Source organism: Lacerta agilis, chromosome 12, assembly GCF_009819535.1.
Source record: "Lacerta agilis isolate rLacAgi1 chromosome 12, rLacAgi1.pri, whole genome shotgun sequence".
NCBI lineage: Eukaryota > Metazoa > Chordata > Lepidosauria > Squamata > Lacertidae > Lacerta > Lacerta agilis.
In genome coordinates this window covers 2156782-2725268 of record NC_046323.1, presented here as the reverse complement: position 1 = coordinate 2725268, position 568487 = coordinate 2156782, and the positions used below count along the sequence as shown (strand labels likewise).

The 568487-nt window shown below is 42.4% G+C and overlaps 4 protein-coding genes across 7 annotated transcripts; 1 reads left to right on the top strand and 3 right to left on the bottom strand.

Annotated features, from left to right (window-relative positions):
• Window positions 1-12333: 12333 nt before the first annotated feature.
• EGFR (epidermal growth factor receptor) lies at window positions 12334-160788 on the bottom strand. 3 transcript variants are annotated; one of them, XM_033164874.1, is made up of 28 exons: window positions 160649-160788; window positions 59073-59224; window positions 56302-56479; window positions 55365-55526; window positions 52498-52566; window positions 50941-51059; window positions 49490-49631; window positions 46913-47029; window positions 46071-46197; window positions 45906-45979; window positions 42929-43019; window positions 41531-41730; window positions 40482-40614; window positions 38779-38878; window positions 36868-37025; window positions 32405-32440; window positions 31489-31630; window positions 30713-30835; window positions 30277-30375; window positions 26921-27106; window positions 24347-24502; window positions 23253-23328; window positions 20276-20422; window positions 16861-16958; window positions 15831-15998; window positions 15508-15558; window positions 15224-15329; window positions 12334-14115 (listed from the first exon to the last, which is right to left on the bottom strand). In XM_033164874.1, the coding sequence occupies exons 1-28, from the start codon at window positions 160776-160778 to the stop codon at window positions 13739-13741; spliced, it is 3717 nt and encodes a 1238-aa protein (XP_033020765.1). In that variant the 5' UTR covers window positions 160779-160788; the 3' UTR covers window positions 12334-13738. The 3 variants fall into 3 exon arrangements, with proteins under 3 accessions (XP_033020765.1, XP_033020766.1, XP_033020767.1); XM_033164875.1 differs by having other exon boundaries at window positions 15224-15326; XM_033164876.1 differs by lacking the exon at window positions 160649-160788 and adding an exon at window positions 65144-65162.
• Window positions 160789-250521: 89733 nt separating this feature from the next.
• Window positions 250522-259036, bottom strand: LOC117056179 (trichohyalin-like). The gene is made up of 2 exons (XM_033166360.1): window positions 255653-259036; window positions 250522-254428 (listed from the first exon to the last, which is right to left on the bottom strand). The coding sequence occupies exons 1-2, from the start codon at window positions 258847-258849 to the stop codon at window positions 250624-250626; spliced, it is 7002 nt and encodes a 2333-aa protein (XP_033022251.1). The 5' UTR covers window positions 258850-259036; the 3' UTR covers window positions 250522-250623.
• A 3013-nt stretch (window positions 259037-262049) lies between these two features.
• Window positions 262050-266625, top strand: SEC61G (SEC61 translocon subunit gamma). Its single transcript, XM_033166364.1, has 4 exons — window positions 262050-262152; window positions 263479-263578; window positions 265996-266098; window positions 266489-266625. The coding sequence occupies exons 2-4, from the start codon at window positions 263485-263487 to the stop codon at window positions 266496-266498; spliced, it is 207 nt and encodes a 68-aa protein (XP_033022255.1). The 5' UTR covers window positions 262050-262152; window positions 263479-263484; the 3' UTR covers window positions 266499-266625.
• Window positions 266478-484865, bottom strand: TPK1 (thiamin pyrophosphokinase 1). 2 transcript variants are annotated; one of them, XM_033166362.1, is made up of 9 exons: window positions 484836-484854; window positions 481053-481124; window positions 448064-448138; window positions 406341-406410; window positions 379851-379923; window positions 348540-348635; window positions 341769-341915; window positions 319560-319671; window positions 266478-267900 (listed from the first exon to the last, which is right to left on the bottom strand). In XM_033166362.1, the coding sequence occupies exons 2-9, from the start codon at window positions 481093-481095 to the stop codon at window positions 267770-267772; spliced, it is 747 nt and encodes a 248-aa protein (XP_033022253.1). In that variant the 5' UTR covers window positions 481096-481124; window positions 484836-484854; the 3' UTR covers window positions 266478-267769. The 2 variants fall into 2 exon arrangements, with proteins under 2 accessions (XP_033022253.1, XP_033022254.1); XM_033166363.1 differs by lacking the exon at window positions 406341-406410 and having other exon boundaries at window positions 484836-484865.
• Window positions 484866-568487: the final 83622 nt, after the last annotated feature.

Genomic DNA, 568487 nt, shown 5'->3' with positions numbered 1-568487 from the left:
TGCCAATCAACTGGGATGGGTGGGTGTTCAAATATATTACTGGGGGCCTGTAAGGACCCTAGGAGTTGGCTCCTATGTGCAGATGGGGGAATGACAAGTTTGATTTCTTCCCAAGTAAATGTTCTGCCTCGAGAAAGCTAGCACATCACAGAGAAATATGCTAGCTAAGCTTTCTCCCTAATATGGTAAGCATGAGATATAATTTAAAACGCTGAAACTACATTTTGAAGTGTTACAGTCCCATAATGGCTATACCACATGACATTTCTGAGCCTGTACCTGGGCAGTCAGGTCATTAAACATATATGCCCAAGTAATGACAACAGGAAAATAGAAGCCTTTGAAATGCCAAACCCAGAGGGTACCAACCTGTAGAGCCAGGAACATACATGCAGTTTGATCCCATTCATATAAACTGAGGCGTGTACCTTGCTGAGTTTAATACGCCTTCATTCACGTGATGGTAGAAGTGCAACCCGATCTCACAAATGTTTGCATCTTCCTATGTTCAACAGGGTTTACTTCCAGATAAGTGTAGTTAGGATTGTAGTCTTAATAAGATCAATTCAGATTAAATTTGTAAGCAATGGTGCTTATGGGAGGGGTGGGGAAATCTGGCCTGGAGTCATCTTAATGGGCAGTATGTCCACCATCTCCGCTGGCTTGGTCATGTCCACAGAATGGAAGATGGCAGGACCCCCAAGGATGTTCTCTACAGGGAGCTGGCTTCAGGCACTAGGCCCATTGGCAGACCAACTCTCTGTGTTACAAAGATGTCTGCAAACATGACATGAAGGCTGGTAGCATCAATCCTGCCATGTGAGAATCCCTTGCAGCTGTGCCTGGAGACAGTCAGGTCGTGCATTAATAGCAGTGACCAGAGAAGGAATGACTGCTGGGAGGAGCACAGAGAGAGGAAACGTTCATTTTAAGCAGCACAACTGTCTTCATTTGCCCCTGCTGCAATAAAACATCTCTCTCCCGTATTGGTCTCTACAGCCACAGCAACGGTTTGACTTCACCCTCAAAGGAGCATTCCTTCACTGATTCCTGAGACAGACAGACAGATGCCGACAACTAATGGGCAGAAATCAGCTGGGGAAGCTTTTCACAGCATTGACGCAAACATTAACGGTACTTCTATTAAAAGTACAGGCTGGTTGAAAATCTGCACATCTAATAAATAAAGCTTTATTTTGGATAAATGAGATATTAAGTTCTCAGGGATTTATAGTATGCTGCCTCTTGTTTTGCTACATAATAATGAAACCAAAGATTTAGTATTGAACTGATTGCTTATTCTGATAAATAGCAGTTACTGTAAGACAGAAATAAAGTAGTTGGTCAAGGGAGCCGTGGACCCCAAATGGTTGAACATCTCTGGGATAAGCAGTACGTGGGGTGAGGGAGTTATCCCCAGATCCTGGTGAGAGAACAAGTGTCTCTTTGACTCCAGTGCAACTAGCTTCCCTTCAGAGTAAGCAGGGGGGCATCTCAAGGGCAGGGATACAAGGCTCCAGGGACGTGAATCATCTTAAGGCAAGTGGATCCTTGAGTCTCCCTGCACTTCGGTGGAGCACACCTTCCTCCACTGTGCGCAACAGTTTGTTCACACTCCTCCTGCCCCCCAGGGATTGCAGGGCTTTTGAGTAAACCAAACCAGAAGGGCTTGTTTGTTTTTGATGTGGATTACATATGAATATCTCTGTGACACCTGATTTGAAAACATTGTGCCAATAATATTTTCTACACCTTGGTTCAAATTCCAGAAAGCTTTCGTAGTATCTACTTACATCTTTGGACTCTCACTTGATAACAAATTTGTGCTTGCTAGACAGGCCTTTAGCCAACAATGTATATCGGATGAGAACCAACTTTCAGAAGACTTAAGGACTGATTATGTGGTCTTTGTAGTCCACAGAGATGTACCACAGAGATCTACCAAAATGCTTGTAGCACAGCCAGTCACGCATGTCTTCTGTATGCCTTGTGAGGCTGCCAGTTCACATGACAGATCTGTTGTAATCTACTTGATCATCAAGAAACATTTATTTTGGAAACCTGCTGGCTAAATGGGGTATTTGCTTTTATCGCCTCTGAACTTAACCTTGCTAGTCAGGATTTTCTGCTGGAAGCCTCAGGGTATAAGGATCATAGAAACATCCACTGCAAATAGATTTTGTGTTCAAGACCAGACTGAACTAAATTGCTTGAGTTTACAGCAAATCAAGCTGCACAAAACCTTGTGACAGAATACCGGTACTAACCTAAGGGACGAACTACAGGCCTGGGGAAGGGCGGGGAAGGCAGGAGGACAGGGGGGCAGACACTATCAGAATTAGGAATGTGGCATGTGGGGAAGACTTTTAACCCTTGTTCTGATACAGTTGCCCCCTTAAAGCTGCTATTTGCTGCAGGCAAAAAGTTGCTATTAGCAAATAGAAACCTCAAGATGGGATTTTGGTGTGGTGTGGAGAAAGGGTTAAATCCCACTTCCCACATGTCTTAGTTCCAATCCTGGATCACTCACACAAGCTGCTTCTAAAAAACAACAACCAACAACAACCCTAGACACACTTAAATATAGTTACCCATTTTATTTTACACTAGCTGACCCGGCCACGCGTTGCTGTGGCTCATTTTGTGAAATGGCAAAGGAAGATGTAAAAGAGAAAGTGCATGCCTCCCCACAGCTTATCCTGTTGAACTCCCGCCTGCCTCCTCTCCGTATTTCCCATTTTCGCTTGCCTCCCCACAGCTTCTCCCGTTGAACTCTTGCCTGGCACCTCTCTGATTCCCTGCCCCCCGCATTCGCCTTCCTCCCCACAGCTTCTCCCATTGAACTTCCGCCTGCCTCCTGTTTGTCTTTCCCCTGTTTTTGCCTTCCTTCCCACAGCTTCTCCCGTTGAACTCTTGCCTGGCACCTCTCTGTCTCTCCCCCCCCCCCACTTTCCCATTGCTGTGGGTTTTTTCTGCTTTTTAAAATTCTCCTGACCCCGAGAGTATTCTGGAAGCTCCTGTTTTCATTCTTCCCTGTCCCTTTACAGCAGGAGTCAGCAACCTTTTCCAGCTGTGGGCCAGTCCACTTTCCCTCAGGCCATGTGGTAGGCCGGACTATTTTTTTGGGGGGGGGGGGTGGAATGAACTAATTCCTATGCCCCACAAATAACCCAGAGATGCATTTTACATAAAAGAACACATTCTACTCATGTAAAAACACCAGACATGCGAAGCTGCAGCGGCCATTTTAGGTGAGGGCACTGACGACCTTAGCATTCTCCCCTACCCCAGTCCCAAAATTACCCAGTCCCAAAATCACGCACCCCAGCGACACAATCCCCTCAGAGCTGGTCTTACTCAGTGCAACCTCTCAGGCATGCCTCCTGCTCCGTGTTTTTTTTTTTTCTCGGCACATGCGAAGCTGCGGCGGCCATTTTAGGTGAGGGCAAAGGCATTGTTGCTCTGGCCAGGTCTGATGACGTCAGCAGGCAATCCGCCTTTCTATTGGATGCTGTTGGAGTCTTCATTCCTTTTGCTGGTGAGGTATAATAGGCGCGCCATTTTTTGGCCTTTATTCTATATTTTAGGCATGACAGGTGTGTTTTTTTAAAAAAAATTATTATGCTATATCCTTCCCCCATGGTCATGTTACACTTTGTCCTAAATTTGATGTGATTTGGTCCAGCGGTTACGGAGCAAGGTGCGGCCGGATGTGCACGCAATGGGAACATTTATATATATATATAGATGTGGAGTATTGCTATAACAATATTATTTTGTAATATTTTTCAGTTTTTAATCTTTCATAAGACATTCAATATAAATATCCCATTTGACTTCCCTCTCCCCTTTCATGATTCCTTCAGTTATAACTACCTTACTGCATCTCCTCAATTTCATTTACTCTACCACTCTTTCCAGTGCTTTTGTTCTGGGGGGATGCAGGGGTACACATACCCCTAAACATTTTGTGACTCTAAGTTTGACCTCATTGAGGTGCAGTATTTCAATATGAGTAGGAAAAAGAGAGTACCCCTAAAAAATATTTTAGAAAAAAAGCACTGCCTCTTAGTCAATAGTTTTAACTACGAGTTTTTAGATAATCTTGTTAGTGAATTTAATTGTTTACAATAACTTTTCAAATAATTTACATAATTCCCCCATTCTTTGTTAAAAGTTGTTTCTTCTTGGTTTCTGATTCTCCCAGTGAGTTTTACCATTTCAGCATAGTCCATCAGTTTTATCAGCCACTCTTCCTTAGTTGGAACTGTATCTTCCTTCCATTTCTGGAACAATATTCTAAACCAGCACCCTACAACCTGGTCTCCATCTGAACTACACCTCCCATCAGCTCTGGGTGTTCTGGCTGTGGCTATTGGGAGTTGTGGTCCAAAACATCTGGAAACCACCAGGTTGGGGAAGGCTGTTCTAAAACATTGTGGCCTCTTAAAAATTTCAGTCCTTTCCAGGACACCTTCTAGAGGCCAAATCCCAGTGGTGCAAGGGAGAGATAAAAGTGGTTGGAACAATAACACACATTTTATCTTTGTACTAGTTTTGGTACACACACTCCTTGCCCAGGCAAACAAAATGATATGTAGTAATAAAAAGATACAAATTAAGTAAGTGCAGAAAGGAAGTCGAAGGAAATGAAAACTGAAGTTGTAAAGCCTTTGTTTTTCATGTTAAAATATTTGTAAATTGTGAAAATGAAAAATAAAATTTATTACAGAAAAGATCTAGTGCTGTTAAGATCTAAAGCAGGAGTAACTGATACACTGCAGCTGAAGCAGGGCTGTCAGGCCTCTGGCATCCCAAAGACTGACTGAGACTTATTCCGGAGGCTCAGCAGGACATAAGAGATACTTTGGGGCTACTAGCTCTTTAAAACTCTACTAACTCTAGGGAGTAGGATTGGCCATGTAGTCCAGGAGGCCAAAGGGTTGTTGAGTGGAGGAAGCCAGAGGAGAAAACATTATCCACTTGGTTGCTGCCATGGCAACAAGGAGAGGTTAGTTTCATTTGTTCATCTCCCTTCCAACTCAAGGTGCAGGCTGCTCCCTTCTCAGCACATATGTATACCATGCAAAGACGTAAAATAAAATAATAGTAATAGTAATAGTAATAATACAACCAGAGCAACAGGGTGGTGATTACTCTGGGGGCATCAGTAACATAAACGACTACTGGCCCAGTCTCCAACAGTGTTCTTCATTCATACATCGAAATATAAAATAAACAATACGCAAAGGATTATTTCAAGGCTTTATTTAAGTAAAATGGCCATGCTTCAAAAACACATTACAGTCATGTTTGAAAAGAAGAAATATGATTTAAGACTACATCGTGTATTACATTAAAACAATCTTGATAGCTTATGCTGCCTCCATCTTGGAAAGGAGGGACTAAATGAAAACTTTAAAGTGCCTATTTATCTTTGTACAAAGTTCACCTATCAAGGAATTTTCAAAAATACACCAGTTCTACATAGCAGGGACTTATCCAGAGAGCGCCTTCACTTCATGAATGCATTTCTAGATTTAATTGGCTTAACAGTCATTCCCTTTTCCCAGAGAACCCTTGGGATTGCAGTTCTGTGCCAGGAAAGCTGGGAAATCAGGCTGGACACCTCACCATTCTTTGGGCTGGGGAGAGGAGGGAGAAGGAGGTAAAAAGGTAAAAGTTAAAGGACCCCTGGACGGTTAAGTCCAGTCAAAGGCGACCATGGGGTGCTGTGCTCATCTCGCTTCAGGCTGAGGGAGCCGGTGTTTGTCCGCACACAGTTTTCCAGGCCAGCATGACTAAACCGCTTCTGGCAAAATGGGACACCGTTTACCTCCCTGCCTATTTAACTACTTGCACTGGCGTGCTTTTGAACTGCTAGGTTGGAAGGAGCTGGGACTGAATAACAGGAGCGCAAACTGTCACAGGGATTCGAACTGCCAACCTTCTGATTGGCAAGCCCAAGAGGCTCAGTGGTTTAGACCACAGCACCACCCGCGTCCCTGAAACTACTGAAACTATATTAAAAAGTGGTGGTGTGGAAAAGGTCCCAGCTTTCCTGGCTATCTGACAAATTGACTCTATTTTTTATTATTCCTACCAGCTTTTAGAACTTTAAAATGCAGATACCTTTCTTTCCTGGATGATTTCAGATTTGCTATTTATTTCTTCTACCATTTATTAATAGTTGCACTATGGAGATTTTGGGCAAGAGGCAGCTCTAGGCGTTGTATACTTTTCCAAATCAAGAGGTGAATATGGATAATTTGGGTGAGGCACACTGGGTCATTAACAAGGCATTTCAAATTCAATTCTCTGAAGTTCTGATTTGCTCTAGACTCAGAGGGGTGACCATACCAGTAAACTGTGTACAATTCTGGCAGAAATTTTAAATAGGCCTATGCTACATGGAAACCCCTGAATGCATCTGCCTACAATTTGGCAGGATTAGTTCACACTGGAGCAACAACTATGCCTGCAAATTTCTTCCACCTCTGTAAAAAGGGGGGAAATATATTTTTATTTGCCATCATAGTGAGTGGAGAAGAAAACAATCTTTTGTTTTTAAATGATCTAATGTGGTTACAAATAATGAGTTGAATTGGAAAACCACAGTGCAACTCCAAAACAGATCGGGCTACTGGTACTTTCCAAGGCTACAAATATCAGCCGTATGTTCTGCCCAGTGCACACCTCTAGAATTTACATAGTATTTCTAGAAACCATACATGGAACATTAAATGTTCCCCAAGTTGGTGCGGGTGGAGGTCACAGATTGGTGCACATGGATTCTAATGTGATCTGGACAGGACAGACGGTATAAAGGTCTTATAAAGTGAAGTGGTGGTGCATTAGCAAATTACAACTACTCTGCTCCTAATTATTTAACTAAGAAAAATATATATACCATTTTTGATGGAATATGTTTTATAATTTGACCTAAGTCAATTTTTCCAAAATTTCTAGTTAGCTCCCCATGCTGATTCATTTTCAAGAGTGAAAAGGAAAATCAAAGACCTTTTATCATCTGTAATTCCAGTCCCTTTTTTCAGGGGGTACTCAAGGCCACGCAGTCCTGGCACCCCTTTTTGTTGTTAAAAAGTGTGGCACATACTGTAACAACTTCATGCTGAGTACCAGCACCTATTTTTCTAGGGGGGAAAAGCACTGAGTAATTCCACAAAAGCTTCCACTTACAAGCCAGTCAGAACATTCCTTTCCTATTGAACACAATACACTATATTACTGTGAGTGGTATCACCGTACATCCTCAAAAAAATAAAACAGGAAAAATTAAAAAAACTATGGAAAATAATTATGTACATCTTATTTCACTGAATATACAAAGTTTTTAAATCAACACTAAAAACAATTTAGCAATACAAAATGTGGCATTTATTTTTACAACTGTGCTTTCATAGGTGAGTAACTTTACAATGCTCATGTAGACACGTGCCCCAGTAATCCTGCATTACCTCCATGTATTTCAGTAGACTAGTTATTGGTGGTTTGAACCCTATACCTAAAGATACACTACTGAATATAATCTATATTATTCCCTACATAAAGCTGATCACAACTTCACCGAACTAATACAAATATGACTAGTTCCACAGGATCTTTATTACACCCATGCCCCAGTTCCCCTCTTTATCATGCAAAATAAGCACAGGACTGGCCCATCCATGAGGCAAGGTGAGGTGACTGGCTCGGGCAGCAGGATCCACCAGGGCAGCAGATTAAGCCTCCAAGGAATGCCTCACCTGCTGCCACTGCAGTGCACTCCACTTCAACCATCAGGTAAGATTGATTTGACCTCCCTCTGTACCCAAAGCAGAGCTTCACTCATCCCTTATTCCCTGGTGTGTGGGGCACCATTTTGTGGTTCACCTCAGGTGCCAAAATGTTTTGGGCCAGCCCTGTTAAGTAGACACACTGGATGAGGATGTGACCCTATTCTCATAGAGACATAGAGGGGGTTAGATGAGCATCACCATGCAGACACTCATCCAAATCTGCTTCTGTGCTAGGGCTGGTCCCATAATTTTTGCTGCCTGAGGTGAAGGACAAGATGTTGTTCCACCCATTCCACATACAGAAGCTGACCAGACTAGCAGTTGACTCTTACTTGAACACTGGTGTCAAGAGAGCACCCTCTGCTGCTTGAGAGGCCAAAAGCATAGTTAGTGGTCACATGGCAAGCCACATGGCACTGATAGATCTGTCCTCTGAATAACTAACAAATGTTCCATTTTCTCAGCATCTGCTGCCTGAGGTGCCACCTCACTCTGCCTAATGGTAGACCCAGCTCTATTATGTATGCACATCTCCCTTTTCTCAAAGTGGTGCACAGCTTTGACCATGTATTGTTCACAGTAAATCAATTCAAGACTCAATGGATGCAGCAAGATGAAAATTAGGTATTTCCTGACTACTAAGATGTTGAAACAAAATAGAAAATTATTTCCAGTAGCACCTTAGAGACCAACTGAGTTTGTTCTTGGTATGAGCTTTCGTGTGCATGCACTTCTGTTTCAGTGTATCTGAAGAAGTGTGCATGCACACGAAAGCTCATACCAAGAACAAACTCAGTTGGTCTCGAAGGTGCTACTGGAAATAATTTTCTATTTTGTTTCGACTATGGCAGACCAGCACGGCTACCCACCTGTACTAAGATGTTGTAAGTGATGATGCACAAAGCATTTCTCATGTGTTTCAAATGGGGCTTGAATGGAAGATATATTAGTCATTTGTGTACTAGATGTTATACTGTTATTGCACAATTCTAGATCCAGAGACTGGGGATAGGTAGAAATCTGATTCTAGAAGCTTTCAAGATTCATTATTTGTAGCAAAAACAACACAAAATTAGCCAAAACATGTATCAAATAGGTGGGTTTTTATATAAAAAAAATAGTTGTGTGTTTCATTCTTTTCTATAGAAACTACCTAGGTGTAAGACATGCATTCATGACATTTTTCTTTACTTTTCTGTGCATAAAGGAAACCGTGCCCCCCTTCCCCCGGCAAGGCATCAAAATCCATTTATAGTTTAACATCAGTGGAGACAAACAATCTATGCATTTTAATGGAATTTTGCCACCAGTTTTGGATCCCAGATACTGAAAAGACAGAAGGGTTTAGTCTGTCATGCCTTGTTGCCGTGCAATTCCAACTGAAACGGAACAGTGCTTATGAAACCCTTTATTTGGTACTAACATTTAGTTTTGCAAAAGAGTCTTACACACGTTAGCAAATTATGCTGTGTCATAGAGAAATTCTTATTGCTCAAATGGGAAATCCCCAATAGAACTTGTGGGACACAAATTAACGACAAAAAAGTGAAAGTGTATGTGTGCATATATGCAGAATCCAAACTAGATGTAGTATATGATGCAGAAACAGGTATATGAGCGGTCATATTTCACTATGCCATCCATTATCAAAATATTTAAAAGTAAATCTAACAACAACAGCTGAAAGAAATGGGCCTTGATACTTGAATATGCCTGCAATCCTATGCATGTATACTCAAAAGTCAGTCCTCTATTGAATTCAATAGGATCTGTTCTCAGGAAACTGAATATAGCATTGAGGCCTATAGCATCCCCCTAGTTATCTGCAGACTGGTCATATTTTAATGCTAAAATATATATTCAGCCAGTCCTTAGATATTAAAAAATACTTGTTTTAATGGGGGTTTGTTTTGTCCCAAGAACACCTGGATTAAGTAGGAACCTATGAAAATAGTGATGAATGTTATTTTTTTTAAAACAAGAAAATTAGACATTATCTTTGGTCCTAAGAATTCTATATCCTAGAAAGTCAGGTGCTGGAACAACAACAAACAACAACAACAACAACAACAACAAAACCCCAAAAAGAAGTGAAAAATATTGGGGAAATAAAACATGAAATGAGTTTTCAGTAGGAAAAAAAATCACAAATTCATGGTGATTTAAGATTATTATAAAAACTTTTTAAGTGTCACCCCGACAGTGAAATTTTATAAAGTTCACACTGTTTTTACTACACATTTTGACAAGAATGAGGAGGTGCAAAAAGAAAAGACAATGCTCACTTGTCCCACTTAAAATATTTTCTCACAGAGAAATGTAAATCATAGAAAAATTAGAGCAATGTTAACAACAGCTGACATTGAAGAGGTAGGTAGCAGTTTTTGTGCTATTGCCTGTATGGAACTTCTAGGTCTCAAAAATGAAATGCTTGTCAGGAAATGCAAAGGGTTTTGCACTGCTGCTGTCACTATATACTGTGTATATAAAAACACCTTTGGTGCAGGAATTAATACGAGATTCCAGTGCAGGAATCATTGCACATGACCATCATATATGTGGGGTTTTTTATGCTGCATAATGTTCTGGTGCACACATGGAAGACATCTCAACTACCTGCAAAACTTAACTGCTTTCATTCAACTGGTACAGTTGGTGCATGTGTGCTACGGAAGTTGTGGCTACTTGAGAAAGAAATACTGCTACTAATAATTTTATTATTATCCACCTGGAAACATGCATGTGGGACAGTCTAATGTGCAATGTATACAGGTATGGTAAGCAAGCTATGGTCTCCTCCCCGACAATAATTCACATAACATGCATGTGTTATTTATGTTTTGGTACCTGTGTGTAGGGGATGCGGGTGGCGCTGTGGGTTAAACCACAGAGCCTAGGGCTTGCCGATCAGAAGGTCGGCAGTTCAAATCCCCGCGATGGGGTGAGCTCCCTTTGCTCGGCCCCAGCTCCTGCCCACCTAGCAGTTTGAAAGCATGTCAAAGTGCAAATAGATAAATAGGTACCGCTCCGGCGGGAAGGAAAACGGCGTTTCCGTGCGCTGCTCTGGTTCGCCAGAAGCAGCTTAGTCATGCTGGCCACATGACCCGGAAGCTGTACGCCGGCTTCCTCAGCCAGTAAAGCGAGATGAGCGCTGCAACCTCAGAGTCGTCCGCGACTGGACCTAATGGTCAGGGGTCCCTTTACCTTTGTGTAAACAACCCCTCTTCAAGAGGAACTGGTCTCCACACACAACAATTAGATCATTACCAATGTTGTGATTTTTGCCTCAGGCTTGTTGGTATTCCAACTCATTTTGGACACACTCCCAAGACTGAGTTTTGTACTAACTTTATATAAGAGGTTTGTAATATAAATCACAAGCGGGAGAAAGGGACTGTATCAATTCATCCTTATTGCAATAGGCAGAGCCTTACTCCAGGGGTGTGGGAGAAAGTGGGGAGTGGCTCCCCTAAATGCCACTGACATAGAAGCCCAAACTAATGTGGGAACAGACGTTAGGTCAGTTATTCACACAATGGCACTGGCCTAGGTTCCCTGAAAGAAAAAAGCTGGTGTAGCCGGGGGGGGGGGGGCATGGAAGAGCCATTATACATGTAGCTCCAAATCCCCAATGAGAGTGGAAAGAGGACGGCACATTGCAAATAAACTGTTGTGAACAATAACTTTGTCTAGTACCCTGGACTTTAGTTTAGCATGGAAGTGTAATCTCAAGGCCCAGGGCCTAACCAACTACTATGCAGAACAACTGTGATTTCTTCATGTATTTAATCTTTTTAGGAAACAAATCCATGATTTGATAAAACAAAAGTAGTAAGGAATTAAATTATATATCTGTGTGTGTGTGTTTTCCAGTTCAACAGTGGGATGCTCTACCCCGGGAGGTTGCGGACTCTCCTTCCTTGGAGGTTTTTAAGCAAAGGTTGGATAGTCATGGATGCTTTAGCTGAGATTCCTGCATTGCAGGGGGTTGGATTAGATGACCCTTGGGGTCCCTTCCAACTCTAGAATTCTATGATAAATGATTTTAAAGGCTGTGAGTTTAGGTGGATTTTTAAATATAAACATGAGATACCTCAGTGGATCTAATCAAATCAGAAGGCAAAGTAAATTTAATTTAGGGAAGTTTTTAAACTGTGATATTTTGAATGTATTTTAATATTTGATGGAAGCCGCCCAGAGTGGCTGGGGAGACCCAGCCAGATGGACGGGGTACAAATAATAAATTATTATTATTATTTTAACGTGGCCTGAGGAATTGTATGATGGGCCAGAATCAGTGCATATTTTTGAACAGTGTTACAGTAACGTAAGTTCAAAGAAAATGGCTTGAGTCTGCTTACTATTATGACGGTTGTTCTACTTTTAATAACAGAGAGACAATTTTAAGCTGCTGTACATTAAGTGTTCTCATTTATGGACCATATTGCATCACAACATGAGCCACATAAGTTATTTTACCTTGGATGGGTCCTTAAAGGGCCAGGTGGCTCAAGAAAAACTTTCAATAGTTTAATTTCCCTCTCGCTTTCAATGCAAATTTGCTGTCATGATATTATATGAGTTTGGGGCTTGATGAGGGATTGCAGAGCAATGAAAGCTATCTGTTGAAACACCTTCCATGTACAACAGAAAAAGGTAATTTCAGTTTCAAAATCAGCTTGGCTGATGATTTGGGGCTGCACTGCAGAAGGTGGAAATGAATCCCCAAGTTTACAAGACTAATAGTACTTTCACATATAATCACTGGATTGGTCTGAAATTCTTGCATTATCAGTGCATTTGTGAGTAAAATTTTGGTGATCAAGTACAGGTGATTAATCCTAAGCCCCTGCTTTCCTAATATAATTGCTGTGTACTAACTGGTGTTTTATTCAAGAAAAAAATCATTGTAGGGCTGCAACTGATTGTCTTTCCACTACTCACACCAGTAAATTAGAAATCAAAAGGAACTTCTCCTGCACACACTTCATTTATTAAGGTAAATGAGAGCTTAGCAAAAGTATTAATTCCTATAGGGCTTGTGCAGGAGAAGAGTGTGCCCATATTCAAACTACTTCAGCCAAATTGCAACCTTTGCATTTCCTCACTGTTTAAATTCATACTAATTGTCCAAATGCCATCAAGGCAGTGAATTGGAAATGTGTTTTGTTTTTAAAAAGCATCCCTCCTCATTTAAAGCTTTTAAGTCAAACTTTTAAAACTCATTTTTTATAACTCTAGAGAAAATATTGGAGCCAGAAGACAAGAACCCCCCCCCCCCGAATGCCAGCCACGCCTTTGGTGAGCATTTTAGAGACAGTCTAGTGAGTTCCCAACAGTAGTGGTCAGTTGGCAGTGTGTGCTGTAGACATATTCTTTTGCTAAACTGACCAGGGCTGATCACATTCTCTGCAACCTGTTTTATTTTCTGAGAAATATCTTAAGCAGAATCTCCACATTTTCCCTAAGTGCCTTTTTCTTCTCATTTGTATAAGAAAACCCGGACCAATTTATAGGGAGTTTTTCTTTAAATCTTATGACAGACAAGCATAGGAGACAGCAAAATATCTTGTGTCACCTCTCTCCATCTCAAATGATCCATGTGACATGAAATAGTTCAATATCTGGTCTTCTTGATCTCACAAAAGCTCTTAAAAATATAACAAATGTTTACAAAATATAGGCTGTAATCCAATATAGCTTGTAAAGAAAATAAATGAATGCAACAACAATTTGTTGCTTGCTTGATGTTGTCTTTTCTTTCCATGTCACGTCTTTGATAAAGACAGAAGAAGTCCTAAGGAAACTGGATGAAATCAACTCGCACATACAGAAGGAAAAATGTGCATGTTGGTATGTTGCAGCTGCTCTCATCTGTTTCTATAGCAGCCAGCAATGTCACCTGCATTTCTGGTGCTACAAGAGGTCTCTTTTGGTAGTCATGCCGAGGCTTGAATGTATTCAACTTTTGGTGCTGCTACCCTGAGATATTCTGGATTCTCAGCTGCAGGAAGCTTAGAGATGCCATTGGCTTTGTTCTCCTTGGGCAAGAAGTCTTGCTGATAATCGGGATTGTCCAGATTTATTTGGTGGTTGGTTGTCTGATCCCAGTAGGGCAAGCTGTTGAAAACTGTGTTAGCAAACGGAGAGAGGCTTGTGTTGAGATATTCAGGGTTGTCCAGTGCTGTACTGCGGGAATTCTGATGGTTTGAATCAGCCACAGACTTAGGCTCAATGGTAAGAGAGAGATTGTTGTAGACTGGATTTTGCACAACAGAAGCAGGTGGCGTTTTGGTCATTAGCTGGTTCACATATTCTGAAAATGGTTGCAAGAGAATTAAGATCGGCAAATGCATGACTTAACATTATCTTCAGTCAAATAAGGAAATAATTTCAAAGGACTAGATGTGCCCTTCAGTAGGTGAAAGGCTGACAGAACATTCTGGAGAGTAACCAGAGCTAATCATGTTCATATAGGAGCATGAGGGGAAATTAATCCAGGGACATGGAAACAAAACTTTCTTGTGGGTATTGCAGTTCTCATGACAAAGCATTTTAGGGAACAAAATCATTCTGTGGCCAAATTGTGATTCAACATATGGGACTGGCAGGATTGACCTCAACCAGTTTGCATATAACTGAGCTGTGAGCTCTTTGGCTACTCCTAAAATCCTCTCACTCTGAACTTAATATGATACCTTTAACATGCTTTTCCGATTTTGTTTCATGTGTGCAATGTACTCTCATTGCAGCTTTCAGTTCCTTTATTTTATTCACATTCGCCCCCCCCTTCCATATAAGCTGTGCACATTTAATATGCCTTTTTAGCATACAACTGTGTGCACATCAAAATTCCCGTTAGGCACATGAACTTATGATGTCCAAGACCAGTTCTAGGCATTGTTAAGCAGTCAGAAGCAACATGCCTGTAATATCAGATATATCTACCCCCTGCTTGGCTGCCAATAGGTTTGGTAGTTCTTTGTTTTTCTGAGTTTTTTTTTTTTTGCCAAGGCTTCTGTGCCTTTACAGTATTTCTTTGTTTTTCTTATTTTAATACAAGTGCCCTGAGAGTTACTGTCACTTATAAATTGACACAGTAAAATAACATTTAAGAAACCCCCCTCTCTCATCTCAAGAGCAACCTGCTCAGATGCTGTGTGTTGGAATAGAACATGTTGAGCCAGTGACCATGATATCTGTGTTACTACTCCTCATAACTGCCTATTCACTGATTTACACTTCAAAGCAAGAAAATCATGGAACTAACTATTTGGGGAATGGCAAAAAGAGACACAAGAAAAGTTGTGTGAATTTTGTCATGATTCTCCGCATATACAACAGGAAAACAGATGCGCTCTCTAAAGACTGAATCTGTTTGCCTGAGAATTAACACAAAGATTTGGCCATCTCTGTGTACTCACCAGGAGCAGGTAGGAAGCTATCATCCAGGCTGTCATTCAGGCAGGTCTCAGTTGGATCTGAACTATATCGCTGGATAAAGCTGTCTTCTCTCACTGGAAACCCCTGCTGGTTAGGGTAAAGCATTGATTAAAACAAGATGTATGGCACACTAATAGCACAACACAGCCATTCCAAATCTAAAGATAAACCTTGATCATCTGTGTTTTTCTTAAGCACTCAATGATATCGAAAAAGCTGTGAAACAGTTTCAGTTTCTGCCTGTGGTCCTGAATTATTCACTTACCCCATTTCTATCAATACAGGTTACAGTTGTAGAATTATTGCTGGTAGCACTCTAAAATAGAAGAAGAGGAAAAGAGTTTCATTTTTTTTTATTTAACAGAAGAAACATACTAGATTACCTGAGTGCATTTCATACTTATAAAAACTGTTTTGAAAACATTAACATTTATTTTGGCAAAAGATCTGAACCAGGAAAGCTGATGCCATAGTGTATTCAAAGCGTTACTGCATTTGTTGGTTTTGTTGCTGCTGCTGCAACAGGCTAGCATGGCTACCATCCTGGACTTTTCTCAATATGGAAGCTTTTTGGAAATAATTCCATACCAATGAACTTAAGAGAGGTGTCCGTGAGTTTGATGGGCTGCTGAAAAATCCCTGGTGTGGAATGAGGTATTCATCTGCATCTACAATGTCCTCCATGTCTTCCTCTTCCATCAGGCTTCGGTAAAATTTTGAGTCTGTTGGGCTTGGTAAGTGCATTCTTTCATCACCCTGTCAGGAGGCAAACCATAATAATAATTTGAGATTTTGAGTTGCCCCATTAATCACAGGTAGACATTTATCATTTCTCCCAACAGCTCATGCCATAAAATAAAAATTCAAACTGAGACCAAGAATGGCAAAGCTGTGGATTCATGGCAGCTGCTTCACTATAGCACTAGATCTAGCTAGTCCAGCATCCCGCTTCCAAAGTGGTTCCCCAGACATCTTGCAGAAGTTTTAATGATGACGCTTGTGGGCCTTTGCCCATTGTTCTACCCCAGGCAGCTCATTTTCAGTGTGCCAACAACAGTCCAGGTGTCTGAAGTTGGGGTGTGTAGACCCCACCTTAGGAAGTTTCACTAGTCTTACTAGACTTCTTTATGCTTCCCTTGAAATCTTCAGAGATTTTGCCAGAGCTGAAACCTCTAAATTTACACTGAAATTTGGGTTCATGCTAAGTGAGGACAGTCATAATTTTTGCTACACAACACAGCCCCCTTCAGAGGTGGGGTGCTGCTTAGCACGTCCTTCCATTATTGGAAGAGCTGCAAAAACTGCCTCCTGTTAGCAGAGATGTCCACTGGATCACTGCTAATGGAAAATCACAAAAGTGTTCTGTCTGGTTGATTAGTTCAAGAGCTAATACAGATTACAAATACATCAAAATCATGTTACCAGATTATATAACTTGTGTTTAATTTACCAACTGAGACATTGAAATTTTTGTTTTTAGCTTTATAGAAAAGAACAACAACTGTTGTTCAGCCATTTTAAAATAAAATACTTTTATTATGCTAAAATAATATTTAACATAATTTTATCTTATTGCTTTCCTTTTAAAAGTAGTCACCACATTACTGATAGTCAATACCTGTATAACCAGGTAGCGCTGGGGGTCCCGAGCCATTTTGGAGAATTCTGCTATCAGCTCCCGAAATTTGGGGCGACTCTCTGCATCAATCATCCAACCTTAAGATAGAAGGGGGGGGAGGAAGGGGACAGAGTTCGAAGTGACACTTGAAAAACCAGGAACATCTGCTAGTAAAAGAGTAAACTATAAAAGGAACCAGAAACGTCTGATTCCCTTGCATAATACTGAACACTAAACGATCCCTAGAATTGGGAAACCACCATTGCTTCTTTACTCCAAAAAATCCTACGTCTATAACCTGATATCTGTAACACTGGGGGGGATGACTTATTTTGTCTGCAATCTCCATCTGAAAACAGAATCCACAAGCACAATACTGTCATAATTTGTGTTTTTGTTTTTTGGTACACCTACTTTGTCTATTATCTTGTCTGATAAAGAGTTCCGGAGAACTCGAAGTTTGTTAACACTTGGGTTGGTTTCAGTAAATGTACTTTCCTGGTGTGAATTTAGCTTTAGCTTTGTAATTTACAGCAGATGTCATAAATTCAAAATGAAGTATTTAATGCCACCTAGTGGATGATTTTAAGTACCTTTTCTTAAGCTGAAAAAGAACACTTCTACCAGGTTCCTTATATACCGTTTAAGGAGGGAGAAAAGGTTCATACTTAAGTGGGATCAGGGGTGCGAACTTGAATAAAATATTGTGGGGGTCCACCCAGCATAATCCACCGCATTACGCAGTGCACACACAACATCTGAATGGGAATGCTCATCAACTTTGTGGGGGCCCAGCCGCTCAAATATTTTAGCCCCATGACCCCTAGGAGTTGTCTCCTATTAGTGAGATATAACCCCAGAACAGTAATTCCTATAAAAACACTTACTTCAATCTCAGTGTGTTACAGAGTAGTGTAATTCTGGTTTATTCAAACTTTTTTGTGGAGCATTTTGATGCATTTCACAACAGGTCTGGTCTCACAAGCTTCTCACTGATATATACGGAGCTATTCCACAACACTGCCTTGTGAATTGTAACTGGGGTCATATTTTCCAATGAATGGCAATCTTAAGCATATTGCTCTAAAAAGGTATACTGTAATCACCTTCCTTACTCAATGAACCAGACTAACACATACAAGGAATCAGAATCAGAAGAGTCTTTAATTGCACCGGCTACTAGCCATAGCGATAAAATAACATACAATGTACTGAGACAGAGGTAGAAACTTAACTATACAAAATATGTTTTGGAGGTTTACATCAATAATCAAATAAAAGATCTTATTCTAATTGCCCCTGTTTTTTTTGCAGTGTTTGCTGTCACCTGGGTATCTTGATCTGCTAGAACAGGCATGTCCAACCTCCAGTAGGCTTTGATCTACTATCCAGTATCAAAAACTGGCAGTGATCTACCACACTATCCCGTTGTCATTCTTCAACTTAAACATATTATATTTGGCTGGGGAAATCCAGCTGGATGGGCGGGGTATAAATAATAAATTATGATGATGATGATAAAAATAATAAATTATTACCCGCACACCAGCCCCTTCCCAGGGCCCTTGGTGCACACAAGAAGCCAACACACTTCCAAATGTCCAATTCCCCCTTTACTGAATGAAGAGCTCCTTGGGGAGGAGGGGCAGTGGCTTACTTTCGAGTAAATGCAGCTAGGCTGGAGCTGGAAAGGTGGGGAAAGTTCAGCATCCACACAGAACTAGGAGGGAGAGGGCATTTTATTTCCATGGGAACTGGCAGGAGGGGCTTGCAGGGGGAGAGGCAGCCGCTTCGTGCCTTTTTGGGCCTGCCAACTGACTGGGTACCTCCAGCTGACTGGGCACCTCCGCAGTGTTGCAGCCTGTGCGGAACCTGCGTGTTTTGTCTTTGCCTCCCTGCCCTGGGGTTGTGGCTTGCAGGGGGTGGAGGCCTTGCGCCTTTCTGGGCCGGCCAACTGGCTGGGCGTCAGGCAAAACCGGAGGCCAAAGAGGGGTGCTTGAGGCAGCCGCAAGGATGAGGCAGCGCCAGCGCCAGTCAGAGCGCTTGCTATGGCAGCCTGGCCAAGTGGAGCCTCGACCGGCCATGTGGGGTCGCTATGGCCGCTGCTGAGTGCGTGCTGAGGGCACCCAGTGGCCATGGGAGAGGGCGGTGGGCAGAGGAGTGCCGAGGCCTTCGTCCTGACCAACGAAAATCCATTGTGTGATTGACGTGTTGGACATGCCTGTGCTAGAAGAAAGGACACGGTAGCAATGGTTGGGCGATCTGGTATGGACAGAGGGGTAATAACCTCACTCCTCAAATCTTTATAAACAGTGCTAGAAGCACATGAGCCACTGACTCCATACTGCCATCTCCACATGGACATAACTGTTTTTCCAGCGAAATTTTTTGAAATTGACCCTCAGGTACAGCTAAAGGCAGTATATTCAATCTTGCATAAGTAGAATATAATCATACCATGGACAAAATTTCCTTATCGTGGCCAAATCATTCTGTCGCTCAATATCATATAGGTGCTGTCTAATTAAATTATTTGCTTTACTGAAGCCCAGTGTTAATAACTGTTGTGGTGATAAAACAGAAAAGTAAAACTTTTGGTTGACAATTTTACTCCAAGTGCTCTCATGACAATCTAAGGGTAGTAGACCAGTGGGGTTGAAATTTAGCCTAAGCCAATAATTAAATTCCCTACACCAAATCTAATTCAACAGAGGGGAGATTAGCCTCCAAGACCAATGAAGCATTTGGAACACAGGATGGACCAGAAAAAACACTGCCTTAGGCACTTAGACTGAACAGCTTCTGTAGATCCAAGGTGAGCGCCTGCCTAAATCTGAGCCCCATATAATATCTGTGCTAGGGGTTTAGCTTTAAACACTTCAAGTGCTGATGGTATGTGATCACCACCTTTTGTATGGCACCTTTTCCTTTGCATATTTCTGATGTGCTCCCCATGACCCTGTTGACTGAAAAGTAAGGCCGAGGTATTTAAAGACTTTAACTTGTTTGATCAAGTGATTATCCATATACCATCTATGGGCCCTATAGTTTCTTGAAAACGGCATGACTTTGGTTTTCTTGTAGTTCACAGCCAACTGTTCTCTTTGGCAGTATCCTGAGAATGAATGCCCTCATCAATCTTTTTAGGCCCACTTTGTTTGAGATAGAAGTACCACACCATCCGTGTATAGTAATATAGAGATGGCTTTTGTGGCCAATTTAGGGGCATGATACTCTGGGGATGTTAAATTCTGGACAGTATAATTTATATATAAATTAAACAGTGCAGGAGCTAGGATACAACCTTGCTTAACTCCCTTTGTGGCTGGTACGGATCCTGTGAGTTGCCCATTTGTAGAGCAACACACTTTCAGCACAGTGTTTATAGAGACATTTAATCAAGGAATTGACTTACATTTGACCATGATCATGTAGACATCTATTGTACAAATGGGAGGCTGAGGCAACCGCTCTCCTTTCTCCAAGACAGAGGAAATTTCACTGGCCGGGATACAATCATATGGTTTTGATCCAAATGTCATCAATTCCCAAACTGTGACACCTGAAATGTCGTAGCAAACCAGAATGTTAAAGACTCATCCTATTGGGAAGAATACTCCTAGTTCGGCTGCAGATGGGCAGTTGCTGTCTGGGGACGTGAAAGGACTGCAGAGAGGACTGCAGGGACTATGACCCTGGGCAGGAAGGCAGCACTGAAAACATCTGCTGCCCCAGCTAGGCACACACCAGCTGCTGGGGCAGCTTTCTGAAGCCTGCCTGCCTGGGGGCAGGGTCACCACCAAAGGAGGGCAGCACTTCGGGGGCAGAATGAGGGCATGGGCCAGCCCCCCATGGTAAAATTGTTTTAATGGGAATGTGGTTTTTAACTTAGGTCTTTTAAAGGTGGGCGTTGTTTTATTTGAGAGTTGTTTTAATTTGTGCTGGCTGCTTAAATGAGTGAGGGGCGGATCCATGGGAAGCCCACGGTAGGCTCCATTGGCTCCGCCCCCTCCACAGCCCGAGTCCCAGCCTGCATCCCCATTTGCGAAAGCAGGGTGCAGGCATAGGATCTGGTTCCTGACAGACGGAGGGGGCTTATGCCAGGTTGGATTCCCCCGTTGGGGCCCCAGTGAAGCCTCCTCCGTCCTGGAATGCTGCAGCACGCAAAAGGGTGAGCGGGCTTGTGAAATTGTTATATGTTAATTTGTATTTGTATTTTTTAGTTTAGTTTTTTCTAAGAAAGTTAATCTGTATACGTTAATTTGTTTTAAGGGGAGAAGGAAAGGACTGCCCTGGGAGTGGGCCCTAGCCGACTGAATCGCTGGGACACATTCCACTAGGGAGGATGCACTGAGACACCCAGTCTCAGTGATGACGGGTAGGAGGAGGAGTTGCTTGAGGGATGGATCATGTCATTACTAAGCAGGCGAGTTCTGTTGCTGTCTGGTATCAATAAGGGTGTCCCACATGACCTTAAAGTGGCACTGTGTAATTCCAGGTTAAGACCACTGCCATCCATGACATGCTGGTGGATGGAGGAAGTGATCTGCCATGCGTAACAGAGACTTGACTGGACATGGCAGCTGGGCTTGTTCTAGCTCCTGCTTGTCTGCCAGGTTTCTCTTACACACAGCAACCCAGATCCTATGGATGGGGGGGGGGGTTGCAGTGATTTTAAGGAAGTCATTAGTTTTCATCAGGCATCCTGTTTTCTAACCAAGTTTTCTGAGTGCATGTTCTGGAAGTTGGGCAATAGGGGCAGTAAAGGATTCCTATTGATGTACCGACCTTCCGGCTGCACCAAGGATTCCCTGCCAGAGCTGCTTCAGACCATGGTGGATGTTCTCTTGGAGACACCTAGTTTGGTGATCCTAGGGGATTTTAGCATGCATACCAACGCAACCTTACAAGGGGCCACTCGGGACTTTGTAGAAAGCATGGCCTCCATAGGGCTGTTTACTTCTATGGATGTTGGTGATCTGACATTAAGTTCCAGTGGAACAAAAGAAGTGCCATGATCAGATCACTTCCTGATGCAACTAGACTTCTCCACAACCTTTACCCTCTGCATGGAGGTAGGACCAATTTGAATTGTCTGCCCCCGACACTTAATGGATCCAAATGGCTTCCAGAGAATGGTAAGGGATGTATTATCCCAGGTTGATGGCCTCTCAGCTGATTCCCTGGTGGCCTGCTGGAAGGCGGAGTTAACCAGGGCTATCAACTGTCTGGTTCCAAAGCACCCTCATCAATTGCATGGAGCTCAGATGGTTCTGTGGTTTTTCCTGGAGCTGAGGGCAATGAAACAATCACTGAGACAGCTACAGCACCAGGGGTGAAGAATTCATTCTAAATCAGACTGAACATGGGTCCATGGCTCAATGTCCAGCCTACCAAGTGATGGCAAAGAGAACCTTCTTCACTATTGCATCTGTGGAAAATAGTTCCAGGAGACTCTTTCAGGTGGTTCGTCATCTAACACCACTGGGGCCCGATAAGCACTTGCAATGATTTTGCAGTTTTTTTGCAGATACATTTTATTAAATTCAGAAAGAAGTAGACTCCACCATGGTAGGAAGAGTGGGAGAGCGCCAGAGATCTGTCTAGTGAAGTTGCATGGGATCAATTTCAACCTGTTACCTCTGAGGAAGTGGACAGGCTGCTTGGATGAGTGAAACCAACCACCTGTCTCCTTGATCCTTGCCCATCCTGGCTCATAAAAGCGAGCCAGGGAAGGACTGGGCGATGGGCTCCATGGGGGGGGGGTGGTGAATGATTCTCTGTGAGGGAGTCTTTCTGGACTCTACCTGCCTGCATGCTGTCTCATCAGAATGGTGCATGTGCTGCTTATCTCCACATCAGAAGCTAGGTGTTTGCAAAGGGGCCCTACCCTGCATTGTTGTCAATACATTAGATACCTATAAAAGTGATTTGGAGTTTTTTTTTTGGTATGGGAGGTGCAATCCATCATCTGAGGCCCCCCCCCCACCTGTAGTCTGAAGTGGTACAGCCCAGACTCAGCTTTACTGCCTCAGAGGAACAAAGCCTTAACCTGCACTAATCTACACTTCTTTTAAGAAATTGTTTAGGAACTGAAGCGTAAAATTATTCCTCACATACCGGTACATATTAGTGAAATGTTTTGTGTGTTTATAATCCGAATGTTCAATAACTTTTCCTGTTATCTGAAGAAGTGTGCATGCACACGAAAGCTCATACCAAGAACAAACTCAGTTGGTCTCTAAGGTGCTACTGGAAATAATTTTCTATTTTGTTTTTCCTGTTATATATAGTCTTATAAACATCATGGGGGGAAATGAGCTCTTTCAGAAGATCATAAAATCTGCTCAGCTGCCTATCAAGAATCAGCATAGCACTTCTTTCAGACTTACCATAACTCCAAACATCACTTTGGTGGGTGTAAATGCGATGCAGAATAGACTCCAGCGCCATCCATTTAATAGGAACCTAGGAAGATAGCAATGTAATTGCTAAATCTGAATGCTAAATAGTAAGCACTGGAAACAATTGGGATGAGTGCTAGGATGAGCTATTTTGAAAAACTGGATGTAAGAAGACAGCCAATTAAACAGAAGAACAGAATGCAATTTGGGCCTGATAATAATATTTATGTTGCATAAAACTGTTGTTCAGAATATGTAAACTAGAAGTTTGCTACCGATAAAACACTTTCCATTTATAACACCTATTATTACTATGCATAGCTGCTTCTGTGGAGTTTAACAGATGGCTGCTAGCATAGATAGGTAACATAGTAATTTCAATGCATTTTTGTCATCTAGGATATTGCATATTAGGAAAATGTTCAGAAAAGGGCAAACAACACGATCAAGGGGATGGAGCAATTCCCCTCTGAGAAATGGTTGCAGCATCTGAGACTTTTTAGTTTAGAGAACATGCTGTAAGTTTATAAAACTATGCTTGGCTTGAAGAAAGTGGAGAGGTTTTTTTTGCTTTCTCCTATAGCACTAGAATATATGGACATTCAATGAAGCTGAATGTTGGAAGATTCAGGACAGATAAAACAAAGTAATTACTAACTCAGCATGTAATTCAGCTATGGAACGCCCTCCCAAAGGAGGCAGGGATAGCCACCCGCTTAGATGGCTCTGAGAGAAGATAGGACAAATTAATGGAGGATAAGGCTGTCAATGGCTACTTGCCACAATGGCAGGAATGCTTCTGAATACCGGGAGGGGAGAGGGCTCTTGCGCTCAGCTCCTGTTTGTGACCTTCTCACACATATCTGGTTGGCCACTGAGAGAACAGGATGCTGGATTAGATGGGCCTGGTCGCTGGATCAGGCTCTTTTTGTTTTCTTATGTGGGCAAGAGATTTCTTCAGGGACTGTATGGGAGTAATTCAAAAACTCTTGAGGCAGAAATGCACCAGAATTCTATCAAACAAACCAAGAGGAATTATTATTATTATTATTATTATTATTATTATTATTAATCTTTCTTACTTTTCCTCCTTCTGCATGGTACTCCTTTTCTTCTGCACCAAGCAATTTGGCCAATCCAAAGTCAGTGATCCTCACATGCTGAGGAGTCTTAACCAGGACATTCCGGGCAGCTAAATCACGGTGTACCAAACGACGTTCCTCAAGGTAATTCATTCCCTGCATCCAATAAATAGTTGTAAAAATATTTTTTCATCACCCCACACCAATAGCCACGCTACGTAGAATATTAAAGGACTATCGCTCTATACGATAAATGGCCAGTTCCAACGAGATTTCACCATTGTGAGAAATGGTTGCAAAGGTGGAGAATGATTAGATGTTTTTAGGCTTATACTGCCTAAGTATATTTGTCACAAAGGTCCTTCCAATACCCAGAAAGGTAAGATTCCACTACCAGGTTTAGGTGCCAACTTTGGATCTTGTGTTTTACAGCAGTTCCGAACTCTGGATTCTCATGTTTTGGGACTACAAAGCCTCCATGGTCACTGGCCAAAGATGTGCAGTCCAGTAACGCCTGGACAAAGCTGCTCTATCTCCCCTGGTGACCAAACTCACATGGAACCATTCCAACACTGGCTGCGTAATGCATATGGTATACACACAATCAGATTGGTGTGCTGCTGACATGAATCAAGTGAATCCATGCAGATTTTGGGATGAGGGAGCGTTCTTGTGTGATTCCTTCACAAGTTTGCATCTCAAACCTTCAGAGTTTCCCCCAGACACTTTTGCTGCACAGTCAAACCTTGGTTCCCAAATGCCGAAAACCCGGAAGTAAGTGTTCCAGTTTCTGAATGTTTTTCAGAAGCCGAATGTCAATCAGAAGCTGCACCTCAGTTGCCAAACATTTCGGAAGCCGAACAGGCTTCTGGAACAGATTACGTTTGACAACTGAGGTTTGACTATAGATCGGTAAATATACATACTGTAGTATTAAATGTTGGGTGTATGGGAAAGGAATCATAGGAATGTTTCTCCATGTGCTGAAGTCTGCACAGATGCATTCAAATCATTGCTTTCAACACGTCAAGTAAGATATCAACTCATCTTAAATGGTCATAACATCACAAATATATGTCACCATATTAATCCAAAGGATCTCTATATACAGCCTCTTTCAATTCAAAACTTCACAGAGGAAATGAATTGGGAGTCAGAGCAACATCAGGAGCAAATTTATTTGTCATGTGGGTGGTGGAAAATGCTGCATCTTTGGGCTGACTAAAAACCGTGAAGGCAGAAATCCTCTATTCTCTACACCACTAACAAATACCAGAATTTATGTTTTCACGCTAAAGTAATAAACTATATTTGTGATATTCTATAGTACTAACAAATACTTCCCTTGTTTTGTAGTTGCCATTGTTGGTACATGACTGATAATAACTGTAACCAGAACCTTCACACATTATGAAACACTGGCATTCTTATATGGCTTGTGAAAATGGTGCCTTTGAAAGAACTACAATCAACTCATTTTTTAAAGAGGCCAACAGAGAAAAAGCCCATTAATGCTTGGGCGGGGGGTGAAATCCCCCCAAACAGAAATGTGACGATGACACAGTAATAAGAAAATGTTTTTCTCCCAAGTGTCCACCCCCATCCTTTCTCCATTAACCTTGGACCAACATCATAGTATCTATTAAACATTTTCAGATGAACTCCCACAATGTGCTAAGGGCTCCCAATGTTGCCAAACAACTTACCCTAGCAAACTGGCAGAAGGCCACAAGAAAAGCTGTTTTCATGAAATAAATGTAGCTTTAATGAGCTGTTATTCTCAAACAAATCAAATCAACAGCCCCAACAAAATCCTATCAAGAGTAACCTCAGTCAAGGACTTTAATAGTTCCAGTTTATTAAATCAGCTTCTCCTTCCACAATTGAGTATATGCATGTATTATGCTATAATATAACTGGAGTGCCATGTATTAGGTAATATTCAGTTTGATCTATTCCTAGAAAAAGAGGTGACTTACAGCATAATTTGATTATATACTAGTTTCTAGATTTATAGATAGTAACTGCATCTCTCATAGTACTCTGGTATTCCACTTCAAAATCCCCTCCCCTTTTAACTAGGAGGTTATGAACTGCCTCTTGAGACACTTTTGCGCTGAGAAAAATTCTATGCTTCAGATAATTAAAGATAACGTCCTTCAGAAAATGTTATTTCAAAGCCATAGGAAGAAATAAAGGAATGAACTCTGTGGAAGAGCACCTTTGGGATCTGGTTTCCTGCTTATGTGATGGATTTGCTATGATTTCTAGACAAGCAGAGTTGGCTTTTTACCAACCCAGAGAAATTCAAGACTAATGCTACTTACCCAGTGTGTGTCTTAACTTTGAAAAATAATAATAATAATAATAATAATAATACAAATATGCAGCACCAATCCATGTTGTGCAGCTAGATAGTTTTAAAATTCAGCTGAGTTTTCAAAAACAGCTTCCCAAAAATCCAGAATTCCTAGTGGATGTAATCATTCCCTTCTGTCAGCTTCAGCTAGCTCTTTAAATTGTATAATATCAGCCATTGTCAAGCAGCTAGTTGAACTTAATTCCTTAATTTACCTTTGCAATCTGCACACACCAGTTGAGAAGGTGCTGGGATCCAATGTTATCCTTGTGCTCTCGAACATAGTCAAGAAGGCAGCCATAAGGCATAAGCTGCGTGATGAGCTGAACAGTGGAGGTGAGGCAGATTCCCAGCAAACGGCACACATGGGGGTTGTCAACACTTGCCATGACATAGGCTTCCTGATCACGAAAAAGAGGAGAAAAAAGAAACCAAAGCACATTAAACGATATTGTTAAGGTAAGTAATTAGGCTGTGGGAAACGACATTGTTCATCACACTTTGTACATGACTCTACAATTTAATAAATATAAATGTTGTTATAAAGAACGAGGTGGTAGAACTGCTGCATAAATACAAAGTACAAGTGGAATGCCCTACATTTCAGAGTTAAAAGCTTCCTGCAGACAGCATGGGTGGAGAAGAACCTTTTTGAGCCCGAGGGTCACATTCTTTATTGGGGAACCTTCTGGGGGCCACATGCCAGTGGGGTCAGGGCCAGGAGAAAAAGTGATCGGAGCAACTGATCTAACTCAGTAGGATACATTCCAGTCATCCAAAAGTCAGAGGTTTCTAACTGCTTTCCGCCGCCCAGGGACTGAGGTTCTCCATCCGTGGAACATGGTGAACCAGTCCAAGTCATATGCAGAGTAGATCCAATGAAACCAATGGATTTAAGCTTAATCAGTGCTTTTTTCTGGGGGGGGGGGGGACGCAGCAGTACACATACCCCTAAACATTTTGTGAATCTAAGTTTGGCCTCATTGAAGGGCAGTATTTCAATATGAGTAGGAAAATGAGAGTTTAGGGAAGGTTTTAATGTCTGATGTTTTATTGTATTTTTAATATTTTGTTGGAAAAGTGGCTAGGGCAACCCAGCCAGATGGGTGGGGTATATAGGCAGAGTAGGCACCAGCCTATGGCCCCCACACCTTTTAGGGGCCCCACAACAATGAATCAAAATAATACTAATTTGATATTGAAAGAAAATTACACTCAAGCTTTCTTAGTTGTGTTATCACACTACAGTGTGTGCACAAGGCCCCCCCCCCCCGATTTTGACTGCCGGGGGGGGGGTGGGCCTCCACAGGGTTTAATTTGACACTGATCCTCTGCATGTGGCAGAGATTATTCACTATGTGGAGTCAGTTTTCAGAAGCTTCTCTTGACAATTGTAATATCTGCTGCAGCTCCAACTTTTCCTATGTGGTTGTTGTTGTGGTTACTGTTATTTAATTCCTTCCTTCCTTGATGGTACACACTATACCCTGAGTTCTGGGGACTGGGAATATAAACTTTGGTGTAGATATGTGTCTAAAATGTAGTGTGTGTGTGTGTGTGCGTGTGTGCGCGCAACACATACCGGTACTTATATTAACAAAACTTTGTAAAAAGTTATTTCGAGGAAAGTTTAAAGACTTGTGATACTGTCATTTACTGTAGCTGAATCAGAATGGAGAACCAAATTTGCTTCTTCCTCTGCTTCCTGTTATGTCAGATACATGCTGTATTAATTTTTTTAGTTAAGTCAATATTCCCCAAACTGTGCTAAAGTCCAACTCACCCTCCTGCAAAAGTTGACCTGAAGTCTACTAAACTGGGAATTTAATTGTATGGGATGTGTGTATATGTTGGCCACACAGAATATGGAGCTGTTCCAGAATTTGACAGAGCCTATTAAATTTGATACTGCCAAGTGAAACAGACGCCAACCCTCAAAGAAAGAATAATGAAGCCATTGTGCAGTCATCTGTTCTTTAAAATGCTTTGAGAAATTACAGCAAAGCTCTTGTTTTTACACTTTATCTTGGAAATCTCTGAGGTACGCCATGACCTGCTGCAAGTATGTGTGGTATTTGATGGTAAATCTCCTGAATTAGCTCTTATCCTAATAAAGTCATTACAAACTGTGGCTGGAGAATGAACTGGATTTTAGTACTTGCTGCAAAGTTCGGAAGCAGCAGAACTAATGGGAGATCCTGCTGGTTTACGTAGCAGTGGAAAAGGAAAAATGCGAGGAAGGGTGTTACCCCCACTGCCCAACGGGATGCTGCATGCTAGAACACAACGCAGAAAGGGGACCTCTTAGTTGGATTAGAACATTCCAGAAATGCTCCTACAGTGGCCCATGCCGGTGGGACTTCAGAAGCAACAGCAAAATAAGCACTGTGTGTTTTATCTATGTTTGTATTATTTATTGTATTGTGGATTACTACAATTGATTTGTCTCATGATGTTAGCCGCTCTGAGCCAAGCTCCGGCAGGGGAGGGTGGGATACTTACATTTTTCAAAAAAGCACCCAACACCAAATATAAAATGCAAAATTATACAGCTGCACACAGATGTCTTTCACTTTTTTTCTACAAGGCTTGTTTAAAGAAAGAGTTTTGAGTTTTACAACCCCCTTTATGGATTTGAAATCAGGACACAGTTGGCAGTCTCATCAACCTTAAAGAAAGTTTAGAAAGACACTCATGAATTACTGTGATCTTCCTAAAGTGGCGAACTCTTGCACACAAGCAGAATGGCCACCTTTTCCACTTTCAGCGCCACTCCTCCAAGAAATGAGATTGCATGGCTAAACATCAGTGTGAACAAGACAGGGGCCACAACCAAACGCATCTGTCAGTGTGGTGTAATGATTCATGTGTCAGGTTAACCCTTCCTCCCCCAGCTGCAATCTCCACAAAGATTCCCCTTACGTGGCATTTAGGCTTTTAAAAGAGACAGCTTGCATTGGCACTAACAAAAACTTAACTGAGGCAATCGGGGATTGAGGAATGGAGGGGTCAAGGAAGGGAGCTCACTGGCCAGGAGGTCTCATGGACCTGGGGACCTTTGCTCCTACTCTATACAACCCAATACATGGAAGACATTGTGCAGGTAAACACATGACAGTTCCTAAGCTTGGGACCTGGATACCTGAAGGACACCCTACTTCTGTACAAACTTACTTGGCCTACAGAATTCATCAAATTCAGGTAAGGCTGAACTCTATTATAAAGAGAATAGAGTTGCCGTATGTCCAGAATTTCCTGGGCATAGTTGAAATATGGCAGACGGAAGCTGTGTCCGGGCGGACGTTGCTGAAATGTCCGGGGAAATCTATACATAAGGCAAGCCATGTTGGAAGCTCAACAACTTTGGCCCAAAAACTTTTTGAAATATGGGAACCTCAGGCCTACTTTAGAATTACTTCCTAAAAGCAGTTGATGGAAAACGTAAAGCGTCTCCCCTCCAAACCCAATTAAGGAAGAACATAAATTTATATTTGTCTTCATGTTACAAAATGCCAATAACCAATATTTCAATGCTTCAAAAGTATGTGTGTGTGGGGGGGGGGGAACTCACGTCAAGAATTTCTTTGTTGGCTTTAGGTGATGTGGCCTCTCTCAATTCCTTAATTGCTACAGGAATTTTAACTCTCTCGCCTTCTGGAATCCAAAGCCCCTGTAAAATAAAAAGGTTAAATTTAGCATAGAACTATCCTCCCCCCTCCTTCTTTTTAGTTAATGTTAACTAGGTGCAGAATTGAATCTGCACCACTGGTGTAACCACATATTACTAGTAACCAAAATTTGCTTTTAAACCTTAGTTGTTTCTATTTTCAGTTTCTGTTTTAAAAGCTGTAATTATGACAGTGGAAGTTTAATGCTATACCAAGGAAGGGAGGGGAAAGAGCAGTGAAGAAGTGTTACTTCTGAGCCAAACAAGCACATGTTTTACCAACATACAATGAGAGAACATTCTGATTAATCTGAACCATTCATTCCTTTTCTGACCTTACCTTAAAGACGGTACCAAACGCTCCAGAGCCAAGAACTTTGATTTTTTTAAATTCGGTTTCCTTTAGAATCCTTAGGAGTGCCTGGTTTGGTGCCTCCCCACTGGGAGTCAGCGGTTCAACAAGCTGTCAAATACCAAAAGAATATGGTTTGAAGTGACAAGCTTCCTACTTTTTATATTAAAAACAAAAACAAAACCCAGATAGGATTACCTCTTTTTTTTTTTTTAGAAAAACAAAACAGGTGACAAACTTACATTTCACCTGATTTTCCTGAATAATATAATGCAGTACAAGGCAAGGAACTCACACAATTGCGAGCCTTGTTTTTAAAGCTCAAGGTACCGGTAAGCAAATCCATCATTGCAGTCTCAAGGTCAGGTATGAAATCTCAGTGTCATGGAGAAATGGAGGCTCCAATGTGTTTTGTTCAAATATGAGCTAGGTTCTGGCCAGAATTAACATGGACAACAGGGTCACAGTATGGCATAATATCATGGCCATGACTGATAGCACAATGACCTTGAGTAGCATGTGTACATTCATATTTACCTAGGAAGAATATACTATTGTTTGAGTCCTGCTAAAAAAGTGTTACCGGTATCTCCCCACCCCACCCCCGATGTGCTTCTCTGAGGGAAGACACCTGGATTCCATGCAACAAATAGGAAATAACTGCTTATTTGCACTGATATTTTGCAAAAAGACTCCAAGACTCTGGCATACATTGTTTGTGTCAGTTTTGGGAAGTACATTACAAAACAATTTGCCGCACCCACCTCTCTTTCTTGCAGCAACCTGCGCAAAGTACGTTTTCTAACAATGCGACGCCTACGAAGGTAAAGGCCAATGCCCAATGCGATAACGACAAAGCAGAGGATTCCTCCAACAACTCCAGCTGCAATGGATGGGATCTTAGAACTGGAAGGCAGAAACAGAAGTAATCATCTTTAATCTCATATGAGGGTGAGGAAGCCAACTCACTGAGTATCCAAAGCTGGGAACCTTGATTTTAAATGAAGGGGGACAAAATAAAACTAGATTATTCTTCTAGTTCTGCTCCAGGGTGGCTCACCTGGTGCCTTCATCATATATCTTTATGTGCCAGGTGAAAACATTTCTCTTCAACCAAGCCTTGGGCTGATTAATATTCTACAGCCTTGTACTGTGGTGGGGGATTTTTTTTAGGGGGGGTTGTTTTAATGATTTACTTGTGTTTTTATCTTGTTCTTATTTTGTACACCACCCTGAGATTTTGTGATGAAGGGCAGTATATACATTTAATAATAAATAAACATTAATGCAGAGCTGTGACAGCCCACATGTATGCTTTGTCAGCCTAAATCAACATAAAAATCAATTGACTACTGTATTACATATTAGCCTTGATTAACAAACTGAAATCTGAAGAGGAGCAATAAAAAAAATGCAAACTACAGAACAGTCAAAATTATATTAACTTGCTGTTAATATTAACTTCCAGGGACTATAATATATACACACTGGAAATCCATGTTGTATATTCAGAGGGTCATTAGATTTCTAATTAGATTAGATTTATATTTAATATAAATATAAATATTTAATATTTAAGCGATAAGCAAAACCTATTTTAACCATGAAATATGGGGGTGTGTATACATGTTATGCTCAGTATAGACATGTAATTACTTAGCAATAGTTAGCAATAGTTACCCATTAGGACAACCTTCAAGCCCTGGTCCTTTGCACCTGTAAAAAAATCACACACACAAACACAGAGAGAGACGGAGAAGAGGCAGCAGAATTAATACGTTTACTGCTAGATTCTTCAATGGACATTTCAATTTTTTCACCCTGCACACTTTTTTAAATATATAAGGACAACAAGCTTGCTAAGGAAATACAGGACCTGGAAAAATGTCAAGATCCTTGAACCAGATGCATTTGTTAAAAGAGTAGGGTACATTGTGCTAAAGGAACGGCTTCTAACTCTACTGTCTTAAGCATACTGGGAAGAGAGCCTGCCAGAACATTATTCAAGTCCATTATTCAAACAGTGCACAGGACCTCCAATTCCTGCCCCCCTCCCAAAGTACAAATTCAGTGTCTTAAAAAGCAGTGCCTTATTCACAGACTTCAAAAAGACCACACAAAGCACCCTATCACAAAGAAACAACTGTTTGCTGGCCTACATGAAAGGAACCAGCAATTTTGCTGTGAGTGGACAAAATGCTTACTTTTAACATTCTTGTTAGTAGAAAAGTACTGGTTTAAAATATCTGGGGACAGAACTAACACAAAGGGATATCTCTCAATTCCAGACCTCAGGCTATTCAGTGCAGCCTGTGTAACAGACCAATTTTTTGTTTAAGGGGAAATCTTTAATCTCAGTGTCTTGACTTATGACGTGCAAGGTGATTTTATAATGGAGGAGCAAAAAACATGGATTTGCCCACAAAAGGCTAAAGCAGTTCTGTTTCATGGATAGCAGAGGTGTGGGTATACCAGAGTTTCTCAAGGTTTAGAAGCTGTTTATATAAATTAGCTTCTCCTTTAGTCTATATATCACATTGGGGATTTTGTGACAACAGTCCACAGAAGTTTTGCATATTTTAAGAACCAGAAATATCCCCTCTTAACATTCTTGAACAGTTTTATACTGCTCATTCAGAAACTAAGATAAGAAATGCTAAATATTAAACTGAATCTTATATGTCACTGCCAGACTTTGAAATACATCTCTTTTGCTCTCCTCATTTACTGTAAAAGTGAGGCCAGAATAAAAATCCTTGAAACTATGCAGTCCATCCACTGCCATCATGAACACAGGTTTTCATCTGTACATACAAACATTTTAATTCACTTGATACAGACACAGAAAGTTTGGACCAATTTTCCAAAACAATTCGAACAATGTTTTTCCTGAGCCCACTATTTCCAAGTTAATCTACAGCCATGTTGCTTAGATTTATGGCCTCTCACAGGATACTTAATGTAAAAACTTTGGGACAAGAATTTAACAAGAAAAAACAATTCTCTGGTAAACTACAGTTCCCGGGATTTGTTTGCGTGTGTTTTAAAAGTATGGTGGGTATGCAACCTCAGTTAACAAGACCACACTCCTCACACCCTTGTGGGTAATCTGATCCGACTGTCTTCCTGAAAATATAGATCTATTAGCCCACTATTACTGTTGTACCAACTTTGATGTGCCTAGAAGAGCCAGAAGAAGCCAACAATGGAACTGGAGGGAGTCTTGTGTCCTCACCATGAGCAGTGGCGTAGTGAGCTGCTTGGCTGCCTGGAGCAGCAAATGCGGGGGCACCCCCCCCGGGGGTGGGGTGCCGCTCTGTAGCATGCGTGCGTCGTGACATCACGCCGCATGCGCTACAGAGCACAGTCCATCTGGGCTGCTGGGTGAGAGCAGCCGACGCATGGGTGGGCTGTGGGCTGCAGCAGCCCGTCCGTGCTGCTGCTCGCACCTGGCAGCCTTGCGAGTTGCCACATGAGCAGCCGCCGCACGGACGGGCTGCCTGCCGCTCGTGCCTGGCAGCCTGGCCGGACTGCACAAGTGCGGACATGCACAGTCCGTCCGGGCTGCTGCACATGCGCAGTCCGGCTGTGCGGCAACTCGCAAGGCTGCTGGGCGTGAGCAGCAGCACGGACGGGGTGCCAGGCAGCGGGGCACGGCTTGGGCGTTGCAGGGGGGCGCCCAGAGTGTCGCCCCCTCCAGGGTGGAACAGGGGGCAGAGAGACCTAACGCCTCCACCTTGCTACGCCACTGACCATGAGGGAGAGGTGGAAGAAGCACCAGCATACACTCCAGCTACAGTGCCAAGGCAGATGGCTAACCAGTTAACCTATGGACATTTGATACTGGAAGACAACAGCCGCCACCACATTGTAGAAGAAGAAGTTCATGAAAGAGAAGGTTGTCAGTGGCTACTAGCCAGGATGGCTCTGCTCTGCCTCCACAACTGGAGGCAGCAATGCTTCCTAATACCAGCTGCTGAAAACCACAGGAGGGGAGAGATGCTCTTGTGTTTAGCTTGCGGGTTTCCCACAGGCATCTGGTTGGCCAGTGCGGGAACAGGATGCTGGACTAGATGAGCCATTGGCCTGATCCAGCAGGCTATTCTATGTTCCTGTGTAGGTTTTAGAACCAAACAGAAATATGGTAGGTTTGGTTATTTCTGCAATCTACTAATCACACTTTCACCAGTAAGATGGAATCTATTATTTGACTCTGGCCTTCCATGACCCAAAAGTTTTGAACACCTTCCTATTCCCATTCGACAGGAGTCACTCCTGGTAACAGGAATACAGTAATTCAATCAGACTGTCTCTTGCTTTATCATGTGTGATAAGACTCTGAACTTGTAAGGTAAAAGTGGGGCTCCTTTAAAATGTTATCTTTGCCATCTGAGAGAGTCATTTTTCTGTGAAAGGCTCTCAGAGAGCAGTGATAACCTTTATATGACCCACCCATGAGGGACCACATCCATAGAACTTTCTCATGGAAGCAGCACCCATTCCTAGTAGGCTACCCGTTTTGTAGTCCTTGTGATCAGGCCTAATCAGTAGTTGGGTCACATGAGAGCTGCTTGCAGAAAATTCACTCCTGCACAGATAACGCCTAAAAGTGACATTGTGTATTGTTTTTCACTGAAGAAAAATGTTGATTTTGGTAATGCTGTACTGCTGGGAATATGTGCACGGATGCAGCGATGGAGCCTCCCTTGCCTGGGCCCAGGGAGGGCACACATGCAGGGCACACCATGGGGGCGAGGCATGGCTGGGGCAAGCCAAAGGAGCAACCCCTACCCATGGCTGCAAAGCAGGACATGCTCATGGTGCCCTGCAAGCCCAGCACCACTTTGCAAGACTTGCAAAAACAATGTGGGGCTCACGGGGTGCCCTGAGCAGGCATGCGCCCTGGCCCCGCAAGCCCAGTGCTGCTTTTGTGAGCAGCGCTGAGTTCACTGGGAGGGCACTATGGGATGCTGCATCCTTCTCATGGCACTCTACAATTGGGGGGCAGCTGAGATGGATGCAACAGGCCTGCGCCCTGGCCCCTGTGAACCCAGCACTATGATGCTGCTTGCAGGAGCCAGGGTGCAGGCCTGTTCCCACCTTCTCAGTTGCCCCCAATGGGAGGCTGCAGTGAAAAGGATGCCACAGCCCACAGCGCCCTCTCTGCAAGCAGCAGAAAAGCAGCTCTGGATTGCAGGGGCGTCTTCCTCAGCTGCCCTCCAGTTCTTTAGGTGGAAGTCACAAGACTTAAACTGACCGAAGTGTTCTGCATATATATTCTCTAAAACAAAAGCCTTACATGAGGCTGTGGCTTCAGTGCACTCAGGACACTTTTGTGACAGTGCTCACGGGTACCAAGTACCAGCACCTATATTTTTTTTGCCCATGGCAGCCATTTTGTGCTGGCACCCACGGCACTTCTATCATTACATGAGTACCGGCACTGCATTTATTTTTTCAACCAAAAAAGCACTGAGTGCACATATCCCTTTTAAAAATCTGTTTAGGCAATCCTGTTGTACCATAAGGGAGTCCCTAAATACAATATATGAATTATCCACCAGGTGTCAGCACGGTTCTAATCCAAGAGGTTCTCAAAACTGGGCCTTCTTTGGGGCTGCCCACATACAACTAGGTGGGAGCCATTATGATGTCTCAGTCTTTTAGAAGTGTTAACAAGCTGTAAGAGTGGGACCCAAATCAGAACAGGGCTATGGCACTGGGAAAGGGTCTTTTTTTTTAACCTTTCCCTTCACATCCTTGATTATAATCTCATCCCACAAGCTGAGACTTGGCTCATGGGGGAAAACATGCAGGTTGAACCTTAATGACATCAGTTAAAATAACTGGATTTCAACATGACAACATTACGTATTTTTCTGTATACTAGACACAACAGCTTCAGGAGTTCCACTTTCAACTACTAATCTCTTTTAAGATTTGATATGCCCCATGTATCATTTTTTTAAAAACCAAAATCACTTCCAAATCTTTAGAATGTAGCAGTTCTGTTTAAATTTTGATTGTATCTTGCTTCCATGCTTATAAGTTAATTTTCTAGTATTTTTGTTTACAGAGTTAAGATTCACAAATTAAAATGCTTATCACTTTAATTTGCTTTAAAATAAAGTATTTCTACTCACCCACGAACACAGTTTGGATGACATAGTTGACACACTGAATTTTCATCTGCATATTTCCAGACAATGGTATCATTTTCACCCAAAATACCAGCGGGGCATGACTTAACGCAATGAGGACCATCTTTTACGTGGGCACACTTCAGGCAACTGCCTGGACCCTGTGTAAGAAATAAGGTGTTGGGAAATAAAATGCTTTTGTCCATGAGCTGAGAAGTGCACTAATGGAATGGCATAAAGGTTAGTAAATGTTAGGCGCCAGAGGATCCAGCCCCCCATGGTAGGTTGCCAGGAATGGATAAGACAAGGAAAGTTTTTCAATATTCAATATTCACAGAGAGAGGCTAAGAAACACAGCCTCTTGGAGTAATGATGTTGCTCCGAATAAATCTCCACCCACCTTCTCTGCTCCATCCTCCTTCGTCAACAGCACCACCCACCTTACGGTTGCCGCTTAGGGCCATGTGAATGTGAAGTGGCTCTCAATAATGAGTCAGTTAGTCTTGTTAAGATGCATGCACCAGCCCTACCCAGCCAAAGCAAATATGATGTCAGCCAGAAAGCGGGGGGGGGGGGGCGCATACAAACGTAGGGATGTACTTTCATAGGGCTTCCTTCATGGGGACAGGAACCCTGAGTGATCAGGATTCCCATTCCTGTGGGAAGAGCCATGCATGAGTATGCTCCCTTTAGACTAATGCTGACTGTGCATTGGGTGGGGACACCGATGGCACACATCGGTGCTGGAGATAGGGCAACTCAGCAGGTTCTTGAGAAGCTCTTCATGCCCATGGCTACCAAGCGCATGAACTGCCTCCTAGCTGGCAGACTGGTCAACAGCTCCTCCTCAGGACCATTCATATTTGCTTGCTACTGTGCCCTCTTAAATTCCATCCAGCCTTCTGGGTTGCTCCCTGATTTGTTCTCAGCCTTTCCCCCAACTGTGTTATGCCACCGATATGATGGCCTTCTTTCTGGCAGTAATTGTGGTAAATAGTGTTGCAGGCGAGATGCTTAAAATGTTTCAAAAATTACTAGAGACAACCAAGCCCCACATCTCTAGACTTCTGCTGGCCCTAGAGCATTCCTTCAGTGTCCTTCAGGAATGTTAGCTGTGGGAAGTTACGTTGCATGTACCTTTTTGGATATGCAGGAGCAGAGCTGGGGTATTTTACAGAAAATGTAACACTGATGTAACACTATGGTGCCAAAAACTGAATTCTCATTAAAGATTTAAATTGTGGTTCCCCCATTTTGCAGTGATTAATTGTCCACCATTATCACAGCTATTGTCCCCCACCCCCAATACAAAACTTCCATACAAAACTTCACCCAAACTAGCAATTGCTTATGGATGTAGGAGATCCAACATGAAAATGATTCTGCTTTTATTTCAGTGGAGGGAACTGCTCTGCACATGGACAGGGGAGTCCTTATGTGCAAATGACTTATGCATCACTTAGGCAAATATAACCTGGGCTTGGCTAGGAATAGGTTTTCCCTACCTACATGTGCTCTCAGCCCCTCCACCCACCAAGCAGAATTACCTGCACCCTCTGTTGCATTGCACAGACCTGAGTCCACCATGGTTTATGGATTGGGGCAACTGAACATTAAAGCACAGTGGTACCTCTGGTTACGTACCTGATCTGTTCCAGGGTGCCGTTCGCGGCCCGAAAAGTACGCAACCAGAGCTGCGATATCGCGCATGCGCGAAAGTGCAATATTGTGCTTCTGCGCATGTGCGACCTGCGCAGAACGCGTGGAGCGCTTCTGTGCATGTGGCGAAACCCGGATGTAAACACTTCCGGGTTTGCCGCGTTCGTAACCCGTGCCGTTCGCAACCCGCAGGGAACGCAACACGAGGTACGACTGTATTGTTGGGAATGAGATTGCAAGATAATATGCGCTTACAGGTCCTGTGCAAGTTGCGTTGAATTCAGTTGAATTTTGCACCAGGCATTCTAGATGGCACCGAAGACACTCAAGATTTCTTACAAACTCCCGAGGATTCCTGAAATGGATATAAAAGTGAATATAACTTTAACAGCAAGGTGTTATTCCAAGTTTCTGAGTGCTGAAACATGAATGTAGTATTTTGTCAGGGTTGATACACATAAATAAAGGAGGGCAGAATGACTATATTATAGCACTGGAAGAAACAACACTAATAACAAGACTATAACAAGCCTGTTCTGTCACTTCCAAAATCTTGCTAAGACACCCAGTCACTCCAACATTGACAACCCATCCTTTAACTGGATGATGCCATGGGCTGAACCTGGACCCATTTGCTCTGCTACATGTTCCAGCTCGACTTCAGCCCCACAGGCGCTCTCAGCATTGTCTCCCAACCAACCAAGCTCCACCACAGAGCTCTGCTTCTGTTGCTCAGGTCCTGCAGGTCAATTGTGTACGCAATGAGGTGCAGACGTGAGCTTCAGTCATGCATGCTCTACACCTACAACATGTAAAGCTTTTCAGTCTTTCACACAAGTCCTTCATCTGTTAAATGCCTGTTGTATCTGAGTGGACTCTAGTCACAGTTCTTTATAAGCATAATTGTCAGTTAACACTTGAAGATTCTACACATGGGGACACAAGAGTGTAACGGGCACCTCATACCTTGCCACAATTACATCCTGTAGGCTGGAGATGCATGCAAACCCAGAAGAATCATAATTCAATTTTTAAACAAAGAGACTGAATTATATTGGTTAATCAGTTGATATGGTAAATTCAAAGCTTCTCTGAAATTTCCAGTGAATCATTAAAATATAAAAATTGGGAACAGATGGTTCAACTATTACATGCTAGGTAACTTTACCACTAATTAAACTGCGTCTGATCATAATTTGATGTGAAAAGACCAAATTTGCCATGTGGGTCAAAGCATTACCTGGAGGAATTTTACTTATAAAAAAGTAACATCTGCTGAAAGATAAAGTCTTTCAAAAAGTTTACATTATGTATATTCTGGGTTTTTGTTTCTTTTTGTTTTAAACTAGCTGAAGTATTTCAGAAAGACATAGTAGAAGGAAAAGCAAGAAAAATATTTTCTATGGGAAGCATGTGGAGGAGTCAATATTGCATAGATGACATCAGAGAAGAAGTTACAGGTGGGTAGCCGTGTTGGTATCTGAAGAAGTGTGCATGCACACGAAAGCTCATACCAAGAACAAACTTAGTTGGTCTCTAAGGTGCTACTGGAAAGAATTTTTTATTTTGTTTTGATCAGAGAAGAACATGTTCTTCTTGCCTCGGGATGACAATCATTAGCTGGGATTCAAAGAACTGCACAGCAATTTCCACACATCCAAGGGACCTTTGCACTTGAAAGACTAGATATAACTGATTTTCCAGTTTTTCTCTTCAACCAGTGCCAGCAAAATAATTGGCACAAGTATATTTGATCTATAGCCCTTATAACTTCTGTTATTCTTAGTTACCTGTGTTGATTGCTAAGTTGTATGCAACCCTTGCAGAATAACTCCCCGTCTCCATCCTTCTCTGTGGTTCAGCAAAATGCAGAGTCCAGGCACACATGAAAGCTAACATATACAGGATTAAGATTTGAGTATCTTATTTAAATAGAATGGAGGAAACGCTTAGCTTACCCTTGCACAATGTTGCACTCTTTTACACACTCCCGTTGGCGAATAAAGTTACGGCAAGAAAAGCACTGCAAGGGCCCCGGGCCCCAGCAGCCTTCATCTGAGCAGAGGGGATGGCAAATTTCTGTTGCAGCGGCTAACAGACAAAATAAATTAAAAATTAAAACATCTATAAATCTCAAAAGATGGTGTCAAAGTCACAAGAGAGAATAAGCATGAAGGACATGATTCAGTTTCCACTGATACTTAATTAAATGATACTTAATTAAATGAATTTGTATTGCCTCCATCCTAGATTGTGGTACCCAGAAGCCTTCTCAGGCACCTGATCTCCACAACACCCTCCCCTTTTACATGTACAGTCATGGGAAAAAGAAAGTACACCCTTTTTGAATTCTGTGGTTTGTTATGTTGTTATCAAGACAAAACAACAATAATCTGCTCTTTAGCGGGTCTTGAAATTAGGTAAACACCACCTCAACATATTACAACACCTGACATATTACACTGTGTAATTATTTATTTACAACTTTTTAGCACCCCTCATTGTGGAATTCGAAAGTTGAAAAAATTAACATGCCCTGCTGCTTCGGCCAGGATGTCTGGGAAGAAAGACCCCCCTCAACTGTTTCTCAGAGCAGAGCAACAAGGAAATGGGATTCTAGGCGACCACTACAAATGAGAACAGAGTTTGGCCCCTACGGAGTGTGTGAAGGGACCTTCTTGACCCTGGAACCCTCAGCCAGTGCCTGACCTGGTTGACTGCCGGCGCTCCCCCCCCCCCCCCGGTTGTAACCCTCTTAAACATTGAAAGTAGGGCTTTTGAAGGATACGGGAAGGTTCACACAGGCAGTCCTTATGCGCAACTGTGCCTGATATGCAGCTTAGGCAGCTTGGCAGGATTGAGGCCTCCAATGATGCATGCTTATTGGGATGTAGACAAATGCAAAACCAATGGCGTTTTAAAAATGTGATTAACTGCAACCATGTGCAGAAGTCTCTCTGAAATTTACAGGTAATTTGAACTGGATAAGTGGCCCCTAGTAACTTACCACATTCACTTTCATCTCTGTTTCTAATTATTTTTGTGCTCTGATCTTTTGTTACAAAAAGTTTATTCCAGTCCACTGTGTTACCGAAGCAGAGGTGGTTGTTTCTTAAAATGGCAACATCTCCATCGCTTACTTCCTTCAGACTGCGCAATCCCAGAGATGTTATGTTCAGGCCAGTGATAGCAAGAGCATATTGGCCCCTAAAATGTAAAAAAAATAGTATGGTTTCAAAAAAAAAGGAGGGGAGAAAAGAAAAATGCAGCTTTTCTAAAGTCATTATTCTTTTGATTTTCTGGTGCTAGAAACAAGCTTTGAAATAAATCAAATCAAATAAACAAAAATATGCTGTTCAATATGTTTTAATTTAAGTTCTATAGTATAAAAAATAATCTGAATAAGGAGGCTTTTCCAGCCTGAGACCCACATTCCCTTCTGGGGAGCCTTGGGCAGAAACATTAAGAGAAGTTTTAGCTTTCTACACACAAAGACATCACTCCACCCTCCACCTAGGGAAGTGAAAGGCATTATCAGAGCTCAAGGACATATCCCAGTGAGGCAAAAACACTCAAGGAGCGTGCAAAGCAGGGCCAGCGAGGTGGATGGCTTTAGATATGCTTTAAGCCACCCAGAGTGGCTGGGGAAACCCAGAACCCAGTCAGTTGTGTGGGGTATAATAATAATAATAATAATAATAATAATAATAATAATAATAATAATAATAATAATAATAATAATAATAATTATTATTATTATTATTATTATTATTATTATTATTATTATTATTATTATTATTATTTGAGGGATTCCCTCCTTGATTATTTTTTTGGGGGGGGGCTCGGCCCACCACCGCCCCAGATGGTGCCCCTGCTTCTTATCATCTTGCAAGCAGAGTACTGGAGAAGCATAGAAAATAGTCTTTAAAATGGCTTGTTTAACATAAATAACCACAAACCCACGTCAAACAACAGTTTCACAGCCCAGTTTATTGCAAATCTTCAATTCTGGTTTAGCTATTCTGACATAATGCTTAAGGAAAATTCATATGGCCTCCTTCCTCTGCTTCATTCTCTAAAAACCAACCAACCAACCAAAAATTAAAATGAGTCTAATTAATGGAGTAGTAAAAATAGATACTGCAGAGCTGCTAGATACTTACTTGTTCAGTAATTTGGATGGAAGAGTATTAAAAGAAACATAGATGTGTTAATTAAACAAAGATAATGTCCCCCTCCCCAGAGGAACCTTAAGCAAATAGAAGAAAACAGTGGCAGTGCTGTTGGTACCTATCCCACATTAATTGCAGCCTGCAATCTGGCTGTCAGTCATGACCAATCCTCTAGCCATTTTTTACAAATAAGCCCAAGTACACAAGCATTTTTGGCACATGGCTGTACTTACAATTGTTTTGTTCTGCCTCGTATAACCTCTAGATTTTCAAAAGCACTCAAATCTTTGAAATTTTGTGGCCAAACCTGGATCAACAAGAACCCTGAAAGAAGACCAATAGCATAAACACATTTACAAAGTATTTTTGTCAACCAAGAATGACTTTGCTCCTTTCATACTTTTATGTGGACATCAAAACGAAGAACATTTCAAGGAGCTTCAGCATGGAGCTATTTTTAACACTGCTTTGTAAACAGTTTACATGCAGGCCACCAAGGCAGCTAAATATCACGGAAGCTGGAGTCTATAGACCTCAGCTGTGTTAGACACCACAGAAATTTTACTTCCCTTAGCAAATTCTGTTGGAAACTTGTAACTTTTGCTGGTGGCATAAAGATAAACTATTTCACAGGCTAGTGAATGCCTTTTCAAAAACGCAGAAAGTGTACTTCAGTAATGCCTAATGCAGCTAATACTCTATTAGGCTTCCCAGCTGTTCAGGCATTGTGTTCTGGAAAGAGCTCTCAAAACATCAAGCATTTTGAGCTGTCTTTCAGTCCACCTGACAAACGAGAAAGTGACAGATGAAGTAGGCCTGTATCACATTAATCTGGACAACTTGTAGTACTGAGCTGTGCCCAGAAAGAATAGGGGTGCACACAGACCTTAAACACTAAAAACAAATGCATTAGTTACTCCCCACATGCCATGAGCAAGATCAGGCCATCAAACATTTTTGGCCAATCCACTCCATAATAGATGTTGTGCACAGGGTTCATGACTTTCCTTCTCCATGCAAATGAGAACACTGTGAGTGTATGAACCTGGACCATATTACTGACAATTAGGCCTCAAATAACTAAGCTTGCTAGAGCAAAGCAGCAAACTCTTGAGGCAACTTGTTAAACAGCTTTCCTGATTTCCTTTGCTTTTAACTTGCATCCTAGGGCAAGTAGTGAAAGGGATGGAGTATTGGAGTAAGTAATCCTTTTTTTGAATTTTCAAAAAATGTCAGGTATGACCATAATACAGTAAGGGAGGAGGAAGGGAAAGGAGAATGTTAGCCACTTTGAGACTCCTTCGGGTAGTGATAAAGCGGGATATCAAATCCAAACTCCTCTTCTTCTTCTTCTTCTTCTTCTTCAGTAAGAGGGACTTGTGTTCCGAGTTGCTACGAGGCTGTTGTGTGAACAACTGCCATTCTACAGATGTCAAAGAGATAAATAACTACACAGCTTTCTGGAGACATCTGAAGGAAGCCTTCTATTGAGATGTTTCGTTGTATTTTTATATTCTGTTGGAAGCCACCCAGAGTGGATGGAGGAACCCAATCAGTTGGGTGGGGGGTACAAATAAATCATCATCATCATTATACAGGAAATATTTATTTTAAATAATCATTATCATCACTGGGTAGAATTTAGTTGGTGTCCCTGCGCTTACAGAGGGCCTTTGATCCAGCAGATGCATTCACTAATGGAAGAAGAGGAGAAGGATTTTTTCCCCCTAACTCCCCCTCCCCTCTGCAGCCCCCAGTGTCCTCTACAAATCAGCTCCAGAGAGTTGGTGGGGCCATTCACAACAGAGTGGAAACCAGAAGGGCTGCAGCAGGACAATCCACTTCTCTTCTCTACCAGATCAAAAGCCCCTCCAGGAGTAGTAAGTGTGCCAGATGTATTCTCCCCATCAGTCACAAAAGTGATTTGGCCTTCCTTTTTCTGTAATGAATGTTTTTATTTCATTTTGAAATGTACAATAAACAAGAACTGTTCCAAACATCTTGGCTGTCTTTGCATTATTCACAAAAGATTTGGGCTAACATGAAAGCAAGGAAAATACATTGTCACACCATAGAATCAGCATACCAGAATCATGAGACTGTGGGGGAGTCCTTGCCAGCTCTTTCACACACAATTCACGCTCAACCTCTATGATCAGAACAAGTGACTGGTAGCTTGATGTTTCTAAAACAGGGGGTTGGGCCCCACCAGTGAGCCTTGGGTCACTTTCAGGTGGGCTCAGTGCCACAGCCTGCCCAGAGCCTCCTCACTTGCCTCCCCACCCCCACCTCAGCCGTGCTCCAAGTCTTTTGGTTGGACCAATGCTGGCACCAGCAACTGCTTGCACGCTGAGTAAGGCAGGTTGAGAGACAGAGGATTTCAAGGGGGAGAAGCGGGGAAGGAAAGAGGCCTTCCTCCTCTGAGGGGATGGGGCAGGGGAGGTGTTGAAGGAAATATGAAAGCAGTGTTAGGCACAAGTACTGTGGCAGAGAACAGTCCAGAGTTAGAGGTAGACGTGAAGGCTGGAGAGGAGCGGGGCCAAGAAGCAGAGATCAGGCAGGCTGCTGAAGAAATCTCCCTCTCCTGCTGTGACCAGCTCCCCTCTCCTCTGGTCTCCCAGAACACAGAGATGAATGAAGAGGGCGGGGCAAGGGAGATAAGACAATGGAGCCTTATGTTGACCCAGGGAAGGAGGAGTCTTAGAAAGCGGTGGGAAGGCAGGGAACCTTCAACCTTTGCAACTGCCTCATTGGGGCAAGACCTACTGGGAAGAGGTGCTGTGATCACTAGGCCTGAGCTGTTTTGGTTTCTATGAATAAAGAGTTAACTTCACTGACTTTTTGTGAGTTATTGCTGACTTGCTCCTGACTCCCATCTTGACATTGCATCTGCAGAAGTTCAAAATGTTTTCTGTTCACTTAGGGAGAAGCGTTGCTACAAAGTGTGAGAACTCCAGGTGTAAAAATGTTTTGGTTCTATTGCTTCTGGTGTCAAACAGTGTTAAATGGCTCCTTTGGACCAAGTGCTATTCCAACATATGAATGTAAATGCAAAACATGGTCTGTAGTCTATGCACAATTGATTTTATTTGCATATGTTGGAATAAAAAATGTCTACTTCTTAACAGTAAATGCAATGCTGGTCTCCTACAATCTCAGTTATTTTCTAATCTGAGAGATGAGGCTTTTAAACAACTTGATATCACTAACCTGTGATTTCTTTAACAGTTTTAAAGATCTCCAGCTTCTTGGGGTCCAAAGGGGGTGTCCTTGTGTATGAATCACTAGAAGACAGAGAATAACAGAACCTTTGGTGACGGATCTAATAGGCAAGTCACATTTCTCTGCTCTACATCAGACACAACAACAACTTACCCTGAAAATGATACTTTCAGAAATACAAGGTCACCATTGATTGTAGTACAATTTGTGAAATAGTCAATATTGGATGCATTAACGGCAATAACACCTTTAAAATCACCTGTTCCAATCCCGTTGCACACTATTAAAAAGGAAAAATTAATGTTAGGGCTTCAGGTATCAGTAAGATGCTCATATACACACCAGCAACAAGATTCCACACTTGTCAGTCCTGGAGGGCAAAGGGGAATAAACAGATATGTAACAAATGAACTTGGTCTCAAGTCATCTTGTTTTTGCTTTATTTAATACATCAATCAAATCTGTACAACATAAAATCATAAGAAGAACCAGACATATGGAAACAATAGAGAACAGAAATTTATTTAAGCCAAACCATGGCTTAGCACAAATGCACAGGCTTCCCAGAGAGGAGACAGCAGTCTCTTTATTCCCCCTGGTCATGGGGATGTTGATGGTGTTAGCTGCGTTTATGACCTAGGGGGAGAGGGGGGGGGGGAGAAGGGAGAATCACCAGTCCTGCAGTTTGGGATGTTTTCCGGTTGCTTCATTCAGTTGTGGTTGTTGTTGTAGGGTTGTTCCTCTGTGAAGTGTTGGTTTGGTTGATCTTGGCCTGGATTCTTGTGCTGAATCTTTGGTGGGATGGTTCTGTGTGTGGCGGGCACTTTTCAGTTTTGATAAGAATTTCTACTGCATTTGTTGAACTGTAATCTCATCCAAGACTTACTTCATCATTATTACTGTTTGATATTACTACTGTAGTACTGCAAAAGTCAGTCAACATTAGGGCTTTATATTCACCTGTGTCGCACACAGTGATTCTCTAGTTTTCATACCTTTGCTACAGGGGCCATCACATTTTTTACACTTCCGAATGCCATTCTGTTCCACTTCTGTAGAGTCTGGAGGACACGAGCGGACGCATGAACCATGGTCTGTTACAACGTAGTTATCTAGAAAAGACAGGGAGTAAGAATGGATGGATCAGTCTGTGTCAGTTTTGCATGCATTTGTTCCCTGTCTCTGCATTAATCTGTGAATTGTTTAAAAAATAAAAACCCACACAAAACAATGTATTTAAGGATGTTTAAGGATATAGTGTGCATACTTTAATACATACTTTATCTCAATATATGTATTTCTAAATTCTTTTTACCCTAAAATGCAACTATATATGCTTTTATATAATTTCTTAAGCCAAGAACTGTATTGCAAAATATGAAGGATAATTATGTTCTAATCAACATATTAGTTTTGGTGGTGTGGAGCAGGTCACTTCATACTGCAACTCACAGAAACAGAATTCCTGAAGAAGCATTAGTAGGAAGGGAGGGTCAAAAACAACACTTAGGCACTGGAAAAAGAGGAAAGGCAGAGTAGAGTGTGACGGATCTAATTTGCCATTTTAAATAAATAAATAGTCTTTATTACGGTCCAGAGACCCAACAATTCATTAAAAACAGTTCACAGTTTTGACTGCCCACCTTCAGGTTATATAAGCATTATGTACAGACTTAGGAAGAGAGATCATTTGTTCTTGCCACAACCGATAAAAACTTCGCCACTGCTAATGTTCTATCATTTATCCGGTCTTCCAGTAGGAACCTGACATAGTAAGCCTCTGATTTTCCCGGGAAAAGTCTTAACAGGGGTAATATCAGTTCATCCCTGGCTTGCTCGAATTTCACACAGTGCAGCAAAATATGCTTTACAGAGTCAATGTCTTGGGCACACGAACACAGTCTGTCCTGATAAGGAACTCCTCTCAATCTGCCATCCAACACTGCAGAAGGGAAGACATTAAGTCTGGCTTTTGTAAATAGCCTTCGGTAATTAGGGACTGTCAAATTTTTGATATAAGCTGCCATCCTAAAGGCGTGCCCATACTGCAGTCCCATTGCCAGCGGACTACAGACTGTGTGTGAGCGACACTGCAGTTCACCGTGTGCAATATCCCAGAGTCTTTGCTTTAGGGTCTTTAGGGCACCTTCATATCCCAGGCAATAGAGTTGGGGGGGGGGTGCCAGGCCAATGGAGGTGGCTTTTCTAGCCATGGTTTTCTTCCAGTTGCTGACATACTCCTCGTTGTTCAGATGTTTATACAGACCCTCTCCAAGCTCAAACACTGCAATCTTGAGCCAGTGTTTTAGTGCAGCCCACCATGCCTTAGTTGTAACTGGGCATTCACCAGCTTCTAGCAAAAGTATAGAGTTGGGAACACAGTTGGCATTTTAATAACAATCTACAAAAAAGTTGTTCAAATGCACAACAAAAATGCTAAAAATTAAAAATGGACCAAGATAAATATTGTGTTTTAAAAGCATGCTGAGAATGTCCCACCTGAAACCCTGAGCTTCCAGTCAGACGGACCAATAGTGGGTTATAAGGCAGTTTCCCATGTTCCTATGTGTACATATAAAACCCAGAATGGAGGAATGTTGAGATGAGCCTCACTAGCTGTCTTGAGCAAATAGGAATAGCAGAGATACTCCCAAGTGTACATGTTTGAGGTACATCATGTGAGTACATTAAAATTCATTAAACATTTTTATGATGGGTGCATAATATGAAAACAGTAGTGCTTCTTACAGTTTCCTCTAGATTATAGAACTAAGCTTAAAGATAAAGGGACCCCTGACCATTAGGTCCAGTTGCAAACGACTCTGAGGTTGCGGCGCTCATCTCGCTCTATAGGCTGCAGACAGCTTCCGGGTCACATGGCCAGCATGACTAAGCCGCTTCTGGCAAACCAGAGCAGCACACGGAAACGCCATTTACCTTCCTGCCGGAGCGGTACCTATTTAACTACTTGTACTTTGACGTGCTTTCGAACTGCTAGGTGGGCAGGAGCTGGGACCGAGCAACGGGAATTCACCCCATCGCGGGGATTCGAACCGCCGATCTTCTGATTGGCAAGCCCTAGGCTCTGTGGTTTAGACCACAGCGCCAACCGCGATTAGGGTAGCTGAATTAACATTGGCAGCATACTGAAAGGAGGCAAGTCCAGGATTAGTGATTTGTACAGAGGTCCAGCGGGTACCCTGACTCCAGGTTTGCTAATGGTGTTGCATCGTGGCATCAGGAGTGATTTCATGTCCCAAGTTCACTAGAGGTTGGCTGGAGGGAGATGAAGTTAGACTAGTAAATTACACCAACATACATTTGTCACTTTTCCCTGTGGATGGACCGTCTGCGCTCAAATAATGGAGTCATTATTGAAGTTCTTTCTCACAGCGGTTTGGAAATTACCACTCTAGAATGAACAGCTGAGGGTACGAGAACATGTGCATGAGATGCATACCAGAAATTAATTTGAAGCATCCTTGATAGAAGGCAGAAAGTGAACTTTCTTCTCCACAGACTGACTTATGCGGACAATTCTTTGCACCAGTTGCTCCAAAGCTAAAACTTACGTGGACAATTCTTTACACAAGTTGCTCCAAAGCTGTATTTTCCATCTGGGTTGTCTTCCAACTGATAGGTGATAATATTATACTTTTGCAAACTAGGGCAAGACTCCTTGCATGTTGCATCATCCCAAAACTTGCGACATGCCTGTCAATAAATAATGCAACAATAGTACAAGAGCAAACATTTTGTTTTAATACAGTAGAAAATGACAAAAATTACAAATTTTAAGCCTAGACTTTTATTATTTCTCAGTCTGAAAGATCATTATTATCTATGATTTATATAGCACTGTTGATGTGCAAACTTTGTCAGCCTTGTAACATACCTGTAATGTAGGTCATTTTAGATTCCATGTACATTAAGAAAGTGGTCTAATGCTGAACTGGGACTGGGACCTAAACTTATAGTTGGATTCCTAAGCAGATTTGCTTGGAAACATGTTTCAGTGAAATCACATATTGGGGTAGAAAGGAGGTTTCAAGATTGTCTTATTTAGATAAAAGGATTTCATTTTAAGATGTTTAACAAGGGCACATACACAATATATTCTATTTTGTAACATCAGCAGTTAAAACCCTTTTCTAACAAACAAATATCGGCCCAGCATAATAATAGGGTACTTGGGGATGCTTTTGAACAGATTTTTTAAAAGGTCAAATTAAAGCTAACTAATACTTAGTTAAAATATTAAGATACTGATGGAATTAGGCAAGGTGGCAAAAAACCCTAAAATTAAGTGCATAATTTATATACAGCCATCTCTATTAAATATTGGTGTTATTTTGCAAGATAGCACATTATGTTTTGGTATGTGTTAAATTAAAACAAAACACTGTAAAAATCAAGCACTTTGATTCATCTAGTTGGCATGTATTATACTTGCTGAAGAGGTTCACTATTTAGTCTACATATCTGGTAAATATGCATTAAAATGCAGTGTTATTGAGTAAAGTGGTCAATACCATACAATTCAAGATTTTTTGCTTCTAGAATTAATTATGCAGCGTCAGTGAAACAATTATGCAAATAAGGAACAATATAGTTTATCATGCACTCGTCCGATAGTAGCTAGGATAATGGTGTCTAAAAAAATCGAGCTCAATACATATTCTATGTCAATTCAAATGATTTATTAAAACAAGGGGTATCATGTACACACATAATTTGATCTGAAAGGTATCAGAAAAATAGCAATATAAATTTTGATAGATGTCTGGCTACCTTTTTATTTTCTGGATAATGCGGAGACAAGCCACAAAAATTTAAGGTTCATTTAAAAAAAATTATTTTTTTTTTGTAAATCTAACAAATGTTGCTTGTTTCTCTTCATTGTTTTTCTGTTGGTGAATTGCAATAAACACTTTGTAAAAACTAGGCATTTCAGCTTAATTGTTTGCAGACTGGGTTACATAATAGTGACATAAATTTATGTAGGTTTGTGTAGCCTTCTTACCAAGCAATCACTCTCTCTAGGACCTGTACATCCTGCTGCACACTGGGTATGACAGCAGTCACTTGGCAATCTCCCCTTGCATCTGCCTGAACATTGTGCTGCACAGTCAACCTTTGTTACTGAAAGACAAAATGCCAACATTTATTCATTTATCTGTTATTTTATTCAAATAATTATATATACCACATACTCATCTCTAAGTAGCCTCAAGGGTAGCTCCACATAGAGTGCATTAAAATGACTGAGTCTTGAGGTTACCAGTGCATGAATCACAGCCAGATCATTCCTATCAAAGAATGGCTGTAGGATACCAGCTGTAAGTTACTCCTAGCCACAGTGGCTACTTGAGTTTCGAGCAACAAAGATAGATTCAGGAGTACCCTCAAGCTCTGACCCTGCTATTTCAGAGGGAGTGCTGAACAGAACAGGTAACTGGCTGATAAGTCTTTCCAGCATTCAAGCTCAGTTTATTGGCCCTCATCCACTCTACCCAGTCAATGGTCTAAATAATGCACTGTCTCTCCTGATGTTATGGAGAAGTAGAGCTGTGTGTCATCAGCATCTTGATGACACTTTGCCCCAAAACTCGGAATGACCACACCTAGCAGCTTCATGACATTAAGCAGCACAGGGGACAAGATAGTCCCCTGCAGTACACACCATAATGCAAAGGCCATGGAGCTCAAACAGTCTCCTGGTGCTATTCTCTGGACTCAACCCTATAAGTAGGAGCAGAACCATTGCGCAGCGGTGTCCCCAATGCCCATCATACAAAGCTGGTCTAGAAAGCTACCATGGCTAATTATACTAAAAGCTGCCAAGACACTGAGAAGCAGAAGCAGAGTTGTCCCACCCGTTCCACTCTCAATACAGGTCATCTGTCAGGGCAACCAAGATTGATTCAGTCCTAAAACTGCTCCTGAATCCAGACTGAAATGGATCCAGGTAATTAATATGACCCAGGAACTCGTGCAACCGCTTGGCCCTCTTCACCTCTTTACCCAAGAAAGAGATATTTGTGTCTGGGTGGTAGTTATTATAAAGCATACGGTCGGGGGGGGTGTGCATTACAGCCTGTTTAAGGGCTTTTGGTCATATAAAGATGCATCCACCACACCCTGAAGCAGTCAGGGAAGGCAGGGGTCAAATGAGCAAGAAGCTGGTTCCATCATTGCAAGAGCCCTGTTCACACCATCGCCAGGTTGCATAAACTGAAACTGATCCCACAAAGTATGGGAAGGCGATTCATTGTACACCTCAACTGGAGTTGCAAACAACGGTGGCATCAAGGGCTGCAAAAAATTAGGTGGAGGGTTGCACCTGGTTAAGAAGGAGCCAGCATTACATCTGCATCACTCAGACCCAGTAATTGGAGTTAAGGTGGGTCTATTCTATGTACCAGCTGCATGGAAGCTAATGCAGCCAATATTTAAAATAAGCATAATTTCAGATGGTATAGAGCAGAATGGCAAAAAGAAACTCTTGCTAATGGAAACATTCCCCATTAAAACATAAGTATATCTTAAAATTAAAAGAAAAATAAATGTTTATGCTTACTTGTTTGGCAGTTCTCTAGTCCAGCAGCCCAGCAATGTGCTCTTGTACAATTGGGATGACACTGTTGACCTAAGAAAGTGGGGAATATATTAGAGAAAACATCAAGTGGACAAATTTTATTCCACGGAAATCTTTTTGTACTTTGGGGTGGACTGAAATGTAGCTTAGGCAAGGTTGTGGCAAGCTTTAATAGCAAGTACAAGGAGCTTGGTGCAGAGAATTGGATGGGACAGCAGTGAAGGACCTTGAGGAAAAGTGTTATTTTGCTTAATGGGAGAGGTGAATACTCTGCCAGCAGAGTTTCGGCTAAGCTGTGAAAGATGCAGCGGTCAAGGCTGGAGATGGTCAGAGCATACGATTATACCTAAGGGGGCTGATAGGAATGGGCAACTGGCTTGAAGAACAACTTCAATGTAGGGAGTAACAGATAACAGAAAATCATTCCCATATGTCTGAAGACATTTATAGGCTTTAGGATACTGAAAATATAGCCTCACAAATGGCCCCAAAGGATCATCCAAGCAAAATATAAGAGGGACAGTTGGATACATGCATTCTTGCTGCTGAAGAGAAGAAATTGGTAAAAAGGTATTTTGAGCAATAATTTTAAAATATAATTAATTAGTAGGCCGCAAACACTTCCAATATGTTTATTCTTCTGGAAAATCTGTATCCTCACTTAAACTTGTCAAAGTTTACCAGAAACTTGGTTCTGTCATTTGAGCTCCGACTTTTAACTATACACATGTGCAAGCATGAAGAAAGCAAAGGATATTTAAAAAGAGCTGATTTCACAGTAACTTTTCCAAGTGAACTATGAAAACATATATAAAAGAGGGTTTTTTCAACTGACTGGGAACTAGATTCCCTGTAGGTTGATGTAGCCGTAGCATACTAAATAAACCAACATCTGGATCTCCTAGGGGTAGCAGACCTGTAAAGGAACAACTCTCTCCAGACTGATTTTTGTTGGGAAGGATATTTGGAGAATACACATAGCTGACCATTTGGGCTAATTTTGGATAAACTTCCAATGTTTTTATTGGCAGTGGAATCCACATTTTTGGAGGGCTTATTCTCAAGTGTGTGTGTGTGTGTGTGTGTGTGTCACACACAACGGATGGATGATTATCATTATTATTAGCCATGATTGATGTTGATACTTCACATACCTTTTCTCATCTATCTTTCTTTTTAGTTGCCTATGTTCTAGAGATCGTTTTTTTGATCTTTGGTATTTATGTTGAACCATAGATGTATATAGGTTCCCCTGACCTTTAGGTCCAGTCGTGGACAACTCTGGGGTTGCAGAGCTCATCTCGCTTTATTGCCAAGGGAGCTGGCATACAGCTTCCGGGTCATGTGGCCAGCATGACTAAGCCGCTTTTGGTGAACCAGAGCAGCGCAAGGAAACGCCGTTTACCTTCCCACCACAGCGGTACCTATTTATCTACTTGCACTTTGTGCTTTCGAACTGCTAGGTTGGCAGGAGCAGGGACTGAGCAATGGGAGCTCACCCCGTCGCAGGGATTCGAACCGCCAACCTTCTGATCGACAAGCCCTAGGCTCTGTGGTTTAATCCTGCGTCGCAGTGGGAGGCCCCATTAGCTAAAGTGGTGCTTCAGGTTAAGAACAGTTTCAGGTTAAGAATGGACCTCTGGAACGAATTAAGTACGTAATCAGAGGTACCACTATACATACATGCAATTAGGACCACAGAAGATAACTTGAAAGTCAAAGGGCGGTTTTGATAAAGTTTTAGACTTACAGGTGAACAAGCAATTGTTTTCATTAGCTACTGGAGTTTAATATATGAGATAGACTCACGACATGCAAAGCGAGATATGTCAAGCCTTTGCTTGCTATAACTGTGATGATTATGGCGCACAGCTGATGAAAAACCCCAAGTTGAAATTGTTAATTTGGGATTCTCATCAGCTGTACACCATAATAATCACAATTATAACAAATAAAGGCTTGACATAACTCGCTTTGCATGTCGTGAGTCTATCGCATACATTAGTTTCACCTTTTAAGTTGAATTACTGAAAGAAATGAACCTTTCCACGATATTCTAATTTTTCAGTTTTAATAAGTTTATTATTTATTGAGTTACAGCATTGTTTAAAATTTATTTAGTATATGTTAATTACATATTTTTATTCACATTTACTATATAAAATCATTTTCACTAATTCAAGATCTGATCCAAAATTGTTATTTCAACAACTGAGTTTTGTGCCTTGACCCTCAAACGAAATGTCTGTAAAGATGTCAGAATGTGGGACAAGGCTCAAAATAATGGGACAGCACCCATTATATATTAAATAGTAACTAGAAAGGTCACAGAGTGTTCAGCTTAATTTTCATGAAAATGGACTAATAGGGTAACGTCACCAAGAGAGCACAAAGCAGGTCCCTAGTTATTATAATTGCTTGAGTTTTTCTGCCATACATTTTTGGGAACTGTCAGCAAGGCAGCCCTTCATAGAACTGGAGAGTTGGAAGGGACCACGAGGGACATCTAGTCCACCCCCTGCAATGCAGGAGTCCTTTGCCCAACAAAGGGCTCAAACTCATGACCTTGAGAGTAAGACTCTCATGCTGATTTGTATACAAGACAAATACTACATGATATACACACACTGTAGTTTGTAACAAGGCAAATACCATTACTAACTATGAATTTGTCATTTTTCAAAAAAGTGCCTTAGTATCATGCTCCTGCACTTATTATATCTTCATTTTTAATTTGAGGCTGCACTCGTTGAAGAAAGAGATTCAACATCCAGTGGGCTGGCGCTACTTCAACAGGTTTGTTTAATGTCAAGAATATATACATATATGGTTTTTCAGTGTATACTTACATGTTTTATTGTCAGTTCTTGACAACATTTCTGTTCTTTCAGTAGCATCAAACTGTACGAAACCTTTGCCGTCTGTTTTATCGACAATGTCATCCCAAAGAACATTATCCATGTTGCAAAGATAAGGATTATTGCTGAATTTTATTCCTCCATTTAGAATTTCTGCCAAAATAAATTACGGCAAAGATATCAAATATGATATGGTTTCCTTTTCAATCTAAAAGGGGAAAGGGAGGAGGAGGAAATACGTGTGTGTGTGTGTGTGTTTAGTGGTGAGTCTCCATGCACCTACTGAGAGTACTGCATTTGGGTCTGGAAAGCAGGTTCAGACCCCATTATTATTTTCATGTCCCTGTGAGGTTAAAGGCACTGGGCTTTTCCAGCGCACTTCCCCCATCTGTAAAATGGGAGTAATATGTGTTTCCTTTTAGGGCTCCTGGGAAGATTTCATTGGTTAGCAAAGAGAACACACAGGCATACAGCTTCCAGTTAGTAAAAGATGGGATATAATTAAGAACTAGGTCACTGAGTGTCTTAAAATAAACTCTGGTTTTTCAGACAAGAGTATTACTGTCTGTAATATGGGGACAATAATACTGGTTTCTCTTACAGTGCTGTTAAATGGTTGGCTGAGCTACTGCTGTTTGATGCTGAGGACTCTTAGGTACTCTATCAAAGCTACCAATTAATAACACCACCACCATTGCTGTTGTTGGGAAATGCACAATCCTTCAAAGATTCGTGCATTGTGACAAGGATTCTCCTCATTTCATATCTCAGCAACCAATTAATAGAAACTTGAGCAATATGCCAAGTGCTGAGTCAATTCCAAATTTTTAAATGACAGATTACAAACCCATGTTCTGCTAAAGATTGAAGGATTATTTTGGGGGGGGGGTAAATTTTTGTTTGCACCCTTCCATCCTGAATAACTCACCTGCTAAGCGTCTCATTGGCAGCTCTTCAAGCCCCCTGACATCGTTGTAATTTAGTAAAACTGCCAACGCAGCATTTTCATAAAGGGTGTTTCCTCGGATTATCTGGAGATTCTCCAAAGGAATACTTTTCACTGTGTTTATTGCTATAAGCACATAACCAGCCACCTCTTGTATACTCTGGAGGATAGACAACAGGAAGGCAGATATTATTACTTATTTTTCTTTTAGGCTATGTCTTAAAATCTTGAGGTTTTCCCCATTAATCATTTTATGTTAATTAATAATATTTAAGAAAAGCAAAAGAGAAAGAAATTGAATTCTGTACAGGTGGCGATCATTTTGCATGGAGGTTCCATTCCTGATCCCTGCACACACTGATGGAGTGTGTATAAGCCCGCCCCTTTTTTCAGTCACTTCCGGGTCAGCAGTGACAAGCATGTGTGTGATTGCGCGTCAATCCGACACACAAAAAATGGTCACTTCCTATACTTATTTCAAATGAGACATTGTTACTTCTCAAGACAAATCAAGGAAGGTAGTGTCTTCTAGCAGAAACAAAAATATTTCAAAACCTTTTCAGTAAATTGATGGAGGCACAATATCCCTAGTATGCTTTTTTCCCTGTGGTGAATGTGTTCTGTGGCTGTAACATATGGGCATTTTATTTTTTAGTAATAGACTACTAGCCAGCATATTGGCCCTATACTTGAGATAGTGCTTCTAAACACTTTTCTAGATTCTTACAGCACTTGATTCATAAATATGTATTTATATAATATATTTTGGATGCCTCTTTTCCACTTTATGTCATTCCACAGGTACTTGCCTCAGGTACTTCCACAGGTAGTTTCCACTGGAAAAGGCAGCAACCTTGGATTGGCACCTGGTGTCCAGATTTCCTGGTTTATGAGGTGTGGAATGAAGTGGTAGGAATTCATGTCTACATCTAAGGTCCTGCTACCCGCCCCCCAAATGAAATTGTCATCCAACTGGGGGAGAATGACTTGGGCCCTTGGAAGTCCATAGGTGTCACATGGTTTGTAATTGAGGACTTAGAAACATTCTTGACACTGTTCCCTATCATAACCATTCTTTGGTCACACTGGTTGGAAAGGCAGTGTTGCCGTGGTAGTCCCAACCCTGCTAGCTTCAATCGGGCAAGAAAGCGGGCAAATCTTGTGATCAGACGCAGGGCTGATCACTCCAGGGGTCAGGTGGTCTGTCAACCTGGCATCACGTTCAATCAGGAGGTTTAGCGGCAAGCCAGTAATGGCTCGATTGGCAGATAGGCATTGGGTAAGCTTAGATCTTGAACGGAGGGGTAGCCTCCACCTGCCCCTCCATGGGTAAGGGTATCTTGTCCAAAGGATCTGGGAGGAGTGGCTCCTGTCCAATGCCCAGATGGGGGCCAGGGCCATTCCACTCCACCAACGGAAACCACTTGGGGGATGCCCAGATTTGACGTAGGTCATAGGGCGTTCCCTGTCGGCTGGCTTCACCCTTAGAGTGATATTCAGTGGCTTACCTCAATGCCTATGCCAAAACCTAGACATCTGTAACCAATAAAGTTGTGGCCTTATTTGATCCCATAAAACAAACATACTGTGTACTGTATAGTTTTTAACCCTCAGAGAACGGGGTGGTCAAGGAGCCTTGACATGCAATGAATGATAGAACCAACAAAATGCTAACTGAAGTCAATAAGCAATAAAGCAGTCACTAGAACAGGGATTAATGATTCTACAAACCCAGGTATGGCCACAACTAATAAAAACATCTGGTCACAGCTAATCATTACAACACCTTGGCATATCACTAAAAGAAGTGTCCTAACTTTGTGGCTAAGTTATGCTAATATAGTTTCTTCTTGGGAAGAACACTCTGTAAACTGTGTACCAGAAGTGAAAGAAATCTTTCCTGATTCATCATCCATCTTATCCAAATTTATATCCAATTTTTCTTGCCACTCACATTGGTGAGTCAAGTAATCATAATAAACATGATATAAATACATATACAAAAACTTTGAATGCTTCAAGCTTTTAGAGGGTAGATCCAGAAAGTAATAGATTACAATAACTAAGAGGTGGAGTCAGCTTCACGTGTTCCTTTTTAATGCAGTTTTTATCAGGGGGCTTTTACACATCTTATAATTTGTAGCTTTATTTCATTTGCGTTTGGTGGGTTGTCTATAAAAGTATTTTGATGTTATTCAACACTACAAATGAAGACTATAAAATGTCTTCTGTGTTCACATAGCATTTTAAAACAGATTATGGTTTAGTGCTAAATGCACGAGTTGGAACAAGCCAAATTATTCCAGGGGAACTTATTTTGCCAACAGCAAATAGAAAACATACGTGTATGTACACATCAGCCCAGGAGTTTCTAGGCCTTCTGTGTAAAAGTATTAGTTTGTTTGAAGTACAATCCCAATAGCTGGAATCCTTGGCAAGCGCAGCAAAAATGTGTGTGTTTGGGGCTTACTCCTAGAAAGACCCTCCAATCTGCCCTTGCTTTATTACTCAGAGACTCCAGTTGCTTATTCCAAAAGCAAAAGAGTGGTGTAAACAAGCAGTTCACATGACAACAGGATGTGGAAGGATGATATTTTAGGAGGAGGAATTTGGTCTTTGACAAAGTGCCTCCTAAAAACAACAACAGCACCTAGTCACTGACTAAGGTGTACGTTGCTGCTTCCTTACAACGTGCATTCGTTTTTTCTTCTCAACTTCATCTGAACCAGAGAAATATGACACATTGCACTAACCCTCAAGAAAGTAAGGTTATAGGTGTGATTCACGTGAGTGATTTCTAGATTGCCAAGCACCACCTCGCAGCCTTCATACATTCTCTTCAGACTGTTGTAGTGCTCATCCACACTTGAAAGCTGTGTTAGCTTGTTGCTGGTTCCTTGGCAAACTGTAGAGGAGAGAAGAAGGATGGGTGGGGTATGAATGAATGAATGAATGAATATTATTACATGCAGAGTTTATGGCTGCTGCCTTAGAAATCACTGAGTATCCAACGACATGACAGTACAATACCGCACTTTGTGGTTTTGTGCATTCTAATAGTATAAAGCATGCTTCCTTAAAGTAAAATTGTTAGTATTTTTGTAGTTGGGGAACTTTATCTGTTTCTCCTACTGGAGATGTGTAAATTATTGCCTACATGACACAAGAAGAGCCCGGAAGCTGCTGGATCAGACCCAAGGCCCACCAAGTTCTACGCTCTTGTTTTCACAGTAGCCAACCACTTGAGATAAATATCTGAAGATAAATATATGTGTATCTGAAGAAGTGTGCATGCACACGAAAGCTCATACCAAGAACAAACTTAGTCTCTAAGGTGCTACTGGAAGGAATTTTTTTTATTTATTTTGTTTTGAGATAAATAGAATGGATTTGGGGGCATTTACAAACTGAAGCACCAACCTGAAGAAACACACCCAGTTGTAATGAAGTGGGATAACACATTACACTCAACTGTACTGCATCTAGCTGTCTTTGCTTAAAATATTTTAAAGCTTCTTTTCTATGGAACAGTATTCAAATGACTTACAAATCACACCCTAAAGCAATAAAAAGCAGCAGCAAAGCAATATAATCATTTACATATTAAAACGGGAGTGAAGTGATGAAACGTATATGGGATCAATAGCAGTATCAATATAGCAAAGTAAAACCAGAAAGCCCACCAAAAGCCTTTGCTGCTTTTGTGTTTCAATCATCGACATAGACTTCAAAATGCCCAATGTGTAAGGTTTATTGCACTGGCATGGTTTTGGCTGGGAACCCAAATGTATCCCAAGAGATCTAATTACTCATTTTCAGTGTGGAATGACTAATAGCTCTACACGTTAACAATTAAGGTTATTATGGGTAACCGGGAGGGGGGGAGATTATTGTGTGTCTCACATTCTATTATTACCTATATGGCAAAGGCAGAACGACACACACACACACACACAGCTATTTTTAACTTATTTAAGAAGAATAGCACTTAAATTCATCTATGTGAAATGCAAGTTGTAATTTTGTATATGACCTGCTTAACTCATCAAAGCACTTACTTTGCCAGGGGTGGGGTTGGGGGGCTCAATTCTCCAATCAGGTAGAAGGCTATTTTTATATATCTAAAATTAACAGTGCTCTACTTCATGTCAACCACAATGGTGCAAAGAGAACTGTATATAATCACTGCCAGGTGCCCAGTGCTACAAAGTCTATTTTTTCTTTACTTGAGAGGGGGCACATTATCTGCAATGTTGCTGGCAAGAAGTCAGCCATAGCAGACAGAGACCCCAGTTGCTTGCCTCAGCAACCAGTCACCCAGACCAAGTGAATGCAGAGGATCTAAGAGCCTTCTGGCAGACCTGGCTGGCTAGGATCACTTCTGTATCAACCAACACGTCCAGAAACTCACAGAGTGGTGGGTCATTGCCCGACACAAAGGTCCTGTTTCAAGCTCCTGATGCACATGTAACCAACTGCAGAGAAAGAGACCATGATCTAACAATGCAACAGAGGGGAAACATGCAGGAAAAAACAGTATGTCTGAGTGACTGAGGGGGAGAGTTAAACAAGTTTTGGTGGTGGCCAACTTAACTTTAAAAGGGGCTAGATAAAATTCACAAAGTTTAAGGATATTAATGGCTATTGTTCATGATGGCTATATGCTGCCTCAAGGAGCAGAGGCATCATGCTGGGGGAAAGCTACTGTCTTAACATCACCCATATGGGCTTGCCATTGTGGCCACTGTGGGAACAGAATGCTAGACTAGTGGCTTCCTGTTCTGGTCTGCAAGATGGCAGCAACTCTCCCACTAGCGGGAGAGACTCAGGCAAAGGGTGGAATGCTCTCTGTAACTCCCGAGGGTATTCAGGAGGCTGGGGTACTCACAGATGTCCTGGAGAACACCTCTGCCAGGTGTCAGGTGGAAGGGGACGTTGGGTCTCAAACTCCTTGTTGAGATGAGGCAGTCTCCATGTCCATCTCCTGAAACAGTGGCGGCCAAACTTGGCCCTCCAGCTGTTTTTGGACTACAACTCCCATCATCCATAGCTAACAGGACCAGTGGTCAGGGATGATGGGAACTGTAGTCCCAAAACAGCTGGAGGGCCAAGTTTGGCCACCACTGTCCTATAACGGCCAGGAACCTTTACAATTCGGAATATTGGATTCAAAACTGAAAGAGTGGTCCCTTCAAGATGTTACTAACAGCTGCCATTTTAATTTGACTATCAAATGGAAGGAATAAGGTCTGAATTACAATTCCTGCCGTAGCAGAAAATGTATAAAAGAGAGGTAGTGTTATTATTATTTTTACTACTACTAAATATGAGGGTTAAAATCTACCTTCTCTGGCTTAAAAAACACCACTTTAAGTAAATGTTTATGAAGCTGGAGGTTTGTGAGCTAAAACTGGGTGTGTAAAGATTTGAGCTACTTTGGTAATTGCTTTGAGACCATAGCTGTCAACTTTTCCCTTTTCTTGCGAGGAATCCTAATCAGAATAAGGGAATTTCCCTTAAAAAGGGGGGAAAGTTGACAGCTATGTTTGAGACAGTGAATAAGGGGGTTGGTGTTGGAGTTGTGGGTTAAGGCTATAACATCTAAAGATGCAATGTAAATGATGATGTTTTAAATATCTTAAGGTGTAGATTACAATTTGCAATGTTGATGGAGGATTATCACGTCTGTAGAGAGCAGGAGGAGCTCTCAGGAAAAACTGTAAATGGTCTAGTGGGGGAATCTCTCATGGTTGGCAACATCGATTGTGATTTGGATTGTAAGGAGGAGAGGAAGAGAGTGGAATAGCTATCTGAGGAAATATGATCTCCTCCTTTGTGAAGCGGAGTCAGATGTGCAACCTTGAGATTCCTGAGGTTCTGGCTGGCAGCAGATCTTCTGAGACAAATTGGAGAAGGACTGTTTATGGCAAAAATCAGAACATGGACAGTTATTGAAAGAAACTTGTGAATGGAAAGAGTTTGACAAAGTGGACTGGATTATTACTAATTAAATTTGATATAATCATGGATTGAAAGCAATATGCACGCACACATAAAGAAAAAATGTTTAATATACATGCAGGAATTGAAAAATGGATAGTTGATGAATAAAGTTTTATAAATTAAAAATAAGAATTAAAAACCATTGTAAAAATAAGAGAATTATTGGAAATGTGGAGTTTTAAAAAGAGAATGGGATTCTGAAGCAGCAATAAGATGAATTTATGAACACATCAAAGAATGGACATGGGAGCCAGTTTTATGGGGAAATGGTTTAAACTGTATTAATTTGGTATAATTTGTTAAAAACTGAAAATAAGTAAAAAGACTGTATGTGTGGGTTGTGTTTTTTTTTAAAGTATGCTGGATTAGAACAGGACTTTGGTCTGATCCAGCAAAGCATTTTTTTACACATTTTAAAGGAATGCCGCTAATAGCAAAACTAATAAAATGTGTTTCTTCTCTGAAGTGAAGGCTTGGTGTAGTAGCTATTTATCAACTCTTACTACATTTTCAACATTCAGAACTCTTTTCAATCTTTAACTAAGGTCAGAATACAGTGTTCATTCTTTCAAATGAATTCTCACATTGAACCTTGAACTGACTAGGGCAAAAGTAACAAAATATTTTTGATGTTCCATTTTGTGTGATCACTTTCACATACAAGGTCACAAATATACTGTTTGACGTTGGCTCACGGCACAAGAATGATCAGTCTGATTAAAAGAACTACTACAACATAAACTGCAGAATTGCCAACCCCACAGAATGCCCTGACAGATTACATTTGTACAAAATGATTTCATTTCAAATTCCAGCACACTACCTACAATTTTTTTTTATAAGACTGGAAGAACAAAATGGAAAAACACACCGAGTGTGAAATTTCAAATGTAAAAAAGGGGGAAAGCATATGAAGTAGAATCTATTTTGATATCTATGCAAAGCTGTAGAGAAATGAACATGCTCCACCTTCTTCTGGAAGCAGAAAGTGCAGGAAAAAATATAGCATCTGAACCCAGCATGTCACATTCATTTGCACATTGGACAGAGTTGCACTCCTACGTCTTTACTGTCTTTACTGTAACTGCCTGAACAATATAATGAGCAAAAGGGTGCCTGGGTCTTCTTGTCAGCTAGCTACCCTCATTCAGAGTGCTGCTGGACACTGGTTTGCCCAAAACATAAATGACCTCTGGAGAGCAGGGGTCACAGCTCTGATCAGAGAGAGACTGCTAGGTAAAGAATATTGAAGAGAAGAACTCTTTTGCAGAACACTTGAAGAGGGAATCACTGAAATCACACCTAGAAGGGGAATATTAGATTTAGCCTAGTACAGTTGTACCTCGGAAGTTGAACGGAATCCGTTCCGGAAGACCTTTCTACTTCCAAAACATTCAGAAACCAAGGTTCAGTTTCTAATTGGCTGCAGGAAGCTCCTGCAGCCAATCGGAAGCTGTGGAAGCGACGCCGGACGTTCGGGTTCCAAAGAACGTTTGCAAACCGGAACACTCACTTCCGGGTTTGCAGTGTTGGGGAGCCAAAACATTTGGATTTGCCTTAGCAATTCCTATTGGTTTGGAGCTGCAGAAGCCTAAAATGCTGCTGGTTGCTGCAGCAGCCTCTCTGCAGCTGTCTGCTGACTGGAGTCGCATATGCAACATACCACATTGGCTGCAGCCTCTCTGTTGGAACGAGATATTGCAATGCTCTCAAATTCTGTGTTCAGAAGAACCTCCATCATTGGTTGCACCCCTGAACTGATTTTGACTAAGGGCTACGGATACAAACTGCCTTTAGCATAGTTGGACCTTGGGACGATTGGACTGTGCCCTGTATTGCTAATGTCTTGTTGATCCACTGCTGTTCGCTAGCTGAATAAATACAATTGCTTGCACGGATCTTAGAAGTGTATGCATGTTGAGTGAACACTGCTATTCAGACACCCAAATTGGAGCCCAAGGTTTCTCGGGTGGAGACTTGATCAAAAACGTAAAAGAGGAAGAATTTCTCCTAGACATTGAAATCAATCCTAGATGCTGATCCAAGGGCTACATCTGTATGCAAATTTTCCTGTATAGTATCAAGAAATATTGCAGCCCCTCAGACATGCTGCCATTAACTATATACACTTTGTGGACATGTATATATAAAAAATAATTGTATCATGAATGACCTCCAAGCACATAACACCCTTTGCTTAAGAGTGCACAGAAATGTTTCCTGAGAGTTTTCCCCACACTGAAGCACCACTGAGTTCTAAAAAGAAATTTCCTGTCTCTCAGCTCCAGTTCTCTTCCTGATTCTTCACAGATTGACACCTCTGTACCTATGTTATGTTCAATGTGCACAATATGCATTACAGATACATCAACACTGGCAGAACAAAACCTGTACCTGGGATTTAACATGCCACCTGAGGACAGTTAGGCTGAAATTACTCTGGAAACTAGGAGTGCAGAGTAAAATGGTGGAGATCTTGTCAAAAATTGCCAAACCATGAGTTCCAGGGTCAATGCCAAGGGGTTTGTCATTTACTGTTTTGCTATGGTACTGATCCTGCATCTCCCCAATGCAGCACAGCAGAATGAGAAACAAGATGCCACCTTAGACTGTAGGTTCCAGCCAGTAGAGTTGAAAAGCAGTTGTTCACGGAAATGACTATTGCTGTGCTTCTTCCTTGCTCAAGGACAACTTGAATAGAACAAGCAAAATATATTTCACTTCTATAGCAGTTTTTATGTGCCTACAAGAAAACTGAATTGTGAAAACAATCTGATCTAGTGCTGCACCTGTCTATTTTACACACCTTATATATTCATACCTGTGCCACAATTGCCTTCTTCAGCAAATGTATCTTTTCTGTTGATGCCTGTGCAGCATTTGTTGCCCACAGGGTGACTGAAGGGTGGCATAGACTTCAACCCCCAAACATGGAGGGTAGAAAACCAATCACATTTGGCTTCCTTTGTTGTATTCACAGGGTCTTAAGACACATGTACTGGTCAAAATATGAATGCCAGCTATTCTCTGCAGCGTATACCATTGCATTCTTTGGGGCCCTCGGAGTGGGCGAATGCGTCAATGAGGGTGAGCTTGGCACCTTCTCCAGAGGACTATTGCTGAAGGACATAAATTTGAGCCCCTAAGAATTGGTAATCCGCATTTGTCGCTCCAAAACAGGTAAAGGTGCTCTTATCAGGCTCTCAGCTTCAGAGCACAAGGGACCTTGTCCAGGACCTCCTGGCCCCGCCCCCTTCCTTATTCACCAAGACCGCTCTTGCCTGGCTAGACATCAATTTATCTGTGGCCTCCTGGCTATGGATTTTGCAGCCCATTCCTTTAGGATTTAGGCCTCCCCACAGACAGGATTAAGGATATAGGCCATTGGAGATCTAATGCCTACAGAAGACACACCCGGAAGAAAACCTCAATAACTACACCCTGTTGCTCCTTCATTTTCAGGCACCCCTGCGATCAGTATCTGGTTAGTGGGACACAGCATAGCCCATTTGGCCTGCATGTGTGCCATCGCTACAGGCAAGGAAAGCAGCCTGGGGCTCCCAAATAATGTTGATGTGGTATGAAAAGACATGAATTCATGTCCATTGTGATGACCAGAGCTGCACTGCATGGCCCCCCTGATGCATTGGTTATTCAGCCGAGGGAGAACGACTTGGTTCTAAGGAAGGGCACTGACCTAACCTGGAGCTACAAAGAGGACTTTGACAAGCTTGCTGCCCTATACCCAGACTTAACCTTATTCTGGTCCCAGCTTTTGGAGAGGCGCTGTTGGCGTGACTGTCCTTACCCAGTTGCAATCAATAGTGCTAGAAAGAAAGCTAACCGTGCCGTTGCACAGAATGTGCAACATTTGAATGGCCATGCGATACGACACCCTGCCATCACTTTCAACCAGGAGGCCTTGTTCCGTGATGGCATTCACCTTTCTGATGTTGGAAATAATACCCAGGTGAATTATATTGGAGATGGCATCAGAGATTGGTTGCAGGTGTGAGGGTGTTGGCAGCGAGCCATTTGGGCTCGAGTGGCGGTTAGGCATTGGGTAAGCCTTTGTTTAATGGTGAGGAGGTTGTAGCCTCCACCTCCTCAATAAGGGCATCCTGTTAAAGGGATCCGGTGTGTGTGTGTGTGTGTGTGTGTGTGTGTGGATCCTGTCCGATGCCTGGATGTGGGCTAGGGCCATGCCACAACCCTAACGGGGACCCCTCATTTGATGTAAGTCATAGGGCTCCTCCTACTGGTGGTTTACCCTTAATTGGACTCCCTGTAGACAGGCAGGAGTTGAGATATAGTCTGGCTTCACCCAATGCTGAAGCCAAACAGCTCACATCTGTAACCAAGAAAGTTGTGGCCTATTTTATCCCATAAACCTAAATACTTGAGTCTGTGTGTTTATTATCAAAGGGAACTGTAGGGCCTGGGGCCTTGACACACGACTGAGCTGGTAACACAAGAATGACAATGAATCTGTGATTCATTTCCTTTTTATTCAGAATTGAGGTGTTCTGTACATTACAATTTCCTGTTCAAACATCACCTAAGCACACTCTTGTGCAAAGTTATGGGAGGCTCTCAATTCAAAATGCAAACACAGCAGGACATCAAACCACCCATATCTGCGTCAGAGCTTGCTCTGTGAGCAACATGTAGAGGCATAATCTTCCTTCTGGGTTTACTATCTCAAACTCTACTCATCTTGGTCCCAAGCCTCTGCTTTCTTTTCCACCACTCTTTGGCTAATAATTAATCACAGCTGACCTGACAGACTTAATATTATATTTATAAGCAAAAACAGTGTTTAGCAAGCCAAATGCAAATATTGGCTTGGCAAAAGTAGGGAGAAGGGGAAAAGGAAGTTCATCTTCTATGGTCAGTGATTTGCTATTCACATTTAATTACAAGTTCCATAGAGCTGAATGAAAAAGAACACAGCTTGCTTCTCTGACTTCTATAAACAGCAAAATCCCTAAAGTACCTTCATCCTTGTACATGTGTAAAGACAGAAAGACCTGTTCAATCCCCAGCCTCTCCCATCCCTAAGAAGCAGATAACATACGGAAAAGAAAACCCCTCCACTTAAAAACCTACGTCAGTGCCAGATTATTCCTTGCCGTGTAGAGCCATAGTTTCATTTTTCTTCCAGAAGACCTTGAGCACAGTTCAAGTAAGATGGTCATGGAGCAGAACCAACAGACACCAAAAACTGCTTGCATGTGAATCACAATTTGTAAGCAGTGAACCATGAGGTTTGCAGTTATTGCCTGGAACATGTCTATGACAATAACAGCTGCTCTCTCACTTGAATTTGACTTTGGCAAGCCTTCACTGGGAATAGAATTCCTCAGCTGAGGAGGCTGGTATTTTTTTATTTTATTTTTTTGTTATTCATAGAGGGGCTTGTAGGCTAATTTTCTCTTGTGTGTACAAGAGATTTTGTCTCCACAGCCAGAATGAGATGCTTCATGGCTTCCTCTAGAGAAGTTTAGGTTTCATGTATGGATCCAGTAGCTAATGGTAGCAACTGGGAAATGTCAAGTGCTACTTCAAACACTGTAGGTGAGAACTCACAGAAAACTGTCTCTTCTGAGAGGAGGAGGAATCTCTTGAAATTGCACTGATTGTACAAGTTAAGCACTTGCACGAACTGTTATTTGTCCAGAAAAGCTTCGTTGGACAACACCTGCCTGCTTCAGATCATGTTATAATATAAAAACATACAGAAGATTCCTCCTCCCATCCTCCTAACGGAACAAATCATTTGAACAGAATGGATACATGGACCTTGTATTTTCCACTACACAGATTGTTGGGGAAAGAGTTATGACTTCGAAGAACAGTCCATCACTTCACAGACTCAAAAAGCACGAATATGTCCCTTCAAGTTTTACTGTGGTTTGCTGATTATCTGCACACATGGCAAGGAGAATGATGAGTCATCTTTGAAAGAGAATCAATTTGAAAAGTGGTCTGCAAGCACCTGGGCTCTTGGTTTTATAGTGGGACAACACTGGAATAAAGGATAGCACCTCTCTGCATGCATGGGGCAGGGCCACCCTCTCCCACAGATGTCAATACAAAAACAGGAGGGGTGACCAATAACGGGAAACCTCAGTTACTCCACTTTTCAGATAAAAACAAATGCATGCTGATTTACAGGCAAAAACCATTTAAAATAAATTTGTTTGAACACCTTTAAAAAATTAATCAGGCTACTACCACTAATGCTCACAGTTGTTTTAAGACATTGTACTGCCTGAAGTGGAGTTCAAGTGGCGGCCCCAAAACTCTTAAAGAGTAAGCAGACCTCAATTCCTGCCTTCATCTTTGAAATTACCCCATGACAGCCTTGCCCAACCTTGAGTTGTTCAACTTTTTAATGTGTTATTTATGACTACTTTTGTTATAGTTACAGGTGGGTAAGCCATGTTGGTCTGCCATAGTCAAAACAAAATAAAATAAAAAATTCCTTCCAGTAGCACCTTCAGAGACCAACTAAGTTTGTTCTTGGTATGAGCTTTCGTGCGCATGCACACTTCAGATACATGCACACGAAAGCTCATACCAAGAACAAACTTAGTTGGTCTCTAAGGTGCTACTGGAAAGATTTTTTTATTTTATTTTGTTTTTAATTGTTATGTTTGTGATTATGGAAAAGTTTTCATGTTGTAAGCTGTCTTCAGCATGGTTTTAACTATGGAAAGGCAGCATACAAATAAAATGACGACGATGATGATGGACAGTTTAATCATGAGGCATAGCAACTTTCTACCTCTCCCTTTGTTCTCATCAGTTATAGCAATGGCTCCTGTATACATTTCATTCTTTCTCTCATGGTTCACTTGCAAATACAACTTTCTCACACACATTTCAACTTTTAGTTTTACTATTTCTATATCCCCCCCCAGCAATATATACATCCCCAGTGCAGTACAGTGGTACCTCAGGTTACATACGCTTCAGGTTACAGACCCCGCTAGCCCAGAAATAACACTTCAGGATAAGAACAGAAATCGTGCTCTGGCGGCGCAGCGGCAGCGGGAGGCCCCATTAGCTAAAGTGGTGCTTCAGGTTAAGAACAATTTCAGGTTAAGAACGGACCTCCGGAATGAATTAAGTTCTTAACCTGGGGTACCACTGTACTGCTATTTATATTTGAGCTAGCCCTTGATAGATTGATAGCCCTATGTATGTTATGATATAATAAAGACAGGCAAAAATAAAGAGTCTGTGAGAAAATATTTTTTATAAACCCATCAAGTTTTCTTCTGCCTCCCTGTATCACAACATTGCTGCACAGTGGGAAAATTGCACCTAAGCAAAGCATGCTTACACCTGAAACAACAGTATTTTAAAATTGTCTTTAGTCCAAAAAGGTCATGACTTGCTTGCAAAAAACAACACACTTCAAATATTAAAAGATGCTGCTTTATTCAAGCTGTGCAACCTTGCTGTTTTGCTTCCTTATATGCTGTCTCAGGGTCATTTCCTTATTAGCACTCCTGCAATAGTAGCTGCAGCTATCAAACCCCTTTTATTTTATGCCAGAAATATTATTCCCCCTCACTTCCAGCTTTGATGGAGATTAAAAGGCAGAGTATTCCATGGCTCAACATGCCACAGAGAGAACTGTTGTTTTGAATTGTGCATGCATTTTTACAAGCTGAACTTATTATCCAAACATAATAAATCATTTCTCCCCTTTGGGGATGCACCTTGACTTCTCTGCATGGGACTTACACGCAAAGAAACTAGAAATTCTAGTTTCTAGACATCCTCACTCTCCTTCACAGCCTAACCAAAGAGTAAAAAGTTGCTGAAGGGTTTTTATACATTTCTGCTACTCTAACTACAATCAGATCAATTACGAAGTTAGATTTTTTATTCATTTAATAAATTCATTTAACCTGAAGTGTTATGACTGGTTTACTAATACAGCCTGCTCCAGATCTAACGCAGAGCAAGCTACAGCACAGCAAAAGAACACATTACAGAGCATTGCCACCAGCAATTTGCAGAAGGGGCAGCACACTGTCCACATTATTCAATCTACTTCTTTCAATCTACAAGGGGCCAGAGACTATCCCAATGTCAAACCCGGGCTAGCATAAGAGGGGGGGGGGTGTTGCGGGGAGGGGGAAGCAGTTCTGATTTTCTTTTAGAGTTGTCAGTAAACAGTCTCAGTTGACAACTGGACAGCTCAAATGAAATTTCAAATCACAGCCTATATAGTTCATATTTAACGGTAAACCATGTTTGCCATTAAATTAAGGATGAAATAAGGCAATTCTCATTTATTTCCCCCCATCCTCTGAGTCCTGGAATGCATTCTGCTGAGCTCTGGTGAACAGTTTTGGTATAGTGTGCAGTTTATTAGTCAAAACAAAATAAAAAAATAAAAAATAAAAATATCCTTCCAGTAGCACCTTAGAGACCAACTAAGTTTGTTATTGGTATGAGCTTTCGTGTGCATGCAGACTTCATACCAAGAACAAACTTAGTTGGTCTCTAAGGTGCTACTGGAAGGATTTTTTTTATTTTTTATTTTTTATTTTGTTTTGACTATGGCAGACCAACACGGTTATCTACCTGTAACCAGTTTTTATTAGTGTTTGTTTGAGACACATAACTAATAAACGGTCTGTGAGCATGGGTTTCTGAAAAATAAGTCATGTCAGACTAACCTGATCTCATTTTTTGACAGAATTACAAGCCTGGTAGATGAAGGGAATGCTGTGGATATAGCCTATCTTGATTTCAGCAAGGCCTTTGACAAGGTGCCCCATGATATTCTTGTAAAGAAGCTGGTAAAATGTGGGCTAGACAATGCTACCATTCAGTGGATTTGTAACTGGCTGACTGACTGAACCCAAAGGGTGCTCATCAGTAGCTCCTCTTCATCCTGGAGAGAAGTGACTAGTGGGGTGCCATAGGGTTCTGTCTTGGGCCCAGTCTTATTCAACATCTTCATCAATGACTTGGATGATGGGCTTGAGGGCATCCTGAGCAGGTTTGCAACAAATTGGGAGGGGTGGCTAATACCCCAGAGGATCACACTTCAAAATGTCCTTAACAGATTAGAGAACTGGGCCAAAGCAAACAAGATGAATTTTAACAAGGAGAAATGTAAAGTACTACACGTGGGCAAAAAATAAATAAATGAAAGGCACAAATACAGGATGGGTGACACCTGCCTTGAGAGCAGTACATGTGAAAAGGATCTAGGAGTCTTGGTAGACCATAAACTTGACATGAGTCAACAGTGTGATGCAGCAGCTAAAAAAGCCAATGCAATTCTGGACTGCATCAATAGGAGTATAGCATCTAGATCAAGGGAAGTAATAGTACCACTGTATTCCGCTCTGGTCAGACCTCACCTGGAATACTGTGTCCAGTTCTGGGCACCACAGTTCAAGAAGGATACTGACAAGCTGGAACGTGTCCAGAGGAGGGCAACCAAAATGGTCAAAGCCTGGAAACGATGCCTTATGAGGAACGGCTTAGGGAGCTGGATATGTTTAGCCTGGAGAAGAGAAGGTTAAGGGGTGATATGATAGCCATGTTCAAATATAGAAAAGGATGTCATATAGAGGAGGGTGAAAGGTTGTTTTCTGCTGCTCCAGAGAAGCGGACACGGAGCAATGGATTCAAACTACAAGAAAGAAGATTCCACCTAAACATTAGGAAGAACTTCCTGACAGTGAGAGCTGTTTGACAGTGGAATTTGCTACCAAGGAGTGTGGTGGAGTCTCCTTCTTTGGAGGTCTTTAAGCAGAGGCTTGTCAGCCATTTGTCAGGAATGCTTTGATGGTGTTTCCTGCTTGGCAGGGGGTTGGACTGGATGGCCCTTGTGGTCTCTTCCAACTCTATGATTCTATGATTCTAATAGCAGTTCTGAAAAATATATACATTTTTAAAATGACCCTAATCTTTTATTTATGCATGCAACCACTGCCACAAGAATGATATTTGCCCAAAAATGGAAAGAAGAAAAAGTCCTGGTGAAAGAAGAATGGTTAGAGAAATGAATGCACTATGCAGAAACAGCAAAACTTACTGGAAGAATAAGAAATCAAGACAACAGACTTTTTATCAAGGAATGGAAATCATTTGTTAATTGGGACGTGCAGAGTTAATTGGGACGTGCAGAAGGGGGGAAAGAGAGTAAATTCATTGAACCGCTGAAAGAAGGGAAGGGAAGTTGAAGTTCGATATGTGAGAATTTTTTAATTTCTTTATTGAAATGTTTATTTGTTTTACATGAAAATTATAAATAAGCTTATTTTTAAAAATGACCTCCACCCCATGCTTTCCTTGCAGTATTAAAGGTGATGGGGCATTTCCCACTCTCCCAATGCAGTTAGAAGATAACGGGCAAGTGGTTTGTCTACTACTATACCACCTGGTTTTGTTTTCTCCTTATCACATTTTTAAAAGATTATTAATCACCTTTACATTATTCAAAGCACCCAATGAGACTGTTTGTTTGTTTGTTTGCATGCTGCACATCTGACTGGGTGGCCCCAGCCACTCTGGGCAGCACAAAGCATAAAAACATACTTGTACAATAAAAACAAAGAGGAACACTTGGATGAAGCGAATGACATTTTCTTTCTCTGCATACTTGCCAACTTCAGTTATTATTTCTGCCACTAATCCCTTAATGAAAAACACAGAAGGCAAAAAACAAAACAAAACACAAAACCAAACTAATAACAACATTACCAGATAAACCTGCAACGAGCAAACAAATATTCCAGAGAAGTCACTGCCCTAAATGTTGAGGAGATAGGCTACATTTTATTCTTAATTTACCTAAAGACCCTAACCTCCTAGAAAAAATACAGATTATTAATCATTATATGGCTCATTACAATTGGGCAAGCAACACTATAGCATTTCAAAAAGTGCAGTGCAAATGTGGAAATACATACAGAGAGAGAAACAGATCACCCGACAGGTTTTTGCTGGAAAAATGCACCACTGAATAAGAATTTCAAAATGGCGCCTAGAAATATCTGTTGAAAGGATTCCATATATGAAAATAAATATGAGATATGCTGAAGCTAAAAGAATGGTATAACTAGTTCTGAGCGCCCAGGAGGACTTTGACTTGTTTTTCTCAGAAGGCTAGACACACACACCCCATGCCCCACTGCAAACTGATTTTGACACTGAGGGGACTTTCAAAAGCATCACCAGGTGGTGAAAGTTCAACTGGGCATACCAAAACCACTGAACATACTTAAAAGTTTTTCAACTATGACTATCAGTTTGACCTTGCATTCTGATGAGATGGCTACTGACCTGCTCTAATGGGTTAAGAGTTATATATACAGAAAATTTAAAGCAACATAAATTGTCAAACCCAAAGAACAGAAGACAGGGTTTGTGGACTGGTAAACAGGAACCTTCCTTTCCGTGACAGTTTTCACTACAAAGAGGTAAAGAAACTGCCTATTGTATTTAATATGAACCATCATCATTACAGATCATTCTCCATGCTGTGAAATGAAGGTCTGTTAAAAAAGCATCACACTTTAAAACGAGGTCACTGATTAGAGTAATGGCTCAAATGACTTATACAGTCGTAATCTTTGGCCAGAACAGGAGCAGCTGAGTTTCCTCAAGATTCTGATCTCAATATTTTGTCCACAGAAAGTTCTTGAAGTGTCGAGTTCTGATTTATAGTTATAAAATTCGGGTGTTGTTTATTTGCAAGTAGGCTAAAAAGTGTACTGGGTGAGATTTACTGCTTGGGAGACCTGCTGTTTCATGTAATGAAGATAAAGGAAACAGGAAAGTGACAACTTTCTTTGACTTCCTAATTCTGGAGTAGTTACAAAATGCATAAAAGTATACAGAGTTTTGTGGTGATGGGGCATAGACAAAAAATTGCAGCTCATGGTTCTGCCTGGCTTTGAAGGGGGGGGGGCATTTTGCAGTACCCACTAGTATTGCTCCTCCCTTCAGGCCTTGAGGTTCCAGTTTAAATTCTAGAGTCTCTATCAAAGAACTGGGAACTGGTTCAGAGCTTAAAAGCTGATATCTCAGCAGGCTGTATATAAAATATCTTGGGTCTTCAATACGTGAAAAATAATCCACCTGCAGTTCACTGGAGTGAGTAGTAAGCAGATCAATTTTTTTTTCATTTAAAAGGTTAATCAGTGATCTTGAGCTACAGGGCTCCTTGAGCAGTGTGTACCTACGATCACTAACAGTCACAGTGCTCTCTATGCCTCTATTATCATGCCCTTTTAAAACTATTGCCAAAGAAACTGCTTCAAAGCTTGTGTATTCATTAACATTGATGAGGAAAAAAACTAATGAAGTCAGGTGGTATTTTATTAGCCCATAAAGTTATTTTCCAGCTATAAGAGTGCTCCAACCAGAGTGTACTTCAGACAGGTATAAACAAACCTAGTTCTAGTAATATCCAATAAGGCTATCTGCACAATGCTCAGAATGCCCCCAACACATATCAGAGTGCAGACTGATAGCTTTGCACATATATTTTTTTTTTTTTTTTTAAACATATTTATTGATTTTCCAACATATATTTCCAATTACCAAACAAATTACAATGCCAAATTAATTATACAATTCCAATTATAACAATTCCAATTATGCCAAATTTTTAACTTGTGAATTCCCCATGTCTCGGACTCCGGAGCGCTTTCTTATGATCTTTTCCAGTTGCTTCATAAAGTCAATATTTTCACAGCCTCTGATAAATGCCAGCAAGCAGACACTCTTATAGTAAATAATGTCTCTGTGTGGAAAAAGCCATCCTCTCCCAATATCGCATTTCGGCTGACGCCATCTTGAAAGTCTCTCATAAATCAAACTTGTAAATCAAACTGCGACACACCAATTTCTTCCCCTGTGAGCCGTCCCCACTCCTTTCCGGGAGGGCCAGACCCTCGTAAATTCCACTATCAATCGTCCATCAAATCCGGCTTCTCCCTTTGAAGTGGTGTACAGCTCCACAGGCTATCATCAGCACTCGGCAGTTAATTCTAGCTGCGTCACAGCCAGCCGAGGATCCTCCATTTCTGTTGAGTCAAGTCCAGATCAAGTTTCACCTCCACACAGTTTATTTTTGTAATTTCCATTCTAATTTCCATTCTGTCTTTAAAGTCCACTTGCCATTTGCCTGTGAAAGTGGATTTTCTAGGGGGAGGTTTCGCCCGTGTTAAGTAGATATTGAGGCAAAACAAACGGAGATTCCAGAGCTTACCCCCCCTTCTTTTCCCTCCTTCACATACCAATGTAAAGTCCGCGTCTTCTTCCAATCTTCATTCTTAATCACTCAGGGCTGCAGTTAGCAACATTCTTCCCACTCCTTTGTCCGAGACATGCCCAAAATCTTTAAACAAATTTATATATCCAATTAAAGGGAGCGTGCACGAACGGGGCCGGCTCCAGGAGCTGCATCTGAAAACGAGCCCTATGTGCCCAGACTCCCCCACCGGTCCCGAAGGACCCAAAGCGGGTTAAGGAGTACCGCGGGCAAAGGCAGCCCTCCCCGTCGTCCCGGGGAGGTGGGAGGCTGCTTACTCCCATCGCAGCCGCCAAATTAACTCGTGATAGATAGCAAAGATGTTAAAGTCCGCCATCCTCCCGCTGTGCACGCCGGGAACTCTTAGCTTTGCACATATATTTAGGGATTATTTACTCTGTTTCCCAACTCTTTCCCACAAGTTGGCATGCTGTTGCTATAAATCAAAAGACCAAGCATTTACCTACCATCAGTACTGATAACCAGGGATGTATTAGCTATGCTGCATTTTTTAAAAAAGTGCTTAAGAAATCCAAAAACTGCACTAAGAAAAGCTGAATCCTGCACCTTGTAAAAAATTGTATTTGTATACATAATTTAGTCTGGTTTTGCTACTTATGGGGCAAACACTGAAGCTGGCTGTGTTTGCATGCCACAATAAGCTGCAGACAATAGCTAGCAATGAATGAGTAAATTAAGCCCAGTTTTCTTCTCCCAGCTTCTCCCCACTAATGTGTGGAAGAAACAAACTACAAAACCCGGATGAACACTATGCTAGAACTCATTGTGACATGCCAAGTACACTTTCTTACTTAGCCAACAAACAAGATAGCGGATAACACTCTAACAACGTCTACAGAACTCAATGGGGCTTACGCATGTGCAGAATTGCACTGCCCCTCCTTCCGTTAAGGTACACAGACAAACAGTTTCAACAATAAATGAGGCTTATCTTCTTTTGCAGGTTACTAGCCAGATTCTAGAAGAGTAGCAGACTTAAAGTGAAAGGCAATTCATCAAAACTGTGCATAATATGGATCTCTTAGGCAGCCTAGCACAATAAACAAGGTGGCACACACTCATGAACCCTCCCACCATCTCTTTGGTGGCAGGAATCCAGAATGTCCTTCTATCCTACTGCCAGTTCCACTAACTAGCTTCAACAGACCAAAGTCATTAATTGCTACAATGAGCAAATCATTCCAGAATTCCTTAGCTAATTAATACTTTACCCTGATGAGCTTGAGGGCAAAGAGACAGAAGGTTTTGCAGCTGTGACAGCTTTTGCAGGGTTGTAGCATTTCATTGCAGATGGGGGGCTGCATGTTTGAATGCTGCTGTCTCATACACAGAAAAAATATGCACATAAAACAAAAGCTCGTCCGGATGATAAGGAAGCTAGCATATCATTTCCCCAACATGCTACTTTCCTATGTGCAAAATTCTTATTTTTAAATATAAGGACACATTTGAACCCTGAGGTGGTACTCTCTATACCACATGACTCTTCTGATTGTGTATCCTGGTTCCAGTTCTGTTAGCTCACTTGTGCCAAATTCTGTTACCATATGGACAATTTTTAACATATTTTACAATTAAGCAACCAGGACCTCTCAGTATTAGTACTGATGACTTGCGTTGCAGATCTCTGCAAATGTCAATGAACTGGACTCTTGTCTCCTCCAACGTCAGCACTGACCAAAATGCAGGTGTTCTGACTAAGCCTGTTTGAATTCTATTTGTGTATCTGCCAAAAGAGAATAAACACTGGTTGTTCTTTTACCATCTCTTTGCAGATGTAAATACTGTATACTAAAACGCTGCAGAAAATCAAAGTTAGTGGAAAGGGCTGTGTCTATTTGCTTATGGATTTTCTTGCTATATTGCCAATTCTACTGTTTAAAAAATAATGCCCTTTGGAAAGTGCCCTTAAACAAAATGGCTGCCACTACTGTTGGCACATTAAATGCAGGAGTGGTGCATCCTGTTTCGTCACTTGAGGTGAAAAAGTGCCGCTTTGCCCTGCTGCTGCTGCTGCTGCCGCTGCTCCCTCCACCACCAACCTGCTCCTGCCGCCATCTGCTCTGCTGCTGCTGCTGCGCACCCTGCCCCATCCACTGCTGGTGGAGAGGTGGCTGCCATTGTTGCTGATTTTGGGCAAGATCGTGCCGATTTGGGGTGAGATCTCTCTCACAAAATAATGTGGGATCTTGCCTAAAATGGCTGTGATCTTGCCCAGAATCAGTGCTGGTGGTGCTTCACTGCAATGGTGGAAGTGGTGGGGGGGGGCAGGCAAGGCACCCATGGGCATGCCACCTGGGGAGCTTCTGTCCCTGAAGCAGCAGCCTCACCTGTCTCATCTGACTGGGCTGGCTCTGATTAAATATATAAACCTTTTTTTAGAAGCTTAAAAACCAAACAAATGCAACTGATCTCTAGGGGAAAGGAAGACCATCTGTGCCACAGCGCTTCATGAACATGGAACTTTTCTAGGCAGTATAAAGGTTAATGGGTTTAATTCTTGGCATTGCTATGTAAAACAGCCCCAAACAACAGAGCTTGCAAAAACCTAGGAGAAATGTCGCCAGTGAGAGCACTGGACTAGAGGAACCAATTGCATAGTGCAACGTCAAGCGTTCAAAACCTGTTGATCAGAAATAATAGTAGGACAGAAAAATGTGTTGCACAATTAAATGAGGACCATGAAGCAATAGCACCTTCAAATCTCTGGGTTCTACTAGTTGCTTGCCTCCAGTCTTTGAGCTTCGTTTCAAAATGTGGTCACCACAAGTAAAAATGTTACATGTAACATGCTACCAGGAAGTAGACAAGGAAAAATATTGCAATATTTTACCGAATATGACTACTTCCAACAGCTAAGTTGGAATATCATTGGCTGTCTGGCAGCTGGCCTCACAAGTAAAAAAATACTGGGTCCAACGCGACTGTTTCTAGGTGAAAGAATTTCCTGAGGAATTTAAAAAGTGAGTTAGGATTCATTCAGATGTTACGTATCCATGTCACTGGATATTTGTGAAAATAGCCCACAGCACTCTAAAAACATGTTTCTCTGCCAACTTGTCATGAATTCACACATTTCCATAGATATCAGTAACAGAAATTATGGGAGAGTCACTGACCAGAAGGTAACAAATCTTAGGCTTCATAGTGTTGTGAGATGTAATATACTTGCAGAGAGCCACGGGTGGATTGGAAGGGAAGAAATACAAATGCTGGTTGTGTACTGAACCTAAAAGTGGTCAACTTGAAGACAACTTCCTACCTATGGCTATATACAGATATCTGAAAATGAGGGCTATAAGTAATGATGAAGAATACAGTGGTACCTCGGGTTACAGACGCTTCAGGTTACAGACTCCGCTAACCCAGAAATAACGCTTCAGGTTAAGAACTTTGCTTCAGGCTAAGAACAGAAATCGTGCTCTGGCGGCGCAGCGGCAGCAGGAGGCCCCATTTGCTAAAGTGATGCTTCAGGTTAAGAACGGATCTCCGGAACGAATTAAGTACGTAACCAGAGGTACCATTGTATTGCTCCACCAATGGATATATACAGGATCCTCCAGAATCATACCGATATGCACAGCAAATTCCACGGTTCACTGTTCTGCACTAGTTAGAAGGCAAGAGGCTCCAAATGCTAAATCTAGGAGTAGTGGATAAGTTTAGGAATAAGCTCCTTCAAGAGAAGCATTCAGCAGTAATCTATATGGCTATATGTTTCACCTGCTTAAGTTGAAAATGCAAAAGAAGAAGAAGAGAGGAGAACTGCCAATAACAATTTGGGGGGCAATTAAAATGGTGGGTAAGAGGAGAGGAGAAAGGGAAACACCCTTTCCCCAGCATCATTGCCACAAAGTGGGAGTTCCCTGTGGCTAATTTAAAAAAATATTAGGAGATTTGTGTCACAGAGAAACAGCAATGCAATAAAGCCATCTTAAAATGGCAGTTCTACTTATCTCGAATATAGGTGTACTGACCTCCTAAACAAATGAAAGTTCAATGTTAAGAATAACCTCTAACACCACTCCAAAGCTTTGCTATCAGATATGGATAAACAGTCACCACAAAACTACTCTAAGTGCGCTGTTAAACCACCCATCACTGATTATAACCATTCCAGTGTGACCTACATGCCTAGTCAGGTACCACCCACATTAAATTGTAAATGAAAGGAAGTTGTTATTCAAACTAATTGCTCACAAAACAACAAATTAATCACATGCATCTGTAGTCACTCTTACTCCCAGTGTATGAAACCACAAACCAAGAATAGGATTCTGCCAATTTCACTCATCTTGAATCAATTTCCTGAAAAACACATTACTTTTTCTTGACAATTCATGACTAGAAGAAATTCTTAAAGGATAGCTTATAAACTACAGTCATTACCTCACACTTTTTTCCAGGCAGGGAAGAAGAGAAATCATACAAATGTTTGAAACCTATTCATATACACATTTCATCAGAACCATTTTATTTATTTGATTCCATTTATGAATAGCTTCGGCTAAAATATCTTGAAGCAATTTCACAATAAAAACTTAAGAATAAAAACAATTAGAACACACACACATACACAAGAATAAAAACAATTAGAACACACACACACACACACACACACACACTTCTAAAAATGCATATGTAACAAAGTTAAAGTCGATACAAATACAGATGACTGTAAATCACGTTTTGCTCCAGATAAATGTGTATTATATTATTTTGCTATTAGTCTGATTTCTTGTAATATTCAACGTGCTGGGGAAAATAGTTCATCAACTACTCAGTTCCAGCGGTTTGTATACCGGTAGTTCTTCTGATCTGAACCAATGGAATTTACACAGCACCTTCCTAGACAAAGGATACTCCAGTCCTTATCCTCCCAAATGTATCTGTTCCATTCCCATATAGAGGAGCTGGTGGAGATATTTGCAGTGTTGGTACAACACTGGATAAAGATACCCTAAGGCAGCATTGATCTATCATGCTCTCCCGCTGGATTCTCACCATGAATCTTGCAGCTGGCTCCATCTTGAACCCCACACAGCTTGCTACATCTAACAGTCCTCATTGCCACCCACCAGCTCACTAACCTTAGTTTTGACTATGGCAGACCAACACAGCTACCTACCTGTAAATTAGGTTCTTTATGAGAGGATGCCAAAATGATGCAGATAATTCACCATCAAAATTTGATCAACTGTTTTTGTAGCTCTGGTCTTTGAGAGAACATTTTCTGATTCAATACATTTTAAAAGGTCAGTATAAGGTTTATGGGAAATCAGTTCCAAAATGTGCTAAAAAGGAAGTTACCACCATCTCTAATCAATTAGTTCAACTCTGCACAGGAACACCACACTAAAAGCTGCTTATCTGCATTTCATTCAAGCGTCAGGAATGAGGTCACTCACCAAAGTAATAATGTGGTTGTGCAGAAATGTCTGTAGCTTCTGGATTACTTTCATACCTGACTGGGTTCAGACTGATCATTCAAAATATCCTGGGATCAATAGCTCAGAGTCTTGGGAATGAGTCAGCCCATTGTTTTCAGCAGTTGGGATGGGAAACCTCTGGCTTCTGCGTCAAATTTGGTGCAACCCAAGTACCAATTTAGCCTGTGAGGTCATTCTTCCCAATCCATACCCACCTACCCAACATCTAACATCATATGTGAATCAGGTGTGGGGCATGTAGAGATGTGGCAAAGCCCCTTGCGCTGTGGTTTTTCAGTACTAGACAACCAGAAAACCACTGGGTGCTTGAAAAATGCTGCACAAGGGACTGGAAGATGGGTGGGACAACCCACCTGTCAATCATCTGATGGCAGAATGATGACAGGTAACTAACAGCTGCATTGTCCCACCAACCTGTCAAAGTCAGCCTGAGTGGGTGGAGACAGATAAGGATCTGGTCTGCTGGACTGAAAAGATTCCCCACCCTGCTTCACACTCTTGTGTTGTTTAAATATAATCAGTGCAAAATTCTAGCCTTGTAAACCACTGGGTTACATCAGTTCCGTATTGATAAGAGGGTAATCAAGCCATTTTGCACTCTGGCTGATCTGGGCCAGTCATTTTCATGGACACGCTCCCTAGATGTGTATACCAATAGTCACAAAAGGTCTGAACTCTGAGGCTCTGCACAGCTGGCCTTAAACACCGTGTTCTCTTCTACCTGTGTTAGTTTGATTGCATTTCTGGTGTACTTGATGGGATTACTAAACAAGCAACAATGACTTGATGTTGGAATAGTGCTTTCATCAAGTGTTGCACAAGACAGAACCTTTTTTAGGTGCCTGGAATAACAGGGTGTGTCTTGGAGGTGGTCAAACAAATTGCTTCTGGCAACACAGGCTGTAGCTTCTTTAATTTTCATTTTCAGATATCTCCAACAAGAGAAGGAAGCTGAATAATACTTTTAAAGACACATGCAAAATCAAGGAACAATCACTTTCCATGTGCTGAGAACACGTGCCTCCCATTTTCTGAAGTCCACAAAACATTTAAAATTTAAAATTAATCTTGGGCTAAAAATTATCTTCAAGGATATGTTAACTACTAGAATGAGAAAGAATATAAATCAAAATAAACATGGATGGTTAATTTTGTGTATGAGAAGTTACTATGGCACTTGCTACATATCTTGGTGAATTATCATTGTAATCTTTAATAGTAGTATAAAGTAACTGAACTACTATTTTAGATAATACTACATCTGCATATATTTAAATTATTCAACCTCCCTCCAAAATGGTTTTTATTTTTGTACGATTTTAAGATGTCTGGAAATATCACAGCTCTATTTTTCATTAAATTTGTATACCGCCCTACACCCAAAGATCTCAGGGTGGTTCACAGCAGAAAAACACAAAATATATAATAAAAGCAAGAACAAAAACAAAACAATAACACCCCTCCCAAGCTATTAAAATTTGTGCATTATGCTGTTACACAAATAACCTGACGGCCATTTTTACATGCCATATTCACAAATCTTTAATTAAAGAAGCAAGTAAACAGACCTTTTTCATGTGCAATGAAGAGATATGCAATAGGCAAACATTTGCCAAAGCTTTTTGTACTTAACTGAAGTAAACCCAAAGGGCAAACATTGTAAAGGGCAGTAACATACAATTTACACATCTCCTAAACTTCATGAGACATGGCTTTTTAAAAACCAGCTCATGCTAGCACAGAACTGGTTGCGCACTGGCCTTTTAAAACTAGATAGAAATGGCTGTATGTTGATACCTGCTACATTAAACAAAAACAAAAAAATTAAAAAAGTTTTGCTTCATTTCAAAATTCACCCATAACCTCTTTAAACAGCAAGTTTATAATTCGTCTGTAAGAATGAACAGGAAACCCACCAGATTAGCAAGACTATTTACTAAAACAAGAGTATTTCACAGTTACTTGTTGTGGCATCTGTTTTAATTAAAATAACCAGAAGACTCCCTTGGTAGCAACCTGCCCCATTCAAGTAGCATACTGGATATAATATAAAAGTAAACGAAGGAGTGAGGTGGGTGTTCAGTTGATCCTATACCAAACTGTGTGGTGTGGGTTTCTCTCTGTCAATGGAAATTGTAGTTCCAAATGAATAAATGTTATCACCAGATGTCATCCTTTGGGACACACATTAGGAACCAGGTTTTCCCTTGTAATGCAGAACGTCGTTCAAGTGCGTGGTAAGCTCAAAGAACAGTATGTTCTCTCTTATTAATGTGAAAAACAAAACATCAAATGGCAAGATTTACACCCTCAAGTGATAAACATTTCCCACTTCTGATCTCCATTTACAAACACTTGCTTAGTTCTACTATATTGGTCAGGCAGGCAATATAAATATGGAAACGGAACTTGTAGGAATATGCTATGGAACTTGCCAGAAAATTATCACGTGTTAAGAGCAACGGTTTTCAAACCTTACACCTCCTGTGTACACTTTCCACATTTACTTGCCTGCTATAGAAAGCCTGCAAAGGACTGTGGATCATGTCCCAAGGCACACACTCAGTTCATATTAGACACGACCAAAGCCAGTTCATACCATTCCACAGGCACTGGGAATAAAACACAGCCAATAATCCTCTGTGACTAAAAACAGCATATGGCTCTATTTCTTGGGTTTTGCCTGGATTCTGAGCATGCCACTTGGTACTTGTTTGAGATAGTCACATATTTATACGGTGTATGGTTGCCTTAGTTTAATTTAGCCTTAGAAGGTTCAGCTCTAGTATATGCAAAAAGCTGCCTCACTCCGTGGCTTTCTCAGGGCCTGCTGGCAGGGCGGGGGGCACGACGAGTGTCACCCCCTCCCCTGGAACTCAGGGCGCACTGCCCCCATCGCCCCCACCTCGCTACACCACTGTGTGGCAATTTCACTCGGCGCCTCACAGGCTGAGGCCAATGCAGCTTGTTTTTTCAACATTGTGGTATACTGCCAGACCACGATGTTTGGCTGGTGACAGGGTGGATTTGATTTAAATCACGATTTAAATCACTAGTCAGTAAGGCTCAGGGTGGATTCCTGAGCCTTACTGACTAGTGATTTAAATCGTGATTTAAATCAAATCCACTCTGGCTGGTGATGTTGAAAACCTGGTATTGCCCAGCCGCCCCACTTGTGAAATGTTCCAGAGATTATTCTTGTTGATTCACCCCACCCATACCTTCTACCCTGTTCTGAAGGGTCATCTTGCAGAGGGGGAAATGAGCAAAATCTGGCTTGCCTCTTCTTCCATTAACAGAAGGATCTACTTGATCAAAAGCCCAAAGGTGCCAATATCCCTACATAATGAACTTGATCCTTGGGTTTGATACATCTGGATTGCACTGCCACCACAACTTCCAATAATAAGCTACCATGAGAAAATGTTTCAGGAAAGGCCATCCACTGAAGCATGACTGCATATATAACATATATTGTTATGGCAAGTCATAATTAAATATATGTCAGGTGTTTCCCTAAAATCTGAGTTGTGGATGCAAGAATCACCTCTCCTCACCTTTCCTCTCTCAGATCTACTTTCCCAACACGAAAGCAAAGCAATTAAAAAACAAACGAAAAAGATGCATTCTAGAGTAACCCCATCATCTAACAACAGTGACACATCTCATCCATGATCAGATCCATGTAGTCCAGTTTTCATTTTCAAACATCTCTCCACAGGCAAGAACCTTTGTACATCACAGATTCAGGCACCTGGTAATTATCAGGCTCTGATAATTAGAGCATAATATTGGCATAAGGCCTTAAGACCAACAGTAATTTGTAGCAAAACCTTCAGTGTGATGGAAGATTATGAAAGCATTTTTTAATTAATCCACTCAAATGCCTCAGTATTTTAGCTTAAAATTTCCATTGCAGATTTCTGTGAAAGTCAATGAACCCGACTGTCACCAGCAATGACCATGACATGGATGATCTAACAAAGATTGACAGAGTGCCTTCTATTTATCACATTTAACAAATATTGGATGTTCTTTCGACTGTAGTTTGCAAAGGTAAGCACACAAAAAAGTTAAAGGAAATCAAAGTTGCTGAGTAAATATGATCTTCTTAATGTATTTCCAATTTAGAGTATTTCAAAGCTTTTTAAAATGTTGGGTTGTCATTCTCAGGCACAGAAACACAAAAGTTTAAAATATCACACCTGCAAATGACATAGCATCTGTATTGCATTTTTTTTCTCTACTGAGCCTAACAAAGTGGTGATTTGCTTCTTTCAAAACCCTGTTTTTTATAGAAGACTATGCTTTCCAGCATTTTCAATATTGCTTGCAAAGATATCTAATGATGATAATGAGCTAAGCTTGCTTTTAACTGAATTTGATTGAGGTTGAAATTGTTTGGATGACTGCTAGTTTCCAACATAGGTAACTAGAAATTAAAATCATTTTATAATCTCAGCTAATGAGAAACCCAAATAGCGAAGATTTTGAATATTTCACACTTTACCTGAAGTCTGTATGCTCTCCCCAAAATAAATCATTAGCAATAAAGTTAATTGCTGTACAATTTCCAAAAGTTTTTTTTGGCAAGATATCCATTCATACTGGTATTTTTGAAATGATTAACTTTAGTTTGCCAACTCATCATACTTTATCTCCCTCTTCCCAATTGATTAATGTATTTTAGGGATTACATCTTGATAAATCCAATGCTAGGGATGTTTTCTGATATTTTAACACAGCAATGAAGACAGATCAAGCACATTAATCCCTTACATAGTCTAGATGTGCAAATATTATCTCCATTAATTTCAAATTAACAGCATGGGTATATTTAAAGGGCACTGTATTTCTGGAATTATTATTAAGCCTTAGGATAAAATATTCCACTCTTTGTGTATTGCACAATAGTAATCCCAAAATTTAGCAATACCTATACCAAGTTCTTGTGCTACTATTCCTATTGTTCCAAAATAAAAAGAAAAGCCTCTTAAGATGTAGCTTACCAGTTTGAAATAATGACCCCACATGGTTGGGGGAGAAGGAAAGAGGCACCTTTTCAATGCCTGCCATCTGAAGTGCCAAAGAGTAATTTGAAGGGCTAAAACCCAAAAAGAACTTCCAATTGTCAAGAAAATGAGCTAAATTTTAGCATTATAAAGACCCTTATTTAGAAGAAATCCTGGATCTTTTATTTTGGCTGTCAAGAGACTACAGAGGATATATTTTAAGTGCCAGTTTGTTCAGTAACCACAGGGATACAACAGCCCTCAAGGATAGTGTGTGCTATTTATCCACATGTCAAAGTCCAAAGTGTTCCACTATGTTGTAATTTGTACTGTAAAGATGTACTACTACTCTTAACAAAACAAAATGCACATGAGCCTTTTAATCTGAATTAACAGTAGTTTAGCTACTGAATTTAAAATGCCCCTGAAATGATCATAGAGTGAAGATGCCCATAAACTTTCTTTCTTTTTTAATAATGTTTTTATTTATTTTCATGGTACAGAAGATAAATTTTTGAGAAAACAATTGTTACAACAGTAAAAAAACAAATAACTTGTCCTGACAAAATTACAGACTTTTATCATGCCATGTGTTAAAGTTTCATTTGATTACTCTAAAAGTTCATGCCACATTTTCCCATGAGGGCTGGGTAGATTCCTACCAGAGTCTGAACAATTTATGTATTTCAATAAACATTTGCCATATGTTGTAAAAGGAATATGGATTGTGTTTGCACTTTGCCGCTCTCACCTGGCATGTTAGCTTCTGTTATACCAAGAATCAATGTTCAGCCCATCACCAGTTTTCCAACATCTGGCTATCTCCATACAGGCGGAAATCAATAGAAAGGCTAAGAGGATAATCATGAGTAGATGGGATCCTAAGCCCAAGTAGAGTTAGTACAGGGGGCATTTCAACTGTTTTGTTGTATATCAAGCTTATTTCTTTGAAGACAGCATTCCAGAAGGGTTTGATGATGTCACAACACCACCACATGTGGAAATATGTGCCTTTGACTGTGCATCCCCCTCCAACAATTGGGATTGACTTCCTTACATATTCGGGATAGCCTCACCAGTGTATAATGCCACCTATGCAGAAGTTTTAATAAGGCAATTTAACATTTCCACACAAAATCAACAACACAAATGGAAGAATGTGTGTGTGCATACACACATGTATATATTATGTACAGAGACACAGAAAACACCGTTGTAAATATACTGCAAACAACCCTAAAAACTGGGTTCAAGCTTGCAGGGCATAAGGAAGTGATACTGTCAAAGCAACTAAGAGAAAGAAAACAAACTATTATTATTTTACAAAGGTGGGACTGGGACTGATCAAGTAAGGTTGGAAAACAAACATGTATAAGACTGTGAAGGAAACAAACATAAGCTGAACAAATGCCAACAAATTCTTTCTAAGAATCAGAACTTGCATTTTAGGACTTTATCATCCCTCACCCAAGCACTGACTGGAAAGTGAGGGCTAAGATTCTAGCCCTGGATTGAAAGCTAGAACTGTCAATGAAAGAAGTCAAACTCCCTCCTTCCCCCTCTTTTTATATGGTGCTGTAATGAATGATTTCAACACTTTAGAGACAGTCAGTCTAGCTTTAGAGACAGAATTTTTTAGTTTTAGATCTGCAAACATTGCTAGGAAAAGATTTGGGTGAACCCCATCCATTCTGCAGCAACCTGTACCTACCTTGACCCAATCCAGATTTGGCACAAATTGGCCTGATTGGGTGTGTGATTCCAACAAATTGGTTGCACAGCCCTACTAATTAGCAGGGGCTTGTCGTCAACTCTTTCCAATCCTTTAGGGGCTGGAAGGAGCTATACTAAAAACAATATGGGCCATAACAATAAAAACTACTGAATAGCTTTGCATAAGTGGGTGCAAATATTCTACAGCTCGGGCCTCTCGGGTTTCCAATTCTACTATATTTGCCGAATCTCTTTGCTGTATCAAACAGCTGTTAAAAAGATGAATTTTCTCTCAAGATGCTATTGTCATTGTTCACTGTAGCTTCTAAAAATGCCTATGGGACCCACTCCAATGCCATGGGTATCCATCTTCAGAAAAGCACCATCATTTCTGCTCTGGGAATTCAAAGTCTGCAGGATAATCTAAACAAGCAGCATGAAGTAAAACATGGCAATGAAATATATCATTGTTTGATTACCCTTCTTCTCCCTGCAGCAACTTTAGCCAAAATACGCATTTAATTTTTGTTCTTCTAAAATAAACCATGGTGACTGATTTTGAATCGTTTGATAAAGAATTGCATGCAAGCATAAAGAATTCTACTGTTGCTGTGGGAACATCCAAAGTAGTGAAACTGGGTGGGATTTGTTAGATTCCTATTTATAAAATCTGCCTTCTCTCTTTATCCTGTTGCTTTCATCTGCTTATATAGGATTTGCAAGCCTTTAGGGTCAACTGTGCCTTTTCATATTTAATTTAACCATTTTGCTTATAGCCTGCCCCATCCCATCCCATGTTCTCCATGACAGTGTTAAACAAAGAAAATGCAACATCATCTCCAAATGAATTTTTAAAATTCTCATCCATATGATACCATAGCATAGCTGCTGCTTATCCAATGATAAATCCATGAACTTCCAGTAATACTGTATTTGGAAAAACCTGTGCAGAAATTTAAGTTTTAAAGTTTGAAGAAATTTTTTAAATTTTATTTTTAAACTGTATTTTGTAAGACCACAAAGCAGTGGCAGCAGAGCTGCTCTCTGGGTGCCCCTGCCCACAATGCCTCCCTCCTGAGGAAGGTCAAGGCAGCCCACAGTGACGCAGCCAGTGCAAGTGTGCGGATGGGTATGGCGGAGGGAGGTATAGACGCAGTGGGTGGGCAGGAGGAAGAGTGGTAGGCAGCTGTATCAGCTGGCTGCCCAACTGCAGATTGTACCTGACCTATTAATTGCCGCAGGAGTGGCCAGCCCTATGGGCAGTGGATGGGAAGGATATAGAATCCACTCTAATTCTACTGCATGGAACAACCAGCCTTGGGAGTTGCTTATTTGTTAGTTTTTGTGAGGGATATTAGCGTCAGTTCAGTAAAAGCTGAATATGTATGCACGTTTCGGCTTTCTCCACCAGTTTGCCATCAATTCCAGGTGGTCTCCAGCAGTGACGGGCGGGGGGTGGTCCTTATTGTTTCTTTTGGACAGTGGAAGTGATAGAAGGCTAAGTAAACGATGTCCATTAGATAACAGGATTATTGCACTGTACAACTTCCTGAACAGCGAAGGAAAACAGAGACAGTCTTGTTCCAGCCTGAAGGAAAGGAAGCATAAGCCAAAGACTATGTATGTAGGCAGCTGAGAGACCTTTGACTGTGTTGTTTCAATAGGCTTTTAGAAAGAGATGCATTTTGTGCAGCTGAAGGGAAGGGACAAGATGCAAGTGTACTATGGGGCTGATGAGACCCACATATTTCACCCACCACTCTCAAGTCACTGCACCAGCTGCTTTCAAAATTTCTTAGCTGCACTGCACTGCATTTCACTAATGACGCTGGCAGCAAAATATAGGGATGCTGTAAAGGCAAGAGGAAAGGAACCAGTCAGGGGGTGGGATGAAGATGGAAGAAGCAGCAGCAGAAAAGTTCCACGAAAATGTATCTGTTTATGAAATAAACTGGCAAGAGAACGTGGGTGTATGTGAACATAATTACTCAAGCACACCTGCAATACATCACACCAAGAACTACCGGTAAGTAAAGACTCCAAATACCTTGATACTCCTGGTTTAAAGCTAAAGGCCTTTATATAAAAAACAAACTGGCAAATACTTTGAGACACTTTGCCTGTATCTCTACTATTTTTTCTGGTACTAAATGAAATTTACACTAGTAATTCCAAAACGCTAAACCAGGTCACACCAGTATGCTGTGAGAGGGCTGGGACTGTGTGAGAAATAAATTAAAAGGTGCTGTGAGCCCAGTGTACCATCCATAGATATGAAAACATAGAACCTGCCCTGTTCCTGCATCAGGGTTGAGCATGCAGTAGAAGGCCCTTTGAGGAGATGGCTATTGCGTCTTCATGTAAGTGTAGGAGGGAGTCGTGCCTCCATCTGGCTAAGATATCACGTTTGGGAAACGCTATTCTATGCCGCATGCTTTTCTATGATTTTCTCATTGCAAACAGCTGAATGGGGGTTGAATAATTTCAGTTGCAACTGTACATTATTCAATGCAAGATTCATTAGCATTTATGTTTTCAGTTTCTGAATTCAGTCAGTTTAACCTTATACTAATTTTTCCTAAGGTTGTGGCTTTTCTCTTCTTATCTCATTATATCCTCTGTACTTAATCCCCTTCTATGTACACATTTCACAGAAAATAAGAGAGCATTACATCATTTTAAAATGTAAATTATGTTAAAACTGTTGTGTATTGATTCAAGGGTTATCATATCTGTATTACTATTGTCTGTATTCACATTAGGAGAAAGTAGCTGCCTTCCTGTTCCAGAAGGAACAGCTACTATTGGTTCATTCAAGTTGCTGCATTTGGATCCTCAGTCTTATTGGTTCCCACCAAAAGGCAGCTTTGTGATTGCTTGAGACTGTTCCCTCCAAAATGTATCTTTTCTAGCCAGTCTTCTGTTCCTATAAATGTAGCCTCCCTCTCCTCAGTTCACCAGTCTTGTTTACTTGAATAAAGAGTGTTACATGAAGAAGCTGTCTCCTGCCTGCTATGTCAGAGAGCTGAAGTCACTTCATGAATCACTATCCCCATGCTACAACAAAAACAATAAAGAACCTTTAGGATGATTTTGTGTAAGGAAGTATGTGCAAATTACTTCCAAATCTGAAAATGGTAGATCACCCCCAAAGATGAAATTCCACTGACGATTCTGCTCACTAAGAAGACTCTACAGTACAATTCTTTCTGTCCATGTCATGATACATGCTCTTGCATAGCAGGCTGTTTTAGTTCAGGGTATTGGTCCATCTACCCACTGTTGTCTACTCTGCCTGGCACAGTGAGAGATCTGTCTCATTGCCTGATATTGCATCACTGAATTTTGATATCTTCTCAGCATACAAGTGCCAGTCCTTATGTAGCCAAAAGGGAACCATTCACAAACAAGAACAGGTATAAACAGACTCAGGGGAGCCCCGAGGTTTGCACAAGTACCAAGTATTTTTTAGGAAACAAATTTAAAGCTGGGTGGGGTGGGGACCACCAAAAACAGTACAACACAGACTGAACATGCTCAGTGATCACAGAATGATGACTTCTAGGGATGGGTGAATTTGTCATTTTCAGTTCCTTGTAGTTCCTTATTTTTCCAGTCTCCAGTTATCCATGTTTTCACATCAGTTTGTGATTCTTTTACAAGTCCCCATGAAAATTCACCAGAATTTTAGTGTGAATTCTTCCTACTATACACATTTTTACACAGCAATTTCCCTTAACATCTTGTATATGATTTTCATTAATGTATGAGCTTTTAAGCATTCATAGCCTTGTATATATATTCTGTGTGGATGGAGAACAAAAATTCAAAATACAGAGGAGTGCAAATTTCAAAGGATGGCAAGCACTGGTTAGAAAGGTTCTCCTTTAAATGTGGACTGAATCAATTTCCCCCCTGCTACCCCCTGCTAAAACTACTGTGGGGGAAGGGAAAGTGGAAAACTGGGGGGGGGGGGAAAGAGAGGGAAAATTGAATATTCCTAACCAGGACCAACATTGCAGCACACTGCAACATTTTGTTGCATGCCTTGCTTCTCTACTTGCTTAATTCTGCTTATCTGTGCCTTAGCACACTATTGGACAGGGATGGAGAACCTTTGGCCCAGCAGTCTTGCTTCACAGTCTCCTAGAGTGCTTCTGCCTGGCTGGAGTGTGGCTTAGAAATCTGATAATGACTTTTGCTTGTCTAGACGGATAACAGAGAGAGGAGTGTGTGAATGTGTGCAGAAACTATCCTGCTGTACAAAAGATAAAGTTTACATTCAATGCTTTGCCCACTAAAAAAGCCCCCAACCCCTGCTATTGGGAATGGAGAAAGCAAACCCTGTGAAATACGAGTTTATGACAAGATGTGCCAATTTTAAAATGAATTTGTCTCAGCAACACTTTTGGGCCCCTCAGTTGTAAAGATATAAATCTTCCACACTATTTTTACATAAGTCAGGGCATAGTATCTTAAGGGCCTACAACATTCATCTCATATATGGCAACACTGTCAGAGATGCTAAAGCACCCATTTGTGCCTCACAGTTCAACTTCATATGAAATAAATGAAAGGATTCAAGGTCAGGCACTCTTTCTAGATGTCTGTTCACATCACAAAATTGGCAGCAGATCTATACAGGTTTCTGCCCATACATACAGCTCAAAACCTCAAGGGATGCACTGCAGCACTCCTTCTCAACCCATTTTAACCTCTCTTTCAGAAATGTCCAAGAGAGTATTGTCTCTACAGGATAAAAAAAGGCATGAACTGCTGCACGAAACAGTTATGCTAAAGCCAACATGCCATGAAGACAATCTGATGGGAAAGAAAGCAAATCCAATTCTTTTGAGAAAATAAACATTTTAATCTAAACTTCCACTACATTTTTATACTCTTCAAAAAAAGTGAATGTTTTGTTTTTCTGAGCAAAATGAAATAGCCCCTTGTTCCCTACCCTGAGCACCATGAAGGAAAAGTGGGATACTAACACTGTAAATAAAATTGCTTTAACCACTGCTTACTCATGAAAGGCCTAGCATTTAGCACACTGTTTTGCTGAATGCATACGCTTATATCATACACAATGAAAATGTGAGTCTGTGAATATTCGTATATGAGTACAGCATTTGGGAGTTCATTCCACACAGTTAAATATCATGTGGAAGGAAGAGCACTGCTGCACACCTGCATGCCTCACCACTGCCACCACAACATCTTCTCATCAGCATATTTGGGGATAATGCCTGTGAAGAGGAATTTGCTATACACGCATAAGATCCCCTGTGATTTGGAACATTGGACGGTCAGGGTTCCAAATCACAAGGCTATGCACATGCAGCTGGCTGCCCTCTAAAGGCACTGTTGTTGTTTAGTCCTTTAGTCATGTCCGACTCTTCGTGACCCCATGGACCAGAGCACACCAGGCACTCCTGTCTTCCACTGCCTCCCTCAGTTTGGTCAGACTCATGTTGGTAGCTTCGAGAACACTGTCCAACCATCTCGTCCTCTGTCGTCCCCTTCTCCTTGTGCCCTCCATCTTTCCCAACAACAGGGTCTTTTCTAGGGAGTCTTCTCTTCTCATGAGGTGGCCAAAGTCTTGGAGCCTCAGCTTCAGGATCTGTCCTTCCAGTGAGCACTCAGGCCTGATTTCCTTCAGAATGGATAGGTTTGATCTTCTTGCAGTCCATGGGACACCTGTCCTCAAATGTATTAGGTTGGGAACAGAGCCAATATGACTCTATGTGACCGTTAATCAGAAGGGAGTGAATGCCTAAATACGCCTTGAGTAGAAGAAGTTACGCACATTCTAGTTTGTGTGCCTGTTTTTTTTCTATTGTTAAAATATACTTTCTTTAGAATCTAAAGAATCTCACAATATATTCAGAAGAGTAAGTTAGAATTGCTTATTATTACCTTTTAATAGTTTCTTTTGATAGTATTTATGGCTTTTGCAAGTTCTTCTCTTGTCTAAAAACTGGTAATGTTGGAAGAATATAGGCATTTGCACATGTCAGGAGAAGGAGAAGGGTACACTGTACAACCAAAGCCATATATGGAGTTGGGCACGACTGGTGCCATTCACAGACATAAGCCTGATTTAAGCATGGCACCACTACATCTCAGTCAGATTAGCTTGCCTACATTTGAAGCATTACCATCCCATGAGTTCAGGGCCATATTGGAATGCTAACGCTGACATGCTCAGGAACCAGTGTCTCAATTTACCTGCAAGGTTAAGATGCAGCATAGGTAATTTTCTTTCTGCACATAGATCATCACATTTAAAATTTGGTTGTAGTTATGCTTATTAATCTAGTCCATGCTGCATTTACTGGAATCCTTGTTTTCTCTCTTGCTCATGAAGACAACTGAAGACATACCCAGTTTTGTGGAGAAACTGACACAACATACTGTGTTTTCATCAACTGAATTCAGACACAAGGAAGAATCCCCCCCCCCCCCGGTTATATTAAGCAACAGTTTGTACAAATAATAGTTAGAAATTATAATGCAATATAAATAATTATTCCTATGAAGAGAAAACTGTTGCTACAATCCTATGCCCAAGTTCACATACATTTAAGCAGTACCAAATTGGCCTAATAATTAACAAACCATAAAAAAAATTCTGAAAACAGCACTGCTCTTCCTCGGGAGTGCTTTGTTCTCCAAATCAGCCATGGTATAATAGATGATATCATACAAATGTTCTGTTGAATTTTACTACCACAAAAAGGAGTTTAAAACATTAATACTCTGTAATATTGCTTAGCTTAATATGTGGACATGCTTTTCAAAACTGATTTTATAAAGCTGCATTGCATCTGTTTTCCCACACTCCCTTCAACATACGTAACAAAGTTAGCAGATTACTTGCACTGTGGCTATGTCTTGCTCAGGACTTTCTGCTTGCATACCACAACAGCAGTGCTTGTTCAGACACTTTTGTGTTTTTCCTAATATCACAGAGCTAGAATGGGGTGAGGGAGCAGAGAAACTATTTTATCCCAGGTAATATCCACAGTGTGTGCAACTGCATAGGGTAAGGTTACCAGATTTTTTCAAAGAATCTGGGGACACTTTTTTTTGGAAAAGAGAAAAAAAAGTTATTTTAAAAAGTTACTTAAAAAATAAGTAATATCTTCTCTTCTGTGGTCTCCTCTGTCCCACGGCCTTCCTCTGGGCCTCGGCCTGCTCTCTTGGAGTGCTAGCCACCATGGAGTAGGCTCGGGTCAGGCCTGGCCTTGGCCACGTGTCCTTGCCCTCCCGGTGCTCTACCTCTCCTCCTCAGTGGTGGTGATGGCCGTGGTGAGGCAAGGCCAGGGCTCCCCTCTTTTTTTTCCTCCTTCCTCTTTCTCTCTCTTCCTTCTCCTTCTCCTCTCCTCCTTCTTCCTGCATCAGCTCCAGTGTTTACTGGCCCCTGGTCAGCCGGGTGGCCAGCGCTCTTGCTCCCAGCTTGATTTAGGTTGTAGCGGGGGGGGTGTGAGCGGTTCCCCCAGTTGTCATGCTGGGCATTCCTGGTTCCCCTTTGGCAGTGGCGGCGGCAGCAGCAGTCTCAGCAGCCCGGAGCCAGCCTGGTGGCATAGTTGGCTCTGGCAGGCTTCAGAAGCTGTTCACTGCCGTGGCACCTGCCATTTTGCCTCACCGGAAGTCCCCACATGATATGACTTGTGCTGCTGAACCAATCACGCAACATTCATTCCCTACTAATAAATCTACAACACTTAAAATATAAATCCGGGGACATTAAATGAAATCTGGGGACATTCCAGGGACGGATTTTGTCCGGGGACAGATTTGTAAATCCACGGACTGTTCCCAGAAAACGGGGACGTCTGGTAACCATGGCATTGGGAGAACAACATTTGTAGGCTGCCTCTACAAAATAACAGAAAGCGTTATTATCAACCATGATTCCCCCTTGCAACAATACTTGCTCATTTCTGCTAGCAAGATATTCACCCACATTTTATCTCTTCTATATACCACATATTTATTTTGAAAAAGGATGGACTCCACTAAAGGGGCTGTACTGAAAGAAAACAAATCCCCGGGGGCAGGAGGAACACAACTTAAAACAAAAATACATGTGTGAGACAAAATACCGAGGCATCTCGTCTCACTATTTGATAATGCATTTCGTCTAAAATATTTATTACTTTTACAATGTATTCCAGCTATTTTGCAGACTAACATGTAACTCATAGCGACAAGCAGCTGCATAGATTCCATGAGTGCATTTTATGTTTCCCTTGATCCAACAGGGGAATGATAGATAAATTCTCTCTCTCTCTCTCTCTCTCTCTCTCTCTCTCTCACACACACACACACACACACACACACACACAAACAACAACTGGGGATTTGTACAGTGCTTTCAATATTCCATCAAAGTTACCCAATCAAGCAAGCTTCTGGAACTGCTGCAAGAGCAATAAATTGCTTCATTTGCATGCAGGAAAGGTCAAAAGTTTAATTGACAAGTAAAATCTAAACCTAAATAAAACATTTTCCATTTCTAATAACAGATATTATAATTTTATTATTTGTACCCCACCCATATGACTGAGATGCGTTTAACATTAGGAGTCAAAAAGCTTCTGAACCCAGAATATCTCATTATGCTGGCCCTACTGTGGTTATTAGCAGTCAATTTCACCAATTAGTTAATATTCAATATGCATCAACTTCACTTTGCTGAAGTTATTTAGGGAACCCTAAAATTAAAAACTGAAATATTCTGAGAGCAACAGAAGATTCTTGACCACTATTTTATTATGAAATTATGAATTAACATTATTTGTGCCCAGAGTAATGCCATAGAATTAAGGGTCCTGTACTTTCAGAGATGTTTTAAGTTCCTTCCATACATTTTTAGCTGTCATTGATTAAAGAAAGGCCGTCTCTGTCATGGTTTTCCTCCATAATGATCCAGAGCAGATCTCAACACATAGTTTAGCGGCGTAAACACGATGCAGGTTTCCATAAAATAGACCAGACGCATCAGCTTCATCCAGGAATTATTTACTAAAGGCAAATGAGCATAACAGTTCAAATCCCACTCCTCAGAACTGGCACAGTCCATAGGAAACCCAGTTGCAGCAAAACCTTAACTTAAACTTATAATAAGACTAAAAACTTAGCACTTAAAAAATATTACCGTATTTTCCGGCGTATAAGACGACTGGGCGTATAAGATGACCCCCAACTTTTCCAGTTAAAATATAGAGTTTGAGATACACTCGACCGCAGATTCTCCACCCGGCGTATAAGACGACCCCCGACTTTTGAGAAGATTTTCCTGGATTAAAAAGTAGTCTTATACGCCAGAATATACAGTATATATAGATTACCACATAGGAACTAAGGAATCAGCTATACAGCTGAAAATATAGTTTTAAGTGTGTTCTAAGTGACACTAGATGGCGATGGTGAGCCTTATGGAAAATTCAATGTATTTTTTAAAAAAACGGTTAAAAAAAGCTTTTTCAGAATGGTTTTTTATATGTGTGTAGATTCCACCTAAGTAGAGAGAACCAAGAAGAAAAGAGAGACAGAAAGTGAAACCGGGCTCCTTCTGGCCTGTTCTTATAGGCTGCATGGCCTTGAGAGAAAGATAACAGGACCAGTTTGACCAAAACACCTGCTCTCAGCACAAAGGAAATTTACTTGTCAGCTAGAAACTTCCAGCTTGTATCACACAGAGAAGTTTCCAGAAGCTTCTTGAATAGAAAAAGAAAGATCTCTACACTTTAAACCAATACTTTCTGTACCAAAAAATGCAAACCATGTCAGTCTCCAACACATTACTGTACAAAGGTATGGGAAAATATGGAGGCTGTATTCAACACACTAAATCAAACATTAAAACCACACCAACAAGTGCAAAAGATACTAACATGATTGACAAATACTTGATTTTGTTTAAAATTGTTTTTTTTTAAATTGAAGTCATTTCATGCATTTTAAATATGCAAGACTACTTGTATTCAGTTGTTGCTGTTTCATATGAGTCTACAATGTCCTGCCAGGATATCTTTTGGAATGATAGCAAAGGTCTTACGATAGCATTTCTGAAGTGCTGGTGGGGTATCACACCTTTCTTAGCTAATTGTTCTTTCTCATTATTAATGTTGGTATTGTTTGGGGTTTGAAAATTAGAAGAAATCTAATAGGCTGGCTTTTACTAGATAGCCTCTTAATTTATTTTGAATCTATCTTTAAGTCTGCACTGCCTGCAGAAGAACATAAGAGCCGCCCCAGGTGTCCCCCCACCCCCAGAATACAGAACCCCAGTAAGGCACATTACAAGGCTTGTACCTTTATCTTTTGTTGATCTGCAACTCTCTCCTTGCATTTTCCAGTGACCATTTCCATGGTCCACAAGGGTATGCAAGTGCCTACCGATCAAACAGTCCAGTTTCTTATCAATGCTGTGCAACTGTATGCAGATCAGTTGTACAGTCCGGCCAACCGACAAACATCGATCCCCCAGCAGATGCGCTTTGCCAGCTTCCCAGCCAGCATTTTCTCATCAAGGCCCGGGGAAAAGGGCAGAGCACCCTCAGCCTCGCCCACGCTCTCCTCGCGTTCCTCCTGTTCTTGGTCACTCACCTCTGTACGCAGAGGGTCAAAATAATTCTGAAGAGGTATAGCAAAATCCTTTAAATCAGGCTGCAGCTTTTTTTGGAGCAAAGTACACCTCAAGTTTGCTTTGTTTAGTCCTTGGTAGTGTTTCGTCCTTATCCGAGTTTCTAGCAGCTAGGCTATCCTTAGGCATTCAGTTCCAAGTTAATGGCTATGGGTTTGGATATTGATTTTTTATTTTTCTTTATTTTTAAAAAAAAATCATTTCAGAATGTTCACTGTAACATTTCTCTACAAAAAGGGGGGCACATGGCCAGGTTAGTGTGCACATGTGCAGAAGTTAGTGGGGTTCCAGCATTTTCAATGCAGGTGCAGTAGGAAGATGTGAGAGGAAAAGCTGCTGAAAGACCTCAAACCTTCCCCCTAACAAATGTTAGCTTTAAAAATGCATGAGCAATCATTAGGCCCAATGCAACATGTGTGTGTTCAGCAGAAAAAGGAGTGCTAATTTAAGTGCCTGGGTTTATATGGTGTTCCTGTGACTTTAGCTCCATTAATTTTTATGCATTACAAGGCACTACCATAAAGAAAACACTCTGTGTAGGCTCATAAATGGTTAAGGAAGTGCTGTGTGCATGTAAAGACTCTGAATAAAACTTTGTGTAGCTGGTCTTTACTGTTTCCATTCAGTTCCAAGTGTGGACACCATTGGGGTTCACGCATGAGCAACATTAAAGGTCACCAAATGCTACACCAAAATGTCAGAATTTTTGTAAGAAAAATAAAACTTACATTTCTTTTCTTTCTTTTTTAAAGTGATTTCACTGTTTTCAGGCTTACAAGGTTTCCTTTTTATCAATGCATGACACATTTCTTCTAAGGATCTGTCACTTGTGGTAAATGTCCAAAACTTACCAGACATTTGAAGACAATGTGATTTGTTCCCACAGGTTGCCTATTTTAAGGTTGACTCTTAATTTCTGGCTACAAAACACCAGTTGGGCTGCTGCTTTCGCCTGTACTACCTTTGTAGTGACTATGCTGCACAAAGCAGGAAAATTTAGTATCAAAAGCTATGCAAACCATCAAGACTCTAGTAGAAACAGACAGAACTCCATGATATGAGAAAAGTGAATTAAAAGTACAGAGAAGTGGAGTGGGGAAGGAATCTCTTGCATCATTCTAACTATTTGTACTTCCCTTCCCCCCACTCCTTCTTTCTTTTTAAAAAAAACATTCTGGAAACTACTTTAACGGTGGATTCTGAAATGATCCTCAAAAGATGCACTTTACTTCACAAAAGCTGGCACATGCTAACAAACATATCTGATACTGCTCTGAACTGCAACTAAGGGTGAAGACACCCACACTCAGAAGCATGGAAACAGACTGTCATTTGCTGCATTCTAAGGAATTTATCTCCATGCCAGATAATGTATGTTCAAGGTACTTTAACTGAATTGCAGAATGTCTGTGTCTCTATCCTAAATCTAAATGTTTTCAGAGCAACTGTTGTGTTTAGGAAATTGTGGCTAACATGCTGCTCTCCAGACGTTGCTGGATTAAGGATACTACAGGCCCCACCAGCATGGACAATGTTCAGGTATGGTGGGAGGCAGAGCTGTCAGTCATAAAACTAGTGCCCCCCCTCAATTCCTCTCATTTTCCTTATGTGGAAAGCTTGGGAGAAAATACCCCCCCACACACACACACTGTTTCCCCCGCTCCAGATAGGTCCTGAATGCTTGGAAAGAGTCCCATTTGGTTCAGGCTACTTTCAGGGCATCCCACTTCAACTAAGACAAACCTTGAATCTCTCTGAAGGGGACTGAACTGAAAGCATATCCCTAAAAAGTGGTGCTACCTACCGGTAATTCAGAGAGCATCCAATTTGGATGGTGTCTAAGTTCTGTAACGGGTGGAATGAATCCCTCCAGAAGTCCTTTAAGAGTCAGCGCTTAACTCATACAGTATGTAGGACTCTACTTCAGAAGTAATGAGAAGTTTAAGAAGGTCTTTTAAGAGCCAGTGTGGTGTAGTGGTTAAGAGTGGTAGACTTGTAATCTGGGGAACCGGGTTCGCATCTCCGCTCCTCCACATGCAGCTGCTGGGTGACCTTGGGCTAGTCACACTTCTCTGAAGTCTCTCAGCCCCACTCACCTCACAGAGTGTTTGTTGTGGGGGAGGAAGGGAAAGGAGAATGTTAGCCGCTTTGAGACTCCTTCGGGTAGTGATAAAATGGGATATCAAATCCAAACTCCTCTTCTTCTTCTTCTTCTTTCGTTTCTTCTTGAATTTTTTACACTTCTTTAGATTTGAAGAGAGATACGTGTGTTCAAGTTTAAATGTGGATCCAAAATTACAAGGATATGTTAAAGGCATATGGTTGCTACAGAAAATCAAACTTCAGCATTCACGATCAAATTTGATCACTCAGTAGTGCAGGCAGAACCATCTGCTATTTCATAATTCCACTACTGCAATCATTACTCTATAGCATGTTATCATTGTCTGGGGAAGGTTAAATCTCTTTATAAAATGACTGGCAATATTATACAACCATTTCTTCCCCCCTAAGTAGGTCACGGAATACCAGGAATTTCAAATCTCCCCATCCAGGCAGGCGTGCAAGTACAGCCATTTTGCCAAAGAAAGCACTGAGGGAGAAAAGGAAAATATTTCCTTACATCCTGCTATACTTGTTTCATTGGTTTGTTCAGCTTTGTAAGCCGACACTGTCCTCACTTATGAAAACATATGAAAAACAACAATGAGATTGTGAATAATCAAGTGTATGCACACATATGGGGTAGAATAGAAGAGATATAGGTTGATAGACCAAAATTTCCACATACACAACACTGAAAGACATTTGGGATCAGTGCTATTCTATAAGGATGCGACTTATGAGCAGAATCCTATGGAATATTGATGTTTTCAAATTAGCGACATTCTCTTAAAATAAGGAGACCTAACAAACCCTTGTCCAAACATTAGCAGTGGAAAGGGGGAGGAACCCAGTTCTTGCCCACTTTGTTCACATTTTTAACAGGCCCTTTTCCTGTACCTTACTTTTCTGCTTGTCAGGCTGCTATTAAACCAGCAATTTTTTTCCTTGGCATGGAGACATGTAATGGGAAAAACTTTGCCTGCCTTCTTTCTGTGTGTCAGACTGCTGTTAAAAGGCCCAGTGCAGAGCCAATGAAAACAAATGCCTAATCTTTTCTTTATTCTGCTCAGCCACAGATCACTCCAACTTTAGGAGTATAGTTGTACCGTTTCTTTAGTTGTACCTGCTTTATCCCCTTCTAAATAAGCAGCAAGCTTGAGAATGGAAATAGTGGGAGTTAAAAGGGGTGGAATGTCTTAAGGGTACCCATAACAGACCTCTAAGCTCAGGTCACTGAACCCAGGAAAAATTTGGGGAGGTTCCACTACAGTGTAGCTGTAAGTCAGAAGGGAGATTTTTGAATACATCCTGCCCATGCAACACCTATCGCTTGGTCATTATTTTTCCTAGAAAGATGGAATCAGGGATCTTGACACTTCAGTCTCCCACCTGCTTATAAGACCACTTATTATCTATGAAACCTATTATGTTACCCCAGTAACTATGATGGTAAGAGTAGCACAATGTTTTCATTTGCTGGAAGCTGCTCAGGGTGGCTGGGGCAGCCCAGTCATACGGGTGGCATATAAATAATGAATTATTATTATTATTATTATTATTATTATTATTATTATTCCAGAATTGATTCCACACGCTTCAGCAATGTCATCTGGAACCTTGGGTGCAATAAGATGTACAAGGAGTCCTGTTTTGTTTTTTTCTGTCTCCCAGCCCTCTGAAGTTTAGCATGGAGGTATAGCTATATTGCTCATCTGCAAAAACTACTGAACTAGGTGCTGCTACTTTCAAACAGCAGTATTTTTAATAAGCCTCTGCATAGTCTTCCTTCAGAAATTTGGCAAGCATATTACAATACAAACTAGTCCCAATTAAAATGGATATATCTGGGTGTGCAGAGTCTTTTGCTCTTGTTAAAGAATCACTGCTGTTTGTTAACTACAGAACATTGCTCTGGATACCTTCTTTTCTTGAAAAATAAGTACCTGCTTATCTGTGGTTTGTCCAAGCAGGCATTTCTTTAACCCATCAAGAAAGAGTGAAGCGCAGCTTGTTTCACTGTATTCTCAGGATAGTAATAAAATACAAAAAAAAAAAAAAATAGTTCATTAATGCCTGTGATTTGCTCATCTCTCTGCACAATGCAGCTCCTTACTCACAACTTTGCAAAGAACAAGTAAACTAGCTAAACATTGGAAGTGTTTCCCCATCCATATTTGATCTCTTTCTTCATATCTGCTTTGGGTCATCATTGTTTGTTCTAATTTGACACTTCTTGGTATGTGGATGCAGACTTTGCAACAGAACATTGATACTAAGATACAGTTTGCATCCAACTAAAAACTAATAAACTGAGGAAGGCCAGGTTTAGTAGACTAACACTAGTAGGGACCTAACACTAGTAGGGATGCAGGTGGTGCTGTGGTCTAAACCACAGAGCCTAGGGCTTGCCGATCAGAAGGTTGGCGGTTCGAATCCCCGGACAGGGTGAGCTCCCGTTGCTCAGTCCTTGCTCCTGCCCACCTAGCAGTTCCAAAGCATGTCAAGTGCAAGTAGATAAATAGGTACCGCTCCGGTGGGAAGGTAAAAGGCATTGCCATGCGCTGCTCTGGTTCACCAGAAGCGGCTTAGTCATGCTGGCTACATGACCCGGAAGCTGTCTGCGGCCTATAGAGCAAGATGAGCGCCACAACCCCAGAGTCGTCTGCGACTGGACCTAGCAGTCAGGGTGCTCCCCGCCATAGGAAGCGGGGAGCGCCTGGGCGGCTGCACTCCAAAACAGTTCTGCGCTCTGCTGGGGAAGCCGCTCGTTAGCTACACAGTACAAGCCTTGGAAATGTAAATAGCCGCCACCGCCTCGTCTTCCCTCACTCGGGAAAAAGAATGTTTTTGCTTGAGTGGCGCTGGCCTGACTTAGTGTGGCCAACAGCTTTTCCTTTCACCCATGCATGCACACACGCTCTCCAGGGTTGACAGGAATGGTGTGCTTTCCTTAGCCCCCCACCCCACCATACGAGAGAAATAATAACTGTCAATATGTAAAATGCAAAGGAAGCAGCGTGGGTGTATGAGGGAACACCCCCCCCCCCATCACATTTGGGCAGCGTTGGGGATGGTCCCAATAAGGGTTTTTTTTTGCAAAAATGTGGGTCATAATCATGACAACATATAGTCCGGCCCCCCACAAGGTCTGAGGGACAGTGGACTGGCCCCCTGCTGAAAAAGATTGCTGACCCCTGACTTAACACTATTTCCTCATTAAGTCTAATTGGTTCCATTGAAATAGTGTATTTCTTATAACCACGAAAACTATTCAGACATATTATTATACACGCATAACTCATTTATTCAGTAATCTTTGAAAAACAGGAGGAGGAGGAATTCAAGAGTTTCAGCATCAGCTTAAACACCAACATGGTTTTTAAAAGACTGAACTTTAAATTGATATCTGGAGAGACCTTATGAGGAAAAGATGAGACCATTTACTGTTTCCAGAAAGCTGGATTCCAGATTCATCATTTAGCTATGATGAAACATAACCCTGTGTATGGGACACAGAAATCAAGTAGGACAGCCAGCCAAAAATGAGGACGGAACTGGACAAAAAGAAAAAGAAAAAGAAAAAATGCAGGCACAAGGGTATCACAGCCAGAAGAGAGCAACAACAGGAACAGTAATAGAGGAAATACTGGGGGGGGGGGGGCTGCAGCTTGGCAACTTCAAAGGAGAAGGGCTCGGCAGCTGTGGCAAGAGCCAGAAAAATGAGAAACTGGGAGGAAGCTGAATGAAGGAAGAGAGGTAGGCATGCCAGCTGTAGTCAAGAGCGGCACGAAAATGGCATGGAAGTGGCAAGGATGTGAAGAGGGAAAGCTGAGTGGGAAAACAGCTGGGACAAACAGAAGAGTAAGAAGACTAGTATTATTCCTCGCTCAAGATATTGCAACACTTTAATGCCATTTGAACTAGTGAATTCTAATAACCAAAAGTAAATATTACTGGGGTTGCACTGTCTTCAGAAGGAGAAGAATTTGACTTTGCTAATTGATTTGGAGACTGTTAAAACAAGAGATTAAACATTATAAATGCTGAGTATCTCTTTGTGTATCTCTCTGCCTCTATCTGTTTTATATTATGTTATACAATTATGCAGGCAGCTCCGTAAAGAATCATCTATTGAGTTTAAAGACTGCAGGGATTCCACAAAGCAAACAGAAAGAGAAAAGCATGCTTCATAAGAAAACTGAAATCAGAGTTTCATCAACCTGGAAATCATTTAGTGGTTCCCACACCGCATGAGACTGTATGACGTTACCAGCTATGCTGTTCCCAATTTGTACACATAAGCTGTAGAAGGAAAGTCACTAGTGGTGGGAAACAGATCTGAAAGCAGTAAAAAAAACAAAAGGGTTTTAAAAGCTGAGTTTTGTAACCAGAGGCATAGCGTGGGCGGAGCTGGGGGGGCTGTTGGCCCAGGTGCAGGTTTTTTTGGGTGCATTCCTCATGACGATGTAGGAGTGGCAGGCACAGCTGTCAACTTTTCCCCTTTTTTAAAGGGAAATTCCCTTATTCCTCGCAAGAAAAGGGAAAAGTTGACAGCTATGGTGGCAGGCCATCATGAGCTACTGCATCCTTCTCAAGCCCCCCTCCAGCTGCCCTGTGGTGTCCTTCTCATGCTGCCCTCTAGCTGGAGGGCAGTTTGAGAGATGCAGCAAGCATGTGCCCTGCCAGCCCCGGCCGTGACACTTGTGCAATTCTCACAAAATGGTGCTGTGATTGCAGGGCACCTGAAGGGCGCACTCACACTGCAGCTGCCACCCTGCTCCACGCCGATTTGCAAGGCTGCAGGCTGGTGTTGGCCAGCCAGGCTCCACACTGTGCAGCCGGGCAGGCCTCACTGCGTGGCCCTGCTTGGCTCCAGTGGGTGGGGGTCACTCTGGCAGCGTGCCCTGCCCCCATAGCACGCCCCTGCGCCCTGGCGCATACACGCCTGCCCCCAGCACCAGCTAGGAACACTCCGCCACTGTTTGTAACTGGCAACACAAAGGAACACAGAATATGTTTCTTCGGCCCTAGTTAAACAGTCAAGCTCTCCTGAGGTGGCTCAGTTGCTTAATTCACACAATTCTTCACTGACGTTCTAAATTACTCCCCAAAGTTGAGATGCACTGGGATATGAACGTATTCCAGCAACACTGCTGCTACTCCAGCACACATGAGAATATTAGAAACATTATTTTTGGATGAAATACAATCATAAAACTTTAACAAACAATACCTTTGTAAACAAAAATAAAAAGTGTAACACATAAAATTTATATCGTTCCAAACATTCACAACTTTTATCCATAGACTTCCCTTCTTTCATGTTATGTCTTCCTTATATCTTACGTCTAGATTTCGCACGTCAATTTCCATTTTCATTCATTAAATTCACTCAATGTTATTCAATGTTATTCAAAAAAAAAAAAAAAGAGAGAGAATATTAGAAACATTAAAAAGAAAATCAGATTAGCCACAAAGGCATAAAAGAAGGACAATTGGTTCCCACTGTGGCTAAATGCAAACAACCACATTCCTTTGAAAGCTCACCACGTGGCCTAGCGCCAATCACTATTTATCAGTCTAACCTGTAACACAGGATTGTTGGGAAGATAAAATGGATAGCAATGGAACCCTAAGCTCCTTGCAGGAAAGGTGAGAGAAATCTAAGTTTACAATGCAAATTAGTTGCTTAAAGCGAACAATTACTGCTCAAATATAATTCCCAACCCTATCTGGAGATACTGAGAATTTAACCCGTAATCTTCTGCATACAATGTAGATGCTCCACTAAGATTTTAGAAATCTCTGCTCTATTATCATTCACAGTATCTGTTCTTATCTATAATCCAGTTAAATTAACTGTAGGTTACATTTTAAAGATATTCCAAGAACATTCACTAGCTTCATGCATCAAATGAACATTTATTTGACTAACAATGCCAATATGCTAGAGTGGCTTTCTTTTTAAAAAAGTTGTTTTTTTAAAAAAATTCTTTTTTCACATCACACAAAACAACTCACAATACATCAACTACTTTGATTAGAGATATTAAATCAAATTATTACAGTTCACTCCAAAAAAATCTTTCCACATATTACCATGATATCTTGGGGGGTATAATCTTCTTGACACATATAATCCAAAACTGGATGCCACACATTATTGAAAAGATGGGATTAGAATTCCTTTTGGTCACGCAAATCACCTTCCAGGGCTGCTGTCCATGCTCTGGTGTACCATGCTTCAATGTTCAAGTCCAAGGAGCTGTGCTGTTGCATGGCTATTTCCTTATATGCAAGAAATGCAAGGAGGAGGAATGTAATGCAAAAAGGAATGTTGAAAGTTCTTTATGAGCAATTGGTGGAGTAGACATGTCCTTTATTCCAAGTAAAACAAGTTGAGAGGAAAGTTGTAAGTCCATTTTGTATGTTAAACTCAATGCTTTAAATACCACAACCTAAAATGGGCAAACAGATGTGCAAAACCACCACATAAGTACCGGTATGTAAGATCCAGTCTCCCCACATTCCCTCCAACAGGTTGCTGCCCCTGGCATCATGTGGGAAACTCTGACCTTCTATGTAAGAGTTTCAGAGAGGATTCCCTTAATTGGGCAGAAAGCATTTTAAAAGATTCCCCCTACCCATCCAAGCATATTCCATTTCTCATTAGAGATTATTACTTGAAGGTTCATTTTTGTGGCCACAAGATGGCCAAATTCTACCACAATTAATATTTTGTATATAGTTGGCAATATACCCTATTATATAGGGACGCGGGTGGCACTGTGGTTTAAACCACTGTGCTGCTTGGGCTTGCCAGTCGGAAGGTTGGCAGTTCGAGGCCCTGTGACGGGGTGAGCTCCCGTTGTTCGGTCCCAGCTGCTGCCAACCTAGCAGTTCGAAAGCACGAAGATAAATAGGTACCGCTCCGGCGGGAAGGTAAATGGTGTTTCTGTGCGCTGCTCTGGTTTTGCCAGAAGTGGCTTAGTCATGCTGGCCACATGACCTGGAAAAACTGTCTGTGGAAGAGGACAAACGCCGGCTCCCTCAGCCTGTAAAGCAAGATGAGCGCTGCAACCCCAAAGTCATTCATGACTGGACTTAAATGTCAGGGGTCCCTTTACCTTTATACCCTATTATGTGGCAGGAACATTGACTATAAGGTGGTCCAAAGTGGTCATTTCTTGGTACGGCATGAATAAATGGTTTTAACAGAAAGAAAAACAATTGAGCAGGTTTCAAAATTCATTCTGTTCAATTGTGATCAATGACACACACATTTCCTTGCATCTCTCATAACCAGGAGTTCTTGAATGGTAAATCAGACATCAGATTCAATTACTTCATCTTCTCTAATAAAGTAACACAGAAATAACTGTTGGAAACTGCCCAGAGTGGCTGGGAAACCCAGCCAGATGGGTGGGGTATAAATAATAATAAGTAGTAGTAGTAGTAGCATTCATGTGCACAATGTGTTGTTGCAAATGCCCTAAACTGCCCATGAGATATGCTGCATGATTATTATTATTTAAAAGCTTGCTATCAAATTAAAAAAACAAAGTAGAACCAACAGTTCCTTACAGAAATTCTGATTACATCTTTCACTTCAATCTCATACAATATCGTAATAGCAGAGATGAAACATTACAAATTGCATATATGTTACCTTGGCTACTCCCCTATCTAAAGCTTAAATGTAGTGACCAAGCCAGCATTAATACTCACAGCTCTAACCCAGAATCTGACTTACTGCCATTTTTCTACTTCCTGTTCCTCATTTGTGGTCAAAGGGAATGCAATTGTTTTGACCACAGTAAGTTAGCATGTACACAATGGAAGTTTCAGCAATTGCCTTCTCCCTTTCCCGGATTTCTTCCTAATTCTAGGGCAGGGTCTGTGCTAAGATTTCAAAATGGTTGGAATGCATTTCAAATGAACATTTGATCTCAACATCACACATGCTATGGTGCTCAAAGTGCACTGAGCCCCCACAATGCACATCATATAAGAGATCAAGTTTGTGATGCTCAATATGATTTTTGGTATGTGGAACCTTCTGATCACAGGTACCTAGCTTTGTCATGTGGCTGTGCCCACCGTCCCCGAAAGGTGGCTGAGGAACATCACATACAATCAATCCTTAAGATAAATATCTTTTCTGGATATCAGCTGGAACCACCTGTCTTTCCTGGAGAAAATGTTGAATAATGTACAATAGTCCAAACAAACACATTTTCTAAAAGTTGCAAATGGTGAGGAAACATCACAATGCCTTGCTTACCATTTGAATCTTTCAGCTGTTTGAAGTGACCATTTGAAAATTCAGCACTCTGAACACATAGTGTTACCATGAGTTCAAGGATTTCATCAGTCATGAAGGCTACAAGCAACTTACTTTAAAAAATAATCAGCTGCCCAGATAAATTTGTGAACATCCTTCATCTCCTCCATGATAACAGACACAACAATCGCAATGGTTCTCAAAGTGAACCAGTGGGATCAGGTGTTAAACAGGGTTATGTTATTGCCCCAACTCTATTACTTTCATTGTCATGATCCTACACATTGTCGAAGGGAAACTCCCTACTGGGGCAGAAATCATTTAACTCGAGTAGGCTGAAAGCAAAGAGTAAGGTTACCATAAGTTCCGCCATAGAGCTTCAATATGCTGATTATGAAAACATCAAAATACAGTAGCACCTCGGCTTACGTAACCCTCTGGTTACGTAAACCTCATGTTACGAAAGCAGCAAACCCGGAGGTATCAGACTGGGTTTCGCATGCGTGCATGTGCAGAAGCGGTCTATTACCACACGCATGTGCAGAACAGTGATCCTTGGGTTGCGGAACCTCAAGATCCAGCCGGACCTCCGGAACTGATCCCGTTCGCAACCAGAGGTACCACTGTATCCAAATGTCAGGCTTCACTGTCAGTTTTAGTCTGACCTTTTATAATGGGATACTGCAGTAGCGTGCACACACTCAAAGGATGACCTCCAAACCTTCCTAAATACTTTCGCAGAAGCCTATGAAAAGCTCAACGTCCAAAAAACCAAAGTGCTATACCAACAAGCACAAAACAACCCCTCTGAAGCATCATAAATCCAACTCAATATGGTAACGTTGAAACGTGTCCATCACTTCTCCTGTTGTTGTTGTTCAGTCGTTCAGTCGTGTCCGACTCTTCGTGACCCCATGGACCAGAGCACGCCAGGCATGCCTATCCTTCACTGCCTCCCGCAGTTTGGCCAAACTCATGTTAGTAGCTTCGAGAATACTGTCCAACCATCTCATCCTCTGTCGTCCCCTTCTCCTTGTGCCCTCCATCTTTCCCAACATCAGGGTCTTTTCCAGGGAGTCTTCTCTTCTCATGAGGTGGCCAAAGTACTGGAGCCTCAACTTCAGGATCTGTCCTTCTAGTGAGCACTCAGGGCCGATTTCCTTGAGAATGGATAGGTTTGATCTTCTTGCACTTCTCCTACCTGGGCAATTAACTTTCCACAAGGGCCGACATTGATGCCAAAATCCAGCATTGCCTGAGCTCAGCGAGTGCAGCTTTCTCCTGACTGAAGTGCGGAGTGAGGACCAGGACAGTTGCAGTGAAACCAAAATACTTGTTTACAAAGCTATTGTACTACCAACCTTACTGGATGCTTGTGAAACATGGACCACTTATAAATACCATCTCCAACTCCTCAAAAGATTCCATCAATGTTGTCTCTGAAAAAATTCACAAAAATTCACAAGCAAACTAATGTCAGTGTACAGGAAGAAGCAAAGATCACCAGTGTCGAAGCAATGATTCTTCAACATCAACTTCGTTGGACTGGTCATGTTGTATCATCTTCCAAAGCAACTACTCTATTCTGAACTTAAAAATGGAAAGCGTGATGCTGGTGGTCAACTGAAGAGGTTTAAAGACTCTCTCAAGGCAAATCTAAAAAATGTAGTATAAACACAGACAACTGGGAAACACTGGTCTGCAAGCGCTCCAGTTGGAGAACCACCTTTAACAAAGGTGTTATGGACTTTGAAGACACTTGAATTCAGGACGAAAGGGAGCAATGTGCTAAGAGGAAGCCACATTTGGTAAACCCTCACCATGATAAACTCCCACCCGGAAACCTATGTCCGCACTGTGGAAGGACATGTGGATCCAGAATTGGCCTCCCTAGTCACTTACGGACTCACTGTTAAGACTGTGCCAATGGAAGACAATCTTACTCGGTTACGAGTAATCACCAAAGAAAGAGGACAACGACCTTATGTTCAAGAATTTCATCAGACATGAGGGCTACAAGCAACTTACTTTTAAAAAGAATAATATGTGAACAGCAGCTCATAGGCTAATTTTTACCTATACCTCCAGTAAGAAATTATGTGCATGTCAGCAGTACAGATTTTAGGATGTACAAGGAATTACTTGAACATTAGTCCCCATTCCAACTACCAATAGATTCCTGCAGTAACAACAGATAGTAAAAATTTCAAATGGATCCTCCTCATTGAATATACTTAAATTTGTCATGCTAAATTATCTTCCAATGTTTTTCCAAAGCCAACCAACTTTGGAACATTAAAACATTCTCTTTTTACACACGTGTGTGCTTTCTATCAAACTATTTTGGGGGGAAAAATGACAGTTTACTTATTTTTTGTTCCCACACTAACTTAACCACAAAACTGAAAAAAATAACAGGCAACCTGTCATTAATCTAATGCAAATGGATTCACTGGGCTACAATGATAGCATTTACTCATGAGTGGTACAGGCAGTACAATTATGCTGGGAAACGAATTAACTGAACTGCCATGAGAAAAAGAGAAGTCTCCCGGTGAGATTCTCATGCTGTAACATGTTTAGAGAAAAGCCTGTCCCATCACAAAGTATTTTAAATTCTTGAGATCTGCCTTGCAGCTTGGCTGTAAAATAATTATTGTAGAATAATTATTTATTATCTTTATTAAATATAAAATAAACATAACCAATGGAATTTATCTTTTTTCCCCACTACACTTATAATTGCACTTCTATTTTAGGATCCTTGTCTATAAAGCCCCTTCCTCACTGGATCTCATAAGGGGCACTTTCAATACTCCAAAACCCTATAATTTAAGAATTGAATTAATTAAGATTAGTAGAATTTAAGGCTCTAATTATAGGAGAGAGACAAATGTGATGGGAGGAAGGGTGGGGCCTATATTGAATCACAAATTTCTTTATTGTTTCAAGAGTTGTTATACTCTGTCCTTCCTCCAGATCAGGGCAGCTTACAAGACAGCATACAACAGTCATAAAATATAAAATAAAATAAAGGTAAATGGCCTATAAAGACTAACAAAGTGTACAATACTATTAGAGTAAACTCTGTCAGTACTGTCGTGGAATGAGAGCACTTCCTGCAGGTTCAGGTTGACATGCCTAACTAAAAGACAAGGTAAAAAATGATAGCTACAAAAGCAGGCAGAGTCTGTTCCCAAGAAGCAGTTTGCACAGGAAAGGCAGGTATGGACAGAGGAACGGGTAATGGAACTGGTGCAGTCACAGAACCAGGAAAAAGCTTTTCGAGTCAAGGAGGCATAGCAGAAATAGGCAGAGGCAGGCCAAGGAACGAAGGGCTGCTGAGGGAAAGGATTGCTGCACAAAGATCAACCAGCTACAGCAATTAGGTTTTTAAAGGAAATGAGAACCTTTGTCTCTCCAGATGTCACTGAACTACAACTCCCATCAGTGCAAGTTACTCAGCCATGGGGACAGGGTCACAGAAGTGAAGAAGCTGGGGGATGAAGGGGACAAAGAGCATCACATGAATGAAAGTACCAGATGAGGTATGTTAGACTGGAAGAGCTACTGAGCCAAGGTCACTCAGTAAGTTTTATGGTTCACCAGAAGCAGCTTAGTCATGCTGGCCACATGACCTGGAAGCTGTACGCCGGCTCCCTCGGCCAGTAACGCGAGATGAGCACCACAACCCCAGAGTCATCTGTGACTGGACCTAACGGTCAGGGGTCCCTTTACTTTAGGGAAATGAATGTGAGTGCATGAGATCCTAGTCTGACGCTTTAATCCAGAAGTGGCTGACGTGTGGTCCTGCAACTCCTTGACAATTGGGAGCTGCAGTCTTCAACCAGGCCTTCAGCTGCTTAAACAATCTGTGGCCTTTTAAATGTGTATGTGGTGTATGTGGTGTGTGTGTGTGTGTTGTTTTTTGCTATTATATTTTAATGTTGTAAACTGCCCTGTGATCTTTGTATGAATGGTGGTATATAAATGTAATAAACTACAGCAACATCATCATCAACAACATCTGAAGGACCAGAAATTAGCCACCTCTGCTTTAACAACTATACCATACAGGCTCTCAAAAGCTCACTAAACCAAGTTGTGACTACGTGATACATAGCTACATGCCTACCTCACATCAGACATGACCTGGCAGGCAACTAACCTACACAGCCTGTATGGTTCGGTTCTCCAGGTCTTTTTCACATCAGCTATGAGCAAATGTGCAATTGACACATCTGATTGCTCCTGCAGTCATTGTGTTCATGTCTGCTTGAAGTCAAAGCCAAGGTCTCCAGCACAAGGTATATACCCTGATGATTCATGGAGCTTCACACATGCAGCTGTAGATGTTGTCTGAGACTCCAATATACTAAACTAGCAAGCTTCAGAGCAGCAGAATATAGCAAGCTTCTAACTGCATATGGATGCCATGCAGAAAATGGCGAAATGTCTGTGGCTTAATCCATCAACGTAAGCCCTTTATAAATGTGCTTTTGGCTTTGGGAAGTAAAGGCAGGAAAAAGGAGAGAGAAATACCGGGTAAGTGCTCTCCAAAACATAGTGAATGGAAAATCAACAACCCGGCCAAATTCCCAGTTTGCTCAACAGCTATGCCTGCTGCTAATCCTCCTTCTGGTTTGCTAAACTCCTTTCTTCCTTGTTTCCCGCTCTCTCCCTCTTGTGTTTTTGGCACAGAATTTACCTGCCCTGTGCAACTTGAATGGCATGTTTAATTTGTGCACTCAGGTTGCCATGGAACAGAAAGTTAAATGAGAATTAAAAAAGAGATGTTCTCAAGATGTGTCATTTCAGTACATTTTAGTTCCTCCGTCTCTTAAATCCTTCCCCCTCCTTCAAAAATAGTACAGTATAAGGAGTGTGAAGCAAAAAATGTAGCAGCTGCTCACTTGATGGAATATTTATATTTGCCATATAAGCATTACAGAAGTGGCCTGTTAAGCACTGCAAGCCAATACACTTTAGCTCTATGTTTTATTTAGCCTAAACAAAGCAGCCAGCTACATTTTGAAGACAAAAAACATGAGTGACAATGGAAGGGTTAAAAGGGGAAGAATCAGTAAACTACATTTTTTACATACCTTAGCTTTTCTTGGAAATAGTTGACTTTTTATTTTAGCAACTGAGAATAACTCCTTGAAAACGTAATTATTCAAGGAAGCACAATTCCCTGTTGTTTTAAATGTAAGTAACTACTATATTGTTTTCAATGGTGGCGCCCTAGGGTTTGGGGCCCCCCCGGGCAAAAGAGTCATTTGGGGCCCTTTAAAGGTATGAAAGCAAGTCAGGCATGAAATTTAACTTGGTTCTATATATGAATCTACAGGGACCCAGGTGGCGCTGTGGGTTAAATCACAGAGTTTAGGGCGGGGGTCAGCAACCTGCGGCTCCGGAGCCGCATGCGGCTCTCTGACAGGTCTCCCGCGGCTCCGGCATGCCCCCTTTCAATGCCCTTTCAATAATAATTAAATGGTTATCGGCCAAAAAAAAAAGGGCCAAAAAAACCATGAATAATCCGCATCAACGTTGAACAGCTGGGCGGTCTTTCTTAGCCCTCTCGGGGTTCTCGAGGACAGACCCAAGATTGATGTCCACCTTGACCACTCCCAGAGAGAGGAAGTGACTTCTTCACACCAATAAGCGTGTGGGGAGGGCTGAGCTTTTACCACCTCGGCGTGCCGATTGGCAGGACAGATCGCCCGCCTTGGCGCATAGGCTCGGAGCCGGGGCCTTACCGCCGAGGTAGCCACTGAGGATGAAGGCGGGAGGTGGGCACGGGAGAGCGATGCTTCGTCCGGCCAATGAGCCGCCGGGATGCCTGTTCCTGTTTGAGGGGAACATGCCAATGAGGGTGGCGTTAGGGCGGGGAGAAGAAGGAGCTGGGCTTTGCGAGTTATCGAGAGAGAGAGAGAGAGAGAAAAGAGTCAGGATAATAAAGGCGGCGGGAGGTGGCGGCCCCTGTTCTGAGCGGCCCCTGTTCTGAGCGGCCCCTGTCGGGTGGAATCCTTTTCAAAGCGGCCGCGCGGAGGGTGGAGCAGGCGGGCCAGGCGTCGCCGTGATGGGAGGGCGGTGATGGTCGCCAACAGGATGAAGTAGAGCTGCTTTGGGGCGGCGGCGGCGAAAACGTCCGGGCTGCTTCTGAAACCTCCGCCAACCGGTGCTTTGCCAGCGCTCGCTGCGGGCGGTGTACATGCTCAAGACGGCCCCAAGGGCGGCTCGGGGGCCCGGAGCCCCGAGGCCGGCGCACTGCAGTGCCTGGCGTGATTCCCCCCCCAACCTGTTTTTTTGCTTTTGGGCTTTTTGCCTTGCTCTCCCACCCCCCTCTCTTTTTCTTCCTCCCCTCCTTTTTTAATCCAAGGGGAGAAATCCCATTTTTAAAACAAACAAACAAACGAAAAACAAACAAACACCCCCCACAGCTGTTGCAGCCACTCTATTTGAATTTTTATTATTACCCTTTTCTCCCTCTATCCCCCCTTTTTCTTTTCTCTTCCCCTTTTGTTTTTGTTTTCAAAAAAAGGAAAAAGAAGAAAAAGATTTCCCCCCTTTATTTTTATTTTTTAAACTACTACATATTTTTAATAGATATTCTCCCCACCCCACCCCACCCCCAATTTATATTTTTCCACCCCACTTTTCCATTCCCACCCCCCCTTTTTCTTTCTTTATTAGTTCGCTTGCCAACCTATCTTAGAGGGGGAAGCCCTCTCTCCCACCCACCACACCCCCCAAAAAACAACTTTGAGCTGAACCCCAAAAAACGGGGGTAGATCACTGCTGAAAGTAGATCACAGTTTCTTGGGAGTTGGCCACCCCTGGTATAAGACATGTAACTAGAATAAAAAATTTTAAAAACCAAGCAAATAATTGTAATAACTACTGTAATAAAGCACTGCTATAATTATATATAATTTCCCTAAAATTTTGGTTTCATTCGCCTTTCCGTGCTGAAATGTCACAACCTGAACGACCATGGCTTGCCCCCCCCCTAGTTTTGATCCTGGATACGCCCCTGAGTCAATGCAAAAAAGTAATAACTTATTCTTGTTGTTTTTACTAATTATACTTTGCATTGGCTCCTATACGTTATTTATTATTATTGCATTAAGGTAAGAAACAATATATGCAGCGTTATATTTGTTTTAAATGTCGCAATGGTTTTGCGGCTCCCAGTTGTTTTTTCCCCCTTTGGAAACGGGTCCAAGTGGCTCTTTGTGTCTTAAAGGTTGCAGACCCCTGGTTTAGGGCTTGCGGATCAGAAGGTCGGCGGTTCGAATCCGAATCCCCGCGATGGGGTCAGCTCCCGTTGCTCGGTCCCAGCTCCTGCCCACCTAGCAGTTTGAAAGCACGTCAAAGTGCAAGTAGATAAATAGGAACCACTCCAGCGGGAAGGTAAACGGCGTTTCCGTGCGCTGCTCTGGTTCGCCAAAAGTGGCTTTGTCATGCTGGCCACATGACCCGGAAGCTGTCTGCGGACAAACGCCGGCTCCCTTGGCCTATAGAGCGAGATGAGCGCCGCAACCCCAGAGTCGGACACGACTGGACCTAATGGTCAGGGGCCCCTTTACCTTTACCTATATATGAATCTGCAATGGGAGAATAGATAAAGGTATTATAATACATTAATTGTGGTAAATTCTGATTACAGCTGCAGTGGAGAACATTACTTAATGCATGATATTAATGCTACGTTGTAAATAAATAAATGAATACAAGCGATTACTTCCATATCTGGTGCTCTTATAAACAGAAGCAGCAACCTATCAAAAATCCCATTAAAAGTATACTGTATGATATTGTGGTTGAAAGAACATGAGATGAATTGGTAAAAGCCAGTTCATCAGTAAGTAATGATGGATAGTTTAAAGCAGGGGTAGGCAACCTAAGGCCCGTGGGCCAGATGCGGCCCAATTGCCTTCTCAATCCGGGCCACGGATGGTCCAGGAATCAGTGTTTTTACATGAGTAGAATGTGTGCTTTTATTTAAAATGCATCTCTGGGTTATTTGTGGGGCATAGGAATTTGTTCATCCCCCCCCCCCACAAAAAAAATAGTACGGCACACCACATGGTCTGAGGGACAGTGGACCGGCCCACAGCTGAAAAAGGTTGCTGACCCCTGGATTAAAGAGTCAATTCTCTACAAGCTTATTTAAAGAAATAGACCTCTTTTGAACCTTCTTAGCAAAGTCATCAATAACCACAGTAATCCAAGCCTATCCCAATTTTGTGTTCAAGTGAAGAGTGCATAATCCTACTAGGACAGTGGTCTTCAACCAGTGTGCCATGGCACCCTGGGGTGCCTTGAATGATGATCAGGATGTTGTAGGCAACTCTGACCTCTGTCCCTCTTTCTTTTCCTCCCTCCTCTGATGCCCTCTTACATCTCAGTCTCCCAAACACTTGTGCAGCGGTTTGTTGCAGCAGCCCTGGCTACAAGCTCCGTGGGCGAATGCCACCTCTGGGGCTGGTCAGGGGGTGCTGGTTGCCAGGAGCTGAAGTGGCCTCAGAGTAAGCAAGCAAGTGGGTGAGGGAGCCCAGCCAGCCAGTCCACCAGCCCTTGCTGTTGGGAATGGGTGGACAAGTGGGAGGGCAGGCAGGCAGGCCTTTCTTGTGCTTGCTGTGTGCAGTGCCTGCCTGGTAGCTGAGTGCCTGACACCGAAGAGGAGCCTTTCCACCATGCAGGCCCAGCAGCACCCACTGTTGCTTCCCAAGTTGAGTAAGGTGCTGGTGGTGTAGTAGTTAAGAGCAGTAGACTCGTAATCTGGGGAACTGGGTTCGCGTCTCCTCTCCTCCACATGCAGCTGCTGGGTGACCTTGGGCTAGTCACACTTCTCTGAAGTCTCTCAGCCCCACTCACCTCACAGAGTGTTTGTTGTGGGGGAGGAAGGGAAAGGAGAATGTTAGCCGCTTTGAGACTCCTTTGGGTAGTGAAAAGCGGGATATCAAATCCAAACTCTTCTTCTTTATCATCATCTTTGGCCAGTCTCCATTGGACTGCTAAGGCTGGGGGCATCCTCTTATCAGGCTCCTGGGGGCCAGTGTAAGGAGGCACCCGTCTTTGCAGCAGCTTTTGGATGAGGGGCGGCTGCAGCAGCTGCTGGGAGGACTCCCAGGGAGAGGGGAGAGGAAAGGAGACTGGGGGGAACATGCCACAAGGGAGGGGGGTTCAAAAAGGGGCGAGGGGCTGCCAGCTCTGCAAGCAAGGGGTGACGTAACTGGGCTTCTGAAACTTGGAGTGCATTTTCCCACATGGCAGCCACAAAAAGAATGTCAAGGGAGCAGTGGACTCAGAAAGGTTGAAAACCTCTGTACTAGGATGTTCTTGCAAATAGTAGAGCACAGTAAATGTTTCATCAATTTCAACTTTGAAAATGAAGTCTCACCAGATGCAACAGTAGCCAGCACAATAGGAATAATGTGAAGTACTATTCAATAAGTGTGTTAGCTTTTATTGCCACCTCCCGTGTCTTCTTCAGCTTCTAATCAGAGGCAGCAGAAAAGGCTGAAGAAAAATATTTTCTCCACTTTGCTGAGATTTCATTGTGGAACAATTCCTGTGAAATTGTGACTCTCTTCTCTCCTTTTCCCTATTACTAAAACAAAAGGGCTGCTGCCGCCCTTTCTTGTTGTCCTGAGTGCACTGGGCAGTTGGGCATGTGCAGGGGAGAAAGGCATGAGGACACAGCTCCTGCCCAAGGAAATATTATAGTACTGATATGGGTGTGACTGGCCTAAAGAGGGTAATGGCCCTCTGACTATGCTTTTGCAAGGACAGACTTGCTTGCCTGCAGTGCTGCTGAGTAAAGGCAAGTCAGACTGAATCATAGAATCATAGAATCCTAGAGTTGGAAGAGACCACAAGGGCCATCCAGTCCAACCCCCTGCCAAGCAGGAAACACCATTAAAGCATTCCTGACAGATGGCTGTCAAGCCTCTGCTTAAAGACCTCCAAAGAAGGAGACTCCACTACACTCCTTGGCAGCAAATTCCACTGCCTAACAGCTCTCACTGTCAGGAAGTTCTTCCTAATGTTTAGGTGGAATCTTCTTTCTTGTAGTTTGAATCCATTGCTCCGTGTCCACTTCTCTGGAGCAGCAGAAAACAACCTTTCACCCTCCTCTATATGACATCCTTTTATATATTGGAACATGGCTGAGACTGATTGTGCATTTAAATGTGGGAAATTTTGCACTGGTTTTCCTGATTATAATGCTAGCACTCCTGACCCATTTCCCAAGGTTCCTTTCATATTACAGCAGTACCAGTTGTGTTGTAGAATGTGGCTTTTTGACCAGCAAGCCACGCTAAATTTCATTCACACAAGTGGGTGTGGTGTGACACAATAACATCGCTACTCCCTCACTTTTTCCGCACGTGTGCTTCTGTTCCCCTATGAAAACAGCAGAAAGGAACTATATGCCACTATATTGCCCCAAACTTTGTCACTCTACTTCCATGATTTTCTGAGTAAAGGGGAATGCAAATGGATTTCCCCCCTGGAATCATATAACACCCAAAAGAGAGCTAATTATCCAGAAGTGGCTTTTATGTCATGTGAAAACTCAAATATAATGTGGAAATTAGCAGTTAGGGAAACATCAGAGAAACGGAATAGATCACTGTGGGAACGCAGCCTGACCAACTACAAAGGAGGTAGGCAGGGTTCTGGGGGTACAAGATTCTGGAGGCCCCTAAAGCGTGGGGCCCTGGGAGGTTGCCCAAAATGCCCAGTATGCTGCCCCAAGCCAACACTGTCCTTTGATGATTACCATTATTAATGTGAATGATGTAACAGATAAAAGAACAGTACAGAAGTAATTTGCCCTTAGGTTTTAACAGATGGGAAGTAGGCTATGGGATTCCCCCTCCACCACAAACAAGTCCCGCAATTCTTCTGGCACAGTCAATGCAAACTTTGGGAGTACTCTGCCTCTACCCATTTAAATCATTTATTCAAAACAGGAATGCACATTTCTTAACAGAAGGAAGCAATTCTTCAGACATTATATGTCTGGCAACAGAAGTCTGACATAGGGCAGTAGACAGTTATCTGGGGCAGGACTTGAAAAAGCTGGAGCAGCGGACAATTAAAGGGCATTTATGCCCTGACAATGCCTTGAACGGATGTGAAACTGTTGCTAAGCTCCTAGTAACAACAAAAAATAAAGTAAAGATGCTGGGCTGTATTAATGCCGCACCAAAAAAATATTCTGCTTAAAAAAAAGTAGCAGGCATTCAGAAGCATATTGCCTCTTCACATATTTCCTCTGCCAATTTCTTCTGGGGAAGGTAACAAAGTGTCACTTCAGCTGTACAAAATCAACTGATGTTATCAGATTACAGACCAGGAATGGGGAACCTATAGTAGTCCAGCAACATCTGGAGAGAAACCCATCCCCCTGACATTGGCCATTCTGGATGCGATTGATCGGAGTCTGAGGTCCAACAAAATCTGGTGGATGACAGGTTCCCCGCCCCCTTACAGACACAGTGTAACCTTCTTAAATTCAGCTTTTTAAAAAAACGAGCAAACAAACAAACAGACTTTAAAATACTGAGGAAGTAGCTTGCATGTACCCAGTGTGTGAGTGTGTGTGTGTGTGTGTGTGTGTGTGTGTGTGTGTGTATTTCCGTAAGTACAGCATTTAGCATTACATTGGGATAACTCCAAAAGCAACTTAAAACATTTCAAGATATTATAATTATTTTTACAGAACTATTAAAACATTCTGCATTACTGAAAAGCTGTATTTTGCCTGCCATTTTTCTACTACATTTATATGGTATACTTTATTTTACAGCTTCACTTCCAACCACCAGTTAGTAGAAGAGATACCACACTCGACTCAAGAGGTACTCACATTTCAGTTGTGGGAACCCCATCTTGACAGCAAATGCCAAGAAAGTGTTCTGGCATTTGAGTTGTCTCACACACTCTTCTTCCCCTTCCAAATTATTTTACAATTTGGACTTCAATACTTTTTAAAATACTGTTCAGTGTCAAAAGCACACACACACACACACACACACAGAGAGAGAGAGAGAGAGAGAGAGAGAGAGAGAGAGACTTTCAAGAAGAACACAAGGTATGTAGGAGTGAAAAGCAGAGGGAGGGGGCGGAAATGAGAATAGCAAAAATCTCAGATATATTAAACTCTCTGGTTGTTTCCTGTTGATATATTTCTTAATTTTTTTACTCATGTGAAACTCGACGCCATCTGTTTTTAACATCTACTCCTTGGCTGGAGCCTCTATGCTACAGTTTTAAACAGCAACATTCCCATAAGAATTAAGCACAGAGAGAAGTTAAAACTTTGCATAGTGCGGAGGAAGAAAGCACAAGACATAATTGAAGTACCATTACAACACTGTCATGAGACAAACTACAGCTGTTTCAGAAAAGAATTAGGGAAAAAGTTAACTTGACTGTTCAAAGTGAAGATAGACCAGACGCAGCTCAGAGCAGGCCCTGCTGGGTGAGGGAAAAGAAGACCTGAAATAAAATTTGCTTTTTATACATTATTGGTAGGGCAATACAAAGTTATTTTGTCTACTGTTAATAAAGTTGTTTTCTTTTAACACACACACACATATATATGTATGTATATATTACTTTAATGGCTTAAGATCGTGACTTAAGATAGTAATGAGAACTATTAACTTTCTGAGTGGTATTTTAAAAGTAACCCAAAAATCTATTTCCAATACCTGTTTGGTGGTATGCCTAAATCCTATGAAAATAATAAATGTGGTGGCATTCTCTGTGCTGCATATTCATTTCTATGCTGGCACTCAATGAGATCACTTCTTCATTGGTATCAACAAGCAAACATGCACAAATGTGATGCATTTACTTCATCCCCAGCAAGGAAATAATCAAGACATGAACACATACAAACTACATGAAAAGGCCAAACTCCTTAGCTGCAATCTAGGCTATAATTTAACAAATTTATGTAATACTTCAAAGTAGTACAAGATAAAAACAGAACAAAACAAAAAAACTCAAGTTCTAAAAACAAGTACATAAATTGAACAGACTTTAAAACCAATAAAAGCTGTTTTACAAATTCTAAAAACAATAAAACAGTTTCATCAGATTATACAATGAGATAGCAATGGTTGGCTTAGTTGCCTGTATGTCACAGAAGGACTGAGTAGAGAGGAAAGTCTCTGGATGCCACCGACTGAGTTGCAATGTGTCCAAGGTTGCTACCTGCCATTGTCTGGATCAGGTGGCCGATCAGGAATGGGTGCATAGCACAGGAAGGAGAACTACATCTTCCAAAGCCACTGTGACAGGGGAGGAGGAAAAAACTCCCTTCAACTCCTCCCCTTATAACTTGACCACAGGAAGGGAAATGTGTTCGGAGCGTGGCATGCAGATGCTGGCGAGGAATAAGATGCGCTTAAACACTCAGTTTGGTTGGGGGCTATAGCTAAGATGCTTACTATTTTGAAACTTGGAAAAATCCCTAAGCAAACCAACAAGAGCTTCCTAGAGTCAGCCTGTTTAGAAGACAGACCCAGAGCTGGAGAAGATGAGTTTGGGAGGATAAAGAAGGGCAACAGAGAAGTCCTCATATGTATATATATGCAGGGGGAAATATGCAAGGCCTTTGGGTTTCCCTACAGTAACTTCCCAGATTTTGAACTAACTGAAATGAAAATTATGAGCCATGTAACAACTTAACAAACAGAGAGAGACAGAATATATTCTATCAAGGAAGAAACGTATAGCAAGATCGATTAAAATGTATTTGTATTTGTCACAGCTGTCATTTCCTCATGACCTTTTCATTATGGTTTTGATCTATATTGCCTGTTACAGGAAATTTATTGACAGGAAAAATGCACAATGATCATCCATGCCATAATTGTATGTATAGATTTAAGGAAACATTAGTGAATGGGCTGTTAAGCGTGGATACATGTTATTGATTCTCCCCTTAAGCAATTATAGTTTTGACAGCACCATTTGCTGTATATTGTCAAAACAAAAAAAAGGCTAGTATTTATTGTTTCAGTGAAACACTGTAACCTTGCTTGAATAGTTCAAGTAACTTGCCCTAAATACCAGTAGACCCCAGCAAAGCACTTTGCATGCTGGTTTAGAGATGCTTAAAACACACAAAATGATGTTAAGAACCAACTTTCAAAAGGCAATGTTAAAGTGCCCAGTATTCTAAATGGGCTACTCTTTAACATCTGGATTTAATAATACAGTCATACCTTGGATCCCGAATGTCTTGGTACTCAGATGTTTTGGCTCCTGAATGCCGCAAACCCAGAAGTGTTCTGGTTTGTGAACGTTCTTTGGAACCCGAACGTCCGGTGGGGATTCCACAGCTTCCGATTGGCTGCAGGAGCTCCTGCGACCAATCAGAAGCCGCGTTTTGGTTTCTGAACGTTTTGGAAGTCGAATGGACTTCCAGAACTGATTCCCTTAGACTTCCAAGGTACGACTGTATTAATATGAGAATAATATTCTCATTCTTACCTTCTCATCCTAACAGATTATCTTCAGAAAGATTAAATGAGAATTTACTGCAATAAATTACTCTCAATGGTTTTTCTAAGATACTTCAGTGGCAAAGGAGTACCGATTTCCAACCCCAGCTGGTCTGCCAGCTACGATCATTCATGAAATGGGATAGACTTGCCATGATAATACATGCTCCAGTAACATCATATTACATAGTCAAAACAAAAAAAAAAATAAAAAAAAATCCTTCCAGTAGCACCTTAGAGACCAACTAAGTTTGTTCTTTGTATGAGCTTTCGTGTGCATGCAAGATGTGTGCATGCAATTGTGGCAAGATGTTGTTGTTGTTTTATCATTTAAAATTTTTACAAATTCAAACAGATAGTTTCATGCTGCAGTATTTGCATACACGAAGAGATTTTTCAGGTCCCTGCATATGTCTGCATTGATTATGCCCAAAATAAAAGCTTCTGTGCTTTTGACAATTTAAAAAAAAACCATTTTTTTCAATTCATTATATATAATTTCCCAGATGTTTTTAGCCATTTTGCATGTCCACCACATATGGTTAAAAGTACCTACCTTCTCTTTACATTCCTAGCAGGTTTCTGATTCAGATTTATACATCTTTGCTAATTTACAAAGTGTCTGGTACCATCTATAAACCATTTTCATAAAATTTTCTTTTAGTGTGTGACATGCTGTAAACTTTAAATTTTCTACCACAGTTTTTTCCCATGTATTCAGTTCCGTATTATGCCCTATATCTCTCACACAATTGGCACTATGTAATTAATATGTCTTACATGGACAGCCCTGGTCCTTTACTTGGTGAGTGTGCAAGTAATGGGGATGGTGACACTTTATTCCAACTAAGAGATTTTGCTACTTATTCCTCTAACTAGATTTCTTACAGTAGCTTCTGGAATCATCACCAAGTGATTTGGCTTTTACATGTACTGTATCCTGCAAATGCAGAATTTAGTAAATAATCAGATATGAATACTGCATGTACATTGCTCCAAGGTGTACAGTGTTTGGAATGCATGTTTCTCCTTCCATGCACATCTAATGAAAACAAGGTCATCCTCAGATGTCTACCCATGCAATTAAGTCTTAAAGTTGTTTGCCAACCTAGAAGCGAAGAAACACATTACATGGATGACAGGGACACTACATCATGTGCTTACATTCTACCCTGGATTAGGAATCTGTCCCACATTTTTGAAGCATTCTCTTTTAGTTATTTATACCACCTCCTCCCCCCTATATAATTATCAGAGGCAACCAAGTAGACATTTTGAGATGGATAATGCTGCCAAAACCCAAACCAGAGGTATTTGGTTACCCTATCCACATGGGGAGCCAGCTGCCTTATTATGTTATCAACTGTTTTTTTCCACGAAACCTTAAGGTAAAGGTAAAGGGACCCCTGACCATTAGGTCCAGTCGCGGACGACTCTGGGGTTGCGGCGCTCATATCTCTTTACAGGCCAAGGGAGCCGGCGTACAGCTTCTGGGTCATGTGGCCAGCATGACTAAGCCACTTCTGGCAAACCAGAGCAGCGCACGGAAATGCCGTTTACCTTCCCGCCGGAGCAGTACCTATTTATCTACTTGCACTCTGACGTGCTTTTGAACTGCTAGGTTGGCAGGAGCAGGGACCGAAAAACAGGCGCTCACCCCGTCACGGGGATTCGAACCGCTGACCTTCTGATCCGCAAGCCCTAAGCTCTGTGGTTTAACCCACAGCGCCACCCCTGTCCCTTAAACTTACCACCAAAAAAGGGTTGTGGTGGTACAGGTGTGGGTGTTCTTCACCATGTGGTTCCAATGGATACACCAGCTCCAACAAATCTGAAACTTCAGGCTGTTCTCCAGAAATATTACACTTTCATAATGTGGCACAAGTCAAACAAACAAAGCAGATGACACTCTGGGTCCAGGTGTTTATTTTTCATGAAATTAATTGGTCTTGCAATAATATGTTAAACCTGAACTATCTTGCTTTCAGTTGGCTACCCACAGCTAAATCAGTGTGCTTGTTTTCAGCATAAACTAAACATTTCTTAAAGAGTTGAAGCATGTTCTTCTTAAATAAATAAAAAAACATGCAAGTTCAAAAGGAATTAAAAATCTAATATTTATATTGTACACTTGTTTAAATGATTTGGTGCCTATTTCCTATTTGACATACACAATGCTCCATGAGGACAGAGCATGAGCTAGCAATGCAGTTCATTGGAGAATGTGGCTGACCTGCATTTGAGATTGCAATTATGATATGATTTAGGACAGCAGCAGCATTTTTTCTCTTCAGGATGATAGAGCAATGCTTGATAGTAATAAAACATTTGCTATAGCAATCAAAGCAGCTGTCTGCAATGGTGGTAATAGATAGGTAGGATTTTATCAGCTTCATGGAGACTCAAGACTCTCTCTAGCGATTTTGCACAGCTACTCTAAGCACCACTACAACACATGTGTTATGTTGCTTTACATAACTGACAATGCAATCTTATACATATCTACTCAGAAGTTCCATTCAATTAGACTTAAGTATATTTGGGATTGCAGCCTTATTTTATTGGGTTGTTTATATTTTGATTATGTATTTTGTGGTTTTATTTTTATTTTATTCTGTGAACCGCCCTGAGACCTCCAGGTATAGGGCGGTATATAAATTCAATAAAATAAAATTACTACTGCTACTACTACTAACAATGTTCTCTTATTCTGTTATTTTTAAAGTAATAGTAGTATATATTTATTTATGAATTAAATTAGCTTTAGCATATCTTACACATTATTTTCATTCCCACTTAATCCCCAATCTCCACTTCAAAACAAACATGGTAATTTCAAATCCCCCATAAATATTTCCCTATTAAAAACTATTGATTTTGGAGGACCTTTATACACCCACCTAAACCCCATGCACAGAATGAGATAATCAAATAAACCAGGAAAGGGGTGGATGAGGAAAAAAGGGGGGCAGTTGATTTTCAATTAAGGCTTTCATTTTACACTGCATATACAGTACCTGCACAAAATGCCCATATATTTCTTTATATTCAACACCCTGATTGGTATAAGGAAGACTTGGCATGCACAAAACACACACATAAATCTTTCAGGTTGGGACAGAATAAGATTGCATCCTCTTTAGTACTAAGCAATGCAGCAATGTGACAATTGCTACCATTAGAATTTCCAGTGTTGTGTTTCACCAATATCAGATTCAAGGTCTGCCCAGGCAAAACATTTTTCAAAGCACAGCACTACATATCCTATCTCAAATCCAATGGGAGAGGATGGGGTAATACTGCATGGAATGTGACCCAATTAATTTAATGTTTAAGAAGGACTTGATTATTAGAATGCAGGGCAGCTTCATATATGAAGTTTTTCCTTATATAGATGTATTAAAACAGCTGCTGTTTGCGTACGCTATCATACATGATCCCAAAAATGGTCAACTTTACTGCAATTGTGGGGATGCCACAACTGATGTGGATATTCAGTGTATGCACATGCAGTAAAATATATGTGGATGTGATTTTTACACATGAAAATGTATACAATTTTTTTGAGGAGGACATTTTGTGGCACGATCTGGTCCTACAGTGCCTGTGTAAACAGAGCTGTTGCCAAATGAAGAACAGCCAAGAACGACAGGCGGCTGTTTTGCCTTTCCAAATGAGAGGACCAGTATACCTGAACAAGTGTCGTCATCCCCATTGTCCAGCCCGGACAGTGAGGTTCCCCTTCAAGGGTCTTCTGGCGGTTCCATCACTGTGAGAAGCAAAGTTACAGGGAACTAGGCAGAAGGCCTTCTCAGTAGCGGCACCCTCCCTGTGGAACACCCTCCCTTCAGAGATTAAGAACTACATAACTTTTAGAAGACATTTGAAGGCAGCCCTGTATCGGGAAGTTTTTAATGTTTTCTATATTCTGTAAGCCGCCCAGAGGGGCTGGGGAAACCCAGCCAGATGGCTGGGGTATAAATAATAACATCATCACCATTAATTGTTCATTGTTCATTATTATAAAATGCTACGGGCATTTTCCAAGGGAATAATGGCACCTTAAAGTGGGTTGGTCTATCAAGTCCATTTCCTGCAAAGCCCAAAAAACTGTCTGGGGGGAAAAGAACATTGCCAGCTGACCTATTTCAGGTTAATACCTTGTGGCTCACACATTCAGCAATATCCTTAACAACAAAATATTAAAAATTGTTTTGGGAAAGGGAGAATAGTTTACAAGGGAGGTAAGATACCAAAATATTGTATTCTATGAAACAGCACCCACCAACCCACCCACACAAATAGCTGGGTCAGACACAAAAATGCTTACTGTCTCTGTGTACTCCTTTACTTGAGTTTATGATCATATGAAAAAGGCTAGATGCAAACCAGTGACTTGTATGGCCTTGTCCACACAGTCAAGTACCCTAATACACAGAGGCAGTAAGTGATGGGTTATATATTCAATTCAGGAAATATCTAAAAAGAAACTTTTATATAATATTGCTCAATTCATTGTGAAAAAGATATACATTTATAAAATCGAATTTAAAATGCCTCAACTGCAGGGGTAAGGCTCTAAAAAACCAAACTGACAAATTTAGGATCAATTTTCTCTTTCCAGGGTGTTCAAAACAATGTACTATAAACACCAGTGATATACAGACAAAATAAATAAATCTAAGGGCAAATTTATTAGTGAAAGTAAACACTGAATTGAAAATGAACCCATGTAGCTCTAGTAAGGTAGTAGAAATCACCACTCACCTTGATTTCCTAGGAGATGCTGCATCACTAAAAGTAGTAGTTGAAGTATTAGGTGAATGCCTAAATAGGTGCAGTGTGTGAGCTGAACAAAAGTACCTAGGTACCAATTGTGAGGGCCCATTTAAAGAGTTAAACCACTCTGAAGGACAGGTGCAATGTTGAAAACAAAACCTTATTTGAATTTTTCTTGGTTTCCAAGCACCCTGCGTATGATAAGAATGCATCCATAATTTGCAATTGAGAGAGAGAGTTTAGTAGTGTTAACATTACACTGAATGTGGTATTAAAAGGGTGTTGAAACCTTGCTGTGCCCAATACCCAGGTAACAAAGTGTGCCACATGGCAAAAGTAAAATAATAATAAAAAGTACAGGCAAAATAATAACTTGTCCAAAGATTATTAATTCACAGAGCCAATATAAAAAACTTGTTTCAACACAGCCTAAAGAGCTTCTATAAAAGGCATCTATTAGGTACCGGTAAGTGGGCACAGAACTGCATCTGAAGAGTGAGCCCACTGAACCCCTTAGGTCTTACTTTTTAGTAGATACATACAGAACTACACTCTTAATTACACTGGGGTGTTTCTGCAGATGATAACGCACAGGTGTAAATAATCATCTCTCACTTCTGCACACATTTCAAAGATTTTAAAAACATTTTCTTTCTCTCTTGTTGGTTTACCATTTTTGGAATTTCATTCTGTGTAACTGACACACTATCCTTCTCACAAAAAGACAAATTTAATCTTCATTATGTGGTGTGGTCTGCTAATCACATAGTGTATGTAACATAGCTTGAATTAGTTTTTTTTTAATCCAGGCCTAGCTCATGAGTACAGGTATTAATGAAACTGAACAGAGAATATCTCTCTCACACACTGTACAGTGTAACAAATAGAAATTAATTCTCAAAGTTTAAGCAAAATACATATGTATCAGTACAGCAAGAATGGCCACCCAGGCAATTTTATCAGGTCCTTAACCATCCACTGTTTTTTATTACAACAATAACAAAAGTTTGGCCACATAGCCACACAAATGAGATAAAATGTAAAGCTGTAAAAGAAAATCAGCTTCCATCCCCAGATGAAAAACTGAGTGGCGCTTGATAATATTGGCTCCCCCCCCCCCACAAAAAAATATGATTTTAGACTGAGAGCCATTATGAAATGTAAGAAGTAGAATGACTGCAGAGACAAAATAGAAGCTTTAGTTTAACAACCAACTCCATATCACACGTCACATTCAGGGTTTTGCATTCCCCTTGCTTTAAGGCATGCAATACCATTCTTTCCCAGACACACTGAGATATACATCTCATACAGAGATAGGTATCTGGGGCTCCTGTTCAACTAGAAACATGAGTTCAGTACTTGCACAACCTCAAGCTTGAGAAGCTCCACTGAGGTGAAATGAGTCCTAACATGTGCTTATTACCTAGCTAAACTAGGTTGCCAATGCATTCCTGAAGATGAATCTCTTCAGGGGTAAGGTGATGTTTCCATGGAAATTCTGTCCTTTGTAGCATAGTAAAATTCTGGTCTATAATTAAAGAGGCCAGGGGAGATGAAAGCAGTCACAGCCCTTACGCTGCTAGTGCTTCTGGATTCAGGTTCATAAAACCTTTCCAGAGCCACATGCCTGAAGAGAACCCCGGTTTGGGGTCCATGCCTTCCACGTATTACTTAGTTATATAATTCTTATTTTCCAGATTACCAGAGTGCCGTAGAATAAATTACCGGTATTTTGTTTTTTATATAAAACTCTGCAAAATCCAAAAAGGGTCACAAAAAGTTGGTGGACCCTGCACTAAGCCAGCACAGCTTAGTGCAGGCTTCCTCAACCTTGGCCTTCCAGATGTTTTGAGACTACAATTCCCATCATCCCTGACCACTGGTCCTGCTAGCAAGGGATCATGGGAGTTGTAGACCAAAAACATCTGGAGGGCCAAAGCTGAGGAAGCCTGGATTAGATTATCCTCAGGGTTCCTTCCAACTCTATGATTCTACGATTTACTTTCATTATCATTTTGGTGGGCAGATCTCAAATTTTGGCTATTACTTCCCAAGTCTAAAATAATGTTTTAGAGTGAAATTCTGTGCATAATAGTTGTTTAATTGTTTTTTATATGTTTTTAGCTGCTTCTATTTTAGCTGCCTTGAGTCCTGTCAGGGGAAAAGGTGGTATATAAATAAATATAACAACAACAACAACAACAACAACAACAACAACAACAACAACAACTGCTTCCTGGAGGTTCTTCCCTTTGGGAACATTCAAGTAATTATGTACTTCCCAAAAACCAAACTCTTCTCCTCGGGGTGACAATGCAAGTGAGCATTGCCAGGCCTTCTGTTTGAGCAGCCTTTTCAAATAATTAACTTGGAGAAAGGTTCACTATGGCAAAGTTTGAAAAACACTATCCAAATGGAATAGAATGCCTGAGAGAACAGTGTCTCTCTCCTATAGCTCTGGAATTCCCTTTTCTTCCACTCATTAAAAACAAAAGTTTTAGTAGATTAAACATTGAGAGGGGTTTTCAACTTCAGAGCTGATGCTGCCAAGTCAGAAGACTGTTCATCCCATTCAATAAGCAGTGATAGCCCAGTGAAAGACTATGAAGACTATTTGGGCGGACCCAACACACCACCTTTACTCCACATCAAAAGCAGTAAAAGCAGTCTCTTCCAACTCTACAATTTTCTGATTCTAAAAAAAGGCAAGGGAAGCAGCAGACAGGTATGTTCACCAATATGCTCTTCCATGACACTTGCAGCAGCTTGTCCAACATACCAGCAAGCAATTATCAATGCGAAAATAAGTCTCTGGGACAATTTAGAAAGAATGGAATGGAATTAAGAAAAAAAATCACCAAGGTTTTGGAGACATCTCAACATCTGGCTAGGGCAGCCTTTCAACTCCATTATCTGATATTTCAGCAAGTGCCATCTGCCTCTGGGGGGAAAGCATGCCAACATACACAGCTGCAAACATCCAGCTCTCATAAGAGAGTGCAGCTGGAGTGACAGCTCATCATAAATGTTATTAATTGAAAAAGAGAGAGATTTAGAGCTCCTGTTTTCTGATCATCTTTTCTGTCATTCACCTCTTTAGTCTATACTGGAAGGTTTTGGATCTAACTATAGGTTTTGATTTAGCCCTTGTAGAATTAAAAAAACCCCACCATAACTCAATGAAAGGCCACACGCTTTGAATATGCCCCTTCCAATTATGGTTGTCCCCCAGACGGTGGAATGTCCTCCCCAGTGTGGCTTGCCTGGCACTTAGTCAACCTTTTAGCCTCAGGCAAAGACATTTTTATTCTCCCAGGCATTTGGACAGAGCTAACGGCCTGGCTTTTGGTTGTTTATATTTTGGTGTTCATTCTTATGCAAGTGGGTGGGTATTTTATGTTATTGAGCAATTTTTGTGGATGAATACTTTTAGTATATTTGTTTCCTTTTAATAGATTTTATTGCACATCAAAATTTGTAAGCTATTGTCCCTGTGAATTGCTTTTGGAAATGTGAAGTGATACATAAGAGCCCAGGTTTAATCCCTGAAACCTACAACTAAAATTGTAACAGGGTTGGGAAGGATCTCTGCCAAGACCTTAGACATCAGCTGCTAGTCAGAGTACACACTACTGGGTCAGACCAAGCAATGATCCGATTCCATTAGGGTCACATTTATTTACTTGAAAATATGTTTTCCAGCACAAAACGACAAACCAACATCAGCTAAATCCACATACCATAGACTAACAACCACCGTCAAATGAAGCATCTGGAAATCACCTCGAATTGACGGAATGGTGACCCCCTCCCTTTCTCCTCTCGTCCCATGCCATTAATATTGCCAGCACCACCACTATTCCCCCCTACTCTGCCCCTCCATAGAGATCCCCCAATCCCACCCCCACCCAGATGACAACAATTCACTCCCCCCTCCCCAATCACCCCAACAACACACAATGCGCACTCTCAGCCCTCCCCCTCCCTGCCTCAAGGACTCTACCCATAGCACAAAAGAACCACCACACAAAGAAAAAGAGACCCCCCCATCTCTCAATCTCTTCCTTCACCACACAAAGGCAACAAACAAAATCAGTAGGTAAAAGAAAAGGAAAAGAAAGAAACTCATACCAACTAAAACAATACCCCCAGCCTCATTAAAACAATCAACAGGCTAAAATCTGACACAAAACCAGCACAATAGTGGCGCCAGAGCATGCCAATACCCGTAACACTACCACAACACCCCAGCAAACCAATAATGTTATTAACAACACTGACAACATCTATATATATATAAATTGTGTGTGCGGACACCGATGTTCTCCGTAACAGCTGCACCAAACAGCATCAAATTAGGACAAAGCGTAACTTGATCATCAAGGAAGGATCTGGCATCATACAAATTCAAAAAACCCACACCTGTCATGCCTAAAATATAGAATAAAGGCAAAAAAATTGGTGCGCCTATTATACCTCACCAGCAAAAGGAATGAAGACTCCAACAGCATCCAATAGAAAGGCGGATCGCCTGTCAACATCATCAGACCTGGCCAGAGCAACAATAACCTGTCCACCATTTTATAACTGCCATTTGTAAGCACCTGAGGACTTTCTGACACAACCCATTTTATAACTGCCATCTGTAAGCACCTGAGGACTTTCTGACACAAACCGCTCAGTGGAAACATGGTGCAGGTGAACTTGCTTTTGGTAGGGGGTGGGGTGGGGCTGGGGGTGGTCCCCAGTGCCCTCACCTAAAATGGCCGCTGCAGCTTCGCATGCGCCAAGGGGAAAAAAAAAGATGGAGCAGGAGGCATGCCTGAGAGGTCGCACTGAGTAAGACCAGCTCTGAGGGGATTGTGTCGCTGGGGTGCGTAATTTTGGGACTAGGGTGGGGGAGAATGCTCTTTAAGGTCCCCAGTGCCCTCACTTAAGATGGCCACCGTGCTGTTTTTACATGAGTAGAATGTGTTCTTTTATGTAAAATGCATCTCCAGGTTATTTGTGGGGCATAGGAATTAGTTCATCCCCCCCCCCAAAAAAAATATAGTCTGGCCTACCACATGGTCTGAGGGAAAGTGGACCGGCCCATGGGTGAAAAAGGTTGCTGACCCCTGCTCTAAAGGGACAGGGAAGAATGAAAAAAGCAGCTTCCAGAATACTCTCAGGGTAAGGAGAATTTTAAAAAGCAAAAAAATAAAATAAACAAAAAACAAAAAAACACAGCAATGCATGGCCGGGCCAGCTAGTTGCTTATAAAACTTGCATGTATTTTTGTAATGCACATATTTTTGTAAACTAAGAAATCATATTCCAGTTTACTTCTATGCAATCTAAATAAATAAATAAATTGTTGTTGTTGTTGTTATTTCTATCCCACCCATCTGGCTGGGTTTCCCCAGCCACTCTTGGTGTCTCCCAACCGAATATTAAAAACACAATACAGCATTAAACATTGAAAACTTCTCTAAACAGGGCTGCCTTCAGATGTGTTTTAATAGTAAGATAGTTGTTTATTTCCTTGACATCTGGTGGGAAGGCGTTACGCAGGGAGGGTGCCACTACCGAGAAGGCCCTCTACCTGGATCCCTGTAACCTCACTTCTCACAGTGAGGGAACCGTCAGAAGGCCCTTGGCGGCTGGACCTCAGTGTCCAGGCTGAATGATGCAGGTGGAGGCAACATATCTATATCCTCAACAGCTATTCCCTTTTGCCAAAAAAAAGTATTCCAAATTCACCTTCATTAATACCCCCAAAACTAATACACAAAGTCAGGAAAAATTATCTGTAACTTCCACGATCAGATAAGAACCTAAGATTCTGTTGTAAGAAGTCTTCTCATTGACTTGTAAAAAAAAACCAGACCACTTTCAAGGAACAAAGTTTTTACAGACCCAAACAAAATATATACTTCTTCACATATTAGCTAATGCTCTGGTCACTGGTGTTAAGTGTTATTTGGGTATTCACATATAAAATTTGCTTCTCCTAAGAATCTCTTCAGCAACAGGCAACAATATGTTGTAAGCCGCCCCAAATGATGGCTGTGTATAAATGTAATACAATAATAATAATGATAATAATAATAATGTAAAAAGATGGTTCAAATTGAGCATGCATAAAAACTAATTAACAGTGCTCACTGTCCTTCTCCCGGGAACACAAGGCCAATTCAGTTTCCTAACCAGGTCTGAATTTGGATTGAAATTGGTCAAGATAATTGAGATCTCTTCCTGCTAACCACAAGCTGACTTAACCACAGAAGCAGACCAAGGAAATCATGACAAGAATCTACCATCTGCTTGGACCGTTCTGTCTTTTTCAGAATTGTTCAAGTATTAAGTCATCTTAAATTCTTCATGAAGGTGTTCTCAGAATTCCTCTGTAGGCAATTAATCATCCTTTTTACATTGCCCCATGCAAATGAAACTCCTCTGCAGCACAAGTATTACTAAAGAGCAAGAACTAACCATTTCGTGGAATAATTGAACCAATAGGTTCATTTACCTGAATAACAACCCATTACCTGAATAGCAAGCTTGCAATTATCACTTTAAAATAAGACCAGTCCTAAGGCTCGTTGAGAGAGACTGTGATATGTGGCATGGCCCTAGACACGGCATTTTCTCATTCAGTTCCAGGCCTCTATTTACAAATGAGAACATAGCAAGTTACTTCACAAACACCAGCACTGCTTTTGAACAGTTCGGGGAAGTTTTTCGTAAGCCTTCTAACATAACTAAGAACCAATTCAAATCTATTCACTCAAAAGTTAAAGTGGATACAATTTTGGAACAGAGACCCTTAATAATCATTATTTAAGTTTTTGAACTTCAGGAATAAACAGGACTTAGTCTCTGTTCTAATCTGATGCATCAGTAGTGAAAATATGACTTCAGATGTCAGATGAAGTCAATTTGATGTAACAATTTACATAGGTGGTAACCTTTTACACTGGATTCTAGACATAAAAAAATTACTAGCCTTTGTCTTGAGTCAACTTTTGTAATATTTTGGAACAATAAATTTCAAGATTATATACATCTATATGTCTTATTTATAATACCTTTATCATATCTTTATATTTGGATATGAGGATAATTATTTTATCTTCAATGTTTCTTTCTTTCCATGCTTTTATATCTGTCTTCTTTTACCACATATTTTTTACTACCAGTAGCCTATCTGCCTAAATTTGTGGCACACGGACATCCTGAAAATAAGTGAAGAAAAAAACTAGAACTATTGGGGGGATGTTAATCCCCCCTTCCTTCATACTGTGCTGATCCTGACTGGACCTGCCCCCCTACAGCTGCTTTTAAAAAAATGTCACGTGTCACCAGACCACAAGTTTAACGTAACCTGTAATTTGACCTCAAGGCATCCCTTTACACTTGGGGTCATTTGTCACCTTTATAAAATACTCTAGAAAACAAGTAACAAAAATGAAAGTTACAAAGCCTTTGGCAAATCTGTATGGAAAAAAGCGCCCTGTTAAAATTAATAGCATCATCATTGAAATTCATTACGTTTCTGAAGTTTATACAGTAAGCCCACAATTTATGTTACATTCCAGGGAATGTGCCTAAAGCCAAAATCATGTATAGACAAAACCCATTGAGCTCAATGGTGGGTTGGATTGCCAAAGTAATTTTAACAACAACCCCACCCCCTTTTTAATTTTTTGCTTTTTTGCCATGTGTGTAAAGCTTGTAAGTTCCAGGCTTACTGTACTGATCTCACTTGCATGGAAACAGTAGTAAACTGAATGCTTTTGTTTCCACTGTAGTTAATAGACAATGTATACATTTGACATCTCAGATCAACAAATGACTATTCAGGAAGGTCGCTTACCCAATTTATGTAAATCTAATCTCAATTATGCAAACAAACCTAAAATGTTTGTGACAATCTAAGAAAAACAGTGTTTACTCTTTGGGACTTTCATGTTCTCTTCAAATGCAGATGATCACTTTCACCACATAAGAAGGAGTCGATTCATACTTAGCAAGCTGACAATGAAAACCACTGCACAGTGTATTCCTTCTAGGTACCTTTTGAGAGTTTTGAACAAAATGGGGCACTTTGATAAAGTAGAATATTTTTCCCATTTGAAAGAAAAGTATTTGTTCAACTATTACTAAATCTTTCCAAGTATAGTTGAACTGCTATTGCATAGTAAAAAAAGAATTTGCCTTCTGGTAAATCCATGACGTTTCTAATGATGCAAAGGAGCCAGCTTGGAAGTCCTTAATAAACAAAGGTTTCGTGGGATGATATAATTTAGAATTTTTAAACACTACTTACTTTTTCTTGGAAGGCTTTAAGATTATATGAGGTACTCTCTGTCGATACGGTATGTGGAATACTAGGGAGCATGAGGCAATGCTGTAGATAAGCCAATCATCTACTGCCCTGTTCAGGCACACTAATTGGCTCTTTAAAGCTGTAAGAAAACTAGCTATCCTGTTTAAGTCTTAACATGCTACAACTGTGAATCAATAAACACAAACTGCAAACACAGAGAAACACATAGGCCTACTGATTATAAATGCTGTGAACTCCTAAACAATAATGAGAAGGAAAGAGAAGTAACTCAACTACTGTCCAAAGCCAAGGAGGAATTCTTTAATTGTTATGGTCTTGTGTACATGTTGTGCATTAATGTACAAAGCAAGACAGCAGACTGAAATTAAAAAAAAACAATACTGTATGCATACTCTGGAGACAGAGCTAAGTTAAAACAATCTTCCCTTTCAGTTATTGAACTAAATGTAGCTACGGTAATTCATATACACTTGAAACTGTTACCCAACAGATTTGGTTCATTGAGCCACCCATTATTTTATTTTACTGATATTTAAAGGCCATATGGGGGCAGGGGGGGGGGAGAATAGATGCTGATTTTTTTATTGTTTTAAAGAAACTGAAGTAGCTTATGCTATCATTATAACTCCTGCTTGAAGTTACACAAAATCTATGAGTGTCAACAGATCACAAAAGCATTTTTGCTGATCTCATGTTTTATTTTATCAATAAAATAAACAAACTTTAAATGTACTAAACACAACAAATCCATTTTTAATAACACCAGGCCACATTCCCTTAAGTCTGAGGCTTTGTTGAGGTTAGTAATCCAATGTGTCACGTTGCTTTCCCAACTACAATGAATAATAAAAGTGTTGGTTAATTACATTTATATTCTGCCTTTCTTTCACAGAACTAAAAAAGGGACACAAAGGATGCCCAAATGGTCTTCTATCTAGACACTGACCAGACCCAGACTTGTTTAGCTGTTAACAACCGTCTTCAGGCCAAGCATGGGAGTGCAACTTTGCTGCCTTTGCTATTTAGTACTATATCTTGTTGCATATTATATACCTGAAGGCTGAACACCCTCCCATCAGATGTCAAACAGATTAACAACTATACAACTTCCAGGAGATATCTGAAGGCAGCCCTGTATTGGGAAGCTTTTGTTGTTTTGCTGTGTTTTTTATTATGTTGGAAGCTGCCCAGAGTGGCTGAGGCAACCCAGTCAGATGGGTGGGGTGATGATGATGATGATGATGATATGCACAAGGGCCAAACCCAGGGCTCTTGATTAAGTTTCTGCTACATAAAACAGGAGCATATGGGAGAAACCACTGAACCACCACGACCAACCATTTGCAGAAGTTGTTCCAGACACTTCACTTCTGGCTCCCACAATAGGCAACATACTGCAAGGGAGGTTGAGGCATCAGAAAGGCTATGTAGTGCTCACTCCCATGATCTTCTTTTATTGCTCAATTCTGTCCCCTACCCACCCACCCACTTTTTTCTGAACAAAGCACTGTAATCATCACATCTAGTTTGGCTCTTAGCCGAAATAAATTTTCACAGAACACAAGAGGACTTACAAGTCAATTTATAATAAGGCTGGACTGCTCAAGCCACGGATTGTGTCATTTTGGAGCCCAGCACAGAGTTTTCTGCAGATATCACATAGGAGTGAACAAACAGAAGGAGTAAGATTAGGCAGGAGAGGCCTGCTTATAAATGGGCTTATTTGCCTCTTGATATACACAATGAACTCCCATTTGTGCATACCAATTGCTGAACGACAACAGTCACAAATTGATGAAAAAGTAAACCAACTTCTGTTTAAACAACAGCCTTTCAGGTTACTGAACACACACAGGCTGGCTTTTAAAAAGGCTTCATCTGAAATACAAAATAGATCCTGCAAATAAAACTGGAGCAGTCAGTTCTCATGGGGGCAGTTAGCAAGGACGTGAGGCTCTTTAATGTGTATCATACAGTCAGTGAAAAGATGCATGCACCTCTGGCTTCAATCAAGTGGGGAAAATATTGCAATTACTGTATTGGGATCTGTCAAGAGTGCTGACGTGGGTGGCGCTGTGGTCTAAACCACAGAGCCTAGGGCTTGCCGATCAGAAGGTTGGCGGTTTGAATCCCCGCGACAGGGTGAGCTCCTGTTGCTTGGTACCAGTTCCTGCCAACCTAGCAGTTTAAAAGCATGTCAAAGTGCAAGTAGATAAATAAGTACCACTCGGGCGGGAAGGTAAATGGCGTTTCTGTGCGCTGCTCTGATTCGCCAGAAGCGTCTTAGTCACATGACCCAGAAGCTGTACGCCGGCTCCCTCGGCCAATAAAGCGAGATGAGCGCCACAACCCCAGTCATCCGCGACTGGACCTAACAGTCAGGGGTCCCTTTACCTTTACCTTTAGGAGTGCTGACCAGAACTGTAGACTCCTCAAAAAAGACTGCAAGGCACCTTCTCACAGGACTTTAAACTCGTGCTTAACTTCTTTTTTGTTTTGCCATGTTCCACCTTTATCATCATCATAAGATTGGAACAACCAGGGCCGGTCCCATCTAGAAGGCCAGGTGAGGTGACTGCCTCGGGTGGCAGGGCCCCCATGGGCAGCAGAAGCTAATGTTAAGCTCTCTCTCTCTTCCCTCTGCCCTGCAAATCTTGTTCCTGATGTTGATCTTCACTCACCCCTTCTTCTCTGACAAGGAGGGAGGTATCCCATTTCAAGGTTCACCTCAGGTGACAAAAGGACAACAGCCCCTGAGGACAACACTGGGTTGAAAGCAGAACTAAACAGCTGGCTACTGCAGGTAGCAGAGTCCACAATGAGTTCAGGATTCCAGCAAGGGACCAGTTCCTTCTTCCAGGATACCACGTTCCATTTCCACCCCAACCGTCAGTCAGCATTTGCTAGCTACTGAGATGATCTGAGTTTTAGGCTGAATATTTATTTATTTTTATTTTTTTAGGAAAGGGCTAGGCCTTTATGATTTTTCCCTTAAGGGGTTTTGTACTTCTGCAAATCCAGGGCTTTTCCTCAGCATACTGCTGAGTGAAGCTGTCATCGTGGTCTGCCCCTCATACGGGTCCTGGGCAATATATTGCCCAGGCCTAGTAAACTGAGGTTTAAAATGTCTGCTGGTGGTTATTTGAGCCATTGAGAACTAAGCTTGCTTTGATCTCCTCTGCTCTACACTTTTATCTGCACAGTAAGAACTCATATTTTGTTTTCCTGTTTTTTTTATCACACTGAAATGTGATGGAACAGGACTATAGTAAAATGTCTTGCTGTAAAAGGTTTAGCACAAATACAAGTCAATCAGATCTGTTTTATCACTTGCTATTGCTATTTCCCACATAGCTCACCTCAGTTTTTACACCTTACAGCTATCAAACAGCCACAATATGATACAAAGAGCTGGAACACACTGCAAATCTGCAGGCAATATGAAGGAATACAATAAAAGCCAAGGACCTTTTCGAATTATATGCATCATGTCAGCTATGGAAACAGTTTACAAAAACAAAATGCTGCATGTGTGCAGAGATCCAGCCATAACAATGATTTCAATATAATTTGTTTTAGCCAGAAGGAAAAAAACAAATACAAATACACATCACATGCACATATTTAGTTAATGTCTTTGTAACCAAACAGGTAACTCCTTAAGGACACAGCAGTGCCAGGGGATGAATATTCTTAAGTACGTCAACTACAGCGCAAGCTGCTCAGCAGCTTCCTGAGATGGGCTCCAGTTCTTCAATGATCTGCACAGTGCAAGAGGCACACAGTCTCAACTCAACAAGCAGGTCAGCTTTGTGATGTAGAATTGTTACTTTCTATTTCCAATACTGAGACCAATTTAACCTGAAGTTATGTATGCTGCTACTCCTTTGCTGCTAGTTTGGCTTTAAGAATCCAATAAAAGTTTGGTTTTTCTCCTTGCATCAGTGGTGGATGTGGCCAGAGCCAAAAGTCAGCAGGGCAACGGATATGTCCCTTACCTTGGTATAGGAGGCTGCATTCCAGCCACACATTCTCTCCCCTCACCCCACCTTCTCTCCATCCTCCATCAAGGGAAACAAGAGGCATCCCCACAGTTCAATGGCACATTCCAGCCAAGCGATTAGCCTTGTGGAGCAGGACCAGAGTGTTGGGATGTGTGAAGAGAGAGGCAAATATACCTTAATGTTCTAGTGCAAGAACACTAGACTGGACACTTATAAAAATGCTAAGATGCCCTCTCCTCCAACTGTCCTTCCCCTCCCCTCCCATGAGCTTGGTTCCCAGACTCCACCTCTTCTTCGCTTTAGTTGTAATGCCTCATCATGTTCTTTGTTTCTCTTGCTTCAACCACAGTCAGAGCTCAAGCACCTATTCCTGCCTGGCAAAAGCACCCAAGAATAGTACAAAGCAGGGAGAATGTAATCTCTCATACCTGCATGCTGCTTCTGTGAACAACCATAATACTGCTCAAGTACAGTGGATTTAGATGGTGCCATATGCACCACCACTGCCACCCAGCGATGAGCCCCGTTGGGCCTTCTCATGGCAGGAAGGCCTGATGGGGCTTGTAACAGGCACTGAAAGGTATGACAAGGCTCAATGCAGCAATCTCAACATTGGGAGGGGGCTCAGCCCCAACCCAATTGTTTTTTTGGGGGGGAGCTGAGGAGGTGGTGCCTATGGGTGGTGTGGCCAGATGAGGGCTGCCATCTTAAGGCTTCCTGAGTCTAGGTAAGTGCCTCACAAAATTCCTTTAGAAATTCCTGAACTGCAGCAAATGATGCTGGAGCCCATGAGAAGGGATTTTTCTTTCTGTTCTTCTAAGTCCCACTAGTCCCTTTCAGCCTGAAAGGTTCTACATTTATGGAAGAATAACCAGCTGCTCCAATATAAGATGGGGGACACTTGACTTACCAGCAGTACATGTTAAAAGGATCTAGGAGTGTGTGTTCAAGATATAGATGAGCTTTTACGCAAATTCTGCCAAAAATCAATGGAAGCCCCGGTGAAGTGGGAACAGAAGAATTTCTCTCTTTCTGGACTTTCCCAAGGATGTGATTAAAGCGTGCTCTAAATTTGTTAAAGCAAAAGCCCTTGCTAGGGCAAAGAATGTGAAATACTACATTCAGTTTGCGGCAAAGTTTTGTATTCAATATTCAGGTCAAACTCACAAATTTGACCAGCCATATTTTGCAGAGGCATTCCTCACTAACATTGGTGAGCACCCTGGAATTGAAGCTTTGAATGACTCCCTTAACAAACAAATAAGAGGAAACACTGTTGAAGATATTGTTCTGCCAGTCTGGGCATTCCGCCAATAGATTGGAGTGTAAACAGTCAGCAGTGAAAATCAACAAGAGGACGTATCACCTGCTTATCGACCAGTGAAGCAGCAAAAGTTATGACTGCTTTTTGAATAAAAATATGAACAAATCAGAGGAAAGCTTACAGGAAAGGAGGAGGTGGAAGCTGCAAACTTAGCCCATGATTTTTATTTTTCCATTTGGATTATTTTTCTTATATTTTAAAAACTGGTTAAGTTGGATAATCTGTTCGTTGTTTTTGTTATGTAACACTAATGTGGTAGGGGATTTTTCTCTGTCTCTTTTTGTCTGTTTTTTGTCTTCACTTTTTATTCTCTCCCCCCCCCCCTTTCAACATTAATAAGAAATTGCTTGGTTGTGGCTATTCTTATGTAAACAAAGCCAAATTATACAGAGAGATATGTGTAAGGTATTTGAGGTTTATGAATGGCAATATATATATATATATATATATATATATGTGCATATACAATAAACCTTGTAACAATTAATTTTGGATTTATGACTAAAATAAGAGGAGCCAAAAGGAAATTAATAATGCAATATGAAGTTAGTTAGTTTTAATGTAAAAGGGATGAGAGGTTCCAAGAAAACAACAAGTAATTCTGCAATACTTAAAATCTTTGAAAACTGCTATCACTTATTTACAAGATACACATTTGTTGGAACAAGACAAAATGTGTTAATGAAGGATTGGGTAGGAAAGGTATATACTACAAATTATACTTCTAATGCTAGAGGTCTCGCTATCTTGATACAAAAAGGATTGAGGGTAGATATAGAACAAGTTATTATGAAGAAAATGGACACTATATAATTTTGTGTGTGAAAATTGCCGAGATGGTAGTAATGTTGATTAATATATATTGACCAAATGTAGATTCCCCACACATGTCTTATCAATGTTTTAGTCATTTGAGTCAAAGTACATATGATAAACTTAAATATGAGGTAATTTCAATGAAATAATTGATCCTAACCTTGATAGAAACACGCATTCATGAAAAAAAGATTCATTAGTTAGAGAAACCCTCAAAAAGTACATGCAAGAGTTGAATCTGGTTGACCCATGGTGCTTCGGGCACCCAACCGAAAGAAAGTTTACATTAGTCAAATGCATAAAAATTGTTTTAGGTTGGATTTTTTCTTAATTACAGCATCCTTGTTCAGTGGTACCTCTAGTTACAAACTTAATTCGTTCCAGAGGTCCATTCTTAACCTGAAACTATTCTTAACTAGAAGCATGCTTTCGCCACCGGCACACGATTTCCGTTCTCATCCTGGGGCAAAGTTCTCAACTTGAGGTACTACTTCCAGGTTAGCGGCGTTTGTAACCTGAAGTGTTTGTAACTCGAGGTACCACTGTACCATCAAATTCAAGACTATGGCATTGATGTATGTTACATATCTGATCACAGTACAAATAGTTTGGATTAGAAGTATTATAACACAGGTAAAATACCAAGAAACTGGTATTTTAACATCTCACTAGTCAACGATGACCAATTTATAAAAAAAATGAAGACTGCGAATAAACAATTCTTTGATATAAATACTGAGATTTTGACTACTTTGATTATATGAATGAGAAGCATATAAAGCTTTTATTAGAGGTCGAATTATAGCATACTCATCACATAAAAAAAAACTTAGAAATAGTAAGGGAAAAAACTGAAATAGGAATTAAATGACTTATGGACATTAATAGTTAATAAGCCAACTGATGAATTGTACAGTAAGGTATGAAATAAGAAATTTGAGCTAAATAATATATTGTCCCAACAAGTTGAATTCATGCTTATGTGTACAAGATAAAAGTATTGTGAGACAGGCGAAAGGGCAGGTAAGATTTTGGTGAATCGACTTAAGCAAAAGAAAGAAAAGTCAATAATCTTTTTGACCACACAGTTCAAATGATATGGCACCACATGTCCAAAAAATACAAATTTGACCTTTTCTACCATGACAAAATGACTTTGTGGGGAAACCCGTCTTTAAAAATCAGGAAAGAAATTGTTGTATGGAAGAGATGGATGAATTTGGGTACAGTGGTACCTTGGGTTAAGAACTTAATTCATTCTGGAGGTCCGTTCTTAACCTGAAACTGTTCTTAACCTGAGGTACCACTTTAGCTAATGGGGCCTCCCGCTGCCACTGCACCACCAGAACACGATTTCTGTTCTCATCCTGAAGCAAAGTTCTTAACCCGAGGCACTATTTCTGGGTTAGCGGAGTCTGTAATCTGAAGCGTCTGTAACCTGAAGCACCTATAACCCGAGGTACGACAGTATATTTTTAGACCAGCTAATAAACGAAGAGTAGGAATTTTATACATATTCCGTTTTAAGAGACAAATATAGATTACCTACAAATGCTCAATGGCAATATATCCAGATAAAACACTTGCTAACAGCCAACTACAGACCAGCAGCTTTTACAGCCTCAGAGACCCCAGAAATGTTGGAGCAGTTGATTAATTCTTACGCAACAAAAAAACCCAGCCATCAACATATATAAATCTTTGTTACTAGCAAACCAATTTGATACACAGGTACTGAGAAAGGAACAGAATAAAAAATTTGAGACCTCAATTTTGACCACACAGTGGGAAACTGTTTTAAGTACTATAAGAAGGGAGTTTTTGGACTTTAAATTTAGGGTTATATAACAAAAAATAATATTTAGAATATACTGGACTCCATTACGTGTTTTTTTTTTAATAAAAGGGCTATCTAAGGTATCTAACTGTAAGAGATGCAATAGGGATAATGAATCTCAAAAACATTTGTCCTATATTGAAAGATTTTTGGCAGAAGGTAACTGAAACTATCAACAGAACGGTACGGAACAAACTTACATTTACAGGGCAAAATAGCCTTTTGAATTATATACCCTGCACATGGAACTTTACAAAAGGACAATATGAGTAGTTTCTCTGTGGCCTTACCACAGCAAAAAGACTGATACTGATGAATTGGGAAAATAAAAATAAAAATCCCTTCTACAATTGGATTGAAGACTTCTACAAACTCGCAACATATGAACAACTTGCATATAAACGCAGACTTGCCATGGACAAATTCAATGATATTTGGAATCCATTTTTACAAATACTGTAATAGGTTAAGATCTGGTGAAGTAAAACAACAATTTTGTAAAGGTGAAAAACATAATTATTAGGAGAACTAATCACAGATCTCCTGTGTCTTGTCTGTTTTGGCTCTGTGTACATTCTCGGTCACAAAATCTCTCTCAGTTCCTCTACAGTATACTACTACTATGACGCATCATCAATTGTTTAATGTGACAGACAGCAGAGCCAGACCAGAGTCTGGTGAAGCAGTCCTTCAGAAATTCCACCAGAGGACTGGAGCCTCTCTCTGATTGGCTACCAAGACTGGCTGGAGTAGCACTTTGGGCGGGAGAATAAAAAGAGCAGTTTCTGAGGGAGAGAGTCGGACAGGGCCTGATCTGAGTTGAGAGATAGGCTTCAGGTTGAGGGATAGGGCTTGATTTGATTGGAAGACAGAGATTACTAGTTGGGAGATAGGGAGAACTGGTTCTCATTTGAGTAGAACATCTCTATAACAAGAGCTTTGATAGGAAGAGGGTGTTGAGGGTCTGGGGAAGGTATACAGACAGGAGTTGCCTGGAGGGCTGAGTCTGAAGCAGGAGAGGGAGAAGCTGTGGGACTCTCTGGGCCTCATTCTAGCCAGGAGGGAAGAGTCCTTCTAGGTGATCCCCTGGGTCTGTTATACTAATTAGAATACCTCAGGAGTGGGATTGCTAAGAGAGAGGGTAACTGATAAAAAGTGCCGCTCACATCACTCATTAAGCTGTGAAAGAAGCAGTGCTGTGTCAAAAGTATTTAACACCCGTCATAACTATGTAAAGAAACAAGAGTGGAGTTAAAGAAACTTGAGTTAAGCATTTTATCACCTATTCTAGAAACCTGAACATCTACTTGAAGTGTAACAACTGATTACTGAGTAACTGAAGTTTAAGAAAAGTTGTGCATATACTACTGTGTTTAAGTCTGTGACATTCTTGTATTTAGTTTAACTTCTACCTGAAAGAACACACCCCCTGACAACTTTGTTCCGCAATTTTTTTTTGTAAATAAAACTTTTCTAGTTTGTTCAGCTCGTGCCAAGTTTTCCCTCACACAAGACCACAGCTGTCAACCTTTCCCTTTTTTTGCAGGAAATTCCCTTATTATAGTATTGGGAAACAGCAGGGAGGGGTGACAGCTATGCACAAGACCCCCACTAGACTGTAGTAAATTGTAGACATTCATTTAATTGGCGTACTGTCAGGTGGGTCCGCTATATTTAATTGGGGACAGTTAGCTGGGTGAATCCGCTACTTTAGTACTGTAACTGGTGTTTAGCGGTGGGATTCGCTACATCAAACAATTCTGGCTATCAATCTAGTGAGTGTGGAATAAGGCTTTGTTCCGTGCACATTCATCACTAGGCAATACAGTGATACCTTGGGTTACAGATGCTTCAGGTTACAGACGCTTCAGGTTACAGACTCCGCTAACCCAGAAATAGTACCTCGGGTTAAGATCTTTGCTTCAGGATGAGAACAGAAATTGTGCGGTGGCGGCGCGGCAGCAGCAGGAAGCCCCATTAGCTAAAGTGCTGTCTCAGGTTAAGAACAGTTTCAGATTAAGAACGAACCTCCTGAATGATTTATGTTCTTAACCCGAGGTACCACTGTAATATCAAGTGAAGGTATAAATCTATGGTGGTCTATTTGCTTATGCAACAACATAGAGACAGATAACTTTGTATTTTATGTCCCTATGTGAACTACAGCATTTTAAAAATGCAATTATCAGCTCAGACTCAAATGGATTCAAGCCACAAATGGAGCAGGCAGTCATCAGGCATACCTGTAATCAAGTGCAGATAAATCAAGTGAACATGCATGTGTGAACCAACACATAATTTGGAACCAATTAACACCATGATTTACACACTTGTTCGCAAACACAACTAATACTGCGTGTGGGCTTCAGTGCCTAGGCTTCCACGTCACTGCAACAATGATTTCATAATAAGTCTTACATTGTGCTCAAAAATTCTGGGAATTGTACTTTTGCTGTTCTTCCTTGCAGAAGAGACTGGGAAAACTAAACAACACAGCTCCCTGAACAGGCAGTGTAGAATTTAACTGTCCTCAGTTTTCTTTGTTACAATGTGAAGAACTAGTTAAAAACAGTCTTTGGCTTAACTCTGGGAACTATACATTTCTGTTCTGGTCAATGAAGAAGAATAAAAAATATTTCCCAGAGTCCTGAGAAGCAGTTTTAGTACCAACCCTTGACTTATATTCTTAGTTGCTGTTTTCCTTCCTTTGCAAGTTTCTGAAAGAGTGAGACAAAGGAAAATGCAGGTGAGAGAGCTGATGCAGAGCTATTATGAGCAAAGGTGAAATTTGTGGTGTGGCAGCACTCCACTCATAATGGCTTAAGGATTTCTAAATTGCTGGATTAAGTTTATGAAGCCCCTTTCCATTTCTGAATTGTTACTCAAACCAGGGCCAGCCCACCCATGAGGCAAGGTGGGGCAACTGCCTTAGGCAGCAGGATTCACAGGAACAGCAGATCCTGATGTAGATCTTTATTTTTATGGCCTTGTGCCTGATGTAGATCTTCACTCACCCCTTCTTCCCTTGTGGGGAGGGAGGCACCATCTTGCAGTTTGCCTTAGGTGCCAAAATGTTTTGGGCCAGCCTTGACTCGAACCCAGTATGCAACACTGTTTTCCTACTATTCTTAATATTATCTGAAATGCAATCTTTGTCTTAATTATCCAAGTTCAAAATGCCAGACAATGTTTCAGTCAAAAAGACACGCCTAAGCACACAAAGGTCGCAGAATACAAAATATTGTACAGTTTGTCACATTAAATTTCTAGATGTTCTTTATTACTAGTCATTATTTCACTTAAAATGAACTGGAATATGCCTCGGCTTGACTGCAAGAAACTAGCTACTAATTTAGGCAATCCCTTATTTCTTTCTTGAAGGCAATGTTGAAATATCTGGCCAAACTGCTAGAACAAGTCATTTACCATTACTCTGCCTCCACCCTTTTAATTTAGTACACTTTTTACATTTGCATTTACTTAGGGGGTGGGGTGGAGAATGAGTATCTAACACTTATAATACATACATTGGGACATGGCATATGAAGGCCAGTACAGGATTAGGAGACATTAAAAGTACCTACGGGTTTAAATTTGCTTAACTCTGTCCTCAGAGGCAGTGGGTGGAAGTCCAAAGCTTGGTGCAACTCATTCTCATAATGACAAACCATACATCTGATTTGAGCCACTATGTTGTCACCACAGACTCAAGAGATAAGAATGAAAGATGCTGCTTAAGGTGTTACGAAGGTCAATCATTCATCAACACAATGCCTGCTACCAAGATGCATTGCTACCTCGTTCTTTTAATATCTGTGTTACGGCACGAGAAAATTCCATACAAGCAGATCTACCACAGGCTCTGAGCAGACCACATTAACAAGAGAGCCCACAGAGGCTTCTATCCAACCACCTCCTTCAAGCGCTGCTGACATGTAAATATGGAGCACTATACTTTGGCCAAAAGAACATGCATATTTTGAAGCATTTTAATGAACCCTAGAGAATCCTCTACTTCAATGCACAATTCCTCCATTGCGCTTTTCCTGCTTTAAACCTCATTAGCCCAACCTGAATGTCCAAGCCTTTATTAGCCTATATTACCCTGGAATTAGACTTGACTAGATAGCTTGAAAAAGGCTTGTTAAAATGACTAGATCATGAAAAAAATGTATCACATGTAATAAATGCAACTTTATTTATTTAAATTACTTTCTTAACTGACCATCGAAAGAAACTCTGTAAAAAGTTTCTGTAAAAATAAATTCACATACACACAAATACAATTAAAAACCAACAAACAAATAATTAAATGAAAGGTAAAATAAACATGAAAACACAAAGCAGAATAGCACTATTTCTGTACATTGCTAAGGTATTTTCTGAATATAGAGTGGTTTATAAATTCTTTTTTTAAAAAAAAATAAACCAATCATCATCTAAAATTGAATAATGAGCAAACAAGACCTTCACTTGGGGCTGAAAAGCTTGTAATGTCTTAATCAGTGCTTTCCCCCCTAAACAACATGTTTAGAGGTACTCTCATTTCCCTAATATTGAAATGCTGCCTCTCAATGAGGCCAGACTTAGATTCACAAAATGTTTTGGGGTTTGCGTACCCCCAGAAAGAAAGCAATGGTCTTCACGCTGTTTTAGTGGCTTCTACCTATACTGCCATTGTCACAGCATTCAAAAGGCAAGTCATTCAATCTATGAGTAAATATGACAATTCCCCTTGCATTATTTGGGTAATGGCCCTTCCTCTAACTGTGCAGAAATGGGGCAGGCATCGAAGGAAAAAGATTTTGGCAATCACAGCTGCCACTGAACGCCAATGTGTTTTGACTACCTTCATTTACGTGAATCTGATGTGCACCTCAATTTTCAAAACCTTGAAACCAAAAATGTTGCTGGTGAATGTAAATGCACCATTGAATCAAATGCACACCCTAATTTTTGGGATGTGCCAGTAATTTGGCCAAAAAAGGTGTGCATTACATTTGAGTAAATATGGTATATATAGGCAATGACCGATTTATGCGTGTCAGATTTATGTGCATCGCAGCAACTCAAGAGGTTGCTGTAAAAGGGGTCGGAGGGGGGCAGAACATGGCAGACTTATGCACGCTCCATGTGCAAGGGTCAGGAACGTAATCCTCCTATGCAGCTTCATTGTTGTCTGCACACTATTTTGGCTTTAAGAGTGGTACTTGGAACATAACCCCCACATAAGTTGCGGGCTTACGGTATTCAAGCCAGTTTGACCAAAAGGAGAACAAATGTAAATTTTGAAGCAGAATTAATTTGAATAAGGAGTTATGTACTCTTGACTAAACTGGTACAGATTTCAGGACATCACAGGTATATGCAATGCAATACTCCTTATAGGACTCTCCCTGAACCAAACAAGTTCTCTCATACGGCAAAGTCTCCAGGGCAGGCAGGGATCCTGTTTTCTGATGTTTCTAAAGCTCTAAACACTCTAATGAGATTAGTAAATACCTGAATTATTCAGAATTCCTCTATGTCCTCTCTTTAGAGCTCAACTATACATATAAATAATTGGCACCCCAAGATCTATAGAGAGGAGCTACGACAAAGTAGCTTATGCCAATGTAACAAAACAATCTTCTCAGCTTCGTAAATGGAACAAAGCCTTCTCTACCATGCTGTCTGCTTGCAGTAATCTCAATTTATGAGGTTATGGTTTGCTACCAAATATAAAAAGCAATTAATTTTACAAATGTAGCTAGTGGCTAAAGGTCTCTGGACGGGACATCAGTAATTTGCCTCTGATGCCCATCTGCACAATACTGTACATTTCAGCAGAATTTTTGTGTCGTGCAACAGTTTTGCACCAGGCAATAGTGGCTGCTAATTCTCACATTGCCAGATTGTGGAGTGTTGCCTCAGCCTTCTCTCCTCTTCCCTCTACTTGGGAGTTCTCCAGGCAGCCGCTGCTGCCACCCCTGGTCTCTGAGCTGCCCTCCCCTCCTGCTCCAAAGAGACGTGCCTCCTCACACTTCCTCACAGAGGCCTGGGAAGAGGATACCCGCAGCCTTAGTGGCCCAATGGAGAATGGCCACAGGTGAACATGAGGCCAGTACCTTACCTTGGGTGGTAGCAATGGGCACTCAGCTCCCAGGCAGGCCTTGCACACAGCAAGCACAAGAAAGGCCAGAGCAGCGCCTGCCTGCCTGCCTGCCCAGGCTCCCACTAGTCTGTCCATTCCCAGTAGCAAAGGCTGGTGGACTGGCTGGGCATCCTCGCCCGCTTGCTTGCTTGCTTACTCTGAGGCCACCTCAGCTCCTGGCAACCCCCAGAGGCACCATTCGCCTGCAGAGTTTGTAGCAAGGGCTGCCGCAACAAACAGCTCTGGAAGCCTTTGGGAGGCAGAGACGCAAGACAGCGTCAGAGGAGGGAGGGCAGGAAATAGGAACAGAGGCCAGTGTTGCCAGTGTTGCCCGTGTCGCCCCTGACCATCCTTCAAGGCACCCAAGGATGCCACAGCACACTGGTTGAAAACCACTGGGATGCTCATTTTGATTGTAACACTTGGATGGAACAGTAAAAAGAACTGAAGAAAATCATAAAATCCTGTGCAATGCTTCTCATTCCAGTGCTGCTTCTCCTTCGCATGCCTGAGAAATAAGTCTTAAAAGGCAAAGAAAGTTTTGAAACCCAAACTTTAATTAATATCACCCATACTGTTGAATAAAATTTTATATTATAGCATTTATAAGTCACTCTCATTTTAAGCATTCAAAGCAGTGTACAGTGGTACCCCGCTAGACGAATGCTTCGCTAGACGAAAAACTCGCTAGACGAAAGCATTCGTCTAGCGGGAGGCTGCCCCGCTAGACCAGTGTTTTTCAACCTTTTTTGGGCAAAGGCACACTTGTTTCATGAAAAAAATCACGAGGCACACCACCATTAGAAAATGTTAAAAAAATTAACTCTGTGCCTATATTGACTATATATAAAGTAATTCTCTTGAATTTTTCAATTTTTCCCATGGCACACCAGGCAACATCTCGCGGCACACTAGTGTGCCGCGGAACAGTGGTTGAAAAACACTGCGCTAGACGAAAAAGTCTATGGGGCTGCCTCGCAAGACGAAAAAATTTCGTCTTTTTTTTTTTCGTTTTTGCGGAGCGCGGCTCCCATTGCCGCTCCGCAAGACGAAAACCCCGCTAGACGAAAATTTTCGCGGGACGAATTATTTTCGTCTAGCGGGGCACCACTGTATAAAGTAACAAGGAGGGCAAGCATTTCATAATGCAAGTGAGAAATGCATCATCATAAAATTCCTATTGGAATCAACAAAAGTCCTGCAAGACAATTACTCTTAACATATGACCCCAGGGCAAATTTGCAATCAAAAACTTTCCTTGACTCCCTCTGGAATTTGATAAAGCACTATTGCTAGGAAGAAACACTGCATAGCCTACGATGTTGAGGAGGAAAGCTATTTTATATTGGTTTACTCTTAGGAAGCTGCTTATGAGAAAGAACTAAATACTTTATATGTGATATACATCAGTATGCATATATAGATATATTTGAAGACACTAAAAGGTTATACCATTAGAGTATAAAGGTAAAGGGACCCCTGACCATTAGGTCCAGTCGCAGACAACTCTGGGGTTGCGGCACTCATCTCACTTTATTGGCCAAGGGAGCCAGCATACAGCTTCCGGGTCACGTGGCCAGCATGACTAAGCCGCTTCTGGCAAACCAGAGCAGTGCACGGAAACCCCGCTTACCTTCCTGCTGGAGCGGTACCTATTTATCTACTTGCACTTTGTGCTTTCGAACTGCTAGGTTAGCAGGAGCAGGGACCGAGCAACGGGAGCTCACCCCGTTGCAGGGATTTGAACCGCCAACCTTCTGATCGGCAAGCCCTAGGCTCTGTGGCTTAACCCACAGCACCACCCGTGTCCCATACCATAAGAGTACTAACTGGCTATTATACAGGTAGATTAAAGGATTATAGGCAGTTGCATCCATTTAAAAAGAAATTATATAGAACACCAGGCTCTGAAGAAAACAGAACTGCATGATTTGAACTGCAGTTTTCCCAACATACTGCAATAATTTTCATAAGCATTGGATATCGGGAGTGAAATTTGATTGCACGTGCTTGATATGTTATAATTACATGAACTATTTAACAAGGTTCAAAATCACTGGGCTGCTAAGAGTCATTACTGCTAATTTGCAAATTTAATAGTAAATGGGAAAAACCAGAGATCTGTTCAAGAAAATTGGAGATATGAAAGGAACATTTCGTACAAAGATTACCACAATTAAGGACAAAAGTGGAAAGGACCTAACAGAAGCAGAAGACATCAAGAAGAGGTGGCAAGAATACACAGAGGAACTATACCAGAAAGATATAGAGGTCTCATATACCCCAGGTAGTGTGGTTGCTGACCTTGAGCCAGACATCCTGGAGAGTGAAGTCAAATGGGCCTTAGAAAGCCTTGCTAACAACAAGGCCAGTGGAAGTGATGATATTCCAGCTGAACTATTTAAAATCCTAAAAGATGATGCTGTTAAGGTGCTACACTCAATATGCCAACAAGTTTGGAAAACTCAGCAGTGGCCAGAGGATTGGAGAAGATCAGTTTACATCCCAATCCCAAAGAAGGGCAGTGCCAAAGAATGCTCTAACTACCGCACAATTGCACTCATTTCACACGCTAGCAAGGTTATGCTTAAAATTCTACAAGGCAGGCTTAAGCAGTACGTGGACCGAGAACTCCCAGAAGTGCAAGCTGGATTTCGAAGGGGCAGAGGAACCAGAGACCAAATTGCAAACATGCGCTGGATTATGGAGAAAGCTAGAGAGTTCCAGAAAAACATCTACTTCTGCTTCATTGACTACGCAAAAGCATTTGACTGTGTTGACCACAGCAAACTATGGCAAGTTCTTAAAGAAATGGGAGTGCCTGATCACCTCATCCATCTCCTGAGAAATCTGTATGTGGGACAAGAAGCTACAGTTAGAACTGGATGTGGAATAACTGATTGGTTCAAAATTGGGAAAGGAGTACGACAAGGCTGTATATTGTCCCCCTGCTTATTTAACTTATATGCAGAATTCATCATGCGAAAGGCTGGGCTGGATGAATCCCAAACCGGAATTAAGATTGCCGGAAAAAATATCAACAACCTCAGATATGCTGATGATACAACCTTGATGGCAGAAAGTGAGGAGGAATTGAAGAACCTTTTAATGAGGGTGAAAGAGGAAAGCGCAAAATATGGTCTGAAGCTCAACATCAAAAAAACTAAGATCATGGCCACTGGTCCCATCACCTCCTGGCAAATAGAAGGGGAAGAAATGGAGGCAGTGAGAGATTTCACTTTCTTGGGTTCCATGATCACTGCAGATGGTGACAGCAGTCACGAAATTAGAAGACGCCTGCTTCTTGGGAGAAAAGCAATGACAAACCTAGACAGCATCTTAAAAAGCAAAGACATCACCTTGCCGACAAAGGTCCGTATAGTTAAAGCTATGGTTTTTCCAGTAGTAATGTACGGAAGTGAGAGCTGGACCATCAAGAAGGCTGATCGCCGAAGAATTGATGCTTTTGAATTATGGTGCTGGAGGAGACTCTTGAGAGTCCCATGGACTGCAAGAAGATCAAACCTATCCATTCTCAAGGAAATCGGCCCTGAGTGCTCACTAGAAGGACAGATCCTGAAGTTGAGGCTCCAGTACTTTGGCCACCTCATGAGAAGAGAAGACTCCTTAGAAAAGACCCTGATGTTGGGAAAGATTGAGGGCACAAGGAGAAGGGGACGTCAGAGGATGAGATGGTTGGACAGTATTCTCGAAGCTACTAACATGAGTTTGGCCAAACTGCGGGAGGCAGTGAAGGATAGGCGTGCCTGGCGTGCTCTGGTCCATGGGGTCACGAAGAGTCGGACACGACTGAACGACTGAACAACAACAACAACAACAATAGTAAATGGAATACCTACAGAGAAATGTACAGTTATGAAAGGTTATGAAAGGTAGAAGTTATGAAAGTTACAAGGCAAAGTTTCCCCCTTTTGCCATTACTGTTTATTTTGATTCTAGAAAATTTATGTATTGAGATAAGAGAGAATTATGCCATACAAGGAATACAACTAGGCTTTCAAAGTTATAAATGGAGCGCATTTGCAGATTATGTGGTTTTGGTATTTTTAGAAGATGCAACTGAAAATGTGATAACAATACTGGAGATAATTTTAAAAACTGGGGATTTGGCAGGGTCTATGTAGACAAAATTAAAACTAAAATATTGACCAAAAAAATAGATGAACAAATAAGTAAGGTACTGCAAGAAATAACACATATCAAAGTATTTTTTTAAAAGTTAAATATCTGGGAATTTGGATTACAAATAATAATATGAAACTGTTTCAAAATAACTATGGGATGGTCTGGAATAAGATAAAATGAGATATGGAAAGCTGGAATAGAATGGATCTATCGCTACTGGGGACAGATCTCAATGGTTAAAATGAACATTTTGCTCCTCATCCAGAGTGGCGTGCAACCTTGAAGGGTTGGTGTACTGGGTCGACAAGTTCTCTCCAGAGACAGGGAAGCGGCGCCCAGTTGCAGCCGGCTCCCTGAAGACCAGGACTGAAGTGCAACAGCAACCACTAGAGCGCATGTGGCTCTCTGGGATGGGGGCCACAGTAGCAGCGAGGCTGCATTTCTGGCACTGGAATATTTGCAGCCAGGAATAATTGTCCGCCTGGAGGCAGCTCTGGGTGCCAGGGTTCAAGAGAAGCTCTTGCAGGAGAAAAGCAGGGCAGGGCAGGGCAGGGCAGGGCAGGGCAGGGCAGGAAGGATCTCTCAGGGTGGGAGACCAGGAGAAGAGGTGAAAGCTGACAGAATCTGCCAACATGAGATATGCACGTTATAAATGTGATAAAGGGTCTTATTAGTTGTTCTTTCTCTATTCTTTTTTCCCCTTTCTCTTTTCTATACAATTGTGTTTTGCATTTTCTTATAAATGAATCAAAATTTTACTGTTTAATATGTTTAAAAAACTTTCATTAAAATGGTGTTTTATATATAGAGAGCCAAAGCTCTCATTCTTATTGCAGACACTACCAATTCTTAGAATCCTAGAATCCTAGAGTTGGAAGAGACCACAAGGGCCATCCAGTCCAACCCCCTGCCAAGCAGGAAACACCATCAAAGCATTCCTGACAAATGGCTGTCAAGCCTCCGCTTAAAGACCTCCAAAGAAGGTCTTTAGCAATATGGGCTGCTACAAACAATGGAAAATAGAAATTTCCAAATTTATCTGGCAGGGGAAAAAACTTAGGATAAAATATTAATGGATATGAAGGCAAGAGTGGTTTTTTTAGTTGCTAGAAGGTGATGGATATTTATTTATTTATGTATCTCTTTTTGTTTCTGATGTATTAAAGTGAAATAAAAAAGGAAAAAAGGAAAATGGATATCATATTGGATTCAATATTGTCAACTGTATGAATATTTTTTAAAAGACTCATTAAAAGGTTTTGGAGGCGGAGGGTTGGACTTTGAAAAGGAATTACTGAGTGGAAACGAGAAATTGATATCCAAGATGTAGAAAATGATGCCTGAATGGGAAACAAGTTGAGTTGGTAAAATCAACAATGATTCACTGGGCTCTTGACCCAGGACATAATATAGAAATGGTGAAGTGTGAAAAGTTGTGGAAAACTGATCTTAATTTTACTGCCTGTAGTGGGCTGAAAGAAAACTATATGAAAATGATATATAGATGGTATATAACACCCGTGAAAAAGGCTAAAATGTATAAGAATGCCAATAAGCAATGTTGGAAATGGTAAGAAAGCAAAAACCTACTGCGAAATGACAAATAATGAATTAAGTAAGATGTTTAAAATGACAATAGGGGGAAAAACCAGAAGCTTTTTTGCTAGGTTTGCTCAGGCCAGAGATACTGAAAATAATGATAAAACTGTTTATGTATGCAACAACTGCTGCAAGGATTTTGTATGTGCAGAAGTGGAAAAGAAACTGCAATACCCACAAGAGAAGAATGGATTAACAAGTTATGCCAAAACGGCAAAACTAATCACTAGACTAAGAGACTCTAATGATGAGGTGTTTGTAGAAGAATGGAAACCCTTTTCACATTACTTAAGAAAATACTTTAATTCTTTCTCAATACAAGATGGATTTATATCTTGAGCAACAGAAGAAGAAGAATATGTTATTTTTAGGTTTATATTTTACAGTTTGTATGATATTAGAAACAAATGGGCAGTTCAGAGAGTGGAGATATAACGTCTTATCAAGTGATATGGGAAGTCAGAGAAAAATAAGAATGGTAACATATGATTTTTTAAAGATGTACTACCGGGTATGTAAAAACTTAATAAATATATATATATATATTATATAAAAAAGATGTACATTTACTTCTGACTTTTACTAGTTTGACCTAGTGTTCTTTAAAATATTTATACCGGGAACCAGTGACTTCAAAAAGGACAGTACAAACAAACACCTGAATAACGGGAAAGATAATAGAATCTAGTATAGCATGCATTCTTGTTATATGGGACACGGTCAGAAATGGTGTTTTCTGCTTGGCAGGGGGTTGGACTGGATGGCCCTTGTGGTCTCTTCCAACTCTATGATTCTATGATTCTACGTGCCTTTTCCCAGCATATAAGAAAATTTGCCATTAATAAATAATTCACTGGATCAGACCAAAGACTCCTCGTTTCATGGTATTTTGATATGTTTTGATGATGTGCTTTATATATTGGAAACCACCAGTAGTGGAGGAATGGGGTGGTGGAAGGGGCAGGGTGCACCGGGCGGCACTTATCTTGGGGGTGACACACTGGACCCCAAGGTGCAGTACCCTCCACCCCATGCATGCTACCTCCCCCTCAGCCACCCTGAAAAGAAAGTGCAGAGGGCTGGCGTCTGCCGGTCACCTCCCAGGGACGAGTGGCTCAGCCCCACACTGCATTTGCTGGCAGCACACATGCATGCCATGTCCCCCTCAGCTCCAGCAGTGCGGATGCCCCACCCTATAAAGCAATGTGCACGTGTTGGTGCCCACCTGCCCTGGGTGTCACCAGGGCTCCATACACCACTGGAAGCCACACATCTTTGATACTCTTATTAAACTCCATTACGTTTTGTCATTTTCTAAACTAAAAGACACAAGTGCTTACAGCCTTTCCTCATAGAACTGATGCTTCCAACTCTTCATACTTATAGCAGAAGTAAGTAAATAATTGTACCCCAGCCACTCTGGGTAGCTTCCAGCATAATGGTATACTGAAACATAATAAAACCTCAAACATTAAAAACTTCCCTATACAGGGCTGCCTTCAGGTGTCTTCTAAAGGTTGTATAGTTACTTAACTCCTTGACATCTGATGGAAGGCTATTCCAAAGGGTGGGCAGCACTACCAAGAAGGCCCTCTGCCTGGTTCCCTGTAACTTCCTTTGTCGCAGTGAGGGAGCTGGCAGAAGGCCCTCAGAGCTAGACCTTAGTGTCTGGGCTGAATGACGGGGTCCAAGGTATTCAGGGCCAAGGCCGTTTAGGGGTTTAAAAGGTCAGCACCAACACTTTGAATTGTGCCCAGAAATGTACTGGGTGCCAATAAATTAATAGAAGCAGACTTATTGTTCACCATGCTCAGTAGAATGTATTTGGAACCATGATAGCAACATAACACTATTAAGCCGGTTTATCACTTAATCCCCCAGAACCGAACATGTAACAGCACCAGATTCCTTCACTGTTGACATTTAGATTGTAAGCTCCTAAGGGCGGGGATTTGTCTTTTCCCCTTAAGATACCCTGGAAAAATACAATGTGAAATACCTCTAACTATAGCTTTATAAATCTTCAGACAAACTATGGGAACAAGATGAAGTCAAAACAGATACATCCGCTCTTGTCCTTGACACTATACCACACTGAGGGTGAAACAAATACAATTTGCATCCCCACCATAACATTAAAAACTGAAGCTGCAGCCCAAATTCAGTTACATTGGTGACCCAAGAAAGTTATTCTTGCCACCAGTTTTTTTTTAATTGAAATATGTGTTAGTCCATAGACCACAGCAGAACCTGTCTGCAGTTATCCCTTAATAGCATTATATCAAATATGGATATAATAGTAAATGCTTTGTTTTCAGTATATATTTTTTGCACTTTTATTCTTCAAGGACCCAACTCAGACTAGCCACATTTCAAAATGGTTTTATCTGAACTACACAAAGGTAGATGGGAGTTTACTGAAAAGAAAAAGGCAACCCTGCCCCAATTACATCACCACCAACAGGTATGAACTTGCTGTTCAGAGCAGAGAAAAACTTCTTGATGTTAAGATTGCGCAAGAAGCTCCTGAGAGGCGTTTCTCCTTTTCAAACTTAGTTTTATTGTCCAGCGTCATGAAATGCTTAAACTACTTTTGCTCGGCTCATGTATCAGATTTTTTTAGCTGCTGGTTTTTCCCTCGGGAAAGAGGCAGTAAAAGGGAGTAAAAAGAATGGAGAAAATCTTCATTTCCCCCCTTTTGACAGATTTCCAAAGTAAGTAAATTTGCCTGGAAATAAAGCTGGCTCCTTGCTCTAAAAACTTCACAAAAGTGAAGGGAAGAAGAAGAAAGGGGAAACCACTTGCAGATCAAAATAACCACCAAACTCTCTCCCACCATCCCTGCTGTAGCTTTCAAACTGGTTTTTCAGCAACAACAGAACACTTTCTTTACAGTTCTTAAACTTAAGCCAAGTGAAGGGAGACAGAGTGGATGAAACTCCAAGCAAGTTCCTATGAGGTTGACATGGCATTCAATCATAAAGGCTAACAAATTACCTAGATTGGGAACAACTTACATTAATAACTTCTAACCTATTTTTATGTATTTTTTATTTCATGAAAAGCAGAGTTGAAAAGGCACTGGTCTCATGGTGAACTATTCCTTGTGCTATTCCTTAACTATTCCAGATAGTTAAGAGGTCATTTTAAAAGGGGGGACAGGGAACCAAGCACACAAACACATTGCACTTGCAAACCTCAAGTCTGGCTGGAATGGTAGTTACTAGGCTTGGGCATTCCTATGAATCACTGGTGGTTTTCCCCACGTTACAGGAAAAGGATAATGAACTCTGGGCAGGAACCACTTCGCAGGGTATTTGGGTCCTTGTGAAACTGACAAAGTCCACACATTAACAACAGACTTCTCGCCACTATCAATTTGATCGTCTTGGCCAAGTCTCTTCCTGTAAAACCCCAGAGAATCATGTGGTAGGCTACCTTAAAAGCAAATAACTTTATTACGACATAACCTTTCAGAAGCTAGGCATAGGCAGCACTTTAGAATATGAACAAAATAAGAAAAATAACTAGGAAAGATTCTGGGACACATTCTGTATTGGGGCATACCATGAAAGTTGGGGATCACCTTAATGGCAGACAAAGTTGGCTCCCATTCTGAGAAGGTCATTCCAAAGAGTTCACTGGGTATAGTGGGAATGTGTGCCTAATTTGTTCCTGTTGCCTCTGTCCTCCTGTCCTGTTATTTAAGAAATGTCTGGAGTTGCCAGCAAGTTACCCAGGAAGTGGGGAAGAAATTGTGGCACTTGTACCACCTCTAGTTTTCACTATATTGAGCTTTCCCTCCAACTCCAAGACCCAACAACTGATTGCCATCACAGTCTGAGCCCCCACAAAAGGATTACTATTAGCAAATATTATTATTACTACTGTCAAGCAATTATGGCACATGTTCTATGATAACCAGGGAGGCATGTGATGCAAAGCCGCCACCACATAGAGCCAGTCTGAAGTAGGGAGCCCAGGACATAGGCTTCAGAGCCAACCCCAGAATACAATTCCACAACCCCAAAAGTCAGAATTTTAGCACAGGCGAAAACAGCGGAATTATCCAAGTATGGGCCAGCACCGCGGGAAAATAAATACTAAGAGGATACGCAAAATCAGGGGCCCTAAGTTGACTGACAAGGAGCATGTGCAAAGTGCCCTCCTGACTAACCAAATGCACCTCCGAGTGCCGACACCTTCCCAGCGCAACTGAACCCCGCGAGCAAGCGGGCGGCTCTTTCCCAGCCTCGCCCTCTCTCTGGCTCACCTTTCTTCTCGTCCGCGGCGCCGCACAAGCTGCCGGCCAGCAGCCCGACGAGGAGGGCGGCGGCGGCTGCATGCCTCGCCCAGAAGTTTCCGCCGCCGGCGAGCGAAGACGAGAGACCCCCGCGCCCCATCTCGGCGCTGGCGGCGATAGATCCCGCGCTGCCTCCGCCGCTGCTGCTGCTGCTCGTGGCGAGGCGAAGAGCGGCGCCCGACGGCGTCCTGCCTGGGTGGGCTCCTCAGCAAAGCCTCTCGCGCCGGGCTTCCTCTCCAGCGCCGCCGAGGACCATGCCAGGGGATCGCTCGCCGGCTGCGCTCGCTGCTCTCCGGCAACCTCCTCGCCTCTCCTCCCAGCGGCGGAGAGGAGGAGCGAGAAGAGGCTCTTTGGCCGCCTCTCAGGCGCTCGCCCGCCCGCTCGCTGATTGGGCGCTTCTCCCACAAACTGGCCCCTCTCCACGGGCGGAAGGGGAGCTGGCGCCCCGCTCCAGGTGCGAGGGGCGCGGGAGGCGCCGGGCCAGCCGAGCGGAGCTGCTTTGCGCGCGCGGCGGCGGCGGCGGCGGCGACGAAGCGCAGCGTTGAGGAAAACGCGCCTGCCTTCTCTGCGCGAAACTCGCCGGCAAAACTTTCCCCCCCTAATCCGTCCCGCGTTTACAAGAGCTCAAGCGACTCCCTCTGAGGATTCCGGCAAACCAATGGAAAGAGGAGGCTGGGGTAGAATCAGGGAGAAAAAGAAACGAGGGGTGGCGGGCAGGGAATATTTTGTCCGCGCTGCCTTCAGGTGGAGTTTCGTACCTGCCCAGCGCCGCTGGTGGGAAGGGCGAGAAATTCCAGTCGGGCTGGTTGAGCTGAGCTGGGCTGAGCCCCGCGCACGCGCAATTTCCCCGCTGCTGCTGCTGCTGCTGCTGCTGCTGCTGCTGCTGCCTGTGGTCCACCTTATCTGCGGCTGCTACAACTACTGCCCCGCCTTATTGGCCTGCAGCTGCAACTTTCCAAGCCCTGGAGATGGTGGAGAGGAGAAAAGCGGCTCTCGGAAGTCATGCCGGGAACGCCGAACGCAGCAAGGGTTCCCGTAGTAATAGAGTGGGAAGACTAGGGTGCAGCCAGACGGGGCCCGCCGGTGGGTGCACCGTCAAAAAGCACGCCGTTTGCCCATGCGTTCCTGCAGCCACTCCGTGCCATCTTACTTTGTGCATTGCGGGCCACTTCTTTTTAAAAGGTAAAGGTACCACTGACCGTTAGGTCCAGTCGCAGACAATTCTGGGGTTGCCTGCTCATCTCGTTTTACTGGCCGAGGGAGCCTGCGTTTGTCCACAGACAGTTTTTCCGGGTGATGTGGCCAGCATGACTAAGCCGCTTCTGGTGAACCAGAGCAGTGCACAGAAACACATTTACCTTCCTGCCGGAGCGGTACCTATTTATTTACTTGCACTTTGACATGCTTTCAAACTGCTAGGTGGACAGGAGCTGGGACCTCGTGGGGATTCGAACTGCCGATCTTCCGATCGGCGCTTCTTTTTAGGCCAACGTAATTGAGTTTGACCTAACCATCCTTTCCCTCCCCAAACATTCTGGGCATGGTCATCCTGGAAAGCAGAATTTTTACTTTTATTATGATTATTATTAATTAAATTTCTGTACCACCATCCAAAGATCACAGGGCAGTTATAATACATTAAAAACACAATAAAACATCAAACATTTAAAACTTCCCTAAACAGGGCTGCCTTCAGATGTCTTCTAAAAGTCAAGTTACAGGTGGGTAGCCGTGTTGGTCTGCCATAGTCAAAACAAAATCGAAAATTCTTTCTAGTAGCACCTTAGAGACCAACTGAGTTTGTTCCTGGTATGAGCTTTCGTGTGCATGCACACTTCTTCAGATACCATATTCTTAATTCTAAGACCCTTTGGTATGATGTCCAGGTTTTTGCATTTGGTTAGAAAGGAGATGTCTGTCTGTATCTGTGCCAGTTTCTTTGTGAGATTTATGGACTTCCATTTCATGCGGCTCAATGTGGTGCCTTCCATAGTTCCAGTTACAGGTGGGTAGCCGTGTTGGTCTGCCATAGTCAAAACAAAATCGAAAATTCTTTCTAGTAGCACCTTAGAGACCAACTGAGTTTGTTCCTGGTATGAGCTTTCGTGTGCATGCACATTTCTTCAGATACCAAAAGTCTTGTTCATTTCCTTGACATCTGAAGGGAGGGCATTCCCCAGGGTGGGCACCACTACCAAGAAGGCCCTCTGCCTGGTTCCCTGTAACCTCACTTCTTGCAATGAGGGAACCACCAGAAGGCCCTTGGAGCTGGACCTCATTGTCCCGGTATACTGGGCTGAGGCCGTTTAGGGTTTTAAAGGTCAGGGCCAACACTTTGAATTGTGCTCGGAAATGTACTGGTAGTTGTTTTTCTCTTTGACATCTGGTGGGAGGGTGTTCCACAGGGCGGGTGCCACTACCAAGAAGGCCCTCTGCCTGTTTCCTTGTAACTTGGCTTTTCGCAGTGAGGGAACCGCCAGAAGGCCCTCGGCACTGGTCCTCAGTGTCCGGGCAGAATGATGGGGTAGAGATGCTCCTTCAGGTATACTGGACCAAGGCCGTTTTGATTTAAAAGAGAAGTAGAGCTGGGTATCATCTGCATACTGATGAACATCCAGCCTAAACTCCTGAAGATCTCTCCCAGCAGCTTCATATAGATGTTAAAAAGCATGGGGGAGAGGACGGAACCCTGAGGGGGAACACTCATCCCCTAACACCACTTTCTGGACATGGCCCAGGAGGAAGGAGTGGAACCACTGTATAATGGTGCTCCCAGATCCTCTAGACAGGCCAGAAGGATGTCATGGTTGATGGTATCAAAGGCTGCTGAGAGATCCAGCAGAACCTGGAAACAGCTTTCACCCTTGTCCCTAGCCCACCAGAGATCATCGACCAGGGCGACCAAGGCAGTTTCACTCCCATGATGAGACCTGAATCATGATTGGAAGGAATTCAAATGATTCACATCCTCCAGGTGTGCCTGGAGTTGTTCAGCAACCACCCACTCAATTACCTTGCCCAATAAATGGAAGATTTGAGACTGGGCGATAGTTGGCCATATCGGCCTAAATATGTTTTTTTAAGAAGCGGTTTAATTACCACCTCTTTCAGTGGGTCTGGCAAGGCTCCCTCAGAGAGGGAAGCATTCACCACCCCACTGAGCCCATCGCCCAGCCCTTCCCAGCTAGCTTTTATAAGCCAGGATGGGCAAGGATTGTCCAAGCAGCCTGTCTGCATCCTCGGAGGTAACAGATTGGAATTGATCCCATGCAACTTGACTAGGCACAACTCTAGCACTCTCCTGCCTTGGCCCTGCCCCCACAGTGGAGTCTTTCTCTTTTGGAATCTGAGCGACTTTATCTGCAAAAAAACTTTGCAAAATAATTGCAGGAGATCTTGGGGTCCTTGCTGGGCCCCAATGGTGAAGGTTGTTCTGTTAGATTGCAAACCACCTGAAAGAATCTCCTGCTGCTGTTTTCTGCAGATGCAATAGAGGCGGTGAAGAAGGTCCTCTTTGCCGTCACTGTTGCCACTTGGTAGGCTCGACGCTGAGCTCTAACCCGTCCGGTCCATGCAGTCAGAGAGGGCGCTTAGGAGCCAGACAGTTGATAGCCCTGGTTAACTCCGCATTCCAGCAGGCCACCAAGGAATCCACTGAAAGGCCATCAGCATGGGATAAAACATCCCCTACCACTCTCTGTAGAAATATCAACAACCTCAGATAATGCTGATGACACAACCTTGATGGCAGAAAGTGAGGAGGAATTAAAGAACCTTTTAATGAGGGTGAAAGAGGAGAGCGCAAAATATGGTCTGAAGCTCAACATCAGAAAAACTAAGATCATGGCCACTGGCCCCATCACCTCCTGGCAAATAGAAGGTGAAGAAATGGAGACAGTGAGAGATTTTACTTTCTTGGGCTCCATGATCACTGCAGATGGTGACAGCAGTCACGAAATTAAAAGACGCCTGCTTCTTGGGAGGAAAGCAATGACAAACCTAGACAGCATCTTAAAAAGCAAGAGACATCACCTTGCCAACAAAGGTCCGTATAGTTAAAGCTATGGTTTTCCCAGTAGTAATGTATGGAAGTGAGAGCTGGACCATAAAGAAGACTGATCGCCAAAGAATTACTGCTTTTGAATTATGGTGCTGGAGGAGACTCTTGAGAGTCCCATGGACTGCAAGAAGATCAAACTTACCCATCCTTAAAGAAATCAGCCCTGAGTGCTCACTGGAAGGACAGATCCTGAAGTTGAGGCTCCAGTACTTTGGCCACCTCATGAGAAGAGAAGATTCCCTAGAAAAGACCCTGATGTTGGGAAAGATGGAGGGCACAAGGAGAAGGGGACGACAGAGGACGAGATGGTTGGACAGGGTTCTCGAAGCGACTAGCATGAGTTTGGCCAAACTGCGGGAGGCAGTGAAGGATAGGCGTGCCTGGCGTGCTCTGGTCCATGGGGTCACGAAGAGTCGGACACAACTGGACGACTGAACAACAACAACCACTCTCTGGAAAGCATTTGGATCCATTAAGTGGCGGATGCGGACCATCTGAATCGGTCCCACCTCCCTGCAGAGGGGAAGGGTCGCAGAGAAGTCCAGTTGCACCAGGAAATAATAATAATAATAATAATACTAATAATAAGAAGGAATGGCAGTGGTCTTATCAATTCCCCCCCCCCCTTTTAACATCCCAGTCTCCTCCCCACTCTCTTCCTCCCTCTCTCTTACACACACATACTCAACACAAACACAAGATGCATATGTAGAAAAGGAAGCAATTCACAGAGGAGTGGCCCAGAGAGCAAGAGTGGGCCAGAGTGTCTGACAGATTGCATGAAATTAGACCAAAATTTGTGTGCAGCACGTAGTGCAAAGCTTCCTCACTACTGGTGTAAAGGAATGTATTTTCCCCCCAGGGGATTTGACATCCATCATAATTTTATAAACATCTATCAAGTCACACCACAACCCCCCTCCCAAACTAAAAACCCAGCAAAGGAAAGAAGCTGTAACAACCACAGACTGCAAACACATGCACATATACCAGTACTTCCTGAGTTAAATTCAGTGCTAATTCAACATTTGATTCTAGATGCTGAAAGAAACAAAACAGGTTTATGCTGCCTGGTCTCAAGAACTTGCTCTGATTAAAAAGGCCTATGTACTGCTGGTGTTACATTTCATATTAGGAGTATTTCTGCAATTGTGCACCTTTGGCGCATAGTCACTCATAGACGTTGGAACAGGAACAGAGAGGAGTTGCTGTCAGATGCCCAATCCTCTTGGAAACCCATCGGGAAGAGGATTAGGTCCAACTGAGCTTCACACCTTTGTGAGTATAACGTGAGAAGGGGAACATGTTGCTGGCATCCTGTCCCCTTCCCAGTGCCTCATTTGGAAATGGGATGGGGTGGGGGTTACAACTGTAGCTTTATCAGTGCCTCAGATTTTGGGGAAGCTCCATTCTGTTTGCTTTGTGACAAGCTGTGGAAGACAATTCTAGGCAGAGAGCACACTGTACTGTACTCTTGTATCTCTTGTGTTGTCTACCACAATCTTAATGTTCACAAATGTACCATAATGCAATTTCCCTCAGTGCAAAGATTGTGTCGGGAAGCAGGCAAAAGGGTATTTTCTTTTTAAAAGGAAATTTATTAGAAAACAACAGTCAAGGAGCAGCCTAGTTTTGCCAGTTAACAATAGCTGTAGTTCCTGTTCTTGTATCTACATGGTGGCTGCAAAGTGTGTTCTGAAAGCTCTTCTTCAATCTCAATGCATTTTCCAGCTCATCATCTGCTCAAATGGGGGAAAGGACTGTTTGCAAAGAAAAGCCCATGCATGCTCTCTCTTAAACTCATGGGGCAGGGAGTGGAAATCTTCACTTCTAATTTGAGGGTAAATTCCCCCGTTCCTCAATTTTTTAATTAATAGTTTTATTGCAAACTTTGAAGAAGTGTAGAAATGCAAGCATAACACTCTTTTGATCCATGTATTTGACCTGGAAGTGTTGTGTTAGTTTGCTTTAAATTTGGACCCTACGAAATCTACAATCACTATGATTCTATGATCACTCTTCAAATACTGTGTACAATTCTGGCTATCACATCTGAAAAATGATTTTGTAGATGTGGAAAAGATGCAGCAATGATCAGGGAACTGGAGCAAGTAGTCTACAAGGAAGGGTTGCAATGCTTGATGCTTTTTGTTAAGGAAAGCAATGAGCAGAGAGGGATGGGGACACATGATAGAGGTGTATACAATTATACATATGTGGGGGTGGGGAAGGAGAGAGAGAGAGAGAGAGAGAGAGAGAGAGAGAGAGAGAGAGAGAAGGAATTTTCTTCCACTCTTGCCTTACTGGAACCTGGAGTCATCCGGGGGTTGGACTGGATGACCCTTGGTGTCCCTTCTAAATCTACAATTCTATAATTCTGTGACACTGGATGGTGGAAGACTCGGAAAAGGCAAAAGGAAGTACTTCCTCATACAGCACCAAGGTAAACTGGGGGATTTACTACCACAGCTTTCATGGCTTTAAAAGGAGATTAAATTCATGCATGGGAGATAATACTTATCAACAGCATCTGTTAGCTCATTTGGTTAGACAATGGTGCTGATAAAATGCCAAGGTTGCGGGTTTGATTCCCATATGGGCCACCTGCATATTCCTGCATTGAAGGGGGTTCAAGGCTTTTATTCAGCCAGGAACTTGCCAGAACTCATTTCCAGCACCTCTCAGCTCAGCACCATTGCAATTTTAAGAGAATGAGGAAGGTGTTCATGGAGAGTTCCAGCGCCTCTTTTTCTAGGAAAAATAGCATTCGTTGGCTAGATTCTTTCCAACTCTGATTCTAAGTCATAATAGCTCTATGCTGTTTCCAAGATAATAGGCAGTGTGTCCCTGAATACAAGTTGCAGGGAAACAATAGCAGGCATATGATTGGCTATTGTGGGAAGCAATATGCAGGGTGAGATAGGCCTTTGGTCTGATCCAGCGGGGCTCGTATGCATGCTATGTGAATCCTGCATGGAACAGACTGCTGCTGAAAATCTAATCAAAGTCAGAAAAATTGCAACAACTTGGGTTGGTTGTTTTTTTTTTTTTAAATGACAGGATGACACTGTAGAAAACACTGGAATGCAGCAGTTTGTCTCCCTGATAAATGACTGAATTGCTGTTCTCAATTCCAGATTAAACAGCTGGTGTGGAAACAGCCCTTAAAGGGGAATTCTTATGCCTGTTCATGGAAATGGTACAAACAAGTTATTAACATTATCCACAGGGCCTTGACACTTCTTGCTCGGTGTCTTCTGAGAAGGCATGGCACACACACACACACACACACACACACACACACACCACTCCCACCACCTCAGTTGCAGCAGTGTGGCAGACACACTGCTGTTAGTAATGTAATGACCAAACATTGCTGGTGCTGTTAATGATTACTTAGCTTTGCAATCATTACATCATTGTAGGCTGTAAGTTTTACTGGTTTTTAGTTCAATGAAACTTGAGGAATCACAAGTAAAGTTTCACCCATGTAAAGTGCAGTAACATTCTGCCCCAGTTCCTTGTGCATCAAAAAAGGCTATTGTTTACTTTTAACTTGCTGAATGATTTGTCAAGAACGAAAGTCATAACAAAGCATCATAAACTAAATACATAGCAATCAATGCATCATAAAAGGCAGACGAGAACATGCTTCAATCCACATTTATTGATGTGCACTTGCTTAGCACAGGTAAAAGAAGCAGCAAAATCAAAAACATTCTTATCCTTATTGTAAAGGCAAAAATCCAGCCTTTTGGAGTTCCCTTGTTAATTATGCTGCTTGAAAGGGGAGAGAACTCCTTGGTTATATATTCTTCCAAAGCAGCAGCAAAATCAATAGAGACCTGTGCAGCAGCTTAAAGTCTAACAACTTTATAGATGCATAATTTGGGGGTGCAAATTCAAATGCAATTATATCTCTCCACTGAGAATATTGAGCTGGTATAAGAAGGTCTTGATTTTGGTCATTAACATAGTTAAAGAAAGGGGCCCACATTTCTTGGAAGGTGTCACTATTTGTTATGCCTTTAATTGCCCTCCTGCATCTGGTGAGACACTCACATATTGCTATATCCCAGATATTATTTTCCCATATGTCCAGGGGAATTACATTCTGGTTCTTCCATTGCTGAGCTATCGCTAACCATGCTGCAGTCAGTAAGAACTCTTATTAGTTGGCTGTGGTGCAGGGTGGAGCCTAAGTCTAGGTCCAAAGATAGTAGGACTAAGACAGGATTCGGAGAAAAGGGAATGGCCTGTAATTGCAGATATAATGGAGAATACACTACTGTATTCCAAAAGTTGTTAATATGAGGACCTTCCCACCAAACATGAATAAATTAGCCAAGCTTTCCACAGCCCTTTCAACATAAAGGGGAAAGGGAGGGATTAATTTTTGCCCTCCTAACTGGCATCAAGTGCCCTCACAGAATGATCTTGAGCAAGGCCTCCTGTAAGCGAGCAGGGATGGTTTTGAACCGGGTGGTGGTCCTGATACCATCCCATTTGTGATCTTCAACTGGGTGGCCTAAATCTGATTCCCATACAATTTGAAGGCCTCTAGCATCCCCCACTTCATGATCTCATATTTGGGAAACGGCATCCTTCAGGTCATCCTGCTTCATAAGGATTCAAACAAAGCAAGTGTGCTAGGCTGCCTCCCCTGCACTCCAAACGGGGTGCAAAAGAATGAGCCCAAGCTACCTGAAACCAGGTAACATGGGTGCCTTTTAATTTTCCTTGCAGTTCCTCTTGGAAATTGCTTTCCCTCTGGGAAGCAGGTCACGGATTGTAGAAAGGCCTATGTCCTTCAAATCCTTGAACTGTTGATATACATCTGTGTGTCTGAAAGCTGAATGATCCAGGACCAGTGGTTCTGGGTCAGGGGCCAGTATTTTGCTCCATGTTCTCCACACCATAAGTACTGATCTACAGTAGTACCTGTAAATGGATTGTCTATTTTCCTTACCTCCTTCAAGGACATAGGTAAGAAAGGGCAGCCTCCCATTAAGGTGTGGAAGAGACCATCTTGAGTTGGAACATAGGACTCCCGCTGAGCAATGGGATCAAGGATTTAATTTGAAAAGCAGCATACAGTAGTTTAATGTTAAGTTAGGCATTCCCACTCCTCCTTTTGTTCTATGTAGAGAGTTTTGTTCCTTCTAGATTTGTTGCCTCCTGACACAAATGCATTGAGTTTGTTTTGCCATCTCTTTAGCTCAGGGGTCAGCAAACGTTTTCAGCAGGGGGCTGGTCCACTGTCCCTCAGACCTTGGGCGGGGGGCCGGACTATATTTTGAAAAAAAGTATGAATGAATTCCTATGCCCCACAAATAACCCAAAGATGCATTTTAAATAAAAGGACACATTCTACTCATGTAAAAACACGCTGATTCCTGGACCGTCTGCAGGCCGGATTTAGAAGGCGATTGGGCCGCATCCAGCCCCCAGGCCTTTGTTTGGGGACCCCTGCTTTAGCTGAAAGGAGAGATAGGCAAAACTTGGGGTGGGGGACTTAGGTAACACTGACTTTTTGACCACGGCTATTCGCCCAAGGCAGCTAAGACTGAGATGCTTCTATTTCCTAAGTTCTTGTTGCATGCCTTTATACAGCCCCCTATATGTCTAGTACTTAACTCCTCCATGCACTATGAGATACACATATAGTCTACATGAACAGAGGAAATCAATGTAGAAGCAGCTATAAGTAATATTGTATGTCTAGCAATTGCCTTCTAAAGTGACAGATCATTTTATGACACAGCACTTGCTTTTCCTACTATCAAAGCTAAGGTTTTATCACTTTTAAAATGACATTTCTTATGCATAGTACCCACAGACAATTCAACATGTTTTGTTTATATTTGGGTGCCTTGAAGATTTATTTTATAGGGATAAAAATAAATACATCTGCTTTGCTGCATCATGGACTTTCTCTGAAAATTTACAATTCCTTCATTGTTGGTTTGAGACTGTCTTGGAATATTTAATTGCCATCCTATGCTTTCCAGTACATTTTCTCATCAGTTTCCTTATCACAAAAGTTCAGGAGGGGGGAGCAAGTTTGTTGCGCAAGAGCACCGAATCAGCATTAATTGTGTGATCTACATTTTTTAAAATATCATTTTTATTAAATTTTCCACTTTAACAAACCAATCAAATCACATTAAATATTCCGAATTATACATAAACATATCAAATAGTCCAAATATTCTGCCAAATTATAAAAAATGTGTACTTCCCATGCTTCAAACTTGAAGAGGTCTGATCAACATCAGATTTCTGTTGATTTCCATAGTCCTTTCCGATGATTCCCTTAATTCTTCCTGATATTATCCTTCATTCTTTCGCAGCCTCTGAGTTGTTCCCACAAGCGAGATAGAACAAACCAAAGTATGTTACTGTGTGGATTTAATACCTACGATTCTCCCATAAATTGCAGAGCCTCCTCATATGTTGAAACTTCTGTCAAATCCAAAAATCCTTGCAACTGGCAGCCGCCATCTCATGCAGATCTGATAAAATCCAAACTAAGCAACAGCTCAAAAACTTTTCCAGATTGGCTGCTTCAAACTTCAGCCTTTTCAGGGGAGGGTTACCACGTCAAACTGGATATACAAATGTAATGAAATTTTAAAGGCCCTATGGCTTTGTAGTTCCACAGCCCAATCCCAGTCTTCAACATGGCAGATTTCCTAATTAAAGCTGTGTCATTCTCCATAAATCAAGAAATGTCCAGGAAACCATCCAAAATCCATTAATAAGACATTCAGCGGCTAATGAGGGTCTGCCTCTGCCTGATATCCACATACTGGAGAACCTTTTATCCTCTTCCAAGCAAATCAAACATCCAACACCTTATTATATAATATTTTCATTTCCACACAGTTTAAAATTTTAAAACCATATTATGTCTGCGAATATCAAACTTTCAAGTCTCGCTTGTTATAAATGATGAAAACAGTCCTTCGGGGGGGGGGGATTTGCCCAGTAATATAATGTAATAAAAAAAGACAGTAACATGGAGGGCTCACCCCCCCCCCCTTTACGTCCTGTTCCCACATACCAGTTAGATGTTAATCCTTCCTCTCAATTTTCTTTAGCACCTCAGAGGCTGGGTTGTTTGGCAAAATATTTCATCCCTCCTTGTTTGAAGCATGTGCAAATCCTAAATCCAATATTTCATCTTAAGATATGGAACTTGGGGTGCTCGGGAGACAGCATCTAGGAGAGCCGAATTCTCTCGGGGGCTTTGCATCCAGTGCCTTTAGTAAACAGGCTTTACACGTTTTTATTTTTCAAAAACTTTTTTGACTTGAGTAACAAAAGAACAATGGATGAGAAGCAAAACCTTTCTGAAACCAATTTCAATTCTCTTTAAACCTGTTTTCTGTCTTTTTATTCCAACCCTAGAAGGAGTCAATTAAAATGACTGATTTAAAGTTTGCATTATGTGTTCCAACAGTGGCTACAATGAGCAAAGCCTGGAAAAGATAAATCATCCCAAAGATTTATGACTGACTTAGTTCCTTAGAATTTGAGTGAATGTTAAATGTTAACTAGCTATGTTCATTTAAGGGACAATGTCGGCTCCATGTGTGCTTCTACATAGATCTCCTGAGCCACTCACATTCTCTTTGCTTCCTTTTTCCTACACTGGGGAGAGAGACGCACGGCTGCATGAAGCCCTCAGAAAGATCACAGGGGGGATCAGAAAATTTTCCTTCTGATCATCCAGTTTGAGGGTACACACTGAGGAGCCAGCCCTGATCTCACCCACTTCATTTACAGCCTCCTTCCCCAGCCTGGTGCCCACCAGATATTTGGCCAGCATGCTCAGTGGCCAGACATAATGGGCTTGTTGTCCAAAACATCTGGAGGGCATCAGGTTGGGGAAGGATACTATAATCTTGAGATACCCAAGGTTCACCATCACCAGTATAGTTCGCACAATTCTTCAAGTGCTACTGCTAACTGAGCTGTCCGTTTACTCCCACAGACCCTCTCAAACCTCCATACTGAACTTTTAACTTTGCTTCCAGTGAAAAGGCTCTAAATGTTTTGGACTCTGCCTGGGATGGGGAGATACACCACCACCCTGTTCAAAGCAGCACACTCAGTGAAGCCATGAAGGGGTAGGATGTTTGTTTTTCAGTCATTGGGTGGGAATAGGAATTATTGCAACACACAGCCTCCTGGTGCGATATTGGCCAGAATGACAACTATTCAGAATGGTTCTGGCAGTTTAAGTATTGAGCAATAGTTGAGACAGCAGATGGCCGGAGCCTGAGGAGGCAAAATAAAAAGATCTCTCCCCCCCCCCACCAGTTGGATGCTAATATGCTTGGGACAATCTCGTTCAATTGGAGTGATGAGATGTGGGCTCATTCCACAGAAGTCGCACAGTGATATGTAGCATTGATAGAGTGCTTCTGAGCACTTTATTATCTCCAACAACCTTGTCAAGGGGAGGGGTCATGTATTATTCCCCCCGTGTTGTGGGGTGGGTCTGAATGACTAATGGTGGGGTGAATGACTAATGGTGTAAGATGTGTCTGCTCACATCTTACACCATTAACTGCTGTTCTGCTCAGCTCTATGCAACCTTGTATTCTGTATGCCAAACCAACAGTCTGCCTCATTGCTCATGGTATGTCCAGTTATTTGTCTGTCTGAGATTCTCACTTTGTCTCTGTGCTTGAGCAGCTAGAATGAGGGCCAAATTATGTTACATTAGGAGGATGTTTAAACACTTGCTTAGGATTGGGTATGTCTCTTTATTAACAAAAAGTAGTACCCTAATCTGGACCAGGATTGCTGTATGATGAGAGAAGAGTTAACTCCTTCTTTTTGTGCCATTTTCCTGTTGAAAAATCTCCCGGTTAAGAAAGCAACATGTCCAGTCCTAAGCATGTGATTTAAAACTCTTGAGTAATGTAATGAACAGTTTGGTCCTGACTGGAAGAATATGTTCTTTTCTAGCATTTGAGTTCCTGTGTGTGCTCACTGAAATGGCCTGAGCAGGGTGGACCTCTGTTTGGAAACTGTTGATCAAATGAATTTTCCCAAATAGGCAAATTTGACTAAAACCAGAGGCCATTATGGTGGGATCACTTACTTTTCTTTTTTATTGTTATTTCAAAGCAATTTCAGAGTCCCCAAATAAAACAGAAAATTGTGCCAGTGTGTGTGCATTTACCAGTATATTTTGAATCTGCACCATGCCCCCAATTTAAATATCCTCCCCCAAAAAAGGTGATATTTAACCTTTAAGGGGATGCATATGGCCATCTTATAAGTTCAAAAACTGAATTTAATATTTTTAAACTAGAGATATTTTAAATTAGTTATGCCTTATGCTGAACCTACTCTGTGCCTGGTCAAAGAAGTCCGATAATGTTGAAGAAGATTTATGAGTGTAAGCTGTTGTTTTGTTGATTGTACATAATTGAAATGATACCAGAACAAAAATTACCAAAAACAAACATAAATGAAAACCAGATCATTTTTGTGTTTAAATAAAATTAGTGTATATATTGAATGACTAATATATAACAGTTGCACAATCCTGAAATCTGTAAATGAAAATCCCCACTGTAATCTACAGAAATGGAAAACACCTCTTTTGAGAGAATCAGCATTTCATTTTCTTCAGGAATGCAACAAAATATGTTGTGACTGAATTCAGTTGAAAACCACGGGTCCTGGGTTAATCATAACTACATTTATTTTGATCAGGGATATAATGGCAAGCTGTTGCACTTGCATTTGTAAGGGTACAATTAGTTCTTCTTAAAGTGTACTGGTATATAGCAGCTGGAAATAATGATATTTCCAAATGTCACATATGAAATGGGAAGACTAAGAGTGGATCCAGGTAATGATTTTATCATACATTTCATTAAAAACTCAAACCTGATCTGCAATAATAATAATAATAAACCCACCCCACTGCTGGGCGGAATAAATAGAGGTATCCTGGTCTACCAAGTGGCTATTTGCACATCACAGTAAGCTACCATTTGGTAAATGGCAATCTAAATCCATTCTAAAATGGAATCCATTCTAAAGAGTGACTAACCATGTAATCTCCAAGGTATAAATCCTGTCCAAAAGCTGCTTCCAATTGTGCAATAGATTTCATGTCCTTGTTATACCTAAACATGCTGGTTTAAAGTGATTTTATCTGCAATATTCATTAGTATTCCGAGAGGAAGCATTTCATTTCAACAACAGTCTTCTTTCTAGGATAGATATGTAACTAGACTGGATGACATTCTTATTTTTTCTCTGTTGCAAATCTAAGACAATTATCTATAGAAATTGTTGTCCTTCCATAAGAAAAATGCAATTTGTCTTCCACAATAAAACACCTCCAAAACGTACAGTGAAAGGGAGCAGCAGCACTGCATGGACATAACTCTTCCTTTCTTTAGTCTGCTCAGGCCACTCATAACAGATTTATTAGGGTCTTCAGCAGCACAGGTCAAGGATTCATGGAAATGTTGCAAAACTAGGGGCATGGGGTCTCTAGAGTGACGCACACAAGGCTATCGTGCAGTTCATCAAGGCTTTTGAAGCCTCTTGTTAGCAAACAATATATATTTGCTATTTGGTGGACGTATACAGCACACACATTGAAATATGAAGCCAGCAGAACCTCATCTGTTTCAACCTGATGCCACAAAATTGATCCAACCTGAGAAAAAGAACAACCCATCTGTGTCTCAATCTGGCAATGTGCACCCAGCCAGCTTTAGCTAGATAGCTTTAATTAATGGATTTAAAAGGCAGACAAATTATATGAAGGCAATTATTATTATATAATAACACACACAGAGTTGAAATTGAAATTATTCAACCCAAATTGCAAATTGGGTTTACAGTCATACCTTGGATCTCAAATGCCTCGGCTCCCGAACGATTGAAACCCAGAAGTGAGTGTTCCGGTTTTCAAACTATTTTTGGAAGCCAAACGTCCAAGGGGGCTTCCGGTTGGCTGCAGTAGCTTCCTGCAGCCAATCAGAAGCTGCACTTTGGTTTCTGAATGTTTTGGAAGTCGAAAGGGACTTCTGGAATGGATTCCATTCCACTTCCAAGGTACGACTGTATTATCAATGGCCACTAGAACCTTCCAGAACTACAATCAAGTCTTGGTAGAATTTGAGGTATGCTTGGGATCATTGTCCTGTTGGAAGGTACAATGACCCCAATCTTCAGCTTCCTCACAGATGGCTTGACGTTTCCTCCTGGGCTTTCCCAATACTTCAATGAATCCAGCCTGCCTTCCACACGCTGCAAGTTTCCATTGCCAGAGGATGCAAAGCAGCCCCAGAGCATCACCGAGCCACCACCATGCTTTGCTCTAGGCCAGGGGGCCAGATTTGATGAAGTGAAAATGCATGTTCAGCTTTTTTTAGGATTGAAGTTTACCCCAGAGTTGTTGAGGTTTTTTAAGGATTTAACCCCAAAGTTGTTGGGTTTTTTCTAGGATTTTACCCCAGGACGTATGCTGCCACAGGGGCTGGATTAAATCTTCCAGCAGGCCGGATTAGGCCCCCGAAATGGACTTTGGACATGCCTGCTGTAGGCGGAGTGTTCTCTTCAGCATATGCTTCATTCTTCTTCCTGCAGACATAGCGCTGATCCATGAAGCCAAAAAAATCCCAATTTTGTTTCATTGCTCCACAGAACAGAAGGGAATCCCAAACTTCTGTGGCTTATTTGAGCATATTGTAGCCAACTTTTCTTGTACTTTGGGGTCAGTAGATCTTGGAGTTCTTGCATGGAAACCTTTTGTGTTTAGTATGCACCTTACTGTGCTCACTGAAACCGCAGTGCCTGCTGCCATCAAGTCTTGCTGCAGCTCTTGAGGGAACCACTTGAGGGGTTTTCCCAGCCTGTCTTCGCTGAAATCAGGTTGCTGCCGCAAGTGTCAGGCTGCTGCCAGCAACTCCCCTGGCCGGTTGCCCTGGAATGTACAAAGACATGGAATGTCTTTCTTACTGTCCGCTTTTTATTCAGCATTTACGGAGAGAGGCTTATTGGATACCCAGCCTCTTGGATAATGGCATTGTCCCGAGTGAATCTCCACCCCGTTTCTTCCACTTCCTCATTCGTCATCCTGTCTATGGGTGGTGACAAGTGCCCTCTGTCTTTGAGCTCTTTGCTCTTCCACTTTCAAGGCTTGCCGGGGTTTGGTGGGGGGGCTGGAATGCTTTCTAAGGACACTGTGTCCATCAGCTGTTGCCACCCTGGTGCTCCCTCTTCCTCCTCCTCTCCCATTATTTCCCAACTTTTCCCTTCATCTGCTTCTGAGCTGTAACCTCCCTCAAACCAAACCCCTGTTGTAATTCTAAACTGTCTTCCTCTTCTCTGGAAGGGTCAGGCTGGGGAGGTGGTCTCCACCATTCCTCCTCTGCCCAGTCCCTGACATGCAGATAGCTTCCTTTTCCTGCCCCATTCAGGCAGTGTAATCACTGTTCCTTTAACTTTGTACTTGTGAACTATGCTTCCAACAGCGTCTCTAGGAACATTCAGTGCCTTCACTATCTTCTTGCATCCTGCTTCTTGTTTGTGAAGGGCAATGATCTTACCTTGGACCATTCTCTTGACTTAGCCGTATTTCTAACATACAGCCAATTTGACACTCAGCAAACCCCTAGTCAGTTCAGGTATTTCATGTGTTCCAGCTCAAGCACACCTGGTGCAACCAATGAAGCCCTTGATTACTTGCATCAGGTGTGCTTTAGACAACACCTGTTGTATTTGTGCTGTTGTGAGGGATTCTATTCAGGGGTTTGGATAATAGTGAGACTGGAGAAGCCAGTATAAGTTGCATTGTCAGCTGAATTTGGGGGAAACCACTTGAAATATTGAGGTATTTCAATTGCTTTTGTTTGATTTGCTCATTGCAAACAGCTGAGACCTGTGGGTATATGGTGGTATATAAATTAAATAAATAATAATAAATAACAAGTTGGAAATATTGATAATGAACATTTGCAATGGTGAGTGAATAATTTTTATTTCAACTGTATACAGAGAGTCTTACTGACAGTATCAGCAAGGAGTCAATCAAATGTATATTAAAGTAAATACAAAAGGGGGAAAAGACTATTTTTTCCTTTTTTGCTTCAAAGGGATCCGTATCAGCCCTCAAAAAAACAAAACCTGCCTTCAGCACAAGAAAAAACTGAAAGTCGGCAGTCAGCAATCTGTTTCCACAAAGAATGTGCTTTTACAGCAAGACCACCAACAGTGAACATGTGCCACAGACCAAGCCACAGGCTCCTAGAGGAAACCAAATAATTGGGATTGAATCTCTAATAGAACTCAACACAGACTAAAGTCCCATGTTGCAAGAATCATAGCAAAGGCTTTTCTTGACTATTTGGTCAATATTAAAGAATGTAATTGAGCAAGCTAAGTTGAATGTATTTCCAAATTAGGACTTCCAAAGAAGTTACAATGTTATTGAATTCATGATTATTAGTATATCGGTGTTCAGTCTCCAGTAAAATTATATATATATATATATATATATATATATATATATATATATTTCCTTTTGCAAAGTCAAGCATTCATTTAAAGCATTCATTTACTACATCCTCATCAAATGAACACATATAATGGGAAATAAATAACCAAGACATTACTCCTATATTTCAGGGCTGTTATTCTGACATTCAGGGCTAGAGTAACCATCAAGCTAAATATTCTACAAAATAAAACACTCAACTAGGCTGGGGCTCCAGCTTTAGATATAAGCATTCATTGGTGCTATTGCAGCATTGGCCGCAAATCAGTAAGAGTGGCCTAATAACTCTAGGTGCTCCAATACTAGTACCGGTATTTATTCTAGGATGGGCACTCCTCATACATGCCTCCCCCCTTTTTTGGCATCAATTGTATGAAAATACCAGCCAGTATCTTCTCTCATTTTAAGACAGATTTTGCCTCTCCATTAAAAAATTAAATATTTTTTAAAACCTGTTACCGACCCATTTGCAACATTAAGCCCCTGCCTGGAAGCATTCTTAGTTCATGAAGCAGGAGACAGGAGAGCCTTGCTGCAGGCAATGATAGTTTGTTAATCCCTAACCTAGTTTCTAATTGCAGGGACTTCCTCTATTTCCACTCAAGATAAAGGGGGAATGAAATTAGTTTAAAAGAGATTTTAGATCTGGTAAATTATATTCCTGACAATTTCAGGCTTATGACGGGAAGAGAAAAAGAGAGTTACTAAGTAACAGGGCACTGCCCAGAGAATAATGGACTTGTGGTCCTTTAATTGTTTATAGTGTGACACATTGGTGAAAGAGAAATTCCTACATAGAAATGTTACATTCAGGTTTTTTTTATATGTGCTCATTCTTTCACATGCTTAAAAAAAATGAAGCAATTTAAAATGGTACCCAAACTGCTCTTAGCATGGCCAGAGGCATATGACTATGCCATTCATCATAGACATAATGTCCACAGGAATTGCACCAAAGTGTATACCTCTTTATTGCAGCAGGGCTAGTTGAGTTGCTGGAAGTCAGTTTTGACTTCACTTACATAGTGATGGCTTGAGTTGCTACAAAAGGAGAAAAAAAGAGGCTGCACAGAATATGAAAGAGCTAGCTTCCGGTTCTGGTCTGCTTTAATAGAGGCAGCTCCCACGGCAGGAGAAGATCATTGGCGAAGGAAGAACAAGGATTATTGAGGGTAATTATTCTTGCAAATTCCCCCCAGGGACCGGTGGGAATTGGCTTCACTCGCAGTTCGTTTTGGTACCTGGCTCTCGCTCTGGCATGGAATGTGGCAGGCAGGGAGGTGCTGAGTGCAAAGCACTTCCCCTGTCAAAAACCCTCCAATGCCGCCATTAAGAAGCAGAGGTTCTCTTGTTAATTAGAGCTTAATTGGACTAAAGTATAGGCATATGCTAGAAGAGATGAGTTCACAAACTGCGGAACAAAATCAACTGCAAAGACTTCAAGGTTTGAATCTGAGATAAACTTCATTTGGTACAAAAGATGGTGCTGGGGGAGCCTATTGCTTTTTATATAAAGTTTTCTTCTCTACATTTATGATTCAGCAACCATCTTCTGAATGGTAGTTCAAATTATATTTGTACAAGCGAGGATGGAAGAAATTGGATTATAGATATGGAATGTAAAATTAAACAAAACTGTGTGTAAAAAAAGGGAAAAGGGAGGGAAACTATTTTGCAAAAGGTTTACAATGGAAACTTAGAGCTGACTCTTCCCCATCCTTTATTATTTACGGAGTGAACTGAGTAATGCTAAGAGGACTTGGAATTTGAATTAATTGGAAGTATAATTGCTCATATATCTTTAGTTGGAAGGAAGGATGAAAGGAGTCTGTGAACTTGCCAAGGAACTGATAAGGATCATTACTGAGTCATCTGCAATTGACAGGCCACTTTTCTTCCCAGGTTGAGAGGGAAAATGGTGGAAACAGGTTATTTTTTGGGATAGAGTGACTTTTGCAGCTGTTGTTGAAGTTACAAAACAATGAAGCACAGGATGCAGCAATGGAGAAATTTCTGGAACAACAATGGGATATCAGCTCTGCCCAAGGCATGATGGAGAACAGCAACAACCAGGAAAAGATAGACATAACATTTTACACGTACAGGAAGAAACACCACGAACAGAATATTTGCCACACACAGGAAGAACAAGGATATAGTTTGAGTTCCTTACTTGTAGTTCTATAAATCATTTAATGTGTCAACATGAATAGAAGTTATTAATATTGCAGTTGTTGTATAAGAGATTATTATTATGACCGGAATGTAATGGAAATTAATAAGATTTTGTAACACAAAAATAAAGCAAATAATCAAGCCATCAATTCTAGCACGTGGGAGGCCACTTTATCAGAATTATATAATCCTGTATTTGAACGATTGGTATTAATAATTGTATTATAGATTGGTATTGTTATAACAAGGCTATTATTGGATTGTAATTGAAAACTAATAAAAATATTTTTAAAGGAATATGAAAGTGCTGTGGGGGGAGCAAATCATAATATGGCACTGGAAATGGAAACTTTAATAAAATAGAGAATGTATTTCAGAGGCACAATATTTTTTGGTGTTATTTTAGTAGGGCAATGTCAAGTACGGGAGTTCTTCTCTCCCTTCTGGTAAGCTCACTGATAAGAATTAACGAGCATTCGGTAGATTTATAGTCTTTATATTACAGTATCATGCAAGCATAGTAGTTGCTCACTCTGTCTCCTTTCCCCCACTTCCACAGCAAGAAGCACACCAATGGGATGTCCCCCCCCCCGCGTCTCCTTTGTTCTCTGACATGCTCTGACCTTGGGAGGGAGGGAGGGGGTCCCCCCCACTCTTGACTGATGTATCACCCAGCTGCTCCCTCCCTTCTGGTTGCTTAGCTACTATCTCAAAGCTGGGGAGTTCCTCTCTCAACTGTGCAGCTTCTGTGTCTGTCTCCCTGCTTCTGGAGACGCTGGAAGCAAAGAGGTGAGGAATATTTTCCCTCCTCTTCTGTTTGGATCTGATCTTCCTGCGATTGCATTCCTCCCTCTTCTGATCCAGACCATCCTCTGACAGGCATGAGAGATTTGCACCACTAGAATAACCTAAATAGCTAATTTTTTAATGAGCCTGCAACATTTAAGGTCCTGTACATTTGAATGGCTACATAGCCAATTTCAGAAAAGGTTGTCAAAAAACAAATGTACAAAGAGAAGTGCAACTGGTTATATAGAGAAAAGGTGGGGGGGATCAAAGTAAATCTTATTATATTATCAAAACAAGATACTTAATGAAAAGTTATATAGTTTAATAGTAGTAAATAAACACTAGAAACTTCAGCAAAATACATAGACTATCTACCCCAAAAATTCTTCACAGAATTGCTTATTGCAATAGGTTAAAAAAAAACCTTCCAAGTTAAAGCATGTTAGTCATCCTGAACTTCCAATATTGCTGTCAGCATTTTTGCAGACTTTTATTATGTTTTAAACAAGGAATTGTAATTACAGGGTGGTTTACTATTAAAAAGACAAATATATATAACATAGTAAAGGTAAAGGACCCCTGTGCAGTTAAATCCAGCCAAAGGTAACTATGGGGTGTGTTGCTCATCTTGCTTCAGGCCGAGGGAGCCAGCGTTTGTCCACAGACAGCTTTCAAGGTCATGTGGCCAGCATGACTAAATGTTTTTCGTCGTGGGACACCATGACGAGTGCCAAAGCGCACGGAAACACCATTTACCTTCCTACCACAGTGGTACCTATTTATCTACTTGCACTGGTATACTTTCAAACTGCTAGGCTGGCAGGAGCTGGGACAGAGCAATGGGAGCTCACCCCTTTGCGGGGATTTGAACCACCAACCTTCTGATCAGCAACAACACAGTGCTACCCACTCCCTATAACATGGTAACAAAGAAAAACAATACTGCCCCCCCCCCCCAATTTAAAAGGCCATAGACTGTTTAATCAGCCAAAGGCCTGTGAGAAGAGGGAAGTTTTTGCTGGGCACCTTAAGATATGTAATGAAGTTGCCAGATGTGTATCTCTGGAAATACACAATAGGGAGCCACTGTAGAAAAGGCCTGTTCTCTCTCCCCCCCCCATTATTTTGATTGGTAATTATTTGTAATAATTTGAAAAATCAAACTGAATTTATTTTATACAATTTCCCAAAGCCAGCTTCCCACATTCCTTATATGTCTAGGATGAACCCCCTATTGCTGCTTTTTGTCTTCCGTTATTCTATAGTTAACATCCTTCAGTATTTACCAAAATTATTATCTATCCGCTGCCCCTTTACATCCCTGCATACAGCAAAAAATCAAGTGAGTGTTTTGGAGATAATCTGTAATAACAGCAAGTGTGATTATTATTCCATCTTCACTTTAAACATTTGCTTGATTTTTAATAAGTTCTGTTTTTCAGAGTTTGGTGTTGCTTTCCAGCTTGTGCCTCCACTGCTTTATATGGTGTTGATTATTATTAAACATTTTTATTTTTTATAACTTTTATGTTTTGGTTTTTCATGCTCACTGCCTTGGACAACTCATGAGTTCAATAAGTAATTTTATGCATGCTATAGAAGGAAATAAAAAGTGGTATGTGATTCAGTACAATGTTTCTCCTGGAAAATATATGTTAATTAAAAAAATTATTAACTAAGGAGTTGATCTTTGTTCCATGCCCTTTGATTCATGCAAGGAGAGGCAGCTGGTGCAATATAATTTTGTAGTATAGAATAGTATTACAGTTCCCGGCTAGACAGTATGAGTTTATATGTTCAAGATTGCGTTAACTCCTAAGACAGACAGAAGGTATTATCTGGATCAGGCAAAAGGTGTTATCTTGTCCAGGATCCTGTTTCCCACAGAGGTGAGCCAATTGTCTCTGGGACAGCAACAAGCAGGACAACTTTCTCCCATTGTTGCTTTCAAACAACTGATAATCAGAAGAGTTCTGCCTCTGAATCCAAAGGATGCAGAAAAGTATGGTAACTAGCCATTGTAAGTCTTACCTATAAAATTCTACATGGCTTAGGTTCAAGTGATCTGGAAGACACTGTTCCCTCACACGAACCTGCCTGGCTTTGGAGATCTTCAGGGGTTGGACCTTCTCAGTACTAACTGCTTCCAGACTCTGGAACTCCCTCCCAGCAGGTGAAGACTTGTTTTTGAGAACTGACTGTTTTTAATGAAAGGGCTTGTGTTATGTTGTTTTTTACTCTTTCCATGTTTAAAGGGGAATGCCTTTCTCTTTTTTAAAAAAAAAAAGTTGTGAGGGCCCATACTTTGAAATCTAGCGAGTTTTAATTCATTCTCATTTAAAGGCTGAGAAGACAATCCATTAGCAAGTTACTCTGCACACCCCCAATTGAAAATAATTGTAATGATGGAAATCAAAAGCCCCTGTGTAGCAAAGAGACCTGGGGATCGTGCCATACAGAAGCATTTTGCTGTTTAATTAGGCTAGCTTTTTCCTCTCTTTCTGTAATGAGTTATAGCTGAGCGATTAGCACTGTGGTCTAAACCGCATGACTCCGAAAGCTATCTGTGGACAAACGCCGGCTCCCTCAGCCTGAAGTGAGATGAGTGCCGCACCTCATAGCCATCCAGGGGTCCTTTACCTTTACCTATATAGCTCACTCTGAAATTTCAACATTTGAAATTGCATCCTTGAACTCTCACTACTATTTTGCTAGATATTGTGGAGCAGAGGTGTGGGGGAATAAAGCAAGGGAATTGGGTAATCCTTTTTCATGTCTTTACAGTTGCCCCATTAATATCTGAGTTAATTATGTGAAGTTGCCAAAAAGCCTGACCCTTATTGTGGTTGTACAGGTTATAATTATTATTATTTTTTAATTCACCAAGCCAGACCGAAGAGCTTTGATGATGCCTTCCTAGAGCAGATTATCAAACATTCAGAAAGTCATTGGAGTCATGGGAGACTTAATTTCCCTAGTATCTACAAAATAAAAAATAAAATAATCCTTCCAGTAGCACCTTAGAGACCAACTAAGTTTGTTCTTGGTATGAGCTTTCGTATGCATGCACACTTCTTCAGATACATGCGCACGAAAGCTAATACCAATAACAAACTTAGTTGGTTTCTAAGGTGCTACTGGAAGGATTTTGTTATTTTGTTTTTTTGTTTTTACTATGGCAGACCAACACAGCTACCTACCTGTAACTTCCCTAGTATCTGCTGGAACTCAAACTCTGCCAAGAATGTAAGGTCCAACAAATTCCACCATTGTCTCACTGACAATGGAAGAAGCAACAAGGGGGTCATCTATCATGGACCTGGTCCTCACCAACAGGGAAGTACTGATCGATGAAGTGGAAGCATTTGGAAACTTGGGAGGAAGTGATCATGTCTTCTTGGGTTTCACAATACAGAGGCAAGGGAAAGCTGAGTGTAACTGGGCTTGCACTCTGGACTTTAAGAAGGCCAATTTCAAAAAGCTGAAGCTGCTACTGGGTGAGATCCCATGGTCAGAAATACTGAAAGAGAAGGGAGTCCAAGATGGATGGGAGTTTCTAAAAGGAGAAATATTGAAGGCCCAAATGCAGACAATTCCAACCAGAAAGAAAAAAAAAGTGTGGCTGCATCAACTCAACTCATTTTATTTCAGATTTAAGCCCATATACTTAACAACCAAAAACAGAAACAGAACAGCACAGTCTGGTTTACAATTACTAACAATTTTTAAATAGATTTAAAAATTGTGTGGCTGCATAAGCAGCTTACAAATGGGTTGGAAGTTAAGAAGGGTGTGTTTAAGAAATGCTGGAAGGGGGTATCACAATGGAGGAGTATACACGAGTAGCCAACAGTTGCAGGGTGAATGGCAGACAGTCCAAAGCTCAGAACTGCACGAGAGATTTAAAATAATTTAAAAAGGTTTCTTCAGCTATCCTTGAAGCAGGGGGAAAAATAAGCAAGTGTTAGGCCCTCTAAGTGGAGAAGATGGAAATATGCTATTGGGTGGCAGAGAGAAGGTGGAAATACTCAACACCTACTTTGCCACTGTCTTCACCCAAAAGGAAAGTAATGCCGAACCTGGTGATAACAGAATAAATGATGCAAGGAGGGAGTTGTAGCCCAAGATAGGAAAAGAAGTAGTAAGGGAACACCTAGCTGCTTTAATTGAATTCAAATCTCCAGGAACTGATGAGCTGCTTTCAAGGGTACTAAAATAACTTGTGGATATAATATCAGAGCCTTTGTCTATGATCTTTGAGAGTTTTTGGAGAATAGGTGAGGTCCCTGGAGGCAGCCAAATGTCCCCATCTTCAAAGAAGACCCAGTAACTACTGACTGGTGAACTTGACTTCAATACCAGGTAAGGTCCTAGACCAGGTAATTCAAGAGTTCATGAGCACTTAGAAAATGATGCTATGGTTACTAAGACCCAGCATGGGTTTCTAAAAAATAAGTAACGTCGGATGAATCTCTTTTTTTTAATGAAGTTACAAGCTTGGTGGATCAGGGGAATACTGTGGACATAGTGTATCTTGATTTCAGTCAGGTTTTGACAAAGTCTCCCATGATATTCTTGCAAGGAAGCTGGTAAAATGTGGGTTGAATGAGTTAACTGTTAGGTGGATTTGTAGCTGGTTGACGGATTGAACCCAAAGAGTACTCATTAATGGTTCTTCAGCTGCTGCTGCTGCTGCTGCTGTGAGTGTCTGGGAAGACCGCTCCCTCCTCCGGCCAACTCCATCGGGCCTAGGAGGCGGGCCTACACTCAACCGCCACAGCTTAAGAGGCTCCAGAGAAGCCTCCGGAACACTGCTGCTGTTGCTGCTGCTGTGAGTGTCTGGGAAGACCACTCCCTCCTCCAGCCAACTCCATCGGGCCTAGGAGGCGGGCCAACACTCACCAACACAGCTTAAGAGGCGCCGAGAAGGGCAGCCTCGACTCTTGCTCTGTAAATTACTATTGTTTGTATAATGTATTTTACATTGTAATGTAGCCAAAGCAAATTCCGAGTGTATTGAAAAATGTACTTGGCCAATAAATTATTATTCTATTCTTATTCTATTATTCTATCATCCTGGGGAAAAGTGACAAGTGGGCTGCCGCAGGGTTCTGTCCTGGGCCTGTTATTATTCAACATCTTCATAATGAAGGAATTGAGGGAATACTCATCAAATCTGCAGATGACACCAAACTGGGAGGGGTAGCTAATGCCACAGAAGACAGAATCAGAATTCAGAATGACCTTAAGAGGTTGGAGAACTGGGCCCAAGATAACAAAATGAATTTCAGTAGGAACAGATGTAAAGTTCTGCACTTGGGCAGGAAGAAACAGCTGCACAAATATAAGATGACACCTGGCTTACTAGCAGTACACATCTAGGGGTCTTGGTGGACCATGAGCTTATGAGTCAGCAGTGTGGTGCAACAGCAGTAAAAAGTGACACTATTCTAGGCTGCATCAACAGAAGTGTAGTGTCCAGATTAAGAGAAGTAACAGTACCACTCTATTCTGCCTTGGGCAGACCACACCTGGAATACTGTGTCCAGTTATAGGAACTACAGTTTAAAAAGGATGTTGACAAGTTAGAACATGTGCAGAGGAGGGCAGCTGAGGGTCTGGAAACCAAGCCTTATGAGGAACCTTTGGAGGAGCTGGGTATGTTTAGACTGGAAAAGAGGAGACTGAAACATGACAGCCACCTGGGAATCTGTTCTGTGGAGCAATGAAACAAAATTGGGATTTTTTGGCTTCATGGATCAGCGCTATGTCTGCAGGAAGAAGAATGAAGCATATGCTGAAGAGAACACTCCGCCTAGAGTAGGCATGTCCAAAGTCCATTTCGGGGGCCTAATCTGGCCTGCTGGACGATTTAATCCGGCCCCCGTGGCAGCATAGTCCTTGGGTAAAATCCTAGAAAAAGCCCAACAACTTTGGGGTTAAATCCTTAAAAAACTTCAATCCTAAAAAAAGCTGAACAACTTTGGTCGGCCCTCATGCATGTTCACTTCATCAAATCTGGCTCCCTGGCCTACAGCAAAGCATGGTGGTGGCTCGGTGATGCTCTGGGGCTGCTTTGCATCCTCTGGTAATGGAAACTTGCAGCGTGTGGAAGGCAGGCTGGATTCATTGAAGTATTGGGAAAGCCCAGGAGGAAACGTCAAGCCATCTGTGAGGAAGCTGAAGATTGGGGTCATTGTACCTTCCAACAGGACAATGATCCCAAGCATACCTCAAATTCCACCAAGACTTGATTGAAGTAATTCTGGTAGGTTCTACAGTGGCTATCAGAGTCACCTGATTTGAGTCCCATGCAAAATCTCTGGTGGGATTTGAAGAAGGCAGTTGCAGCACACGAACCGAAGAATATTACTGAACTGGAGGCCATTGCTCATGAGGAAAGGGTTAAGAGTCCTCAGGAACACACTGCCAGAAGCTGCTGTCTGGCTGTGCATCTCGTTTGCAGCAGGTCATAGCAGCAAAAGGCTGCTCTACTAAATACTAAATCTGCTTGCCATGAAGGGGTCGAATAATAGTGAGACTGGAGAAGCCAGTATAAGTTGCAATTTGAGCTGAATTTGAGTATACCACTTGAAGCATCCATTGTGCTGAGCTATTTGAATTGCTTTTGTTTGATTTCCTCATTGCAAACAGCTGAAAGTCTGTAAATTTTGATAATAAACCTAGTTTGCGACGGGGTGGGGGTTTGAATAATTTCAATTGCAGCTGTATATACACACACAGTATATATGCTATATACTGGAGAGAGAGAGAGATTTATAGCACTTTGTGTATTGGGGTGGCTATTTTATATTCAGAGCCAAGAAATAAACAAGGAATCAGAAACTTAGAAAATGTCAGTTCCACATATATATGTTTGCTGGATTTTTGTTTGCCAGTTCCACAGATATCTTTTTGCCCAATATGTATGTAGTGCCTCTAAAGACTCAACTAGGAAGAACTATGTAGATTGTTGTAGATATTATTTACAGCAGGAGTAGGCAACATTTGCAGAGCCAAAAAGAGGACACATTTGCCAACTTCTACAATTAACTATGGATTGCTTTGATGACTCTACCCATGAAAAAGAGGTTGTGTCCTGGAAAAAGAGGACATATGGCAACCCTAAACATGATGCCTTGCAGGCACTGTAGGACTACAACTCCTATCAAAGGTAACCACCTCATCCTCTCTTCAAATAACTCTTCCTACACATTTTTTCCTGTCAAATTCACATGCATCTGATTAAGAATCCATTGCAGGCATAGGCAAACTCAGCCCTCCAGATGTTTTGGGACTACAACTCCCATCACCCCTGACCACTGGTCCTGTTAGCTAGGGATGATGGGAGTTGTAGTCCCAAAACATCTGGAGGGCTGAGTTTGCCTATGCCTGATCCATTGTGTTGCCGGGGGGGGTGTTTAAAAATCCAGGGCTCATTCTAGGGGTGATCTTAGGCTATGCAGTGTACTGGTTAGGCTTGTTTGGTTATGCTGTCATCTTGTGAGAATTGACTGTGCTTTTCACGGGAGTACTAGCTTGTAGGCTATTAGAAAACATCTCACTGATGAAACTATTATAAGGCACCAAGGAATCCCAGGATTCATAGACACACAGGTTGAAACCATGGGGAATATCCATTTACACACACACACACTTCTGTAACCTTGACACACTGCGTATGTGATTTCAGTTTTCATCACAGCCATACACACACAAAATGCTTATGCCCTTTGACATTGCATTGTTCACAAAGTGTCCATTAAGTTATTCTCTCTAGCCTCTGGTAAAATAAAGTCAGTAGCTTAAATGAACTTGAATAGTCATCAATACATCTGTCAGATATAAGCAAATGTTTGCAATTACTAGCTCCACTGACTTCATGATGTGAGCACAATTTTCCACTTATCTACAATGCTTCCTCATGCGTTCAGTCCAGAACTCTAAATATAATACAGGTCTTACCTAGTAACATTAAAACAAATGTTGATCTCTGTCCTCCCTATTCTTGTTGTTATTTCTTCTGCCTCCATTCTTTATCTTTTTAAAATATGATTTTATTGTTTTCAATTACTAAAAACCCTGTAACAGTGAAATAACAAATAGTGCACAATAAAGTAAAAACAACTACCTCTGTTGGCTTTGTCAACAAAGTTCTTTTGAATGGTTATAACCAGGAGAAGATCTCTCCCAAAAGTCAAATGAGACACAAGAGGGCTGAGATTCCAGTGACTCTCTTATGAATATGCAAAGAACATAAGCCAAATATCAGTAATGTGAAGATACTTTGACAGCCCCCTCCAATTTTGAGTTTATTAATTTCTCTGGTATAGAACTTTCCCAAACATACAAGCCTTGATCTGGAATTAATGGCTTCTACCTAGGGCTTGCCAATTAGAAGGTTGGCAGTTCAAATCCCCACAATGGAGTGAGCTCCGGTTGCTCGCTGCCTGCTCCTGCCCACCTAGCAGTTCGAAAGCATGTCAAAGTGCAAGTAGATAAATAGGTACCGCTCTGGCAGGAAGGTAAATGGCATTTCCATGCGCTGCTCTGGTTTGCCAGAAGCGGCTTAGTCATGCTGGCCACGTGACCCGGAAGCTGTCTGCGGACAGACGCCAGCTCCCTCAGCCTATAGAGCAAGATGAGCGCCACAACCCCAGAGTCATTCGCGACTGGACCTAACGGTCAGGGGTACCCTTACCCCTTACCTTGTTTGCACAATGTCACACCATCATGGTTTTTGTATTCTAGCTTCAGATTCTGGTCTAGTTTTGCCTCAACGTGATTTATTCTTGGGCTTGGGCTCACCTAATTTTCCTTTCTTGCTTTTCACAATGGCCAGCCCACTTACCCTATAAGGGGAAAATCAGGGTTCTAATATGCGTGAGGAGAATCTATGAACACAGGATGTCCTCCCCACTTCAGACCTTTGCCCTCCAATTCATCATGGAAGTATAAGCAACAGGAAGACAGAGCTAGTACATTTGCCCCTATCGGAGCCCTCCTCTGTTGAGACAGAAACATAACATCTGGAGATACTGCACAAAACAAAGGAGATTCCAGCAATTATGGGAAATCCAGCTCATGTTGTCATCAAGATGAAAAGCCATGGGCCTTAGAAAAGGCAAGCCAAATATGTAGCCATTTAGCAACAAAAGTTTGATAGCACAATGGAAACTGTTTCCCAGCCGCCGCCTTATTGATGCACTTTATTCAGTACACTACCTGTGACATGTGATGAGTAGCAGGCATTTTATAACAGGCATGCCTGTAGGTCAAGTGGGAACAACTTGCCCCCCTTTAAACATTTATTTACCTAGGAATAGTTTTGCTTCACAGCTGTGCAAGACTTCTTAAAAATTCCTCCTAAAGTTGAACCAACTACCAGTCAAATAATAGGACACATATATAAGATATAAGATAAAATTGCATCTTATTTGACACAGAAATTATATGCTAGGGACTGGCAATTTCCCAGAAACTGCAATGAACACAGGTTCCCTGGTACAATGTTTTCTTGGCCTAAGGGGCCAACCATCCTCTTGACTTTCCACAGAAGCACTCTACATGTGCTTGCCTGTACTTTGGTGCAAACATAGGTGTTGGTGTACAAAAGGGAACAACCTTTTGTTCATGGTGCCAGGAGCAGGGCTAAGGGTCAGAACTGCTGAGCACTTGCTGAGGCCCACACCCTGTAAAGACCCACTGCCAACGCTCAGAGTCTCTTAACCCACTGCTGATTTCCTCCTTGCTGTAACTGTCTATTCAGCTGCCCTCTCCGAGTGTGCCAACATGACAACTAGCCTTTGGGCAGTTGTGCAGATTGGGCCCAGATGGAGAGAGCAAGTGAATGGAGAATGTGGATAGCAACATGGAGGAAACTGTCCAAAAACCCAAAAACCTATATTTGGTTGTTGGCATCTGTCTGTCTCATGAGACAATGGAGGAGTGTTCCCTTGGGACATGTTTTGTTGCAGCTGCAGCAGATGATGCTATAGATGATGCTTCTGTCTGCACTCCTTCAAGCTTTCCAACAAATTTCTCAATTGCTTCGCGGACAATTTCATTTCCCAGAAGGTCTATCTTGCACCTGGTCCTCACCAACAGGGAGGAGCTGATCGACAAAGTGCGTTGGAAATTTGATAGGAAGTGATCATGTCCTCTTGGGTTTCATGATAGAGAGGCAAGGGAAAGCTGAGTGTAATTGGACCTGCACTTTAAGAAGGCCAATTTCAAAAAGCTGAAGCTGCTACTGGGTGAGATCCCATGGTCAGAAATACTCAAAGAGACGGGAGTTCAAGATGTATTGGAGTTTCTGAAAGGATAAAGGAGTTTCTGGTATCTGAAGAAGTGTGCATGCACACGAAAGTTCATACCAAGAACAAACTTAGTTGGTCTCTAAGGTGCTACTGGAAAGAATTTTTTATTTTGTTTTGACTATGGCAGACCAACATGGCTACCCAACTGTATCTGAAAGGATAAATATTGAAGCCCCAAATGCAGACAATTCCAACCAGAAAGAAAAGTGGGCGGCATCTGAGGAAACCGGTGTGGCTGCATAAGGAGTTTACAGATGAGCTGAGAGTTAAGAAGGGCATGTTTAAGAAATGTAAGAAAGGGGAAATCACAAAGGAGTAGCCAGCAGCTGCAGGGGGAAGGTCAGGCAGGCTAAAGCTAAGAATGAGCTCCAACTTGCAAGAGAGGTGAAAAGGTTTATTTTTAATTATTCTGTGACCCTATGACCTATGATTTTGCTGCTGCTCTGGTGCCAATTAACCCCCCCCCCCAGTTTCTCTTTTCCCACATGGTCCCAGACCAGGGATCATGCAGGCAATGTGATTGCATCATACTGTGTAGTTGTTTAGACAATATCACGGAAAACAAACAAAGCTGACTGAGACTGTGGGCTATGTATGTTCTGGGTTATGTTGGCCTTACTTGTGGTGTGGAGAGCCAGTGTGGTGTGAGAGCCAGTGTGGTGTAGTGGTTAAGAGCGGCAGACTCGTAATCTGGGGAACCGGGTTCGCGTCTCCGCTCCTCCACATGCAGCTGCTGGGTGACCTTGGGCTAGTCACACTTCTCTGAAGTCTCTCAGCCCCACTCACCTCACAGAGTGTTTGTTGTGGGGGAGGAAGGGAAAGGAGAATGTTAGCCGCTTTGAGACTCCTTCGGGTAGTGAAAAGCGGGATATCAAATCCAAACTCTTCTTCTTCTTCTTCTTCTACTTTGTATAGACAGTATATCTCTGTTTCAATGCTGTTCCTTTAAAACCAGTTAAGGGGTTTACATAGACACTTCATTTTGGTCCAGCCCAATCTTGGAGAGGAGGGGCAAGCTACTCTTTTTGTTAATCATTAGAATCATTTGAGTGTATGAGAAAAATCCTACCACTTTCAAATCTGCAGCCAATTTTTACACTACTTAACATTATTAGAGTTTCTAAGAGGGGAGGAGAGAAGATTAATCGTTTAATGATTGAAAACTGCTAGAACCCCCTCCCCCTAAACAGTAAATGAAAGTTTTTTATGGTTCTCTCAATGAAAGTGCACAAGAAAGTCTCCAAGCAACAACAAAAATTAAGTAAGACTTAAAAGCATTAACTAGGGAACTGGAGGGGAGGGTGGTGGCATGGAGAAATAGCCCCCCCCCCTCACTAATTTATTAAGAAGCACCCTGGGCACAATTCTAATCTGATTTATGCATTACACGCAGAATATTTCATTATAAGGTTCTGTCAACCAGAATTCACCTGCCTTGTCCTTCCTCCACATATACCAAAATAAGCACCCGGGATGTGTGCCTGCAGCCACAGAGGAGGTGAGAGGTCCAAGAAAAACAGAACAACCCAAACAAGGAAATTAAGATATATCAAATCAAATCAAATACCTTTATTAGCATCACAGTATAAAATATTTCAGGTCACTGCAGCCTTGGATTCAAACAAAAAACAACCACCTGAAGGAGAAAAATGTAGCTTGCTGCCTTTTATCAGCCTGCAACCTTTTTCTCTTTCTAGGTCACATCACAACCAACCCTAAAGACTGTAATTCAAACTATGGCCTCGTCTTCTAACTAACTCTGTGTTACAGAAGGGACCCCACCTATTTTTCATTTGGCACAGAGCCTTTGCTTTTTTCATGGCTCATTACCTTTCCTTTGTTACCTTAATGGCCCATCTCCCAGGCAATCTCCTGAACATGGGATGCTGGGTCTAGAGATTAGGAGTCTGGAATCCAGTTGAATTCCCCAAGCCTGGATTAAATTCTAACACCCAGGAAATTAGGGGAGCCTGGCACCCACAAATTTATCACAGTATATTCTATGTTCCTCCTAACAGTATGTGGTCTTATGGGACAAACTGTGTAAATCATGCACATAGACATCAATAGGATTGCTAGCTTTTGATTTTGAAAGGATTCTGGTGCCTGCATAAGGGGAGTGTGTGTGTAGGCTAAACACTCCTAGCATGGAGCCTGGCGGACAATGGCAGGGACAGAGCTAATCGCAAAAGCTTCCCATCTGCTCCTGTGATGGATGCTGATAGCTTCCACATGGCAGTTCAATACCAACTTGCTGTTGCTCAGGCATACAAGCTTTTAGCAGTGATCAAGTCATAATCAAAATGGCCCCATATTATTTCCCCAATTAATTTGTATTTACTGTTATCACAGAAAATGCAACAAGCAGAATAAATAAATAAAAAATCTAATGGAGATGGTAAATCTGGATTAAATGGTGGATATGGGATGGCATTTTAATGAAGACAGCTTTGTGTGGGTGCTGCAAAAAACCTGCATGCATGTGGTAGTGACTATAACTACAATGGGTGGACAGCTTCCGGTTTGGTGCCGGATAATGGCGGAGTGGAGCTGAATCAGCTCCAGTCCCCGGGGGGTTTTAGGGGTTTCCTTGTCTGCGCCAAGGGCCCCTTAAAGCCACGGGAAGAGCGTCCCGTGGACCGCGGCCTCGTGGGTCCCAGACGTGCCGTCTCTGCTCTTGATTGACCCTCGTAAGGGGGGGAAATCAAGCGAGCGGAGCTACCGACACGGGACTGAAGAGGCGGATGCACCCCCCCGGGAGATCAAAGCAGCAATTCTGCCAGACCTGAGCACCAAGCTTTTCCTGCTAACTTCAAAGAAAAAAGAAGAACCCCGGCTGCTGTAAGTACGGGACTAATTGGATTTACATTTGAATAATTGGCAACCGGGAGGGATGATAAAAGGAAGCCCGTCCCTCTCCTTTGTTGTGCAGAGGAGGTAATTAAGCTTCAAGCGGCTGCAGCTGCATCACTAGACACAATGTTGCTACGAAGCATTTTGATAGAGAAGATGGATTAAATCCCAATTTGAGGGATTGAAGATTTTGGAAATATCTCTTCTGTGGCTTTTGGAATTATTTTTGGCACCCTGTCTCAGGGAAAATGGCGCTGGAAAACTAATACGCAAGATGGAAAATTACTGACATTTGACACCCTTTGTTTTCTCCAACCATGCTTGCTTTCGCTTTTAAACTGATTCTAGATCCGGGTATTACCCAGGAACAAAGAACAATCCTTCTGCAATTGGAGTTTGTGAATCGGAAAATGGACTGGTTAGGACGTAATTTCAAAGAAATCTGTTGTGGAGCAGGAGAGACCAGCCAGATCTGGGAGAATTTTGATAATTTGGAAGCAGATTTCTCCAGGGAACTGGGGGAGGTGCTGGAGAAATGGGACGAATTGATTCAGCAACCCCAGGTAAATGGACGGCCCTGGTGTAGTGAGAAACACAGGGCTGATGTTTTGACTGGAGCTACGAGATTCAGTCTCTGGAGTGGGAGTCCAGAGATGAAGGTGAGAAGATTTTTGAAGACACAAGTGGAAGGAAACCAAAATTGCGAAATGGAGTTGCTGGGAGAGGAGAGCTGGTGCCTCTTGAGGCCCCCAAGGAGGAGATTTATAAATTTTAAGATGATACTGAACAAGGACAACAGAGGGGAATGTAAAGATGAATGGTGGGGGGGCATGGGAGAGAGCAGAAAAATGGTGAGAAGGGGAATAGGGTGAAAATGATAAAAATTGAATTAGGATGGATTTATGGTACCCTGAAGATAGTGTGTTAAGATTTTAGGATTTTGATGTTAAGTTTTAAGATTTTGATGTTACGATTTTGGGAATTTTGAATTAGTGAAGAGATATGTAACCGATTAATAGCAGCAGCTCAAGTGAAAAGAAGTATAAGATTGATTTAAGAATTATTTCATGATACTATAAGATGTTAAGTTTTTATGATATTATAAAAGGTTGGATAATGAATTGTAATGTTAAAAATGGATGTTACCAAAGTATATTAGTATTGAAGGCAGAGGAGGGAAAGCGGGGGAGGTCCCTCTAGAAGATCAGAAACTAGATTTTGTTAAGTAGTAAGAGATAGATTGGTGTTTCAGTTTAGGTATGTATTGGTTTTGGTTTTGTTTTAATTGTTTTCTTTGTCGATTGTGTTTATGTAATGTGTTTTTTATTGTGTTAATGTTGGTGTTTATGTTATGTTATGTTTTTCTCTTGTTTTATTGGAAAATAATAAAAATCTTATAAAAAAAAAATAACTACAATGGGTGGAGTCTGGTTGAGTGCTAGTGCAGAGTTAAGAGCCACGCAAGAAAACTGATGTCAAGGCAATGTCCACAGCTGCCATGACTATGTTGCTGCCTTGTTCTTCCATCACTTATCATACCTCCTGGTGTTGGTGTGACTATTAGGTAGAGTGAAATTCTGATTTTTCAGGACGTTCAGTATTCTTTCTAATGCTGCTATGGCCAAAGCAAGAACCATTGTGACCTTGTGCGTAGAGGTATCATTAGGATATCATTAACTGACTCTTGGCAGAAGTTCAGATTAATAGTTCGTTATGTAAATAATAAGCTAAATGTATTTTGAGACAGATGGATGTCAACATGTGTGTGAGAGAGCGAGAGTGTGTGTGTGTGTGTGTGTGTGTGTGTATACCCCAGCCCAAATCCAGTTCTAGTCACACAGAAGCCCTTGGAGGCCTTCCAATTTCTGTTCTTGGTTGTCTTATATGTTATATGACACAACTTAATACTGTACTCAGTTTTGTAAGTTACATTACACCACCACTATTACTTACACTACTTACTGATTGTAGCAATGTAGGTACAATGTATTATTTATCTTGCAATGCAAGTTGTTACAGTTTAATGCTACACTTGTTTTCTTGTATGGGAGGGTTCTTTGTTTAATTGTCAGTCTTTGAGCTTGCAGCATTTCTGTCTGTTAGAACAAGTGGAGCCTTTTGATCCACTGGTCTTGGCTTTGCAGTGTGAATCTCAGTTAGTGGTAAGGACCTCAGAATGTTAATAGGTGTTACCAAAAATGGTAATAAGGAATTTTTTTTTTCTGACTCTCCCAACATAGCTTCAGGTCACATTAGTAAATTATTCAGTTTCTTTGCAGTTTTGCCAGCCAGCCAGTTCAGCCCTCCAGGCTCAAAGGAAGGGCTCCTGTTTCTGCTTCTGCCCTCTCATGGGGCTCTCTTAGAATTCCCAATGCTCAGGTGCCTCTTCGTGGCTCCCTTTCCATTTTTATTCTTTTCTATTGGTGACAAATAATCTGCTTTCCACTTCAAGCAAAAGATAGAAGCCTTATTTGATGCAGGTGATTCCTGGGGTTCAAGGTAAAAGAAAGGTGCGCTGTTGCTTCAGAAATTCTCTTTTGGCTTGATCTACACAAGCAGCAAGTGCCGCAACCCCATAGTCACCTTTGACTGGATTTAACCATCCAGGGGTCCTCTACCTTTTTTTATTATTTACCTTTTACCTAGTGTGTGCTAAAGGCTGGAGGTGTTATCAAGGGGCCAAGGCTTCTCCACTTTAACAATTTGGTTAAATTGGTAATCAGTGCTCTATATTAACAGTCCACAACAGGTGACACAGTAGAGCAGGCATGTCCAAAGTCTGTTTCAGGGGCCTAATCCAGCCCGCTGGTCGATTTAATCCAGCCCCCGTGGCAGTATATGTCCTGGGGTAAAATCCTAAAAAAGACTTGGCAACTTCAATCCAAAAAACAGCTTAACAACTTTGGGGTAGAATTGTAACTAAAGCTCCAACCTAAAGAAAGGTCAACAACTTTGGTCGGCCCTCATGCATGTTCACTTCATCAAATCTAGCCCTCTTTGAAAAAGGTTTGGGGCACCCCTGCAGTAGAGAAAGCATTACTGCAAATTCTGTAGCATTTACATATCTGCTATTTCTGTGAGCTTTTCCTATCAAATTCACTTAATTTGTGTGTTGAAAGGAAACTATTTTAACATATAAATAAAACTACTTTACTGGACACTACCATTGCAATGGTCTTCCATTTAAGTATTATTTATTATTATTATTTCCTGCCAACCTAGCAGTTCAAAAGCACGGCAAAGTGCAAGTAGATAAATAGGTACCGCTCTGGCGGGAAGGTAAACGGCATTTCTGTGTGCTGCTCTGGTTCGCCAGAAGCGGCTTAGTCATGCTGGCCACATTACCCGGAAGCTGTCTGCAGACAAACGCCGGCTCCCTTGGCCTATAGAGTGAGATGAGCGCCGCAACCCCAGAGTCGTCCGCGACTGGACCTAATGGTCAGGGGTCCCTTTACCTTTACAGTCAGGGGTCCCTTTACCTTTATTATTATTATTATTATTATTATTATTATTATTATTATTATTATTATTCCAGATTAAAAATTATGTATTTGTAACATGTTGCATCTGGATGAAACCCCCTTGAGTCAGAAGTGAATGACCTTCTAAGTGCCATAAATCAACATGACAGGTGATTCAATCAGCCACATGCTTGGTCTGATTTAAACAGCTGCCAGCTCACATGGAGCAAGCAGAGTTCAAGTCCCAGAGGGTCCACCAAGTAGAAGGAAAAAAGCAGCAGGTCTGCACTTTTGAAAGCACTGAAGCCTAAGCTGAGGAAATACACTGACACAAGTGAAATAACAAGGGCGGCATATTTAATTTACATGATGGGTTAGTGTTGTACGTCTCCATGTCCCATTTTCTTTCACCTATATATGTGGTCATGAGTGCATAGAACACAGTTGGAGGAGATGTAGGCTTCTAAAATTGAGATCCAATATAACCCAGATGGTAATTGTGTAATATGGTGTATTAAAAGCAGAGAACAATAATGCAAATCATTAATAAGGGGGTGGTGGAAGCATAAGAAAAAAAGAGAATAAAATTTCGGAAAACCATTCATACATGTTTCATCTGTTATGAATGAGGCTTACTGCCAGGTCGGGCACCATTGTCGGACAGTAATGTCTCCCTTGGATCTGGTGGTCGTGCTGGGGCTGAGGGGTTTTCCTGGACTTGGGTGAACCCTTTTCGGCTTCACCCAGGCCCAGGAAGTGGATTGCAGACCACAGCAGTAGCCTCACCCCTGGGGCGGATCAGACTAGAACAAGGTTATATCCTAGGACAAAATTAATGATATTTCATATTTCTTTCTTATTGTCCTTGCTCCACCAGTGCAGCTTCCCCCCCCCTCCGAAAGTAAGTTGCTTGCCTAACCTATAGCCAGACACTGTATAGACAGTGAACCAAGTACTATACAGATACAGTTTGGAAAGTGTTGAAAACCTCCCTGCTTTCCTTTCAAGGCCCATACCCCTCTCTTAAACAGCAATCCTAACTCCCTTTACTTAGGTGTAAGTCCCAGTGAATTACTGCTGAGCACTTACTGGACAGGACTTGCTGCTGAGTAGATTAAGACGACTCTATTGGGCTCTTTCAGCCACTTTCCTCAGTGTTGCTTCCTGCTGCCTCTGGCTGGGGCATCTGGATTGGGCCCTCTGCTGCATGACTCTCTCCCCTTCCTGCCTTGGTCAGAGAACAAGCACTCCCAACTAGCCCTTTCCAAAAGCACTTTCCTGTGTGCATAATGTCCAACTAGCTGATGCTTCCTTTCCTTACCACTCCACTCATGCACTGCCATAAAAAGACTTCTGGGCTGGCAGCAGTTCCTTAAAAAACACTGCAGGGGTGCACACTGTATGGTCAGTTCTCACAGACTGTCCACTCTTCAGTAACATGGGTGCCAGGTCCTGCCCCATGTTGTGGGTGCCTGGTCTCACTCGTGGCGCATGTGTGACGTCATGTGGCAGGAGTAGGCCGGAAGGCCCAACCAGGTCCGTCATGGCCTGAGGATGGTCCGATGGTGCCCATTGTGGCTTCCAGAGGGTCTGATGATGCTCACTGTGGCCAACAGAAGTCCCAACAAAGCTGCGGGAAGGCCCAACAGGCCCTTGGGGGCACGTGTGCTGACATCAGGCACACATACTCCTGAGGTGTGTAGGCCCCAGAACAAAAATTTGTGGGTGCCGTGCCCTTCATGGGGAATGTTGCGGGGGTTGGAGTACCCACAGCCCCACACACTCAGCGCCTATGTTCATTAGTGTCACACACATGAGCCAACTGTGGCTGTTATCACCCCTGGGCCTCCCAAAGCATGGGCCCCAGGCTGTCACCCTGATTTTCCAACCTGCAAAGGGCGGGTGGTGGGGTTGTGCTGGGGCCAGCAATGGCCCCCCTCTGAGCTCCTGGTCCCTTGGGCAGTGCCCCACCTGGCCCACCCCTCCAACCACCTGGTTACATGCATTGGCAGAGAGGCCTACCATACCCTCCAGCATTTGAGGGTATGAGATGGGATTGAGTCTCAGACCTTCTGAATGTGCTTCACCATGGAACAACAGCAGATTTGGTGGATATCCTACCTTGTAAAACGTTCACACGAACATGTGTTAACTAAACTGCTGGCCTGTATGTTCAAACCTACCCTGAAATTGCTCTATACCTCTTCATTTTTTTCCTTCTGCTGTAGGTGGGATTTCAATACATACCAGGATATATCTCATTCTGTATCACAGCGTCTCACTTTGTATCATGATAAAATGGCATGAAGTAAGTTCCAATGAATGTTGGAGGGACAGAAAATGAAAGGGTTTGGGACACTGATGTGTAGCTGCTGTTTTTTGCAGTTGCCAAATGTTTATTGCAGTGTCGAGTTTGGCTCTTAAATATTGCCCTTTCAAAATAAAAACTTTTCTCAACATCAGAGTCTGACCTCCAAAAAGAGAGGGAATAAAATACAGTTTTGTAGCACGCCATTTGAATACATTTCATGCTGCCATGTTGTAATATTCCTTCTGTGTGAATGTACTTCTCCCAGTCATCCTGGAGGCACAAGCCAAAGAAAGCTCTGAAGAAAATCAAGGTTGCATAACTCTTCATAGATGGTACATCTTTTATCATACATACAGCTTAAGCATGCCTCTGGGCAGATTGATTTAAATTGAGATTATTTATATCACCAAGGAAAAAAAAGATCTATTTTGAATAAGTAATATAATCAAGTTTCCTGCTTTGAAATAGAGTTTGACTCACACCACCCGTTCACCATTGTAAATTCTGCCAGGTTACTAGGCCATGTGACTGAGCTGAACAGAGTTAGGATCCAATGTTTACGTGACACTGTAAACTTTCAGATATGTATTTGTATTAATTTTCAACTTCATTTTACACCAGGTTATATTTCTTTAAAAAGACACTTTAGCAGGGGAAGACTTTGGCACCTCAGATTTCAGCAATGCCCGCATAGCTGTCAACCTTTTCCTTTTTTGCGGGAAATTCCCTTATTATAGCAGTGGGGAACAGCAGAGAGGGTTGACAGCTATAGTGTGACACCAAAATCCTCTCCCCGCCCCTGCTGCTTCTCATCTCCTGTTGGACTTCATAGTTGTGGTGCCTGCTATGGCCCCTCAGAAGCTCCATGCCCAGTACAACCAATTGGTCGCACTCCCCTAGATCCACCTTTGACTGTAGTTGAAATTTTTAAACCTATAAGATTTAAATACAAAAACTATTTTTAATTTTAAAAAAATCATTGGTTTTGATCCACCATAATTTTACTTTAGATCATGCTTGAATTATCCAGCCCACTGAATATTGCAATAACATTCCTAAACTTAACAGCATGTTGCACATTTAAATTATATATCATAGTATTCCATATATAAAATTGTCATTGTAAAGAAAGTGTGTAGCACACAGTATTTCATGAGTCTCTAGCTGGGAACCTTAAACAATAGATATCATGGACATCTTATTTCAATTACTCTCAGCTGTGTTTGCCAAGGGATGAGCATTTTTGAGATCCAAGTCTCCCAGGAGCCACCAGCAAGCATCGACTTCCTGAATAGAAAGAGCCCTTCATGGGAGGAGGGGTTTGGGGGGGGAGAGGTGGTGGTGGAGGAGGAGTTGTGTGTAGTGCGTGGAATTTTCCAGACATAAAGGCATTTACAGAGATGAACTATATAAAAAAGCTAGATTCAATGTCACTGGCAGATAACAACTAGGCCTGCTGTCTACAAACTATTGCATCTGCTCATAAAAATCACCTTAGAGTTGCTCTGCACAGCTGCAGTGCATGTCACACTGACCAGCCTGGATCAGCTGTGTCACCATTACAAATATAAACATGTGTGTCGTTTTCATATGAAAATATGTCCTGTTCTTACTGTGTGAGGCTGCAGTCCAGGTCAGTTTAACACAGCCAGAAGAAGATGTAGCTGAAAGGACTTTGTACTAATTTCCTATTGGGTCCTTGGAAGCTTTTGTGCATCTTTATTGATCTGAAGCATTGTTTAGGTCAGGGAAGGGAAACCCATTGGATCACAACTCTCATCATTCCCTTCCATCTATTCTCCAATTCTCCCCTCTTCATACTTTTTTGTTTTTGTTTACTGATATTCCATGGCTACTGGATGGCACTCAATATACTTGGTCCTTGTTGGATTATTTGCAGGGTTTATTTCTCCTTAATTTACTAATGAATATTCTTCTGCATAGCAAAGGAGTCCCCTACGCATGTAAAAAGTACGTACTGCCTTATCTTTGCTTCCAAACTTATAGGCATTTGGAGTACCCAAATTCACTGTTTAATTATTTTTTCACAAAAATCTCATCATGGTTGCTCTACTGTACACAAAATGCATATTGTAACTGCTGGGTGTGGTGGGTATGCAGGTCTAGCAGGACCCAAAGGACTATGCAGTAATTGTACTCCCCCTTATACACTTTAGTTAAGAATGTGCAAGCTTTACTGCTAAATTGTTCTGCTAAATTGCTACTGAGTAAAATTAAACCTTGATCGGAATCCAACAAATGTTAGTGCATTGGCCAGGATTTGGCAAGGAATGCACTATTGCTTTTCTTTCCAGATTATCCTAATCCACACTCAATCTAGACCTTTGCTGAAAAATATTTATTGAGAAACTGGTTTCATTCTGAAAAGTAAAGCTCATTGTTGTTTGTGTTGTGTATTAAATAAGATATTCTGTCAGCCGGGTAAAGTAATGTTATTGGTCAATTTAAAGAGTACAATCACAATCCACAGCCTGATTGGGTCCCGCCGGAAAGTTTGAATATTATTGGTTCCCGCTAAAATGTATCTTTTCCCTCTGTCCCAATGTGTCTATAAATAGAGCTTTCCCTACCCCCTATTCCCCAGTCTTGTCCTATCCTTACAATAAAGAGCTGTTCACTAAGAAGTGTTGCTGGACTTATTGCTACCAGAACCCACGACATAACAGTTTGATTCTGTATTATCCTGCAGTGTGAGCATTTGAAAAGAAATGTAGGCAGTCCTGGCAATGGGAAGAGGGATATTATCCTCCCCTACTCAGTGACATTGTGGGTGGGTATATATGCCAAGGACTCAGCTAGATTGGTAAAGAAATAGCATTTTATAGGCATTGTATATGCAATATAACACTGTGACAGCATATAGTGCTGTGGAGTCCCATCTTTCCCTACCGGATTTCCCTGTATGAGTTTACAACCTGTTTAACTGAATCGCTTCTTTGACATGTCTAGATCCAGCCGAAGATTGCAGTCTCCATTATCTTCTTTGTTCACCAGGGGGGGCATGGAGGAAAAGGCATGGATAATGTAATCAAGGGGAGAGTTTTCAAACGTGTATCAAGTAACTACACTCACCCTTGTGGAGGATCTAGAATTAATCTAGATTGAAAGCAGAATGTTGAGGACAAGCATAAATGCTTCTGGACTGAGAAAAACTACATTTGTATGCTACATGTTGGGTTAGTGCGTAGGCAGCCTTGATTTCTCACACTGAGGGTGAAGTCATACATCATTTAGATGTAGCAGAGGTAGTTTCCAAGGACCTCTACAGCACTTTTCAGTACATTTCAATGCTCTGGAGCTATAATTGCAAAAAATGGATTGGCAAGCTCAAATCTTCTCAGGGAAATGCCACCTATGGTGTGTTCTTATTGACTAGCACCCATGACATCACCAACATGCCTTTCCCTGCATTTGGGAGCAGGGGGTTAAATTGGGCTGCATGTGCCAAATATATATAAGTGGCCGATGGCACAAAATTAAGGCCTGTTTCAGCAATCAGATTACAAGTAGTATAGCTACAAAGCAAACTGAACCTGGATTCAAAGAAGGGAGGTGTTTAGAATGTACAGTACTACTCTTGTTCTGAGTGTTGCCTCTGTCTCCAGGCTGGACCAGTCCCCTTTCATATGTGCCTGTTTGAATCACAGAATAGTAGAGTTGGAAGGGGCCTAGAAGGTCATCTAGTTTAACCCCATGCAATGCAGGAATCTCACCTAAAGTATTGAGGCAAGCAAATTTGTTTACTTTGAAGCTTGAAATGGTATTGAAAGCTCATTACCGACGAAACTCAAATGAGCTGCTGTCTCTGTCCTTTAGATAAACGAATGGCTTTCTTTCCCAGGATCACCAGCCCACACTTGCCAGCCCTCCTGTTTCTGTGCTCTTTTTAGGGACTCCCTCCAAGTCTTTGTACTTTGGCAGTGCTCTTGTTTTTCTTGGAACCCTCTGTGAACTTAGCAAGTAAAATGATTTGGGCACCCAGACTTCAAATGAATCTTCTTTTTTAAATAAAACAGCTGGAAGATCCAACTGATCCCTCCCCCCTCAAAGTCAGCACAGTAGCCTCCTAAGTCACGCTTGTGGCACAGTCACATGAGCAGTTATTTAAATTTAGAGATTCCTTAGGCCTAAACCCATCCTGTGGTGTTTGTTTTTTGTTATCTGATACAGATAGTGCATAGCAGACATGGAATTCCAACTGCATGGAGGTAGCTTCATGTGGCAAGTTGCTTTTGAGGTGGCCCACCATGAAGTTTGGCCAAATAAAATTGTGTTCTGTTAATGCATCTTTTTCTAGCTTTTGTGTTTTGATGGCATGATTACAATAGCTGGAAAAATAATTTGCAGGTGTTGCTTAATCTGCTTGTAATGTGAGCCCGTCTCTACACAGACTAGATGACCCTCATGGTCCCTTCCAACTCTACAATTCTAAGGTTCTATGAACATAGATATTTCACATCACCACAGAAACAATTCCCCCTGTGGAAGGAGACTCTTATGAGAAACCCAGCCACCAGAGCCAGCCCCAGAGGAAGATGACCCACCATAGATGGACAATTATGGGGCACCATTGAAGGGGAGCTAAGTGCCCATTGTTTGGTTCATTATAGGGCTGTAGCAAAATACCCCCTTTTTGCAGTGGAAATTGCAGGCTGTGAAATTGGGATGGGAGCTAAAACTGGAGAGACCCAGGTTCAAATCTCCACTCAGCCATGAAATTCGCTCAGTTTCAGATGGCTGCATGCCTGCAGATAAAGCATGTGAGTAGGAAATGATGTAAAACACATTGAGCTGCTTGTAGGAAAAGATGTGTTATAAATGTAAAAAAAGTAAAATAAAACCATAATTAACAGATGTGGCTACTTTCTGGTGTTGTAGGGTGGATTTCATGGGGGGAGTAAAGCTCACCTGCAGCTTCTCGCTGTAGCAACCACACTACAGGCATTTCCCCACTTGCACGCAATCAGCCTGCACACTCTTGCTGACACTCGAGCAAAAAATGGCAATGAAAGGGGAAGAGGTGGGGGCAGAACAGGGGAGTCCCCATTTGTGGGCGTCCTGGTGACATGTGCGGCACCCCAGAATGGAACCCCTGCAAACTGCAGCACCAGAGAGTGGATGAGCCTCCCCAGGGCTACCCAGGAGGCTGCTTATTCAATGTTTGGGACATGGTTTTATAGCTTTCTCTATTGGCCAGTGGTGGACGTGTGCAATGGGTTCATGTTATTTTTCATCTCTAATGGGTGCTCTAGTGGCTGATTCTAGTTTTGCTGTGCTTCAGATTTTGTTTCTGTTGGTGATATACCTCCCTGCACTGTTTTATGTGTCCCACTAAATTATTCTTCCGTTTGGAATTCTGTTTCTGCTCATGGTTTAATCATTTCTTCCTTTGTTTAGCATTGCCATGGATTGAGACCTAGATCTCTGACACAGTTACATCAGCTGTATTTTCCATCTATGGCGGGGGCGCAGGTTTGTTTTGTTTTTTAAATCCTCTTGCCGTTTTGTTCCTGTGATAATTTGGCAACTCTTCTTTTTGAATTTTGTGGAATAGGATTATTTTCTCTACAGATGTTTTTCTCTGAATCTTCAATACCACCCTGAAGCCCTGCTTTCCTTGTATTCCATTTTGATTTAGAGTGTCTCTCATATTTTCTTCTGCTAGCTGGTGATTTTAATTTATGTATATCAATCAATCTGTTTTCTCAAAGTTCTTCAGGTTCTTGTGTTACTTTGTTCCTTTGGCTGCTAAACAGACTTCTGGTCATACTCTTGATTTAGTCATTCCTTCTATGGAATGACTAAATCCTATGGATTCTTCAAGTATCCCTATTGACTTTAATCATCATGGATTTTGATTCCTTTCCTTCTCCTTCCATTTGTACTTTTCACACAACGAACTCAGGGCAAGCTAACATGGGGGTGGAGAGTGGGATCATAGTGGTAGGCCACGACCCCTCCCCAACCTTAAACATTTTGTAGCACATATTCCATGTGTGCTCAAATGATATGCATGCAGGTCCTGTATGTGTGATCAGAAACAAAACCTCCATGAACTATGGACAGCATGCACACTCCTGCTGAAGGTGGGAAGGTGGGGATGGTTTAAATAAAGAAACAAACAATGCAAAATGCAGGGCTATATATTGTCCCATATGCTGTTTAACATTAGCATGAAGCCACTGAGTGCGATCATTTGAAGATTTGGGGTGCAATTTCATCAGTAAGCTGATGCAACCAGCCCTATTTCTCATTTTCATCAGTTTCAGGTTGTACTGTGAAAATGCTGAACCACTGCTGCAAATGGTAATGGTCCGGCTGAGGGCCATAAACTCAGTGCTGATAAGATAAATGGATCAGTTACAGGTAGGTAGCCATGTTGGTCTGCCATAGTCAAAACAAAATAAAAAATAAAAAAATTCCTTCCAGTAGCACCTTAGAGACCAATTAAAGTTTGTTCTTGGTATGAACAAACTTTCATACTTTCAAACTTTCAAACTTTCAATCCTGATCAAGTTTGCAGATGACACCAAATTGGGAGGGGACAGGATCACACTTCAAAATGACCTTAACAGATTAGAGAACTGGGCCAAAGCAAACAAGATGAATTTTAACAGGGAGAAATGTAAAGTACTACACTTGGGCAAAAAAAGTGAAAGGCAGAAATACAGGATGGGTGACACCTGGCTTGAGAGCAGTACATGTGAAAAGGATCTAGGAGTCTTGGTAGACCATAAACTTGACATGAGTCAACAGTGTGATGCAGCAGCTAAAAAAGCCAATGCAATTCTGAGCTGCATCAATAGGAGTATAGCATCTAGATCAAGGGAAGTAATAGTACCACTGTATTCCGCTCTGGTCAGACCTCAACTGGAGTACTGTCTCCAGTTCTGGGCACCACAGTTCAAGAAGGATACTGACAAGCTGGAACGTGTCCAGAAGAGGGCAACCAAAATGGTCAAAGGCCTGGAAACGATGCCTTATGAGGAACGGCTTAGGGAGCTGGGTATGTTTAGCCTGGAGAAGAGAAGGTTAAGGGGTGATATGATAGCCATGTTCAAATATATAAAAAGGATGTCATATAGAGGAGGGAGAAAAGTTGTTTTCTGCTGCTCCAGAGAAGCAGACACGGGGCAATGGATTCAAACTACAAGAAAGAAGATTCCACCTAAACATTAGGAAGAACTTCCTGACAGTAAGTGCTGTTGGACAGTGGAATTTGCTGCCAAGGAGTGTGGTGGAGTCTCCTTCTTTGGAGGTCTTGAAGCGGAGGCTTGACAGCCATCTGTCAGGAATGCTTTGATGGTGTTTCCTGCTTGGCAGGGGGTTGGACTAGATGGCCCTTGTGGTCTCTTCCAACTCTATGATTCTATGATTCTATGAGCTTTCATGTGCATGCACACTTCTTCAGATATTCACGCTTTCGCTGTGTCCCACTTCCATTATTGCACTGTTGGAATCCTGGAAGCCCAGACCCATATCTGCATACCTTCCAACATTTCTCTGATGATAATAGGAATGTCCCATTCCATAATGATAATTTTTACTATTTATACCCCACACATCTTACTGGCTTGCCCAGCTACTCTGGACAGATTACAACATATATAAAAACATAATAAAACATTTAAGATTAAAAAAACTTCCCCATACAGGATTGCCTTCAGACAACTCGGGGGTCAGATAATTCCATACCCTCCAACATTTATCCAATGAAAATAGGGACGTCCTAAGGAAAACTGGGACATTCCGCAATCAAATCAGAAACCAGGAGGGCATCTGTAAATCAGGAATGTCCCTGGAAAATAGCGATACTTGGAGGGTCTGCATTTGGGGCAAGCATTCTTTGGTGAGAAAGCAGAGATTTTGCATGGCAAAGCGTGTAGCAATGCAAAGTGTGGAAATATCAGCCACAAACCCTTTAAAATCTGCTCTTCCAGTGAGTCCTAAGATATCAAAAAGGGGAAAGTTTCTAAACTATTGGTACAACCCCCCCCCCCACACATTTCAGACTCCATTCTGGTCTGAAATAAAAGAGGGGACTATTAAAAGGGGACATTTGGGGGGTTCACTGGAGGGATACACTTTAAGAGTTTTACAACCTATTACACACTTTTCTTTGTGTTGAAATGGTGAGTAAGGCCAGCACTGGCCCCTCTGCTGACACACTCCTCCTGCCACTGCTGCACACAGCAAAAATGCTTCTCCACCACCAGAGCTTTTGGATGCCATGGGAAAGGGCTCTCTGCATGTTTGGATGTCTGTGGATAGAACTCTAGACCAGTCATGGTTTCCATCTGCATATAAGAGCAATATCACACCCATTCTTGTGTGTGGAGAGCTCTTCCTCAGGCTGTCTGAATCAGCGGCGTTGCATCCCCGATCGCTGCCTGGGGCATGCCAGGGGTATGCACCTACACAGTGGGGGTGCAGGGGCTGTGTGTGTGTGTGTGCGCGCACACACAGTCAAGAAAGACTTATCACACAAAATGGTATTCAATGTTCTGGGGATCATCTGTGTTAAAATGTATTTCTGTGATGATTAATATTTTTTAGCAAATAAATTTGACCGACTTATGCTGAAACTAAACAGGTCTGGGTTTGGCTGGTGCCTGGATGGGAGAACTCTTGGGAACATTCTGCACACCAACTTGAGTTCTGTATAAATGTACTAAGCAAGTACATGTCTCTGGGAAGAACACAGCCCTGATGAGACAAGATAGACTTGCTCCTCTCCTGTTATTTGCCGCCAGCATCGGCAGAGGAACAATGCCTCTGAGCATGAAAGTTCTAACTATCTGGACATATCCTCCATGAATTTGTCTAATATATATGTAAACTGGTGTTGTTGTTTTTTAAATACACCTTACACCCTGATCCTAAAGATTACTGTAACTTGCTCTTGAGTGAGTTGATAAACATTACCTTCTCCTTCTCATTATCTCCCCTCCTTATCTCTAGGGCAATCTCCTCTCAGTGCTGAGGAAACAATAACCCTGGCTCATCTCAACTGCCCCCCCCCCCCCGGCCAAGCCCATGCAGCCACCTGCTAATTAATTAATAAATCAGTATTATTATCTCCATATTGAAAGTTAGTGTAGTGTTGTGGTCACTGTATTACTAGGCTAGGATCAGGTTGATCTAGGTTCAAAGAGTAATCCATGAAACTTGGGAGCAGCTGCCTGAGTTAAGGGTGGATGGCACTGCTTTGTGGTGGTTCTGGTCCTACTCAGATGATCATTTCCAAAGAGTGACCCTTGGGGAGTGATTTTCAGCCCTGTGGGGCCTTAAATGTAGGGTTTCTCAGAGTTTGCTTTTATCCCCTATGCTGTTTAGCATCTACATGAAACTGCTGAGTGGGGTTATCCAGAGGTTTGGAGTATGTTGTCAGCAACATGCTGATGACACACAGCTCTACTTCTTTACTTCTGCAGGTGTGGCAGTGGAAGTTCTGGGCTGTTTTCTTGTGTTGGTGATGGATTGGATGAGAGTCAACAAACTGATGCTCAATCCATATAAGGCTGAGGCACTGTTGGTAGGTGGTTTCCTAAGCCGGATGAATGGGAGGTTGCTTGCTCTTGATGGGGTTACACTCTCTCTGCAGGAGCAGGTATGCAGATTGGGGGTCCTCCAGGATCCTTTCCTGTCACTTGAGGCTCTGGTGACCTCGGTGGCTTGGAGTGCCTTCCATCAGCTTTGGCTGATGGCCCAGGATAGGGACTATCTGGACAGGGGTAGCCTAATTTATGTTATCTGTGCTCTGTTATCTATGCTCTGGTAACCGCTAGGCTAGATTACTGCAATGTGTTATATGTGGGGCTGCCTCTGAAGACGGTTTGGAAACTTCAGCTGGTGCAGAATTCAGTGGCCAGGTTGCTCACCAGAGCAAGACGGTTAGAGCATATAACACTGATCCTGGCTCAACTGCTCTGGCTGGCAATTGGTTTCCAGGCCCAATTCAAAGGGCTGATTTTGGCCTATATAGCCTTAAATGCCTCAAGGACCGCCTCTCACCATATGAACCTACCCAAATCCTGTGATCATCATCTGAGACCCTTCTTCATGTGCCTCCTCCATGAGAGGTCCGGAGGACGGGAACATTAGAACGGGCCTTTTCTGCAGTGGCTCCCCATTTGTGGAATGCTCTCCCTAGGACAGCTTGCCTGGTGCCATCCTTACATATATTTAGGTGCAAGGCAAAATATTCCTCTTCTCCCAGGCCTTTGGCTGATTAAACAATCTATGGCCTTTAAAACTGTGTGTGTGGTGGGTTTTTGTTTGTTTGTTTGCTACTATGTTAAGTGTTTTTGTGTTTTTATCTTGTAAATTGTCCTGTGATCCTCGGATGAAGAGTGGTATAGAAAGTTAATTAACAATAAATAAATAAATAAATAAATAAAGCCACTCACCTTCTATTGACCTAATGGGAAAACTTGTATGTCAAGCTGAGCTTATTGGAAGAAGAGTGGGATAGAAATGTGTAAATATTGATAATTTTAGAAAATATATTCCCCCTGTGGATGGGTACTAGATGGCCATAATCTAGAGCAGACTAATGCTTTTGGTACCTAGGGCTGTTGTTTCACCACAAAAAGTCCTGGAATTGCCACTGGCAGACTATCTGTCAGAAGGCAGAGATGAACAAACTTGCTATACTCCATTTCTTTTTCACAAAGTTCCATCAGCCATAAGAGTCTTTAACACAAAATCTGTTTCCCAGCTCCTTTATGTTTCAAACGTCTGGTAGAATGGTCTATTTTCTAAGTTAGATGGGTTCCAAGCTAAGTTCCTGTGATATCAAACTGGCTAAAGATCTTGGTATTTGTCCTGGGGAAGGGATTACTTTTACATCTAACCAATGAGGAGTCCATCAGCTCATGGTTGAAAACTATGGCCCGAAAAGCCTCCTCGATTGGTTTTTCACCATCACCTGGTTTTTCACTACATCATCTGGGCTATGATATTGCCCTTAAATCCCTGAGGCAGAAGTTATGGGATATTTTACAAAGCGATCTTTGCTTTAGATCCTATGTAACCTGTGAACGTTTGCATCTACAATCTATGGCCATGATTTTCAGTTACCATCGTACTTCATGAATCTGTCTGTACCTAACTATTACCAATTATTTACCAAAGCTAGACTAAATGTATTTCCATCAGAAGTGCTAAACGGCAGTCTGGTATACCCTATCTGCTTATGCTCTCAGGGTGTTGACCCCATGAAGCATATCCTACTACACTGCGAGCAAATTAATTATTATTTTTTTAATAAAGAATTTATTGGTATTTTCCATAACAAATAATACCATCACCCACCCACATTTATACAAAACAAAAACAGACATAACCACGATTCTTCTTCTTTTTTACACACATACAGAAAAAAAATCTAGTTTCGAATCTTTACAGTTGACTTCCCCTGCCTTCTCTCCTTCGGTTCCCAAACCAAATTCTATTTTAATAACTTCATCTCTCAAAAAATTGAATTCATTTCAAAAAGAAATTCAAATTTAAACAATCATCTTAAATGAATAAATCATCTTAATCCATAATAATTAATAACATAACTTTATATCTTAACAAATTATTCTTATATCAGATCTAAGCTATTCTTCTTTCCCTTAAACTGCTGCTAATAACAAAAAAGTTCAAAATATCCCTTTTCTTGTTAAAAATTAAAATAAAACTTAATGTCTTAACCCTCCGATTTCAGATTACCATAACAAAGCATTAATGTTCTGCACTTAACAGTCTTCACCCTATCCCCCCTCTATCCAATGTCCTTCTCCATCTTTCACCGGAACCACTCCTCAAATTGTCCTCTTTTCTTGTACGTCCACAGAACCAGACACAGTCCCCAACAGTCCTTGCATCGAGCATCAGGATACACTGTTCATCTTCTTTCGGCTTCTCCCATTCAATGCTGCATTCTTCTTCTATTTGTAAATATCTTAATTTCTTGCCCTTCGCTCCCGAGCTCTCACCTCGGGGGCTGGATATAACATTCCTCGCCGTCCCCGGGCTGCCACCACCGAAGGACGTTTCTTTTTCCGGGAGTCGCCATGCCGTCTCTCTCAGTTTTTCAATCATCTCCTTCAGCTCTTTGCCAAGGCTCTCTTCCATAGTATCGAATACCTGAAAGGTCTCCTCTGTGGGAAGTAGATTTTTCTTCATATCCCCACTCAAGACCTTCAATTTCTGATTAAGCAGTTCCAGTTTCAATATAATAATCCTTTCTTCATCAGTTAGTCCAGAGTTCAAAACAATTTCAAAAACAAAGCCCAACATGGTGAGGACGGGCATAGGTATCAAATTTCAGTTTCTATTTCAATGTTATCCATCTTATTTATTTTTTTTATAAAGATTTTATTCTTTTTCCATATATAAACAAAGGAAAATACAGAAATACATAATAAGCAACAAACAATAACAATAACAATAACAATAACAATAAACATAAGAAAAAACGCAAATACATAACTAAACATACACCTAGCTCAATCTTCTTCTTGGTTCTATCTTCTTTGCGTACTTTCAGACTTCCCCCGTTCCCCCTCCTGCATTCAAAACTGATATAAAATTTGGGTAGCTTTGTATCTTTTTCCATAAATCTTAACTTTATCTCTCAATAAACTTTAAGTTTATTAAACAAATATATTTTCTGACTTAAACTCAATATCTTAGACAACCCTTAAGCATTTGTAACATTCACATCTAAAGTTCTTCTGCACTGTTCTACCTAACATATACATGCTAAAGCCAGTTCTGCTGGCTAATTCTGCTCAAATATTCAATTTTGCATATTTAACTAAATAGTCCTTGAATTTCTTCCAATCCTGCGACACCTTCTCCTCCCTCTGGTCTCGGATTCTCGCGGTCAGTTCGGCGAGTTCCATAAAATCCATTAGCTTCATCTGCCATTCTTCCACTGTCGGAATCTCTTCACCTTTCCAGTTTCTTGCCAATAAAATTCTAGCCGCTGTTGTGGCATACATAAAAAATACTCTATCTTGACTGGGTATCTCTTCATTGGTCATGCTCAAAAGGAATGCCTCTGGTTTCTTACTAAAGGTAATTTTCATTACCTTCTTTAATTCGTTATAAATCTTGTCCCAGAAGGCATTTACCCCTGGGCATGACCACCACATATGATAAAAGGTACCTTTCGAAGATTTACATTTCCAACACACATCAGACATTATAGGATTCATCTTTGCTATCTTAACTGGTGTTAAATACCATCTGTAAAGCATTTTCATGATGTTTTCTCTTAAACTATTACAAGCTGTAAATTGGATACCTTTCTTCCACAATTTCTCCCAGTCATCCATCATAATGTTATGACCCACATCTTTTGCCCAGTCTATCATTGTCGATTTAACCAGTTCATCTTTCGTATGCCACTCTAGCAACAAATTATACATCTTGGAAAGGTTCAATGTTATCCATCTTATAGCAGTAATTTTCCACTTCGGTTCAGAGTTTTCGCAGCCATTTTCTCTGAAACCGGGGCGCAAAGACCAAAACTTTCAAAAGGAATATTCTCCATCCTCTTCCTCCCCAAAAGGAGATCTATAAAGTCTCACTTATGAAAAAATCTTGACAATGTAGCCATCCAGTAGCAACAGTATCACAGACCGTTATTTTCTTGCCACCGAAGGGAGGGAGGCAGACTTCCTTTATCTAAAGCCTCCCGGATCGTTAAGTCTTTAAGCTCAGCAGTTAATCCAATCAAGTACTCACGACCTCCGGGCTTCTTTTCCTTTCATCTCTCAGGGAGAACGTCGTCGCTCGTCACGGCCAGTACTCGCCGCTTTTCCGCCCGGTTGGGGCATTTCCCCTAATGGCCCAGCTCCGCGCTCCCTTCACCCCCACTCCCCCTTTACAGGGGGAACGAGGGAAGGGTGCGTAGCCTAGCGGGCCCGCCGGGGAGCCCGAGGCGCGGGACGCTCTTCCCGCGCCTCACCGGAGCCCCGCGTAGCGGTGGCGGGGCTCCAACCCCCGGGCTGGATGGGTCGCCTCGCTGCCGAGGCAACCCACGACCGCCCGTGATGGCGACCTCGCCGGAAGTCGCGAGCAAATTAATTAAACCCCTATTGGTAAACTTAACTGTTTAAAGCCGAAACCTTCCACCTTAAGTACCTCCTTGGTGATATGTCAAATAATACTACCCTAGCCGTGGTTAAGTTCCTCTCAGAAGTATTAAGAAACAGAAACCTACATGCTCTGGATAAAACATAGTGACTGCCTTGGAACCCTTTCCCTGTATTTCTGTTTTATTTTGCTTTTGAAAATGTTGTTGTGGGTCTTTGGACTGAAATAAGGAATGCTCATGTGTGATAATATTGCACTGAAGATGAGTCTGAAGCTGAAGAGAATAGCACACCAGAGACCACATAGTCATGTTAGGGAAGAGATTTGCAAACAACAGCAATTTGTTGTCATGTGATGGAAATGTGTCCATGTTAATTTATGTGTTCAGGTCTTTCTTATTCAATCAAATTACAGGCAGGTAGCCGTGTTGGTCTGCCATAGTCAAAACAAAATAAAAAATAAAAAAAATTCCCTTCCAGTAGCACCTTTGTTGTTGTTCAGTCGTTCAGTCGTGTCCGACTCTTCGTGACCCCATGGACCAGAGCACGCCAGGCACGCCTATCCTTCACTACCTCTCGCAGTTTCGCCAAACTCATGTTAGTAGCTTCGAGAACACTGTCCAACCATCTCATCCTCTGTCTAAGTAGCACCTCTAAGTAGCACCTTAGAGACCAACTAAATTTGTTCTTGGTATGAGCTTTCATGTGCATGCACACTTCTTCAGATACACAGGTGTATCTTCAGGTGTATCTGAAGAAGTGTGCATGCACACGAAAGCTCATACCAAGAACAAATTCAGTTGGTCTCTAAGGTGCTACTGGAAGGAATTTTTTATTTTTTATTTTGTTTTTATTCAATCAAAGTGACTGATGAAAAAATTCTTCACTTCAATGGAATCATGCTCAAACATTTTTATGAGGTGTGACTATAGAAAGGACAGCTGGCTTTAATAATAATAATGAGGATTAAAATGTGGAGAGCTGGTGCAAATTGTTCCATAGATCTGACTATTTTTGGAATCTTGCAACAGGCTCCTCCTCAATGGGAGGATAACATACAAGGAAAACACAGGGAAGCAATTGGCATATCACCACCCTTTGGACAGTGTTCTCGAAGCTACTAACATGAGTTTGGCCAAACTGCGGGAGGCAGTGAAGGATAGGCGTGCCTGGCGTGCTCTGGTCCATGGGGTCACGAAGAGTCGGACACGACTGAACAACAAGAACCCTTTGGATGACAGTGAATCAGCTTAACTCAAAGAGTCTCATGTTTTCTATTTCACTTGCTTTTCTTTTAACTATTACCAAGCATACTTCTGTGTACCTGCCAAGTTTGCTTTCCTTCCCTCTGCTGTTCCTAAAGGAAATAAAATACTTTGGAATTTTTATGAGCAAATGTCTTGGAACCAAGCACACTTTCTGAACACAGCGTTGCATGCCACCTGCTGTTTTATCGGTCTCTTAGTGAGAGGATGCCTTCAATATTACCCCCCTTTCAGAGCACATCTAGGCTTCCTTTTGCACCACACGTTCCAGGCACAGATATGCACTTTAAAACTCCATGTCCAAAAGGGGTTTTTGTTTTGTTTTTTTGATCACAGCACTTTCCTTGGAACGCCTGTGTTTTGCCACTGAATCAGAGCAAATGGCAATCCGTGGGAAAACCTGGTTGCTGTTTGCTCTAATTTAGTGGCAGAATGTGGATTTTCTTTGGGAATCAGCTGTGACAAAAAAAGAGCTACCACTCAGACATGGACCTGGAAAGCCTGGACTTGTGCCTCGAGACACGGCACAAAAGGAAGTGTGCATTAGCCTTCAGTGTAAGGTGTAACTTTACATTCATGGTGATTCATGATACCTTCAGGTCCCACTCTTTGAAAATTTCAGTGTTTAAAAACATGGCATAAGTAACAAATATGTGCATGGTCTGTAAAGGTAAAGGTAAAGGGACCCCTGACCATTAAGTCCAGTTGCGGACGACTCTTTACTGGCCGAGGGAGCCGGCGTACAGCTTCTGGGTCATGTGGCCAGCATGACTAAGCCGCTTCTGGCGAACCAGAGCAGCGCACGGAAACCTTCCCGCCACAGCGGTACCTATTTATCTACTTGCACTTCATGCTTTCGAACTGCTAGCTTGGCAGGAGCAGGGACCGAGCAATGGGAGCTCACCCTGTTACAGGGATTCAAACTGCCGACCTTCTGATCGGCAAGCCCTAGGCTCTGTGGTTTAGACCACAGTGCCACAAATATCCAGAAACTATTCATACCAATTTTTTTATGTTTATTGACACTTTTGATACACTATGGAGCCATGGCATAGCCACTCCCACATACTTCCTGCTGGAGCTGTTTTTGTGGACCTGAGGGCTCATCCACACTCCACTCACCCTGCTCCTTTCCCCTGGGAAAACCTGCTCTTCCCCACTGAAGTGGAGCATGGCACTCAGACTTTTGGCCCTTAAAATGAAGGATAGCATTGTTGCCTCTTTTAGTGGGACAGGACCTGTAGTCCTGGTTTTTCATTTGACTGTGTTTTTAGCCTTTTATCTGTACTGCTGTGTTTTGCAGCTTTTATTGCTGTTCACAACTGATTTTAAGGTAAGTCGCTTTGGGTTACTTTGAAAGAAAAAAAAACTAACAGATATAATAAATAAAAAGGAGAAGGACATGGGCATAGCTAGAATTTTTTTGGGGGGAGGGCAGGCTTTATGTTAGGGGGTGGCAGAACTGAGTCATCTGTGACATAATTGGTCAGTTAAGTATTTTTATTTAGTTAGTTGATTTGTGGGAGACAGCCCCCCCCCCGCTACTCCCATGGAGAGGGAGAGAAAATGAGAGAACACATGCATTATATCTGCCATATAAGAGCCATGAATGCCCCCCCCCCCGCAATATACATCTTGAGAACTAGTTCCCTAGTGGAGGTTATGGAGTTCCTTGTTTTACTTGCCTCATGCAGTCTATCAGCTAATTATGCAGTCTAATTTTTTCCTCAAGGCGAGGTATCAATATGGAGGTCTACCATAAATGAAAGCTTAGGAAAGTGGGCATGTCCTTGTTTTTGTCTCTGGGTGTGGCAAGTGCGTGCAAGTGTTGGAAGCATCATGGCTGGGGAGGCTGGCACCTCAAGAGTCTGAAGACGTTGCCATTGTAGTGTAGTGGCTAGCATAAGGGACTTCTACTGATGGATTCTGGCTTCCAATTCCTGCCCAGACATGAGTGTCCTTGCTCAGAGTGGTTGAGAATGAAATCCATATATGATGCCTTCAAGTCCTTGGGGGAAAGGGCAAGATACAAATGATATTTACCGTAAAAAACACAGACGTGGTAGTGGAAAGAATTGTGGACCTGGTCATTCTCCTTTCATTAGATATTGGTGGCAATGCTAGTGGCCATGTGCTTGATATTTAAGCCTTTTCTGTACTCTCTTCCTGAGCAGCCAGTCATCAATTTGATTCAATAATATTCATTTTCTATTTGGAGAGAGTCCGTGTACCTTAACAAGTGCTCTCTTGGATGTGCTAGCTAGCCACATTGGGGGGAACACTTAGTAAAGCACAGAACAAATCACTACAACAATGAAATTCACAATAACTAGTAAAAGCACAATTTAAACAAGCTCACACCTGGAATTCCTTGGGCAGAATGACACCACAGCACCAACAGGGTTGGATGGTGGTGGCCAGGCTCTCTGTTCATAGCTTGAAGACAGCCTAAGCTGATGGGCAGTGAAAGTATTTGCTCTCATGAAATATGGTGGAGGCTATTTGGTACGTTATGCAATCTTTAAGAGGAGTATTTTATTCAGTGTTGCAGTGCCCAAAACTGAACATAAGCCTTGGTGCTGTGCAATGGAATGTGGAAAAAAAATCCTAGATACTTTAACTGCCTTTAAAAATGAAACTTATCTGGGCAATGCAATTAACATTCACATAGATACTGCTAAACAATCAGAACGCTTGCCATTTTTTCCAGAAATACCTCCATGGTCCAAAGACTGAGAGCATTAGAAGCAACCCAGCACAGCGTGCTGAAAAATAATCAACACTGTATCAACACTGGAAATTTTTTTGGTCAGATTTGTACATGCTTGTGCAGGTGAAAATGTCTCCTTGCGGCTGATTTGGTTTTTTCCCCAGCTGCTACATAACCAAGTTTCAATGGAGGGAACAAGCAGCTCTCCCCTCCCTTGACTATTAAATAAGAACTAGAATAATAAAGTTGAGCTCAAACCTTAAAACCTGCTTGTACTTGTTTTCAGAGCACTTTAATGAACTAGAAAAACACCTTGCACACTATAATGAATGAAGTTTACACTGGCGAGATAAGCCAGCAGGGCACTCACAACATGTAGGTGCCTGATTCTATCTGCAGCCACTGGCATTGTGAAGTGTTCAAAGACGCTAAAATCAGAATGTTTCACATAATCTGCAAAAGTAAGGTAGAGCTTGAATTCATAGTATTTTGTAGCACAGTCTTACTACACTGTACAGTAATTTGTTACTGTGCAATAAACTGGGATTTGGACAGGCTGCCGGTGCTAAAATATCTTCTGATAAGATTCTCAATTAGAGCAACTTTCTCGGTGCTCCTTTTCATGGGGCACAAGCTGCTGTATCTGACAGTTCGATTTATTGCACTGTCATTGAACTTCAAAAATTTAGTGGGACTCACGGCTGCTGTCTTGCTCTCTCATGAAGAGCTGTTGTCATCTCCCCCACCACACACACACAGGGAGGGATGGAGGGAGGGAGGGAGGGAGGGAGGGAAGGAGAAAGAGAGCACATGGACATGGGCATGAGCATGCTTATGTCCATGGACTGGTTGGACACGGAGGAATGGTGGGAGGCACCAGCTGGAAAACCCCAAAGGAAAGAATGCTCAGAAACTGGTGGTGGGACAATGATGAGTGGTCAGAGGAAGAAGAGGGCACAGCCAGGGAGAAGGAGGTGTCGGAAGCTGAAGAGGTGACCGGGCTTAGTGAGCAAGGCATATCTGTGGCAGAGAGAAGTCCAGAATCAGAAGATGAAGCTAAATCAAGAGAGAGGGGAGGCCAAGAAGTAGAGATGAGTCAGGCGGACAAAGAAGCCAGGGTGTCTCCCCATCCTGTTGCGACCAGCTCCTCTTCCCGCACTCTCCCAGAACCAGAAGAGGTATGAAGAGGGAGAAACAAAGACAGGTGCATTGCTTAGTTTAGATTGCTTGGGAAGGACCCAGGGGAGGAAGGGATTTAGGCAGCTGTGGGAAGGGGGGGATCTTCAACCTCCACAACTGCATCAACTGAGAAGAGTTGTGCTCATTAGGGCCTGAGAAGGCCTTGTTGCTTCTAATAAAGAGTTAAGTTCACTTACTCCGTGTGATTTATTGCTGGTTGGCTCCATAACAGCATATTACAGGAAGGTCCTACTTTCATGGTAGTGTGCATAGTTTGCCAGAAGAAGATCCCAGCTTCAAGGCATGGATCTTAAACAACAAACAAGGATTCCAAACAACAGAGAGGGGACCCTAGAAACAGCCAGAGACCCTAGAAAGCTGCTGTCAGTGAGGAGTAGAGTGCATTGGTCAATATGAACCATTAGTCTAGCTTTGTGTAAGACAGAGTCATAGAAATGGCACTATACTATGCTGTGGAACCAGTCTGGTGGAACAGCTAGTGTGTTAGATTAGGAAATGGAGGACCTAAATTGAAGTCCCTCCTTAGCCATGAAGCTCAGTGTGTAGCCTTGGGCTGGTAACTATCTCTCAGCCCCCCCCCCCCAAATAGTTGGGGTGATAAAACTGGTGGGTTTTTTTGTGTGAGGGAGGGGTACAAAATGTCTGTTCTTGGAAGAAGGATGGAATTTCACAAAATAAGTGCAACATATTTTGAAATGTTAGTAATAAATAGGCAGCTTTCTGTGTTCAACCCCATTGTCTGACATTGTGTTGTGTTGACCATCTCGAATCTCAGTATCTACAGGGTGATGTATTAATGAAATTCTCTTGACTCAGATAACAGACAGAGCTGCATAGAGTTGGAAGTAATTTCAGAGGTTACTTCAGTTTTTCTCCAGCCCCAGTATGACTTTTGTGAGATCTGATTTGTATTTGTAGATTTAGAACAAGTATGGCTAACATCTGGGCTGTTTTAATGCCCTTCTTTGCTACACACTGAAATAGAACTGTACCAGAAAATATCCTTTGGAAAGTGTTATTGGTGAAGAATTGTCAGAAATGTGAAAAGGTCTGGGTTCCACACATTCATTTTAAAACTAGCTAAATAATTTATTATGGGTCTCAAGTTGATGTGAAGTTAATATTATTCTTGCACGAATCATCTATAAACAGATGTCTGAATGCTTTAGTGGCAAATAACAACGTGGCAATATGACCCAGGAAGACCCACAATTATACTGGAGGTGTGAAAAAACATTCTGCAGGTTTCTAGTTAGCCTGTTTAGCAACTGGACAAAATGTGGGGTGTATGCCACCCCCCCCCCCCAGGCTCAACACAAAGGCTGCATGAATGGTTCTTTTGAGTTTCCAGCACCTCCTGAGATCTGTCTAACATGAACAAATCACATGTATTCCTGTTTCTCTGTTCTTGATGCATTGCCACAGAAGGGAGTCTGTCCTCCAGAGCCAAGGTTTTCAATAAATTAAAATAATAAAAAGCAGCAGTGACTGTTTTCTTCTCCTGTCTAAACATTATTACACTGGACAAAACATTAGACTATATTTACAAGCCACGTGGTGGTTTTGACTTTTTACAAACTCATCTGGAAACATTTGATTTTCAGTATGAACAGCTTTTGAATTAGAACCTTTGAGGGCAACAGTTTGGCCATAGCAAGTTTTTCAAACTATTTTTAAAAGAATGGCTGCCAGATTTTAGGGGAAAGCAGCATTCTTTCACACAGATTGCTTGAATCCCTCTGAAATCAACGTTTAGGGAAATGTAGAGTAAAACAGTTTACTGTAATCCAAAATCTTGCATTCACTGTCATCCATATTAAACCTTATTGATATAACTGGAAAGACTCTAACCAACCTACAGATTATAACCGTCTCCCTAAAAATGGGCAAATATAAAGATTCATCCTAGACAGCTCATCATAACAAATCTGTTTGGGTGACTACTGAAAAAGACCTTTAACAAAAGACATCTGGTGCAAAATGCAAGGAACATTGCCTTATTACAAGTATCATCCAAATGAATGAGAGTTCAAGAGCGCAGCTGTGCTCTTGTATGACTCCTCTTCACTTTTGTGGGTCTTGTGCACAACAGATGTTTCCAAAGGATCATTCCTCTAGAATTTGTAAGTCTCTAAAAGTGCAACATTTCAAGCTGACCTAATGCACTGGGCAGCGTGCCAGGTCTATAGCAACCATTTATTCCCTTTGTGCATTTCCCTGACTCAAGGCAGATAGCAGTGTGTCACTGAGGCTGAACGGATAGAGATGACCTGCACAAAATACACGGTCAGCTTCAGCACAGCTTGCAGAAATTAGGCTATATTCCTTGGAATCAGATGCCTTGTATATATTGTAGTAGTTGGCCAAGTCAGGTTGAGGTCTAATGGGCCTTCTCTTCTGTCAAGCATTCTATTTATTTGTTTGTAATTTGATATGCTTAGGGGTGCTAGTGTAGCACTCCAAGCCCATGCTCAGATCTTCAGAGGCTTGTCAAAGCCCATCTCAAAGAAGAGGCGAGCTTTACAAGCCCCTAGATTCTTTTCTGGTCTAGAAAGCAAGAAGAGGAGGGAGGCCCCCCCATCCCTTCCACTGGCATTGTGCTGCACTGGAAGGAAAGCCTGGAGGGGATATGTATTTCTTTCTTTTTTAATAATAATTTTATTAATTTTCAATTACATTCCAATAATAGCCTCATTATAACAATTCCAAATTATAATACAATTAATACCAATCATTCAAATACCAAATTTTATAATTCAGGTGGCCCCCCACATGCAAGATTTGATGGTTTGACGATTTTATTTATTTCTGCGTTCCAAAATTTTATTAATTTCAATTACATTCCGGTCATAATAATAATCCCTTATACAAGAGCTACAATATTAATTACCGGTACTTCTATTTGTGTTGACACATTAAATGATTTATAGAACTACAAGTGAGGCACTCAAACTACATCCTTGTTCTTACTCTGTGTGGAAATTATTCTGTCTGTGTTGTTTCTTCCTGTCCTTGTAAAATGTTATGTCTATCTTTTATTGGTTGTTGCTGTTCTCAAGGGCGGAGCAAGGGGGGCAGGAGGCGGTCCGCCCCGGGTACCGCCCTGGGGGGTGACACCCTGGGGGTGACACTCTGGGGGTGGGCCCCACGACACTCTGGGTAAGAAAATGAGGTAAGTAATCAACATTTATAGACCACTTAAGGCGACAGATAATTGAACTGTTTGGGGAAATGGAAAAATGGGGCTCTCATAAAGTTGCACCCAATGAAGGTAACACCAGGGTGCATAAACTTATCATAATGAGAATATTGACCATGCCTTTCTGCCTCTTGTGAGAAAAAGTTTTGTTGTCTAAAGAATGTGCTTGGCTTAGCTTCTCACATAGCGCAGACCAAGCAGAAATGGATTTGTGATGGGAAGCTCAGTTCACCCTCTTCTAGTTCCTGATGACCTAATTCATGTGGTCTTTTCAGACGCTTCTGCTGCTTATCTCCTGAGGAATGTCTCCCTTACTGAAACTGGATAATTGTTTCTGAGTTGTACTTATTGTTGTGAAATGCAAGCAAGAGTAATCTACTTATTTGTCCAGGGAATTTCCTTCCAGATAACTTTTGAACTGCAGTCATAGGCACAGATGCAGAAACCTATGATGGTTTGTGGTCGTGTCAGACCAATGCATTTGCTTTGAAGGGTATACTAAATTTTAGCACTAGGAGGAGGAGAGAACACTTGGGAAACTGAGATTCAATTAAAACCCTTAAAAAGAAAATGAGTGGGAAGTTTATTTTAAATATTTGTCTCTATTTGCATCTGTTTCAATCTTAAATGAGCCACCTCACCTTTAATGATATATGTTAAAATGTGAGCATATTCACAGAAACTCCTTCTAAAGAAAGTATGCTTTATTTTGTGCTCACACTCTGGACGGTGGCATGAAAGGCAGCTAGGACAGTTTTCTTGAAGCTACCAACAAGAGTTTGAGCAAACTGAGGGAGGCAGTGGAAAACAAGAGTGCCTGGCATGCTCTGGTCCATGGGGCTGCTGAGCTCAGTGCCTGGCTGGGCTGTCCCTAATATGAACTTGATATATTGTATCTACATTGCATTGGTTGTATATTATATTTACCAGCACATCTAATGCAGATGGGAACAAGCTAGTGACTACTGCAGAGGAGATATATATATATATATATATATACATATATAGCACAGGTTGTTGTTATTATGCACAAATGACATGCACCAAATTGTGACCAGAACAAGAATGAGGTCTTGTTATACGGATAAGTCAGGGGTTGTCTATAAATTACACATACTGTTAAGTGTGGGGTTTTATTAAGTTTGAAGCATTTTGGTGGTTAATAATAATAATAATAATCAGAACCCAAATTAGGAAAGCACTGTGCCAAGTCAGCAGGAGAGCTAGAAAGAGAAACTACCTTACCTGGCAATAATTATTGTTTCAGTTTCCACACTGGCATGCTGTACAGTTTTGAAAGCTTTGCTGCTAGGAAAGAAGCTTTCCTATAACCACAGGGAGCTTTGCATAATTCACATAAAGCTGAGTCTCTCATTTTCTTTTCTGAATAATTCATAATATCATAAAGAGGGAAAGTTCACATCTTTTTAACCTTTGAAGTAATATAGGACTTTCCCCCCTTTGCACCCTGCCCCCCACTTTCTGTTCAAAGGTGAACAAAAGTAGCAAAGGTGTTGTAAGGGTTCTGCTGTGGTTCCTCACGAGTAAAGAGGCTCGACTCAAGTCCCGTATATATTTACAGGTTTTATTGTGCAGATATGTACAGTGCAGAGATCAAAAGTCTGTGACCAGCTTAGCCACTTTCAGATCCCAGAAGTGGCGCTTTTCTGGAGTGCCCCCAACATAAGAACTTGGGCACCCCTAGTCTCCTCCTTCCCTCCTTACGTTTCACACCCCTGCGTAATTGGGGCGAAGGACCTGTCGTCGCTCCCTCTTGGCTGGATCCGCTGTGGGGGCGTTGGGTCTCTGGAGCATCATCCCCCAGCCCTCTCTCCGCTGGGCTGCTTTCCTTCCTGTCGCTCCCGCTGGAAGTCCCCCTGCTGTCCCCGCAGTGCTGGGGCTTTCCCTCCCTTGACAGCCCCTGCACTGCCCCGCTGGGCGCTGACTGTTCCCTGACAGGTGTCTTGCGTATATGGTATTTGTAAAAGCTACTTCTTAATGTTTGGTTACACTAGGGTGACCAAGAAACAAAACTCTAGGATACAACTATGCAGAAAGAAGAAGGCACAATGCTTAGCTTTTCCTATAGGGAAAAATGAACTATGGCCCTGGGGCAGTGCCCAAACTTTCCCTCCTCTACTGCTGAAACTGGATAGTCTGGTACTCAGTGTCTGTACTCCCCCCCCCCCCATTGTGATGGACATTTCTACTAGGAATTGGTATTAAATACAAGTGTGCAGTGAGATCAGAGCGGTTATGAAGGGGCAACCACATTTATCCTCACAACAACTCTGTGAGGTAGTGTAGACTGAGAGACAGATAATGACTGACCTCAGTTTAGAATTTGAATAGGAAGCTCAATGAGGATTAGAGAATTAAAAGAGAAAGATAGATAATAAATTGTGAACTTTGTAGCTCCCTAAGTTCAGCATGAGGAGGATGAAGTTGTCTTGGGGTGAGGATATGGCTTTCTACAGTATTAAGCTTGGTTAGTCAGAAGATGAGAAAAACTAGGCCCTATTTATGCCAAAATGAATTGGCATGCAAACAAAACCAAGCTGGTAGGTACTGGACTCAGCCCCACTTGTTAGAGCATGAAAACGATGCTTGGGCAAAGATGCCCTAGGATTAAAATGGGAATAAGACAATATGTTCCAAATGAAGAAGCAGTGTCGGATCCTCAAAGTTTTTGCCTGTGCATGAGCATAAAGGTTTGCTATGCTGGTTTGTAAATGGAAACCGGTCACTAGCTCTTAGAGTCTAAGCATTAAAGTCATGTCCAGGGCAAGCAGTCAGTACGTCAGGCCTCCCTCCGCCTCCTTCCCTCCAAGCCCAGGTGAGGACGGAGCCCCTTGCCAGGGGAGGAGGCCATGGGGCGAGGAGGAGCCGCACTTGCAAGCCTCCCTCCTCCTCCTCCTGCCCTCAGCGGCCTCCAACCTCACCCAGTGCCCCCGCGTCCTGAGATCCTCGGAGCCGCTGCCCGCCCGTCTGCTCGCTGCCCACCGGTGGACGTTGTGCCAGTCACAGGCTGCTGCGGGCAGGAAAAAAAAGGCTCAGATGGCAGCTGCTTCCTCCCGGGATGATTCCCGCAGGTGCGCCAGCCATCGGGGCCGGGCCTGGATCAGGCCCTGGCTCTCCTGGCGCCCTCTGGCCTTCTCCTGTGGTGGCAGCAGGCGAGGGATGCTGGCTTTCCTCTGCTTCGGAGTGGGGTGACTTCATCCACTTGGCTCCCCAGGCCTCCACAATCTCATTTTTAACTTTCTTTTTTACTGCCTCCCCTTTAATTTTTGTTTTCTTATCATTTTATTTCTTATCATTTTATTTGAGAGAGCTGTGCTAACTCTCAGCTGATTATCTAAGACAGGGGTCAGCAACCTTTTTCAGCGGTGGGCCGGACTATATTGGGGGGGGGGGAATGAACAAATTCCTATGCCCCATAAATAACCCAGAGATGCATTTTAAATAAAAGCACACATAAGTTTTCTTTTTTAAAAAAATATTTAGGATTAGAATTAAGCTTGTATTGCTTTTTTATTTAGAAACTGTCAAAGATGAATAGAAATGAAATTCAGATGGGGGGGGAGGACCGAGGGAAGTCACCCTATGGTGTTAAGAAAAAGGTATGATTGGACAAGAGATATTTTTGTTTTGTATGTTGTTTTGTATGGTTTGTTTGTTTTCCTATAAAATGAATAAAAAGATTTTTTTTAAAAAAAAATTAAATAAAAGCACAACATTCTACTCATGTAAAAACACCAGGCAGGCCCCACACATAACCCAGAGATGCATTTTAAATAAAAGGACACATTCTACTCATGTAAAAACACACTAATTCCCAGACTGTCTGCGGGGTGGATTGAGAAGGCGATTGGGCCGCATCTGGCCCCCGGGCCTTTGTTTGGGGACCCCTGATCTAGGACCTAGAGGGAGGGAGAACTTCACTAGAAAGAGAAAGAGAACCAGCCCAGCTGATGCTGACACAAAACCCCACACGTACACTATACAAAAAGAATGTAAGTACCTAAGGGACCGCCTCTCCTGGTATGTCCCGTGTAGGACCTTAAGGTCCTCAAATAATAATCTTTTGGAGGTCCCGAGCAACAAAGATGCTAGCTTGGCCTCAGCTAGGGCCAGGGCTTTCTCAGTATTGGCACCGACTTGGTGGAACAGTCTATCACAAGAGACCAGGGCCCTGCGGGATTTGGCATCTTTCCGCAGGGCCTGCAAGACGGAGCTGTTCCACCTGGCCTTTGGGTTGGTTTCTGTTTGATACTTATGCTTCATTCGTTTATTGGTGGGCTATTTGAAAATGAGACTGCAGTTTTAATTTTGAATTTGTATTTAATCTGTATTTTAAAATGATTGTTTTTATGTTTTTGCTGTGATTTTAATTAGTGTTAGCCGCCCTGAGCCCGGTTTTTGGCTGGGAAGGGCGGGGTATAAATAAAAAAATATTATTATTATTATTAAGTTTCACTGCCCCCCTTCTCCCCCCTCTTCTTCCACAACCTTATACTGTACTCTACACCAATGTCTCATAGCAAATGTAACTGATCTGTAGGAAATATTTTACCACCTGAAGAAGAGACAATGCCTGTACTTTTGTAAACAATAAAATATTTAATAAAAATTATTTTAAAAAACCATTGTGATTCCCGGGTGCGAGGTTGTGATTCAACATCAGCCCCCCACCCCCATGTCTTTCTCGAGTCCTTTATATGTGATTCTTTTTTATATTAAATTGATTGGGGTTTTGCAAGTGGATTGAATTGTTTGCTATACTTTTATACTTTTTACAATTTAATGTGTGCAGTAGGTTGTGGCTAAACAAAGGCCCTGTACAAGTAAAAGTGTGCCTAAAATGTATTGTAACATGACATCAAATCTGGCTGTGCAGAGCAGAGTGTTCAAGTTTCCTTTTGTTCTGCAGGCTGCATTGTTTATTCAATTTAAGTCTTGAACTCAAAGAGAAGACACAACAAAGTGTTCGGCATGATATAAGAGCAAACTAGAGAGCATGCATTGCAAATCAAACACTGAATGTTATTTTAGGGATTAGAGAGAATTATTTCCCATTGTATTCTGTAAATATTACAGTGAGGTGTGCTATGTAAGCAGAGTGCTTGCACTCTTCTCCTGATTTCTTCCTCTTCTTCCAACCCCATTGCTTTTGTAACATTTGAAAAGAACTGTGCCAAACATACACAGTGGTTTCATTCTTAAGGTGTGATGTGAGCAACATTTCTGTTGAAAAGGTGCAGTTATGAACCTTTGACTCATGTGAAGCTTGTGGTCCACTAAGACCCCTAGACAGTGGCAGAGCTTCATGCTTCGGCACTTGGGGGGGGGAGAGAAAGCAGGTTGGTGGGGCTTGCGGCAGCACACGTCCTGGGGGTGTGTTGCCCAGTGCGGGGAGGGGGGACAGCTGCGATGGCACCCCACCAGGATCGCGCTGCCGGGGGCAGTGCGCTCCCCCCCCACCCCCTTCCTCTGCCAGTGCCCCTAGATCCTTTCCACATGTACAGCCTGACATCAATACCAGGAAAGATTCTAGAGCAGATCATTAAGCAAACGGTCTGTGAGCACCTAGAAAGGAATGCTGTGATCACTAAAAGTCAGCATGGGTTTCTGAAAAATAAGTCATGTCAGACTAACCTGATCTCATTTTTTGACAGAATTATAAGTCTGGTAGACGAAGGGAATGCTGTGGATGTAGCCTATCTTGATTTCAGCAAGGCCTTTGACAAGGTGTCCCATGATATTCTTGTAAAGAAGCTGGTAAAATGTGGGCTAGACAATGCTACCATTCAGTGGATTTGTAACTGGCTGACTGACCGAACCCAAAGGGTACTCATGAATGGCTCTTCTTCATCCTGGAGAGAAGTTAATAGTGGGGTGCCACAGGTTTCTGTCTTGGGCCCAGTCTTATTCAACATCTTTATCAATGACTTGGATGATGGGCTTTAGGGCATCCTGATCAAGTTTGCAGATTTCACCAAATTGGGAGGGGTGGCTAATACCCCAGAGGACAGGATCACACTTCAAAATGACCGTAACAGATTAGAGAACTGGGCCAAAGCAAACAAGATGAATTTTAACAGGGAAAAATGTAAAGTACTACACTTGGGCAAAAAAATGAAAGGCACAAATACAGGATGGGTGACACCTGGCTTGAGAGCAGTACATGTGAAAAGGATCTAGGAGTCTTGGTAGACCACAAACTTGAAATGAGTCAACAGTGTGATGCAGCAGCTAAAAAAGCCAATGCAATTCTGGGCTGCATCAATAGGAGTATAGCATCTAGATCAAGGGAAGTAATAGTACCACTGTATTCCGCTCTGGTCAGACCTCACCTGGAGTACTGTGTCCAGTTCTGGGCACCACAGTTCAAGAAGGATACTGACAAGCTGGAACGTGTCCAGAGGAGAGCAACCAAAATGGTCAAAGGCCTGGAAACGATGCCTTATGAGGAACGGCTTAGGGAGCTGGGTATGTTTAGCCTGGAGAAGAGAAGGTTAAGGGGTGATATGATAGCCATGTTCAAATATATAAAAGGATGTCATATAGAGGAGGGAGAAAGGTTGTTTTCTGCTGCTCCAGAGAAGCGGACACGGGGCAATGGATTCAAACTACAAGAAAGAAGATTCCACCTAAATATTAGGAAGAACTTCCTGACAGTAAGAGCTCTTCGACAGTGGAATTTGCTACCAAGGAGTGTGGTGGAGTCTCCTTCTTTGGAGGTCTTTAAGCGGAGGCTTGACAGCCATCTGTCAGGAATGCTTTGATGGTGTTTCCTGCTTGACAGAGGGTTGGACTGGATGGCCCTTGTGGTCTCTTCCAACTCTATGATTCTATGATTCTACTACTAGTAAGCCAGGTTCTTCCTGCCTAAGTGTAGAGCCTTTCATTAGTCACTGTTGACATTCATTTTGTTAGTTTTCCAATCTGTTAAGGTCATCTTGAATTCCGATTCTGTCTTCAGCAGCATTGGCTACTCCTCCCAGTTTGAGTTTCCCCGCCCCAAGTCTGGCACCCTAGCCACCGTAGCACACTGCCTCTCAATGTAAACTCTTAATTTACAGTTCATACACCCTTATTACAAATTCATGCCATGTAAAATAACAATAATGTTCCTTCCTCTGTTTTAAACAGGTTGGGTACATTGCTAGCTTGCTGCAATGTGAGGGTAAAGTGGTTCATGTGGAAATCCCCTCTTTTTGCCCCAAAGGTTGGGTTGTTTTTGTTGAGTGTGGGAACCAGGTAAGATTTCTCCTTACTCCGTTAGCTACATTCCAAGGTGTGGGATTGCATTCACTACAAAGTAATGCTGCCAGATGTTGTTGCAGTGCACACAAGCTTCAACATGACTGGATTCTTAGAACAGTTGATTATTTTTTTAAATAAAGGAAAGCACTGAGAACTAAGTATGACTGCAACAATTTCTGAATATTAACTCTTTCTGCACTTTTAACAAAAATGGACAGCCTAGTCCTTGGGCTGTTTTCTGTGAAATATGCAAGACTTGTTGGCTATGTACACACTATACTTCTAAAGTGCCTGCGCGTGCGTGCGCGCACACACACACACACACACACACACACGTATTCTTAACAATGAATTCTCAGCTGTTCACCAACCTATGGTTCCCAAGATCTATTGCAAAAGGCAATGGCAGTTAAACTGGTTGTTGTTGTTCAGTCGTTCAGTTGTGTCCGACTCTTCGTGACCCCATGAACCAGAGCACGCCAGGCGGTAGTACTTTTGGTAGTACTTTACATTTTCCCCTGTTAAAATTCATCTTGTTGCTTCATGACCCCATGAACCAGAGCACGCCAGGCACGCCTATCCTTCACTGCCTCTCGCAGTTTGGCCAAGCTCATGTTAGTAGCTTCGAGAACACTGTCCAACCATCTCATCCTCTGTCGTCCCCTTCTCCTTGTGCCCTCCATCTTTCCCAACATCAGGGTCTTTTCTAGGGAGTCTTCTCTTCTCATGAGGTGGCCAAAGTACTGGAGCCTCAACTTCAGGATCTGTCCTTCTAGTGAGCACTCAGGGCTGATTTCTTTGAGAATGGATAGGTTTGATCTTCTTGCAGTCCATGGGACTCTCAAGAGTCTCCTCCAGCACCATAATTCAAAAGCATCAATTCTTTGGCGATCAGCCTTCTTTATGGTCCAGCTCTCACTTCCGTACATTACTACTGGGAAAACCATAGCTTTAACTATACGGACCTTTGTTGGCAAGGTGATGTCTTTGCTTTTTAAGATGCTGTCTAGGTTTGTCATCGCTTTTCTCCCAAGAAGCAGGCGTCTTCTAATTCCGTGACTGCTGTCACCATCTGCAGTGATCATGGAGCCCAAGAAAGTAAAATCTCTCACTGCCTCCATTTCTTCCCCTTCTATTTGCCAGGAGGTGATGGGACCAGTGGCCATGATCTTAGTTTTTTTGATGTTGAGCTTCAGACCATATTTTGCAATTCCTCCCCACTTTCTGCCAAGGTTCTTTAATTCCTCCTCACTTTATACCAGTTAAACTGGTATAAAATGCATATACTGTATCTGGAGTGTGGACATTATGCAACAGAAAGTGGTGCAGCCGCTATATCTTACAGAGCTTCTAGGAGCATGCCATTTCAGGTTGCAGCCAAGGGATTGCTTTTTGAATACCACATTATATTAAAAAAAAAAACACCAAGAAACAACCCCCTTGTTTTTCTAAAACCAGCAGGATCAGAAAGGTTTGACCAACCAACCAACAAATCCTTTCGGGACATTCTGTGTTCCTGTGCATGAACATTTTGATATAAGTAACATTCAAACATGCTGTCCCCCAAAGATAAAGCAGATCAATCCCTCTGGACCTGTTGCAAGAAGGCAAGTAGGTGTGGGAGGGACAGTCTAAAGGTAGGCTGACCTTTGCCCCCCTGTGCATAACCCATGATGAAGGAAGCAGATACATTGTGATGAATAGCAATGATTAAATAGCACTCTTGTGCAACAAATCTGCTTCCATCACCAGCTCAAAAATCTGAAGAAGTGTGCATGCACATGAAAGCTCATACCAAGAACAAACTTAGTTGGTCTCTAAGGTGCTACTGGAAGGAATTTTTTTATTTTATTTTGTTTTAGCTCAAAAAATGTTGGGGTTTGGTTTTTTGGTTGTTGTTTTTTTAATCAGGCTTTTTGCAGTTTCCCTCTGTCTCCAGCCTTTAACAACCTGTGTGACTGCTGATTCTTTCTTCAAGGGAGCTTTTTTACACGCAAGACCAGACACTGCACTGAATGGCAAATCCAGACTCGAAATCTGCAGAAGTGCTTTAGAATGACACATAGCCATGGAAAGGTAATTTGAATCTTAGCTAACCTGTGTGCTATGGCAAAGAGAACGATGAGAACTTGGAAGGAATCATAAGAGAAGTATTTATATAAAACAAGATCAAACCAGCCATTGAGAAAAAGAAGCAGGGAGACAAAAACACATTTCACATGATGAAGAGCCAATGTCAATTTTATTAGCCCACAGAGAAATAAATCCTTGTTTTCCTTTCACTTCCAGCTGAAATCTTGTACTATTATTTCATCGCAACCATTTCCTCTTCAGTGATTCAACACCTGGTGATGGGGCTCAATGATCAAGTTACAAGGAGATGAATGATCAACATATAACAGGATTAACCCCTGAATCCATTCTTTATTTTGCATTTCCTGTTCTATGCAAACACTATGCACTTATCTGATTTTCTCTAATAAAGAAATCTAGCCAACCAATCTCACCTTTTGAAACATTTGGGCGCCAGAAGAATGGTAACAGAATAGTTTAAAGTTTAAAGTTGTGTAGTAGTCAGTGCTTCTGATTACTCTGCATATAGTCTACTTCTGGGATGAATCTTTTGGTGCCTTTCCCCCCAGTTGACTGCTGGTGGGCAAACTGAACATGCCCTCAAAATGGTTGTGAGAGAGAATATTTCAGAAATGTTTCAGGGGGAAGGGATTTTGCACTGCACTTATTAAATGTGCACATGGCCACGGGGTCTTTATTCCGCTGCTCTTTCAAATGTTTTGGAGCGTTGCTCACACTTGTGGAAGTATGAAGCTCTCAGCATTCTGGATTCCAGCCCAGTTGTACTTCCTGGAAACCAGGTTTATGGTTTAAATCTCCCAGGATTAACCACAAGCCATAATCAAGAACAAACCTTGTTACAGCTCATGGTTAGTCTGAAGAGAGCCAAACAACGAACCCAGGTTCAGACCCTTCCTGTGGGTTCTTCAATCCCTTCCGCTTGCATTGATGGATAAAGAGGGCTGTGTGGTAGAAACTAGCTTTTTGTACTTCCTGACCTGCTTCACCTCTGGCCTCATCTGTCACTGGCATGTGACTCCCAGAAGGTTCCCCAAAGAGAGTACAGCTCTTGGATTGAAAATGTTCCCTCTGACTAGGGTGTGTCAGAAAAACTTAAAACATTACTGGTGTTCTGCTGTTGTTGCTACAGAGGTTCTCTGTAGTTTTTCTCCCACGGGCCCATAACAAATGTACATATTTAAGAAGCTCCAAGTATTCACTACCACAACTGAACTACTTTTGAACTACTTTTGAATTATAGCATGGGTAGGCAAACTAAGGCCCAGGGGCCAGATCTGGCCCAATCGCCTTCTAAATCCGGCCTGCGGACGGTCCAGGAATCAGCGTGTTTTTACATGAGTAGAATGTGGCCTTTTATTTAAAATGCATCTCTGGGTTATTTGTGGGGCATAGGAATTTGTTCATTCCCCCCCCCCCCAGGTCTGAGGGACAGTGGACTGGCCCCTGATGAAAAAGTTTGCTGACCCCTGAATTACAGCATAGGTGCCAAGTGTGCGGGACCCCACAACATTCCCCATGAAGGGGCAGGGCACCCACAATTTTTTGTGCTGGGCCGCATATGCCCTGGGTGTGTGTGTGCCCAATGTCAGCACACCCAGCAGCGGAGCGTATGCTCCCGCAAAGTGCCCCCCCCAAGGGAACCCGCTGTGCCCAGCCCAGCCCAGCCAGGCACACTGCCCAGCTGAGGAGTGGAGTGGCAATGCTGCCATAGACTTTCCTTCCTCTCTCTGCTTCCCGGGTCAGACCTGAACCAGGAGCGGAGCTGCACTTGGGCAGCCAATTGCAGGAGAGGGGCGGCTCTCTTCCACTCCACCCCCGGGTCAGACTTGACCCGACAGCGCAGTCCCGACTGTGCACCAGAGCCAGGCTCCACGTTGCACCCCCTCTCAAAAATGTACCCTGCCGCTACGGGCGTGTCCCGGGGCCAAACCGTTGGGCCAGAATTATAGTGTAAATATGTTTCTATGTTTAGGGATCCAACCCCAATGATTGCGAACATTGCACTCTCAGCTAGCAGAAATGGTAGCAAATTGTATCAAGTTTAAGGTCCAATTTAAAGTGAAAACTAATTCAAGGCTAGCTAGCTCATTACTTTCTTTCTGACATTCATTCCAAAATACAATTAATATTTTAAAACAGCTTGGCTAATTTATTTTAAAAATGAGATTAGAGATAAAAGTTATATGAATTAAAAGAATTCCTAAAGTTCTACTTTTATTATACTATTATTATATATGAATTCATAAACCCTATCTTTTCTTCATAACATTCATCAGCTTTGCTCTTTCTGCTTAATTTGTGAGCTTTGACTTCTTTCTCGTAACGGTGAGCAACACGCTTCATGTATTTGGTCATCTTGGAAGTGTTGACCACCAGCGTGTAGACCATCTTGTCCATGTTGTTGGTGTATTCCCCATTCACTTTGGTAGCAACTGGAAATGCAGGTGCCTGGACAGTTTTCCTACAGGGCTGAGAAAAATGGAAAAAACGGGGAGTAATACTTTGCATCAAAAGCAATTTACAAGTTAAATAGTGTTGCCATCTCTTTCACTGACCATGCTGTTATGCCTTTTAAGAGGAATTTGATGTCTGAAATCCCAGTACTCCTGGTCTTAGATTGCTGTCCTGGATTTGACCCTGTGGCATAAAAAACAACACCTGCTCCTCCTTCCCTTTGGCTTTATGGTAGTATGCTCATTGGTCCTCTATCTGCTATTCTGTGAAAGCTGAGCTTATCAGATGGCATGATCACTTGATTCTTTAAAATATAGGTAGGTATAAGTAGGTAAAAGTATAAGTTTGGAACATATTTAGCCAGCTCACTGTAGTTAGAATCCCAGGTGGTTCAGTTGTTCATAATTTAGTTTTTTGTGTACAAAGCACACATTGGGCATATCTACACACTAGACTATACATGGTTTTGTCCTTGCAAAGAATTAGTGAAATCACACTAGTTCTGTGAGTACTAAGGATCTCTAACAGAATTGTCAGCTCCAACTACAACTCCCAGGATTCTGTAGAGGAAATTGATGTTAAATAAAAGGAGTGCATTTATAGTGTGGCTGTGCTCACCTTGTCCTGACATGTGTTACTTAGAAAGTACTTCTGACTGGGAAGGAGGAGGGGATCAGCATTAAGACCCATGGTTTGTTTTTTTACATATATATTTTCTATTAAATTAGAATCTGAGTTAAATTAAAGCTAGAAAGCCAGACAATGTTCTAATTGAGAATATCTTACCGTTGTGGGTTTCGCCAGTCTCAGTTTCTGTTCCAGTTTGATGAACAGGTAGTGGACAACTAAACCACTCACTATGAGGAATGCTACCTTACAACCTGCATTCATAACTTCTAGAGACTCTTTGGAGAGTCCCAAGCCAGTAAAACAATGGCATGCTTGAAACATCAAATCACGAAAACAGTTAGATTCCTCTTTAGTCGCCAGTAGTTCCAGATCCTGAGGAGTCATTTCCCAACCAACTCTTGCCCAATCTGGTCGTTCACAAAAGCCAAAAACATCTTGAAACAACAAGACTGTCCAAAGGAGAGAAACCTGACAAGGACCTTGAGAAAACATTCTGTGAAATTTTCAGCAAGAAATGTCTTCTGCTAATTGATGTTCCCTGTGTAGGAACCGTAGCAAATAACCGCAGCAAATACACGTTGTCTAAAAAAAGATTTAAATAAATCAAATAAATCTTTCCATCATGACCAAGCTTTCAGCCTGAGCACTGGAGAGATTTGAATGCAGGCAATATAATCAACCCATCAGCTGGGGGGGAGGGTTCAGTGATGTCATAAAGGGGGATCCTGATCTTTGTATATGAAAGCTTCGATGATGTCATTATGATTGCAAGATTTTTCTCAGTAGCACTTTTCTCAGTGCAAGGTGTGGAGAGTTTATAAAACTGGGAATGTTCAAAATCTTACTTTATATTTGTCAGATAATACAGGGGGACATGGGTGGCGCTGTGGTCTAAACCAGTGTTTTTCAACCTTTTTTGGGCAAAGGCACACTTGTTTCATGAAGAAAATCACGAGGCACACCACCATTAGAAAATGTTAAAAAATTTAACTCTGTGCCTATATTGACTATATATAAAGTAATTCTCTTGAATAGGAATCAAATAAACACAAAGAAAGTATTTTATAATTATTTTATTATGAAATAGTAAGTAAACAGAAATATGAAAAATTATAAAATACTTTATTCAGTGCGCAACCAGGGCCTGTTTGGCTGAACACAAAGCTGATATTCTGGCTGGAATTTTTCCCACGGCACACCAGGCAACATCTCGCGGCACACTAGTGTGCCGCGGAACAGTGGTTGAAAAACACTGGTCTAAACCACTGAGCCTCTTGGACTTTCCACAGTTTGAATCTGTGCGATGGGGTGAGCTCCCATTGCTCTGTCCCAGCTTCTGCCGATCTAGCACTGGACCCCCTGATGGGTCAAGATTGGCCGGCAGGCTGTAAATTCCACATTCCTACCCAAAAATATATCAGATAACATCCATGGGATGCTGAAACTAGGCACCAACAGAGTGAATCTCAGATTCCCAAAGAGATTGACATGCGCAGGCCATCTAAGGTAGCAATCCTATCCACTGATTTCTGGAAGCAAAACCTATTTCAGGCATGTGCAACAGGTAGATCGTGATCTACCGGTAGATCACTGGACGTCTGTGGTAGATCACCGGTAGATCAGTGGCTCCCCCCAAAGAAGCAAAAAAACTTTGGCTCCCCTAAAAAAACCCTCAACGTCTTTGCCCTGCACCCCTAAAATGACCTGAACCACCAAAACAGGGCTTTCCTTCCTAAAAAAAGCTCAATGTTGCTTTCCTCCTCTCTAAAGAAGCTCAACAACTTTTACGTGAACCCCTAAAAAACAGGGCTTTCCTTCCTAAAAAAAAGCTCAACAACTTTGACCTGAACCCTCCAAAAGAGGGTAGATCACTGCCAATTTTTAACTCTGTGAGTAGATCGCAGTCTCTTGGAAGTTGGCCACCCCTGATATACAGTATCTAGTTTTGTGGAGTTGGACAGAGAGAGGGTCAAAGGGGGGGGGCAGGGAAGAGGCAAACTTCAGTGATACATATGGTAGCATTGACTGAGGAAACTCTCCCAGGTCTACAGAATATTAGTGGCGTTATTAAAAGTATTGGTAATCCTGCCTTCATTTGTCGGTGCTAGGACAGAAATACGCAGTCTAAACCAAAATGAAACAGTAAGATTAAAATGTCAAAACACAGACTTCAATTACAAATCACAGCACTAGCAGTGGCAGCAATTCAACTATCGGTATGCTATAAACCCCGTGCCTCTCCAGAAGCCTAGGCAAAATGTAGATACACATAGTGATTCAAAATATTTCCCAAGTACACCAATCAACTAAAGCTTTAGTTTATTAATTGATAATGGCAATTTGATAATTGAGAGCAAATTTTAATCAGTGAGTATGAATTAAGTCCACATTTGTTTTGAGGTTATCTTGGTTCTGATGTCTTATAATAATAGGAGGTGACATGAATATTTAAGATGACTTTTCCCAATTAACTCTGACTGGTGGGCCTTGATTATAAATTCTCTCCCACTTCTTTCTACATCTCAAAATAGTATGTATGCTGCAGTTTGCTAAACTGCAAATATGTTTATTCAGTTAATGAATAATTCAATTTGATCAATTAAAAGGCAGGGAATTAATCAACTAAAACACTGTTATACATACATAGATCAGAGTTTTAAATTCCTGAACCTTTCCAGAACAGCTGCTAATTTTAAGACACATTTGTGAAAGATATTTTCTTTTACAAGAGACTGAGGATAAACTTTCTTTTCTGTGGGACAAACACAGACTTGGTTGTTACGTAAGATTCAAGAACTTATCCAATATAAAAATGGGAATATTTTACAGTTAAAAAATACAAACACACCCTGAAAAAATGAATTACCGGTAAATGAAAACAATCCCTGACCTGCAACATAAAAGCACACACAATTCATGGGCATAGCCAGGATTTTTGTTGTGGGGTGGGGAGCCTTTTGTTAGGGGAGGCAGGCCTTTTGTTGGCGGGGGCAGAACCTCAGTTAGCTATGTATTTTTATTTATTCTTATTTATTTGGGGGGGGTGGCAGCTACCCCTCCTTGGCTGCCCATGACACAAATGCAACTGTACTAAACTCAGAGTTTTCTAAGATGTTTATCAGCCCACACTCATTATCAAAGACGACAAGAGTGACTTAATGTTCAGGCTATTGAATATCATTAACAAATTTGAAGTTTGTCTGACTTGAAAAGTGTTTTTTGAGTCTCAAGCAGTGCTTATTTTCTAATACAAAAGGTGCCAAAGCTGAAGGTTCCCTGGAAGACACATTTTTTTTTGCTCTGGAAAGCATACTGTGAATCCCAAATGTGTGGGGCTGCTTGTGGTTTACTCAGCAGTGAGGGGGAAAAGAGTCTCTTGGTTCTTGTTACTTCCCAGGACTGAGCTCTGGAACTCAAAACAGCTTCCAGGGCTAGAGCTGTGGCTCAAACTAAGGCCCAGTCACTGAGGTCCAAGTTTTCTAGTTGAATTAAGCTGAAATGCAAACATCGGATGGAGGCTTGAAGCCATATGCAAACGGAGGACAGGCGCAGCAATAATTGGGTGGGGAGGGAGGGACAACGTGTAGGAGAGTTGCATTGCGGTCACACTGAGAAGGACTTTGGGGCTCTAGAGCCTCAGCGCAGCCTTGGAGCATGAGACATATTGACACTACACAGTCCTCCTGGTCGCACACCCTGGGAACTGTAGTTCTGAGAGAGGACTGGAAATCTCTGAATGCCACTCTACACCTTATGACTAATGTAGAATTAGGTGGAAGATTTTTCTTTTAGTAGGGGCAGGGCTGGAGGAGGGGGGCGGTTTGCCTCGGGTGTCATCACTGAGGGGGGTGAAATTCCACCCGCAGCACACCCGCGACTCTCAAGCCTACCTTGACAGCTTGGGGGAGGCTTGGGAGTTGCGGGCAGGTGGTGCGCCATTGCCCCATGCTCCAGGACTACTTCATGGGGGGGGGGGCTCCCCCAAGCTGTCAAAAGGAAGAGGGAAGGGAGGAAGGCTGTTGGAAAAGCGGCACGACTCCCTCCCACACTGCCAAGGAAGCAGTCCATCATGGGTGGCTCCTTCTGCCCCCATGGGCGTCTCGTTCCCTGGGACGCTCACCTCACTCCCTGGCCCTGGCCCTGCCCCCAGATGCACAGCATCTGAGTAGGGGAGTTGTTTATTTACAGCATGCCCTTATTACAGTTGATCCTAGAGCTAGGTACATTACACAAAGTATGTGAAATCCCTAAAAACTGCCACAACTATGAAAAGCATATCAACGCAAGCAGTTAAAAGCCAACATTAAACTACAAAAGCTGCTAAAATACACAGCATGGGCCACTCACCCTCAGCAAGGAATACTGTAATACACTACGTTTCTACCCTCTTGTATAAAGCTTCTTTCATGTGGTGGCCTGACACATTAGGGGGTGTTTTGTTTAATGTGGGGTGGGGATACTGAAAAACCTGCAGCCTTGAATGGTGCCACCCAGAATTCTCCTTATCTCCCCCATCCCTTGGATGTACCACCTCTTTCTGCATAATGTATAGTAAAGGTAAAGGTACCCCTGACCGTTCCTCTTCCTCTGTTCCACCTGCTTCTCTTGCCCATCTTCATCAGATTTCATAAATATTGACACCCACAGAATGGATCAAAGAAAGATTTGTATTAACCAAAGAAATCATTCACAACTTTCATTCTTGACTAGTTGCTTAGACACAGAATTTCCTCCAACTATCTGTAACTCTTTTGGGCATGCAGTTCAACATATCACACCTCCTTTTAGCCTCTACCTGTTTGATCTGGGGCCCAATTAAAGTATAATGGCCTCAGAAGAAAGTGCAATATCTTCCTCAGACTTTTCCATGAGCCCATAAAGCAAAAAGTAAAACTTACCAGCTGCCTGAAGGCTCTTTAATGCACAGTGGGTCTTTGAAAGTCAAGTATTGGAGAAAAGAAACATACCATTTTTAAAGCTGATGGATAATACCAGTAAGTACTCTTGCAAGTGTAGTTGTGTGTGCATGTGTAAGGTTCCCAAATGCCATGGCTTCTGGCTGCCACTGGTTGGGCTGCTGTGATGTCACAGCCTCTGTTGTCATAATAAAGAATCATAGTACGTACAGCAGGTTGCTTTGGGGTAACAGGAGAAACCTTTGATTCAACCCTCAAGGTAGCAGACAATCTTTATGGCTTAAAGTTGAAAGAAATGAGAGTCCAGCTAAACATACCTGAAAGTGCATCTCCACCCGCACTGTTCAGACTGAACACTGAGGTCCAGCACCGAGGGCCTTCTGGCACTTCCCTCCCTGCAAGAAGCGAAGTTACAGGGAACCAGGCAGAGGGCCTTCTGTGGAACGCCTTCCCACCAGATGTCAGAGTGGCTGGGGAAACCCAGCCAGATGGGCAGGGTATTAATAATAATAATAATAATAATAATAATAATAATAATAATAATAAAATTTGCTGACAGTATGAGCTGTTTGACAATGGAACAGACTCCTTTGGAAGATGTTGGACTCTCCTTCGTTGGACGTTTTCAAGCAGAGGTTGAATGTCATGGATGCTTTAGTTGAGATTCTTGCATTGCAGGGGGTTGGACTAGATGACCCTTGGTGGTCCCTTCCAATTCTATGACTCTGTGCACTTAGGATTTTCTTCAGTTGTGGGACTTTTAAGCAAACCTTTTTTCCTGAAGTTTTAGTTTTTCATCTACTCTTCACATCATCAATGGTTCTCATATAGCAAGAATGGGTAATAAGACATTGAAATGTTTGTCCCCATAACTCACTTCTGACACTTATGATCCAGACCTTGTTTGGGAATCTTTGTATTTTAAATACACATGGTCCATGACTACTTGATCAAGAATGAAGAACAGCTATCGGTTGCCAGACATCTGTATTTGTTTATTTGCAGTGGAACATTTGGGAAATGAGTAGAAATGAGCAGATTATATTAAATCTAGCCACCATATAAACCAGAGGTCAGCAAACTTTTTCAGCAGGGGGCCAGCCCACTGTCCCTCAGACCTTGTGGGGGGCCGGACTATATTTTGTAAAAAAATATGAATGAATTCCTATGCCCCACAAATATCCCAGAGATGCATTTTAAATAAAAGGACGCATTCTACTCATGTAAAAACACGCTGATTCCCGGACCGTCCATGGGCCAGATTTAGAAGACGATTGGGCCGCATCCGGCCCCCGGGCCTTAGTTTGGGGACGCCTGATGTAAACATTATGTTCAATTCCAAAAGAGGTTCTTGAGTAGTACTGGTGTGTTCTGTATAAATTATGCTTAGTGTTAAGGTTTAGTCTTATTATAAGTTATTGTAAGTTTAAGTTGTGAGGGATCCTATTTCCCCCTCCCTCAATACTTCCTCAACAGAGACACTCCCTAGGTTTCACTGACAACTAGGATGAATCCTTCAGTGTTCATACAGGAGATGTCTCTGGGGTACCTCAGGGCTCTACGTTTGAAAACCTCTTGCCACCTGTGGGATCTCCCTACCAGGGTTCCCAACTACTGCAGTTTGCCTTCCCTTTAGGCAAATAAGTGGCACACTTGGCTTCACTGTCCAGCCCTCTGTACGACAGGAGAATAAGCAAACAGTTTCCTCTTCCACAGGAAAACTTTGTTCTCTCCTCTTAGTCACACCTCCTAAGGTACTGATACACTGCCACAGTCAGCGAACGTTGAAGCACATTTAACTTCATTAGGTAACTTGAACACATGGATGTCTCGGGTTATTACTGCTACAAATCTTCTTCTTATGTAATTCAGCTTAGCTATAATATTTCCTGCATCCCTTTAGCAATGGTAATGACCTTTCCTCTCCTTTTCTCTCTCTCACCCTCCACCCCCTCCTTTTCTCTCTCTAACCCTCCACCCCCAACTGCCCAACCCCCAACTGCCTTTCCAGGTTGTCCCCCCCCCTTTTAGAATGCCAACTAGCTCCGCCTCCCAGGGAACACCTACCTAACATGGGAGTGATAGGTTAACCCATAATGAACCTGAATCATCAGCAGGCATTATTCCGCCACATAAGTCTGCTGCAACTGGATTGCCTATGGACAGTGCCAATCCTGAATGTATTTGATTTCTGACCATTATGCTCATTTGCCTTCAGTAGCAGTAAAGCTCTGCAGGTGCTGTTACTTTCAAGCCAATTAAAAGGGGGGGGGGTCTGCATCCTGTGCCTTTGCCTGTCCTCACATTCCAGACCTCAGGGGTGAAAACCCATTCCTCTCAAGCCCAATGGTTTAATTCCCCCCCCCCCCAATTCTCATCATCTTTATCTGTGTCTCCCTGCTGTGTCGAGTGAGGCGTCCATTCCTGGTGCAGAACGGAAACGGAAGCCCCTTTTTAGCACCATTTTATGCATGTGTGTAAGTGGGAGCGCATGTGTTGACAGGACCCTAAGCAATGCCACTGCTCTGCAGGGCCAAGATGACACACTCCACATGGCAGCTGGCCTTTCCTGAAATTAGTGTGCACATGATGGGGGGGGGCAAAATAAAATTAAGATCAGAAGCAGAAATATTTTGTTATTGCAGGGAAGGAAAGCGAGAAACACACAGGACACACATGCAGACATGGCCCTTTGCTGCAACCATCTCCCTGTCCCCATAAAGCTGGGTGACTGTTAAGGATGAGGGGGGTTGCCTGGGGGGGAGAGAGGAAGAGTGGGGAGGGGTAGAAGCAGAAAGAAACACAAAAGATACTCCTCACTTTCAGTTATTTTTAGATCCCTCCTTATAGCACACACACATCACACTAGTTTGCTATTTTTTGCATTTCTCAAGCCTTCTGGTCAAAAGCCAATGTATTAGGAGTTACTTTCAAATGAATATGCAAAGCATGGGTGTTTTTCAGATGGTCAAGTCGTCACCCTAATCAAGCTGTCCCAGGTGCCTGTTAAACTGGCCACGGCAGGAAAACATTTCTCTATCCACTTTCCCCACAGCATGCCTACCTTTATACCTCTCTGCCTCGTTGCCCCATTCCTTGCCCTGCCCCAGGCCTTTTTTCTAAAGTAGAAAGCGCAGAACTCAGCCTTTCCTCCTAGAGGAAAAGTTCAGAACTAATCTATTTCATATTAGCATGAGAAAACTATCACTGAATTTTGTTTTTCTGCAGACTAAAGGAAAGCAGGTGAACATTTTCAGTTAAATCCTAAAGTCTCAGTATTACCTGGCTGGAGACAGGAGTGGATTTGTAACACAAAGAAACAGTTTCAGGGCTCTCATCTGCATGTAGGTTGCCTGGTGTAAGACTGCCACCTAGCGATGGTTTTGCTATATTTGCTATTAAACTATATACAGTATGTACATTACGGGTTCTACTACTAGAATGGCCAGTGCATTCACTTCTTATCTCCTATTCCACATTCTACTAACCGGTTTTCTATATTACAATCTAACAATTATACACTGGTTAGATTTTATTTAATCTCTCACTTCCCAGTTGGCTTCCGTCTGTCTCAAGAGACAATGGAGTGCGCCTCTGGGGGTGAAGTCAAACCACTACCAGGGGCGTCTTGCCCATAGAGGCAAGTTCTGGAGAGCACCTGGGAAGAGGTGGAGGGTGGATGCGGTGCCTCCCGGCATCAGCTCACTGCCCACGACTGCCACGCCGAAGCAGCGCCGCACCCAGAGCCTCTGCCTCTTCCCTGCCGGAGGAGCCGCCCTCCTGCCGCTGCCCGCCTCCTCCAGCCCCGCAAAGCTGCTGGCAGCACTGTAAAAAGGTGAAGCGGGCCGGGGGGGGGGGTGCCGGGCCGGAGGGATCTTTGAACCACGGCACCGGATATCCTTAAGACGGCCCTGACCACTACATTAGCAGCACTTACCGGTAAGTGACCTCCCTTTGGTGCAAGCCTGGGCAGTGAATATGGAGGTCCTGGACTGCCCAGGCAACAACACCCCCCCTTCAGCCTTGCTTGTGTGACCCAAAGAAAAGCAGGGTGATATGTTTGGCACTAGCTTGACTTCAGGAGTTCCTAGAAGGAAGTCCAACCGATTTAGGGACTCCACTCTGGATTTGTCCCTGACATTTTGCTGTAGTTTTAACAACTAACTGGCAGTACAGATAATGACAAACTGTCAAATAAGATAAGGAAATGTGCTGATGTGGTAAAAGCACTGGTCAACAACAACAACGGGGCCAGGATGCAACACGCTGGATTATCTTGCCTGACTACATCATAGTTCATCATTTCACCCCCACACCATTTGATCTAATCTCTAGCAATGGCACCTTGATTAAACCCTTTGCAATCTGCTTCATTATTCACCACATTCAATTCATTAATAAGTTTTCTCAAGACATCACCTTGATAGTGAACATAGATTCTTAGAACACTTGCAACTCAAACATTAACTTCCTCTTCCTTTGAATATAGTAGTGGAAATAATTAGCTAGTTAGAAAGACTTAAGGTCTGATTTACATAATATTTATCCTTTATGATTTTTCACACCTTCTTAATATGTTTCTCCATACACAAAAAGCAGTTCAGTCATTAGAGTATAAATAAAGTACACGCTTTAGTTGTGCTGCAAGCTTTAATCAGCTTCCTCAGATGATTTATCAACTGAAGCACTAGTTGGCCAATTGGCAGTGCTCCTTTGAATGGGTGGGACTGAGAACCAAAGGCATGTCTGTTAGCATAATAGGGAAGGAACAAGAAAACATGGAAGCGGCTTGTTAGTGTGCACACCTCATTTCAAAGTCAGCCCCACTCTGTTAATCTTGGCTTACTCCTAGGTAACTGTGCATAAGAATGCAGCCTTAATTGCCCAGGATGATGAAATTCAGATTTGGGCCATTTCCATAGAAGAGCCGCCCATCCCGCCAATTCCCAGTGTAGAATCATAGAATTGTAGAGCTGGAAGGGACCCTGAGGGTTATCTAGTCCAACCCCCCTGCAATGCAGGAATCCTGCCCACAGCCATCCTTGGGTGGGATGGAACCACCAACCTCCTGCTTAATAGCTTGATGCACTGATCCATTGTACTACAGCCGTGGGTAGTATCAGAGCAAAGGGTAGGAAATAGAAATGGCATTTTAATGAATACTGAGTAGAGCCTTCTGTCATACAGAGTTCATAAGTTGTATTTATTTATGACATTGTTTGACTTGTGGAGTTGGATGTGCTAACTTGGTACATCCTGATCCCAGACTCACAGAAATATATTGTGGGCATACAGTGCTCTGCATATCAGTAGAGGCCTGTGTAGCAGGAGCAGCTCACTCTTGTTTTGGGCTCCCGGGGTTGTCTGCCAGCAGTGGGTGTGGCCACCCCGCACACTCATGTGCACACAGGACATACACTTACGCCAACAGACACACCATCTCCCCACTTTGGCTGATCTACGCAGATCAGCTAAGGAGGAGTTATCACCCCCTTCCAGCTCACTTATTTACAAACCACTTAATCAAAGAATCCCGAAGTTGAAGCACATGGAACTATTTAAAAGAATTAACAATATACAAATAAAATCATGTTGGCAACTCATATGCCAGAGTATGGCACAGGGGTCAGCAACCTTTTGCAGCCATGGGCCGGTCCACCGTTCCTCAGACCATGTGGGGGGCCGGACTATATTTTTTTTTGGGGGGGGAGAATGAATTCCTATGCCCCACAAATAACTCAGAGATGCATTTTAAATAGGACACATTCTACTCATGTAAAAACACCAGGCAGGCCCCACAAATAACCCAGAGATGCATTTTATATAAAAGCACACATTCTACTCATGTAAAAAGCAACTAACATGAGTTTGGCCAAACTGCGAGAGGCAGTGAAGGATAGGCGTGCCTGGCGTGCTCTGGTCCATGGGGTCACGAAGAGTCGGACACGACTGAACAACAACAACAACAAAAAGCAGAACCCTGGTAGCTGGAAGCTGGATTATATTGTTATACATTGGCCACAACCCAACCCAAGTTAATCACTCTTAAGCCTATTGATTTTTCACTTTATTTAAATGTGTTTAATGGGTTTTAGCTATGTGTCAGATAGTGACTACTGACTATACTGTAGTTGTTGTGTGTTCCCCAAACTTCTCCCAGAGAAATAGTAGTTTCTTCCATTTATTGTAGGCATAAGATGAAAGCTAGGTGATTTCATTCTCAGATATTCAGTACCTCCATATAAAGACACTGCACAACAACAACAACCCAAGTCTGGTTAAAGAGAGGAAGCAGCTGGTTACAGCATAAAGACTTCTATAAAGAGCCATAGCAACTAACTCCATTTTCACAATATTGAATTTCTGTTTCACATTCAAAACTAACCCTTCAAGCATGAGAAAGTGGAGAATTATTTCAAGATTCAGAACACAGCTGCCTTAAATATAAGTATATAGAAACTTCATTAAATGCTGAAACCATAAACACAGAAAAAGATCCAGAATTATGAAGGGCATAAAATTGTGGCTCGTTTTGATTAGATTTCCACCAGTTAATGGTGCTTGTATTGATATGGGGAGGTTTGTCCAGACTCTGGTTTCCTGCGCTCTCTGCCCAGGGCTCTCTGGGACAACAGGGAGCGTGGGAAGTGGCTGTATGGCCAGGACTGCCTGCAGTGACCACAGCCCACACCTGTCCCTTGCAGCTTTGTGGGTTGGCCAGAACCATGACAGATCAAAGTGCCCTGCGGGTCTGGATTGTGGGGACTGACAGGAAACAAAGAATCAGAGTCCAGCAACAAGGAGAAAAGGTTTCAACAAAAGATGTATTGCGAGGAAGACTGAGATTTGATTTAACTGGAGTGAAAGGAAGCAAAGGATAAAAGTGCTGGCAGAACCCAAAAGAGCTGTATTTGGACCAAAAGCAGGGGCTGGGTGTGTGTGAAATGCACATCACCCACCCTCTCTCTTAATAGGGATACCTAGATTGTTTGTTCTATGGCTTCTTGCAGCTAAGATCCACTTCTAGGCTTCTCCCTCACTATACTCATGTCCACACCACACATTTAAAGCACAAAGAATCCCAGGAACTGTAGTTTGAGATCTCCTTAATCATCAATGCCAAAAAGCACAATTCTTGAGAAGAGAGGCTCCTTCTGCCTCCCCTCAGTTGACCCATTGGGAGGTGGATATCTGTTCAGTGAGTTGGGAGACTGAAGTCAGCCAAGTGTGCTTGGCTTGGGGGCCTTACTTAGCACAAGTACAGGGGAAGAGCACAGTGGGTGACAATTCTCCTTGAGCCTATGCAGGGGCAGCGGCTGGAACAGATTTTAGAAGCTCAGCTAAACTCAGGAAGATCTTCTGCAGACCCACAGCACATTTTGTACAGTAGAAAATCAGTTTGTTAGTAAAAATGTACATTTCCAATCTGCTGTGAAATGAAAGTCACTTCTATAAAAGTAATATTGAGGTTCAAGGGAGCACTATTATTGTTTTATAACTGGGCTACAGTGCCACCTGGTGTCAATACTTGGAATGCAATAATATTAATATATGGCAATTTCCTTTCAATAAACATGTTTTGGTTGCTATGGTGATAAAGTGGTGCAAACTACACCATACTATCTCGGGCACTGTCATTTATGAGAAATGGCTACCAGTTTTAATCCAGGATAAGCAGCTGTCCATTATATGTACATGCAGAGTACACTATAAAGGAGCTTTATGCTAATACACATATTATCAGATGAAGGGTCACAGTTAATTTTCAGTCCTGTGGTCCATTTCCTACAATTGTCTCCTGATTAAGTTTAGATTTCAGGGGAAGAAAGAAAAATTTGCAGGCTCCTCAGCAATAAATGATGGACGAACCCTGTTCAGGAGCATCAGTTCCAGTGATTAGAGTACTGTAGTGACCTCTCCAGGGTGCAAGCCTGGGCAGTGTGTATGGAGGTCCTCCTGGGCTGCCCGGACAACAAGACCCCGCTCTCAGCCACGCTGATGGGGTCCCATTTTGTGCCAAACCTAAATTTGAAAAGATCGGATTCAGGGCACTCACAGCAGGGAGTGTGGGGTGTAAGTGGAATTTGTATTTTGAAGTCCCACTATTGCAAACTCAACCCCTACCCCACCCAATATCTAGGCTGTGGTTAAAAATCAGGATCTGGCAAGAAGGCCAAAATCCATCAAAATGAAAAAGTGCATTATTTTAAACCACTCTGAATTTTTCTAAAACAATAATAATTAGGGTTACAGATAGGTAGCCGTGTTGGTCTGCCATAGTCAAAACAAAATAAAAAATAAAAAAAATCCTTCCAGTAGCACCTTAGAGACCAACTAAGTTTGTTCTTGGTATGACCTTTTGTGTGCATATCTGAAGAAGTGTGCATGCACACGAAAGCTCATACCAAGAACAAACTTAGTTGGTCTCTAAGGTGCTACTGGAATTTTTTTATTTTTTATTTTGTTTTAGTAATAATTAGAGTGTATCCAATGTTTTAATTTTAGCATCTCAAAGAGGGTACTGGGTTGCAATATGGAAAAAAAAAAGATTCTGATGTCAAGGCATCCTGCATGTACATATATTTGAAATGATTAACGGCTGTCTTAGCAGTTTTGTGTCTGGCTATACAGTGAAAGGTATGGTGTGGGAAAACTCATCATTTCATAATTCTTCCTTAATCTATAACGTACATTCAGTCAGTGCTTTTTTCTAAAAAGAATGTTTAGGGGTACTCTCATTTTGACTCAAGAAAACCACCATTTTATATTTCAGATTTGGAAAAATAAATATGCTGCTTCACACATTAAATGCTCGCTTCCGTCTGAGACTCAGGAAACACCATGACAGGAAATGAGGCCGCCATCGGGGGTAGCAATGGAAGTGACAATTCACCGTGCTAGAGAAGAAACTATTATTATTATTTTTTTAAAAAAAAATTAGTTTCTTCTCCCGTTAGATTCACAAAATGTTTAGGGGTATGCGCCCCCCTGCGTCTCCCCTGGAAAAAGCACTGCATTGAGTAATTGTTTTATTATCAAATTGTATAGCTCAGTGGGTAGAGCATGAGACTCTTAATCTCAGGTTTATGGGTTTGAGTCCCACGTTGGGCAAAAAGATTCCTGCCTTGCAGGGCAAGGACTAGATGAGCTCCTTGTCCCTTCCAACTCTACAATTCTATGATTCCATGACAGATAAGAGTAGGTTTGGAGGCTGGAAATCTGAAATCTGTTCCATGGGGATTATCTCCTAACTTTAGTGGAATTTTGTTGATACCAAAACCACAACCAGTCTCCACCTAAGACTAGAGGCCCTGAATGTGCAACGTGGCCCTTTTCAAAGCAGTCTGTCCATTGAGTCCCCGTAACATCTATTGGGATGAAAATACCAGCACATTTCTTTTCACTGTAGAAACATCATTGAGAGAAGCTGGAGATTAACCAAATGTTTGTAGATTTCTTACCTCATATAGACTGAGGAAAGGAGCCAGGGAAAGAGGCTAGTTATTTTTTACAGACTCCCACCCAGAGAAGGGTTTGAAATGTTTATTTGAATCAGAATGAATCTTGAAAATACTGAAACTAAGAAGCCAATTGTTTTATTTTTCCCATTTTCTAATTGTGCCTTAAATATTCTGTTCATCCGCATCTAAACGAACATAGTCTCCCCCCCCCCGCATATCTAATATTTCTGTGTTTCTAAAATAAATAAATAAATCTGCCATGGGTGGTAAGGAAGCATTTGAGCAGCGGAAAATATTGTAATATTTTGAAAAATATTAGTTAATGTTTAAAACACTGGGTAGAAAATGGAATCTTTTATTTTTAAAATCTGATCAACTGTCAAAAATACTTGGTAAAGGTAAAGCTAAAGGTAAAGGGACCCCTGACCATTAGGTCCAGTCGTGTCCGACTCTGGGGTTGCGGCGCTCATCTCGCATTACTGGCCGAGGGAGCTGGTATACAGCTTCCGGGTCATGTGGCCAGCATGACAAAGCCACTTCTGGCAAACCAGAACAGCGCATGGAAACGCCGTTTACCTTCCTTTTGGAGCGGTACCTCATTACCTACTTTCACTTTTGATGTGCTTTCGAACTGCTAGGTGGGCAGGAGCTGGGACCGAGCAACGGGAGCTCACCCCATTGCGGGAATTCGAACCGCCGACCTTCTGATCAGCAAGCCCTAGGCTCTGTGGTTTAACCCACAGATTAAAATCTGTCAAAAATACTTGGTATGTGTGTGTAAAAGAGCTCAGGTGCTTCCTAGATGCTATTTGTAGTGATCGAAGAGGAACCAACCAACTCCTGCCCAGGAGTTAAGCCTTGAGGCCCTCATGATGATATGAAAAAACATTGTGTGTTCATGACTGTCTATCTGTTTGAGGACCCAGTGCTGCTGTGTGGACAGGAATGATTTAATCCTAAAAAAAATTACTGTGTGTATGGGAACACTTTAAAAATAGAAACATTTCTCTTCTTTTTCCTTCCTTCCCAGTTTTACTTTCATTAACACAGTACCTGCAGATGACTTTCAAATTCAGTCCATCTTTTCCCTTCCCTAACCCTCATTCAGGATCAGAGTTCTGGAATTTACTCTGTTTGGAAAAAGTCCAAAACAGAGTCCGAGAATGGCGTTTGTGAACTCTTGTCATGTTCCGGGACCTTCTGTGGTTGCCGGTGTTCTTTCTGTTCTAGGTTCTTGCGAGCCTTTCCTTGCTGAACACAGAGCTTTCTATGAGCTCCTTCTGGCTCAATAGCACCCAGTTTCTGTATGAACTTGCACGCCTCATGAATCCTTTTAAAAACAGGTTCCTGAGTTTGTGGTAGATTTTTATTCTGTGCTTCTGTTTCCTCCAAGGCCTTTTTCTGTGCTCCCTCCAATTCTACCGTGCCCTTTTCAGTTGTCTTCTGTTCTTCCAGGGCCTTCTTCAGAGCCTTCCCTTGTTCCTCCAGAGCTGCCTTTCGACGCTTTGCCAATTCCTCCATAGCAAGATGGGCTCTTTCTTGTTGCTCAGCGGCTTTCTTCTGTATTCTTTGTCGTTCTTTGCTCTGTTTTTCTTCTAGCTCCTTAAGCATCATTTCAGCTTTCTGCTGCTCTGCTAGGGCTGCCTTCCGGGTTCTTTCTTGTTCCTCCAGTGCTGACTTTTGAGCCTTTGCCAATGTCTCCATAGCAAGACGAACCCTTTCTTGTTGCTCAACAGTCTTCTTCTGTGTTCTTTGCCGTTCTTTTCTCTGTCTTTCCTCCAGCTCCTTAAGCATCTTCTCGGCCCTCTGCTGCTCTGCTAGGGCTGTCCTCCTAGCTCTTTCTTGTTCCTCAAGAGCTGACTTTTGAGCTTTTGCTAACTCCTCTGTTGCAAGATGGGCTCTTTCTTGTTGCTCAAGGGCCTTCTTCTGTATGATTTCCTGTTCTTCTAAGGTTTTTCTGTGTCTTTCCTCCAGCTCCTTAAGCATCATCTCCGCTCTTTGCTGCTCTGCTATGGCTGCCTTCCTGGCTCTTTCTTGTTCCTCCAGAGCTGACTTTTGAACTTTTGTCAATTCCTCTATAATATGATGAGCTTTCAATTGTTCCTCTACAGCTCTCTTCTGTGCTCTTTCTTGTTCCTCCAACACTTTGTTCCGAGTTTCCTCCAGTTCAGTATGCATCACCTTAGTTTTCTGCTGTTCTTCAAAGGCCATCATCTGAGCTCTCTGCTGTTCCTCTATAGATTTAGCATGTGCTCTCTCCAGCTCTTCCCTAGCCTGCTGGGCTATCCTTTGTTCCTCTAAGGCTTTGTGTTCAGCTCTTTTATTTTCCTCCAAGGCCTTCTTTTGAGCAATGTCTAATTCTTTTAAGAGCTTCTGAACTTCTTCTTTTTCTCTCATTGTTTTCTTCTCAGCCCTTTCCTGCTCCTCTTGGAATGTTTTTTGAGTCCTTAAGAGTTCTTCCAGGGCTGCCTCAGCCCTCTTCTTTTCTTCTAGAGACTTTTTTTGTGCTAGTTCCTGTTCTTCCATGACTGTAAACTGGGCTTTCTTCTGTTCCTGCAGTGCCTGCTGATGAGCTCTTTCCAGAGCTTCTAGAGCTTTTTGTGCTTTCTCCTGCTCCTCCAATGCCTTCTTTTGGGCAATCTCTAATTCTTCTAGGGGCTTCTGAGCTGCCTCTTTTTCTCTCATTGCTTTCTTTTCAGCTCTTTCCTGCTCTTCTTGGATCTTTCTCTGAGCCCTTGAGAGTTCTTCTAGAGCTGCCTCAGCCCTCTTCTTTTCTTTAAGAGCTTTTTTCTGTGCTTGCTCCTGTTCCTGCATTGCCTGCTTATGAGCTCTTTCAAGAGCTCCCAGAGCATTCTGGGCTCTTTCCTCATCCTCCCTCGCCTTTTTTCTGGCTGTCTCCAAGTCCTCAAGGGCCTTCTTCTGAGCAAATTCTAATTCTTTTTTAGTCTTCTCAGATCTCTCTTCTTCTGCCATTGCTCTCTTCTCAGTCATTTTCTGTTCTTTTTTAACCTTAGTCAAGAGTTTTTCCAGGGCTTCCTCTGCCATCTTTTTTTCTTCTAGGTATTTCTTTTGTGCTAATTCCTGTTTTTCCATGGCTGCCACCTGGGCTTTCTTCTGTTCCTCCTGTGTCTGCTTATGTGCTCTTTCTAGAGCTTCCAGAGCTTTCTGAGCTCTCTCCTGTTCCTCTAGAGCCTTCTTCTTAGCGATCCCAAATTCTTCTAGGCCCTTCTGAAGTAATTCTTTTTCTTCCACCGCTTTCTTTTCAGCTATTTCCTGCTCTTCTTGAAACTTTCTTTGCACTCTCTGGAGTTGTTCCATGGCTGCCTCAGCCCTCTTCTTTTCTTCTAGAGCCTTTCTTTGGGCTTCATCTTGTTCTTCCATGGCTACCACCTGGGCTTTCTTCTTTTCCTCCAATAACTGCTTACGAGCTCGTTCCAGAGCCTGCAGAGCTTTCTGAGCTCTTTCCTGTTCCTCCAGTGCCTTCTTTTGGGCAATCTCTAATTCCCCTCGGCTCTTCTGAAGAACTCCTTTTTCTTGCATTGCTTGTTTCTCAGCCCTTTCCTGCTCTTCTTGGATCTTTCTCTGAGCCCTTGAGAGTTCTTCTAGAGCTGCCTCAGCCCTCTTCTTTTCTTTAAGAGCTTTTTTCTGTGCTTGCTCCTGTTCCTGCAATGCCTGCTTATGAGCTCTTTCAAGAGCTTCCAGGGCATTCTGGGCTCTTTCCTGGTCCTCCCGTGCCTTTTTTCTAGTTGTCTCCAAGTCCTCAAGGGCCTTCTTCTGAGCAATGTCTAATTCTTTTTTAGTCTTCTCGGCTTTCTCTTCTTCTGCCATTGCTTTTTTCTCAATCATTTCCTGTTCTTTCTGAACCTTAGTCAAGAGTTTTTCCAGGGCTTCCTCTGCCATCTTTTTTTCTTCTAGATATTTCTTTTGTGCTAATTCCTGTTCTTCCATGGCTGCCATCTGGGCTTTCTTTTGTTCCTCCAGTGCTTGCTGATGTGCTCTTTCTAGAGTTTCCAGAGCCTTTTGAGCTCTTTCCTGTTCTTCCAGTGCCGCCTTCTTAGCAAACTCTAATTCTTCTTGGCTCTTTTGAAGTACCTCTCTTTCTTCCACAGCTTTTTTCTCAGCCCTTTCCTGCTCTTCTTGAACTTTTCTCTGAATCTCTATGAGTTGTTCCATGGCTGCCTCAGCCATCTTCTTTTCTTCTACAGCTTTTTTCTGGGCTCGGTTCTGCTCTTCCATGGCTGCCACCTGGGCTTTCTTCTGTTCCTCCAGTGCCTGCTGATGTGCTCTTTCTAGAGCTTCCAGAGCTTTCTGAGCTCTCTCCTGTTCCTCTAGAGCCTTCTTCTTAGCGATCCCTAATTCTTCTAGGCCCTTCTGAAGTAATTCTTTTTCTTCCACCGCTTTCTTTTCAGCTATTTCCTGCTCTTCTTGAAACATTCTTTGCACTCTCTGGAGTTGTTCCATGGCTGCCTCGGCCCTCTTCTTTTCTTCTAGAGCCTTTCTTTGGGCTTCATCTTGTTCTTCCATGGCTACCACCTGGGCTTTCTTCTTTTCCTCCAATAACTGCTTACGAGCTCGTTCCAGAGCCTGCAGAGCTTTCTGAGCTCTTTCCTGTTCCTCCAGTGCCTTCTTTTGGGCAATCTCTAATTCCCCTCGGCTCTTCTGAAGAACTCCTTTTTCTTGCATTGCTTGTTTCTCAGCCCTTTCCTGCTCTTCTTGGATCTTTCTCTGGGCCTTTGAGAGTTCTTCTAGAGCTGCCTCAGCCCTCTTCTTTTCTTTAAGAGCTTTTTTCTGTGCTTGCTCCTGTTCCTGCAATGCCTGCTTATGAGCTCTTTCAAGAGCTTCCAGGGCATTCTGGGCTCTTTCCTGGTCCTCCCGTGCCTTTTTTCTAGTTGTCTCCAAGTCCTCAAGGGCCTTCTTCTGAGCAATGTCTAATTCTTTTTTAGTCTTCTCGGCTTTCTCTTCTTCTGCCATTGCTTTTTTCTCAATCATTTCCTGTTCTTTTTGAACCTTAGTCAAGAGTTTTTCCAGGGCTTCCTCTGCCATCTTTTTTTCTTCTAGATATTTCTTTTGTGCTAATTCCTGTTCTTCCATGGCTGCCATCTGGGCTTTCTTTTGTTCCTCCAATGCTTGCTGATGTGCTCTTTCTAGAGTTTCCAGAGCCTTTTGAGCTCTTTCCTGTTCTTCCAGTGCCGCCTTCTTAGCAAACTCTAATTCTTCTTGGCTCTTTTGAAGTACCTCTCTTTCTTCCACAGCTTTTTTCTCAGCCCTTTCCTGCTCTTCTTGAACTTTTCTCTGAATCTCTATGAGTTGTTCCATGGCTGCCTCAGCCATCTTCTTTTCTTCTACAGCTTTTTTCTGGGCTCGGTTCTGCTCTTCCATGGCTGCCACCTGGGCTTTCTTCTGTTCCTCCAGTGCCTGCTGATGTGCTCTTTCTAGAGCTTCCAGAGCTTTCTGAGCTCTCTCCTGTTCCTCTAGAGCCTTCTTCTTAGCGATCCCTAATTCTTCTAGGCCCTTCTGAAGTAATTCTTTTTCTTCCACCGCTTTCTTTTCAGCTATTTCCTGCTCTTCTTGAAACTTTCTTTGCTCTCTCTGGAGTTGTTCCATGGCTGCCTCGGCCCTCTTCTTTTCTTCTAGAGCCTTTATTTGGGCTTGATCTTGTTCTTCCATGGCTGCCACTTGGGCTTTCTTCTGTTCCTCCAGTGCCTGCTGATGAGCTCTTTCCAGAGCTTTCTGAGCTCTCTGAGCTCTCTCCTGTTCCTTCAATGCCTTCTTTTGAGCAATCTCTAATTCTTCTTGTCTTTTCTGAAGTGTCACTTTTTCTTGCATTGCTTTTTTTTCAGCCCTTTCCTGCTCTTCTTGGATCTTTCTCTGAGTCCTTGAGAGTTCTTCTAGAGCTGCCTCAGCCATCTTCTTTTCTTTAAGAGCTTTTTTCTGTGCTTGCTCCTGTTCCTGCAGTGCCTGCTTATGAGCTTTTTCCAGAGCTTCCAGAGCTTTCTGAGCTCTTTCTTGTTCCTCTACAGCCTTCTTCTTAGCAATGTCTAATTCTTCTAGGCCTCTCTGAAGCATACTTCTTTCTTCCATTGCTTTCTTCTCTGTCATTTCCCGATTGTCCAGGACCTTTCTTCCAGCCCTTGAAAGTTCTTCCTGGGCTGCTTCAGACATATTTGTTTCTTCTAGAGATTTTTTCTGTGCTTGCTCTTTTTCCATGATGGCCATCTGAGCTTTTTTCTGCTGCTCCAGAGCCTGTTTATGAACAAATTCTAAAGCTTCTAGGGCTTTCTGGGCTCTTTCCTGTTCCTCCACAGCCTTCTTTTGAGCACTTTCTATTTTTTCTAGGGTCTTCTGAGCTTTTTCTTTTTCTTCAATTGTTTTCTTTTCAGCCATTTCTCGCTCTTCTTGAAACTTCCTTTGAGTTCTCTGGAGTTCTCCCAGAGCTGCCTCAGCCATCATCTTTTCTTCTAGAGATTTTTTGTGTGCCAGTTTCTGTTCTTCCATGACAACCACATGAGCTTTCTTCTGTTCTTCCAGTGCTTGCTTATGAGCACTTTCCAGAGCTTTCAGAGCTCTCTCCTCTTCCTCCAGGACTTGTTGCTGAGCTCTTTCCTGTTCCCCCAGGGCTGTCAGTCGAGCTTCTGCCAGTTCCTCCAGAGCTGTTTGCTGAGCTCTCTCTAGTTCCTCGAGAGCTAGCAGCTGAGCTTTTGCCTGCTCTTCTAGGATCACTTTGTAAGCTTTTTCTTGCTGATAGAGTAACTTCTGATGTGATTTTTCCTGTTCTTTTAATAACCTTCTCAGAGAATTCTCCTCTTCATCCAGTTCTTCTTGATAAGCTCTAAGCTTTTCCTCAAGTTCTTGCTGAAGGGCTCTTAACTGTTCCTCCAGCTCTTTCTGCTGGACTGTTCCCTGGTATTTTACTTCCTTGTGCTGAATTCTTTCTTGCTCCTCCAGTAGCTTCTGCTGAAAGTTGTCTTGTTCATCAGTCTCCTTTTCAAAAGATCTATATTGTATCCATATATTTTCTTGCAGACTTCTTCCCACCTCTTCCCGGGGCATTCTCTCCTGTTTCCTCAGGACGGTGTGTCTGACTCCCTGCCATTCATTCATGGTTTCCTTCCAAGCCCTTCTCTGGTCTTCAGTGGCTACCTTGTCATCACTTTCTAACCCTGTAAGTATACTTTGTGGTCTTTCATGCTTCTCACAAACTTTGTGAAGGCTTTCCAGAAGCTCCTTGTACTTCTTTTTCTCAAGTTTCCGCTCATGCTTTCGCCAGTATTTGGCAATTTTCTGAGCCTTTGGCTGTATCTCCTTCAACATAGCATAGGATTCTTCATCATAATCCAATTGGCAGGCCAAGGCTAGGTCTTTAGCAGCCCTTTGCCAGTAACCAAGTAGCTGCAATGCTCTTCCTCTCCACTTGTAGGGCTGAGCCGAATCAGGGTTGATCTGTATGGCTTTGTCACAGTCCCTAATTGCAGCATTTGGTTTCTGAAGCTTCATATAGACCTTGGCTCGGTTTGCATATAAAATGGTAAGGCGTGGGTTTAGCTTAATAGCTTCAGTGAACAGATCTAAAGCTTTAAAAAGTTCGCCTTTATTGATTGCATCAATAGCTTCTCTTTTCTTTTCACTGGCCTGTTTTCGCATTTCATCTGTTACTTTCAAGTTTTCATCTCCCATCTCTTGAGGAACATCTTCATCTGGTTCAATCACCTCTTCAGTATCAATTTCCAATTCACTCTCCTCACTCTCTGATTTAGTGCATTCAAAATCACTCTTAGTTCCCTTCTGAATCTCTCTTTCCTGAACTTCAGATGTTTCGTATTTTTCATGTGCTATGAGTTGACCTTTTTCTTGTTCTGCAGCATACAGAGGATAGGCTTTGCATTGTTCCTCTGGGAAATGAATAAATGGTTCATGTTCTTGGGCATGATCATATGGAACATCCTTTACTTTGGAGAGTTTAAATTTACTCCTTTCTTGTTCTTCTGAAACGGTATCTTGGTGTTTTGGTGTTTTCAATGGAATCTTTGTCTGTGTACTCTCTGGGTCTACAAGGGCTTCTTTCATCCTTTCCATATTTTCTGTAAATGATTCTGTATTACATTTTCCTTCATGCTTTCTCCAACATTGAGTGAATGACTTGGTCTCTGCTTCTACCTCCTTCAACATGGCATATGTATTTTCATCATAATCCAACTGACAGGCCAAAGAAAGATCTTTAGCGGCCTCCTGCAAGTATCCTAACAGATGAAATGCCCCCCCGCGCCACTTATATGGTAATGCTGCATCAGGGTTTAATTTTATAGCTTGATTGCAGTCGCTTATGGCAGCATGTGGCAGACGCAGCTTTAGAAAGGTACTGGCTCGGCAAACATACAAGTTGCCACACCGGGGGTTTAATTCAATAGCTTCAGAGAACAGGTCAATGGCTCTTTGTAGTTCACCTTTCTCCACTGCATCAAAGGCTTCTTTCTTTTTTTCATTGGTTTGCTTCCACATCTCAACTGTCTCCACATTTTCATTTAGCATGTGTTGGAACTCGCCCTCATGATCTAATTTGCCATTTGCTGTTTCATTCTCCAATGGTGTGCTAAAATCTTTCTCTCTCTGATCTTGTGCATCAGCCTTTGAAGTTGCCTCTACATTCTTAACCTGCTCCAGTAACTCAGATTCCTTGTATCTTAAGGCACACTTTGCACGTGTCTCAGAAATCCTTTGAAACCCTAACTTCAATCTTTTTACCACAGCATTGGCTTCTTCTTCATACTCCAGCCTAGAAGCTAAAGCAAGATCACAGGCTGCCTCTTCCCAAAGCCCCAAATTCTGGAATGCTTTCCCTCGCAGTCTGAATGACTCTGGTGATTTGGGATTCAGTTCAATGGCTATGTCACAGTCTTTAATGGCAGCCCGTGCCTCCTGCAACTGCATAAAGACACTGGCCCGGTTAATGTAGGAACTAGGAATATGTGGATTCAACTCAATGGCTTCAGTGAACAAATGAACTGCTTTCTGAAGTTCACCTTTAGCTAGGACTTCAAAAGCCTCCTTACACTTTTCATTGATTTGATTCCTCATCTCTTCAGTTACTTTCAGGCTATTGCATCCCAGTTCGTGGATATTGTTCTGACATTGTTCCGTTTCCTCACTACAAGTCTCCAAATTGTTCTCCTTGCTTGGATCTTTCAGAAGCTTATCACCAGCCTCACCTACACAAATGTTGTTTGTTGTATGTGGTAAGGAATTATTTATGTTTCCTAATGGTTCCCGAAGGAAGAATCGATCTTCAGAATTAGCTAAGTTCAAGTAAAGCTTGACCTGGTCATGTGTGTCACTGTGAACTTTTCTTGGATCCATGATGAGGGGAAAAGATGAACAGATGCAGGAGATAGTTTGACCTTAGAAAGGAAGGAAGAATTTATGGAAGCTGGCTTGAGAGTTTAGTTATTAAGTTTATGAGTGGCATGATGGGAAAAGGCCCTCATAATTCCTCTCTGCCATGGCCCTACTTCTATATCTACAACTATTTCTTAATGTGCCAAAACTGAGTCTGAAAGACTCAATAACAAAGGGAGATTTTGTGATGTCATCAGTCTCATCATCACTAGAATTTTGAGGCAAGTTCTTAAAGTCATGTAATGCCAACAATCTCCTATAGTCCTTTCTTTTTCATTTATATGCTATGTTTAATGGTATGAATAGTAGTTTTTACTTATTTTGCACCTGCACAAAAATGCTTACAATCAGAAAGAGGAAGTTGTTTACATCATTAGATGGAAAACTGCAGCTTGCTCAGTTTCTGGAATATCCCATCAGCATTATGCTTCTCTTCTTGAAAAATCATGAGACACTGATTTCTGACTTCATTGTAACTCAGGAACTGGTATGCTTTATACAATGATACATGAATATACTGTGTACATGCTTATCTACTTGACATTAGGTGAGCATTGTTAGATTGTTTGTTAAAGCATTGCTTTAAATTGTTTTTAATACTGTTTTTTAATTCTGTAACCTGTCCTGGGACCTTAAGATGAAGGCTGGCAAATAAATAAATAAATAAATAAATAATCAATGAACCAAGGAATTGAATGCCAGATTGGAAAACAATAAGACTCTTGCCAGACATAGTAGTACATTGCTCTGGTTATCTCCCTCTCGGAATACTGCAATGCGCTCCACGTGGGGCTGCCTTTGAAGGTGACTCAGAAACTACCACTAATCCAGAATGCAGTAGCTAGACTGGTGACTGAGAGCGGCCACCAGGACCATATACCAGTAACACCATTCCTAAAGGATCTACATTGGCTCCCAGTACGTTTCCAAGCACAATTCAAAGTCTTGGTGCTGACCTTTAAAGCCCTAAACAGCCTTGGTCCACCCCCATTATTCAGCTCAGACACTGAGGTCCAGCTCCAAGGGCCTCCTAGCAGTGCACTCACTGAGAGAAGTGATGTTACAGGGAACCATAGAGAGGGCCTTTTCGATGGTGGTGCCTGCCCTGTGGAACGCCCTCCCATCAAATATCAAGGAAATAAACAAATATTGGACTTTTAGAAGACATTTGAAGGCAACCCTAAATTTAGTGTTTGATGTTTATTGTATTTTTAATATTTTGTTGGAAGCTACCCAGAGTAGCTGGGGCAACCCAATCAGATGGGTGGCTAATAATAATAATAATAATAATAATAATAATAATAATTTGCAATGCTGGACATTGGCCTAAAACAATTTGGAGCAATTGTGTCTGTTTTAAAAGACATTTTTAAATGATTTGGTCTTTGAGGGCATATTTAGGCCTACAGGTCTTTATTGCTTGAACAAGGGGGGGGGGGTCTGGAATGCTTTCTAGTGATAACGTGATTCAGGTACATAGCTGTGTTGGTCTGATGCAGTTGAAATAAATAAAAACCACCCATCTCCTTCTGAGAAAAACCCCACCCCACCCTCCCACTGGTTACTTCTGCTTCAGTGTATCTGAAGAAGTGTGCATGCACACGAAAGCTTATACACAGAACAAACTTGGTATCTAAGGTGCTAGGGACACATTTAGGGACGCGGGTGGCGCTGTGGTCTAAACCACTGAGCCTAGGGCTTGCTGACTGCAAGGTTGGCGGTTCAAATCCCCACAATGGGGTGAGCTTCCGTGCTCGCTCCCTGCTCCTGCCAACCTAGCAGTTCGAAAGCACCCCCCAAAGTGCAAGTAGATAAATAGGTACCGCTCTGGCGGGAAGGTAAACGGCATTTCCGTGCGCTGCTCTGGTTCGCCAGAAGCGGCTTAGTCATGCTGGCCACATGACCCGGAAGCTGTACGCCAGCTCCCTCAGCCAATAAAGCAAGATGAGCGCCGCAACCCCAGAGTCATCCGCAACTGGACCTAATGGTCAGGGGTCCCTTTACCTTTTAACATGTCAGCCAGCTGCTCCGGCTATGCTTCCTCCTCTCCCATTATTTCCCAACTTTTCCCTCATCTGCCTCTGAACTGTGACCTCTGCAAACCATTGTAAACCTATACTGTCTTCCTCTTCTGTGGAAGGTTCAGGCTGGGAAGGTGGTCTCCACCATTCCTCCTCTGCCCAGTCCCTGACTGTGGGTCATAATTCACAAGAAGTATATAGTAGAGTGGTGTTGCCTCTGAAAGGGGACATTGGATTGTTTTAACAAACCCAAGCTTGGTTTAGGAGACTAAGCCTGGATTTCCACTCATACATATCCTACTTAAATAAAAATGTGTATCTTTAATTAACTCATCTCATGTGGTTTGATATGCTAATGATGAGCTACCATTAGATTAGATTAGATTTGTTTTATTTTTAATCTGTATTGAAAAACGGATAAAATGGGGCACTCATCCTGATTTGTTTGCAGAGAGATTACAGAATGTTACATCAAGCAAATGTCATCTGACAGTTTCCAGCACATTTCCCTGTCTCTTTGCTATCACAAAAAGTCTGAATTGTGCATGTATTGGGTGGGGGTGGTTGTTGCACAAGACCTCCAAATCAATTTTAACTGAGCAACCTGAATTTGCCAGTATGTGACTGAACCTCACCGGAAAATAGCCACAAATCGGCAAGTCTAATTCTTAAGAGCTGCGCTGGGACCTTCTCTGCTTTTTAAAGGGCTACATATAAGTGGTAGGAATCCACACATACACATATAGTTTTAATTCTATTAATGTTTATTTTTGTTTTAAAAATGATTGTTCCCACCCCCATTATGTTTTTAACTGTTCTAATTTCTCTGTCAGGGTAAAGGTGTGTGTGTGAATAAACATATAAAATAAACATATTGTAATAATAATAATAATACGGCACACCCCCTTCTTCACTGGACACGGTAATTCCCTATGCCAAATTTCGGCAAACGTGTAATAAAACTCCTAGGACAAAGCAGGCGTCCTTACCTAGCTTTCAAAACAAAACAAAACAAAACAAACTGCAATTTTGCCGCACAATACGGCAACAGATGCGGTGACGACAACAAGATGCGCCGCTTGGGAGCCGGAACTCTCCTCAGAAAGCGATCGCGGCCGCGTCCCCTTCGAGCGGAAGCTGCTGCGTGACGCCATTTCCCGGTCGCCGGCGCAGGTTTTTTCCTCTAGCTTCCGCTTCCGCCTTCCTTTTCCGTTGCTCGTATTGCTACGTGTCCAACAAGTCGGTGAGTGAGTCTTGAGCGGAGTTGTGTCGCTGGGGGTGGGGGCGGCGGAAGGGAAAGCAGCGCAGTTACGGGAGCCCAGAACCGAGTTGTAGAGCGCACGTAGCCCCTGGGCATGTGCGAAGTGGCTTTCTTTCACCGCAGCCGACCCCTCCTCCTCCTCCTGTCTCTTTTCTCTTCCCCCTCCCGCAGTGGGGTGAATCTAAACAGCGTCTGAAAAGGGCGGGCGGGTGGGGGGAGAAGGCTGCCCGGCCGAGGCGGAGACCCCGGAGGGAGCATTCCTGAGTCACAGCGGCGTAACGAAAACTTGGTCGCCTTTCCTCGTCTCCGCAGGCTGAGGGGTCAGAGGGAAGGGTGGCATCGCCCCATTTCTACCTCTGGAAATGCTGTGTGTCTCCCATGCAACGTTTCATGTATCGCTGTCACGATCCTCTCCCCCATCCCATCCCCCCAAAAACAAAGAGGGGGTAAGAAAAGTGAGGGCACATCTGATCACGTTACACACATACTGGAAACTTATGCTCACTGTTCCTAATTAAACATTGGCTAAATATGAGGTTTGATACTAAGCACTTCTGAAGGTGTGTAACCCTTTCTGTGCCTAAATCATGAACTGTGCAGTTCTAAACTGTCTTTTCTAAACTGTGTAATTGGCTTCAGGACACAAACGTGTAATAAGGGGGTGGGGAGAGGCGTGAAAACTTATTTAACTTAGCTGTGCAGTTTAGGGTACTACACTACCACCAGGTGTTTTTTTTTTTAATGTCACTGCTCCCCCACCCTACACTCTGGTCAACTGTACTTCCATGTTCTCCCAAATGTTAAAAGATATTGTAGATTTGTCTCCTTTTGAGCAACTGAATATTCCTACACTGAATGGGGGAAAAGTCATGAAGCTTGGGAGCCTCCATGTTGGCTAACCATAATTGGTGATGGTGTAAAATGGGTGCATTACTGTTGCACTATGGCTGTAATAAATATCTATCTATCTATCTGTTGCACTATAGCTTCATACAAATTACTAAATTCCCTGAGCTCATTATCACTGTGCACTGGTGCAACAAAAAATACTAAAAGAACATGTTTGAGGTTTCTAAAAAGACATTGTAGATGTTGGGGTATATTAGCATTGTTTTAAGTGAACATCAATATAATGTCTGTGGGTTTTTTTTACCAGTTAAAAATGCTAACAAAAATTGGGAACTTGCAAGAGCAACCTTATTTCCTGTATAGGAGCTTTGTGGTTTGAATTGAAGGCAAGCCTGATTTGGAATGATTGCATATGAATAAAATCCTAATAAGTTGGTGTGTTTGTTCTTTTTCTTGCAGAAAATCATGGATCAAGTAATGCAATTTGTGGAACCTAGTCGTCAGTTTGTGAAAGATTCCATCAGGCTTGTTAAACGATGCACAAAGCCAGATAGGAAAGGTAAAACCACCAAGAAGAAAAATACTAAATGTGTTTGTGACACTGCAGAGTAGAATAAAATGTAATAAACAAGTTGTTCCTGTAGATGACAAGATGACAATAATCACAAGTTCCTGTGTTTAATATCATATTTTCATTTTGTTGGTAAAATATTTAGTAGGTTTTTAAAGAGGAGATCAATGCTGCATAGGTTGCTTTTTTAACAGACAAAAAAAATCTAACAATCTAAAATATATAGCTGAGCTCATATGTCTTAAGAGCTATGCAACAGTGTGGTTTCTAATAGATGGCTAGATGCTTTGCTTTTGAATGGGGTGAGGATAGTGATTCTGAGCAAGGGTCTAGAAGTGTGCTTGTCATCTTGTCACTGAGGAGCATATATTATGTTGTGAGAACACAGCATCAGCAAGTATGCCTATCCTCCTGAGCCTAGAGAAGTTCAGTTGCTCTCTGTCATACAACTCTGAGCCTTGGAGTTGCTTGGAAAGGAGCAAGGCTTTCTTAGTCCTGGTGTGACAGGGTAGAGCTCCACTCTCCCTTCCCAGCCAAGCTCACTCCATGCAGCTGTGTTGGGCCTCAAGCTCAATGTGATGTTGGACAACACCCTGCTCCCTCCCATGTTTGGTGAGGGAAGGTTGTAGTGAGCACAGATTGACAAAATTGTAGACCCGGCAAAAAATTCTTCGGATTGAGTGTATAGTTGCAATATGGAATCTGGTTAGAGATCTTAAGCCCATGATGTGGGTGATTATGATGTCTTGCAGACCTCTTCCCTTAACTTTCTCTTCTTCATCTATTTCCTGTGGACCACTCTTCTTTTTTAGAGTCTTTGCCTCCTCCCTTCCTTGCCTAGCTCCTCTGTAACACCAGGGATCTCAGTTAGCCACAGCAAGAAACTTCAGCACCACAGGATCATTGAATATGTTACAAGATAGAAAATAGTGGCAGCGTAGGCATAAATTCTTGGAAGATTTAATGATTACTTAAGGTGCCGTCACATGTGGCTTACTTAGCCTGTAGAGAAGAGCTTTCTGAACTGTGTGTTGCGACGTGTTAGTGTGTTGGCTGCAGTGCTCCTCCAGGGGCTGGTAAGGGGTTAGTTTAATCTCTGGTTTGCTAGTCACAAAATAATGCATGTCTAAAAAGTGTGTCACCAACATGAAAAGTTTGGAAAGCTCTGCTCAAGAGGGAGATTCCCCCCCCCAAAAAAGTTCTGGGCATTCATTATCACTGTCAGTGGTGTGATTCAATCATGAATCATAGAATTGGAAGGGACCACAAGGGTCATCTAGGCCAACCCCCTGCAATGCACAAATCTTTTGGCTAACCTGGGGCCCAAGCCTCTAAGCCTGAGAGGAATTCTGATAATTCCTGGATCCCCAATTACATTCAGGACCCAATGTGAATCAATATATAAGCTTTATTGTTGAAGCCATAGGTCACCACAGTATAAATACATCAAGCTGTCATTTTGATGTATTTAGCAAACTAATATAAACACAAAAACAGAAAAATGGGGGGGGGCTTCCTAATTTAATCAATGCATTGCCCCTCTTCAAAAAGATACCCAGGTGTTAAAAATGCAATAAAACAAAAAGACATCCCACTCACCCCTATGTTTTTTTGAACCTGGCTTGTATTTTCTTAGCTGCCACATCAATTTTGCTACTTGGGTGAACATGTCTTTGCCTGAAGCAATATATATATTTGGTCCAGGAGTTGTTTGACAGACTAAAGGATACAAGGTGGGAATTGTGCTCAGGGTGCTCATATAGGGAGCAGCCCATATGCTTGCCATCTTCAAATATCTGAAGGGGTGTCACATGGAAGAGGGAGCAAGCTTGTTTTCTCCTGCATGGGAGGGTAGGACTTGAACCAATAGATTCAAGTTACAAGAAAGGAGATTCCGACTAAACATCAGGAAGAACTTTCTGACAGTGTCAGCTGTTGAACAGACTCCCTCAGGAGGTTGTGGACTCTCGTTGCTTAGAGGTTTTTAACAGAGATTGGATGGCCATCTGCCATGAATGCTTTTAGCTGAGATTCCTGCATTGCAGGGGGTAGGACTAGATGACCCTTGGTGTCCCTTCCAACTCTACAATTCTATGATTTTATGATTCTGACTTAGTAAGTTATGGGAGACACGGGCCCTTTAACTCTGAAAGTGTAGGCATTTTGTAAGCAGGGGAGAGGGAGGCCAGCAAGTACAGTCTTCCACCATGTGCTCAGTGAATAGGCAGGGTGGTGATGGTCACACACTTTTATTTTCAAATAATAACCAGATTTAAATCAGAAAAACTTCAGTCTCCTCCAATTATTCAAGTATTCCTGGCTAAACATAGAAACACATTTTGTTGTAATTATTCAAAATTCATTTAAGAGTACATTTTTAAAAATACATTTTTTTCCGATTTCAGAATTCCAGAAGATTGCTATGGCAACAGCAATAGGATTTGCAATAATGGGATTTATTGGTTTCTTTGTAAAACTGATCCATATTCCAATCAACAACATCATTGTGTAAGTACATGCATCATAATTGGTACTGCTGGTATAAAACAACGACGACTTCTGAGCAATGTCCTAAAATTGGATTTTTGTGCACTCTGCTGTGATCTCTGGCTCTCATGATGTCGTCTTTAGAATCCTGTGTGCACTGACATACTTAAATAACATAGATATCTACTTTGAATCTGCACTTTGTATTCCCTCGGCTGGAAAGTGGAGATGAGCGCCATGCTCCCACTCGACTTAGCCATCCTTTTTACCTTATTTATTTAAAAACAAATAGGATGATACACTTTAAATAAAGAATTTTCGATTAAAAAAAGGGGGGCATTACTTTAAAAACAAAACAGTAAAATGCTATTTAAGTGCCTCTGTGATTTTGTTGTCTTGTTTTTTTTACAGGGGTGGCTGAATGCATCAAGAAGACATGTAACTTGATTTTGCTTGTGGTAACAAAAGAGAACATTCTGGCCTTTCTGACATAATCTTCCTAAATCATCTTTTGCTACTTGTCGTTATAAACAGATTTTAAAGTAAAACTGGTGTGGCTTCTTAGTTGGTTAATGCAAGCACGTGTAGGCCAATGTCGGTCACTGACTTAAGACTTACAAAATTTATGCTCAGTAAACTGAATGATGTAACCTTTGAGGTCAGATTGGGTTTTATGAAATGCTCAATCACTTCAGTGTCTTGGGGGAGCATCAATAGTTGAATAAACTGAGCAGCACATGGACACTCCAAACTCTTGATAACCTTTGTATACAAACGTAGTTCTGATTGCCACTTAAGATGTTCAGCACTGACAGAGCCCTTTTCTCTTTATTCCCTCATGTAATAGCAGAAGCAAATTCATAACAAGTCTGATATTTAAATATAGCCTTTATTAAATACAAGCTTTTGCATAAAACTTGTTTAAAATGCGACATTAGGCTGTCTTCCCTTTTTAAAAACAGACTGTTCATTTAAACTTTGGCAATTATAATTGTTTTGGCTCAAAAATTGTTTTTGTTTCTTATAGATTATTGTAATTGCCACACCCCACACATTTTCATTGTGTGCCTGCCTCTCCCCACCCCCTTTTAATACAAGCAGAATTGCTCCCTGGAGCCCGTGAGGTATGCATCCAAGCTGTCACCAGTGAGCATCCATTTGTATTCGGCCCCTGGCACACACAATGGGCTAAATATAGATGAATGCAACCGAGGTTGCATGCCTGGTTGTTATATTACCATGGCAACTTATTTTGTGGGTTTTGGCTTGGGGTGCGCACTATTTGTTCCAGCCCACTGGCAAGTTGAATGTTTGTGTTCTGCTGAAGAGAACTATCAAATTTTAAGAACACAAAAGTTACGCAGTGTTCTATTCTGTAAGTTACTTATATCATCAAGTGATATAAGTATCACTTTATCAGCCCTTCCAATCTTTTTTTTAAAAAATCCTATGCACAGTATATATAAAAAACACATCAATGTTCAGAATTCTAAAAAAAGCTTACAATACAGCATTGCTCAAATAGCAAAAAACTAAAATCCCTGGCATTCTATAGATTGAAGCTGCATAGAATCATAAACTGAGTTGGAGAGACCAGCTAATGCATGAAATCTAGATTTAGAAAGCGCAGTGACATTTTCCCAGGAAGCATTGCTTTAAGGCTTGGGCTGAACAAAAATAGCTGCTGAAAGTTTATGCACATCCTTTATCTTTGATGCCCATTGTCCAAAGCAAAGGTTTGTCTGTTTCAATAGTCACAACTCCAGACTCATCATAAGTGTTCGAAGTGCTGACGAGTGTCCCAAACTTTAGAATGCTTCTGTCTGTAAGCAATGGAAAAGAAGGGTTAGCACAAGAGTTCCCAAAGTTTGAACCAACACAAAAATAGGGATAAAGGCAGTAGAACTGATGCAGTGTAAGCATGATCTATGTGAGGCTCTCAAAGTTCAATGGAATTTACTCCTACAGAAATGGGTCACAAAGACTACAGCTATGATGACATGATAATAAAAGCTCCCCACAGCCCCCTGAAAGTATAGAAGTGTGTCTGATCAGTACTGCCAACACATGGTGGCACTTGGATTGTCAATGACTTCCTCCAAAGAGTCCCAGGCACTAGTTTTTTGAGTGCTGAAAACATGCTGTTACGATAGGTTTGCCTATCTACCCATGTGAACTTCATTGGGGGGGGGGCGGTTCTTAGCCCATCTAAAGTCTAGCATAATGGTGGCACCATGTGTCAGTGTGTCTGGCTGTTAACCAGAAAGTTGGTCCGAACACACCAAAGGATGGCTATGGGCAGGATTCCTGCATTGCAGGGGGCTGGACTAGATGACCCTTGGGGATCCCTTCCAACTCTACAATTCCATGACATGTTTGCCCTGAGATAATTAGCCACAGAAATTACAGCAGGGATAGGCAACTGGCAGTTCAAGTGATGAATCGGACACCAGGGCTCCCAATCCGAGCCTCCAGCATGGCTCCTGATGACATCCACCCACTCCTTGTACATCACCAGTACATCGGATGGAGGTTTTGGCAAAGTCTTCTCCTTTACAGAAGTTGGAAAGGACTTTGGAGGTCATCTCTAGCCCACTCCCTGCTTAATGTAGCTACAACATCCCTGACAAATGCGTCTCTGCTTCAATGCTTTCAGCATCAACCTGACAGTCTGTTTCATTTCCAAGCAGCTTTTACTGTTGGTAAGTTTATCCCATTGCTTCACAGAAGTCTGCTTTCATGCAGTTTCTACCCACTGGTTTCAGTGTTGGTGCCTGGAGCAGCAGAAAACTAGTCTCAATCTTCTGCTTGGCAGCAGAAATGTAGGCAAAGCATCTTGACACTATTTCAGAGCAAGAAGTAAATAGGTCTGTTAGAGGCCGAGTGAGCAGCAACTAAAGTGGGTAAAGGGAGGGCTCCATCTGTGGCTGCTGCCCCTGGGGGATTAGAGGAAAGGTTAAAAAGGCTTTGCTTTCACCTACTTCATGTGATGCTTTTGAATTATGGTGCTGGAGGAGACTCTTGAGAGTCCCATGGACTGCAAGAAGATCAAACCTATCCATTCTCAAAGAAATCAGCCCTGAGTGCTCACTAGAAGGACAGATCCTGAAGTTGAGGCTCCAGTACTTTGGCCACCTCATGAGAAGAGAAGACTCCCTGGAAAAGACCCTGATGTTGGGAAAGATGGAGGGCACAAGGAGAAGGGGACGACAGAGGACGAGATGGTTGGACAGTGTTCTCGAAGCTACTAACATGAGTTTGGCCAAATTGCGGGAGGCAGTGAAGGATAGGCGTGCCTGGCGTGCTCTGGTCCATGGGGTCACGAAGAGTTGGACACGACTGAACAACAACAACAACATTTGGGAGTGAAGGGACAAAAGGACAAAGGCCATCAGTGCAAAAAAAATAAAAAATGACTCACTGAGAAGATTTTTGTACTAGTGGGCTTTGTCCTTTTGTTGTTTTTCTGTTGTGTGGTACAATCTTCTAGCTTTATGTGGAAGTGGGTCGGTGAAGTCAATGTCGCTGGCCCTTCAGTCCTACTCAATTCAAAAGACTGTCCACGCTAAAAAATACCGGTAGTTGCTAACCAGAGGACAAGGGTCTATAAAAATATGCTGCAAGATCTTGTTAGCCCCATAACTCTTTGTGTCCTGTTAAATAGCATTTTATTTCCTTGACATGTCTTGTAAAAGTGGTGGAGGAAAAGGTTGTGCCTTCTAGCATGAAGACATGTAGGGTAACTATTTGAAGCTGGACCTCTTCAAATCAAATCAAACTTTATTCACGTAGCCAACAGGCCATTGCGACTAAAAATACAGATAAAACAGATAAAAATACTGGGGAAAGACCAGTCAGGTACACAAATATATAAAAATACTAATAAATCATATGAAACCCCCAGGCTAAAAGGCCGTTCAAAGGTGGCCTCGTTCGAGTTGTCTGTCAAATTGTGGCCCTTAGTCTCATTGCCCTCTCAATAAATCTGGCGACCTTCTCTGTTGTCTGGATGTTCTGGTCCGCTAACAAATAAAACATTGCGGCCGCTGATGAGCGACCTGGGATGGAAAGTAGGAGGGGAGTAATGATCTCGCTCCTCAGGTCTTTGTACAGGGGGCAGGTCAGAAGAACATGTGACACTGTCTCCAAGTTTCCGTCTCCACATGGGCAGAGTCGTTTCTCCCTGGGGAGTTTCTGATATCGGCCTTCGAGCACGGCAGAGGGTAGTACGTCCAATCTTGCCAACGTAAAAGCGCGTCTATACTTTGGGATATTTAAATTATGCAGATAAGATGCCGGGGCATCGAAGTGCGAGGGGGGCAGGTGGGCAAACCATGCACAAAATTTCTTTGTTTTGGCCAAGTTGTTTTGTTGCTCAATATCCATCAGGCGCTGATCGATTAAGCTTTTTGCTTTAGAGGGGCCCAACATTAACAAATGCTGAGCATGTAGACCGCATGAGAGAAGTTTGAGTCTCACCATTTTGAACCATGCGCTTTCGTGGGCATCCCGTATCACCTGGGGCAAGAGTCCTGTTGGATTTTGGTTTAAGCGGAGCCAATAATTAAGCGTTCTTTTCCAGATCTGTGTTTCCACAGAAGGGAGACCAGCTTCAAGGCATAATGCTGCAGTTGGTACACATGGTGGAACGGCAAAGATTTGTCTTAGAAAGTTAGATTGAACCGTTTCAAGAAGATTGCATTGGGTCCCCGTCCAGATTTGGGCCCCATATGTTAGCTGCGCTAGAGGTTTTGCCTTGAAAACTTCTATGGCTGCTGGAATGTACTTGCCTCCCTTGGTATAGAAAAAGCGGGACAATGTCTTGGCGCTTTGGGTTGCTTTCTCTCTGGCGTATTTATGCTGTGCGACCCACGACCCCGTAGACTGGAAGACGATGCCCAGGTATTTAAAGGCTTTGACTTGTTCAATTGGTTGATTGTCCATTCTCCAGCTGTGTATTTTATGTTTTCTCGCGAAAACCACAACCTTGGTTTTCTGGTGGTTCACCACCAACTGCTCTCTCTTGCAGTATGCTGAAAAATCTCTTATCAACCTTTTAAGGCCTATTTTTGTTCGTGATAGTAAAACCGCATGAGGTCGATCTGGCTGCGACATCTGTCACCCCATTGATCGCCAGGGTTGATTCGGCTGATCTGGCTGGCTAGGCGGGTGTCCCCTTCCTCCCTCACCGCTCCATGTGCGTCCCTCCCGAAGCTGCGCGCTCGGTGGAAGAGGACGACCATCCCAGATAGAAGGAGTGTACCGTTCTTCGGTCAAGGGTATACGATAGCTGCGCTCCCCTGCTAGAACCTCCAAACAAGCTCAAGGTCCATTTGTAGGAGCTGGACCTCTTTTAAGTGGAACTTATTATGTAACCAATTAAAGGATAATACTATGGACTACTGACTTAACACACTTCCCTGGATATCGCCTTCCTTCAAGTAGGAGATGAGACATATTTATAAGAGTAACAAACCTTTCAGCGTGGCAAGTGACATGAGTTAATTTTTTAATGTGTTGTTGGTTATAATATAAAAAGGCTTTGCTCTATAGAGCTTTAAGAACATATGTGCCTATATCTGAAAAATAGGAGTAAGTGATGGAGAAAAGGGAATGATGTGGAAGGGACATTGTGGAGTGGGGAAACAGTGGGGTTTAGTGATAGGAAGTAAGGGGGAGGCTGATTAGCGAGGCAAAGCAGATTACAAACACATGTAACGTGAGAGTGAGGCTGATGAATTCTGGTTGGAAAGAGGTATAGATGGATGGAGGAATGACATGCGTACCCTTGTCCTTCACCCAAAATTCTGCCCATTAGTCATAGGGACTCTTATGCCCACAGGTCCTCCATTGCTTACTGAACTAATTGCCCCACCCCTCTATACAGGCTCAAATCCAGCCCAATACAGTGCTTTCTTTCAGTTCCTGACAATGAGCAGTTGCGCTGCAGCCCTTTGTCAACATGCTTGAGGATCCCACATTGTGCTCTCACTGTCCCACTGCATCATGGTTCCTCAGCCAACCAGTTGAAAGTATCTGCATGGTGCTGTTTAGAGTCATCTGCATAAACTACATGTTTAAGTTAGCCTAAGTCTTAATGCCTGACGTGGGGGCAACGTCTGGAAAGAATGGTTACATTTGATTCTAAATAATTACTTTAGGTCGGGCATCCAAACAATAGCTTCTGCAGCAGCATCCTCTCACTGGCTAAGATTCAGTTTCCTGCAGCAATAGCTCTTAGTGAACAGTAGGTGGCACCTTTCATCTTTCTCTCCAAGCAGTTTTTCTTTCGCAAGGGCAGTTTACTGAAACGCTACAAGAAATAACCACTGCTATCAATTCATATAATTCATGTAAACAAGTGTTTTCATGCTCAGCAAACATGTCTAACTAGTGTAATTGTGAGCACATTTTAAAGCCAGCCAGCCTGCCACCAACCAACCAACCAACCAACCAACTGTAGCTAGGATTAAGAAGAGGTAGCAAGGCTTATCAGTGAAAAACAGTGGTTTGTTAATAATTTTGGCACAGCTGTTTGGTGGAGATGCTTTGTGTCAGCAACAGGGAATCTGTGGTTCTCAGATGCAGCCTCACCACCCCTGGCTGTTGGCCATGCTGCCTGGGGCTGATGGGAACTGGACTCCCCCAACATCAGGAGGGCCATAGTTTTATGGGGTGTGTGGCAGCACAATATCAACTCTGAGTAGTGTAACTGCATAAATTAATAATGTTTAGGATTTGTATTAAAATCTTTAGAGTGCTCAAAGCATTCTGCATACATTATCTAACAAATTCTTACAACACCCCCTACCTCCTGTAAAATAGGATTCTTTTGGTTTGTGTTAAGTGGCCCAGCAAGTTCACAACCAGTGCCACATCTGAACTGGGAACTTAATTGCTCACACTGCTAGCAATGAAAATGAAATGGTAGTTTACAAAAAAGTAAAGAAACAAAACCCCTTCATGCGTTCAGAGTATGTGAGGAGGGGGAGAAAGGCTCACTGTTGCTTGCACCATTTGGACTATCTTTGGGTTTAGCTGTCCCAAATTACTGGTTTCCACGGATCACTGGAGATTTATTATTTAGAATACCGTGTTTACAATCTTCTACAAAAATTCTAGCCCACATGGGTGGAGAGGTTGTGAAAATATGCCTCGATTAGAACACACTTATACCTTTTGAGCATTGCTTCTGAAAAAAGGCCATGGCTGCTACATCTGACACGAGGTGGCTGAATTTACAGCAAAAGCCCATTAGGCCTACTGATTCCAGCATACCAGGCATATGAGATCAACAAGGGACAAATGAAAAGGGAGGAAGTCAAGAGGCACAGTCTACTGGTGTAAACAGGACTGCTAGGTGATTTGGGAAGAGAGGTATCTATCAAGAGCATTGTTGGCATGAATCCATCTTTTAAAAAACAATAGAGGTAGGAAAGAAACATGAAATCTGCATGTGCTAAAAGCATACCCTCCAACATTTCTCCGATGAAAATAGGGACATCCCATTCCATAATGATAATTATACTATTTATACTCCACACATCTTACTGGCTTGCCCAGTTACTCTGGGCAGCTTCCAACATATATAAAAGCATAATAAAATTTTTAACATTTTTTTTTTTTTTAAAAAAACCTTTTCTATACAGGATTGCCTTCAGGTGGCTTGGAGGTTGGATAACTTCATACCCTTCAACATTTCTCCAATGAAAATAGGGACATCCTAAAGAAAAGTGGGACATTCCAGGATCAAATCAGAAACAGGAAATGCTTCTCTAAATCAGGGACGTCCCTGGAAAATAGTGACACTTGGAGGGTCTGTAAGAGTCCTTCCTGAGCTGGAGTACCAACTGCAAAACTTGTTTTTGAATGCTCCCTGAAGTAAAAAAAACAACAACAACCTTCCTGTGGATAGAAAGCTAGGCTATCAGGAAAAAGGTTAAGGTAGAACTTTTCTGCCTGATGTACTAGTTTTCAACATGAAGTGTTTTTTTTGTTGTTGTTTTTTAAACCTGGGGTAATTGTAAAAAAGTGATCCCTTCTATTAAGTAGTGGGTGAACATAGCAGACGACATAGAGATTTCTCCAAGTAGCTCTTTATAATAAGTAAGCAGGAACTGAACTGAACAACAAACAGCTCAGCCGGCCTGCTTTTATAAGCAGCCGGCTGACAACTGTAACAACAACAACAGCCCAGGGTTTCCCGCCTAAATTAACTGACGTGGACCTGAGTGAAAACTATATACACAATACCCCTGGTGGCCAGGGTGAGAACTTCAATACATAACACCTTCATTTACAATCTGAATAAAAAAAACAACCCTTTATTGAAAGTTTTTCATATTTCAACATGTGTATGTGCACACTGACTGCAAAATAACTTGTATACTGTATCCCAAACTGAACACTAAATAACAGAAGCCAACAATCAAAGGAATGAATGAGGAAAAGATATAAACCTATCATCACTGTATTATACATCTAATGTATGGAAAGCACAAAACATTTCAGTAAGTAAATCAATGGAGATGGAGAGTGTGAAAATAATTGTTTTGGTAACAAATAATTTCTGAAATAATTTCTGAGCACCCGGAGACTTAACTGCTCCCGTATGAACTGTTGTATACTGTATACATGCTAATGGATATATATTCCTCCCCCCAAAACCTCTGGTTATCCTACTTTTGTCTGTTATTTTTTTCTGTCAGGGCAATTCCCCCCCCCCCTTTTAGCCCACCAGCCTTGCAGAGTAAATGGTGCATTACCAGCGACAATGCCTTGCTATTTGCAGACCAGCTGCTGCTCAAAGAAAAAGATTCAACGGAGTTGAATGCAAGTTCCGAGTTAGCAGAAATGATTTGTTTTACAATTGTCATGTGATTTCAATGACCACATCTCTTGTGGCGAACAACTAAAAAACAAAACAAAATGAAGCAACTTTTAAGGAAGAGTGGAACCTGTTCCCCACTCCGGTCACACAGTGTTGAACTAGTACAGAACCCTGTAGTTCGGAAGACTCATGTCTTCAGGATTATGCTGAATGACCTCGGAGCACAGAACCTCACACTGTTCTAAGGGTTCAGTTCTCCCTTAGGTTGTCTCCCGTACTTCCTGTGCACACATAAGGTCAAAACTCTGGTCGTATCCATTACTGAATAAATAGGCAGAAGAGCCTCTACAAGTCTGGACATTTGAAATATCTGAAATTATTAATAATTAATTAAAAGCTTTTAGTAAAATGAACACAACTTCCATCTTTTCCCATGAGGGAACTCAGGCATTATAAAATGATAGAAAATGACGATCAATAAGCTGAAACATGGGTAAAGTGAAAATATTGAATTACAATTTTTTGCTTGCCTATTTCAATTTACTCAGAGAGTCCCCATGGAAGGAGCAAAATCTGCATTTAAATAGGGATGTTTTAGCAATGCACCAGCTTGTCTTTGTAGGCACTGGGTACCAGAAGAATAACACTCAACCGTTTTATTTTCTATCAAAATGCACAATATGATTATGTGTGTGGAACAAAAGCTTGCATATTCCATGTGTGTGCATTTACAGTGTGTCTCTGAATGGACATGAATTTAACGCTCATCCAGGATCCTTGCCAGTGAGTCCCCAAGCACAATACTTTATTGTCCTCAACACAAGAGAGTGGAAACCATCCACTTTTGTGGAAATCAGTAAAGGGATGCATCCTGATACTAACATGCCTGCTGCTATGTGCCAACCTGGCTGTAGCAGGTTTACTTGTGAGTGAATGTACTGCAAAGAGAAAACAGTTTTCTGGCTTTTATCTTGCTGTTAATTTTAGATTCTAATTCTCCTGAAATCAGATTTATGCTAAACTGGAAGAAATTAAAGGAGTCAGTGATGGACTGTTTAATTTCCTGCTAACAGGTGGGAATGTAAATGTGCTAGTTGTGCGGATGTTCCCTTCCTCACATGCAAATAGGCCTGAGGGTGGTGGACTGTTAAAGAGTCTTCGAGGGTTCCTAAGTCAGAGAAGGCAGTGGCATTTCCCAAAGAAGGGGAATTTGGGGAGTTCTTCCCAGGTTAAAAGGTGCTAGTTTTCTTCTCCTGCTCACAAAGTTTAGGAGGAGGAGACTGAAAACAGATTTCTGGGTGTGTTGGACATTGTTCAGAGAAAACCCAGTTGAAGTGGCCTTACCCAGAGACCACTTTGGAGAACCTTGCTTATTGAGTGATATCAGGGCCAGCCTACCCAGAGGCAGCAGATCTGGCCTCCAAGGAATGCACTGCAAGTCAATTTTTACCCTTGCCTCCACCTTGTTCCTGATGCAGATCTTCACTCCCCACTTCTTCCCTGGCAGAGGCGTCATTTTGTGGTTCACCTCAGGTGCCGAAATATATTGGGCTGGCCTTGAGTGATATACAAATACTGTAAATAAAACAAACAAATTGTGCCAGTCCTGTTGGATCTTCAACCCTATGGTAATGCACAGTGTGACCGAAGTATACCACTGGCAAGTTCTTTGTTGAACAGGAATCCCTTGCAGTGTGTTTGTTCTCGTCTTGTGGCAAAGTGTATTCTAGATTGCATTGATCAATCTGTGGGCACATTGCCCACTGCTATTGCCCGCTGCAAAGGATGACAAGCTGTTTTTTAGAGACGCTTGTCCATGGGTATCAATCCATTCACTGAGGAATCCCAGATGAGCTTCCAAAAAGGACCTAAAAGTTCTTTAGAACACAGTTTTTCAAACCACAGCCACAAAACAAATGGTAAGATCCCTGGAAAATATTCTGGATATATGTGGAACAAATTTGTAATGCCTGCCAACCATCCAACTGCCATCGTGTCACAGGTTTACAAGGGGCACAAACTGGCCCTCGGCCAAGCTTACATTGGCTGACTGTTTCTGCCTTGTGGGTGCTGGATGGACAGGAGGTTAAGAGCCACTTTCTGCTGCTTGGCTCATAAAGCTCAGATTATGCGCAACAGCTTCTGATCAAATTAAACCTCATAACCAAGAGCTTTATTGCAAAGCTTTTAAGAATAAATGGTGCCATTACTTTTGAGAAGATAATGGGGTTTATGGAAACATGACATTATATTCTCACTAAAAAAAGCAAAAAGAATAAATACATGCACATCACCCAAGTACCAGCTCTATATTTTATAGACTGTTCTGCCTAAAGTTGGAGAATGCTAGAGTATGAGAAGGAGAAATGGATTGGCGGATACTGCCAACAGCACTGAAGTCCCTCTCTTCTCAACAGCTCTGTTTTTAAAAATGTCTGTTGGCATAAGCAGGAGCATTACATTCCTGTTAGGAAAGAAACTGCATCTATCTTTATCCTCCTCGGAAGCAGAGCATCCTTATCACTTGTAAGGTGTCAGCGCTTACCTAGGATCATTTATGTGGGCTTTCTTACCATTGCATCAAAGCACCTCACCTTCCATCATCTAACGAGCAGAAGCCACTTGGGGAAGGGCAATCAGGATTGGAGCAGCAGTGCCACACATGTGGTCCAGTTGCCCTTACCCCAAAGCAGGTCCCCCCTCCACCCTGCAAAGGCATATTTGGAACTCCACAGAAGGAAAGCAACTGGCATGGTGATTTGGACCAGGGAAATGGTGGCTGAAGGGACAGTGAAGCACTCTTTGTTCCCTGACCCTGAAAGCAGACAAATGCGCAGGTGCTCGTCCACGAAAGCTTCCGTATTTGTACTGTGATGCTCAGCTAGAGCCCACAGATTTGGGCAGAGGCTCCTCCCGCTACTGTTTTGCTGCCAACACAGAGGCACATCCTCATCCCAAACTATTAGCTGATGCACTCAACAGGGCGCATGCAGATGGATTGGGGCAAATATGTTTTTTGTTGCTCATATTAAAAAGAAATGGAGAAATGAACACTGATATTTTCTTGTTGTGTATAATGATTATGAACCACTAGGGGCTGTACACATGCTCGCCTTGGTTGCCAACACTGCCAACCCACCAGCGCTTGCCAAACTCCTCCCCTAGACCTTGCCAACCCCCATCCCCCATCACCTCTCAGACCAGGGGTGAGGAGCTAGCTCCCAATTTGTGGGGCAATTTTGACTGGTGTGTGAGGCAACCTACCTGCCAATATCCCAACAACAGAGGCTGCTGATCCTTTCAGGCTTTTGGGACCCTTCCCCTGCTTTCCCTCTGTCTCTCCAGCACTTTAGCGGTATAAGAGAAAACAGCAGAGAGGGTCATAAATCCACTTCTCTTTTGCACCCCCAGAGTTGTAATGCAGAAGGAGAGGAGGATTGCAAAAGACTTAGACCTTCTCCTTTCCCCTTCATGCCACCACCATAGCCATGTGGGATTAAGAGTGGGTCCAGCAGGAGGAGCAGCGCAGGAAAGAGGACAAAAAGTGGAGTCAGCCTGGAATCAGCCACAGGCACAGCAGCAGATTACCAGGCTGGCCGGCCACCACTTCTGGTTGCTATCCTCCTCCTTGTTTCGCTCCTTCTGCTGGACCAACTCTCCGCCCTAAATCATAGAATCATAGAATTGCGGCAGGGCGATTGTGGTGGCAGAGGTCTGTGGTGAATGCTTATAAAGCTCAACAACTTTGGGTGGGTGCTCCTTCTAAAAAAAGCTGGGCAGCTTTGGGTGGGTGCTCCCCCTAAAAGAAGCTCAGCAGCTTCGACCTAAACTTCCAAAACTGTTAAGTAAAACCGGGGGTGAGAATTGGCAACCCAGAAATCAGGCAATAGAAGTGCAAAAAACAATGACAGGCTGAATCAAATGCATTCCAGTCTTTTAACCCCAAGTGCCTGAAATTAGTTGAATTTCTGTCAACTCTAATTTCAGACACGTGGGGTGAAAAGGCAGTGACATGTGCAATTGAAAAGCGAGGAAATAAACTCCCCAGGCATAATCTTTCTTGGCCCATAGTGAGTGCCTGTCAAGTGGGCCTGATTTGCAGACCAGGCTCTTCATCCTCTCTCCTGAAAACTCCCTCCCACCCTCATTCCTCCGCTTCAGGCACCTGCTAAATGCTCAAGAATACACACACCCGAGCACTGATAACAAGCAATAAACTGTTAGCAGCAACACAAAACTGGGCATGTTGATGATTCCATTATTCTCACTTGCAGTTTCAACTGGACATGACAGGAGGTCTGGTCGCACAGGAGAGGGGACTTGATAGGAGGGGGGCAATCTGTTTGGAAGCTTTTCTTAACCCCTTCCCCCCACTGTTTTCCTGATTAAAAACTGCCCCACCCAGCTGCTACATGCCCGGTGGTACCTAAATGTCATCCCTCCCAATATATGAATCGAGGACAGTGGCTACGAAAACAAACAACTCCTCAAATTTGGGCTGAATTTTCAAGTGTTTAAAAGCTCAGCCCAGCTTCAAAAATGTTGGAAATGGACTAAATGAACTATAATACAGTGGAACCTCGTGTTACGTACTGTCCCCCTTGCGAACGCTGCGGGTTGCAACCTCCACTAACCTGGAAGTAGATGCTCCCGGTTGCGACCTTTGCCCCGGGATGCGAGCGGAAGTAAGTCGCGTGGTGGCAGCAGCGGGAGGCACCATTAGCGAAAGCGCGCCTCATGTTATGAGTGGTTTTGGGTTGAGAACGGACCTCCGGAATGAATTAAGTTCATAACCGGAGGTACGACTGTATAAGCAGGTTGTTTCAAGCAATATTTGTGCCTGGGCTGTGTTTATGCCCTAAGTATACAAAAGCGCACCAAAAAAATTAGAATGTGGGATTGGATGCAGAATTCAGCTTTTTCATAATGTCAGCAAGCTTCTAGTCCTTATGGTTGTGCAAACATGCTTGAAAGTGTATGGGCAACGCCTGCTTGAAAGCTCAGAGACCAAAGGGATAGGTGGAATGCATAACCCTGCATAGTTCCCCCCCCCCATTCTCTGGGATTAGCAAAACTGGAATACAGAATGCAAAATCGTTATAACTGCAGAATACATTATGCAAAATAAGAGAAATTATGCATAATTCATAGAATGAGGTGGGCCACAAATGGCACATTGATGTTGTTGAAAAAAGGTTTATTCTTGCCCAGGAAAAATGTGAGTGTTGATTGCTTGCATCTGGACATGTTTAAGTACAAGATTGCTGATTCTTTACAAATGGTGACTGCTGAGTCAGCAATTGGCACCTGGCCAGGATGTGATTGTCTTCTCTATATACATAAGGAGAGCTAGACAAGCAACTTCCACCGGCTGCTCTGCTCCTTGGTATCTGTTGCTGGTGACTCCTACCTGCACTTTGCTGCTGGACTATGTGCTTGAACTTGCAATCTGGATCTGGACTTTGCTGTGAGTTTTGCTGTGCAGGCCAGGAAGGTGGCAAGTCTCTATCTAAAGGAGTACCTCTGCTGGGGCTCTAGCAGGAAATTGTGTAAATATCTGTAACTGTGTATGCTCTCAAGCCTACCAGTAAATGAAGTCACTGACTGGAGTTTGCTACTGACTATTTTTCCTTGCTCAAACATCTCACATTTGGGAACTGTTTTCTGACTATGCCCAAGTACCATGCCCAAATTTCTTTTTAAAAGGTGACAGAACTGATTGTGGAAACTATCGAGGCATCTCTCTATTAGTTGCGGCCAGCAAAATTCTTGCAAGGATCTTAGCAAACCGTCTCGTAACAATATCCAAGGTGACCCTTCCTGAACCCCAAAATGGTTTTTGGCCTCCTAGGGGGACAGTGGACATGATTTTCACCGCTCGACAGCTTCAAGAAAAATGCAGAGAGCAAAACCAACCCCTGTTTATGGCGTTTATTGACCTGACTAAGGCTTTTGACACTGTAAATCATAATGCCCTGTGGACTGTCCTTCTGAAAATTGGCTGCCCAGTTAAATCTGTAAACATCATTTGGCTCCTCCGTGATAATAAGACAGCAACAATCGCAGATAACAATGGCTCTCAAAGTGAACCATTCACAGTGGGATCAGGTGTTAAACAGGGTTGTGTTATTGCCCCAACTCTATTCATTATTTTCATTGCCATGATCCTACACTTCGTCAAATGGAAATTCCCCACCGGAGTAGAAATCATATATTGAACAGATGGAAAGCTCTTCAATCTGAGCAGGCTGAAAGCAAAGAGTAAGGTTACTGTAACTTCCGTCATAGAGCTTCAGTATGCTGATGACAACGTAGTGTGCGCACACTCAGAAGATGACCTCCAAACCATCCTAAATATCTTCACAGAAGCTTACGAAAAGCTTGGCCTGTCGCTCAACATCCAAAAAACCAAAGTGCTACACCAAGAAGTACAAAATAACCCCTCCGCAGCGTCACAAATCCAAATCAATGGTGTAACATTGGAAAACGTTGATCACTTCTCCTACCTAGGCAGTTATCTTTCCACAAAGGCCAACATTGATGCCGAAATCCAGCATTGCCTGAGCTCTGCAAGTGCGGCTTTCTCCCGATTGAAGTGCAGAGTGAGGACTGGGACATTCGCAGGGAAACCAAAATGCTTGTTTACAAAGCTATTGTACTACTAACCTTACTATATGCTTGTGAAACATGGACCACTTATAAACACCATCTCCAACTCCTCGAAAGATTCCATCAATGATGTCTCTGAAAAATCTTACACATCACTTGGGAAGACAGGGAAACTAATATCAGTGTACTGGAAGAAGCAAAGATCACCAGTGTTGAAGCAATGATTCTTCAACATCAACTTTGTTGGACTGGTCATGTTTTGCGGATGCCTGAGGATCGTCTTCTAAAGCAACTACTCTATTCTGAACTTAAAAATGGAAAGTGTAATGCTGGTGGTCAACAAAAGAGGTTTAAAGACTGTCTCAAGGCAAATCTAAAAAAATGTAGTATAAACGCTGACAACTGGGAAACACTGGCCTGCGAGCGCTCCAGTTGGAGAACAGCCTTTACCAAAGGTGTCATGGGCTTTGAATACACTCAAACTCAGAACGCAAGGGAGAAACGTGCTAAGAGGAAGGCACGCTTGGCAAATCCACACCGTGATCAACTCCCGCCAGGAAACTAATTTCCCCACTGTGGAAGGACTTGTGGATCCAGAATTGGCCTCCATAGTCGCTTACGGACTCATTGTTAAAACCGTGTTTATGGAAGACAATCTTACTCAGCTACAAGTGATCGCCAAAAAAGAAGACTCCAACAGAGCCAACTGTTTCCTTAATGTGTGTTTTTTTTCTAAGTTGAAACTGGGCTTTGGAAGCATGTTGAACCAAGTGCCACATTCTGACAGAGTTTGGATTTGAGTGCAGAACACAGCTTAAGCCAAGAGCTCTTGGCGCGCAAAGGGAAAATGCAGTCTGGGATGGAGAAATGACACTTTCAAGTCTTTTGCTGTTCTTTATTTACTCACTTTCCTAGCTGAAGGCTTTGCCTCCGAGGCCTGCTGTGAGTCTCTTAAGAGGTTTTCTGTTCTTATGCTGTGTTTGGGATATCGGGTCAGCAAAGGCTGGATGCAACAAATAGGGGAGATGCTGTATATGCATGACAAGGCCCCGTCCCCGTAGTTCCCTTATATAATAAACACACACGGACACAGATAATTTAGGTTAATGGGCAAAAATAGGCCACAACTTCATTTGTTACAGATGTGAGCGGTTTGGCTTAGGCATTGGGTGAAACCAGATTACTTGCCCATCTGCAGGGAGTCATGCTAAGGGTAAACCACCAGCAGGGAAGCCCTATGATATACATCAAATCAGGGCACCCCAGGGTCTCTGATGGGTCGTGGCATGGCCCTAGCCCACATCCAGACTTTGGACAGGATCCACACCCCTGGATGCTTTTAACAGGATACCCTTATTGAGGAGGGGCAGGGGGAGGCAACAATCTCCCCTCCCATTACAGAGGCTTACCCAGTGCCTAACCTTACAAAGTTGTGACCATTGCTACAAGGTAGGCGAAAACCAAGTGGCTGGTGCCAATTTGCCAAGTAGAAAAATTCACCCGACTCCATCCAGGGTTTATACATGAACCCTGTGCAGGTGCCAGGCTATTCTGTACCCTAGGCAAGGCAACCCCCCAAAAAGAATTGCTAACTTCAATTTTAAAAAAGAGATGTCTTGCAGAAATGATAAAATTCTATGAAGTATGAAGGTAATATCAGAAATTTATAAGAAAAACTAACCTGAGGTCTGCTCCTGAGCCACTTGCCTGGTTGGCCTAACGAGAGCACAGGCCCTGCAACCGCAGTAGTAGCTGGAGAGCAGGGCCTGGCTCGCCTAGATTTTGCTGGTATGCACTACCAGCTAGCTCATTCTTTTCCTCAATTTTGCTCAAAGATGGTCTTGGGGGGAAATGCATCAAAACATAGTATTTTCTGACAGGATGTATATGGATTGTGACTAACAGTGTGTGCAACTGCTTCCCAAACCAGCAGCAGGAATGCACAGGATGTTGAGCACAGAACCTATCTTTATCTTTTCACCCAGTACCAATAGCCAGGCTGTGTCCAGACAGTTTCCCAAAATGTCCTGTGTCAGGAAATTCTACCACTATATCTAAGAACTCTAGATGCTCGTCTGTTTCCCCCCATTTGACCTGCCAGGCCACAGTGTTGGCTGGTGCCCATTGGGACTGGTAGGCCAGACAGCAGCAAGACCCAATGACAGGCAGAGCCAACTAATTGTCATTTTGTCTCCATCCTCCTCCATCTTCTACACTGACACTATGGACGAGGAAGCAGGAGGCTGGATGAAGGCAGACTGAGCTTGTGGGGCAGTGCCCCATTTGTCCTTATGGGCCAATCCCTACAGCATGCCCACCTGCTACACCTAACATCATACATGGCATTTATTACTATTTATTGAAGGAGCGCAGGGCAGCAAACAAAACCACAATTTAAAAATGAAAACCAAGCGAAAACATTCTGAAACATATACAAAATTCTAAAAACCCAGCTGACAAAATGTAGTGATGGCCACTGACTCAGAAGGTTTAGGATTAGACAGATTCAGGGAAGATAAGGCTATCATTGGTTCTATACTATCTGTACTGTTGGAGTAGTTGTTAGCATCTGTTTTTCTAGAGACAATGGAGTGTGCCTCCAAGGGTGAAGCCGTATCTCTGGAGTATCACAGCGCCTGCTGTAGCTGCAGAGATTGGTTCTAGCAACTGCTGACTCCCGTGTTGTTTTTATTGCATTCATCAGTAGCACTGAAGTGACCTTGCTGGGGTGCAAGCCTGAGCTGTGTGTCCTGGGCTGCCCAGAAGACACCCACCCCCAGCCTGCCTTGCTGATGTGGTCCAAAGCAATGCAGAGAAATATGTTTGGCACCAGCTTGGCTGCAGAAATTGCTGGAAGGAGGTGTACAAGACACCATTCAACTTTCTTAGGGACTCAACTCCTGATTTGTGTAGGGTTACTCCTTAATCTTTCCTTCTCCCAAGGCAGATGGTATGGAGGTAGTATGCCTCTGAACACTAGTTGCTGGGAACTGCAGATGGTGAGAGCACGATTGCACTCGGGTGCTGCTTGTGGGCTTCCCATGACCATGTGGTTGACTGCAGTGAGCACAGAGTGCTGGACCAAATGGGACTTTAGTTCATGTGCTTAACTGGGCTTTGAAACCAATCAGCAGACCTGGAAGTTAGAGTGTCATCCTCTTTTGCTGCAGCTGTCTTTCAGAAGGACAGAAGTCATTTTGTTTCTGCATTAAGGCAAAGTGGAATTAATTTGCCCCCAGTTGTGCTATGGCAGTTTGGAAAGAAGGCTATCAATACTTTGTGCTACTTTCCCGTGCAATTCACACAGGAGGGGGTAGGGGTAGAAGTTGGAAACCCCACCACCACATATACTCAATGTGAGCTTGGAAATAAATTCCATGAAGTGATCTTGACATTCTGACAGCTGCAATTTATCATCATAAATTACTGTGCTTTGCTGCAAAGTTTCTGTCATATGAAGACAGTGATCTTCTTAAATTGCCTAGTGCCCTCTTCAATAATTATCTTAGTTTTCAAAGATATAGATATCCTAGATAAAGGACATCTCAATCCATAGACAAATAGAAGAACTTGGATCTCATTGTACATCTGTGGAAATACCCATGCATAGCTCTATTAGTCTTTAGATGAGGGTCACTTGTTCTGCCAAAATGTCACAATGCATTACTTAAAGGGAGAAATTGGCGAGGGTGCATCAGACAGGATGCGCAGCAGTAAACAAGCCTGTCTTTTATGCACCTTCTTCATTTTAATCAATGTATACCTTATATTTCCCATATGGAAGCTGCTTTTCTGCATTTTCTGCTACCACTGTGCTTTGAAGACCTATGTAGTGCTCCAACCCATGCGATAAGAGCACTGGAAGCCCACTGTCAGGAAGTGGTTACAGTGTTGGACTGGAACTGGGAAACAGGTTCAAATCCACACTCTATCATGAAACTCCCTGGATGACTTTGGGGAAGTCATTCTCTGCCTAACCCCCCTCACAGGGTTGTTGAGAGGATAACATGCTGTGTGGGTGGGTGAGGTAAGGGGAACTGTTTGAAAGGTAAAGAGAAACAGCAACAATAACACAGTCTGGATCCGTGGCTGCTCCCTAAAACCATCCTGCAAACTGCTCCTGAGGATTGCAAGACACTGAGTAATGGGGAGCTGGAAGAGGACACCAGCTAAAATGAACAGCCCCCCCCCCCAAATAGGAGCAGAAGGGAGCTGCCGGATCTTAGCCTAGCTTATTTAAGTAAACTAAAATGAAGGTAATCACAACAACACACTGCTGGAGGATTTCTTGTACATTGTGCTATTACAGCAGAAATCTCTTCATCTAACTGACCAAGGAAGGAAAACATGCAACTTATTTTGCCTTTTAATGGAACACTGATCAATGGAATACAATTGTACCTTGGAAGTCAAATGGAATCAGTTCTGGAATTCAGCTTCCAAAACATTCGAAAACCAAAACGCAGCTTCTGATTGGCTGCATGGAGGAAGGGTTTTTTGAATTCTTTGGTGATAAAGTTGTTTTATTGGACTGGAGGGAGGCTATTCTTGACATTTGTGGAAGGGAAATATGTGGAAGGGAAAATGATTGAACTTGAGATGTCTGGTTTAAGATTGGCAAACATCACCTAGCAGAATGAGGAGCAGCTGGATATTATTCTGGACTACAGCTGGATAGCATCCTGGAGCACTTTGAATATTTTGAATAATCTTTATAAATACAACTGACAGAGAATCAGAAGTCCTTTTTATTTCTTTATTTCTCTCTTCTCTTTTTCTTTTCATTCCCCCTTCTTTTATCTACTCTGCTTTTGTTTAAGGTTTGTTTTGTTCTTTGATACCCTCTACTCTGAATTAATGAGGGTACATACATGAAGGTGATGGCTGGCTGGTGAAAGACCTTGTGTGAGATTCAGGGAAGAGAAGCTCCCAGGTGAAAGCTGGGAGGGTCCTCTCCCTTCTGTGTGAGACACCTTTGAGAGGGCTTTGTAATCCCCCCATCTCTTTTCCTTTTAGTTTAGTTTGTTCTTTGTTGTAGCGTATGGTGAAAAATTTCAAAAAAAATATGTAGAAAGAAAGAGAAAGAAACCACATCTGTCTATCTCTATTGGAGATGCAGCAGCAAAAACAATCTTAGCTATCACAAAAAGAAGAGAGCTTGACTCTCAACATAAGCTGTTGTGTGAAGTTCAAGACTGTGCACCACAGTTCAAGAAGGATACTGACAAGCTGGAACGTGTCCAGAGGAGGGCAACCAAAATGGTCAAAGGCCTGGAAACGATGCCTTATGAGGAACGGCTTAGGGAGCTGGGTATGTTTAGCCTGGAGAAGAGAAGGTTAAGGGGTGATCTGATAGCCATGTTCAAATATATAAAAGGATGTCATATAGAGGAGGGTGAAAGGTTGTTTTCTGCTGCTCCAGAGAAGCGGACATGGGGCAATGGATTCAAACTACAAGAAAGAAGATTCCACCTAAACATTAGGAAGAACTTCCTGACAGTAAGAGCTGTTCGACAGTGGAATTTGCTGCCAAGGAGTGTGGTGGAGTCTCCTTCTTTGGAGGTCTTGAAGCGGAGGCTTGACAGCCATCTGTCAGGAATGCTTTGATGGTGTTTCCTGCTTGGCAGGGGGTTGGACTGGATGGCCCTTGTGGTCTCTTCCAACTCGATGATTCTATGATTCTATGAAGTGAATTTGGCTTTCATCCTGGCCACTATGGCCATTCTTTCAGTGATGGATGATAGCTCAGAGGCAGACCATATTGGAGGAAGGGCTGTAGCTCAGTGTTAGAGCATCTGCTTTGCATGCATAAAGTCCCAAGTTCACTCCCTGACATCTGCAGTTAAAAGGATCAGGTAGTGGGTGATGGAAAGACCTTTTTCCTGAGCCTTTAGAGAGCCACCTGCACCCAAAGTAAACAGTACTTGCAGGCTATACAGAAAAAGATTCTGACCTGGTATGAGGCAACTTTCTATGTTCCAATCTTGAAACCTCTTCATTCTCACAAACTTCATAGTCTCAGCATCAACATACAAAATTATTTTTGCCTGTTGTGTTCTTATACATTTCTCTGTGTTTTGCCATGAGAAACAGACTTACTCAGTCCATGCTATCTGAGTACCAAATGACACATGACTCTTCTATAGCCCTATGGAATGGCATCAGACATGATGCTGTCTTCTCCCCAAACAATGTATGTTCCATGGTAATGTTTACAGTATTACCAGCATCCATTACGACTTGATGCCTGCATGGGACAGAGGAAAAGGTTAACAACTACCAGCTATTGATTTAAAAGTGGCCTGAAATCAACTCTCCCCACTCCCCCAGTTACTATACTAATAGTGATATGGTGTGGAGGGAGCAACAGTTGTGTCAATGGGATGATGGTAGAGTACAGAGCCAGAACGGGCTGCTGAACCTCTCCTTCTAAAAGAGCTCTCTGGGAAAATGTGCAAGTTTATGACAACATGTAGCTTTATTTTATGCATCTACAAAACAGGGATAATTCATCGTGGCATTAATATAATCTTTTCATCATTCTTTCCTATGTCTGTATAGCACATAGCAGTCCTGGTACACCTGAGCCACGGTTAAACAAATAGGAGCCTTCCAAAAATTTATAGAAGCCTTTAGTTAATATATTTTATCACTCCTGTGCCTGCCAGAAGCACATTGCATCCCCCAGCAGCGAAACCTCTGCAGGGCTAGAAAAGCAGGGAAAATTATAAGCAATACAAGTTCTGAAATCACAAAAATGATTCCACTTAAGACTTCCCACTTAACATGAATCGTGGATTTAGAACCTGCCAGTTCAGTGTTAGCCTCCTGATAGATTTAAGAGTCAGCAGTTCATGTGCAGAGGAGGAATTGGAAGTTCATACCCAAAGGCTGGGCCAGAAAATCCAAAATATGGATTTTCTTTTATTCCTTTCCCACTATTCTTTCCACTGTATTGCCACACAATCCCAACCCACATCAAGGCTCTCATCCCTATTGTCACCTCTCTCACACATTTTGGTATCCTCTCATGAATGTTGTGAGAATATCTTGAGGCAGATCTCTTTTATTTGCCTGGCATGTTCCCAGAGATGGAGGGGGAAGGAAACTCAAACTTTGGAATGCAAAGCATGTGCTCCACCATTCAGCCAGGCCCTGTTTCCACTAAAACAGCACCATGCACATGTAGAGTAGACAATTCTTTGAGCTTATCATAGTAGTAAAAAATTGTAATAATCCATGTCATGTTCCATTAGTCTTGTCATGTTTTATGCTACAGTCCATCATTCTTGCAGATATGATGTGATGCTATGTGTCAGAATACCAACAATTATTTGGTATGGATGAAATGCTGCTCTGCTCCATTTGTGGAGGGTAATATGGAGAATGTGGGGCTGCTTGGCATACATCAATGGATAGCCCTCATGAATGAAGCTCTGAGTTGTACAAAAATGTAACTAAAACATTCTTAGCCCCACATATAAGAGCAGAGGCCTTTCTTTATTAAGAACTGCCTTGCTGGAACAAACCAACAGCAACCAGCACAGACAGGGTATAAAGGTGATGGCCTTAAGCATTTAGTATTTGGAAGTGCACTACCAGCTGTATCTATTCTCTGCTAACTTGCTTCAAAAAGTGATCTATGCTAGTGGCCATCAAAATAATTACATTCTTGTGAAGAAATATTTCTTTCTCGTTTGTCCTGAACCTATCAGCCAATCATCTTCACTGGGTGACCCCCAAGTTCTAGCATTATGGGAGATAATTTATAACTGCATAAACATCTATCATAAGTGTCTCCCTGCCTGCCCCTGTCTGAAACAGAAAAGCCTCAAATGCTCTATTATTTTCCCCTATTTAAAAGATGGAGGGCACAAGGAGAAGGGGACGACAGAGGATGAGATGGTTGGACAGTGTTCTCGAAGCTACCAACATGAATTTGGCCAAACTGCGAGAGGCAGTGAAGGATAGGCGTGCCTGGCGTGCTCTGGTCCATGGGGTCACGAAGAGTTGGACATGACTGAACGACCGACTGAACAACAACAATTTAAGAGAACTACTTTCCCCACTCATTGTGACTTAATATCTTGTCAGGTGTTGGATTTGGCAATCATATTTTCACAACTGCAGTTGGGCTTCCTGGCTGCTCCACATTCCCACAGCGGCCATTTGGTCTGGGTTTGTTTTTATACAGATTCTCAGTTGTCACATCCTGCCAACCCAGGGCCACAGCAGGAAGATGGAGATCGGCAAAAAAGGAATAACCATTCCCCTGATTTCTGATGTTCAGGTTGTGAGTGCTGTTGCTTATGTAGCCAAAGCAGCCACCTTCTATGCACAAGAGGGAGGTATCAGCTGGAATTCAAAGAGTTGCCAAAGTATAAAACACTTTAGGAGAAAACCTGGGGGAAACCTCAAGGAACAGCTCAGTGAAAACTGGGTCCATACCCAAGCAGCCTTCTCTCTTACATGTTTGTTTTCTGTACAAGACTCTTTTTTATAAATTGAAGAGCATCTGATCATTTGATCCTGCAGTCAAGGTGGTACAGTCCAGATACAGGTTTACCATCTGCTTGTGAGATCCAACTTTCTCAGGAAACATTATAAATAGCTGCTCTGTTGGAGTGCTGGGTACTTTGTCAGTACGGGAGTTCTGGCAAAAACCCAACCTTGCTTCCACTGGAGGCTGCCTTGGATAAAACTTGGGTTTCTAAGAGGTGAAAGGAAAAAAGTGTATACTCAAGTTTCCGCTCATCACAGTGACTTTAGGCCAACATAGACATCTTCAATTCACGGTACTTGCAGAGATGATATGCCCATCAGTGCCCATTAAACTAAATGTCAAGTTTTGGAATAAGTAAGTGTCAAGTTGAATTGGCAGTCATTAGCACATGAATAACATGGTCCCAATTTCCTTTTTAAGTAGCAAAGAGCTAAGAAAGTTTTCTTGCTATGGAAATATGTATTGGGACTTCAACAATGAGCGCACTGGAGACTAGCTAAGCTAGCGGAAGGACATTTTGGCTTACGCACAGTCCCAAGGAACTTTAGGAAATTCTGTGCCCCCACTCCCAGGAACAATGTGGAAAGAGGAAAAGTAGCCTGTTAACAGTCATCAGACAGAGAATGACCAGCTGTGGGAACCCCACACCCAGGGGCAAAACTAGGCTTTATTTCACCAGAGTCAAAGACCCAGTCTGGCACCCCCCCCCATTTGTGTACACTCATACAGAGGATGGGAGGCTCAGTGGTGCCCCTCTGGAGGCTTCATCTGGGGCAAAAACTCTGGCTAGCCCCCCCCCCCCCCAGCTCCAGCTCTGCCCCACCCCAGTTAGTAACTGACAAGTTGCACCATAACTACAGAAGTCATTTTGACCTCTGCCACCAGCACAAGGGTACAGACTAAAACATAGTCTGAGAAATGCTGTCTTAGATCTAGCCTCATTAGCCAGAACAACAGCTGAAATAGTTTGGGTTGTGTGGCTGAATTCATACTAACATAACTATTGTGCTTGCTGAACTTGTGCCATGCTGCTCTGGCGTTCACCTGGGCAATGCACAAACATGGGAGAATCTACAGGGTACTTCATGCAGTCATGTTTAGGTAAAGGGACCCCTGACCGTTAAGTCCAGTCGCGGATGACTCTGGGGTTCCAGCACTTATCTCGCTTTATTGGCCAAGGGAGCCGGCATTTGTCCGCAGACAGCTTCTGCGTCATGTGGCCAGCATGACTGAACCGCTTCTGGCGAAACTAGAGCAGCACACAGAAACGCTGTTTACCTTCCTGCCGGAGCGGTACCCATTTATCTACCTGCACTTTGACGTGCTTTCGAACTCCTAGGTTGGAAGGAGCAGGGACCGAGCACCGGGAGCTCACCCCGTTGTGGGGATTTGAACCGCCGACCTTCTGATCGGCAAGCCCTAGGCTCTGTGGTTTAGACCACAGCGCCACCCGCGTCCCATTGCAGTCATGTTTAACGCTTGCCAAATGATGGTTAGCTTGTGCGAGTGACGCATTGTAGAGCTTCCTCCACAGACAGAATGTTCATACAAACTCAAGCACAATGCTTTTCTATCATTTCAGATGTCCTGTTGTCAGGCATTAGTACTGTTTAGACTGTGAGAAAAGAATGCTACTTAAAAAAGGAAAGAAAGGCAAGAAAAAGAATATCCGCTCACAGCTGTAGCAGTGGCACAACTTTGTTTCCATCTGAAAATCTCAGTTGGTGGTTGATGTACAATGAGAGGCTTTGGTCCTCAGCCAGTTCCTAGCATCAGACATTGTAATTAATTGTCAGCTGGCAAACTCACTGAAGAAGCCAACGGCTAAGAAACAAGACTAGCACTCTCATTCCTAGGCTTCATCTTCAATTCACAATTGTGAAATTTTGGCAAAGAAATGAGGGTGCTACAAGGCAAAAACTGTATGGAACCTTTCATTAGTGCTAACATTCACTTTCTTGTTGATTTTAATGTCAAAGAAACTGAAAAGTTGAATTTAAAAAACAACCTAATGTCCACTGAGGTTGTAACTCTCTAATCATCTCTGATAAAGGGACAGAGGGAACTCACATACCTGGTTAACTACAGTTAACCATACCACACACCACATGGAGTTATCTAATTGTTGTCTGTACTGCTCTAAAATGTATGTTTCTTACGGCGTTTCTGCGCACTCTGGTTTCCGTCATGGTGTTCTTTTGCGCCAGAAGCGGTTTAGTCCTGCTGGGCACATGACCCAGAAAGCTGTCTGTGGATGAACACCGGCTCCCTCGGCCTGAAAGTGAGATGAGCACCTCGCCCATAGTCACCATTGACTGGACTTAACCGCCCAGGGGTCCTTTACCTTTACTTACTGTATTCTTTTGATTTGACTTCTGTTTGAGATACTTTTTGAATGTTGTAAACTGCTTAGATAATTTCTTTGAAATATGAAGTGGTCTATAAATTATCTAAGTCAAACTGCTGTGCTAGCAGCACTGAAGTGACCTCACCAGGCCACAAGCCGAAATTGTGTATATGGAGGTCCTACAGATGTCAAGACTACCACCCCTCGGCCTTGGAAAGCAGAGCAAGACTTTTAGCACCAGCTTGGCTGCAGGAGTTGCCGAAAGGAGGCGGACAAGGTGCCACCCAACCACATAGGGACTCCACTTAGGATTTGTATAGGGTTTACTCCTTAGCCTTTTCTTCTCAGACAGATCCCACAAGGCAGTGAAGATTTAGGATCAGATGGGCTACCTTCCCAGGTTGACGAGTCCCATTTGCCCCTCACTTCCCTCTACTGTATGGGGTGTTTGGGGGGGGGTAGTACCTCTAGATGCTGTCAGCATGCAACAGCAGCCACACCCTGGGAACAGCCTTGAATGGCTGGCTCAAACCCTCAGTGAGTGAGGGGACTTTCCCTGCATGCGAAGACAGGCTCCAGTAGCAGGGAGCATGATTGTCCAAGCACTTGATAGGTCACCTAGGGAGCTAGAATCTGCTTGGAGGGTCACATGCCATTGTGGGTCTGCCATACAGAAGTTGCTTAATTATTTCCTACAGTGCTAAATATGATGGGCAGGGGGAGCACAAACTCTTTGGTGGCACACTCTGCCTGCATCCAGGTCATTTGTTTCCTCTATCTAAATGCTCCTTATGGATTTACCGAATAAAACAAACAAACCACATGCAATTACACCCCACAAGATGCTGAAGGACAAACACTTAAAAGGAGGAAAGGAAGAAGAGAAAGCAGGGAAATAAGCAAGGGGAGCTCGTTTCCATTTTAAATACAGTATTAGTTACTCAACTTTTTACCACCCCCCTTCCCCCAGTTCCTGTCCATTTTCTTTGGAATCCAGGAGTGGATTTAAGCTATTTAATCAACACACAACACTGATTTCTGAACAGAGGGGAGTCCAAACAGGCCTGCTATTAAGCACGGACTGTTAATTATCCTTCTCTAGCAAATCATAGCAGCAGTTAAAGGCAGCATTAGCTTGGCTTTTGCAGAAATGACCTTTAAAAATTATAATAAACATCCATAATTGATTGCACTGATTTCCAGACAATTGCCCCCGTTTTACAGAGGCCCAACTGACCTCAACTAGAGTCCAATGCTGCGGAACATTCTTCAAGCAGAGATTCAGCTTGACTCTCAGGTTTCTCCGGCAGTCCTTTGTAGCTGTTTAATTTTCAGTCATCTGATCTATCTGTATTCTTGATATATTTTATAATATGGCACCAGAAAGAAGACTGAATAAACCCCTGACTTGCTCGGAGTGACCTGCTGGTTCGATTGCCCCTATTTTCAACAAATGGTGTGTCGCCAGTAGGAGTACCTGATTTTTCTCTTGATGCCTTAAGCAAGGAGAGGGGATGAAGATGTCTTGTGGACGAGAATCAATGAGAACCTACTATCAATACTATCTCCAGCATCCACCTGCCCACTGGTGAACAAATAGCAAATACAAATGTCTCTACAGAGCCGGATAAGGCTCAAAAAGTGCAATGTTCAATGTGCAAAGAGTCCAATGTAATAAAGTGCTAAAGTCTCTCAGGCGTCCTCATCAGTCCTCCGATGGGCGGCTAGCTTTTGTTATCACCGTTTCACTAATGTAGTTTCTTCAAGGGACGGACTTCATCAACATGTTCATACACTAAACTTAACAAGGCTGAGACGCTCACACACCTCAACGGTTCCTGATTTACATTGGACTCTTTGCACATTGAACGTTGCACTTTTTGAGCCTTATCCGGCTCTGTAGAGACATTTGTATTTGCTATATATTTCATCCCCTCCGGTTGCACATATATACATGACTGAATGGTTTCACGGTTCGTGTTATTTCTATGCATCTTGTTATATTACCGTGTTGTCTGTTGTTGTCACCGGTGAACAAAGGCTGGCAGCATTACACCCCCTGGGGAGGAGGATTTACTGGGAGCCAAGTCAGGCAGAAGTATTTTCCTCCCCTCTTTTGGGGGCCTTGAGGATGCAGAGGAAGACTCTCCTGATCTGAAGGAGGAGGCGCAAGCAGCACCCCATCCTGCCTATCCCCTCTATTCTGAATGGAAAAGAAGGGACAAGACTTGCAAAATTGTGGGCATGACTTTTCCTTAGGTTTGTTGGCGGAAGATAGTGCCTTCTTCTTATCCCTAGTATCCACCAGGTGAGGTTCCAGAGATTCCCCAAAGAGTCTGGACCCTGAAAAGGTAATGAGATCATAAAGGATTGTGACACAGTGTCAACACCCCACTGTCGTAACCAGATTGTCCTGTAGGCCACTGTGGAAGTAGCTAAGGACCCTGCATTAATTGCAGAGTGTCCATGGAAGGGTCTGCAGCCAATGCTGAAGCATAGGTCATCTTTCTCAAGGGATCCTTAGTAAACTTGGGAATGTCTGCATGTGATCTCATCTCTACAGCTCACACAAACACTGCTTTAAACATATAAACACAGAGAAGGTGGTGCAATCCTGAAAGGTGAAAGCACTGGCCTCAAACACAGGCCTCAGGGACGCTTCCACTCGTTTCTCACATGGATACCTGGGACCCCTTTGCCTTCTGAAGGGAGTACCACTACCATGGTGGATAATCACTGGACCTCTGAGGTGATTCATAAACTTAAAGTCATACCTCGCGTTGCGTTAGGTTCATGTTGTGTCTTTTCAGCTTGCGAATGTGGCAAACACTGCAGTTGTTCAAACTCCCAATTTGTGCTGGGACCTGAAGGTGCAGCAAAAATTTAGCCACTCGAGACAAGGCGAGAGCACAGAGAGTGTGAAAATCACTAGACCAACAGGTGCAGCAATCACATCTCTAGGAGCTGGTGGGGCCTCCTGAAGAAATGCTGAGTTGTTGAAACAAAATGGTGTTCCATTTTGGGCGGGAAACACAAGCTCCTGGCCCTGTCGCCTCTAGACAATTCCTCCTGTGCCTGACTGACAATCGGGTCAGAATCCATCTGCCCCCTATACTCTTCCCTTCCCCAGACAATAGAGTGGGGCAGCGGGGAGAGAAACACGAAGAGATTGAAATAGAAATGAAGAAGCGGGGGGGGGGGCAGCCAACAGGAAAACACAGTGAAAAAACTCACTCGGAAAGGTGATCTAGCAAACAGGGTGAAGGAGAGGACTAGACAAAGGGAAAATCCACATAAAACAAGCACTCAAGCAAGCATTTTTTCTCCACACAGAGAAAGAGACATGAAGACCCAGCCATCCCTTGCAGGAAGCAGAGTCAGTCTGGAAAGACAGGATGACTCTACTTTGGAGAGGACATTGCAAGTTGAAGACTCTGCCTGTCTCCAGTAGGGGGAGTCATCCCTATCAGGAATGGCGTCCCCCTCCATCGGGTAAATTCCAAATTCACAAAGTGAATTCTCTTTTTCTTCCCTATTTATGGAATTCTCTCCTCGAATAGGGATGCAGTGCCAACTTTTCTTTCTCTCCTGTTGAACTCCATATCCATCCCTCCCATTCCCCACCTTTCCCTTTGTTTTCCCCACTGTCTATTTTTGGCTGCAATCTGTTTAGGACATGGACCTGTTTATTTTTCTTACATGGGCAAGTGGTCACATCTGTCAGTGTCATGGGCACTAGTCACAAACTCGCTGCTGTGGGGTGTGGCAAAACACAAAATGGCAGCCATGTCCAAAAGAAAAGAAAAAGAAACAGGACCACAAAATGATGTGAGTATGCTCCTGTTAAGGGACCTGGACCTTTCTTCTAACATCCGTGACTGGGTTAAAGACTTTCTGAGAGGCCAGTCACAAACAGTGAGGATTGGGCCTGTTACATCTACCTCCCTGAAGCTCAGCACTGGCACTCCACAAGGATATGTGCTAAGTCCATACCTGTATTCGTTGTATACATATGATTGCATTTCATCTGACCCATCTACTGCAATTATTAAGTTTGCTGATGACACCACAATAATGGGTTTAATTACAGGTGGAGATGAATCTGTGTACATGGTGGAGGTTCAAAAGGTATCCACATGGTGCTCAGAAAACAATTTGCAACTAAACACTGGCAAGACAAAGGAGATGGTGTTGGACTTTTGGAGGAAGAGAGGGGAGCTAGCCCCATTGTATATCGGGGGGGGGGGCTGTGTGGAGAGAGTCTCTTCCTTTAAATTCCTGGGAGTCCATCTTAGTGAAGACCTTACTTGGAAGGCCAATACGGCCCAGGTGGTTAGGAAGGCCCAGCAGAAACTTCATCTCCTTAGGGTCTTGCGAAAGAACAATGTTAGACAACAACTAATGATTTCCTTCTATCGGTCCATGATAGAAAGTGTTCTTTCATACTGTATTACGGTGTGGTACACTGATTTGACAACCATGGACAGAAAGTCCCTACAGAGGGTGGTGAAGACAGCACAAGACATCATGGGCTGTCCCCTGAGTCCGCTAGACGTCATCGCAGGAGACCGTTGCCTCAGAACAGTTTCTACTTGTGGGCCGTGAGGCTGCTGAATAGAAGACAGCAACATTGCAGCTGACGTTCGGGGTTGGTGGTCGTACAACAGCCCGAGTGTAACAAGGACTGAGAGATTGGGGATGGGGGCTCGTTTAATCTCACTGTAAACATGTGGTACAGTGACAATAAAACATGTGGTACAGTGACAATAAAGTATTTCTATTCTATTTCTATTGCCTCAGCCACGCCATCAGTGGGCAGAAAAGTTACCGACACCAGCTACTTCCGCATTTGCTCACAGAGAGATCTTTGTAGGTCTCCTTTGTTTAGAACAGAATGCCAAATGGGTGTCTAATCCTAGCATCCAATGGCATTAAGACATGTTCAATGTAAGAGAGGCTAAATTGGTACCAATATGAACTACCAGTAAGCATGAAGAGCAAATGCTCTCTTGCCCATCATGGGTTTTTGAAGTGCTATCTTTTGAGACCCTTTGTGAGCACCATAGAAGGTATAAGCAGGCACCCACATTGGTGATATCCAGATGTACCCTGATGGTGCCATATAGATAAGTACTTAATTCACTTTAAGATTATTTAGGACCTTTTCAGTTTGGGTTTTCATTTTCTTTGCTGTTTCTTGTCATTGGCTCCAACCAGAGCCAAGGGAAAATGGAATTCAGTATCTGCAGAAGGCCACTCTGTGTTAGAAACACAGAAGTGAATGCAGAGTTATTAAATTAAGGACTAGGTGCGTACGCTAAATAAATAGAAAAGGAAACAGAAGGCAATCCAAGCTGTTGTGCTTTGCCTCACATTTTCAGATACTTAATACCCTGCAAAACAGTTTTATCATAATTCTGTGGTGGCTGGCAGGAATGTATGTTCTTAAATCCCCATTCTACACATTCAGGCCTTTTTACAGCTGGCTTAACTGATCTAGTAGTAACTGTTTATATTGCCTTGTATGAAAACATGTAAGCACTTGGAAGAGTGCCCTGGCTCCCACTGAGTTCAGCAAGTACCAAGGCACAGGATGGATCAATGTGCCCCAGTAGTGGGGCACATTGATCCTTCATTTGGGGCACATTGAGCCATTCCAATTTAAGAGCAAAGAAGGCATTTTTACTACACAGACAACATTAGGCCACCTAATAGAGATGCAAGCCTAGGAACAAACTGCATTTCTGCAGTTACCAAGTTCCTTCTTTTTCCACTTGTAACCAATAGAAAGATAAAGAATACCCTCCCTGCCATTTGTTTCCCAACTGGGGGCATGTGACCCCCTGGAGGGCCCCAGGATATTCCAAGGGGGCCACAGGTGAAAATTGCGTAAATGGGGTATCACAAAGCGAAGTAAGAAGTGGAGATTATTTAAAAAATCCTGACTAGCTGGCTATCCGCTTGGCAAATCACAAGCAGGCAAGGGGCAGCCCACCAGAGCCTAGCACTCCTTTTTCCAGGTGCATTTTCTTGGAGCAGTTCTGGTTTGTTTCTGGCGGGAGAGGGCAACTGCAGAGGCTCCTGTTTTGACCCATAGAGCCTGAAACCCAGAACCCCCAGGTCAGGTAAGTGCGGTTTGCTTAATTGTTCCATACCGTTTGCTTAATTGTTCCATATAATTTTTTCAAAACCATTGGTTTTTCATGTAAATTATCAACATGTTTTATCTTAAATAAATATTGCAGAAAATAATAGTATGCAACTATTATTGCTCTACATAAAACCTAAAATTTATGTTTATTAGTTCACAATTTAACATACTGAGAATTAAATGAGTCAAATTCCTATGTTTTTATCACTCGTGGTGAGGCAAAATTTGTAGGAGCAGGGTCTAAATATTAACCGATTTGTCCCAAATTTGAAATTTAACTATGTTTATAACATACGCCTGAGATAAGATCAAGGGAGGAAACATTTTCAATTTTTTTTTATGACCCACCCTAATGGAGATATCTTCCTCAGAGTGGATCTTATGCACCCCAACCCTCAACTGACTTCCTTTTCCCCTCCCTAAGTGCTGACCTCACCCCCTCTGGCTAGCTGTACCTGCAGCCAATCAGAAGGAGGCTACAGCCCAGCACTCTGGTGGAATCCTGTTTCACAGCATCACCAAACTCTGGTCTACCAGAGCTTTCTGGCACGGTGGATAAAGGAAGCAATAGGATAAGAACTAACTGGAAGGAGTAGGAGCGAAACCCATTGCTTCCTTCAATAATATTAAAATGATATGAAACAATATTAAAGTTGCACCCAACCTCCATGTTGGCCATTCTCCACAGGAGGACTGAACTTCTTCAGCAGTTCATGAGGTTTACAAAGAACCCTTATTTGTAGGGACAAGCCCTCCTATGCAAGCTGTAAAAGAGTGTAAGAACTGCCCTGTTGGATCAAACTGCAAGCAAGGCATAAAGGCCACAGTTCTTCCTGTGGGTTTTGCTCATCAATAGGCACTCACACGGATGCAAATCCTGAAGACAGAAGTGGCATTTTAGTCTTGTGGTATTGGTTCTGCGGAAGTGAGCCCTTTAATTTTCCCATTTTGCATTCTGTTTGTTTGTAATATGATAGCCCATTCAATGTTACGATTAATCATTATGAAATCAAGTTCAGTTCTGCATCTCAAGAACTGCAGCTCAACTCCTGCAATTGTTATCAAAAGGGAGGAATAAACAGAGGAATTGGCAAATGCTGAATATATTGTAATGTAATATGCTATGTTATAAATTATTTCTGTGCCACCTTTTCAGCCAAACAGCCCTCAACACAGTTTACAAAAGTTAACAGAAATACAATTCCATGCTATATTTTAAGCCCCACACTTGTCTTAAAGAAAGTCAAGAATGCGAAAGAAATTATTCCTTCCTGTTCAGAATTTGATAGTTAAAATGGCTCAGGTTTATTTCTCTACCTTGCATTAACCAGGAGACATTTAATGTGCAAGATGCTTAGCACACATTAAAATTATTCTAAAAGCCAAATGCTTTTAGCTTTTAGCTTTCCAAAATGCAAATCATATTAATGGCAAAAAAGCAAAACTAAACTCAGAGAGCCAGGAAGGCAAATTAAAGCCAATAAAGTTTGCGAGGAAAATAAGATGTGTTCTAAAAAAACCACAGAAGACTATTCTGAAGCAACGCAAATGTCAAGGCCCATACCCAGCACTGATTAATAAAATGCTAGCAGGAACTGTTGCTGGTTGTGGTGCTGTGTCATATCCTAGGACCTTAACACAGTTTATAAAGACTAATTAAGCACCTGGTGCTCCCACAAAAAGCAATAGGCAAACATTATTATACCTATTAAGCAAATTTGTGATGTTTAATTACAGAGAACACTTCATTAACAAATAGTTTTTCTCCATAAAAATGTTACATTGTCTACTATCTTTGGAACAAAACTTTAACTTTTTTTTTTAAATTAAGGAGAGATTATTGGCACCTGAATTTGCCAAAGCAGTGAGCCCAGGGGTATGCAAAGAGCAGATAACATTAAATGGGTAGTTAAACATACAACAACTAACCAAGAGTTAGAGGACACTCCTGGTAGCAGGGTTCCCCCTCTAAATGGGAAAAATACTGCTAATGAGAGGTGACCCATATGGGTGAAGCAGTAGCCTAAGTTGCTAGAACTCTGGATGGTAACACTTCAGGCTGGAAGTGGAGTATACCATATTTCTGAATGCCCAAGAAGCCAATAAGAGAGAAACGCACACAACAGCAGCAACAAGTAAAGGATGGGGTGCACCAACACCAGGCCGCCAAAAGTGTGTGTGGGGGAATCTACCCCTCAAAAAGCAAGACTATAACTTGATGCTGGAAGACACATTCTGATTTTGGTATTACAAACTGGTGGAATAGTGTCTGGAACTTTGCTCTTCAGGAAAAACTTACCGAAGCAAAACCAGGTTCCTTTATGCCAGGGAATTTTTAGATTTTGGGCTCATCTCAAACAACAAGTAGGGACTCGGCTATATTATTCAAATAACAATGTTATAAATGTGTTATAACAATGTGACACCAGATGGCGTTGTACAGCTGAAACAGCAACACAATGATATTTTCCATTGTGAGTTTTAAAACGTTTTTTCCATACTGTTTTCAGAGCATTTTTTTTTATAGCCATGTAGATCTAGCCTAGGAGAGAACAGTATCTGCATACCTTGCCTCATATCATTGGTTCTATGATTTCTAGGAGCTTACTCTTTTCAAGAAAGCTGGGAATCTAGAGATTCTCTCCACACCCTTTCCAAGCACTCTAAGAAACAGAATCCAGGGTGAGATGATGCCGTTGGAAGTGCCAGAAGATATAATGTGAGATGAGGCTTTCAAACTTAATGAGCTACAAATTTCCTAAAATAGGAACACAGAGCCAAACACAGAGACAATTCCGGAGAACCACAAACAGACATTTCTCTCATAGTGCATGCATCTACACTGCATCTTCTTATTTCTCATCCATTCTTTGTATTTCTTTCTCTGGAAGGAGTCAAACAGGAGGGAAGGAAACACATTCTTTTGTTAGGGCAGCTGGAAGGCCAAAGTACAAAGGTGACTTTAAAAGGCTGATTTGTAGGTGCTTATCCAAAAAATGGAAAACTGCATGAAATCAGAATGTAAACCAATCTTAAGTTAAAATGTGCAGGTAAACCTGAGCTTGTATTATAGAAAAACGACACACTTGCAATTAGTATTCATAAGGAGACTGGAGAACCTTCCTTGTTTTATTTAAAAATAATTTCAGTACTAAACCATATCAAATAGGAAATACCCAAATAGTCCTCCTCCTTCAAATTTAGAAGCCATCTGTTGAACATGTTTTGACTAAGCAAATGAGACTAGAAATATACTGATTTGCCAAGTTAACACTTTTCAGCAGCAACAAAGAGTCTTGTAGCACCTTAAAGAAGAGCAGTTTAACAGCTAAAAATACAAAGTGTGAATGCGGAAAACACATTTGCAAGCATTCAAATTATATGGGTACAATAATCAGAGAAATAAGGCTGACAGTACTTCCTTCCTGTTTTCAGTGGCAAACCTGAGCTTGCTGCTGCATGTGTGAAAAAGCTCAACTTGTGGAAATACAAAACCAGGAACCAAAAAGCACATAAAACAAGCGTCCCCATTCCTATCTTCAAGGCCACAGTGAAAATGTGAAAAAGAAAGTTTAGATTCCTGTTCTGCAGCAATGTAGCATATTAAAAGATTTTAAAGCAAAGGCTTATTTTCACCCCGATTGGGTGCTTTTTTTCAGCTACGTTCTGTCCACGAAAGCTTTCTAGGCAAATATGGAACTGTTACTTTGAATACGCAAATATAAAAATGTGAAATTCCAATAAGCTTTCAGTCAGCTTGAATGCAATCTGTATTATACATGAACACTATTTGCTAAATATTCACTGCTAAAGGGTTTATTAGATAACCAACAAGGGGCAGGGAAAGCTCATTAGCATTTTCTCTTCTTCACATTTCATAATTCTTTCCCAATGTCCACAAAATTTTCACTGTATGCCTGTCTTTTTCTTTTTCTGTGTATCACCAGTTTTCGTAACTTAGCTGGATTTCTCCAAAGCAGTTCAAAGAACAGAATATTTCACTCACATAGATCTTAGTGTGGCAGGCTAGTTTCCCTACAGGTCTTGCAAGTGTCAGCTCTGGTGTGTGAGTAATTCAAGCAAAACCAAGAATACTGGCACTACAGAAACAAGGGTAAAATTAAAATTTGAATCAGTTTTTTTTAACTGTCCCAATTAATGTGGCACAAATGGTCAGTGAGAGATCTAACCTGGATCATTTTGGGCCATGTGTAACATTCTGTCCACTGTGCAGGTCCAGGGTGGCGCAAAAAATGTGCATCTCCACTCTGCTCCAGAGTGGCTAGGAGCCTGCCCACCTGTCCACACACTCCTTGGGCCACTCCTCCACTGCTCTGGGCAGCTGGGCAAGACACTCAGGCCCTAAAGGGAGTGCCCAAAAGGTCTCAGAGGGAAGAAAGACTGAGAGAGCAGGCTAGAGTTGCAGGATGAGGAAGGAGGCAGAAGGGAAAGCAGTGAGAAGAGGCAGGCAGGCAGAGGAGAGGATGCGGAGCAGAGCAGAGAAGACCCCAGTGTCAGGCTCAAGGAATCCTCTCCCTCCCCCCAATGGCACCAAGAATCAGGGAGGAAACAAGAAAGTTTTTACTTGTGATTTATTCAGTCATCACAGAGAAAGACAAAGAAACCCAATCATTCCTCCATGATGGAGATGCTCACACTGAGCTCCCCCCTTCCCTTCTAACAATAACTACACCTGCTTCTACGGCATCCACCCGTGGCCAACTGTCATTGTGCCCTTTGTTCTTGCACCCTTAACGAATGTTGCGTTTTGGGAGAAGGGGAGGGGGTCAGTTATGCTGTCCAGTGATTGTGTCAGCTAGCTGCTCTGTCTCCCTTCCTCCTTCCCCTAACACCGCATAACTCTGCTGTTTTCCCATCTCTGAGCTGCCATCTTCCTCCAAGCCCTGCTGTAATTTGAGACTGCCTTCCTCTTCTCTGGAAGCTATAGGCAAAGGGGGGGGGGGTGACCTCCACCACTACTCCTCCTCTTCAGTCCAGTCCCTGACACTCAGTGATCACGGAGGATGTCACTGGCGAGCACAAAGGAGCCCTGGTATGCCTCTGCCACTGTGTTGTGTTAACACACACCAGCACTTACATTAAGGAGGGCTATTCATGTTTAATGCTGATCTTTGAATGTTGCAGAATTTGGGTTTACTGCATTTGGGTCTTGTGCTTTATGATATTCTACTGTTGTTTATTAACAAGACTTTAATTGTGTTTTAAAGTTATTACTCATCTCTTTAATTTTTTTTTTTTTAGGTAAGATGATTATCTGACACTAAGTACATAAAGGTTATTAAATTCAGCAGAGTTTAATAACCTCTCTGTCCTGAATGTTCAAAAGTTGCCTGATTTCCAAACTTTTCTGGGGTTGAACATTTATCTTGATGTGATGTGGTACTGAACACCTTGACTTCAATGGCAAGCTTAATCAATTAATCGTGATTCTCCGTGAGAATATGCCCAGGCTGCATTCCATACCCTGTATGCTGTTAAAGGGATTGTGTTTCACATTCGAATTGTTACCTACAGGTTTCTGTCCTCCATGGGGAAGGAATCATTTACAAGGGTCTACAGTATCAAACATATAGAACCATCATCAATCACTCATCAGTTACAATTTCCATGCGCATCCATTTATCTAATCTCAGGCTACAGGAACTGCCATGCTTAAGTAGTTCCAAACTACTTTACTAAAAAATGAAAATGCTGGCGATTATCACAACGTAATTATCCTAAAATGCTGCGGCACTTCATACTTAATTGTGTCCCCTTTCAGGTTGAATTTTGATTAAGAATATCACAAAAACACAGACTCAGCAACAAAAAAGACAACTCATCATCATCATCAATCCATTTTAACTGGAACTACCAATATTGCCAATATCTTCTCAGCAGCTCAGTGTGGGCAGAGAGACCAAATGTTGGCAGTCAGCTGGCAAAGACGGAAGCCTATGGGCTTCATTCACCAACAAGTTGTCTACATCAAAGGAAAATGCCCTATATTCAGGAGCTTCATATTAGCCAGTGCCACTGAAGAATCTTGGTGGGGGGAAGGGAGCTTCAACTGAGTTGTTGGGGCAAGAGAATTTTGGGGTCCGGCATGAATGTCTCCGGAAAACTGCCTACAGTTCTCCTTACTGCCCACCAACTTTGGAGCTAGGGCCAGATGTTTGGGCATCCTGGTGCTTTAAAAATAGAGAAAATACCTTAACATCTATACATAACAATAACTGATGTTTTAAAGTTATCGCAGTTATTCAGAATAGCTGTGAGAAAGCTCTATACTAATTTAGAAGCTCAATCTGTACACAGCCTATTTGGGTGACATGCAAATGAGCTCCCCAAAAGTATATATTGTTAATCCCAACTGCCCAATGCCACTGATTAGGAAATAAAAACCAAGGAAAAGGGGGGATTTGGAAGCTCTTCAGATGCAATTTACCCAAACAAAGAAAATGTGGGTTTTAAATTGTAGAGCTGCAAAAAATAAATGTCACTGAAGAAGTACGCAGACCTTTCAAGGCATGGATTTGTGATGGTGGGCTTATGGTGGCAGACAGAGTGTGATGTAGCAGTCAGAGCAGTGGCTCCCAAGCTCCTGCCCCCCTCCCCCCGCAATGGACCATTTGAAAATTGTTGAGTCTTAGCAGGCCACTTAATTATTTTTCTGCCTGTTGTACCAATTGTAATGTGCTGTGCTAGATGCTTTTTTAAATTTTAATTGTATTTTTATTGCTTCTTTGATTTCTTATATATTGCTTTTTTTTACAATTACAATATAAAAATAAAACAAGCAAAAAAAAAAAAAATTAACGCTGCCTCCAGTCTTCAACCAGAAATCCCAACACTGTGGACCAACTGAATGGAGCTTTGGGATTGTTGGTGGTCCATTTGGGGAACTCCTGGGTTTGAGTACTGTGCCAAGACTGTGGCCCCACAGGTTCAAACCTTCACTGAGTGACCTTGGATCAGTCATTTATTTCTCAGCATAACTACCTCACAGGATTGTACTCAGAAGAAAATTAGGGGGGGTGGGGGAAGAGACCATGCATGCTGCCTTGAGCTCCTTGGAGGAAAGGTGGGATATCACTTCAGTAAATAAGCTTCTCTATAAACTGAAGCAAGCTTTCCCTGCCAGACTTGCCCTCTGCCGTTCCCGTCCCTGCCAGCGTGCTCAAGATGGAAAGCACCCCTCCATGAAACCATGCTCCTAGCTGCTCAGAAATGATGTAGGCCCTAAGTGATGCAGGCAGCATAGCTAGACCTTCTTCCATAAAGGGGATACGTTTACAATTAAACACATCATTACAGCTGTAAGGTCAGGCCCCGGGGTGCACTGAAACAATTAATGATTTTCATTCTGGTTCCCAACAGTATAGAAATAGCTCCACAGTGTGCATGGGTACACTGACAAACACACTTTATAGATTCTAATTTAGCATTTATTGACCATGACGATGCAGCTGATAAATGTTCTGACTGTGCAGGTTCATCACACACTGTGACCACAGATGTCATTTGTAGTGTAGTAAAAGTAGCAGACATGCTATATGGCCTGCACAGCTTTTTCTGTAGATGGCAGTGTATGTCAAACTATGGAGTTTTCCTCCCCCAGAAGTCTTAGAGGCAGTGAAAACTAATCTAAACAGAGCATCTAACACAATGTAAAGAATGCTCACTCAGAATCACAGATCATTTCACAATATTAAGCTTCTGAAAACAACACTGGAAAGCTACCAGTAATTGGTGATTTCATCACTAATTGCCTATTGTTAATACCAGGCATGTAGTGGTGCTGCACAGAATCTTTCTAAAATAAAATGAAAGAGAAAGAATAATAGAATCATAGAACGGTAGAGTTGGAAGGAACCCCAAGGGTCATCTAGTCCAACCCCCTGCAATGCAGGAATCTCAGCTAAAGCATCTATGACAGCATCCAAGAGAGAGGGGGGTGGCTTTTGATGAACAGATTATTGTGCTTGGCACAAACTTGGAAGTCACTACACAAAAGCAGTTTTTGCCCGTTCGTTGCAGAAGTTGAGAAGTCTGGTTGCAATGTAACCACGGATATAAAGAAAATTGAAGGCAGAACTATTTTCTACATGGCCATTATACATGAAAGACCAAGGAAACCCAAGAACTACCTTATTGGACTACACAAAACAATTGACAAGTTTATCTTGTGATGGGCATGCTAATTTTCTGTACAGTTGCAGCTAGACAGTAAGTGAGTCAACAGCAGAAAACTAGGAGCAGCCTTTCCCTAACCAGAAATCTTTGGCAAGTCTGTTTGCCTTCTTTGGTGGGTGGCTTTGCGGACGGGCATGGGCCTCACCTATGAACTGGCATATGGCAGGACAGATTGTCTGCCTGCTGCCAAACTGGCCAATGGCGGCAGGACTTTGAGGGAGTTCCCCTGGGTGCAGGACCAACTGTCCAATGGCAGTACTTGGCCCCGTGCCCAGGGCCAGGATAAATTCCGGGCCTGCCTGGCCATTCGGCCTCTTTTCGCCACACTGGTTCTCCCACCCTCCCTCCCTTAGCTTAGGGCTTTTGTGGACGGTTTGCAAAGGACGTTTGTCGGCTGCCATATTTCGGGGGTGGGCAGGAATTTTTACACCTGGCAAATTGGCAGCAGCCAGCTGGCTTTTGCCTACCTCACAGCAATTCTCACAACTTTGAAAGGCGGACAGGCATTGGATAAACTTAGATATTGATTGGAGGAGAGGTTGTAGCCTCTGCCTGCCCCTCCATGGGTAAGGGTATCCTGTTAAAAGGATCCGAGAGGAGTGTCTCCTGTCTGATGCCCAGATGGGGGTCAGGGCCACACTCATCCAATGGGAACCACTTAGGGGATGCCCAGATTTGACGTGGGTCATAGGGTGTCCCTTCTGGCTGGCTTTACCCTTAATGTCACTGCCAGCAGTTGGGCTGGAGAGGTTTACGCAGCTACTTATCCCAATGCCATTGGCAGAAGTTTCACATCTGTAACCAATACAGTTGTGATCCTATAAAGCCAGTATGCGGTGTGATGTCTAGTTATTTAATCCTTAGGGAATGGGGTGGTCATGGGGCCTCGACACGCAAATGACTATTTCAGAAAAACATATGGTACAAGAGGAAAAAGGTTTGGCCAACGACTTTGGAGAGAAGTGGTTTGGCTTTCTAACTCACACGATGCAACAACTCCTCCTACAGCACATGACACTTTACGGCAGGACTTATTAGGCTAAGTATTGAATTTAAGTAACACTGCCATCCATGTATAGCCTTGCACCATAGGATGTCGTTTGATATACTGTTTCACACTTAACTCTGGCAAAGAAAAACTGGTGCTCAGCCCCGCTCCTTCAACAAGCAAATCACTTACACACACCCCAAACTAACTGAAACATGAACAAAATAAGCAGACCCCCCCTACCTAGCCCAACAGCCACTAATCTTAAAATAAAGATTAAAAAAGGGAAAGACAGAAGGACTTGGTGGGCACCATAGTGTCTGCATTGGGGATATCAGGTCTCTACGAACGTAACAGAGAAACCTAATCTTACAGTGCTGATCATTTAATCCAAAGGGAAGGAGAGAAGGAAGAGGGCTTGATCAGATGGATTGGTGGTTACTTCTGGATAAGAAATGTAAGAACCTGGTTGTGTCACTCTTTATTCAGGGAGGGAATCACATGTGGAAGGCTACTTCTGCATCTGTATGCACCTAGTCAGATAGGGACAAAACAACAATTTACTCAAAAGGAAAGCAGCAGAGGGAGACAAGAAATAGGCCCTTTCTGTTGGCTGGGGAGCAGCAATTACTGCACGACTACTCCCTCTCAGAACTGCTTACAAGAAGGTGAAAACCTTCCTCTGTTGTCCAGTATGTGGTACTGAGAGGTATATATGCTAAGGGCATCACTTAAAATATCATGGCTAATAACTGTTGACAGACTTATCCTCTACATATTTGTCTAATTTTTTAAAAAAGCCACCTAAGCTACTTGACATCACATTTCTTGGGCAAGGAATGAATGACATCCTTTCGTCTGTCCTGAATCTATTACCTCCATATAATTTTTAGAGGAAGGAACTACATTAGTAAAAAACAACAACAGCATTTTGAATGTGTTAGAAACATGCAACACCAGATGGCACTGGAGAGCAAAAAAATTCTTTGCGTTTTCCCAAAGCATTTTTCTTTTGTTATAATGATTTAATTTCTGACTTATATATAGCTTCCCCCCATGTGTAGATCCATCCTACATTACCAAAAACATGCATAACTCACTCACTGAAAATGTAGGGGGAAATGGTAAGGATTTGAGGTGTCTATCTTTTTCTGGGATATCAGATAATTTAATTTATGATTGCTGCGAAATAGAATGATGATTACAAATAGAGCAATACTTTGCAAACAGGAGTTTTTAATTTGAAGGTAATTGCTAGCAAATTTCAGAGCTGTTAACTACGAAATGAAAGGACAACTGACTCACTCACATTCAGAAATCAGCATTTGATTAGTGACTAGTACAATGTGATAATAAGGACATAATCAAGATGTGGAAAAACCTTTTGATAAATAATGTGTGAATGGCATTTTTTTGACAACGTAGCTTTGCTTTGTACAATGAATATCTGATTTCCCCCCCTCTGTCAAACTTCTGCTTTTTTTCAAATATCAGCTTTATCAACATTCCTTATGTGCCTGATTTCCAGCTGTTCTGCTTCAAAATTAGAAGCCTTCCCTTTGATGAATGTTCATGCAGCTGATTAGAAAATTGCCTTACAAACAGAGCCCTTGAGCAGAAAGCCAATCAGGAGAGATACCACATAATGTAAGAGGAGACCTTCTGGATCAGACCGAGGCGGATCGAGGCCACTGCACTAGTTCCAACAGAGCAAAGCATCTGCCTGGATGCCTTCCCAAATCTTCCTCCAGAGTTCAGATGACCTTTCCATCCTCCTCCTCCTTTTCTTCTTCTTTAAGGGCAGGGCACTGGGCATGCTGCTCACGGAGAGGATGTGTGCATGCATATGGCTTTGTCCACTTCTTAAGCTGAACTGGGCTGCTTTTACCCTCTAATGCACTTCTCCAACCCTCCCAAAAGGACATCCTCTGCCTTTCCAAACCAAGAGAAAAGCAAATCCTCACCCCCTGTACGAAACTCTCATTGTCAGGTTGTGCAGTCACTGTCTAGGTGACTAAAAAGTGGTGACCTCAAAGACTATCTAGTTCAGGCATGTCCAAAGTCTGTTTTGGGGGCCAAATCCAGCCTACCGGTCGGTTCAATCTGGTCCCTGTGGCACTGTATCTCCTGGGGTAAAAAAGCCCAACAACTTTGGTCGGCCCTCACACATGTTCACCTCATCAAATCTGGCCCTCTGTGAAAAAAGGTTTGGGCACCCCTGATCTGGTTCCATTGACAAATGTCAGGAAATGCAAGACAAATGGGAACCACTTCACCAGTCCCCTGCCCAAGGCGAAGCAAGTTTGCCAGGCTTGATTGGTGACTTCTGATAAAAAATTAGAATAGTACAGTGGTTCCCACACTCCCACCACCACAAGGGACCACTTGAAAACTGCTGAAGGTTTTGGTGGCTCACTTGATGGTTTTTATCCCTGTTGTAGCAACTGTAATGTCCTGTGCTAGATGCTGTATGATTTTTAATCATATTTTTACAGGAAACCACCCTGAAATAGTGGATTGCTTGTTCTCACCATTAAAAACTAGCGAAGTGACAGCACAATAAAGAAAAGTCACTTTGCAAAGCACTTTGTGCACAGATTCCCAAAGAGTGATTGATATGTGTTTGGCAAGCACCACACAGAGTGCTTTGCAAATCCCATGCCTAGTGCTTTTCAAATGTAGCTGGTTGTCAGGGGTTTGCGAAGCTGCACAAAGAGCTGAGTAAGCTCTTCAAACTGTCTTCCCTCACCCAACTTTGATGTGTCGGACGATTGGCACATAGGTGGTCCTGCCGACTTTCATGGTTGGCTCATGGGGGTGGGAGGGAAAATATTTGGTCCACTGGGCCAAAAATGGTTCTATTGGGTCCCCTCTGTCTATATGCTTGCAGACACTCCCAGTGAACCCTACAATGCTACATCATTAAGAGCATGGGTAGGCAAACTAAGGCCCGGTAGCTGGATCCGGCCCAATCGCCTTCTAAATCCGGCCCACAGATGGTCCGGGAATCAGTGTTTTTACATGAGTAGAATGTGTGCTTTTATTTAAAATGCATCTCTGGGTTATTTGTGGGGCATAGAAATTCATTCATTTTTCTCCCCCAAAAAATATAGTCCGGCCCCCCACAAGGTCTGAGGGACAATAGACTGGCCCCTGCTGAAAAAGTTTGCTGACCCCTGATTAAGAGCATCAGTCTCGGGGGGGGGGGGTGATCTTGGGAAAGAAGATGAGGGCTCTCATTTGCCTTGTTCCCAAAGCAGCAGGATGTTCTCTGGGCTGCGGTGAGCAGCCAAGTTCCCCCACAAAGAATACCCCCCGTCCCATTTCACAGGGGATGAATACTTGTTTAAAGAAATATTTTAAATGAATGAATGGTCTCTTAAAAGAGAATATTCAGCTCAGACTTAGTGTAAACGAGAAGAAAAAAAACACGAAGATTAATGGCTTCCACTTAAGATTTATAGTGTCATTTGCTCTGTTCTAGCCAAAAGAAAATTCAGTATTGAAAAGTAATATTTAGGAGCTGTCATGTACCTGCATTTCCATATTTAGATAGAATAGCCTTGTTTTCCCCCCCAGCCAGATTTCACACTTCTGTTTTACAAGGAAAGCATGCTATGACTAAATGCTGTTGCGGTGTAACCCTTGTAAACTGATAAAGATGTAAACTGTAGGCGCTGCATTTTTTTTTTTAACTTTAGTTTAGCCACGTTGCATGGAATAAATCAATATCTGAATATGGAATCCTACATCTATAATGTAAGGATTGTCTTTGGATATTGAAGGTGCTGCAGGCCAGAGTACCTGGAGAGATGTACTCCTCAAAGCACGCATCCTTGTCTCTTCCTTCCAGCCTTCTCCTGCAGTGTGTTTCATGGGCATTTGAACACAGAGCTCTGTCCCAACCCAAGTCAGATATATAATCTGCTACAGCATCCTGGCTCTCCAGAATAAGGAAAAGGAGGGTTGTTGTAAAATGTCAGGAAACATATATGTGTGTTTGTTTTGAACTGTTTTTAATACTGAATTTTAAATTACTGCAACCTGACTTAGAGTCTTCTGGTGAAGGAAAGGTAAGAAATAAAATTTACAGTAATAATATTTTTTTTCATAAATGGTAAATAATGTCATTTAACTATATGAAATCTTGCATGGTATTGGATCATAAATGCTACAGCTTCACCATTCCTAATGCTTTCAAGACTCAAGGAAAAAATATGGAAGCAGCATTTCAGTGTGAAATACTGTTGTTTTTCCATAGCATGTCAGTTTGGAATCAACCACTTCCTAGAGGGAATGTGGTACTGGTTTTTAACAATGATTCCTTCATTGACCTAGGCTGAGCCTGAGATACCAAGGTTTTTGATTGCTATCACAGAACTGAATAATGTGTATCGTCGTTTAATTCATAGGGAGGAAAGGCTATTATAGTTCTGCTTTATCATTTTTTGTATTAAATGTTTAAATGTATAGTGTATTAGCCTCTCAAAGATTCTTTCCACATATAAAATGACAACAACAACCATATCAGCAATTTGCATATGAGTGCCAAATAAATATTTGACCTTTAAACTGCAATTTATTTTCGTATTTAATATTTGACCTTTCTCATTTCTTGTCATGGATCCAAAGAGGGCTACACACTCAATAAAACATTATGATTAATAATGTCACAGTGTAGTAAGGATGTTTACATGTCTACTCACGATGCTGTGGCTCTAGAAATGGCTTTTTTTCTTGCAGGTCAGCGTGTTTATGTCACGGAAATTCTACTCAATATTGATCCAGAGCAGAACTCCAACGTTTGTTTGCAGAGTAAAAACTTAAACACGTTGCAGGATTCTCAAAAAATAGACCAGAGGCAATTGTACTTCATCCAGCAGAGCTTTACTGCTACTGAAGGCAAATAACGGTCACAAATCCAATACATTCAGGATTGCCACTGTCCATAAGAAATCCAGTTGCAGCAGAGTTAACTTAAACTTAGAATAACTTATCTATGTACAGAACACCACACCAGAAGGAAAGAGAAATGGAAAGTGAAAGTGAAGCCAAGGCTCCTTCTGGCCTTACTTATATAGTCAGCATGGCCTTGACAGAAGAGATAAGAGAACCAGTTTAAGCCAGCTATACTCAGCTTCTCTGAAGGTATAACCCAAACATCATGAACCTTCTGCTTGTTTCTTTCACACAGGGAAGCTTCCAGAACCCCCTTGAATTAATTAGAATAGGAAAGATCTCTACACATCAGATCAATACTTTCTGCACCAAAAAATGCAAACTGACAGTTTATGTATGCTGCCCATTTCATAATTTTACACATAGCAGTGGACCCTGGAGAGCGGGAGATGTGGAATGGCTCAGAGCCTTTGAAGAAATTAATGGGAAGCAGCAAGCCATTGCTCTAGACAACCTGTTGAGGTTCTTTTCTTTCTTTTTTTGGAAAGGTTTCAATAACAAGACACGATCCATTTATTATGCTTGATTTGGGTCTTTCAATATGAAAATGATGCCATGCATTTGCAAGAGTAAGACAAATGAGCATTTCTACACTGGCTAATTTTTTACTGGCCTGGCTTCATGAACACTGTTTCGGCCATGCTTCTGCATTTCCATAATATTTCATGGAAGAAACATGTCAGAAAGGTGACTAACAGAGGCAGAAGATTTCCCCGCAGAAAAACTGGTCCCATTTACTATATTTATGGCTGCCATACACCTGGATTTTTACGGATATCACTGGGATTTCAAAGGCGGAATTGACATCCGGGATGGGGTGGGTGGGTGGGAATTTCCGAAAGGTGGTGCTTTGTCCTGGATTTTGGGCAAGTCAATCAAAAAACTTTGGGGTTTGTCTAACAATTTCAGTGGTTTCCTTTAAAAAAGTTCAACAATTTTCTGGTGTCCTGGTTTTTACTTTTTAAAATATGGCAACCCTACTATATTTTCATAGTTATGTTTCTGTTCAAAATAGGGGCCATCTGCATGTGTCAAAAGCAGCAAATGCAAGGATAAAATTATAGAGGATTTATTTTTTTTTATCTAGGAAGCCCCATGAGATAAATTTGGGCTGCATTGAATCAAACACTCACATGGTTCTACCATCCAACAATTTCCTGGCAGAGTGGCTTTCATACTTTCCAACTTCAGGTGACATTTTCACTGAAGATGTCACCAAGCTTCTGCAATTCCTTGGCTCTGAATATGAACCTCAGTGACTTGCAATGCTCATAACAGATAGAAGGAGTGCATCACTTCCCCCTGAAATCTTCTCCAAGTCAGCAAAGGAGGGAGGGAAGATGAGCCTCAAAAATAGCCCAGTTTCCTAAAAGAAGTTAGGGGAAAGAATCAGTGGAAAACTTAACAGAATAGGGAAAAAACTGATTTTCAGGATTTATTTAACAGAGAGGAAAAAAGAGGGGAAGAAGTAAGAGGAACAACTGAGGTTGGTATACCACTCACATTAGGTTTCTAAGCAAGTCAGTAAGTGAGCATGTAGTCCAACATTAGTGGGTGTAACATTTGGTCTAGAAAATCCCCATTGTTTGGCTAAGCCAGGGGTCGCCAAACTTACCTGGCCTTGGGCAGGTTCCTTCGGCGCTAATCGCGCAGTGGGCCAGAGGGTAGGGGAGCGTGTGCCCATACATGCGCACACTTGCTTTTTCCAGTGCGGCGCAGCACTGGAAATAGCTTGTGCGCATGTGTCATTTCCGGCGCACTTCTGTCGCGGTGTCGGAAATAGCTTGTGCGCGTGTGCACGGGCCTCCACAGACCCGGAAGTGCGCCCGAAATGACGCACTTGTGCATGTGCAAAGCTATTTCTGGTGCTGCGCCGATCCGGAGATGGGCAGCCGCGCCACACCAGTAAGAGCAGGCGTCGTCAGGGGCTGGATAATTGGCTCGCCTGGGCCGTATCCGACCCACGGGCCTTAGTTTGGGGACCCCTGGGCCAGGCATTTCTAGAGAATTCATTTGATTCAGTAGTGGCCATTTACCCTGTATTTTATGATTTCATTTTTTAAAATAGATTTTAATGATTTTATTGTACCAACATCATGTTTTTCTTATGAGCTGGTGGTTTATAAATAAAAAATCTACTATTTATTTTGGAAAGTTGCTTGTCTGCATGTTTGCTTTGCATCTGGACACCTCTTAAAATATAACTAAAATTTGTCTGATGGTTCCTGAGATCAAGGAGCAAGTTTGTATATAATTGTACACCATTTGGAATCAAGATGGTGAACTGAACTTTTGAAAACTGCACTTATTTTAACCAAATTTTGCATAACTGTTCCCAAGATCAAGGAGCAAGTTTTGTCTATCTTTGGATACAATTGGATGTCAATTTGAATCAAGATGGGGGACTGAACCTTTCAAAACTGCACTGCTTTTTTGGTTTCTTGGAAAGCCCAAATGTACAAGGCTGCTTACACACACACACACACACACAAACAAACAAACAAACAAACAAACAAACAAACAAACAAACAAACAAACAGTGGCACCCAGAGTCTCTCAGACCTGCTCCGACTCAGATGGTCCTGAGAGGCAGGTGTAAGTAAGCCTGCTGTGCAACTGTAGAAGATAGAGGCTGCTCTCTCCTTCATAAGCTTCTCTGCATGGTTTCTTTTTACTTCCATCCTTTCTGCAATCTCCTTGGTTTTTCTGCTTCTCTGTTTCAGTTGTCAGCTTGCTTCAGAGTATCCTTCATTTCACCCCCATCTACTCAGTGGAAACTCCTATGGCAATGCCTAAGGGCCAAAAAGGGTGGTGTCCCAGGTATCCCACAGGCACAAGGTTACATCATTATCCTTAATACCATTGTCTGTCTTAGAGGATGTTGCAAAGGCACATGAAACAACAGTCCTGCTGAAGCTATGTAAGTTCTGGCCCACTGCTAGCTGAGAGACCACTAGGCAACCCTGTATCTGATGCCTTGAATTCTAGGCTTAGGCCTACTTTGCTAAATGAGATTACTTGGCATTTGTAGGGGGGAGAGGGGAAAGATGTGGCTTTCTGGATGCTACAACTGTTCTGCATAGCACCAGCCTTGGCATGACTGCAACATCTGCCCTGCTTAAGTGTATTTCAAATAGGCTGTCCCCAAAAGATACATAGCAAAATATTTGTAGCTGAAGCAGCTGCTCTAATGCCGAGTTCCAAGGCCCAAAGAGACTATGGCCGTGGCATCAGGTGTGACTGTCTTTTACTTAAAGAACAACTGCGGCTGAGAGAGCAGCAAATGGCTGCCATAAGGGATTTGAAACAAAGCATTCTGACTAATGAACTGAAAACAAAACAAAATCAAATACAGGTTGGATCAAGTAGATGCTAAGGGAACCTTTCACTTAAGTTGGTTACTGCTTACAAATTCCAAGTAGGTTGGTGATAGGACTTCTACATGAAAAGAATGTGCTTTTTCACTGACCACTGCTCTCCATCCTCACACACCAAAGTTTACCATCTGAACTCTTCTCCCATTGCTATTTCACATCACTAAATCATCTTCTGTCCTTCACCAGAGCACAAAGCAGGGCATGATAGTAAACAGATCATAACTATTTCCTTTTAACAATAAGTATGTGGAATAGAGTACTTAACCATAGAATGGATCTGATCTCCATTGAGCTACCACTCAAATCCATTCTTTAGCAATGGTTTGGGTAGGTCAATATAGGCAGAACAGAGGGGGAGGGAGGATGCAACACCCTGACATTTTCTGTTTACTCAGTCAAGGACTTGGACACACCTGAGTGTTTATTATTCTGTTTAAATGACATGTTCAAAAAACACAATTGCCTATCATACGTTGTTATATGTAACAATTCAAAATGAACCTCACCATCTTAAAACGTGAAATGGCAGACTTCACAGCACATTTCACTATGATGTTCATGCCATTCCAAATGTGCCCTAGAGATACTTTGCAATTGTCATTCACATAGAAACTTAATTTTCTAGAAACCTGGAGGACAGTGCTGAAACCAGAAGTATGTCAAGATCAAAAAGGAAACGGAGACTTGTGTCTACCAGGAAACATTCTGTCTCCTGAAAATGTGAAACATTGGAGTATATCTGCATATTATGTAACCAAGGCCCAAACATTTCACATTGAGCTCTTGATCAAAATTCATCTTCTTATTTGAATAATAATATTTCATCTATGCAATGCCTCTTCTCAGTGTGCAATGTTTGTTTTCTGTGTTGTAGGGCAGTAATATGTCTAGAATTTTCTGGACATAGTGGGGACTCGCCCATTGAAAATGGTGTCCGGGTAGAATTTTCGAAAAGCGGCAAAAACCTAGGTATATGGCAGTCCATATTGGAAATGTTGATTTTGGGAGATTTTGGCAAAAAAACTCCCCCCCAAAAAGCTTTAGTGCCCATATTTTGAAATATGGCAACCGTATGTGTTGGAAAGATCACTTTATAGCATCTTCCAGGAAACAAGTTTTCAAGAACATAAAGCACCCACCAAATATACTTGCCAAGAAAGAGAAAAACAAGTGTGTCACAAAATCAAAACATGTTTAAGGAAGTTCTCTCTTCTATAGTGTGTCTTTGGACTCTGAGATTCTGCCTGCAAAGTAGAGCTTGGGAAACCCACTGTAGACACACACATTACACCTTTTTTTAAAAAGAGACAGAGAAGTCTAGCCGGAACTAACATTCATTGATTTCCATAGAGTTGGACATGTAATCAAGACACCCAGTTTCATTTAGTATTATTGCTGGAGGGAGAGTGCATAGATTTCACTTTTGATTAATATTCTCATCAACTTGTATTTTCTTTATTTCTATTTGGTATTCCATTGCTTTCTAAAGGGTCAGAGTACATTTCTTATTTGTAAAATGTATTTGCTGCATTACTAGTCTGCAAACTCTCAAATGAAATCACTCTATATACAAACTTTATACACAAACTATATTATCTATCTCTATTAAAAACACAGTATGATATTTGCAGTTCTAGTATGCAACATTCAGATATTGAAAGTAAGAGGAAAAATAGATGTCATCAAATGGACTTCATCTGGGAATCCTTTCCCATACATCAACAGGTCACAAGAAGCAGGTTCAGTGTGGTCTTGAAGGATGAAGAGAAGCAGTGAACAAATGGTAAACACCCTGAGCATTGGTCTGGTGAACACTGGATTACCCATAAAAAACCCTCATGGCCTACTTGCCAGAGGGAACTTGGGAGTGAGATGCCTCCTTGGCAGTCTCACCAACTCCAAAAGTTATACCTGCTCAGGGATGGGTTATGCAAATCTCTCAGGTGTGTTGGAAATGAAGAAGAGGGCCTGGTATAGCATTGACCCAGTGTTTGCAGCCAGACAAGTGTTTCCCATCCCAAGTGACTGGGAGGAATGGTGGTTCCTAGTATTTTGGGAACAAGGACACTTGCATCGAGTCTGGAGTGGCTGTCTTTCAACTAAATAAAATGCTAGTTACAGGTAGGTAGCCATGTTGGTCTGCCACAGTCGAAACAAACAAACAAACAAAAATTCCTTCCAGTAGCACCTTAGAGACCAACTAAGTTTATAGCTTTCGTGTGCATGCTACTGGAAGGAATTTTTTTATTTTAAATAAAATGCTACAGATCATCTATGTAAATCAATAAGCTTGTGGCTCATAGTTCCACACATTTACTGACTAGTCCTTTCATTCCAGGATGTGTAGAAACAACGTTGTACATTGCATGTGTGTCACCATCAACACCTGGCTAAGCTTGCCCCCTCCTCCTTCACCCATCTTTTTGAAAATAATATACTGAAATCTGCTGCCTGTTTGGGATAGCAATACTGAATATGGAGTTTTGGGATAAGGAGCAGAAAACCACAAATATATTCCCTGCAGCTTTTGGGGGGGCGGGGCAAAGAAGAAATGAGAGGGGAAGATAGCATCTTATTTTTCCTATTATGCCTTTCTTGTTTTCAACAAACTATCTATGATAAAAGGACCTCCAGCCATATACTTTTTTCCAGAATTGAGAAACAAACGACATACAACAAGCAGTTCAGGGCAAAAGGGGGGCTTTTAATAATCTCTACTGCTCTATTATTTACCTGTTAATTTTATGGTTTATAACATATGAGATTTAGGCCTTAGAAACCTGCTCTCTTTGAAGAGTAATGCCTTGGAGAGGGTACCTTATCATGACCTCAGCAAACCTTTTACTGAAAAAGTAGAATTCTCAGGAGACAAACACATTTCTCTCTGTGATGATGCAAGTTTATATACTGTACCGTGAACCTTATTCTGCCTCCCCGTGTCCTCACATGACTGGAAATGCCATCAAACATTAAATTTCTTCCTATCCTCAACCTACAAACATCAAGCATGCAAAGGTCTTATAAGCCCCCCCCCCCACTCAGTAAACTTCCTAGGGAGATATTGGTATTGCACTCACTATCCACACTGAACATCACTGTTTCATCTGCTGGCCAACCTCCAGCAGCCTCAAATTTAGCAGTAATGTGCACACAGCTGTATGTTGTAGGCTTGCTCTATGCAATTGGAAACCCAAGAAGGCTAGTGTGCTTCACAGGGGTTGGAAAACCTTTGAGATATATTCCCTGCAGCTTCACAAGTAATATTAGATTTGCTTGCAGGAAGAAGAATGGCACTATTTCAGTTACTATTAACTGACCTTTTATTTTCAGGCTAAATGCAATTTCCTCATAATGCAATGATGCGCCGATAGGGTGGTTTCTGCACCTACATAATAAACTAGAAGTAAATCATTGCCACATATTCTCTTCCGACACAGAACACCACTCCACCCCCTGAGAGAATCTAGAAAACTTTCCTAAAAGGATGAAAAAATATGTCTGGTAGCAAAATGCCTTCCTTACTGAGATTCCACTTCAAGCCTGTTGTCGTGACACAGTCGCAAGAGCTCCCAATGGGAATGAGACCGCACCAGTTGCCTTCTAGTCCTGTGTTTACACGTAGTTTGTGCTTTCCCTGCAACACAGAAAGAACTTTGGTTTAGTGTCCACTGATCAGGAAGCACATGATTATGTAAACAACACACTTTTATGCACAAAAGAAGCTACAGATCAAGGCACATTACGGCGGTTAAATTGTGATGCGGAACACCATGTGCCTAACACTGCAATTCCATTCAAATTTGTTTGGTAGAAAGCCCTCTTAAACTCAACCGAGAGATGACTAGGATCAAAGTGATGCCTGGGTTCCTCCCAATAGAACTTGCTCAACACGACATGTTCAGTTGATTCCGTGTAAACTCTTAATGGGGTGTGGAGACATGGTTGCCACCAGATTTATTTATTTGATTTGTTATCCACCTTTCACTGTAAGTTTCCAGGGGCAGCAACAACTACATCAGTATACAAGTCAAACAGTGCATACAATTATAAAAGCAAGGAAACCAGTTCCTAACAAAAGCAGCACATTACCAATTAAACAAAACAGAAGAGGTAGGACCCATAAAAATATTTTTAACAGTTAAAGGCCAGAGTAAAGCATGGCAGGGGGTCCTCTTGGTGGCAGTTCATTAGGGTTGACAACTCCCAGTGGTTTCAGATGATGCTAAACAGCATGAGGACAAGATGGAGCCCTGAGAGATGCCACAGGACAATTCCTAGGGCAATAAACAGTGCTTACCCCCACTACTTTCTGAAAATGGTCCTGGAGGTCAGAGTTGAAACACGGAAGCCTAGTGTTTCCAACTCTCCAGAAACATACTGTGGTCAATGGTGTTGGAAGCTGCAGAAGCAGATTTAGGGTGGCATGACTGGCTCCACTGCACAGGGCGCTGAACTGAGCAGAATGGAAGGCAAGAGGCTGGGAGGGGGGCACCGAATTTTGGCCTTGCACAGGATGTGCTGAAATTTGAAAGACAAAAATCCCCCCTGCTAATAGCCATCATAGCTAATTGGAACCTCTAGATTAAGTGGTAGAATAGCTATAAATATCCATGCCCAGGGCAGGGGGGGGGGAGACAATGGGGAGGGCCCTTGCCTTCGTGCTAGTGCTGTGCTGAACCTTTCACTCCCTTTATTTTCAGCAATCTGAGAGAGTAGAGGCAAAACAAAGAAGCTGGGGAGGAGAAATTTGCGAAATTTTGCATTGGGGTGCACATATGCACTGCTGAAAAGTGACTGATGAGTCTGCTTCTCACTGCAACATGCTTAAAATGCCCCACACAAATGTACAGTGGTACGGGGCTCTTTATACACATAGGCTTTCTTTGCTGAAGCACTACCTGGACTGCAATGTTGCATGGTCACATGGGCACCCTAGGAAGTGTGCAAAAAAGGAAGACTGTGTTTACAATGTGGGGGCAAGGCAGTAAGAAAGAGGACCCACAACACTACTGAAAAAAATCATCAAGGTTTTCACCCTACTTGTGAAAGAGGTAGGAAAAAACCAATGGTCCCCCCCCCCCCATGAAAACAGTGGGCAGATTTGGGTACAGCTCTGCTTGTGAGCTTTCCAGAAGTACCTGGCTGGACTAGAGGAAGCCTTGGTCTGATCCAGGAGGCCATTTCTTATGTTTTCTTATAAGTTCCACAAAAGTTTAGGTTTACAGGTATTTATAAACTCAGCCCTGAAGGATCAGTACAATTCTAAGGATGTCAAATGAGGTCATATAAACAGCATTTTAAAATTCTCCAGGGTTTGAGAAAATACTGTCTATGCCTTTAAAAAATATATCTTAATTTATGGCTGCAATAGAAATCCCTTGTATGACTTAAAATATAGGAAAGTCACTAGTTTCTACTGTGCATTTTAGGACAATCCCTTTGGGTTGTAATTGGAGTGGAAAGCTGACGAGAGTTTGTTATTTCTGTTAGTTTACTTTTACATAAGCATGCATAGGATTGGGGTGCAGAATAGTGCTGTGCAACACAAGCTCATATCTGACTGCTTGAAAGTGTGTCTGTCTTATTCATTAGCAAGTGAGTTTTGGATTGCAGCCGGGAAGTTCCTGGTTTCAATCTTATGTCAATCACATACACATACAGTATCTATTTTTATGTTTTTATATTGTAAACTGCCCTGTGATCTTCAGATGAAGGGCAGTACAGAAATATAATGATGATGATGATGATGATGATGATGATGATGATGATGATGAAATACACATTGGGTTGCTTTAGTATGAAGTGCTGGGAGTAGGGGAGAGAAAGTTATATAAATCCTAAGCATCATTTATAAACACCATACCAAAAAAGCCACTGAGGTGCTGTTCTGAAAATTTCTCTGTTTTGGCTATGCTGAGAAAGTCTACATTTGCTGAAGAGGGAACAACAACAACCCTTGCCTACAAAACACACACACACACACAAACACACACACATGCTTGGTGACATTTGTTACATAGCTTGAGATACTCTTTCTGTTTCACAGTGACTCTGACTGCTAAAAAAGAAGAGAATGACAGAATACTCCTTTCTAAAGTCACCGGAAGAAAAGGTTAGCAAGTAATTAACACCTATCTTAGTATTTTAAATAATAAATTTAGTAAAAATTATTCAGGATTTTAAAATGTTAACAAGCAAGAGCAATGCCAGCAGAGAGCTAAAGAAGATACCAGGCTTATCTTTTGCATAATAAACTACAGTGTTCAAAAGTAGAGGCCCAACACACCTTCTACAGTTCCTGGGATCCATCAAGAGAAACCTTCAAATGATATTAGCTGCATAGGCATCCGTTTTAGACTGCAAGGGTGCAAAGAGAGGCATTCTCAGTCTCCCACTTAACTCCTTGTTGTAATCAAGGATGAACTCTTTTCAAAGAATTGCTAAGGCAAGCTGCTACAGCTGGCCTTTGTGGCTCAGAGATAAATCAGCAAGAGCTGTAGACTTTCTTAAAACAACAACAACAACAACAACAAAAGGGGGGGATATAAAACGGAATCCTGCACATAATGTTGTTGGTAACAAATATGTAGGTTACTGTTATTGGCATATGTAACAAAATTCCACCAAATGGCAGAAAAGGTTTGCGTTTTCAGTACCTTTCAACACCATTTAACCTGTGTGTAAACTTCTCAGATATGGTAATCTTCCATAAATTATTGTGCCATGATGAAATATTTAAATCATGCAGCAATTTCCATTTCGGGCAATCAGTAGTCTGGTGGGCATTGACCAAAAAGTTGACAGTTCTCTGGGTTTGATATCCACATTTGGCTGTGATGTAGCTTGTACAGGATCCCCAATTATGTTAGCAATTTATCGTCGATAGCCCTTCACTACTAGACACTCCTGCTAAAAGTGGTACTAAGTGTTCAGGGGCCCAGAGTCTTGCCAGCAGTCTGGGCCAGAAGTTATATGTGATAGCTGAAGCAGAATTACAGTATATTCTGGCGTATAAGACTACTTTTTAATCCAGGAAAATCTTCTCAAAAGTCAGGGGTCGTTTTATATGCCGGGTGGAAAATCTGTGGTCGAGTATATCTCAAACTCTATATTTTAACTGGAAAAGTTGGGGGTCGTCTTATATGCCCAGTCGTCTTATATGCCGGAATATACGGTATATACCACTGACAATACACTTTAATTGTATTCTCCCTCATATGCTAAAATTGATCTTGCTGGTTTCCTAGTTTATAGATTTTCCCATGTTTTAGCATCTATTTCACATTCCATATCTGCCTCCCAAATACTTTAAAGATAAGAGCCTCAAATCTAGTTGGGGACCTAGAGAAAAATCTCATGGGAGATTTTCATGAAGTGAACAGGTTATCACACATCGGACAGCAGAAGTAGTGAAATGCCGTGAGGAGGGGCATCACAGTTATAATGAAGGAAATTGGTTGACTGCAGCTCAATTGACTACAGAAGTCTGCCATCTAGATCCACCCCTGCAGTTGGGCATCAAGTCTATCGCGGTGTCCAACTGGCTGTAGTGTGGATTTAATATCTCAGGGGGTCACAAGTAAGTCAGGATAAAGTGGAGTAGAAGCACCTCAAGGTTTTAACATTAAAAGCAAAACAATACCCAATGCCAAGGTGACTAATTATTCCCTTTTATGCTTTAGTTGCTGAAATATCACCACCAAAGTAAAAAAACCTGAACAGAGCTTTAACATTTTTTCTTCTTGATCCAAGTCTGACCATGCTTTAATTAATGTAACTGCTGATGAAAATCATGTTATATAATGTGATTCCATTGATTTTTGTCTTATTAAACCATTTTTGAAAAACTCTGATCAATCAGAAAAATTGATTCAGTTCTTTTTTTGTTTTCATTTCATCGCTGGTGATGAAAAATAAAGATCAATTTTTAAGTTCAGCCGTTTGAGGAAAACATCCAAACGTGTTTGTGTGTGTGTGTTTTTAAAGCATTTTAACCAAAATGAGACTGAGCTTTTCATATGGTTTGTTCCTATAACTTCATTTTTATGTATTGCTCACATTAACATATAGTTTTGATTAGAGAGCCTGAAGGAATAGGAGTTATTCATTAAATGTGGCTTTTGTGACTAGCAAAACCATATAGGGGTTGGAGAAATAGCCTTGTGGCAATGGAAGCAAGGCTTTAATTCATAACTTGTTTACTATGGCACAAAGTTGAGTGATAAAAATGTCTTTGGAGGTTTTCTTCATAAGGATATACCTGAATTTCATATTTTCTATGCAGGCCACCCCCTCTCCCATTTCATTACATACACGGGACCTAGAAGCACCACTATGAATACAAAATGTGCTTGCCTGCGTTGACCTAAGCTGGACACCAGCGAAACCTCAGTTTCTTTCCTTTTCATGCCCCCTGCCTGAATGTTCTCTAGCAAAAACAATATATTCTTATGGCACTTCACAGAGCATGTGGGGGACTCACAAGACTGAATGCTGTTCCACACCCTGCCACCCCCAGTGCCTGCATATGGAAAACTAGATGCCAAGTGATTGGCTAGACCAGAATTCCACTCTTGACATCTAGTTTTCTGTACAGAGGGAATTGTTTGCACAGAGGAGCATTCAATCCTATGAGCTCTGGAGAGTGAGACAAACCATGAGCCCCCATCAGCTTACATGCTAAGCCAAACCATGTTTTAGCTTACAGCAGTGCAGCTGGAAGAGGACCAGGAGAGGAGTGCATTAGTCACGGTGTCCCCTCTAGAAACTCTTGTGTTCACACTAAGCCATGGTTTGGCTTAGTGTTAACACAAGTGTTTCTAGAGAGGACATTGTGACAGATGCACTCCTCTCCTGGTTTGGCTTGGTGTTACTTGTGAATCAGTCCAAACTGAATGAAATGGGCCATTGTTGTTCAACGCCTTTATAAATGACTTGGATGAAGGAACTCAAGAGGTGCTTATCAAATTTTCAGATGGCACCAAACTGGGAGGAGTAGCTAATGCCACAGAAGACAATGGAGAACTGGGCCAAAACTAAGGAAATGAATTTAAATAGGAACAAATGTCAGGTTCTACACTTAGGCAGGAAGATCTAGCTATACCAGTATAAGATGGGGGACATCTGGCTTGTCTGTAGTACATGTGAAAAGGATCTAGGGGTCTTAGTAGACCACAAGCTTAACATGAGCCAACAGTGTGATGCAGCAGCAAGAAAAGCTTATGCTATGCTAGGCTGCATCAACAGAAGTCTAGTGTGCAGAGAAGGGTAACCAAGATGATCAAGGGCTGCCACATGGAAGATGGAGCAAGACTGAAATTTGTTTTGGATTTCAAATTACTTAGAAATCAGCCCTGATAATATTTATAGCATTTACTTTCAAGTAAGAGAATGCAGTATCAGGAACTTTCAGCACAGACTTTCAGCACAGTCATATAAGACACCTAGTAATTTTAAGTCATATATTTCAACAAGAATGGAATAGGATGCTTGGGGAGAAATCACAACTATGTAAAATGTTTCTGCCCTACTATATTCATAGTGACTTCCTGCTGGATGTAGCTCAAACAGAGACCATTTTCTCAAAATGCACAAACCTCCTAAAGCAGAATCTGTTTCTTTCTGGCATCTCATTTATCATCATAGCCATAATGCTGATGAATTATCCCTACAGAATTAGCTTGCAATATCAGAAGATCACCAAAGGCTATCAGAAATTATTTTGTGATCCAGCACAAGGAAACAAAACAAAGCTGAACAGATTACACAAGAGCAAGTCCTGCAGTCATACAAAATCTCAGAAAAGTATTCTGGATGAAGCTGCTTTCTTGAGTCCATTTCATTTTTGTCCTCTCAGTACAAAGGGTGATATGGGGATACAAATGAAAGCACAGCAAAGAAAGGATTAATCCTGCACACTTATAGAAATCTCAATTCTCCAAGTGAGGATCGAAAATGGAACCACTTACAAATGAAAGAGACGTATCAACAGGCTTGGAGTTTTGCCAAAGTACAAAAATTCTTTGGGAATAAAAATCACAAGGGGAGGGGGAATCCAAAAATGCCTCAAAGAGGACTGAGCATGCTCAGTGGGCACAGAACGTTGCCTTGTTTTTTTTGTGGGTGGATGGGAATGGAACAGGATAGCAAAGAGGCAGGAATGACTAGCTGGAAACAGGAACGGGATTCCCCCAAATTACAAGATTTTGTTCTAGGACTCACATGCATATGCCTACTTCTCATTGAGGCTGCATCTGGACTGCACCAGTTAAGAAAGCAGGTGGGGACTCAAGAACTAAGCAGCATTTGTGCCCAGCCAGAAGATGTTTGCTATCTCATCTTTCCCTTTGATGCAATCAGTTAAGTGGAACTGATGTATTGTAGAACAGCTGCTAATATGTTTATCAGGTCCCCTTGGTTTTGCAGTCGCAGGCAGTCAGCAAAAGCAAAAGGTCTCCAGTCCTCCACACATGACTGCAGCTGTGTTTGGCTCTGTGGGTCATAGGCTGCAGTCCTCCTTTTACTTCCATCCCTTGAGAGGGGGGAAAAGTAAAGCTAGCTTTAGTGTAGTTTGTTTCCTTTCGAAGAAATGAAGTACAGTTACTTTTTCCATACCTAAAACATATTTGACTTATTAACAAATGAGCAAATTGCAAAGAAATGGCAGGAGTGCAAAAATATCACCCTCCCAAAACTACAGGCCTCTGAGCCCAAAACTTGCATGTCAACCCTCTTTTTCAGAGTTTCGTTTCTGAACAGAGGTGGGCTGAAGTTTTTGCTCTTATCTAGGGGGTCACAATTTTGGCCTGGTATCTCACAAGTGTCAACCCCCCCCATGTGAAATTTGATATAGTGTAGTACTGTAAGCAGGCTGATAACTTGAGGCTTTCTAGACATATTGCTCAAAACATGGTAAAACTTTTATTAGGCTATACCATTTTACATTGGAGGTGCAGGAATCACGGCCAAATAGTCTCTCTCACCAACTCCCACACACCCAAATCCCACATACAGAAAACTTGATGGTCAGATAAATGGTAAGCTAGACTGCGTGGCAGTTTCGATATGGTAAAAACTTCAGTTTTCAATCAAGGAGTTATCCACCTTAAATCTAATGTAGTTCCAGAAATTGTTTTATCCTGTGATGAGCTGTTTTGTCTTGGGAGCCTGTTGGAATTGGACCTTAGAAAGCATTTTAAAATGCTCAGATGAAAGCCTACACAATGAGTGGTGAGGGTTTCCCCACTTTGTCATATTCTGCTGCATAAGCAAGGAAAACCCCAAAATGTGTACTGCATATGCAGATGATATTTGTTCCCCTAAGCCCCAGAAAGAGACATTCTCTTTGATGGAATTCATATTGTGCTCATCCACTTAGACTATTTTTTTTTTTTTTGTAAAAAAGCAGAATTATGTGGTAAAGGTAAAGGTAAAGGTCCAGTCGTGTCCGACTCTGGGGTTGTGGCGCTCATCTCACTTTATTGGCTGAGGGAGCCAGCGTACAGCTTCCAGGTCACATGGCCAGCATGACTAAGCCGCTTCTGGCAAACCAGAGCAGCGCGCGGAAACGCCGTTTACCTTCCCGCCAGAGCGGTACCTATTTATCTACTTGCACTCTGACGTGCTTTGGACTGCTAGGTTGGCAGGAGCAGGGACTGAGCAATGGGAGGTCACCCCGTCGCAGGGATTCGAACCACTGACCTTCTGATCAGCAAGTCCTAGGATCTGTGGTTTAACCCACAGCGCCACCCGCATCCCTAGAATTATGTGTTACCACCACTGAATAATAATCATGGCTATTTCTGAGTGATGAAAATTATCATTAATACTGGAACTGCAGTTTATACAACCCATACCCTTTTATGCCTGAAATTCTGATGATGATGATGATGATTGATTTATACCCTGCCCATCTGGCTGGGTTTCCCCAGCCACTTTGGGTGGCTCCCAACAGAATTAAAAGCACACCAAACATTAAAAACTTCCCTAAACAGGACTGCCTTCAGATGTCTTCTAAATGTCAGATAGTTGTTTATTTCCTTGACATCTGATGGGGGGACATTCCACAGGGCGGGCGCCACTACCGAGAAGGCCCTCTGCCTGCTTCCCTGTAACCTCATTTCTCACAGTGAGGGAACCGCCAGAAGGCCCTTGGAGCTGGACCTCAGTGTGATGTCAATTACCATTAGGCTAAACCTCCTCTGAAGAACATTGGTCCCTTCAGAGTCATGTTTATCATTGCTAGCCGTGGTCAGAATGAATAGCTGAATATTTCATATATGTACTTTCTGCTACTGTGTTTCTCAGGAGTACAGAAACATTAGGCTATACACAGAACATAAATTATCTTTTATCTGTGAGTTTTACAGCAGTTTGTAATACAAGGTAGTAGGATTTATGACCAAGAAATAGGAAGATGTCCAAGAATTAATGGAGCAAGACTTTTACATTACATTGAGCTGAGTTTAGTGTAACCCATGTAATAGTGCTAGAAGAGGAAGATATTTCTACTTACACTTTAAAATCTATCAAGGAAGGACATTTTTGTGAGTTATCTAACGCTGCAGAAAGGACTTATGGAATGTTTTGGTAACCCTTTTCTTCCACGCAGCTTTACCTGCATGTGCCTCCCTTGGCACAACTCTCATTGTGAGGAACACCCCACTTGCCTCATTGTACAAATCTGGTGGCCCACAGCAGCTAAGGAAGTCCCTGGCTCAAATCTTACCTTAGTTGTAACTCCCTAGGTGGTGGCAACTGTTCTTGCAGGCCCCTCCATCACCACTTAAAGAATGGAGACAATATTAGCCATCTTTGGGATGCTGTAATAATATATGTGAACTGCTTTGAGTATGTCAGTGTGGTACTGTAACATGTTATGTGCAAAAAAGCTGTTTACTGAGAAGCACAAGTCCAAAATTGTGTTCTGTGTGTGGAACTAGTTACATTGGTCCATTGGATCCTTTATGCTTTCTAAATCTGTTACTTCTGAAACAGATTAAAGGAAATTAAATGGTGGGCCATGAAGATGTGAATACAGTGGTACCTCGGGTTACATACGCTTCAGGTAACAGACTCCGCTAACCCAGAAATAACGCTTCAGGTTAAGAACTTTGCTTCAGGATAAGAACAGAAATCATGCTCTGGTGGCGCTGCGGCAGCGGGAGGCCCCATTGGCTAAAGTGGTGCTTCAGGTTAAGAACAGTTTCAGGTTAAGAACGGAGCTCCGGAATGAATTAAGTACTTAACCAGATACCAACCTGATCAACACAAAAGTAAGGAAACATATTGTAAGGAAACTAAAACAGCCTGTAATGTTATTTCTTAAAGACACATAGAGGAAATCAATACTTAACTATAAATTCTGTGCCTAGTTTTTTGTCCAAATGTTGTCTTTCGGGTTAGCGGGATTTGACTGTGCACAGCTGATAGAAGAACTGCATACTAGGAATACTAGGCCTGTAATCCTGTACACAGTTACCTTGAAGGGAGTCCCATTGAACATAGTAGGATTGACTTCAGAGTAAAGGAGCAGAGGATCAGGTAAGCCACGCTTTTTGAAAGCTGTAATTTGTGGCGAGTGTATTTTCTAGTTATATATTCATGAATATTCCCACTTGCTGCATATGGCTACAGCGGCATCATAATCTATATAGATCACAAACTACAGCTAGCTTTGTGCCACGTGAAACCTCCAAGAATGAAACAAAACCCTTTCCTGGCAAATTAGATGTTAGGTTCACAAAACAATATTCATAATTCCCCCACAAGCCAGCTTCTCCCAGCCTCCCACAGTTATATTCAGAAATGCATGGAATAAGCTTATTAGCTTTTTTTCCTAGGCACATCTTATCCAGCAAAGAAATAACATTTTAACTTGTTTCATTATACACCTAATAATGTGTTTCCAAGAAATGAACATGTATTTTTGAAGAGCAACTTATTAACCATAGAGTTGTAACTATTCTGTATAAAGGAATAAAATGGATGGTTGGAAAGGAACACACTGAGTGTGGCTATAAGTCATGCAGGAACAGAAACCTGCGCTACCCTTTTATTACTGTTCTAGGAAAAAACAAGATAATGATATCTACTGCTTATTGCGTACTCCTTCATTTAAATGATTGCCCTTGCCAAATTGATCAATGCTCATAATATTTTTAGAAGGTGGCTCCATTTCATCATATTTAATTTGTGGGTATTGTGTCATGAGACACAGTAAACTACAGACTTCGCTATAGATTACAACTGTAGTTTTCAAGCTTTCTACATTCAGGGCAACCCTTTCCACATTCTCTGCTGAGGATTCTGGGGCATATCCTAGGCATAAAGAAAAGCATAATGTAAATGTAATAAATAATAACTATTACTCGGGCTCTGTGTAAAAACCTCAGGAATTGGAACCCTGCATCAGTTTCTGGTTACAGTAGTAGGAAAGCTGGAAGGGCAAATGTCGGGCCCCTTGAGTTCCAGAGAAAGGAAGGCACCAGATTCAGGAACATGGGGTATGAGAGGAGAGGGCACTACAGACAGCAGACGCTGGGGGAAGGGGCCTAGCAAATTCAATTGGGACCACAATGCAGACAAATTCCTTCTCCCATGTCATGTTCCGATTCCAGCTCAAGCGCGCCCCGGATGCCCAGCACATAGCAAATGTCACACAAATTCTCCCTTAATGTATCATGTTTACTTATCAACTTAGCCCTTTTCTCTGAAAAGCAGGTAGGGGAGGTGGGAAGAAATATATATATATATATATTCCAGCTGAGAGAAAAACAGGTGGATATTTTCAGGAGATGGGGCTTACCTGGACAAGTGGCAAGGGCATTCTTGGTTCAGCATTATTGATAGTTTTGTCCTTTAGGTTTTGAGCATATCTATACATGTTTGAACAATGTAAGCAGTTTTTATGAGCCTAGTCAAATTCAGTAATTTACAAACAGGGTCATGTAAGACTCGGGGAAACTGGCTAGGGCAGCGTATGGTGGCAGAGCCAATGACTGATAGGCAGGCTTATATAGGTAGAAAACTTACATAGGTAGAACTGATGCTCTCTCGCTCTCTCAGATGATTCACTGCAAGCGATATTTGGCCTCCAAAAGTGTGTTTTAAATTGTTGTGCTGGATAATTATATACAAGACTGTTCCAATCAAGCTGTGTCTAAGTTTACACCAATAATTTCAAAGTCATTATCTACAGAGTTTATGCAAGAACTTGTTTAACTTCAATAGCAAGAGCTCACTGATTAATGGCCTTACAGTGTACCGGTATATCGTGATAATCATTATATAGCTTGAAATCTTTTGGGCTTAAATCAAAAGAAAAGTTTCAATCATATTTCTCTGAATTGCATATGGGAGTATTAATTTGCAGTATATTATTTAAAGGTACCTTTCTTTGATGATTCCACATCAGTTAACTAGGGGGAGGATCTGTCTTGGAAGGAATTCCAAGACATTTGAGGTTCAGGAAGTAAAATCATACTTAAAGGGGCATTCAGATGTGGGGTTATTGTTTGTTTTCCTGGTTATAATGCTAGTGCGTCTGCCCCAGTTTCTAATGTTCCTTTTACAATGCATTGCCTGTTGTGTTACAGAGCTGTGGATTTTTGATCAATACACCACCATATTGAGCTAAGTTTCACACCTGAGGGCATAGTGTGACACTACAGCAGACATCATCAGACGGGTTGCCACCTTTTATGTGCAGGTTTATTTTTGTTTTCCCATGATTCTCCCATGAGGAAAAAAACTGCATGCTGGAATATGGCCCCAAATTTCATTTTGTGAGCAGCAGCAGCAGCAGCAGCATGATCCATTATTACAGTGCAAAACCCTTATGATTTTTTGGGTTAACAGGGTTGCAAATGGTGCCCCCCCCGAAGTAGTTAACCAGGAAATGAGCACTAAACTTTTTCAAAAGCCAAGCCATAGACCCCCTACTTTTGAAAATTTTGATACCTCTATGGTAGTTTTTGCTATGTGAATGGTGCCACGGACCCCTTGGGTGGGTTACATGGACTCCCTGGGGTACACGAACCAATTGGGAACCACTGCTTACAGCATTCCACACCTGGCAATCCTGACAACAACTTTGTGAGGAACAGAGATAATGGCCTGCCAAAGGCCACCCAATGAATTGATAAGGCGAGAATTTGGATCACTAGTGCAAAAGAGTAGTCAAGAAAGATGGGGCTATGAACCTACTACCCTGAGCCCATAGGCAATCCACTAACTCAGTTTTTGCAACAAAGGGATAAGATTAATATCTACCTGATAGGAATGTTGTAATGAATATTGAAAATAATAATGTGAGGGAGCACTTTTGAGTTCTCCAAAATGTGTGATATAAATGATGTGAAGCAACAAATAATTTGAAATTGATATAAATGATAATTATAGTTATTCTTCAGTTGCCCCTATCTTTTTGAAGAGGAAAGAAAGAAGGAAGGAAGGAAGGAAGGAAGGAAGGAAGGAAAGAAAGAAAGAAAGAAAGAAAGAAAGAAAGAAAGAAAGAAAGAAAGATGGTATATGGCAAATTCTGCTCTGCATCCAGTCTTGGAGAAAGTCTACATTAATCATCAATTATACCATTGCTCTGTCTACTGGTTGTTCATCTAGGTGTTCAATACTGTGAATACCTGCTTTGTGTGGCATCTTCAGGTGAAGAAAAGGCTAAGGAGTAAACTCTACACAAATCCAGAGTGGAGTCCCTAAGACGGTTGGATGAAGCCTTGCATGCCTCCTTCTGGGAAATCCTGCAGCCATGCTGGCACCAAATGTATTGTTCTGCTTTCCTTTGGACCACATCGGTGAGGCCAAGAAGGGGGTCTTGCAATATGAGCAGCGCAGGACCTCCATACAAACTGCCCAGGCTTGTGCCCAGGGGAGGTCACTTCGGTGCTGCTAACACAGGGGTCTGACTTCACCCCCAGAGGCACACTCCATTGTGCCCTGAGACAGATGGATGCCAACAACTGTGACTACCCACAAAATGTTTGGCATGCTTCAGAATCATGGAGTTGTAAGGGACTTAAAGGTATCATCATCCATGTTCACTGTTGTAGGAAGGATATTCTCTCCTTCATCCATCTACTCAGCCCACAACTCAGCCTACACAATCAAGGCCACAGTGTGATACAAGGAGATACCAAGTGGACCACAAAAGAGGCCAGCAGAGCAAATAGCTCCAGAAGACTCCAGCAAATGAAGCAAGCTGTAGGAGAAGCCAATAAAATACCCAGGGCCATTAACCTGCTTTAGTTATAATATTATAAATATACACATTATTTAGAGCTTCCTTATGCTGAGTGATATCAGTGATGTATCTTGTACAGTGGCCCCCGCATGTTCTTGTTTTCCAACTCTTGCCTTCCCCAGCCAGCTTAGCCAATGGTGATGGATGGTGGGAAAGGTAATCCAACAACTATAGCCTAATGTCCTGATTAAGGGAAGTAATAGCCCTGCTCTATTTGCCTTGGTCAGACCTCACCCCACTGTGTCCAGTTCTGGGCACTACAATTTAAGAAGGATATTGACAAGCTGAAACGTGTGAAGAGGAGGCTGACCAAGATGATCAAGGTTATGGAAACCAAGCATTATGAGGAAAGGTGGAGGGAGTTTGGGGGTGTTTAGCCTGGGAAAGAGGAGGTTGAGTGGAGATATGATAGCCATATTCAAATATCTAAAAGGCTGTCACATGGAAGAAGGAGCAAGCTTGTTTTCTACTGCTGTGGGCGGTGGGGGGGGGAGTAGGACCCAAACCAATGGCTTCAAGTTACAAGAAAGCAGATTCCATCTAAACATCAGGAAGAACTTTTTGACAGTGGGATGGACTCCCTCAGATGGTGGTGGAGGACTCTCCTTCCTTGGAGGTTTTTAAGCAGAGGTTGGATGGCCATCTGCCATGGATGCTTTAGTTGACATTTCAGCATTGCAACGGGTTGGACTAGATGACTCTCGGGGATCCTTCCAACTCTACAATTCTTTTTTCTTCTTGTATTTATTTATTTATTATTGATTTCATTTCACATGAAACTCTACAATTCTATGAACTTCTGAGTACCCAATGTTGAAGAGCACTGATCTAGTGCACCCAGTTGCTGCTTTGACTGGCAGCAGTTCTCCAGGGACTCGGACAGGGGACTTGAGGGCTGGGAGTGCCAAGGGAATTAAGAGCCGTCAATCTGGATAGCGCATACTCTCCTGCCCCTAAAGCTAAGGCCCTTCTCTAGTAGCCCAGTCAGATTCTGAGCAAGAGCGATTATGTTTTGCTGAGAGAATCTGAAGAGGAATGAAAGACGCAGGTGGCTCAAACGTTTTGTTCTATTCTCTTTTAAAATGAAAGCCAGAATAACAAAAAAAGGGAAAAGAAAAAGGCAGGAGCAGATCAGAAAGTGGAATGAGCCCCATGGAATGTTAAAAGTGGGAATTCTGAGAAACAAAATGCTATTTTTAACTTTGAAACTTTCAGCTATTAATGTAACAGCCCGAAAGGCAGTTTAACACTTTGACCATGAATTGCAAGGAAGCCTTTGATGAGATGCACATTTGGAAGCTGAAGGCCAGGGGTAATATCTTATGATTTCTTAGGTCTTCCTCTCACCCCCTTGTTCTCTGGCACAAGGCTCAAGTTTGGGGGGGGGGGAAATGGGGGGGGGGAGATTTGCCAGTTTCTTTGATGAAAATTGCCTGAGGAAAATACCATGCTAATAAGAAGCAGGCGAAGCTTTTTGCAGTAGATGTGAAAATTGCTAAGACTGCAGAGAGGAAAAGAATAATTTGTTCTCTCTGTTCCAAGAAAACAAAGCTCCACATATAAAGTTAAAAAGATGTAACCCTATTCTTTCCCAAATGCATTTTGCACTCCACCCCTAAAAGATGGACAGAAATGGACCCCAAGTGCATTTTTCACACAGGCAGTTGAAATTGATCCTCACCCAATTTATGGACTTAAAAAAATACAACCTTTGAGGCCTCTTGTCCCATTTAAATGTGGCTTTTTATGCTCTGGGGAAGAAGCAAACTATAACTCAAGTTCCATATTTTGAGAGTTCAGCAACCCTGGAGCAAAAGAGCAATGGGAAGGTAATTTCAGATCATGAAAGATCCAGAGTCTCTTAACCATACATGCATCCACTACCTGTTCTGCATCATCTTGACTGGCTGATTGCTTGAAGCAGCAGATGCTGTGGGCATTCTGCTGCATCATGAAAATAAATTAAAGACTTTTTATTGAAGAGTAGGTAGATGCCTTAGTTGGTCGTGTGCACTTGACCTAAGGACAGACCCTCATGAACGGACATATTCTGTGCATGTGAGGGCTCAGGGGACACATAGTCAGGGACACTTGAAGTATTCTTGAGGGATGGGTGGGAATATTCCCCTGTACAAAGTGAAAAGCCATCTGTGTAAGCTGTTAAAATAACAAAACATTCATGACACGCTGGTCCTGCGACCTATGCTGTGTACAATGTGTGCCGATGGAACCAGGGTAAACAGAATCCTTCTAGAAAATTCTTTCCAGTAGCACCTTAGAGACCAACTGAGTTTGTTCTTGGTGTGAGCTTTCGTGTGCATGTACACTTCTTCAGATATCTGAAGATATCTTCTTCAGTATCTGAAGAAGTGTGCATGCACACGAAAGCTCATACCAAGAACAAACTCAGTTGGTCTCTAAGGTGCTACTGGAAAGAATTTTCTATTTTGTTTTGACTATGGCAGACCAACACGGCTACCCACCTGTAAACAGAATCCTTCTGTGCATGTACAGTGCAGTTCCACAGCATTGCAATACATCTCTTTTAAACTTCAGTGTGCATTTGCACTAAGACATGTGCACAACAATACTATTAATTTACTGAAAGCGTTTTTTAATCCCACTCTTTTATCATAAAGGCTCTCAGAGCAGTATTCAAAGTTCAGTAGCAAGCCAATCTTTGCTCTCAGGCAAAAGTCAAAACGCACAAGGAAAGCAGGCAAAGCAAGCTCAGGCACCAGTTCTGAAAGTTACAGTTTTAAACATAACTAGTTGGAATGTTAACGGCTTAGGTAGTCTGGTGGAATAGCCATTGCTAAGTGACATCATTCACTGCAAACACAGGAACTTAAGAAGAGCCCTCCTGGTTCCAGCCCAAAGACCTATCTGCTCCAGCTTCCTGTTCTCTCAGTAACCAACCAGAGACCTATGAGAAGCCTGCAAGCAAGACTTGAGTTTAATAGCACTCTTCCCACTCACGTTCTCAAAAACTGGTATTCAGTCATATTGTCACCAATATTGGAGGTACTATTGCGATTGTGACCAGTAGCCATTTACTGCTTTGTACTCTATGAAATATATATTGTTCATCCCCCAATGAGATAAGAGAGAGTTTTTCCCCAATTAGGGCTTGTGCAAAAATGACCCCATAGAACACACCCATAATCTCTTTGCTAAATTCTTTCTCTGGTTTATTTCAGAAAAAGCAGGTATGTAAATTATATATACCAATTCTCTAACAGAAGGACACTGGTTATATAAAGGTAAAGGGACCCCTGACCGTTAGGGCCAGTCACGGAAGACTCTGGGGTTGCGGCGCTCATCTCACTTTACTGGCCAAGGTAGCCGGTGTACAGCTTCCGGGTCATGTGGCCAACAAGACTAAGCCGCTTCTGGCGAACCGGAGCAGCGCACAGAAACACCGTTTACCTTCCCGCTAGAGTGGTACCTCTTTATCAACTTGCACTTTGATGTGCTTTCGAACCGCTAGGTGGGCAGGAGCAGGGACTAAACAACAGGAGCTCACCCTGTCACAGGGATTCAAACCATGGACCTTCTGATCGGCAAGCCCTAGGCTCTGTGGTTTAACCCACAGCGCCACCCGCGTCCCTAATTCTCTAACAGAAGGACACTGGCTATATATTCAACATTCAATAATAGGGCTCCCATAGAAGGACTGCAACACCCTGACAGCCATCTAATCTTGTTACAAAAATGTACTACACTGAGCAGTATTTTAAAATATAAAATATAAGAACACAAGGCAGGAATGATTTAACTTTGAAATAGTTACAATCACCAGCTACATTCCTCCCCTGTAATCTCAACCCCCCTAACTTTCTTCAAAAGACACGTCAAATAAGTATATATATGCAAAAAAACCCAAAAAAACCCCACAGTGGGTATGCAATTTTAATGAGCAGTTTGCTCATGAATTTGTTTGAAATCCATGTGACTTAGAAGCAGAAACAGGAGCATGCTCTGAAATTCAATATACAAAGGCTGCTCTGCTTAGCAGGTGGGAGTGAGTTCCAAAATTGATAGCCTCTGTGCATTATGTGAATTGAAGCCCATGTGCTCCAGTATGTAGGCACCTCAGTGCTATCCGCTATGGCAAGGAAACCATATGGAATTCACAGTTTCACACTGTGTTCCCAGATGTGTGCAGGAGCAGCGAGGAACAGGATTCAGTGATGAAGCTCATCTGCTCTACATTTTGTATATTTGTATTTTGATGATTTTGAATGTTTGCTGTAAGCCGCTTTGGGCACAACTTGTGGGAAAAGCAGCAGTCAATGTACAGTTTCCAGGTATAGAATCATAGAATCTTAAGAGTTGGAAGGGACCCCAGGATTCATCTAGTCCAACCCCCTACAATGCAAGAATCTCAACTAAAGCATCCACAACACACGGCCATCCAACCTCTGCTTAAAAACCTCCAAGGAAGAAGAGGCCACCGCCTTCTGAGGGAATCCATTCCACAGTTGAACAGTTCCTACTGCCAGAAATTTCTTCATGTTTAGTTGTAATATCCTTTCTTGTAACTTGAAGCCTTATGTTTGGGCCCTACCGTCCAGAGCAGGAGAAAACAAGCTTGCTCCATCTTCCATGTGACAGCCTTTGATATATTTGAAGATGGCTAGCATATCTCCTCTCAGTCCCCTCTTTCCCAGGCTAAACTGTTCCTCGTGAGGTTTGGTTTCCAGATCTTTGATCATCTTGGTCGCCCTCCTTTGCACATGTTCCAGCTAGTGAATGCCCTTCTTAAATTGTGGCACCCAGAACTGGACACAATATTCCAGATATGGCCTGACCAAGGCAGGAAAGAGCAGTACTATTTCTTCCCTTGATCATGACACTTTACTTCTGTTGATGCAGCCTAGCCTAGCATAAGCTTTTCTTTCTGCTGCAACAGTTGACTCATGTTGAGCTTGTGGTCCACCAAGAACCTTAGATCCTTTTCATATGTTACTATTGGCAAGCCAGGTGTGACGGACAGCAGAGCCAGACCAGAGTCTGGTGATGCAGTGCCTCAGAAGGGAGTATCTAAATGAAGTATATAAAGAGGGTTGGAGCCTCTCTCTGATTGGCTACCAGAGGGTTGGAGCCTCTCTCTGATTGGCTACCATGACAGCTAGGTGGGCTGGGGTGGAGAAGCACTTGGGGTGGGAGAATAAAAGGAGCAGTTTCTGAGGGAGAAAGTTAGATAGGGCTTGATCTGAGATGAGAGATGGAGATTAGGCTAGGGCTTGTCTGAGAGAGTTGGTTCAAATTTGAGTTAACATCCACTCTGAGGGGAATATCTACAGTTAGAGGAAGGAGCCTCATAGTTTAGATAGGAAGATGGTGTTGAGTGTCTTGGGAGATTATTCAGACAGGAGAGAACTGGACGGCTGAGTTTGAGCAGGAGAAGTAGAAGCTGTGAGGATCAAGTCTCCTTGGGTCTCCTTCCAGTCAGGAGGGGAGAGATATTCTAGACAGAGAAGACTCCCAAGCCTGTTAAGAGGGGTGAGGTGATCCCCTGGGTCTGTTAGACTAATTGGAATATCTCAGGAATTGGATTGTAACTGACAAAAAGTGCCCCTTGCTCATGAACCAAAGTTTTAAACTGTGAAGGAAGCTGTGCTGTGTCAAAAGTATTTAACTGTAACACCGATCATAACGAAGTAAAGGAACGAGAGGGAAGGAACAGAAACTGAGTTAAGCATTTTACCATCTATTCTAGAAACCTGAACATCTACCTGAAGTGCAACAACTGATTTCTTTTTAGCAACTGTAGTTTAGGAGAAGCTGGGCATTTACTACTTAGTTTTAACGCCTGCAACATCTTTAGATTTAGTTTAAGTACGGTAATACCGTAAGTTAATTTCTACTGAATGAAATAACACAGCTCCTGACCCACCTTTGTTTTATCAACTTTGTTTTGTAGATAAAACCTTTCTTATTTGTTCAGTTTCTGCCTAAGACTCCAAATCATCAATTTTCCCCTCACACAAGAAGCCAAAAAGATAACCTGTGGTAATTTAGAATTTTAATTAATTGGTGTACCGTGTGGTAGGTTCACTACTGGTTTAAATTGGGAGCAGTTAGCGGTGGGATCTGCTACATTTAATTGCATTTAGTGGTAGGTCCACTACACAAGGTGCCCCCCATCTTATATTTGTGCAGCTGGTGTAGAACCTGACATTTGTCCCTATTGAAATTCATTATGATACTTTGGGCACATTTGTTCTCCAAACCCATGCTGGGTCTTGGTAATCACAGCATCACAACATCATAGACCGACTGCTGAATGATCTGTTCTAGGACCTTTCCTGGTGTTGATGTCAAGCTCACCAGTCAGTAGTTGCCTGGGTCTTCTTTTCTCCCCCTTTTGATGATGGGGACAACATTTACCCACATCCAGTCTGCAGGGACCTCACCTGCTCTCCTAGATTACGGACAAAGGCTCTGAGATTACATCCGCAAACTCCTTTAGTACCCTTGAGTGCAACTCATCAAGTCCTGGAGATTTGAATTTATTTAAAGTAGCTGGGTGTTCCCTTACCATCATAGGAGAAAGGGAGTATCTAAATGAAGTATATAAAGAAATAATAAATGCATGGATGGGGAGCTGTATTTATTTTAGTAGATTACTAGTTGTTCTGGATATATAGATCTATCCCAGACTGCCCATCCATTGGCTGGATTAACAATGTTCCAGTATTTTACTGAGTCTGCTTTGTGGCACTTGAGACTCCACAACTTGTGACAATTCATCACTCATACAGCTGTCATTTAAGGCTCATTTCTGATTTTGGTCACCCAACAGAATTGTACCACCTTGTTCTAGGTTTACTTTGCAACTGAGGGATAAAAACTTTTTTTTTTTCTAAAAAGGATGACCACTGAGAGGAAATAAGATTATCGTAAATTCTAACTGAAGATTCCCTATTAGCATATTTACCAACTGAGTAAAGTGGAGGATGGTAAATAACGGCCAGCTAAACATAATTACAGCCTGGCATTCTGAAGTTAAGCGGTAACAAATAAGATACAATTATTAATAATGAGGCAGTTTGCAAAATTGTTAGTGGTTTCATTACTGCTTCACATGATCCTTTTCCACAAACTTTTAACATGGCATTTCAAAACCTATTTAGGTGCCTCAATACAACACTGAAGTGAAGCCAACCATTTTTTGTTCTGAATGGGGCAGCAGTCACTTGTTGAGACTCTTTGAAAGGTTCTAACCAGCTCCCCCCAAAGCCATCAAAATTTAATTTAGTGTCAATGTGTTCAAATTGTTTCCCTGTAAATTACTCCCTAATTTCAAACTGCATCACAATTCCTCTTCAGACCTTCATTTCCATAAAAATGTTTCTAGATTTTTCTGCTCTGCAAATAACTATAATAGTAATTTCTCACTGTAATAGCTAATGACTTCCTAACCTGTTGGTGACTGTTAACGACTGCAATTGGTCTTACAGGAAAAGGCAAGGGGTGAGATGGCTAAAAATACCGGTAGCTTTGTCATGTATAATGAGATACATTATTTACTGCTGAATTTCAGTGTATCGTCTCTGGTCAGCAACTATACTGCACAAGTGTGATCTGCAACAAAATGCTATAGTGTATCCTCCTGTCTAAAAGGAGAGCTCCTGCTCAGGGTTCCAGCCAGCCATTTCTTCCAAGCAGGGTACTCCACTATCCCTCTTCCCCCCACCGTGTTCCATTTTTCTTTTCCATCACTACTGTCCAATAATGGCCACTGTGTGTACCACCAGTCTTCATTGGGCTGTTTTTGTGGGATAGTCACCCACTTAGGTTTTCTTTTCTAAAACTTTTTTCTACTTGTGCAAATCTTGTGGTTCTTCCAAGCAGGTTATTTCACAGATGAAGTTGTATCTCAGACAGTATCCATCAGGAGAACTGTCACCTGCCTCAAACACATGGCCAATCTTTTTGCAAGCTCCATGAACACAAATTGTCTGAAGAATGAGCTAAGGCTACTCTAGTGTGCATTATTGTACATATCCCCTTCTTGGAGTTTTCATTCTAGGCCACCAAGCTGAGGAGTAACCAGAAGCACAGAGGCAGCTACTGGAAGACCTGAGTGACCCTAACTTCTGACTTTAAATTAAGCAGAAAACAGAAAATGTTGCATAGCGCAATATAGTTAACATCCAGCTGGAGCTAAGCTTTTTCAAGAGGAGCTTAAATCTCTTCCCCTGAAATTTATGGGACTGAAAAATAACTGAACTTTGGCTGAATCATGCCCTTCCTTGGTCTTTTATTTCTGAATCAATAACTTCATTGTAAACTTGAATAGATAGAAACAACACATTGGTTGCCTTTGATGATACTTATTGATTTCCAGGCTGGAATAGACATAAGTCTTACTGAAGGTGAAATAATTTTATAAGACCAACAAAATCAGTCTCCTTAGACTGTCCCCCCCCCCAAAACGAAAAATGTTGCTTCATTTTACTTACATGTTGAAGTAAGTATATTAGGGAACTCTCCTGAATAACTATGACAGGAAAGGGTGTTATCTTAATTGCATGAAAGAGTGTCTCCACAGATGCCATGATTTGGTCAAAGCGACCTCCAAGTCCACCCAGCGTTACAATCATGTCAATCTAAAAGAGACACAAAACAAACATTGGTAAATATCACTGAGAGCATCTGCTGTACTTTTCCTTTGGATAACTTTCTCTCATATGTACAAAGTGCAGAAATACAGTTTAAGGGGATGCCCAAGGGGTTACAGAAATATCTAGCACGCTATTTGCAGAGTATTCGGAGAACCTGGAAGATGCAGAGGGAGCTGAACAGATTAGGCACATTTAGCCCCACCTGAATGATTTCCCTGAGTGTAGCCCTTAACCTCCATACAAGTGAATGTCTGCCAGTCACTCACTCCTATGGATAAGATAAAAGCACTGTGCTTGGATGCAGGTCTTTTATTCAGCCGGAACTTGCTGGAACTGAATTCTGGCACCTCTTAGGCGGATGCCGTTCTAAGAGTATGAGGGAGGTGTTCATGGTGAGTTCTGGCACCTCTTTTTCTACAAAAATAGCACATTATTTATTATTTCAGTGAGACTCTTTTACCTCTTGAGACTGAGTGGCTTAGTGTTGTTATTCAACTGGTGGCAATCCTGCAGGGAGATTCAATGTACTATCTCTGTATGAGATATACCGCAGAGCACATAGAGGTGTACACAATACAGATATATTAAAAATTCCTCCAGATACTAATTATGCATTTCTTATTCTTACTATTAACAACAATAATATAATATAGCACCATCTACTGTATGAACATGGTGCTTTACAAAATCAGTTTTGACAGGTTCCTACCTAAGAGTGTTACCATTTAAACACAGATACATAATAAGGCTCAAGTGTGATTGCCTGCTTGTCATAAAGTTGGAGAAGGAGGTTTTGATACCCCTGAGATGAGAGGGGTAGATCCCTCCTGCACCCACTCAGTGAGACGCAAAGGGAGAAACCTGATAAGAATGTTTGTATACTGCTGTGGCCTTTGTTTGTCAGCATTTGTCCAGTTTTATCAGGATTTCACGGCGTACGCGAGAAAGTAGGCTGTTGAGTAAGAATTTAAGACTATGGGCTCATCCAGACATGTGCTTGTCCTGTGCCAAGAAGCCACGTGTCCAAGAGCTTGTTTGTTTGTCCTGCAGTTTTGCCCTTGCCCCACCACTTTCCCCCAGAAAACCCGCTCTTTAGCAATAAATAGGAGCAAAAGTCAAGCTGGAGAAAACCCAATTGACATTTGCTCTGATTCAGCAATAAGGACAGGATTTCCCTGGGGGAAAGTGGTGGGAGAAAGGCAAGTCTGGATGAGCCCTGAATTGTGAGAGTGGTTGCAGAGTACGGATACTGTGTGTGCTAGGAGAGTGAAGTTTAAGCAGGCACGGAGGAAGACTCTGCAGTCACCGGGGCGGCGAAATGAGGCGCTGCCCCGGGGGCGGGGCACCGTGACGTCACAATACGTCACGATGGAGTGCGCCTGCGTGACATTTTGCGCAGGTGCTCTCCATTGGTGGGCTGCCGCTGCTTCTGCAGGCCCCTTTTGAGCTGCAAAGTGAAAAGGCGGCTTGTGGGGCTGCCGTGCGCGATCGGCGGCTCCCCGCCGATCGCGCACGGCAGCCCCACAAGCCGCCTTTTTGCCCTGTGGCTTAAAAGAGGCCTGCGGAAGCGTCGGCCCGACGACAGGAGCGTCTGCGCGAAATGTCACGCAGGCTCACTCTGTCGTCGGGCAGTGCGCTGGTGCTCCTGGGGTGACGGAGGGAGCGGCAGCGCGTGGGAGTGGTGGGAGGGGCCACCGCTTGTCACCCCCATGTGCTGCTGCTTGCTCCGTCGCCCCCGGAGCAGCAGCACTGCACAGACAGGGTGCCGGGGGGCAGGGCTCCCCTTGGGGAGTGGCGGGAGGGGCCTCCGCTTGTCACCCCCCTCCCCTGGCACCCGGGGCGTACCACCCCCACCGCCCCCCTAGCAACACCCCTGAGTTTAAGAGTATTGTTTATTGTATTTACGTTGTGTGTTTATTATGTAAGAGTGTGCTGGAGTGAAACTGAATGGAAGGCACTTTTAGCAGTAGTTAGATTAAGTTGTGTTTATTGCTCTAAAGGGGACTGGAAACTTAATTAGATTGGCTTGCTTAACTGTATGTTTCATTGGTCATATGGTGGGCAGCATGTTTGCTTTTGCTTGGTTGTTAATCGTGTTATTTAAATAAGTGGACTTTTTACTTGGTATCTTTTGCAATTGATCTTAATTTGTAATGTTTTATTCTGATGCTTTAATGGGTATTTGTTTAGCTGATAATTATGTTTTAAAATATGGAATGTTCATAGTATTTTTGTAGGTGATCTTCATGCTCAATGTTTTATTCTGATGCTTTAGAGGACACCCTGTTTAGCTGCTCGTTGTGGTGTTTTGTAATGTGCAATTTTCCTAGATATTTAAATTTGATATTACTTTATGATAATTTAGAGAACCTCCCTGCCCCATAACTTGTCTTAATGTGGTTTAGTGTAAAGCTAGCTGGACCCTTCAATCTTGATCTGAGGCTGCACTCCAGGGGCTCCCTCGGAGGGACGTTTGGAGGGAGAGATCCTTTCCCAGTCATGGTTTCCCACTTGTGGAATGCTCTCCCCAGGGAGATATGCCTGGCACAATCATCAACATCCTTTCCATGCCAGGTAAGGACTCATCTCTTCTTGCAGGCAATTGATGGATTGTGATGATTTTGCTGTATATTGACAGTATGCTTTTGCTGCTGTTTGGTTGGGTCTGTTCTGGCTTTTGTTGGGATGAATTGTTCCCTGAATTTAATATTCACACTTGTTTTTTTTCCAATCTTAAGCCTTTTTATTTTATTTTATTTAAACTGGCTTCTGGTTCCGGTTGCCTTAATGGAGCAGCTCCCAAGACAATGAGAGATTGTTGGCGAAGGAATAAACGAAGATGACTGAAGGTAATAATCTTTGTAAACTCCCCCCAGGGTAGGGGGAGACGAGCTTCACTCACAGATCGTCTCAGTACTTGGCTTTCACTCCAACATGGAATATGGGAGGCAGGGAGGTGCTGAGTGCAAAAGCACTTTGCCTTTCGGTAACCCTCCAATGCCGCCATTCATTAAGAAGCAGCGTTTCTTCTGTTGATTAAGATTTTAATTAGGTTTAATGCACAGGTGCGTGCTAGTAATGACGGGACAAGATCAAAAACTGCCAAATTGAAACAGCTACAAGGTTGTACAGATTTAAATAAGAAATATGACTTCATTCGATCTAAAATACTGTATGTGTCAGGGCAGGGGAAGTGAGCCAATGGCTTCATTATATATCCTTTGTTACATAAATGACTCGGCAACCCCCCCCCCCCCGAGAATGCCAACCCCCCCCCCCCATATAGCAAGTGAAGTTGAAGGGAGACAGGAGTATAGATATGGATTACAATGACAAACGGAGCTGTGTGAGGAAAACATGGAATCTTGACAAAGTTAATTCTTATTTTTTCCCTGACTGAGGGGAGGACGGATTGGAATTTGAGGACTTGCCAAGGTTTGGCAGGGCGCCAGATCTACAAGTAATTATAGCTAATTTCTTCAGTTGGACAGAGAAGGGAGAACTTGGAGGCTTGCCAGGGCTTTGGCAGGGCACCAGGCAAGCCCCCTCCTCAGACTGAAAGTAATGGTGATAGAATTTTACAGCTGTAATCAGAGGAGCTGGATATCAAAAAGGAGAGATCTCTCTAGAGTGATACCAAGTCAACAGTGCCGCAAGGCACAACGGGAGACTAGGAATAACTAAGATGGACATAATAATTGATAAAGACATAAAGGAACAATTGATTGAAATTAATTGAAATTAATACCTCACACAGGAAGAAGAAAGGAGAACTTCACTAGCAAACTTATAAATTACTAAATGCAATGAAACTCAAGAGTGAAAGATATTTGATGGCTAAAGCTCTAGGACTGGGCACTTAGTTACCTACGGTCAACACTTTATTTGGAATCAGTGTGTGCAGTGTTCAAAACTCCCATTGTTCTAGGCACATTTTGCGACAGGGAATTTCATGACTGTGAGCAGTTTCTGTGCAATACAGCACCTAAGATTTCAGATTAAAACTGCAGAGAGGAAGAAAGGAGGAATTTTTTTCTGCTTCCCCACTTCCAGCTACTCTCTGAAGATTGAAGAAGAGACCCTCTTAAAAACTACTAGGGAGAAGGATAATATTTTAGCTGCAGTTCATTCATTTTCAGCTTTGTATTCTTGTTATAAAAAATCACACCGAGACATTCCGTTGTTGCACCCATAACCTAGGTTTAAGGTGCCATTTAGCTCCTGGCTTTCATATCTCAGTTTCTAACACTGAGTGTGTGTATAAAGAGTTTGGAACTTAAACCCCTGTACATACATACAGTTCTTTTACGGAACTGTACTGCAATTGTAGAACAATGTAGAGGAAAAAAATTAAAGAATAGTAAATTTTTGCCAAGGTACCCTCACAGAAAGCAATGGAAGTAAGTCTAATATAAGTGCAAGCCTCAGTTTCTGTAAGGATTGGGGGGAGTGTGAGAGAGTGAAGGAAGAATTACAAACAAAAAAAACCAGAGCCCAAAATGTATGTATGAATGCAACAGAAACAACACAAAGAAAGACTTGGGAATTAAGCCTTGACTGATTTATTCTTGAAAGCTTTCACCAACAAGGAAAGATGAGATCAACTAAATGGAGGACTCCTGCACGTAAGACAAGTATTTACCTTTTGTTACAGAAAATACAGCAAGTTTAAAACGAACTATTTCATAAGATGTCCTGTGGTTCTAGCATTTTATTATTTCTTAGCAAAGCTGCATGAAAATATACTTGTGACTTGGAATACATCTGAATCTTTTGTGTAACGTCAAAGGCTTTGACTGTCACCAAAGATTCCCCCACCCCAGCCAAAGCTCTAAATTTAGACTAACTTGACTTTTGTCTATAAAGCGACACACCAAGAAAAACCTCATCAACCTTTATTTAGGCCCAATGAGATTCTGCAGGCTTTGTAACAAAAGTGAAAAGAACTGCATTCCAATCCAGAACTGCCAAGGGAGCAGAGAAATAAAAAATGAAAACTCTGCCAATTGCTCCCAGGGAGGATTTTAATGGAGGTAATTAAAAAAATTCTCTTCTAAACCTCTGCACTGTGGCATAAAGCCCCGTGATTTGACAATTCGATTCTGAATGGAAGAACTGGTAGATAAAGTTAGAAAGAAGGGTGAGCCTCATGTCTTTAAATGAGGGTCTGCTATGATCACGTGTGCGACCCTGTGGAGCATATCTGCAGCATGGCCCTTTTAGACCCTGTGAGTTGTCATGGGGGACTGAAGAGTTTGGTCTGAGGAGACTGGGAGAGTGTTTTGGAAATTGGCCCGACTGGACTTCAGTGGGTCCATCCATTCCAAACTGTGAGTGTCAGTCGCTGAGCAACAACAGTGTGAGTGGGCTACTGCTTTTTGTCCTTTCTGTGGTCTTCCCATAGGCTGGCACTCTAACCATTATAACACACTGGAATAAGAAGTCTCCTAACAACTTTCAGCACCCTTAGAAACTACAGTTCCCAGGAAGCTCTGGGGGAAGCCATGACTGTTTAAAGGGGTTTAAATGTATAGTGAAGATTGGGCCCCACAGTTTTGCAGGTCCCTTGAGGCAGTCTGATGGCTGCAGAGCTACCTCTTTCAATTTGTTGGGGTCCTTTTTAAAAAGCTCCGAAATATGTCACCCAGCCACCCACAGCCTGGGAACAGACATGCTTCTTTCTGTATGATTCTTCTGAGAGCAATGGAACATCACCCAGTCCCAGGGGGATTTGCTTTATTGCTATCGGAGGTGTGTGCGATAGCCGCTCCAGGCTGTGGAAACAGACAACCTTTTCTGGGGCTTTTTAAAAAGGATTTTTTAAAAAAGGGATAGAGATGACCCTGCAGGCCTTGGATTTCCACGCAAACGGATCTGCAGCACTGTAGATTCTAATATAGACCCGTGATCTGATCCAGGACATGATCCGTCTGGATCAAATTGGGTGAATCTGCTTTTTAATCGGGATTCTGCATATTCCTGTTGCATCCCTTTTTCACAGGTAGGGTGATTCTGGAACCAACTAAATTTGTATGCTTCTTTTTCTCTTCTTCTTTGTTTTGTTTTTGTTTAGATTAGATTTTTAATTTTAATGTATTAATAAAATATTATAAATAAATAATAAAAGAGTACCGGTAATCTTTTTTAGGTAGCTGACATCTGTTTTGCTTTCTACCTCAAGCCACATGACTCAACATGACTTAACATAGACCCGTGATCTGATCCAGGACATTGAGAGCCAGTGTGGTGTAGTGGTTAAGAGCGGTAGACTCGTTATCTGGGGAACCAGGTTCGCGTCTCCGCTCCTCCACATGTAGCTGCTGGGTGACCTTGGGCTAGTCACACTTCTTTGAGGTCTCTCAGCCCCACTCGCCTCACAGAGTGTTTGTTGTGGGGGAGGAAGGGAAAGGAGAATGTGAGCCGCTTTGAGACTCCTTCGGGTAGTGAAAAGCGGGATATCAAATCCAAACTCTTCTTCTTAACACAATATAAATGAGCCTTAGACTTGGAAAAACATCAAGAGACTCTCGAAAGGCTGTGCCATTCAGTGAACATTGGGAGAAAGATTCGCTGTCACAAAATGTGTATTGAAAGAGTTGCTACCTTTACCTGCAAGTTGTTCTTTTCTATCTTCTGCTGGAGTATCTGAAGGCACTTGGTGAAGTCTGTTAAGTCTTGATCTGGGGTCTCTATGAGTTCACACCCCTGTGGGAGGTAATAAAATAGCAGAAAGAAAAGGGCAGATGTTTAGGATCAAGCACAACTTCAGAATCAAGCACAATTGTTTTCCTTGCTTTCTGCTGCTTTGATACTTGTGTCTCGGTATAGAAAGAACTCTTTTCAAAATACAGACTTCGATCCCACTCCATTTAGAGACAAGCTTTTAAAAATACATTTCAATATGTATTTTTCATGATGAAGTCTCTAATTCTGTGGCTGTTGTGACATCAGAAAGCAGGTTTCTGCTACTTGTGACCTACCAAACCCACCCAATGTAGGCATTTTTAAAAAATTATTAATTGGTTGTTATTGAACATACAAGATTCAATGAATTTAAATTCAGGAGCACCATTGGAAACATCATCACCTTAAATACATAAGCAATCAACATTTATAAATATTATGTATGATGCTGTAAGATAAGGCATGCATTGAGGCCTACTAGAGGGATGGTAAACATTCTTATGCTGATCACTGAACCATCAGGGGACAGGGCTCACCCTCATATCACTCTCATGTAATCTCTGAAATTGAGGAAAGGTGTGTGTGTGTGTGTGTGTGTGTGTGTGTAATCTAGGAGAGCTCGATCGGTGTGGTCACATTGGTGTAGAGCCTTTGGGTCACCACAACTATGACATCCAATGGAAAGTGAGAAGCAGGGGAATGCTGGATTTTGGTGTTACACAGGGCACTACTAAAATGTGAGATGCCAAGGTCCACCATTGGTGTGTGAGAGAGAGGGAGAGAGGGAAATATATAATGGATCCCTGGAATGATTTCTGAATTCTATAAATAAACGACCATTCTTTTCATCTCAGGATGGCCTGTCCTGTTTTGCTGCCTGAGGTAAAACAGAAAGATGCCACCCCCTCACCCACCAAAGCCTTGCAAGATGTCCTCTTGGGTTTCATTATACAGAAGCAAGGGAAAGCGGAGCATAGCCAGACATATAATCTGGACTTTAAGAAGGCCAATTTCAAAAAGCTTAAGGTGCTACTGGATGAGATCCCATGGTCAGAAATACTCAAAGAGAGTCCAATATGGATGGGAGTTTCTTTGAAGGCACAAAGGCAGGCAATTCAAACAAGAAAGAAAAGTAGGAGGCACACAAATAAACTGGTGCAACTGTGTAAGGAGCTGAAAGACAAGCTGAGATTTAAGAAGGGCATGTGCAGGGGGTTGGATTAGACCCTCAAGGCCTTCCAACTCTACAATTCTGTGATGCAAAGATCTCGTGAACTTTCTGGAAGCTGCAGCCACTTCTTGCTTCTCTGGTGGCAGTGGGCTGGCTGTCCTCTGCCATGGAAGAAGTGAGCAGCAGCAGCAGCAATGAGAACTCACAAGTCTTCAATGAGATCTTGCAGAAGCCACTGCTTCTCCAGCAGCAGGAACACTGCCCCTGTAAGATTCCACTGCCCGTGAATGCTGCCTCATGGGTGGGCCAACCCTGTTCCCTCTCTTTATCTGACTGGGACACAGATTTGAGTCTGTGAAGAAATGCCATGGTGCACCTGTAGCAGCAAAATAATGAGTGCCAACAACAATGAAACAGGACTCGGCAGACGGGGGTGCAGAGGGTATTTTGCACTCCTGCCAAGGGTCAAAAGTGGGGTCTGGGAGCCAAAGGAGGGGAGCCAGAAATTCTCTGGGACCTCAGAAAATGTGTGCTTATGTATATTGTGTGAAGACTAGCATTTACATTTTGTGTATTGAGTGTTAGGGGAGGGGTAGTACCTCTGGTGGGGACACAACATGCTCCTTCTGGGGTAGTTTGTCCACCTTTGGTCCCCACCCTGCACTCAGCTTTCACCTGTGGCTTCTAGAAGCTGTCAACATGCAACAGAGGCCACGCAGCAGGGCACCTTGAATGTCCGGCTAAACCAGATGAGGGTGGCCGATGACTGGTTGGCTAACCAGATGAGGGCAGCTGACAGTGAGTTAGGTACTTCTGCATGAGAAGACAGGCTCTGGTAGATTGGGTGGATGAGACCAATAGTGGGTCAAGAGGGCAGTTTCTGTGCGTGTTGTGGAGAAAAGTGACAGATGGGGCTTGCCAACCTGGGAAGGTGGCCCATCCCATCTAGGAGAAGGAAACTCTGATCCTAAACCTCCACTGCCTTGTGGGCCATCTTCAGAAGAAGAAAGGCTAAGGAGTAAACCATACACAAATCTGGAGTGGGGGCCCTAAGACAGTTGGATGGTGTCTTGCACGCCTCCTTCTGGTGACTCCTGCAGCCAAGCTGGTGCCAAACACATTGCTCTGCTTTCCTTTGGACCACATGAGCGAGGCCAAGGGAGGGGTCACTTTGGTGCTTCTAACACAGCGGTTTGACAAAGGAAGCCAACAACATATAATGCCATAATACTCCCCCCACCCCCCGCTTCCTCTTCTGCCAACGTGTGAAAGTGATGTGGAGAGAAAAGCTTTATCTTTATCATAACAATACCCTACTGACTTTAACGTGATGGTTTTGGAAAAGAAATGCCACATTTACCCTCAGTACATGAAGCAATTTTTGTAAATGCAGTTAAAGCCATTAAACTTGTTGGTGGAGTACAGATGTGGTGACCTGTTTCCAAATGTTTGTGTTAGCATATGAATACTACTAACAATTCCATAGTTCCAGTTACAGGTAGGTAGCCGTGTTGGTCTGCCATAGTCAAAACAAAATCAAAAATAAAAAAATTCCTTCCAGTAGCACCTTAGAGACCAACTAAGTTTGTTCTTGGTATGAGCTTTCGTGTGCATGCACACTTCTTCAGATACAGTTCTTCAGATACACTAACAATTCCAGCAAGAGTAAATTCTGGAGAGAGGTCATTTAGCAAACTTAAGTTGATTAAGAATCATTTAAGGACTACAGTATCTCAGGAACTTCTTGTGGATTTGGCCAGGGTATATACTGAATTCAACATTGCCAAAACAATTAATTTTCATACCGTGATTTTAAGTATTTCACAAAAAGGCCAGAAAAGCCATTAAAAAAATAGTAAATGTATATCTAGCTTTTTTACTAATGCTAATGCCTCCAGGTATAGGGCAGTATATAAATTCAATAAATAAATAAATAAATAAATAAATAAGCAAGCAAGCCTTCTGATGGTCTGATTTGCATTCCAATATAAAACGATGCTTTGATGTGAATTCTTTCTCCTTATCTGTATTGTAGCAAAAACAAAGGAGTTCATATCAAATACACTTTCTTAACTCTGGTCCTTTTATTTTATTAATATTTATTGTGGAGGAAGTATAACAGCAAAAGGTCTTAAATGCAGAAAATTAACTGCTGGTGGCTTACTGTAAGAAAAGGAGCAGCAAATCTACTTCCAAAAAAGGCTGCCATCATTGACAATGATTGCCAGTTTTTTTTTTCTACAGAGAAGGGGAGCTTCTTTCCAGGTCCTGCCTCATAATGAGAACAGTGAATAGCTGAGGTGGTGGACGCTGAGTCAACACGCCATCATGATGAAAAGGACAACCTACAGTGGAGGAAAGCTTATGAACCTCCATCTCTCAACTACCAATGTTTTTAGCATAGCTCAGCACCCTGCATAGAACCTTTGGCTGATTTTAGCCCCCGACCTATAGCTCAGCTATTAAAGAATGTTGAATCAGAGGGCACAAAAACATCATTTTCCTATAGCTTGGTGAGTTTGTTTTCAGCAGTTCTTTTCTTAAAAAAAAGACTCCTTACATACTGCACTAAGTTATAGGTGTCAAGATTATGTTAAAATGGAGCAATACACAAGTTCACATCTCTTAATTCAGTGCTCAAACAGTTCCTAAGCTGCTGCTAAAGAGCTGAGTAAGGAATAGTGAAGTATGTCCACCATATAAAGTCGCCATTCAATGAGGTTTCAAGGATACAAAACACCTATATAGTGTCATAAATTATAATAAGGACCACAGTTGCTAGATTTAGAGTTTCCTTCCCCCAGCACTTCAAGGTCCCTTTAAAGGGTTTGTGCCTCTATCCATATATGATTCATTTCATACTTTTACCTTGTACTGTAGTGACTGATAAGAAAATTAGGTTCTCACCAGTGAACCCCCCCTATATTATGAGTCTGAACATACCATTTAAAGCTCAGGAAAGGCTAATAAAACAAAGGCTGACAGCTTTAAAAAATATAGGTCCAGAAATTTAAAAAGTAAAGCATCATCTGCCAGCAGGTAAGATAACTAAATCCAGACTTGCAAATATACCGTATTTACTTGAGTCTAATGTGCCATTGAATCTAATGTGCACCATAATTTTCGCAACATAATTTGGCCAAAAAAGGTGAGCATTAGATTTGAGTAAATACGGAAATTGTCTGTTGGGATCACAGGATATTTATTAGAATTCTCAGATTCTCAGGGTCACTTAAATTTCTTGGTAAGTTACTGAGGAATGGTTGACACAGTATCTTTCTCTTATATATACGTAAGTTTGGTCTCAGTCTACTTTTTGACTGTGCATGTACATGAGTTCATGTGGGAAAATGTACTGTAATGTGTTGGGTAACAGTTACTGAAACAACAACTACTGCTTGTGGGAATATTTGTGATTTGCAAGTCCACATGTTACTGATTGCCTGGCAAGCGTGACTGCCATTTCTGTGTGCTTGCAACCCACACTGCTTCAGGAACATCCCAAATTCTAATGACACATGGGAAGGGCAAATTGATATAGTTAACTCCCCACGGTGATGCTGAGGGCTCCAGGGAGAGGTGGAGCAGGCCTGGGACAAAACTGGATCATACATACATCCACACGACTGTTGCATCTCAAATGTTACATCCAGAGCAGCATGGGATGTGACCATGCAGAAGGAACAACCAGATGGAGCATGTTTATGCTTGTCCACATGAGGTGCCCTCTTATGGAAGAAAAGCACTGTACTTGCACAGAGGATCTATAATATATGTGAACTGTTTACATACAATATTTTGCTTTCCTAAGAAATTAACCTCTAGGCTCTCAATCTCAACAGCTTTTCTTGAAAGAATGAAACCAAGAGGACAGCTGGTGTTTCAGGACCAACATAAGCTGCCGGAACAGGAAGAATGACAAAGAGGTCACACTTTGAGATTAAAAAATAAAGACTGTTTTTCCCCAGGGTGTCTCTCTCTTTCTCTTTCTCTTTCTCTCTCTCTCGCTCCAGAGTACCAGACAAGTAAGCAGTTTACAGATACTGGTTTATAAATAAGAGATATAAAACCACATCAGCACTCTTTGCTTCACTACTTTGGCACTAGCTGACTTTTAAAAATCCATTTTCTTGCATCTGGTATCTGTAGGCAGAATACAGTGGCATTCAGCACTCAGAAAAGCTGAACTGACATAAAACCATTTCATTGATCTTGGAAATAAGTCCATAGAAATTATTAGCGGACAAATAATTTTACTAGTCCACTTGCCCACGTGTATGTTTTGTTAAGGTTTTTTTTTTTTTTTTTTTTTACACAAAAGTGCCCCCCCCCCCCAAATGGAGGAAATTATAGGATTCCAGGTTCTGGCTTGATAACACAGTAAGCATAGGTAATTAAAAAGCTGGGTTTCTACAACTCCAGAAGGACCAGTGCATGATTTACATACATTCGGAGCAGGCTGTAGCCCAGGGCCTCATAATCTAGAGTGGCCTCAGCCTCTTGCAATTTTCTTTTTTTAAAGCATGCAGATTTTACTACCTAGGCTCAGTTGCTTAGTAACATTAAGCACATGACATATGAGCCTATGACTGTATAACAGTTACAAAAGTGCATATTACTGTTTAGTAAAGTTTGCGGAGGCTTTAAAGCTATTTAGAATCAAATTATAAAGTTAGGTATGAAGCAATAAGTCTTCAGATCACTGTCTATCATTATAGTGTGCATTTTGAGAAGTGAGTATTATTTTATATCACTGTGAATCACAGTAATATTTAATTTTGACTTTTTGTGAAAATAATAATGAGTAAGCGATATGAAAGTGGTGCTAGTAAATGAAAGTGACAAAAAGAACACAACGTTTTAAAGCCAATCATGTCATATTGTTTTGTACAGCAGACAGAAACAGCCTGTTGTTGTTTGAGTTTATATACTGCCCTATACCTCGAGGTCTCAGGACTGTTCACATTAAATATCACAACAATTTTTTCTAAACAATAATTAGAAAACAACAACAACCCAATAACACCCCTCCCCCAAAGAGACACTTTTAAAAGGGTATGGGATGTTGATCAGGTCAACCAAAGTCCTGGTTAAAAAGGAACATTTTTGCCTGGCGCCTAAAGGTGTGTAATGAAGGCGCCAGGTGAACTTCCCTGGGGAGAGCATTCCACAGATGGGGAGCCACTGCAGAGAAGGCCCGTTCCTGTGTTGCCACCCTCCGGACCTCTCTTCAAAGGAAGGCCTCAGAAGGTGATCCCAAGGTCTGGGTAGGTCCATATGGAAAGAGACGGTCCTTGAGGTATTGTGGCCCTGAGCCATTTAAGGCTTTATTGGTTGAAACCAGCACTTTGAATTGGGCCCGGAAACTAATTGATAGCCAGTGCAGTCAGACAAGGATCGGTGTAATATGCTCAAACCGTCTTGCTCCGGTGAGCAACCTGGCTGCTGAATTCTGCACTACCTGAAGTTTCTGAACCGTCTTAGAGGCAGCCCTACGTATAACGCATTGCAGTAATCTGACCTTGAAGTTACCAGAGAGTAGACAACAGTAGTTAGGCTATCCCTGTCCAGCCACTCTGGGCGGCTTACAACATATATAAAACATAGAAAAACATCAAACATTAAAACCTTCCCAATACAGGGCTGCCTTCAGATGTCTTCTAAAAGTTATGTAGTTTTTATCTCCCTGACATCTAAAGGCAGGGCGTTCCACAGAGAGGGTGCCACTGCTGAGATGGCCTTTTGCCTGGTTCCCTGTAGCTTCGCTTCTCGCAGTGAGGGAACCACCAGAAGAGCCTCGGAGGAGGACCTCAGTGCCCAGGCTGAATAATGGGAGTGGAGATGCTCCTTCAGGTATACTGGACAAAGGCCATTTAAGGTTTTAAAGGTCAGTACCAACACTTTGAATTGTGCTCGTAAACGTATTAGGAGCCAATGTAGGTCTTTCAAGACCGGCGTTATGTAAAATTTACTGATTTTATTTATATAACTGATAAGTTTGCTTGAAAGAAACTGTTCTGACTTCTTATATAGTATAATGTTATAACAAAGCTAAGATTCCTCTGTGAATGTTCTGTATGAATGTCTTCATTATTTCTCTACTTCTATAAACTTATTAAAGGTTATAAATTAATAAACAAACTTTTTATCAATGCTAACGTTTCAGCAATGCTCTACTTTCATTGAGTAGATAAAGAAGAGAATGATGTTTTGTTTCACATGATCAAAGGCTATTGAGTTTGGGCTTCCCAAGGTCTTCTAGTCCAAGGCTTCTGGTTGCTTTAATCTGGTCCTGCCTGAGGCGGTCACCTTACCTTGCTTCATGGGTGGGTCAGCCCAGAATAAAGATCTACATTGGGATCTGCTGCCCATGTAGACCCTGCGCATTAAGTGGTTGCTTCACCCTGCCTCATGGCTGGGCTGGCCCTGGCCACTGGCATAAGGCAAAGGCACAAAACATATGGAAACACTGCACACCTCCTCAAACCAAGAGCTATACAAACTTGTCAAATGTGACAACTGCCCTCCCAGCCCCTCTGCTGCTGAAACTTTTAACTTCAGCAGATGCTGGTTCCTTCCCCCCTTCCATATCTTGAAGTGTTATTTTCAAAGTAGTTAACTCTGTGAGACAGCATCTGGTTTCTGGTTGATAGTGGATTTTTTTACAACATATATTTACTATGACAGTTGCAGCAGCAAAAGAGTTTTTCCACATTAGTTTCAAGGGCTCTTTTTCAACACCAGCTTTTCTTTCTTTAAAAGACTGTAATTATTGCATAAGCTTTCGAAATGTCGAAAAAGGACCAGAAAGACGGAACAAACCTTCTGAACAATTTATATCATATCATTATTATTAATAATAATATACTGCCCTATACCTGGAGGTCTCAGGGCAGTTCACAGAAAAGATAAACATAAAACCCACAATATATATAACCAAAATAACAACAACCAAATAACACCTCCCCACTTCTAGATCATTCTAGAAGAGATGCATTTATGATACCAGCCAGATTTTGGGGGGGGGGGGGGAGGAAGCATTTTACTTGGCTTGTTGGCTTGTAGCACAGAGGCCTGGGTCAGGTGTCCACTCCTGTGGCAATGGAGCTTTGGCAGCTACCTGACCTGGGGTTATTGCTGGGCCTGGCTCAAATGTGGTAGCCCCAGCTATTTCAGGTGGGAGATTAAATGGTGTGGGGACTGGGATGTGTAAGAACCAGAGGATTAATGATGCACACACATGATTGATCGCCAAATGACTTATATCTGTGGAATACAGTTAATTTACATTGCAATATCGCAAACAGTATGCTCAACAATTTAACGATGGAAAATCATTGTGAACAGTAACAACTTAACAACTTGCAAGTTACTGCATCATTAAATTTCAAACGACAGGTTTGGACAACAGCCCAGATTGGAATAATTTAACAACTTGAGAGTTGCTGCATAATTAAACTTCAAACGATAGACTTGGACAACAGCCCGGATTGGAAGATTGGAATGAAGTCAGGAAAAGCTACACTGGCAAATAGACAGTTGAAAAAATATATATACACAAATAAAGCTGTACTCGATGGATGAAAGGATATATGATTTCTGACATGACTGAGAATCACATAGCCAGGGACAGAGAACTTTAAAGCATTAAGATCGGAATGTGGAAAATATGAGAACAACAAGAAGAAGGCAGGAACGAAGATATTGGAGATATACTTCAGAGGTCCAGACTATTGGAAGCCTGGAAAAATAAATAAATAATAATATGGATTGTAATTTGGTTGTTTTTTTATTTTAGTTTATTGTTTTTAATTGGATCATAATTTTGATTTGATGGATTTGTTAATTGGCTGTTTTTATTGGAAAATTAATGATTTTTTAAAAATGATGCACACACATGGAGCTGGGCAGGTGAAGATGTAGGAGCTGGGCAGGTGCACTGGCGGAGGAACAGGGGTGCACTGGGAGCGCACCACCCCTGGCAGCACAATCCTGGTGGGGTGCCATCGCGGCTGCCCCTTGCGCTGGGTGCCATGCCCCTGCAGGCAGCGCGCCATGCCCCAGCACACACACCACGCCCCTGCGGGCGGAACGGCATGCCTCCAGCACGCGTGCCAAGCCCCTGCGGCTGGTGTGTCATGCCCTGGGACTGTGCCAGCCACACCCCCGCCTGCTCTCTGCCCCCCCCCCTGAGCTTGAAGCTCTGCCACTGGGCAGGTGTACCCACAACAATTTCTAGGAAAAGGTATGGAAGAGTTAGTATGTTTGGAAAGGGGACACAATTTCATTAACTTTGGAAAACACCAAACAGTAGCACAGTAGTATAATAACTTGTTTGAAAATCTCCCATTACTCTCACCAAAGGTTCAATTATACCCCCACCTGTGAAATGTTAACTCTAGCAGCCTTCCAATGATAGTGCATTCAAGCAACTTGAAGTCTCTAATTGTAATGCTTCCTCTGAAAATTCTGTTGTATGATGAAGGACAGCAAAACAATGTAATTCTTGCAATGTAAACTTCACAGGGGGCTACACACATCCAAGAATTCTGCCTGAAATTATGTGTGCCACTTTCTCAGTCAGTGATATGCACAAGAAAGCTCCAGGCTAGATTGAGAAATTGCCACAGACGAAGGGCCCAAATAAGTTCCGCTGGTGCTACAGGAGGAGAGTGTGGTGACCTAGTTTGGCCAGATGGCAGGATCCCAAAGGACGTGCTTTATAGGGAGCTGGCTTCCAGCAACAGGCATGCTCTGTGTTACAAAGATGTCTGCAAATTTAACATGAAGGCTGGCACCAACAACCCTGCCTCCTGGGAATCCCTTGCAGATGACCGCAGTGCCTGGAGACAACCAGTCAAGTTCATGTATCCATAGCAGTGACCAGAGAAGGAATGACTGCTGGGAGGAACAGAGAAAGAGGAAAAGCCATGGTGCACCTGTAGCAGCAAAACTGGGTTCCTTCACCTGCCCCCACTCCACCAAAACATGTCCCTCCCGTATTGGTCTCTACAGGCACAGCAAGCACTGCAACTCTCTAACAGTTTGACTTCACCCCTGAAGATGCACTCTTCCATTGTCTCCTGAGACAGGCCGATGCCAACCAACAAAAAAATCATTAATCACTCCACTGGGACAGGAGATAAAGGGGTGTATTTGGGACCTGCTATAGAATTGCTGTGGCTAAGGTATGGGCTTGCACTCCCCTTAGAGGGCTAAGTTCATAGCTTGTGGGTCCTCCTGAACTCAGCAATTTGCAGAAGCACAGGTAGTCTAGCTGGGTATTCTTTTTACAAACTTACTAATATGCCAGCTACAACACTATATAGGACAACTGGAGCTTGTCTCAGCAATGCATGCCCAAGTAAGATCTAGATAAGACTATGGTAATGTATTCTATGTGGTGCTGCCTTTGAAGACGGTTCAGAAACTTCAACTGATGCATAATGCTTTTTGGTGGGGGTAATGCAACCAGAGCATGTACCAGTCACACTGATTGCTTCATGTTGTTTAGCCAAGTTTTTAATGACTGATGTTTTAATGTATTTTTAATCTCTTTTTGGAAGTCTCCCAGAGTGGCTGGGGAAACCCAGACAGATGGGCAGAGTATAAGTAGTATTATTATTATTATTATTATTATTATTATTATTATTATTATTATTAATTTAAGTACTGTTCTTTGTTTATTCCATTCTTAAAACAAAATCGAAAATTCTTTCTAGTAGCACCTTAGAGACCAACTGAGTTTGTTCCTGGTATGAGCTTTCGTGTGCATGCACACTTCTTCAGATACCATGCACACGAAAGTGTGCATGCACACGAAAGCTCATACCAGGAACAAACTCAGTTGGTCTCTAAGGTGCTACTAGAAAGAATTTTCGATTTTGTTTTGACTATGGCAGACCAACACGGCTACCCACCTGTAACTATTCCATTCTTGTTATTCTTTCATGTCTCCCATGAGATTTCTAAACTTCTTTCTGAAGTACAAGTGTTCCTGGCATTAGAAATCTGGGTCTGTTAGCTTTCAGTGAAACAGGAGTTTTAAAAAAATCCTAGGTTAGGTGCAGAAGTCATCCAAATGTGATTCAAAGCTTTAGGAAGTAGAAAACCTCTCCACTTTCTGCCAATTATTTCTCAAGCTGTGACTAGTTCCCAAAGTAATCTCTAAATCTGCTAGGAGTCATATATAAACACCAAGATGTTAGGGACCTATTGCCTACAAATCAGGACTTCCGTACCCACCTGTATTCCTTGTTCCCATTCTCCCTTGCATGTTCCCTTATTCTATACTTTGGATTATTTCATTGAACTCCTGCTGAATTTACGCAACCACAGATTTTACCTTGATTTTGAAAGTGATGTCTGCATGCTTCCATTCACCCAACACAGGATGGAAATCTACTCCCCGTGAAGCATGAGCATGGTTCTCCAATGCCTTTGGTCTACCAAATGTCTGTAAAATTCCACGGGTCTCCACATTACTACTATAGTTCTTTGGATGTGCTTGATAATTTACAGTCCTTCTCTAGTTCATCCTTATAAAAACTCTGTGAGGGAGGTGTTTAATTCTCCCATCTGACATATGAGGAACAGAGGCCACAAGAGAGGCTTACCCAAAGCTATACAGCAATCAATGCTAAAGATGGGCCTTCAACTCAAGCCAATACAAATCTACATACCATTATCCCCTGGAGTTCTTGGCATGTTTCTCATGCTAGACTAACTCAATAGAAGATTGCTGGCAACACAGTGATCATAATACAGACCATCTGAAGTATTAAGTGGTGCATATGTATATGAAATAAATAGCTGAAATGCCTGCATAGGCCAGATCTCAGATTCCACATGGAATCTGGTGTACGGTACATGAAACAAGAGAAGGTAAATAGTGTGGAGTACATTACTGTGACTCCTGCCCACCTAGCAGTTCGAAAGCATGTCAAAGTGCAAGTAGATAAATAGGGACCGCTCCAGCGGGAAGGTAAACGGCGTTTCCGTGCGCTGCCCTGGTTCGCCAGAAGCAGCTTTGTCATGCTGGCCACATGACCCGGAAGCTGTCTACGGACAAACGCCGGCTCCCTCGGCCTATAGAGCGAGATGAGCGCTGCAACCCCAGAGTCGGACACGACTGGACCTGATGGTCAGGGGTCCCTTTACCTTTACCTTTACATTACTGTGAGGTATAAATATGCACAAATTCTTCTGGTGTCAATGGGAGATTCACGCCTTAAAAGACTCTGAGGTATTTAATGGTGTCTTTGGCTTCCTGGTAGTTGCTTTGTGTCTGCATTTGTGTAAACAACAGCAAAATATGTTCTTGAACTGGACAAGGAAAATAGCAGTGAAAAGACAACTGATGTTCATGTGGTAGTTCAACAGTATCTGGACTATCATTAATATTTCTTTGTGTGAATGCATTACTATATTTTAGGTGGAAAACAGGGTAAGCTGAGGGTTTGTTTGTTTGTTTTTTTACTGCCGTACTACCGCACCTTTTGAAATGTAATCTATTATACTATATGTAATCTATTATACTATAAAAAGAGAATGAAGCCTCTGACTGGCATCAAAGTCTGTTTCTTAGAGTGTAACCCAAATACTGAACTGATCTTACAACTTGAGCAGACACATGTCTGAAAAACAAATGCCCTTTGAGCTAGCTGAAGTCTTCCATCCCATGAGAATAATTACTTGAAAAATCTGTGTCAGTGTTATCCTTCAGAGGGCTTCCTTATGAATATAGGATTGTGGACAGGAGTTGCACAGCAATGCATTGCATTCACTATTACTAATCTTTTCATCTCCAGCTCTGAATGCTGCATTTTTGGAATTCTCTACATACTTAAAGCAAATTAACTGTGGGCATACAAATCAAACTCAATGTATTTTTCAACAATCTTTTCAGGGAAACATCACCATGAGTGGACTTCCATTCTGCCACAATTTTTCACCTTATTAACTTAGCTACACATTATGAAATCAAGACACATAAACAGTAATTAAAATGTTAATTTAAAAGAGTCGTGTTTCCCATTGTTGCATTGCTATTTCAATATGCAGGGATATTAAAAAAAGAAGGGTAGGTGCCACCACATACATTAGTCTTGTCTTTTGATACAATATTTTAATTAATTCTGTTGCTGGCATGAAAGTCAGTGCTGCTGCTTGGGTGGAGGGGTGGATTGGACTGGGTTCAAATGCCCACTGAGCCATGAAGCAGTTAAAAGGATCCAGTAGATGATGTGAAAGACCTCTTCTCTAGACTCAGGAAAGCCACTGCTACTCAGAGAAGACAACACTAGGCCAGTTAGACAAATAGCCTAACATGGCATAAAAGGGCTTTCTAAGGCGCCAGCTCTCACCATGTAACATGCCTCACAAGGTTCTTGAAAGAATATAATGTGTGCAGAAAGGCAGAATATCAGACTGTTGAACTTTAAAAAAGATTCACATACTGTTCTTAAATGGGGCTCCCACTGGTGTTCCATTCAGGGGCATGACTAGGACTATACCTGCTTGTCTTAAAACAAGGTGCCACCATTGATTTTTCTAAAGAACTGGGATGCTTTAAGTTATTTTCTGCCAAAGGAAAACAAAGCAAGCTCCACTGTACATTACTAGTGTTGAGAAAGGTGTCTAAACCACTGAGCCTCTTGGGTGGTTCAAATCCACGCAATTGGGGTGAGCTCCCGTTGCTCTGTCCCAGCTCCTGCCAACCTAGCAGTTTGAAAGCATGCCAGTGCAAGTAGATAAATAGGTACTGCTGTGGCAGGAAGGTAAATGGTGTTTCTGTGTGCTCTGGCTTCCGTCACGGTGTTCTGTTGCACTAGAAGTGGTTTAGTCATGCTGGCCATATAACCCAGAAAGCTGTCTGTGGACAAACGCAGTCTCCCTCAGCCTGAAAAGCAAGATGATTGTCACAACCCCATAGTTGCCTTTGACTGGACTTAACCGTCCAGGGGTTATTTGCCTTTTTTTTTTTTTTACACTGAGAAGGGCTTCTAGCAACTTTAAGAGAAAACATACTCTTCACTTTTTAATGGAAGCATTTCAGGGCAGCCATAAACCAAAAATGGGCATAACACAGCCCAAGCTGAGTTCCACCAAAGGGCTTAGAAAGGCTTAGTTTTTTCCTGTTACAATTTCTAGCAAACATTCCAAGAAATTGAAGATATTAACATTTTATGTTTGCATACCCATCAATCACCATTTTATGACATTACAGAATATTCTGCTTGATACCAATTACATTCTTCTCCTATATTTTGATCTTCCTTAATCTTATTGTTGTAATAACAGAAGTGCAACAATAAAAGTAGATAAGAGTTTGACAGTATTTTGAAAGTGACAGCTAGCTATTGAAATTGCTAGCTAAATGCAATCTAATCAAATGGAAAATAATATATCCTATTTTAATGGACCTCCCGAGGAGCAATAATGATAATAATAATAGAAACTGAGCATTTCTTTCAAACCACATACAAGATTTGGTTGATAGATGAGAATGAAAAGGAAATAATAATAAAAAAGAATTGGACATGATTTATGTTCCCCAAAAGATCTGTGCACTTCTCCTAATAGAACCAACTCTGCTTGAAAGACGGAGTCCATGGTTCACAGCTAGCCTCTAGTAGAATGATAGAATCAGAGTTGGAAGGGAACCCAAAGGTCATCTAGTCCAACTCCCCTGCAATGCAGGAATCCTGCCGACAGCCATCCCTCGGTGGGCTTGAACCACCAAACTTCTGGTTAACAGCCAGATGGACTGACCCATTGCGCCACAGAGAGCATCCAGTAAACCCACCAAATTTTAATCAAATGTTTCCTTATCAAAAAGTTCTCAATAGTAGTAGGAAATCGAACTATTCCATGTTTTAATGTCACATCTCTCTCAGAAGGCCTTGGCATACCTGACATCATCATCATCATCATCATCATCATCATCATTTATTATTTATACCCCACCCATCTGGCTGGGTTTCCCCAGCCACTCTGGGTGGCTTTCAACTGAATATTAAAAACACAATACAGCATTAAACATTAAAAACTTCCCTAAACAGGGCTGCCTTCAGATGTCTTTTAAAAGTCAAATAGTTGTTCATTTCCTTGACATCTGATGGGAGGGCGTTCCACAGGGCAGGCACCACTACCAAGAAGGCCCTCTGCTTGGTTCCCTGTAACTTTGATTCTTGCAGTGAGGGAACCATCAGAAGGCCCTCGGAGCTGGACCGCAGTGTCCAGGCAGAACGATGGGGGGTGGAGACACTCTAATAACTGAGTCACCTTTATCCTACATAGTGCCAACTTTATTACAGAAACTATAAGAAGTTCATTGGTTGTATTAAAAACTACACCTCCCATTACCCCAGATCACTGTCTGGTGCATGGGTAGGTAAACTAAGGCCCGGGGGCCGGATCCGTCCCAATCGCCTTCTCAATCCAGCCCATGCATGGTCCAGGAATGGTTTTTACATGAGTAGAATGTGTCCTTTTATTTAAAATGCCTCTCTGGCTTATTTGTGGGGCATAGGAATTCATTCTCCCCCCCCCCCCCAAAAAAAAATATAGTCAGGCCCCACACAAGGTATGAGGGACAGTGGACCGGCCCCCTGCTGAAAATTTTTGCTGACCCCTGGTCTGGAGAGTAAAATGGACTGAAAATATGGACATTTTTCATTCCTGCTTTAAAAGAAGAAAAATGGGGGAAAAATAACATTCACTGATAAAACTCCTGTTATCTGTCATTCTCTCACTTCTTGCCAAGGGTGCACCAAGGTGGTCAGATTCATAATTCCCCCTTTCAGTGTGGGGCTATTTTTGAAACAGTTCAAACCAGATTCTCCTGTCATTTATACTTCTATGGATGGTTTCTGGTTTCACTTGGTTGAGTCCCAGGAAACAAGGCATAACAATTGTTAGGCAGAAGCGTAGGAAGGGGGGGGGTTCACCCCAGGTGCCACCATGGAGGGGGGTGACAAATTATCAAGGAACAATTACTGCCCTACTAGGGCGGTTCATAAAACCTTTTTTTTTTTTAAATGCCTGCTCCAAAAGTCTTACTACACTAGGGATTATATAGCTACATATGAAATTTCATGCATACCAGTTAATATCTTAACCCTCCTCCATGAAAATAGCTGTTTACTTGGCTGTTTTCCTATGTTGTGAAGGCTGAAATTTCAACAAAGCATGTGCCTTTGCTAGACTTTTTTCGGGCACCTGCTAAAAGCATTCTTCTTTAGGCAAGCATACCTAGATGCTTAGGAAGTTGAAGTAATTTTAATCTTAATATTTTAGCTTTTGTATATTTTAAAGTAGGATTGTTAATTTTTCTTGATTTTACTGCTGTGGTGTTTTCGGTTTTGTTTCGGTAAACCATTTTGCAGGTTTTTAAAAATAAATTTTATTAAATAAACAAACAATAAATATAAATAAAATAACACAAGCCAAAACACAACCCATCCTGTAGATCGGGGTAGCCAACTCCCAAGAGACTGTGATCTACTCACAGAGTTAAAAACTGGCAGTGATCTACCCCCTTTTTTGGGTTCAGGTCAAAGTTGTTAAGTTTTTTTCAGAGAGGGGGTAAAATGGGGGGGGGGACAGGACAATAAATTTTCTGCACCGGGTACCACCTGACCTTCCTACGCCTCTGTTGTTAGGGGGAAGTAAATGACATCATCTGGCCATTCCTCTTTGTCCCCTTTCCTGGATGGAAACTTCACCCCCACCCTGCTGGGATTTTTTTAAATGCAGGGTAGCATTCAAAAGGGAAATCCCACCCCCTGCTATTTTAAATCCATTTAATCACCTCAAGATTCCAAAATCTCATTCCAATACAAGTGCAGACAAGGCAAGGACTTACAACGGGGAAACTCACTATTGGAATAGAATGGTATTGCTTGCACACTCTAGTGCTTGCAAAACTCTCATCTACACTGTACAAAGGATGTTAATTCTGTATGAATAAAACATACAAGTTGGCCCCAGTCTTCGGGTTCAATAATTTGCCAGACACTGCTGCAACTGTGTGTTTCTGTGCATTCTGCTTTGTTTTGTTTTTAAAAGCCAGGGAGCGCCCGCGGGTGTCAAACTGCTGGAAGCGATTAGGGGATCTAAGCAATGTTTTGGTCGATGGAACTGCTGGGCTAAGCTGGCTCTTCTGTGCATTCTATTAAGAAGCTTTTATAATTAGAATAGGAACTACCTACATTTTAAAAGGGTCTTTTGTCCCTATCACTCAATCCAACGTTATTAAAAACTTTGCTAATTCCTACACACTTCAAAAGGAAACATGATTTAAAGCATCTAAAGCATCGTTCAAGTATCCACTTATTCCCATAAATTTGGAAATGATTTGAAGATCTTGTGCTGGACTCATTTTAAAAATGGCAAGCTGATTGTGCACAAGAAGAAATACAGCCCATAATACGAGAAGAATTAGTGAGATACCGTAAATAACATCTGTGCACTTACTGTATTTCATCTTGCTGACAGAAGGTATTGCTACGCAGACTGATCAGCCGTTGCCGATGAAGCACAGCCAATTATTTTGATAGGTCCACATGACAAATTGCTGTTATTAGTCAACATTAGAGTGTTTCATGAAGTTCTGCAGGGCAGAAATTAACCTGAAATGGCACATTATTTTATATGCTAAAACACCCCTTCAAAAATTAAATGGTGGGATGACGCAGATATTTATTTACAGCATAACCTATCCATTCAGTTTCTGAGTCATGTTTTTCTTCCTCACTGCCAGCTTTCATCCCAAAATTTGACAGTGAGGCTGCATTAGTCCTTCCAACTACTCTCTAATTACTTAAAAGTGAACAAAGTTTCAAGAATTAAGAGCTGCCTGACAATTTCATGCTGTCCTTTGGAGAAGTTATCACACAGCCCCTCCAGCAAATTGTACTTGTTTTGACATCATATGTGGAACTGACGTGGCTCGGCTTATGACAACCATTGGTTTTTTAATCAAACCATTAGAATTATTTATTATTTATTCATCATTTGTATCACAGCATATAAGGGGGGAGGCATCTATTTTACTCTCACAAGAATTCTGCGATGTAGGTTAGACCAGTGGTTGCCAACCTTTATGAGTATGAGGACCCCCTAATAAACCATGGAAAAAAGAATGGACTCCCCCCCCCTTGATAATTGTTGCAAATTTAGGTTCCATTAATTGAGAAGTCACTATGACAAAAAAACTATTATGAACTCAGTAACACTTTTAAACAAATTCACAAATGTGCCAGAATCAAAGAAGGCAGCATAAATCATTTATTTTCCCAATGTACCCACCAATCAAGAACCTAATGAATTAATTCCAAAAGGTATTAAATAGAACTGTATTTATTCATAAATATAAATCCACTGAATTCCCCAATTCACCCACCAATCAACACAATTAATTTAAAAATATGAAATTTGAATTTATAATTATAAATTAATTCATTTCCCCAATATACCCAATGATCACAAACTCAACTCAATCATATAGAAGTAAATACAAATTTATTTCAAAGTGAACTCAATTGAAGTAGTACCCAAAAGAACTAACAGGAAAGCTCTAACTGCTACCAATCTAAGCATATAATCAGGACTATCAATTGTATACTTCAGTGAAATCCCTAAACTCTGTAAATATCATACATAAACCTGCAACAAACACCACAGCAAGCAAGCAAGACCTGTGACATCCCCTTCTAATGAGTTCATGCTGTCTTACTAAGAATTCTTTGTATTATTATTTATTATTTATACCCCGCCCATCTGGCTGGGTTTCCCCAGAAACTCTGGGAGGCTTCCAACAGAATATTAACATACAATATTAAACATTAAAAAGCGTCCCTAAACAGGGCTGCCTTCAGATGTCTTCTAAAAGTCTGGTAGTTGTTTTTCTCTTTGACATCTGGTGGGAGGGCGTTCCACAGGGCGGGTGCCACTACCGAGAAGGCCCTCTGCCTGGTTCCCTGTAACTTGGCTTCTCGTAGCGAGGGAACCGGCAGAAGGCCCTCGGCACTGGACCTCAGTGTCCGGGCAGAACGATGGGGGTGGATATGCTCCTTCAGGTATACTGGACTGAGGCCGTTTAGGGCTTTAAAGGTCAGCACCAACACTTTGAATGGTGCTCGGAAACGTACTGGGAGCCAATGTAGGTCTTTCAAGACCGGTGTTATATGGTCTTGGCAGGCGCTCCCAGTCACCAGTCTAGCTGCTGCATTCTGGATTAGTTGTAGTTTCCAGGTCACCTTCAAAGGTAGCGCCCCCCCCGAGGGCAGTGCAGTAGTCCAAGTGAGAGATAACTAGAGCATGCATCACTCTGGCGAGACAGTCCGCGGGCAGGTAGGGGCTCAGCTGATAAACAGCTGCCCAGGATACAGGGCATCCACAATGCAAAAGGTTGTGTTTCTGTACTGATCATTTTCTCTAATAGCCCCAAGAAACAAAAAGCCATGAAAGAACAGCATTTTGGATCCAGCTGAGACACAATTAATGTGATTCTATTTTATTTACATTTATTATTTGCATTCTTTTTTGTAAGCCAGTGGGCATGAGCAGCAGCCAGGCTGGAAAGGTCTGAGCCCAAAATAACCTAAACCAGGAAAAAGTCAGAAATTTCCTCACAAGAATCCCCAATAATGCCAGAACTAAGAAACCTGAATGCAGTTGGTAAAGGAAGGCCATAATACAAATACTGTTAATAAATAAAAGTCACATTGAGTCCTGTTATCTAGATTTATTTATATAAAGAAAGAAAAAGTTAAATGCATACATCACATATTGTCATCATCTCTTGCAACAGGATCGCATCTGGATGACCCATACCTGTTCCCTTTAATCCTAAATTTCTATAATTCTGCACAGGCAGGCGAGATTTAGCCCTTGCTTGCACCTTTTCCTAATAGCAGTTATGGTACGGGTGTCCTTGCATTAGGTGACCATCTGGTGATCTGAGCCAAGTAGGATGCTCTGGATTTAATGAAGTGGTACTTCTTCCTTCCCTTGACTCTGACACTCCTACACATTTCCTTCATTTACCACCCACTCGGTCTCCTTTGAATTCTGAGCTATTTGCTCATTCTAACTGTGCCTTTAATCTTCACTTTTTGCTAATGCCTGATCCTCTTGTAAAGATGTTTCTTTTCTTTTTAAAACACTCACCCACAATTTCCTGGTTTGAATAGCAAGCCGCTTTAATTTTCATTTTTTTAAAAAATCGAAGACTGAAGCAGTAGAATTCTTCAAAATAATAGATCTAATATGACACATCCTAGCTTATGCTACCATGATACTACTCCAATTTTAACAACCCCCCTAAATTATCTAAGAGGTTGTCGCTTTTGTTTGCAGCTGCAGCCAAAGCCGGAGACAGCACAGTAAGGCATCAGCAATCCAAAAACAAAGGATTGACTAAAAAAAAATTACCCTGTGTATGCCAAAATGCAGTGAGTGGGAGCTGTGCGAGAGCAATACTGTCCTGAGGTGTCCTGATTCATTTCAACAGGAAAACACACTCTGGATGTACTTGCACCAGCCCTTTTGGTCACTTTTCAAGTGCCAAGTCTGAAGGAGAATGTTCTTTGTATAGCCTGTCCCACCATCAATAAAAACTCGTCGACAAGGATTGGTCATGATGAAAATCAAAATGTAAGAAAATGTTAAATGTTAAGGAGAACAGGCTCCCACGAGAGGCGGTGGGATCTCCTTTCTTGGAGGCTTTTAAGCAGACCCTGGATGGTCGCCTGTCACGTTTGAGATTCCTGCATCGCAGGGAGTTGGACTAGAGGGCCCTTGGGGTACCTTTTATCTCTACAAGTCTATGATTCTACGAAATACATAACATATTAAATATACACCTAAACTCTGTGGTTTTAAACTACAATCAAGTGGCATATACATTTTATGGAAACAAACAAACAAACAAACAAACAAATTTTTGCATCTTAAAGCATGAAGACATATCTCCTGGGAAGGAAGGTCAAAATCTGACTCACAAGCAAATAGATGTTCAGACATGAAAATAATATGCAAAACTTCAATATTTCCAATGGAGAGGTACATTAAAATAAAATAAAGAACAAACCCATATACAGTGGAACCTCGGTTGTCGAACATAATCCATTCCGGAAAACTGTTCGACTTCTGAAATGTTCAACAACCGAGGCTCAATTGCTGGCTGGCAAAATCCACTGAAAAAATGGAGAAATGTGCCTTGGAAGCCATTTAACTTCTGACTTCACTTCCGGGTTGTCAGTGTTCGGGTTCCGAATGGTTCAGGTTCCGAAGCATTCGACAACCGAGGTTCCACTGTACTAACAAGTCCAAATACATGCACTGCTGTAATATAGGGTTGCCATGAGATAGCTGCCATTCAGATGTCCAGGTGGAAAATAGCTTAAATGGCCTGGAAAATCCGTATTGTGTTCAGATTTTCACTTTTTGAAATATGGCAACCCTACTAACAACCCATCAGATAAATACTACAAATATTTCTTGAGTAAAAAACCAAACCAAAAATAACTTTAGAACCTCATCAGTAAATAGGCTCATGGGTTTGTTTTTGTTTTTTAATGCATTTACACTTTTTCCAGGGCTGCCTATTATGAGAAGTATGAAATGAAATGAGAAGTAAAAGTGAACAGGAACATGCTCTTATGTTCACACCCTAATTTGGTGATTGCTTTTGGAAGAGGATTCTGCTGTTGCTGTTGTTGCAGGTATCTTGGGTGAAAGCTTCATAGCCACCTCCCTTTTTTCCCTTTGCACCCTCTTCACTAATATTCTTATTTCAAAACGAATCATACCTGCACCGTATACTGTAGCTATTAACTGTTACAATAATGAAACTAATAATATCCGTTAACATTGGTGGACCCAAGGAGGCAAATTAACTATGAACCGCATAATTTGGAATCTCCTCCAAACCTGTGCCAAAGTTTTGTAGTTGTTTTGCAGTGTTTTGCAGCAAAAACCTCGTGTTTTGCAGCACCCCAACAACTGAGCAACTGCTATCACCCCAATTCACGTTGTCTGATTCACTCAACAGTGCCAAAGTGTGTCAACAGTTTTCCAGCATTTCCCAGCAAAAAAATCAACGTCTTGAAGCATCCCACCAACTGAGCAATTGCTACTCAAACCTGAGGCCATAGCTATCACCCAAAACCCCATATTGACCAATTCACTCCAAAACAGTGCCAAAGTGTGTCAACAGTTTTGCAGCACCCCACCAACTGAGCAATTGCCACTCACGTTCTTGGCAATACCCCATCCGCATTTTTCTTAACATAACTGAAATCCTACAGGTGACCTTCCATGAAGAGCTTTCTGGATCCCTGGTTCCACACTGCCACCAAACACATCCTGAAGGCCTTCAGGAAATATATTGAATTCCTCTTACCTCTGTAAAGATGACAATATTTAAATTCTGCTGCCTTTAAAATCTTTGTTGTTGTTGTTGTTGTTCAGTCGTTCAGTCGTGTCCGACTCTTCGTGACCCCATGGACCAGAGTACGCCAGGCACGCCTATCCTTCACTGCCTCTCGCAGTTTGGCCAAACTCATGTTAGTAGCTTCAAGAACACTGTCCAACCATCTCATCCTCTGTCGTCCCCTTCTCCTTGTGCCCTCCATCTTTCCCAACATCAGGGTCTTTTCTAGGGATTCTTCTCTTCTCATGAGGTGGCCAAAGTACTGGAGCCTCAACTTCAGGATCTGTCCTTCTAGTGAGTACTCAGGGCTGATTTCTTTGAGAATGGATAGGTTTGATCTTCTTGCAGTCCACGGGACTCTCAAGAGTCTCCTCCAGCACCATAATTCAAAAGCATCAATTCTACGGCGATCAGCCTTCTTTATGGTCCAGCTCTCACTTCCGTACATTACTACTGGGAAAACCATAGCTTTAACTATACGGACTTTTGTCGGCAAGGTGATGTCTTTGCTTTTTAAGATGCTGTCTAGGTTTGTCATTGCTTTTCTCCCAAGAAGCAGGCGTCTTCTGATTTCGTGACTGCTGTCACCATCTGCAGTGATCATGGAACCCAAGAAAGTGAAATCTCTCACTGCCTCCATTTCTTCCCCTTCTATTTGCCAGGAGGTGATGGGACCAGTGGCCATGATCTTAGTTTTTTTGATGTTGAGCTTCAGACCATATTTTGCGCTCTCTTCTTTCACCCTCATTAAAAGGTTCTTCAATTCTTCCTCACTTTCTGCCATCAAGGTAGTATCATCAGCATATCTGAGGTTGTTGATATTTTTTCCGGCAATCTTAATTCCGGTTGGGGATTCATCCAGTCCAGCCTTTCGCATGATGTATTCTGCATATAAGTTAAATAAGCAGGGAGACAATATACAGCCTTGTCGTACTCCTTTCCCAATTTTGAACCAATCAGTTGTTCCATATCCAGTTCTAACTGTAGCTTCTTGTCCCACATACAGATTTCTCAGGAGGCAAATGAGGTGATCCGGCACTCCCATTTCTTTAAGAACTTGCCATAGTTTGCTGTGGTCGACACAGTCAAATGCTTTTGCATAATCAATGAAGCAGAAGTAGATGTTTTTCTGGAACTCTCTGGCTTTCTCCATAATCCAGCACATGTTTGCAATTTGGTCTCTGGTTCCTCTGCCCCTTCGAAATCCAGCTTGCACTTCTGGGAGTTCTCGGTCCACATACTGCTTAAGCCTGCCTTGTAGAATTTTAAGCATAACCTTGCTAGCGTGTGAAATGAGTGCAATTGTGCGGTAGTTGGAGCATTCTTTGGCACTGCCCTTCTTTGGGATTGGGATGTAGACTGATCTTCTCCAATCCTCTGGCCACTGCTGAGTTTTCCAAACTTGCTGGCATATTGAGTGCAGCACCTTAACAGCATCCTCTTTTAAAATTTTAAATAGTTCAGCTGGAATATCATCACTTCCACTGGCCTTGTTGTTAGCAAGGCTTTCTAAGGCCCATTTGACTTCACTCTCCAGGATGTCTGGCTCAAGGTCAGCAACCACATTTCCTGGGGTGTATGAGACCTCCATATCTTTCTGGTATAATTCCTCTGTGTATTCTTGCCACCTCTTCTTGATGTCTTCTGCTTCTGTTAGGTCCTTTCCACTTTTGTCCTTAATTGTGGTAATCTTTGTACGAAATGTTCCTTTCATATCTCCAATTTTCTTGAATAAATCTCTGGTTTTTCCCATTCTGTTATTTTCCTCTATTTCTTTGCATTGCTCGTTTAGAAAGGCCCTCTTGTCTCTCCTTGCTATTCTTTGGAAATCTGCATTCAATTTCCTGTATCTTTCACGATCTCCTTCGCATTTTGCTTGTCTTCTCTCCCCCGCTATTTGTAAGGCCTCATTGGTCAGCCACTTTGCTTTCTTGCATTTCTTTTTCATTGGGATGGTTTTCGTTGCTGTCTCCTGTATAATGTTACGAGCCTCCATCCACAGTTCTTCAGGTACTCTATCCACCAAATCTAAATCCTTGAACCTGTTCTTCACTTCAACTCCTAAAATCTTAAAAATCTTAAAATCTTAAAATCTTAGCAACTCCTAAAAGGAAACCATACAACTATTAAATTGCTACATTTCCAAAGACTCATATTTACTACACATTACAATTTATAAATGGTGTTTTAATATTAAAGCTGTTAAAATGTGGAATCTGCAGACACATTCCCCAGACTGTTCTGTTTCCATTCACTCATCATGCATTATGCTTCTGAAGTTACAGAGCAACTACTCAGTTGGCAGGGTGCTGCAAAATGTGGGCTTTTATTGCAAAACACTACAAAACTGTTGACACACTTTGGCACTGTTTTGCAGCGAATCGGTCAACACTGCAGATAGATAGATGTTTATTCGGCATTTGCGCCCATCATATCGGTCAACACTGGGTTTGGGGTGATAGCTGTGACGCTAGGTTTGAGTAGCAATTGCTGAGTTGATGGGGTGCTTCAAAACATAGGATTTTTGTTGCAAAATTGTTACCACATTTTGGCACTGTTTTGGAGGGGATCCCAGATTTTGGGGTTCATGGACTGCCACAAAGATAAATTCCACAGTCAAACAGACTCCTTCCAGGACCAACTTTACTGGATTTAGACTACAGTGGGAATGTAGTTTTTGTGAGAGTTTGGTTCTGGGGGGTCCATGTGCAAATGAACCCCCAGAAATGCCCTCCCTAAGATGGAGGGCTGCTTACCAGGGTCTGGGAAGGAGGCATGAGGGCTCTGGGATGCTGCCAGAGCCCTTGTGTCGCCTTCCCAAAGCCCAGTTAAGCAAGGGAAATCTGCTGGGTGCAAGGGTGTAATAAATAAACACAGAGCAGGGAACAGTGGGTTTCTCCAGCTCCCCCTTTATTTATTTATTTATTGCCCTCCACATGCACACACTCAAAGCTGCAACCATGTAAGCAAAAGTTACACGTTTACTGTACTAGCATTATAGAAAAGTGAAGAATTTTCTTCTAAAGCAGCAGCCTGTATAGAAATGTAACAATGGAATCCTATGCACATTGACTCAGAAGTAATTCCTACTGAGTTTAATGAAATTTACTCCCAGAAAGGTGTGTACAGGACGGCAACCTCAAGCCACTGTATTTGCCTCTGCACTGACAACGTTCCACTGTGTTCAATGGGGAAAGACTGCCATCAATGGAAAAACTGTAAGTTACCATGTTTGTGGAATGTAAGGTCCAACTGACAACAGGTTTATTTCACATCTTAATGAAGCTGAATCCATGCTTGGAATGATAAGATGGAGACAGGAGGCATCTATTGACAGGCTACAATTCCCAGTAGCAACTAAACGGTAGCTTAATGAAAGGTGATTTTCATAAGCTCAAAGGTAAATCTATAATTGTAGAGTAAGGTCTACTGGAACGATCAGCATTATTTCTGAAAATGCCATTGGGTTTAACTCTTCTATGTATTTTTATGCTGAAACCAATGACTTTTCTATGTACATGCATGCTTAGAAATAATATATTATACAAGCCAATGTGACACTTGCTCAACATTTCTTGCTGATGTGATGAATTTAGGACTTTTGTGATTGTAAATTTGTCTTTTTCCTCTAATGAGGTGAAGGGTATATTTATCTGGTGACAGCATATCTCTTTGCAGGAAGAAGTGTTAGGGTTACATGACTGGATGCTGCTCCATAAAAAAATCAAGGATAATTATGAGAAGCCTTTGCTGTGACATCTGTTCTTCTATGTGCAGTGTGTGTATGCGCGCATGTGTGTGTGTGTGCACGCACACCCACACCCACACACCAACTTTTAATATGAAGAAGCGTTCAGTCATGTAATCACCTGCTGTTTCTAGCTGTGTAATGAAGGAAAAGTTTTACAACTGTTTACTATTGCAACTGACCTGTTTGTACAGATCAGGCACAGCTTGAGGCAAAAGAGGCCAAAAGGATTAACTATATACACTGGGCAATTCTAAGCATGTTTACTCAAAAGGAACTCCCACTGTGTTCAACAGGCCTTACTCATAGGTAAGCATACACAGGATTGCAGCTTCAGCCAAGTTTCTTTTGCACAGAGAGCTTTCATGCTGCACGTCTTCTTTTAAAAATACATTTTTCCCTGTCAGTTTGAGATACAGGATGTACAGAAAAAGTTGGAAATGCATTACAATGAAAGCAAATTAGATACATGAAGTGCTTTAACCAGTGACAGCCTAATCTGAAAAGGGAAACTGAATGGAATTAGTTCATGACTGAGCCTCTTCAAATACAAAAAGACAGCTATGCAAGGTGCTCAAGACCTGGGATGCAAATTGGTTTGTTCTGTGGAGTTGAGTGAAAACTAGTTAAATTTCAGGCAGCCAGTGTTGATCCCAAAGAGCAGAATAATTCAGAACTCATATTCAAAAAAGGACCCAATGAATGATTTTTGGCTATGTGCTACTAATTACAACAGTGTTCAGTTTGTGTTGATGAATGCGTAAGTATACAATTTACATCAGCTTGCTACAGAAATATTATCTGAACACCTTGCAAGACCCAAAACAATTCTTGATGATCAGGGAAACGGTATTTTCTCATTTAGGAACAGGCAAGGAGAGTGCTGTCACATATAGGTCTTGCTTGCAAGCTTCTCACAGGCATCTGACAGGATGCTGTGAAAACAGGATGCTGCTAGATGCGCTCTTTGGTCTGATCCAGCCAGGCAGTGGCATAGCTAGCGCTTTTGCTTCCCGGGACAGTCACTGATTTTGCGGCCAATATTGTATGCATTTAAGTAGATAGAGATGTTAACATTTGGTCAGATAGATATTCATTGGGAGGTTTAAAAATGTAGTGCATTAAATGAGATGATGTTTTACTAGAAAGCACCTATAAACTGTCAAGAAGCATTTCTCCCAAAGTTTCATTACCATTCTGAGGCTGCTGAAAGGAAACATTGGGGTTGCAAATCTTTAATGGGCCAATTACCCATAGAGTGACTAGGGTGGAGAGGAAATGGAGAAATGGCACAGCTGTAAGAGCTAGGAGGACATACCCAATGCAGAAATGGGGGAAATCTTTGAAAGTTTTAAAAAGAGGAAGGAATTATATACAAACGTTCCTACACTTCTCCCGGTCTTCTCCCTCAGACCACTCATCGTCATCCCACCACCAGTCCCCAGACTCTGAGCCTTCTTCCCTTGGGAGTTCCCCAGATGATTCCTCTGCGTCCACCCAGTCTGTGACATGCTGTAAGCTTAGCCCCCTTCTTGTGGAGTGCTTCTGCCATGCAGGAGAGACTGTTATATAACCATTTCTGCAAACATCTGCTTTAGCCCATTTGTAGCAACTGGACATTACAAAATGTGAATGCTACATTTTTACAGATCCTCTCATCCTGTTTTCTTCTTATTCTACTATTTTGAATTCAGTTGGAACAGCTGCACTGCTAGATTTTTGTATGCAAAATCAAGTTACCTTTAGTTCCAACTGCAGAAACAAATGTCTGCTTCTTTTCTTTCTTTTTTGGATAGTTAGATAACTATATAAAATGGGGGAAAGTATTTAAATTACATTCTTGTGCACTGGAAGATTATAATATTTGATGGACAGGGAACTATATTGTTATTTATTCTACTGAATTCTATTTTTGTCTGTCTGGTGAATTGCTTTAGGGGCCAAAGTGTAAATGAGAAATATTGCAAGCTGAGAAATTTAATACACACATGTGAAGAGATCTCAGCTTTGATACACTCTCTAATAATATGTGAATTTGCTCCAAAGTGAATGAAATACCAATTCTTCATCAATACACATTATGTAACAAAACATATTCATTGGCAATAGCTATCTATCTAAAAAGAAAATGAAGTAACTAAAATAGGAATATACAAAACATTAGGTCAACAAAAAAAAGTTTTTTTACAGAGGAGGGGGGAAGAATGAAGGTCTGGACAGAAATAATTTGTAAAAATGGTAAGCTTCAGTATATTATGTGTTAAACTGTGGAATCATATTCAAAATTCTGGCCAGGAATTAGTCTGAGGATGAAAAAGAAAGTGATGGGTCTGTCACACTGCACCATTCCCCCAAGTTGGGGGGGACGACCTTTGACCCTCCAGATCATGCACAGAAACAAGCGCTTCTGTGCAAGTTTAGGTCCAGTCTATTTCGTAAATTCATATCCCAAACGGTTCCCATAGTGTTACCTCCCAGTTAGCATGGTCAATAGTCAGAGTGTCAGGAGTTGTAGCCCAACAACATCTGGACAGCACTATTCAAGTTTATCTTCTAGCCTATTATAGCTACTTACAAACATGTTTCTGGTCTCCTCATGTGTAAAGCAGCAGTGGGATGAGTTGAGACCCTGATGGGTACTGACTGAGAGCTGGCTGCATCTTGTCAGTCAGGTAGATAGTCTGACACCTTTTGGAAGTTGGGGAAATATCTATAGCACTGATAATTACTTCTTGATTTCACCAGTCTTTGCCAGACAGCACTTATCAGTCCTTTGTGTGCTAAAGGGAAGGTGTGACTTCTCTGCAGCATCATTTGCTGAGATCCATACATTCTCACTTTTTTGGCTTTAAAATAAGCAACTTTAAATGCTACATATAGTATTTCAACTTTTTATAAACATTTTGTTTCTGATGTAAAAAAGGATGAAAATTTTGAAAGTTAAGTAATTACATCATTTTTAAAAAAATAAAAACTCACTTTATCTATTTCTTAACGTGATGAAAATAATTAATTGCATTTTGCTAAGTGTAGATATTATTCATGGTGGAGCAGGGTGTTACTTCTGGGTACTAGGAAATAATGGACTTTCTTCAATACATGAAAAGGCATGTTCATACTTCCACTGTACATTCCACTGAAAGTTACTCAACAGTAATTAATATCCCATAAAACTTCAAAGTTGAGCAGCTTTACACTCTCAGTCTGTTACTTCACATAATAACCAGAAAAGATAAGCAGAAATCAAGAAAAATAAAGTGTACATCATTTGCCCTCTACACCATTTGCCAAGTGATTGATACTCTGTCAAAGGACTAATAGTAGCTGCTATATAATCTTCATGTAAACTTGCTGACATTTGAATAAAAAGCAAGTTGACATAAAGATTCACTGAAAGCCTACTTCTACCGAGTATCTTTGGGGGCCTTCAAAAGAGAAAGATTAATGAAGGAGCTATTAGTAGTGTTAATGTATTTATTAATGACACAGCAGGTTTGACACTTCTGGTGCCTATTCCCTTCAGACTATAAACATAGTGAAAGTCTCTTTGGAATATTACATTTTCCAGCAAGTTATGTTTTTATAAGTGAATTTACTTGGATTACACTGCAGTGACCTGCAACAGCTGTGCCATGTTTGTCTTTCTGCTGGAAAACATGCAACAGTACAGTACACTTGTAGCAAGTGCAAACTGGTTGTCTTGCTGGAAGAGAAGGTACAGAACTTGAGGTGTGGGGTGCAAATAGGTAGGGCTGGGCGAGCAGACCTTCTTGCTTGCCTGAACTTGTGTGTCACCTGGGGCTCTGATGTGCCACCCCCAAGGTAAGTGCCACCGGGGGTGCCCCCTTCCCCCTGGCTACGCTACTGGGTTGGGTGGCCATCTGCCATGGATGCTTTAGCAGAGTTTCCTACGTTGCAGGGGGTTGCACTAGGATGACCCTTGTGGTCCCTTCCGGATCTGTTTTTCTGCTTCAACAGTATTTCATCATGTTCTTACCATTTTATGTAATTGTATTTTGTATAAATGATAAAATTATAAATAATACATGTTCTATTTACAAACAAAATATTTAAATAGCTACCTTTCTACCGGCAGGATGGGGTGGGGAGGGGCACAGGAATGAAACAAGGTCGGAAGGGGGCCACGGTCGCAAAAAGGTTGGGAAACACTGCTTCAAGGGATGCGGGTCTGTCATTTGCAGAATGCCCACTTGACTAGTGACAGGACTAGCACAAGACATTTTGCTGCCTGAGGCGAAGGACAAGATGGTGCCCTCCCCGGGACACATACAGAAGCCAACTGGACTAGTAGTTGAATCTTACTCCAATACTGGTGAAAGGACAGGCTCACATAGGGGCCACATGGCACTCACAGCTCTGGTCACTCCCAACGCCTCAGCATCCTTCACTTGAGGCAGATGCCTAACTCTGTCTCATCGTAGGGCCAGCCCTGACTAGGGATTCTTCAGAAATTGGATACTGTGAATTCTAACACAAACTGATCTGCTCTGAGCTTCTTACTTCCCAAACATTCCAACACAGTTCTTGGATCAAAAAAAAGGCCTATCAATATATGTTTTGAAGCATGTGTTTTGAGAGAAAATACATATTTAAGATGTGATTTTTGTGAGGGTGTTGTTGTTTTTTAAGTTCACAGATTAAGGAAAAGGACAAACGGTGTTATGGATCACAAGAAAGTGATATATACCAGAAATACACTGATTTGCTTCTGCCTGAGACCCAATAACCCAGGGTTCCTTATTTAGAACAGTTTGCTATAGGGAGAAGCATTTCCAAAAGCGTGCCAGGCGAAAGAGCAACAAAATGAGTGTTAAAGATGATTTCTAGGAAATTTTAATTTAAAAAAAAACTTACCTTAACTGTATAATACTCCTTTACTTCAGGCATAATAGAATCAAAGTCCCCACTGATGTAATCAGGCAAAAAGCTGAGAAAGAAGTAATACTTAGTTAGATATTTTTTATTAACCTCCCCACACTTTATTTGTTGAATTTAAAAAAGAGAGCTTGCCCGGGGGGGGGGGGGTGCAAGACTGAAACAGTGGTGTCCTTTTCCAAAGTTAACATCAATAAAATGGATTGAAATTTCCAATCTTCCCTTCTAAGAAACTAATGTCTTGGACTATAATAATTTGTAGTTATGGGACTGAGATCAGCCCGACTGATGCACAGATATGTAACATTTATCCTTGAAGATACTAAATGAGTGAAAATTATAGCAGGTATCACAATTCATTTCAGAACTTTGGTACTCCTTCTGCTACAAAGTCACTCAGAATCTTATTAATGGGCTGATTTTCCGCCTCTTTTATAATTCATAGCATCTAGGCATGTTTGTGTATTCATCAGCAATGGTTAGGGAACGAAAGAATCCATCCAGTCACAGAGACAGCTCTCCTATAATTCTACCATGGATGAGCAGCATAGTCTGCAGAGATTATTCTCCATGCTGGGTTTCCAGGGTTGCAAGAAACTAGATAGAGTTCCCCCACATATGTATAGCACAGGAAGCATCACTGATTACACGAACAGGAAAATCTAGAGTAGTACATTCCTATTTTCTCCCACCCCACAACGTTGTACTTGCAGAAAGGTAGTTTTTCAACACGTTTTGGAAAATATTATTTTGTTGCCATGGAACATTTGGAATTGAAATTGAAGTTGCATGTATATTCTGGTGAATGTTAACCTGCAGTGACTTACATTTCTGCTCACAGAAAGTCTTACAGCTACCTAGAGACTGAAAGGCAGCAGTTATCCTGAAGATTGAAATATTATGTATAAGTCCTTAATGCACTTCTGCCAAGTCCAGAAGCTGTGCCATTCTGAGCAAACAAAGTATGGATCTGCCTGTCTCAGTGGCTTCCACAGCATGCACATACAACCTCAATCTCAGAGCCTGTTCTTGTAACACCAGACCATGGGCATTAAATCTGAACCTCACAATATTTTAATTCATTTTCACTTTTAATTTCTATACCACCTTTCTACGTATATTGCTATTCACAAGGTGGTTTACAAGCTGAAGAAACAACAAAATATACAACAAATATCACACATCTTAGAACAATCCAATCCAAAAAAGTCATAATAAAAATATGACTTTAAAATAAACATCTTATACCAAATAAAGTAATAGTCAATAATCTATTAGAATATAATAAAATTACCTCTCAGAATAGCAAGTGATCTGAAATCCACTCTCAGCAATTGCAATAAGGAATTACTAAACTAAACTATAATAAAAATAACAGCAAGTCACAATACATAAAATTAGGGCTGCCACATGTCCAGAATTTCCCAGACATAGCCAGGATTCGGCCTTCAGAAACAGTGTCTGGGTAGAAATCACTGGAATGTCAGGGGAAATGTTTGGAGTGTAGATGTTGGTGAATTTTTTTTTTAAAAGGAGTCTCCAAACCAGGAGCCGTTCATCAGCACCAGGGGCAGAGCACGCTTCTCCATCCCTCACCATTGATGCCGCTCGCGTGCTGGGCAGAGGCAAAGGGTGCTCTTCACCCCCTGCGCTCCCCAGCCCCTGCTGCTAATGGGAAAGAGCTCGCATGCAGGGTGGGGCATGGCCCATGTGCCCTCCCATCTTACGCCAGTGCTCCAAACCACCTCCATCTTTCTGCCTACTTGTCGGAAATATAAAATGGGAAGAAGTGTTGAACCTCCTGCTTTAAATCAGGCAAGTCTTATTCTTGCTTTAACCATCACTTCTTCAGAAGAGGGACTGCAAAGCCAGCCTGACTTGCTCTTTCCTCTGGAGAACTTTCCATGCGGAAGACACAGACCTTTGGAGGCTGCTGGGCTGGAATTTTAAACTGGGAATATATGTTTCAATATAGCTGTGGCTGAAACAAGGAGGAAATCTGTAAAGACCTGACCAGGGATGAGGAACCTATCTGGGTGTCAAGAGTACAACATAACCATTGTAGTTTGTTCGTTTTAGCATTTTGTTGGCTTTTCCAGGCAACTAACACCATAATTTCAGGACAGGAATCTGGCAGGAATATTCTACGGCAAAACAGAATGTCCTAGCATAGTGTGCCCTTTTATTATTAAGTTCTGAAACTCCAAAAAACAGGATTTCAACACTGGTGTTAATGCTAAAGTAAGGTTTAAGATTAAGAACATCAAAATGCCCCATGTAGAAAGGAAATGCAAAAGTGAGCAATTCAGTAATTGCTCAGGGCTGTCGGGGCTTTTGTTTGTTTTTTTGGCACCTTAATTGTCCCAATTATGCCTCGATTCTTCACTTAATGGCGTATCTTTTCCATTAAGCTTTTCTTGCCATTGAATGTGATTCCAGATCTGACTGGAACATTGAAAGAGTAACAGACAGGATACTGTGGGGCTCCTATCATAGTTTTCAAAAGCAAGCATCATAAACATCTACAGTTCCCTTAAAAATCCTGAATAGCCCTATGCAACTGCTGACCATCCATGAGCCAACAGTTATCAAGGTTTATTTGTGTTTCATTCTGTTGAAAGGGAATAATTTGTGTGCTCCCTTCCTAACTACATGGTCTTCTACACATTAATCATTCAAATAATATGCTATGTGTTTAAGCACTTCATTTGGTTTTCATTTTCTTAATGACTCTCTGGACAAGAACTATTCAGAACTAGGAAAGGTTGAGTTAATCTACATTTTATTATGAACTATTTTAACTTTAAGCGCATCCCCTCCACACAACTATAACATATACCTACTACGCCAGTCCAATACCAATGCCAGTCTCTAGAGCCAGTGACAGCCACTCAAACCTCAGGCAATGCCTTGGAAAGGGTATGAGAAGTTCCAGTGTGGCTTTTTGGAGAGTACAGGAGGCTATGGCTGGAAGGCTGAAAATACTCTGCACATCCGCAGTTAATGGTGTGCGGATCTCTGGAACCCGGCCTTTGAGATGTCAGGAGTGGAATGAAACCTTACAGGTATTATGTTACTCTGCTTCTACTTCTTTCTTGATGCCAGTAATAAGTACCCCTAAAAGTTAACAAAGCATCATGTTTGGGACTCATAAAGCCTATAAGCAAACAAAATCCTTCTTCAAGACCTGTGGGCATTTTATTCTGTTTTAAACCTTCAAAGCCATATCTCCTGAATATATGTCATCTTTGCAGTAAACAACACAATAACTGTGCTGCTGGGGTATTTAATTTACTTTAATCACCTCACTTGGTATTCTATATCAGCTTATAAATTTTATGTATGCTGGCATGGCTTCTACAATCTATTTTCCTCCCAATTAGCAGTTACAATGATCCATGGCGCAGTCTATAGAAAGTATCACGGAATACTGCAGTGAGTATGCGGAAACAGTTGAAAGCATGTGGCAAGTACTATGTACCTGATTCTGCATGGAGGCGTTACTTAAAATCTAACCAGCATGACTCTGTTTCCTTGGCGTGGCAACTGCACTTACAGTCAGAAAACTGTGATAGTCACAGTACTGTTACATATTATATACAGTCAGTGCAGGGGAGTGGATAGAATCATAGAATTATAGAGTTGGAAGGGACCACAAGGGTCATCTAGTCCAACCCCCTGCAATGCAGGAATCTTTTGCCCAACAGGCTTGAACCAAGCTTCAAATCCTTGCTCACTGGGTGACTTTGGACAAGTAACTATCTCTCACCATTGCCTACCCTCCATGGATGTTGGGAGAATAAAATCAGAGTAAAGCCATGCACGATGCCCAGAGTTCCTTGGAAGAAGGGCAGTATATAAATGCAACAAACAAACACAAACAACACATCTGGATTACAGCCAATGGACACGGGCCAAACTCCCACTTTTAGCATGACTTCCCTTTCACATTTAATGCTTATAATGGAAGGTACTGTAATGGGTAAATGCCAGTTTCCACTCCTGATTCAATCAATGACGAGATGAAGCATGCAACTATGTATCACCAGGTATGAGTCTAGTGAAGAAGAGATCATTACTTACTCCTGAATTCTGACAAATCTCTGACCAACAAGGTCATATTATCCAGCAACAAGTATACTATAATTAAATTAACAAGAAAATCATTTTGTTTCAGGTTGAGCTAAGGCTTTTTCATCTTAACTCAGGTTCCCCCAAAGCCAGGAAATCACTGGCAGCAGGCTGTGCTACATGACTATCTAGGTTCCTTCCAATTCAGTGTGGACAGTGTTGGTTGCTAGTTGCATGCTTCCAACGTGGAATGATAGATTCAGTTGTACATGCGTATATTCCAGTGAATGTCTAATCTGGGACTTTGGTCCAACGCTCTGCCGCTGACAGCCATTCAACTCCAAGCAAGTGATGAAGCTGCAATTTACCACAGGATAGCATAGCATAAAGGTAAAGGGACCCCTGACTGTTAGGTCCAGTCGTGAACGACTCTGGGGTTGCGGTACTCATCTCGCTTTACTGGCCAAGGGAGTACTGTTTGTCCGCAGACAGCTTCCGGGTCATGTGGCCAGCATGACTAAGCCGCTTCTGGCGAACCAGAGCAGTGCATGGAAACACCATTTACCTTCCCGCCAGAGTGGTATCTATTTATCTACTTGCACTTTTACATGCTTTTGAACTGCTAGGTTGGTAGGAGCAGGGATCAAGCAACGGGAGCTCACCCCATCGTGGGGATTTGAACCGCTGATCTTCTGATCGGCAAGCCCTAGGCTCTGTGGTTTAGACCACAGCACCACCCGCATAGCATACCACATCAATATTCCCTAAATAGTGCATTTTTAAAGCATTGGGCAGCTTGACAGAGGTAATTTATTAGCATTTTGCAGTTTGAGTGAATATGGGAAGCCCTTAACACATGTTAAATTGAAAGGGTTTTTGATCATTTAATTTTATTATTTTGTTTAATCACTCATGTATCTGCAGTGGTGACCAAAAGAGGAATGACCACTGGGAGGAGCGCAGAGGGATGGGTTGCCTTGGTGCATCTGCAATAGCACAACTGGACGCCTTCATTTACCCCAGCAGCAACAAAACATGTCTCTCCCACATTGGTTTCTACAGCCATAGCAGGCACTCTAACTCTCCAACAGTTTGGCTCTACCCCCCCCCCCCCCCGCAAAGGTGCACTCTTTCATTGACTCCCAAGACAGGTGGATTGTTACCAAATGGTTAAGTATGTTTTAATCCCGTGCTTTTAACTGATGAGTTAATCAGTCCAAAGACACCCTGGAATAAATACCATGCTATCAAATATATAGATGCCATTTTGTGGTTCCTTAATGAAGGTAACAGTTGACTAAGTAACAGACATCTCATTTATTTTTTTGGAAGGTCATCTTTAAATGCACATAACCAATCAAGAGATGCAGAGAGATGATTTATTTTTTCAATCATTGCAGTCTTTCACAGTGGGTATTTTTTAAGTTCACTTCTGCAGAAATATCAATCACTTAATCACACTGATTACCTAAATTAATTGTTATAGCTGAAGCCAAATTCTAAAAGAATGGTCATGTTAAATGAGGCTATCTGTGCTTTTGAGGATTTTGAGCAAAGATTCACAATCAGATTGGACTCGATTCCACTTGGCACGGATAAAGGTCAAGATTGGTTAAATCACTGCCTTCCGTCAGAATGACATGCAAGGGTTCAGTCTACCTGGACCAATCTACATTTAGGGACCTGTCCACACCCAGTGATGGAATGTCATCTCTTGGGCTCATGGCATCTGTTTATTACAGTTCCCTGCCCACAAATCACTTTATGCACATTTGTACAAAATCCCTTGTCTTCATTGTCCACATAATGGTCGGTGAAAATAGACTCTTCTCTATGAAGCAATATATTTCTTATATTTTTTTTTAGAGGCCCCAAATCTTGTTGTTTTATGTCCAGTTAAGAGACCACCTGCTAATCTGACAGATAAGTTCTGTAAGCAGCAGCAGCAGCAGCAGCAGCAGCCTTGAGTCTGACAATCTGAATTCCACTGTGAACAAGACTAAAAAAAACTCTTCATGGTAGGTTTTAACCTTGCACTTTTGTGGTTAGCTACATTCATTGATGTGCTACCTCAGACTGAAAGTGGATAACATGCATAGTTACTATGTGGTGTAAAATAAATAAATAAACACAATAAATGTTCTTTAAATGCACTGCTTCCACCCCAGCCATCTCATTTAATCCTGAATAAACCAAAAGGTGGCCTGTAAACCTTGCTGAGAACCTTGTCTCCCGCATCTGAAATATAAAACATTGCCCCAAATAGTGCCATGCCTCATAATGTCCCTGGTTTTTAAAGAGGCACAAATAGGTTGCGCATGGAAATAGAATTTCTCATGACTTCCATGCATTACCAGAGATCTTTGACTTGTTACTGTATATCCCTGTATTTAAAAGCCTAATCTCTCCCAAAATAATTCCCTAGGTAGCTTGCAAAATAAAAACAAACATCATACAATATTTAAGAATATGACTTACAGCAATGAGAGCAACAAAGATAAATAAAAATACATAAAACTTCCCCTGGCAGAGACAGAAGAAACAATTTGCACAGCTCAATTAAAAACCTACAGTAAAAGCAGTGAAGGACTGGGGTTTGTTTTAAAGTATGTTTAAAAGGTGTGGCAGAATGAAAAGGTCTTCACCTAGCACCCGAAAGATCACAAGAAGATGCCAAGTGAGCCTCTCTAGAGAAACTACTTTCATGACCAGGGTGTCACCACTAAGAAGGCTCTCTCCTTCCTAGCTTGCCTCACTTCACTTGGTGGTGGCACACTGAGCAGGGCCTCTGAAGAGGATCTTAAGCTTTGGGTGGCATATGCATGAAGGGACAAACCTTTAGCTAATCTTGTCCCAAAGCAATCAAGGCTTTATAGGCTAAAACCAGATTGGGCTCAGAAATTGACTGGGAGTGAGCTCAGCTGCTGAAGTATAGACAATGCCTAGTGTTGTGTGGCTCTATGTCGAACCAACTACAGTGGCACTTCCGGTTGCAGATGGGATCCGTTCGGGAGCTCCGGTCAGATCCTGAGGTTTCCGCAACTGGAGGGACCGCTTCTGCGCATGTGGCAAAAACCCGGAAATATACTTCCGGGTTTGCTGCTTACGTACCCCGAAATTTACGTAACCAGAGGGATACGTAAGTGGAGGTACGACTGTACAGTTTCTAGGCCATTATTCAAGGCAAACCAATGTACAATGTATTACAGCCCTCCAGATGTTTTGAGACTACAATTCCCATCATCCCTGACCACTGGTCCTGTTAGCTAGTGATGATGGGAGTTGTAGTCCCAAAACATCTGGAGGGTCGAGTTTGGGACTGCGCATGTCCACCAAAGATGGCGGGTGTGAGCGGCTGGCACCCCTTCCGACCATGCGGCGGCGTGGCAAGTTTTAAGGCTGCAGCGCGCGAACAGAAGCACAGCGTCTGTGCTGCTGCTCGTGTGCTGCAGCCTTAAAACTTGCCATGCCGCCCGTGCGCCCGCGATCTCGGGGCGCCGCCCCGAGTGTCACCCCCCAGGGCGGTACCCGGGGTGGCCTGCCCCCTACACCCCCCTTTGCTCCACCCCAGTAACACTCAAAATGGAGCACGTTCGGCTTCTGAAAAAAGTTCACAAACCAGAACACTTACTTCCGGGTTTGCAGTGTTTGGGTTCCAAGTTGTTTGCGCACCAAGGCGTTTGACAACCAGAAGGGCTATTTCTAAAATAAATCTCAGGTTTCCACATACAAATAAGTCTGTCCAGTGTTTAAAACTCTCCAACAGCAGAGGCAGGAGAGATAGCATTAGAAGATGAGAAGGGGAAGGTAAAATATGATGTTTAAGGACCTTCTAATATAACCAGTTAGAGTGTCCTCGTGCTCTCCTGTTCCCCAGGAGCAGCAGTAAGGAAGAGTCTTTCTCAATGCAGAGATAAAGGTCATCGTGATGTCAGCAGCCATTACATCAATCATTTCTTGTTCTTTCCCCTAACTCCAATATAAACCAGGCTGCAGATTTCAAACATTCACTTGGTGGGCATGTCATAAGCAGTCAAATATCTAATTCAATTTGGCATTCGACTTTTAAGGTCAAATATGCTAAATTATGAATATAGACCCAGACAGTGAATTGTGAGTGGCTTTAATCCCCACTCAACCACAAAGCTCATAAGGTGACATTGGACCAGCTACTATCTTTCACCAATCTCATAGGCTTGTTGTGAGGATAAAATGGATTACCCTGATGTATGGTGCTGTTAAGGAACAAGCAAATGAACACACACACACAACTGTTACGTTATGTGACCAGTTCTAAATATGTTCATTAAAAAATATTCACTGGTCTACTGAAATGCTTTGAAGACTTGATTTCAGTTATGCAGATTTCATTTTAATTAGTTAAGGATTTCCACTCAAGCTTAGTTCAGCATGCTAGATTCTAATTAAAATACAAACTTAACACACTTGCTTAATGAAAACTGCTACTTCCACTAACCTAAGTAACACTTAACCTTGTTCTTAAAGATAAGTATGGGCTTAACTCATTTGCTGACTGAGAATTATTTAAATAACCTTATCAAGGTTTTCTGAACTATGCTATTATGCTGCAGCAAAGGTCCATTGATCCGAGTCTTGAATCACTACTTCTTCATGAATGCAGTGATAACTGTCACTCTATTGTCTCTTTAGCACTGTACATCAACATGCATCAGTGCTGCTAAAGAGAATATCAATGCTGACTTCCTAGGAAAAACTTTTATTTGGAAACAAAAAATAAAAAAAATTCTTTCCAGTAGCACCTTAGAGACCAACTGAGTTTGTTCTTGGTATGAGCTTTCGTGTGCATGCACACTTCTTCAGATACTTTATTTGGAAGTATTTCCACTTGTTCAAAAGGTCCTATTGGGTCAATTCTGACCTGCAACAAGCAGGAGACAATGGATATATCTACACCTTTTAACGGTCATCAGGTCCCCCAAAGCATTTTGGGAATTTAACTGTAGTAGATTGAAGGGCTGAAAAGATGACCCCAGCAACCCCTCCCTCTTGTACTGCATAACTCAATTTCCAAGGATCACAGAGAAGAGGGGGTGGTTATTAATAGGTACAGTAAATGTTTATATTGCTCTATGCAAAGTAGTGCACAACAATAAAAAACAATAAAACTACATGAGAAATATTATGCAGTAGGTAAAGAAAAAAGATAACAAAAATAGTGCAAGAGTCTGGCTTTTTCTCAATGATACATTATAATTAGATTTAGAAAGAATACCTATTTCATTTGGGCAAATTTGTTACTGGGGATGTGCAAGTAGAATACTTTTTTTTGGATGTTTGGATGCTGGAAAAAAACTACAGGAATTTTCTACATCAAGACCTGTGTAATAAAATGTGTCACAATGTGTCACATAAAGTGACCTAATGCTGTTTTGCAACATTTGTAAACAATGCTGCTTCTTTCTCGCAGGGAGAACCACTCTTGTATCATATTTTCGATTTTGCGAGATTACAAATGTTTCCAAAAACTAGGATATTATTATTTTCCACTAGCAATATAGTATTGAGTTAGCTACATTTACAAAATGGGAATATACAGGTTATACATGACAGAATTTATTTAGTGTGTTGGCATTTTCCAAAGTAGAATATTTGCCTGGTTTCTGCTCACTCTTGCACATCTGTTAGCAGGTTGTACTTGCTGCTCAAATCTTGTCTTGTAGTTCATTATTAACTGGTGACCCAAGTTTCTGTGATGTTGCATCAAGATTGAGAAAATATCACAGTACAGCTTGGCCAATTCAAAGCCTCTGCTGGAATTTCTTGCCTTGGGATGGAGTAAGCAGAAATCAATGAGGAGCTGGTATGCAGTATTAGCTTGCTGGACAAATGCGAATATTGACTACTACATCAACTTTCATTCTTATGTCTACTGATACTGCTCTAGTCAAAGAAACTACCAGCGCATAGGAGCCAATTGCTTGGGGCTGAGGGATCTTTGCCCCCCCCCAATAATTTGAGCGAGGTGCCCCCCCCAAGTTGATAGCCATTTAGTGTGTGTGTGCACTGCATCATGTGATCAATCATGCAGGGCACCCTCCATTTTATTCAAGTTGGCATCCCTGTAACAGCATGTTGGACAAATTCCAAAAATGGTTTGATTGTTTTAAGGTTTTTGAGTATACAATTACATGTTGTTGGTTTCCTGTTTTAGCTTTTTTTTTTTAAAAAAAATATATATATATGAGACTGCTCCTTATGTTCCTGTGATATTATGTAAAGCAAAGATGACTAGCAAATCCCAAGAAGCTCATCAAGACCTTTAGGAGTTCACTCATATGGTTTTAAACCCTACCATAAAAACTTCAGGGCCTGGTTAAAGGGCTGACACATCAATGATTGGTAGATCTGAAATCTGACACCCATTTGCTTGTCTCAGTATCAACCTCTGCTATTTAACCCTGCTTCCTGGCCACCAGACTTGGTATATTCAAGGTGGTGGGATTTAAAACTGATTCACACTATGATCAGAAATTGTAAAAGGGCAGGTAGCTCTCCATGAAATGGACGCTGCTACATGAAGTTTGAGAAACTATGTACCCATCATATGACAGAGTATCTCTCTACCTGTATTATCTTTTAATATTGTAGATGTTGGAAGTTTATATTTCATGCTAGCTATTAGATTCTCTTTTGTAGCATCATCCTGTCTTATTGCTAAGGTTTGCCGAGTAGTAAACCACTTTCTTCTTTAACTAATGGTCTACCAGTCTTTCATCCACTGGGATCTATAATAACCCCTTGCTTGCTCTAACCACTAGGGAGTATAGCAATACACTCTGAGCTTCCTGAAGCCTGATTTTATGTATATTTAGTCAGAAATAAGTACCTACTCAGAGTTCAGGGGTTAAGTATACATAGGATTGCAGCTTGAAATTAAAGTGCCAGGTCTTAAAGATGCAGATTGCCCAAAATCTTTGACAATGGCCAGCCTGGTGGGTGACGCTGCACCACTGCCTCCACAACAGCCCAGTCAGTGCCATTAATGAAGAATGTAAATTTAATTAAGAAAAACTGCTACTTTGAAACCTCTAAATCCCAAATGAAAATACAACAAAATTGCAGCTCTGCTGGTATATTAAAAAGTGGGTCACAAAAGACTGGGTATATTTAGGGTTTACTTAAGGATATGTGCCTATGATCCAGTTCAAACATGTACCACAGATTCTTCTTGTGTGATGGAGAAGCAGGCATGCACCTTTTGCTTTCCAACACACACATAATGTAACATGTGAGAGGGTGCTTTGTAGAGGCTTAGTCAACACAATGCTCCCCTCACTCCTTGGAAGGCCACACATAGCTCTGCATAAGGCAGGGGCAAACTCTCTCCCATGCCATGTGGGAAGGATCACGTTTGGCAAGTGCTAAGGCTGCAAACCTGTGCAGTTACTAAGGAAAAAGCCTCACTGAACATAGTGCAGCTTGTTTTGAGTACAAAGGGACAGGAATTGTGCTGTTAGCGCATCCACAGGGACTAAGGTTCACATCCCACAAATTCACGAGATTAGGAAGCTGGAGATGCCAAAGGCAAGCTTAGCTACCCAGGGCACCTATCACACAACGGGTTGTGTCCACCATGTGAAGACTCTCCTTCCCAAGACCAGTCATTCTTTGGAGCTTATACCTGCTTGGGGTTCAAGTCAGAGGACTAAGCTTAAGTGTAAGCAGCTTCTGATCCCTGTCATTTCATAGTGGAATGAGAAACATTGTAAATTATCCATATTTTTAAAGTTGCATTGCCACTGTGTCTGCCATGGTTCATATATTCGGGTTAGGAGGGTCGAAGTGACAGCCCTCCTAACTTTCTGCTAACTTTCACCATGAACTGGACCATCTATAGTAGCACTTGATTGTACAAAGGCCTGGCCTAAGGAGTGTGACAGACAGCAGAGCCAGGCCAGAGTCTGGCGATGCAGTGCCCTGAAATGCCACTAGAGGGCTAGAGCCTCTCTCTGATTGGCTAGCCACAGAAGGGGGAGGAGCAGCACTTTGTGAGGGACAGTTTCTGAGGTAGAGTTAAAACAAAATAAAAAATTCCTTCCAGTAGCACCTTAGAGACCAACTAAGTTTGTTCTTGGTATGAGCTTTCGTGTGCATGTATCTGAAGAAGTGTGCATGCACACGAAAGCTCCTACCAAGAACAAACTGGAAGGATTTTATTTATTTATTTTGTTTTGACTCTGGCAGACCAACATGGCTACCTACCTGTAACTGGAACTGAGGTAGAGTTAGATAGGGTGGATGTGAGAAGAGATAGGGCTAAGGTTCATTTGGAGAGATAGGGAGTAGGATACAATTTGACTGAGGGAGAACTGGTTCTGAGTGAAGTTAAACATCCACACTGAGGAGACTATCCATAGCAAGAGGACAGAGCCTCACAGCTTGGATAGGGAGACCATGTTGAGGGTCTGGGGGAAAAGGTATACAGAGAGAACAAGAGTGTCCTGGGAGGGCTGTGACTGAACTGTGGGAATTCAGGCTCCCTGGGTCTCCATCTAGCCAGGAGGGGAGAGTCGTCCTAGGTACAGAAGATTCCCAACCCAGTCACAAGGGGTGAGGGGATCCCCTGGATCTGTTATACCATTGGGAATACCTCAGGAGTGGTAACTGAGGAAAAGTGCCCCTCACTCATGAACCAGAGTATTAATCTGTGAAGGAAGCTGTGTTGTATTAAAGGTATTTAACTGAACAACCTGTCATATAACTAAGTAACAGAAACGGAAGTATAACAACTGAATTTGTGTAAAGAGAGGTTAAGAGAAGAAGAAGAGTAGAAGAAGAGTTTGGATTTGATATCCCGCTTTATCACTACCCGAAGGAGTCTCAAAGCGGCTCACATTCTCCTTTCCCTTCCTCCCCCACAACAAACACTCTGTGAGGTGAGTGGGGCTGAGAGACTTCAGAGAAGTGTGACTAGCCCAAGGTCACCCAGCAGCTGCATGTGGAGGAGCAGGGAAGCGAACCTGGTTCACCAGATTACAAGTCTACCGCTCTTAACCATTACACCACTGGCTGTGACTGTACACTGTGTTTAAGCCTGAGACATCTTATAGTTAATTAAAGTAAATAAGTTAACTTCTACCTGAAAGACCACATTCCCTGACTCACTTTGTTTAATAACTTCCTTTTTGTTTAATCAAATTTTCTTGTTTGTTTGATCATTTTTTTCCTGAGACTCTAATTATTAAGCTTTCCCTCACACGTCCCCCACTAGGCATCCCGTGGTAAATTTGTAAAACTTTGTATTAATTGGTGTACAGTGAGGTGTGTGCACTATATTTAATAGGGGGCAGTTAGTAGGGTAAGTCTGCGCATTATTAATTGGTGATAAGTGATTGGATCCACTACAAGGAGATTCTCCATCTTTAGAAAGAAAAGAATAAGAGGGTAGAAAGAACCAGGCATTCATGCAGAAAGCTTGGTTTACAATGAAGGCTTTCTATGTCCTGGAGAGGAGGGACTTGAACCATTGCAACTTCATCTGTCTGAAAGTATAAGCTGAAGCTTAGGTATTCACTGACTTAATGTAAATAAATAAATAAATAAATAAATAAATAAATAAATAGTAACCCTCCCCTGCTGTAGACTGGAGCTCATTTTAAAAAGAAATACGAAGATATTAAAGATATTAAAGAATAGTGCCGCATGTAAAATCAACTGCACCAATCAACCCTGCAAACTGAGTGATCCACTCTAAGGCCTCCTATGTGATGGTGCATGTAAAACTGTCCTTAATGCTATATATTTTGAAGCAAATGCTTAAAATTAACCCAAGGACTTAATTTTTACCAGTGAAAAAGCTTATACTACTATTTAATGGAAGATCTCTGTGCTATGAACGCAAATGTTTCACATACGCTAAAGGAGAGCTCAAGCAGACCAACAGCTGCAGACAGAATGAAATATGCCGTCTGGGCACTAGGCAGTGAACCAAATCAGATCTGATTTACACCCTTGATTTGGGAAAACGAAAACCCACATTAGATTAACATCCCCCCCCTTTGCTAAGCTTGTGTGCCCGATGCACTCTCTAAATACTGAAATATTAAATCCCAAAGCATCAGAGACTGTGAAGTCAATACTCTGGAAGTTCTTAAAATGAGCTGTGAATAAGATGCTATAATTTCATGTGGTTTTTTTTTTTTTCCTTTTAGGTAAAATCGCAAGACACCCTTCCTATATGTGCCTGCATTAAGTGGCACACTCCACTGTGATTTGGAATGAGCTGCTACCCAGCTCGAGAGCCATGGCAATTTTGATGAAAGTTCTCTTAAATATGTCAGGAATGTTATTAAAGTTCCTTGAACTCCTCCAGAGATGCATTATGATTTTATATATGTATGGCAGAGTGCTGACCACTCAATCCCCTTTCTGTCAGAAGCAAGTTGAGAAAGAATAAAAATTACTCTGGACACCCAGGGGTAATTTTATAATAGAATAGGTAATAAAATAATAAATTTGTAGGTGTTTTCAGCTTTCCCGTTTGGTACTGTGTCACACACCACATTTGTACCGGGCTCCTTACTCATTACTATTTAATCACCACATAATATCTTTCTTTCAGACTTAATTAACCTTTCCAAAAGAAATTCTGACCTTGGGGCCTTTCTGCAGATTTGCAAAGCCATTGGGAATATTAGCAATATTGTTCCATGGGGAAATTTTGCCTCAGATTTAATGAAATGTAGAAGTGTGTAATGAGACACACACTGCTGCTTAATAAACAAGGTTTAAAGCATGCAGCATACAAGCCAGATTAACAGTAACAGTTCAGTTCCAAGCAGCACATTCACTGGAAATAAGGTCCCGTTCATTTCTAATGGAAATCATTTCCAAGTATGCGTGCATAAGGCTAAAATTGGCGTAAGAGGCCTTTTCAAAGGCACAGGAACACTCTTAGCATTCATGCGCATCATGGGTAAAGTAATAAGGTATGCAGGTTTATTTACTACTCTTTGCAAAAGACAGGTGTGGATCTGCAAACAGCTTTTTATACCCATTTGTGTCAGGCTCCTCTCCCTTCTACTAATGCAGTGGTTTTGTACTATTTTATGTTTTGTCTTTAATTGTTGGTTGGCTGTAATTAACATCTAACTGATTCATATGGGGAAAGAAAAGCAGTGTTTGGGAAACAACATTGGGCTGAGGGAAACTCCAATGAGTTCCTGTGCCTTAGAAACCAACAAGATTCTAATAGTCTTCATATACAGTAGACTCTTATACAAGCCCTTTCTGCCCCCCCCCCCAAATGATGGACATTTTGCTATTCTATAATAAAAGAGCCATCTAAAGGTACAATGGTGTCTAGTTAGTAGTACTGAACCAGGAACGCAGGTGGCGCTGTGGTCTAAACCACTGAGCCTCTTGGGCTTGCCAATCAGAAGGTCGGCGGTTTGAATCCGCACAATGGGGTGAGCTCTGTCCCAGTTTCTGCCAACCCAGCAGTTCAAAAGCACACCAGTGCAAGTAGATAAAGAGGAACTGCTGTGGCGGGAAGGTAAACGGCGTTTCCATGCACTCTGCTTTCCGTCACAGGGTTCCGTTGCGCTAGAAGCAGTTTAGTCATGCTGCCCACATGACCCAGAAATCTGTCTGTGGACAAACGCCAGCTCCCTCGGCCTGAAAGTGAGATGAGTGCCGCAACCCCATAGTTGCCTTTGACTGGACTTAACTATCCAGGGGTCCTTTACCACCTCCAAACTAAGACTTAGTTTCTGAATCTAAGTTCCAGAACAAAAAATTCTTAGAAACTATATTTCCCATAGTGCACACTATGAAAGCTTTACTGAATACATGCATAAAAGTTTGTAGCTTAATGTAACAATAAATATACAGACATAAGGACCAATTCCTTTAACCGGAAAAATCTGTGGGAAGGAAGCGTCACTTTTTATTGAGCTCTTATTTACCAATTTCAATGTACAACCTTGGTGAGAGATAAAAGTGTCAGTTATTCGTTCCAGAGGTTATTTTCAGCAAGGGAATTGCAATATACAACATTTAAAAATGAATAAACCAAAGGAGGGGGAATATATAAAATTGAAATAACAAAATCAGATTAAAAACAAATATTTGTAAAAGGCTTAAAGATAAATTCATTTGTATCTGAATGTGCAAGATGCTGACTTTATTAACAATATATTTAACAGATTTTGAAGCAGATTCCCAGAATGAGGTTATGTGTTTCAATGCAAATTCTTTAAGGTAGAACTAAAATGTTTTTGCTTCTTGAAAAAACCTGTGCATAGCTGGGAGAGGAAAAAAGGCTGAGGAGAATGGATACATATATACATATACTGTATGCACATGCACGCACACACACACACAACCACACACATACATATGTACTCTAAAAATTCCTAATACAGACATGGAAATAAAACTCTAAATAATCTGAATTATGTGTACTCTCATAATCACACCTTGTACTTTGGCTACTTCCTATGCACTTGAGAGGATGCTTATAGACTGGGGAGATCTCACAGGTATGCAGGAAAGTCCTACTTTATAGATAAAAATTCCTGCTTCACCGATCAATGAGGTTTGAGTGGTGCAATTAACACAGAGCAAAGAAATGTTTAGTAAAGAGTTCAGTGCAAAGTTGCAAGTCTTTACCTGTTGGGACTCAGGCTGAAGGAACCTAAGTGCTGCCTCCTCTGGTTTTCTCCTTCCATATGATCCTTTAAACGGGGATGGGGAATGCCCCCTTGCAGTTTAAGAAACCCACTGGAGTAGGACCTCTCAGGGCCTGGTTTCACCACAGGGTCTTTTAACCTGCAAGGAAAATGCCCCTTCCCAGTATAAAGGATGGCAGTTCTGAAGCCAGGTGTGCATACGAGCATGGAAGCTCCCTATCACCACAACATTGTCTTCAGTGGAATATGTAATTGAATTCACATTCAAATGTACATCCCAATCCATCGTGGAATTGCCCTTGAACAGCAATAAGGTGGTGGAGAGGGGGGAAGAGGCAGGGGAGCTGAGCAAGGAAATTCAGCTACTGAACTCAACAGGGATCTGTTAACCCAGTAACAACCGAGAGGCAACAGAGAGACTTGTATCTTCCCTGTCTGCTCCTCCTCTTCCTGGCCACCCGATGGGCCATGCTTTATCCCAAGCAACAGAGTCTCCTGGCAGCAGAACAGGCACTCCTACAGAGATTCTGGGTTTTCCACTGTCCTGCTTTAGGTGGCACATGGGCACAGCAGCTGAGAGTTTGCAGGAACAGTCCCAGAATCAGTGTGTTATAGCAGTCTGAAGTCTAAACACAGGGGTTTTATTAAAACAAAAAGAAAACATAACCCCCCTCCCACAGACACACTTAAAAGACCGAAGAATATTAATCAGCCAAAGCCTGGTTGAAGAGGAATGCTTTTGCCTGGGGCCTAAAGATGTATAATGAAGGTGGCATTCCACAAACAGGGAACTGATGCAGAAAAGGCCCTTTCTTGTGTTGCTGCCCTCTAGACCTCTTGTGGAAGAGGACATGAAGAAGGGCCTCAGATGGTAAACGCAGAGTCCAGGTCGGTTTATATGGGGAGATATTGTGGCCCTAAGCTGTTTAAGGGTTTTATAGGTCAAAACCAGCACTTGGACCTGGAAGCTAATTGGCAGTCTGTGCAGTTTGGCCCGGATCGGTGTAATCGGGGCTTTTTCAGCTGGAACTGACCAGAACTAAGTTCTGGCACATCTTTGGTGTGTTCCGACACCTCTGTAGCGTTATGGCACATTGGCACATTGCTCGGAGCTGTAGGCCAGAGGCTGCGGGCATGGCACTCTGTGTTTAGTGATGGAAGCTGTGGGTGGCACAGCACTTTATGGTATGTTGTGCAATGGAGGCTGTGGGCAGCACAGTGATTGGTGTGGTGTGGAAGAGGGCGGTGGCATAAGAAGGTTTTTATGCTCCCTCTCCCCCCCCCCCAAATGCTCAACAACCTTTTTCCGGCACCTTTTTTTCTATTGATCATTGAACCTAGCTGCTGAATTTTGCACCGGCTGAAGTTTCTGAACCGTCTTCAGAGGCAGCCCCACATATAACACATTGAAGTATTCTAACCTACAGGTTACCAGTGCATAGACAACACTATAACTAATAACATGCAAGACTTATTTTCCTCAACTATTCTATCTCTCACCCCCTCCCCGTTTCTAACATTATTGATTTAGGTTTTGTTGTGAACATTATTTATGGAATATTATTATTATAATCAACATTGCCTCTGAGTAAACTCAGCTGTTTGATCTATCCTTCAGAATTTATATGTGTGCTATGTGATCTGGAAGGTGGGGAACCCCACAAGACTTTGAATCTTCCAAATAAATCGGACATAACTGTTAGCTCTTTGGTTCAGGGCAGCTGATGATTACCAGACCGGAAATAAATAATTTTTGGCTTACTCAATAATTAAAGACGAATGCATTCTTCTGGATTGCTTGCTATATTGCCTTTTAATATCAATAATACCACAGTAAATTATTAGCAAATGTACCTTTCATTTTGCCTTCCATAGTCTCTTCAAAAAAATAATTTCACTTTGAATCTGCATATGTCTAATATGCTCACACAGCTTAACAATTTTGTTGACCTACTACCTTTAATAAATGTCTCTTGATGCCAAGCACTAACCTTTGCTTAAGTCTGCAGGTTTTAAGCGCAATGATTTGGCAGACATTGGCATTTCAAATGATTACAACTTACTTTGAAGTTACATAAGTTATTAAGAAGCTATACCTAATAAAAAGCCAAGAAAATAGTATCAGATTCTAAAAATTGCTAGCACTTGAAATAAACAAGCTCCATTTTCATAATATTTAGTAAAGGGAAACCACATATTCAGAAAACAGTGGGGGTGATCCTACTTCCATTTTAGTTTAGCAAAAGTTGATAATTGTGATGGACTAGACAATGTTGGAAGGCCTGAAATGGAAGGCAGCCCTGCTTAGGGAAGTTTTTAACCAGTGATATTTTAATGTATTTTAATATCTGTTGGAGGCTGCCCAGAGTAGCTGGGGGGACCCAGCCAGATGGGCGGGGTACAATTATTATTATTATTATTATTATTATTATTATTATTATTATTATTATTATCATCATCTCTGGGTGTGCACAGATTGTGGTCTATAGAGTTCAATAGAAGCCACTGAGATAAGAGTCTGCCCCATCTGCAAAACCTTGCTCCTTTATGTGCACAGTCCTGCCCGGGGTTCAGCTACTTCATCATCTAAGGGTGCTTTTCCAAATGGAGCCTAAGAAACAGTAGCAGATCAGCATTCATAAAGCAGAAAACCTATTAGCCAACTCATCAACATGATGTGGCAAATAATTTCTTGCTTTGGCAATTGATGGGCATCTGATTGGCCAGAATGGAGCAGAGTGCTGTGCTAAGATAGACCTCTGGTCTGATCCAGCAGAGTCGTTCTTATGTACTGTGTGTTATTTTATTCAACATCTATAATTGTATTTACCTGTTAGACTGTGCACCACCATGAACTTTGGAAAGGGAGCGTAAAACTGTAAAAAGAAAAACATCCCACTAATTCCTGTTACTGCCAATAATAAAATGCATTCTGGGCTTAATGAACATTTATTCAAACATTTATCCGGAAGAAGGTCAGGGTGACTCAGTAAGGGAGCTTCATAGATGGGTTTCAAACACCAGCACTCATGCCTTTTAAAGTTATAATAAGACTCTTTTTAGAAGACATAGAAAGGAGAATTATGTGACAGTAATTGCATTTCTCACAGCCTTCAGCTTTCACATCCTCCATTTTATAACCAGGAAATCTACAATCAATAACACTGTGCAGTATGTTTCTATTTACCCCACTTATTCTTATACAGTCAAGAGGGAGTGATAATAAACTATGTAGAAGTAGGAAGCAAATCATGAGCAGAAAGTTACTTGTTCCCATAGGTAAAGGTAAAGGGACCCCTGACCATTAGGTCCAGTCGTGTCCGACTCTGGGGTTGCAGTGCTCATCTCGCTTTACTGGCCGAGGGAGCCGGTGTACAGCTTCCGGGTCATGTGGCCAGCATGACAAGCCACTTCTGGCGAACCAGAGCAGTGCACGGAAACGCTGTTTACGTTCCCGCCGGAGTGGTTCCTATTTATCTACTTGCACTTGACGTGCTTTCGAACTGCTAGGTGAGCAGGAGCTGGGACCGAGCAACAGGAGCTCACCCCGTCACAGGGATTCGAACCGCCGACCTTCTGATCGCAAGCCCTAGGCTCAGTGGTTTAACCCACAGCGCCACCTGGGTCTCTACTTGTTCCCATAAGCAAGGCCATAACAACTGGGTGCTCTTAGTTCTGGTCAAAGAGGAAGAGGTGATTCCCAGCAACAGAAGCCCTGGGCAAGAGTGACCTAAAACAGAAATTTTACCTCTGTCAGTTCTTGGTCAAGAGGTTGTCCCATGGATGACCTAGTAAGTGGGAAGCAGCACAAACCTATACAGGACTACTCACCAGTAAGCACACTGAATTCAATAAGTCTTAAGGCTCGCCCAAAGCCTAGAAAGCACAAGTCCAAGAGGTCTTCTTCTCTCGTGCTTTCTAGGTACAGGTCCAAGCAGTTTTGCCTTTGCCCTGCAGCTTTCCTCTGGAAAACATGCTCTTTACTACTGAATCGGAATAAACAGCAACCTGCAGAGAACCCAATTGCTGTTTACTCCAATTTGGCAGGTAAACGGCAGCTTTTCCTGAGGGGAAGAGGCGGGACAATGAGAAGTATGGATGAGCCCTTACTTACAGATAAGTGGGAATGAGACTGATTTGCTGACAACCACTATGTAAGAGTATTCACTGAGAATCTAGACTGAATGAAGGTTCCCCAATTATTTTAACACTTATGGGAACATGGAGAGCCCTCATTCCACTGACTGTTGATCAGGTGCACACACATAAAAAACCTGGCTACAACCAACGTTAACATTTTTATACAGAGAGTTCTACATCTACTTTTCCCGTTTTTACCACAAGGTACATGTTTCTAAACGTTTCTTACATATTTTCATTCATTTCTTTTGAGCTGAGAGCTGTATTACAAAATTTGGAGACATGAAAAATCCAAAGGATAATTACGTTTGGATTTTTCACACCTCTAAATTTTGGATGATAATTACATTCCAAACCATATACTAGACGAGGAGCTGCAAATTAGTTCAGTTTCCATCCTTAATATTTTCTGAACTGGGAATTGCCATATCAAACTATTTTGATACACACACACACACACACGCACACACTCTCTCTCTCCAATACACGTACCAGGAAACTAATTCATACCCTGTCTTGCATGAAAGCAGGATTGCAGGTACAGATGTGTAGCATAGAAATTGTTTCACTAGCATAGAAATTGGCTGTGAATATAGTCTTGCAAAAAATATTTGAGATGAACCTGGGGATCCAAGTTTAAAAAATTACTCAGTCACCTCTGGGAAAGGTCACTACTGTTCAGCCCCTCTCTCTAAAATGGGAAGAATAATGTCCTACCTCCCAATATTAATTTTTAAGAGGGCGAAAGAGCAAAGGATTTGCTTATAATTAAAATGAACATAAAAAATCAACAACAAGCTAGAATTAAAAGTGTTGCCAGACTTATGCATGCACACAGAGTTCTACATTAAGAAAGACAGTCCCAAAGCTCAGCATAGGACAGGGGTGCCTGCTGAGATTTCTGCCCTGCAGGGGGTTGGACCAGATGAGCTTCAGGGGTCCCTTCCAACTCTACAATTCTATGATGTGCTCATCCCTATCATAGCCAACTCCTAGGGGTCAAGGTGGTCTTCAGTCCTCCCAATAAAACAATTGAGGAGGGTTGCTCCCCCCCAATTGCCATTCAAATGGTATGCGTGCACTGTGTCATGTGATCAATTTTGTGGGGTGGGGCTTACCTGCCCCCCATATTTTATTCAATTTTGCACCCTGATCCCCATTATATATCAACGCTCTGTAATATTAAACAGAATGTGACAGCATCTGCTCATGAGGAGTTATCTGTGTGTGTTCCAAAGCTGCTATACCCACACAGTTTATTAGTAGTAAATCAAAATGTATTTCTGCTCCAAATCATTAGGTAATTGTCGAAGAAGGAGGATTTTTCCAGTAAAGCAAGGGGACACTGGCCTGAAGTCAAGAGGAAAGAGTGGCAGCTTCGTAGTTGTGAACACCACTTCACCTCCCAAAAGAAACAGTAGGTACTATTTAATAAATAGTATGGGGATTTTTGCAGGCTTCAAAAATATTGAAGTAAAGGGTCTCTGAATTAGGGGAGAAAATTAAAGAAGAGGAGATTAAGCTGAGGTTGGGTTTTTTTTTTTCATTTTCTTTCTTTCGTTCAAAAAATCTAATTAATTTGTCAGTGTTCTCTGAGAAGACAAGCCTTTAATAAAACTGCATTGAGAAATGAGAGTGAAGGGGAACATGTTAAAAAAGTAAATTAATAATCTTTTCAGCAGGCTTAGTTTCCTTAAAGGCAAATAACCAAATTTAGCTGGATTTGTTGTGCAAAAATTGAACTTTGATGATATAATATAATCCCAAGGTAAGAATTCTGAAAGGGCCAAGTCTATGAAGAGTGAATGATTCTATCCACTTGTGATACAACCATCTAGTTTTTCTTGAATTACCTATTTACATTTATGAGAACTCATTTAACATATAATTACATTCTTTCCATAGGAGTGGTATTTGTATAGTGTGCATTAATGAGTTTTAAAATAATTATGTTTATTCCATAAGAGTGGTATTTGTATAGCGTGCATTAAAGAGTTTGAAAATAAAATGAGCTATCTAAAGCATTATTTCCCAGTTGATTCTGTCTGCAGAATGCATTATGTTTGTCCCAAAGATGTGCTGGCCACCAAAACAAAATCCAGATGCAGGAAAGCAGATTGTCTTTATGGCCAGGAAAATGCACAGGGGCTGAGGTCCAAAGGGTTCACAGCACACCATGCACTTCTGGCTCATTTATAGGACACAGGTGTCAAACTTAAATTGCATCACCAGAGCCCCAAACCTCACCTGTTTGTCTGCTGCTAGCAGAAAAAACAACGTTATATGATTATGTCAGAACATGAAGAACTCTCTCACCCCAGTCAAAACAAAGCAAAGGGCTCTTCCCCCCAACCCCACCACATTTTTTCTTTAAATCCACAATTTAAGGGCTCAGAAAGCAAAGGTTTGCAGAAAAGAAAAATGAGAGCTTCATTAACGTGTAACTGTGGAATTCTGGATCCCCTCCAAACCAATGTCAAATGTTGTGTGCTTGTTTGTGCTGTTTTGCATCGCAAACCCCGTGTTTTACAGCTCTCAACAAACTGAGTAATTGATACTCAAACCGGGGGACACAGGTACCCTCTCAAAAGCCAACATTGTCTGATTTACTCCAAAGCGGTGCCAAACTTTTGCACTGCTTGGAGCCAATCAGACATTGTCAGATTTTGAGTGCAGTTAACTACAGTGGCATGAACTAGGAGCTCGGTTTTTTAGTATCAATTCCTCATTTTGGGAGCAGGATTCGTGATGCAGAAGACTTAGAAACTATTGCAAAGTTTGACACAGTTTTGGAGTGAATCAAACAACGTTGGCTTTTGGAGGGATACCTGTGCCGCCCCCCCCCCCCCCGGTTTGAGTATCAATTACTCAGTTTGGGATGAGGTACCAAACGCAGAGTTTGCAGTACAAAAACAAGCACAAAAATTTGGCACCAGTTTGAAGGGGGTCCAACATTTCAGAATGACACGTTAATGAAGCTAAAAATAAGAAGCGAGGAGAAGATGGAGTTATTTGATGTCACATCCACACCACACATTCAAAACACTCTTATACCCCTATAAAAGTCATGGCTTTCCCCCCAAAGAATCCCAGGAACTGTAGTTTGTTAAAGGTGCTTGGAGTTGCAGCTGTTGGAGGTAAACTACAATTCCCAGGCATAAAGTGGTATAAATGTGCTTTAAATGTATGGTGTGGATGTAACCTAAGTTTAAGCTTTGCCTCCTCTGACAGAGACTTCGCCAAAACTCACTTCTTATGTACAAGTTCATGCAAATAGGATTGTGCAAGGGAAGGATTGTGATGGAGCTACTTGCATAGAGTGGTTGAACTGCATGAGACTCTAGGGGTGAGGACTATCAACCTTTAGAAAAACTGCTTCAAGCTACTCTGATACCGCAGTATAGAACTCTAATGAATAAATGAGAGGAGGCTCCTGCCAGAATCTGTGTTGCCATTCACAATGATAAGGCAGCTTTAAACAAGAGCCCGCTGCCTCTGTCATTATTTGTGGATGTTACTGGCCATTCAGCGATGAGCTCAGTTTAAAAGCTGGGTCCGCTTAAGAAATCAGCTGCCACGTCTCCACGCTTTTAGAGGTCGCAATATTACACAGACATTCTGAATTATTAAATGCAGAAGGGGAAAAGATTTTTTTTTCACAGTCACAGTGCTTCTTTTGCACAAATCATTCCCATAATTGCTACACTGAGAGCTATTATGCAAAACACAGTAGCAGAATGATAAGAGCCATGATTCCTTACCTGTATTCTTCTATGAGGATTTAAATACCACTTTAAAGGGTTAGCATAGTATAACAAAATTGGTTAGCAGTTAAGAGCTGGGCTCAGAAGCAACATTCCCACTCATCACCTATGATACCTCCTCCATGTGCCTTAAGCCTGTCAGTTAATGTATCACTGTATAAAGATTGAAAGAGAAGGAAGAAACATACAACTCTGGAGAAAAGGGCAACTTGTCAACCTCACAAGCAATTATGGGAGAGAAAATTACAGAAATCCTTTCCCAATTCTAGAAGAAAGCTCCTTCAAAAACAACCAATTATATATTTGGGCATTTGTCAGAAAAAAAGGTAGGGTATAAATAAATACAAGGGACCCAGGTGGCGCTGTGGGTTAAACCACAGAGTCTAGGGCTTGCCGATCAGAAGGTCGGCGGTTCGAATCCCTGCGACGGGGTGAGCTCCTGTTGTTCGGTCCTAGCTCCTGCCCACCTAGCAGTTCGAAAGCACGTCAAAGTGCAAGTAGATAAATAGGGACCGCTCCAGCGGGAAGGTAAACGGCGTTTCCGTGCGCTGCCCTGGTTCGCCAGAAGCAGCTTTGTCATGCTGGCCACATGACCCGGAAGCTGTCTACGGACAAACGCCGGCTCCCTCGGCCTATAGAGCGAGATGAGCGCCGCAACCCCAGAGTCGGACACGACTGGACCTGATGGTCAGGGGTCCCTTTACCTTTATAAATAAATACATAATAATGATAATTTGTGCTTTTAAAAAATTAAGAGTTGTAGTATCGCTTCATTTTTGCTAGGTGAATCTTGATCTGATTTTATTTGATTTAATATGCCACAGCATATTAATCTGCCCCGAGATCTTCAGATGAAGATATATATTTGCATTCCGCTTTTCCAACGACAAATGTTGAGCTCAAAAATGCTCACAATAATCACAATAACATTTTTTAAAACCTCAAACATTGCAATCATTATAATATCAAACACAATGACAGATAAATAAAGCAAACAGGAGCAACAGATTCATCAAAACAATTAATACAATTCAATAAATTTATAATAACTCATATTGTTATCAGGATACTTGCTAATCATGTGGAACCTTCCTCTAGAACAATAAAAAATGGATTAGATGTGCCCCATGGTTATCAAATGCATTGTTTTGCAACACTACAATGGGTGGAAGCCTCTTTGACTGTATATGAACTATAAACACTTATGCAGAACTATGCATTAAAAAAAAACATTTGGGATGGGCAGGCAAGGTTGTTAAGTCAGTGACAGCTGTTGTCAGCTTCAGGTGTAGTTGGAGGAAAAGGATTATGTGGAGTCATATTTTGTTGAAGTTATAACTTATCGCATTTACCATTGGGCTCTGTTAGCACAGAAAGATCCTCTGGTACAGATCTAGCCTACTGCTTGAATAAAAAAAATGGCATCCCACATAAGAGTTCTTTTGCATAATGTGTAGTAAAACTTTTCTGTGTTGTGACATCATCACACTGTGTGCTCCGTGTCCCTTGCTCCACATCACTGAGTGCTGCTGGCAGGACAGGAAAACACACAATATGACAGCATCACAACAGAGGGTTAGTGATCCAACATGTTACAAGAGAGAACAGAAGGACTTGACAAAGAGATGCCAGTTGCAGCAGTAGCCTCGTGCTGAACATGATCTGTGTTTCTGACCCCCCGCCCTGCAAAAAAGAGAGAGGGGGAAAACAACCCAATGGAGCCAAGAGCTTTTAGGAAGCTGCAAATGCAAGTTCATCAGTGCTCTTCATGAAGATAAAAAGGGGGAAATTATCTGCACAGAAGATTATTATGGATGTACCTCTCATGGTTTCCTTCTGTGATATGATACAGACGATTAGCACCTCCATCAGCACATGCTCTCAGAACAGCTGGAAGGAAAGGGAGAAGCTGTCAAGAACCTGACATTGTAACCAAGTAACAAATTTATTTACATGGAAATATTTCCCATAGCACAGCATAGCTCTTTGCCAAAATGACAGTAATACTTATTTCCTTAAACAATGTACATACTGACCTTCAGCAGGGCTTCCAGGACTGTTTACAAAAACAAGATGAAAAACACAAGTAAAACATAACAACGTGCTTAAAAATAAAAATAAATTAAAATACAGTCAATATCAGTCACTAAAAGGATAATGAAGATTGGTGGTGAAAGAAAAAGAATGAGAGAATCACACCTCCTGGGTATCCCCAGCCATTACTGGAAAGGGAAGCATGGCGCCAGTTAAGGCTGGGCGGTGTCAGCTTTTCAACACTGCAGTGTATCACCAGCCAAACATCACGATCTGGCAATACAGTGAGAGAAAAAAGTATTTGGTCTCCTGCTAAATTTGCCCGTTTGCCCTCCGATGAAGAAATGACCAGTCCATAATTGTAATGGTAGGTTTATTGTAGCTGTGAGAGACAGAATAACAACAGGAAAACCCTGAAGACAAAAGTCAGAGATTTCCTCCCATATTTTTGCTCTTAGCACTTCAGTTTTTCTATACTTTAAAAGTTACTTAGCAAGTAATTATCCAAGGTACTGATCTTTTCCTAGTATGTTAATGATTCACATCAGTATGAACTAGAACCAAAGGTTTTCTCGCTAAATAGAGGCAGTTAAGTGATGGGGAAAGGGTCAATAACTGTATTATTTTCATAGCTATGGCTCAAATTGTGCTTGGTTTTCTTAAACAGCAGGTATTATAAATAGGAAGTCTTTCACAAATGAGAGCTAGAAAGGGAAAATAACAGAATATAGAAAGTGATTACTTTCAATGCCCTTTAGAACTCCACAGATGAGGCTGCATTATCAATAATGATCTCAGTTAGAGTCTTTGGAAACTCAGCAATAATTCAAACATTTGTATTATTATTATTTCTTACAATAGTGCTGTGATGTAGAAGTTTGCTGGCCAAGAGAGAAGATTGCATAAATACACGTGCCTTGGATGTTATATTGCTTACAATCTTCCACTGGCAATAAATGCTTCCATTGCTTGTTAACATGATTAAGTATCATGGGATGTACTGAGTGAACTCATTATGAAGCACTTCAAACGCTGCATTTTAGCTGTTCTCCCAAGATGCCTTAAGCCAGGGGTTCGCAAAGGGTGTAGGGATGGCAAGTATGGCTGAAAGATTCAAGGACAATCAAAGAACCATTTAAACATTTCAGTATAGTATCAAAATATTTTTTTGAAAAAAATTGTGGAATATGGATAGATATCTTTTCAAAATGAGAACAACAGCATCAAGTGATGCTGAGGACAACCATAACTGTCATCCAGAATAGTTGTTTGAACAGTGCTGGAGAATAGCAAGGGCTATTTTAAAGTTCTCCATGACATATTGTTGTAAATAGGGATTTTCAACTCTGAAAAATATAAAAGATCAGAAAAGAGAAAGCCTTCTTTGAACTAAGAAGGAGATGAGAGTTTGTCTCAAATTAGACCTAGATTACCTGGCAAAAGCAAGCTCACCCCTCTCACTGATTTTGTTAATAATTATATTTTGGGGATAATTCATGTTACTATTTATCTGCATTGCTTTATACTTTCTGGATGCCTCATGATCATATTTTAAAGCAGTTGTGTTCTATGCTGTAAATCACGCACGACTAGAAGTTGTTTCTTTTTGTTTTCCAATGTATTTCTTATCAATAAAAAAAATAAATCAGTGAGGCATTCAGCAAATGTTTATTGTGAAAGTGTGGTCCAGAGAAAAAAGTTTGAGAACTTTAAGTTTAAGCCTTAAGTGCTTAGCTAAAAATACAACAGATCAATGTGAAAAGCATGCACCTGCAAACTCAAGTATCATGTAGGCTTCACTCATCAAGGAACCATGGCTGGCTGCAGATTTCCTGTTGAGTACATACTCCATGGCAAGCTAGCAATACATGAAATGGTTACCCAACTGCTACTTCATATTCCCAATTAGACGAGTTCCAGTGTACTACCTTCAATTTCTATTTGTTGCTGCCAGTTCCACAATCCTGCTTCACAAAAGGGAAATGCAACAGCTACCTTGGTTCTCTTCAGCCTAGTTACTGCAAAAATGTCCTGCACTAGCCGTTCATACTTCCAGGAGAAGAGACTGACCAGCATTGCTCTCCCCAACATTTGCTTTTTGCTGCTGTCAGCCTTCTCTGGAAGAGAGGTGCAGGAGTCAACTGTGTGTGTCATCTACTCTCCCCTCTGAACTGTGTTTAAGACAGACTCCTTGGACTGCAGCAAAACTGGTACCGGAAACTTTATTCTCAGTTAATTTTCATTTTTGCTTTGTATTTATGTACTAAAGCTTACACTGTGTGGGTTTTTTGTAATATTGAATTTATTATGTCTTTGCTAAATTGTTGGTTTTTGTTATTTTGAATTTACTGAAACGCTCTGCATTTTTTATGCTTGAATTTCCAAAGTCCTCTATTCTAATATTTAAAATGTTTGCTGTAAGCCACTTTAGGCATTGCTTATTGTAGAAAAGTGGCATATATGTAAAATCAATCAATCAATCAATCAATCAATCAATGCTAACCTCCTGTGAGCAGTTACGCAGTTAGAGACGGGAAGCAGGATAAGTTGTAACTTGGAAACCCAGTTCAGTCTCTCCCCTTAAACACCTAACTGTCCTATAGCCAGCAAGCAGAGACAGACACCGATTCTTTGGATGCTGAGGATAAATTTTGTTCCAGCAGTAAAACTAGAGCCACTAATCTAAATTCATTTACCTAATGTTCCTCCTAAAGTTCCAAGACAGTAAGAGGGGTCCCCAAAAGACTCCCGAGACACAATTCAGCCTCAAGACAACATGCAGTGGTAAATTTCATGTTGTGTGTTGTGTTAAGAAGTACTTCTGTTAATACTGAAATTACTACTGTCAGTCAATTCCACTGCGTTCAGATATTTCCAGAAAAAAGAATTAAAATTTATAATTACCCCCCTCTCCCAAGTTCAAAATTTTACAAACTTCTATCATGCCTGTCTCCCCAGTCTTTTTTCTGAACTCAAAGGTGTCACTTTCCTTCATCTGAACTTTTAGACATTTTATTAAGCAGTTAATTCCTGACCTAACAAAAGAGGTATAAGTGCTCTATTGTACATGTAACGAAGTCATTCCAAGAAAACATATAAATCAAATGACAATTTAAAAAAACTAATTGAAAATGTGAATTGCAGATTCATATTTCCCCCCAAGGCAATTATTTAAGTCTGCCAGTGAGATGCAGATGCCTGTGTGCTGACAGCATTTCTGAAGTTTTAAAATTAGGTTGTTTAATAATTCAGTTTGAGTGTGTACAAACGCCAAGTTTTGATCATGGCTTTTTTCCTTTCTTCATTGCCTGCTTCTTTGTTTCCCCCCCCCCCCAAAGCGGCTTTATTGATTTCTGACAACAGGAAGACAAGCAACTCAGAGTATGATAGAATGCCCCCCGCCAAAAGTGATTTTAATTGTGATTCAGAATTTCCATCACACAGATTTTAAAACTGAAGAAACCCATCCATGTTGCACTGATGCAACTTGTTACAAAAGAGAGAAAGAGAGAGAAGAAATTAAAGAGGAAAATAACAGAGAAATCAGACAACAATGAATGTTGTAGAGGAAAAAGTACACTCAGTTCAACTTACTGCAGCTCACCTGCCATTTAAGGTGGTTCACCAGGGCTTCATAAACTTCCTCTTTTTGCTGTTTTATTGGGACTGTAAAAAAGAGGTGGGCAGGCTACAAGATATGGCTAGTGGGCTTTTCTCAGCTTGAGGGGTCACAATTGATGCAGCCCTGGTTTAAAGTGACTGTGTAAGATCAACTTCTGCTTCAGCAGCCAGTAGTAGTGATAAGTATACTGTACAGTTATTTCCTCACCAGCTGGTTTCTTATATTCCAGAAGTTATTCAAACAAACCCTCCTTTACAACCATGGCTGCTGGGACACAAAGCAGAAGCTGTGATTCTAAACAGGGGCCTATATGCCATATTGCCTTGGAAGATGCATGCAGCAAACAGACCCTGAATTGCCCCATCTGCACGCTAGGTCAAAACACCACACATATAAAAGTCCTATGTTGGTTTCTACCTCAGGGAAATACTAAAATGTGAACAGAAAATGGGAGCAGCAGGACACAAAGGGATACACTATCCCCACCCACACCACGGCTCCTGACAACTGTGGAGGAAGAAGGTTGGCGGCAGTGGGGAAAGAGCCGAGCCTTCCCCAGTCGTGTCTCATAGTCCATTCTGCAGGCTGTCACTGCGTCTGGTTGGGCAAAGTGTAGAGCCATGCCTGTCTGTGGCCAGCTCCTCTCTTCACTTGCCCAGCGATGGTGGCAACCTGAAGACAGACTGCAGCATAGCAGGAGCATATACTCCCCCTGCTCCCCCCCCCCTTTAGGCTGTCAAACAAACACACATTTTGCAGGCAGATTAAATAGTGTGATCTCACCACCGCTCCCTAGAAAAGGGGGGGGGGTGAACACTGTTTAAATAGCTCTGACAGGTTCTCCTACTTTTATTTGTTTTCATAAATTGATCTAAGCACAATGGGCAAATCGGCAAATCTAGCTTCTGCTGTTGTATGTTTATGCAGTATTCATTTAATAATGCAGACTGCATTAACTCCACTACAAATGACTGAAAGGGACAGTTTCTTATCACCATAGGCTACATTTCACTACAAATCTCCTACCCTAGGACTCACCCCTAACTCTATTGTCAATTATGACTTTCTTCCACTGAACTCTCAAAACTTGTAACAAAATCGTATTGTTCCATTTTTTCTTAGAAGCAGATTAAAAGGCAAAGGTAAAGGGACCCCTGACCATTAGATCCAGTCGTGTCCAACTAACTCTGGGGTTGCGGCGCTCATTTTGCTTTATTGGCCGAGGGAGCCGGCGTACAGCTTCTGGGTCATGTGACCAGCATGACTAAGCCGCTTCTGGTGAAACCAGAGCAGCACACGGAAATGCCATTTACCTTCCCGCTGGAGCAGTACCTATTTATCTACTTGCACTTGACGTGCTTTCGAACTGCTAGGTTGGCAGGAGCAGGGACTGAGCAATGGGAGTTCACCCCGTTGCGGGGATTCAAACCGCTGACCTTCTGATCAGCAAGCCCTAGGCTCAGTGGTTTAGACCACAGTGCCACCGGCATCCCAGAAGCAGATTAGAATATTATAATACATAAATCTAATCCAACTGATATTATGCTGAAAAATAATCCAAAATAACCTGCTTTTCATATGAAGAATTTTAACCTGAAAAGATACTTTAGTTGCAAGAGGCTACTATGCAAACTATGGATGGGAAATATATATTACAGCAAGCAGAATATTCTGGCCAGCACAGAATTGTTTTCTAGAATATATTTTCTAATTCATTGACAGGGTACATTCTACTCCACAGTTCACCTCACATATGCCTGTATATTTTCCCCTCATCTATGGTCTTTATTGAGCTGGTACGCTCTTGCAGAGCACGTCAAAGGAGGCAATTTCTCCTTTCAGATCTCATTCAGTTCTCATATGCACATAGTTTGTTTCGATACATGGCAGCGCACCCAGGACACATCATTAGTCTGTGAAGGAATATGAGAACTAAATAGGCAGAACACGGAAAAAAGAACAGGTATATAAATAAAAAGGAATGTAAAATGGGCAACTGGAGAAATAAGAAGGAAGAGAACGTGCTTGAAATTGTCAACTTCCTCTTTAGAATAAACTAACGAAATGCCTGTCACTACACCAGGCAAAATGTGTGTGAAAGTAAGGGACCTCATGTATGTGAACCAGCTTCACCTTATCTGCTCGGCTCTGTTTCAAGATTTGGTTCTTTGTCACATACAAGTGTGACAGAATCTTGGTAACAAGAAGAGACAAAATTCAAACATTGCACAAATGTAAAAAACAAAATCCTGTGTCGAGGAATGCAATGCAATAGGAAGGCTTTCTATATTTGACATATACGGAGGAATACTCTGGGACCAATTTAGATTACTTATGGTCTTGGCTTGCTGTTTATTTGGCCTCAAACTAAGCTCCTAGGGACATCTATGTGTGGAGATGACGCAATGAAAGGCACTAAAACCTTGCTTCCTTAGTACACTGGAAGATCATGAAGAACCATGTTATTTGCATAGATATGTCCTGTTTTCTGTTTCTTCATCACATTCGAGTGTTGGCGGCTGTTGGGAGAGTGGGATGGAGTGCTGGGTACTGGCATGCACACAAAATATATTTAACAGCCCATCCACTCCATTGCAAGGTGGGCCTCAAGACTTTCTTTAACCACACTTTGCCTTCATAGATTCACTGTTACCCAGTTCAGACAATCATTCCTCCCTTCATAAACCATGGTTAGGGAAGCACACCCTTCCCTTTACATTCTGGCTTTGTCGTGAACTTGTATTAAACCAGATTCTCCACTACATCTGAACTATTTAAGAATAATGTAGAAAATGTTTTAAGGGGAACTCAGATACAACTTTTATACTCTTAGGAAGGTCGCACTAGGAAAGTCAGACGTCAGCACTGGGCAATTATCTCTTCAGCTATCACAACCAACCTCTAAATACACTGTATATGGGAATTAGTGCGTTTCTGAATATGATAGGAAGATACCTTGAGTGCTGACAGGTCCTGGCAATTTCCGACTCATCAGATATTTTGACATTTGAGATTATGTCTACAAAGATTTTATAAATCTCAACATGATTTTCTTGAAGGAGGATATTCTACCCCAATATTCTGATGGTCCTCTTTGTGGCATATTGGTTGAAGTGTGAGACTAGGATCTGGGAGCCTTGGGCTCAAATCCCCACACATATATTTGCAGATATGAGAAAATGTATGGAATAAAGGGCATTTTTCCTTGGACAAATTGTTATAAAGTAAGGTAGCGCATGGCACCTGTACACAGCTGTCAACTTTCCCTTTTTTGCAGGAAATTCCCTTATTCCAGCGCTAAAAAAGGGAAAGTTGATAGCTCCGCACCTGTATTGAGAAATAAAATAGATTACAACCCCCCAGCCTTGCATATAAGCACTAGCCTATTAGCCACAGACAAGAAGGGGCTGCGCAGAATTGAGTGCACAGAATTCCATGCAGCAGTGGGCTGGCTGGCAGAGGAGGGGGGGTGCCCCCCCAGCATAGAAAGGAAGGTATTTGTTACCAAAGGGACAGAGCTCTCTCTCCCTCTTCTGCTAAGCCTCTTTTGCAGACTTATCCAGACTTATTCCCAAGGCTGAACAAACTCTCAACTTGCTATAAGTGTAAAAAAGGGAGAAGGGACTCCTTCGCATGGAATGTTTATTTGAAAAATTAATACATTATTTGGAAAATGTTTATGATATCCATTAGACCCCAAATCAACAAACCCATGGGAGAAAGCTGAGATGCTGTGCATAAGATAGCAGGATTGTCAGTCCTTCTTTCCCTAAAAGAGTGATTAGACAAGAAATGTGATTTCGCACTTATAGAGAAATTTACATATTACAAAGGGTGAAGGAAAAAGGATAAAATTGAGATGGATTTACTGTAAACTCGTTGCCATTTATTAATTCTGCAGAATGGTTTATACCGCAACGGAGAGCTTGGTGCTTTAGTCAAGTGTTGCGGTCAGAAGATTTCAGTAATCTTGTCTAATTCATTTGTTTATAACAGTTGCCTTAAGGATGTAATCCTATACACATTTACCTGGGAGCAAGTACCACTGCACTCAATGTGATTTATGTTTGAGTAGACAAGTATAGGATTGCAATAGATGTCACTCCCTGCCTTTTAAATGAATTATTAAAACAAAACACCCACCTACACCATGAAGTTTACTAGATGAGTTTGGGCTAGTCTCTCTTCTCTCAGCAGAACATGCCTCACAAGGTTATGTGAAGCTACAACAAAGGTGGGAGAATCATGAGCTCCTTGGGAAAATAATATAAACAGTTGATAAATAAGAGTCTCATTTGCTCTTATAAATTACTAGCATTTTATCCTTCCTCCTGTGTGGCCTTGCTCCCTTAATGACCGTATTTTCCGGTGTATAAGGCGACTGGGCGTATAAGACGACCCCCAACTTTTCCAGTTAAAATATAGAGTTTATATTTTACTCGACCACAGATTCTCCACCCGGCATATAAGACGACTCCCGACTTTTGAGAAGATTTTTTCTCTCTCTGGTAGTCTCAATCAACCCAAGGCAAAGAAATCCACTCAGTAGTCTAAACGGAGAATTTCATGCAGGCAAAGAAACATCATCAAAAGCCAATCTACACATTATGAATAATTAGTTGTAGCTCCCTATTCTGGGAGTGGGGATCTCTCCAATTCCTTGCAAGTAATAAACTAGCAAATCAAGGAGAAAGATTTAGAGCAGCCCTATGAGCTTATAATATGCAGGATTTTTTTTTTTTTTACTATAGGGCTAGTGAAAAATAGGGCACACACCTGTGATATGAAGAATTCCACCACCTAGTCTAGCACCTCATTCTGCATAATGTTTAGATCACCTCTTAAATGTTATCATGTCCTTGCAGGCTCAAAAGTTCAGCTCAGTAAGGAAACAATTATTCCAAGCCCTGTGAAGTCAAGCTCAAACTATCCCAACCCTCTCTGCCAGTTCAGAAACTGCTTATTTCAATTACTCTGTAGATTGGTTCCATTTCAAAATGGTAAATTTAAAGATTCCTCATGGACAACTGCTAATCTGTGACTATCTAATACATGGCTGTATGCTTTTGCCTTCCAGGCATATTCAACATTGATATGTTCTCATTGCTTTGGATCCACAATTCAACTGTGTTAAATATTGAGGAGAGCTTTCCTTCCTCTTCTGGGGCCTTCAAATTGGACCATCATTACTCATTAAGCAAAATATATTTAGAATACCCCAGGCTGCTATGCAATGGAGCTACAAGAAACTCACTCAAAGAATATTGGTGCCTACAACCATAAATGCCTATGCATTCTGCTATAAGAATTATAATGAAGTATAAATAGTACTGCACCAAGGTGTGGGGGTGTGGGTGGGGGTGAGAGAGAGGGAGAGAGAGGGAGAGAGAGGGAGAGGTGTTTCGTGATTTTTCCCTTGCCCATTTACCTTTTTCAAATACTATCCATTGCCTGGTCACAGCAGCTGCCCCTGTCCCTGTTTGCAGCTTGGGGGAAAGTGGACCACCTACTGAAGCAAAATGTTGATTTCTTGCAGAAGCAATCTCAGCCAATCAGAAATTGCAGCCAAACAGATCTGTCCATGGGAAGATATATTGAGTCCAAGTCAGGGCAGGAGCCATTATTCTTATTCTGGATAGTCTTTTTTAAAAACACACACACACAGAGAGAGAGAGAGCGCAATGACTCAGTTTGAACGCTATGCTAAGCCAAACCATGGCTTCATGTGAATGAGCAGATTCCTGGAGAGAATATTTATTTACTAATACCCCCACGTTTCTCCCAGTACAGGTCCCAAAGCAGCTCACAACATGAATGATAACAGATCCAATCAAAATATGTTTCAAAATCAATATTTAATCTATCAATATGAAAAACATTGTTGCCCTACTGAAACAGTGATGAATTTGCACACTCAAAACCATTTAAAAGCAGAATGACAACAAAAGAAAAGAAAACGTACAACCCCCGCCCTCAGAAGACCCTGCTGCACCAGCCAATAGAGGCCAAAGGCCTGTCTAACCTAAAAAGGCATTGGCTTACCAGCAAAAGGAAAGCAGAATGGGGGGGGGGCAGCCCACCCTCCCATGAAAGGGAAAATCACAACCACTTTGGTCCTTCCTGGTTGTTCCACTGCTGTGATTTAGCTCTCTCCAGACAAACCATGAGCTGTAGTTCAAAGTTTGTCAGTAGAGCACGAAACCACAGCTCTGGGTTCAGACAACACACTAAACCAAACCATGGCAGCTCAGCACTGCCACGGCAAAATAACTGGGGCAAGTGGCTGCCATCTCTTCTACGAGGGCCTCATGTTTATTGCTCATGGTTTGGCTTAGCATTCCATACAATCGAGAACAGTGACATGCTGCCAGATCCAATGGCATCACCAAGTCAAATCAGAAGGCAGTGCTTCCTAGCCTCAATTGGAGTGGAGGGTTTTCGTCATTTTGCCACCCACAAATTGCTGCTACTGAGAGAATGTGTATCACAGGGTAAAGGTTTTCTTGAAATGCCCCGCCTCTCCCCATACAAAGCAACCTGGACCCTGTGATCACCACCTGAGGCCCTTCCACAAGTGCTCCGGAGGGTGGCAACACAAGAATGGGCCTTTTCTGTGGTGACTCCCCACTTGTGGGATGCTCTCCCCAGGGAAGCATGCTGGGTGCCTTCATTACTGTAAACCACCCTGTCATCTTCAGATGAAGGGTGGTATGTAAATTTAATAAATATTTCAGGACATTCCTAATTATGCAGCTCAATGACATGGTACATGATTTGTAAAACTCCTCTAGCAATTTGGGAGCAAGGAAGACATCGTGCCAGTCAGAAGCAACAAGCCTGTTATGAAATTCATCACACAAAATCATTACAATCACTGTGGAGCATGCTCCTTAATACCTACTGCAGAGAATTTGCTCAAAGACCATGAGCAATTAATCATGCTAGTTGTCAATGGATAATAACAGCCCTGCATATTTTGAACACCAGCATCTTGTGAATTAAACATCCTGGGAGAAGCAGCGTGGCCGGTTTTATGGTCGCTTCACTCTACATAGCGCCCGGTGCTTGCTGCGGCTGAGGCTGCCATTACGTTACCCCGGTGTATTTATTGCACTAATCAGGAAGGCAAGCGAAGGGCAAGACATGCATCTCTGAATATGGAATGGGCAGGTGACTGCGGTAAACAAGGTTTCCTTGATCTGTAGCTACTCCCTGCAGGATCTGGCATGCAGCACCTAATTCACATTAGCACAGGGTAGTTTACTGTTCAGTAAACAAACATCTTATCTCTCTATGGGCTTCTTTCACATATTTGAGACTAGCTCCTTTTTATATTTCTGGTAAACAGTCTATATTTCTGATGTAATAAATACAAATGCTATATTTCCATCTTTGTAAAAGCTTTTTTTTTTAAGCCACAATTCTCAATCTATCACTGTTTCCCATGACAGAGAATAAGAGTTTAAAAATTTGGTTGAACAGCTGCCCTTTCTGCCTAATAACTTCTTTTCCTTGGTGCTCTTTCAGCAAATCAAAATCATAGCTGGGGTGAAGGAGGCGGGCAAGTCCCTTGGACTCCTTCAGGCTCGCATGTATTGCAGCAATGAAGAATGACAGCATTCCCCTTTATCTACGATTTATTAGTTATTTATAGTTTTTTTATGAAAAAGTGAAAAGGGTACATATGTTTCTTTCTGTTATACATTTTTGGGTTATGGTGAAGTGGAAACTGCTTGTGTCCTTTCCAGTTATTTATTTATATATTGGATTTGTGTGTTACTCAATCTTAAATACAAGGAGTCAGAGCAATATGTATTTTAGCCGCACAACCGTCCTGTGAGGTAAACTAGACAAATAGACTTGCCCAAGTCCGTTCAGTGAGCTTCATACCCGAGATGGTCTGAAAACTAGGTTTATACACCTAACTCCAATTCACTATCCAATACACTAGGGGTTAGTCATACTTTCCATCCCGTGGAAACAGCTGGAAATTACCAAGTGCAGATGGTAGATGGAGGCATAATGAGCTGACAATTTCTAGCGAGAGCTCATTCACTTTGGAAATGGCTACAACTATTTACCAAAGCATTTTTCTTGCAGCAAGCAGTTCCGTAGTTTAGCTTTCCTCAAGCTAAGTACGGCGTATGCCTCGAGGTTATTGGACATTTTAGGCAGAATTTTCTGGTCCTCTAAGCGGGGTAAAAAGCACTGTTCTATTTCTCCTCTCCCTCTCCCACGTGCCTCTCAAAAGTATTTCTACCCCCCTCCTGTAACTTCCTTTTCCCATTCTCCTTTCACACTCAGCATGTACTTTGTCCAGCTCATTCTTCCACTTCCTTTTACTGTCTCTTACCCCTGCCTTTCTATTCCTAGTTTATTTACTTTTAAAATACTCATAGTAGTGGTAGGATTAGCCACCGTAGTAATCCACAGTAGCCATCTCACATTCTATTTTCCTTCAACATCTCTGGCTCTTTCCCCTCAGAGGAGGGAGACCAGCAAGGAACAAGTAAAACACCAACTAGGAAGAATTAGAGTGGAGAGCACAATGCAGAGCTTTCAGCCTTCCTTTCCTTCTACAGTACCAAAATGTCTTGGGCTGACCATAGCTCCTTCTCTTCCCCCCACTGCCCCCAGTTTATAAATATTGCCACAACGCAGAATTTAGGGCTTTTTGAAAAACAGGTGCAGAAATCTGATTTTTACTATTTTTAGCACCAAATCTACACAAACATGTTTTGAGGCCAATCTACAAATTATTGGGGGGGGGGGGATTCAGGTTTGACACTGACTATATACAGAGACATGCAGCTAATTCTCATTCTCCACCAAAAATACATGTGTGAACTATTACAAAACCCACATTTGGGTTATGTAGGCAGTTACAAACAACAATTACACGTTGAAGCAGTCCTTGTGAATTTTTTACATGTCTCCCTCAGTCTCTATGGGGCACAGCTACCAACTGCAGAATGGGAGCTATTTGCTCTGGCAGATGTCTGAAAAGCCAGCAATCAAATACAATCAAATATGAAGGGACAAGAGAAAAAGTGAAAAGAAAGAGAAAGAGAAAGAAGAAAGAAAGAAAGAAAGAAAGAAAAGAAAGAAAGAAAGAAAGATCTGGTAGTGATCTATGGGACCTGCCAAAAATATTATCCTATTCCTGAGTAGAAGAACAGGTGTGAGTTAGTGAAGTCTGACAGATTCGCAGGGCATCCATCCATCAGCTCTTGCTGCAGCTGGTCCAGTGGATGAGAGGCAGTGAGATGTAACAATATCTGATAGGCTGTGGAAATAGTATGTCAGGATTTGCATCACTTGGTCAAGGACTAGTTTTATCATAAGGTAACTCCTTAGGCAACAGTTTCTGGGGGGCAGCATATTCATTTATTTAGTATTTTAAAAACTTTTCTAGGCCCCTTTCCCTTCAACAAAACATTCAAGGCACTTTGCAATATAATAATAATAAATTCAATCATCATTAAATGAATCTAGCTAAATTGCACCTTGAACAGTAGTAATGCTAAAATCCTTCTAACATATGCGGTGTTGTTTGTCAAACGGGGAGTAATTCAACGTTTTTCTCATTTACTTGCAAGCAGTGCTATCTTTCTAGAAAAAGAGGTACCAGAACTGATCCTGAACACCTCCCTTGTTCTCTTAGAATGGCAGTGGTGCGTGCCCACCTAAGAGGGTGCTGGAACTGAGTTCCGGCTAGGAAAAAAGCCCTGCTTGCAAGTTTGCACACATGACTTACTGTCTGAATCATTGAGAACTACTCCTAGGATTCTGCTGGTTGTGTAGCTCTGTTTTTATTAGGTCAGGTGCCAAAGGGCTCGATCTAGAAACTAACATGAAGAGCAACAATGCCCACTGTTGAGTCAGGTTGCTAAATGATGGTGGCAGGCCTTCCTGCTGGTTGACTTGGGAAAGGTCTTCTGTAACAGCAGGTCCTTGAGGGGTGGCAGAGAGTGGCAACCTTTCCGTCACCTGCTCCACCTGTCAGACCCAGTAAACCTGCATGGAGTGTAGCCACAAGGGGAGTCCACAGGGGCATGTAGCTCAAGTCCCCTCAAACCAGCAAAAGAACATGGCAAGATCAGTTATCAGGAAATGGTGGTTAATGCCTGGGTGGTATGAGGAATTTTAAACATCCATTGGTACATTCTACTAAGCAGGGCATTGGAGGAGGTGCTAATTGCAGTCATTAGAATCTGCTGATATTGCAAGAGCAAACCAAAACTATGAAGGCATTGCAATTTCATACCTACTTTGGGGGGGGGCAGAATACATTACGGAATCATTGTCATCCAAGAAATAACAAAGAAATTATGAGTGGAACACATTAACATAATTAAAGGAACCTGCTTGTGATTATTAAGGCTTGATGGAGATATTGTAATGGAATCGTTAATAAAATGCTTTATAACCGCATCCATCAACTTGTTCTGTCTGAAATGCGTTTTTGATAACCTAGCAGTAACATCTCAAGAACAGTATTAGGCTTCTACTCCATATTAAATGAGAATTCAATTACTGTATGATACACTATGTGTAGCCCCGCTGAGATTATTTTCCATCCTGGATGACAAACAGTGTTATTTTTCTATTACTAAATAAGTTATCTGTTTCAAGGGGAGAAACACATTTACAACGTAAGAGCTAACTGTACTTTTATGGGAAATGAAACCAGGGGAATTTTGTCAACAGCGTAGCTTGCATTTTCCTTTATTAATTTGCTCAGCATTTATCTGGCCAAAGGAGGTTGTGCTCTGAAAAGTTTTGAATCCATTTTGTTTCGTCAAAACTCCGGAGTGGCCTTCGGCATCCACAATGGATTCTACAATCCACTACAGGCATGTGCAGTTTGGGACATCAGAGACCTCTGACCAAACGAAAGGAAGCATGGAGAAGAACCTCACGGAGCTCTTTCAGGCCGCATGATGCTCCTCTCCTCTATATGATAAAGCGTGTTCTCCTTCCTAGAGAGCACGTGTTGCGGTTGGGGCCTAGCAAGACACCCTGCTGAAGTTTTGGGGAGGGATCTAATCAGATAGCTAGGGTACTGATAGGGGCTGATGCAGTTGTTGGGGAGATTAGCATGTTGCAAAGTTTGATAGACAGGCCAGGGGTTATATATACTGGGCGTTCTTAGTAACTGCCCCTCTTTGCTGCGTGCATCGGATCTCCCACCCGTCCCCCCCTTGGTATAGGTGTGCGCTTTGACCTTGCTATTGCCTGTCATGGGGTCGTCTGCTTTGACAGGGGCCTAGTAGGAATTTTCCCAATTGGCAGATTGGTTTTGGCCATTGGGCTTTCGCCTATACATAGCAATTAGTCACAACTGTAAGGTTGGCGGTTAGGCATTGGTTATTTAATGGATTGCGGGAGGGGAAGTGGTTTGGCCGTGCCTGCCCTCCAATGCTGCTGCTGCGCAGGGAATTCCGTTAAAGGAATCCAGGGGCTCTCCATGCTTGTCCGTCCCTGGGTCCATGGGTTAGGGCCACGCAAGGGCCCCTGGGAACATTAAGGGAGAGGGAGGGTCTTGGCCGCCCCGTCCCCAATCCTCTCCTCAAAGTGTTTTCCCTCTTGCTGTCTTCCACCAAGCAGTGGAAGTCAGCCTGTCCCCTAGATGGGACATAGTCAAACCAATGCCTAAGCAACCACTCACATGTTGTAATTTAATAAACGGTTGTGGCCAAATTTTTATGCCATTAACCTTAACAAATTTCTGTGTCTGGTGTGAATTACTTGGGGGTGGACTTGAGGACCTCTACACGCAACAACTTATGCTCGGCATGCTAGCTGCTTCCAGGCACAGGATGCAAGTGTACTGAACCCAAAATCAGGCTACACGGCACCCACTTATCAGGTGTTTCAGACATAGGTCTGAGGGTACTGAAAACGTCAGACTTGGAATCTACTCTGCATATGCTGCTGCCCCACGGTTCCAGGATATATGCTACCGGTATATTCATGTTGGAACAGAGGTTTTCCACAATTCCACAAAGATATTAATGAAAGTCATAACATTCAGTCCAAACACTCCTACAATACAAATTCTTTTTCTAATAATTTTTATTAATTTTCAATATTAAAATCCAGTAACAGCCACATTTTATCAATGTCAAATTACAATTCCCATCCAAATATAAATCAATTATACAGCCAATATACATTTTGAGTGACTTCCTGTGTGCTGGGTTTCGGGTGCAGAGTTCTTATTTCTTCCGGCTTAGTTAATCCAATTGCATTCACTCCTAATCTTAGTCCCTTATCAACAGCTACATATTTCTTGACCTCCATTCGTGTTGAATTATTAATAAAAAGATTTCCCCCCGTAAAGAGTTCTGTATGCTGTATATTCCCTGTGTGAGATGTTTATTTTCACATTTGTTTCTTCATTGTTCTAATCATGTCTTGCCACAGCATCCCTGCTTCTGCTTTTCCAATCTTTCTCTGTCGAAATTCAAGCTGCGTCATTACACCATCTTTATTGTTTGTGTCTGAGTTAAGGAGTAATCTGGCATCCGCCTATAGCTCCAGGCGAGTTTTCAGTTCTCCTTATCTTTCCGATTCGTAGATCTCTAAACAATCTTCAAAGGCCATAATCCAAATGAAGTTTAGAAGCTTTAAATAATTTCAATATTCTCACATGGTTCTATTTTGTTAAATCCATAAATATAAGTCTGTTCTCTTTTTCTCTTCTTGTTTTTTCTCTGTTATCATTTAGGGGGGAGACTTGCCGAATCATTTATATAGCAAATATAGCATAATTTAAAAAGGGTAAAGGCTCCCCTCCTCCCTCACATACCTATTCTTCAACGAAGGAAATCTTATTTCCTGTTTGAAGCGTTGCATCCCAGTAGCTGATCACTTGGCAGTGTGTAATCTTGACCCCTTCATCCCTGCACATGTCTGAAAATTAAGAGCCAATTTCATCCTAATAATCAGAAGAACCTCTGCTCTTAATGGCTGCGTTGGGGGGTTACCAATATGCGAAGCGCTTTTATACTCAGCGTCTCCTGCCTCTCACGATTCCATGCCGGAGCGAGAACCAGGTACCAAGAGAATATGGGAGTGAAGCTCACTAGGACAATTACTCCCAAATCATCCTTCTTTATTCTCCGCAAACAATGTCCGCTAATGTGGGAGCTGCATTCATTAAGGCGGGAAGCACCAGAAGTCCCTACAATACAAATTCTAACACCCAAGGCCTTACTTGTGGGCATGTCTTACCTTTCTGTAATGCAAAAGGAAATTAATTCAAAGCTACGAGTATGGATGAGTTTTCACAATCCAGTTGCACTAATATTGTAGATAAGTTATTTTAATTGTTTTTAATTTGTTATGACACTTTTATTGTATATTTTGACAAAGAGCTCAGGACATCCTGTGTAACCCTTGTTTCCTTTATTCCCATTGCCACCTTGTGTTGGGCAGGGCTGGGTGATATATCGTCCAAAACTAGTTTGAAGTCCATATCGCGATATCATTTCATAATTTTTAACCTGGCAATATATCACAATCATGATGTGTGTGTGTGCTATGCAAAAATCATGATGTGGGAAAAACCATGAAGCCAGACAATGCCTCTACATAGCTCCATCCTTATTTCAGTCATTATGATATATCCACAGCCGTCAACTTTTCCCTTTTCTTGCAAGGAATCCTATTCGGAAGAAGGGAATTTCCCTTAAAAAGGGGGAAAGTTGACAGCTATGGATATAGCAATATATCACAGTGTTTAACTGGTAATATATCACAATGTTGAAAACCCGGTATCACCCAGCCCTACTTGTGAGGTAAGTTGGACTGAGAGGCAGCAGCTGATTCAAATCAATGAAAGAGCTTCATGGTCATGCACAAATCTGAACCAAGCTCTTATGTGGCAATGCATGCCAAATGGTGTGGAAAGGGCATTGAACACAGCCATAAGTTGTATTGTAGCTGAGTGCTAGTTGTCTCCTGCATTTGCCTCAGGTCTCTTAACATGGCTGCACTTGCTTCTTGCTTACTCGTTTTTTCTTATGGTACAGTGACGAATTTGTAGAGCAGCTCAGGAGGAGAAGGCTAGAGTCTGACCCAGTGGATCACAAGTTAGACTTAAGAAATTTGTTTCACTGCATCTACTTACTTTGTCCCTGTATTTCTTTCTTTATTCTTCTTTGTAAATTAATTTTACCGTATTATGTTGTAACCATATGTAACCAAAATCATTATACATAGAACATCCTTGTTACACATGCAGAAAACGGAAAACACTTTATGGATGCCGTACCAGAAAAGCTGAACTAGCAGGATTTTTTTTTTCTTATTTCAACTCTGCTGCAGTTTGCCATCCAAAAGGAGCAAGTTCAATCATACTTTGCTAAACAAAGATCTAAACTAAACTGAGTAGAGATCAGATCTCTTTTCTTCCTCTCCAATTCATTTCAAATTTCTTTTAGTACTTTTGTATTTATCATATTCTTCTAATTTAGTTATTATCTTAGATTATATACTAAGATTACATACTAAGAATATATGCTGTTTTAGAAATGAATACTTTTGTTTCTTTCAATTGTGTCTTTAAACCTGCCATAAAGAGGGAGAAGGTAGAAAAGAAAGAAGGGGATAATTTGCCTTTTATTCCATGTCCCATTTATCAATAATCTACACACATAAAATGCTAGATGCCAAGCTAGCCGTCCCTAATTTTAAGTATGTAGGGAAGCTTTTCAGATGGACGGGAGGAAGGAATTTAATCACAGGTGCTTCTTCCTGCAGCGTGAAATGACAAGAGTTGAAGAAAAGGTCTCATCTGCGCTTTGTGAGAACTAGGCCATCAATATTGCATGTAAACCATCCTCAAGATTAGAGCAAACTGCTAACTAGCATATAAGATCACTATCTCACTGTAAACAATCCTATTCCCATTAAGGTTAAGGCAATAAAAAGCAGATGTTGAGCATTCACTTCATGCCTGATTTCACCTCAGCTTATAATTATCCTTATATTATTTCATGCAAATATTTTTTGTAAAACTCCTATCTGATTATTTAAGTCAGAGTAATAAAGAGATGATACTTCATCATAATTCTAAATTAAAGGTGGCATTAGCATAATAACCACACAAAGAGAGTCTCAGTACACAATTCTAGCTGCTTTTAATGTGCTAAGGGTGACCATTAAACTCCACTTTCCTCTGACACTTGTGAGTTATGTGGTAATCCCAAACACATGAAAATAAATTGTTTATTCCACAACCACTTCCTCCTCCTGCAAGTTCTCTGTATTTATGGCAGCTGTAACTCTGCTTCCCATAAACAGCAACAGTGAACAGAGTGCAGATGTAGCAGAGTCAGCATTAACTAATGAAAAAATTAATCAGAGAATGAAGGACAAAGCTACCAGGAAACTTTAAAAGAAAGCATTCACAATCATACAAAACTGCACTCTACATTTCCTTTGGAGTCCATTTGTAAACCTTCCTCAAAGACCTCTGAATTTTAAGTAATATTAGAAGAAGTAATTAGAATTAAGTCATTAGAAAAAAACACAGCATGAGGCAAGCAGGTTCAAGGAATAAGAAAGAACCATATTTAACTCCAAAAGCAGACAGACAGACAGCACTGCCGCCGACTGCACAGAATGAAAGAAGCCAGCCTATCTGGAAGCCAAGGCCACCATCTTGGTCTCTGGGGTCACCTCATAACCAGCAGGACTACGGGTGGTTCTGACAGTGTCCCAGCTAGGGATGGGCAACCTCCTGCCTCCAGAGGTTGCTGAACTACAATTTCCATCAACCCCAGCTAGCATGGCCATTTTACTCCAACAATGTTTAGCCTGGAGAAGGGAAGGTTAAGGGGTGATATGATAGCCATGTTCAAATATAAAAAGATGTCATATAGAGGAGGGGGAAAGGTTGTTTTCTGCTGCTCCAGAGAAGTGGACACGGAGCAATGGATTCAAACTACAAGAAAGAAGATTCCACCTAAACATTAGGAAGAACTTCCTGACAGTAAGAGCTGTTTGACAGTGGGATTTGCTGCCAAGGAGTGTGGTGGAGTCTCCTTCTTTGGAGGTCTTTAAGCGGAGGCTTGACAGCCATCTGTCAGGAATGCTTTGATGGTGTTTCCTGCTTGGCAGGGGGTTGGACTGGATGGCCCTTGTGGTCTCTTCCAACTCTAGGATTCTATGCTTCTATAATATTTTAAGGACCAGAGATTCCCCATTCCTTCTTCCTTTAACCAGCATAGGGACGGATAAAATAATTGGTCTATCTCAATAAATGTGATGGAAGTGATGGACTCCTATCAGCCCCAGCCAGCAGAGCCAGTGGGAAAGGATGATAAGAGTTGTATGGCCACAGGTTCGCCATCTATCCCTGATACATTTGTCAGTAAGGATAGTTTGTATCAGATATTGGGCCCGTAGCCAGAAATTTTGTTATGAGGCATCCGGGGTGGTGGTGGTGGTCACGTGAGAGATGCCAGTATACACAAGCACTGGTGTGTGCTGAACTTGGTTGTTTGCAAGGCTGTGCCAAAGGTCAAGGCACCCACAGCTGCCCCTCACATGACTATGTTGGTGTAGTTCCTTCAGTGTGAGCTGCTGCTACCATGCTAGGAGGTGGTAGTGAACACCAGATCTAAATAACAGACCTTCAACCCAACCCCCGCAAATACTGATCAGCTCCTTGGTTTCTGGGAGATCATCAATTATTATAGATTGACTAGCTTTCCATTTTTGTGGATCCTCCACATACAGTCGTGTCCATCCTGCTAACTTTAGCTGATCCGGTCAACCAATGACCAGCACAGTAAGCCTGCAACTTAGGTGGAGGTTACGTTCCAGGGATTGGGTCCAAAGCCCAAATACTGTATAATCAAAACACATTGGTTTCAGTGACAGGTGGGATTGCCAAAGTCGTTTTCCCGAGAACCCTGTTCCCTTTCCACCACCACCCGTTTTTTGCCACGTGCATAAAGCTGAATGTGCACATGTTAAATGCACGTAAGTTGCAGGCTTACTGTATTCATCGGCATACAGGAAGATTGGTCCTCTCAAGGACATTAACATTAGTTTTCCTACCTCTATACTTCCACCCAGGCTTCAATTCACGCTCATAAGTGCTTATTGCTTCATATATTACTGTGTCCAAAATTGCTTGCAAATAAACTCTGCAGAGCTCTTCAGAAGAAAAACATGATTAAGTTTTAATATATATTTAAGATTAGCCATTTGCTTAAATGTAAGACGAAACCTGCCTTGTATTTTGTGTAAATTTACACTGGAAGCAAGGAAACAATATTGATTGCCACTACTGCATCTCTTTAGCCAAAACTGTGCAATTTGAAAAAGGTTACAGTTTTGCTGAATGGAGAGCCCTATGTTAGTTTACCTATATTCCTGCTAATGTATAATAGAAAGATATTCAAAAAGATTATATTACTATGCAAATAAAGAATACTTTCCAATGCAGTTAAAATAAACAAAAATAATCCAGTAAGAACAAAAATGTAACCTGTTTTTTTTAAAAAAATCAACTGTGATGACTTAGCTTTCTAAGATCATCAGTTAATAATGTTTTATACAAATTGGTAAAAATTAGGGAGAAAGGGAGGCAAGTACCAATCGACATCACCATCACGATGAACATGTGGAAGTGCCCTAGCTTACAATGAACACAGGAATTCTGAAACTCGTGAACAGAAATAATATTTTCCCCCATTGAAAAACATACACTCTCTTTCTCCTTACAACATCATATATAATATATAATAGTTCTTAGCACAAAAAAGTAACATAACATAAAAGAGAGCTTCTGTTATTAGTTTATGTAATTATTTGGTTATATTTTGAAATACTAAGTGCATTGCAAAAAATATTTTCTAGTCATTTCAACAAAAAAACAACACACTCAAAGCAAGGAGCCACTGGTATAACTGAGTAACAATTATACAACTCTGAATTATTCCAAAAGCAGAAACACCAAGCCTAAGGAAATACACACAAACTTTGGGCAGGAATTTTTTTAGAAAGGTAAACATACATACTGTTTGTGTATGTGTGCTATTACTTTATCTAAAATAGAAGGACTGAAAGCTATTACCAAATTTTATAAAGAAACCAGCTTGCAGTAATTTTGCCTCTGCCCCTGATCACTCACACACATCTCAACCCAGGAAAGAAATAACAAACTGATATAATAACATACTTGCTACCTTCAGTAGAGATGACATTAGAGAAAGAGAACTGCAGCCTAGAGATGGCAAGCTGGGAGGAAGGAGGAGGGAGTACTCAAACCATAAGTTTCAGGCCTTTGTAACTTATCCCAACAATATCAAAATAAGCGCCAATAAACAAGAGGGGAAGACTTGAGAAAAACAGAAGCAGGCATCAGAACACTCAAAGCATCCTTTGGAAGGCACAGCCCATTGAATGATTCCTGCTACTCCCCAGAGGAGGAGGAGGAGACGAGGGGTGGTGAGGGGAACAGAGGCAGTAGTGTGTGGAGGAAACAGGAGGTCACGGGAGGTATGCGGTCTTCTGGGTGCAAAGATTCACAAAGTGATGGAGAAGCTGCCAAGTCTTATAAAGCCCACTGACCACCCCTTCTTTCTGATTGATGAGGGTACAGATACTACTGCCACACATAGCCTGCCACATACAGCAAGGGGCTATGAGACACTGGGCACGGAGCTGAAGAGATTTGGGACACAGGTAGTCTTTTCAACACTCCTTCCTGTTGAAGATTGTGGCCCAAGAAGAGAGAGATAAACCACTGGCTGCACAGGTGGTGTCGTCAGGAAGGACTGGCTTCCTGGATCATGGTCTCTGCTTCCTTGAGGTAGGACTTCTGGCAAGAGATGGGCTGCACCTCACAGCAGTTGGCAAGAATGTGTTTGCCAAGAGTCTTGAGAATCTGATCAGGAGAACTAGATCTTGAGGGGGAGAGACGAAAGAATACAAATGACAAAAGAGCACCTGGCACTGGGGATAAGAGCTTCATTGATGCACAGGAAACTGAGCTGGTGCTCCAGGAACCTGCTAAAGGGCAAGAAACTACTGGAAAGAAGCAGCTGCAAATCTAGAGACAGATGTCTCTGGATCAAAGTGCAAGAGCAGGTAGATTTGGCCCCCTCCTATTTACATACATTTACATATTGAGGTTGAATCCTGACACGACAGAAGTACTGTTTTGGGGGGACAGGTGGTGGGTGGGTGTGGGGGACTCCCTGGTCCTGATTGGGGTAACTGTGCCCCTGAAGGACCAGGTACACAGCCTGGGAGTCATTTTGGACTCACAGCTGTCCATGGAGGTTCAGGTTAATTCTGTGTCCAGGGCGGCTGTCTACCAGCTCCATCTGGTACGCAGGCTGAGACCCTACCTGCCCGCAGACTGTCTCACCAGAGTGGTGCATGCTCTGGTTATCTCCCGCTTGGACTACTGCAATGCGCTCTACATGGGGCTACATTTGAAGGTGACCCGGAAACTGCAATTAATCCAGAATGCGGCGGCTAGACTGGTGACTGAGAGTGGCCGCCGGGACCACATAACACCAGTCCTGAGATATCTACATTGGCTCCCAGTACGTTTCCGAGCACAATTCAAAGGGTTGGCCCTGAACAGCCTTGGTCCTGTATACCTGAAGGAGCGTCTCCACCCCCATCGTTCTGTCCAGACACTGAGATCCAGCTCCAAGGGCCTTCTGGCGGTTCCCTCACTGTGAGAAGCAAAGCTACAGGGAACCAGGCAGAGGGCCTTCTCGGTAGTGGCGTCCGCCCTGTGGAACGCTCTCCCATCAGAGGTCAAAGAGATAAACGACTACCTGACATTTAGAAAATACCTGAAGTCAGCCAAATTAGGGAAGTTTTTAATCTGTGATATTTTAATGTATTTTAATATTTGTTGGAAGCCGCCAAGGGTGGCTGGGGAGACCCAGCCAGATGGGCGAGGTACAAGTAATAAATTATCCTTATCCTTATCATTATCATCATCATCATCATCTCCTCCTAAAATACCGCTACTGGGAGATGCCAGGTCCCCTTTCCCCCTCCATATACCAAAATTGGTATATGGAGGCAAGTGAACTATTGATTTGTGTGTGTGGACATAGCAAGAGTATTAAAAATGGCCCCACAAAGATTGCTCCATAAACACAACATTGCCCCAGTGCATCTTGGATTTCCTTTTTCTGAAAATACTGTACAAAATTCATATTAAAACACTTTCCGAAGACAGTCTACTTCTAACCAGGAAGGGAGAAACACAGCAAGGGAAGAGAAAATATTGTAGAAAAGCATTTACTGAATATCTGCATAAAGATAATGAAAAGACGGCGAACTTTGACATCAATCAGCTATAGCCATTAAGAAGGACTATAATAAAGATGGAGATAAAGGAAGATATGATGGGAATCCATGCAGAAAGTATTCATAGAAAGTATACAAAGCCCATAAAGTTATTGTATACAGTACATGAATTTCAAGATGGATGTGTATCAACAAGTGAATATGCTTTCTGAACATGCTGTTCCAAAAGATATAATAAATAAAGGATTGATGACATTTATTGTTAGGACAAGAGCAGGAGGCAGGGAAAGAAGATTTGCCTTTGGTTAAAACGATAAAGAGAGAAAGCAGCCATTCAATTACACAATATCCAATACAATGGTACAAAACTAAAAATTAGTACACATTGATAACTGTAATAAATATAACAGTAACATAAATCTGAGAGACGCAAAAACTCTGAAGGTAGAAGGAAAGATCTATCACAAGCAGCAAACGCCAGTTTCACCACTCCTAAATAGAACTCGAAAAAGCCCAACAAAATCTATTTCACCAGCATCTCTCAGTGCATGTGCTGCGTGAAGGCAACACAAATGGCACTCTGGCCAGACCTTAGCTGCTCTCTGTTGTATTTCTTTTTTAGTCTACAAAGCTAAGCCTTCACAGCTGCATGTGGACTCAAAACGATGGGCCTGTTGAATTACTAATGTTTCACGGATACAGGAGAATGGGTTTGTATAGATGAGCTACTGATTTTCCTGTTTTCCTTTCTTTGTTTCACAGTTGTTGTTGTTGCTGTTGTTATTACAGTGGGTGCGTATTTTCTTATTTTACTCCTAAGCCTCTGTGAGTACGCAGGCAGCTCAAATTGTCTTATGCCACTGGAACTAAAGAGTTTCCAAGCATTTTAGATAAAGTGCATAAAATGCTTTCACATACTTAGATAAAAATGCAAAACTCATGCAAGACTGGGATTTTATTTGGTTTAATTGGTTCTAATTAACAGAACACTATACAGCTACACTACTTGTACTTATTTTATTCAGTTTTATTATTAAAACATTTTAAGCCTCCCAGGCTTAAAAGGTTCACAGAAATGTAAAATTCATTTGCAGCAAAAATACAAGATACCAGTGAGATGCCAGCATCATTGAGACTATGTACAGATGAAATAGAATCATATAATTGTAGAAGTGGAAGGGATCATGAGGATCACCTAGTCAACCCCCCTGCAGTGCCAACATGGAGCTCAAACCATGACCCTGAGATTAAAGGTCTCCTGCTCCACTGACTGAGCTACTGGTTTAAAATGCAGTGAGGAAATCCCCCCACCACAGTATGTTTCAAGTTGCATTTTTACATTAATGTACAAACCAGAGAGTGGATGTCTTCACCCAATGTGCATTGCAAGATTTGTTCTTCCATGCCTGCGATGCTTCATGTTCCATGAAGCTGTTATCTTCACATGCTCAACGGCTGCCTCAGATGTACGTACATCAGCTTAACAACGGAGCAATTTTTCAAATTGGACAGAAGCTCATTTTGAGGGAAACAGGAGCATTTCTCAAGAAACTATGGGATATAGACCAGGGATCCCCAAACTCGGCCCTCCAGCTGTTTTGGGACTACAACTCCCATCATCCCTAGCTAACAGGACCAGTGGTCAGGGATGGTGGGAGTTGTAGTCCCAAAACAGCTGGAGGGGGCCGAGTTTGGGGATGCCTGACATAGACTGTGGCTAACACCGTGTGTACTCAACTTCGAACACCAGCAGTGGGTGCACACCGGAGCTGGAGTAAACGGTAAATTGGACACAGCCTGTGTTTGCCACAACCCTGCCAGCCTCCGCTGGTCCCCTGCAAGGCCCTGTTGCCTCAGAGAGGCTGTTTGGCCTTCAGATTCCAGAACCACCACTATGTCTTGAACCCCAGTGTAACCAGAGGTAAGTCCTGATAGTGCACACTAGTCAGATGGTCCAAAGGGTCAAATAACGGTCCAGGTCCAATACAACAAGGTTTGAAGTAACACTATAAGGCCAGATTCCTGCCTCTGTAGAAGATGCAGGCTTGGAAAACCTGGGTTGAGTCACAAAGTCACAGTCCATGGTGTTCCTGAAGAGCCAAGCCATGGTCCATCAACAGAAAAAAGTTGAGCAGACACAGGGTCGTTGCCTTGCTTCCCATTCATTCATTCATTTAAATAATGAGAAGACAGAAGAAGAAAGAAGAAGAAGAAGAAGAAGAAGAAGAAGAAGAAGAAAGAAGAAGAAGAAGAACCCCAGGGTAGTTTACAACGCTAAAAACACATTACAGAATATCAATGATAAAAGCATAATAAAAAGCATACTGATTGAGGCACCTGAGTTTGCTCCAGCTGAGCATTTGTGCCTCTCCACTTGATAACGCACGGGATCCTCACCTGCCCTGAGCCAAATCCACCTGAGTGACCACAACCTCTTCCCAGACCTGAAGAGCCCCATGATCCCCACTAGCGATCTGGGCTGTGTTCCCTTGCCTGCCTCAGCCTCCTGGAGTGCACTTCCCACTGTTCCCAGCACCTCAGAGCCCACCGTGTCCACAGAGTAGGAGGCATCTCTGGTTTTGGTGATGTCCCCCCTCCCCTGGCTCCCATGAACTGTCAACTCTACCCCACCTCCCCTTACCCATCTCCAGCTTGTCCCAGTATGTACCAGTTGTGGCTACCCTCCTCACTGGGATCCTCTCTCTTCTCCTTCCTCAGTGTCCTGCCAGCTCATGGCACCATGCCACCTTCGATGGTATGAATTGGAAGCAGGTAACAGGAATGTGTGGGGTGTGGTTTGCACCTGTGATGTTTATGTGCTGTATGTGTGTGGAGTATGTATGTGCTGTGGAGATGTCAAAGTTCTTACTGGTAGCCTACATATATTTCATCTGACATAAAGCATTATCAAATATGAGATTCAATACTCCAGACTTCATACCCCCATTAAATAACACACACACACACACACACACACACACACACCATTGATTCTTGCTTGTAGAACTAGGTCAAGCTTTATTCACCCAGAAGGTGTTCCTGCTTATACACTCTGATCTGAATTGCAATTTTTGTGAAAGCACATTCACTAAACAAAGTCCCACAAATGAGCATTCAGTGTAGTATACTAACGCCATCTACATGACACAATAACAAAGCAATCCTGTGTACTGGAAAATAGAAGTTGAAAGCCTACATTATTAGATGCATTTATATTATCTTTTGCATTCACTTCCCTTATAATCCTCTGCAAAGGGTTTTAATTATGGCAAATAAGCACTAATGAAATCAGGGAAGCAGAACAAAAATCAGTGTGTAAATGCCAAAGAGAGTAATTAAGTATTATTAATAAGAGTGCCAGCATTAAAGCGACTTTGCAAGAGAAGCTTTCTGAATTTTTATTGAATTACAATTTACATGCCTTTTCTTTCATTCACCCTCTCCACAATTCACAGAACCATTTTCCAGATTCTTTTCTTAGCCAAGGATATCTGAAATGGCCTCTTATTTTCCAGAGAACCTGCTCTTCCCCCATGCTCCTTTGCCAAATACTTCCCCCATACTCCTTTGCACTCTTGTATAGGTTTGGTCAAAATAAAAGGTTTTACCACCTCTGACATACAGTCGACAAGCAGTGGCATAAGCTCCTACATATTGATTTTCTTCAATAAAGACGTGCAGAAGCCGTTATAATGCAGGTGCACAACAGGGTGTATTTTTGAACATGAGGTTTATAGTGCGTCCTTGACTTGCATTACCCCCCACAGATGAATTCTGCACAATTCTGCCCACAGCACCATGAAGAATGAGAATGCGCAAGCCCAACCGCTGTTGCTCAGCCTAAGCCTAAGTCTCCAAAAGAGCAAATAAAATTTAAAAATATTAAAAATCCTTGCACATAGAAACATAGATACCAGAGAGAAGTGTTCCAGCCTGAAAAAAGGAACACTATGTACAAGAATGTTTTCTATGTACAAGAATGTGTTATGTGCACTCACAGCCTGAAGTGGTTCAGTTGAGACACAGGCTGATTTCTGTGTCAGGCATATAATAACAGAATTGTAGAGTTGGAAGGAAACCAAAGAATAATATAGTCCAACCCCCTGCAGTGCAGGAATATGCAGCTGTCCCGTACAAGGGGCAACTCATCTTTATTTCATTGACAGCTAACATTTTTAGATATGCACTTAATTTAGGCCTACAGTAAAAATGCCCTGTGTAAAGTGGCCTATTGTTTACTCTCTTTTGTCAAAAGAGTGCTTTATTGATGGAAATTTGGCTGTACCAAACCTGATCTACCTTCCTCTGCCTTCATTTTGGTTAGAAAGGTCTTACTTTTCAATTTCTTTTTGTAAGACTTACAAAAGTATTGAACAGAATTTGTGGTGATGCCTCTCTAAAAGGGCTTTTTAGGTGTCCGGGGACTTTTGGGGGTCCTTAGCACAACTGCTTTCTAACAGTCCCAGTCTAGTTATTGACAATTTTGATAGAAAGAATCATTTGTCCTACTTTACAAAGGCACAAAACAAAATCAGAAACTCACAATGGTGTTTTAAAAAATACTCAGCAAAAGCCCTTTGCTACTAGGCTTCAAATAAATTCTATTCACTGCATGGATTTTACAGGATTCTGGCAGAGGAAACCCCAGAGACAGAAAAGGCGCTCTTAGAATGTTGTTTCTTTGAAAAATGTATCCTGAAAAATATGTCTATGTGCGTGGATCTCCTCTTTAGAAAATCAACTGGATTGCTTGTTTTTTCATCCTTCGTTTGCTTGCTTACATAATTTCTAAGAAGCATGGTGCATCATTGGATGTTGGGAGTCCAGCAACTTGGTATGTTTACAGAGTATGATTGTCTTGAATAACACTGTATCACAGAATTGTACAGTTGGAAGGAACCCCAAGGATCATCTAGTCAACCCACTGCAATGTATGAATCTTTTTGCCCAATGTGGGGCTCAACCCCGCAAGAGATTACAGGTCTCACGGTCTACTGAGCTAACCTAGCAGTGGGGTTGAGCCATATTAAAACAGACTATAAGCAAAGAGGTTATTTAACTCATTCATAGTATCCTCTGGTTAATAGACTGAAACACGGAAGTGTGTGCCCATGGAAGTGTGTGCAACCTGAACATGGCAAGCTATGTAAATGTACCCACTGCAAGCAGGTTATCTGAGCATTTCATTCTCAAACAATCCATGACCTGAGGGGAGGCAAATCAGAAGGCAACTCTGGCGTCATCTATGAAAGCGTTGCACGGATAAGCCAGGCTTGCATACAAGCTAAATGCTCGATTATCCATGATCTCTGAGTAACCAGGCAGGAAAGTTCATGTAAACTCTAAGGGAGCTGGGAGGGTCTCTCTTTTGTGTTATTGCTATGGGACCCCTTTGGAAAGTCTGGATTAAACCACTGCACAAAAGTGTTTTCATATGCAAATCTTCATGAAACAACAAACACACCAGAGCAAACCAGATATTAGGTCACACACTACATTTTAGGTGTCAAAATGTTTTACAGTATACAACTACAAATATAAAATGTGAATGTGATAAACAGAGGTTTGCAAAAACAAGTACTATACATGAGCACTTCAGGGATTTAATGATTACCATATTTTTCCATGTATAAGACTGCGTTTCCCCCTCTAAAAATAATGTCAAAAATTAGGGGGCATCTTATACATGGGGGTGTCTTATAGACAGAAATATACAGTAACTTCAGCTGCCTATTTTTTTCCCTCCCCCACCTCACTTCAGCTCCCTATTAAGCATACACTCAGGGATGCACCCTAGATTCTCACGGCATGATATGTGAGATAACTGTAGTAGCAGTATATTTCTTATAAATTTTTATTAGTTTTCAATTATAATACAATAATAGCCTCATTATAACAATACAATATCAAATTATATAATTTAAAGTGGCCTCCTGAATGCAAGTTTTCATTATTTTCTTTATTTCTGTGTTCCAAAATTCTATTAGTCTCAATTACATTCCTGTTATAATAATAATCCCTTATACAACAACTGCAATATTAATAACTTCTATTCATGTTGACACATTAAATGATTTATAGAACTACAAGTCAGGAACTCAAACGATATGCTTGTTCTTCCTGTGTGTGGCAATTATTCTGTCTGTGGTGTTTCTTCCTGTCCTGGTAAGATGTTATGTCTTTCTTTTCCCTGGTTGTTGCTGTTCTCCATCATGCCTTGGGCGGAGCTGGTATCCCATTGTTGTTCCAGAAGTTTCTCCATTGCTCCATCCCATGCTTTGTTGTTTTGAACCAATAACTTTAAACAACAGCTGCAAAAATCACTCTGTCAGAGTAAATAGACTGTGGTCACCATTTTCCCTCTCAGCCTAGGAAAACGTCTGTCGAGCTGCAGATGATTCAATAAAGCATCTCATAAATTCCTTGGCAGCTCAGACTCCTTTCATCCTTCCTTCCAGCTGAAGATATATGGACGATTATCCTCTGCAGAGGTCGCTTTCTCTCATTACAAGGAAACAGACATCAGTGGAAGGAACTTTTTACATCAAGGAAAGTGGCACAAGCCTCATTTTTGTAAAATAAAAATAAAAATCTGAGCCTGTAACAAGAAAACCAAAATTCTGTGATCTGAATAGACCCACTTTCTGCATTGGTGCTTTTAAAATGCTTGTTCCTGTTTTAGTGATGTGCCTGGGATGCAAATGTGTTGCCAAGCTCCTGTGAATGAGGAATACTGCTGAAATCATTACTGTCTATATGCAGAGAATGAAGTTTTTAAGTTCATCTTCTGCACATGACAGCTGAACACTAATGAGAACATACTTAGGTTTGATCTTTTTGCCTTTTTCTGCACAGACAGTAAGAATAAAGCAAAAATGGCGTTCTATATATTTGCCCATTTGCTTTTAAATAATCTATGAAAATGTGGCAGACATATTGGCTTATATTTCAAAAACTATCTGGCTGAAAAATGGTGACCCACTCACAGCCAGATCTTTCAGTTTAGCAATGTCATAACTCTAAAAGATAAAATATGTTGCCTATCTAGATAAGAGAAATTTGCCTAAGATTAATAAAAACAATGAGGCAGAACAATGTTAAAGCTTCACCAGTACAAGACCTTCTATCCACTTCACCGGATGAGATGCTTGGCACAGGAAACTTTATTCAGATAACAGGCAACAGGATCGAGCACCCCAGAATGGAAAAGAACTCTGTGACTCAGTTCCAAAGTCCATAGTAGTTTATTAAGGTAAAGGTAAGGTAAAGGCAAGTTTATTAGGGAACGGGTGGCGCTGTGGTCTAAACCACTGAGCCTCTTGGGCTTGCTGATCAGAAGGTCAGCGGTTCAAATCCCTGTGTCAGGGTGAGCTCCCGTTGCTCTGTCCTAGCTCCAACCTAGCAGTTCGAAAGGACACCAGTGAAAGTAGATAAATAGGTACTGCTGCGACGGGAAGGTAAACAACATTTCCATGCGCTCTGGTTTCCATCATGCTGGCCCCATGACCCAGAAAGCTGTCTGTGGACAAACACCGGTTCTCTCAGCTTGAAAGCGAGATGAGCGCCGCAACCCCATAATCGCCTTTGACTGGACTTAACCGTCCAGGGGTCCTTTACCTTTAACCTAGTAGCTTATTATTAGGTGAGGTCCCAGCATGAGGTTTAGTCCTCAGAGTTTCTGACTATCTGGCTGTGGAAAATCTTATTAAATCCCTATGCCCTGAAGCTGGAATGCCTACACCAAAACATGCCAGCCTGTACCCTCTGAATCCTGGAAAATGATGCCTTTAGAGGTGGAACTACAAGTTCTATCCCAGGCTTATATTTTTGAAAACTGGTTGCTGTTTCTTCTGTGTTAAATGGAACTGGGAGGGATAAACTCCAAGGAGAAGGAGAGCACTCCACTCTTTCTCTCTTTGCTGGCTTCTTCTTGCAGCTTGCCCCCTCCACAAGACCTTTCTCTTGGTTACAGGTTGGAGCCCTGTACATGCAATGAAAATGCAGGTTTGGAATGTGTTATGGGTGAAGGGCTGGTGGTGAGAAGCCGGGCACTTTCCTTTCAAGGCTTCTCTGCTATAAATTGCTCCCTCCCAACTCCAATTTGCCTGGGAGAAGCAGAGGGGGAATGTGTAGTTTGTGCCTGAGAGTCTGTGCAACTTTAAGAAAGCCCCATTTTTTTCTCTCTGTACATCTTTGAGGAGTTGCACTTCATAAAGGGAAATACAAAACTGTCACCCATTTTTAAGTGCTCTTATGTTCCATCTTCTAAAGCCAAGTCATGTCAAGATGACAAACAAAGGGGTGTTTTACCAGATGACTCTGTCTTTTTCCAACTGAAAAGTATATTTGATTTAAATTTTAATTGTTTTAAAATGGATTTTTATTTTTGTAAACAACTTATAGGAAATAACTTCCAATATGTGAAACATTTTCAAGTTCTTTCTCCTGACAGACAATATTTATATGGACAGGCTCTGTTGTAGTTTCCAAAAAGTTCAATATCCCCCCCCCCAAAAAAAAACCTTTTATAGTTGGGTACTTTATCATACAAATGTTTTGCTGGAAGGATGACTACACCTGCTGGAAAGTGCCAAGTTAATGGAGACAGCAGGAACCATAGTGTGAAATACAGTTAACCGAAATATCACAGGCAACCCCAGAAGATCTGGAAAAGGCAGAAACTCCTGTTGTTACTACTTCCATGCCAAATGGAAAGCACATAGAAGGGCTGCTTATCTCACCTTCTTTTGTAATCAAGTTTTAGTGATTGGCATGTGGTAGGCATTTCAGAACCACTGGCAGTAATCTTTGAGAATTCCTGGAGAACAGGCAAAGTCCCAGCAGACTGGAGGAGGGCAAACGTTCTCCCTATTTTCAAAAAGGGGGAAAGAGAATACCCAAACAATTACCACCCAGTCAGCCTGACATCAATACCAGGAAAGATTCTAGAGCAGATCATTAAGCAAACGGTCTGTGAGCACCTAGAAAGGAACGCTGTGATCACTAAAAGTCAGCATGGGTTTCTGAAAAATAAATCATGTCAGACTAACCTGATCTCATTTTTTGACAGAATTACAAGCCTGGTAGATGAAAGGAATGCTGTGGATATAGCCTATCTTGATTTCAGCAAGGCCTTTGACAAGGTGCACCATGATATTCTTGTAAAGAAGCTGGTAAAATGTGGGCTAGACAATGCTACCATTCAGTGGATTTGTAACTGGCTGACTGACCGAACCCAAATGTGACTAGTGGGGTGCCACAGGGTTCTGTCTTGGGCCCAGTCTTATTCAGCATCTTCATCAATGACTTGGATGATGGGCTTGAGGGCATCCTGATCAAGTTTGCAGATGACACCAAAGTAGGAGGGGTGGCTAATACCCCAGAGGACAGGATCACACTTCAAAATGACCTTAACAGATTAGAGAACTGGGCCAGAGCAAACAAGATGAATTTTAACAGGGAGAAATGCAAAGTACTACACTTGGGCAAAAAATAAAATAAAAAAATGAAAGGCACAAATACAGGATGGGTGACACCTGGCTTGAGAGCAGTACATGTGAAAAGGATCTAGGAGTCTTGGTAGACCATAAACTTGACATGAGACAACAGTGTGATGCAGCAGCTAAAAAAGCCAATGCAATTCTGGGCTGCATCAATAGGAGTATAGCATCTAGATCAAGGGAAGTAATAGTACCACTGTATTCCACTCTGGTCAGACCTCAACTGGAGTACTGTCTCCAGTTCTGGGCACCACAGTTCAAGAAGGATACTGACAAGCTGGAACGTGTCCAGAGGAGGGCAACCAAAATGGTCAAAGGCCTGGAAACGATGCCTTATGAGGAACGGCTTAGGGAGCTGGGTATGTTTAGCCTGGAGAAGAGAAGGTTAAGGGGTGATATGATAGCCATGTTCAAATATATAAAAGGATGTCATCTATAAGGTTCTGCACTCAGGCAGGAAGAATCAGCTGCACAAATATAAGATGGGGAACAGCTGGCTTACCAGTAGTATACGTGAAAAGGATTCTGGGGTCTTAGTAGACCACAAACTTAGCATGGGTCAACAGTATGATGCAGCACCAAAAAAAAGCTAATGCAATTCTAGGCTTTATCAACAGAAGTATAGTGTCCAGATCAAGGGAAGTAATAGTCCCACTCTATTCTGCCTTAGTCAGACCACAGTTGGAATACTGTGTCCAATTCTGGGCACCACAATTTAAGAAGGATGCTGACAAGCTGTAATGTGAGCAGAGGAGGGTGACCACGATGATCAAGGGCCTGGAAATTAAGCCTTATGAGGAAGTGGTTGAAGGAGCTGGGTATGTTTAGCCTGAAAAAGAGAAGACTGAGAGGAGGTATGACAGCCCTTTTCAAATATCTGAAAGGCTATCAGATGGAAGAGGGAACAAGCTTGTTTTCTCCTGCTATGGGAGGGTAGGACACAAACCAATGATTTCAAGTTGCAAGAAATGAGATTCCAACTAAATATCAGAGAGAACTTTCTGACAGTAAGAGTCGTTCAGGAGTGAAACAGAGTCCTGTAGGAGGAGGTGAGCTCTCTTTCCGTTGGGGGTGTGTGTGGTTCAGCAGAGGTTGGATGGCCATCTGTCATGGATGCTTTAGTTGAGATTCCTGCATTGCAAGGGGTTGGACTAGATGACCCTCAGGGTCCCTTCCAACTTGACAATTCTATGATTTTATGTGGTGGTTCTACATGAATGCACTCTCCCACAATCAAAGTGGCTGATGTTTGCCTGAGATTAAGTCAGTCAGTCAAAGTTTCTCACATGATCAGAACATCTGTATATGCAAGCCAACTAAAGAGGAATACTGTAGCTTGACAATGGTAACAAAACTGCAGGTGCAACATATGAACTATGATTTAGGGATGTAGAAAGACAGATCATTTTCGTAAACACCGCCACACAATACAACACCATATGAGAAAGGAAACATACTATATTTGCATAAGAAGATAAGACCTGACTAACTGAATCAAACAAAGGTTCAGCTAGTCAAATATTCTATTTCCAAGAGTTTCAAGTCAGATGTCCCTAGAGAAGTTTGTAAGTAGTACATGAAGGTCACACAGTGGTACCTCAGGTTACATACGCTTCAGGTTACATTCTCCGCTAACCCAGAAATAACGCTTCAGGTTAAGAACTTTGCTTCAGGATAAGAACAGAAATCGTGCTCTGGCGGCGCAGCAGCAGCGGGGGTCCCATTAGCTAAAGTGGTGCTTCAGGTTAAAAACAGTTTCAGGTTAAGAACGGACCTGCGGAACGAATTGAGTACGTAATCAGAGGTACCACTGTACTTTCTGCCCCCAAGATTTGGTATTCAGAAGTATACAAGTGGGACCTGCAACAAAGTGTTGCAATGTGGATTGTTGCTGTTCCAAACTCTTGTCAAGCATGCTCCATTCCATTCCTCTTCTCACCCAACTTTCAGTTTCTTTCCTCAAAAGTAAATCAGTTTTGTGGCCACTAAGCACGCATGGAAGTTCCAATTAGCTATCATGGCTAATAGCTGTTGATAGGCCTCTCGTCCATGAACTTGTCTAATCCTTTTTCTAAAACCATCTAAATTATTTGCCACCTCCTCATTTCTGTGGTAGTGAATTCCTCAAGTTAATTATGCGTTGTAATTTAAATTACCAGAGTGGGGAGAGCGGGATTTGCAATGAACATGTTTGAGATGATGAACTGTGTCAGCCAAATTGCCAAATGCAGCTCAACACTTTATCCAGCTCCAGCTCCTGCCCCCTCCCCCCTCTGCTGGGAAAGATTTCAGAAGGTGGATGCTAGGAGTGTCAGGGAACTATGAAAGTGCTGGATAAAATACAGGCAAAGCCTCACTCTTTCAGTTCTACAAAGCTAAAGATAAGACCATAAAATTAAAGAGATTCGGAAAGATGGAGTTTTTCAAGAAGAAAGTGGGGTGGCGGAATCTGCTACAAAAGTCCCTACCAAAAAAAAGAGAGAGCGCTATTTAATGTCTCCTGCCGAGCCGTTTTTGCTCCCCGCTTTCCAAGGGAAAGGTCAACAGGGCTGAAGACATTAGCATACGAAAGTCTAGATCAGTATTTTTCAAACTTCTGATACCTGGAGCACATTTTTTCCAGACTGAATTTGCAGGCAGACTTAATTCTCTTGAACTTAAAAGGGGGGGGGGCAGGGGAGTATTATTTCTTGACCACTCCTAGAAAAATGGGTGGGTTCCTTGCTGCAACTAACTGTGGGAGAACCCAGCTGTTACTGCCTCCCCAGCAGCACCCAAACTTTGGTCAGGTCTTAGGAGCAGAACTATGCTTTCTCACAATGGTTCAGCTTCTTTTATTCTCCTGTGCATCCATATTATCCCAATTACGGAAACTGGGATGCGCCTGAGACTCTCCCACACTTGTCAACTGTTGTGCTGGCTCCAGTAGGAAATCCCTGCGCATCCCTACTCACCCCACTGGCATGGCTTGTCCAACCTGCAAAACCAAACCTTGACTTAATGAGACTGTGCAAACGTGGGGGACCTTCCCCACGGCATCCCCTTTGTTGGACTCATCATTCATTGCTCTTTCCCCCTCCTCCCATGTCTATTGCTTTGCTGAGTATTTGGTATATTATTGGAATACTCGAAAATGCACCTTACACATTGCCTATGGGTGTTCCTGTCAGGAAGGGGAAATTCCCACCTCCCATTTCCAGTTCAGCAGCACCGGAGGAACTGTGTCTGGTGCAACCAGGCTTTCCACATGCCGTGGTCAGCTGTCTTGAGTAAAAAAGAAAAGAAGAAGCCGCTAATGAGAGGTTTCCTTGAGGCAGCATAGAAACTAAAGGTTCTACATCAATCAATAAGCTCAATAAAGTTGCAGCTATTATGGCCTACTTAAACATTCCGTGATTAAGTTCTTCATTTATTGGAACCAAAGCTATAAAACAATCAAACCTCTTTAAAGTCTGGTGTTGACAGCATAGGAAAAAAGCCATAAAATAGCAATCCATGATCAAAAAAGCTATTAAAGATACAGATAAAACCACTATACAACAAGCTGTGGTGGTATAAATGCAGATATTTTGTGCTTTTCTCAAGGTCAGGAATAAATGAACATCTGAAAGTATGCAGCCTATCTCACAGAGGTTCCATCGACCTGCAGTAGACCCGCCAGACATTTTGGCTATGGAAACAAAGAGCTTCAAGATGCAATTAAAGAATTAGAATTTGCAAAAGTAAAATAGATAGCAGTGGGCCGTTTGTCCACCTCAACTGTTAGCATCAGCATTTTTGCTAATTATGGTTAGCTCAATTCCAAAGTTTGCAAATCTGCCTCTAAGTGGGTGAGTGGTTCTCAAACTCTGGGGAGGCAGGCTAGTTCATAGAATCATAGAAGCCTAGAGTTGGAAGAGACCACAATGGCCATCCAGTCCAACCCCCTGCCAAGCAGGAAACACCATCAAAGCATTCCTGACAGATGGCTGTCAAGCCTCCGCTTAAAGACCTCCAAAGAAGGAGACTCCACCACACTCCTTGGCAGCAAATTCCACTGCCGAACAGCTCTCACTGTCAGGAAGTTCTTCCTAATGTTTAGGTGGAACCTTCTTCTTGTCCCTGGATGGGGTTGCCTGTCCTGGATGTGGTTGCCCTCCCTCAGAAGGGCAAGTCCTAGAAATAGTTTGGTGTGCTCCATGAACTACTGTTGCCCCTTGAAGCACAGGAGTGCCTTTCATCAGCTTCAGCTGGTATGTCAGCTGCAGCCGCTCCGGTATAGGGATCACTTCCCCACTGTAAGTCACAGTGTTGGTAACCTCAGTACTGTATCACTGCAATGCACTCCACATGGGGTTGCTTTGGGTAAGGTCCAGAAGCATCTGCATCATGAACACTTCTCCGATGTTCCATTCCCCCCTTGATGTTCTTGGTATAAATTTCAAACTTTTGAGGTTTAACTCATGTTTTATATTTTTTTTATATTGCATATTTTTTATCACCCTAAGCCACTTTGAAACCTAGATGGTAAAAAAACACAGGACATAAGCTTTTAAAATAAGTGAGTACAAGCACTAATCACAGCTAACAAAAATGTTGTTGCTGATACCATGCAACCAACAGTTGGTTCAAAACTGTACGGGGGGTGGGGGTGGATTCACATGCAAGGTGAGAAGAATGGGCAGGAAGACAAGTGCAGGAATTCACGTCTGCAGGATGTGACCAATGGTATAAGCAAAAACAAGAGTTTGGGCAGCTTCACACCTGCATTAGGCCTGTTACTCTATTTTTCAGCCTCACAGCACCATGCTAGAACACTACCCAGTTTACTCTTAATGTTGCAGTTTTCCTCTGTATTCATTTATCTTGCTGAGTCTTTGCATCTCTGTATCCTAACTCGGACCCTGCACTCACCCTCTGAGGCCTTTCGTGTGCCTCCTCCACGTGAGGTCTGGAGGGTGGCAACACAAGAACGGGCCTTTTCTGCAGCGGCTCCCCATTTGTGGGGTGCTCTTCCCAGTGAGGTTTGGCTGGTGCCTTCATTACACACTTCTATAGACACCAGGTGAAAATCTCCCTCTTCTCCCAGGCATTTGGGCTGATTAAACAATCTATGGCCTTCTAAATTTTTGGGAGTATTTTGTTTGTTTGTTTCTATGTTATGTATTTTCGTGTTTTTATATTGTAAACCACCCTGCGATCCTCAGATGAAGGATACTGTTCTTGTTGGTATGTTGATTTTTCTCTATTCTCTATTTGCCTCAAGTTTTTGTACAGATGCCTCTCAATATCCCTCCAACAGCAGTTACTTCAGCGGAATGTTCCAAATATCTTCAATAAAACTTGGTGGCAGCAGAATACAGGCTACTATCAAACACTTCCATACAGCAAAAGCATTTTTAACAATGCAAGTCCTTCATAGGATGTGTGTCCCACTTCAGCAGTAAAAAGTACTGCAATGGTCTTCCTTTTTTAAAAAAAAAATCTACTTGCAATCATTCATTAGCCCCTTTCTCAAACACTTCAAAGCAATTCTCTGCTGCAATTGTTACGATGAACTAAGGATCAGCAGGGGTCAGCACATCAAAACACCAGAAAGGAAATGATAAATTATTCATTTCCCCTCATTTTAAAATAATACAGAAGACGAATTAAACAAACATCCTGTCCTTGGACTGCTGTGTGTAATATGACTCAAATAGGCCAAGTGCGGACATAACCATGGTTAGTGCATGATGGAGATGAAATGTCACTTGTTACAGCCTCTTTGGGATCTAACAGATGTCCCTTGTTTTTCAACTCACCACCACAGCCACTTTCAGAGAAGTCTACAAAATGCCCATCAAACCTCCAGAAAAATCTGATAATAAGAGCTAACTATACCCTCAACACCACATTAAAATGCAACAGAGGCTAGTTAACAAGAGAGTCATCACGTGTTGCACTAGAAACTGGGAGGCCAAAGCCCCTCAGCCAGGAAGCTCACCAGGGGATCCACCTCCAGGCTGTTGCGAGGATAACATGGGGAGAGTGAAAACCACATGTGCCCTTGGAGCTCCTTGGAGGAAAGTGGGGTAGAAATGTAATAACAAACAAACAGCTTCTGAATTGTCTTGAGCTGCAATCCCTTGTTCATTCTGGGCCAAGTTATGCATTATATTACTCATGCTCTTCAATATGCATAGAATCATGGAATCACAGAGTTGGAAGGGACCTTGAGGCTCATCTAGTCCAACCCCCTGCCATGCAGGAATCTCAGCTAAAGCATCCAGGACAGATGGCCATCCAACCTCTGCTTGAAAACCTCCAACGAAGGAGAGTCCACCACCTTCTGAGGGCCAGGCTTCTGTAATTTGTTGTTCAGTCTTTCAGTTGTGTCCAACTCTTTGTGACCCCATGGACCAGAGCACGCCAGGCACCCCTATCCTCCACTGCCTCCTGCAGTTTGGCCAAACTCATGCCAGTCGCTTCAAGAACACTGTCCAACCATCTCATCCTCTGTCGTCCCCTTCTCCTTGTGCCCTCCATCTTTCCCAACATCAGGGTCTTTTCCATGGAGTCTTCTCTTCTCATGAGGTGGCCAAAGTACTGGAGCCTCAACTTCAGGATCTGCCCTTCCAGTGAGCACTCAGGGCTGATTTCTTTAAGGATGGATAGGTCTGATCTTTTTGCAGTCCATGGGACTCTCAAGAGTCTCCTCCTTCATGGATCACTGCCTTGTCGTGGCAAAGGGGCTTGAATAATAGCTATGAGCTATGCCGTGCAGGGCCACCCAAGATGGACAGGTCATAGCGGAGAGTTTAGACTAAATGTGATCCACCTGGAGAAGGAACTGGCAAGCCACTCCAGTATCCCTGCCAAGAAAACTCCATGGACAAAGACAACAGGCTTCTGTAATAGAAATATATAAAGGGCCAGGGCGGGTTCTCAGCCGCAGAGGCGGGTTCTCAGCCAAGTGCTGACGCCAACCCTGACCTAGTGAGTTTATGGCTAAGGCAAAATTTGATTGGGATGCTTCCTGATCATACGCATTTACTCAAAAGTAAGCCCCACTAAGTTCCACAGGGCACCTTCTTAAGTAAATGCAGCGTCTGCAGCCTACTAACCTGTAACATCTCTCATAAACAGCTCTGATAAACGGATCTTGCAACAAGCCAACTTCTTTTTTTAATCTCGCTGAAAATCCTGCTGTGCCCCACTCTCAATTTCGTCCTGATATTGGAAACTCAATAAATGACTGCTAGAAATAGGTTCTGGGCTCAGCTCTGAAATATTGTAAGAATTCTTGAAGGCAAGAATTCCTACCAAGCATTGATTTTCACATGGAAAGAGGAAATAGCTTCAAGCATCCCATGACTTATATATCTCCAAAGACTCTGAGCTCTACATTGCTTATTCAAATCATACAGATCTCCAACAGGGAATTGGGGGAGAAACCAGCTCCTAGTGTTGATGATAAAGATTACAAGCTCTATTTTCTATTGTAATTAAACCAGCAGAGTTTGCTGGTGACCTTTCAGAAACACATATTCCCTAAATTATAAATGGAACATTGATCCACTATAGTTTATTACAAAACTAGCAATCAAAAGCTCCTGATAATCTTTTTATCACGCAAGTGCATTTGTAACTTATCAGTCCATAAAGAACCCACTGGAATAAGAAATGCTGAATTTGCATAATCAGCTCACTTGCTACACAGGGTGACAAGGGAAATATTTCTCTGGCCTAGTTCTCGTCATGGTAATACCACTTCAGAGCGTGGGTTCATATAACTGAGTGCTTTCCTCACCATGGAAAACCAGATGATGGGGAGAAGGGCTCTAGCAGAGCCTCCTTTCTGACATGCTCATCATGTTATCTGTGCAGATCCTTTCTTTTGAATGAAGAGCCATTCCATCACGTGAACCCCTTTTACACCCTGGAGAAAAATACATCCCGGACAAGAGATTTCCCACCTCAGTGAGGTCTAGGCCCTGGATTCAAACCAGACCCTGAACGTTTGATATTGCTAATGGAAACTGCTGTATGGGAAATTACTGGGCAGAAAGTACCTTAAGCCAGGCAGCATATAAACAAGTGGAGAGATGCATAAAGTTATTATTACCTCTGCTCCACAGATGATGAAAATGACCTTTGTTGAAAGGCTGGTTCAGAATCAGAAGGCAAATCTTCAGGTTTCCTGCAAGAAAAGATTGTATTGTTAATTCCCTGCACTACTTGGTATCCTCCTACAACCCATTTCTAGCTAATATACTGTACAGCCAGAAACCCTAGAAAAGCTGCAGCATTATTGTGTATATTTTGGAGAGGACCACTTTGCTTTAAGTTCATCTGTTTGTTTGTGTGTATGTAAGTATCTATGCTTACTTTAAAGCAGGGTAAAAAGCTTTGTGGGTACGTTTTAGTCATCTACTGACATTCAGTCTAAAACTAAAACAGGGATCCATCGTACTTCCATTAATACAACGTGCCGAAGACCAGTGTTCATAATATGACGGGTAAATGATAAGAGCTCTCAAATTACTAGATTTACTGCTCACTCTCCTGTTACAGTGAAATTGGGCGGTGTGCTAAAGTGCTGGGGTGCTAGGTTTAGCTTTGGGGATAGGACTGGCTCCAGATTTGAAGGTCCCTTCAATAAAGTGTCCCTCTGGGTAGCTCCTGACACCTGTTACCCCCAAATAGAAGGTTCGCTATCATCTAGAGAAAGCAACAGGGCAATGATCGGTAGTGAGCCATTTTAGATTTCTTGCAATGACCCAAAGTAGCATTGTTCCAGGACACTGTGGGACATTTTCAATGGTGGCATCTGGCTACAAACCAAACCCCAAGGAAAGGTAGGTGGGTATGATGAACCCAGTACAGGTATCAGCACCTATTGGCTATGCAAGTACACTGAGCCAATGGGGGAACTCTGGTTCAAAGCCCTGCTAGAAAGCTCACCAAGTGACCCTGGGCAAATAACTATCGCTTTCTCTCAGCCAAACCTACCCCATAGGATTGCTGTGAGATGCAAACTGTACCCTGAGCTCTATGGAGGAAAGGGAAGGAAGGAAGAAAGGAAGGAAGGAAGGAAGGAAAGAAAGAAAGAAAGAAAGAAAGACACTGTTTCAATGCTTGCCTATTCAGAAGTCCCACCAGGTTCAATGGGATTTACTCCCACTTAAATTCACATGCACTTAGTAGGGAGTAGGCACCAGAGTGGCTGGGGAGACCCAGCTGGATGGGCGGGAAATAAAAGAAAAGAAAAGAAAAGAAAAGAAAAGAAAAGAAAAGAAAAGAAAAGAAAAGAAAAGAAAAGAAAAAAATAATATAAAATAAAATAAAATACATGTAGTCCTCAAATTGTTAGAAGCCAAATAGATGGTACAGCTTTTATATGGTGCTCAACAAGGTCCCTCTGCCAATTGTATACCACTAGAACTGGTACAATTGAATTTTTTGAGAGCAGCCCTACAAGTGCCTAAACACGTCTCCAATGCTACCATACAGTATGTCTTGAAACTGGATTCATAAGAATTGAGGGCAGAGTATGGCTTCCCACACTTAATTATTGGCTGAGACTATCCTTCCTCCTGCGTGGCCTTGCTCCCTTAACTCTTAAAGATGATTTCCAAACGACATGGAAACATGCAGTGATAAACATAACAACTCTTGGCTTCACCCCGCAGATTCTACTTGACATGAGGTGAGAACAAGCTAGAAAAACCATTAAACAGAATGTAGAAGACGCAGAACACCAAGCAGATCCAGCCAGGTCACCGAAATTCTTAATCAGTGAAACCAGAAAATACCTCATCTCCCAGATGCCATATATAGCCAACCTTGAAATTCCAAAACAGCGAAGGGCCCGTTGCCAGGTCCTCCCTTCAGCCATCCAGGAAGGCCGTTTTAGGAAGACACCTTACGAGAAGAAGAAACAGCCATATGGCTCTGGGCAATTGGAAGCAACGGAACATGCCTTTTTCCCACGGCCAATATTATACAGATATACAAGCTAGGTTCATCTTGCCTATACTACACAAATTCCCAAGACGTTCATAACAACTCTACAACTCCCTACTACTCCTAGTTGAAAACCTAGATATCACATCCTCTGTTGCTAGATTTTGCGCTGCCATGATGGACATCTGTCGAAGGATGGTTTATGCCACAAACCAGGACTAAACTGAAGGCCCATTATTCCCTCCCTTAGAGTCGCATTTAACCGCTTGTCTTTTGTTTCTATCTCCTTTAATTTTATGTGAGTTATAATCACTTTTAGCTTTTATCCCTTTCCTCATTAAGTCTTATGTGCTTAATTTTTTATCTTATGCTGGTCTGCAACCGTAATAAAGTTTGATGATGATGATTTGTAGGGAGTGAGCCCCACCAAACACAGTGGGGCTTACTTTTGAGTCGCACACACGGGACTGCACTTTAAGTTACCAACCACCAGTCTGGATCTGAAGAATTACAAAACTGGTTCCATGAGACCAAGAGCACTTAAAAATGGACCTTAAACAGCATCCCCTCCTCATACATTGCATGAGGCAGGTCCCAGACATAACTCAAAACTGAACACGGCACATGTTATACCCCAACCATGGTATATTTGCAAATTGGCTGCTTGGCACTACAAAAGCTGCCTGCTTTCATCTAAATGTCATGTTGATAGAAGATTTCGGGTGTGTGTTTTACATTTGCAAAGCCATTCTAAAATACTGTTCAGAACCCCAGCAAGAGGGGTAGAAAAGAAATCTAGCTGAAATCAGAGGAGTAACCAGGGAGGCTGTTTACCTTCTTTTACGATCTTCTTGTATAGCTGTAAATGAAGCAAATAATACAAAAAGGTCTCCAGTGATTTCTCAGATAGCCCTGCCCTGAAACATCTCTGTGCTCTGGGGAAGTGGGAGTGCATAACAGTATCTACGGTACAAAAAGAAGTCAGAGAATGCAATATACAGAATGGATACTTGATATTTCATGCTTCAATTCCACAGAGTAAATACAACACTTAGTTTTAATAGGGAATGCATGTAATGGGACTTCGCATTTCCGAATTACCCCAAGGTGTTGTATAAAAAAATTCTTCTTGTGCTTCAGTGCCTCAGGCCATCATCTTAGCATACATTCCAGTTGTCCCCATTTCCCTCAGATACTCCCTATTTGTAGTCCTGTCTCTGATAAATCAGTCTCTATTTCACCACTATTTTTCCCTGTCACATGGGAGAAGAAGAAGAAGAAGAGAAGAAGAGTTTGGATTTGATATCCCGCTTTATCACTACCCAAAGGAGTCTCCAAGCGGCTAACAATCTCCTTTCCCTTCCTCCCCCACAACAAACACTCTGTGAGGTGAGTGGGGCTGAGAGACTTCAGAGAAGTGTGACTAGCCCAAGGTCACCCGGCAGCTGCATGTGGAGGAGCAGGGAAGCGAACCTGGTTCACCAGATTACGAGTCCACCACTCTTAACCACTACACCACACTGGCTCACTGGGAGGTGAGATCCTGGTGGTTTGAAAAGATGTTAGGTGTGAAATGCTGGCAACAGTCCTTCCCTCAGGAATCCAGCTTTGTTCCAGGTGGGGCAGATAAAGGCGTCCAGTTGTGCTACTACAGGTGGACCACTGCATTTCTTCTCTCTGCCTTCCTCCCTCTCGTCATTCCTCCTCTGGTCACTGCTGTGGATACACAACCTGACTGTAACAACTATAAGTGGTCTATGTCACATGGCCACAAAGAGGGCAAATGCAAATATCAGATGCATAGTCAAGGTATTTTTAGCCAAGTAGGGAATAAAGGTACCTTGTATGAAACACTGATGATACCACATCTGAATGATGTGCTCAGCTTTCATCACCCATGATGAAAAAAGGTGTTTACGAAGTACAGAGAAAAGCAAGATGGTTGCTGTGATGGAAGGCTAATATTATCATTGATTATATGGTTATTGGCATTTATCTCAGGAGAAGAGCAGAGACACGATTACAATGGTACCTCGGGTTGCGCACTCGATTTGTTCCAGGGTGCCGTTCGCACCCCGAAGAGTGTGCAACCCGGGCGACACTTTCGCGCATCTGCGCATGCGTGAACTGCGCAGAGCGCTTCTGTGCATGCGCACACCGCGCGGACATGTGCAGAAGAGTCCATGCTCCGTGTTGCACTTCCAGGTTAGTGGAGTACGCAACCCAAACGTACACAACACAGAGCGTGCACAACCCGGGGTATTACTGTATACCCTAACATCAGGTGTAGAAGTGGTAAGTTTTCATGTTTAAAAAATCAAGGTTAAGAAATGAGGTACACCCTGGAGAGGACTATGTGCTCCATTCTTCTTCTTCTTCTTCTTCTTCTTCTTCTTCTTCTTCTCTTCTTCTTCTTCTTCTTCTTCTTCTTCTTCTTCTTCTTCTTCTTCTTCTTCTTCTTCTTCTCTTTCCCAGGTGAATTCTTCTTTTCTTTTCCCTTTCCACATCAAGCACATTTAACATTTCATCTCTGCACCAAAACCAATGCTAATCGTGGTTAGGTTTATACCAGCGTTTGAAAGAGGGGAGGCAAGAGAAATTCACAGGAGAGATAAGTATGTGGGCCTGCTGATCTCTCACCCATGGGTCAGGAAATGGTACATCAGCCCTGAGCCTGCCCTGGAGTAACAGGGAATTGAGAAAGGAGAGCCAATGGGGAAAAGATAAAGCACATTAAACACCCTGGCTTCCAGGTATTCCCAGCTCAGTTACTTCCGCTAATGTTCTGCAGCTGAAGGACTACCAAACACCCAAACTCAACAACAATACAGTCTTTTTGATTCACTCGACAATAAAACAAAATTCAGCTCTTGAAATTTCAGGTATGTGGAATTCTTCTGAGATAACGTATCTCTGACCTCAGCAATTGCTGAGGTATAGAGGGAAAGAGTTGTTCCCTCAGGTAACTTCTTACTGTTTTAAGTGCATTTTTGCTTTATTTTTATGGTGTGCTTTACTTGCAGCTTTTGCCGACTGAGCAGATCCAGTCATCTGCAGCATGAGGAGGCAATGATAAATCTTAAGTGCAAGGGGAACAGATATAAAATCTAAAATGAGGCTTTCTCTTTTACATTTTGGATACACATGCCACACAAATCACACACACACACACACACACACACACACACACTTCCCCCAACAATGGCATATTTCAATATACCCTCTCATTTCAAAAGTATTTTTGTCCATTCAGTTGCCCCTTTTGTAATGTTAGAGATCCTGTGGAGCCTTAACCATCGATGTGCTTCTATTTACAGAGCAAGGGTGTGTAGCTAGTCAAAGTGCACTTAATCAATAATTATTTGTAAGAATCCCAGCAACCAGCAAGTTCTAGGCAGCTCATCGCAAACCCCATTCAGACACTGGGATCTACCATGCATCTTCCACTGTGAAGACAGATGCAAAGAATTCATTGAGCTTCACAGTCTTCTTATTCTCTTGTCATTCAAAGGTCCAACCACCTCTCCTGCTCTTAATGTACGTATTTAAATAATTTCTTCTCCTTCTTGCAGTGTGTGCCTCTGCTTGCATTTCTTTTGCCAAAGTTTGTATTCCCCTTTGCTCTCATTTGGAAAAGACTCTCATTTCCCAAAAGAGGCCTTCTTGCCTCTAATACAGAGCTTCCCAAACTGTGTGTCATGACACGTTAGTGTGTCGGCTGTCATGTGTAGGTGTGTTGCACGAATGCTCCCCATGCTCCTCCTGGGGCTGGAAAGTTTAAGTATGTCACCAACATGAAAAGTTTGGAAAGCTCTGTGCTAGATGTTGGTGTGCATGCCCTGGCCATAGCCCTAGCTGATTTGCATTAGTCTGAAGGGGGGTTTAAACACGACGGATGCCAATGAAGTATTAACTGGAGGGCAAGATGCATTGGCACCTGAGGGAGAGCCAGCTTGCACATTCTCAACAGCCCCTTCACACAACCATTGCCCACAGGTGCTGCACAAGGTTGTATGGTGCTATCCTAGATGTGTTTACTCTGAAGCATTTTTCCCCCTACTGTAGTGGTGCTTTACGTCCCACGACTATTCCCAGGTGCATAGTCATTCTGCATGGCCTGCAAGCCTGTTTTAATAGCTGTGGGTATTCTTTTTGGAATGCTCCATCTCATGCATGTAATTTAGTATCTCCCGCCCGCCTGCCCCCCCCCAAAATCCTAAGAATTTCATTCTTAGCTCCAACCTACAACCTAAGGAGGACTCCTAATAGTCCAGAAAACTAGGAAAGGGAGGAGGAGTCTCAGTCTCAAGCCTAATTTTGCCTGCCAACTCCTGCCCAGCATTCTATTTCTTGGTCATGCTAGAGTAGGACAAAGTGTTGCAAACTGATTCTAAAAGACAGGTGGCATGTTGGAAAGTATTTTGAGAGTTAATGGTAATTTTATTCTGATTTTGTGATTTCTAGTTTTTAAGCCTTTAGTGCAGAATTTTGCTAGGTTTGAAAAAAAACCAACCTCTTTGTTGAAGATTTTTACCTCTCCACATCAGCCCTCGTCTTTATAAATCCCTCCTCCACCTAACTCCTACCTTTTGTGGGATCATTGGGTGTGGTAAAGACATTCTTGCTCTGCAGGTGAACAATATAACACTGCTCCCTGTTGACTGTTGTGTGTGCATTTGTGAATGTGTTCGGAGTTGCTTTGCCGCTGAATTTACACGTGAGTCAAGGGACGTTATTTTAGCACTTCACAAGCTGTCTTTTTTTTTTAAGCTTGCAATGCATTATTCCATTAAAGACAAGCAGACATAGCCTTCCCTGAAGTTTTAATTTTGTTTCAATTCACTGGAGGTTGGGGAATTCTGTCTAGAAAATACATTGCAAAGGAAGTCACAGAAGGTGTAGTAACTCTGAAACTATTTTTATAACAGGAAACATGAGATAATGAATTATTTAATTTTACCCTGCATTTCAGAAAAGATGATGGAATTAAATACATGCACATATATATTGCCTTTGGACATGCTTTAAAGATCCATATAGACTAAATACTCATCTGTGGTAAGACCCTTACCGTAAGGGACAATATATGAAACATTAATAATGATGTAAATATTCATAGAACACCCAGAGTTGTTCAGCATAATGGGGACAAAGCAGGGAAAAATTTCTAAGTGCCATTGTATTTTCCGCATAAGTTGCAACTCTTTGGGGAGAAAGGAAATAATGGCTAAAGGCAAGATGACAGGCATAAGTTTGCAGAAGTTTCAGAAAAGTCCATTTCAAGATGCTGTTTAAATTTAGATGGAGTTGTTGAATTATTATTTTAAAAAATGTTTTATAAAGAAAAGGCTAAAACACATTGGCCACTCTTCAGACTACCTCCAGATTATGTATCATGGTGGTAAATTTACAACAAAACCATACAATGAAAATTGGATAATCTACTGGTTATCAAATGCACGGCTTTTCAGTAATGCAATGGGTGGAAGCCTCTTACACAGTCCATGCGACTCTAGGGCTTCCCTTCCTTCGGAAATAAGTGAACAACTGAACCAGGAGATTTCATAGTTACTAGACACTGGGCGCCTCTAACCTTGGGAGAGAAGAATCACTTTTCCCACAGTGCCATGGGTGTGTGTGTGTGATTGTGTGAGTATCTGGCACCCCCAGCAACAAAGAAAGAGGAAGAGATGGGTCAATGGCTACTCCCAATCTCCCCCCCCCCCGTCTCTCCCCAGATACAACTTGAGGTTTGAGGAGTAACAAAAGTACACTTGAGATTGCTGTTGTAAAATTTCACATTTGATTAAATATGGTGTGTGTGTGTGTGTGAGTTTCTTAAGAGGAAAGTAAAAAGAAACTTATATTAAATCTACACACACGCCGCTGCCCCCAAAAGCCATGAAGAAAAAGCATCGATGAGAAAAACTCGAGCCAAGGATTTAAAAATGAAAAGCCTATTTAATGAAAAGAAAAACAAATGGCATTTAAAACTTAATAGCTCTGAGGCCTAATAACAAATGTCAGCTTCCTTTTTTTAACTTTTATTTTTTAATAATCACAGGCTGTGTTATGTGAAAAGGGAGCCATTTTTAATGAAATGGGTGCTACTTATGTCAGCTCAACTCTCCAGAGAGAGTATTGGTTGTACTAATGGAAAATGAAAATACATATGCCTGGGAGCCAAACAATAAACACAATAAAAATCAATGAGGGAAAGAGAAACTCTGGCACTTAATACTGTCAGTGTCTTTGTTGTTCATCATCCTTCAGTGAAAAGTGTTCCTTTTGGTTATAAATTCCTCATCTGACACTTAAGACCACAGACTCCAAATACTTTTGCTTATTTATTCAGGCTGAGTTCATATTAACTTGTCCAATGAGAAAAGCTAAAATTGGATGAAAGAACTAGCCAATGCTGCATTGCTGCTGCTGATGGAGATTCGGATTCAGGTGAATCCTGACCCAAGCTGGGGTGCCTCAGAAAGATCCTGGGCTGCCTTGCCTGAGGCAGAGTGGTACCCTTACAAAGCTGCATGCTCAAAACAGGGACCCCTAAAGGACTCTGTGGCACCTCAGGGACTGCAGACAAGCACCTGCTCTTAGCGCAAATGATGCCTCCATGCTTATCATAAATGGGGGGGGGGAGGGGAGAGAGATGGAACAACCCTGAAAAACCTAAACTTGCCTCTCTAGCTTAAGATCACGCTATGATCAGATAGGGAGATTCTTCCCAACAGTCAAGGCTAGTTACAATAAAAGGAGATTAATTTACCAACACTCTCAATTTTGCAAGAGAAAAATTGAGCTCTTTCTCGTTCTTCTCGCCTCCCCATCCTGGCATAAGGAAGGTGCCAGGACAGGGAGATGAGAAGAACGAGAAAGAGCTCCATTTTGACGGACAGCTTGTAATTGGAGGGAATGCCTTGACCCAGAAATCAAATCCCTTTTAGTTCTCCCTCTGTCACCTCAAAAAAATCAACTTTAAAAAGCCCCAAGGTCAATTTTTCTGCAAACTGGCAGGTTCCTTATCCAGGAGAATCATAGAATCATAGAATCCTAGAGTTGGAAGAGACCACAAGGGCCATCCAGTCCAACCCCCTGCCAAGTAGGAAACACCATCAAAGCATTCCTGACAGATGGCTGTCAAGCCTCTGCTTAAAGACCTCCAAAGAAGGAGACTCCACCACACTCCTTGGTAGCAAATTCCACTGCCGAACAGCTCTCACTGTCAGGAAGCTCTCTCTCATGTCTACAATTTTCAAACCAAACGCCCAGAAAATAACTATGGGAGTTTGTGATTCCTGTTTTACCCTCTTCAGAGCTGTAGTGTCTGTCCCCAAATAAAAAAGTTACAGGCATTTCCATTTTAAATAAAATAAACATTAAATTATTAATGTGCCCAGTACATATGCCCCTAAATCTATTTGCCTACAACTCAGTGGGACTTTTTCACTTTTGCAGGGCTACTCTGCCTACAGTTTCAACCACTTCGGCCAAAAAAAAAGGTAGAAATGATATGGAGGGGACGGATGAGAGCAAAAAATTAAAACAAAATTATTGCTTCTAATTTATTCTTTATCAGAGTAGCAAACAGCCTAATAACCAAATATTATACTGTCCAGGAAAAAATTCCCGACCTTTTTGTTTTAAACTAATAAATCTGTAATTCTGCAAGAGATCAGCTAAACTGCTAACTGCAATCTTGCAGATGCACAGATGAATCATTTAATCCAATTATCTCACTTTCTCTCAAAAATCTAGCTATTTCAGCATTTAAAAAAGTGATTTAAATGCCTAATTTGGCACCAAATGCTAGTATAATAAAAACAAATATAGGGACCTGAAACATTTCCATTTTCTCAGATACTCACTGTAGATATTATGGTCATGAATTCCAGATCTGTTTAAATCAGGATTTTATTCATTTTCTTATACTGAATGGGACAGCCGTGGATTACAAAGAATCAGAATTGCTCAATACAATATGTGAGTCGTCCTAAGAAATAACGCCAAAGCAGCAAGGTATTTCCGTCATATACAAGGTGAAGAAGTTTCGAGTAGAATTAGGCTCATAATGCATTAAGTTGTGTAAATCAAATATAATCCTGTTAATTTTGTGTCTCCATGGATCAGAGCACCTCCACTACTAAGTGGGCTCTGGAATGCAGCTACTGTCTCCTCGTGGCTACCCTGACCACTTCAGACACTACAAATTATCCCAAATATTTTTCTGTCTTCAAAGATCAGCAGACCACTCCTTGCCGCTTGTTCAATATGAGGGGGACAAGGCTGATCAATGCCAGCCTGAGCTACTTCCCCCTGCTCTTGGTGAGAGCATCTCACATGTAAGAGCCTTTCATAGCAGAACTGTCTCCATCAGCCTGGTGTCTCTCCCTTCCAGAACCACTTTTACTAACTAAAATACTGTTGCACGCCACCCATTCTCAGAGTGGTACGAGATTCCAGGTGCTTTCCCAGGGTTCGTGTTTCCTTTGGAGTGAGGAAGAGCAGAGACCGTGGTGTCTTATTTACACATATATACAACCAGAGCCTACGATGGAGGGCTTCACAGCATGGTTTTCTAGCACAGATCCACTTCCTTTGTTTCCTTAATGGCCCGTTACCTCACCAAGGAGGTAGCTTGGCTATCCCAGGAACTGGATGGACCACTGACCTGACCCAGCAGGCTTGTCTTATGTTCTTATGAAGAGAAATCCCTGTGCATGAATAAGTTATTTGCTAGTACTAGCTTTGTAATATTTATATCCCACCTCAAGGTGGTTCATAAAAATTAAAATGAACACAAATAAAACACAGAAAGCTAATAACATGTAAAAGATAATAGTTCAAAACTATTATAAAACATTATAAAACATCATAAAAACAAATATTTTAAAATAAAGATAGATGCCCTTAGGCATGCTGGAACTCTGCCTTCTTTTAAGGAGGCGCTGGCTACTCCCTCAACCCACTTGGCAAGGCCTTTTTAATGAGCCAGGAAGGGCAAGGACATGTGGCAGTGCTCACATTTCCAGAACCTGCATTATCCCAGGTCAAACTATTTGCTCATTGAGCCCAAGGCGGCTTCCTCTGCCTGCCGGTGGCTCTCCAGAGTCTCAGGCAGAGTTCCTCCCAACACCTGAACCTTGTTAGCTGGAAATGCCACAGATTCAACCAGGCACCTTTCGCATGCAAGGCAAGTGCTCTGTCAAGGAGCCATGGTCCCTACCCGTAATTGAGTCAGATACATAGCTGTCAACTTTCGGATTTGAAAATAAGGGATCAGCAGCCTCACCTATGCCAGTGGTGGGCGGAGCCAGAAGCAAAAGTGGGCGGAGCAGCTAGAACGCAGCGTGCGCGCTCTTCCCTAGATCAAGCTGCTTTGGGCTGCTGCTGCTGCTGCCGCCACACCATCTTTTGTGTGGCAACGCGGCCGGGATCGGTGCCTTGACATCGGTCAGGAGCGGTGGGCCTCAGCTCAGCCGTGCGGCGCACCCTCCGGCTTCCTGCTACTGCTGCAGTGCTGCAGCCCCTGCTCAGCTTGTGAGAGCAGAATGCAGTTGTGTCACCCCCCCACCCCCCCACACTTCCCCTCCCTCCGTGCAACCTGCCTCGCCAAGTGGCCATTAGAGCCGCCAGGCAAATCAAACCTTTCGCAGGGCAAGCCCCCGCCACGCACCCACCCTCCCCGGTGCAGCGAGAGCCCCCGCCAGAAGGGCTGAAGACGGGATTGGTTGATTGGTTCATTCATTCTACCTTGCAACCCTCACCACAGATCTGTCCTCAAGGAGCCTGTGCTGAGGGAACCGAGATCACCAGTTTATTATTATTTTCTTTTTCTTTCCTTTTTCTAGGGGGGGGGGACACGTCCACGGCTTCAGTAAAACCCTCCTCCGTCAGAATCTAGAGAAAAGGGGCTGTGGGGCCCAAGGCCATCGCCATCCAGGAACAGGCAGGCACAGTGGAAATGAGGGGAGGGGGGTGTACAGGAAACTGGCCAACTTGCTGCATAGCAACGTCTTGGACCAAGCAGGCTAAAATATTAACAGCAAATCTGCAACTAGGAAAAGGTGCACTTGCAGGCTTCCTTCGCCACAGTCTGGAGCCGATTCAAAGCTCCAGTGGGGCATCGCAAAGGAGCTCTGGGAGGGACCAGCGAGTGGCAGCCGAGGCGGCCAATGAAGGCTCAGCTAGGTGGGTTTTTGTTGTTGTTGTTGTTGTTCTGCTACCCTGGCTTGCAGCATCCAATCCTTAAAGGCAGGAGGGGGGATTTCTTCGCTGCAGCCTTTAACCCTTCATCACCCATGACTTGTGAGCAGTCCTTTGACAACCCGGGAATATACGGGTTTTTTTGAGTCATCTGGGAGAGCAGCAGGAAAGGCGTTTAAAAACGGGGGAATCCCGGCCAATCCGGGATACTTGACAGCTCTGGTCAGATACTTTGCAGGTCATGATTAAGTAATCTTTATCATGATGTGCAGGACACGGGTGGTGCTGTGGTCTAAACCACTGAGCCTCTTGGGTTTGCTGAACGGAAGGTTGGCGGTTCAAATCCCCGCAACGGGGCGAGCTCCCATTGTTCGGTGCCTGCTCCTGCCAACCTAGCAGTTCAAACGCACATCAAAGTGCAAGTAGATAAACAGGTACCGCTCCGGCGGGAAGGTAAACGGTGTTTCTGCGCGCTGCTCTGGTTTGCCAGAAACGGCTTAGTCATGCTGGCCACATGACCCGGAAAAACTGTCTGCGGACAAACGTGGGCTCCCTTGGCCAGTAAAGCGAGATGAGCGCCGCAACCCCAGATTCATTCGCGACTGGACTTAACTGTCAGGGATCCTTTACCTTTTATCATGATTGAAACAAAATAAAAAATTCTTTCCAGTAGCACCTTAGAGACCAACTGAGTTTGTTCTTGGTATGAGCTTTCGTGTGCATGCACACTTCTTCAGATTTTTATTTTGTTTCGACTATGGCAGACCAACATGGCTACCCACCTGTAACTTTTATCATGATGTATAGCCAGGATCCAAAGAGTTATACAACTAGTTCCACATGGGCAAAAGCTTTAAGGGCTTATGTTTCTCAGGAATCAAACTCTTAATGCCAGATAGCAAACAATTTTCTGAAAGTGGACTTGTGCTTTGTCATGGAAGCTCAAAATCCCAGGTACTTGGGTATGTCTTAACTCAGCTCATTGGATCCTGCTGCGTACGTCAGCTATTCTGGTGCCATAGGTTAGGATAAAAAAAGATAAACAGTGGTCTATTGACTGGAAAGAAGAAACTGTGAGTGTATGTGATGATGCATGAGAAAAAGAGATGCATGCAGCTGAAGATTAGTTATAAAGATTATAGCAAGAAATAACAGTTGCACAAATGCTTCCACTCCCACAGGCAACTTCTTGTTTCCAGCAATCTAGGAGGAGCTGAAGATGTCTTCTGAAGACAGCACTTCCCAGTGACTTTAAAACCATCTCCCACAGGGGGTGATTTTCCTCCAACATCCTTTGTTTACTGTCTCTGTTGCTTCTAGCTAGCTCCTTGATAGATGGGAGAGAAGATGATAGCAGCTCTAGCACACGCTAATGGATAACCAAAAAACAACGTTTTCTGCTTCCTGGCACAGTTTCCAACTCATCATGATTCCCATGTTTTTGTTGGAAAATGTTATGTTATTTACACTTCTGTGAGGAACAGAGTTTGAGAATGAACGAAAACAGCACCACACAGGGAGGCACTTCACAGTTCCCACAATGACCTTCATTTTCTTGTACATGAAAAATAAAGGCCGCGACTGAAACACTCCAACATGCAGGTGTGCTTGGTTTAAGAGTGGAGCTTCCTTTTTCTATTCTGCAAGGTGGAGGAATCGCTCTTGGCATAAAATCAAAGCCTCCATGAATTCATGGGCAGCAAAATGGCAAATGCAATGCAATGTACACAAGTGTAAAGTGATGCATGTTGGAGCAAAAGAAGTAAATTTCATGTGTGCCTTCATGGAGTCTGAACTAGAGGTGATGGACGAGAAGCAGGACCTTGAGGTCATAGCAGATAGCTGGATGCAGATGTCAACCCAGCATACAGCAGCTGCGAAAAAAGCAAAATCCACGGTAGGGATCATAGAATCGAAGGGATCCTGAGGATCATCTAGTCCAACCCCTGAATTGCAGGAATATTCAGCTGTGCCATACAGGGATCGAACCTTAAACCTTGGCATTATCAGCACCATGCTCTAACCAACTTCATAAGAAAATGATTTTAAAATAAAACTGCCAATATCATAATGCCCTTATACAAATCTATGGTGCAAGCACATTTGCAGTACTGTGTACAATTCTGGTAGAGTTGGAAAAGGTTCAGAAAAGGGCAACCAAAATGATCCAGGGGGTGGAGCGACTTCCCTATGAAGAAAGGCTGCAGCATTTGGGACTTCTTAATTTAGAGAAAAGGCAAGTAAGAGATGGCATGATAGAAGTCTGTAAAATTATGAATGGCATGGAGGAAGTAACTGGAGAAGAGTTTTCTCCTCTCTAGAGGGGAGGATACTAGAACTTGTAGACATCCAATGAGGCAGAATGTTGGGAGATTTAGGACAGATAAAAGAAAGGAGTTCTTCACCTAGTTGAACTATGGAATTTGCTCTCTAAGGAGGCAGTGATGGCCACCAACTTGGCTGGATTGGGCAAATTCATGGAGGAGAAAAGGGCTCTCAATGGCTATTAGCCACAAGGCCTATACTCCGCCTCAATATTTCTGAATACCAGTTGCTGGAGAAACCATGGGAGTGGAGAGCTCTGCTGCGCTCATGTTTTGCCCACAGGGATATGCTTGGCCACTGTGAGATCAGGATGCTGGATTGGACGGGCCATTGGCCAGATCCAACAGGCTTTTATGAAGTGTCCCTTATATAGAAAAAAGACAAGACAAGACAAGACCATGTACAGCCTTGGGGGAGAGGCTGATAAAAAGCAAGTATAGATTAAGTATGTAAAGTAAAGGTGAAAATAAAATTAGAAATGGTTGTAAGAGATGAAGATTCTTAGAAATGCAATGAAACAATCAAACAAAAAATTAAGGAAGTCGAGCTGTGGTGGAGGGAGGTCACGGGGGTGGGTAAGATGTTTTGTTTTAGTTTGTAGGGATTATATGTATTAAATGTGTTTTAATAATAATAATAATAAAATTTTATTTATACCCCGCCCTTCCCCGCCAAACCGGGCTCAGGGTGGCTAACATCAATAAAATCACAACAAAAACATACAACAATTCATTAAAATACAGATTAAAATACAATTTAAAATTTAATTTAGACTGCAGCCTCATTTTTAAGTAGCCCACCAATCACACCAAAAGAATGAAACATCAAGGTTAAACTGAAACCAACCTAAAGGCCAGGTGGAACAGCTCCGTCTTGCAGGCCCTGCGGAAAGATGCCAAATCCCGCAGGGCCCTGGTCTCTTGTGATAGACCGTTCCACCAAGTTGGGGCCAGTACTGAGAAGGCCCTGGCCCTAGTTGAAGCCAACCTAGCATTCTTGTGGCTTGGGACCTCCAAAAAGTTATTATTTGAGGACCTTAAGGTCCTACCCAGGACATACCGGGAGAGGCGGTCCCTTAGGTACGAGGGTCCTAAGCCGCATAGGGCTTTAAAGGTCAAAACCAGCACCTTAAACCTGACCCTGTACTCCACCGGGAGCCAGTGCAGCTGGTAGAGCACTGGATGAATGTGGTCCCGCAGCAAAGACCCTGTGAGGAGCCTCGCCGCGGCATTCTGCACCCGCTGGAGTTTCTGGGGCAGCTTCAGGGGCAGCCCCGCGTATGTGTCGTTGTGGTATTTGCATGTCATTGTTAAATGTATTTTCTCAATTAAAAAAAGCAAACCACATTCTTTATGGTTTCCTCATAATTTGGGGAAAAGGTTTCTTCTCTTTCACAGTTAGAAAATTATCATCTTGTGGTTTTCTTCTCCACTGAGGAAGAACTATGTTCTTGCTATGTCTCCCCGCGCCCAACATCACATTTGTCACCTGACTATTCAACATGGACAATTATTTGCAATAGTGAAATACCTAAAATACCAAACGAATCAGCTCTGTGAAACCAAGAAGCAACTATTCATTCCAAATAGTCCAAGTATCTTTTGAGTTTTGCAGAGTCTGATTTAGGAGATAGAAGATGGGCTAGAGAGCCACAACCAAGTCACAGAGAGATCTACAGGTTGTAGATTTATACGACTTTACACTGTAACCAGTATGAATTAGATTTTTCATCATAACCACTCAATCGACTCTGCTGCCAAACTGATAGTTAGGCTTGCACGCACGTAGAACACATTACAGTGGTACCTCGGGTTACGAACTTAATTCGGTCCAAAGGTCCATTCTTAACCAGAAACCATTCTTAACCTGAGGCGTGCTTTCGCTAATGGGGCCTCCCAATGCCGACGCGGCCGCGCAATTTCCGTTCTCATCCTGGGGCAAAGTTCTCAACCCAAGGTACTACTTCTGGGTTAGCAGAGTTTGTAACCTGAAGCGTTTGTAACCTGAGGTACCACTATACTTAGGGTTGAATCTCATGCACACTTTGCTGGGAGCAAGTTCCACTGAATTCAGCAGGGCTTGCTTTTGTGTGGGCATGTAGAGACTGCCCTGCTAATTACGTGAAACAGAGGATATCACACACTTAAAGTAAAATACTAAACACATTTGTTTAGGAGTCCTACTGATATTAATTGGATTTACTCCCAAGAAAGTCTGTTGAAAACTTCTAGTTGTTCCATTATTTAAGGCAGATGTTCTAAAACTTCCTATACTCAGGGCACACTTGAAATAGCTGAAAATTACTGAGGCCTTTCCATGTGAAAGGAACAATAATGAATGATGCCCTTCTCTAGGTTTTGAGAATTCAGAGTAGTAAGATGATTAAGACAACAATTCTAACCTAATTTATCTGGAAGTAAGCCCAATGAATTCAGTGGGACTTACTTCTGAGTAGACAGGGTTAGAATTACAGCCTTGATGCCTATTGATTATCTTTAGCAACAAACAAGCAAAAGGTGAAAGGCATTGCCAGCAAAGGCCCTGCAACCAACTGGTGGAAATCCACGATAGTTCTTTTTCAACAGATTCCACTGCTATCCCTACCTCACAAAGTGGCAGCAGCTGGCAGAAAAGGGTGGGACAGAAATGCAATCAATCACCAATTGGTGATTACTTTAGAAATTGCTAAATTTTTTGGCCATGGAATTTTCCTTGCAGCAAGGAGTTGCATAGCTCAGCTTTGCTCGAGCTAAGTACAGGCCTTTTTCTGGAAATACTGTGACTCAGCCTCCCCATTTTAAGTAGAATTTGCTGATCCAAAGACTCCAAGTGGAGCTTTTCTTCTTTTGCATTTCTGTCTTCCCACCCACACAGCTTATTATCCATTTCCTGTAATTTCTGCTCCTATTCTCTTATCATGCTCAACTGCCCAAACTGCCAGTTTCTTTCATTTCTCCTCCCTTTTCCTTTTATATTCACTGCTTCCTCCTCTAACAGTTTCCCTCCATTATCCCCTTCGTCTCTATTCCCAATTTATTGGTAGTGATGATAATAAATATTAACCTTCTATCTTTCTTTCCAATTTCCTTCAAAGCTTCCTTCAGAGGAAGAGCACCTTCCTTCCCTCCTTCCTTCCACATCCAAACTTTTCCATCTCCTGGCCACCTTTATACAGCAGCCAGTGAGCTGTTGGTGTTGACACTGGTCCAACCAAAGGGTTGTGGCATGGCCAGAGGGCAGGGCAGGCAAGTGAGGATGCACCAGGTAGACTATGGCACAGAGGCCCACCTAAAAGTGTTTCAAAAACATAAGTCTTAAAGGCACTCAAAATGTCATGATTACTGCACTCAGACCTAATTCAAAATTAATGCTCATAGCTTCTAATGCACTGCATTTTGCTTTTCTATCAAAAATGCCTTTGGTATAGATGCTGCTTTTATTAACAACCCAGTAGTGTGACCATATTTACTAGCTCGTCTGTATCCTTCATTCAAAGAGAGTGAAATCCATTATTTCTAAGTGGTGAAGATGAATCCTATGTGGTTTTTTTTTGAATATCCATTAAAAAGACTTTATCAAATTTAAATCCAAAATCTTATCTTAATACTTCACTGACCTGGAATTCACCTATCTATCAGATCTGAAGTCTGCGCTGTCTAGAACCAGGGACCTCAGAGAAATGTAGGCTCCCAAAGTCACTGTATAACCCCAAGCTCTAATGTGATTGGGGGGGGGGAGCTTATCCTTATCAACTTTTCTATTGAGGAAACCTACTGCAGGAGAATTTTGTATATAGAGGAGATTGGTTAATTGGTTTTTATGGTTGTTCCTCCTTGCTTACTGGCAAAGGGTTAAACTCTTTTGCATTCTTAGCTGTTTTTGGTTTGCTTTATTGTCTTGATTTGCTGTTTGTGCTTGGGGGATAAGTGACCAGGATGTGGAAGGATCTACATCTGAGCCAGCTGAAGGCTAGGAAGCTGCCAGCAGTAATGCAGAGGAAGGTTAACTACATACGCCAGGTGGGGAGATGCTATGGCCAGTCGGCTATGCAAATAAAGTTTGAATTGAATTGCCAGGTGGGGCTAGGCTGTATCTGGTTTTCAACATTGTGATATATCAGCAACTAAATACCACAATATGTTGATTGTGAATAAATTGGAGTTACAGGTAGGTAGCCATGTTGGTCTGCCATAGTCGAAACAAAATAAGAAAAAATCCTTCCAGTAGCACCTTAGAGACCGACTAAGTTTGTTATTGGTATGAGCTTTCATGAAAGCTCATACTAAGTTTGTTATTGGTTACAGGTAGGTAGCCGTGTTGGTCTGCCATAGTCGAAACAAAATAAAATAAAAAAATTCCTTCCAGTATGAGCTTTCACGATCTTAGTTGGACTCTAAGGTGCTACTGGAAGGATTTTTTCTTATTTTGTTTCAATAAACTGGATTGTCGCTCAGCCCTAATGCCGGCCCCCATCTATTGGCCTATCTCACCTTGGAGGGGATGTAACATCCCTCACACCATCTCAATAACGGCTTCTGAAACATGTTGAGGTATTCGGATATCAGGCTAGCCAGCGTGTCGCCTCTAAGCGTCTAAGGCAATGTTTCTCAAACTTGGTTGTTTCTCAGCTGTTGTTGGACTACTACAACTCCCATCCTCCTTAGGTAGCAGGAACAGTGGTGAGGGATGATGGGAGTTGTAGTGGGAGCCAAGAACAGCTGGAGACCCAAGTTTAATAAATACTGGTCTAAGGTTTATAAATCTCCCTGAAAGGTTTGACCTTTGGTGTAGGCCCAACCAGGGAGGGTGCTGCATATGGCCAGCTGGAATTTCTCCATTATTGTTCCCTGGAGTTCTTGATAACTGAATGAGGAAGCATTTTATCTTGCTTGTGCTACGTTTCTCTGCTTAAAGATTGTCCCACTGCTTTGTATTCTGAATTAAGCCTGCTACTTAAGAAAAAAAATCTTTGGAAAAATTGTTTTTTTATTAACAATTTCAGAGCAGCAATGTAACATACTACTTTAATTTGTCTGTATAAACAGTCTCTTGAGGCTTTTATTTTCTTTTTAAAAGATCCCTTAGAAAGAACAATCCTCAAATTGGAACTTTTTCTGAATCTTCTCACTCGTTAACACACACAAATCCACATATTCACTGAGAAGGAACCACCTTTCATTGTCTTCTTTTGCACTGTCACACTGCCAGAGAGAGTGAAAATAAAGACAACTTTAAAGCAAAACACTGAGAAGAGAGTCAGGGGCATTCCTTGGTTGACTGGAAGTGAGAGATATAGCTTTATCTCAATGTTTTGTGGTCATTTAGAATGGTGTTGCATGTGGTCACCTGCAGGATATTTTCAATCCTGCTACCAACAATAAGGGGACATTCCAGGCCACCCGCTGCACGTAGCAATGAGCACGTATAGTGCAGCATGAGCAGGAGTCGCTGGAGGAAGTGGTCATTGGTAGGGGATGCTTCTCAAAGGGAAGCAAAAGGTGTGCTGAGACTCTCGAACACCTCCATGCCTTGATTCTGCCTGCCTAAGAGATTATCATATCCATACTTTGCATGAAGGTCACAGGGCAGCCCTGGACCAGCCACTATACGTGAGCCGAATCCGTCTTGGGGGGGTTGCTGTAGGGTGGGACACCCTAGAGAAAGGGTAGGGTGGAATTTTAATTAAGTGGAGAATTCCACATATCCCACAGCAAAGATTCTAGAGGTGCAAAATTGGAAATAAATCCAAACATGAATGAATTGGATATTACAGGAGAAAGAAGACTCGGAGCTTCTTGGCTTACTTCAAAAAAGCCTGACAAACTTTCTTTGAGATTTAAGCAAATATTAGCTGGCAGAACAGGTCAGAAAAGGTGGATGGAGTAATTGAGTACAGTTTAAGAACACGAGCAGTTGTTCTTGCTGATAAATTAGACAGCTGTTCTGAATTACATTTCATGCTGTTTTTGCACAACAGCTAATTTCCTGCTGGTAGTTCTAAAGTGACTTGGAAGTGTATGCAATTAACTCCGCCACCTTTTCTTTATCCTTCAATAAAAGCATCAATTGTATTTGCTTACGGTGAATTTCCAGGGGTTTCTTCCTTCTCCTTCTCTTCCTAAAACTTTAGAATACATGTATTAGATGTCTAATGTGGGCTTCATAATTCAGAAGCCGTATTTTGACATCTGAATTACATTAAAAGCTAACAACAATGCTGGCATTCCTGTAAAACTTGATTGAACTAACGGAGCTTTTCAATTCATGAGATAGTTTTTCTCTATTCCCCCACCACTACCGCATAGCATCACACACCCACGTTTGTGTGTGTAGGAATGCATGTGGAGCAGTTCATGTGTATAACAACTAGCCAATGTGTATATTCACCTGGCCTCATGGAGAATGTGCACATAATCCTTCCAGAAATAACTGTTCGTATTTCCCAATCAATATACATAATCTCCATTAGGCCTTTTGGGAATGTGAATACCTTGACAATTTTGTACATTCTCTAGCCAATATGGACATTCTTCAGTCAGTATGTATTGTCTGCACAAAACATGACTTCTTTTCTATTTCTTGTTCAGAGATTTGTGCAATCTGCACCCCCTGGGCTGCTTCTGCCCCACTACCCCAGTGTTTTTCAACCACTGTTCCGCGGCACACTAGTGTGCCGCGAGATGTTGCCTGGTGTGCCGTGGGAAAAATTCTGTTTATTTGATTCCTATTCAAGAGAATTACTTTATATATAGTCAATATAGGCACAGAGTTAAATTTTTTTAACATTTTCTAATGGTGGTGTGCCTCGTGATTTTTTTCATAAAACAAGTGTGCCCTTGCCCAAAAAAGGTTGAAAAACACTGCACTACCCAATCTTCCATGACCCACAACACACCCTCCTGCTGATCAGTCAAGGCAGGAAGGAAGGAAGACCTCCAGATAAAATTCACTGTTTCTGCAGTTCAGACTCCTTTCCATTACCACCAGCTGTTCACCCGCCAGCTGAGCAGAACAAGGGAGACTTGCAGGGAGAGGAAAGTTTGAAACCTTCCCCCTGCCCTAGCCCTTGCTACGAAGCTTAGGAAAAAAGCTTTTGTTTTCAAATTGACATTTATCCACAAGCCTGTTTCTGCATCCTCTCTAGCTCTCCCAAGACCACACCATGAATACGCAATGCAAAAAGACTAGCAGGTTGCAGCAATGTAGCTCAAACCACACCAAATATAAAAAAGAAAGCAAAACTAATTCCAGGGCAGACTTTCTGAATTATCAGAAAATTGCTGTTTATTTTTTAAGGCCAGAGAGAGGCAAAAAGTTTCTGGCTAAGCTGTACATGCGAAAAGCCGTCCCATAAGAACATAAGAAACAGTTCAATGTCCTGATGATTGCAAAAGCAGAAAAATGAGCTTTTAACAACAAGTGGCTGGAGAGGAAGGAAGGAGCTCTTCCAGAAAGAGGGGTGGGAGGAGTGGAGCCAACTTCCTCTCAACCTCCTTTTACTGCTTGAGGGGAAGTGGCTTCCCTGTTGCCCTGCAGCACAATCCTGCTCAGTTTGGGTCTGACTGTGTCACTGCCCTGCTGCCAACAACCAAAACTTTGACATGAGCCCTACAGCTCTCAGGTTTTGGGGGGACAATACAGTGTAGTAAGGCAGTTAACACACAAGCATGTTGCACACTGTGGAGCTCTGGTCTGGAGACCACACTCCCTGTTCTCCCACCAGAACCAGCTCCCACCGTCCAACAACTACTCTGGGAGAGAAGGAAGGCTTAGTTCCCACATGAATCTTTGTGGTCCCTCAACTTGTAAAGGTATTAACTTTCAAGCCTTTGCATTAAAAAGGTGTTATTGACTTCAATAGGAAGTGAGTTGCACCTTGTCTCTTTCTTTAATTCATTCCCTGTGAATTATTTGAACCAATTAAAAAGAAAATTGAACTTTCTACTTGGTTCTGCCAAGCCATTAAAGGCCAGTATATATGCATGTTAGAAATTATTTCTGATGTATAAAACATAAGTTTCAGATCTTTGAGAACAAGAAGTGCCTGTTCAGAATACATTTTCTTGTATTATAACTCAAAAGTTATTGTGCTACATTTTGTTCTCCTCATTATCACTTAATCAAAATGCTAAAATACCATTCCAGGGGCATGCTCTCAGCACCATTACAAGCAGGGAAACCAAAGGGGAGATTTGGTTATTCATGCCTAAGGCTGAATTTTGCCCCATATTTTTAACCATTTCCCCCAATAGATCTGCTTTATATTTTTAAGCAAGTGTTGCTAACTTTTGTAGTTCTATCACTATTCTTGATATGGGGCATTTCTGAATTATTTGTTGACTGAATGCTGGTTGGTCTCCTCTGATCTACATCACCTTCACCAGCAACACATTTTCCATAACACAGTGAAAGACACACACAATAGTTACGCAATGACTTCTGCCTGGATTCTACAGTTTCCTAATTAGCTGACAGAGGGCTACTTACAGATACAGTGGTACCTTGGGTTACAGATGCTTCAGGTTACAGACTCCGCTAACCCAGAATTAGTACCTCGGGTTAAGAACTTTGCTTCAGGATGAGAATAGAAATCGCGCAGCGGCAGCGGGAGGCCCCATTAGCTAAAGTGGTGCTTCAGTTTCAGGTTAAGAACGGACCTCCGGAACGAATCAAGTTCTTAACCTGAGGTACCACTGTAGTGTGTTTTATTTCATGGAGAATATTTGTTACTTCTGTACCATCTAGAGTTGTAACAATTTCACTTTGTACATCTAATTAGCCTTCATTTTGGGGTTTACACTTCAGAATCCCTGTGCTTTTGAGATGTTTCTTTCCAAGCTTCAGATTTCACAAAGATGAGCCCGCTGAATTGACTTCTTAATGCTGGGCCATTTTGATTGACATGTTCTGCCTGATCACTGGAACCAGGTTTGGACTTGATTTCATCAGTGAGAATTCTTGAGGCATAGTTTTGGCACCAATGGAAGCTTTCTCCCAAAGCAAATATGCTTGCATTAAAAAAAGAAAAGAAAAAGAAAAAGAAAAAGAAAAAGAAAAAGAAAAAGAAAAAGAAAAAGAAAGAAAGAAAGAAAGAAAGAAAGAAAGAAAGAAAGAAAGAAGCAAACACACCTAATGGCCACATCTAGCTTGGCTCTAGATCCATGCCCCTCACAACAACATGGGAAACCAGAAGAAAGGATGTCACTGTCTGTCTGTCTGTCTGTCTGTCTCTCTCTCTCTCTCTCACACACACCACTTTCTAAAAATCCTACATCCTACTCCATGTTCCAAGTAAATCCTTCATTAAGCAATGCTCCTAACCTAGACACCACATAGCTCCACACTCTGCTGTTAATTCTCTTGTGATGCATATTTAATATAAGCTTTATATTGATCCAGACCATCGTGGTGACATATGCAGCTATGAATACATTTTCATTTAGCTATGCGGATGTTCAGTAAACAAGTGTCACCGGCTCTCTCCGATGAGAAATGTGTGAGATGCAAAGTGAACAACACCTGCCTATTTTTACAAAATCTTGAAATGAGAGGTGTCTAATTATTTTATACATATGTGTATTAAAATTGGTGTTGAAATCTTTGGCAGTATTTATAGTACACACAGAAAAGCTTTGAATATTCAAAGCTCAGGAATTACACAGATACATTACAGGGAATGAAAATTAAACCATTCTTCCCCACATCACATTTCAATCTTTCCAAAAGAGATTTGCTTTCTTTGTTTCTATATTTATTTCAGCTCTTTTGAACAACTGAAAAGACAGCTGCTAACACATGCACGGGTTCAGCAAAAAGGCTTATCCGTTTCCTTTGCTTATAACTCCATTCCTTCCATTCTATAGAAACTTCTGTGAAAGGAATCCAGACCTGTTTGCAAAAAGTGAAAGCACAGGTCAGGCATTTGGAAAGTGCTAAGTGTTTAATACACTCTGCGTTCAGTGCTTCTGACGCATTGAGCACAAGGCTTCCCATGCGCCCCATGACCAACCCAACAGTTGAGCACTAAAGCGCCTTTCTCTGGTGCTGCAGCCAGAGTTGGAGAGGTGCTATCTGATTGCACACATACACATAAACACTGCAAATAAGTGAGACATTGAAGGAAATGAAACTAGGGTCAGGTCAGGGAGGGGGTGAAGGAAAGTGACTTACCTTAACAACACAGATTATATTTGAGACAGCTATGGGCAAAAGCAAGATTAAATAAGGTGTGTGTGTGTGCGCGTGGGTGTGCAAGAAATCAGGAATAAATAGGAATAAGAAAGGAAAGGAGAAAAGAAAGCAAGGCAGCAAGTGCACAACCAACCACTAGCTCCACAAAATAAAGAGTCGCTCCTAAGAGAATCGATTAGCAAAGAGCAGCTTAAACTCTTTCTACATCCCTTCCAAGTCCTTTTCAAAGGCATTTTGACGTTACGTAAAGGATAGTTCTGGTAAAACAATTTTCCTGATTGGAAGCTAGAGCTGTCAGTCATCACAGAGCTACACCCCCTGCCGCTGCCGCCATCGCTGTTTGCCTCTCTCCACTCTTCTCAACTAGCATTTTCCATTTATAGAAAACTTGGAGACACTTATGGGAGATTTTTAAAAAGATATCAAATTGGACAGAAGAGAAAGCAAGAAACATCCATCTGAATCTCTGAGATGCTTCGAAGGCCTCAGGACCAGTTCACGGCCTCCAGCTGCTTTGGGCCAGAGTTGCTTTGGACTGTGATGCCTCCCAAGCAGGGCTATTCATTGGAGCCCTAGTTCTAACCTATGACCTATGACCTTTGGCATGTGGGGGTGACGCAGGATTCTGCCTTGTCTCCCATCATGTGTGACCTCCACATTTAATCACCACATGAGGCTGTCCAGAGATTTGGTGAAAAGTCACCAGTATGCTGATGTGTCTTTTTCATTTGATCCAAGGGAGACAGAGGAGGTTGGGATCCATAGAAATCCATCAAAATGATGGGAGGAGATCTGTGACAGCAAAGGAAATCAAATCAATTCTGACCCACCCAACACTTTGCCTCTTTACCACAGATAAAAGCAGAGGGTCACACCTCTTTGTCTGAAATTTGGCAGGCCCCCTCTCCTCAGAAATGGCTACTGTGCCTGCAAATTTCACCCAATTCTGCCCGAAAAATAAAATGCCACAGGCATTTGTTGATTTTTCCACTACAGCGAGTAGAGAAGTAATGCAAAGCTTCAAAAACTGCACCAAAGGAAGCCTCTACTTCAGATCTGAAGTGAAACGAAATATCAATGTGAAGTGCCAAGGCAACCTACTATCCAATGCAACAAGGCTGGTTCAAAGGCAATCTTCTTTTTCGTTTTCTGGCACGACTGTTCTGGGCCTCCCCTTCAGAAAGCATGGAAGCTATCAAAGCACAGTGCCTGCCAATCTCACCCCTGGCTGACAGTACAGGATGCCCCTGAAAAATTCTAAAGTGAGGGGTTTGAAAAATGATTGCACGGTGCCTCCTTCTCCAGTTCAATGGAGAAAATGGAGGTGCCCCCCCACATAACCACCAGAACCACGGGGTCTCCCAGTGAATATGATTTGCAGGAGACTGAAAAACAACAGAAAGCATTTCTTCACACATTGCATGTTATGGAAAAGGGTGACTACCAACCTAGCAATTCGAAAGCACGTCAAAGTGCAAGTAGATAAATAGGTACCGCTCCGGCAGGAAGGTAAATGGCGTTTCCATGCGCTGCTCTGGTTCGCCAGAAGCGGCTTAGTCATGTTGGCCACATGACCTGGAAAAACTGCCTGCGGACAGACGCCGGCTCCCTCAGCCTATAGAGCGAGATGAGCGCGCAACCCCAGAGTCGTCCGTGACTGGACCTAACAGTCAGGCGTCCCTTTACCTTTACCAATTAAGAACACTGCTGCTTTAAAGAGTCACACATTAATGCCGCATAAACCGCTTGGTGACAAAGTCTGAATGAGAACCACTTTTCAAAGGGGAAGAAAGGTGAAAAGGCTCAAGAGATGTCAGACGAAAATTAAAGGATTCCTCTATACTTCTGAAGGCTTCTGGGCTGTATAAGTGCTATTTTCATTTTGCCTTCATAGACCAACTTAGGTTTGAAAAACATTTCTCACTACCAAAAGATGAGCTTATTTTTTAAATTGTGATATATATTCCTCTTCAATTCAGATGGCAAGAACGGATAATCTTTTTGCTTCTCCCTCATGCCCAGTACAAGAACATGGGGGGACCCAGTGATTTGATTTGCAGTAGCTCAGTTGTGTAGGCATGATGCAAAGTCAGCATGGATATCTACACTAATGTGCCATCAATGCTAGTTAGCAGCCACAGAGCCCTGCTTAAGCTCAGTATGATGGTAGGGCTTGCTCTGTGTTTATGCACCATGAGAGAAATCCAAAGGATGAAGCCTAAACATTAGCAACATCTGTTTGCTGTTCTAGGAAAAACCATTTCTTTTGTAAATTCAATTCAAAAAAGGCCCTAAAATACTTACAAAGATGTAAAGGCTGAAACATATCTAATTTCCCTGGAAAACACATATGTTACTGAATCAGACAACCAGAATATATTAATATTAAAAATAATTATTTCCCTATTTCCAATATTTCTCTACTGCATTTTTTTTAAAAAACTGTCTATTAATTCTGCAAACATTTTCCCCAAAACCAATTTCCAGCTTTGTAGAGGTGTTAAAAAAAGATAATCAACTGATAATACTTATTTTATTAAGTCTCCTCTGAAGCTTAATTCTTAACAGAAAAACCCAATGCAGCTATAAAAATGCTAATTAGGAAAGTTTCAGGAAAAACGCTGCAGACTAAATACAACTCCATGCACAGGAAATTAATTCTGCAGATGATGTGGAAAAGATGGCATATAAAGTTAACGAGATATTACTTAAGGCAAGAGAAACAATTAGGCTATTAACAGTGGAGATAAACTAAACATTTGCCATCAAATATAATGAAACTAATTAAAAGTGAAATGAAAAATAAGACATGAATATGAAAACAAATTCAAGCACAATAAAAGGCAAAACATCTACAGGACCAAAAGCAGCATACATACTGCAGACTGGGAAGCATTACAAAAAGCCATTGGCCGAGGAGATCTGCTAAGCAAACAATGAAATTCCCGAGATTGTCCTCCCTGTTTTCAGAAGGATGGCCACAATAATAGCTTTATGAATTCCTTCCATAATTTATAGATGATCTCAGCCACTGCTGAAGAATTCGGCCAGGGATTTGGTTCGGAGTTTGAGAACACATGAGTCCTGTCATTCACGAACAGAATGAACATCAAGATAGGGCAGCTTCTGCTGGCAAGAGTTCGATTCTTCCTGGGACGTTTTGTTCTTGTGCTTGGTGACTAAAAGTCACATGTGCACTATCCATAAAATGATGTGCTTTGAATTCAGGAATAGATTCCCGCTTGCAAAAGAACAACATAGCCCGACTTCCTTGGAGAAAGTGCATGCTACAAATGTGATCACTGATCATGCTTTTTTTGAAAATCAACTTACAGACTTAACAGAGAAAATAATTGTGAACTTGATGTTCAGTTTCCATGTGTGTATGGTACCAATTTTACAGTGCGCCCTCTCCTTAGACCAAAGTAGTGCAAGAGCCTTCACTGAAATCAATGGGGCACCAAGTCAGTCATCACTAATTTTTTACTTTGTTTCCACGGGTGGGACTAACCCTCAGGATTCAGTCCTATGCCTCTCCCTTTTTTATCCCATGTATGTATTTCTTGAGGACTCAGCATTCGATTTAGATACAGAAGGGGCTGAGAAGCTATTCCATTCAGGCAAAGAAACACCTGTTAGCTCAGGTGCAGGGCTGGAAAGGTCCTATAAAGAGCAACTGTAATGGAGACTGAAAGTGGCAAAAATTAACAGGTGAAAGAATGAGGAACGAGAGGGTCATGGATAGAAGTGAAAGTCAGTGAAAGGCAGACAAATGTTCCAACTCAACACCATGTTTCTCCATGTAAGATAGTGTTCCTCGTTTAGTAGCACCCATTTGCTAAGCTCTAAACAGATTAGTTTCATTTCTCAAGAAAGTTTTGACAATGGGTATACACATGTAGACTCGGTACTCAGTAAAAAGGGTAGACTCTATTTTCACATAATCACTTTTCAGAGTAAAATTATGCTTTTAAACCCCCCGATTATTTGATAAAAGCAGTACAGTTCTTTGGGGAAGGAAATGAAACTTACGGCAACATTGGAGACACTATCAAGTTTTCAGAAAATGGGGAAAAATCAAAGGACCTAATGTGTTCCCAATCAAATTTTTATGCCTACTGGCTGAGAAGATGAATTAGCTTAGCTGCACTCATTTCCCCAAAGAAGCCCTATTTGTGTTCCTTAGCCATGGCTGGGTATTATTTCTGAATATCTGGCTAGGGATGGGCTACAAATCTAGATGCGGACACTTTATGCTGTACTACAACGCACAGGCTGAACGCATTGTATCAGTACTGTAATTAACTAGTTATATGTAAACTAGTAATGTAGCGGAGAGGACCCAGGTGGCGCTGTGGGTTAAACCACAGAATCTAGGGCTTGCTGATCAGAAGGTCGGCGGTTCGAATCCCTGCCACGGGGTGAGCTCTCGTTGCTCGGTCCCAGCTCCTGCCCACCTAGCAGTTCGAAAGCATGTCAAAGTGCAAGTAGATAAATAGGGACCGCTCCGGCGGGAAGGTAAACAGCGTTTCCGTGCGCTGCTCTGGTTCACCAGAAGCGGCTTTGTCATGCTGGCCACATGACCCAGAAGCTGTCTGCGGACAAACGCTGGCTCCCTCGGCCTATAGAGCGAGATGAGTGCCACAACCCCAGAGTCGGACACAACTGGACCTGATGGTCAGGGGCCCCTTTAATGTAGATAGCTATTTTCCTAGCCACCTACGGGATCACTTTCAAGTGACTATGCAGAGGAGCACCACACATTATGGAGTTTTGTGAGGTTGAGACCCCAAACTGAGTTACAGACCAACTTACGGTGTGTTGCATGAGGCACACAATTGGCACCTTCTTTCGCCTTTTTTTAAAAAAAGGGGGGGAAGCTTTTTTGCAAACAGCAGGAGAAAGAATGGCAGGAGAGAGACAGAAACAGAATTGCACACAATGGAAAAGTTGCGTTCCATGTGGCAGGTAGGAGTTAAAAGTGATGCCTTGTCAAAAGACTGGAGATGACTGCTCCAAAATGTATGAGCATTTTAGGAAACATAATGCAGAATCTAGTAAGCATCAGGCCCACTGTATATTCACAGTTAGGTTTTTCAGAGAAGAGTGTACAGTACTGAGATTTTCTTAAACTCCTCAACTTTCTACAGAATTCAGACAAGAGCACTGTAAAGTTGGTATTATTCTCACTATTTCTGAAGTGAGAGCTACACACACACACACGCATACACAGCTGAAACGTCTAACAAGGAACAGGGGTAGGAAATGCATGCTTGTATTATTCACCACACAAGTTGATTATAATATAATCAAAAGGTTTTGCCATTAACTTTAACTAAGTCACCTTTGCACCTTTGTTATTTAAGGAACTTTGCCTGAGAGGTGTTAAGCATGCACGACACTTAAGGGTTGCAGCGTGAGTGAAGGCCCTGCTCATTTCCACAGGATCACGCTCTGAGTACATGGCTGGCTGTCTCAAATTTGGTCTTCAGTGTTGCTTCAATCACTGCAAACCACTTTTGAGAATGTCAGGGTGTCCCCCCCTTTTAATCTATCAAGAGTTGTACAACCACCAATAACACAAAATTAACAGTATTGCAGAGATCTTTTTAAATGTCACAGCAGCTCACTCGTATTGATATTCTGAACTTAATAACACGAGTGCTGTAACGCTCTGCATCAAACTACTTGAAGCACTTTCATAAGGCAATAAAGCAAGGGATTTGTTTTCACCCCAAAGCTATGTCAGTGACTCTGTATAACTCTATTCAGGAGAACAATTTCCATAAAGAATAGGGAAGGGGGGGTTGGGGGGGGGAGAAGAAGAAGTACCTTGGTGCTCAGTCTAGGTGCTAAAGTTGTTTTCATCTCAATGCCCATACATAAGGAAAGGTAGATACAAGAAGGGAGCTCAGCATTAAGTATAACCTGCAATATGGGATCCACTGTTAATAACTGACACCTTATATCAGTCATTCTATTCCTTTTCCTTTTCTGTCCACTGCTGGTTTTCTTAATACTTTTTCTCATTTTGTCCCTTGTATCTCTCCCTATTTCGTTCTGTGTGTTTTTGAAGGAGAAATACACACACACACAGGAAATGATTCTGGTACCACAGGTGCAATCCACCTTCGGTCTGCACAGAGCCCAGTTTTAGACCACATCTGACATGGGCCACACAGATAATCCTAAATCTGGCCCACGGACCTCTGGATTCTTCAATACACATTAGCCGCAAATTCAAAAGTATGTGATATGCAAGACAGAATTCTTGGTGGGGTTTAAGAGGTCATTTCTTCTTGTTGAAATAAGGCAGGGAACATTGTCTGCTACCTACCCATCCTTTACTATACCATTTGCAAATTAGGAACCATCCCTTCTGGTGCAGCATAACCACTAGAAGGATGGCCTAAGCAGTCGTCTGTTCAGTGTCAACTTAACCACCAAGTAAACTGGCGATTGTAAGGACTGTAATCTAGAAAGGTTTATGGGGTGAAACTGCAAAATCACCTCAAAGCCTGGCTCCATTAATAATTATTCAGTTCTGCAACCTGCATTACAAACTACAGTTTTGTGCAAAATCCTTAAAAATAACTGTATGTCAGATTATTTTAATGGCATTTATAATTGGCAGTTCAACACTGCCAAACAAAAAGCAAAATCCCCTATTTCCCTTCAGGTCCTGCAAATGCAGCTTTTGCTGCCACCCACACCACCTTTTTGCAAACAGGCAAAAATACATAGTTTCCCTCAAATTAAGATACATCAACCACTGTTTTAATTCACTGCTCAGTCCCCAAAAGTGCAAATAGTGGATGTTACCCCTGCCCAAAATAAAAGCAAATGAATGGCAGGTAATTATAAGAACTGGCATGGGTTAACAAAAAAAAGGGGAGAAGTAGAAATCCCATCAAAACCTGCATTGAGACAACCAGCTCTTTACAGCAGCAGTCAGAAACCTCTGGTTCATGAGCGAAATTTGGCCCACCAGGCCTCCACATTGGTGAGCACCAGTTCCTGGCTGACATTCATCTCACAGGCAGAAGTAGTAAGTGTCCTGGGTCTATTTCATCAAAAGCTTCTGCCCACAGCACATAGCAGTAACACTGGTGTGGTTAGTATGTTCCACCATGATCAGGAAGATGGACGTTCAAACCCACACTTTGTCAGAAAGCTCACTGGGTGACCTTCAGCTTATTCTTCTTGTTTAAATTCGTATACCACCCTTCAGGTGGTTCACAGCATAAAAACACAAGATAAAAATGCAAAATACATAATAAAAACAAAAACAAAGCAATAATCCCCTCCCCCCTCTCACATTGGCACACAAGAGGTTGTCAAGGATGGAGACCTGACTCTCTGGCCCATCAGGCCACCTCACGTATTCCACAAACCCCTACTTTTTTGAGTTATTTGTGGCACATGTGCTACAGATTGGCCATCTATTAGTTGGTTCATTACAAGCATTAAGAAAGAATGTAGCTAATTATGTCAAAAATAATTTGACATTAAGAACTTTGAGGGCCTGCAATTCCTTCAGGGTGACAGCCTGTAAGCACCAAACAAGCTATAAACTGAAATGAGTAAGTTTAATTAATTCAGACACGCACAACAAACATGTGGTACAGATTAAAGACCCATGAATGAAGTTCCAGCTACCTGAAATGCATAGGTAGGTGAAATAGCCGCACTTAAATGAAGTGTGTTATTGCCTCTATAAAAGAAAGTAGCAGAGACGGGCCAACAACTTGGAAAATAAAATAAATTGTTTTAAATGCTTTTCAGTTAAAGACCCAAATCATTACAATGGGATGCTTAGAGTGTCTGTGTTCATTTAACTCATATTGAATCTAGTGGGGGGAAGTCTAACCATCTTGAAATAACATCACCCCAATTAAAAAATTTAAATAAGAGCAATGATTTTTATGAGCTGGATAATTCAACCATTTGGATAGTCACTCTCTGATCTCAAAGCAGCTCTTAAACTTTAATATCATGGAGCGAAAGACAAATCACAGAATGGGGAATAAATGGCTGTTTTCTCCTGAAGTTGAGAAGAATCATTATAGTTATCCCATATTCCCTTGTAATGGCTATGGGAGCATGAACACTGCTTTTGAAAGACAGTCTACCTAACCATTTCTACCCAGGCAAATCAAAATGGTTAAAGTCTACTGCCAAACCATTTGCACAGCCTCCCGTCGTAATTGCATTAGTGCTAGTGCAGAGATTCATAACAAATAACTAAAATGAAACACTGATTCTACCAGATTCTGCATTTGTGGTAGGGTTGCAAGGCCGACACTGTTCAAATATTACGTAACAACACCCATCACTAAAGCAGCCTTTTTATTGTAGTGTATACAGGATACATTCAACAAAAACACTCTTAAAAGAAAGGTAAGCAGTAGATACAATACCTGCGGGAAGCAGGCATTCCAGTGGAGTAAACACAGGATCCATAGCAGCTTATTAATGTTGTACTTTTAAAACTAAAGCAAAACAAAAAAGAGTGTTAAAAATCACAGTTCATGCACCTCACTTATTAATTCAATATTTTAATTATAGTTAAACTATACCCCAAGCATAATATTCATGAGAAAATGAACAGGGTAAAAAAGCTCAGTTCAGAAATAGCCACAAATTTGCAGGCACACACAAATATTGATTTTAAAATAAATACATTTAAAGCTGATTTACACAGAACCATGGACCGTTACATATAGCAGGTGGCAGGAAGCCCATTCCAGTGTGAAGAGATTAATCTATAAGTACATTTGGCATCAGCCAGATTGATAGTGTGACACACAGTTCAAGGGATTGGAAAATCTGAGTTCTGGAGGAGCAGGGAAGCAGCGAAATGAACAAGCCAAGCTTGAAAGGGTTCAATTTTTAATTGGTAAATATTGATTTTTATAGTAGTAACTTGCCACCTGAAAGCAAAACTGAATAAGCAAAATAATAAAGGTTGCATGAGCAATGCATTTACAGCTCTGTTAAAACAGAGTACTTTGCAGAAGCAGATGTGATTTTTGTAGAGGAGACATTATTTCCAAATCAACATGTTTGCTGGGTTAGGAACCATGCCATGAATGGAGGTGTGCACTCAGCACAACTTGCTGTTGGTGTGCATCTCCACTGGCAGTCTAGGGGCACAGGTGGTACACAGCACTGCACACACCAGTTCCCAAACGTTTGAATTTCTGGGCCCAATTTAAGGGAAGGAACATAGCTCAGTGGCACAGCAGGTGTTTTGCATGCAGATGGTCCTAGGAGAGCCATTCCCAGGCTGATTAGACAATGCTGGGCTAGGTGAAAAAAGGGGAGTCTGAGCTGGCTGGGAAAAGCGGGACCTAATCTGCACCATCCTCCAGCCATGTAATATAGGAAAATATACTGAATGCTAATGTTCAACTCTGGGATATGTGCAATAATGCAAAGAATACAAAAGGCCTTTAGTTACTAACAACTAAACTTATTTATTAAAATTATCTATTGAGTAAAAGCCCCACTTTATTTATTATTTCATGGATAATTATGTTTTGGGGGATTTTTTAAAATGCTACCAATCCAGTGGCTAGGGTACAAATAGCAATTAATTAATTAAGCACATTAGTAAGTTCTAGGTTTAAAATAAAAAATGTATTTTTAATCTACTAGACAACATGGATTCTGACTAAAATTAAAATGACTGCAATCTGTTTTTATAGTCATAGGAACAAAACTGCATTCAACATTCTGCATCAATCCAACAAAGATGCCCAGGGCTCCCAGCTCCTCCCATTTGTTTTAAATTTAGGTTAAAAACACACTTTTGGAGGCATTGCTTGTTTGGGGTGATGGCCTGCTTTCCCTTTTTGTCTCTTTTCTGCGTTGTGTGTAGGTGCTTCTCCTGTTGTTGCTGTGTGTTACTTCTGTTAAATTAGTATTTTCTAATGCCCCTGACGGCTTCTTTGATTTCCCAATGTGATCCTGGTCCCAAAAAATGTTGGGGACCCTTGGTCTATAATATCTTAATGTCTACTATTGTCTCCTCTGGTCAAATAGGTTTCTAAAGCATTACAATTTTTTTTTGAACAGAGACAGCAGTTCAGACCATCAGCTACACCAACTTATGCTCCTTGGGACAATAAACCAACTCCTGTATTTATCCAACCTCAAAGATGTGCACAAGACAGTAGAATGATATGGCTATCACAGTTTAGAAAACAGGACTAGCAGAGTTGACATGCTGTAACTTGTAAAATATCAGCATGTCCGCCAATAAACAATTGGTCTCTCCAGCACTGCCACTGGGACAAATGCATGAAGTCAGGGGTACTTTGGATGCAACAAGGTCCAGTGCCCTAAAGCAAAACAGCTGGACTGAATTTTAGCATTTTAACTGTGAACACAAGGGAATGTGTGAAGAGAAGATGGGGGCAGGGAGCACTCAATACCGGAAAAATGTGGGTGGGGGGCTTGTCCATAACAGAATACACAATGCAGAATACAACATGCCAGCAGCTAGAAGCCCAACAGTGAAATCTGCCCAACTGATTCCTCAAACTGCCAAGCCAACTCCAGAGCTAAAAGAGAAGTATGTGAGCATCATGGCAAGCAATTGGGGGGGGGGGAGAGAGAGAAGAGCATGAGATCTTCCTCACACCTTTGGAAAAGCAAAATCGACTGCAAGCCCAGAGCTTTATAGGACCACACACCTGCCAAAAGCTACCTCCCCACCCCCTGCCACGTTATCCCAGCCCTTCTCCAAGAAGTTCAGCGCGGCCCCTATCCATTCAACCTTGCTGTTGTTTGCTGTTTGGCTTGGTAATTTGTTTTAATCTGTCTATCATATTGCATTGTTTGTTTTATTGTTTATAAAAATATTTATGTACCGCTGCATCATAAAAATATATCACTGCGGTTTGCAACAATATAAAAGCATAAAACCGAAACAATGGTTGTAACCTACCCTGGGACTTTGTAGCGAAGCCCAGGTAATAAATTAAAAGGCTGTCCAGTGAACTACATGATTGGATGGAGATTCAGGTTCAAATCTCCATCCAATCTTAGTCTCGAGTGGGAGGGGGAAGTTGCCACCTTATTAACAAAGCTTGTTTGGCCGTTGTTGTTGTTTTTTTTTTAATGCAACCAAGTGGCCAAGCCACTTCTTGCACAGAACCTTTGTTCTTAAACCTCAATTCTCAAGTAGGAGGTTGGATCTCCTGATATTTTTTGTTTGTGTTTTGCTGTTCCTGAACCTCCCATGGGGGCTAACAGCTTTTAGGAGACAGGGAGGCCCAACTGAATCCTGAACCCTTCCTTAAAGGTGCCCGGACTTTCCCCTAAAATTAAATTAATTAAATAATTAATTAATTACTAATAACAAACAGGCTGCCCCTCATTCTATTCAGGATGCAATGCCGTCTCTTTAAGCAACCGTCCTTAGCCCCTGCACACCTGCAAATCTCATGTACTTCTTCGCAAAGTTCTCTCTTCTGCAAGAGTGAGCATCCAAGCAACATACTTTCTTTCCCCCTCCCTCTTCCATTCCACAGAGATGGGCTTGAGCCCTGACACCTCTCTGTGTGGACATTAAGACATGGGAGGGTGCGTAGGGGGGAGTGCGAAGGAGTGTGTGTGAGTGAGTCCCTGTCAGGGAAGAATCATAGAATTGTAGAGTTGGAAGGGACCCCAAGGGTCAGCTAGTCCAACCCCTTCAATGTCAGCTGAAGGAGGAGGGGTATAAGTGGATAATATTTTCACTAGTCAAGGAAGTAGGTGCAGACACCACGCACGCACGCTAGACCAGCCAGGAGGCAACTCGGATGACTCCAGAAGAGGATTCGAGGAGAGGGCGACCCTCTCTGCCTCCACAGTTGGAAGCAGTTGCTGGAAGCCAGCGGAGAAAGTGCTCTGGAGCTCCTGTTTCCCGCCAAGAGGGAACGGGATGCTGGACTAATGGGCCCCTGGCTGGCCGGATCCAGCGGGGCTCCCCTTAAGTCCTCAAGGCCAAGCGCAAGGCTGCGAGAAGAAACTCTCCCTCCAAGTCCCGGGCGAGTCCGGAGAGGAGCTTAAACGTGCAAAAGGCAGAAAGCATCTAGTTGGGCTATTCATTATTGTCTCTTCCCTTTAAAAAGTATGGGGGGGGGGAGGAGGCTGATTTACAAAAGCAGGAAAGGGGCTAGAGGAGAGTATTTCTGCCGGGGGGGAGGGGATACCTGGTGCTGCCTGCCCGCCTGCCTTCCCGCCCAGAGACACCCGCTTTCTCTCTCTCGCTGCTTCTCCTTCTCCCTCTCGCGCCTGGAGGGTCCAGGGCGCCGCTTGCAGGGAGCCAGGGGAGAGAGAGGCGCCAAGAGACGATCGCACCGATCGCCACAGTCATCTATGGCTCGGCGGTCGATTTCTGAGCAGAAGGTGGAGCGGGGAAAAGAGAGGAGGGTTGTTTGTTTTGCGCGCAAGCAACGAGTTGTGTTGCTTTTTGCATTGCAGCAACAGAGCTATGCGAGCAAATGAAGCAGCTAGCTGAGAACGCGGAGCATCTGCTCCATGATGGGAAAGCAACGAAACCAAATCAATTGCAACCCAAGCAAAATGAGGCAGGCAGCAACTCCTGCCTTCCCGGATGCTCCTCTGCCTCTGAACCTATAGAGAGAGCCCGTGGCAGGAAGGGAAACGATGGGCTGCTTGCAAACGGCTGCAGCGCCGTGACCTGGCAGAGCCCCGCCTCTGCGAAGCAGCTCTTAAAGGCGCAGCCGAGCGGAGTCGAGGGGCTTCCCGGGCTGCGGGTTCGCACGCGCTGCTTCACGCGCTCTCCCGGGGCCCCATTCTCCACATCATACAGTTAATGCACATGCCTCTTCCCCTCTAAATGCTGGGAACTGTCTTTTCTTAAAGGGTGCTGGGAATTGTAGCTTGGAGAGGAGGAGGAAGATGCAGGTCTCAAGAATGTTTTGGAGGGGGAAGTCGTGTGCACTAAAAGTGCTTTACAGCTATGGTTTGTGGTTGTGACCCTGCTCTCAGTGTGCACTAAAAAGCGGCTTGCATAGGAATTTAAAGCAACTGTTGCCCAGGCTTGGAAAAGCAGATTTATAAAATTATAGAATTGTAGAGTTGGAAGATATCCCAAGGGTCATCTAAATCCCATCTGGTGGTTCCCTCGCTGTGAGAAGCCAAGTTACAGGGAACCAGGCAGAGGGCCTTCTTGGTAGTGGCACCCGCCCTGTCCTGTGGAATGCCCTCCCACCAGATGTCAAGGAGAACAACTACCAGACTTTTAGAAGACATCTGAAGGCAGCCCTGTTTAGGGAAGCTTTTAATGTTTAATAGACTATTGTATTTTAATATTTTGTTGGAAGCTGCCCAGAGTGGCTGGGGAAACCCAGCCAGATGGGCAGGGTATAAATAAATTGTTGTTGTTGTTTTGTTTTGTTTTGTTTGTTTGTTTGTTTTATTATAGTACACCTCCGGGAGATATTTTTGATGCACTGTTGGGGGGAGTATTGGAAAGGGCTTGGGAATATCTTTTATCTTCTTATTATTTCCCTTTCTCCTCCCCTTCACTTCTCAGAGATTAGTTAAAAGTGGTGGAGAGATCAGACCTCCCCCTCCAGTCCCCTTTAAATTCTTTAATTAAAGAAAATCCATGGAGTGTTTATTCTTTTATTGTAAATTGAGTCATATACTACAAGCCTTTGCATGTATACTGAGAAGTAAGTCCTACTCAATTCAATGGAGTAAGCTCTCAGGTAACTAGGTGAAGACTGTGTGCAGTCTTATACAGTACTGCAATCCTAAGCATTTTTACTCATAGGCCATAGGCTTATTTTCTTAAGTAAAATAAATATAAGACGGTGTCTTATTTTTGGAGAAACACGGTATTACTTCAGAACTGGGGTTCATGGTTTGTTTCAGAAATCCCCAAATGTCTAATAGCATACCCTCCAATACGAAGCGGCCCAAAACCAGGACACCATCTTCTGGGGCTTCACTTTCCCTTGAGTCACATAACCTGTGCAAGATTACAGGGGCCCCCAAGCACGTTTTTGGGCACAGTGCCCCAAAACATTTGTTTTGAGGTGCCGTGCAAGATCGCTGCCTTGAAGAAAGCACTTTTTGGGGGAAGAATGCAGCCAGAAATCACAACAGCCTTTTTGGCTGACATCCTCTCACGAGGACATCCCATTTTTTTCTGGGACAGTTGACGGGTATGTGATAGCTAAAATACTTTTTTTCTGAGTTAATGTTGGAACCCCCTTCGTCTTTACACGTGAAAAGGTATACTTTCAGGGTGCTTAAGAGAACAAAATCAGCTTACAACAGAACTTCTTTTATAACACCCCATTGGGGGCTGGAAGGAGGCCAAGACAGAATGGTGATTCATGCAGGAACACAACAGGCATCTTCTTCAAAGGGTGTGCAATTGTAATGTGCAGCCTCTGTGCCAAAAGTGACCGAATGCTCCAATTGCATCTGATGCAGAGACTGGGCAGAATTACTTGCCCCTAGTGGAGGCTGAGGTGCAGGAAAGCCGGAGCAATTTATCATGCAGAGATGCAGCAAACAGGCTCCTCTATGGTTCAGAGCTTTGAGATCACAGATGTCTCCAGCTACGTATTTATTTCTAATGACATGCTAGTAGTACTTTGTTGACAGTCTAATATGCTTCACCAGTCACCACGCAGTCTGGGAGCTACTCAGTCAGAGATAATTAGGCTTTGCAAGTAAAGAACTCTGCCCCACTCAGATGGTTCAGTTGCATGCTAAGTTATGGGAGTCACTTCAGTTTTTCATCTCACTTATTTTAATGCAGTTTGCCTTTTACTTATGTTTCCAGAGTTTTACTTTGCATTTTATTCATTCACAGCCATCTATGCTTTCATGCCTTTGGCTTTAGAAACAACAACACTTTTATCTATTGTAAGATCCATTGCTTTAGATCAGTAAACCCTTTTTAAGATCTAATGCACCAACTAGGTTGTTTTCTATTCAATTATTCATACTGCAACGCAAAGGCTGCTAAACGCCAGTTCACACATGTAGTACACATTAATCAAAGATAATGTTACTGCTTCCAAGAACAAGGGTGATATTTACAGGTAATATTCCTTTTAATTTTGCAATGCATCTCCTAGTCTATTTCACAATGGCAGCATCTTTGAATGTCTTTAATGTGTCTGGTGGGTAGCCATGCGATCCAACCACGTCTTCTCAGAAGTTCAGTGGAATTTACTCCCAGGTAAGAAGAGGATAGGACTGCAGCCAAAGAATAGGAATGATGGCCCCAGTTCAAATATCACTTCTCTCACCAGGTGGCATTAGGCAGGCCACTATCTCAGTCCCACCCACCCACCCACCCACTCCGCCTCATTGGTTGGCAGCTGACCAGGAAAAGAAACTGCCTTTGTGTCAATGACAGCAGTTTGCTTTTAAGCTTTCACAGCAGAAAGCAGGGCCGGCCCAGCCAGGAGGCAAGGTGAGGTGACTGCCTTCGAGGCAGCAGACCTGGCCTCCAAGAAGTGCATTGCCCACTGCCATAGCAGCAGTGTGGTATCTTTGCAAACAGGAGGCACTGCTTGTGTCCCCCATTCCTAGGGAAGAAGTGGGGGGCCGCCCACTGGGGTCTCCTTTGCTCTGCAGCCACCCAGCATGATTCAGAGTTGGGACCCTTTCCTCCCACAACGACCTCTGATTCCCTCTTCACCTGTTGGGCAATGTTGATTTGACCTTCCGTGGTCCATTACTTCGCAAGATTTTGCAAACTCTGGCCAAGTTTGGAAAACTACATTTGGGCTTAATAAACTGAGTTGCGTAAAGAAATGGTACCCTTTCATCACATACTCAACCGAACATCAGTTACAGTGGCAGCCACTGAACTCAGGGGTCACATTTCCCCATGGGAATCTGTGTTGGGGGGTGGGGGGTGGGAAGGGGAAAACATTGGGTGAGGGGGGTTATGTTCTCATCTTCCTTTTGAAAAACCAATAAAAAGCATATAGAAGAAAAAGAAAAGACGAAGCTGAGCTATGCACAGGCTGCATGGCAACTGCCTGCTTCCCCTCCCTTCTTCCCTTCCTGCAAGTGAGCAGTCAAGGCAGGCCAATCGTAGCCTCTTGTTACGTCTGAACCAGAAATGATGGTATCTGGCTTCCTAGCAAGCAGCGTATGGAGTTATACTTTAAAAGTTGGCTTCCGTATGCTGGCTTCTTCTGAAGCCCTTAAGCAGAGTTCCCAGTTCATACTGGAATCTCTGCTTAACTGTGGTTTCCTGGCTTGTGTGGCTGCTTGTGAGAAGGGAGGAGTGAACTGGCTGCGGGAAGCTTGTGCAGATATCAGTTTATGAAGCCGGGATTTGATCGTTCCCTTTCTCGTAGCAATGACTTCTTAGGGCAGTGGTTTCCAACTAGTGTGCTGTGGCAACACTGGCCTCTGTCCCTCTTCCCCCCCCCCCTCCTCTGATGCCCTCTTGCACCTCTGCCTCCCAAAGGCTTGCACAGCTGTTTGTTGCAGCAGCCCAGGCAAATGGTGCCTCTGGGGGTGGGCAGGGGGTGCTTCCCAGGCCCCTGGCAGGCAGTGGGGGGAGGCAAGCTTCTCTTTTCCTTTCTTTTGCAAAGTAGGGGAAATATACAGAGCTCTGCAGCAGGGGGCAGCAGAGGAGCGTGGCTTGCGGAGTCAATGGCAGCTGTTATTGCTAGCAAACCGAAATTGCAGGCAACCGTGTCTGTCTGAAAGAAAACATCCAAGCTATTGCTATTATTAGGACTAACTAAAAAGTCTCAAAGAAGTGAGCCTGGCAGAAAGGCCAAATCTGCACTCTGTTTACGATGGGATATTGGTGATGTTATACATGCTTGGAGGGAGAGGGGGGGGCTGATTTTGCACCAAAGCTACAGGGAAAGAGGAGCATGACTTTTCTCCACCCTCCCTCCCTCTTCCATTTCATTTTAGTGATTGAGTGCAAATCACAGAATCATAGAGTTGGAGAGTTGGAAGGGAGCCTGAGGGTCATCTAGTCCAACCCCCTGCAATGCTGGAATCTCTGTTAAAGCGTCCATGAGGGATGGCCACGCAACCTCTGCATAAAAACCTCCAAGCTAGGAGAATAAAACACATGTTCACTTTACAAGAAAAGGACTTGGGGGGGTCTGGGAGGAGAGCAAAACCTCCCCCTGCCTTGCCTGTCTTTTCTTAGCAGTGTCAACTTACTGGAATTTTGAGGTTTTATTTAGGTCTTGCTCTCTCAGAGGAGAAACTGCCGTCCTCCTTTTCCTTCCACTTGTTTGCATGCTTTATTTCTTTCTGCTGAAATCTTTTCCGGTTTTGGCAATGTAGCCTGGGTGCAGTGGTTGATGAGCTGCCAGCTACTTTGGGGAGTGCAATTTGTATCCTTACTACAGCTAGTTAAAGTGGTGCAAGATTCATCACATCGGAAATCAGTTGTGGGGAGCAGGCTGACAGAAGGATCCTTAAAAGGTCTGTGGTGCAAAGAAGGGCTTCTGAATTAATAAACTCACAAAGACAAGGGACCTGTGTCTCTCTCTTTCACATGTCCTTTTGCTGCCGGGCTTTCCTGTAAGAACCTTCTCACAAGACTTTACATGCTCCTTCTAGTTCTTTTGTGCATAGTGTTTCTCAAACTTCTGACAGCTGAGGAACCCACACACATCCCTACAAGCAGTGCTTTTTTTTGAGGGGGTACTCAAGAGTAGGCAGTACTGTACCAGCATCTCTCTCTCTCTCTCTTTTTTAGTTAAAAAATGTAACACTTACTGCAACAACTTCATGGTGAGTACCAACACCTATTTTTCTAGAGGGGAAAAAAACACTGCCTACAAGTTTTACTTTTAGAATGTGTAAGAGTAATAATTACCTATCTTCATAGGAGTCCACCCTCCTTGTTTCTGCTAGGAATGGGAAGAACATCCCCAGTCAGGCTCAGCATTGGGCTCAGAAAAATAAAAAGTATTTCCCCACTAACTCATAATATCTTTCTGCTTATTATGCTTGCATTATGGCCAGAAAACCCCAGAAATGTCCTCTTTGGGGGGCTACATCCCCATCTGGGGGGATTTTTGCATTTTATAGGAAATGCCTGGGGTTTGGGGTTTTTTTTTTGGAGGGGCTTTATTTGTTTATTTATAATTGTTGTTTTTTTAACTGTGCCCCAGAAGCGATTGCTTTGGCCAGAGGTGAGCATTCCTGTGTCACCGCCAGGCCCTCACGCCTCTCTCCCTCCACCTTCCTGGTAAGCCTCCAACTCCCCTCTACCTACTTACCTCCCTCCCACTTACCTGGTTTGCTGCTCCAGTGGCAGCAGCTCTGGAATGTACAAGGAGGGCAAGAGCTTTCCCTCTCCCCCCCCCTCCCCTGCCTGGCGCACCATTATGGCTGCGCATCAAGAGCAGTGAGACATGGAGTTTTCTAAGTGCCACTATAATAGCGCTAGGAAAATTACATTGTCCAGTGCTCCTGGCATACAGGAAACCTTCCATTATCGCTAGTGCAGCAAGAAAGGTCATTGTTCATGAGCAGAAGTGAGGAATAAAATGCTGGACTTGCATCTATCTGCTGTAGAAAGCAAACTTCTCAAAATAAATCCCAAATTCTTAATCTGCAGTATTACACACTCATTAACTCAGGAGGTTGTGCACTCTCCTTCCTTGGAGGCTTTTAAGCAGAGGTTGGATGGCCATCTGACATAGATGCTTCAGTTGACATTTCTTCATTGCAGGGGGTTGGACTGGATGACCCTCGGAGTCCCAACTCTACAATTCTATGATGATTCTATTGCAACTCAATGAGAAATAATTCTATGTAGACATTTATAGGGTTGAACTCCACCAGAATATATTAAACCCTTTCAGGGACTGCACTTCTGTCTGTTAGGGCTACACTAAATGCAACAACCAGCAAGCATGTTTATTGTGACAGAATCTTATATGAACAGGGGTGAGTTTATATCTCAGTAACTATAGAAGGAAGGCCCACTGAATTCCATGGAGCTTTCTCCCTCACACTGGTTAAGTGTGTATAAGATTGCAGCCTAAAGTGGTTAGTCTTAAATGTGCGACACAGAACTGTTAACAAGGGATATAATAAGCTTTCCAGCTGCTTATTCCACATTCTTGAAAATAAGATGTGGACAATAAGGTGGAAGGATATTTTTGCATGCCACCCCAATAGTCAAGCGGTGCAAGATTCCCGGGGATCCAGGCACTTACCCAGGGTCCGGTTTCCTTGGAATGAGGCTCAGCGGAGACTGTGGTGTCTTTAGGATAGATGGTTTATTTACACATATATACAGCCTAAACTAACTGCGGGAGGCAGTGGAGGATAGGGGTGCCTGGCGTGCTCTGGTCCATGGGGTCACGAAGAGTCGGACACGACTGAACGACTGAACAACAACAACAGCCTAAATTTATGATGGAGGGGCTCACAGCATTAACACCCAAGAAGGCCTTCCTTCTCCCATAGCCACAGCCTTGCATCCCAGCAGAATGAAAACAAGTCTATCTCCAGCCTGCCTGCTCCTCATTATGAACTGGTAAAGGGGTGTGTGTGTGTGTGTGTGTGTGGCTGGTTTTGGAAAGAAAAAGACATAATTGATCCCACCCCTTCGGTAAGGATCCAGATTCTCCATTCTTAGACCTTGGCTGAGATCAGTGTGTCTGAATTCTCCCCCTTCACCTCCCCCTCTCCTTCCTTTGCAAAATGATTTTAGGCAATAACAAAAGCCAAATAATATGGTTTTACAGCTGCCTCATTCCTTAGTGATTTGATTAGTGGCCTTATTTGGAAAGCAACAAAGTATAATTTTAAGTTTGGTATTCAAAATCCCCCCTTCTTTCTTGCTCTGCACAAAGTGCTTTATTTACCTGCATGTATTTCCTCTTCCACAAAACAGGTAAACTCTGAAACAGAAAAGGAAACTTGGGGAGAAGAGGCCTTTTAAGTGCCACACTCTAGCCTACCCAAGAAAGAGTTAATTTCTTTCAGCAAGACAGATCCTCTTGCACAAGTATGCAGCAAGTGAATAAAGTTAACCTTACAAAGATGCTTGTAACTTCCTTTATAATGAGAATCCCTAAGTATGTAAAACTGCAATATTTTAGTATTGGGTTGGATAGCTGATGTTTCTGCTCAGCAAGATGAATATTAACACAGAGAAGCTCCACTTTTACAGAATTGAATTTCAAGATCTGCCACCTCCAGGAACCTGTTTAACTGGGTTTGGAGTGCTGGTCTGACCTTTGCAGGTTTGTCTAAGAACAGTAAGACATGATTCTACACTTGATCTTAGCCAAAAGGCCGAGCCCAAGCCTTTCATATTAAATGAGAGAAACATTCATTCACCTCCCATGAACAGGTTGAAGGGGGCGCTGCATACATTAACTTGCTGGTGATCAGAATCCATTCTGGGGTAGGCGCATGCTTCAAAACAGAGCAGTGAGAATATCTGCAGACAAAACCCCTAGTATTGTGATCTTTCACTCCTCACAGGCTGAGGCTCGAGGGGAGTGAGGCTCCATGGAGCCACACACAGCGATCATCACCGTCAAGGTCAGGAAGAGGGTATAGAATTCAAAGTTGCCACTGGTCCACAGGTTGCCTTGTGGCCTGTGAGTAACTTTCAGGAGGAGATAAAAAATAACTTGGAAAGTATGGAAAGTACATCAGCAGGGGGGAGAAGGAAGAGGGTGACAAAGTGTGTAAATTAGAACTTGAGACTGAAGCTTCTGAGATGCTGCATTGGAAGGTGGAGTGCTAAGACTATCCTAAGTCACTGGCAGAGGAAGAGGAGTGCGGGGGAGTGCAGCGATCCTGGTGGGGTGCCATCGTGGGTGCCCCCCGCCTGTGCTGGGAGCCATGTCCCCACAGGCGGTGTGCCATACCCCCGGGACGCATGCCAGCCCTGCCCCCGCCTGCTCTCCACCCCCCGATGCTGGAGCATGAAGCTCCGGCACTAAATCACTAAATCAATTGTGAGATATAACATTTTATTAAACATATATTTTATAAAGAAAATTATTATGGTTGGTTAATTACCATAGCCTGCTTGAAAGCTCAGTATAGGACAGACATCTGCAAAGTAAATTAATGCAGCATACAGCTAACTGAGAAGAACCTTTAATAATAGGTTCAATGCACTATATCTGTGCATTGTAGCATCTATATCAGGGATGGGGCATTCATCCGGTTAAACTATGGAACTTGCTCCCCTAGGAGACAGTGATAATGGCTACCAAGTACCAACCTGGAGCTTTAAAAGAGGTTTGGACAAACTGAAGCAGGAGGGGGCTATCAATGGCTAGTAGCCAGGATGGCTTTGCTCTGCCTCAACGGTTAGTGGCAGCAAGGCTTCCGAATACCAGCTGCTGGAAACCGCAGGAGGGGAGAGATGCTCTTGTGCTCATGTTCTGCTCCTGGTTTCCCCCAGGCATATGGTTGGCCACAGTGAGATCAGGATGTTGGGACTAGATGGGCCATTGGCCTGATCCAGCAGGCTCTTCTTCTGTTATATTCTGATGTCACATATGACACCAGGTGTGGGACAGGTAAGCATGGTTTGTGGGTGAGGGAAAGCTTTGCTGGCCAAATTGGGACCAGTGCAGACCCAGCCTGGTAGTTTTCCCCTGATGAGATATATAGGGCAAGTATTCAAAGTACTTCATGGACACAGCTGGACTTTATTTTATATCAATATTGTACAGATGAAATACATAATACCTTCTATCCTTTTATGACCATATTCTCACATTACTTATAGCTATAGCGCTGTGTTCTCACATTACTTATTACACCTTACTCTCACATTTCTTCAACCTTTTTCTCTCTTGTTTCTCATGCTGAGGATCATAGTTATAGTAATGGTTGTTATGTAATTGACATCAAGCCTTTGTATTAAAAAAAATGGTGCCCAGTTGAAAAGAGTCTTAATGTTTTGACATTGGAACATTAGTCACTTGCCACCAAGGTTCCTTCTGGTTCAGTCTGAGGGAGACGTCCGACTCTGCCCTCTTCTTGTTCTAGTGGCTGAATTCAAGTGTGCATAGAATGGGCTGTGCGTTACACAGACCAACTGTAGTTGCCTTTCTAGTACTTCTTTATTTCCTCCAGTTTCTGCATCTTCCCATTTACTGCATCTTCCAGACCGTAGTTCAGTGATAGAGCATCTGCTTTGAAAGCCTCCAGGTTCAGTGCCCAGTATCTCCAGGCAGGGCTGGGAATGATCACCCCCCCCCCAACCCTGGAGAGTCACTGCCAGGTGGTGTCGATGGAATCACATGGATTCCAGTTGACCCCTTCTTTTCTCCTTCCTTTGTATTTTCTGCACTGTTGAAAGTTAGACTATAAACTCCTTAGGGCAGGGACCTTTGTTTTTTTCCTGTGGATGTGGCTGCTAAACATGCATCCATCCACGATTCTAGTTTTATAAATCATGGGATATTATTATACTTTGCAAAATCTGTGAATGGGAATTCAGTACCTCTATATGGTTGATGAACAATGGCCACTGATAGTCTTGAGGAAGAAATAGATATTGTTCAGTCATGTTTGATCTGATCTGCATACTTGCAACAAAGAGTTATGATCTATGCCTGATTCCCCCATTCCCACCACCCTCCCCTCCCCACTTTCTCACTGTATATAAGGGTCTGGTGACTTCTGTTTCAGTGTATCTGAAGAAGTGTGCATGCACACGAAAGCTCATACCAAGAACAAACTTAGTTGGTTTCTAAGGTGCTACTGGAAGGAATTTATTTTATTTTTTATTTTGTTTTGACTATGATAAAATAGTTGCATATTGGCAAATTTCATGACTTGAAATGCTCTAAATCCAGATGCTATTCACAGTGAATTCATTTTAGTAGCATTGTATGATTACTGCATATTCATTTATGTCAAAGTACATCCTTCTTCCTTGCTAATTTTCCTGTAGCTCCTCCTGCCTAATTGTTTTTGTAATGCTAAAATAGAGTGTTAATGACAGCCTTGCATTCTGCACAAATTAACCAGATAATTCTAGCAAAATTAGCTAAGTATTAATAGAACCATTTATTAGAAACATGACCACAAATTCTAAATGCGGTCTACTTTCATTAAGTAAATTGTGTAGTATCCTATAATGGGAGGGGGGCAGTTCTAGCATAATAATCTGGTTTTCCTATTCTTAAAGGGCAAGTGGAACCTCCTGAAAATATGAAATATGTTTCCCCATGCCAAATTAGGAATCAGAGAAGTTGCAGTGCTCCTCTTGCAGGTCCAGAACTGACCAGGAACTAATACAGTCCTTGCAGAGTAATTATGCCTGTTTGGTTCCTGTACATGTGTGCTCATGTCATGACCGTTGCTCAGCCAGCTCACACTCTAGCAGTTGCATATGTGGGAAGAGGCAGACAAATCTCCACTCAGTTTGTGTATCTTTTTGGCCTGTGAGTCCATGGTTTGCTTATTTTTTCCATTATATCCTATTCCCAGACATACTCAAGCCTACACCCTCTGTGAGCAGGTGGAAGGCGGCTGCTTATTAAGAGGGAGGGAGGGAGGCTGCCAAATATGCCCTCAGCTGAGGCATATCTGCTGGTAGAGAATCACTGCCACCATCGGCACCAATTTCAGGCAAGATTGTGCTGATCTTGGGAGAGATCTCACCCCCAAACCAAGTGAGATCTTGATATTGTGTGAATTTGGATGAAATCTCACCTCAAATAGAAGCTATCTTGCCCAAAATCTGTGCCACCTGGAGGCTCCTGGCCTAATAGCTGGGCTAGCTTTCCATTGGTGTAACAAAGGAAGCATGCCTCATCTACTCCTTGGGCTGTACTTTGTTTTCACAGTCTTAAATTGTTGTAACCCGCCCAGGGAGCTGCTGGTGAAAGGCGGGTAATAAATTCAGTCATCGTCTGCTTTTTGCAGGAGCTTCCATTGTTTGCTCTGATGAATGTACTGCATTCACTTTTCAGTTTAGTGGCTTAGGCTCCCTCTCCACTGGCATATGATGGAGTTTACATTTTAATCTTCCAAGTAAAGCGCTTTCAAAGCAAACCTATTAAGGTTGATAGAATGAGCCTGCAATGCCCATGTTAGGAAAGGAGGCGCTCAGTAAATTGTTCACCAAATAACCTGTCACCTCCGGCCGTACAAGTGAAATCCTAACCATGGATCACTCCCATTATCTCCTGTGAGTTTAATTTTCAAAGTGCTGTGCTATTCAAATTTAAACCACAAATGCCAGCTTTGTTATCTACCATCTTGCTTGCATTTCCCTTAAATGCACTAATGGGAGGTGTGTTTAGTGTATAGGAAGCAAAGGCATTTCACATAAATGCACTTGTATAAGTGGGCGCCTATCCTTATCAAACCAATCCAGACAGAATTGAATGGTTTTGAATTAAATTTCTTGAAATAAGAATTTGGAATAGAACATACTGGCATATATAACCATTTGCCTTCCAGTTTGGTTGAAAAAAATTAAGCACAGTACCTTTCCAGTAAAATGAAGCCAAAATTAGAATTAATATCGGCAGTGAAATATAACATTTTAGGTCATATATGAAGCTTGGCTTTTTTGCATACATATACTGTTGAAGATCATTAAGAAGAGGCATGATCTGTTTGATAATATTGACACTGAATTTTCAGTCCATATAGAGCACTGAGTTCCTTGAATAAGTTCCCAAGTTCAATATTTGGCATCTCCAGTTTTTATAAGATTTTTATCCCACCCTTCATAGATGTTTAGAGTGGCACATGTAGTTCTTCTCCCATTTTATCCTCACAACAACTCTGTGAGGCAGGTTGGGCTCAGGGAGAGCAACTAATCCAAGGTCACCAGTGAGCTTTGGAGGAAAGCTGCAGTTTGTGTTCAGTCACCAGTTTCTCCAAGTAGCACTGGAAAAGAGCCCTGTCTGAAAACCCAGAGAGTTGCTATCAGTCAGTTAGTAGAGAAGACAATACTGAGCTGGATGGACCAAAGGTCTGATTCATCATAAAGCTTTCTTCCGCAGCCAAATCTCAGTTGCTCTTTTCCCAGTGTGGTGTAGTGGTTGAGAGCCAGTGTGGTGTAGTGGTTAAGAGCGGTAGGCTCGTTATCTGGGGAACTGGGTTCGTGTCTCCGCTCCTCCACATGCAGCTGCTGGGTGACCTTGGGCCAGTCGCACTTCTTTGAAGTCTCTCAGCCCCACTCACCTCACAGAGTGTTTGTTGTGGGGGAGGAAGGGAAAGGAGAATGTTAGCCGCTTTGAGACTCCTTCGGGTAGTGAAAAGCGGGATATCAAATCCAAACTCTTCTTCTTCTTCTTCTTCCCAATATTTCTATAGTAGTCGCCCAAACAATAAAATTGCTTTGGATGCAGTCCACTGAAAGGTTTTTCTCTGCAAACCCAACTGAAATAAATGGGAGTTTCTGTACACCATGCTGAGCCCAAACGCCTTGCCTCTGTGTAGGGCCACTGAGAAACAAGTCAACTTTGAAAATGTAGCGTATCAGGGGAGACTCAGCGACCTATTAGGCATCCGCAGCCACAAGTGCAATTTATCACAAAAAAGAGGCTGATGGGTTATATCAGCTGTGCAGACATGGGCAATCAGAATGTAGATGATGGGTCACATTTGAAGTTCTACAAATTATGCAGAGCATCTGTGAGATCAAAGTTTCAATTGCACACCCCACCTTCCTGCCATGTCAGAATGCACTCAGAACTCTATAATGCGTAAGAGAGAGGGACAAACACCTGGCCTTGTGTCTGCTATCTATTTTTAAAAAGACAATTCATCTATTCTATTGAAACCTCTTGTGCCCTCCGTTTGAGTGGCTGCCTACCTGGTGGTAGTCTAGAGACAGAAAGATGCCTCAGCTGCAACTTGTCTAAGAAAGCCATATGCTCACCAGCTGTTTGAAACCGAATCTAAGGACTTCACAGCTGCATAATGGACTCTTATAACTCACATAAGTGGTCACCATGCAGGGAACTTTATTTCTTCAAGATATGACTTATTTGAAAATTATTGTGACATTTCATCATAATTCTGGTTCTGCCTTTGATCCCTTACCCCCTTGTTCTGTAGATCCTTAGCTTCTTGGATGTTTTAACTCTATTTGTTTCTTATGTACATCATTTTTTTCTGAACCAGTGGAAGCCTCTGTTGTTCTTATGTCTTGTTATCCCCGTTTTCTGCTAGAAACACAATATTTTTTTTAACGGGGGAAAACAGAAGCCCTTGTTTTTATTATGTATTGTCATAAAAATATATGATATACATTTGTTTTGATGATACATCATCTATTTTATAAATGATTCAAGCTACCCCGAGTGCAATTTTTACTGTGGAAGAGCAGGATATAAAATTTCTTAAATAAATAAATACCACAGGGATTAGCTTAGATGTAGGTGATCCATTTTCACCACTCTACCATGTTTGTTTGGTCTTCATAAACTTCAGCTCCACTTTATTCAAGAGTGATTCCATTGATCTGGAGACTGACTGTGTAATCCTATGCACAAGATGCTGGTGCAGAGCACACTGGCACATCTGAGGCTGGATCCTGAGCCCAGTCAGAAGCCCGAGGAAGGGGGCATGTCGGCTGAGCAGAATGGGAATAAGCATTGTGGGGAACCAAGAGAGAGTTAACGTGAACTGTGGCTAACTGTTGATATGCACAGGGGGGCATTCCCAAGTCCCCAGCCAACTGTATACTGTTGGTGTAATTTGGAGGGGGGGAGGTGAAATGGCGCAAAGCGCTTGGGCCAGGTCTCGAGGAGCCCATCCACATGTTTGGATTCAGCTTAGAGAAAGACCCAACTACAAGTGGCTGCTTAGAAAAGTTCAAGGAGAAAGGGCCCAAAGCATGACCCATCCGCCCTCCCTTTCTCGAAGGAATGTATGTATGTGCACTGGAAGGTGTGAACAGTGGCGGAGATTCGTGCCCCGGCACTGGGGGCGGGAAGCAGGTGGCATGGTGCACATTCTGGGGTGTGGCGCACAGCGTGGGTGGGCAGACAGCCGAGATGGAATCCTATCGGGATCTCGCTGCCCGGGGCACCCCGCCCCGCCCCCTACGCCCCACTCTTCCCACACCAGTGGGTGTAAAGCCAAGGTTGGCTTCAGCAGTATAAGCGTGAGATATTTGTCAAGTGTTCAGTTTTATCATCTTGGTGGGTATAGCATGGTGAGTTGCATGGTAAAGTGCTAGTGGATCTCTCTGTAAAATTGGATCTTTACATGGTTTATTTCTAAGGCTAGAAGAACTCTATCATAGTAGAATAGTTCATGATATACCAGCATCTTTTAAAGTTTATGTAGCTAATGTGTTTGTGCTTGTCTTGTGCAATGAGACAATAACAACACTTTAAACTTTGTACTGAACTATGTGGGAAAGGAGTTTTCTTAGGTGGGAACTCTGGAAAAGACTGATTACTAGAAAGCAGGAAAATTCTTGATGTTCTTCTGAATGACTTTGCTAACACTGTGCATACTTTGCTGATCACACTGGTTGAAGTGTGGAGTAGTATCAACCACAGATTGTGGGCTCAGTATAACAGGTTATGGGCCAACGACTTCTAAAACTCAAACAGAGGCCACATAGAGATAACCCACTGGAAACTGTGAGAAAACACCAGCTCAGGAAAGTAAACGTGGCATCCCCAGAAATGTGCATCAGCCACATGCGTCACAAACTTTGGGCATGCTCACCAGATGCTCCACTAGTCACATAGCCACATGCAGCCTAATGTGCCTAATGTGGCACATTACGTCCACGGGAAAAACACACAGCTGGGCATCAATAGCATTCCCAAACACACACAGACAGGCAGCCGCCACCCAACCTGCTACCCAAGAACTTGCAACAAAAATGAGAAGGTGCATAAATGGCACTTTATTGAAAATGCACCACATGATATGCATGGTGACTGCCACAGCACAGGCCAGTAGTGGGCTACAAATACACATGCCCATGTTCTGCTTCAGTTACCCAACAACATGCCAGCAGCAGCAGGATCAGCTCTGGGACTGGCGATGGACAGCAGGCACCCCCTTCTTCCCAGCAGCAGCAATGGTGGCACCAGATGATGGTGCCTCTCTTGACTGGTTGGCAGACCCCCCCCCCCCCGATCAGGTTGTGTGGGATGGAGAAACCTCATGGACCTGGGTGGCTGCAGCTGCCATATCCTGGTGTGTCTGGAGGATGCTCCAGATGAAGGCATCTCATTGACCATGGGGGCAGTAGCACTCTCATCTAGTGCACCCTGCATGGTCACCCCATCACCTGCAGCTGCACTGCCACCTCCTCCTCTGAGGATTGGGCCCTCTTCATTGAATTCTATGGGGCTAAACTCCTGCAGGATTCCAAGGGTCACTTAGCTGACTTGAAGGGTCTTAGGGTGTAACATATCTTCTTTCTCGCAGTTTGAATCCATTGCCCCGTGTCCGCTTCTCTGGAGCAGCAGAAAACAACCTTTCTCCCTCCTCTATATGACATCCTTTCATATATTTGAACATGGCTATCTCAGTGAGATGTGTTTGTGTAAACCAGACATGAGTTATGGGCAGATCAGCTTTCCATAATCCCAGATGGAAAAACATATCCTCTCCTGGTGAGTTTGGAACAAATTGGCCTAGTTACAAGTTTGCAGTGATTGGAGCCTTTGCTTGGCTAAGCATCTTCCAGAATTTAAAATGACAAAAGAAAGCACAAAAAGAGGAAACTACTATAATTCTCTTTTTCATTACCTCCATTTCTTTTCTGAGCCATGCAAAGTACGTTAGGTGGTTTCATTTTTTTAAAGGACGATGAGGGTTACTCTGTAGTTGTGAAATACAGTTTTGTCTTCAAGAGACAAAAACATAGCAATAAAAGTTGTAATTTCCCACTTGAAAAGCAAGTGAGAGGATGGAAATAATTCAAGCTCTGCAGTTCCTTCACCTTTTCTTCATCCTGCTCTCTATTCTTTTTATCCACCACTCATAGCGCTTCTTTGGGGCTGAAGATTGAGATTCTGATGTCAAAAAGGCTCACACTTCAAGGCAGGGCCCCAGTCACTTCACAGGTGATACAACTGCATGTGCAAATCAGCCTGTTCACACACTGTGTTAGAAATCTGCTGTAGATGCACAGTTTCTAGTGCACCCAGCCACAATGAATGTCCCTTCCATTGTCACGTGAATGAGAGACCCTGCCCACACAGGCGTTCCATGTGCATCCTAGCATGGAGTGAGATTTTGGACTGGGTGCATACATGTATGAAAGATTACTACATGAAACCCAACATCCTGTCCAAACTAATAAACCAACCTACTGCTCTAGATCAATCTGCTGGACCTGGTCATTATGGCCAATGATCGCCCAGTCTCAAATCTTCCATTCCTGGGCAAGATGATTGAGCAGGTGGTCATGGGGCACCTCCAGGCATGACTGGAGGATGCAGACAATTTGGATCCCTTCCAATCAGGATTCAGGCCCCATTATGGGATTGAAACAACTGCCTTGGTCGCGCTGGTTGATGATCTCCAGTGGACTAGGGACTGAGGTGAAAGCTGTCTCCTGATTGTGCTGGATCTCTCAGTGGCTTTTGATACCATTGATCACGGTATCCTTCTGATCTTCTAGGGGGGTTGGCAGCTGGGGACACAGTTATGCCGTGGTTCTGCTCCTTTCTCCTGGGCCTTGTCCAGAAAGTGGTGTTGGAAGATGAGTGTTCAGACCCCTGGGCTCTCACTTGTGAGGTGCCTCAGGGTTCTGTCCTCTCCCCCATGCTTTTCAACATCTATATGAAGCTGCTGGGAGAGATCATCAGTGGGTTTGGGCTGGGTGTTCATCAGTATGCAGATAATACCCAGCTCTACCTCTCTTTTAAATCAGAACCAGTGAAGGCGGTGAAGGTCCTGTGTGAGTGCCTGGAGGTGGTTGGAAACTGGATGGTGGCTAATGGTTTGACTTTGAATTCTGACAAGACAGAAGCACTGTTTCTGGGGGACAGGGCGCAGGCAGATGTGGCCCTGAATTGGGTAACTGTGCCCCTGAAGGACCAGGTGTGCAGCCTGGGAGTCATTTTGGACTCACAGCTTTTCATGGAGGGTAATTCTGTGTCCAGCGTGGCTGTCTACCAGCTCCATCTGGTATGCTGGCTGAAACCCTACCTGTCTGCACACTGTCTTTCCAGAGTGGTGCAGTTATCTCCCGCTTGTACTGCAACACGCTCTAAGTGGGGCTACGTTTGAAGGTGACTTGGAAACTACAACTGATCCAGAATGCGGCAGCTAGACGGTGACTGGAAGTGGCCTCTGGTCCTAAAGGAGCCTGATTTTGACATCTCTGATGTGCCAACACAGATCTGGCACAGTGAAAAAGTGGTGAATTACCTCCGCCTCATCTTTCTGCCTTGGCCTGTGGGGATGAAGTTGCAGTGGTGCATCCAACACTCTGCAGCGCCTCAGACCCAGATTGGATTGTTCCATTAATGCTGCTGTTAAAGGCAATTGTTAGAGGAACAGAGATGGTAATAAAAGGCATCAAAATGACACTCATGTTGAAGATTTAAGGATAAATTAATCTGAATAAATTGAATCACAAAAGAGCTCCCGATATTATAAAAAAAACTATTATCATTTATTTATAAAATCTAGCCCTACTTAAATTTAAAAAATATTTAAAAGTGAATTCCCTATGCTACTAATTAAATTAATGAGCTGTCCTTACAGCTGCAATCAAGTTTGTCAAGAACTCAAGACTATTATGATAGTTTTGGAAGAAGCGACTTCTATTGTTTTATTTAAGAGGTTGATATGCCCTTGTTGATAAAGAGCCTGAACTTTGAAAGGATGAAACAATACTGAGATTGTTTTTTTTTTTTAATTTATTTGTGAGAGCCTGCCTACTGAAATGAGACTAGTAAGTTTTATTTACGGCCATTGGCCCAACACATAAAAATACAGTTCCTAAACAACCTATAATATTTAAAACCTTCGCCAGAGGCTGAAACCCTCTGCTCGTTACTAAATAAAAGCACAGACTGTCCGACTATCTATTTTCACATTTTGGCTCCTGGATTAGCGGGGTTCTCCTGACCATATCAGAGCCCTTTTTTCTTCTTTAGAGCTAAGACTCTGTTCAAGTATTTGGCAGCAGTGCGTGATCTAGATGGATCTTCGTCGTTCAATAGAAATCTCAGTTTGGTTTCTTTGGCATCACCCATGCATCCCATTAAATATGGAGCAAGAAACTTGCTCCTGAGCGAGGAATAATGAGGACAGCTAAGGAGTATGTGGTGCAGCGATTCAGGTGATCCACAGTTACAATCACATAAAAGAGATACCTGTCCATTAGAGATTCTATTTTCCATTACATTGGAAGGGAAGACGTTGAATCTTGCCTTTATAAAGGCATATCTGTGGGCTGCTACCGAAAGAGAATCCAAGTATTCGGGGAGTTTTTGCAAGGGTAATAAGCCAAGGTTTAAGGGAGAGCAAGTGCCGTTTTCTGTTGTAACTTTGCAGGAAGGAGAGAGAAACAGACTTTGGCCAGAATTGCAGCCACAGAACATGCATGCTGCCCACACCTCTGGACAATGTTGCAGACCATAAACTGGGGCTCTGGGATCATGGTCCACCTCCAACTTGAAGGTGTAAAACCAGTCTGTTGCTGGTTACACCCCCCATCAGGGTCTCCCCCCTTTTGTCACCATTGGGAGTCTTTCTCTCTGCTAATTGCAGCATAGGGTAGGTAGGTGATTCTCGTCAGGATTGCGTTGGGCCTGCTTTCCTCACATGCTGCAGTCCTGAATCAAAACAGATTGGATGCTCCAGTGCTTACTATTATTTTTAAAAAGCAAACAAAAGCCCAAGCCTCACATGTTGCTACAGATAACGAAAAGAATGCAGCTAGAAAGCCCTTTTAAACTTTTTTTTTTTAAAGGTAGGAATTGGCACCACCTGCCAATAACCTGACGTCACAAGGACATCAGGTGGCGGGGCGCTTTGAAGTCCAGACAATTGTTGGGACTTCAAAGGCGTCGCCAGTCAGCTGATCATCCGTGCGTCAATGTACTGAGGAGAGCTCTTGGCAAGCCAGGCTCAGCTCTTTGCAAACCCCTTCAATAATGGGGGACAGGGCGGCTGGGGGGACTCTGAAGCACAGTGGATCCCAGAAAAAGTAGAGCTTGCAGCCAGAGCCTATTGGCTGTTTGGCAGAGACAGCCTTCCTCCCTTTCCAACGCGCTGTTGGGAGTGCCACTTTAAGGCTCCTGATTGTGCACCAGAAGCCACGTCTCTACCTGTCCCATACATGAAACAAAATAGAAAATTATTTTCAGTAGCACCTTAGAGACCAACTGTGTTTGTTCTTGGTATGAGCTTTCGTGTGCATGCACACTTCTTCAGATACACTGAAACAGAAGTCACCAGATCCTTAAATATAGTGAGGGAGTGGGGAGGGGTATTACTCAGAAGAGTGGTGGGAGTGGGTGAATTTTCTATTTTGTTTCAACTATGGCAGACCAGCACGGCTACCCACCTGTAACTGTCCCATACATGACATCACATATTATTTAATTAGAATTTCTATCTGCTGCTGTTCAACAAAAAGCACAAAAGAAGTGTGCATGCACACGAAAGCTCATACCAAGAACAAACTTAGTTGGTCTCTAAGGTGCTACTGGAAGGATTTTTTTTTATTTTTCATTTTGTGTAAACATATTTGAAGTCAAGTTTGGGGCAGGTGGGTGTGGATACCATGGTCGATGGTAACAAAAGCTGCTGAGAGATTGAGAAGAATTCACAGGGACATGTCTCCCTTGTCTCTCTCTTGACAGAGGTTATCATACAAGGCGACCAAAGCAGTTTCTGTGCCAAAACCGGGCCTAAACCGTGACTGAAATGGATTCAGAAAATCAGTTTCTTCCAGAAGCGCCTGGATCTGGTCTGCAACCGCCTGCTCCAGAACCTTGCTCAGGAAAGGGAGATTAGCAACTGGCCGATAGTTAGTTTGGTTTTCTGAATCAGGGGAAGGTTTCTTAAGGAGTGGTTTTACCACTTCCTCCTTCAAACAGGCAGGGACCACCCCCTCTCGTAAAGAGGCATCGATCACCTCCCTGGCCCAGCCAGCTGTTCCCTCACTTATTTTTCAAAATTAGTAGGATAACAAGGAAAAGTTCAGATTTCCAAAGCAGATGTTCAGCTAACAATGCTATTTCATAGATAGATGATGTAGATGTAGATGTAGATGTAGATGTAGATGCAGATGCAGATGCAGATGCAGATGCAGATGCAGATGCAGATATAGAGATATAGATATAGATATATATCTCCAGCTGACGTAAAAGAGAAAATTGGTTTGCCAAAAATGATAGCAAAGAAGTAGAGGCCATGAGAGGCACAGGAGATTTGTTAAACAGTTATTTTGCTGTAACCTTTTCAGAGGGCAAAGTATATGGAAAGCTGTCATCTGAGGATGGGGCATCCGCCAGAGGGGTGGAAAAGGTCAAGGGCTTCCTCCCCTTGTTCAAGAGGAGGGGTGAGTACCACAAAATACATTGTCATGGGGAAAATATTTTGTAGGACCTACAGTGAGAAACTTCAAAACTCATTAGTTTAATAATAAAGAACCAGTAAGGATTTTAAAGTCTTGCTTAAATTAGTTCTCGAGGGTAATTAGTGCTCGTTCATCACAATGCTCAGATTGTGAAGGAGGCTGCTTGAGGGGGTTGCTTGGCAACTGGTGGGAGAGGCCTGTGCTTTCCATTGCATCCTTTGAGCGCAGTCCAGGGAATCAACAATCTACTCACAACTGAGCATTACCTATGGGACAGCTTTATAAACTGCACTCTTTCCATCCTCTCACATCTTTGTGGCACTGCACAAGGATGTAGTCTTTCATACCACAAACTATAGGTACAGCCATGTCTTAGTGGTGACTTTGGAAGCCAAAGGAAATAGGCATATCCCAAAACATTTTGGGAGGGCAATTTGGGGCACCCACCACTACCCCACTGACCTATTACAGCACCACCTTTTGCAGCTGGTGTAAGCACATAAATGACCCTTTGTTTTTGGTGTATATTTGAGTGTAGCTGGGTTTCTCTGCACTGTCTATTCTGCGCATTGTCAGTGAGCTTGAGAAGCAACCCTTAGGGCTTTTCATGGCTGCTTCCACAGGGACTTTTAAGAATCCCCACAGCAGAACTGAAAAGAGAAGCAACTTAATATTCTGAGATATATGTTGAGCATTGCAAATAGAATTAATTGTGTATAACCCAAATATTATAACTGGTTTGGTTTTTCTCCAGCACATACATTCTTCAGGAAAGTATCTGTTGAATAGTTCATCTAGGAAATGTTTATCATGATTAGAACAGAAAGAATCATAGAATCATAGAATCCTAGAGTTGGAAGAGACCCCAAGGGCCATCCAGTCCAACCCCCTGCCAAGCAGGAAACACCATCAAAGCATTCCTGACAGATGGCTGTCAAGCCTCTGCTTAAAGACCTCCAAAGAAGGAGACTCCACCACACTCCTTGGTAGCAAATTCAAAGAAAACGTGCTCATTAGAAAACTAGGATTATCCGTATTCCCATCTTTTGCTTGATCTTAACTAGCACCCAGTCAATTGTTTGTCACAATTTTACTACTGTTTCCTTCATGCATGATATAAATTATGACTGGTCTCCAGGTAAAAATAAAGAAACAACAGGGAAAATACTAAACTAGAACACTTCCTACTGACAGCTTTAAATGGAGAAGGAGGTTTTGACAAGGGAAAGCTCACCTTTCAGTCTCCCTCCCCCCTCCACAAAAAAAAATCACCACTGAGTCATGGTTCTCTTGGTGTCCTACAAAGTTCAGCCCTCAATATTATTAACCACATCCTCTTTTCTATTGGTAGCCATTGGATTTTGCGCCAAAAAATTAAAATCCCCATACAGAACATACTTCAGGTTACACCAAAGTTCAACTTAAATTCCTTGAAACACATCCCAGTCCACAGCCAATACTCAGTTACATGCAAATGCAGTTATAGTTCCAGTAGAAATGCTGTGTCTTTATCCATCACAAAGGGTAGAATGAAATTGCAAGTCAAACGGAAAGACCATCAACATTTATGCTGGTTAACACTTTCCATTTCTATGGACCAAACCTGCCCTCCAGAAATCTTTTCCAGCTTCCTTTGGCAAGGGTTGCTGGGGTCCAAAGTTGGTAAAACCAAATGTTCCAGCTGAGCTTAACTGAAAGCCTGCAGGACGGGGCTGGGTAGATTTCTGACACCAATATAGTTTTGCAAAGAAAATTAAAAGTTGTTGAGTTTAATTTGAATGAAAGGCCTTTAGGATTCCCGTAGCTTCCTTCTGCCATTCTTTCCCTGCTGTTTTTGTTGATTGTCTGGTGGTGAGACTGAAATTATTTCATTAACACCATGTATTTTAAATGAGACCTCTGTTAGTTAGATATCTCATTCCAACAAACCACAGAGAGTTTTCTGACTTTAGCCAGGTCATTTTGATGATAAACACTTCTTTGCTGGTTCACTTCACACTGTGATTTTTGCTATCTTTTAGATTCATACCGGTATCTATGGCTTGGTGGCAAAAAGGAGACACAATGAAGTCATTAAACCAAATTAATTCATTTAACGGAAGAAACCATTAAAGATGTATGAAGCAAAATGCAATATGTTTGATGCTTAGAAATATACTGTAAACTAAATGAAATCTAAAAACAACAAAAGAATATGCAATTGGGAGGAATAAAGTTTGAAGCTAATTTAGTTACATTCAGGTCCCATTGAAATCAATGGAGAAACATGGCCACCCAAATAAATGAGACTGAAGTGCAGTAATTTAGGCTTCAATTCTACATCCACTTACTCAAGAGAAAGCCCTCCTGAACTCAATGGGGCTTACATATAAGTAACCTTATACTGTATTGTAAATCTAGATTGAACCGATGACAGAAGCCACAATCTAGTACTAGTTTAAAGCTAGAGGTGCTGAAGCCCATTGAAATTGGCCATGACTGGGCAAAAGCTTGCTTTCACAGGGAGTCTTCTAGTCTTCACATGAGAGCATTTTCTGTTCTCTGACTATTCATTCATTCATTCATTCATTCACATGAGAGCAGGGCTGTACTCTGGTATTCCCTACTTTTCCACAGTGATTATGAAGGAACATGCAAACATAAGACTTAACAGCCTTCTGGGACAATGAAACAAGTCACTTCTACAGGGCTCTGTCCCCATAGCTCACTTCTTTGTATTTCCCCCATCATTCTATCTGGTGCTGTTTAGATGAGTCTACTTTTGTGTGTGCTTTGAACAGTGGCGGACTTTGGGATTTAAAATTTCAGCGGTGCCCTGTGCAACAACCAAATCCAGCACCCCTCACTTTCCATTGATCTTCATTGTTGCAGTGCCTCCTGTGGTGCCCCCTTGGCTTGGGGCGCAGTGTGGGGACTCCCCTAAACCAGTTGCTGCTTCCCCCTTCCTTTGACTGTACTACCTCTATTCATTTGTCATTTGACTATCATTTTAGTGCAAATGGTTCTGTTGGTTCAATTAGTATCCACTGTGATATTTTGCATGTGTGAATTGTGTCATGGTTTATGAATTTTGTTAGTTGCCTTGTAGATCTTCTGATTAAAAGATGTGAAACAAACATTTAAATAAAGTAAGTAGATATGTTGTCCGATCTGCATCTTTCGTAGTTTTGCTGGCCATTTGCCATATAGTTGGTGGCTGTAGGGTCCTTGCAAGAGCCAAGACTTTTTGGTACTCCAGCTTTTGTTTCTCTTTATTGGTGTCAGATGCTTTGCCACAAAATTAGGACTACTCCATGATGCTCAGTTGCAGATCTCCGCCTTCCTCTCTTTGTCCCAGATCTCACAAATTTTGGATGTGGTGAGAGGATTCCAAGTAGGGAAAGAATGGAAAAAGTGAAGGTGGGGCTGGGGAAGAGTGTTGTGGACAGAGAAGGACACCTTCCCCCTATTTCCTGACTAGTGTTACGTCCAAATGATGGCATATGTCTGGCATTTGTGCCTTCTTCCAAGTAGAATGCTTTTTATTCTATTTTTAAGGACTCAAAGCCTCCCATGATGTCCAAGGTACCTTTCATTTGTGAAACAAAATAAAAAAAATTCCTTCCAGTAGCACCTTAGAGACCAACTAAGTTTGTTCTTGGTATGGGCTTTCATGTGCATGCACACTTCTTCAGATACACTGAAACAGAAGTCACCAAACCCTTATATATAGTGAGGGAGTAGGGAGGGGTATTACTCAGAAGGGTGGTGGGAATGGGTCATTGGCTGATAGGTGTGGTAAACCTGTTGACGACTGTTAACAACTACAATTGGTCTTACAAGAAAAAGCAAGGGTGAGATGGCTAAAAAAAGCTTTATCATGTATAATGAGATAAGAATCCAATGTCTCTATTCAGACCAGGTCTCTCCATGGTTTTAAGTTTGGTAATAAGTTGCAATTCAGCAACTTCTCTTTCCAGTCTATTTCTGAAATTATTTTGTAATAAGAAAGGAGCCAATTTCTTTCTTTTTTCTTAAAAAATGGAGAGTTCCTGTGAGCATGTGCAAAGTGCCCCCCCAAACTGTATCCATGAATAAAGGTTTAGTGCTCACTGGTGGATAGACCATTTCTATACAAACATACTGAAAACACAGTGTTCTCCTTTACAACCTCCTATCCTGGCAGCAAGGCAAGAAGATTATATTCTAATCTGGACAGTATAAGTTTGATCTACTGGCAACCATCTGCCTGACCTAGAAGCCTTTCCTATAAACGTGAAAAGAGCATTTAGATCCACTTAAACAGAGACAGTGGTAGAGTATTGAGAAGGAGCAGCAGTTACAAAGACGGATGTCAGAAAAATTTCTTCAAATTAAACTATGAATACCAATTGGCCATGGAACGATGAGAAGCTAGTAATTGTATGACGATGTTCCCTAATATATCATTTTCCTGGTGTGGCCCTTATATTGTGAATGATTCGACTTACAAATCTAGCAAATGTCAAATTTATGGAACACACAAAATAAGTTATGCCTTCAGTGGATGACGACAGAGAAGGCACATGATTTCCCATAAATATTGTCAAAACCTGCTGTTACCCATATAAACATCTTTTCCTTCATATTCAAAGTTTATAGCAAGGCTTGAAATACATATTAATAGGGAGGCTGTAACATATTCAGAGTTAAGCTGCTATAAAATCTAGGGCTTTTCACATCATCATCTTTGAAGGTGCATGGAGGCAAGAGGAACTTTGATTGGATCATGGCAGAGGTTTGCAATACATTGCAATAAATATTGCAGTATACTAGTTTTTTATACGTTCTTGATGAAGAGGCAAAAGTGCATCTCCAACAGCTGCTTTTCAGAAATTACTCATCTGCCTGGAATTGCATTGAAAGTAAACATTATGCCAACTGCTCACTCAAGACCCCATTTCTAGTCTCATATGAGGGGAGGCAGGCTGTATCCCAGGAACTCTGTGAAAAAGCAGATAGCTTGAAAAGTAACTGAATATTTTTAGTTGATAATCACCAGTTAAGTGATTAAATTTAAATTAATTTGCATATTGCCAAAAACAAAAAGTGGAGCATTCCCCATCAGAACAAAAATAGCCTAAAAAAATAAACAAGTGTGCCCTAAATCTGAGTGAATCTGGTGGAAACTTTCTGACAAACTCACAAGTACCCCTACCCAGATTTAGCTGCATGTAAAAAACTGTATGTGTGTGTGTATTTAACTAGTTGTACCAGGAAGTAGATGGATTATGAAGTTTGACTACACATCCATACATCCTATCAAAAGCAATGCTATGCAATTAGACACCCTTGTTTAGATGTACAGGCATATCTCAGAGATGTTGCGGGTTCCATTCTAGACCACCGCAATAAAGTGAATATTGTAATAATGTGAGTCATAGAATTTTTGTGGTTTCCCTGTGCATATAAAAGTTATGTTTATAGTATAAAAGGTAAAGGTAAAGGGACCCCTGACTGTTAGGTCCAGTCGCAGACGACTCTGGGGTTGCGGCGCTCATCTCACTTTACAGGCTGAGGGAGCCGCGTTTGTCCGCATATAGCTTCTGGGTCATGTGGCCAGCATGACTAAGCCGCTTCTGGCGAACCAGAGCAGCACACGGAAACAGTTTACCTTCCCACCGGAGCAGTACCTATTTATCTACTTTCACTTTTGACGTGCTTTCGAACTGCTAGGTGGGCAGGAGCTGGGACCGAGCAATGGGAGCTCACCCCGTCACGGGGATTCGAACCGCTGACCTTCTGATCAGCAAGCCCTAGACTCTGTGGTTTAACCCATGGTGCCACCCGCGTCCCTATGTTTATAGTATACTGTAGTTTATTAAGCCAGGCCTCCTTGGCTGCAGAGGTGGGAGGGGAAAAACCTGGCTCCAGCCAGCTCCACTCACTTGGCCAGAAGGGGGGCAAGGGTGGGTGGGGCTTCCCTCCCCTGGAAGTGGCCAGGCTGCCTGCAGCTGCACCTGAGTCCTTGTAAGGAGCATCACCTGCAAAGCGCAAGAAAGCGAAGCGCAATAAAACGAGGTATGCCTGTATATCCAACTTTTGTCAGTGGTTCCGGAGCCATCTCAGACTCATAGAATTGTAGAGTTGGAAGGGACCCTGAGGGTCATCTAGTCCAAGCCCCTGCAATACAGAAATCTCAGCTGAAGCACCCATGACAGTTTAGGAATTATGCATTGATTGTATTTTGGCATATAAATGGTATATACGTGCACACATATAGATCTTCATATGCAATTTTGCCAAAAGTATAGACATTTTTGCAAAGTTATTTCCCCTTAAATAGTGCATTTTATACACTCTTTCCACTAACATACGCATTCTTAGGGATACTTCGTCTCAGTACATGCAATTTTGTACATAATCCTTGGCCGGAGAGCTGCATTTCAAATTTCAATAGTTGGCTGTGTTTGGGTTTGCATGTCATTTTGAAAATTAGGTAGCACCAGCTATAAATGGAATTGAATTTCTTCCTCATCTCTAGTAAGGCTACAGTCTTGTACAAACCTTCCTGGAAAGTTCTGCTGAGCTCAACAGGACTTTCTCCCAAGCAGACATGCATAGGGACTGCAGTGCAAAAACCCCTTTGCTCACTAAAATGTCATGGTTCTCTGGATCCTGACAACAGACAGTTATATCAATCAGTTTAAGACTATGAAGATTTGAGTAGCCACTCAACGTGGCTCACCTTTATGTCAGCTGCAGTTCTTAAACTTATAGTTACTGGCCAGAGGCTTCTGTCTAAGACAAGCTGTAGATAAGAACATAGGTGGTGAATAAGGGCATTCTGGCTATGAATAAGCAGACTTTCTATGCTTTTCTCACACTGCGTCATCTTTTCTGCATTCTGTTCTGTCTGCCAGCACACCACCGATTCCCCTGGAGCCAGAGATATAATGCATTCTCTTTCAGAAGAAAAAGGAGAAGCCGCAATCTTGTTTCCAAGTAGGAACCCCCTCACTTCCTACTTACTTTGAATTTAAAAATATTTTAATTTAAGGAGGTAATGATGCAATGATGATTGAATGAGGATAAATGAAAAGAAATTGATTTTAGAGCAGGATCTGGATCATCAGGGTAGGATATCACTGTAATTGGGGCTAATGGGTAAATTAATTGAACTGGTTTGGGTAATATGGGGAAGGGTAAAATTAATTGAAAAAGTATTTGGGGTGATTTGGATGGGAAATTAATAGTTTTGTCCTCTGTAAATTGTAAATAATAGTAAGTATTTATAAATATGTAGCTTGCAGGTAAATTAACATATGCACATTTAATGTTCATTCGTGACTAGGAGCCTAAGGCCGGGATCTTTAAACACTTAGAAACACGTGACAAGAAAGGTTTTGCTTCCTTAATTTCTTTGCCATAGGCTGCTGTAAGGCATACAAAGTGAGCCAGAAGCAGTGAGTCTACTCGTGAGGTAGGTCACTGTTATTTCAGTGGAGTAGTTCAGGTAATCTTGGTGAGTGAGAGTGACTTGCAAAGATGTACCAATCAGAAATAGCCAAAGCCAGTTTGGTGCATGAGCAAAACAATAATAAATAAATCCATCCCACCATCAATTATTGTAAAAAAATAAAATAATTAACTAACTAACTGACAATCAATTGCTCTCCAATGGCGTCCTTTAAAATCTGCTGCATGAGTTGGGACCCCTCAGCTGGCTTAATGGTGAGACTGATAGAGGAGAGGGATAAGTGAATGCCTGCTGGTCCATCCCAGACTTCAGAACCAAGCAGTTGGTAAATCCTCCCGTACACTGAGCCTTCCTGATTCCTAACTCCTCCTGCTTCCGGTGGGTGTTGTACTAGGTTCCACCTACCAATCGGCTTGCATTTATTTGAAGGGGGGTGTTCTTCACCTGAAATAAAGGTCCCTGTGCCCCCAACTTCCCCATGAAGAATGATGTAAAGTGCAGTTGAATCAGGTATGCTAGCCATCCACACCTTGCATTTTGGCTGAGCCCGTTATTGTGCTTTTTAAACCTGCCATTATAAGCTGCTTGCCAGAAGAGTGTTAAAAGTCTCCATAGGTTTCACTCATGGTAGGAAGTATTGCAGCAATAGCTATAGGCCGGATTTATCATAACACAGCAATTTGCATATATCTCAGAAATTTGTACGCTGTGATTACCCCTTGCACGAGCGTTTTTGCAAAGGAGCCACGTTTTGGTTGTGACAGCAGTTGTACAATACTGTTTACATGGAAATAAATCATAATAAAACCCATTAACAGCAGGCAGGAAACAAGACAATAATCCATTTTCTGTATTGTTTTTTGTTTTTACAATTTAGTTCCTAATGCACAATGAACCAGGCATCCAAATGAGGTAAGTTGCATTATAGAGGCCAAACCTTTGCAACGTGTGCAGTGATTTGGAAAACCCTGAAGGGCTTCCTTTTGTGTGGCTTCAGAAAAGGCAAGGGAAGCCTGCTGCCAGGGCATCCTATTCTCCTCTCAGGGTTTGGCACCTTCAGGGGAGGAGGATGCCAAGCCCATGGCCTAGAAAAGGCCAACTCTTATAAAGCAGATGTGCTTGTTAGGATTCACCATCAGTCCTGGGTTTCCTTGAAGAGGCCAGCGCAGTTGCTGCTTTTCTTGTACATATAGAACACACAAGTGTTCTTGTATAGAATCTATGCCATACCCATTTAAACAAGGGAGCTACAGTAGTCTCTCAGGTTATGGCTGTATATATCTTTCTACACACACACACACACACACACACACACACACACACACACACACAGCAGATGGAACATGATAATAAAAAATAGGAGGAAATATTATAAATAGATCATTCCTGCCCACTAATATTTGGTGCTTTTAGGGTGTTTAGTTTTCTTCCCCTATTCAGGGAATTTCTTGATTGGTTCACTGAATGACGGCCATAAACAGTCACTGTTGCTGCATATTTGTTGTTGGGTCAGCTGAAATGCTGACACTATTAGATTGACATTGGATATCAAATGATACTGAATATAAAATATTTCCCAAATATTCTCACATTTTGGGATGTTAGGTAAATATCCCTTTTTGACACCTACAAAATTTTGGTGACTCTGGGACTCATCACACACATGGTGCTGCCACTGGGAAAAGCCTTCATAGAATCATACAATTGTAGAGTTGGAAGGGACCCCAAGAGTCATCTAGTCCAACCCCCCTGCTATGCATCCATGACAGATGCTGCTTAAAAACCTCCAAGGAAGGAGAGGCCACCACCTTCTGAGTTTTGGTCAAGATGCAGCCTTTGTGTGTGTTATGAGGTCTCAGTGGGTCAGGAATAGATATACTAGCAGACGCTAAGTGAAAGCACTCTTGTTCATAGCCATCAGCTGGCCATCCAGTAGGAAGGCCAAGCCCAGGAGTACGAATGTGATTTTTTAGATGGACCCCAACCCTGTTCAGAACAGGCTGATATCCTATCTCTGGTCTGGTTGGTGTCCTGACTCGTAGCCTCTCTGCCTGGTCCAGATTTAATTCCAGCTTATTTAGACCACCATAGACTCCAAACCACCTTCCCAGACTGAACAGGCAAAGCAAGATAGGCGTGGTTGTCACCTACATACCAGTGACAATCCACTCAATAACTTCAGATTACCTTTCCCTGAAGTTGCACATAGAGGTTTGAAAGCCCTGTGGGAGGCCAAGGGAACAAGCACAAGCCACCCACCACCTCCTCAACCTGACCACCAGAAGGGGCCAGAGCTGGCAGAACAACCACTTCAATCCTTGGCCCAGCAAGACAGTCTGGGGGATTTGGGTCCACTGTATTTAAAGTTGCTGAGAGGTTCAACAGAACCAGCAGGGACACACTTTCACTCCCTTGTTCCTGACAGAGATAATCAACTGGGGCAACTCTGATTCCATCCATTGCTTTGGATGCTTGGTCCTCAACTCAACTCTTTCTTTTCCTATCATGAGATCTGCTCCTTGGCTTCTCGTGAGTAGAGCACTGAGCCACTTTGCAGGTATTCTTGGCCACTTTATGCAAGGCGGAATAATTCTCCAGACTGTATGAAATCCCTTAATCACTCAGTTTCTTTTCCCCTGGCCTTGGAACTGGCTTTTCCATTGTTTAAATATCAAGTTTTGTGATGAAAAGCAGCTCTAATTCTGGAAGAGCATGCAAGAAAGGGGATAATGTGGTTGACTTGGCAGGCCAAAAGTATCATGAATCAGGTGAAGTGAATGAGCAGGCTAGGGAGAAGTTAGTTGCGTCTTTCAGCCCTGTGCTCATTATTGCTAATAAAAGTGCCCTCTTTGTCCCCAGCTGGAGTGAAGCGAATGTGCAGTGATATAATAGCTAGGGCTATAAAAAGCTTTCAGAAAATGACAGAGCCCAGGAAAAAGAAAGACTTTTTAAATAGGAATGAGAGTTGATGAGTGTGTAGCCTCTGCCACACTGAAATACAAGCTCATTATGAATAGGGTATTTTTCTCCGTCTCCTGCCTGTCTTTTCACTTGGTACAATAGGGTAACAGAGGAAGCCTTGAACAGCAGGTGAGATGTTTTTGATCTTTCCCACTTGAGTTTGAAGGAAAGATGAGATGGTGTATGAAAGTTCACATAATGCAAAGGTTTCTTAGACGCCTCTTTATTTCTTCTAAAAAGGGGGAAGAAGGTCTAAATCCTTTGGGACTGGCCTTTCAGAAGCCTACCGTAGCTGTCACAGAGGGCTACCAGTCCAATTACCCCACCGGTGCATTGCCAGTTGAACAGGTTTTGGTCTACTTTACTGAGAAATGGAGCTGTTTTGCTGTTATACTATGGTCAGAATATACCATCCTGTTTTCAGTACGTAAAAAGACTTGCAGTGTAGAAACCTTAAATGGGAAATACATTAAGTTGTGCCAAGTATTTGTTTTTAAAATAAAAAGGGTGGCAGAGAAGCTTTTAAAATGACCACCAAGGGCAAAGCCGACAGCCACTTTTGCCGAGCGGCCAGTTATGGATAAATCACCCCATAGCAACTGTCCTGATAGGAGTGGGAGGGTCAGAACTCAGCTGAGCTGAAAGTCCAGGGGGCATGATAGCCATTCAAAGAGGTCCAAACGCAGGAGGGTTGACCTCCTGTGCCAAAGACATGTAGAGAACAACCATGTGTAGATGTGTTTATAGCTGTGGGGCATGAGGTGGGGCACCTTCCTGGCTGTGGGGGTGCCGCCAGTCACCAGGACACCTGCATCTCCAGATATGGCTGCCTCCGCCTTTGCAAGCATGAAACTGTTGCAGGAGTGGGACTGTAACATTACGGCATGAGCTGCTGCCTGAATGGTGATGTCAAAGGGGCAGCGATCCTTTGGGGTAGCTGGGGTCTACACATCTGATTGCACTAAACTACCTCTTGGCTAATTTGAAGGGTGGGGGTTGACTTTTTTATTACAACTTGGTAACAACCTGGGAAGAGGTGATGACTATTATCACCATCACCACAACAGTGCCTCTGCAAAGGGCTCTCCCCACTCCGCCCCACACAAACAACTTTGCAGCAATCCCTGCTGCGGGGCATGCATGCTCCACGATAGGCCTCCTCTGCAACTGATTGTTTTCAACATGGGGTAGCAATAAATATTTTAGTGGTGGGGGCTGAAGGGACCTGGGCTCCTTAGAGTTGGTCCCTATGCCAAACCAGAGTGCATTTCCATACTAGGGGCAATAGAAGGGGCAGGGAATATTGTTGCACGTGGGGAGACGGTAGCTCTTGGTTTATCTTAAAGCAATACAGCTCATGGCCTTGTGCATCTCTTCTCTCTGCTCATTTGTTTTCTTCTCCAGCTCTTCCTACCACTGCCTTTCTCCTCTTCCATTCAGCCCGTTGGCCGTCTCCCTCTCCCACTTCCTACGCACCTTCCCCTGGCTTGCTGCATTTCCTAGGCCTATGTTTGTTCTCCTTCTCCTTCCCTGGGTCCTTCTGCGTAGCCAATGTACCCATCACTATACAGCAAGAGCATCTCAACCAGTGACAGAAGATGTTATTCTGCCTCGTCTGACATTACAAAGTTCAGCCAATCACTTCAACAGGTTCATCATCACTACCACAAAATTCACGCATTTCAGTGCAAACCAGGTAGACTTGCACAATTGCATTTTGTACATCCCTGCAGCACTGTAGTGCCTTTGGCGACTTCATACCCCCCCCCATCCCCGCGTTTCAAGCATTCTTGCAGCAGGCAATGGCCTGTTGCTGATTGCAAGGGCTGGGAACAAACTTCACTCACAAACTTTACTCACAGGCAAGTGGGCAGTGAGGTTTCACCTTCCCCACAGCAAAATGGAGGGTTTTCTTTTGGCGTTTGGTTCTGTCAGAACTTTACTTGGTGGTGGTGGTCAGGATCCACCATCACATAGAGTGACCACAGTAAGAGGTCCTGGCTTGGGCTGTCCAAGGGGAGCTGAGGCTGGCCACCCCACACCCAGGGGCCAGAAACTCCATGTTGGGGTGGGGGAGGCAGAGAGACATTGGCCAGCAAGTAGGCTGCCCCACAGCAGGATTCTTGCCTTAGAATCAGAGAATCAGAGAATTGCAGGGTTGGACGGGACCCTGAGGATCTATTCTACACTTATTATTCCTGTAATCGATAAAAGCTGCGGCCATGTTTAGCTCAGTCCAGGTCTCAGTGTGTCATTCTTTGCTCTTGAACTGCCTTGGGGAAACAAAGACTAGCCAGTATTTTGTGAATGGTGCTGCGGCTTCACCTCCAGCAGCAGAGAGGAAACATGACCCAAATCTCAATCAAGACATCTTTTGTCTGTTCTGGCATTACCTTTATCCCCAAACAGCTGGTTACAGTTAATAGATATACACTCCCTGCCAAAGCAAACAAATTAGTAATCTACCTCATGTGTTCTGTGCGAACTACAGTTGTAACATCACCCCCAGAGCACATAATCACAGAATACATTCTTGTCGCCTTACAAGTATCTTTTCCCTTTGCAAAGTTGTACTTAACAAGAGGTACTAAATCAGTCTGGGGTTTCTAGGCTGCGGCAGCTTTAATTATGGTCCTTGCATTTTATGGGGACAAATGGAGAGAAAAACCTGGAAACAGAACAATCACTTCGGGATGTTTAGAATGCAAGGACCTGCTTATATTATTTGAGGGGCTACTGTCATGTCACAACAGATTAAGTAGTTTAAAACTCAAAGTACAGCTTAGGCAACTACATGGTCTCCAAACTGCAAAAGTGGTCTTCTTTTTTTTTATGTAACTGGCAGATGGGAAACCGGAAGTTGTTCTTTTGTGTTTTTTTCTAATATTTTCTTTCTTTCATTTCTTTTCATTCTGTTTTCTCTCTTTTTTTTCTTTCTATTTCTTTCCTTTTCTGTTTCTCTCCTTTGTTTCTCTTTCTTTGGAGTCCTGCATCTGGGACCTTTATTAGGGTCCAGAGATTGTATACTCATAGGGGTAGGAGAAGGTTGATGGAGGACCCTGGGTGAGAGGCTGGGAGAGAATGGAAAGATCCCAGGTGAGAACTACTGTCCTCTGTGGGTGGTAAGGGCTAGGAATTACTTTTAAGAGAGGACTTCGCATTCTATTTATTTGATTTGTATCTTCTGTAGTAGTAATTTTATTGTATTATGGGGAAATCTTAATAAGAAGTCTTAAAAGAAAGAACAAAAGCGAAGCAAACCAGGAAAGAGAAAAATTAACAACCTTGCAATTCATGCAGATACTTCTCATGGGCCTCCAAATATGGTCCAAATTTTACTGCAGGTGACATCGTGTGGTATTTTAATTTCAATTGGCAGCTTGAATATAAGCCCTTGTTAACTTTAAGACAAATAGCTTTGCAAAGAACAAGTAACGGAAAAGTTGAGCCCCAAATGTACTCACAGCTACCATTGTGTTCTGTGGCTTCAACAGAGCTGGCTGTCAATATTCCTTTTTTCATTCTTGGAAATACTGACTGCTTCACTGTGAAAATCACAGCTCAGAATACATCACTGGGGCATGCTAAAGTTCTTTCTCTTTTTGCAGATATCCAGCATCTTGCCAGTATTTGGATGCATATCTATGTGCATGGAGGATTCAGATGAGGAACCTACTTTTCAGAACAGAAAGGTACATAAGTTTGAACAGAATAGACTCGAAAACTGCAGCCAGTTAATTGGCTGGTTAGTTCAAATCATCATGTGAAATTCAGTCCCATCACACTCGTGTGTTTAAGGTTGCTGGGTTATAATGCTGCAGTGATACCAGAAGGCAGAACTTGCCGGATTCCCATCAGTTTCTAGACTGCTGGGCCCACAATCCCTGACCCCAGACCTCCACACCTCCCTGGCCTGACAATAAAGCACAGGCCTGCCTGCCTCTAAGTCCTATCTGTAGTTTTGCTTTCTCTGTTCAGCAAGTCCATGTTTTCTGCATCCATTATTTCCTCAGATCCCTGAATTTTATGCCACTGCCTATGTCACCTGCTTCCACTACCAACCCCACTTCTGTTCCTTTTCCCATCCTCTGTTTGGAAATCCATCAATTGATTTTTATAATTGTTTTTATGGTTGTTGTGCCCCATTGTGCCCCAAGTGCTGGTTTGGGAATGTTAACCACAATCCATATATACCCTGCATTTATCTTGCTCTTATGAAATACTGTTTTTTTATGTGTTTTCCCTGCAAACCAGCTTTGATCCATTTTAAAAGGACAACCTAGCCGTGTCTTAAAACGGCAACATGTACGCAGCCTCCATCCACTGCCTCTTCTGTTCTTCAGCCTAGCTTCCTCCATGCTGCTTCTGCCTTGGTTCCCCCCCACCCCGAATTTGGGGCTTCTTCCGAGATCTCTGCCAAACTGACGTCTCTGCACTTCATAGAAGTTGGACTGGAAATAGCTTTCCATGAACATTGTTAGCCTTCACACCAGCTCAGCCAATCAAGTGCCAGCAGATTCAGCACAAAAAGCACAATACAATAGAGATTGGGTTGCAAGTTTTGGGTGCCTTACTTGTGGCCTATCGCCTGTCATCTGGTGAGCGATCAGCCTTTTGCCACGTCCCAGTCAGAGGAGCATTGAAACAACAGTTGCCATTTGAATTTGGAGCAGTCAGAGTCTTACAGGTTTTTTTTTTTTTAAAGGAAGCTCTCTAACACCGAGAGTAACTCTTACTTCCCAACTTCAGCAGCTCTGTTGTTTGCTTTAGGAGTGTAAAGTTAAAAAAAAGGCAAATGACCCCTGGATGGTTAAGTCCAGTCAATGGCAACTATGGGGTGCGGCACTCATCTTGCTTCATTCTTGCTTTCTGGGTCATGTGACCAGCATGACTAAACTGCTTCTGGTGCAACGGGACACCGTGACTAGTGCCAAAGCACACGGAAACGGCATTTACCTTCCCGCCACAGCAGTACCTAGTTATCTACTCATCCTGGTTTGCTTTTGAACTGCTAGGTTGGCAGAGTGTACTTGCTTTCTTATGCATTTGTAAACAAATACAAAAATAACATGTCTCCTGTGCACACTCATATCAAAAGGACTCCATACAGAGGCATCCACTGGAACTTCCTACCAAATGGAGATGGAAAATGTCAATATTATAAATTTCTATACAGTATAATATTGTTAACAATACCAAGAGATATATGCGGAATGTTTCACATGTTTAGGACAACTGATTGCTATTGTTATGAAAATGTTAACTTCAAAAATTAAATATAAATTTACAGTAAAATAAAATATGGTGTGTTCTTTGTTGTGGACTCTGCTTCATTGGAGTTTTTAAGCAGAGGTCAAATGGCCATCTGCCATGGATGCTTTAGTTGAGATTCCTGCATTGCGGGGGGTTGGACTAGCTGTCCTTTAGTGTCCCTTCCAACTCTATTATTCTAAAATGCAGCACCCTGCTGTAGGTCTCTGGGACAGTACATGAAGAAGCTGACAAAGCTTCAACAGCTCAAGCAGTTTCAGAGGCAAAATCTAATTCAGATCTGCCATCACACGGGCAAAATCCCTAGATAATTGCCAGCAACATTCTCTTTTTATTTTAAAAAAGCCCTTGGTGCAGAAAGAGCCTTCAGTTCATTTAAATCTATGTGTGCTGCTGCTGGGTGGTCTGAACAATTATTAAATATTGATCAACAGTTTCCTTCCATTTATGTAAAAAATGTATGAGTCATAGGACAGCTTCTCCAGAATGACAAATCTGAAAATACATTTGATAGCCTTTTATTTTATTCAAATTGGCAATAAATGTGCTTATCTAGGGCAGAACAAGATGTCAAAGGAGAACTTTCTCAGGATCTGAGGCAAGCATATGCCACGTTCCATATTCTGCAGGAACTGTAGTTTTAGAAATATACTTACCAGAGTTCTGTTTGGTTTGTCTTGGATGGAATCCATCAACCATCTCTCTTCACTTGCATAGATGGACTCTAGTTCTGATGCAGTCTGCTTCACGATGGCTTCTTTTCTCCGCTTATGAGACATAAACCCAGTGTGTTCTCCTAGTTTTCTACTTTATATTTTCCAGTTGAGAATCTGTTCACAGACTGATTCATACATCCATTTCCATTATGGATGTATTGCTTGATGACTGATGTGAATGTGTGAATGGCTTTTGCTGAAAGGAATTTGACTTTGAAGTAGGACTGCTTAAATTTAGCACAGGCAGATGACCAGCATCTCTAAACTAGTGCTCCTTTTTGAAATACCAGAATCAAACTAGCCTAGAAACAAAAATGAAATGCCATTATCTCACACCCCACCAATTAAAGTTGGCCCTTTTAAATTTAATCTACTGATTAAACCCTAGTTGGAAGCGGAGGAGTGCTGGTGGAGGGGAGGACATATGGTGGTGACTAATCCGAGGGCATCAGGTGAGCTTAGTGGGTGGAGGGCAGATTGCCTGTTCCACATCCAGGGCTCTTTTCTTTTTCTTTTCCACCAGAGCTTACAGGAGCTGAGTTCCAGCTCCTGTCAGGTGGCCATCATTGCTACTCTAAGAGAACAAGGAAGAAGTTCATGGTGAGCTCCAGCACCTCTTTTCCATATCCCTCAGCACCTGCAACCTGATGGGGCTTTCTCACTCTGCCGAATGGTAGGTCCAACCCTGCAAAATGACTGGCCCTACATGCACTTCCTTTTACATGCCATACAAACAGCAAACAAATATTTAAGCTTTGATTTACAGAGCCTTGCTGTCAGAAGGGGCTGTTGTAGAACAAAAATGGGACAACTCCCCACCTCCCAAAAATATTTGTGGCATGAAAAGTTGCTGAATTCCAGCAGCCACTTCAGGGAATTTGAATTCCTTGTATTTGTAAAGGATATCAGTAATGATTATAAAAAAAATATTGCAGTGTATCCTTCTTTCTAGCAGGAGTGAGCCTGTTCGGCCAACCATTCCAACCTTCTCAGAGCATTCTACTCTCCCCATAATGTTCTTGTACTTCTGCACACAGGAGTTTCCCCAAATATGCTGATACTCCTGTCTCTGGTTTTTTCACCCAGTGGCGTCACTGTGGCTTCATTTCAGTGCCTATGTCAAACCATCTGACATCTGTAATAAATAAAGTTGTGGCCTTATTTCATTCCCAACATGGTTGTCCTGTGTCTATTATTGTCTGATTGTATGTGCACCCACCCTGCCACAGGTTCCATCATGCCTGGGCCCGGAACTGCATTTCTGAGCGCAAAGACCTTTTGATGTTTTAGACCTGTTAACTCTCAATTTTCTGCTTTTAATCTGCCTTTAATTTTTTAAATATTTTATTTAACAAAATTTATACAAGAATATAAAACTTTAAAGCTTTTCATTGTTATTTTACTCTGTATTTTACTGCTTCGTTTGTAAGGCACTCTGAAAATATTTTTATTGCAGGGTAGCATGCAAATTCTGAAAATAAATCTCAGGGTCAGGGACATCCACATTGTTCTGCTAAAATGAAACAATCCAAACGATTATAACTTAATTTCTTGGAGTGAAAATAAGTTTTAATTTTACCCCACTATAAAAAGCCAGATGGCTCCATCTCTAGCATACTTCTGAAGTATGATGTATGTTTCATTTAATTCTTAAACTTTGTTCAGAAGCAGAGAAAGAGAGGGAAGAAGAAGCTTTTGTTTTATTCATAGCTTCTGTCTTCAGTGGCTTTTAAAAAGTATTTTCCAAGAACAGGTGAAGTGTGAAGTTATCTTTACAGCCTATTGTCATGCAGCGCTTTAAGAAATGCACAATATATTTGGTTTATTGTCCATCACTGGCATTCTGTTCATAATGTTGTGATGGAATCTTTGTTTTATTAGTAGAACTTCTTTTCTGCAGGAGCAAGGATGGAACATATGCTGGAAACAAAGTTTTGCTTGGAATAGTATTTCTAATTTTAGGTACTGGCATCACATAATTCTTTCAACTTCAGCAGCAGTGACATTTGACCATGTTCTGCCACTTTAAGTGGAGTGCTTTACTTGAAATATGGCGAACAGTTTGGTTGTATGCTCTTGTTCCCATGGGGCTCTAGAACCGGCAGCAACTATCAGGAGAGCAGTTGCTAAGGGGAGAGATCGGGCTGGTTTCAACAGAGAATTTCCTTTGAATTTCATTCCATCTCTGGTCGATCAGGTTTTTCTGATAAATTGGGCGTAAATATACGTTAATCACCACTATTGTTTCCTCTGTTGTATGTAACTTTATAGCTAGCATGAGTGCAGACTGAATATCTATTTTTCGGCCTGTAGGTTAAAGGCCAGAGAAACAAAGGTGGCCAAGCCACCTTGCGGTCTACCAGGTGATAAGGGATTCCGTATTGCACTCAGGTAGAAGCCTTTGTATCCTGATAGGTAGATGTCCTCATCGGCCCATGACTCTTGGAATAGCAAAATCTGGCTGCCTTTTACGTAGTCAACGAAAGACGGGTCCATAAGCTTAGATTTAATACCGGCTACATTAACAGAGAATTTCTAGCACATGTAGCAAACCACTTTCAGTTTTCAACGGAAAGATCAGAGCAGCACGCTCCTTCTAAACTGTGGGTTTTGCTCAGGGCTGACCTGCACATTAAAAAGGCATAAGCGGTGAACATTTGACCCATACGGTGCTGATGCTCCTGCTTGCCAGTATTACAGCATTAATGAGAAAGGACCCTGCACACATGCAATCAGAATCCTTGAGCCATCAGGGTCCCTGTTCACAAATACAGCTGTATCCACACAGGACCTGTTCTCATTAATGCCCAAAGTGTGCCTGCTGGTCAGCTTGCCCACAGGTGCATTAGCTTGCCACCGCCCTTCTCATGTGACCACCATTTGAACACTCCTGCAAGGATGTTGCTGCAAATGATATTCTATGCCAAATTTCCTCCCTCTCCCCAGGAACTTTTCAGAGTATTTATCATCGACCTACATTACTTTTCCTCTCCGAAGCCAGGGCTAGTTCTGTCACTGGGCAGAATGAGTTGGCCACCTCAGATGTTGGATGCTGAAAAAGCAGCTGCCCCTTCCCAACCATTCTTCTGGAGTCCCCTGTCCGTTCTTGTCCTCTTGAGCTGCTGCCACAGTGTCTGTGATGCTTGATTTTTTTTTATTCTTCTGGGCCAGAAGGCATCACACATGCACATGTATGCCTTTTTGATAACATAGATGCATGCTGGTGCTACAGCTGTATTGCAGCATTTGCCTGAGGGGACAGTAGGCAGGCATCAAACAGAGGTGTGTGTGTGAGAGAGTGGTGGCAAGGTGGTTGAGGACAGAGTTGTGTGTGCCACACAGCCTTTCCTACACTCTCTAAGCTAACCTGCTGCTCTCAGGTACATTGGAGGCTGCTGTCCTGACGCCATTGTTAAAGTAAATGCCAGCAGAGTTTACTTCCATGCAATTGTAGTAGTTGTTGTTGTTGTTAAAATTTGTATACTGCCCTTCATGAGAACACAAAATACACAATAAAAACAAAAACAAGAACAAACCAATAACCCCACTCCCATAAACACATTTAAAAGGCCATAGAATGTTAATCAGCTGAATGCCTGAAGAGAACAAAGAGAACCATTTTTGCCTAGTGCCTAAAGATATGTAATGAAGATGCCAGGCAAGCCTCCTTAGAGAGAGCATTCCACAAATGGGGAGCCATCACAGAAAAGGCCCACTATTTTGCTGGAGAAGGCACAACAAAGAAGGGCCTCAGATAATGATCACAGGGCCCATGTCGGTGTATATTGGGAGAGGCGGTCTTTTACTGGAGTGGGAGTATCTTGTCCAGCTTAGGCAGAAAAATATCTTGCTGGCTTCCCATAGGCAACTGTAAGTAAAATATTCACTTATTTGTAACACATGGTGTCTGTGATTTATTCTAGCCTAAGTATTTTCATGGGGAATACTTGTTTCAAGGTGGATGAGGGCAGATGTAAAATGTAATGAAGCCTGAAGGTGCCTGGTGCTATCAACCATTGTGCAACTCTACTAGGAGAAGGCAAGTGTCTTTTCCCAATCTCTTTATTTAACATTGTGAACCCTTTCCAATTCAAGAAACTGAGCATTTTCAGTTGATCACTGATTGAGTTGCAAGCTCCCTTTTTGTGTCTTGACAGCAAAAAGAATGTATTAGTGATGTCATTGTTTAAAGCATCAAAGCCAAATTGTATTAATTTCATTATTTATAGTTTCATGATGTAGAAAAATATACATGAAATAATGAAAAATATCCGCACAATATCCATATCTGTAAAACGAACATAAACTTCAGACAAAGCACTTTCTATGTTTGTAGGGAGCCTATAAAACATCAAGTTAAAGCACAGAAGACATTGATTTGCAGGGAAATAGTGAAATAGTGAGATTACCTCCCAGAACAGCTAAACCTGACTAAGTAATAAATAAATCTGGTAAACACAGTCACTGTTTGAAACCTCTTTAGCAACTGTCTATGGCAGCTCTGATTTCGGTTTATTGAAATGACCTTTCCCTAGCATTGAAATCACCTACTGAGGTATTATGGAACATATATGAGCATTCCAACTTCACAGAAGCTTAAAAAACTCCCAGCACACAATGCCTAGGGGCACATGGAGCTGTTCGCTGAAAAAAATATGAGGGCGAATATAGTAGACAGCACTATGGTAGGGTTGAATGATTCCTCATCAGGCTTGGTTTCCAGATACTTGATCATCTTGGTTGCCCTCTTCTGCACATGCTCCAGTTGTCAATATCCTCCTTAAACTGTGGTGCCCAGAATTGTACACAGTATTCCAGGTGTGGTCTAACCAAGAAAGAATACAGTGGTACTACAGTGGTTCCCCGGGTTACATACTTAATCCGTTCCGGGTTACAGTACGTAACCCGAAAAGGACGTAACCCAAACAATTCATTCTGCGCATGCGCAGACCAGGAAAAACCTGAAAAACGAAAAAACCACAGAAAACACTCTGCGCATGCGCAAATCGTGCACACGTCGGGTTGCACTTCCGGGGTAGCGGAGTTCATAACCCAAAAAGTACATAACCCAGAGCATACGTAACCTGAGGTACGACTGTATTATTTCCCTTGATCTGGACTTCTGCTGATAAAGCCAAGAGTAGCATTTGCTTTTTTTTGCTGCTGCATCAAACTGTTGACTCATGTTAAGCTTGTGGTCCACAAAGACACCAAGATCCTTTTCACATGTACTGCTAGTAAGCCAGGTGTCCCCCATCCTATATTTGTGCATCCGGTTCTTCCTGCTTAAGTGCGGAATCTGACATTTGTCCCTACTGAAATTCATTTTGTTAGCTTGCGCCCATTTCTCCAATCTGGCAAGGTCATTTTGAATCCCTATTCCAGGGGTTGGCAATCTTGCCCCACGCCAGGTGCCATCAAAGACAGGAGTTGGCTCGCCCGCCTGCCCGCCTCAGCAGGGCGGCGCTGTGAAGGGGGCGTGTGACACCGGCTGCCGGCTGCGTTTTCCTCCTGCTCCTCCTCCCTCTCCCTCAGTCCGCCCTTCCTTCCTTCTCTGTGCCCCTTTTCCGCACCACTTCCTCTCATGCTTTCTTCTTCTTCGTCGTCTGCCTGCCTGCTTCCCTCCTTCATTCCTCCCATGGCATTCAGGTGGGTTGTTGCAGTGGCCGTGGCTGCCGCTTGCGGGTTGGCAGGTGGCTCTGTCTTCTCCACGGTGCCTCTCGGGAAGCAGCAGCAGCAAGTGGTGGGTAAAAGCTCTGGCAACGCCCGGTTCCCCTACCTCCGTCCGCAGCTCCTCTGCCGGGGCTGCCGCTTTTGCCTGGCTGGCAGGAGAAGCCCAACTGCGGCTATTGGGATGACAACTGGGACAGGTAAAGTGAAGCATCTTCAGGCCTCTTTGTGGGCGGGCGAAAATCGTTCATATTTTTTTTCAAAATATAGTCCGGCCCCCCACAAAGTCTGAGGGACAGTAGACCGGCCCCCTGCCCTATTCTGCATTCTGCAGCATTAGCTTCCCCTTCCAGTTTGGTGTCACCTGCAAATTTGATTAGCACACCTCAATCCTTCATCCAAGTCATTGATAAAGACGTTGAACAACTACGGGCCCAGGACTGAACTCTACAGCACCCGCACTTTCCACTTTTTTTCAGTCTCCAGTTACAAATTCACCTCAGTCATCTGCCAAGTGGTGAAGGGAGTCTTACCACGTTTTTGCAGCTGATCTTCTGTTGTGGATCACATATTAAATTATTTCCAGTTACAGATCAAGCCATTGCTTTCACAATGCCTTACATATATTATTTATTTCTTTATTTCTACCCTGCCTCTTCCCCAGACAGGGACTCGTATGAAAGGCATTTCCATAAAAGGTGCTATTTTCTCAATTCAGTGTCCAATTATATGGATGTATCCTACTGACACTGAATGCTGCCCCTTCATTTGGATGCATTAAAGCCTCTCTGTGTAATATTTCCATGAGACACACTTTGCACAGAGATTGTTTTTAGTCCAAGGTACTTCCTCTTGGCATTTGCTAGCTATTAGAATTGATGCACAGCTGATTGAATGCCAGATCATGCTAATGTGTCCTGTTCTGCCCTCTAAATGTTTTTCTGCAGATGTGTTTTTAAACAACAGACTCTCCCAGGTACAGTAAGTTAGAAATGTGCTCGCTGCTAATGTAGCCCCTTGACATTGCCTGTACATCATTAGTTTCTGTGCTTAGCCTGTTTCTTTTATTTTGTACTCATTTTTTAAATGAAAACCTGACTTATAGAAGGGCAAATACATTCTGCGATAGCGATATTTCAGTATTTATTTAGCACTATACATCTGCAAAGCACTTTGCCAACATTAGGCAGTTTAATACAGCAATTAAGCATTCCAAAGTTGGATATAATTTGAGGGGGAAGAAACAAGAGCTGATTGAATTGTGTGCACTATATTTCTTGAACTGTGAATTAACGCTTCAAACAGTCAAACTGCCAGCAAGGTGATATTTCATCACTGCCCCCAATTTAGACTTGCTGTTTCTAAGGAAATAAAAATGGCCTGGACCGATCTGGGAGATGTGCATTTAGCAGGTCCACTGCAAAGGGTGGCAAGGAGATTTCCAAGGGCCATTCTTGGGCCAAGGTCAGTTTCAGACCCAGAAGCAGCAGCTGCCACCCTGGAAAGCTGAGTGCACACTTCCTGGGCTTGGCTTTCACGCTAGCCAACCACTTGCCCAATGGGCAACCCTCACAACGCTCCTGTGTAATTCAAGAGGCTTCTGGGCATCCAGCAATATGTGGAGGACATGCTGGGACTATTCAAGAAGAAATAATCCAAAATGACAGATGGAAATGCTGGAAGGTTCTTTATTCCACCATCTTACTCAGAACTGGAATTCATACTGAACTCCACTTTCCCAAATCTCCAATCATAGCCTTTCTTTCGTATTCCTTCCAGTTCCTTATTGTGCCTTTAGCACGCCCCTCAACATTCCTCAGATGAAAATAGGGACATTACTCACCCCCAACTAACCCTCCTTGGCCCCCCCATTTTTGTGCCCCCCTCCGAGCCCTTCCTGTCAGAAGGAGGGCAAGTCCCGCCCCTGCCCCCCCTCGCACCACTGGGACAGAGCACACACGCCTTCCACCGCCCCAAGAAAACCCCTTAATCCTGATTTTATTTTATTCTTTGGTAGATTTACAAAAAGAAAAACACACACCAATAAATAAATTTTAGAAAGGGGCAATATTAGATGCAGATACACAAAGCATTTTGTAAAGAAATCATGACTCCTTGTGCCCCTCTCCTCTTGCATTTTCTTCCTCTCCAGGGAGGCCCTGCCCTCTGCCTGCCCCTCAGATCTGACGCATCAAGTGGGAGTGGAGAGCTGCAGCCTCTCCTCCTCCTCCTGCTCTCCAGCAGCCACTATGAGCTGCCCAAGGGAGGAGGCTGGAAGCGGCATCCATGGAGAGGCAACGGGAGGCTCCCTCTCAGCCACAGCCCCTTGGGACAAGCGCTGGCTCATCCTCCTCCCCAAGCTTGGCCACAGCAGCACTAGCAGAGGAAATAGGGACATTCCGGGATCAAATCAGAAACCGGCATGGCTTTTGTAATTCTGGGAATGTCCCTGGAAAATCAGGAAACTTGGAGGGTGTGCTTTAGCTACACAGCCCAGTATGCAATCCATCCACCACAATGCCACAACTGGGTGCATGGGAAGCAGCACAAATGAAATTGTGTCATTTTAACATGCCCAGTGTAGCCTCTGCAAATCTGACCCTGCCTCCAGATGTTTGTACCTCATGGCTCATACCCATCTATAAAGCTACATTTTCCTAATATTTTCTTAACTAGTGACTATTGCCCCATCTTGTGGCAATAAATTCCATAATTATGCATTGCATGAAAAGGCATGTTCTTTTGAATGTCCCGGACTTACTTCAAATTGGCTTTGTTGGCTGACCAGTGTTATGAAGGAGAAAAACTCCTCTCTCCTCTCTCTCCAAACTGACAGCCTTTATCCCTTCCGTCACTGCACTCCTATTTGGGACACTGAAGGCTGTATATTTACTTCAAAGTAAACATGTATAAGAACACATTATAAGTTGCCTTCTCCCTCCCTAAAATTAAGAGCCTCTAAAGACAATAGAGGAGATACAGTGGTACCTCTGGTTACGTACTTAATTCGTTCCGGAGGTCCGTTCTTAACCTGAAACTGTTCTTAACCTGAAGCACCACTTTAGCTAATGGGGCCTCCCACTGCTGCCGTGCCACCAGAGCACAATTTCTGTTCTTATCCTGAAGCAAAATTCTTAACCTGAAGCGTTATTTCTGGGTTGGCGGAGTCTGTTACCTGAAGCGTATGTAACCCGAGGTACCACTGTACTCCAATCCTTTTGATACTTTCAGTTGCCTTTTCTGTACCTTTCCTAGCTCTGTGATACAAATTTTGAATCAAGAAAACAGTGTTCCAAATGTGACTGCACAAAAGGTTGACACACCAAGCTAGTTCCACACAACTGTGTTCTGCACAAAGGCAACACACCAGACATCTATTGTGGCCTGTTGGACATGTGAGTATCATCTTGACTTTGCTGTCATGGACAGGTCTTCAAGAGAAGACTTCTCAAGCTCCACCAGGTAGGCCCCCATACACGGCTTCTTAACTACCGTATGTTGTGCCTGAGGGGTCACACATTAGAAGGACCTGATTTACAACAAATCCTTCATCAGTATGTGAAAGACACCTACAAAAAGATTCAGTCACTACACTTGTTTCATAAAGATAAGGTGCTGAGTCACCCATTCCAGATAACCTGCCTTGCTGCTTCTGTTTAATATTGCTTGATAAGTTGATCTTTACTTACACTCATCTAAATCCAGACCAACCTGGAAATTACCTATTTGATAAAATATATGCATCTGCCATTGAGAGTTACTGTTATATGAGTCCAATTTGAAAAGCTCAGGCCCACTCTGGATGCAGCCATAAATAGTGAATAATGATCCCCACTCCCTGCTTACTTTATTTGTAAATGGCTTTGGCTAATGATGCATCTATCCTCTTTACAATCCACTTGATATGTGAGTAAACACAACAGTGACTTGTGCAGTAAATTACTTTAAATCTGGAATCAGGAGACCAAGTTGGTCAATATTACAGATAAAATGTGTCCAAGGCTTTCTCTCTTTACAGTGAATTCGTACCCCTTCCTTGCCGCTGTGAAAATTCCAGATTGCACTGCCTCAGTGGTGAGAGAAGGGCACTTTGCAAATACGCAGGAATGCATTTTTCTTTATTGGCTTTGATTTCCAGTGCTGAACCCTGGGAACAAATTCTGTCGCTAAGTCCAAATTAAGCCTGGTACATTCCCCTGCCAAGTCTGTGCCAGTAAAGATGACATAGGAACTTTTAGACATGTATATCAGAGGTGCAACGACTTCTGTCTTTTGTTGCCTACTTTTCCTTTCCTTTTATCTTTTCACTAAAATTCCACAGCCTATTATTATTATATTACAAAATCAAAATATAAAGCCACAATATATATAATCAAAATAAAAACAACAATCCAATAACCCCCCCTCCCCAATCCTGTTTTGCACTGAACCCCATATAGTCTATCTTAATCTACCCTTGGAGACCTCCAACACACCACCAAGCTATCTTCTTGGCAGGGGAGGGCACAGCAGTCACACAGCCCAGGAGTGGCAAACATGGTGCCCTATGGATGTTGCTGGAATTCAGTTTCCATCAGCCTCAGCCCCATAACCAGTAACTGGGGTTGATGAGAGTTGTAGTAGCCGTACAGTTGCTTTTTGTGTGTAGAAGCAGTGCGTTTTTTCTGGGGTGATGCAGAGGGATGCATACCCCTAAACATTTTGTGAATCTAAGTTTGGCCTCATTGAGGGGCAGTATTTCAATATGAGGAGGAAAATGAGAGTTCCCCTAAACATTTTTTTAAAAGAAAAAAGCACTGTGTATAAGGATCTGTGGACTGGGACACTAACCTAGGGAGTACATGTCCGGCTGCACTCATCTTCTCCTTGCCTCTGTATCCTGAAACCCAGGAGGACATGATCACTTCCGCCCAAGTTTACAAGTGCTCCCACTTTGTTGATCAGTTCCTCCCTGTTGGTGAGGATCAAGTCCAAGATAGATGATACCCTTGTTGCTTCTTCTATCTTCTGGGAAATGAAACCGTCAGTGAGGAAATGGAGGAATTTGTTGGACCTTACATTCTTGGCAGAGTTCGAGTTCCGGCAAATATTGGGGCTTTTCTAAATCTCTTTGGGAACAGAGAGAGAATAGTTCTTGGATTATATTAACAAGTAAGAACTTAAAGAAAACTGGACTGCATTGCTTGTTGTTTAAGAGCAATGTGTTGATTCATAATATGCTTTTTTGTAACAAGTTTGCAGTAAAACTATGGACCTCCTTCTTGGTGTGGAGAGCTTATTGATACATCGCTTATTCACACTGACCTCTGCATTTTACAGGCACAGCCTGTGATTTAAAGCTCTGTGTCCAAGCACCCTTTATCAGTTGGAACAAATAGCAACCCACAGAAAACTGAGACTGGTTGCACCAGTTCAGCTTTAAAGAGTTGGTTTCCACAGGTAAAGCTTCAGGCAAAAACCAACAACACGGTGCAATAAAGTGAAGACTTCTGCCTGGAAAGAGTGGGGCAAAAGGTAAGTGTAGATAAGCCCATACACTGCACAAGGTCAGATCAGAGAATTCTGCTCATATTACTAACGAAAAGAGGGTAGGGGAGAAGTTGTTGTGGCCAGATACTCCCAAATGTTTCTTGTCTCTCTGCAGCTTCGGAGTTTGTGTGGCTGCTATGTTAAAACTGCTGCTGCAGCCTCCCTACCCTGCCCGGATCATTGGGTCTTCCTAGGCCCAGAGTCAGAAGCCAGAGTCAGGACAGGTCAGCAATAAAACACCCAGTGTCAATGAAGTTAATTCTTTATTCAAAGAAACCAAAACAGGTCCAGTGATCACGGCAACTCTTCCCAGTAGGTCTTGCTCCCTCTTCTCCCTCTGACCACTCACCATCATCCCACCACCAATCCCCTGGCGGTTCCCTTGGGGGTTTCCCAGCTGCTGCCTCCCACCACTCCTCTGCATCCAGCCATTTCATGAAAGCCAGGCCTCTTGTCCTCCCTGCTCCACCGTACACTGCATTGTGGTCAAGAGCAAGGCACCCAGCATTTATAGATACAGTATAGGGGTCTCCAATGGGCTGAGCAAATGAGGATATGGCCTTCCCTCTAGATGCCCAGGCAGACGCTGCAGGTCAGCCTGTAGCTGCATTTTGCTTATCTCTTCTTTAAAAAAGAGAGCAACCTGTCTTGGGTTGAAGTGCGAGTGCACAAAAGATTGGTGGTATGTTCTAGGTCTAGGACATATTTCACAGTAACAGCTAATACAGATTTACTCCGAGGGATGCAATTTCAAGTTTTCAAAATCAGCAGTGACCCACCCAGTATTTTTTTAGATCTTGGTTTTTCAAGACTACACTTCTTATGCTTATGTTATCTTGGAAAAGCAGCAGCAATTCTCTTTAGCTACTCTGGTGTTTAAAGAAGGGAATATAACTCAAGGAAGTTATTATTTATTTGACGGAGGGTGTTCAACATTATAAGCAGTGAAAAGCTTCTGAACATAAACATAACTGGTCTTATTTTGCGTATACTTTTCTGGCATTAAATAATTCATAGACAATAAAATACACACATATGCTTGGGCTTGACAACAGGCTTATAAAATTTGTGTTTGTTATGAAAAAATCACTGGGTTCCTGCCCCAGTGCCCCACCCCATCGTTTCTTTTATGCCTCACCTGGATCTGTGGTGGCTGCACCTTGCGAAGGCGGCTGGCTATGAAGCTGGACCACAGAGCAAAAGAAGGAACACCAGGAAGCTTCAGGTAGAAGGTGAAACCCGTGTAAAACAAACTGGAATAAGCCCTTTGGAACTTTTAGTACATACTCAGATCTCCCAAGAGCTCTGGATTCCACTCTGTACAATGGGAATAATGTTGCTAACCTTCTATTCACACCCAGCTGACCTTAGCATAAGAAAGAAAGAAAGAAAGAGAGAGAGAGAGAGAGAGAGAGAGAGAGAGAGAGAGAGAGAGAGAGAGAGAGAGAGGCAAGTCCAATCTGTTTCACAGGACCATTTAAAATAGGAGAGACTTTGATCTCTTCTGGAACAAAATTCTGCAGCTTTCCAGCACTGCCTGCAGAGCTTTCATCACTTACTGAAGTTCAGGTGCCATGTGGAAAGGAAGAGAAGCAGCAGAAGCAGTTTTTCTCCCCCAGCAGCAAGCCCTTCTCATGGAGGGGGGAGTGGTTCCTAAAAGGAATAGCCTTGGCCAGCTGCTTTGAAGGCTGCTACTTCACCTCCCCACCCCACCCCACCTTGCACATGTAATTAAGTGTCTTGCTTTTCTTTCCAATGTAATCTCCATTAATTTTATTGTTTTATTACCTGTTCAAAGCTCACCGCTTGAAAACAATCACAGTTTAAATCATGCTACCCATATATATGGGGGAAATGTATTCAGAGGCTGTGAGAGACAGGGGTGGCCCATGTATTAGGCAAATGGAAGCTCAGGTGGCGGATCTGACCCCCTCCCCGCCATTGCACTGCTGCCAACCCTGCTGAGGCTTCGTCCGTGCTGCCAGCACAGCCTTGCAGACCCCACCCCCCAGTGTCCCTATTTCCCAGGGACACTCCTGGATTTACAGAAGCCATCCCAGTTTCTGATTTGATCCTAGAATGTCCCACTTTTCCTTAGGACATCCCTATTTTCATCAGGGAAATATCGGAGGGTATGGTACATAGCTGTCAACTTTCCCCTTTTTTTAAGGGAAATTCCCTTATTTCGAATAGGATTCCTTGCAAGAAAAGGGAAAAGTTGACAGCTATGGTATGGTAGGATGTCCTTCTTTTATTGGAGGCTATGGAGTTATGCGACCCTTGAATCAAGGGGATAAGTAACTATACAACCTTTAGAAGACATTTCAAGGCAGCCCTGTAGAGGGAAGTTTTTAAATGTTTTATTATGTTTGTATATATGTTGGAAGCCGCCCAGTATAGCTGGGGCAGCCCAGTCATTTGGGTGGGGTATAAATAATAAAAGTATTATTTTATTATTATGGAATAGGGTGTCCCTATTGTCATCTGAGAAATGTTGGAGGGTATGACCTCGTTGCCCTCATCACACACACACCGCACACCTTCACTGCTGCTGCTACATTGTGGTGGCCCTGCCGGTGCAGCGGTGGGAGCAGGTGGGGGGTCTGAATTTGTGGTGAGGGGGTCGTTTTGCCTACAGCAGCAAAATGCCTTGGGCCACCCAGGGGGAAAGCTCTGGCCTCTGAAGGATTCACACCTGGCCGCTTCATCAGCCATTCCTAGGCTAAGAGGCTCAGCAGCGGAGCAGCAGCTGGAACACCCGAGAAGGGGGGGGGGGCTCATTGCATTTTTTTTTTTAAACAGAATTTATTAACATTTTCATAATATAACACAAACCCAACCCCACACCTACAAATACAAAAACAACTACAAATACACATAAAGTCAGGATTCTTCTTCTTAATTATAACCTTACAAAAAAAAATTCTAGTTCTGAATCTTGACGCTTGACTTCCCCCGCCTTTTCACCTTCGGTTTTAATTCAATATACTATTTCCTTAACAACTTTTCTCTGTAAAAAATTTAACTTTACTTAAAAAATAAAGAAAACATACTTATCTCAATCTTTGCATTATACCTTAAATCGTAACCAAATATTCTTATAGCTAAACTTATTTCTTCTGTCCTTTATCATGCTGCTTTTAACTTAAAATTCAATATCTCCTTACTTATTTAAAATAAACTTATCATTAACAGACTTCACACTCCGACTTCGGATACCATGGCAGACCATTTAGATTATACACTTAATTCTTCAACCCACTCCTCCTCTGTCCATTGTCTTTTCCTGTCTTTCTCCAGCGCCAAATCTCCCATTGTCTTCCTCCAAGTGTCCACAGATCCAGGCTGCATCCACAGCAAACCCCGCATCGAGCCTCAAGGCGTTTCTCATCTGCATTCTGGGCTCCTCCGTTTCTTTTGCTTCTTCTTCTTGTAAAAATTCTAATTCCATGTCCCTTACCCCCGAGCTGCCACCTCGGGGTCTGGATATTGTAAGTTTTCCCATTTCCAGTTGTTCTTCCCGGATTTGCCCAGCCATCTCAGACCATCTTTCAACCGCCCCTCCCAGCTCTTTGCCAAGGCATGATTCCATTGTGTAGAACTTTTGAAAAGCCTCCTCTGTGGAAAGTAGATCTTTTTTGTGAATAATTCCACTCAAGACTTGTAGTTTCCGATCAAGCAGTTCCATCTGCAAAATAGTGAGCTTTTCCTCATCCTTTAAATATGAGTTCGATGCCAATATGAGTGCGAAGTCCAGCATTTTAAGAGAGAGGGTGAGTGTCAGATTTCAGTTCCTGTCTCTTCCTTCCTTTGTTTCAAATTTTTCCTGCGACACACCAGGTCGCCGCCATTTCTCCGAAGCAGGAGTATAAAGACCAAAACTTCAAGCGGAGATATTTTTCCCCCAGTTAACCCCCGAAGGGAGATCTCAACAGACTCAGTTTTCAAATTCCAAATACTTTCTATTGATTGTTGTGGCAGCAGTCACTTAAAGAGTTAATTTCTTTCACCAGCCGAAGGGAGGGAGGTGGGCTGCCTTTCTTCTTTCCCCCAGAGCATTCCAGGAAAACAAAGAGTCAATCAATTACTCACAGCTTCTGGGTTCTTATCAGCTCCTTAATGACAGGTAGAACTTAGACGCTCATCACAGGCTTAGCCGCCGCAATTCCATCCCGGTTGGGGCATGTCCCCTGAAGCCCGGCTCCGTCGTCCCTTCACCCCCACTCCCCCTTTACAGGGGGTGCGGGGGAAGGGTTCGGAGCCACCACGGGCACAGCCGGGGAGCCCAGGGAGCGGGACGCTCTTCCCGCTCCCCAACCGGAGCCCCGCTATGCGGCTGCAGGGCTCCTAACCCCCGGAATGAACTGGGTGCTTCGCAGCCGAAGCATCCCACGACCACCCATAATGGCGTCCGCAGCCGGAAGTCCGGCTCATTGCATTTTGTCACCTCTGGCGGAATGGGAAGGGGCTGCCCCTGCTGCCGCTTTGCTTACTGGGGTCGCATGCTTGTTGCTGCCGCTTATGGCAGCATTACCTCGTGGAGATCTCACTGGAAGCCCCCCCCCCCAGCGCAGGGGTGCTCAGTATTCCACTCCCCAAAGTGGCTGCTTCAGTCCACCTCATGGGCAGGCTGGTCCTCTGTGAGCAATAGGGGAAAGCTTAACACTTGCTTGGCCCACCCTAGTAACATTTCACTGTTGTAATGTATTTTAAACATAGTAGTATGAGTTTGTGGGTATCAAACCTTTTAGCTCTGCAAGTGTTAAAATATATGAGCCAGGCTAGCTTCCTGATTGCGTGGGGTTGTGGGCCATTAAGAAAATGAAATAGAGGGGGTCTCTGGGCCAGATGATAAATGCATGGGGCCCATCCTCCAACTCTCCAATAGCTAGGAAGACAAAGCCTGAATTTTTGAGGGTAGATTTGATGTGTGTGGAATGAGAGCTAGAAGCTGGATACAAAAAGCTGTTGGTTAAAAAGCCAGAGAGGCAGAGCACCATGTATGATTTCTGCTGGAATCCAAGGCTGTGGCTATGGGAGAAACAACACACTTTTGGGGTGTTGATGCTGTGAACCCCTCCGTCATAGGCTCAGGTTGTATATATGCGTAAATAAGCTACAGCCTCTGCTGTGCTTCATTTCCAAAAGCAAACACAGACCCTGGGTGTTCACCTGGAGCCCTGGAATTTCGGGCCACTCGGAGATGGGGGTGGTGTGCAACCATCTTGTAAGCTGCCTCAATAACTCTGGTTGGTAGTCAGGGAATAAATACTCCAAATGAATACCGTATTTTTCCATGTATAAGACATCACCATGACCCCTATTTTTCTGCACCCAAAATTAAGAAAACAACATTTTAGGGTTTCTGCAATGTGGCAGCCTTAAATCACAGATGACTTGGGCATGAGCCCCAATGATCGCAGTGGGGCTTACTTCTGAGTAGTCATGCATATGGTTGTGCTCTAAATGTCCTTTCAAACTTTAGAAATTAAAAAGATACAGAGTTTCCACTGGAAAGGGCATCCCAGTGTCCAGTTCTGCCCTCAGTAAAACCTACTGCAAGTCACTATGTTATATCACACCATGTTGAGCAGAGATGGGGAAACTCACAGTATGGTCATTACAAGGCATTCAACTGTTTAAAGCCTGCTGGTTTAAGATTAGAGTTGTTATCCCATGTTGGCACAAGCTCCTCAAAGCTGGGGAGTAAATCAGAAACTAAGGCTGATGCCTTAACAGGCATGCCCTGTGACCAGAAATGATGTTGTCCTGTGTAACAAATTGTGCTTGTTTACAATGCACATGCTTTCCTTGGTCTTTCAGGCTCAAATCCAGTTGGGCAAGACTGAACCAGAAAAGGTGTCTAACGTTGTTCTGGTCCTGTACTGCCTTGAAGCATCTGAACCTTGCAATACTGCTAGAGAAATCCTCCTGTGAGTTGACCTAATAACCCATACCTGGTTTGTTTTATTTATTTCAAAAAATTAAACCCTACATTTGATTGGCTGTCCTTTTATGGCCTTTCTCCTGAATATCTTTTAAGTCTGGAAATGGGAAGGGCCAGAAATATAATTAAAGAATGAATCTGGGACACAGAATTCCAAAATGATTTTAACCGATTTTCTAAAATCAATAAATCTCTATACAAACCTCAAAGATCGCATCCAGCAAATTACTTAAGTGCACTGGGTAACCCTAAACATCGTTGGGAATTTTCCATAGCCTGTTTCAGTGTTCTCCCTTCAGCACTACTTGAGGGCAGATATCATGACATCCCAGTTGAACAAAGATTATGCCCATGCAACTCTACTGAGATTAAATCCATTGGGCACGTTCTTCTATACTGCCCATTGTATTGTGATCCCCGAAGAGAGCTAATTTTACTGTTATTAAGGAAATTACCTAGCCACTCAGAGGAAACTTATGTTAAATACCTTCTTGCCGATAAAGATCATCAGACCTGTTGTGAAGTTCTGATTTATGGCAATGAGGACAAGACTGGCTGCAGTGACAATGATGGTCGGCAAATGAGTACTGATTTTAATCTCCGGAATACAGATTTTAGATGATTTATTGTAAATAAGTTTATTGGGAATTTTTAATTATATCCACTTCTTCATGCAGATGTGGCATATGTTGTTGTTAACTTTGCTGTCTGGTCTTTGACCATAATAAAGTTTGATTGATTTGATTGGCTATTTTGAAGCATAAGTCCACCTTTTGACCTCCCAGAGTCATCACTCAAATACATTCTCTCAGGATGACTCACCCTACATTGTTTCCCCCCCCCACTTTCTCAGGATCTATGATTTTATGAACCAGCAAAAAGAAAAAAGAAAAAAAGGTAAAGGACCCCTGGATGGTTAAGTCCAGTGAAAGGTGATTATGGGGTTGCGGTGCTTATCTTGCTTTTCAGGCCGAGGGAGCTGCCGTTTGTCCACAGACAGCTTTCTGGGTCATGTGGCCAGCAGAACTAAACTGCTTCTGGTGCAATGGAATACTGTGATGAGTGCCAGAGCACACAGAAATGCCATTTACCTTCCTGCCACAGTGGTGCCTATTTATCTGCTTGCACTGGTGTGCTTTCGAACTGCTAGGTTGGCAAGAGCTGGGACAGAGCAATGGGAGCTCACCCCGTCGCGGGGATTCGAACCGCTGACCTTCTGATCAGCAAACCTAAGAGGCTCAGGGATGAAAGAGATGGACACACATGGTCTTCCTTACAGTGGGAATTCCAAAGAGTTTTGGAGCAACCACTGAAAAGACTGTGCTACAGACAGCTACTAAGTACACTTTTCAAATGGCTAAAGCATATAGAAGGACCTCTCCAGAAGATCTCAGTGTGCATGAGAGTTCATATGGCAGGAAATATTTCTGAAAAAATAATAGCTCCAATGGACTTTTTCTTCTGATGGCTGAATATCCTTTTGTTGTATCCTTTAACTGGTCAAGCTGAAATACATAACTCTGAACTGAGCACTTTGTTGTTTCTAGTAGACAGCTATTGATCTTCTTTTCCAAAATAATAAATGCTTTGGAGCAGTCATCTTGGAACTAGGATGGAGTCTGTGGGAATACTTTAAATCAGATGCAGCAGTTTCTTCAGCAAATCATCTTCCTGTCTGACCAAAGTCAACTTCATTGCACTTAAATCACCTCTCCAGACATTCAATCACAGCACCCAGCCTGATGTTAATTCTTTTCATATGGTTTCATAGCTTCTGTAGTGTGGATATTCTATAAAAGTAAAATAAGAATGAGAAAATAACTGGGCATTTGTCACGAGAAACAGTTAAGGATCATAGTAGATTAATTTTTAAAGGAAATTTAAAAGTACATGTCAATAATGTCTTGCAAGGAACTTTGAATGTGGACTGGTATGCTGTTCCTCCAAAGGGATCTAAATCAAAAATGTATGTTGATTCATATTATGATAGATCTTAAGCCCAGTTTTCAATGTTTCCCATTCAATGCTAGTGGGTGTGCTTGAGGGGAATGCATTTGCACCCTCCGTGAGGTTCTCTGTGGGCAGGCACACAGGCAATTGCTTATCTGTGCATGTGGTCATTTTTTTAAAAATAGACATTCTTACCACACCAGCTCCTGCCCACCTAGCAGTTCGAAAGCACGTCAAAGTGCAAGTAGATAAATAGGTACTGCTCTGGCGGAAGGTAAACAGCGTTTCTGTGCCAGAAGCAGCTTAGTCATGCTGGTCACATGACCCGGAAGCTGTCTGCGGACAAATGCCGGTTCCCTCAGCCTGTAAAGCAAGATGAGCACCGCAACCCCAGAGTCGTCCGCGACTGGACCTTCTTTACCTTTACCACATCTGCACTTTCCCCCAAGGAACTTGCTACCTTTACCTCTTATATGATATGAACCTCTAACCCTAGGGTGGGGAGACGGACCAGATCCTTAATTTCCCCAATATCTGCAAGCCAATAGGTGGGTGGGGGCCATGTGACATCAGGATGTCAGGTAATTGGCACATGCCAAAGTTCACATGAGGTCACTGGAGTAGAGTCCCTAAGGTGCTTCAGATTTCCCTGCTCTTCAGAAAATGCAGAAAGGGAAGAAAATAAAGATGTGGGAAAACACCAGCACAGAATTTTCGGTTTCCCAGCTCTGTGTGTGTTTTTTTTGTGTTTTGTTTTTTTTGAAAATGTGTGTGGTGACATTTTGCTGGTTGCCATCTATCCCCCCCATCTACTGCTTCCACCTCTGAGTAGGCTGCTGCTGCTGCTGAGGCCATGTGTGACACACATGTACTTATTAAATGCTGTTTTCACAAGTTTGGTATATTGTAAAATCTGTGCAGGGGTAAACCAATATCTTTGTGCATGTCCACAATGCAAGTCAGGGAAGGCCGGGCAATACTGGTTGAGCAGAAGAGCGACAACACATAGTGATTCACATGTGAATATCTCTTGTCAAGCGCCACTCACCAGTGTGGAAGGGAAACACTGAGAAAGAGCTCAAAAGCACACACAGAAAAAAAGATCTGTATCACCCCCACACACATTAACACTCTGGCATGTACACAAGTTTCTGAGCGCAATTTGGTTTTTGGCAGAGTGGACGATTTCTGCTCCTTATGCAATGTTCCTATGGGAACATTTCTAATCCATGATCTCACACCATGGTTTCCTCCTAAAATGGTTGCAGCCAATCAGCAAAAGAGAGCGAAGGGATAACGGAAAAACTTATTTGTCCAATCTCCGCCTTCCTCCATTTCAGAGTCATCTGAGATACAGTTAAACCACATATGTAATCTCTGGAAGACCCCCCCCCCCCCCCGATTTGGACTTTTCAATACTAGCCTGCTGTGCCACACACTGCCTCTCAGCTTTTCTTTCCTAAAGCTTTTTCTTTTCTAATTTCCTCTGTCTTCCGCTGGATGCTTTTCAGAACATGAAATTTGGTCTGAGAGCCAACAACATTTCCTATAAACAAATAAGAACATTTGAAAGGAAGAACAAATCCATTAACTGAGTGCCAGAACTGTGGATTGCATGTTTACCTTGCTTCCCAGATGCGAACAAAAATTTGGTCTGAGAGCCAATAACATTTCCTGTAAACAAATCAAACATTTGAAAGGAAGAACAAATCCCACAATGTAGTGCCAAAATTGTGGATTGCACAACAAAAATGCATAATTTCTCTTGTTATCCTTCACAGTAGAATACACTGTATTATACTTATGTCATCTGACAGCTTTAAACTTTTTTCATACATTACATTTGCTAATACTTATTTTATGTATTGATTTTCACTCATGATCATAAACAGAACATTTCTATCTGTCAATGGCAGATGAACACACATGCTAACTAATGAATATGTGCCCACTCAAGCAAATGGCACTGCTTTTAGAAGATGCTTAAATTGTTTGCCGGACGGTCAAGACAGCAGCCGGGCGGTCAGGGATAGAAAATCTTTTTCCTGCCGAGGGACACTGTCCATCATTGCCAACCTTACAGGGTCATCAGGCTAGTGGTGGTCTGGGCCAGAAGCCAGAGCAGGCCAAGCAACCAACGTGACTCTTCGGACCATAGATTACATTCCAGCCACAGAAGAGCCAGAGGTTTTTAAACCCACACAATGCACACGCCTCTCTCCATCCATGCAAGCAGGAAGATAGATAGATAGTTCTTTATTTCGGCTATGAGCCCACAGAAATAAAAATAGTACATAACAACCATAAAACATACAAATACAGATACGCGTTTCTGGTACATAGATAAAATAGAGCACCACCACAGTTAAGGGGCACAATGTTTAAATATATCGCTATTATGATTTCAGGAAATAATTAAAATAATAGGTTAAAATATCAATAATCATGTAATGTTCCAGCTCGTCTCTTATACGAATGAACTGAAATCAGAAATCTTGCTACCTGCGGTGTTCTGTGCGGGTCATTATCTTGCAGCATGTGTGCTAAATGAGATTCAGATGGTTTATTAACAATCTCCAAGATTATTGGATTCAGAATACTAATCCGAGCTGCAGTATACAGGGGGCAGTTTAACATTATATGGTAAAGGGATTCTATTGATTTATTGTCGCAAGCACACAAAACGGAAACTTGGCCTTTAGAGAACCTGTGATTCAGTACATTTGATGGAAACACATTGAACTTTGCTTTGATGAATGTGAATCTATGTCAAAACAAAATCGAAAATTCTTTCTAGTAGCACCTTAGAGACCAACTGAGTTTATTCCTGGTATGAGCTTTCGTGTGCATGCACACTTCTTCAGATACCTGCATGCACACGAAAGCTCATACCAGGAATAAACTCAGTTGGTCTCTAAGGTGCTACTAGAAAGAATTTTCGATTTTGTTTTGACTATGGCAGACCAACACGGCTACCCACCTGTAAGTGAATCTATGTGACGCAACAGAAAGAGAGGACAGGTATGATGGAATCTGAGGCATAGGAGTAATACCAAGGTTCAACGGAGAACAAACTCCTCCGCCCATCATACAGTTATGTTGTAATTCAACATCATCCAGTCTTTGTTTAATGACTCTCTTGGCTGAGGTGAGATCTAAATTCAATACATCCAACGGAGAGATTCCATACAGCAGGAGTTTAGCATGGATTTTATTCGACCATAGGCTGATAAATTTGTCTCGCCATAAGCATTGAATAAGATAATAGTTGGGCAGTCTATTCCATAGAGTCAGCCAATAATTAAAGACTCGCCTCCATAAAGCAACTTCTAATGATGGGATCTTAAGTTCTAGGTGTATAGATGCATTGCTTATGCACGGAGGTAATTTTAGAAGGCGTCGCAGAAATTGATTCTGCAGTGTCGACAGGGGCACAAGGTTTGCTAAGGTGACCCATAACAGGGCACCATAGGCATTGTTGACAAGCAGGAAGCATTGTCACAGCTTGAGGACTCAATCTAGTCAGAATGTGGTGTGTGTGGAGTAGGGCTTGTGCCCCACTGAGAAGGAGGGGTTTGGCCTGGGGTCAGTCCTGAGGGCCAGCTGAAGAGGCCTGAAGGAGCACATTCAGCCCACAGGCTGGCACTTCCCCACCCATCCTGATCTAGGCACATCTTCTAGCATTTTCTTCAGTTGAATTCTCAGGAAGGGAGGATGTGATTGAAATTTCCTGATGACACAAAGTTAGGAACAAGCACCACAGATATTGGATCCTCCCTTAAAGAGGGCACGTATTACAGTGAGACCTGGCAACCAAGCCCTGCGTTGTGGGTGGGTTTGATTGACAGCCACAACACCCAATCAGTAGGTCCCTCGATACAGGGTTCAATTAGGCCAATGGGATGCAAGCTAAATGGATCGAGGGACCTATAAATGCCCATGCACACGACCCAGAGCTTATGCATCTGAGGCAGATTCAGTCCCTGCTGAGACATTTGAATTTTGCCTGCAAGGTGGTTGCTCCTGGTTGCCCCTTTTGTGCACACCTAGCAAGACTTTCTGTGGGCCTAAATTCTGCCAAAAACCAAACCAAAATTTGAGTCTTGTCTGAATTTATTTAGGGTGAGGTTAAAAGGTCTGAACACGCAAATAGAAGATGACCAAAATATTGAACAGAATGAGGGTGGAACTGTTGGTAATTTTCCAGGCAGACTGGAGCAACTGGTAGGCCCCAGTTGGCTCACTCAACACCAGCCAAACTGCCGGTCGAGTTCTGATCCCTGGAGGAGAAATCAGGGGCCTAGCCTCCAGGAAGCCAGGCACGCCTATATAGTCCATTGCACAGCAGAAGTGGCACGACAGAGGCTGGTATTAACAAGCATTTTATTAAGCAAACATCAGGACAGAGAGATGAACACGTGCAATCTCTTCCGTGTCCGAAAGAGAAAAAGAAAGAGCTAACTACAAAATGGAAGTTCCCAGAAGCACTGGGATATTACACAGACATGTGACATGCTACAGCCTCACGTCTGCTCTTAAGGTGAAATGGAATATCACAACAGGAACTACACATTCTGTGGGAGACCTGCATTCTGATCAGACTAATGGTTGTATCATCATCATCATCATCATCATTTTACTTATCACCCCCTTTTCTGTGTAACATTTTACCTGATGAAGAATTCTGGAGCACCCAAAAGCTTCCACACTTTTGTGGTATGTATTTGCATTGGTACCAACCACTGTGGATTTTAGAGTTTTTTTTTCTTATGGTGGTCCATGACTACTTCCACCTTTCTTGGGCCAGCCACTGTCTTTTATCCTAAACTTTCTCAGATGGATACCGTGTATGCCACTTTGAGCTCCTTGGAGGAAGGGTGGTCATAAATGTAATAAAATCAGTTCTCTGTCACTTTATCCCTCTCAAACACCCATTCAAATTGGCTTTTTTTTTTTTTTAAAGGCATCAGGGCTCTAAGCACATGTAGCACACAGTTCTATCCCTTTAAATGCCTGGATTTACAAACAGGGAACCAGAAGCACAGGACCAACACCAGAAGTTTGATGTCATCCTTTCCCTCTTCCACAGCATGAATTCTTTTGCAGTGCTCATAGTTACCCTCCATTATAGCAATTCTGTTTAAGGTTAGAAGATGAGAGCTGAAATTTCATTCACCTCAGCAGGCTAACAGGGCTAATATAGATTTAACCTGTCTGCTTCTATGAATGTCTCCTGTCAAGTTGTTATTCCTCCTCTGGGCAAGTATCTAAGTAACTCCATGGTGACATCATATGCCAAAATATCTTAGAGAGCCGAGTCTTCAGCATCCTCGCTTAATGAAGTAAGTCATCCATGCTGCCTTGCCAAAGAGCAGGTCAACTAGCAGCATTGTGAGTGGCAGCAAGCAATGGCCTTGTTATGCATCATGCTATGCCTGTTACATTCCTTGAATGATATCATGGTTTCAGACTTGGGAGAAAAATGCAGTGTATGCACTGATTTTGAGGAAGTAGTAAAAGTTATAACAATAATATAGTAAACTTTGATTTTGGTAGGTCAGGTTAGGAGGCAACACTGAAAAAAATAAGCCACCAGAAATAACAAGTGCTTGTTCAAAATATCAATCTTCTTCTGTTAGGAAATGCTCTGCAGGTGTGGGGGGCGTGGCTACGAAAATGGAGGCTTGAGGTGTGTCAGTTGTGGGGCGAGCAAGAAATGTCTCTATTTTCATCTAAGGAATGTTGGAGGGTATGCTTCCTTTGCTCAGAGTCAAGAATCGACCATGGCTGATTTTGGGATCTTTCCATGCCTGAAGGATGTTGTTGGAAGTAGGCTACTATTAGTACCATGGCCAAGCATTCCAATTGCTGAGCGAGAGTCCAGGGGTTCCAGGTACTTCCCCATGGTTTGTGTTTCCTTGGAATGAGACATAGCAGAGAGTGTGGTGTCTTTAGGATACATGGCTTAATTTACCCCTGAACCTGCAAAGGAGGGATTCACAGCATTAACACCCCCAAAGGGTCTTGCTTCTGCCATAGCCGCAGCCTTGGATTCAAGCAGACATCAAACACTGCTGTGTCTCTCTGTCTCCCCCCCCCCCCAGCTTGCTGCTTTACATCTGGCCCACATCACTGCAAATTCTGCTCTCAGTTCTGGCTTTGTCTGTTGAGGGAGGGGTCCCACCCACTTGCCACTCGCACCAAACCCTTAATCCCTCATCACCTCACCAGGAAGCTAGCCTGGCTGTTCCTGATTTTAGAAAGCTTTATTAGCTTTTAACACTTGTTGAATCCAGTGATTAGAAAGGTCTGGCATGCAGCTCAACACTCTGAACTCATAATAGTATTTATTTCTAACCCACTGTTTTCCCTGACAGGGACTCAATGCGGTTTGCAGATAAAATAGGAAGAGCTAAAAACAACATGGGGGTTGAGGGAACTTTTTCTTTTAGATTAAACATTAATAGCGTTAAAACTATACACATATAAGTTCTATTAAAAACATACAGACAATAAAAACAGCATGGCACCAGCCCTTTCATTAAAAACAGGACCCTTTTCCCAAGATGATCCCAGCTTTCCTGCAGCCCTACGAAAAGAGTTGGAAGAGGCTTCCAATAGACTGGCCAACAGTTTTGGCCTCTGCTTGTGTTCTGCTCCTTATCTCTGGACATGTTGGATTTGACCTCTGCTTTGGCTTTGATCTGCTTGCCTATTCTGACTTGATGCTTTTAATTAACTTCCTGTTGATCTCAGTTCAGTCTACATCAAGTCCTAGCCTGTATCTCAGTTCTGCAAGATCTTAATCATAGAATGACCACTCTGAAGAAGAAGAGGAGTTTGGATTTGATATCCCGCTTTATCACTACCCGAAGGAGTCTCAAAGTGGCTAACATTCTCCTTTCCCTTCCTCTCCCACAACAAACACTCTGTGAGGTGAGTGGGGCTGAGAGACTTCAGAGAAGTGTGACTAGCCCAAGGTCACCCAGCAGCTGCATGTGGAGGAGCGGAGACGCGAACCCGGTTCCCCAGATTACAAGTCTACCGCTCTTAACCACTACACTACGCTGGCTCTCTGTTTAGGTTTGAGAGCATATACTTTATCCTGTATGTTGCAGTGTCTTTCATGGGTGGGCTGTGTTAGACCACAAACCACACGTGTAGATTAGATGTTTTTCCTTATTATGTTGTGCATTGGACCGTGATATGCACTGAACCTCACATTATGCAGCATAGGCTGCAATGTAGGTGTGGAAACGTGCTCGTAAGGCCATATCTGCACTACAAAGGGATGAGTTTTAATGGCATCTAAACTGTCAAAAATTACTTAAAGTCATGGAAATTGTGACTGAGTATACAAATGATTATTGTACACACATGTACTGTACAGAAATTCAGTTCCCAGGGGATGACAATTACCGTACATAGATAAGCCCACAGTCTTTCCTGCTCTTTGTTGGCACTCTATGGCCTCCACAGGTCTTCATAAAAATCAGGATCTGATCATCATTCCAACTTGATATAAAACCACAGCAGAATGAGAAGAGATTCAACACGGTGGACATAACAAGCCGCATTGAGATAATGAGTAAAGAATATGACTGAAAAGGATGCCAAAATCTAAAAGAGCTTTTCCTCTAATTGGCAGGAAATGTAATTAATATAGTAGCAAGTAGCAAGGAATGAGGTCTCTAGCAGGTGTGCAACTACTGTGTTACAGTTCTTTAAAATATATAAATAAGACAGTCTTTTAGTCTAAAACACATGAAAGGAAGACCAAATGCTGTAATTACTAATTAGCATTCACCAATTTATACTTGTTAGGAAGCTTAGATCAAGAACCTTGAAAAACATTATTTTTGGCTCTTGTGTAGAGATGCATAACTCAGCTCATCTTAAGCTTCTAGACTTGTTGTGCATTATCTTTCGGTCCAAAGTATCCTTTGTGTTGGGGCTTGCCAATTTGTCAAAAGCCGCATCTGGCTGTGAATTGGAACCAATTTAGAGACACCAGTGCAAAGCTCCATGTTGGTGAATGATAATCCGCACACTTGCTTGCATAACACTGATAACAAGGCCATGAGATGGTGGGAGGGGAGGGAAGCTACATGCTGCTTGAGCTGCTCATGCAGTTTTCGCAAAAGCAGAGAGTATTCCAAAGTGAGTGTTATATTTTATACCAATCTGGCCTTTGGGGTGTCTACAATGACATCCTTGCTCCTCAGAAGGGGTGGGGCAAACGTTTAAGGAGTGTGGGGGCATCGTCTCTTTAAAACTATTTGTGATTATTCATCAGCAATACTTTGCAGGTTCTGTTTATTCTGTGCAACTATTATTATCACAATGAAATGGGCCTTTGGATACATGCCAAAAACACAAATCCTTGTACAGTACTTAAAAATGAAAAGGTGGGTTGAATAGTTGTGTAGTTGTTTTGGGGCGTTAAGCACTGAACACAACAAAACACTTTGAAATATTTTAAAATGCATTGCTTTTTGCTGTTTAACCTTCAAAGCAGATCAGGAGTTGGAATCTCACTGAGCATCTTCCCATCAGTAGTGAAACACGTGGTGCTGTGGTGCTGCTGCTATTTACGTGGAAGGAGCAGAGGGGGAAACCACATGGTGCCCTCAGGGGAAGAGTTTGGAACAATGGCAGAAGTGGCAGCAGCACTGGCTGGTTGAGCTCTCTTCACCCCCAGATCAAATACACCTTCACTGTGGCAGAAAGGAGCAGTGATGACCCCATTCTTAGAGTTATTTGAGCAGAATTCCCTGATACAAACTTTGTGCAGAGTATGAATCAATAAACTATCCATACCAAGAAAGAGTTCAAAAGTTTTTCTGCAAACTGTCTTTAAGCACGTTACAAAAAAGCATTATAAATACAAACCAACACATTGCCCTTCAGCAACTAGCAATGCACTCCAGTTTTCTTTAGGTTCTTACTTGTTAATATAGGTCCAATAACTATTCTCCTCTGATTCCAAAGAGACCCATTCTCCTAGGGATGAGTTGTCAATTAGGTTGGCACCTGCCTGTCTCGGGAGACAATAGAGAAGTGCACCTTTGGGGAGTGAAGTCAAACTGTTGGAAGGTTGCAGCACCTGCTGTGGCTGTGGAGACCAATGTTTTTCTGCAGCTGGGGCAAGTGAAGACGTGCATTTGTGCTGCTGCAGGTGCACCATGGCATTTCTTCTCTCTGCGCTCCTCCCTGTAGTCATTCCTCCTCTGGTCACTGCTATGGATTTGTTGTTGTTCAGTCGTTCAGTCGTGTCCGACTCTTCGTGACCCCATGGACCAGAGTACGCCAGGCACGCCTATCCTTCACTGCCTCTCGCAGTTTGGCCAAACTCATGTTAGTAGCTTCGAGAACACTGTCCAACCATCTCATCCTCTGTCGTCCCCTTCTCCTTGTGCCCTCCATCTTTCCCAACATCAGGGTCTTTTCTAGGGATTCTTCTCTTCTCATGAGGTGGCCAAAGTACTGGAGCCTCAACTTCAGGATCTGTCCTTCTAGTGAGTACTCAGGGCTGATTTCTTTGAGAATGGATAGGTTTGATCTTCTTGCAGTCCACGGGACTCTCAAGAGTCTCCTCCAGCACCATAATTCAAAAGCATCAATTCTACGGCGATCAGCCTTCTTTATGGTCCAGCTCTGATGACTGCTATGGATAGTCATCAATTAACAGACACCACCCCCTTTTTGCAGCTTTAGCTGCACAAGCACCTTCCATGCTTCCTACAAATCTCTGCAGAAGTCATAACTGTTTACATATTTGGAAAACACTTAAGCTATAAAGGAAACACTGGAGCTGAGGCAGGTGAGTAGCACTAATTGCTTCCAGCCGTTTTGTGATGAAGAGAGACAGTCTGTAGAAGTAAAAAAGCAGAACTGTATGGCTAATCTTGTGCAGAGCTGTGCTCAGAAATGTAAACCCACCAAGAGAGTATGCAGTGAATATAACTGGGGGAAAGTAAGCTTCATCCTCACAAGGGAGCTAATTCCAGAGGAAGAACTTTGAGGGGAGAGAAACTTTGTCTGCCATCACGGGGGCCTTGGTTTCTCCTGTCCTGCCCCACCTCCAGCCTAAGGAACCTTTAGAAGGGGCATTGTGTGCCTGTATATTTCAATGCAGGGATGTAGCATGGAGAAGCAGAGGAGGCAGAGCTCCAGGTGAGTGATTTTTAGAGGTCGTGAGCCAGGCACCACCACCCAGGGATCCCTGTCCCGCCCTGCTGGCCTGGCCTCACCACAGCATCCCTGCCCTCTCGCCGAATGGCTGCCTGGCCAGCGTGGGGTGGGGCAAGATTTGCCTGCTAAGGGCCACATTGGCTGGCCAGGCTCTTCCGTGCACAGGCAGGCAGGGGCACAGTGCATCCCCACTTGGCTTCGGTGGCCAGGGCTGAGCTGGCTCATGGGCTCTGTGAACCTTCTGTGACTTGCCTTGTGTATGTGCACCCAGCAGTGTCGGTGGTGAGGGCTGGCTGGGCACAGTGGGCTCTGTTGGCCTTGCACACCTTTCCCCTGTCCAGTGCATGTGCACTGGCATGCATGTCCCAGGCACCCAAAAAAGGACACAACGCGCCCTTTTAATGAGCTGAATAGAGTGAAAGATTGTGAGTCATGGGGAGAATGTGTGTATGAATTCAACATTGCTTAGTTTGTTTTTTTGGTTGTTATTTTGTTAAAGTTAGTATTGTTTTATAGATCATGAATGCTATAGTACTTTGTGAATCCTGTAATATTATTTTGGTTGTAATTGTGCTCTTAAGCTTATTTTTTTAGTTGTGTTACCAATAGTGCTTTATAGATTGTAATTGTTTTACTGATGATTTGTTAATTATTTTATATGATTTAATATTTATGATGTTCTATTATGTTATTGTTATTTGTTGCTTGCAAGCCACTTTACGATTCATTTGAATGAAAAGCAACATAGAAATATAATAAATCAAATCTTCGTGTATTTCCTCCATGAGAGGTCCAAAAATTTCCACCACAATAATGGGCCTTTTCTGCTATGACTCCTCGTTTGTGGTTCTTGGTTTGTTTTTGTTTTACTATGTATTTTGTGATTTTTTTATGTTGTATTTTTATGTTTGTAAACCGCCTTGTGATTTTTGCATGAATAATATTTTTTTTCTGTACAATGCCCCTTGAAGTGGGAACTGTGCATTGAAGGCACCAATGCCCCATCTTCCCAGGGGCATCAGTGCCTTTAATGCACAGTACATGGTGTGCAGCTGCAGCTGTTGTTGCCTTGCCCTTCGGTTTAGGGAAGCTTTTAAACAGATTCCCCAGCGGTCACATGTCTGAGTAAGAATTCCTCTCATCTCTCCCACCACCTGCAGGGTTTGCAACATGCACCTCTTTATTCTTAATTTTTTGGGGGTGGCGGTGATAAAGTTGTGATTATTATTGAACACGGAAACTGATGATAACTTGATACTGGAGCCAGTGGTGTAGCAAGGTCAGGTGGTACCCAGTGCAAAAAATTTATTGTCACACCTCCCCCATTGAAATGATTAAAAGAAGGAAAAATAAAATACTTACAGTTGCAAGTGTTATTTTCTGGTTTATTTACTTAACATTGTGGCATAAGCACTTAAAAACTTGTTTTCGTGATGGGAATTTCTTATGAATGAAATTTTTTACTTAATTTTGCCATTTTGCAGTTTGGCTTAACATACAAATACAAACAAATAGCATGCATCATAACGTTTATGTTACTTACCAAACTCAATATCATAGAGAAGAGGATGATCACAATGAATCAATGAACTAAAAAATGTAACAAAATTAATTCAGCACAGCACTTATAAGCTTCAGTAATAATGCACAACTAACTCAACAGAATGACGTGGGGTGACTGACAGACACGGCAGCGGATAGGATTGGTTATGGGTCGAATGATGATGAGTCACCGGTTGTTTACGTCTTGCTCGAGTACAAACTGCAGAGACAGACTTTGGCGAATCGGCATAAAGGAACACCCCCTCCCCTTCCTTATCCACTACACAGCGTCAAGTTCAGCCGCGTTTCATTGTGTTTGTTGACAGAACTAAAAAGTTTCAATACGTATTATGTTGACTTGTTGAAGTTAATTAATTGTCAGACGAAGTTATTAAACTTGTTTTAAATAATACTATTTTTCAAAAAATTGTTGTGAGCCCTCCCAAAAAAAATTATTTTAAAAACACATATTTTTGCCATTTTGTCACACACACCCCTCAGTGATGACACGTGGGGCATCCCACCCCCACTGCACCCCCTTCCTACGCCACTGATTGGAGGAGAGTAATGGCTAAATTAATTCAACTGATTTGGGTGACCTGAGGCAAATTAATTGAAAAAAAAAATGTATTTGAGGTGATTTGGGTGAGCAATTGATTGGCTTGCTTTCTGTGAAATGTAAATTCTAGTAATGGTTTCTAAATTTACCCGAATGCGCATAACCATATGTGACTATGGTCCTGTGTGACAATCTCTCTTTAGCCTGATTTGAGCATTGCCATTGCAGTGTGGCAGCTGCTTCCATGCGCTCTGATTTTACCATACAGCTGCAACGTCTGCAAAGCAGAAGGCCAGGAGAATGGCTTCCTTCCTTCCCATACCAACTTTGTCCTTGCCTTCCCCTCACCATTTACGTTTGGAGCATTGCCAACATAGGGCAGGGCAGGGGTGGGCTGGACTACCTGACAGTAGCCTAAAACTGGGCCTTTAGATGTTCTCTTATTCTCTTCATTCTTTGAACTGCTTACAGATTAAGTCTAAATTTCCTCCCCAACAGTAAGAGAGGGGAAATTTCTTTATGGAATGCATGCTGAGAATGATAGGCAACAATTTCATTGTGAAATTAATAGTGCCCAGGTGGCAGGAAGGAATGCTTTCTGACCAAAATATCCCCTTGAATGCATCTGACAGGCACTAAGGATTCTCAAATATCCGAATCTTAAATTTCCTTAATGAGTTTTCTGCTGGAATATCACATGCTGTTCTATTAAATTAGATGCTAAACACCTGAACAAGATTTAGCATCAGATGGCTCCATATCCATCTTGTTTTGATGCAAAATTCAGAGCAACTGTGAAAAATGTACCCTTCCAGATATAAGGACATATGTAAAATGAAATTTAGCCGTCTGTGTTTATCCTAAGCCATCTTTAAGGTCTTTTTTTTAAAAAAAAAAACGTGCATGAACTTTTACTGTTTTGAGTGAAACTTATTCATGCATATAGTATGATGAATTTGGACAACTAATGAAATACTGGCTTGTCAACTCCACTGCCTCCTGCCATACATCCATGGCTACTATTCACAATTTAAATGTGCTAGTACGTTTATAATTTTGGAGTGTAATGCTGTATAGAATTTTGGAATTTAGATGGAGAAAGAGCAGTAAGTTCAACTACTGTAAAAAACAAGTTTATATTAAGGCTCTTTTTACCATGAAGGTAATTTCAGCGGAAAGTGATAAGGAGCACCTGTAAAGGTTACAGTCCTGTACAGACTTACCTTTGAGTGAGTCCCACTGAATTCAATGGGACCTACTTCTCAGTTGACACGTATCGGACTGAGGGATGGGCAGATTTCTGTGCATGTACCCCCCTCCCCATTTCACTAGTGTTTCACAGTTTTCAAATTAAAGTTTATTCCGTTACAATCTCTTGATGCATCTGGCTAGTAAATTACATATAATCATTTTAATTATATGTACTGTTTATGCAAACCTTGTACTGTAACGAAATATGTACATACTCCTTTTTGAATCATTCTGTATCATGCAAATTCATAAAGTTCAAAAACTGCTGTGTGGATTCCTCAGTCATATGCAACTGTACCCCTAACACTAGGTACCCTGATAACAGGGTTGCACTGTCAATCACTATAAAACTGGCAGTGGTGTTTGAGGTGGGAGGAATGGTACCTGCAAGACTGACAGAGCTGCTCCCAGCTTTGAAACTCGCTCCCTAGAGAAGCTAGACTGGCTCCCTCCTTCTTTTCCTTCCGCTGGCAGATGAAGACTTTCTTTTTCCAACAGGCTTTTGGGAACCAACTGCTTTTATTGAAAGGACTGGTGCCATGCTTTTTTAAAATTGTAAATTATTTGTATGATTTAATATATGTTTATATTTATACTGTATATAGTTTTAATTCTATCAATTCTTTCATTTAATTGTTTTTAAATGATTCCTCCCCCCCCCCATGTTTTTAGCTGTTATTATTGTTTTTATCTGTAAACTGCCTTGAGTCCCTGTCTGGGAAAAAGGCAAGTATAAATAAATTTAATAATAATAGCAACGCAGTTTCATGTGCTCATGTAAGCCATATGGATGCAGCACGACCTGCTGCTTCCTGGGTGCATCATAATGGCTTTTTATTTATAGACTCAATGGCTCATGGGCACCCTTACATTTGTGCCACTACTGAATACTCCCTTCTGCTCACAGCCACCAGCTGTACTTCATTTGAGGTAGCTGAAAAGGGCCTTCGATGAAGACCTCTTGCAGTTGCTAAATGTGGGAAGAGGAAAGTCTTCAGGTCATGTGCTTAAGCAGTATCTGGCAATCTGAACCTAAAGATTCTCATTAGTTGTAGGGATATCATTTCTACACAACAAAAACTGAGCCTGTTTGGAAGAGCCCAGATGCTTTGTACAAGGGAATGAGGTGGTGCTTGACTTAACCCTCAGAGAAGCAATTCAGGTTGAAGCAGTAAAGAGGGAGCCATATGTTCTGGGAGCCATGGGGGTGGACTTCCCTGCTCTTGATGGCAGCAGCCAGTGATGTTGAGCGGAGGCAAGGAAGCACATCCTATGAAGATGACCAAAACGAATACAGCTGTTGGTAAATGTGTCAGGGAGACAGGGCAGAACTCGGTACCTGTAAGCCATTTTCAAGAGCGTCTCCATGTCACCCAGTACAGAGAGAGAGAGAGAGAGAACTGTGAATCCACAATGCATTCCCAGTAAGCCATGGTGTATAAAGGACTTATTCCCTCTTGTATAGTAAGTTTGTGTAGCAAACTGCTTATTAATAGTAGTATTTTCAGAACACCTAATATATCTAACTGTGCAAGTCGACTAACTCCAGCAGTTTCATTGGCAGTATAAATAATACATCCCACACAAGCAGATTTTTGTCTCTAGTGATATCATAATGTTTGTTACGGTTCATGTATAATACTGGCTCACTTAGAATAACACACATTTCTCAGAACAAATATGCTTTCATCACAGGGTCTGATTTTCCCTGTCTCCTCTTCGCTTTGGCACCACTGATTTCAGCTGCAAAACCCTTTATTTTAGCTGACGAGGAGAAAAGTGTCCATAAAGTAGTTCTTAATCAAAGCCAGGGGTTTCTCCCTCTGTATTCTTTCTTCTCTTTCTTTTTCTGAAGAGCACATTTTATTATGGAGCCAAAAAGTACTGTTTACTCATGAAGATAAAAGACCTTTTGTGCTGAAACTGCAACTGAATATAAGTGCCACACATTAAGTCTGCTTTGTACCTGTTGCTTCACAGTGGGTCTAATGTCACTCAAAGAGAGGCAGTATGTTTAAAGTACAACACAGTCTGATATTAGCAGTATTAGGGGAAGCATTTTTACCCACAAGGGCACCTATCAAAATTATCTGCATTGATGGCAAAATGCATGCTGTCTTGGAAGTTAAACCTGCCAAGCAGAAACACAATCTGCTTCTTTCAGATGTCTTGTGGCACATCACTTTACTTAGTCTCTGCAAACTCAGAGGGATGAAAGAGTAAATGATAGACAAGCAGGAAAGAGTAAATGATAGACATTTCTGTACACAATGGAAGGTGAAGATCATAGAGGTCCTCCAAGAATCATGGCAAATCACAACAATATATAAAATACAAAAGCCACAGCAAGGATGTTGTTTGGATGATGGTGAGGCAATTGTTCAAGCACAATGAGAGGTTGCATTGGCATCTAGATTATGGGATAAAAACCAGATTCTCTCTGACAGAGTTCATAAACTGATATATCTGCTGTTCAGCAACCAAATCCTTCAGCTGTTTCATCAGAAGCAATTTGACTTCACACAGGCAGAATCCCACAGTTCCCCAGAAGCATATCACCACCTCATATTGAGGAAGAGGAGGGGAAACTCTACAGTTATGACTATATGAATTTATATATGAAACTCTCCTCATCATCTATGTCTCCTCTCCCACAACAATTTGGTATTCCCTTTGCAATGCTTTGTCACTGGGCACCTGATACATTCTTGTACACTTTCATATGTACTGTGCAAAGAAACGGATAGTCCCTGTTTATACAACTCTGTAAATGTGAGGTTTTGTGGAGCAAGAGGGTGTCAGGTGATTTCAGCTCCTATGCACACCCAGTTTTGGAAGCAACAACTGCAACTCCATTGTTTACTTCTTTTTCCTGGCCACTATCCATAGCTGCCAAATGTAAAAAAGGTGGTGATGCAAAAGAGCTGTTTGTGCATGTGGACTGGAAACATGCCTGCCAGTTTCACAACTGCCCACTGCCATGTCTCTTCAGACTTCCAGTTAGCAGAGAGTGGAAACAAACAACAGCTTTGTTTCTATCCTTCCCAGAGGCACCTGGCTGGCCCTAACCAGAAATAGAATGGTTCTCCTGGTTATGTTTGAGGCTCACAGGCAGAAGTAGATGATGCTAGAAAGCCCCTGGGGTTCCATATGAGAGTGGACTTCAGGATTCTGAAGACAGGTGGGCAAGCAGCAGGCAGTGGAGATCTACAGCCAGCACCTCTGCTATAGAACTGTGGAAACCAGAGAACACAAGTAGGTCAACCAACAGAGCCTTAGGTAGGGAGCCAGAGCCCTGGACTGCTATTCCAGCTGAATAGTCCAGCTGGAGTCGCAGAGCCGTAGCTATGGGGGTGGGTAGCCAGGTTTTTCTGCCCCAGGTGAAGCCTCCAGAGGGGTGCCATTGAGGCTCCCAGTCTCTCTCTCTCTCTCTCTCTCTCTCTCTCTCTCTCTCTGTGTGTGTGTGCGCAAATGTGCATAGGGGGTGCCAAACTGAGTCTTTGACCCAGGTGAAATAAAGCCTGGTTTCACCCCTGGGGGAGGCAGGTGCCCAGTCCTGGGAGGCGGAGGTCTGTTCTTGGCCAAATGGTGCTTGCTCTGTACCTGTGATGTGTGTTCCACTGAGGGTGTGTTATCCCGTGCTGCATCTGGGACTGGTGTGGTCGTGAAGGTAGGGTCTCAAGAGCAGAGGGGGTTTCTGGGGAGGAGTGATTAGTGTCTGAGGATATGGGCAAGGAAACCATGTTGGGAGCAGGGGTTGGAGGCACCATGATCCATCTTCACCTTCAGTAGCAGAGAGATTGCCCTGGGGCTAATTCCTGAAGAAAAAGTCCAGGGAGAGAAGGTCTTCCTGATCTTCAGGGTCCCAGGATTCATTTATGGATCATAAGTTCCTGGATCTAAATCCTGGGCCATGACCACGCTGAACAAGATAGACTGAACCAGACAAAGTGAGTTAGTTGTTTTTGTTCTCCTGCTTTTAGATTCTTACTTTTGGGGACCGCGATGTGTGGAAGATCCGAGTGGGTGTACAAGTACTGCAGGAACCAGATAAACAAACAAGCAAATCTGATTCTCCAAGGATTAAGCACATGGACAAAACCAGATCCAGGTTTTAGGGGACCCTGGGCAAAGTCACCTCAGGTGAACCTTGGGCAGGCTCACCTGAAGGCAGCATCAGACACTAGCAGCCACCCAAGCCACTACTTCAGTTTTCCACAATGCTCTACCACATGGAAGGGAATTAAAATGGTGGCTTGATCCAGCTGACTGGTTCTGCTTAGATGGCCAGGCTGGGAAAGGCCTCAGCGGTGCACTCTTGCATTGCAGGTGCTGACACCAGCCCTTAATCTTTTGGGTCTATAGACTAACACATGTTCTTTCTGCTATATTCCTTAGTGCACCATTTCTCCAAGCCAAGGCAGTAGGACTGGAAGGTATAGGTTTTTAAGTTTATTCCTCACCAACATGACAAAACATGGCACAAGAGGAAAGTTCCATTATTAAGAGCAAGATGCTCAAGGCTTCAGTTAGCTGATTTGAAACATTTGCTGCTAGTAAGCTGTGGATACAATATTATGCATGAATGACAACTTAGATTTCCACTTGACTCACTTCAAAAGATTGATGACAAATGTCTCAGGTAAAGAAGAAAAATGGTACCGATTTTGGATAAATGCACATTACATCTTAAGGTTACACTGAGAAATGTGCCGGCTTTTTCTCTGTTGCTTAAGGCTATATATTTAATCCAACAAATAGGCCAGGGAATATATACCAGAATGTTAAACAGCATTAAAAGGGAAAAGAGAGAGAGAGAACACCTGTGAAGAAGCCATGTATCACAAGAAATAGAAACTTGTCTCTTGACCCACTTGCAATAGGTTATAAGAGTGGATGCTCCTGAATGCAGATTACAAATCTCACCCGCAACCAAGCTAAAATGCTTCCTAATCCACCAGGCTCAACAAATGTTAAGCAAGAGATGGACAGTGAACAGAAAAGCAATTTCTATATGCTCCATCATCACTGTACATACTGTACACCCAAAATGATTATGCCAACTGTCTTGGGCCCCTAGTACAGATATTTGTATGAGATGATGTCACAGTGTGTCTCTAGCATGCCTTGCTTTCGAAATTTAGGAACAGCTAGGTCCGAAACAATAAGGACAGGAAAGCTCTCTATCATGTCTGTCATGCTCACATCAGAATCTGCAGCAATTGCTTGTATTCCTTAGCCTTCACATGGAGAATCATGTTTTGGAGACAGCTTTTGTATCATGGGCGTACCCATGGGGGGGCAGGGGGGCAGATGCCCCCCTAGAAGCAAGCTACCCCCCCCCCGAAGCAAAAATGATCGGCGTCCGTTTGGAGTAGACCGGGGCTCCAGGGTAGAGCCGACAGCTGAACAGAGCTAGGAAATAGCCCTGCAGTTCCTGAAGCTGCCACTGGGGGCGGGCGCAGGGAGTCCTCAGCCCCACCAGAGTCGGTGGAGAGCGGCAGACCTGCTGCTGCTGGAGGTCTCACCCGCTCGCCTCAGCCTTGGGGGAAGAAGCCCCCCCCCTGCGCTGGCTTCCTGGCCATGCCGGCTGCCGCCTCTTTCCCTCCCTCAGCCTTGGTTTCTAAGAGAGTTTGAGATCTCTCACACGGCAACCCGGGGGGGGGGGAAACCCTTCCCCCAGCGCCTTTTTGTCCTCGACACCCCCCAAGTCCTTGCCATGGGGCTCCCCGTTTTGCAGACACAGGCCCAGGCTTCCCCACCCCAGTTGAACTGCGTCCCCTCCCTCCCTATTTTTAAAAATATTTTTAAAGAGTCCTCTTCGGTGTCAAAATCAGTGCCCTCCTCTCCCACCTTTATTTTTCAAATCGCTTCCTTAACACTGCCAGGCCGGCAAGGAATCTCCCCCCCCACACACACACACTGCAAGCCGCCACCTTTCCATTTAGGAGATTCTCTCGTATAATTGATCCTGGCACACTTTTTTTTCTTATTTCATTCTGTCCTGAGAGCAGCTGGCTGCTCACATCGCAGCCATGTCGTCATACCTTCCAGTTTTTAAATTTGCTATTTGAGAGAGGAGAGATCTCCACTTTGCATGTAAAGAATTTCTCTGAAGGAGACAACTCCTGTTTCTAAAGTCAGTTGAAAGGAGACGAGTAGCAGATAGGCTTTAAAGTGCAGAGACTGAAGGAATGTAATCATAGAGTTGAAAGGGACCCCCAAGGGTCATCTAGTCCAACCCGCCACAATGCTATCCTTAATGTTGTTTACATCTCCCCCCCCCTTCACATGGCTTAAAGTCACTTGTAATCAGATTTTGGGGTTGATCCACTGGGGTTGGATCAGTATAAATAGAAGAATGCAATCTATATATATAAAATGCAAGTGTCTCTGCGTCCAGTCCGTGTGTCTCTGGGTTTGCGCTACTGCGCATGTGCCCCAGGGACACAGGGATTGGATGGAGAGAGATCGGGTGCGAGCAGCGTCGGCAGTTCAAGCGGGGCAGTTGAATCCGAATGTCGGCGCCCCAGAGGACGAGGGGAGGCCGAGAAGGCAGGTTACGCTGCTGCTCTCGCCGCTACAAACAGCCCCGAGACCTAGCGGCCCGGGAGCGGCCCAGAGCAGCCCGTCCCGTGGAGCGCCGACGCTTCGGAGGCCCCCACTCGCTCGCAACCTCCGCTTCCACCACCATCCCCGGCTTCCCTCCTTGCTCCGCTCTTGCAGGCCACGGCCTCTCCTCTGCCGGAGCCTGGGAGTCGCGGCTGTGCCCCCCCCCATTGTGCAGCACGCCAAACGCGGAGGGAAGGAGGGAGAAGGGGACGGACAGCAGGAGGAGGGAGGCTGCAATGCAGCAGGAGCAGAGGAGCAGCGGAACCGACCCTTTCCTTGCCCGTCCCGCACGCCCGCCATCGCTGCAACCAGCTCCAAGCAGGCCTCATCCTGCTCCGGTACCTCTCTGTCCCCGGCGGCTGCTCCTCCTTCCTTCCTCCCTCCCTTCCCCTGGTCTCCGTGGCGACGCGGGGCTCCGTCCCTTCTCCCTCCTCCTCCTCCTCCGGCGAGGCCTACCTTCCTGCGCAGGGCGCCCCGGCCTCACATAGCCTCTTTGCCCGGTGAGGCGGAGGCGGCGCCTGGGCGGGGCAGCGGGCGAAGAAGGCAGAAGACGCCTCCCTCTTCCTCGGGGGCCCGGAGAGGAGGTGCAGGAAGGTATCACCGCCGATCGAACGGCCGCCGAGCGGCCCGATCCCAGCGCTCTAGGCCCAGTGGGAAGCCCCAACAACAAGCGGCAGCGGCAGGGCCGCGAGCCCTCCCGCGCCGCCCGCATCCATTTTGGCCGTCGAGCAGCCTGCTCCCGGGCTCCCGCGGCCCGCCAGGCCCAGCGGGAGGCCCCAACGAAACGCGGAGTCGGCCGGGCCCTGAGCCCTCCCGCGCCGCCCACATCCCTTCGGGCCGCCAAGCGGCCTGTTCCCGGGCTCCCGCGGCCCAGCCGGCCCAGCGGGAGGCCCCAACAACAAGCGACGGCAGGGCCGCGAGCCCTCCCGCGCCGCCTGCATCTGTTCTAGCGCCCGTTATCGTAACGGGCTGAAACCACTAGTTCTATATAAAGGAGAAACATCCCATGTAAATTGGCACACTTGAATTTAAGCATGCTTTACAGTCAAGGCTGTAGGAATAAACCAATTTAAATGCTTCTATACTGTGTAAAGTTGGGATTTTACCCTCAGGACTGGATTGAAATGAAAGTTTTGAACAAGTTTTCTTCAAACCCAAGAAAAAATGATATTAGCATAAGACATGTAACTAGAATAAAAATTTATTTTTTTCAAGCAAATCATTGTAACAACTATTGTAATTATTGAACAATGTTCAACAGAGGAATGGACTCCCCTGTCAGGTGATGGACTCTCCTTCCTTGCAGGTTTTAAAGCAGGGATTAGATTTCTTTCTTTCTTTCTTTCTTTCTTTCTTTCTTTCTTTCTTTCTTTCTTTCTTTCTTTCTTTCTTCCTTGTTATGCCCAATCTCAGTCCATATTTCATGGCTGGTTATATCATCCGTCCCCCTCCTGATTCTCAGCGCCTCTTCTTCTGCCAGTCTTCAGCCAATGGGGTCGTCCAAATGCAGCAGCAATTCCTTCAGGGAGAAGAATCATATGTCTTCGATGATTATGTCATCTGGATGGAAGAAAATGAAAAAGAGAGAGAAACTCTGTTCAGTCCTGTCTGCTTTTTGTAGCTGGAGTCAGTCTGGGCGCTGCCCTCCAAGGCCAGGTGGGAAAGGCCTGCCAGGCAGGGAGCAGGACCTGCAGGATTCCCAGCAAGAAGACATGGGAGGTGTGTCTTGGGCAAACAAGGGACAAGGAGGTTCACTGTCCCCAAGGTGTGGGGCTTACCTTCTTTTAGATTCTTTCGGAAACATGCTAGCTCCGGCCGAATTATTGTATGCTGCAGAGGAAAGAAAAATCTGAGTCAGATGACACCACGAACCTCACTCCACACCAGAAAGGACAAGTCTCCCTATGGTTTGGGCCCAATCCCTTGCCCCAGAGGACCTCCCTGGGCCCTGCAGCCTCCTGGGCAGATGGGGAAGGGCAGCACCAGGAAAGGGGGCAGAAAAAGCCTCTGGCCTCATCCTGGCACCCAGGAATACACACTGCATCTTCTGCATTAAAAGTTGCTGGGGGTGTACTCTTGGGGGGATGGAAGCAACCAAAGAAATGAATACAGGAAGACAAGATACTTACTCGGAGTTTGGGAAATCTTTGTGAAACGGCCAGCAGCAGGGATATGCTGCTGCCCGCTAACTTCCTTTCATCCTCGCTTCCCCAAAAGGCGTAATATCTGAGGTCCTGCAGGAGGAAAGAAATGGGACAGTCAGTTGGGTAAGGGATGGGGGGCAACCCTAAAACCACTCCTGATGCCATCAGGACACTTACAGTAAGAAGCTGGAGGAGGGTGCCAGGATTAGGGGCTTCTAGGAGCAGACCCCCCAGCAGACTCTCGAATGGCCTCTTCAGTTCCTGCGGGAAAAGAGAGAAGAGAGGTTGAGTGCTGGGTTAAATCTTGTAAGGGTGTGAGAAGAAGAAAGAGATGAGCAAAGGGAAGTCAGTGCAGAGGACATACCTCTTTGTCCTCCTCCTGTCCCCCCAGTACAGCTTCAATTGTCTTGTGCAGGATAGCACTGATAGTAGCGTGGCTGAAATGGGGTCTCATAAAACTGGAGAGAGAAAGGGAAGGGGTTAGAGACGCTGCCTCCTCCCTTGCCCCCTTCTCCCTCCTGCTTGCTCTTGCCCACCCAGAGCTCCCCCTGGAGTTCTGCCCCCCACCCCCTGCAATCCTGCCCACCCCAAAGACCCCACTCACCTTAGCTGGAGGAGCGCCTCGAAGGCCAGGGCCAGGCTCAGGGGGCGATCCCTGAAGCACTCCAAGTGGCCAAGGATCTTCTGGAAGAGAGCAGAGGAGGAGTGTCAGCTCCTTCCGGGAGTCTCCAGAGGACAGCTCCAACCCCAAACGCCAGCCCCTCTCTGCCCCTCCCTCCCCATGGGGGTCCCTCACACCACCCATCACTCACCAGAATGGCTTTGGCTGTCTCCTCCTTGGAGTACTTCAGGGTTCGGAGCCCCCTGAGCCGAGCTGCCTGGCAATCCTGGATGATCTCCAGCAGATAGAGCTGGTCTTCGTCCAGCAGCTGAAATTTAAAAGCCAGGCTGTCAGTTCCTTGTGGGGGGAGGGCTCCTCTGCAGCTGAGAGTGCAGAGTGGGGGGCAAAGAGCCCGGGCAGTGGGGGGGGGGCAGGTCTGAGGGATCCACTCCCTGCTCTCGTTTTATCTAATACTCACCTCTAGGGAAGGGATGGAGAATCCCAGCACATCTGCAAAGAGAAGGACATGGGGACAGGTGAGTTCATCCCTGAGCCCCTGGCAAGGCTTTCCCAAGAGTTTTCTCCTGGGTTCCAAGTCCTACCACAGGGGAGGGACACCAATCCTGACCTCCTGCCCCCAGAACATGGCTCCCCAGGGAAGGTTCCCCTCCCGCTGACAACTGCCCCCTGCCTTGCCCCGCAGCCCAGCCGCCTTCTGGGGTGGTTGCTGGGTGGGGGGTTGGGTTTCCAGACGTTGGCCCTAATGGACCTTGGGTCGGATCCAGCCATCTGGCTCTGTGCATCTTTTTACTAGCAGCCCCCCCTAGCCCATTCCTGCCCTCCTTTGTCCCCAAAAGGAGGGCCACTTGCTCACCTGATGGCACAGGCTGCTCTGGGCCTTGCAGGGGGGCCACCCTGTTGCTGCGGCCCATCAGGCGTCTTAAGCACCTGAGCCTAGAAGAGACGAGCAGAGAGAGCGTCTCAGAAGCCATCAGCCCCAATTCTGAGGGGGGGGGGTTGTGTGTGAGGGGGGGCAACTGGACCAATTCCTGCCATATCTCTGCAGTTGTGTGACCTGAAAGGGCATCACCAGAGATGGAAAGAGGCGGCCCAGAGCACGAAGGGATGGCAGAGAGAGAAAGGAGGTCCCAAGTGCTATGGGTTCAAGAGCTGTAGCCTAAGGAAAGACAAGCATTGCCCGCTGTTAAAGGGCTGCTATGCCTCATCTTCTTAGGACAGCCCTGCCCTTCCTGGAGAGGGAAGTGTCCTCCAAGCATCAAGGTGTCCCAGAAGAGGAGCAGAACATGAGGAAGGTGGTGGAGTCTTCCTTGGAGCCAGAGAGACCCCCAGGAAGGGGCAGAAGGCCGACGTTGTAGGGCAGCTGGAGAGATGCACAATCGAGCCAGGCAGAGGTGTAGTGGTTGGAGGGCTGGACTAGGAGGACATGGGAGAGCAGGGTTCGAATCCCCACTCAGCCATGAAGATCCCTGGTGGACTAGAGAGCTAAAGCTGTGCATGGGACCCCAGGACTCGCCCCCCCCTGCCCCCAGGAGACCAAGAGAAAGCAAAGGAATGCTACTTACAGCCTGCACATCTTCTTTACGGAAAATTCCCACCCTCCTATAAACTATCTAACTATCTAAAATCCCCACCCAAGCCTAATTCTGACCCAACCACCACCACCACCCCCAAACCCAGCCCTAAGCGTAAGCCTAACCCCCCACCCTAACCCTACACTTACCCCTAACTAAACCTCTATAAACAAAATATATACAAAATGTGCACAAATGCGCACAGAATAAAAATGAAAAAATGAAAAAAATATGAAAATAAAGAACAAAAAGTAAAATGAAAAAGTAAAATGAAAAAGTTAAAATAAAAAAATGAAAATAAAGAACAAAAAATAAAATAAAAAGTAAAATAAAAGCGTTAAAAAAGTGAAAAAATAAATAAAATAAAAATAAATAAAATAAAATGAATCAAATAAAAGTAATAAATAAAATAAAAATAAAAATAAAAGTACCAAGCAAATCAACACCTCTCCTCGTCTACAACCACCACCACCACCTCTCTCGTCTCTCCTCTCCTCACTAACCCACAATGGCTGCCTGCAGGTCAGTGGCTTTTAAGGGAAAAACAAGAGATGTCACAAAGGAAGGCAGGCTCTTGTCACCATGGCAACCCCCTCACCTGGACCTGTCCCCTCCTGAGAGATGATGCTTCTCTGTCAGAACTTGGAGGCACCTTCTGTTCCACCTGCAACTGGGCTGCATCTTCTCTCGGCGGCAGATTCACGTCGGCATTTCACACCCTTCTTCCTGCAGCCCCATTTCCAAAGGGAGACCATCCCCACATCCTTCAAGGCAGCCTAGGGGTCTCCATAGCACAGGATTGGACCATCTGCTTTGCATGCAGGTCTTCTGTCCTGGGCGGCATCTCCAGGGGGGGGGGCTGGGAATGTGTGTTCCCCCCCCCATCTGAAACCTGGGAGAGCTGCTGCCAGTCAGTGCAGGCTAGTTGAAGAAGGATATTGAGCAGCTGGAAGGTGAGCAGAGGAGGGTGACCAGGATGATGAAACCAAGCCTCATGAGGAACGGTTGAGGCAGCTTTTCCGTGCTGAAATGTCACAACCTGAGCGACCATGGCTTGCCCCCCCCCCCAGTTTTGATCCTGGGTACGCCCCTGTTTTGTATACCTGATTGAAGAACTAGAGCAGAAATTTTGCTTGAGAGCATCTAATCTCAGAAATCACTGGCGCCATCTCTGGGTGGCCCTGCGTGCCTGGGCACCCATACAGTTTTGATTGTGGGTACCCAGCCCCCACCCACCACTGCCTTACCTCTCTCTGGTGCCCATGGGTGTAGCCAAGGGGGGGGGGGGCAGGGGGCATCTGCCCCCCTAAATAATTAAAAAACAATAAAAAATACAAATATGAGGTTCTGCCCCCGCTAACAAAAGCCTGCTGCCCTAACAAAAATCCTGCTACGCCCATGCCAATGCCGTGGTGGTGACTTCGCTGCAGGGCCTCTGTTGGAGCCTTCCTGAGACCACAACAGGCCCCGTCGGGCCCTCTTGTGGTTCCATCGGGCCTATCTGCAGCTAGGGAGGGCTCCGGCAGGCCCGATGGAGGCCATGGTGGGTCCCATTGGGCCTGCTCCTGCCGTGTGACATCATGCGTGCATGCTGGGCACCCACAAAGTGGGGCAGAACCAGGTGTGCCTGTCAGAAATAGATACCAAATGTGTGTTTTGCGCCGGACACTTCCTTCCTCCCTCCCTCCTTCCCTCCCTCCCTTGCTTCCATAGCCCATCAGCTTGGGGGAAATCAACAAAAAATAAATGTACCCTAGCCAGATAGAATATCAGGCTGCCACACTGAAACTCTCCCCACCCACCATTAGGTTAACCCCATGCCCCAAAGGCCAAACAGTAAACTTGAAATGCTTCTGAAATGTGTCATGGTCATGAACTACTAGACTGGCAGGCCAGAGCCCCACGCAATGAATCTCCAAACTGAAGGTGAGTGATAATGAGGTCAGTAGGGTTTAATGCAAGCTGACCTAATTTGAACTTCCCAAAAGAATATGCAAACCAAAATGCAGCTGTCCTTAAAAATTCACACCTCTCCAAATCTGTGATGCAGTTCTCCAACCAAAAAAGGTATACAAAACTTCATATAACAGGGGGAAGTGTGCCACAGGCACTGGTTTGAAGCCTTACCATGAAATTGATCTGATGAAAGCTGATTGCACATACGGAAGCATCCGCTTGGTATTACAAACAACATAGAAAGTCTCCTTTGGCAGCACGCCTCCTGCTTTGTGTAGAGTCTGAGAAAACAAACCAGCATTTCAAAGTATTCAACCTGGGCTGCAGAACCTGTGGCCCTCTGGATGCCACTGGTCTGTAGCTTCCATCATTCCTAACCATAAGCCATAGTGGATGGAGACAAGGGAAACTAGT

Excerpts from the sequence above, each read along its gene's own strand:
- LOC117056179 (XM_033166360.1), bottom strand. The coding sequence starts at position 258,849 with ATGGATCCAAGAAAAGTTCACAGTGACACACATGACCAGGTCAAGCTT. Across the intron at positions 254,429-255,652 it reads GAAGAAACAAATATGTCTGA|AGACATTGCTCAGAAGAAGG; the intron begins AGCAGCCCAGGA and ends TAAAAAAGAATT.
- TPK1 (XM_033166362.1), bottom strand. The coding sequence starts at position 481,095 with ATGGATCCTGTGTTTACTCCACTGGAATGCCTGCTTCCCGCAG. Across the intron at positions 406,411-448,063 it reads TCATCATCTGTGGAGCAGAG|CTGTTCTGAGAGCATGTGCT; the intron begins GTAATAATAACT and ends CTTTCCTTCCAG. Across the intron at positions 319,672-341,768 it reads TAATATACTTACTTCAACAT|GGAAAGCACAAACTACGTGT; the intron begins GTAAGTAAAATG and ends TCTGTGTTGCAG.
- EGFR (XM_033164874.1), bottom strand. The coding sequence starts at position 160,778 with ATGGGGCGCGGGGGTCTCTCGTCTTCGCTCGCCGGCGGCGGAAACTTC. Across the intron at positions 56,480-59,072 it reads ATAACCTTACTTTCTTGAGG|AGTATACAAGAGGTGGCTGG; the intron begins GTTAGTGCAATG and ends TCTATCCTCCAG. Across the intron at positions 51,060-52,497 it reads ACTAGAGAACTGCCAAACAA|TAACAAAGGTTGACTGTGCA; the intron begins GTAAGCATAAAC and ends TTTGTCTTTCAG.
- SEC61G (XM_033166364.1), top strand. The coding sequence starts at position 263,485 with ATGGATCAAGTAATGCAATTTGTGGAACCTAGTCGTCAGTTTGTGAAA. Across the intron at positions 263,579-265,995 it reads CACAAAGCCAGATAGGAAAG|AATTCCAGAAGATTGCTATG; the intron begins GTAAAACCACCA and ends TTCCGATTTCAG.